General features: G+C 37.2%; 2 protein-coding genes, 1 long non-coding RNA gene and 2 other non-coding genes across 11 annotated transcripts; 1 reads left to right on the top strand and 4 right to left on the bottom strand.

Moving 5' to 3' along the window:
- Nucleotides 1-22,588: 22,588 nt before the first annotated feature.
- On the bottom strand, nt 22,589-26,364 carry LOC141407393 (uncharacterized). The gene is made up of 2 exons (XM_073998504.1): nt 25,811-26,364; nt 22,589-24,884 (listed from the first exon to the last, which is right to left on the bottom strand). The coding sequence occupies exons 1-2, from the start codon at nt 26,347-26,349 to the stop codon at nt 24,800-24,802; spliced, it is 624 nt and encodes a 207-aa protein (XP_073854605.1). The 5' UTR covers nt 26,350-26,364; the 3' UTR covers nt 22,589-24,799.
- PRKD1 (protein kinase D1) lies at nt 25,547-391,950 on the top strand. Of its 6 annotated transcripts, none has more exons than XM_065548683.1 (19): nt 25,547-25,755; nt 233,063-233,201; nt 303,211-303,342; nt 305,573-305,733; nt 312,821-312,844; nt 330,526-330,736; nt 330,864-330,941; nt 333,287-333,491; nt 335,232-335,355; nt 336,830-336,907; nt 339,098-339,377; nt 341,018-341,070; nt 343,568-343,640; nt 345,850-345,956; nt 368,752-368,913; nt 369,457-369,555; nt 370,828-371,095; nt 390,063-390,148; nt 390,974-391,950. In XM_065548683.1, the coding sequence occupies exons 2-19, from the start codon at nt 233,087-233,089 to the stop codon at nt 391,190-391,192; spliced, it is 2,475 nt and encodes an 824-aa protein (XP_065404755.1). In that variant the 5' UTR covers nt 25,547-25,755; nt 233,063-233,086; the 3' UTR covers nt 391,193-391,950. The 6 variants fall into 6 exon arrangements, with proteins under 6 accessions (XP_065404755.1, XP_005561065.1, XP_073854603.1 ...); XM_005561008.4 differs by lacking the exon at nt 25,547-25,755 and adding an exon at nt 26,189-26,809; XM_073998502.1 differs by lacking the exons at nt 25,547-25,755; nt 312,821-312,844 and adding exons at nt 26,189-26,809; nt 66,569-66,749.
- Nucleotides 146,861-146,963, bottom strand: LOC123574793 (U6 spliceosomal RNA). The gene has a single exon (XR_006699983.2). It is a non-coding gene; the product is annotated as a U6 spliceosomal RNA (small nuclear RNA).
- Nucleotides 391,951-428,055: 36,105 nt separating the features above from the next.
- LOC141407392 (uncharacterized) lies at nt 428,056-477,443 on the bottom strand. 2 transcript variants are annotated; one of them, XR_012416302.1, is made up of 2 exons: nt 477,216-477,443; nt 428,056-428,717 (listed from the first exon to the last, which is right to left on the bottom strand). It is a non-coding gene; the product is annotated as an uncharacterized lncRNA (long non-coding RNA). The 2 variants fall into 2 exon arrangements; XR_012416303.1 differs by lacking the exon at nt 477,216-477,443 and adding an exon at nt 477,057-477,196.
- Nucleotides 477,444-488,019: 10,576 nt separating this feature from the next.
- On the bottom strand, nt 488,020-488,153 carry LOC123574994 (U11 spliceosomal RNA). The gene has a single exon (XR_006700165.1). It is a non-coding gene; the product is annotated as a U11 spliceosomal RNA (small nuclear RNA).
- Between the last annotated feature and the right edge of the window lie 2,672 nt (nt 488,154-490,825).

Raw genomic sequence — 490,825 nt, 5'->3', positions numbered from 1 at the left:
TGTGTCTGTTTTTATGGTTTCTAGAAATCACGTATTTTCCTTTTTCTGGACCCATATTTAAAACGTTGCTTCCATATGCATTATATTTCATTTGTTCTGCTTTAGTACCTTAAAATGCTTTCTCACATATATTCCTGCAGGTATTTGCCAATATAACTTGTCAAAACACTGCTTTTCTTTTCCTTTGGTGGGTAAGCCTTTTCTTTCTGGGTTTAATTTTGCCCTAGCTTTTTGGAGCACTCTGAACTCTGACACTAGCTTTGGGTCCAAGGCATTGCAAAGTGTCAGGAATGAGTTATGAAGAAAGTTATACTACCTCCTGAGGTAACTGCCTCAGGCAATGTGCTTACATGGTTTTCAGGGAAGCAGGAACAACCCATTCAAGACTGGAGAAAAAGCTATTTCTTCTTCTAAGGGATGTTTAGTAAATTTGAGTGTTCAAAGTACTCTGAGTTTTCAGGGTTTTCCCATCTGTTTCAATTACAATTCCATGGAAGTGTCTTAACTTTCAGTAAGAGTCATGGTATCATTAGAATTCAACTGATGTAATTGAGAAACCACAGCATTAGACTGTGCATTTAATTTTCAGTTTCATCAGCCATACAGAGAGGAGAGCTAATTTTAGGGTAATCATTTTATCGCCCTGGCTTTTTTATTATGTTGAGCTGAGAATTTAAAACTTTAAGGTGTTGTTTCCTTTCTTTCAAAGCTTAAGCACATTTAGAAGTAGCCAAGTCACCCTATAGCTCTTATGTTCTTCATGCCCATTGTACTTTTCTAAGCATAAGCTCTCCTACTTCCTTGCCTTCTATAATAACATTATTCCAGGTAACCAAGAGCACAGATGATAAATATAAGCAAGTGTTTCATTTTAGTATGCCATGGGTGCCAGTGCTCTTTTCTCTAGAACTAATTGTATTCTCAGAGCTTTCAAATCCAACCTGCCAGATAATGAATCCCAGATACTTATTTCCTTGAGGGTTCCTTGCACTTTTAGTACAAATTATTCTATTAAATAACCTTAGTTGCAAGGAAACACATTCATTCCACCCAGATTAAGCAGAATAGATATTTATTAAAGATACTAGGTAGCATGTATACTCATTGATTGTGCTAGGGTAATAAACAGGCTAAGTTCACCAGAACAATATCCCTAGTCTATTGCCAATTTCTGAATTGCTTCAAAAACAGTCCCAAGGGAGAAGCAACCTATGACACTGCCAACTCCACAGCCACCAGAAAAAAAAAGTGTGCTCTGCCAGAGCTTTTTCCTATTTGATCACTTCCAAATTGAAGACATATGTAGGTGGAAATGACTACTGGAAACTGGTCCCCACCTGTAATTCTGGGCACAAGAAAAGCTGGGAAATGCAGTTTTAAAATTGTATCTTAAGAAAACAGAATTTATCTTGTGGTAAATACAAAAATGCAGGTGGGTTTTCAAAAGATGTGCAGCCAAAAATGACAAATGTATACTACATGTGGCTACTGTGTTTAAAATATTTCATAAAACTTGTGAAAATTTTTAAATAATTATACCTGCCTTTATCTCATATATTTGTAACATAGAAATGGTTCTTAAATAAGTGGTATCATACTTTTAGCAAGGTAACCATAACTATAATTTTAGTAAGAAACATCTAGATTCAAGATGTAATATTGTAAACTACAACTACAGAGTCTGCAGACATAATTGACATTTGATTATATCACTCTTGTCTTTCAGACTTTATATTTGAAGAAAACTTCTAGGTGACAATTGAATCAACAAATTTATCATTATTAATTTTAATCTGTATGAGTTACCAATTTAAGATATACAGTTCGTCATTAAAATATAAATAGAGGATGTATGTATTTTTTGAGCATGGTTTATTTGATCATATTTATAACGAATTCAACATGACTGGAAAATCTACACATTCCACAGAGACTATACCTGTATGTGTGTGCACACACATATGCATATATATATATTTTGTATATATTGTTCATAAATGGAGAAAGCTGAACATAGCAGTCCTTTTATTCATTAGAACATAATAAGGCCAGGTGCAGTGGCTCACGCCTGTAATCCCAGCACTTTGGGAGGCCGAGGTGGGAGAATCACTTGAGGTCAGGAGTTTGAGACCAGCTTGGCCAATATGGCAAAACCCTGTCTCTACTAAAAATATAAAAACTAGCTGGGCGTGATGTTGCACATCTGTAATCCCAGCTATTCGGTAGGCTGAGGCAGGAAAATTGCTTGAATCTGGGAAGCAGAGGTTGCAGTGAGCCGAGATTGCACCACTGCACTCCAACTTGGGCAATAGAATGAGACTCCATCTCAAAAAAAAAAAAAAAAAGTTTTTGACATTATTATTATGTCAAATAATTAATGTCAAAAAATAATTAATGTCAAAAAACTTTATAAGAAACCTTAAGGGCCAGGCACAGTGGCTCATACCTGTAATCCCAGCACTTTGGGAGGCCAAGGCGGGTGGATCACTAGGTCAGGAGATCAAGACCATCCTGGCTAACACGGTGAAACCCCCGTCTCCACTAAAAATAGAAAAAATTAGCCAGACGTGGTGGTGGGAGCCTGTAGTCCCAGCTACTAGGGAAGCTGAGGCAGGAGAACGGTGTGAACCCAGGAGGCAGAACTTGCAGTGAGCCGAGATCGCACCACTGCATTCCAGCCTGGACAACAGAGCGAGACTCCATCTCAAAAATAAATAAATAAATAAATAAATAAACAAACCTCGAGATTTAATTTAAAAAATAATTTTCTTAAGGTTCAGTACTGGAAGAATACTCTTCTTTCTTCTTCAGAACTATATAGCTAATCAAATGTGTTAAAAGTGTAAATTCATCATACTCAGATTCTTATACCTCCCTGCCAACTTTGTCTTCTTGTGCTTGTTAACTCAGTAAATTGTACCACCACCACTATCACTTATAAAACCAAAAACCTACTAAGGCGGATGCTGTCAGCACTCCCACTCCCTATATTCCCTTGGGTTTCACCATTTCCGTGTATACCGTCTGTATTAGTCTATTTTCACACTGCTATAAAGAACTACCTGAGACTGAGTTTTTACAAAGAAAAGAAGTTTAATTGACTCACAATTCTCCATGGTTTGGAAGGTCTCAGGAAACTAACAATCATGGCAGAAGGTGAAGGGGAAGCCAAGGCACGTCTTACATGGTAGCAGGAGGGTGGCGGGAGTGGGGAGGGTACTGCCAAACACTTTTAAACCATCAGATCTTGTGAAAACTCTTGTCAAGAGAACAGCATGGGGGAAACAGCCCCCATGAACCAATCACCTCTCACCAGGTCCCTCCCTCAACACCTGAGGATTACAATTTGAGATGAGATTTTGGTGGGGGCACAGAGCCGAACAATATCATCATCCAATTTCTACTTGTCAATATCTGCATCTCTTCCCTATGGGCTTTCTCTCAACATTAGAGGCCACTCTGCCTGAACACAAAGCATGCTGAATTTGCCTAAGTAATGCCAGAATTAACATCCATTTGGGAGCAGCTTTCAATTAATGAATGACGGGAGTTAATGTAAAAACACCACAGTTCCTTCATCCCTATGGTGGAATAAATATAAGAAGCATGTTTTTTCCAGATTAAATTCTAGTTACCCACAATGATAACTTGTTTGATAATTGTGCAAATTGCAAAATATGGTAATAGTTCTCTCCATGTTAGTGTGCGCGTTCCTTTGCAAGGTGAGATTGCTGTCCCTTCTGACAAAAAGTAGAGTACTCCATCTCTATTTATTTAGATTTTTTATTGTTTTGTATAATTTCTTAGTTACTGCTCTAGGTAATACAATATGCATATACAAGTTATCATAATGTATTGTAATTGACATTTTACCAGTTTAAGTGATGTGTAGAAGGCTTAGTTTCATTTAGGACCTTTTACCCTCCCTCCCTGCTTTTAAAATATAGTTGCCTCAAGTATTTCCTTTATATATATCAAGTACTACATCAGATAGTATTATGATTTTTGCCTCAACCATAAGATATGATTTAAGAAACCCACGAGAAGTAATCTAGTCTATTATATTGACCCTTATTTTTACACATTCTTTCTTTCTGGAAGTTCTTTCTTTTCTGAGGTTTTGAGTCTTCTGTTATAATTTCCTTTCTCTTTAGAGAACTCCTTTTGCCCACGCTTCAAGGGCAGATTCCTTGGAAATGAATTCTATTAGTTTTATTTTTTCTGAGAATGTCCCTATTCACTCGTCATTACTGAATGATATTTTCACAAGATAAGAATTCTCAATTGACCACTATTTTCTTTCATTATTTTAAAATGTGCTGCTTCTTTCTGGCCTCTGTGGTTTCTGATGAAAAATCTATTGTTGTTTGACTTGTTTTTCCCCTATCATCGATTCCCTCTGGTTACTTTCTTTTCCTTTACATTTCAGAAGTTTAATTATAACATATCTCGGTATGAAATTTTTGAGGTTTATTCTATTTGGGTTTCATTTCTGTGAGATAAGCTTCTTGAATCTGTAGGTTTATGTGTTTTACAAAGTTTGGGACATTTTCAGCCATTTTTTCTTTGAATACTTCTTTGGTCTCATTTTTTCTCTTCCCCTTCTAGAACTCTGGTGAAACAAACAGTAGCTCTTTATATTGTCCCATTAGCCTGAAACTTTGTTCAGTTTTGAAAGTATATTTTGCTTTGTTTTTCAGATTGTATAAATTCTATTGATCTGTCTTCAATTTACTGATTCTATGTTTGGTTGTTTCCACTCTACTATTGGGCCATAAAGTTAGTTGTTTTTTTCTGTTATTTTATTTTTCAGTTCTATAATCTCCATTTGGTTGGTTTTTTTTTTAACAGAACTTTTATTTATTTTCTAATTTTCTATCTTTTCATTTATCCCAAGAAAAGTTTTAATGGCTTGTTGAGACATTTTTATAATGGTTGCTTTAAAATTCTTGTCAATTCCGACATCTGATTCTTCTCCATTTTAGAATCCATTGGCTGTTTTTCCTCATTCATGTTGTGATTTTCCTGGCTCCTGGTATGAGAAGTGATTTTTCTATTGTTTCCTGGATATTTTGGACATTGTATTACGAGATTCTGGACCCTTTTACTATCCTTTCTTTTAGAGGGCAATTCCCTGGTGAGCTGTAGCCTGAGGGTGGTGGGTGTTTATGCTCAGCTTCTTGCTGGGTTCCACTGACACCAACCATACAGAATTGGAGCACTGACTCTCACTGTCTCACCTGTCAAGCTAGAATTCTATATCTAGTGAAAATACTCTTTGGGAATTAAGGTAAAATTAAAACAGTCTCAGGTGCAAGAAGACTAAGATAATTCAAATGCAGCTAGCAAAACTTCTCTAGAAGAATTGCAAAAGAAAGTTCTTCTGGTGGCACTTTAAGAAACAGAAGTTAAGGACACAGTCAGTCTTACTAAGAGATTGGTTATATTGAAAGACTAAGTAAACTGAGCAAATAAGTAAAAATATTTAGAGTGATGGGAACCAAGTTTCTCATGTTGAAAAATATATTAACAAACTCAGAAATTTGTTGCATGTATTAACAGCTTGTTGCTTTTTATTAATGAATAGTATTACATGGTACAGATTTACCAGAATTTGTTTAGCTGTCCACCTATTGAAGGAAATTCGAGCTGTTTTTAATTTGGGTCTATTACAAATAAAGTTGCTATGGACATTCATGTATGTTTTCATTTCTGGGGGATAAGTGTCCAGGCAGAAGGTTGCTGGATTGAATTGTAAATATATATTTAGTTTTTTAAAGATACTACCAAAATATTTTCCAGAGTGATTGTGGCATTTTACATTTCCACCAACAGTGTATGAAAGATTCAGTTTCTCTGCATCCTTGCTAGCATTTAATATTGTCACTACTTTTTTGTTATAGCCATTCTGATTGTTGTGTAGTGATATCTCATTGTGTACTTTATTTGCATATTCTAATGGTTAGTGATGCTGAAACATCTTTCACGTGTTTCTTTGCCACCTATTTATTCTGTTTTATGAGATAGATTTTTGTGTCTGGTTGCCTATTTCCTTATTGGACTGGTTCTTTATTATTAAAGTTAAGAGGTTTTTTTTTTTCTAAAAGAAAATTGTGTTCTATATTTGTGTCCTTTATCAGAGATGCAGTTTGTCAATGTTTTTTCCCAGGCTGTAATTTGTCTTTCCATCCTTGTTTAACAAGGTATTTTCCTTAATAACACTTTTAATTTTGATGAGGTTGTATTTATTGTTATGAATCATGCTTTTGGTGTCATGTCTAAGAACGTTATTATAGATTTAATGTCCTTAGTAGTTACAGGGCTATTCAGTTATATTGGGTTATATTATATTTATATTGGGTAAGTTGTAGTATTTGTGCTTTTCAAAAAATTGCTCCTTTTCATCTGAGTTGTCAAATTTATATGTGTAGAGCTATTTATGGTATCCTCTTCTTATCATTTTGGCATCTTCAGAGTCTGTAGTGATAGTCCCTGCTTTATTCCTGATATCAAAATTTTGTGTCTTTTCTCTTTTTCTTTGTCACCCTTGCTAGAGATTTGTCAATTTTATTGAACTTTTAAAAGAGCCCATTTTTATTTCATTGATTTTCTCTACTTTTCATTTTCAACTTTACTTTCTACTCTTTATTGTTTCTTTCCTTCTGCTTGCTTTGGGTTTATTTTCTTCTTGTTTTTTGAGGTGGAATCTTAGATTATTGATTTGATATTTCTCTCTTCTATAATATATGCCTTTAGTGCAATAAATTTCCCTCTCAGTATTCCTTTAGCTGCATCCCACAAATTTTTATATGTTGTATTTTTATTTTCATTTGGTTCAATGTATTTATTTCCCTAAGACTACCTCTTGGGCTCACTGTTTATTTAAAAGTGTGCTGTTTTAGGCCAGGCATGGTGGCTTACGCCTGTAATCCCAGCATTTTGGGAGGCTGAGGCAGTTGGATCACCTGAGGTCCGAAGTTCAAGACCCATCTGGCCAACATGGTGAAACCCCATCTCTACTAAAAACACAAAAAATTAGCTGGACGTGGGGGTGTGCACCTGTAATCCCAGCTACTTGGGAGGCTGAAGTAGGAGAATCGCTAGAACCTGGGAGGCGGAGGTTGCAGTGAGCCAGGATCGTGCCATTGCACTCCAGCCTGGACAACGAGAGCGAAACTCCATCACAAAAAAACAAAAACAAAAACAACAACAACAACAAAAAAGTAGTGCATTGTTTAGCTTCCAAGTGTTTTTAGCTTGTCCTGTTACTGTTTCATAATTGGCTTACAGTTTGATTTCATTGTATCAGAGAATACACTGTATGCCTTTAATTCTTTTATGTTTGTTGACATTTGTTCTATGGCCCAGGATATGATATATCTTGGTAAATGCTGTATGAATATTTGAAAAGAATGTTTATTCTGCTGTTGTTGGATGAAGTTTGTGTTCTATGAGTGTGAATTAGATGTTGTTGGCTGATGGTTTTTTTTAATATACTTGCTGATTTTCTGTCTATTCTATTAATTATTAAGAGAGGGATATTGACATCTACAACTGTAAGTGTGTTTGTCTATTTCTTCTTTCGTGTCTTTCAGGTTCTTTTTTTTCTTTTTGTTCATTTATTTTGCAGTTTTGCTGTTTGGGACATATACATTTAGGATTGCTATGTCTTCTTGGTGGACTGACCCTTTCATTAGTTATTTAATGTTCTCCTTTGTCCCTGGTAAGTTTTCTCAATCTGAAGTCGAATTCACCTAATATTAACATAAACATTCATCTTTTCTTTTCATTAATGTTTGCATGGTATCTCTTTTTCTATTGTTTTACTTTCAATTTTCCTATATGTTTATATGTGAAATGCATTTCTTAGAGTTAACCTATATTAGGTAATAATTTTAATCCACTCTGATAATCTCCGTCTTTTAATTAATATATTTAGACCATGTATATTTAATGTAATTATTAACATATTAGGGCTTATGTCTACTATTTTATATTTTATTTTTCTGTTAATCCCCTCTGTTTTCCTTTTCTATATTTTTCTGCTTTCCTATGTGCTATTTGAGCATTTTAAAAAGTAATTCTAATTTACCTGTAAAATACTTTATTGTATATTTGTATAGTTTTTTAATGGTTGCTTTAGATTTCATATTATACATACATAACTTATTATAGTATTCTGGTAACAAATTTTTATCCATTTGAATGAAGCATAGAAACCTTACCTCTCCTTAAGTCCCCTTGGCTCCCCTGTTGATAACAAAACTGCATAAACTATTTTCTCTACATACATTGAGAACCACATCATAACAAGAATGTTACAATTGTCTTTCAACCATCAGATATTATTTTAAAAATTCAAGAGCAGAAAGTTTATTGTATTTCCTGTGTATTTACTTTTTCTATTGTTACTTCTTCCTTATCTATGTTCCAGGTTCCCTTCTTTTATTATCTTCTTTCTGTTTCAATAATTTCCTTTAGCTCTTTTTTTAGGGTAGGTCATCTAGAGAACAAATTCTGGTTAGTTTTCTTCCAACTGAGAATGTCTTGATTTTTCCTTTATTCTTAAAGGATATTTTGACTGGATATAGAATTTTGGGTTGAGAGATTTTTTTCCTTCTGCATTGAACGATATTGTGCAGCTTCCTTCTAGCCTTCATGGATTCTCATGAGAAACTCACTTTCATTGGAATTATTTTTCTTCTACAGGTGAGGTGTTATTTCTTTCTCACTCTTTTTAAGATATTTTCCTTTAGTTTTCAGAAGTTTGATTCTGATGTAACTTGGTATGGAATGCCTTTGGTTTATCCTGTTATGGTTTGTTCAACTACTTGAATTTGTAGGTTTATGTATTTTGTCAAATTATAGAAATGTTTAGCTATTAATTATTTGAATATGCCCTCTTTCTTCTCTGTGGGACTCTAATATCATGAATGGCAAACCTTTTTGTCATCTCAATGAGACCTTAAGCTCTGTCCATTTTTTTGTCTGTTTCAGTCTAGTTTTTCTCTTGTTCAGACTGGTGACTTCCATTGTTCTATCATCAAGTCCATAGATTCTTTTGTCTTTTTTAGTCTGTTGAGTCAATTTGGTGAGATTTTTACTGGATATTCAGTTATTACTTTTTTCAGTTCTGAAATTTTTTTTTTTTCCGCCAAAATGCGTTTTTTTGCTAAAGCTTTCTGTTTATTTTTGAGTCTATTTTTTCATTTGTTTCAAGCATATTTCTAATTGTTTATTGGTCTTTTTATAATATCTGAGTTAAAATAACTGTCAGATAATATCAACATCTTTGACATCTAGGTAGTGGTATCTGTTAACTATCTTTTCTCATTCAAGTTAGGATTTCCTTGTTCTTGATGTGACAGTACTTTTGATTGTGTTCTAGACATTTTTGATATTGTTTTAGGATCATTAGGGTTTTATTTGCATCTTCTGTTTTAGCAAGATTCCCTTGACACTGTGCCAGAAGAGTATGGCAGGTACCATCTTATTACTACCAGGTTGTAGGAGAAGTCCAATTCCCCACTCAGTTTCCGTTGCCATTTTAATAGGGAGGTGTAATTCATTGCTGGATGGGTATGGAATTTCAGGCCCCTCACTAGGCCTCTGCTGACATCACTTCAGTAGTAGGGGATGGAATGTCTTATTATGGCTGGGATGGGTTGGAAGTCTGGGTTTACCAAGTGCTCTCTACTGATAGGAGATTGTTGATACCTGGCAGAACTCAAAGTCCAGACTGGCTAATAGTCTTTCAATGATACTGCTCCAGGGGCAGGGTGATGGGTATTGTATGTGTGTGCCTGGGGCAGGGAGGGCTTTCTCTTATTGAGGGGTGATGAGGGTCTGAAGTATAGTTTTCCCTCTGGGGCTTTGGGTCAGTTTTTTCCATGGTGTTAGGTTGAAGTCATCCTCTCAAAGTTTTTGCCTGTTTGGCTGCCCCTTCCCATCCTAGAGAAAGTAGAGAAAGCAGGATTTTCTTAGCACTCCTTTGTTTGCATCTGTTAGTGTTTTCAGGTTGCAGGGTTGTCCAGCACTCATCTAAGATATATGAGGCAATAAGAAAACACAGGGAATATACTTCTATGTTATTCTATGGGTGTCAAGATCTCTAGTCAGTCTTTCTTCTTCTCTTCACTTTTCAGAGTCCCCTGTATTTCTATTATGTCCAGAGTTTGTAGCTATACTTAGCAGGAGGAATAAAGAGAAATACATCTATTCCATGTTATCCAGAATTGGAAGCCCTGTAAATGCCCTTTTACATTTCAACTTTTGTATACATTTTATACCAATCATATAATATTATGTATATATTAAGTTACAAATAAATATACAAACACATATATAGAAGGTATATGCTTAAATTTTTTTTACTAATGGGGTGCAGAGATAAATGCAGAGCAGAGTTGTAAGCATTGCTGAGTCATTTCTGGGCCTAACTCTTCTACTAACTCATACGATTTGGGGCATTCATTTCTTTCACCTCTAAAATGAAGCACTGGGCAAGATAGTCTCTAAGACCACCACTTTTTCCTCTAAAAGTCTACAAATAATTCTCAGTAGAATGCCTTCTAAAAGATATGAAATACCACATAAAAATTGTTTCCATTTATGTTTTATTTAAAGCATCTTTAAATCCTAACACGTATTAATTTCCTCAAGAGTAAAGTTCTATTCCATTTTTATTACAATCATCTAATCGAGATTGATCTCATACATGTAATTGTTAAAGAAAAACAATAAAATTGGTTTGATTTAAAAGGGTGTATTATCCTATTTTCTGAGTTAAGTTCAGGGTTGCCCTACCTTATTAATTTAGTAATTCTGGACATTTTTCAGTAATATATTCTCCTCACACACTTTTCTCATGGAACTGAAATGGTAAAAATATCTGAAAGAGGCTATTTTATCCCAGGCTTAGTGGTCCAAGATCATAGACTGGTGTGTTTTGTGCTCTGTGTGCATATATATTCCTTCTTCTCAAATACATTATATGCTACTGCCTCTGCTGGGGTTGTCTATTAGTTTGTTCTCATACTGCTGTAAAGAAATACCTGAGACTGGGTAGTTTATAAGGAAAGAGGTTTAATTGGCTCACTGTTCTTCAAGTTGTACAGGAAGCAAGGCAGCATCTGCTTGGCTCCTGCGGAGGCCTTGGGAAACTTACAGTCTAGGTGGAAGGTGAAGGGGGAGGTGGCACCTCCTATGGCCTGAGCAGGAGAGAAAGAGAGAAAGGCGGGAGGTGCCACACACTTTTAAACAAGATCTCGCAAGAATTCTATCATGAGACAGCACAAAGGGGATGGTGTTAAGCCATTCATGACGGATCCACCCCCAGGCTCCACCTCCAACAATGCTCCGCCTCCCACCAGGCTCCGCCTCCAACAATGCTCCGCCTCCCACCAAGCTCCGCCTCCAACAATGCTCCGCCTCCCACCAGGCTCCGCCTCCAACAATGCTCCGCCTCCCACCAGGCTCCGCCTCCAACAATGGGAATGACAATAGAACAAGAGATTTGGGTGGGAACACAGATCCAAACCATATCGTTCCACCCTGGGCCCCTCTCAAATTTCATGTCCTTCTCACATTGAAAAATACAATATTGCCTTCCCAACAATCCCCAGATTCTTAATTCAACATTAAATCAAAAGTCCAAGGTCTCATCTGAGACAAGGCTAATCCCTTCCACCTCTGAGCCTGTAAAATCAAAAACAAGTCAGTTGCTCCTAAGATACAATGGGAGTACAAGTATTGGGTAAATACTCCCATTCCAAAAGGGAGAAATCAGCCAAAAGAAAGGGGCTACAGGCCCCACAGAAGCCTGAAACCCATCAGACAGTCATTCAATCTTAAAGCTCCAAAATAATCTCCTTTGACTCCATGTCTCACATCCAGAGTCCACTGGTTCAAGGAGTGGGTTCCTAAGGCCTTGGGCAGCCCTGCTCCTGTGGCTTTTCAGGGGTCAGCCCCGACAGCTGCTTTTATGGGCTGGTGTTGAGTGCTTGGGGCTTTTCCAGGGACATGGTGCAAGGTGTCAGTGGATCTACCATTCTGGGTTTTGCAGGATGGTGGGCCTCTTCTCACAGCTCCACTAGGCAATGCCCCAGTGAGAACTCTGTGTGGGGCCCTCAACCCCACATTTCCCCTTGATACTGCCCAACTAGAAGTTCTCCATGAGGGAAGCACCCCTGCAGCAGGCTTCTGCCTGGACATGCATGCCTTTCCATACATCCCCTGAAAATCTAGGTGAAGGCTCCCTAACCTCAACTCTTGCATTCTGCATATTTGCAGGTTAACACCACATGGAAGCCACCAGGCTTATGGCTTGTGTACCCTCTGAAGCAGCAGCCCAAGCTCTACCTGGGCCCCTTTGACCTACGGCTGGAGCTGGAGTGGCTAGGACACAGTGAGCAGTGTCCCAAGTCTGTTCAGGATGGCAGGGCCCTGGACCTGACCCACAAAACCTATTTCCCTCTTAGGTCTCTGGGCCTGTGATGGGGGAAAGGCCTTGAAGTTTTCTAAAATGCCTCAGAGGCCTTTTTTCCATTGTCTTCGTTATCAGCATTTGACTCCTCTCTACTTACGCAAATTTCCCCAGCCTGCTTGAATTCTTCCCTTGAAAATGGGCTCCCCCCCTCCCCCACATCACCAGGCTGCAAATTTTCCAAGCTTTTACGTTCTGCTTCCCTTTTAAGTATGTTTGAGTTTTAGGTAATTTATTTGCTTATGCATATAAGTTGTTAGAAGCAGCCAAGATACATCTTGAATGCATTGTTGCTTAGAAATTTCTTCCACTAGATACACTAAATCATCACTCTCAAGTTCATAATTCCACAGATCCCTGGGGCAGGGGCAGAATACAACCAAGCTCTTTGCTAAAGCCTAACAAAAGTGACCTTTACTCCAGTTCCCAATAAGTTCTTCATTTCCATCTGAGACCTCCTCAGCCTGGACTTCCCTGTCCATATCACTATCAGCATTTTGGTCAGAACAATTTAACAAGTCTCTAGGAAGTTCCAAACTTTCCCTCATTTTCTTGACTTCTTCTGAGCTCTCCTCCACACTCTTCCAATCTCTGCCCATTACCCAGTTCCAAAGCTGCTTCCACATTTTCAAGTATCTTTATAGCAATGCCCCGCTCCTCAGTACCAATTTTCTGTATTAGTCCATTCTCATACTGCTATAAAGAAATACCTAAGACTGCTAAGACTGGATCATTTATAAAGAAGAGAAGTTTAATGAGCTTACGGTTCTGCAGGATGTACAGCAGGCATGATGCTGGCATCTGCTCGGGTTCTGGGGAGGCCTCAGGAAACAGATAATTATGGTAGAAGGCAAAGAAAAAGCCAGTACTTCCCATGGCTGGAGCAGGAGGAAGAGTCGGGAGAGGTGCCCCATACTTTTAAACAATCAGATCTTTGGAGAACTCTATCACAAACAACACCAAGGGGACGGTGCTAAAGCATTCATGAAAGATCCACCTCCATGATCCAATCGCCTCCATGATCCAGTCACTTCCTACCAGGCCCCACCTCCAACACTGGGTACTACAACTGAACACGTGATTTGAGTGGGAACGCATATCCAAACCATATCAGGCTGGCATAACAAAATGCCGAAGACCTGTTGGCTGCTATCATTTGAATGTGTCCCCCAAATTTCATGTGTTGGAAACTTAATGCTCAAATTTATGTGTTGATTGGAGGTAGGGCCTTTGGGAGGTAATTAGGATTAGATAAGATCATCAAAGTGGGGGTCCTCATGATGGGATTGGTAGTTTTATAAAATGAGGAAGCAGGAACTGAGCTGAAACATGCTCTTGCCCTCTCTTCACATCATGCCCTCTGCGATGTTATGATGCAGCAAGGAAGCCTTTACTAGTTTCCCACACCAAAATCTTGGACTTCCTAGCCTCCAGAAGTGTAAGAAATAAGTTTATTTTCTTTATAAATTGTCTAGTCTCATGTATTCAGTTATAACAACAGAAAATAGACAAAAACAGTGGCTGACGCAGCAAAATTTTATTTTCTCACAATTCTGGAGGCTGGAAGTCCAAGATAAAGGTGCTGGTAGGATCGGTTTCTGTGAGTCTTTCTCTTTGAACTGCAGATGGCCATCTTCTCGTCTTTGCACATGGTCCTCCTTCTGTGCACATCTTTCTGTGTGCCCTAAATTCCTCTTATAAGGACACCAGTCAGACTGGATTAGAGCCCACACCTAATGGCTTCATTTTAACTTCATTACCCCTTCAAATGCCCTATCTCCAAATGTAATCACATTCTGAGGTACTGAGGTTAGGGTTTCAACATATCAATTTTGGTAGGGATACAATTCAGTCCATAACATCCATATTCACAATTGTGACATTAAAAAAAAATAAATTCTGTATTTTTGTTTGTTTGATTTTTTTTTTTTTCTAGAGGCAGGGTCTCACTCTGTTGCCCATGCTAGAGAGCAGTGGCATGATCACAGCTAACTGTAATCTTGAACTTCTATGGCAGCTAAGATTATTTGGAAGTTTGAGGTGGGAGGATTACTTGAGCATAGGAGTTCAAGACTACAGGTGCATGCCACTACACCAATTAACTTTTTATTTTTTTGTAGAGACAGGATATTGCTGTGTTGCCCAGGTTGGTCTAGAACTCCTAGCCTCGAACAGTCTTTTCACCTTGACTTCCTAAAGTGCTGGGATTACAGGTATGAACCACCTTGCCCAACTAAATTCTGTATTTTTGAGATTAGGCTAAGAAGGCTATTTTATAATGCCTATAGGTTTAGTTTGACTAATACAGTACACGGGTATGAGTGTGTATGTTAGACATATTCATTCGAAAGAAGCTAGCCTTCTCTCGATTGTTGCAAAGCTGTGGGCTGCTAAAGTGTTCCACAGATATGCAATTTAACTACTTAAGTACATGGTTTGTTAGATATCAGACAGGCATAATTTGAAGATGAACCAAGCAAATGCTATAGGCCAAATAATTTTGTGTTGCTTAATTATTTTTAAACTATGCTAATTTAGGCAACTAAATTATTTTATCAATTATATCACTACTCAAGTCTATGACTTTGCAAGTTTAAAAAATAGATTTGATTGTTAAAATGAAAAGTTTTCATTTAACACAATTTTACTAGGCTTCACAAATCAGTTTTAAACATCCTTTTATTCCATCTGCTTTTGAACCATGTGCTGATGGTTTTTAAAGTGCTTAGCATTAAAAAGATTTGATTGGCACTTACATTTCTAGCCAATTAACAAAGGACTAGAAAAAAATGCGGTTGGGAGGAAAATTAAATGCAGTAAAGCTAATACCACTTTACAATTTCACTTGACAGTGATATTTCATCAAGTTAATTAATTTCTGTCATAATAAAATACAGTAAAAATATATATATACATATTCTATCACTTACTTTCTAGATATAGCATACATCACCGTTTTGATTTCTGACACCAGAACTGAACTGATATTCTCTTGGGGTGTCAAATTTGGTTTGAATATTCAAAAAAAATTTTTTTTGAATATTCATCTGCCTCTGGGGTTCAAGCAATTCTTCTGTCTCAAACTCCCAAGTAGTTGGGAGTACAGGAGTGTACCACCACGCCTGGCTAATTTTTGTATTTTTAGTAGAGACAGGGTTTCACCATATTGGTCAGGCTGGTCTCGAACTCCTGAACTCAGGTGATCCACCCACCTTGGCCTCCCAAAGTGCTGGGATTACAGGTATGAGCCACTGTGCCTGGAGAGAATATTCAATTTTTAAAAATCTACACAACGTCTTGATAATTAAAAAAATAATTTTCTAGATTTTATGTCATCTTAATGTGTTTCATAATTATGAATTCTTTGCAATTTCTTGCATCTTTAAATGACTGTATTTTAAGTCTTGAGACATAATCCTTGTTAGCACAGCCAATCCTTTCCACAATTTACTAGTCTTAATTTATATTTATTTCCTGCAACTGAATTTCTAAATCTTTGTTTCAGTTTACGATTATATTTTCTGACCAAGTAGCAGTGACCTTATTTGCAATTTCCAAGTATGCTAGCAAAAACCAAGAAAAAAGTAAATATTCAACCATAGGGAGTCACAGACCATATTGTAAAACACTCTGCAGCCTTCCCAAATGATGTTTTGGAAGAATATTTAATGACTTTGGAAAAATGCTTTGGTATATTAAGTTTAAAAATCAGATTACAAAACAATATTTATAATACGAGTCCACACATAACCTGTACATAGAAAAAATAAAGGAGGTTAGTATTAACACTGAATTGGGAGATTACAGATAATTTTTACTTTTTAATTTAGACTTGAGTTTTCCATATTTTCTAAATTAACATGTATTAGCTTTACAATCAGAAAGAGAACAATACATGTTATTACCCAAATAAAAACACCAGCCGAGGCGATTGATTTTTTTGGAAGCTAGGCCATTAAGTAATGCTGTCCATTTTGTGGAGGCATTTTAAGTTCTGGTCATTGACTTATTGAGTAAATGTTTATTGAACTATTATCAAATATGAGTACCTGTTCTATGCCAGATATAATACTTTGTTCTGGGGACACTTAAAGAGGGTTATGCAGACATAATTACAAAATGGTTCTACCAGGAATAGGATACAAGTAAAATCAATATTATAGGATAGGTGCTAGAGTAAAAGCCCTAAGAAAGTCCTATACCCAGATTAGGACAGGGGAGCTAACTATTTCAAGCAAGGCATACTGAGTCACACGAATCACAAGAATGGAACCTATCTGAGCCTCATTAACTTAGTCTCACAAGGATATGTCTGTCTGATTTACAGCTGATTTGTGTGACCTGAGCTTTTGTATAGGGTGGATATAAAATAAACCTGCCATCTTAAAACAAAAGTTTGCAAGTTTTGAATCTTTAAACTGTAGTTGAACAGTTTCATTTTAAAAGTACATTAATAAACATTAGCTATATTCCGGTGCTAAGGGATATAAAGGTCAGTGAAACAAGAGTCTTGTCCTTAGGAAGCCCAGAGTGTAAATCAAACGTTTGTCTATATCTTATACAGTATGAATATCTGTGATAATTGCATCTAAAATTTTTGCTAAAAATCAGACATTGAGAATTAAAAGCCACATTGTTTTCCTCTCTTGTTTTGGCTGTGAGGAGGCATAGAACTAAATGTTATATCAGGAATCGTGCTCATTATTACAGATATTTGTGGTAGTTGTTTTGATACAAATTTTCTGTGCATAAAAATGGTTTTCTTGTTTCTGAGAAGAACACAGATGATAAATCATAAATGAAAACTACATAAAATCTTTGGTTATTTAATTATATAGTATTTAGAATTCTATTTTAAAGCAAAGAAAATATGTTTGGTAAAAGAAAAAAAGTTAAATGCATTTTCCTCACTGACAGTTTAAATTGTTTTGTTTCTTGACAGCAGGTAGAATTTACTTAAATAAGTGACTTTTATTTTTTATTTTTTAATTTTTTAGATGGAGTTTCACTCTTGTCGCCCAGGCTAGAGTACAGTGGTGGGATCTCGGCCCACTGCACCCTCCACTTCCCTGGTTCAAATGATTCTTCTGCCTCAGCCTCCCAAGTAGCTGGGATTATAGGCACTCGCCACCACGCCCGGCTAAATGTTGTATTTTTAGCAGAGACAGGTTTTTACCACTTTGGCCAGGCTAGTCTTGAACTGACCTCCCAAAGTGCTGAGATTACAGGTGTGAGCCATTGCACCCGGCCAAATAAGTGATTTTTTAGAAGTCCAATTTGGAAGGTCAAATCTAGATGAACATGTATGAAAGAAAAAATAAAGAGAGAAGACCAAGATGTTCTGAGCATTGATAGAACTGCTGTTGCACAGACAGACTAACAAGCATTCAAATCCAATTATCGACACTTGTCAACTTTGGCATTCAATCGGAGCAGCAAAGTGCAAAGGTTAGGGACCCTAGAATGTTCTTCTTCATCTAAAAGAGTAAGAAAAGTACATAGTCCTTTTCTTGAATACACTGTGAAACAAATCTAAAATGTTATGCTTTTTTCAGTTTATGAGGACTTAAGTTTTCCTGGATACTCTAGATGACTGAATGATTAAATAAAACAAAATGTATTTATAAAAATACATAATACTATATTAATATAGAAAGACTTTATATAGTTAAAATAGATATAAAATCTTTAACTCATGAAGTAAATACTCTATTTATAGATGTATAGAGCAGAGCTTTTTAGTTCAAATACATATGAGATTAAATAATTATATTTTTAAAAAGTAATGTAAGACAAAGAAGTTCAGTGTGCTTACAACATAAATAATTTTTGGGATTGTATGTTTGAGGATAAGAATTAGTAAAGAGAATGCAGATGATGATTAAATAAAATATAATTTCAATTCCATGTAAATGATCTTATTTTAATTATGTAGACTTTTATCCTAGTGGAATATGCATATTATAGTAATAAGTGAATTTTAGAAATAATGCCATTTAAAATTTTCCTAAGCCAAGAAAAGCAAATTATTTTTTCTTAAGCTATTAAAAACTATTTTTCCCTGGTTATGTCACCAAGAAATAAATCTTCCAGATTCTTTCCCTTAAAAATTTGTATTTTCCAAATCAAGCAACAGAAACCACACACAAGAAATTTCAGCTCAAAAATATTTTTTCCAGGAAGAAACCCAAAAGCAACTTTGAATTAATTGTACCTCCTTTATTCTGTTTCATTAAATTTTCAAAATTTAGTCATTGTTTTTAGTAAAACACACTGAATAAAAAATGTAAAGTCTCATAAAATGACATGTATTAAAGAGAATAAAGTAGCTTACAGAATAATATCAACAAATGGGATATACTGATATTCATACTAGAAGATGTCTCGCTATGACACTCACCCAGTGAGAATGGAGGAAAGTTTGTATTTCAGGAACCAATGGGCCTTGAAAATATGATTAGAAAAACTGCATCTTTATAAAACATAAATGTACTGCTGGTAATGGTTTCTGAATTTGAATGTTGGATTGACTTAGTAAAAGCCAATGTGCACAATTAGAGTTGGCAACTCTAAGCAATAGCCTTCTGGGTATACCGAAGTTGAAGGAAAAAGTGTTAAAAGTGGTGATTTCATTCTGTTTTCTACAGGGAACCTAAGCAAATTTTATGATACCTTGGAACCAGCAGACTTTAGTTCTTATAAGAATAGCAGAGTTTTTACTGTCTAGGATGGAATGATATTTAGGAAATCAAGTCTTACCAAAAAACATAATATAACATAAAAAGGCAAATGTAGGTAGGTATTTTGGATGTGCATAAAAAGCATATGGTTAAAATCATCAACGTTTTGGACAAAAGAATTTAAAGTTTACTCATGCCTTTAAAAGTTAGAGAAATATAGTTTGAAGAAACTATTAACAGCAGCACTTCTTTTTTACATTTTTTAAATAAAGATGTAATTTGTTCAATCCTCTTCTCAAGGCCCATTAGTTCCAGGGATACTAACTTTTCCTTCATTCTCCCTTCTTGTAAAGACTTAAACACTGGTAGCTGGATTTATTCTTTCAGCCTGTTGATGAACATAAGCAGATAAAAATGTCTTCCAATAGTGAAGACAACCAAAATAGTTCAATTTTGGTTGAAATTCAGAAAAAACAAATGTCTGTAATGTTCTCCTCCAATTTGAAGTTAGAATAGCAAGTAATATAACAACATTTATTTTAGTTAACTCATGCCTGCTTTTAGGAACACTTTTAATTCATAATTGTTCATGAACCATTTGTTTAAATAATCTGATTTAGAATTTTGCTGATTATTGATGCTAAACTCACTGGTCTACATTTTGAAATCTTTCTGAAAATCAAGATATTTGCTTCTCTCCAAGCACACTTTAAGATATTTGCAATACATCCATCAGTACAGTCTTGTGATTATTTTAATGCTCATCTCCTATTTAGACAATGTGTGACCATCTTTTCACTTATTTTGAGCTTCAGTTTTCTTTTAACCATCTTTTTACATCCTTTTATCTTGCTAGAGAAACCAAGCAAAATGGAGTTAGGCTTGCTTTCTCTGTTGTTTTAACATTATAATAAGTAATGTGGCTGGCAGAAATGATGTTTGGACTAATATAGTTGATAATAGCTAGCATTTTTGGGATGATTAATGTGTGGCAGGCACTGTGTTGTGTGCTTTTATATACACTAAATCATTTAATGTTCACAACTCTTGAGTAGTGTAATTTTTTACTTTACAAATGAGGTGACTGTGGCTCCAGCCACAGTTAGTGTAGATGGTTAGGTGAGAAACCAGCCATCTCTCCTCTGAGCCACAACACTAATAAGTGGCAGATGTAGCATCAAAATTAGATCAGTCTTTTCCCCAGAGCTCATTCACATCCCACCACACTAAAGAATTTCAGGTTTGTTAGCAATGGGAACTTTTATTTTCAAACATTTGTGGGACCCTGGTATATTAACAAATGAAAGGAGAGCTGCTTGGTTGAAAGTGAGGCAGGATGTCTAACTGTACCCATTAGGGTCTAGAGAGAACCCTAAGTCCTTCATAAGAAGCAGGTCATAAGCCCTTGTTCCATAACATAACATAAAATTTCCCAAGAGCACCGTTAATATATAACATAGACTTATTAAAGCTAATTGATTGTTTTTAGCTTATAATAATTTCTATTTACTCTTGTTCATATTCCCATCTCTATTTTTGTTCATTTTTTTGGCCTGTTCATACTCATCCAAAACTTGAGGTGTAGTCACACTGGTTTCTGCATTTATTCCTCACCTGGATCATTTGTGATTTTATAGTTGAAAGCTTTTCTTCAAGGGCCTCCTGTCCTTTTGGGGTCTCTGACTCTAGGATCATACACAGAAATTTGGCTTCTTTCTTTCCTTCTCTTTCTTTTCTTTCTTTATTTTTATTTTTTTTTTGGGGGGGGGAATGGAGTCTTGCTCTGTTACCCAGGCTGGAGTGCAGTGGCATGGTCTTGGCTCACTGCAACCTCCACCTCCCGGGTTCATGTGATTCTCCTGCCTCAGCCTCCCAAGTAGCTGGGATTACAGGTGCCTGACACAACGCCCTGCTAATTTTTTGTATTTTTGTTAGAGTCAGGGTTTCACCATGTTGGCCAGACTGGTCTCGAACTCCTGACCTCGTGATCCATCTGCCTTGGCCTCTCAAAGTGCTAGGATTATAAGCATGAGCCACTGCGTCTGGCTGAAATTTGGTTTCTTAAAGAATGAATTAGTTTTTCTTCGTGGTGAAAAATTAAGTTAACGAGTTTACCTTCTTTCCTTTTATTGTCCATGAAACCATCAGCAAGATAAGGCAGCCTTTTGTCACAAAATCAGGTTTTAGCAGAAGAGTTTTGGTAGGTGTCTGTGGTTGATGTCTCCATTTGGAGACATCTTATTTTTCTTTTGTGCCATTATCCTTATTTAACCTGGTCTGATGAACAATTATAGTTGAACATTCTAAAGCAAGTAAACAACAATAAATTTTTAAATCATATAGTCACCCATCTATCCATCTTTATCTTCATGCACATAACATCCAGTGCTCATTAATATATAAAGGAAGCATATACTGGAACCATACTTTCTCCTTCAAATCTCTGATTTCCACATTGGTATATAATTTCTGTAATCCTCAATTTCTTAAGCTGGCAAATGTTTGGACTAGGGGATATGATCCTTTCAGTCACAGATTTACACTTTTTTGTTTTTTTAACTCACTTTTCTTTCTCTGCTGTCCATTTAATTTGGACAAAGCATATAGTGAGTGAGGCTGAGTGCCACTCAAATAAGGTTATTCTCAGCCCTCTTTCTGATTATTGTGAATTATTGTATATTTCCAAAATGACTTGAACATACAACTATCTTTTGAAGACAACCTAACAAGATTAACATTCATCTTTGAAAATGGTTGGAAGTACCTCCACATACCTCTGCATACCCTTGCAGGTCCACATCACTTTTATGTGAAGTCGTGATTAGGGCGTGAAACTTTCTCCTTTTTTTTCTTTTCTTTCCTTTTTTTTAAAATTTGAGACGGAGTCTTAACACCGTTGCCTGGGCTGGAGTGCAATGGCGCGATCTTGACTCACTGCAACCTCTGCCTCCCGGGTTCAAGCGATTCTGCTGCCTCAGCCTCCCGAGTAGCTGGGATTACAGGTGCCCGCCACCACACCTGGCTAATTTTTTGTATTTTTAGTAGAGACGGGGTTTCACTATGTTGGCCAGGCTGGTCTCGAACTCCTGACCTCATGATCTGCCTGCCTCAGCCTCCCAAAGTGCTGGGATTACAGGTGAGCCACTGCACCCGGTCTAGGGCGTGAAACTTTCTTACCCTTGCAGGTCCACATCACTTTTATGTGGAGTCTTGATTAGGGCGTGAAACTTTCTTTCCAAAGTTGTGCTCCCAGTCACTGCTAGTAGTCCATTATTCCTGTCTTGTTAGCCAGGATTAAAAAATGAAAGCCCATTTCATGAATATAATTCATATAAGCTACTATTCACTTTCTATATCCTCTTTTCTTTTCCAAAATTAAAACATCCAGAAGAGATTAAAACCAGATTTTCCCAAATCCTTCAAGTTTTCTTTTTTTTTTTTTTTGAGGCGGAGTCTCGCTCTGTCGCCCAGGCTGGAGTGCAGTGGCCGGATCTCGGCTCACTGCAAGCTCCGCCTCCCGGATTTACGCCATTCTCCTGCCTCAGCCTCCTGAGTAGCTGGGACTACAGGCGCCCGCCACCTTGCCCGGCTAGTTTTTTTGTATTTTTTAGTAGAGACGGGGTTTCACTGTGTTAGCCAGGATGGTCACGATCTCCTGACCTCGTGATCCGCCCGTCTCGGCCTCCCAAAGTGCTGGGATTACAGGCTTGAGCCACCGCGCCCGGCCCATCCTTCAAGTTTTCTATGTACAATTTCAAAGTTGCCAGAGATATACACCAGATTTGTTATAGATATTATCTGTTTATTCATTCCCTTGTCATTTAGCAAAAGTGAGTAGCAAGTGGAAAACTGTTAGATTTCAGGTGCCTACAATAGAAATTGCAATAACCAACTCCATGGGAATTTTCTGCTTGCGATGGGGAGGTCTGGTGGATATTTTTTTTTTTTTTTTTTGCTTTTCTTCTTGCTTTTCTTTATTTACTCTTTTGCATTCAGTAATATTTCACCTTCTTAAAGTTAATTCTCTAGGTCATCTTTAGAATTCCTTCTCCTGTTTCCTTCTCAATTATTTCCAACACCCTACATGAATCTTTCATACTATTGATAAATCATAGTCTAAAAAGGAGTTATTCATACAGTTTTTTTAAGTTCCTCTAAGTCTCATAACTGATAAGTGCTTTAAGCTGTTTCTCTCTAGAGTTCTCATCTAATCTCACATTGAAATGCCTTCTGCACACTGAGAAGATTTCTAAATGTATTTCTGGCCCTCTTCTCTTTTCTGGACGCTGGACCCATCCAGCTCTAGTTGTTATTTCTAAGTTGAATAGATAGCAGCATATCAAACTCAACATGGTCAAAGTAGAAATCTTATTTCTCCCTGAACTTGCTCACTCTGTATCTTCTGTCTCAATTATTGGTACCACCATCAGTCAAATTGCTCAGAAACTTGGGAGTCTTTTGTGACACCCTTGTTCTGTCACTCCTTGTAAATGTCTCTGATTCATTCAGCAAGAACTTCCGCTAACATACAGCCTGCAGTTTTCCATCTCTTAGCATCTCTTCTACAACCATAGGAGTCTAACCCATGTTTCTAGACTGAAAAACAGCAAGTCTCCTACCTAGTGTCTCCACTTTTACTCTTTTCTATTATAATCCACACAAAATCCAGACAGTAATCTTTTAAAACATGCTATTTAATCTTATTATTCCCTGCTTTAAAACCTTCCATAGGGTTGGCAGTGCACTGAGAATTAAAATAAAAACACTTTACTATGGCTTTCAAGACTCCTGGTAACCTGGCTTCTATTAGCTCTCCCACCTCATTTCATGCACTTGCCCCTCTTTTCCTATGCCTTGAAAATGTTAAATACATTTCTGTGTTAGAGTCTTTGCACTCTGTTACCTGTGCCTACAACGTTATTCCCCCAGTTCTTCTGAAGTTTACCCTTTCTATCATCCAGATTTTGGCTCAAATGTAAACTTCTCAGTGAAGTCTTCTCTCATTCCCAGTCCAAAGCAGTGCCCATTTCTTCACCCCCTCCTCCCACAAATCACTGTCTTCACCACTGGGTTTAAAAAATTTATTGCAATTATGAATATTAGAAATAATATCATTTGTGGTTTTACTCCATCCCCCCTCCCCTTTTCACTGTGATCTTTTTAGGGCAAGGACCACCTGTCTTCACAGCTGTACAACTGGTGCCAGTACAGTGCCTGAAACAGAGAAGTCCTCAACATGTAGCTGTGATATCTATAAAACATGAATGTCTTCAGCTCTCTAGAATCTCACGTGAAACTAGCTTTTTGTAAGTCTCTTGTAAACTGACCAGCAAGCTTTTTTTTTTTTTTTTATAATAGAAAAACTGTAGAATATTGACTTTATTCTGATTTGAAAGAAAATGGAAGTATAGTTTTGGACATTTAAAAGAAAAAAACCTCCTACAGAATGCAGAAAGGCATTTCATCAAGAAAAATTCCACCGTTCTCCTAGATTAGCTGAATCTAGAACATTAGGAAAATTACCTACCTGTATCATGGATGAAGAGGACCACCTCATAAGTAACCACGCAGGGAAAATGTAAACACAGGTAGACCTTATCAAACCATCAAATTCAGAGAATAAATTCAAGTCTCTTCAATGTAGTTGTGCAGCCTTGCAGTGTTGAGGCTCCATTACTGACCCTGGGAACACCGTTCTAAAGGAAGCCACCTTGCAATATCTTAGGCCACAGGCAGAAGACAATAAATAAATAAATAAATAAATAAATATATCAGAACAAAATAAACTATACAAAATACAAAATGTTTGCTTAGGTATGTATGTGTGTACTTAAGCAGGGGAAGGGGAAAGTCTAGGGAAGTGGAGAAGAGAGAGGCAGCGCTGACTACATAATCTGCGTGGCCCATTGCAAAATACAAATGTAAGACTCCTTGGTTAAAAATTATGAAGAACGAAACAGCGACAGCAGACTATTGTTCCAGAACATTAAACCAAACACGGGTCTTATGAGCTGTGGCCTATACAACTGCACAGTCGCACACCCATGAAGCCCACCCTGGTGGGAGGAGAGAATTAGAATTCATCTCCAACGAATGTAAAACAATCCCTACCCTGCCAAAACAACAAAAATAAACGATCCAAATTAGGGCAGGTTGTGAACAATCCTGATGGCTGTGCTTGTGATCATGGTGGCGGGGCTGAGGTGGGAGCACTGCTCCTATATAACAGACTTTAGAGGAGAAGGAAAATAGTTTCTGAAGCTCCAAAGGAGAAACTTCAGGCGCAAAGAATAAGGTAAAGGAAAGGAAACCGCGTCAGACCCTCCTCCTGCCCTTGGGCAGTCAATGCCTTTTCTTTCCAAAGCGACCCTCTCTTTAGATCACTGTGTATATCCGGTGCCTTAGGAGCTGGGGTGGAGTAGGTAGGGTTGGCTGTAATGGCGTGTCAGAGCGACAAAAAGGGTAGGGACAAGTTTAAATCCCTTTCTGTGGATTGGCTTCTACCCTCTTTGGCAACAAACCCCAGGGCTCCCAGAGGGGCCTGGATGTAAGTGGTTTCCGGATGACCCATCCTCCCTTGACCCTCCAAAGGTAAGACCCGAGGGGAACCGCTGTGATCAGCATTCTTGAATTCCTCAAAAGTCACCTCACTTGTAGAAGTGCGTAGTCCTCGAGCATTTGGAAGAGGTGGCAGGGACCGTGGGGCCCGGGAAGTTCGCGACCCCAGGAAGCGGGTGTGAGGAGGTGCGCCCCATCCACTCCGTCCGCAGTCGGGGCAGCGGGACCCGCGAGGACTGGAGTCCCTGCAGGGAGGGAAGGGCCGCTCCTGCCGAGGCGGCTCCGAGCCCCGCCACTCGGTCCTATCCCGGCTCGCGGAGGCTCAGGCCTCGGGAACTGCGGGCGGAGGGGGCGGCGACCGGGCACCCTGCGGCCACTGCTCCTGCGACTCCCGCGCCCGCCGGGTGGTGGCTCCGCAGTGCCCGCCCCCAGCTCCCCTTCCCCGCCCCTCACGCCCCCGCCCGGCGCTCTGGCCGCGCCGACCCGCCGCCCCGTCCTTCCGAGCGCGCCAGGCGGCAGCTTCTTGGCGGCGGCGGCGGCACCTCCCCCGCGCCGGCGGCCCCGCGCCGGCGGCCGCGCTCCGGGCCGCAGAGTCCTCCCGCCTCGGCCATTTTCCCTCCTCCCCATCTCCTCCCCTCAGTCCACTCCCCTCCTGATCCTCATCCCCTCGCCCTCCCCCCGCGCGGGGACTTTTCCGGAAAGTTTTTATTTTCCGTCTCGGCTCTCGGAGAAAGAAGCTCCTGGTTCAGCCGCTGCAAAACTTTTCGGCTGCCGCGCCGCCGGCCCCCGCCCTCGGCTGCCCGGCCCCGCGCCCCGCTGAGCGATGAGCGCCCCTCCGGTCCTGCGGCCGCCCAGCCCCCTGCTGCCCGTGGCGGCAGCCGCTGCGGCAGCTGCCGCCGCACTGGTCCCAGGGTCCGGGCCCGGGCCCGCGCCTTTCTTGGCTCCCGTCGCGGCCCCGGTCGGGGGCATCTCGTTCCATCTGCAGATCGGCCTGAGCCGTGAGCCAGTGCTGCTGCTGCAGGACTCGTCTGGGGACTACAGCCTGGCGCACGTCCGCGAGATGGCTTGCTCCATCGTCGACCAGAAGGTAAGTCGCCGCGCCGCTGCCAGCCCGGCGCCTCCCCGCGGCGCAGGGGGCGCTGCCCAGCTGGCCCTCTCTGCGCCAACTTTCCGGCTCCCGGGGCTCGGCCGGCGGCCAGCCTCGTCGGCGCTCTGGAAGCGACTGGCCTCGCCGCGGCTGGACGCCTGCAGCCCGAGGCACTGCGCTCGCTGTTGCTCATCCTCCTCTCGCCCCATCTTCCTCTATTCACCGATTTGTCTCCAGTCCGCCTACTCCTCACCCATTTCCATCCTTCTCATGACAATTTCCAGGTATCTTGCCCTTTCCTCGCCGCGCCCCTCCTTGTCCTTGAGACTTCCCAGTTTTCTTCTCCTCTGTCCCCTTCCCCTATGGACCCTGGACCAGCGCATTCCTGGTGCCGGAATCCTACTTCCTGCACCAGAGTGCCCCTGGAATGGCCTGGAGACAAGAAATTTCTCACCTGTCAGCTAAACTGACCAGGACTGCAGCTACCCAAGGCCCTGTCATCTTTTAGTTCCACCTCTGTATGAACATGGAAACACATTTTCCAACGACAAAACCTGAAAGTTGCAACCTTCCTATTTTTCATTCCCGGGATGCTGATAGTAGGACGTTGAAGTGGTGGGGGTGATGTCCAGGAACATCCCAAGGCTGGCTGTGCCCTTAAGTTTGAGGCTGTGGGGCTCTGGACAGCGGCCACTCAAGGCAGGTTGGAAGAAGGGCCGTTATCTGGGGCCAGGCCACCCCCGGAGGAGACTCAGTCCAGCCACCACTGTTTACAGTTGCAATTTGGATTTTCAGGTTGCCTCTGGAGCTATCCAGAGGGATGTTGCATGGAAGGGGGTGATACAGATGTGAGGGAGAGGGGACCATGGCGCCAGTCTTCTTAGTGTAAACAGCCAGCGTTTCAGGGGGTGGAGACAGAGGTCTCTAAAGGTGCTGAATTTTTCAGCCCTGGAGGACTGGCTAGCACTCCTTTTGCTTTCCAATTATCACTTGAATAATCATGAATTGCTTTCTTTAAACTATGTGTAACAGAGTTTGCTAAACCTTGAGGGTTGTGAGTTGCGGCACTGAGCACAGGGATGTTAAAAGCCCCAGGTGGAAAAAAATAACCGATCTAGAAAGTTGTGAAAGTTCTAGACTAAGGTAACAATGAGTGCCAGGAATTTATTTATGGAACTTTACTTTTATATTACGGGTAATGTCAACTGTTTGCAACTTCGAAGAAAATGACACATTTTGTCTAATGCTGATGCAAGTCATATCATGCTCCTTTTCCACATCAGTATTGTGGAATGTCTATTGTGGGTAAGCAGGAGCACTCTTCTAGGCACTGTGAAAGCCTTGTATACAACCCTCTCCATTTGGATGCAGACCAGTTAATTAAACAGCAATGCTTCATAACCACATATACAATGTACAATAAAATTTCTCAAAAAGCAAAGGTAATTCTGTACAATTTTAACTTTTCTAAATTCTAAAGCAAGTGATGTAGTGTCAGAGAATATTCAAATTGGGTCAAAGTAATATTGATAGACTTTGTTTTGACCAGCTTGAATTCTCCCTCCTCCCCGCCCCCAACTTCCTTATGGAGTTCAGGATGGAGAGACTGATCCATGGCTCAAGAGGTTTGGTAGTGGGATTTTAAAATGGAGGGTGAATTCCAGGTGTCTTGGAAGCTACCAAGAGGCGTGTTACATGGAGAGAGTGAGATGAGAGCAGAGGGAGAGGGACAGCAAGCACTTACGGAATGCAGCAGGCCTGAAGGTGGTGGCTGGGGTCTTTAAGGGAAGTACAGTTATGAAAAGGCCTTGAATTAAACTCAAATTGCGAGAAGCCTCAGTAATCTTTTCACAGCGACATCATACCAAGGACATCTGAAACATGGATTTGCTGTGTGGAGGTTTTAGAATGCCAAAAATGTTATGGCAGAAAGAGCACCAGAGTTCAGTCATGAGCAGTTGGAACATGAGCCAAGACTCTTGGGGGAGAGACCGGGAGAAATACTGGAAAGAGAAAACCATCAGCCCTGATAGGTGACTGATTTATAAGGGGAATCCTTTCCTTTTGTATTTGTTTTGGTAGTTTCTTCTGTCTCTCAAAGAAGTTTGAAAAGTTTGACTGTTTGGGATAGTTAAGGTAAAGATCTAACTGATTTTTTTTTTTTAAGGTTATAAAAAAGTTGGGGTTAGATTTATATATGTGAACTTGAGGCTTATTTATATACAGAATACTGTAAATAAATATATACTAGGTAGTGTTTCTGGACAGAGGACTTTTTCAATTTCTCTATCATCTGTCATCTCTTTCAGAATATATTGCTATCCCAGCAGAAACAAAATTAAGACAGCTGAAGGTCCATCACAGGATACAGGGATCTCTGTGTGTTGTGACAGTAGGAATGGCAGAGTGTCAGTGTGGAGTTAAAGAAGTGGGAGGGAGTTCTTTTGTCTTTCATTTCAGTTTTTTTTTGAAGTCCTTTATGAGGATGTCAGCTATGAGGAAGGATGACAGGAGTTTGGGGAGTGGATGTTTCAGGAGAAAGCAGAGGATTTGAAATCATTTACAATTTACTATGTGGGCTGGAGTCATATGAAACTTACAGCAGAAGGTTCTCCTGATCTTTCTGAGTCTTCCACATCTGTTGCCTTAAATGTGTTAAGAAGTTTTTCATTCACTTTGTTCAGGAGCTCCCTAAATACTAACATAGATCATATGAGCATTGGAAATACTAGCTGACAGTTTCAGTAACATCATAGGACATTTCCTTTGAGATGAGCAACTGAGGTGTACAAGGCTGTGTAAGTTTCCCTGAGAAACTCACCTCTAAATTATTATTGTTATTATTTAGAATTTAGAGTATAGTTGTTCTCTATGTAGCAGACAAAATTGTACTTGAAACACTGTGATGGCATTTCAACAAAAAATATTTACTTAAAATAACGTACCCTAAGTATATACTGACATATAAGTAAAGAATTATTTCTTTCATCTTCTAGTTTAGGTGAAAAATCTAGTCTTGCTTTTTGTATGTAACAATGTATGGATATGTAATATGTTATTCTTTCTTTTTGAGAAGTATTGATCCAGGGTTTCATTTACATTATGTTTATTTATTTAGTTTGCAAGTGTGTGACATTGAAACCTGGTTGTATATAAAGATATGTATTCTGTTAGTTTACATGATTATTGTTTTCAGGAGGGTAAGAAATAATAACAATAATTGACTTCACTTTGAAACACTGTTACTTTCTACTATCAAAGAAACCTTGAATATATAGACTGAGGAGGAATTGTTTTAAAGCAAGGAAAAAAATTCCAGAGGAAGAGCTAGTTTGGTTTCATAGTACATCATCTACCTACCTACCACACAAACAAACACACACACATACTTTTTTTTTTTCAAATGAGCAGTGTTACTTTAGGGATGCTTGATGCAATTAATATGACTGTTCATTTTGGCTGTTACCTTATTAGAAAGACGACTGATATTTTACTCTTAAATGTACTTTAATAGAGGAATAGCATTTGTAAGACTCCTGGCATATAGTTTCACTTTTCAGAATCATCTTTTGGCCAAAGAAATTTAACAGTGAGATTTTAAGTAGATAGCTCACTAAAGAAGTAAGGTTAGTGTCTTGGTTTGAAAGTAGCGTTACTTTGCTTGTAATTGTTTCACTTTAATTATATTATACATTGTTTTCTTAATAGTTGTGGTGTTATTTTTCTCTTTATTACTAATTTTAGATACTCCACACATTCCATATAGATTGAGAAAGCCGAAAGTAATTAGGTGCTTGACCAATCCAACTTCCCTGGACCAACAAACTCCTTTTAAGCTAATGATCGTCTTTGGGGCTTAGGTGTATATATTTTTATTCTGATTGTATAATTGACTATATTATATGTCTACTGATTTCTGATTTAATGATAAAGTATAGACTTTGTCATTTTACTGTGATTCTTTTTTTTTTTAGACAGGGTCTTACTCTCTTGCCCAGGCTGGAGTGCAGTAGCACAATTACAACTCAGTGTAGTCTCGCCCTCTGGGCTTAAGTGATCCTCTCACCTCGGCCCCTTGAGTAGCTGGGTCTACAGGTGTGGGCGACCACGCCTGGCTAATTTTGAAATTTTTAGTACAGATGGTATTTTGCCATATTGCCCAGGCTGGTCTGGAACTCCTGGGCTCAAGAGGTCCTCCGACCTTGGCCTCCCAAAGTGCTGGGATTTAAGGAATCCCATTGGGTATGAGCCACTGGGCCTGGCCTATTAAGTGATTCTTAAGTAATATAATTATAGTACTCTAATTTTATTTTTATTATTTTATTTTTTGAGATAAGGCACAGACTACAAGTACAGTGCACAATCATAGCTCACTGCAGCCTCAGATGCCTGGCTAATGTGATCCTCCTGCCACAGCGTCCCAAGCGTTTGGGACTACAAGTGTGTGCCACCACATCTGGCTAATTTTAAAAATTTTTCTATAGAGACAATGTCTTACTATGTTGCCCAGGCTGTTCTTGATTTCCTGGCCTCAAGTGATCCTCCCACTTCAGCCTCCCAAAGTGCTGGGATTACAGGCATGAGTCTCTGTGCCCTGCCTGTATTTTTAAAATTTAAATTTCTTTTCAGGTTTAAGAATGTCACAGGATTATATTTTGGAACTGTATATTATATATGTATTTATGTATTGCAAATGTGGAATATATATGTAGTAGATTATCTATGTCTAACTATATTTTAAAGAGCTTCATTATCCTTGTATAACCTCCAGATGCTGAAGTATTTTTTTATATTTTGTATTATAGACTGCAAAAAACGAGGGCTCAACACATATCTCACAATCCCAAATAGAAATTCTGCTTTATATTTTTCTATCAATTCACATACTTATAAACCTTTTTTAAATAGGTATATACTATTTGACAGTTTTCACAAGAATATCCTGTAAGACTGTGAAGTTAAAACCATTAAGCCTTGTAGTCCTCGGGCTGGGAAGAATTGGATGATTGGCTCATTTGATAAATGCATGAATTCATTTGGGCCTTTGGATTCAGAATTGAGATCAATCTGAAAGAGTAAAAGTACACTGTGTATGGTGGTGGTGGGGGTTACTGGAATATTATTAGTAAGATTTAAAAACTTGCCCCAGAAGACCATACTTCATGACTGTGCTGTTCATTTTGACCAGGCTCCTATCATAGCTTTTATGGGAGATTTATAACTTTATTTTCTAATGATTATTACCTTTTTTGTGAGATGATTGTATATAAGTCTTCACTAATTTATTTATGAATAACTGTTAATGACCTTACTAGAGAATACAGAACATTTGTAAGTCGATGAATGTATATTTGTGACATCTAAGATTACTTTGAGGTTTAAAGACAGTATGTGTAACATATTACACATACTGCTTGGTAAATATGTACATGATAAATGCTGTTATTGACTAAAGCTTAAAGCTCTATAGACTAGCATACTGTCTTATTAACAAAAGAAATTTTTATTTATTATCTTATTCTTATCTCAATGTATAATTAAAATTATAATATTAAACAAGCAATATGGCTGTAAGGCCCAGGTGACATCTTTTTCCTGCCCTCTGTATCAGGGCAAATCTTAGAAGTAGTTATGTTTTGAAACAGTTTCTCAAATCTCAACCTGTCAGCATTCCTTAAGGACTAATCTAATTTATTATTACATGAAAGACACATTTGCTGATAAAAGCAAAGCATATTTTCATTGCTTTTTATTATTTTTGACAGAAAGATGATTTAACTCCTTTTCAATTACAAGTGCAATGTCAATGGTGTTTCACTTGATTTTTAAAAAAGGAAATAAAATAGATGATGGTGCGGCCTTTGGGAACACAGTTCAAAATTCTGGTTCTCAAGACCAAAACTGAAAGCTTATTTGCAGATCATCGCTTAATACATGAGAAGGAAGGTGCTTGGAAATGACTTGGGGGGATTGCAATTCTGTGTCATGCTAACATCTAGAGGTTGTTTGCTAAATTGTTCCATCTGATGATAGCTAATATAACATAATTGGTTATGCATATGCAGAAATGTCATATTGAGATGAGAAGGCAAATTTACTGGGAAACAGTTGAGTTATCAGTTTGGCTAAGCCAATCACAAGTCTTTTTTAGATATTCCCGCTAACTACCACTTATCTCTCATGGAACTCCACGCCCCATTATAAAACCTTTAGAAAACCACAATCAGTAATTATTTATAAATATTTTAAGGAAGAGTGTAATGGATAATTACATGAAACTCTGTGTGTGTGTGTATGTGTGTGTATTAGACTGGAATCATTGAATAAGCTCTCAAACTATGCCAAAAAACTAGTATAATGATCAAGATTGCAAGGCTGGACTCAGACTGTTAGAAGTTGGTAGAATGCAGTCTTATAGATGTTGATGGTAACATGAAGTTTCTTTCCTTGCTTTGTTTTTATATTTGTTTGCTTTGATTTATGTATAACGGTAATTAATCTTTGACCTCTGATCTTGCACTATCACCTTGTTTAATGTGAAAGATCTAAACCCAAATGTGGAAATAGAGGTAAAAATATAGGGTGTTTTTTTAATAATAAAAGATACTACTCATCTTTTAGTTTCCCCAGGATTACTTTAGAGTGATTTTGAAAATGTGATTTCAATTTCTTAAATCTTTCCTTATTGTTGGAATATGTTGGAACAAAACAAGACAAGCCCTCACCCTCGCCCTCGCCCTCTCCCTGTCCCTCCCTCCCTCCCTCCCTCCCTCCCTCCCTCCCTCCCTCCCTCCCTCCCTTCCTTCCTTCCTTCCTTCCTTCCTTCCTTCCTTCCTTCCTTCCTTCCTTCCTTCCTTCCTTCCTCAGGGTCTTACTCTAGTCACTCAGGCTGGAGTACAGTGGCACAGTCTGAGCTCACTGCAGCCTCAACTTCCCAAGCTCAGGTGATTCTCCCACCTCAGCCTCCCAAGTAGCTGAGACTACAGGTATGTGCCACCATGCCTGGATGATTTTCTATATTTTTAGTAGAGACAGGGTTTTCCCATGTTGCCAGGATGGTCTTGAACTCCTGCATTCAAGTGACCCACCTGCTTCGGCCTCCCAAAGTGCTAGGATTACAGGCGTGAGTCGCTGCGCCCGGCCTCATTTCCCTCTTTCTATTGATAGAATTTAGATACAAAGAAAATGGTGATTTTGCATACAGCTATTCAAAAAATTTTTTTATCTATAAGAATATGAGATATTTCCCACAGGAATTCTTTTAATACTATCAACCAAATATTTTTGTACCGTTAAAAACCAATTGTGATAGCACCACTTGAAGTTATTTGGCAGCAGAGAAATTCGCATCATTCTGTTTCTTTCTTTTTCTGGTCTCACCTAGAAAAACAGATCATTAAATATACCGGGTCTTCAATTATATGGCCACTATGGCTGTTATGGAATATCATGTAATTTGAATAGTTAAGAATTGGTATAAAAACAATGCATTTTCAGACAAATTTCGCCTGTCCAAATCTACAGTTTCCTGTGTAGAAGTTTCTTCCAAAGTTATGAAAGGTTTTATTTGGCTTAAGCCAGACAATTGATATAGTAGCTTAGCAATGTTGGCAAACATTAAACTTAGATTTTAAAATATGCAATCACACAGGAATTTTGTTCAACTTATTTTGGTGAAAAGGAAAAAAATATACACCCTTCACTAGTTCATTGGCATCTATTCTGACTACACTGATTGATGAGGAACTAGTGAATTTATTGCTTGTTTTTAGGCACAATTTCAGGAATTTCTGAATGCTTCTCTCCTTATTTGTCAGCAGCCACTTTTCCCCACATGTATTATAAAATGGTTGAAAAGTATTAATTGAGTAATGAAAATTTGAATGTAAAGTATGAATGTGCATGATACCTGGTGTTGTTGATAATTAGTTTGATTTTTTTCCTACGCTCAATGTTCTTATAGTTAGGTGATTCTCTCAACCTGAGCAATTGCTCAGTATAGGGTGAAAATATTAAAGAGATTGCTTATTTGCAGTTACGTAAATATCCACTGCAATGATGAGCATTTGTATTTTTCAGTTTGTTTGGTTCCGTATCAATTCTGGATAGGAGTGGCATGTTATACAGCCTTTTGTGAAAGTATTGACATTATTTCACACAATGTCTTGTACAGTCAGAGAGATTGGGGAGGAGAGGACTGAAGGGGCAGTTAAAAACTAGAAATAAAGAATCGAGTGGTAAATTGAAAAGGCCAGAAAAGTGGAACATTAGATTAAAGGGTTACCACTTGTATTATGGCAAGTATTTTAGCTACTGTGGGCAGCTGAACATTGAGATCTAATGGTTAGCACCATCTGAAAAGATATTCAGAAGCTTCCTAATCAAATTGTACATATGGTACATATTCTTGGTGTCATTGGGATCATAATAAGTAAGTGGTGTTTTTATACTTTTGTAAATTAGTATTTGATATTTTCATAGTTCTGACTGTCTGAATTACCTGTCTCACATTGAGTTCCCTTTTTAACACTGCAGGTGATCCTACAAGATTCTTTCTCCCTCCCCAGCATTATTAAGGTATAATTTACTAATAAAAATTATATATACTATGATATATGATGTAATATTTTGATATATGTATGCATTGTGCAGTGATTAAATCAAGCTAATTAACATGTCCATCATCTCACAGACTTATCTTTTCTTGTGTGTGTGGTGAGAACATTTAAAATCTACAGTCAGGTAATATATTATTTCCTGCTTTGAAAAAATCAATTTTGGGGTACTAGGCTTAGTACCTGGGTGACAAAATATTCTGTACAGCCTCCCATGACACAAGTTTACCTATATAACAAAACTGTACATGTACCCCTGAAACTAAAAGTTAAAAAAATCTATTTTTTACTAAAAAAAAATCTACAGGTATGTAGCATTGCTGTAATCATACTCTTCAGTTCATAGCACATAGTTTTCATCAGTCCAAGTAAGGATCCTATTGTGTTATGTTTCATTATTTATTTTCAACCAGGCATTGGAAGAACTGTGGTATATGTATGAAGTATTATATATTGACAGTTGAAGCTTGTTTCAGTATACAGAATTTTCACAAGATAATAGATGGTTAAGATGAAATTAAAAGAGTATTCAGCATTTTAAATAAAGAGCTGTATCTCTTTTCTTTTTTTTTTGAGATGGAGTCTCGCTGTGTCGCCCAGGCTGGGGTGCAGTGGCGCGATCTCGGCTCACTGCAAGCTCCGCCTCCCGGGTTCACGCCATTCTCCCGCCTCAGCCTCCGAGTAGCTGGGACTACAGGCGCCCGCCACCACGCCCGGCTAGTTTTTTGTATTTTTAGTAGAGACAGGGTTTCACCATGTTAGCCAGGGTGGTCTCCATCTCCTGACCTCGTGATCCACCCGCCTCAGCCTACTAAAGTGCTGGGATTACAAGCTTGAGCCACCGCGCCCGGCCTGTATCTCTTTTCTTTTTCATAAACAATGGAATAAAAATAATCTGAATATAATCAAATTCTAACTTGATATGTCACAAACAGAAACATATTTCTACATCGAATAAAATAATGTGTTCAAATATGAAATCCATGTATCATTAAATGAGCTTGCTGTAAATGGCTTAAGCTGACTTTTGATAGGAATTTTTTTGCTTGAAATTTATTCATCGACATTTATGTTGATGTAAATTTCAAATTTTCTTAAAAACAAAAGCACTTTTCATTAATTATTAATAAAGATTAATCTGTTAGGTTGAAGTGTTAATGAAAATTTTTAAACTGTCAGTTTTGTACATACCAAAAATACAGAGCCTTTTCCTCGGTTGTCTAAATCCATCGTATTAATGACACAATAATTACGGGATGATTATGGAACTGTTTCTTTGTTTTGGGTGAATGACTAGCTAGAGAGAGACCAGGGATTCAGTTCTAGTTGAGGTGCTAGAATTAAGTTCCAAAGACTTGATTGAATTAGATCATTTATCAATAGTCGAATGTTTATTCAAGACCCTCTTTCTTAAGCTTTTTATCAATTAAGCATGACCATTTCCCCCCTCCCTTCTAACTCCTCACATTGTTGAGAAATGGAGGTAGGCTAGTGTTCTGGTAGGGCCTCTTGGATTGGACCAGGGAGTTCTTATCATTGCAAAAAGTGGCTATGTTCTTTTCATAGTGCTAGGAGATCATGGTTAGAATTTAGGGAGGAACACACTTAAGGCAGCGTTTGGCAGAGGGAGTAGGAGGAATTTGGAGACATTTAAGTGTGACTTCTTTGCCATAGGAAAAAGAGATTATTAAGATGAGACATGAGACTATTTCTTAGCCTACAGAAAGGTGAGGTCTACTGTCCATTTTGAGACATCTGTATAGTTCTGTGGTGCAAAGCTGGTATTATCTTTGTATTTAGCATCCTTGAAAGGCTTGGTCTGTGTCTCTAATATGGAAAGCTGCAAGTAAGAACATGGGTGACCAACAAGAGTTGCAGTTATTTAGAGATTGGTTAGTGCAGTTAGACTGTCAGAACAGTAACACTAGAGGTTACAACCACTTGACCAAACAGCTGTAGCTTTTTCACCATTGTCAAAAGCAGGAAATTGTTGGGGAATGATATCAGTTAATCTTTGGTGATGACTTTGAATCAGTGGTGGTGAATAGACCTGGAACAGTGACAATAGGCAAAGTCTGCGGGCTTCTGAGATTCATGGCACCTGAGGGCAGAAAAGAACAGACAGCAAAGCTCTGACCTTCCTGTTCCTAGAGCCAGAAGAAATGGCCGCGCTAAATCACTTAGCGATAACAGTGGAAAGAGATCTTGGAGGTTACTTTTTACAAGTGGAGTAGTCCTCTTTAGAAATTTTATGAGTGTCACATTTGAGCTCCGAGGGACAACTTCATGATGACCTGTCTGTAAGAATTTTGAAAAGCTTATCCCAGGAGACTTGGGTCGTGATAGACAAGGTTCCAGGGCCTCTTCTGGAAAATTCCATGAGTAGCAAAGGACCTTGAACTGGCAGTTTCTCTCACAGTACAATGGCCAGCAGAGGGGAGCCTCCAGGAACAAAACCTTCCTGACATTTACTTTGTGTGCCAATCTGTATCTTGGCTTTTCATTTGTCATTTCTGATTTTTCACAGCAGCGCTTCGTGGTAGTAATTTTATCTGTTTTAAGGATGAGGAAAGTACAGGTTGGAGAGATTAAATTATTTACCTCAAGTCACATAGCTACTATGTAAAAAGCAGATCCTCCCAATACTTTATTCACTTGCTTGAAAGGCCATAGATTTGTACAAAGAGTTTGGAATTATCAGACAGTGGGAAGAAATTTAAATCTTCTTATTATGTTGGCTGAAATTTACTTAAAAATGCTTAAACTTTGACAATGTGGTATTATTGATTTATTGAAATTATTCCTTAGTCTAGAAGGCTTCCCTTGTCTGGAATTCACATCCCAATTAGTAGCCAGCTAGAATCCTAGTCACTTCGGAGGTAACTACTACAAGGATTCTCTTATTGGTGGCAAGATTCCCCCCACTTCCCACTCCTTCAGTATTTATAATCAATACAGCAAACATTAGAACTGGACTCTCATTGGGGAAATTAGTGAAATTCGAGAGATATTTTTATATCTCTTTTAGAGATACTAAATCTGCCTGTTTGGGAGATACTCCTCACCCTTGAGGAATCGTATGATCTATAATACATCTAATTGTTAATTTTTTTTGAAATATATTTCTGTTTGTGTAGCAGAATTTGGTTTGGAATTTGCTTTTCTGGTAACAAAATTGTGGAGATAGCCAGTCCTTACCCACCTGGAAATTTTCAGATGCCACTGTCTTTATCCAAAGAAGTTAATTACCTTGTGTAATTGAATTGGCCTTCTTTCCAATAAGATGTGGCCACCAAGTGTTTTGGAAGAAGACATTATGGTAAGACCATATATTGATCATTGTGGTTCAAAATTAGTAGATGTAAAGAATTTTAGCTACCAGTGTAAGTCAATGAATCATTCTTGAATAGTATACTGATTCTGAGCAGGTTCTGAGAAAACAACTAAGGGTCCTTAAGAAAAGTGCCTTTCAGGGTTTGCTTTTCGTATTTATTTATTTAGAGATGGAGTCTCGCTCTGTCCCCCAGACTGGAGTGCAGTGATGTGATCTCAGCTCACTGTAACCTCCACCTACCAGGTTCGAGCAATTCTCCTGCCTCAGCCTCCTGAGTAGCTGGGATTACAGGCACGTGCCACCACACATGGCTAATTTTTGTATTTTTCGTAGAGATAGGGTTTCACTATGTTGACCAGGCTGGTCTTGAACTCCTGACCTCAGGTGATCCACCCGCCTTGGCCTCCCAAAGTGCTGGGATTACAGGCATGAGCCACCGTGCCCGACCTACTTTCCTTTTAGAAGTAGTATTTGTGTTGTATATTTGCTAAGGGTCATTCTTCACAAATACGTATGTTTATTCTTTTAATAAAGTTTGTTTGCTTGCTTATTTTTTGTCAGTTATGAATGAAGCCACTTGAAGGTAAACTTACTCCCACTTGTACATGATCAATCACAAGCTAAGTAGAAGTTTTCTTTCCACTTCAGTGGTTGAATTTAATTGTGAATTGCCTTGCATCCCTTCACATTGTCTGTGTGCAGGGCTAATGCCAACACTTACTTCCCTTGTAGACTAATTGTACTTTCCTCAAACTTGGTACAAAAATGTAGATACAAGTGTATATATATATAGAGAGAGATGACTTGACCTAAAGCACATTCATAATTCAGTTCAATTCTAAGGGTTCCTGCCCTGAATGAGTACTGAGCAGCATATAGTAAAGTAGTTTTCCCTAATGGTCTAGAAAGGTGCTTTTCTTTGATGCGTTTGGAACTTTAGAACTTTAGTACAATGGACAACTTACATAGAGGCTTTTTGCACATGACTTACTGGTAGTGTCTTGGTAATGAAAAGGCAGCAGACATCTCCAGCTGTACTAGAGGTCTGAATTTACTAGATGTCTGTTAGTCAAGTACTGTGCCTTGTAAACTTTACATCTTCAGATAACTCATGTCTAACAAGTTGGACACAGGGCATCAGTTGTTGCTTGAGTAGTAAGGCCAATCACTCATGCCTAACTTTCCTTTACCAGATTATAAGTACTCAGAAATAACTGATTAGCTTCAGAGCAACCTTTGTGACAGATGTTAATTTCATCTACTAATGTGGAATGTCAACTAGGATGTAGATCTTACAATATTTACATAAATCCAGTAGCTTCTGTACATTTTTGAAGCATGAAAAACTACATCTTACATGATTTTTGCTTTTTTTCAATTCTTTAAGAAGGTTAGGGAGCAAAGGTAAACACAGAGTGAGGATGGACTAATGGAGGGGAGTCGCTCTAATACACTAAATTAAATGGGCTGATCATATGCTCTGTTGTCCAGGACAGTCCCAGTTCCATGCCTGTTGTCCTAGAATTCTTTTAAATTGTATATTCACTCATAAAAACAAACGAGAAAGAAAAACAGAAAGAAAAACCTGAGTTAGGCAGACATTTTATTACCTTTTGGCCAAAAAACCTGTACATTTAAGGAGAAAGGTAAAATTTACATTTCATAGAAAGAGTCGTCAAATCATGTATATTAACCATGTCATTTTGGGTAACTCTTCTAAATGATTCAAGCTAAAAACAAAAGCGAACACCCTACTTAGGTTATAATGTTATCCACTTTGAACAAATGTTTCTGTATAACTTAAAAATGAAAAGACAACTAACATTTAGAATTCATTTCATAAGCTAATTGCTTAGATCTCACTTTGAATGTAATATATAAAGCAGTTTCAGTGCTCTTTTTCAACCAGTCAGCAATCCAAGATACTATAATAGTACATTTGTATCAAACAGCAAATAACTTTGAGTATTGTGGTATTACATACTAAATTGATTCTGGAAGTACATACTACCTTTATTAATTCAGCTAGTTAAACAGAAAAGCCTGCTTTGAAGCTTTAGCATAAAGTGCTCTTGGCAGTCATGACAAAGGCAAAATACATGGACTTAGATGCAGAAGGGTGACACTGTTTATCATAGTTTCAAGTTGTACTTTATTGTGTTCTTTTCACTGGAGAAAATATGGTTGGCAAAAAATGGAGGAACACTATACACAGATGTCTTTGGTTATTTAGAAAATTTTTTATTTAAAAAATAAGTAGGCAAATAAGAGAGATAAAATTTTGGAAGTTGTATTGTCCCAAAATAAGAATGTATGGACTGTAGTGCATATTTGCTTAAGATGTTCAGAGTCATGGTCTGGGTGAAGCAGATATATGAGTTATACCTATTACTCTATACTTGGTTTCTGTTGATGAATATACTGATGTTAAGAATTGTAGGTTTGGAAGTCATGATGTTGAATATTCTGTCTCTGAAAAATAATGCAAGTCAGGGGACTAAAGCCACTTGAATAGGAACTTGATTTAATCATTCCTGTTTAGAATTTTCTCCACATAGAAAATCATAGACTTTTATACTTTAATTAAATAATTGGGTTTTTTTTTTTTAATTACAAAATTACAATTTGTGGTAGGCTAAATAATGACGCTCCAAGATGTCTACATCCTAATCCCTGGAACCTTTGAATGTTACCTTATAGGTCAAATGGAACTTTGTAGATGTTGTTAAGGATTTTGAAACAGGGAGATTATACTGTGTTATCCAGGTGGGTCCAGTCCAGTCACATGAGACCTTAAAAGTGGACAGTTTTCCTAGTTAGGTCAGACAGATGAATATGAAGAGCAGAAGTGATTCAAAGAATGAGAGAGATTCAGTACCCTTTTGCTGACTTTGCAGATGAAAGAAATGGGCCATGAGCCAAGGAATGCTGAGGTCCCTGTAAGAGGAAAGCAGGAGGAGTTAGAGTCATGTAGTAGGAGATGTGACAACAGAAACAAGATGTTGGAGTTATTTGAGGAGTAGCTCATGAGCCAAGGAATGTAGGAAAAGCTAGAAGCTGAAAAAGGCTAGAAAAGGTTTCTTCCTTCCAGAAGGAACCACATTTTGACTTTTGTCTAGAGAAACTGATTTGGACTTCTGATCTCCAAAACAGTAAGATAATAAATTTTTGTTTAGTAAAGTCATCAAGTTTGTGGTAATTTGTTACAGCAACAGTAAGAAACTAATATGCCACACTCATTGCAGAAAAGGTGAGAAATTCAGATAAGCCCCAAAATGGATCAGACTACTCAGAGTTAAACATAGTTAATATTTTGGTGGATATCTTATTTTTTTTCTGTAAGCGAATATGCTCATCCAAATTCAAATATGCTTTTATTTGCTCTTTTTATTTGATACTTCTATGTCAGTTTTGAAATATAAAATGTTTAGTGCCCTTGGGGATAGTTTTGTGTGAAGAAAAGACTTCAGATATGTACATTGGTTTTAGAATTTAGTATTCAAGTTATTAAACTTGTAGGTTCAGATGTTACTTCTTAATCTTTCTAGTAGAACTTAAAAATATAAATTTTAATAAGTCTAGCAGATTTGAATAACCACACTTAAGAATCTTTGAAGAATTACGGTATCCTTTATGAACTTAATTATTAAATGCTTTCAAACATTTGAAATTGCACTTCTAAATTTAAGATATTTGATTTCCTTTAAATACTTCAATCATCTGCTTGATAAACTTTATACGTTCTTAAGTAGTCCTTACACAGCTAATAAATTAAACATAAGTATTGTAAAGTTTAAGTTTTTTAATATTCCGATACCATACACACAAGCCAAAGTTAATTACTTAATCATATGTATATAGTATGCACAAAAGTATTAATATTATGGTTTTGATTCTCTTAAACTTCTCTATGTTTAATTTCAAACCTTCCCATGTTTGAAAGATATTTTTTCACCTGTGAAACAATTGTGTGATTCCACACAATTTGTGGAGTTCCCTTCTCACCTTCTCATATAATTTTGCAGTTGTCTTCTTGGCTCAATTAAAGTTGCATAAACACTAAAGCTTTTAGCTGGGACAAAGATTGGATTTTTGTGACAAGTATAGATCAATTCCACAGAACCCTATTTCTATCAGTGATTCTATCACTTCAAGAAAGGGGGTAATCATGTATCCCATATCCCTGGATTCCATTCATGTATTACCTCTTTGTCCTTACAAGTCTCAAATTCCTTCCTTGATTGATCACTTGATTGGATTTTTAATTCCTTTAGCTCTTAAGATAGGCAAATCTCTTTTTTATCTACATGAAAGACTATTGAACTTGATGAAATACTGCACTTTCATAATCTTTCTTTCTCATAAGGCTATGCTAATTCTTATAGATATTAAGTGTGTGACTGAATGTTGGCAGTCTCTCAGGCTTTGTGAACCATCTAGTCACAACTCATAAGACCATTGTTCTTACTCAGTATCTTCCCCTGGAAATAAAAGAACACTCATGGCACCACTTTCTAGTGTCTAACTAGAATTGGTATATAGATTTATTGCAGTATATTTAACTTGTACCCTACTCTTTGAAATTTAGAATTCTATTTTTTTGTTTGTTTTTCTTTAAAATGTCCTTATGCATAAGCTGTAGCACATTTAAAAAATTTGTCGATGTAGGCCAGTTGCGGTGGCTCACACCTGTAATCCCAGCAGTTTGGGAGGCTGAGGCGGGCGGATCATGGGGTCAGAAGTTTGAGACCAGCCTGGCCAACATAGTGAAACCCCATCTCTACTAAAAATAGAAAAAATTATCCAGGCGTGGTGGTGGGCGCCTGTTATCCCACCTTCTCCGGAGGCTGAGGCAGAAGAATCTCTTGAACCTGGAAGGCGGAGGTCGCAGTGAGCCAAGATCATGCCATTGCACTCCAGCCTGGGTGACAGTGTGAGTCTCCTACTTGGAAAAAAAAAAAAAAAATTTACTGATGTAATATGCATATTTAACTTCTTTTGATATTATCTGTTAATATTACTAAAATTAATTCCTGATATTAAATTGTAGCTTTTATTTCAGAATTATAATGATTCTTTGCTTTTTTCCGTTTGAAAAGTGCAAGTGCATAGGTTTTTTTTTTTTTTTGCTTTGTCTTTACACAGAAAGATCAAGATGATGTAAGTACAAGAGGCAGAATAAACTGTTAGACTCAATAGCCAACACTTAAATGGATTATTGAGTAGACTACATATGAAATATATCCAACAGTTTCACAGTGAACAAATAAACTTTAAAACCACAGCCTTACACTTTCAACTTTCCTGCTCTTTAATAAGAACTGGCTTGATTTTTAAAAATATGTATCACATTTCACTTTGATCTTTTAAAAACAGTTTGGAAAATATACATCTTTATAAATGTTTAAGAAAATTCCAGGGCCGGGCGCGGTGGCTCAAGCCTGTAATCCCAGCACTTTGGGAGGCCGAGACGGGCGGATCACGAGGTCAGGAGATCGAGACCATCCTGGCGAACACGGTGAAACCCCGTCTCTACTAAAAAAATACAAAAAACTAGCCGGGCGAGGTGGCGGGCGCCTGTAGTCCCAGCTACACAGGAGGCTGAGGCAGGAGAATGGCGTAAACCCGGGAGGCGGAGCTTGCAGTGAGCTGAGATCCGGCCACTGCGCTCCAGCCCCGGTGACAGAGCGAGACTCGGTCTCAAAAAAAAAAAGAAAATTCCATAAAACAATTCCTTAAAAGTAAAAAATTCCATTTTATTCTTATACAGTTTGTTCTACTCTGCAGTATTCTTTAGAAATCTGAAGTACAAATCATGTTTTTAGACATAAATATGAATGTCATCTTTGACACGTCCATGTTTCACCAAAAGTCCAAAAGAAACAGTTGCTTGCTTATTGAATACTGTAGAGCTGTCTTTGGTAATCTGAAGTACGTTTTGATTGAGAAAACTTTGGTTTATACAAAAAGTTTCAGGATTATCTTTATTCAGTAAGTTTAGTAAGATTGGGTCAATCACACGAGAGTGTAAACATCACACGACCAGGGATCTTGGCCTATTTTTTTCACTGTTATATCTCAGGTATCCAGAACAGTGTTTGGCGCTGAGTGATTGAATGAATGATTTGTCTCATTATTTTCTAATTATGCTCTTAGAAGCAGAATTATGTGGTCTGTGCATATAAAAATTAAGTGTTTTGTTATGCCTGGGCTATTTGCTTAGCAATTGCTCTTTTCTACCTTTGATCCATCATTATTATTCAAATAATTTTTAAAAGGATTTTGTGAGACAAGACGTAGCTAGGATTTTGTGATATTAGACATTACTGGAGAAAACAAACAAAAGCCCCGGAGATTTGGGTCTCTTCTGAGGACATGATATTCCTCTCCACTAACTAGGCCAAAGATTTAAAGATAGTGAAAGCCTTCCTTTCTGAAAACATTTTATGGTAGGGCCTGAATAAATATTTGTTGAATTAAATTGAGTCTGGAACAGAAAGAGTCTTTTGTGGTTGTTAGTGCATACCTAGTTGAAATATTATGAAAAACATTTCAAGATTTTACTTGTCAAATCTCAGCCTAATTTACCTGTAGATTTTAAGAACATAATTATGCAAATAATAAAAAGTCTGACAAATAAAATATAGTGGTAAGAGAGACAGTGATGCAGAGGAAGCAATAAAGTCTTTGGAGAAAAACATCAGAAAATAACAGACTCACCCAATCACCCCATGTAAGGCTGGAAGTCTCTTTGTCATTGTTTGTTTTTTCTTCCCTGCTTCCCACTCACCTGTGAATTGAATTTGAGAAACTCAGATGGGCTGACAGGGAACATTCAGCAGAGTGGCCTCCAGCCGAGAACTTTTTAGTCACTTGTTTGGCTGTTTTGATGTGAGTCAGTGAGATTACAGTTTAAAAACATTTACCTTTTCCTTATTTCCTGTCAATTCATAACCTTAGTTACTTTAACTGTTTACATTTTACATCTCAGTTACTCTGCTCTGAATTTCTTAAGTCAGAGTTTAGCCCTTTTTTTTTTTTTTTTTTAATTGATACAAGGTCTCACTCTGTCCAGGGGGTGCAATTGGCTCACTGCAGCCTTGACCACCTGGGCTCAAGCGATCTTCCCACCTCAGCATCCCAGTAGCTGGAACCACTGGAGCATACCACCATGCCCAGTTAATTTTTAAATTCTCTGTAGAGCTGGAGTCTCCCTGTGTTGCCCAGGCTGGTCTTGAACTCCTGGGCTCAAGTGATCCTCCTGCCTTGGCTTCCCGAAGTGCCGGGGTTACAGGCATGGCCTACTACACCCAGCCTAGATTTCAGCTTTTAAAATGACTTAAACTCAGGCTTATTTTAAAAAATCATTTTTATTTATACTTTCAATACTTACTACATACTAGATGGTGGGTATTAAATTACATATCTATATCCATTTCTATGTGTGTGTGTTTATTGTCTTATTTTCTGGGATTTTTAAAAGCCTTTTTCTAACTTTAAAAATTTTCTCATTGATTTTAGCTCTTGACAATCCAGATTTACACCTCATGTGTTTTAAGTTTTCTGCCTTGCTGTTTTTATCTTTTTTTCTTTATAATTTATTTTCTCATGCAGTGTTTCAGCCTTCTCAGATATTCTTAAATGTCTCAGGGATACTCATGAGTTGACTTTCTCCAGAGTTATAAGTCCCGCTGGGTGTATATTATATTTGATTTTCTGGAACCCTGTTGCTCGTTAACATAACATTCAATTCTTGAATGATGAATCTGTGGTTTCCTAAATACATAACCACTGTGTTTTAAGCAAACAGTTGCGTGCTGTAAGCCTGAAGTGAGTGTAACTTCTGCAGTCACTCTTGAGGAGGGCTTCTCCCAGCCCTCGGTGCATGTCAATCATTCGTGGGAGTGGAACAGTAGTGATTTTCAGCCATGTTTCTAGTACTGTTTTTAAGCTGTCTTACTTTTAAGATACTTATTACAAGGCTGGTCAGTTTCCTTTCCTGGCAAGGTTTTAGAAATAGATGAAGAAGCTGGTCAGAAGATGGTTATGCCAACTTGGATTTTCACAAATCAAAACTTTTTTTTTTTCTGCTGGCAAATGGTTCAAGTTATCAAGTATATATTTTAGCTGGGCATTTTAAGAGTAGGCCTCTTGATATACAAAAAGCATTCCTCCTATTAATTTTTGGATTATAGACCATAGGACACCCACATTCATTGAAGTGCAGGGACATGGAAGACTAGAGTCCCTGCAGGGAAACTTGGTCAAATTTTAGGAATTGGTCCAGGTTCCAGCCCTCTTGATGATGTAGTGTGACTCCACCTTTCTCCTTCAAGAGTTTTATGTCTGACTTCTCTTTCATTTTTGGGGTGAGAGAGATGGAAACAATCCCCCCTGGTTTAGCACCAAGGCCTGGGAGAAGCCCTTCTCAGGGGTGACTGTAGAAGTTACACTCATTTCAGCTTGTAGCATGCAACTGTTTGCCCAGAGTACATTGGTATGTATTTGACAGACCACAGTCCAGTAATTCCCGCTGTGGTGTACCTGCAAATCAGTTTAGGAAGTGTCATTCGTTTGGCAGATTCAGAGTACAATGTCATCCAAAAAAGTGACCATGTGTTCCCCACAAATTATTGACTTACTGGCTTTTTGTCCAAGTTGATTTCCAACTGAAAATTCAAATCTGAGTATTTTAGACTGTTGATTTTACAATAGGAGTGTTAGGATTTAGGTATCATTCTTGTACTGCCTCTTTAAACAGGGAATAATATTAAGTTGCTTTCACGTTTTATTAATCTCACCTTGGCCTTTGAATCTGTGGATAAGAATTGTAAGCTAAGCTGTATGAACTCAGCATATATCCCTGATTATTTAAGCTCCATCAGAACCTGCTAAGTAAGGGGGGTACTGGCATAAAGATCAATAGGAATCCACTTCTCATAGGTCATTTAACATAATAATAACAATTACTGCTATATGGCAGTAATAATAGCAATTATTACTAAAAGAACCCAAGAAGTAAACATCTATTACCCTTATTTTGCAGGTGAGGAAATTGGGGCACAGAAAGAATTGCCCTGGATTATGTAGGTAGAGGCAGAGCTGGGATTTTAAGTTTAGGCATCGAGCTCAAAGTTTGTGTGTTTAAATAACTACCAGACTGTATTTATGGAACTTAAACTTTTTCAAGTGGTTTAATAAATCTGAATAAACAATGGTTCCTCTTCCCTTTTAACTTTTTTCTTAATCATTTGACAATGCTTTTGATTGAGCCTCAATTACTGTTGTGGTGAACACAAAGACACTATTCTTTTATAGGTAGATCTGTTTTATTATTTGGAATTACAGGGATTTCAGCCTAGAGGCTGACTCTGTTAATTATTACCATAAAAATAAGTACCTATAAACTTTTCTAAATCTAAATTTCTTATGATGCTAAATGTTTCCAAGTTTATAGTTGGTTTAAAAGAGACAGTTATGTGTATGTGTGTGTGTGTGTGTGTGTTAGTATATGAAAAAAATACATCCGTAAATATATGTGTATGTAAAAACACATGTAGTTATATATAAAATATATATGTATGTCGTAAGTTTCTTGGTATCTTTATTTTTAAGATAAATTTAAGTTTATCTTAAAGAGCACATTAAAGCTAGACTGTACAAGGTTAGGCTTTGTTTTCACTTTAAATGATGGACTTCATATACCATCTTCAGTACCCAGCCTTAATAAACATCTAAATATATTCAGTCTTTTTTCATTAATAAATTTTTTGTTCCTCAGTTGTCACCCCTTTATGCCTTTCTCCTCAGATTATTTTAAAGGTAAGTGTTAAGATTTATTTTTAATCCAGGGTTTTGAGTCTTCAGAATGACTTTTGGAGAACATCAGGATGTTGGAATAATACTCTCCCTGTTGGGGGATATCATGTGTTTAGATGCTTGGTTCTGGAAGACTACCTTTTACAGTTCTCTTATATGTTATGGCATGTGGTTCTCTGTTTAACTGGCAACAGAGAGAAACTATACTCCAGTCATTATACTGATGGTTGTTCCTCAATATTACCTGTGAGAGAGAGCATGTATGAATAAATTGGTTGAAGGGCATACATTCTGTCCATTCTCCCAGATTTTTAAAAACATAGTCCTGAACCAAGTTATATTAAAGGGTCGTGGGCCCAAGGTATTGCATTAATGAAACGCAGAATGATTTGTGGTGATGCCATTAGCCCATTTCTAGGCTGGTTGGACAGTATGCTCCTGTGAAACTGAGGTCTTAGGGAAGGCCCAATACAGTATTTGTTATACAGTCTTCTTTTGAGGAACCTGGAGGAAAATTCTCTGTTAAATTTTAATCCCAAGAATAGTTGTTCATCTCTTGAGCCATTCCTATGTTTTTAATCTTATTGATAGTGTGAAGTGTGTTATTAACATTTTTCCATCTTGTGTTGACTGCCCTAAAGCTGAGAGCCAAATCTGGGGCCCTAAGAGCAGGAATATAGGGCATTATAGCATGGATTTTAAATTCTCTTCCCACTTTTCATTTGTCTTCACCCTTATATTTCTTTTTTCCTTTTAAGTTAAAACAAAATATAAACAAATTCATGAAAATTCTAACAGTTGTTATATCTAGCTTGAGGTTAAGATAGATGATTTTATTTTATTTTTTCCTTTTCTAAATTTCTTATGATATACATGATAATAAAAGTAATTAGGAAAACAGTAATACTTTTAAAAATTGAATTTAAGTAACAAACTGCTAATATAAAAATGATTGGAAAGCCAGGTTCATGCGACAATTAGAAATCTATGGGTACAGTTTTCGTTTTGAATTACTTAGACTTATTTAAAATGATTAAATGAATGTTTATTAAGCAGGGCTCCATACTGAGTACTTTCAGAATAACATCTCAATCTTGGAGCAGCCATGTAGGAAAGAAATGTTTATTCCCTCCTCTGTGGGCGAATAAAAAACTGAAAAATAATGAATGATACATGCTCAAAAATACCTTCTAAAGGAAATTATAACATCAGCTACACAATTAACAACTGTTAATTTGATGCTTTCATTTTACTAGATGGACCTCACTTTTAAAAGGCATTATATGCTTTTCATAAGTCATATTACTGATAAATATATTTTTACATATTTTTTCTAGTAATAAAATAATGTACAGTATTTTGAATCAGAGATTTTGACCATGAAAATTGATAAATCATAATTCCTTTTTTTTTTTGGAGATGGAGTTTTGCTCTTGTTGCTCAGGCTGGAGTGCAATGGCACGATCTTAGCTCACTGCAACCTCCGCCTCTCAGGTTCAAACAGTTCTGCCTCAGCCTCCCAAATAGCTGGGATTCCAGGTGCATGTCACCATGCCTGGCTAGAAAATTGATAAATCATAATTCCTATGCATTTTGCTCGAAGACATGCATTGAGCCCTGTGAGAGTGATATGATAATGTGGCAAGAGAATATTGGTTTACAAATAGGAGACTCAAGTTATTGTCCTATATAGATGTACATTGAGTTTGTATGTGTCAAACTCTATTCTAAGCTTTGAAGGTATAAAGTCAAAGAGCTTTGGAATCCTTGGCAGCCTCCTAACTTCTAGATATGGAGTTTCTGCATTTTAGTAATCTTGTTAAACAGCGATGGCAATTCCTGTTTTTCCTAACATCAGAGTTTATTGTAAGGATCAAAATAAATATGGCTTGAGTGAGTGTTTTTGAAAAAGGGCCCAGCAAAGTTATAAAAAGAAGGTAATATTATTGATTGACAAAGTTTGACATTTTCTACTATTGCTGTTGCTGTTGTACTGTTGATTACTATTGATATAGATGCAAATGTAAGTTGATTAAAGTATAAATTTAGATTTGAAGACTCAAAGAATTAATGAACTATGCTGTATCTTTTTTATTTTTATTGTTTATAATTTCAGCTTTTATTGTAGATTAAGGGGTACATGTGCAGGTTTGTTAAATGGGTATATTGAGTGATGCTGAGGTTTAGGGTACAAATGATCCCATCACCCAGGTAGTAAGCCTAGTACTCAGTAGGTGATTTTTCAGCCTCCTTTCCCCTCCCTTCTTCTTTGTCTAGTAGTCCCAGTGCCTATTGTTCCCATCTTTATGTCTATGTGTATTTAATGCTTAGCTCCCATTTATAGGTGAGAACACATGGTATTTGGTTTTCTGTTCTTACGTTAATTTGCTTAGGATAATTACCTCTAACTCCATCCACGTTGCTGCAAAAGGCATGATTTCATTCTTTTTTATGGCTGCGTAATATTCCATGGTGTAAATAAGTAGATTTCATGTCTTTGCTATTGTGAATAGCAGTGCAGTGAGCATATAAGTGCATGTGTCTTTTTGATAGAATAAATTATTTTCTTTTGGGTATATACCCACTAGGAAGATTGCTGGGTCAAATGGTAGTTTTTTAAGTTCTTTGAGAAATCTCCAAATTGCTTTCTGCAGTGGCTGAATTAGTTTGCATTTCCCACCAACAGTGTATAAGCATTCCTTTTTCTCCATAGACTCACCAGGTTTTGTTATTTTTTGACTTTTTAAAGTTGTTATTTCCGCCAACTGACTGGTGTGAGATGGTATCTCATTGTGGTTTTGATTTGTGTTTTTCTGATGATTAGTGATGTGGACCATTTTTTCTTATGTTTGTTGTTGCTTGTATGTCTTGTTTAGATAATTGTCTTTCATGTTTTTTGCCCACTTTTAAATTGGATTGTTTGTTTTTTTGCTTGTTGATTTAAGTCCTTTTTCGATTCTGGATATTTGACCTTTGTCAGATGCATAGTTTGTAAATATTTTCTCCCATTCTGTAGGCTGTCTGTTTACTCTGTTGGTAATTTATTTTACTCTGCAAAAGCTTTTTAGTTTAATTAGGTTCTATTTGTCAATTTTCATTTTTGTTGCAGTTGCTTTTGGGGACTTAGTGATATGCTTTACCTTTTAAACTGCTCTGTTGTCAAGATTTTTCTTTTTTCATTATTAAAGCCACGAGTTTTAAATGAACACTTGGTCTCACTATGGACTCTATAAGGGAATGGTTAGGAAGAGGAGCCTGGTTTGAAGTCTGATTTTGCCACTTGCTTTCTGACTAACCTTGGGTAATTTACTTCAGATCTCAGTTTCCTTTTCTGTAAAGGAAGGATAATAAACATCTGTGTAGTAGACATTTAGGATTGTTATGGGAGTCAGTAACATCTATGGAACACTTACATATTAGTCCATTTTCACACTGCTATAAATTCGCAAGACTGGGTAATTTATAAAGGAAAGAGGTTTAATTGACTCACAGTTCTGCATGACTGGGGAGGCCTCAGGAAACTTACAGTTATACTGGAAGGTGAAGGAGAAGCAAGCACTTTCTTCCCAAGGTAACAGGAGAGAGAGCTCAAGCTCAGGAGAAACTGCCATTTATAAAACCATCAGATCTCGTGAGAACTGACTATTACAAGAACGGCATGGAGGAAACTGCCCCCATGATCCAATTACCTCCCACCAGGTCCCTCTCCCAACACATGGGGATTACAATTCGGATTACAGTTCGAGATGGGATTTGAGTGGGGACACAGCCAAACCATATCATAGTGCTTTGCATGTCCTAAGCAGTCAGTCCATGCTAGTTAGGATGACGCATCCATTAATAACATTGCTGAGGTTATAATTTAAGGTCTGTATGGGCAAAATCCTAAATGGCAAATTTTTACTTTAAATTTAAGTTTTTGAGACAGAATCTCGCTCTGTCACCCAGTATGGAGTACAGTGGCACAATTTCAGCTCACTGCAACCTCTGCCTTCCCGGTTCAAGCAATTCTCATGCTTTAGCCTGCTGAGTAGCTGGGATTATAGGTGTGGGTCCCCATGCCCGGCCAATTTTTGTATTTTTAATAGAGATAGGGTTTCACCATGTTGACCAGGCTGGTCTTGAACTCCTGGCCTTAAATGATCTGTGCACTTCGGCCTCTGAAAGTGCTGGGATGAGACACCATGGAGCCTCTGTGCCTGGCCAAATTCTTACTTTATGTAAACAACCTCCCAGTGTATAAGGTGTATTGTACAAAATAGATTATGTGTTTTTTTGACAAGGTTTGAAAACCAATAAATTAATTTATAGAATGAATCATGAATGATTTCATGAAATTTCTTATGAAAAAATGGTTTAACCTTATTTCTAAATGTATCTAAATGTGATGTAATTAAAATACTGTATTTATTTGATGTAAACTGTATTCTATTGATGTGTGCTTGTATTGATTCTTAGTAAATTGTGGATTGAACTCAAAATAGCAAATGCTAATCTTGATATAAATATTTTCATATTTGCATAATAAATATGAGAATTTGCATTTGGAATATTTTATAAATATTAATCAATTAAACTTCAGAACACTTCAGTGATCGAGATATTATAAATCAACCTTCTGGATGAGTATTAAAATTTGCCTACAGAGAAATTCTCTGCCTTCTGTATTCTAAAATAGCATCCAGATAGGAATCTTTAATATTAAATGGTTTTTTAAAGTTTCTCTCACTTTCTTTTTGCTTATAAAGAAATATTTTAAAATGTCCATACTTAAAAATCAAAGAAAGGCTCAGGTAGTTTGTATCTGTGGACACAACTGATGTAATAATTTGTACAGGATTGAAGTCAATTTAGTCAAATTCTCAACCAGCTCAATTAAAAACAACACCAACAAGAACAGCAATAACAGTGGCTTCTATTTTGGTCTGGATTATCAATCTAGTGGTGTTTGAAGACGTAATGAAAATGACCTGATGATTTGCTTTGTTTTAAGTGGAGAAGTCTAATAGCTAAGTAAAATGACACAATGTGATATGTAATATTAATGAAAAGCACAAATACTTGAATAATGTTGGAATTCGTTTATTCAATAAACACTTTGTAATGTACCTTTATTTCCCCAGGCACTTATGGACCTGTTGATGTACATAGAGAAAAAAAATACTATGCCCTTCCCTGAAGAACTTATTTACCATTCTACTGACTGCTTTCTTAGACATATTGGCTAAAATGTACTGAAAATTTTAAAATTCTTTAAAAAAAGTAGACTGTAGACTCTTGCTAACTCAAGCTTAGATTCTTATTATATTTAATGACCATCAGAAACATACATAGAATCTCTTATTTTCTTGTATTAATGTGTAAAAATACACACAAATGTAGAACTGCAAAATCTGGAATTGAAAAGCTAGATATACCATGGACTTCAAAAGCAAAAGGAGTATAAAAAAATCTTCTAAACTCAAAACTTATAAATTCAAACTTATAAATTCAAAAATTTCTAAATTTGTGAAATTAAATAATTTGTAGTTTTTAGGATATGTTGTTTTTAAGTTTTAACTTATTTTAAATTTAAAGGGATAATGTATAACATATTTTCTTTATATTTTAAGAAACATAGATAGCTATATATTAGTATAACATGGTTGTTTTCAAGAAAGTACCACAATAGGTAAGAAAATGTTAACTCTTATTTCTTGGACGTTAGTATTGAGTTTTATCTTTTATCAAAAACTATTGAGTACCATTGAAGTAAATAACTTTCTTTTGAAAAGTTTTCAAAATACTATGAGATCGTATGGAAGCAACCAGTTTCTGTGAAGTGAGTAAGTCAGTCTTTCATAGATGCACCTCTATATCATAGCTTTAAAAAATATCTAGGCACCTACCAAGTACCCAACTTTACCTGTTTTCCTTTTATCTTTACAAAAATTCTGTGAGGTTGGAATTTTTCTTCTCCTACAGATGAGGAAACTATGACACAAAGAATTTTATAACAGGGCTGCATAGTTAGTAAATGATGAAGATCTGTTTGCTTCAAAACACTTGCTTTTCCACTGGATCACGGTTCTACAAAATGGATCATTGCAGTGCAATGCCTAGGATTGTCTGTATTTGGCATGTGTTATCATATGTGCAGGAATATCCAATTATTTGTGCGGTAATACCCATTTTATAGTTGTTTATAAAAGGAAACAAATTGCAAACAACTCAGATATCTTACAATAAGAAAGTAGGTAAATGAAATTTGTTGTATCTATTATAATTAAGATTGTGCAGATTAAAATGTGGATGTGGAAATATATTTTTATTTACATGAAATAGGCTTATAAAATAGGCTTATAAAATGAGCCAATTAAAAATTTGTATAGATATATAGAAATCTAGAAAGATACTCTTATTATCTAAAATTGTAAGTGGTTTTATCTGGCTAGCAGGAGCATAGATATTTTCATTTTTTATAAAATATGAAAAAATTATAAATTTTTTATTATTAGAGAAATATAAGAAAGAAGTTTTTTACTTTAGAAAGGAAAAATATTTAGAGAACATACACTTACATTATTGGATAATATTCTCATTGTCTCTCATACTTTGTGCCCCATATCCCTTCTACCCACCTACCCCCTATTCTTCTGCTAAACATTATAGTTTATTTTCTTCCAAGGCTCTGACAAGATTCGTTTGCATGTCAGTTATGGTGACAGAAGGCAAGGAGGTTCCTACTCTCTCCCTGCTTTTTTTTTTTTAACTGTTTAATTCTCATAATAAATTGTAACAGCTTCAAGCGCAGCCTTTTAAACCCGTTTTGTGTAAGTAGCCTGATACATACGTTTACTTGGTTGCCACATATCTTATTTGTTTTGAATTGTGTTGGCCCAGCTTCACAATCTGAGATTTTTTTTTTGCCGATGCAGGCAGAAATCAGTCCTCTGTCTTTATTTTTCTGATGATTTACTGATTATCAGGGAGAGCAAAACCACTGAAGTCCATTTCCTCTCCTATCACCTAAGTAAATGTTACTCGTTCAAAGGAAAAATAAACCTTCATTTAAGCTAATAGTCTTGATGGGGGGGTGTGTGTGTGTGTGTGTGTTTGCCTGTGTGTGTGCACATACACATGCATGTAGAAACCTTAAAAACCTTATAATTGGGAAACATTAATGGAAAACAGGTTTTCTGAAGGTAAGAGTAAATCTGGATTTAAGCTCTGGCGTCGTATATTAATTACATAGGAAAACCACCTAAATTTTCATTAGTTTTCTTTTCTCATCTACATAATGTTGATAATTGTTTGAATATTACCTTACAGGGTTTGGGGCATGATTCACTTGGATAGTAATTAGTTCTTAATTTATTTATTCACTCATTTGTTCTCCAAATATATATTGAGCTCCTATTGTAAAGTAGATGTTATTCTAGGCACATAGGTGTATCTATAAACAAAACAGACAAAATCCCTGCTCTCTTGAAGCTACATTCTAGTGGATAGAGATAAACAATGAAAAGTAAGTGTAGTGAGTAAGAAAGTTAAATATAATTAGTGCTGTCTATAAAAGTAAAAAATATGATTAAGGAAAACTGGGACTGCCATGCATGGGGCAGGGTAGAGTTGGGGAACAGGTTGCAGTGTTACCTAAGGTGGTCAGGGCTGGCTTCCTTGAGAACGTGACATTTGAGTAAAGACTCATTTGAGTAAAGACATTTGAGTAAAGCAGCCATGTGGACATGTCGGTGGAGAGTGTGCCTTAGGCAGAAAGCACAGTCAGTGCAAAAGTCCTAAAGTGCTTGCGGGACAGCAGCGGGGCTGCCAGGCTGGTATGGAGTGAGTGGGGAGATGAGGTAAGAGATGTGAAAGTTGGATTGCTCCCGAGGGCCTTGCGGGACACTTCAGGACTCCAGCTTTCCCTCCAAATGAGACTCTAACTGGTGTAGGATTTTGAGAGGAGTGATGTGACCTAATTCAGGTTTGTAAAGGATCGCTCTTGGCTGCTGTGTAGAAACAAGTGTGCGGGTGAGAGTGGGAACAGGGAGGGTGGTTAGGGGCTTTTTATAGGAATTTAAATGAGAGATGATGGGGCTTCTATGAAAGTGAGCAGTCAAGGTGGGGAGAAAAATCCATTAAATACAGTATAGATGAAGGTTTTGTTTGTTTGTTTGTTTGTTTGTTTTTGAGATGGAGTCTCACTCTGTCACCCAGGCTGGGGTGCAGTGGCACGATCTCGGCTCACTGCAACCTCTGCCTCCTGGGTTCAAGCAATTCTCCTGCCTCAGCCTCCTGAGTAGCTGGGATTACAGGTGCCTGCCACCAAGCCGAGATAATTTTTTGTATTTTAGTAGAGATGGGGTTTCACCATGCTGGCCAGGCTGGTCTCGAACCCCTGACCTTGAGATCCACCTGCCTCATCCTTACAAAGTGTTGGGATTACAGGTGTGAGCCACAGCGCCCAGCCATTTGTTCTTATACGTGGTGTTGAGCTAGAGAGTATCCAGTTCTCAAAGTTACCAGTTTTTCTTTGGGGCTTAGAATTTAAATATAGACTGTTACTTAAATGTACGTGTTTTGACATCATATGTCTAGAAATTAAATAGGACATCTTAGTTTAAACTACTTTTAGTAAAGATCTTGTGAAGAAATCAAGTTTCAAGCTCAATAAAGCTTGCTTCTGTGCTTCTTCTGATCACATAGCACACAGTTCAGGGGTGATTCAGTATTGCTCTGGCTTGTTTCAGAAACTGAGAAACCATTCTCAACACTACTCTCTCTCCAACCTCTCTCCACCATGTAATCCAAGTTTTGTCCATTGTGTTTTCAAAATATATCTAAAAATCTGTTTATTTCTCTCCATTTCCACTATTAACCCCATGGTCCTAGATGTTGTCAATTTTGCTGTACTACAAGTATCCTCATCCGTTCTTTACTTAGCAGACAGAGAGTTTTGTACAAATGTAGGTCTTCTTAAATCATGCTGCAGTATAAAACATTTCAGTGATATCTGCTAGAATATTCTCCATTTATGTCCCCATCCATTATCTGCCTTTCTTTGCTCTGTACTCCAGGAGGATACAGAATACATCCCTGGAACTCCTTTGGCTTCTGGCTTCCCATTGAGGATGGTATACTTCCCCTTGCACCTAAAACAAAGTCACAATTCAGGACATGGACAATCATTATAAGGAAGGCTCTACATGATTTTGCTGATCTACCCATCTCACTTCTTTCACCATTCCTGGCTTTGACAGTTGCCTTTCAGTTCCTTATACTTCCCGGCCTCCTCCCACCTCCTTGGTTTACACTCTCATTATTCCTGACTGAACCACTTTTCCTCCACCTCCCATCCATTTCACTTGGCTCACTCTTGCTCATCTTGAATGTCTCAACTTTAACATCACTTCCTCAGAGAAACCTTCCCTAGTTATATACTCCCATTTCTCACTGAATTTTTCTTTTGTAGCAGGTGGTGTGACTATGTATAAATATTCATGCAACATATTTGCATAGTAATTCTCTTCTCTGATAGATTCCAGGCTCCATGAGGTCAAAGATATGCAGGTTTTTCTTTTAAAACTAAGTCTCAGAAGCAGTGGTTGGTACATACAGAGCACTCACTAGCTGCCTGGCGAATGCATTTAGAAATTAAATATAGTCTCACAGGCAGTTTTCAGTAATTGCCAAGGAGATTGTAATGTGTTAGTGTAGAGTCGTATCTAGGAGCACACCTAGAACTGAAAATTAGAACGAGCACTGGAGCCCGGGAGTCTGTGTATTCTGACCTGAAACCAAGAAACCGACATTCATAAGGCTAGCGATGTTACGGAAGACACTAAGAACTACATGCTGAAGAAAATGACGTCAACAAGGTATTTCTCGTCTTTTAGTATTAAAGTTGAAAGTGTTTATATATATTTTTTTGTTACATATGCTTATTATAACTTTTGTGACTGGTATGATTTACTTATTTTTTCTGACTTTAAGAGCAAGATTCCATACATTTAACAAGTGGAAATAAGGTAGGAAGAGCTTTGGCACCAAATATGTGAGTGAAGACCAAAAGAATGACACATGCCACTAAAAAGATATGAAAACCAAAAAAACCTCTCTCCATTATAAATAACTTTTTATTTTAGAAAAAAAACTAGTATAATTATTTTAGAAAGAATAACTGTGGTTATTAACGTCTTTATTAAAGTATAAATTTTCCACAAGAAAATTTGGTTTTGTTGGTAATAAACTATTCTTATATATATTAAATATTTTGAAATCTGATCTTTAAAATTTTGCTGAAATGAAATTTTGCCTTTCTACCATCTCTACTAGAAAATGAAAATATACTATTCTGTCAGAGTATTATTAATAAAATGAAAATTTATTAATCTGTCCATTTTGTCTTATTGATTCATTTAGAAAAGTTTGAATTGTATCCTGGGAAAGGTCCATTACAAGCCATTTCAGAAGAAAGTCAATATATATGTTATTGAAATGCATATGGTATTCTAAGGGTTTCAAATTCATAGAGCTGAATGGAATTTATTTTTAACTTTATGAAGAAATAGTCTTTGATGGATTTTTTAATGGTATTTCTATTCCAACATAAGTTTGATGGCTGTAACATTTTAGAAATAGATGTGTTTGGTGGAAATGTTGAGATTCTTATTTGTAAGCAGTGAGTGAAGCCACCAAGAATTTTAGTGACCTCCCTTTTGATGAGTGACTATTCATATTTATTCTTATTCATTCTAATAATAATCAGTTTTAAAGTACCAACAGGACAGTGTATAACATCTCAGTCTGATGGGTCCACTTCTAAAGGTACTATGTCTAAAGGTACTGCATTTCGGCACACTGAAGCCAGTGTATACCTGAAAAGATGACTCAGCCTTGAGCCTCTACCTTTTCCACAAGTTAATATGTGATAGGAGGCCAGACATTGTAGCATTATGTCATTCTTGGCACTGAAAGGAAGGTAATTTGTGTAAGACCTTTATTGTGAGATCTGTCAACATGGAAACTGCAAAACAAACTTCTGAAAGAGATGATGTGTAATACTGTTTTTTTTTGTATGGGTGGCCATGAAATGATTTCACATTTAGTGGAAAAAGGCACAGAATGTTGTTCTTGATACAAAGAGAAACTTCCTCAACCATTTGACTAAGATATTTGGAAAACTTGAGTTCTTTAAAGAAAAAGGAAAACGCAGTTAACAGTTACCTCGTATCTACTGCATGCTTATCAAGCAAGGTGTTACACTAAGTACGTTGGTGTGTTTGTAAATGAAAGAAGGAATGGTTGTATGTACATACATGGATGCGAAAATGAAGGAAATTAATATGTTGAAGAACTGTTTGTAGGAAAAACATTTGGAGAGTGTGGAATCTCAAAGAAGTATGTGATACAAAATCCTTCGTATATTTGGAGGGCATAAGGTTTGATGAAACTAAGTAAATCTTAATTTATGCCAAAGTGGAGTCACTACAATTAATACCAAGGCAATGAATTGTGTGACATATTCATCAGCATTAGTGGGTCTTTAAACTTTGGATGAAACTCTTTTAGAAATTTTAAGAGGTGAGCAGGGAAAGTTTTTATAAGTTTTAATAAAATATTTAGATTAGATTATTTTGGTGTATTTCATATGCATATGTATTTGGAATAGTTAGCTACATGTAAATTCTATTTCTGAATTGAATTCCATGAATTTGTTTCAAGTACCTACTTTTAGAGCAGTGTATATTTTCTGAGTGATAAAAGAGGAGTAATACATGCATTGTTTAGAAATTCACCATAAATATGGCAAACAAAACAATCTAGAAAGAGATTTAAAAAAAACCCAAAAAACCCAAAGTTTACCATCCAGTAGTAAAGGTGGATTGTGAGGGACCCTGCCTTAGAGAGTCGTAGGAGAGCATGGTCCTATTCAGTTAGAGCCATCAGGAAAGCCTTCACAGAAGAGGAGGGGCTGAAATAGACTCAAAGGAAAAGGTTTATTTGTAATATGAAGATGAAGAAGGCAGAGGCATAGAAGGTGGCCTGCAATAGTGACATAGTGCATGCGTGCATGCATGAGGCGGGAGGTGGATGGGGGGAAGGAAAACTGGTATCTAACCAAATATTTCACCTGTGTTTTTTGGTTTTTGCTGCTGAATTGGACAAAGGCTGTCACCATTCATGATGGTTCTGAAAAAAAACAAAAGCCACTCCATTCCTGATTATTACTCTAACTAGACTGTTGTTGCTCTCCCTTGAGTTTTGGAGTAGTTGTACCTCTGTCACATCAGTGAAAATTATGCTACTTTAAAGGAGTTTTTCTTCTCACTTGTTTTACATTTGCTGCCTATTACATAGCTGTCCTTTGTGCATCTGGCTAGCATCTGTGAGCCATGTGTGTGCCCTATGATGGGACATGTGTATTGGTACATTTCTTCCTTGATAAACCCCAGTGTCTAGGACAGTGCCGGGTACATAGCAGGCATTTGTTAAATACATGATGAATATTTTTGTAAGGATTCTCTCTTGATTTTTATTATCAGGTATATTTTGCGTAAAATGCAAATAAAACTGATCACAAGAAACTGTGACCTTGGTGATAGATACAATTTTCAAAATCATATGGAACATTAACTTTTATTCGATATTAATGTTAACATTAACTTTCATTCAACATTAACAGCATATCAACTTACAATAAAAATTATATCTCTTTATTAAGAGTATGCAGTGTCAAAAGGCAATCAGGTTTCTTAGTATAATTTGTTTCTGTGTTTGTACTTCATCCAATCATAAACTAGGTAGGCACTTTCTTCCCTTAGAAGGGTTACTGAATTGGAAGATTATCTTTCTTTCGAATATGCTTACAATGTATTATCTTTAATTATTTTACTGAAGAGAAAAAGAGAGAAAGACCAGAGAGCTTGTTTCAGTCCTGTGAACTTTTTAAGGTTATTGCCTAACTCACCTTCATTCTTTATATTGAGGCAGGAGTTCTGTCTATCTATGTATCTATCTATCTACGTATTTATCTACTTATTTGTTTTTGGATAACATTTATTTATGTCAGGTACTGTGCCACGTTTGTTATTCTTCCCAGAGTATTTGTTTTATGGATGAAGAATAGAGGATTCCCTTGCTCAAGAATATACAATGAGTAAGTGATGGGTAGGAATTGGGTCTAAAAGTTCTTTATTTGATGAGACACTCACTCTCAAAGATGCCATCCAGAGATTTATTGCTTTAATTAAAACAGGTTGGGAGAATTAATAAAAGTTTTCAACCGTGAGAAAACAAATAAAACGCTTGAAATAATTGAACATGCCAGAAACTAGCAGTTCTTTGCTTTTTCTCAGGAGAACAGAATTATTCTGGAGAGAACTGCATTTGATAAAATACTGGTAAAAGTATTAAAACATTATTAAAGGCCGGGCGCGGTGGCTCAAGCCTGTAATCCCAGTACTTTGGGAGGCCGAGGCGGGTGGATCACGAAGTCAGGAGATCGAGACCATCCTGGCTAACATGGTGAAACCCCGTCTCTACTAAAAATACAAAAAACTAGCCGGGCGTGGTGGCGGGCGCCTGTAGTCCCAGCTACTCGGAGGCTGAGGCAGGAGAATGGCGTAAACCCGGGAGGCGGAGCTTGCAGTGAGCCGAGATCGTGCCACTGCACTCCAGCCTGGGTGACACAGCGAGACTCCGTCTCAAAAAAAAAAAAAAAAAAAAAAAATAAAAGATTATTAAAATGTATCAATAATACAATCTAGGGATTTAAGAAATGCATATGTGTAATTAAATGACACAACTTATTTGAGAACTTCATTAGAAAATTAGACACTGTTCCTTTCTACTCCCTTTTGTATCCTCAGAGCCTAGATAAGTGTCTGCCATAGAATAGGTGCTCTATAAATTCTTGTTGGATGAATGAAAGGATATTTGAGTGATTTTTTTATTATTATCATACTTTAAGTTCTAGGGTACATGTACACAACTTCCAGGTTTGTTACATAGGTATACATGTGCCATGTTGGTTTACTGCACCCTTCAACTCATCATTTACATTAGGTATTTCTCCTAATGCTATCCCTCTCCCAGCCCCCCACCCCCCAACCCTGATGTGTGATGTTCCCCTCCCTGTGTTCATGTGTTCTCTTTGTTCAACTCCCACTTATGAGTGAGAATCTGCAGTGTTTGGTTTTCTGTCCTTGTGATATTTTGCTGAGAATGATGGTTTCCAGCTTCGTCCATGTCCCTGCAAAGGACATGAACTCATCCTTTTTTGTGGCTGCTTAGTATTCCATAGTGTATATGTGCCACATTTTCTTCATCCAGTCTATTATTGATGGACAGTCACTCACAGCTTCCCCTGGCTAGGAAAGGGAGATCCCCTGACCCCTTGCTTTCCAGGTGAGGTGACGCCCTACCCTGCTTTGGCTTGCCCTCCATGGGCTGCACCCATTGTCCAACCCGTCCCAATGAGATGAACCAGGTACCTCAGTTGGAAATGCAGAAATCACCCGTCTTCTGTGTCAGTCTCACTGGGAGCTGCAGACTGGAGCTCTTCCTAGTCGGCCATCTTCAGGTGTTGTTTTCAGTGGGCCTCTTGGAGAGGTGACAGTTGAGTGGAGTCTGAATGAAGTCAAGGCTCTGTATGCTTGTGAGCTCAAATTTATGTCTTGAACTTTAGATGCTTATATCCAAATACCTATCAGATAGCTCATTTGAATGTCTCAAATAGTATTAACGACTCGAGGACTAGAGGACCAATGCTATTAATTTTAGCCAACTGAACAGAACCCAAACATTAAACACAGGTTTTTTGCACATATTAGGAACACCATAGTTTAGGGTCTAGGAAAAATAGATGCTTGAAAGGTTCAGGTGACTGCAACTGCTTATGCAGTAAAGAGCTAGCTTTGCCCAGCTTTACTCAGTATTGCTGTTATTTTCACCTTATACAAACACTTAGGCTTTTCTGTGATTGCTTTTTACATCAATTTAGAAATAAGGGTGAGTATATGTGAATTAATGCTCAGGACTTTGAAACTAGATCAGCTCTAAGTAACTTAGTGATATAGTAATAATAAATTCTGCATTACTGAGGAGCTGAATTTCTGATTTGTGTGGTGTGTCTGTTTTTTGCATGACTCCTCTACTTTCTGTATTTCATCACCATGTACAGTTTTATTTCCAGTATTCTCCTATGTCAACCCTGTTGGTCAACTTTGATGTCATAGACTTTCCTCAAATACCACTTCGGATTTGCTGTTAACATTGAATTATATCATGTAGGTCTGATTATTTTTCTTCTCTTGAACATATTTCTTTATTAAAATATAACCTGTGTTCCACGTTTCAAGCATACAGTGTTTACCTTCATGATGCCTTTCCAGTCATTCCGTGTACAAGTTGGTGTGTCTTTCTATAGGCCTTCTTGCATTTCTGTGATTTTCCACTTAGATGACATTTATTTATTTATTTAGGTTTTATTTTATTTTATTTTTATTATTTTTTTAAATAGGTTTCCGCTCTGTCACCCAGGCTGGAGTGCAGTGACAAAATCATAGGATCACTCCTGGGCTTAAGTGATCCTCCCACCTTAGCCTTCAAGTTGCTGGGACTATAGACGCATGCTAGCACACCTGGCTAACTATTTTTATTTTTTTAAATAGAGATAGGCTCTCCCTATGTTTCCCAGGCTGGTCTCAAACTTTTGGACTCAAGTGATCCTCTTACCTCAGCCTCCCAAAGTGCTGGAATTAAAATTGTGAGCCGCTGCACCCAGCCTCATATGGCATTTATACATTGCTTCAACTCTTACAAAATGAGACTTATGTCTATTTTGACATATTCCTTTGTACAGTAATGCATCTCTTAACAACAAGGTTACATTCTGAGAAATGTATTGTTAGGCCATTTTTTGTTGTGTGAATATCATAGAGTGTACTTACGCAAACCTAGATGGTCTAGCCTACCACACACCCAGGCTATATGGTATAGCCTGTTGCTCCTAGGCTATATACGTGTACAGCACATTACTGTACTGAATGCTGTAGGCAGTTGTAACACAATGGTAAATATTTGTGTATCTAAACATATAAAAAGTACAGTTAAAATAGGGTATTAAAATCTTCTAAGACCACCATTGTGTATGTGGTTTGTGGTTGACACAAACATCATTATGTCGTGCATGACTATATACTCATAACTTGAAATCTTATTCTTCTTGATTTTAAATTATTTTGGGGAAGGACCTAAAGTTTATGTATCATTGTATCTGTCATACAGCCTAGTGCTGTTCCTTCCATATATTAGTGCTCAGTTTTTCCATAGTATTCTTGTTTGTCACATTGCAGGTAATTGTTTAATGCTTATTTGAAAGTAATATTGGTCTAATTACATCAGTATTATGGACATATTGAATACACACACACATCATACAGATAAAATCTTCATGCAATATAGAGGGCATGCTTTTTGTTGACTCCCTCTTGTGTACCTGTCACACCTCTAGACTTGACCATCTTTGTGCTAGAGGAAAAGAGAGCAGTAGTGGCAGGGATGTGCCATAAAGCTAATTCACTATCACCTGTAGGACAGTCAAGGTTGCTTTCTGGGTTTCTTCCTGAAATTTGAGCTGATAGTAAGCATTATAACCACCACTATAAAATTTTATATTAACATTTGCAAGAACAAACAGTTGACATCAGGCATAAGTCTTACTTTGCATTATACTTTTGGTGCATCATTGCTGGAAAAATTATGCTAATTCACACCATCTGCAGCTACCAGATGTGCTATTGAGATGTGCACAAGTTCTTTTCCAGAAGACTATTTGATGTCAAATGTCAATAATGTGTTGAAATGACAGCACCTACTATCAAAGGATGAGGAACAATTACAAGTCATGTTTTCTCTTTAGGCTCACATACCAAGCTGGATGATAATACTGTGATAAATTAAATATAAATGACAAAGTAGAATTAACAAAATAATTCTTCAGTCTACCTTTTGGTCGGTTGCAAAATAACTATAGAATCTATTGAAGACTATCTTATTGAGTATATTTTTATAGTGAGTGTGGTGACATCCTGCCATCTACCTTGCATTTCTTGGCTTGTATTTTATTAAGAGAATTGGCTGAAAGGATATCAGCTGATGGTGATAGAATAAGTTTTTTCATTGCATGGCTGAGTACGCTTCTAGAAGCTCTCTCTCCCAAATATGATTGTTGAAAGTAAATTTGTTCATTTGAATACACTTAAGTTCTTCATCCACATTATGTCATAAAAGGCATTGCCACCAATTTAGTAGAACTATGGTTTTGTTTCCTTTGTCTGGGGGAGAGAGGACGAGAGAGTGGGAAGTGGCTCCTTTCATCTGAGATTTTTTCATGTTCTACCTGGATCTGGATGCATCTACATTTGGAGAGAATAGAAATCCTTTATGTTCCAGTTTCACTGCTTTCCCATTTTGGCAGCCACTGCTAAGAATTAAAAATGCCTGGGCACAGAAGCAGTTTGAGCTGTTGAACATACCAGGTAAACTCTGAAATTTTGTTGGTTTCTACAGTATTAATGAGTAATAGTGTTTGACAGCAGCTAGTACTTACTGAAAGCTTTTCCTTGTGCAAGAATGTGTCTGAGTGGAGGGCAAGTCTCTTTCTCTCCTTCCGTCATTTTATTCCTGTTCTGAAGTTCCTCCTGGACACATATCACTGCTGCCTCAAGGGGCTTTGTATGGACACCAGAGAGTATTTTCTTATAGCTCAGGTATTCTATAAACATATTACAACCATTGTTACAGAAAAAAATGTTTATTTTTTATTTCATTTGAGACAGAGTCTTGCTGTCACCCAGACTGGAGCATGGTGGTACAATCTTAGCTCACTGCAACCTCCACCTCCCAGGTTCAAGCAATTCTCCTGCCTCAGCTTCCTGAGCAGCTGGGATTACAGGTGCATGCCACCACACCTGGCTAATTTTTTTTTTTTTTTTTTTTTTTTAGGAGAGATGGGATTTTACCATGTTGGCCAGGCTGGTCTCAAACTCCTGACCTGAAGTGATCTGCCCACCTCAGCCTTCCGAAGTGCTGGGATTACAAGTGTGCACCACCACACCCAGCTGAAAAAAGTGTATTTTGATTTAAATTCTTCTGCTTAGAGAATGAGGAATTCCCCTTAACCCTGGTAAATGCTGTTCTTATTCAGATTTTGCCAGGATATGAAGCATTTTTTGTTTTAGTTTTTTTTTTTTTTTTAAATAAACAGTCTTTGATAAATATCTAAAATTGCCATTTTAGATATTGGCAAGTGGTCAATGTAAGTGATATATGACATATACTTTTAAGTACAGAGTAAATGGGAGTTTATAAAGGAACATGAATGAAGAGCCAGCTTAGTTAAAAACATAGGTTTCATCTGGATAAGCAGGACACCGTAAATGTCAAAAGAATTGCACTGCTTTGCTTTTTTGAATATCACTCCCCATTGATAACTCATCTCATAGAAATAAATAAAGCTATACATTTTATTTTCTCAGGACCAAGGAATAGAACTTACAAAGGATACTATTTTTAGCAATTTTTGCTTGCCTCTGTACCTTTATCCAGGTCATTCCCTTTGCCTAGAGGATTGTCAGTTCCACCATGCAGTCCCTGGGCTCAATCCCTGGTGAATTTTTACTCATTCTTAAGATTTAATTTACTTCTTTCTGGGATGCCTTTCTTGACTTCTCAGGGAAGAATTTGCTGCTTGCTCCACTCTGCATCGTCAGCTTCCTCCTCCACTCTCTGTGAACTACTTATATATATAATAATGTCCTAGCATGTGTCTTTGTCACCTAATCGAAGTCCATGATATGTTGAGATTGACTTCCTCATCTCCTTTCTTTTTAGATATATTTGTCTTTGGGACAAGTAGGCATCTGTTAGATGTTTGTTGAATGACTGAATAGTTTTATATCATTTTTATATGTAAAGTTCCTACACATGGAAAATCATCTTTGCTATTTTTATCTTCAGGATTCATGAGGGTATAAAATTGTGGAACATAAATTGCAGAAAAATAATTTGTATCCCTTTTAATGTTGAGAAATGTAATAACATATTGTACTAGTGAGTGATTATTGTTATTGCCAATATTAGACAGAAATATTAATACATTAGTATCCATTTGTATGTTTTTGTAAAGTGCAATTAACTTTCCTTTTCGTGTTTTAGCCCAGTTTTCAATTTGAGATATTATTATATATATATTTTACATTAAAAATTTAACTGATTGAAAACCTAACTGGTAAAAGTTATATTACAAATTGCATTCATTAGTTTTAAAAAAGTGCTTTTAACCCCAATAACAGGAAATGACTCTCAATATTTTTGCGTGTAGCCTTGCAAACCTTTGAAAATGTATTTATGTTCAAACTTTTAAGTAAAAAGGAGATCACACTGCACATATTGTTCTTTAACTGAGCATCACTTTTGAGTTGACCAAATTACACAAAACATTTTAGGGTAGGAGTTGCCATTTGATGATCATCTCTGCAGATGATGCTCTCATTGAAATTAGAAGGTCAACCATATGGGGAGGTTAAAAATAAAATCTGCTGGCCTTCAAAATCCTCTTATCAGCCACCTAACGGGGTCAGATGCTGACAATGATGCATCTGAGAGCAGCAAGTAAAGACAGATTGCAGAAGTTTTCATAATTGTGAATTGTGTTCTTGATTTATTCATTTTTACTTGTCTTTGTTTCCAATCTTGGGGATCTCTGGACTATGAATTTAGGTGGCAAATCTCAGGTGCATCTCCTAAAGACTAATAGTCATTTACACATTCATACATGAGATAAAGTATTTGGTGATATGTCCATCAAGTATAACTCAGAATCAGTAAACAAGTCTTTTCCCAAAGTAAGTTCCTTCTAAATGTAGCTAAAAAGAGCTACTTTGTCATTAAAGTGAATGAATATTCAGTTTTAGAACAGACTTGATGTTTGGATTGTGTTAAACATATGTCTGTTAGTGAAAGTGTTAGTCACAAAGATAAAATTTCTTCTAAAAATAATATATAGAGAAAAATGCAATAAATATACACATGGTAAAATACTTCTTTTTTCTGTAAACTTTTAGTTCTTTATAAGGGTTGTGATATCATTTAAAAATTTTCTGTTATTAAAAGAAACTGGAGATACTGTTCCTCGTAGCTGATAGTTTGGATATTTGTCCCCACCCAAACCTTATATTGAAATGTAATCCTCAGTGCGGACATGGGGCCTGGTGGGAGGTGTTTGGGCCACGGGGGCGGAGCCTCATGGTTTGATGCTGTTCTTGCAATAGTGAATACTCATGGGATCTGTTTTTTTAAGTGTGTGGCTCCCTTCCCCACTCTCTCTTGCTCCTGCTTTCACCATGTGGCATGCCTACTCTTGCCTCACCTTCCACCATGAGTAAAAGCTCCCTGAAGCCTCCCCAGAAGCCAGGCAGATGTCAGCACCATGCTTGTACAGCCTACAGAACTTCTTTTCTTTATAAATTACCCAACGTCAGGTATTTCTTTATATCAGTGCTAGAACAAACTAATACAGTAGCCAAAAGGTAGAAGCAACCCAAGTTCCATTGATGGATGAATGGCTAAACAAAATGTGGTATATACACCTGCACACACACACACACACACACACACAGTGAAATATTATTCAACCTTAAAAAAGAAGGAATACATATACATGATAGACTATTGATGAATCATGAGGAAATTATGCTAAGTGTAAAGAAACCAGTCACAAAAAAACAAATACTCTCTGATTTAACTTGTATGAGGTGTCTAGTATAGTCAAATTTAGAGAAAGAGAAAGTAGAATGGCAGTTGGCAGGGGCTGGGGAGAAGGAAAGTGGGAAGTTGTTTAATGGATATAGAACTTCAGTTTTTCAAGATAGAAACGTTTTGCACAGCACTGTGAATACACTTAATAGTACTGAACTGTACATTTTAAAATGGTTAAGATGGTAATTTTATGTCATATATATCTCACCACAACTAATAAAAGATAAATAAACTGGAGAAAAACACAATTTTTAGAGTAGTTTGGACTGGGACTTATTTATTTTTAGCCATAATTGTTTCTAAAGAATAATACCTAGGACTGGTCTATGGGCCTTTAACAGAATCTCGTATAATACATAATAATGGATTAGTTGGAAATATATTAGAAAACTTTGGTTAAGTTTCAGTGCAAGTCACTATTTGTCCTATATTGCCCTATTTTATTTATTTTTGGTGGAAAACATGGACATGATAAATTATTATTTGTAGATTAATTGAAAGCTAGCTAATATACTGAAATCACCATATTCAAATATGTATTTAGCAGAGATCCTTTGCTTTTATGATTATCAATTTGTAATCAAGAAACAGTTATTATTCATGTATTTATGGACTGCTTACTGTTATGTCAGGAACTGAGCTGAGTTCTGATATGTATTGATGTATAAGTTAAATCTTGTCCTTAAGGAGTCTGCAATCAATTGCATTTGGAGATGGGAGAATAACACAGAAATAGAAAATTATGCTAAAAAACTATAAAACTATGGAAGGGGTAAATAAAATGTGATTCATGAGAACAGATAGAAAGTTTTGGGAGTTCAGGATTTCTGGTATGAGGAACACTTTATGGAAGAAGTAATAACTTCTTTGGGTGGAGAGGGAAAGGTAAAGGATGATATTATGACTTGGGTGAGTAATTGAGCAGTTCAGTGAGATAAGGACAAAAAAAGGAGAAGTTTTGGGAAACACATCCATATTAATTAAAGTTTTGGGAGAGAGGAAGAATAAGCCCAGTGAAAATTCATGGGATGGGATCAAGAGAGGTCCCCAAACTGGAACCTGATGAAAAAATTAAAGAATTACTAGTGAATGGCCCACAACCAAACTTAACCAAAACAAACCACCAATAAAACAAACCAGAAACAAAACAAAACAAAAAAGAAAAACTGAGGAGGAGTGGGTCAGAGATGGAGGAGGAAAACTGTGAGTGTCATTTCAGGAAACTAAGGAAATGTGATGTGTTAGTCCATTTTCACGCTGCTGATAAAGATATACCCGAGACTGGGAAGAAAACGAGGTTTAATTGTATTTACAGTTCCACATGGCTGGGAGGCCTCAGAATCATGGTGGGAGGTGAAAGGCACTTCTTACATGGTGGCAGCAAGAGAAAATGAGGAAGGAGCAAAAGTGGAAGCCCCTGATAAACCCATCAGATATTGTGAGACTTACTCACTACCACAGGAATAGCATGGGAAAGACCGGCCCCCAGGATTCAATTACCTCCCCCTGGGTCCCTCCCACAACCTATGGGAATTCTGGGAGATACAATTCAAGTTGAGATTTTGGTGGGGAAACAGCCAAATCATATCATTCCACCCCTAGCCCCTCCAAATCTCATGTCCTCAATGTTTCAAAACCAGTTATCCCTTCAAAACAGTCTCCTAAAGTCTTAACTCATTTCAGCATTAAACCAAAAGCCTACAGTCCAGAGTCTCATCTGAGACAAGGCAAGTCACTTCCAGCTATGAGCCTGTAAAATCAAAAGCAAGCTAGTTACTTCCTAGATACAATAGGAGTACAGGTATTGGGTAAATACAGTCATTCCAAATGGAGAAATTGGCTATGCAAGGGCCCATGCAAGTCCAAAATCCAGCAGGGCAGTCAAATTTTAAAGCTCCAAAATGATCTCCTTTGACTCATCTCACATCCAGGTCACACTGTGGAAGAAGTGGGTTCCCATGGTCTTGTGTAGCTCTGCCCCTGTGGCTTTGCAGGGTACATCCTCTCTCCTGGCTGCTTTCACGGGCTAACATCGAGTGTCTGAGGCTTTTCCAGGTTCATGGTGCAAGCTGTCGGTGTATCTACCATTCTGGGGTCTGGAAAACTGTGTGTCTCTTCTCACAGTTCTACTTGGTGGTGCCCCAGTAGGGACTCTTTGTGGGGGCTTTGACCCCACATTTCCCTTCTGCACTGCCCTAGCAGAGGTTCTCCATGAGGGCCCTGCCCCTGCAGCAAACTTTTGCTGGGAATCCAGGCATTTCTATACGTCTTCTGAAATCTAGGTGGAGATTCCCAAAGCTCAGTTCTTGACTTCTGTGCACCCGCAGGCTCAACACCATCTGGAAACTGCCAAGGCTTGAGGTTTCCACCCTCTGAAGCCACAGCCTGAGCTTTATGTTGGCCACTTTCAGCCACAACTGGAGTGGCTGGGACACAAGGCACCAAGTCCTTAGGCTGCACTCAGCAAGGGGACCCTGGGTCTGACCTGCAAAACTACTGTTTCCTCCTGGGCCTGTGGGCCAGTGATGGGAGGGGCTGCCAAGAAGGTCTCTGACATGGCGTGGAGACATTTTCCTCATGTTCTTGGGGATTAACATTAGACTCTTTGCTACTTATGCAGATTTCTGCAGCTGTCTTGAATTTCTCCTCAAAAAATGGGTTTTTCTTTTCTACCACATCATCAGGCTGCAAATTTTCTGAACTTTTATGCTCTGTTTCCCTTTTAAAATGGAATGTGTTTAACAGCACCCAAGTCACATTTTGAATGCTTTCCTGTTTAGAAATTTCTTCCGCTAGATGCCCTAAATCATCTCTCTCAAATTCAAAGTTTCACAAATCTCTAGGGCAGGGGCAAAATGCTGCCAGTGTCTTTGCTAAAACATAGCAAGAGTCACCTTTGCTCCAGTTCCCAACAAGTTCCTCATCTCCATCTGAGAACACCTCAGCCTGGACCTTATTGTTCATATCGCTATCAGCATTTTTGTCAAAGTCTCTAGGAATTTCCAAACTTGCCCACATTTTCCTGTCTTCTTCTGAGCCCTCCAAACTGTTCCAATCTCTGTCTCTTACCCAGTTCTAAAGTTGCATCCACGTATTCAGGTATCTTTTCAGCAGCGCCCCACTCCTGGTACAAATTTACTGTATTATTCTATTTTTGTGCTGCTGATAAAGACATACAGGAGACTGGGAAGAAAAAGAGGTTTAATTGGACTTACAGTTCCACATGGCTGGGGAAGCCTCAGAATCATGGCTGGTGGCAAAAGGTACTTCTTACATAGTGGCAGCAAGGTAAAATGAAGAAGAAGCAAAAGTAGAAGCCCCTGATAAACCCACCAGATTTCATGAGACTTACTCACTATCAAGAGAATAGCATGGGAAAGACCAGCCTCCAGGATTCAATTACCACCCCCCCAGGTCCCTCCCATAACATGTGGGAATTCTGGGAGATACAATTCAAGTTGAAATTTGGGTGGGGACACAGTCAAACTATGTCACAGGGTATTTTAGGAATGAGGCAGAAGTCAGTGAGCATAACAAAGAAGAATTTGGCACAAGGTGCTAGGTGATGTCCTTGGTGGAGAGCAGGTGAAAAGAGCTAGGAGACCAGGCAGGCTGAAAGTGGGAACTGAGCTAGAGCAGATGTGGAGGTTGTGAACAAAGACAACCATTTCAATAACTTTTACTATAAGAAAGAGAGAGTATACTATAAGAAAGCAAGAGTTATACTGTGGAGGAATCTGGGTTTAAGGAGGTTAAAATTTTTATGTATTTTATTAAAATTTTCCATTGTAATGAGAGATACATAGTATAAGTTACCATTTTAATCATTTTAAATGTACAATTTAGTAAAATTAAGTATATTCTCATCATCACAATTACCTAATTCCGGAACTTTTTCATCACCCCAATCAGAAATTCTGTACCTGTTAAGTAATAATTCCCCATTCCTGTCCTCCTTTCAGCCCCTGGCAACCTCTAATCTTCTTTCTGTCTCCATGAATTTGACTATCTTAAATATTTCATATAAGTGGAATCATACAATGTCCATTATTTTGTATCTCATTTATTTCACCTAGTGTAATGTTTTCAAGGCTTATCCATGTTGTAGCATGTATCAGAGCTTCATTCCTTTTTATGGTTGAATAATACTCCCTTCTCTGTATATACTACAGTTGGTTTATACATTCATCTATGAACGTTTTGGTTGTTTCTCCCTTTTGGCTGTGGTGAATAGTGCTGCTGTGAACATTGTTGTACAAGTATTTGTTTGAATCCCTGTTTTCAGTTCTTTTCAGTATATACCTAAGAGTGGAATTGCTGGGCCATATGGTAATTCCGTGTTTAGTTAGTTAGTTTGTTTGTTTGTTTGTCATTGGAACTCCAGATTTTTTAAAAAAAACTTTTACTTTAGATTCAGGGGTACATGTGCAGATTGGTTATACAGGCAAACTTGTGTCACAGGGGTTTGTGGTAGAGATTATTTCATCACCCAGGTACTAAGCCAAGTACTCAATAGTTATTTTTTCTGATCCTCTCCCTCTGTCCACCTTCCACCCTTAAGTAGGCTCCAGTGTCTGTTGTTCCCCTATTTGTGTCCATGTGTTCTCATCATTTAGCTCCCACTTATAAGTGAGAACATGCAGTATTTGGTTTTTGTTCCTATGTTAGTTTGCCAAGGATAATGGCCTCCAGCTCCATCCATGTTCCCACAGAAGACACGATCTCGTTTTTCTTATGGCTGCAATAATAATCCATGGTGTATAATGTACTATGTGTTCCTCATCCAGTCAGCCATTTATGAGCATTTAGGTTGATTCCATGTTGTTGCTATTGTGTGTAGTGCTGCAGTGAACATTCACATGCATATGTCTTTTTGATAGAATGATTTATATTCCTTTGGGAATATACCCTCTAATGAGATTGCTGGGTTGAATGGTAGTTCTGTTTTTACCTCTTTGAGGAAGTGCCATTCAATATAATGGTTCTGGGATAACTGGTTAGTCATATGCAGAAGAGTGAAACTGGACCTCTTTCTTACACTATATACAAAAATCAACTCATGATGGATTAAAGACTTAAATGTAAAACACAAAACTATAAAAACCCTGAAAGACAACCTAGGCAATGCCATTCTGGACATAGAAACTGGCAAAAATTTCATGACAAATATGCCAGAAGCAATCACAACAAAAGCAAAAATTGATAAATGGGATCTAATTAAACTTAAGAGCTTCTGCACAGCAAAATAAACTATTAACCGAGTAAACAGACAACCTACAGAATGAGAAAACATTTGCATAGTACGCATCTGACAAAGGTGTAATATCCAGCATCTGTAAGGAACTTAAGTTTACAAGAAAAACAAAGCAATCCCATTTAAAAGTGAGCAAAGGAATGTTTACCTCTTTGAGAAACTGCCAAACCTTTTCCCATAGCAGCTGCAACATTTTACATCCCTACCAACAGTGTACCAGGGTTGCAGTTATTCCACATTTTTGTCAACACTTGTTATTCTCTGTTGCAATGTACCTACTTCTGTTTTTGTTTTTTTGTTTGTTTGTTTTGTTTTGTTTTGTTTTTTAAGACTGTGTCTTGCTCTCTGACCCAGGCTGGAATGCGGTGGCATGATCTCGGCTCACTGCAACCTCTGCCTCCTGGGTTCGAGCAATTCTCCTGCCTCAGCCTCCCAAGTAGCTGGGATTACAGGCATGCACCACCACACCTGTCTAATTTTTGTGTTTTTGGTAGACACGGGGTTTCACCATGTTGGCCAGGCTGGTCTTGAACTCCTGACCTCAAATGATCCTTCTGTGTCGGCCTCCCAAAGTACTGGGATTACAGGCATGAACCACCATGCCTGGCCTTCCTTGTGGTTTTAATTTCCATTTCCCTGATGACTAATGACGTTGGACATCTTTTCATGTGTTGTCTATTTGTGTATTTTCTATGGAGAAATATCTATTCAAGTCCTTTGCCTGGTTTTTGATTTGGTTGTTTTTTGTTTTGTTTTTTTTCTGTAGAGTTGGAGTTTTTATAAAATAGATACTAGAACTTGACCTTATATATGAAATTGGCTTTTGTTTTTTTTGCAAGTCCATTTTAGATATTGTCTCACTGTCATGATAATGGCCTTTGATGAACAGAAATTTAAATTTTGATGAAGTTCTGTTTGTCTATTTTTTCCTTTGGGTGTACATGCGATTTTTAAATTAAAAGTAAATTCGCAGTAAAATTTACTTTTTTTTGGAGTGTAAAGGTATGTGTATTTTAACACTTGCACAGATTTGTGTATCTACCACCAAAATCAGGATACACCCAAATCAGGATACAGAAAATTTTCATCATCCTCCAGAATTCCCTCATACTGCTCTATTTGTAGGCAAACTCTTACCCCTGGTTGGCAGTGACCTGCTCTTTATCCCCATGGTTTTGCTGTTCCAAAAATGACATATAAATGGAACCACATATAGTAAGATAATTCTCCATGGGTCTCGCATTGCTGCATGTTTTGCAAGCAGAGGCACTGACTGTTTTTGTTCTAGACTATCACTTTGAGAATGTTTGAATAGTGAATAGCCTTGGAAGATATAGTATGTTTCTCCCTCTGAAGCAAACAGCAGGCATACTCACTGCCCATTATAAAAGATTTGAGTTTTCTGAGATAGGGTTCCTCTCTTGTAACAAGTCAAGGTGTGTAACTTTCGGTTCTCTTCACCTTGCCCTTTTGGAATTGGGGCTCAGGGAACCAGCACTCATGTAAAAGTGCTGATAGTCTGACCAATTCTGTTGCTACAAAAGAGAGATAGGAGGGAATGGATTTGGCAGTTTGAGGAGCTTGGAGAAGACTTGAAATAGTTGTGGAAAATGAGAGTAAGTGTTACTGGGGAAATGTGGAATTATATATTAAGTAAAACAAGCTGATTGTAGCAATAACTAGTTATTATTTTTACAGATAAGCAAAGAAAAAAAACAGAACAAACCAACAAGCCTTTTTAATACATCTCCTTATGCTACCATAAACCTTATAATGTTGTTTAAAGGGACATCAGCAGTTCATAAATAAAATAAACCTAAATTGTTGTTTGCCTTTAGTGAATAGATAAATTGCTTATCTTTAACATGTCATTTATTGGAAATAATATTTAACACAATCATTAATTCTTACAATTCTTTTGTCAAGGCTGTCAGAATTGTCATTTAAAATGCATAGCACAAACAATATTATGCGAACAATAACAGAAATGAGAAAAGGAAAATAACTATGCACAGTTTTGCCTCTAATAAATTACCTGTTTTAATGTGTTTTTATGCATTCCTAGTCTTTGTCCACATGCAAATATTATGATATTGAATCACTTGTTGGTTGCATCCTAGGCACAATTTAATTTACTTCTTTTTTATCAACATCATTTTATAAGCATTTTTTTACATATTATTCCTGGACCTTAACAGTAAGAGTTTCTATTATCTGGGCTTTTGTGTACTTCCCCACCCCCCACCCCCCACCATTTTATCTATCTCTGGGAAAGGCATTATTATCTCCATTTTATTGATACAAATACCAAGGCTTAGGAAAGTTAAAAGATTTGCCAAAGATAAGTGCGTTGCATCTCTTAGGGTAAAATCTTTACAAGTATAAAGAATTAATATATTTACCTTATTCATAATTGGTTTTCCTTTGTTTTTTATTGATGCATATTTTACATATTTATGGAGTACAAGTGAATTTTTATATATGCCTATAATGTGTAATGATCACGTCTTCTAGCTACTTTGAAATGTACAATATATTGTTGCTAGTTATAGTCACCCTGGTCTGCTATGGAATATTAGAACTTCTTAATGTAAATTTGCACCCAACCACCAACCCTCTTTTTATCTCCTCATCCCACCCTCATACCCTTCCCACATCTGATATATCTGTCATTCTATTTTCTATCTCCCTGTGATCAATTTTTTTTTTAAACTCTTATGAGTGAGAACATATGAAATTTGTCTTTCTGTGCCTGGGTTATTTCACTTAACATAATGACCTCCAGTTTACGTCCATGTTGTTGCAAATGACAAGATTTCATTCTTTCTGTATGGCTGAATAGTATTCCATTGTATATATGTATATGTATACCACATTGTCTTTATCTTTTTGTCCATTGATGGACACTTAGGTTGATTCTGTATCTTTGCTGTTGTGAGTAGTGCTGCAATAAACTTGCAAGTGTAGGCATTTGATAAGGAAAGTTTCTTTGATATACTGATTTCTTTTTCTTTGGATAGATACCCAACAGTGGGATTGCTGGATCATATGATAGTTCTTTTAGTTTTAGGAGAAATCTCCATACTGTTTTCTGTAGTGGTCATACTAATTTACATTCCCACCCACAGTATATAAGAGTTCCCTTTTCTTTTCATCCTCACCAGCATCTATTATTTTTATCTTTTTAGTAGCCATTCTAACTGGGATAAGATGCTATCTCATTGTGGCTTTGATTTGCATTTCCCTGATACTTAGTGATATTGAGCACTTTTTCATATATCTGTTGACACTTGTGTATCTTCTGGCAAAGATTGTTATTTTTTCTCCCCATAAACATCAGCTAAAACTCAAAGCTGAGATTATGAAAAACTCTTGATTGTTCAGGATACGTGCGTCTTTTACTGTGTATATTACCAAGCAATAGAAATATATATTAATATAGTAGCCAGTCACATTTGTGAAGAATGTTAGCACTGTAACAAATAAATCTTCATATTATGTAAAATAACAACATAGATTTGATCTGTGAATGAAGGATTTTTCATTTTATATAGTGTTTATAGTCTTTTAAACACACACACTATTGGCATAAACAAATTTGGCCACATATTCCAGTGCAGGTGTGTGTTTGTGTGTGTAAAATTATATATGTGCTACTTTATTAAAATAATTTATATATTATATACAACTATGTATTTTTAAAAAATAAGATTAATATTAATAAGAACATAATCTCTAATATTTTATCTATTTTTGCAGTATTTTTTCTTGCCCATTTCTGGGATGGGTGTCCCCCAACTTGTGTAAACTACTGATTAAAAAATAGCTAAAATGCATCTTATAGATTTAGGCACTTTAAATATTTGTTTAGTATATAACAAAACTTTTGCACTGAAAACTGTTTATTGAAATGAGTTCACAAATGCATGTTGAATATCTGTTATGTACAAAGCATTTTGTATAGATAGTGATCTTTCTTTTGCTCTATGCAAGATTTGACGTTTTTTTTTTTTTCTGTATCAGTAACCCCTTGTGAAATCTGATTTTGACCTAATATCTAGCTAAAGCTCCAAAAGTTTGTCCTTGAGAGAGTGCCTGAAATTGTAAAAGTAGTATAGCTGGGTGCAGTGGCCCATGCCTGTAATTCTAGCACTTTGGGAGGCCGAGGCAGGCGGATCATCTGAGGTCAGGAGCTCAAGACCAGCCTGGCCAATATGGTGAAACCCCATCTCTACTAAAAATACAAAAAATTAGCCGGGTATGGTGGTGGGTGGCTGTCGTCCCAGCTACTCGGGAGACTGAGGTGGGAGAATTGCTTGAACCTGGGAGGCAGAGGTTGCAGTGAGCTGAGATCTCGCCATCTCCAGCCTGGGTAACAGAGTGAGACTCCACCTTAAAAAATAAAAAGTAAAATAAAAAAATAAAAGTAATATAAGCAGCATCAAAATTACTTGTAAAGCAGTGTTTGCTAAGGCTTTGCACTCCTCACCTATGCATTGTATAATATTTAATTTGCCTTTGGAAAAGTGAATATGGTGATAGTTTATCACAGAAGTTGTTTGTGCTGATGTTTTAGCATTTTCAAGAACAACACAAATATGTAAAATGTAATCAAGTGCCAAAGGGAAACTGACAAATGACTCTTTGAGCTCAGATAAATAACAGCTTCTAAATACCCATGTATATGTCAGTAGCCTGAATTTTCTTGAGTATGTTTCTGTTTTGACTTCTTTTGTACATTGATTTGTTCCGTAGCAACTACCAGGTAGAAATATTCTATAGGGCAAGAAAGAAAAGTGATATATTTGGTGTGGAGATTTTTTTTTCTTTTTTTCTTTTTAGAGACAAAGTCTCACTCTGTTGCCCAGGCTGGAGTGCAGTGGTGCAATCTTGGCTCACTGCAGCCTCTGCCTCCTGGGTTCAAGCACTTCTCCTGCCTCAGCCTCCCAAGTAGCTGGGACTACAGGTGCACACCACTACGCCTGGCTAATTTTTGTATTTTTAGTAGAGATGGGGTTTCACCATGTTGGCTACGATGGTCTTGATCTCCTGACCTTGTGATCCACCCACCTTGGCCTCCCAAAGTGCTCAGATTACAGGCGTGAGTCATCCAGCCTGGTGTGGAGATTTTAAGTGACTTTTGAGTCATAGCAGTGAGCTGTTTTGCTTTTGATTCTAGTAATTATTTAGGAATGTTTAAAATGTATTTTTGTCATTATATTTTAAGTACACTAATAATGTTTTTTCTGAATTGTATGCTTTTGTTTTTTAATTGCATGAATAACATGAATTTCCTCACCTGAAACAACCTCAAATTCAGTTTGTCAAAGTCAGAACACATAAACTTTTTCCTCAATGGTTTCTGTCAATCTAATGACTTAGCAGAGGTGATTATATACCTCAATTCCAGAGATATAAATAGATGATGAGAATAAGATCCTGGAAACTGTTTTTCAGTGAACCCAGCTGCTGCTGTATTAGGTCTGCAATAAACTGAAAATGACATTTTTTTCCATATATGCAGGTGAATCAAGAACATAAACATTCTAAGAGTGTTTTACATCTTTCACATACCCCTTTCATCACTTTAACTGGATTAGTAGGTGGTAGCTTGGGCCAATTGTTTACCATCTCATGCAAAGCTGACTTCATTTCCAAACATGTTATTGTCTCTTTTGGCAAGTAGGTCAATACACGTGACCCAAGAGGACCCAGAGCAAGAAACAAGCACTCAATGGACAAGTCATATGAAGCAGGGTAAGAGCACTTATCATCATACTCATACCATGGGCCTACAACTGCTCTTTCAAATAAATGGTGATGATAAGGCAGCTATTAGTTGAGAATTGACTTGAAGCTGCTTTGCTCAGATCTTTGTGTATATTATCTCATTTAATCTCAGGATAATCCTATATTAGTTACACTTACAATCCCCTTTTTATAAATGAGCAAGCTGAAACATAGAGAGGGCAAGTCACTTGTTCAAGGTCATATATTAAATGGCAGATTCAACATAAGAACTCAGACTTTCTGAATACAGAGCTTGTGTCTACTACACTCTCCTGCCTCCCATTTTGGCAATAAATTTTTTGGCAGATGGTGATCACAGAAGTTGCTTAAAGTCACAACTTTTAAGTACTCTTTTTTCTAAAGTCAAATTGTGTAGTTCTTATCATAAAAAATTATATTATCACTTTTGTAGTTTAGAAGAGGAAGGCGTGAAAATTTGAAATGTTATCTATTCTCATTTAATTTCCTACTTTCCGTGGAGAGTATTCCATACCCAGATCTAAATGTCATTTCCAATTGTTGCTCACACTTACAAAAGGGAAAGTCTATGCTCAGTTTTGAGCAGAGGCTCCCTGTGTAGGAGTATGACAGTCCTCAGTAAAGTTTTGCCACTTAAGTTTGGCAAAACATCCTGGGCAGATGAGCGATTCATGTGACAAGAGCACTGCCAATCGAAAAGGTGCTTTAGTATGAATATTCGCACCTCTAAGTGTTTGTGAAATAGCAATGGTAGAAGGACTAGAATATTGACAAAGCATTTTCAAAAGATTATACTATTTCTAATAGCTTAACATATTGATAGAAAAGGTGATTTAGTGTAAAAGTCTGTGATGGTTCAATTCCAAGTTGTATGTAATAGAGTTAAAGTCTATAATTATATTTTAGAGGAATATTAAACAATGTAAACATGATCTGAGTCCTAAATGTCACTATTACACTGAGTTTTATATATAATTCATCTATAACCATATAATAGACACATAATGTTACTGTGTGACAAGCAATACTCTTAGATGTAGCGAGAAAAAATGGAAATTTCAAACATATGTGATTTCAAAATAACTCTTAACATTTCTTCAGGGGTTATTACAAAGCAAATGAAAGGAATTTTTACAAGGTGTAGTTCAGTTGCAGTTTCCCTCCTCTGTATTCACATTATTGCCACAGCTTACGAATGACAAACATTTTGTGGACTATGGCAGCAATCTGTTGGGTGTTTCAATCTATTTTGAGCTGAAATTGATTAGCACTTTATGAAAAGTGTACAGAAAATTACCATGCTTATCAAGGCAAATCAAGCCATAATTCTGCCTTTTTTTCCTACACCTGCAGCTATGAATATTTTTTGGTGGATACATTGAGATGTGCTCAAGAATATACATATTGGACTGCATATCATGCAATTTATTCTGATCTTACTGACAGTTTGCAAACAAAAACTCAAAACAAGATGCAACTGTGTGCAGCTCCTGAACTGTAGGTTCTGATTTTGGCATCCATGAATGCACGAGGAAAGGGGGTGCAGCTGAAGAGGTGTGCTTTTGCTCATCTTACAGTGAAATATAATCTGGGCATTTGTTTGATGGATTTCATGAAATATGGAGGAAATCTGAATCAAGGGTTTCACCTGATTGCTTTTATTTTGCCCCACCTCGGTAATAATGAGAAGTGAAAGTCAGCTGGAGTTGATGATTGTAGAGCCACAAGTTAACCATATTCAAGGAGAATCATTAAGAATGAGGAAAGGAGAAAGTGGGCAATGATGGTGATCTTCATTTTTTGAGAAGAAGGTGGCCCCCTCTCCCCAGTCACCCCCTGCCATGGCAGTCTTTCAAAGAAAAACAAATACTGTAGGCCAAAAGAAAAAGAGGAAGAACATGGACTACATTGGGCTCCTTGTTTGAGTGGGTGTTTAATACAGAAAAATGGTATAGAAATAGGTTAGTTTTTATGCTGTCACTCTGGGCAGACTTGAGAATAAATACAATGAGATTAGAAAAGACTGGGGGTGGTGGCTCACGCCTGTAATCCTAAGACTTTGGGAGGCCAAGGAGGATGGATCACTTGAGGTCAGGAGTTTGAAACCAACCTGGTCAACATGGTGAAATCCCGTCTCTACTAAAAATACAAAAAAATTAGCTGGGCATGGTGGTGTGCACCTGTAATTCCAGCTACTTGGGGATGTAGGGGGAGGGAGGCTGAGGCAGGAGAATCACTTGAACCTGGGAGGTGGAGGTTGCAGTGAGCAAAGATTGCATCACTGCACTTCAGCCTTGTCTACACAGCAAGACTGCATCTCAATCAATAAATAAAATTTAAAAAGAAAATTATTGAAAATTTGCATGTGCTTTGGAGTAAGCTATTTACCTAAAGCCCAGTTTAATTCTAGCAATTGTTGTAAGTTGCTAATTAAAACTAGCATATTATGTACAAATCTGTTACCTTATGCCTGACTCTATCTAGAAAAATATCATGAATCATCAGTTTTATATTTGCAGTGAGTCTATATTGATTAAATTCTGTGCTTTACATGGAAACACATTTCTGATAAAAATCATCTTAAAAATACTTATGAAACTTATGAATACTTATGATACTTATGAAAAATAGAAGAAGAAAATGTAAATCACTAATTTTTCTAACACTCAGTTGACACTTTTTTTTCCTTTTTAACATTTCGAACTACATAGCTTCAGTCTTTTTAATTATAGATTTGATGTGGTAAGCTGTTTTGGGATTCTCTTTTTTTATACAATACACTATGAACCTATTTCTATGTCATTAAATATTCTCCTGTATTATTATATTTAGAGAATGTTTAGTTTTTGTGATATGGAGTTTCCAACATTATATCCAATCTCTATGTGGTTGGAAGTTTAGCTCTTTCAGGTATTTTCCAGTTAACAATTACAGTAATAATTATTATCATCATCCAACATTACAAACATACTTTATTGAGGTGAAATTCACATAATATTCACGTTTTGAAATTGTCAACTCTCTCTAGTTCCAAGATTCATCACTCCAGAGTAAAAATGCCTACCCATTAAGGGACATTTCTCTTTCTGGCCCCAGCCTATCTCTCCATTATTATTTCTGCTCTCCTTAAAATTAAACTCTTAAGGTCTTATCAAGACCTACACTGGTCCAGCAATTCCTGCCCTATCACCATTGTCAATGGCATTCACTTCTCCATTTCTCTCCATCCATTATTCAAGCCCAAGTCAATTTCCACCTCCTTTGTTAAAACTTCTCCTACAACTAAGCCTGAATGATCTCTCTTCTGAAAACTCTTAGCACATATGACCATGCTGTTCATTTGGCTATTTTTCATCTTATCTTGTAACGACAGTTCAATAGCATGTGTTGCATGCTTCTGAAATTATATTGCAAACAGCTTCTGTTTTTCTTGCGTGGCATCTTATCTATTTTATTTCCCCTGATAATTATCTTAGTAAATGACATAACAGAAATGCACCATAAAATTTTTGTCAAAAACAAATTAAAATTCCGTTTTTTCCCCTTGTAGACCAAAGCATAGTGCTTGGCACACAGTGAAATCTGCAACAAATATTTGCTGTTTGATTTTTAAATGTATTTGTACTTTAATTCTCTTGTGGTCTCAAATTCTTTATAACTAACAGCTTTACAAAAAGTACTATGTATTCTTTTCCGTATGACCTTATTTATGAGATTCCTGTTCATTTTTGGTTACTGAGATTTACTCAACAAGGTGATGTTCAACATAGGCAAATGTTTCTTTCGTTCTTTTTTTTTTTTTTCTTTTTGAGATGGAGTTTTGCTCTTGTTGCCCAGACTGGAGTACAATGGCACAATCTCTGGTCACTGCAACCTCCCCCTCCCAGGTTCAAGCAATTCTTCTGCCTCAGCCTCTCAAGTAGTTGGGATTACAGGCATGTGCCACCATGCCCAACTAATTTTTGTATTTTTAGTAGAGATGGGGTTTCACCATGTTGGCCAGGCTGGTCTCAAACTCCTTATCTCAGGTGATCCACCTGCCTTGGCCTCCCAAAGTGCTGGGATTATAGCCATGAGCCACTGCACCCGGCCTCTTCTTCTTTTTTAAAATAATAGTTTGATCCAGTTTGTTTTCAGCCTTCATCTTTGTATGCTTGATGTTTGTTTGCACACACCAAATTCCAAATGTAGGATTCTAGAGTTTAGGATTATGTTTTGCTTTGATTTTCATAATGGTACTAGTGGCTAATAACTTCAGAGAGCATTCCTCAGTGACTTTCGAGTTCTTTTTTTGCTATTATTTCTGATAGCTATGAGCACATTTTACTAGAGACATAAATTATATGATTTCTCCCTAAGTGTATTTGCCTTGCACTTGTGTCCATATCGATTGGCCTCAGTAAGTAGAATGCATGTTTCCATAGGAACTAGAATAATAACTTGATATTACTGTGCCTAGAGTTTCATTGTTCCATGAAAACATTTGCAAAGCAAAAGAATGTGAATTTATATGCCAAGTAATCTATCAATTTTTGCTTTTTAAAAATGTATCTTTTTGAAAAGCTGCCCTTTACTCCAAGAAAACCTATTTCTCTTCTTCATTATTTTTGAGGAAAAATTGTTAGTAGGAATTATTGGATTTTTCACCTCTTATTCCTCTATTATATAAGTTTATGAAAACTAAATGAAAAAAATGCAGTGAAGGTAAGATTCAGTGCCAAATCTCTCCAAGTGTATGTACCTCCATATATTTCATACAGACTTCTTTACAGCATAAGGCTACTATTTATTTTTATTGTTCTTGAAATCAGTGAATAGGTTGGGTTTAATTTTATTGACACTCCTTTTTAAAACAATTCAGACTGATTTCAGAAGAGACATCTTTTGCATCAGAGAGGGCTAAACTATGCAAAGTGGCATCTTTTGAAGAATGCTTATTACCAGAGTGGTAGCAAGGAATTTTGCTCAAGCAGTTCCTATAGTGATTGCAAACTGGCTCACTTCCCAGCTCTTAACAATTTCAGCGTGGGTTTTTCTTGATTGACCATCAGTCATCAGCATCTCTGAAGATATACATTACACACACACATACACACTCACAATATACACATAAACACACTTGGCCAGACATAAGATAAACAAACAAAAGACTGTTATTGAACTCGAGGAACAGCTTACACAGAGCAATTTAATCTTTTTGCATAAATAAGATCCCTATTCCGTTATGCTGTTTTGTAATATGGAAAGCCTATAAATGCTGACTTTTAATTTTCAGAAAGCAGAATCAACTGTAGAATGCTTTCTAGTGGTTCACATATTCAGGGTCTATGACTAATCCCACCTTGTTTCCTTCATAGATTCTTTATACTTTAAACACAGTCAGATTAAGTATTCTAAAACTAATTTGTGGCTGCCTCTCCCAGGTTTCTGAGTTGTTGGCTCATTTATTCGTTAACTCCATCATCTACTTTTGGGACATTTCCAATATGCCAGGCTCTGCACTAAGCAGAGTGTCAGACACCTTCCTGCAGATACCGCCCGACTCATTCTGCCTCTGTACAACTCCTTCATGGCACAGCCATGGCCATCTTTTAGCAACACAGATTTGATCACATGACCGTCCTGCTTAGAACTTTTCAATGAAGTCCCATTACCAAAATTCAGAGTCTGTCATAGCTCACAGAGTCCTGTGTGATGTGGACCCTACCACCCTCTCAAACCTCATTTCATCTTTCGCCCATTGAGTTCCAGCAACACTGGCCACCTTTCTGTGGACAGATGAGGCCACGATCTTTCGCAGTTGAGCCTTTGCACGGTGAGCTTTCGCTGTTCTTCTTGCTAGAATGTTCTATTCCCTGTTCTTTTCAAAGTTTCTTCCCTTTTTTCCTGTCTTATCTTGTTACATTTGAATGTCACTCCTCAAAGATTCTTTCCCCAACCGCTATTTAAATGGGCCTTCCCTACAACTCTCTTTTGTTACACTGATTTCCTTATAGTACATAACAGTTTTAAACATATATTTATTTGCTTTATTATTTTCTCTCACCCCCACTACAGAATGATGTCAGGAAGGAATTTATAGACAGTGCCAAAATTATGAGATTGAAGCGTCTATCCAATTGAGGAGCAGGTATAGTGGGAATGAGCGGTTGAGAGAGCCAGAAAGATAAAAGATTGTAGCCAGATGACATTAGAAGATTGTAAGTGTCCAGCAGTTCTGAGAACAATTTTGGGGGTGAGACTGTGGTTATAAGAGGCCAATGTCAAATGGAGGGTAAGTGAGGATTGTTAGATTTGAGTATCCACCATGTGTGAGGCTTCATTAGGCACTTGGTATATAAGTCTCAATTCATGCCTTCAAGTGCTCCAGACTTGTCTATAAAACAAAATTCAGTGCTCACAACCTGCCACAATATTTTTCTCATTCTAACTTGACTCTCCAATGATGCCATTTAGTAACCTCCTACCTCTGCTACATTCTTCTTTGTAAATCCTGTTTAGATCTGCTCTATGCCTTTCCTTTTTCTCTGTCTAAATCCCATCTATCCTGTAAGCCTCAAATCCTGAAAGTCATTTCTAATCACCTCTTTCTGCACTGCCCCCATCCCCTGTTATGTCATCTGTCTTTCCCCTAAACATGCAGAGAGCTGTGTGTGCCTCCTTTTGTCTGTGCTTTCACTGTATTTTATTCTTTGTCTCACAGATCTTATTTTCCCAACTAGACTTAAACACCTTGAGTTCATAATAGTTTCTCATACGTCTTTGTAATATGTCTCAATAAAATATGTTAGGAAACACATGGGGAAAACATTTGATCATGGAAGATTAAGTTAGAATTTTTCTCATGTATAGCTGCTAAATAAAAACCAACCACATAGTATAAAATGGTATATGATGCTAATATGTAGCCAATTAAGAAATTAACCATTTGGGGCACGCCCAAGATGGCCGAATAGGAACAGCTCCAGCCTCCAGCTCCCAGCGTGAGCGACACACAAGACAGGTGATTTCTGCATTTTCAACTGAGGTACCAGATTCATCTCACTGGGGCATGTCGGACAGTTGATGCTCATTCACGGGTGCAGCCCAACCAGTGAGAGCTGAAGCAGGGTGAGGCATTGCCTCACCTGGGAAGTGCAAGGGGGAAGGGAATTCCTTTTCCTAGCCAAAGGAAAGTGAGACACACAACACCTGGAAAATCGGGTAACTCCCACCCTAATACTGTGCTTTACCAAGGGTCTTAGCAAACGGCACACCAGGAGATTATATCTCACACCTGGCCTGGAGGGTCCCACGCCCACAGAACTTCCCTCATTGCTAGCACAGCAGTCTGAGATGTAACTGCAAGGCAGCAGCGAGGCTGGGGGAGGGGCGCCCACCATTGCTGAGGCTTAAGTAGGTAAACAAAGCCTCTGGGAAACTCAAATAGGGTGGAGCCCACCACAGCTCAAGGAGGCCGGCCTGCCTCTGTAGACTCCACCTCTGGGGATGGGGCATAGCTAAACAAAAAGCAGCAGAAACCTTGGCAGAGGTAAATGTCCCTCTCTGACAGCTTTGAAGAGAACAGTGGATCTCACAGCACGGAGCTTGAGATCAAGGTTGAGATCTGCGAATGGACAGACTGCCTGCTCAAGTGGGTCCCTGACCCCTGAGTAGCCTAACTGGGAGACATCTCCCGCTAGGTGCAGACTGACACCTCACACCTCACACGGTGGGGTACACCCCTGAGATGAAGCTTCCAGAGCAAGAATCAGACAGCAACACTCACTGTTCAGCAATATTCTATCTTCTGCAGCCTCCGCTGCTGATACCCAGGCAAACAGAGTCTGGAGTAGACCTCAAGCAAACTCCAACAGACCTGCAACTGAGGGTCCTGACTGTTAGAAGGAAAACTAACAAAAAGGACACCCACACCAAAACCCCATCAGTACGTCACCATCATCAAAGAGCAAAGGCAGATAAAACCACAAAGATGGGGAAAAAGCAGTGCAGAAAAGCTGGAAATTCAAAAAATCAGAGCGCATCTCCCCCTCCAAAGGAACGCAGCTCATTGCCAGCAACGGAACAAAGCCAAACTGGGAATGACTTTGATGAGTTGAAAGAAGAAGGCTTCAGTTGATCAAACTTCTCAGAGCGAAAGGAAGAACTACGTAACCAGTGCAAAGAAACTAAAAAACCTTGAAAAAAGATTTGATGAGTGGCTCACTAGAATAACCAATGTAGAGAAGTCCTTAAAAGAACTGATAGAGATGAAAACCATAACACGAGAACTACGTGACAAATGCACAAGCTTCAGTAACTGACTCCATCAACTGGAATAAAGAGTATCAGAGATTGAAGATCAAATGAATGAAATGAAGCGAGAAGTGTAGAGAAAAAAGAGTAAAAAGAAATGAACAAAGCCTCCAAGAAATATGGGATTATGTGAAAAGACCAAACCTATGTCTGATTGGTGTGCCTGAAAGTGACGGGAAAAATGGAACCAAGTTGGAAAACACTCTGCAGGATATCATCCAGGAGAACTTCCCCAACCTAGTAAGGCGGGCCAACATTCAAATTCAGGAAATGCAGAGAACACCACAAAGATACTCCTCGAAAAGAGTAACTCCAAGACACATAATTGTCAGATTCACCAAAGTTGAAATGAAGAAAAAATGTTAAGGGCAGCCAGAGAGAAAGGTTGGGTTACCCACAAAGTGAAGCCCATCAGACTAACAGCAGATCTCTTGGCAGAAGCTCTCCAAGCCAGAAGAGAGTGGGGGCGAATATTCAACATTCTTAAAGAAAAGAATTTTCAATGCAGAATTTCATATCCAGCCAAATTTAGTTTCATAAGTGAAGGAGAAATAAAATCCTTTACAGACAAGCAAATGCTTAGAGATTTTGTCACCACCAGGCCTGCCCTACAAGAGATCCTGAAGGAAGCACTAAACATGGAAAGGAACAAAGGTACCAGTCATTGCAAAAACATGCCAAAATGTAAAGTCCATCAAGGCTAGGAAGAAACTGCATCAACTAGCCAGCAGAATAACCAGCTAATATCATAATGACAGGATCAAGTTCACACATAACAGTATTAACCTTAAATGTAAATGGACTAAATGATCCAATTAAAAGACACACACTGGCAAATTGGATAAAGAGTCAAGACCCATCAGTTTGCTGTATTCAGGAGACCCATCTCTCATGCAGAGACACACATAGGCTCAAAATAAAAGGATGGAGGAAGGTCTACCAAGCAAATGGAAAACAAAAAAAAAAGCAGGGGTTGCAATCCTAGTCTCTCATAAAACAGACTTTAAACCATCAAAGATCAAAAGAGACAAAGAAGGCCATTACATAATGGTAAAGGGATCAATTCTTCAGGAAGAGCTAACTATCCTAAATATATATGCACCCAATACAGGAGCGCCCAGATTCATAAAGCATGTCCTTAGAGACTTAAAAAGAGACTTGGACTCCCATACCATAAGAATGGGAGACTTTAACACCCCACTGTCAACATTAGACAGATCAACGAGACAGAAAGTTAACTAGGATATCCAGGAATTGAACTCAACTCTGCACCAAGCAGTCCTAATAGACATCTACAGAACTCTCCACCCCAAAGCAACAGAATATACGTTCTTCTCAGCACCACATCACACTTATTCCAAAATTGACTACAAAGTTGGAAGTAAAGCACTCCTCAGCAAATGTAAAAGAACAGAAATTATAACAAACTTTCTCTCAGACCACAGTGCAATCAAACTAGAACTCAGGACTAAGAAACTCAATCAAAACCGCTCAACTACATGGAAACTGAACAACCTGCTCCTGAGTGAATACTGAGTACATAACGAAATGAAGGCAGAAATAAAGATGTTCTTTGAAACCAAAGAGAGCCAAAGATACAACATACGAGAATCCCTGGGACACATTTAAAGCAGTGTGTAGAGGGAAATTTATAGCACTAAATACCCACAAGAGAAAGCAGGAAAGATCTAACAGCATAGTTAAAAGAACCAGAGAAGCAAGAGCAAACACATTCAAAAGCTAGCAGAAGGCAAGAGATAACTAAGATCAGAGCAGAACTGAAGGAGACAGAGACACAAAAAACCCTCCAAAAAATCAATGAATCCAGAAGCTGGTTTTTTGAAAAGATCAACAAAGTTGATAGACCACTAGCAAGACTAATAAAGAAGAAAAGAGAGAAGAATCAAATACACACAATAAAAAATGATAAAGAGGATATCACCACCGACCCCACAGAAATACAAACTACCATCAGAGAATACTATAAACACCTCTACGCAAATAAATTAGAAAACCTAGAAGAAATGGATAATTTCCTGGACACTTACACTCTCCCAAGACTAAACTAGGAAGAAGCTGAATCCCTGAATAGACCAATAGCAGGCTCTGAAATTGAGGCAACAATTAATAGCCTACCAACCCAAAAAAGTCTGGGACCAGATGGATTCACAGCTGAATTCTACCAGAGGTACAAGGAGGAGTTGGTACCATTCCATCTGAAACGATTCCTATCAATAGAAAAAGAGGGAATCCTCCCTAACTCATTTTACGAGGAGAACATCATCCTGATACCAAAGCCTGACGGAGATACAACAAGAAAAGAGAATTTTAGAACAATATCCCTGATGAACATCGATGCAAAAATCCTCAATAAAATACTGGCAAACTGAATCCAGCAGCACATCAAAAAGCTTATCCACCATGATCAAGTGGGCTTCATCCCTGTGATGCAAGGCTGGTTCAACATACGCAAATCAATAAACGTGATTCAGCATATAAACAGGACCACATGATTGTCTCAATAGATGCAGAAAAGGCCTTTGACAAAATTCAAGCACTTCATGCTAAAAACTCTCAATAAATTCGGTTTTGATGGAACGTATCTCAAAATAATAAGAGCTATTTATGACAAACCCACAGCCAGTATCATACTGAATGGCCAAAAACTGGAAGCATTCCCTTTGAAAACTGGCACAAGACAGGGATGCCCTCTCTCACCACTCCTATTCAACATAGTGTTGGAAGTTCTGGCTAGGGCAATCAGGCAAGAGAAAGAAATCAAGGGTATTCAGTTAGGAAAAGAAGAAGTCAAATTGTCCCTGTTTGCAGATGACATGATTGTATATTTAGAAAATCCCATCATCTCAGCCCAAAATCTCCTTAAGTTGATAAGCAACTTCAGCAAAGTCTCAGGATACAAAATCAATGTGCAAAAATCACAAGCATTCTTATACACCAGTAACAGACAAACAGAGAGCCAAATCATGAATGAACTCCCTTTCACAATAGCTTCAAAGAGAATAAAATACCTAGGAATTCAACTTACAAGGGATGTAAAGGACCTCTTCAAGGAGAACTACAAACCACTGCTCAGTGCAATAAAAGAGGACACAAACAAATGGAAGAACATACCATGCTCATGGATAGGAAGAATCAATATTGTGAAAATGGCCATACTGCCCAAGGTAATTTATAGATTCATTGCCATCCCCATTAAGCTACCAATGACTTTCTTCACAGAATTGGAAAAAACTGCTTTACAGTTCATATGGAACCAAAAAAGATCCTGCATTGCCAAGACAATCCTAAGCCAAAAGAACAAAGCTGGAGGCATCACACTACCTGACTTCAGACAACACTACAAGGCTACAGTAACCAAAACAGCATGGAACTGGTACCAAAACAGAGATATAGACCAATGGAACAGAACAGAGCCCTCAGAAATAAAGCCACATATCTACAACCATCTGATCTTTGACAAACCTGACAAAAACAAGAAATGGGGAAAGGATTCCCTATTTAGTAAATGGTTCTGGGAAAACTGGCTAGCCATATGTAGAAAGCTGAAACTGGATCCCTTCCTTACACCTTATACAAAAATTAATTGAAGATGGATTAAAGACTTAAATGTTAGACCTAAAACCATAAAAATCCTAGAAGAAAAGCTAGATAATGCCATTCAGGACATAGGCATGGGCAAGCACTTCATGTCTAAAACACCAAAAGCAACAGCAACAAAAGCCAAAATTGACAAATGGGATCTAAGTAAACTAAAGAGCTTCTGCACAGCAAAAGAAACTACCATCAGAGTGAACAGGCAACCTACAGAATGGGAGAAAATTTTTGCAATCTACTCATTTGGTAAAGGGCTAATATCCAGAACCTACAAAGAACTCAATCACATTTATAAGAAAAAAACAAACAACCCCATCAAAAAGTGGGCAAAGGATATGAACAGACACTTCTCAAAAGGAGACATTCATACAGCCAACAGACACACGAAAAAATGGTCATCATCACTGGCCATCAGAGAAATGCAAATCAAAACCACAATGAGATACCATCTCATGCCAATTAGAATGGCAATCATTAAAAAAATCAGGAAACAACAGGTGCTGGAGAGAATGTGGAGAAACAGGAACACTTTTACACTGTTAGTGGAACTGTAAACTAGTCCAGCCATTATGGAAAACAGTGTGGCGATTCCTTAAGGATCTAGAACTAGAATCCTTAAGGATCTAGAACCAGCCATCCCATTACTGGGTATATACCCAAAGGATTATAAATCATGCTGCTATAAAGACACATGCACCTGTATGTTTATTGTGGCACTATTCACAATAGCAAAGACTTGGAATCAACCCAAATGTCCATCAGTGACAGACTGGCTTAAGAAAATGTGGCACATATACACCATGGAATACTATGCACATAAAAAAGGATGAGTTTGTGTCCTTTGTAGCGACATGGATGCAGCTGGAAACCATCATTCTCAGCAAACTATTACAAGTACAGAAAACCAAACACCACATGTTCTCACTCATAGGTGGGAATTGAACAATGACATCACTTGGACACAGGAAGGGGAACATCACACACTGGGTCCTATTTTGAGGAGGGGGTAGTGGGGAGGGATAGCATTAGGAGATATACCTGAGATATACCTAATGTAAATGACGAGTTAATGGGTGCAGCACACCAACATGGCACATGTATACATATGTAACAAACCTGCAGGTTGTGCACATGTACCCTAGAACTTAAAGTATAATAATAATAATAAAGAAATGAACCATTTGACTGCTTTGTATATAAAATGATTGTGATGCCTGTTATTTCAGTAAGAAGCTGATGGAGAGAGATACGTTAGATGTCTAAATGGCATAGTTAAGGTATTCAAGGTTAAACTTTTTTTTTTTCTTTTTTGGTCTGAAATATCAGCAGTATAGCTTCTAAATTTTTATGGCTGATTTTCTGTATCACTTTCTCTTATGTGAAATTTCAGAATGATTTATCTATAATAAACATCATCATCTGACATGGCTGAAAACCTACTTTTTGTTCATTTTAATTTTTAATAATGCAAAATTATAGATTTTAAAAAAAATTATATTCAAGAAAACTGAGTGCAAGGTAATCTTTCTAGGTTAAAAGGTATCTTATAAACCTGAATTGTCAATTATTATTGTATCCCAGATGTATGCAAGTTAATGGATAGTTCTAGTCAGTAAGATACAGGACTAGCAGAAGGTTTGTTGTTATAGGTAATCTGGAGAGAAGCCAGGTAAGTGGAATTTGGGATTTGCTGCTGCTGCCAGAAAGCAGCATAGGGACATGGTAAGTGGAAGACCCAGATAACTAAAACAACCATATCTTAGTCCTTTTATGCTGCTATGACAGAATACCACAGACTGAGTAATTTATGATGAACAGAACTTTGTCTTCTGGTTCTGGTGACGGGGAAATCTAAGAGCGTGGCATTGACATATGGTGAGGGTATTTGTGCCTCATCATCCCATGACAGAAGGTGGAAATGCAAGAGAGCTCAAAGGCAAGAGAGCAAGATGGGGCCAAACTTGCTTTTTATGACAACCCACTCTTGTGATAATGAACGAACTCACACAATAAAGACATAAATCTATTCATGAGGGCAGAGCCCTCAAGGATGAATCACTTCACTTCTTAATGGCCCCAGCTTCTAATACTATCACAATAGTAATTCAATTTCAACGTGAGTTTTATAGGGATATTGGAACCACAGCAAACTATAACCATTTTGATTTCCTTATTTGCACCATTTTTCCTGTTTATTCAGCGGATGTTTTTTCAGTGCCTATTCTGTTGTGTTGGAGACTAGAGGTAATTACAAAGGGAATAAGACAAACACAGTCACCCACTCTGGTGATGCTTACCTTATCTTCCTAATCCGTTTGTTCCTGTGATTCTTTGGCACATGAGTCCCTTACATCTTGCATATTAGTGTCCAGTAAGTTTTCCTGGCCAATTGATAATATAGATATACATTGGTAGCAGTTTTGTGTATATTTTTTAGTTAGATGTTGTTCACACGTGACTTGTGTCTCAGAAAAATGCCGAAAATGGTTAAAGACAGGAAGATACTCCCTGATTTCTCTGTTCATTAAAGAATAGCTATTTGGCTATTTGGGGGAAGCACCTGATACAATTATTTGAGCATGTGGCTTAAAGATTAGACCTATAAACAATTCAGGAGCATCTTCCAGCAAACTATGTTAGAATTCACAGCAATAAACCTGGTAAGTTTGTGCTATGTTACTCACGTGGGCTGTTAACTCTATTCCATTCCTAGGTCCTTTATTTCCCTGCCCTCCTCAATCTCATGCTCTTGGGATTTTTAACTACATTACTTCTTTACAAAGTCATCTTCAAAATGAAATATTTTGGGTACCAAACTATCCCTCAACTTACCTACACACACTCATTCATATTCACATTCTGTCTTTAGCCTTTCTGTGTGGAAGGGAACATTTAGAATGTCTATTCTTTGCGATGCAAAAATGACAACACACTGATGATGAAGGGGGATATTTTTAGGAGAAAAAGTAGCTTTTCTTTTCATTATGCTGTCACTTTTGAGATTCTATAGAAAGAATAGGTATTGAACACAGACCATTGGGCTCTCTGAGGTATACTTTGGACACACTTAGAAGTCAGCTAGAATATGCCTTCTGTTTAAGGTCAGAGTCTACATTTAAAAAGAGAGAACTGGATTAATTGGCAGGAAAGTTGAGATTCCATAATTCAGGAAACCTTTAAGACTTTTAAGTGCAGGCTCTTTGTAGGTTGGAATGAAACTTAATATATGTATGTTCTTCAGTTCTTTCTGGACAGTTATATGGTTGTCTTCTGACCATGTTATATTGGTTGGAATATTCATATGTTACCTGTGAAATTCACATATGGTCATTGTCCAGTAGTGACAAAAATGTTTTAATTAATATGACTAAGTTATGTTATTTAATTTATAAAATAAATATTTTCTTTATTATCTTACTTCAGAGAAAAATTTTATGCTTTAACTGATACCTTACATCTGAATTTAAAAAAAACAAGCATTTTTACTGCACGATGATACCATACTGTTTAACTTCAGGTTTACCATAAAAATTATTTTAGCTGTTCTTTACCACTACATTGTTTCCTAGAAGTCACTAAAACTGCCGTTATTCATTGGTGTTTTTGAGATTATATTATTTTACCTTAGATTCTTTGAAAAACTCTGTATGCTCTACTGATTTTTGCTGGGGAAAAAGTGTGTATTTAATAACACGGTTCTCCAGATATAATGGACATTGTCCAAACATGGAAGGGAGTAAGATTGTAGAATTCTCCAAGGAAGCTTGAAAACCAAGAGGGAGAGAAAGTTGTCACATTTTCCTCATGTGCTTTGGTTAACGTTTCACTATATCTGTATTTATTTTTCTCCGTTTTTCTTCAGTTATAGTAAGTCACTTTGTGATCAGAGGAGATATAAATCTCCTCAGGGCTTGTCTTAACATTCAACATTTAGTCCTAAAAGCCAAATCGAGTCCTGAAGTCTAAAATTCGTGCTTGTTTGTTTTAAACAAAGTGAGAGTGAGAGATTTGGAGAGAAAGGAAAAACCAGATTTGACAATAGAACTGAAGAATAAGATGACTCATTTCGAGCTCCAGGGGAGTGGTATATTTTCTTCACGTTGGTGAAATATTCAGTTGAAACCACTTCATTTTTAATTCCAGTGTCTTCAAAACACTTTTATATCTGATATCTTGTTTTTTCCTTAATCGGTGAATAATAATTTATACCTAGCTTATTAATTAGAAGACAAAGATAATGATATTGAAAGGATACTAAAGGGACCTACTTCATTGTCTACAATGTGAAATAAATAAGCTGTTTATTTTTTGACTCCTAAACTGACTCTTTTCTGCCAATTTTACTTAATATGTGTGCATTTCCCACTTGTGAGATGATTGAAAGGAAACCTTGAACTATGCTACAGCCATTCAGTAAGAAATTCTCTATAAAGAGTTGCAAAATAATTCAGATTATTATTAAAATGTTGCCATCTTTATCAAAGTCAAAGCTAATTTTGCTTTATGAAGCCGCCAAAAGAAAATGCTTGGGGAAACTCTCCAGGACGTTGGTCTGGACAAAGATTTATTGAGTAATACCCCACAAGCACAGGCAACCACAGCAAAAATGGACAAATGGGATCACATCAAGTTAAAAAGCTTCTGCACAGCAAAGGAAAAAATACAGTGAAGAGACAACCCACAGAATAGGAGACAATATTTGCAAATGACCCATCTGACAAAGGATTAATACCCAGAATATATAAGGAGCTTAAACAACTCTATAGGAAAAAAATCTAATAATCTGATTAAAACATGGGGAAAGATTGGACTAGGTATTTCTTGAAGACATGCAAATGGCAAACAGACATATGAAAAGGTGCTGAACATCATTGTTCATCAGAGAAATGCAAATCTACAGTGAGATATCTTCTCACCTACTTAAAATGGCTTCTATCCAAAAGTCAGGCAAATAAATGCTGGTGAGGATGTGGAGAAATGGCAACCCTCGTACACTATTGGTGGCAACGTAAATTATTACAATCATTATGACAACAGTTTGGATGTTCCTCAAAATACTAAAAATAGAGCTACCATACAATACAGCAGTCCCACTGCTGAGGGTACAACAATAACCCCCAAAAGGAAATCAGTATATTGAAGAGATATCTGCTCTCCCACGTTTTTTGCAGCCCTGTTCACAATAGCCAAGATTTAGTGTCCGTCAACAGATGAATGGATAAAGAAAATGTGGTACTTGCTAGTCAGCCACAAAAAAGAAAGAGATTTAGTCATCTGAAACAACATAGGTGGGACTGGTGGTCATTATGTTAAGTGAAATAAAACAGGCACAGAAAGATAAACCTCACATGTCCTCAGTTGTTTGTGGAATCTAAAAGTAAAAATAATTGAACCCATGGGGATAGAGAGTAGAAGGAGGGTTACTAGAGACTGGGAAGGGTAGTGAGGGAATGGATGGTGGTTGGGATGGTTAATGGGTACAAAAGAATAGTTAGAATGAATGAATAAAGCCTAGTATTTGGGCCAGGCACGGCGGCTCACACCTATAATCCCAGCACTTTGGGAGGCCGAGGTGGGTGGATCATGAGGTCAGGAGTTTGACACCAGCCTGGCCAGTAAGGCCAGAGTATCCCATCAGAGTGTCCCATCTCTACTAAAATACAAAAAAAAAAAAAAAAAAAAACCACAAAAAAATTAGCCGGGTGTGGTGACAGGCGCCTGTAGTCCCAGCGACTCAGGAGGTGGAGGCAGGGGAATAGTTTGAACCCGGGAGGCAGAGGTTGCAGTCAGCCAAGATTGCATCACAGCACTCCAGCCTGAGTGACACAGCAAGACTCCATCTCAAAAAAAACAAAACAAAAGCAAAAATTAAAAAACCCCCAAAAAACCTAGTATTTGATAGCACAACAGGGTGACTATAGTCAGTAATAATTGTACATTTTCAATAAATAATATAATTGGATTGTTTGTAACGGGAAGAGTAAATGCTTGAGGGGATGGATACTGCATTTTCCATGATGTGATTATTACGCATGGCATGCCTGTTCAGAATATCTCATGTACCACATGAGTATATACATCTACTACATATGAACAGAAATCAAATATAAAAAAAATTATAAATACAATTTAAAAACACTTGAAGAGGTAAGGTCGGGTTATATATGGTATAAAATCTTCTAGTGATGGTGTGTCAGGATATAGTTTGTACAAGTCAGGGCATCTGGTATTTGAGATTACCAAGCTAAAACCATCTCAGTTTGTGGGAAGTGTCACCAATCAAACTGAAAGCCCTTTTTTCTCCTTTCCATTCTTTTTCCCTCAAAGCTATCATTTGCTAAAAGTTATACTCAGTTTAAGAGGTGCTAGTCATAGTTTGTTGAGCTAAATTTTGCCATTTGTACTTTATTCTGGCAGACAAATGAGTTTAATTTGGCGTGTTTAGTATATTTTGAAATAATTTTTAATACAAATATTAAAAAGTAAGTAATGGAAGGGGAGGTCCGTTTCATCTAGGTTTGAAAATTGGACTGGTATATTCTTTTAGTAAGTGTGGAATTTTTAACCTAATTATGGAATTAACACATAATTGGGGAAGATAAAGATCTGGGAAAGTTGTTTTACTGGAAGGTCAATTGCTCCTGGAGTCAAATAACCTAAATTTGAGTCCAACTTCTTATCCAGTGCACTTAGGAATGTCATTTAAATTATTTAAGTATCCGTTTCCTTATCTATGAAGGGAGAGGAAAAACACTTACTTAAAAGGACAGGAGGTAATATTTTAAAGGCAATTCCTAAATTGTATATGTTTAAATACACATCAGGTATGTTTATTAAGTGAAAAGGCATCTGCAATACATCCAAATCTTAGAATTATATCACTAATTTAAATTTAATTTCTAAAGTTATAGCTGTAAAACAAGTATCTTCCTGTATCAGCTCTGGGCACCAGCTTCCCAGGTGATATTTGAGCTGAATGAGCTAAAGTTTGAACTAACGTGATATCTCAATGTAGTGCTTCTTGGGTTAGTTGCAGCAAGTCTGAGTAGCTGGTTCTCAGGCAAGACCTCTTTCTTATCTTGCAGCTTTTACCATCAGGAGATAGATCATCTATCTTGCCTTACTTTAAGAAGAGTATCTTCATGTCCCTTTCTGAGCTACACACTGACTGTGTGATTTAGTTTGGATTTCATTCTTTCAGAAAAGTGTAGCCATTTGCTTGCTACAATAGAACTCTTCTTCCTCCACAGCCTTCACTGCAACACAGTGGGTCATGTCTAAAAAAACAAGGTGCTTGTTTTATAATCGTTTTGATTTTTTCAGGAATAGTACCCGCAGCAGAAAGAAGTGTACTTGTTTTGCAGATTGTAAATGTGGCACGTTTATTCACATGTATTCTGAGTAGTAAAGTGTTAATTTTTCAAAACTACTACTTAAACCTTGCAACCTTTTGCCCTTAAGTCTCTAGGAATGAAGAGTTAATTTGACTCGTACTGAATTATATAAGAAAGTGTTCTAAAAACCCACAAGTACCCTTTAATATATTTGATTCAATTCAAAATCTGTTTACTCATTCAGATATATGTGAATAATTTTAATTATGCATAGTTTTAAAAGAAATATCTTAGACTGAGTATGTTATAATTAATTATTTTAAAAAACTGTATTTTTCCTGTGCATTGTCTCCAACTGAAGAATTACAAGCCTTTTTGGAGGCTTTGCATGTTTACTACCAAGCCATATAACTTCATAATAATTAGTAATTAGTTAATAAATTTCCTTTTCTGTGTTCGAATTCTTATAATGAGATTAGGGTTATAAAATGAAGTTTATTTTATTTTACTTTTTTATCTACATGAGGAAGCTTGATGACTGAATACAAGGAAATTATTACTGTCAGACCTTTAAATTGATTTACAAGCAGCTGGGCTTTGACTATTGATGGCCTAATTGATTTTGAGAATTATTAAACATTTAATGTATGAATCTTTGCAAGTGGGGAAATGCTTTATTATTTTATAACAGTTAGTATGACCTGCTTTTTGCCATTGGTTTAATAGTAAAGACCTTTTTGTAATTAAAAAGATAGTAATCAATTAGGGGGAAAAGGTATTGTGTCGTTATTCAAATAGAGGAGACACTTACAAGTGCAGTAGGTTATAGTGCCCCCTCCCAGCATTTTCTCTAAATAGCAGTTTTTTTTTTTTCTTATGGAAAAAGAAATGAGAATATCTTTCAGTTCTATGTGATTTGGCTTCGAGATCTTCTCAAAGATAAAAGATAATGAGTTTAAGATACTTTAAAAAAAAAAAAAAGCAGGGAAAGCCATTATATTTATGTGGAATTTTCTATTTTTGATGCAGGTGGAAGCTCTTCGAAGATTTGCCATTAAGAAAAAAACAAATTCCAGGGGAAAAGTAGGGACAGTAACTAGTATCATGACAAATTATCTCTAGTGTTTCAAAGTGATCCATGAGGCATTATTTAAAAGGAAATGATCACAAGCTCAGAACGTAGTCATGTTCTTGTGGTGTGAAACAAGAAATGGGGAACTGGGTGAGGGAGGGAACTGCAGCATTACTCTTAAAGGCTTAGTGTTAAACCTCAAAGGTCTTATAGAGACATTTCCTGTTCAGTTCAGCTATTCACTTATTCAACAAATATTTACTGAGCATGTACAATTTGCCATGCACTATTATAGGTGAAAATCAGTTTGCATCCTCATAGAGTTTATGTTCTAGTAGGGAAGATGGTCGATGAATTATGAGGTCAGATGGTGATAGGTGCTTAGAAGAAAACCAAACTGAGATCAGGGGTGAGTCTTAACCAGGAAGCCCTCCCCTTCCTTTATTCATTTGTTTATGTATCTGTTCATTTATTTGTTTAATGAAATAATTATTGACCTTAAACCAACAGTTTAGTTTCTGCTTTCAGTGACTCATGTAAGTGAGTTCTATGAACTCAGAACTAGTTTTCTCAGACAAAAACATGTTAAACAAAAAATTAAAGTTAAGTTTCCTAGCTGACTCACAGAATCTCCTTGAACCCATGTTAAAAATTTCACTGTGCTACTATGATAGGAGACTCCACTCTGGTTCTTAGGAGGACAGAACCAAGGAAAATGAGGGAAAAGGTGGAGAGGAGTCTTTTGCTGTATAGTTGGCAGTCATCTTTTGGGGAGATTTTTAAATAAGCTAGTTTTGGTTTCACATTCTTCTATCAGATTTTCACCACCTTAGACTCCCCCTATTTCCCCTCGCTGCCTTTTTCAGTCCTTTCTCCTCCCCCAGCCTGCTTTACTCATAGAAAGTGTTTGTGGCATTCTAGCATTTTCTTAGAGGGGAACAGTTTTATTGAATAACTTCTTCTAAGTGTATGAATGATACATAATATGAACATCACCCTAACCTGAACGAAGGTATTTGCGTTTTCTGAAGAGGACACTTGAATCACTCATTGCTGGGGTTTTGAGCTGCCTGAAAAAGCTATATGAAAATCCTCAGAGATTGTAGAGGACCTACTGTGGGCAGGAGGCCATTGGGTCTGTCAGGAAGGCCAACAAATCCTTTCAGTCTCCTGCCCAGGTAAGGTGTGCAGCCTTGCTTTTTACCTTTTTCTCTTCCTCCCATGAAAAAAAACTGTTTTTGTTTTTTTAATTGTTGTTGTTTTTCTCTGATGGCTCTCATGCATTTTTTATTTTCTGCCTTTTATAAGCTGGGTGTTTGCAAATGAGGGTAGTGTGGATAGGGTTCATGCTCCTAAGGCCCATATTCTTGCCTGTCAGCATGTGGAGCCAGTAACAATGACAATAACAATGACAATATTAATTACTATGTTTTCTGACTGCCTAAATATGCTAGATATTTCACATATATTCATGACACCATTTGGTCTTTACTACAATCCTGAAGGGTGCATAAGAAGACCATTTATAGATAAAGAAGGCAGGGGTGCTGAGAGGTTAAGATATTTGCCCCTGGTTACAGAGCTAGTAAATGGGGTTGGGTTTGGTCACAGTTGGGTTTGTTTGATCCTGAAGTCTCTTTTCTTTTCCCTACTATTATCCCAGAAATAAGTGACTGGTGATTCCAGGGGAACTGTTCCCTTGTTAGGCTCAAGCTGTTTTAACTCAGGACCACCAAGTGACTCTTGATGTTCTGCATGCCAAGGCAAATGGATTAGGCTACAGAGAAGAAAGACTTGCAGCAGGAGTTCCAGTGGAGTGATTTTACTCACGTTAGCTTACCAGCCTCAGAGATGTGCTCAGGAGTCTGTTCCTACTTTAGATACCCAAACTTCAGCAGGTCTTCGGGATGCGCGGTACTTGGACTCTTTCTTGGATGTGATAGTATCTGGGCTCGCTCCTTCTCTCTTGAGTATTTAAATAAACATATGAATGGTCAGTTAGTGCATGGAGCTCATGATACATTGATTGGTTCCTCTTGTGGTATTAACAGAGCTTATTGCTGCACATTTTACTGACAGATAAAACTGGAACAAAAATTTATCTATTTGTATTTCCCTCTCCATGGAGACACTTTCAATGATTATTTACTTTTATCCCCCATAAAAATACCTAGTGAGAAATCTGTGTTTTTAGTGTCTTTTTTCTTCTGCTTGGGGACCATGGCAAACCTTTGGTTGTGGTTATACAACCAGTTATTCAAATATTTCAACAATTGGCTGCATTAATTTTTTTTTTCTTTTTCAAAGGGGTTGGGGAATTGGCAGTGGTGCCCGAGTTGCTGTATTTGGAATATAGAATGATCTGCTTGTCTCAAGTGAAGAACTCCTTGTAGACTTGGAAAAAGAGTTTGCCTTTGACTGTATAGGCTGGTACCTACTTTTTGATTTTCTAGCATTTTTCCAATTGGCCCATTCAACTTCCTTTATACCCTTTGTGATGTGAGGTATTGGATGCAATATTCTTTGTATGGTGCCATCCTTCATCCAGGTGCATGTGTTCTAATGAAGCCAAACTGGAGGAAGAGAATGACTCTATTATGATGGATTTGTGTGCACATATTAGTCTGTTTTCATCCTGCTAATAAAGACATACCCAAGACTGGGCAATTTACAAAAGAAAGAGGTTTAATGAACTTACAGTTCCACATGGTTGTGGAGGCCTCACAATCATGGTGGAAAGCAAGAAGGAACAAGTCACATCTTACATGGATGGCAGCAGGCAAAGAGAGAGAGCTCATGCAGGGAAACTCCCATTTTTAAAACCATCAGATCTCATGAGACCCACTCACCATCACGAGACTAGCATGGGAAAGACTCGCCCTCATGATTCACCAATCTCCCACTGGGTCCCTTCCACAACATGTGGGAATTATGGGAGCTACAAGATGAGAGTTGGATGGGGACTCCAAGCCCAACCATATCATTCCATCCATGGCTCCTCCCAAATCTCATGTCTTCACATTTCAAAACCAATCATGCCTTCCCAACAGTCCCCCAAAGTATTTACTCATTTTAGCATTAACTCCAAAGTTCACAGTCCAAAGTCTGATTTGAGACAAGGCAAATTCCTTTCACCTATAATCCTGTAAAATCAAAAGCAAGTTAGTTACTTCCTAGATACAATGGGGACACAGGCATTGGGGCATTGGGTAAATACAGCTGTTGCACATGGGAGAAATTGGCCAAAACAAAGGGGCTAACGACCCCATGCAAGTCTGAAATCCAGCTGGGCAGTCAAATCTTAAAGCTTCAGAATGATCTTCTTTGGCCCCAAGTCTCACATCCAGGTCATGCTGATGTAAGATGTGGGCTCCCATGGTCTTGGGCAGCTCCGTCCTTGTGGCTTTGCAGGGTACAGCTTCCTTCCTGGCTGTTTTCATGGGCTGACATTGAGTGTCTGTGGTTTTTCCAGGTGCACAGTGCAAACTGTCAGTGGATTTACCATTCTGGGATCTGGAGGATGGTGGCCTTCTTCTCACAGCTCCACTTGGTGGTGCCTCAGTAGGGACTCTGTGTGTGAGGGCTCCAACCCCACATTTCTGTTCCACACTACCCTAGCAGAGTTTATCCATGAGGGCCCTGCCCCTGCAGCAAACTTCTGCCTGGGCATCCAGGTGTTTTTATACATCCTCTGAAATCTAGGCGGAGGTTCCCAAACCCCAATTCTTTACTTCTGTGCACTCACAGGCTCAACTTCATGTGGAAGCTGCCAAGACTTGGGGCTTCAACCCTCTGAAGCCACAGCCTGAACTCCCTGTTGGCCCCTTTCAGCCATGACTGGAGTGGCTGGGAGGCAGGGCACTAAGTCCCTCAGCTGCACAAAGCATGGAGACCCTGGCCCCAGCCCATGAAACCACTTTTTTTCTCCTAGGCCTCTGGGCCTGTAATGGGAGGGGCTGCATTGAAGACCTCTGACATGGTCTGGAGACATTTTCCCCATTGTCTTGGGGATTAACATTTGGCTACTCGTTACTTATGCAAATTTATGCAACCAGTTTGAATTTCTCCTTAGAAAATGGGACTTTGTTTCCTATTGCATTGTCAAGTGGCAAATTTTTTGAACTTTTTGCTCTGCTTCCCTTTTAAAACCGAGTGCCTTTAACAGCACTCAGGTCTCCTCTTGAATGCTTTGCTGCGTAGAAATTTGTTCTGCCAGATACCCTATATCATCTCCCTCAAGTTCAAAGTTCCACAAATCTCTCGGGCAGGGGCAGAATGCCACCATCCTCTTTACTAAAACATAACAAGAGTCACTTTTGCTCTAGTTCCTTACAAGTACCTCATCTCCATCTGAGACCACCTCAGCCTGGATTTCATTATCTATATCACTATCAGGCTTTTGGTCAAAGCCATTCCACAAGTCTCTAGGAAGTTCCAAACTTTCCCACATTTTCCTGTCTCTGAGCCCTCCAAACTGTTTCAAGCCCTGTCTGTTACCCAGTTCCAATGTCGCTTCCACATTTTTGGGTTATCTTTTCAGCAGCACCCCACTACAATTTACTGTATTAGTCTGTTCAGCAGCACACCACTCCAATTTACTGTATTAGTACCAATTTACTGTATTAATCTGTTCTTATGCTACTGATAAAAACATACCCAAAACTGGGCAATTTACAAAAGAAAGAGGTTTATTGGACTTACAGTTCTACATGGCTGGGGAGGTCTCACAATCATTGTGGAAAGCAAAGAGGAGCAAGTTAACATCTTACATGGGTGGCAGCAGGCAGACAGAGGGAGCTTGTGGGGGTAAACCTGCATTTTTAAAACCATCAGATCTTGTGAGACTCATCCACCATCATGAGAACAGCATGGGAAAGACCTGTGCCCATGATTCAACCATCTCCCACTGGGTCCCTCCCACAACACGTAGGAATTATGGGAGCTACAAGATGAGATTTGGGTGGGGACACAGAGCCAAACTGCATCCATGCAGTTCATGATATATCCTCTATTATCAAAGATGAATCCTTCCACAAGTGTAACTTTGCATCGGAAACTTCACCACTGGTAAATTACTTGGAATGTAGTGCAAAGAGCTTGAGTGTAGGAATGCAGATGGTTCGTGCATGATTTCATCTCTGCCACTGTCTAGAAGTATAAGCTTTGATAAGTTTGTTTATTTTGCAGGCCTTGGTTTCCTAGTTTAATTTTAAAGATAAAGTAACCATCTCTGCCACTGTCTAGAAATACAAGCTTTGATAAGTTTATTTTGTGGGCTTTAGTTTCCTAGTTTACAAATTAAAGGTACAATTAAGATAGCCTTTAAAGCTGTCATTATATTCTGTAATCCAAGGCTGAAATAAAATAGGGTGCACAGAAGTGCATTATTGTAGTAAAGTAATAGGACTTTCTATATCTCCCTTTATGTTTGTCAGTTTTTGCTTCATATATTTTGATTATCTGTTGTTAGGTGTATAAACATTTATGATTGTTATATTTTAATGCTGAATTGAACCTTTTATTAATAAATAATGTTCATTGTCTCATAATCTTTTTTGATTTAAAATCTATTTTGTCTAATATTAATATAGCTACTTCTGCTCTCTTTTGGTTACAATTTAAATGAACTATCTTTTTTCATCCTTTCACATTCAATTTACTTGTGTTTTCGATCTAAAGTGAGTCTCATGTAGACAGAATATAGTTGGATCACATGTTTTGATCCATTCTACCAATCTTGGTATTTTTGATTGGAGAGTTAGGTCTACTTACATTCATAGTAATTACTGGTAAGGAGGGACTTACTTTGTCATTTTGCTGTTTGTTTTTTATATGCTTTCTAGCCTTCTCTCATTTTCTGCATTAGTCTGCCTTTGTGTTTCATTGATCCTTTTTTGAAGTGAAACATTTAAATTTCCTTTTGGTTTCTTGCATTTCATTTTCTTTTCAAAATCTAATTTGATTTTATATCAGATTAACTTCAGTAACATACAAAAACTATACCCCCTTTACAGCTTTGTTCCCAGTCCTTTCAGTTGTTGATGTCACAAAATTACATCTTTATCAAATTTGGGAAGTTTTCATCCATTATTTCTTGAAATACTCTTTATGCCTCTCTCTCTCTCTCTCTCTCTCTTTCTCTGTCTCTCTCTCTCTCCCCACCCCTTCTGGTACTCCCACAATGCACTTGTTAGTTCACTTGATGGTGTTCCACAGGTCCCTTTGGCTCTGTTCACTTTTCTTCAGTCTTTTTTCTTTCCTTTCCTCAGAATAGATATTTCCAGTGTTCTGTCTTCAAGTTTGCTGATTCATCTGCCTGCTCGAGTTTACCTTCTAATTTCTCTAGTGTGTTTTTAAATTGTATTTATTATACTTTTAAGCATCATAATTTCCTTTTTCTTTTAGGTTCTCTGCCTCTTTACTGATATTTGCATTTTATCCACACATTATTTTTTCAATTTTTATTTTAGATTCAAGGGATTTATATGCAGGTTTGTTACATGGGTATATTGCATGATTTGGGGCATGATTTAACCTGTCACTAGAGCAGTGAACATAGTACGCACTAGGTAGTTTTTAAACCCTTGTTTCTCTCTGTCATTCCCTGCCTTGTAGTCTCCAGTGTCTGTTGTTCCTATCTTTATGTTCATGTGTGCCCAGTGTTTAGCTCCCACTTATAAGTGAGAACGTGAAGTATGTGATTTTTTGTGTGTTAATTTGTGAAGGATAATGGCTTCCAACTCCACCTATATTGCTGCAAAGGACATGGTTTTGTTCTTTTTTATGGCTGTGTAGTATTCCATGATGTGTATGTACCATATTTTCTTTATCCAGTACGCTGTTGAAGGGTGCCTACATTGATTCCAAGTCTTTGCTATTAGGAATCGTGCTGTGATGAACATATGAGTGTGTGTGTCTTTTTGGTAGAATGATTTATTTTGGGGGGGGTGCAGATCCAGTAATGAAATTGCTCAGTTGAGTGATAATTCTATTTTTAGTTCTTTGAGCAGTCTCCAAACTGCTTTCCACCATGGCTGAACTAGTTTGCTTTCCTACCAGCAGTGTGTAAAATTCCCTTTTCTCTGCAGACTTGTTAGCATCTGTTATTTTGGGACTGTAATAATAGTCATTCTGACTGGTGTGAAATTGTTGGTATATCATTGTGTCTTCTCATGAGAATTGTCTATGCCTTCTGCCCACTTTTTAATTTTTGTTTTTGTTTTTGTTTTTTGCTTGTTGATTTAAGTTTCTTACAGATTCTGGATATTAGACCTTTGTAGGATGCACAGTTTGTGAATATTTTCTCCCATTCTGTAGGTTGTTTACCATGTTGATTGTTTATTTTACTGTGCAGAGGCTCTTTAATTTAACTGAGTCCCACTTGTCAATTTCTGTTTTCATTGCAATTGCTTTTGATGTCTTAGCTATAAATTCTTTGCCAAGCCTGATGTCAAGAAGGACATTTTCTAGGTTTTCTTACAGGGTTTTTATAGTTTGAGGTTTTTTATTTAAGTCTTTAATCAATCTTTAGTTTGGGGTCCCATTTGATTCTTCTGTATATGGTTAGCCAGTTATCCCACTACCATTTATTGAATAGGGAGTCCTTTCCCCATTGCTTATTTTTGTTGACTTTGTCAAAGATCAAATGGCTGTGTGTGGCTTTATTTCTGGGTCCTGTATTTTTTTTTTTTTTTTTTTTTTGGTTTGTCGTTGTACCAGTACCAGGCTTTTTTTGGTTACTGTAGCCTTGTACTATCGTTTGGTTTGAAGTCAGGTAATGTGATACTCGTGGCTTTGTTCTTTTTGCTTAGGATTGCTTTGGCTATTTGGGCTCTTTTTCAGTTCCATATACATTTTATAAGAAGTTTTTTTAATTCTGTGAAAAATGATATTGCTGTTTTGAATAGTAACAGCAATAGGAATAGTGTTGAATCTATAGATTGCTTTGGGAAGTATGGCCATTTTTATGATATTGCTTCTTCCAATCCAGAGCTTGAGTGTTTTTCCATTTGTTTGTGTTATCTGTGATTTCTTTCAGCAGTGTTTTGTAATTATCCTTGTAGAGATCTTTCAACTCCTTGGTTAGATGTATTCCTAGGTACCGTGTGTGTGTGTGTGTGTGTGTGTGTGTGTGTGTGTATGTGTGTGTGTTTGTTGTGAATGGGGTTGCTTTCTTGGTTTGGCTCTCTGCTTGAATGTTATTATTGTATAGATATGCTGATTTTTGTATATTGATTTTATATCCTGAAACTTGATTCAAGTCATTTATCAGTTCCAGGAGCCTTTTGATGGGGTCTTCAAGGTTTTCTAAGTATAGAATTGTATCATCAGCAAAGCGATAATTTGACTTATTCTTTTTCTTTGTCCATTTTGATGCCTTTTATTTCTTTCTCTTGACTTATTGGTCTGGCTAGGACTTCCAGTACTATGTTGAACAGGAGTGGTAAGAATGTGCATCTTTGTCATGTTCCAGTTCTTAAGGTGAATGGTTTCAGCTTTTGTTCATTCAGCATGACATTGGCTGTGGGTTTGTCATCAATGTTTCTCACTATTTTGAGGTATGTTTTTTGATGCCTAATTTTTTGAGGGTTTTTATCATGAAGGGATGTTGCACTCTCTCAAAAGCTTTTTCTTAATCTATTGAGATGATTTTATGGTTTTTGTTTTTGATTCTGTTTACGTGGTGAATCACATTTATTGAATGGCATATGTTGTACCAACCTTGCATCCAAGGAATAAAGTCGACTTGATCCTGATAAATTAAGTTTTTGATGTACTGTTGGATTTAGTTTGCTAGTATATTGCTGAGGAGTTTTAAATCTGTGTTCGTCAGGGATATTGAACTGTAGTTTTGTTTTTTTCTCATATTATCAGAATGATGCTTGATTTATAGAATGAGTGAGAGTAGAGTTCTTTGCCTCTATTTTGGGGAATAGTTTTGGTAGGATTGGTATCAGCTCTTCTTTGTATGTCTGATAGAATTTGGCTGTTAATCCATCTGTTTAGGGCGTTTTCTGATTGGTAGGTTTTTGTTTTTTTTTTTTAATTACTGATTCAGTTTTTTAACTCATGTTCTGTTCAGGGTTTCAGTTTCTTCCTGGTTCAATCTTAGGAAGTTGTCTGTTTCCAGGAATTTATCTGGATTTTCTGGTTTGTGTGCGTAGAGGTGTATTAGTCCATTCTTGTACTGCTATAAAGAAATACTTTAGACTGGGTAACTTATAAAGAAAAGAGGTTTAATTGGCTCATGGTTCCACAGGCTGTACAGGGAGTAGGGCTGGGGAGTTCTCAGGAAACTTACAATTATGGTGGAAGGTGAATGAGAAGCAGGCACGCATGTCTTCACATGGCCAGAGCAAGAGGAAAAGAAAGAGGAGGGAGGTGCCGCACACTTTTGAACAACCAGATCTCATGAGGACTCTATCATGAGAACAGCACCAAAGGGGAAAATCTGCTGCCGTGATCCAGTCACTTCCCACCAGGCCCCACCTTCAACACTGGGAATTACAATTTGGCATGAGAGAGATTTTGATGGGGACATAAATGCAAACCATATCAAGAGGTGTTCATAATAGTCTCTGAGGATCTTTTGTATTTCTCTGGGATCAGTCATAATGTTACATCTTTATCATTTCTGATTATGCTTATTTGGATCTTCTGTTGTTGTGGTTGTTGTTAATCTAGCCAGCATCCTGTTGATCTTGTTATCCTTTCAAAGAACCAACTTTTGGTTTCACTGATCCTTCACCATATATTATTTTATTGACTTTATCTACATCTTCCTTTAGTTCTTTGAGCATCTTTAAGACAGTCGTTTTGAAGTTTTTGTTAGGTAGATCTGTCACCAGGTGTTTTTTACAGTCTCTGTTAATTAATTAATTTTCGTTTGGATGGGTTGTAGTTTTCTGTTTCTTTATATGGATTGTGTTTTTTTGTTGAGAACCAGACGTTTGAATCTGATAATGTGGTAGCTCTGGAAATCAGATTCTCTCTCTTTTTCAGGGTTAGCTGTTTTTTTTTTTCTTATTCTTTTTAAAATTGTTGTAGGCTGTCTGTGTGCCAAGGATCAACCTGAGGTGTCAACTTAAGGTCTTTTCAAGTCCTTTCTGAGCATGTACCTTTCCCTGAGCATGCACAGACATTTTCTAATTTTCCCCATATATGCAGTTGCTTTTGAATGTTTTAGTCTTTAATGCCTGACTTCTAAAAAGGACTGGGTGTGGAAAATGAGTAGTTGTTACTGTGTGAAGAGCTGACCTTGACCAAAATTAACCTCATTGACCATCCAAGCATTCTTATGGAAGTTGTAAGCCTTCAATAGACATCCGAGTTCCAAGATAATTATGTAAGACCTATTCTGCCAGTGTAATTGTTGTCTAGATGGGGAGACACATTCCACATTCCTGTGCTTCTTGCCCCACCATCTTCCACCAATCCTAGAGAGAGTGAAAGGTTGGTGGGGGGAGAGAGAGAGAGAGAGAGAGCATGCGTGCATGTGTGTGTGTGTATGCTTTACATAGAAAGTGGTGTTCAAGATCTATGGATTGGCTGCAATATCTTAGAGACACTTCCTGCCCCTTCAAGAACATAGTATAGGAATCTGAATTTAGTGAGGCCTTTGTGAAAGGCAATGGAAGCATGAATCTTAAACTGGCTTAGCTGATATTTCAGAGGATTCTGGTTGCTTTGATCTCTGTTTGAGCATAACTGAATCCTTTTGTTAGTCTGTTGCATGAAATATATGATCAGAGTCCCTACAAAAAATAGAAAGCTGTAAACAAGTTTAAAGATTTGGTTTTTTTAATTTTTGTTTTTGCACTTTTGTAGTTGTTGATTAATACTCAGTGGATCACAGTGTATTCGAAGATTTCCTTTCCTACCTGCTTTTGATGTCCAGGGAAGTAAATTTAGACTCTTCACTTACTTCTCACTATTGGAGGTTGCTACTAAAAAAGAATCTCATGTTGTATATGGTGAAATTAGCTTAGATAAGTTTGCATAAGAGGCAGAAAATGTCACCTCTGCCACTTACCCAGCTGAGTGATGAGTTGTTTAGCATTTATGGGTCTTGTTTTTTCCATTTATACATTACCACAACTCGTAATTACTGCGATAATATATGCAATGTCCTTGGCACAGCTCTTGGAACAATGGTTAGAATGAAGAGGGGTGGGTTGATTATAGTTAGGATTTGCCTGGCACATTTGTGCCTATGAAGATCCGGGAAGAAGCTCATGCATGATATTAGACACAACCCCCCTGCAGTACAGGAGTTACAGAAATTGCTGGGTCACCTGATCCAAACTGGGCCAATCAGTTTATATTTCCTAGGGATTTGGCTATTGAACCTACAGTTGGTCTCTATTTGTAGCCCGAACTGTGTAGCATGTTTAAACTTGGGAGCTGTGGGGTTCTCCATCATGAGGTCACATTAACACAGTTGTCATGCTTGACTTCTCTCTTTCACATTTATTCTGTATCCAGTTCATCAACAAGTGCTTTCAGCTCTATATTTACAATGTATCCCAACTCTGGCTCCTTCTTCTCATTTTTATCACTTCCTTGTCCTTGCCACTATCACTCACCTGGCAGTCAACCAGCTAGCTGGTCTCTGCTTCTGTCCTTGTCTGTGTATGGTTCTTTCTTCTCAGCAATCAGAATGATCCTTCTAAAGTGTGCCCATCATGTCCCTGCTCTACTATAAACCTTCGTCATGGCTTCCATCTCATTTTCAGTAAAACCAAACACCCTTAACCTGGCCCACAAGAGCCTGCATGGCCCAGCACCTGGCTGCTTATGTGCCATCTGTGACTTCCCTCCTTGCTCTTTCCAGTCTTGCTCCTTGCTGTTCAGGTGTGTATGGTGCAGGGCTTTTGCACTCATTCAGCTCTCTGCCTGGAGTGGCCTTCTCCTGGATATTCATAGGGTATCCTCTCTCCCTCAGTCAGAGCTACAGCTAAATGTCACCCCCTCAGAAAGACCTCCCTTGACCAAATTCAAAATTACTCCCTCCTTCCCTTCATGTTTCACTTTTTCCTTACCAGTTTTTTTGGAACACTTATTACCACCTGAAATTGTATTTATATTTGTTAATTGTTTCCCACAGTAAAATGTAAGCTCCATAAATCAGGGATTTTTCTTGTTTGTACCTGTATCGTCAGAGACTAGAAGAATGCCTAACATCAGTAAATGCTGGTTTTAGTTTGATATTGAATGAATAAGTATGAGCAGGAACTGTCACTACTTAGATGTTGAAAAATACAGTACTGGTTAGGTATAACGTATTTGTATAGCATATTTTCTTAATTTTAAGCTTTTTTTGTTCTATTATTTGAAATCAAGTTGTACTTTACAATTGACGCCTATATTTAATATGGTAAGATAAACTACTGAGCTGTTATTAAATAGATTCATCAATATCCCATTGTAGATTGTAAATTTTAAGCAAGATATTGGGCCTTCAGTTGACAGGGGAATCAATACATTTCTGTTCCATAACAAATATTTAATAACAATAGATGCATAGTCTGTTGTTCAGAAGTCTTTGTTTTTCCTCAACCGGATAGAGGGTTTTGCTGATTATTCTATAGTATTCTATAAACATTAACATATTCTTAAACATTATTTCTGTTATACTGTAAACGATGATTACACTACAAATGCTACATGGGTAGTGATTTTTTTCAGTTGATTAGATTTATCAATTTAGCAAAATATGCTAGCATGTAAAATGTGAGATTTTCTAAGTCAGACTATTAAAATTATATGCCATCTTCCATTTACTCATGTTTTTGGAATTGTACGTTTATTTCTACCCTATTGTCTTATGCTTAGAGTTTATGTAAGTATTTTCCAAATGTTGAACTTCAATATAAAAAATGTAATTTTGCAACTATTTTTAGAAGTATGTTTTATAACCTAATAAGTCTATCTGTGAATAGCCATATTGGTAATGTGCTTATAGGTGGAAAATACTTTCAACATGTACAGATTTTGTGTCTAAGATAGTATAGCTCCTTAATATTCATTAACAAATAGACATTTAGTTAACCTCTGAATAATTTAGTTTTTTTATTTAACTTTAAGCATTTTTTTTTACAGACCAGTTATGTTTTAGTGTCACTCAAGAACTTAACATACCTTAAACAAGAAAACATTTATATCTTTAGAATTGTAAATATTATCCAGCATTGTAGAAAAATTGGAGAACATAGAAAACAGTCTTGGCAGTGACTACTAGATGCTTTCCTAATTTAGTCTCCTTTTCTTTATTAATTAGAAAAAAAACAGCAATAATAACAGTTAGATTGGCATGCTGCACCCATGTAAAGACTATATTTCCTTGCTGTGCTACAGGAGATTATGTTGTAGCCAGAAATGTTGTGTGGTCATTATGGAAAATCATCTTAACAGCAAAGGGGTGCCTTTCTTCCTTCTCTTTTCCTCCATCTTTCTGACCAGAATGGATATCTGATGGATAAAGCTCCACAGCCATATTGGACCATGGTGGCAGAATGAGGAACTTGAAGGAGCCTGGGCCATTGACAATTTGGTATAAGCTTCTGCCAGCCTTCAGACTTCGAATTTTCAATGTGGAAGAAAAATAGCTTCCGTATTGATTAAACTACTGTTATTTGCAGGTGATCAATCATCTGTTATCCTGCTAAACAGGGATAAAAATTGCTTTCTTTCTTACCTATGTCTATATATGATATACATGCATGTCCATACATTACCCACAAACCCACATAGAGTGAGGCTAAACAGTTTATAGTGTACTTTTCTGAATTCATATATTTTTGGCTTATAGTATGTGCTCATTGTTTTCCCATATTATTAAAATTTTTTTTTTAATTTTTATATCTACTTAACATGTGTATGTACCATAATTTGTTGAATTGGTTCACTATTTTTGGACAATTATTTTGTCTTATGATGTAGAAGTCTTCTTAAAATCTATCCTAGGAATATTTTTCTTCCATTTTAACTTACTAAGTATTTCTTATGCCAGAAGTTCTATTTATACACAACACATGCAACTCACTTCTCCAAGAGCTCTTCTGTCTTAGAAAGTTGTCCTAGCTTTGCTGCACCTTTAGTCTCCTGTAGTTCCTTGCATTTTGCCTCTAATATATCACTGGCATTTCTGCTATAGTTATTTGTTTTCTTCCAAGTTTCCCTCACTTGCCCTTAAAGAAAATCTGGAGCCAGGTTTGGTTACTGCCAAATACTTGGTTCACACAGTTATCCCAGGCCCTCCGCACAATAGCTCTGTGGCTTTTCTAAGCTTGAGCTTCTTTATCCTAAAATAGGTTTATTTTTCTCACTATTAGTATCTTGATGATAAATGAGATTATATTTGTATATTTCTTTCTACAATACTGGATCCAAGGTTGACATGCTTAATTGCCTTCAAGTCTGCTCAAATGTCATCTTTTCACTGAAGCCTGTCCTGCAGCTGTGTTTAAGTTGCAAACAACTTTTACCTATTACTCTTAATCTCCCATACTCTTTTCTCTGTAACATTTACCATTTTCTAACATACCTTATAACTCATTTGTTTACTATTAGGTCTATTCATTATCTGTTACTCCGCACCAGAGTGGAAGCTCCACTGTGGGTAGGAATGTTTGTCTGCTTTTGCTTACTGAAGTCAAGTTCATAGAACAGTACCTGGCACATAGTATAGATGCTCAATACATGTTGAATAGTTGTGTTCATTTAAGATGTTTTGAATGCATAAAAATGTTTGACTAGCCATTCAGAATTTTCTCTCCATTTATGGTTTTAGAGACTCTGTAAAAGAATCTGTAACTTTACCAGGCTGCAGAAGACATTTTTCAGGCTCTATATCCTGTTTTTTTGTGAATATCTGCAGCTCCTTGGGTCTGATACCTATAGTTTCTACCTTGCACTTATCTTCTATGTTTATTTTCTGGAGCTGCCATAAAAAAAGTCCCACAGAGTGTGTGACTTAAACAATAGAAGTTTATTTTCTCATGTTCCTGGAGCCTAGAAGTACAAGATCAAGATGTCAGCAGGGTTGGTTTCTTCTGAGGACCTCTGTCTTTGGTTTGTGGATAGCCATCTTCTCTCTGCATCTTCACATGGTCTTTCCTTTTTGTGCTTCTGTGGCACAACCTCTTCTTATTATAAAGACACCATTCATATTGGATTAGGGCTTACCTATTTACCTTAATTGCCTCTTTAAGGGCCCTGCCTCCAAATACAGTCACATTCTGAGGTACTAGGAGTTAGGACTTCAACACACACATTTTGGGGATAAACAATTCCATCAATAATACCTTCTATTTCTCTGATTGGCTCTTTCTATAAGCTGCTTGGTTGGGATGATTTGTTTGAGTTTTTGTGTACCATTTCACTTTCGGATACTGTCTTTTTGATGACCTTTCGCTCCAAAGTTTGAGTTGCCAGCCATTCTTTCTTCCCTGCTATACCCGGTCCCCTCATTTATCCCTCTGCCTGGTCCGTACTCCCAGGAGTCTTTCAGAAAAAGAGGTTCAAAGGAAAGACTATTTCCATGCTTGGTATGCTCATAATCCTATAGACATATCAGTTTGGAGGCTAACATGGGTCAATCGATGGACGATTAGCATACAGAAAAAGGATTAGTTTATTAAATGTTTAAGGAACATTTCACCAGAACAGTATGACTGTTTGGATGGTGTATATACCCAAATAACATGGCCTTTAAATATCTAAACAAAGCAAACAATAACAAGGAGAAACTGACAAATTCTCAGTGGGAATAGATGAGTTTTTAGCATATAGTCATGCACTGCATAATGATGTTTCAGTCAACAATGGACTGCCTCTACGTGATGTTCCTATAAGATTATAATGGAGCTAATGAGGATAATTCCCATCATCTAATGACATCATAACTATCTTAATGATACAGCACAGCACATTACTCATGTGTTTATGGTGATGTTGGTGTCAACAAACCTGCTGCATTGACTGCCAGTTGTGTAAAATATAGCACATACTATTGTTTGCAGTATATAATACTTGAAAATGATAATAAACTAGTATGTTACTGATTTATGTATTTGCTATACTATTTATCATTATTTTAGATTGTACTTCCACTGATGTAAAAACAAGTTAACTGCAAAACAACTTCAGGCAGGCCCTTTAGGAGGTATTCCAGAAGAAAGAATTGTTATCATAGAAGATGACATCTCCATGTTATTGTCCCCAAATACATTCCAGTGGGACAAGATGTGGGACTGGAAGACAGTGATATTGATGATCTTGACCCTGTGTAGGCCTAGGCTAATTGTGTGTTTAGGCTAATATGTGTGTGTGTGTGCCTTAGTTTTTAACAAAAAAGTTTAGAAGTGAAAAAATAATTTAAAATAGAAAAAAGTTTATAGGATAAGTATATAAAGAAAGGAATTTTTTTTGTACAGCTGCACAATGTGTTTGTGTTTCAAGTAAGTGTTATTACAAGAGTCAAAAAGTTTTAAAAGTTAAAATTAAAAAATTTGAAAAGTAAAAACAGTTACAGTAAGGAAAGATTAATTTATTATTGAAGAAATAAAACATTTAAAAAGTTAGTATAGCCTTTGTATTAGTCTCTTTTCATGCTGCTGATAAAGACATACCTGAGACTGGGAAGCAAAAGAGGTTTAATGGACTTACAGTTCCACATAGCTGGGGAGGCCTCATAATCATGGTGGAAGGAAAGAAGGAGCAAGTCACATCTTACATGGATGGTAGTGGGCAAAGAGAGCGAGAACTTATCCTGGGAAACTTCCATTTTAAAAACCATTAGATCTCGTGAGACTTTTTCACTATTAGGAGAACATTATTAGGGAAAGACCCACCCTCATGATTCAGTTACCTCCCACTGGGTTCCTCCCACAACATGTGGGAATTATTGGAGTTAGAACTCAAGATAAGATTTGGGTGAGGACACAGCCAAACCATATCATTCTGCCCCTGGCCCATCCAAAATCTCATGTCCTTTTTACATTTCAAAACCAATCATGCCTTCCTAACAGTCCCCCAGATTCTTAACTCATTTCATCATTAACTCAAAAGTCCACCGTCCAAAGTCTCATCTGAGACAAGCATTTTGTCGTGAGACAAGGCAAGTCTTTTCTGCCTATGAGCCTGTAAAATCAAAAGCAAGTTAGTTACTTCCTTGATACAATGTGGGTACAGGCATTGGGTAAACTCAGCCATTCTAAATGAGAGAAATTGGCCAAAAGATAGGGGCCATGAGGCCCCATGCAAGTCCAAAATCCAGTAGGGCAGTCAAATCTTAAAGCTCCAAAATGATCTCCTTTGACTCCATGTCTCACATCCAGGTCATGCTGATGTAAGAGGTGGGTTCCGGTGGTCTTGGGCAGCTCCACCCCGATGCGGTTTGGCTGTGTCCCCACCCAAATCTCATCTTGAATTCCCACGTGTTGTGGGAGGCACCTGGAGGGTGATTGAATCATGGGATCAGGTCTTTCCCATGCTATTCTCATCATAGTGAGTGAGATCAGATCTCATGAGATCTTTATAAAGGGGAGTTCCCTGCACAAGCTCTTTTTCTTTGCCTGCTGCCATCCATGTAAGACGTGACTTGCTCTTCCTTGCCTTCTGCCATGATTGTGAGGCTTCACCAGCCACGTGGAACTGTAAGTCCATTAAACATGTTTCTTTTGTAAAATCTTCATTCTGAGGTATGTCTTTATCAGCAGCGTAAAAACAGACTAATACAGTAAATTGATAGCAGGAGTGGGGTGCTGATGAAAAGATACCCATAAATGTGGAAGCAACTTTGGAACTGAGTAACAGGCAGAGGTTGAAACAGTTTGGAGGGCTCAGAAGAAGACAGGGAAATGTGGGAAAGTTTGGAACTCCCTGGAGACTTGTTAAATGGCTTTGACAAAAATATTGATAATGATATAGACAATGAAATCCAGGCTGAGGTAGTCTCAGATGGAGATGAGGAAGTTGTTGGGAACTGGAGCAAAGGTGACTCTTCTTGTGTTTTAAGAAAGAGACTGATGGCATTTTGCCCTGCCCTGGAGATTTGTGGAACTTTGAACTTGAGAGAGATGATTTAGGGTGTCTGGCGGAAGAAATTTGTAAGCAGCAAAGCATTCAAGAGGTGACTTGGGTGCTGTTAAAGGCATTTAATTTTAAAAGGGAAGCAGAGTATAGAAGTTTGAAAATTTGCTGCCTGACAATGTGATAGAAAAGAAAATCCCATTTTCTGAGGTGAAATTCAAGCTGGCCGCAGAAATTTACATAAGTAATGAACTTAATGTTAATCCCCAAGACAATGGGAAAATGTCTCTAGAGCACGTCAGAGGTCTTTATGGCAGCCCGCCCATCACAGGCCTGGAGGCCCAGGAGGAAAAAATGGTTTCATGGGCTGGGCCCAGGGACCCCATGCTGTGTGTAGCCTAGGCACTTGGTGCCCTGAATCCCAGCTGTTCCAGTTGTGTCTGAAAGTGGCCAACATAGTGCTCAGATCGTGGCTTCACAGGGTGCAAGCCTTAAGCCTTGGCAGCTTCCACGTGGTGTGGAGCCTGGGAGTGCACAGAAGTCAAGAATTGGCATTTGGAAACCTCCACCTAGATTTCACAGGATGTATGGAAATGCCAGGATGTCCAGGCAGAAGTTTGCTGCAGGGGCAGGGCCCTCATGGAGAACATCTACTAGCACAGTATGGAGGGGAAATGTGGAGTGGAGACAGAGTCCCTACTGGGGCACCACCTGGTGGAGTTGTGAGAAGAAGGCCACCATCCTCCAGACCCCCAAATGGTAGATCCTTTGACACCTTGCACTGTGCACCTTGAACATCCCCAGAAAGTATTGCCATAACTTTTGCCTTTGGCGGATCTGCTTTTGCTTTGACAGATCGACTTCCACTTCTTGGTAGCGATTGCTTTGATTGTGCTTTGTTTTCAGGATAGTACTGGTGGAACCATGATTCATCTCCTATTACAATGCTTTGAAGAAATGCTTCAGGATCATGATCACAGTTGTTTAAAATTTCCATCGAAAGCTCTGCCACTGTCTGTAGCTGATCTAGGTGCAACAGTTTTGGCATCCATCAAGTGGAAAATTTGGTCAACTTTAATTTTTCAGTAAGAATTGTGCAAGTTGAACCACCTGAAATGTCTGTGATGTTATTTATACTGTTAATCATCAGTCTTCTTCAATTAGGACATAAAAAAGAGGAATTTTTTTCTTCGCTTATTATTATGAATGGTCTGCCACTGTGGGCTTCATCTTCAACATTGTCTCATCCCTTTTAAAAGGAGTTATTCATTTGTAAACTACTGATTCCTTTGGGCATTGTTTCCCTAAGTTTTTCATAAAGCATCAGTGATTGCATCATTCCTCCACCCAGTCTTTTCCATAAGTTTGATGTTTGTTTTTGCTTCAGTTTTACAGAATTCATGTTGCTCTGATGGGGACTCTTCTCAAACTGATTACTTAGTCCTCTTAGTGCCTCAAACTAGATCCTGTTCAAACATGTTATGACAAGTTAGTATGAGTTTAGTTTGGTGTAAAACTTTTGAAATTTATGCCTAATTTCTTAATAATATGCATTTTCCATGAATTATATCTTACATTTATATACATATCCTCTTATATATAGATCCCTGTATCCAATAATTAGATAATAAACCACATTTTCAATTTTACAGTGAATATTTACAAAGTGGACTGAGTAATGTGGCATAAAGACAACTCAGTAAGCACCAAGTATTGTTATCATACAGAGAACTTTTTTTTGATCACTGTGCAATTAAAAGCCAATAACCAAAAGCTAACTAAGGAAACATCTTATGTGTCTAAAAACTGTTTTTACAAAACCCTGTATTTTAACCAATTTCTTGGAAGGATTATACAGGGGACCTCAATTCTATCTGTAATTTTTAATTCCTTAATAAACAAGAGATGTGAAGCATTTATGGCATGATATTAAGAATGGACAAATTAAGTTGGTGGTCTGTTGATGTTTGCTTGATTATACTCTACAGTTTTCTGTTTTGTATTTTTTTAATTAAAAAAGATAAGTGATTTCTAACCCTATGCCCATGTATTTAAACTTTAAGTAGGAGGGCAGAATTCAGGCATTTTTCCAAATTTAGGGGTCCAGAAATTTCATCCCCCCAAAACCTATCTAAAGGTATTATAAAAATCAGGAAAACTTCAGAATCCATTTCACTTCACAAAGCATGCTGAGGTCTTCTCCTATGAAAATTAGTATGTGAATGCAAACAGGGGGAGTTTTGTGCTGTGCAGTTTTTTGCTTTGCTGAGAAATCCAAATAGCTCCCCAAAGCCCACAGCAATGAAGGAACAGTATTTTCTAATGTAGTACCACAGTGACTAATCAAGAATGTTTACAAAATTCGTACTGATGGAGTAAATCTACCATACCCCAAATTAATTAAAAAGCTTTTTACAGCAATGCTTGAAATTCAGTCAAATCTTCCTAAAATATAGGTATACAGTATTTTATATATATGTTTGTGCATGTCACAATACGTACAGTTAGCAAACCTTAATGTCTCTTACTGATGATTGAGGAATTGAGGATCAATGTTTTAGTTATGATTACTCACATGAATTACTATTGCTGTATATATTGCTATGATTAATGGTAGTACTTTATATTTGATTTTGCTTATATAAGCTTTAGGTATAAAATCGGACCTTGTATTGAATTTATACTTGACAAAGCCATAGATTATAAATACTCATTTAATATAAGTCTTTTATGCTACTCTATTACATCCTAATTTGTCTTTCTTGAAAGTAGGTTTTTAGTTACTCAAGAGTTTTTACTTTACTTTTATAGTGTTAAATAGTAAGCTTCTTTAAATTCACATAAGAAAGCTGAAGAAACAGTCATAGTGCTAATGGCTAGTATTTATTAGAAAATAGTTGATTGAAAGTACAATGGTTTATGTATTATGAACCAAGTTAAATTTTTAAGGCACACCAATCATGTATGTCATGCTGTAGCAAAGCAGGAAGACCTAAAATTAGTAGAGTTTGTTTGTTCATTTTTGTTTTTCTATTAGTTTTGGAAATAGTTTGATTTTGAATTCTTTAATTAAAAAAACACTTCATGAGAAAGAAGCGTACTTAGTTGCCTTTCACTTCTTTTACAGTTAGTATACTTACCAGAATTATTTATGATGTGGAGGCGCATGACCCCTTTTACAGTTTTTAGGGCCATTTAAGGTCTTAATCCAGCTATGGATATAAAGATGTCTTGCTGGGTAAGGAAGTATATGAAATTATTTTAACTATACTCACCAGAAACTAAGCCAGAATGAAAGGTAACCATCCTGTGACTGTGATTTTATTGAGTTTTATGAGTACTTCATGGAATCATGTGGCCTGCCATTTCTTTCTTTTACTTTTTTCCAGCTACACTTAATCCTAACCTTGTCTAGCTTACTCACCTGTGGCCTTCTCATTCTTAGCATTTTCATTGGCCCTAAGGCATTCAGGTTTCGTTGCTAACCCAATAGGACCTTCATGATGCCCATGTGCTCCCCTTTCCTGAAATTTGGATCTTCTCATTTGACTGGTCTTCCTCTCAGAACCCTCTCTGGGGGAGAGTGCTCTTCTCACTGCCTTTGAGTATGAGGAGCAGGCATTGGCGAACCTTTGCTCCTGAGACTGTGGTTATGCAATTTCTCAGCAGTTGTAGTTCCCACTGCCTACTCACACTAACTACTCACTTCATTAGCATGGTCTGGTGGGCTCTGAAAACATCGTTCTAGCACCCAAGCTTGCCAATGCCTGGCTTACAGCTCTCTTTACCTGTCACCTACCATCATTCTTGAGGAGCACCCCACCTACAACATGACTAAATAGTTCCTGAAACTCCTCCAAACCACTGACCACTCTTTCAGCCCCTAACCTTGTAATAAGCTTTCCAGGCTCCATCCTACTTCCAGTTATCATATTAATTTTTCTAGTTCACTGCTGTGACTTCAGACTTAATGGTTCAAAAATCTTCAATAATTCTTCACAGTTCGCCAGATAGAATCCCAGAACCTCAGTCTGACCTCAGCCCCTCAAATCAGCTCCAGCTTGCTTTCCAGGCATGTTTGTTTTGCAGTTGGCTAGCTGTATTTGATATTCCCAAGCAGACCTCTTTTTGTTTGAAATGTCTTCTCTCTAGTCTGTTCCGATTTAGTCATGCTCTCATGCCACCTCCTCTGTGATGCTTGCCTTGATTGTCTCATCTGGGGATACCTCTCTTCCTTCTGATCTCCCATGATACTTAGTTCATACCTTTTAAATATTATTTCTTATACATTTTTACTTTTAATACATTGTATTGGGTTTTATGATGACTCGGACTATGAAAAGGGGTCCTGGACTAGAGGAAGAATATATTATTGGTTAAACCTAGATTTAAAAGTATTTTGTTCAGGCTGGGTGTGGTGGCTCATGCCTGTAATCCCAGCACTTTGGGAGGCTGAGGCGGGCGGATCATGAGGTCAGGAGTTCGAGACCAGCTTGACCAACATGGTGAAACCCCGTCTCTGGTAAAAATACAAAAATTAGCCAGGCATGGTGGTGTGCGCCTGTAATCCCAGTTACTCAGGAGGCTGAGGCAGGAGAATTGCTTAAACCCAGGAGACAGAGGTTGTGGTGAGCCAAGATCACGCCACTGCACTCCAGCCTGGGAGACAGAGCAAGACTCTGTCTCAAATAATAATAATAATAAATAAAAAGTAATTTGTTCAAAAGGAAAGCCCAGTGGTAACAAGCTTTCAACGAGGCTGGTCAGTGGAAACTGGGGAAAGGAATCTTTCAATGAGAAGCAGCAAATTTTTAGTCATAGTTGGTTTAAAATAGTAACTGATTTCTCTAGGTCTACAGTATTATGGTTGTGAAGGTAAAGTGTACTATGTATTTAAAAGTTTTTACCCCATGAGAAAGCAAAAGTTGAACCTGTCACCTGGCTTTTAATTGTTCAAGCCAATAAAAGAAGGAAAGAGATGTGAAATGCAAATTATTATTAGTGTCCATCAGCACAACCAAGATGGTAAGTAAAATCAATGAAGAGTTTTGATCTTGTTTTCTTTAACTGCCCCACTCTTTCCATAAAATGAATTTATGTTTTTGTTTTTCAGTATATGAACAGCATTCACAGTATGAGTACATGACACATTTTTAATTAAATTTACTTGTTGGTTAGGATTCTTTAATTTGTTTATATTTCTTTGTATTTTAATTTTAATTCATCAGATTGTAAACTCACAAATACAGAAGGACAAGTTCATCCCTTAGAGAAAAAAAAAACAAGTCTCAGCACTGTGCAACTCAGGTCTCTAGCTGTGTAATAAGAGGTAATCATGGCCTGTAAAAACATTGACTATAGAGTTCTCTGACTAAATGAGAGTATTAGCTCCGCCACCTTTATCCGTATGACTTTTGGCTAATTACTTAACATGGATGAGTCAGTTTCTTCCTTCCTAAAATGGGAATAATAGTATTTTTACTTTATGGGATGTGTAAGCACGAAATGAGATAATTGTTTTAAAATACCATAGTGCCTAACAGGTAAGAATTGCCTCATAAATGCTAGTAGTTTATTATTGTGACTGGCATTTTAGTACATCTCTTGCAAGATTAATAACACTAATATTTAGTAAAACAGAAAAAAACATTGGGAGAAAAATTAATTATGTTCATTACAGTAAATTATCTATAAAGTGTACATCGAACCATTAAATTCTTAAGAGTATGCTTTTTTTAATTCACTTTGTTTCTAAAATTTAGGTCTAGCTAAACCCAGAATTTAGTTATATGTGAGGACTTGGGTTAATGAAAAAAAATATTTTATTGAAATGTGTGGTGTTTGCACTATATAAAAGAAACTAAAGAGAATCGCATTAGAGGGGAAAAGTCAGTTAAAAAATCAGGCCTCTGTTTCAAGCAAATGAGAAAAAAAGTTCCACAGTATGTCAAAATACAAACAAAGTAGATCAATGGTACAGCTATATTTTTGCCCAAATCACAACTTGGATGAATTCATTCTTCTACTAAAACAATGAATGGCTAACAGCTTCTGTCTAGAGCAGAGACAGTTTGATGAAACTCAATAGTGGTTTTACTGAGAAACCCTACTTTAAAAATTCATGTAATTTAAAACAAATTAAAGTTTTATGAACACATAGTATTTAATTTTTAAATTCATATAATTACTTTTTAAAGGAAGAATAGGTCTCTTGTAGGAAATCTGTTGAGGCGATCTCCATCAGGGGAAGATTGAGAAGGACATGCTCTTTAGGAAGTGAGCTGTCTTCCTTTTCTCTATATTTTGCCTTGAGAGGTTTGAATAGCTACTCTCTTGAGAGCTTTTCTTTTTTTTCATCCTTTTTTTTTTTTTTTTTCAGGCTCACTGCTGTATAGTCTGTAATGGGTCTGATGGATAGAAAATAGAGGAGTAAAAGGGATTGCTTTTTCATATGTGAAATTGAAATTGGTTGAATTCAACAAATAGCAATTTCAATGTATAGGAAGATAAGTCAACCAAAGTAAAGTTATTTTGAGATCACTCAGAAAATGGATATGGAGTCAATTGTAAAGTAGAATACTATATTATAAATATTCTTATACTGAAATGTTTCCTACGTGATGGGAAAGGAAAGGCTGTTCAATTCTGCCTGTTCCAGAAGAAACAATAAATATCTGTCTGACATCATTAGAATCCATTTCCTCTGAGGCACAGTGCCTTTGGTTTGTTAGTAATGGTTTTTATTTCAGCAGATATAATACATTAAAAGAGGGAAGTTGCCTATCCCATTTTGGGTGGCTGAATGTTAAAATGAAATTTTAGTTTCATAGCTGCTGTAGGTGCTCTTTTGGCTTTTAAGAATAGATTGTATGTGTGTACTTTAACAGGTTTATTATGAAAGAATAGAATTTTGACAATCATTTTGGCTAATTATATTATCTTATAGAGAAAGAAAATAAAATTGATTTACCTGTGGTTACACAATTAATGGTAGGTTGTTAGATCTGTAGAGCTACTTAACATACTATTTATTCATTCACATGATTTCCCAAAGAATAACCTGGGACAGGATAAACATTCTTCAAGAGCCATCTTTCAAAAGTTAGATGGTTTTTTGCTCTAACCTTTTGAGATATATTTTTAAAGAAATATTTTATAGTTAATAAATTGTAGGAAAAATCAATCTTATTCTTATAATTACTTTTCTTACATACCATTCTTCAGGTGTGTATGTAGCTTGTATTTCCAACTTCGCAGGAAGCTTAAAAATAGGAAGTGTTACTATGTAAAAAAAAAACTGACTTGAGAGAAAGAAGGATGCATATGCAAAGTGTGATATCTAGGTACAAAAGGAATAAAATAAAATTCCACAAATGGGGCCATTAATACAATTTATACTAGTAAATCACTGGAAGCCTTGGTAAGATGGATAATGTTATTTTAATAAAAATTGTAAATATTTCAATATTTTTACTTTAAATAAAATAGAAAATGAAAGGATAATTCCACTTAAAGCAAATGAATAATATTCAAAGATTGAAATAGTCATTCTGGAGCCTTTTGCTCAATGCAAAAAAGGAACTAGTCTAATTTGTGTTCTCTTCTCAGTTTTCTCTGAGGAGGTTACAAATAAGGGTGTCCATTTGTAAGCATTTTGGATGAAAAACATGTATGGTTATATAAATTTGATTTTATTGAGCTAAATAAGAAAAGGTAGATCAATTTTATACCACAAGTAAAGTCTCTGTATAATAAAGGATACTACTGAAAAAGCTAAAGGTCAATTTTTGTCTGAAGGAAAACAACATATATAACAGATAAACAGAAAAGTCTTATAAATCAATAAAAGAAATGCAAACCTGCCAATGGAGAAATGCATGAATGATAAATTACTTTAAAGGAAAGAGAATCTAAACAATTAAATTAACATGCTAATGGTACTCAGGGAAATGCATAAAATAAGGATGAGAGCAACATTTCGTATATCCACCAACAGAAATTTAAGAGTTTTGATGATGTCATGAATTAGAGAAGTTTTGGTGGTGGTGGTCGGGTGGGAAATATCTCTATATTGGGTGAAAGTGTGAGTTGATACAATCGCTTTGGAATAGTATTTGGCCACATCCAGCAAAGTTGGAAATACACAAATACATTGAATCAGAAACTTCTGCAAATAAGCCCAAGGAGACTGTACAAATATATCCACTGTAGCATTGTTTGTTCATGAGGAAAACAAAAACAACTTAAATAATAATATGGTATGATAGTAGGATAGATATAACTAGAAATTAAAAATAATGACCTGGATGAGCTGGATGTACATACATGTATTAACATGAACAGGTCCCCCAACCATAATTTTGGACTAATAAAGCAACATACTTATGGTATATAACATGTACATAAATAAAAATAATTCTCTATATGTTGGTTATGGACATCCATAAGTGGTTATTAAATAATCAGTAAATGATGAAATCTTAGCCTAGAAGAATACGCAGCAAACTTAGGAAGGGATGAATGTAAACGAGGAGAACAGAAGAGAGTAAGGAGTTGAAAACTCATAAACAGAATGAGAAAAATAAAAACATGGTGAAACCCCATCTCTACCCACAGTACAAAAATTAGCTGGGTGTGGTGACACATGCCTGTAATCCCAGCTACTTGGGAGGCTGAGACAGGAGAATCGCTTGAACCTGGGAGATGGAGGTTGCAGTGAACCGAGATTGGGCCATTGCACTCCAGCCTGGGTGACAGAGCAAGACTGTGTCTCAAAAAACAAACAAACAAACAACAACAAAAAACCCAAACATTCTAATGACTGCTGGACTGTGAGTGAGAGAACTGGCTTTAGATCTCATTCAGCTACTAACTTAACTGTGACCTTAAACTGTTCTGGCTTCAGTTTTCTCATTTACAAAAGACAGTTTCATTATCTCATCTTAAATGTTTCTTCCAAACTTGAAAATTCTATAAGCTTTTGTAAGTGTGTAACTTAGGCCTATTTTGTAAATAAGCTTTGCCTCAGTTTTCTGATCTGTAAAATGGGGACAATAGTATTACCTAACAGGGTTGTATTGAGGCCTTTATGAAATAACCCACGTAGAGCACTTAACTCTGCACCTGGCAAGTATTATATCACTCAGTAAATGTTAGCTACTGATGTGATGACTTTAAAGTATAAAGTCATGAATCAGATCAATTGTGGGATACATTAATCAGAAATAATACTTTCTTCTTTATAGACTTCTTTTAGATAACAAGTTTCTGCTGGGTGCAGTGGGTCATGCCTATAAACCCAACACTTTGGGAGGCAAAGGCAGGCAGATCCCTCTGGCCCAGCAGTTTGAGACCAGTCTGGGCAATATGGCAAAATCCCGTTTTTACAAAAGAATTAGCTGGGCGTGGTAGCACTTGCATGTAGTCCCCAGCTACTGGGGAGACTATAGTGGGAGTATCACTTGAGCCCAGGAGGTCAAGGCTGCAGGGAGCCGTGATTGTGCCACTGCACTCCAGCCTGGGCAACAGAGGAAGACCCTGTCTCAAAAACCAACAGATGAGCCAAAAAAAAAAAAAAAAAAAAAAAACAAGTTTCTATGGGATATTTTGTTAAGCTAAGTGTATTTATGACTCCCAATTGTACTAAATATGATTTTTTAATGTATTGATTAGAAGATAGACTTCGTCTACTTGAATCATGCCCTTTCTTAAGTCTGCTGATTGTTATGGTTAAATACACACACAGAGAGAGATAAATATATGCATTTGAGGAAATACAGAGTACATCCTGGGTAGACCTGACTTAATTCTTAGATTAATTCAGTAAAATATGGATTCCTTAAATAAATGAGAAGATTTGACAATGTGCATAATTTAATTGTACAAAGACACTCCACTCTGAATGTCTTCTTGGCAAACGAAGGCCCATTAAGCCATATTTCAATACACACTCTGGGATGGAGGGTGGGGAAGGAGGGAGGGACAATTTGTAGTACACTGTATCTACTTTATGGCTACTGATTTTAAACAAATTTCAGATTACCCTTATTGTCTAATCATATGTTTGGGAGGATGGGCTATTTATGAGATGTTAGCTTTCCAGATGCTCGAACAATGTGCTTTAAATGCTATATTCACAAATCAGGCCCCAAAATGCAGCAGATTAGCTGTTTCTAATCTTTGAATTCAGAACAAATGTTAGAAAAAGGAACACTTGCAGAGCTGTGTAGTCTCTATTACCTCATTAAAATGTATTTATAAATGAAGTAGACAGAGGAGCAAATGTCTGCACAAAACATTGCTACTTCATTAATATTTTTTTTATTACAAAAGCACTTTCTATGAAATCTGTCAGCGTAGAGGAAATAAGTGAATCAGTTGGCTTTCATTTTTGTGTTTTGTTTATTTTCCCTGATATGCAAATGAAATTTTAAAAGAAATATTTTAGCAGTAAATATGAACTTAGTGAAATGAAGAAAAAGTAGGACATTGTGACTAGGGACAACATCTGGTTCAAAGTGTGTATAATGTTAGGATTTAAGTGGGGAAGTTGAACAAGATTCTAGTTTTTTCTAATGTGAGGTTTCTGTGTTAGTGGAGAAATACTATGTTATGATGGTCTTCCTGCCTAAGGGTAATTATTTAAAAGAAGGTCTCTTATTATATCAAGAGTAGCTAGAAACAAACGAACATAAAAAGAAACCTTTTCTTCCCCTCTGCATTAGAAATTTCATTTAAAATACTTATGGTTTAAGAAGCACATCATCAAAAAGATTAAAAAGAGTCAAAACTAAAAGCACACTGTGACACTCTTCCCTAAATAAGAGACAGTTAATTTGATATCCTACTTGAGGAAAATCTGGTATTGAAATGCCTAAAAGATCTAATAATGGATTTTATTTCTTTTAATTATGGACCTTATTCCAGTATCTATTGCTATGTAACAAATCACCCTAAAACTTAGTGACATAAAACAACTTACTTTTAAATTTTGCTTATGGATTTTTGGAGATCAGGAATTAAGACAAGCCACAGGGTGCTTTTTAATCTCGATTCCACGACGCCTGGGGTCTCAGCTGGAAAGACATGTATGGGTTGGGGCTGGAAGCATCCGAAGGCTTCTTCGCTCCCATGTTTGGCTTGTGGCCAGGGATGATTGTAGATTTGGGTTTGCTTGGGCCATGGACCGGACTGCCTACATATGTTCATGATGTGTGGCCTGGGCTTCTCACAACATGGCATCTGGTTTCTGAGAGAGGCCCCTAAGAGAAAGCTTCCTAAGAGGGAACACTCAAACAAAAAATCCAAGAGAAAGTTCTATTGTCACTTAAGGACTAGCTAGGAAATTTTACATACCACTATTTCTACTTCATTCTATTGGTTGAAGCAATTATAAGCCTGTCCAGATTTCAGGGAAAGTGATATAAACCTCACATCTCCCTGAGGGAGTGTCAAAAATTTGTGGCCGTTTAAAATCTTCCACAGGTGGTTTCAAGGTGTTTATATCTAATTCGGCATATGTTTTGTTGGTCCAATCTCTGATTATCTTTAAGATTTATATGATGAAGCTTACAAGTGCATGTGTGTATGCATTTTAAACATTTGAGATCGATATTATTCTTTTATCTGTTGAATTTCTTTATGAATGTGTACATTCAGAGGTAGAGAATCTCTTTTTCTTCTAAAGATCCAAGGACTAACAAGGCCTTGTGTTAGTCAAGGAGAATAGAATATTGATGTGGTTTGGATGTTCTGTCCCCTCCTGTTGAAATGTGACCTCTATGTTAGAGGTAGGCCTAGTGGTTGGTGTTTGGGTCATGGTAGGGAATCCCTCATGAATTGCTTGGTGCTGTCCTCACAGTAATGAGTGAGATCTCACTCTGGGAGATCTGGCTGTTTAAAAGCACCCGGCACCTTCTCTTTCTCTCTCTTGCTCCCTCTCTCACCATGTGACATTCCTGTTCCTCCTTCGCCTTCCGCCATGATCGTAAACTTCCTGAGGCCCTTACCAGAAACAGATACTGGCACCACAGTTCCTATACAGCCTGCAGAACCATGAGCCAAAATTAACCTATTTTCTTTATAAATTACCCAAGCTCAGGTATTCCTTTATAGCGGTGCAAATGGACAAACACAAATATGTAAAATGTGATTTACATTTATTATTAGATAAGAGAATTATAGGGATGAAATTGGGTGAGAGGAAGACATAGAGAGGAGAATAAATGGAGGAATAGATGAGTGTCAAAGTAGAATGAAAACAAAAGGAGGCCAAGGAAAAGCAGGTGGGAAAAAAATGAGGGAGGGAGATACAGTGGGAGGAAGAGGAAGATCAAAATAGGAGAAGGTGTCAGAGGAAGAAGAGCTCTCTGGGTAATCAGATGAGTGTCAAACAAATGATAGCACTGCCATTTGGACTGTGAAATATTTAATTCTACTCTTTTTGCCTCCAAATAATCCTATTGCTTTACTTGTCAATATTTTAATAATTCCACTCTGGAATGGGAAACCAGAGAATTTATAATAGTGTAAACACTTTTGTTATGGTTAGGCTGTATTCTAAGGTAGTGTTTCTCAAATTTTAATGTGCAAATGAATCACCATGGAGCCTTTTTAAAATAAGAATTTTGATTCAGTAAGCCTGGGGAAGAGCCTTCGATTCTGTCTGTATAACATATTTTCCAGTCATACCACTGTTGTTATTCCTTGACTCACACTTTGAGTAGCGTGGTACTCAGGGCAAGATGAACGGGAAGAGAAGGCTGACCATAAGGAAGCATGGCCCGTGAAAGAACACCAGTGGAGGGTCATGGTCTCTGGACTCAGAGTCCAGAGTATGCATCCAATTCTTTGTCTTTGTGCCATCTAACCATAACTCCCACGTGCTGTTGCCGTTGCAAAAGAGTAGATAGTAATATTTACCTCACTGCATTGTTAGGATTTCATGAGAATTCTATTTATGGGATACTGGGTCTTAAGAATATTTGATGACTGTTATGAATCCCCTGTCTTTTTTTAAAAAAAATTATTTGCTAGATATAGGGGGAACAGGTGATATTTGGTTACATGAGTAAGTTATTTAGTGGTGAACTGTGAGATTTTGGTGTACCCATCACCTGAGCAGTATATGCTGAACCCAATTTGTAATCTTTTATCCCTCATTCCCTTTCCACCCTTTCCCCTGAGTCCTGAAAGTCCATTGTATCATTCTTCTGCCTTTGCATCCTCATAGCTTAGCTCCCACTTATGAGTGAGAACATAACAATGTTCAGTTTTCCATTCCTGAGTTACTTCACTTAGAATAATAGTCTCCAATCCCATCCAGTTGTTGCAAATGCCACTAATTCATTTCTTTTTATGGCTGAGTAGTATTCCATCATATATACATACATATATGTATGTATATGTATGTATACATATACAGTATATATAGCAGTAAAGAATGTATTTAACAGGGTATCTGATAGAATAGTTTCATCAGTATACTGAGTGAATTTCCTGCATATGAATATATTCTGTTGATGTCAGCCAAATTGTTTGTTTTTCAAGTATACATACATATATGTATATATGTAAGTGTATAGAGGTATATATATGTCTATTCCATCATATATGTGTATACACACACACACACACACACACACACACACACACCACACAGTTTCTTTATCCACTCATTGATTGATGGGCATTTAGGTTGGTTCCACATTTTTGCAGCTGTGAATTGTGCTACTATAAACATGCATGTGCCGGTATCCTTTTTGTATAATGACTTCTTTTCCTCTATGAGTCCATTGTCTCTGAAGACCTAGCATAGTGCTCTCAAGAAGCCTTGGTTTTAGAGAACAAAAGTCAAGTATAGATGTTCATTTTTGTTTTAGTGGGGGAAAATAAAACCCTCAAAACAATGGAAAGCAAGGGCTTGCCTGCCTGTATTGTGGAGGAGGAGGAAATGAACAATATAATTTTTTTCTCATAATTTAGCTTAACACAACTAGATAGGAAAAAAATATCTTTCAGACAGCACTATGTTGACAAAATATTGGCAAACCTATTTGGAAAGTTACAGTTGATAAACAGTCCAGGTCTTAAAATTCAATTCTGTCTAAGAGGACTAAAGTGCAGTTGAAACCATGTCACTATCCTCTTTACATTATTTAAAATAACGATCCCTTTGTGGATTAAGTTCATACCTTGGTATAAACTTGTAAATCATCTTTGATGAACTGGCAAGTATCTACTTTACATCTTCGACCCCACTGAAATGTGTGCTACTTTTACTAGAGTGAATTTCTCCTGCGTCATGGTAGTAACTTCTTCCAAACACACACACACAAATGCATACATATACACACACATACACATTTAAATATATGACCCTTTACCTGACCAATGACTACGTCTTATAGTCTGTCAAGTGTCAGCTCAAAATTACTTTGCAGACCTTATATCTGCCACATAATACCCCTTTCTGAGCATACCTCTATCATGTTGTAAATAAACAGTCTTTTATACATTATTTTGCCCTTTTGACTGTGTCAGTATTCGTATTTCGTACATACCACATTTCCTGGCACATGTAACCTGAGAAAATCTGTCTTCTGAAACTCAGGAAAGACCACATATCTTTGAATTCCACATTAAGGAAAACTGGCGGTTTACTAGATTTTGAACCAAAAGTCTTAAATTTCTTTGGAAAATTTTAGACTCAATAAAAATTTGAAGCATGGATATTCCAGTCCTTCCATGGAATACAGCATTAATCTGAAAGGATCTTCTATTGAGGTGATAATTATCTGGCTTTTCAGTCTACTGACAAGCAGATATCTACTGAGTTAGTGTCCAGTTGAGTGAAAGAATATGGTGTCACCGTTACTGACAAATGCTGGAATGTCTGCAATCATAAGGCTCTCTAATTAAAAAAAAATATGTAAGCAAGACACATCCTCAAGGATATACCTACAGATTTCATGTGGCCGATTTCATAACTATCTCCAAATCACTGACCTAGACTGTTAAGCAGTAAAGAATGTATTTAACAGGGTATCTGATAGAATAGTTTCATCAGTATACTGAGTGAATTTCCTGCATATGAATATATTCTGTTGATGTCAGCCAAATTGTTTGTTTTTCAAGTACCATTTTTGAAAGATCATTTGATACACAGTTTATAATTGGGGAGCCTAATATTTTTTGCCTGAATATTGGTGCTGGGCCCTGAATAGAAGAAAATGATGTTGATTCTAAATTGACTTCCAGTTGAGAGATCTCATTTATCAGGTAAGGAAAGAGGGCACTATGCTGCTCCTGCTCCTGTGACTTAAAAAGCGGTGGTTGGGGTTTTCAAGGAGGATGGGAAAGTTAAAAGTTAAGTTTACTTTTTAAATCATGTGGTGGTTCAAAATAATAAAGTATAGTTCTTACCTCTAATTTTCATAAATGGAAAATTGTGAATACTTGTTTTAGAAACTTGGACAAGCATTATTTAGCTTAGTTGGCTACCACTAAGTTTGATCCTTGTAGACTTTGGCAGAAGGTAGCAAGTGTGACAGAGGCTGTTTCTCTGAAACGATAAAGGAACATTAGAACATTTGGGTCCTATTATTTCCTTTTAAGAAACTTACAAATACAGAATTGCTGCACCCTCGCCATGGCTAATAACTCACTTAAAATTCACACAGACTGATTTAAAAATGCAAGGGCCTCAAGCACTGCGTTCCAACTGTGCGTATTCTAATTATACTGAATGCATGCAGTCTGTGTCCGAAGAATGTGTCAGCTTATGGAGAACAGGGGGTGTTTCTAAGGCTTAGCCCCAGAGTTCTCAAATTGAACATTTGGAGAGCCAAAATACACAATGGAAAATACACACAATCTTGCTGTCTTCAATTAGGAGTGAGCTCCTATTTCTTCGACTTCAGCAGGTGGCTATTCATCATTCAAATGAAAAATGTTTAGTAATGTGAATGTGATATTTTGGAATTTTACAATTGAGAATCAAAGATTAAAAACTTTATCTTTCCTCTTCTATCAGCAACTTAGAATGGTCTCATCCTAACGTTTCTGTCCTCTGACGTGTTACTTAAGAGCTTTTCAAAAGTGGACTTGACCTTCTTCCCTTTTATGTCAGTGGTCGGTTATATAATGAGGACAGTGCTCCATTAAAGAGTGTTTTGTATTTGTATTTGTAGCACAAAAGAAGTGGCAATACAGTATTCATTCAATGATTCTATCATTTAGAGCTATCAATTCAATGGGGTCAGGACCCAGGATATTTTAAAATTATGAGCTTGTTTATATTTATTAATTAAATACATACTTTAACATCTGCATTTGAATGGGTTTTTCTTTTGCATTATTCTTGGAACACATAAACTCTACGAATGACAAATATTAAAAATAACAGCTTGTGAATTCACTTGTGATGGGAATTTAACATATACCAAAAGGGAATATTTTGTGATATTCTTTGTGTACAGACTGGCAAATAATCACTGAAATATAAACCAAACCACACATTCACATAATGTGAAAATTATGGAATTCTCTAACGATGTTGTTATTTACAGTATCAAATGGGAAGCCAAGGAGAAAGTGAGTGCCTGTGGGTACTCAGTGCTGGGCTTAGTTGATTCACACATAGTATATTCAATTATTTCCAGGTGGAGTCCAAGCAAAATCAAACAACTTGTCTAAGGTTACCTAGCCTGTAAATGTTGGAGTTGGGGCCTGTTTAATTCAAAATGTGACTTTTAAACCTGGCTGCATTGTTTCCAATTTTGAATCCATCTTTTGTTAATTTACTTTTGGCTTTACTTTAAAATTTCTTTGGAGATTTTTTTTAAAAAACATTTTGATTCTTCACAGAAATATCTAGCTCTTCTTTAGTTAGATGTCCCTTTAAGAATGTCGTGGGACTGAACTAGAACTGTGGGAGTATTTTCTTTGTAAAAAGAATCAGTAAAGAATGTCCCTTTTGCATCCTAGCTGCTTGTGGGATATTCCTTGCTTGTTGAATCAGTAAAGAATGTCCCTTTTGCAACCTAGCTGCTTGTGGGATATTCCCTAAAGAGAATAGTTTCCAGATATGCATGAACAAAACCCAGGATTCTGTACTTAGATCTGCATTTTATAAAATGTTGATGAAAATCTAGATACTATATACCTAAAGTAAAGGGCAGAACATTAGCTGCCTGCAAACACAGTGATTGCTTTCTTCCTTAGGAAGCTAAGGATTTCTCAGCATGAGATTTTATTTATAAACAGTACTGTCTCTCTTACAGGAGGTTCAAAATAAGGTCATCTTTTTGACTGTCCAGATTGAAGCACTAAAATAATTATTGCTCTGTTAACATGCTAGACAAACGGCAAAGCCATTTTGGATCTGAGCCTTTATTTGCCGAATTAGAAAGGCATAAAGTGAATATTGACCCAAGATAAATACTCACTAAATGAAAAAGGAAAATTGTGCAATGCCTACAAGATGAAATTCGGATCATTTCTGAAGAAACCACTTCAAGAATTCTATAGAAATCATTCTGCATCATTTGTTTTGAAGCTACTAAACTTGATCTGTGAGTGATTATTTTCTATAGCTCATGTGTAATGAATGCTTGCAGTCAGATGACTGGGCATTATTTATTCAAATGATTGTACGAGAAAAACAGATTGCTTTCCATAGTGACCTTGGAGGCCAAAAACATTGAAGATCTGGGCAGTGCATTAATCATAAAATTTAAAAAGAAAAATTAAATATTAAACAAATTGGTTCATGGAGTTAGTTGTAAAACCTGGTTGCTATGCTGAGCTACTGATTACAGGTATCACGGTCTCTATGAGAGGGTAGATGATTGCACTAGACTGGTGGTCTCTGTGGGTGATAAAGGCAAAGTGTTTAAAAGGTTGCTCTGACTGTGAAGTCTGTCTGCTTGAGGAGGTTGTGTGTGTGGGTGTGTGTGCAGGCACACATGGTCTCAGCTGTGCATCTGCAGGCATTCATGTGGAGGATGCTATTGTTTAACCCAGAATTGCCTAGAATTGCCATGTTGCAATCAGAACATTTGTATTATTTTAACAATGGTTTATTATGATATTTTGCCCATCAGTAATTTTTAAAAGAGGGGTGAATGTGTTCAAGAATTAGTTTGTGAACCTTTTTTCCTTTGTGTTGCTTTATAAGCCCTGAATGTCTATAAAAGTTCCAGTGTGTCCCTGATTTTGCTTCCTTTTAAAATAAAGTCCTTTGTTTAATTTTGCAATTCAGTGTGTAAGGAGAGAGTGAATAGAATGAGAACTTAACTTGAACTCTGTCTCTATTCAAACTTAAAAGTCAGTATGTCATTCAGATAGAACAGAAAACAGGCTAATATGATAGCAGCCAGGATCTAGCAAAGCATCCGGCACTTCACTAATAGACCTTAGTGAATTGAGTGTTAGTGGAACCGTGGTCACTGAGTACCTAACCCACATACCAAGAGCTGTGTACTCTGAGTTACCACAGAATTCTGACTGCTGCTCATTCTCCTTCCTTCCTTTGGATTGATATCTTTCTGACAATCATAAGATGTCTATCTCAACTGTCTCCTCAATCTATGCAATCAACCTTAGAGAATACAAGAACACAGTCGTGTATTTAATCATCCTCAGTGTTACCCTAAAATCTATTCTGAACAGGTAAAAATTCATTATATTTACCCTGACTTCTACTCTGAAGTTCAGTGTATCTCCTGTAATTATAAAGTCTCTATTGAACATCTCTAAGCATACTACACTTGAATTTCAAACTCAACATGTTCAAAACTGACTTCATCTTTTCCCATTTCCCTCCATCACTGTTAATGACTCCCAGAGTTTAAGCTAGAAAGCTGCATCATCTTAACCCCCTTCCCCCATTACATCTCATCCTACACAATCAGTGGGTTGCTGAGCACAACTCATTCCACTTCATATGTGCCTCTTTCCTTGTCGATGTTGTCTCAATTCAAGCTCTGATCACATTTGAAGACTATGTGAGCTGCTGTTCCTTTTCTCCCTCCCCTTTCTTTACCTTTTTAATGTTGAAAATATTCTACCATTCTCTCCACAGGATGATCTTGTGGCTCCTTAGCGTGTTATACAAGGCCATTCAGCATCTGGCCCTAATTGGTTTATCTTCCCCATTATCCATATTCCCTGGAGATGCTGTGTTCCCAGCCATACTGATCTGCTTATTATTCAACGAAAACACCTTTACTTGGTTGACTTCCTGCCATTCTCTTGTGTTATTAGTTGATTTTCCCTGGAATTCCCTTCTCACTTCTTTTCCTGTCAACTAGGGGAGCACGTACTCCTCCTTAAGGTTCCTTTCTCTGACACGGAGTAAATATTTATTAAATAACTAAAAAAGTTTGGTCTCATCTATTCACTGAAGCCTTCTCAGAACACTTGGCACACACCTTTGTTACAACGGCATTTCATAGATTCTATTTTAATTACGGAATATATGTGCTTTTTTCTGCTTAGCCTGTGATTTGCTTTAAAGCTAGTGCCAAAGTTTATTAATCTTTTCCTAACACATAGCCTGGTGCCTGCACATAGTAGGCATTAAATAAATATTCGCTGAGTCAGACCACTCAGGTAGTAGCCAGAAAGTATTGCCTCTATATTGGTGGTATGAATGAACCTTATTTCCAGGGGTAATGTGGGGTGTCCTTATGATTCCGTAACCATTGTGTTTAGGGTGGATATGCCTCACCTTCTCATTGTGGAGGCTGAGTTTATAGTGGATGAATCTTTCTGGAGAGACCTTCATATTAGAAATAACTGGCACTCTCTGTGGACCAACATCTCTTCCGACTTGAATGTCTGCGACTGTCTACAAAGTAATATCAATACCTTGAGGGCAAACATCAGGGACTCTGCTTTTGTGTTCTTCGTGGAGTTGAATTCATAGTGTTGGTTCAGGTCGATAGTGTTTCATTGTTGTTGTTTTTACTTCTAATCTGGAAATAATTTCAAATTTACAGAAAATTTGCCAACAATAAAAATAACACAAAGAACATTCCTCTAGCTTTTACCCAGATTCAGCTAAACATTTTACCCCATTTGCTTTATTTTATTTTATTTTATTTTATTTTATTTTATTTTATTTTATTTTATTTTATTTTATTTTTTGAGACAGAGCCTTGCTCTGTCACCCCAGACTGGACTGCAGTGGTGCGATCTCAGCTCACTGCAAGCTCCGCCTCCTGGGTTCACACCATTCTCCTGCCTCAGCCTTCTAAGTAGCTGGGACTACAGGTGCCCGCCACCACGTCTGGCTAATTTTTTGTATTTTTAGTAGAGACAGGTTTCACTGTGTTAGCCAGGATGGTCTTGAGCTCCTGACCTCGTGATCCACCTACCTCGGCCTCCCAAAGTGCTGGGATTACAGGCGTGAGCCACCGCGCCTGGCCCCTATTTGCTTTATTATTTGTGTGCTCTCTCTCTTTCTGTCTCAGACTTTTTTTTATTCCTGAACTGTCTGAGGATATTATATACCATGGCCCTTTGTACCTATCCACATCAATATATGTTTCCTAAGGATCAGGTATTGTTTTATAAAACTACAGTGCAATGATCAATATCAGTAAATTTGTCATTAATAAAATACTTTAACCTACCATTTATATTTCAGTTTTATCAATTGAGCCAATAACTTCCTTTAGAGTATATTTTTCCTTCCAGTACAGGATACAGCCTTGGGTCAGGCAGTGCATTTTGTTGTTGTCTCCTTACTTTCCTTTAATGCAGACATTTACATAGCCTTTCTTTGTATTTTCTGACATTGACTTTTTGAAGAATACAGTGTACCCCCACCCCCTTTTTAATAGGAAATTTCTTATTTTGGGATTTAATAGGTCAGTAGATTTTGCTAATTTTTCTTAAACTAACTGGTAGCTAGATTTGAAGTACTAATGGGTTATTAGTATATCTAATATGAATAAGTAGTACATTAAAGTTATTGCTTAATTTTCTTAGAGTAAATTGATACTAATTATGAAACTTCACCTAGAAATAAAACATCATTTTTTAAAAGGTTTGCATCTAAGAGGAACAGATTGAATATGCCAATATTTTGTAAATAACTAGGCTCTTTCTGATACTGCAAGGAGAAATAAAATAATTATTACTGAGTTTCCATTGATATTAAAACCAAACGAAATAGTTGTACTGGAGCATAGGTTAACTTTTCTTTTCTTTTTTTTTTTCAAATAAAGTATTCTTTTCAGTTTTGAAATGTTAAATGCCAAGAAGATCGAATTCTCTTTCAGACCCTTATTTTGATCAATTAATTGATATTAAGTCTTTGAATAAAGGCTTTTGTTGTTATTTTGAGGAAAGTGCACTATTTTGACTACAGGTACTTAAAAAATTAATTCCTTACAGAATGAAAACCTGAAGGTATTAAAACACAATACATGAATATTTAATAGATAGCAAATATTTAGACTGGTTAAACAAGAAAGAAAATTAGCATCAAATTAAATAAACTGCTGTGGATATTTATCCCCAATATTGGAGAGAATTGTGTGGTATGGTGTTTCTGTTTGTTGTTGTTTGTCATCTGTTCTGCCATCTCAGCTAAACTCATGAATTGAGAAGCAGCCTGGGCTTATTTCCACAACATTCAGACCTTACTGTGCATTTACACTTGCTTACAATATGCTTCTCTTTTCTTTCCAAGCGTGGTCATCTTTCATTTTCACACCCTAGGGTGCTCTGTACAGCCACTGAACACAGTGCAGTCAAATTGTCATAGGCAGCAAGGTAGAAGAAATACTGTCAAATGCCATTTTTTTTACAACTTTAATTTGTTTTTCTGTCTTCATTGTTTATGATAACCTCCTAGAAACTTGAAAATAGCATTTCCTTCCCTGCTGTTTTTGTCATTTGTGTTTAGAAGACAAATCTTTTTTCAATGAAAAAATAGTTGCCTTTAACTGAGAAGAAAAAATGGCAAAGCTATACAATTTTATTTTCCTTTGTAATCACAATGTTTTCTTTTCTTTCTGTATTGGATTTTTGGGTGGAATTTATAAGAAGAATTAGGGAAGCAGTGGCTGGCAGAGGCAGGATAAGGCACTTGTGAGCATGACTCTGGAGTCTCGCTGCTTGGGTTCAAATCCTGGCCTAGAAGTTAACAAGCCCAGTGATCTCCGGCAGGTTACCTCATCTCCCTGTCCTCTGTATTGTCATTTGTAAAATAGAGGTTACATAATGATACCTAACCATAAAGTTAGAGGTCACCATAAAGTTAGAGGTCACGAGGATTATTGAACCAATACTTACAGATACTTAAAACAGTGTCTATAATATAGCAAATGATATGTATTTGTTAAATAAAAATAAGTCTCCTTCCTCTTAATCTTATTATACTGTTCCTTTTTCCCTTGTGGTGTGAGTTAGTGAAAGCCAATGTTCACAGCTTTTCAGAGGGTCGTCTTCAGAGTGATAGGGGACCTTTCAGTGAAGAAATCTGGATGTTTTTTGAAATCTTTGCAAAAGTCAAAATGTGTCAGTTTGCCACACATCCTTGTGCTTGGCTTAGTTGGGAGAAGGCATTATTAAAAGGTTACATATGTTTATGTGCCAGTGGGCCTCTGATCACTCACAGCCTGCCCTCATTTTGATTTGGCAGAAGCCCACTGTAGTTCTTGTGAAGAACATTTATGTTCGTTCAAAATTTCACAGATACCAGGTATGTAAACTTGAAAGAAACATACTTTCAAAGATGACCCAAGGAAGCATGTCCTCAACCTTCCAAAAATGCTCAAGCCAACATAAAAAGTAAAGTATATAAATATATATTTGAAAAAATTAGTTGTAATCCTTCAGGCCTTAATATGTCATCTTTATCTAAATGTATTTAAAATGAATCATTTTGGGGGCCTAGTAGGTCCCCAAATACTACAAATATACGTAGTTTACATTTATTTTCTGCTGAAGGAAGCAACAGAGAAAATATAGTCTCTTAGAATTCCAGGAATTTGAGGGCATTTCAATATGTGGGAACCATTTTTTAGTAATCATAGGGTCACATAAAATAGATTATTTACAACATCGAGGACACAATATCCTGGATGACAGCTTTTACGATCCATTGAAATATAAAACTGTCAGTGAAGCTAAAGACACCCTAAAACCAAAGAGGTACAAAGTCAGAGTAAATGTAAACTTCTGGTGATTCGTCATGATATGGCTGAGGCTATATTTTAAGAGAAAAAGGTCACCTAGCACTTAAGGATAATAGAAAATTAAACGAAGTTCACATATTGGACTTCATATCATGAGAACTTAAAAAGCAAATAACTCTCCAGTTTATTTAAATGTTGCATTTATGGTAACAATTTTTCTCTTAACTATAATAACAATAGATTTAAATAACAATAAAATATTTTTAAAAACAGTGAAATCATCTCACTACCACCATGTGTCTGTTGTCATTCCTGAATGTGTGGCACATAGTTATTTGCTTTATTGTTCATTGTTGGTAGCTCAGGAAGCCTGGTTTTCTTTCTGGACTGATTTCCCAGAACTGCTGATAAAAGGCTTCTAAGAAGAGTTTTAATGAGCTATTGACATGACTAAGCTGTTATTTATTTATTTATTTATTTTTTGAGACGGAGTCTCTCTGTCTCGCTCTGTTGTCCAGACTGGATTGCAGTGGCGAGATCTCGGCTCACTGCAACCTCCGACTCCCTGGTTCATGTGATTCTTCTGCCTCAGCCTCCCGAGTAGCGGGGATTACAGGCACGTGCCACCATGCCCAGCTAATTTTTGTATTTTTAGTAGAGTCAGGGTTTCACCATGTTGGCCAGGATGGTCTCCATCTCCTGACTTTGTGATCCGCCCACCTCAGTATCCTGAAGTGTTGGGATTACAGGCGTGAGCCACCACACCCGGCCTGACATGACTAAGCTGTTTATCGAAATGCTCCCTTTGCTTATACCTATATTGAAGGTAGCAAGAATGTCTTAAGCTAATGAAGAAATGAGTATTATTAATATGTAAAGAAGAGATACTACATTTAAACTGGTAGACATAAATGCCATTATGATTTCTGTAGTTTACTGGAAAATAAACATGGGGCTGGAATTGTGCTATTTGAGAAGCACAGCTGGAAGTGTTTCGTGGACTATGCATCTACTTAGACTTTTAAAGTGTATACATTCTTAATAGTCACTTAGGAAGAACCTTGAGACAAGGAGACATGTTCCACTATCCGGAAAGGGTGGATGTTACAAGATGTGTTAAGCTGAATCCTCAGTGAATGTTCCATTGCATAATTCTGTAAATTGTTCCAGGATCTCATAATGGTTAGACTACTATCAATAAATTTCTCCCACGTTTCGTTTTGTTTTTTCACGAGTTTGTGCCAAAGGCATGTATTTTAAACCTGGATTTTCCGCCTCACTGTCATGTTTTCCATGTTGCTCTCAACAATTTCCCTCTAGGGACATTTTGATCGTCTGGAATGGAAAGGTGAGAATATGCTGGAAGGATATAAATCATGAGACTCTCTACAGGATTCGTGTTAACTATGATTTACTAGAGGAATAGAAAGAAATAACGAATTATCTTATGTTTAATTTATCTTAAATAATTTAGATGTTTCTAATGGTAGTCTTGCCATAACAAGATTAATTCTTTACTGTTGTAGTGTGCAGTCAACTGTGGAATTTTTTTTTTCCTTGATGATTAAAAGGTCATTTGGTGCACTTTTTAAAGAAGGCTTTTCATTTTAAAGTCAGTGAGAAACCTCTCAAATAGATCTGAATTAACCACAGTTGATTTTAATGACACAATTTAGAAAATGAGAATAAACACAAAACACTTTGGGTTTGTTCATCTATGTTAATACGTGCATTCTGTCATCTTCCTTTAGACTGGCACTTATTTAAATATTTTTTTTTTTTTTTTTTTTTTTGAGACGGAGTCTCGCTCTGTCGCCCAGGCTGGAGTGCAGTGGCCGGATCTCAGCTCACTGCAAGCTCCGCCTCCCGGGTTAGGGCCATTCTCCTGTCTCAGCCTCCTGAGTAGCTGAGACTACAGGCGCCCGCCACCTCGCCCGGCTAGTTTTTTGTATTTTTTAGTAGAGACGGGGTTTCACCGTGTTAGCCAGGATGGTCTCGATCTCCTGACCTAGTGATCCGCCCGTCTCGGCCTCCCAAAGTGCTGGGATTACAGGCTTGAGCCACCGCGCCCGGCCTACTTATTTAAATATTAAACCATCCTTTACACTGTTTATGTGGTGATATAGTTCAAGTTGGCTCTTTTCTATATTTTGCTTAGTCATTAAAATTTTTGCAAATAGTTAATTAAATTGCATAAAATATAATTAGCTTAGCTTCGAGTGCTAAGGAATCAATGAGAGAAGAGAACAGATTCAAGGTTTTTGTAGTGAGTAGATACAAAGCTGCATTTGTGTCGGTGCCAGCAATGGAGGCAGCAGGGAATCATTGAGACAGGGCAAGCAGCCAGCCTGGGATCTGAGCCTAAGCTGAGTGGAGAGGGTTTTGCATATACCTTTGAAAAAGTGCATCAAAGTCAGGTATGCAGACTGCAGTTGGAGCACATGCAGGCATAAGAGGTTAGCTATTCAGAACTTTGAGTTCCCCCGACCAGGCAGGGAAAAAGCCCAGTTCCTTAGTACACTGGTGTAGTCAGGATTCCTGCCTTGGGAGGTTCTTAAGTGCTTTTTGCTAGACTCCAGGCTGAAACTTGGAAAGAGGAAGATGCAGTAATTTGCCACACCTGGCAAACCCTGACACAGTGTTGTTGCCATACCCACATTTGACTGGGGTTGGCAATGATTAATTATGTAGTGGGACAGACAATATAGTCAAGTGTGGTCCTGAGCAAAATACCTGTTTTATTTGTGGTTCCTTCTCTACTACTTTGATATTTTAACTTTAAAATGAAGCTGCAAGGGAGTTTAGCTGGTAAAGAGAAAATAGTTTTCTCTTTACCAGCTAAATAGAAAAAGTTGGGTTGGAGAGAAGTCTGCACATATCCATTCATTAATTCAGTCTTTCATTCAACAAATATATTTTGAATACCTTAGTATGTAATTACCCAAAGTAAATGAATATTCATTCATCTTTGAAATTCAAATTCCATTTTGCTAATGAACAGCTCAGTGTTTACCCAGAGGTACAGAGTTAGCCCTGGCAAAACTAATTTGATCCCTAACTTTTTTTTTTGTTTATACAGTTCAGGTCTCTGCAAAGTCCTGGCTGGAACCAAAAGGTGGGTTGATCTTGGCTATGAACATCATCTGACAGAGCAAGAAATGGTAGCTATAGTAATTGGATGTGTAATTTACATTGAGAGTCAGTGTTCCCTTAACAGGTCAGAGTGCAAGCATGCTGACATTGTTGATACTAATTGCTAATACCTGTTGAGTGTTTCGAATGTGCTAGGCCCTGTGGTATTAAGCAAGTTTTTTCCATTACCTCATCTAACAGTTTAAGTAGAAATAGGTGCTCTTTGGGTAGTGTCTGTCTCTGCGGCCCTACAGATTTGGCCTTACCCTCTCCCTCTCCCTAGAACTGTAGTGAGAATAATCTCATTTGGTCATCTACTTGCAATACACAATCCTAAAGAGCAGCATAGAATTCTTGTCTGGCTCAGGTCCTCTGGGAAGTCAGCCTGAAGAATTCAGATTTTCCCTATTATGTTTGTGATGTTTCACCATCTGATGGGCAAGATGTTTTGTCTTTTGTATATAAAATTTAAGCAACTGTACCAGCATCAAATATGTACTTCCAGTTGAAAATGTATGTAGATCAGTTTTCTATATTCAAGAATTTAACATTTTAAAGTTGATTTTGGGCTTTTCCACATACAATTGTCTCCTTTTTTTATAAATAAAGATATGCTTTCGCATAGACACTTAAGTTTCCAGAGTATTTTTGTGGTTTCTAGAATGCATATTTTCATTTTATCTTAAATAGATGAGAGAAGTTTTTTTCGTTTGTTTGTTTGAGACAGAGTTTCGCTCCTGTTGCCCAGGATGGGGTGCAATGGCATGATCTCAGCTCACTGCAACCTCCGCCTCCAGGGTTCAAGCAATTCTCCTACCTCAGCCTCCTGAGTAGCTGGGATTACAGGCATGTGGCATCATGCCTGGCTAATTTTTTGTATTTTTAGTGGAGACTAGGATTTCACCATGGAGGCCAGGCTAGTCAAGAACTCCTGACCTCAGGTGATCCACCCGCCTCGGCCTCCCAAAGTGCTGGGATTACAGGTGTGAACCACCATGCCTGGCTAGATGAGGTAAGTTTTAACAAAAAATATAACTGATATGGTTTGGCTCTGTGTCCCCACCCAAATCTCATCTCAAATTGTAATTCCCATGCATGGAGGGAGGGAAGTGATTGGATCATGGAGCCAGTTTCCCCCATGCTGTTCTCCTGATAGTGAGTGAATTCTCACAAGACCTGATGGTTTTATACATAGAACTTTTTCCTGCACTCTCACTTCTCCTCCTGCCTCCTTGTGAAGAAGGTGCCTGCTTCCCCTTCACCTTCCGCCATGATTGTAAGTTTCCTGAGGCCTCCCTAGACATGCAGAAGCTCTTTCCTTTGTAAATTACCCAAGTCTGGGTATTTCTTTATAGCAGTGTGAAAATGAACTACAATAACTGAACACTTTCCTTCTGACAGGAGGAATAACATGGTGAACATAGTGTTTGCAGATTTTGTATTCAAGCAAGTTATTTTAAGGATTGCTCTTTTACATATTAAAGTCAAATTATATTCAATTTAGTGTTCTGGTTATATCTAGGTATAGGTAGTTTTGCTATTGATTTCCTGTATGTTGTATGTGTCCTTTTAATAGGCCTTGGGTCTTTTTTTTAGCAGTGGTAATTAAAATATGGAGTTGTAAGACATAATACAAAGATATCCTTTGTAACTCTGCATGTTTTTCTCAATGACATTTTGCAAAACTCTAGTTTAGATTCATAGCTAAGATATTGATATGGGCACTCAATCCAGATTTCCCAAGTTTTATGTGTTCTGTTTTGGGTGGGGGTGTGTGTGTGTGTGTGTGTGTGTGTGTGTGTGTATTTAGTTATATAAAATAAAAATATGAAACACATAACAAATTTGTATGCCATCCTTGTGTAGGTACGATGCTAATCTCTCTATTGTCCAATTTTAGTACATGTGCTAAAGAAGTGGGCACAGGCCTTGGGTTCTTAGGCATCAGGACTGGCTTCATTACTCAGTGATGAGAACAATTGTTTGGGGTGTAATGCTCTGAATTTCCTGTCTTGAAATCCTTGATTTTATATTTGTATTTATGTTTTATAAGTGAAGTCTGGTGGGATAGTGGAGCATGCCCAAGACTTGAAGCCTTAGTTCAGGTGACCATTTGTGCTGTTGTCCAGTTCTGGCTTCCCCACCACTGAGGATCACAAGCCCAATCTGGCCTCCTTCCCTGATCCTGCGCAACAATTGCTGCTGTCCTCAGCCCCTGGCAGAGAGGGTCAGGGTCTGAAGCAAGAGCCCCACAGGTCTTAGAACAGAGCATTGATGTGACCATAACTTCTAGGAGTGCCACCGTGGTGCCTCAGTGGGGCAAACCTCTGACTTCTGAACTAGATACCTAATGCATCCTCGTGTAGGGACTGTAGTGCTCCTGGGGGTCATTCTGCTTGTGGGCTTGCGTAGTAGAGTTGTGTGTGGAAAGGGAGATGCCCAGCTCACCTCTCCTGGGTGGTGCACAGAGCATTGCTCTGGCAGCTGGAAGGAGAGAGAACTCAGCTGCTAGCCAGTGGGCAGTTTATGTGAGCGGTGGGTGGGCATGTGGGGTAGAACTCTGGAAGGTCTGCATTTATTGTGCAGATATCCCTGTGCCTGAAGGATGTCAACATCAAGTAGCAAATAACACCATGGCAGGTTGAGGGGAAGCTGCGGAAGAAAGGAAAACACTTGATATTTTAGTACCTTTAATGGCACTTTTCCTCTGCTTTGTGAACAAGGGGCCCTGCAAATGATGTAGCCCATTCTGATAAGCATAGTGTTATCTTCAGCAATCATTTACTATACACAGTGCCCACTTGTTTTCACTGCATCATCCTGTATTTGCTTCAAATCTCAGTGACATAATAAGAAGATATTCAGTGAGACTGTGTGGGGACTAGAGCAGCACAAAACCCATAATGATATAAATATGTGGTGGAAAATTACAATAAAACCCTTGCATCTTCCACTTTAATTTTGCCTCAAGGAAATGGCAAAATGCCCAGCTGGCAATAACCAGTTCCAAATGAGCTGCCAAAACTGCTAGGTGCTGAAATACGTAGTTTGTTGCACTTCCCCATTTTGGTGCCTGACTATAGGTTTTGAGGTTGGCATTTTAAAGCCAGAGCAGGTGCCTGCCACCTGGAAGCATTTTCTTGAGTGCCAAGTTAATGTCACCACAATAAGACCAATGAAGTGTATTTTTATATAACATTGAAACTGCTTTACATGTGTATACATATCTATTGAAATAAATCCTAAATAGGCCTAAAATGTTTTCATCTGGAATTCAAAGGGATATGATTTGTGTCTTGGAACAATGAAGGATTCTTATAAAAAGGAGCATGCTGATAGAAAACATTTAGATAAAATATTTGAAAAGTTTGTAAATGTAGATTGAACTATTAGCATAAGAAAATTAGATTGCATTACCTTAAAACCTGACATTAGAGGTGCTGAGGTGACGGCGAAGAATACATACAGGCACACATCTGTATATTGCTGTTCACTTGATTGTCCTTTGCAGATTGTGTTTTTTTTTTTTTTTTTTTTTCAATTCAAGGTTTGTGGCAACGTCGCATCAAGCATGTCTATTGGTGCCATTTTTCCAACAGCACATGTTCACTTCAAGTCTCTGTGTCATGTTTTGGGAATTATCACAATATTTCAAACTTTTATTATATTTTTACGGTGATCTGTGATGAGTGATTTTTGTAATTACTGCTGTAATTGTTTTGATATACCAAAAATTGTGCCCATGTAAGACAGCAAACTTAAGTGTGTGTGTTCTGACTGGTTCATCCACTGGCCGTTCCCTCATCTCACTACCTCTCTTTAGGCCTCTCTATTCCCTGATAAACAACAATATTCAAATTAAGCCAATTAATAACTCTACACTGGCTTCTAAGTGTCAAGTGAAAGGAAAAATCACAGCAACGTGTGGTGTCTCACACCTGTAATCCCAGCTCTTTTGGGAGGTGGAGGAGAGTGGATCACGAGGTGAGGAGATCAAAACCATCCTGGCTAATGCGGTGAAACCCCGTCTCTACTAAAAATACAAAAAATTAGCCAGACGCGGTGGTGGACGCCTTGTAGTCCCAGCTCCTCGGGAGGCTGAGGCAGGAGAATGGCATGAACCCGGGAGGCAGAGCTTGTAGTGAGCCGAGATCGCACCACTGCACTTTCAGAGACTCTGTCTAAAAAAAAAAAGAAGAATCACATGTCTTTCATTGTAAATCAAAAGCTATAAATGATTAAGCTTAGTAAGGTGTGGCCTCTTGTGCCAAACACTTAGCCAAACTGTGAGTGCCAAGGAAAAGTTATTGAAGGAAATTAAAAGTGCTACTCCAGTGAACACACAAATGATAAGAAAACAAAACAGCCTTATTGCTGATAGGGAGAAAGTTTTAGTGGTCTGGATAGAAGATCAAAGCAGCCCCAACATTCCCTTAAGCCAAAACCTAATCCAGAGCAAGGTCTTAATGTTCTTCAATTCTGTGAATGCTGAGAGAGGTGAGGAACCTACAGAAGAAAAGCTGAAAGCTAACAGAGTTTGTTTCATAAGGTTTATAGAAAGAAGCCATAAAAGGGCAAGTTGTAGCAGCAAGTGCTGATGTAGAAGCAGCAGCAAGTTATCCAGAAGATCTAGCTAAGATCATTGATGAAGGTGGCTTCACTAAATAACAATTTTTCAATGAAGACAAAACATCCTTCTATTGGAAGAAGCATCTAGGACTTTCACAGCTGGAGAGGAGAAGTCAATGCCTGGCTTCAAAGCCTCAAACCAGAGGCTGACTCCCTTGTTAGGGGCTAAGCAGCTGGTGACTTTAAGCTGAGGCCAGTGCTCATTGGCCATTCTGAAAATCCTAGGGCCTTTAAGATTTATGATAAATCTATTGTCTGTGCTCTATAAATGGAATAAAACCTGTGTAACAGCACATCTGTTTGCAGCGTGGTTTCTGAATATTTTAAGCCACTGTTAAGACTTACCATTCAGAAAAAAAAGATTCCTTTCAAAATGTTGTTTTTCATTGACAATGCGCCTGGTCACCCAAGAACTCTGGTGGAAATGGACCAGAGTTAAATGTTTTCATAGCTGCTAATAGAACTCCATTCTGCAGCCCATGGATCAGGGAGTAATTTCAACTTTCACGTGTTATTATTATTTAAGAAATATATTTCATAAGGCTACAGCTGCCATTGCTAAGGTGATTTCTCTGATAGATCTGGGCAAAGTAAATTGAAAACATTTTGGATAGGAATCACCATTCTAAATGCCATTAAGAATCTTCATGATTCATCAGAGGTGGTTAAAACCGTAACATTAAGAGGAGTTTGGAAGAAGTTGATTTCAACACTTATGGATGACTTTGATGGGTTCAGGACTTCAGTAGAGGAAGTAACTGCAGATGTGGTTAAACTATCAAGAGAACTAGAATTAGAAGTAGAACCTGAAGGTGGTTCACGCCTGTAATTCTAGCACTTGGGGAGGCCAAGATGGGCAGATTGCCTGAGGTCAGGAGTTCGAGATCATCCTGGCCAACATGGTGAAACTCCATCTCTACAAAAAATACAAAAACTAGCTGAGTGTGATGGCAGGCGCCTGTAATCCCAGCTACTTGGGAAGCTGAGGCAGGAGAATTGCTTGAACCCAGGAGGCAGAGGTGGTAGTGAGCTGAGACAACACTATTGTACTCCAGCATGGGCGACAAGAGCAAAACTCCCGTCTCAAAAAAAAAAAAAAAAAAAAAAAAAAAAAAATGTAGAGCCTGAAAGTAGGACTGAATTGCTGCAATCTAATGATTAAACTTGAATGGATGACTAACAGCTTCTTACGGATGAAAAATAGAGTCATTTCTTTTGATAGAATCTACTGCTGGTGAAGATTCCGTTAACGTTATTTAAATGACAACAAAGGATTTAGGGTTTTACATAAACTTAATTAATAAAGCAGTGGCAGGATTTGAGAGGATTGACTCCAATTTTGAAAGACATTCTACTGTGGGTAAAATGCCATCAAACAGCATCACATGCTACAGAGAAATCTTTCATGAAGAGTCAATTGATACAGCAAACATCATTGTTGTCTTACATTAAGAAATTGGCTGGGGCCAGGCACGGTGGCTCACTCCTGTAACTCTAGCACTTTGGGAGGCCAAGGCGGGCGAATCACTTAAAGCCAGGAGTTTGAGACCAGCCTGACCAACATGGTGAAATCCCGTCTATACTAGAAGTACAAAAATTAGCCAGTCTTGGTGGCACACGCCTGTAATCCTAGCGACTCGGGAGGCTAAGGCACGAGAAGTGCTTGAACCCAGGAGGTGGAGGTTGCAGTGAGCCGAGATCATGCCTCAGCATTCCAGCCTGGGAGATAGAGCAAGACTCTGTCTCAAAAAAATAAAAAGAAAAAAGAAAGAAAATAAAAGAAATTGGCTTGGTGTGGTGGCTTATATCTGTAATCTCAGCACTTTGGGAGGCTGAGGTGGGTGGATCACTTGAGCTCAAGAAGTGTGAGACCAGCATGGACAATGAGATGGTGAAACCCCATCTCTACAAAAAAATACAAAAATTAGCCAGGCATGGTGGCATACACCGGTAGTCCCAGCTACTTGGGAGGCTGAGGTGGGAGGATCACTTGAGCCTGGGCGGCAGAGGTTGCAGTGAGCCAAGAAATTGCCAGTGCACTCCAGCCTGAGCCATGGAGTGCAACCCTGTCTCAATTGAAAAAAAAAAAAAGAGGAGATTGACACAGCCACCTCAGCCTTCAGCAATCACCACTCTGATTAATCAGCAGCCATCAGTATCGAGACTAGATTCTCCACTGGCAAAGAGATTAGGACTCCCTGAAGACTTAGATCAAGAATCCCCAAACCTCAAACCATAGACACCATAGGAGTTGAGTGGTGGGCCAGTGAGCATTACCGTCTGAGCTCTGCTTTCTGGCCTTCTGTTAGATCGGTGGCATTAGATTCTCATAACAGCCTGATGATCTGAGGTGGAACAGTTTCACCCTGAAATCATCCCCTGTCAAGAGATCACTGGAGACAATTGTCAGCATTTTTTAGCAATAAAGTATTTTTTTCTTTAAGGCATGTGGACTTTTTTTTAGACATAATGCTATTGCAGACTTAATTGACTACAGTATAGGGTAAGCATAGCTTTTATATGCATTGGGAAACCTGAAAATTTGTGTGACTTGCCATATTGCGACAATATGGTTTTATTGTTTTTATTGTTGTGGTCTGAACTGAATCCGTAACATATTCAATGTATTCCTGGCACGTTTTTGTAACATTTCAATTTTTGAGACCAAAGGACCTCTCTTGTTTCAGTTGCAAAAGTATGTCTGTTTTGGTGCCTGTAAATACATTTGCAAATCTGATGCCTTCAGGATGCTTACAGGCAGTGCTTTGTCTCCAGTTAAGCTTTTTCTTTCATTTAAGTTTTCAGTAGAATGTTTCAGGAATCTGCATACTTCAGGAGTTTTCAAGGTTAGCTTTTTGTTTTAATACTTGCTTGAACAGTCTGAACCATTTTCCAGTGCTCATCTAACCAAACAGCTACTTTGTTTATTTATCGTTCTGCCTGACCTGTAATGTAATCTGCATAATGCACTGGCTGTTTTCTGATTCAGACTACATATTTCAGATTGGATCTACCTGGTGTATTTTTTTCCTCCAGCAACCTGAATGCCAGGCAGAGGGTTCATTGAAATCTAGGATTAATAAGGTTGTATTTTAATCAGTTTCACAGCATAATCTCCTTCTCCCAAGCTTATTGCCCAATCCCAGAATGAGATCAAAATAAACTGAATTGTCCTTACTCACTTTCACAAAGTTGCTAGTTAGAAGCAAAATATCCAATCCATCCTGTAGGAAGAAGAAAGAGACCCAGCAATGGGCCCGGATAATCTGTAAATTGCATATTTAACATAAGAATAATCATGGCTCTTGTGATTGAGAGCTTTTCAGTATATTTGGTGGAAATAAATTGTGTCCTCCAGTGGTTGATGAGATCCGGGTCTTGCCTTGCTTTCCTCTCCTGGACATTTATTTGCCAAGCAGATTGATCTGTTTAGCGCATCTATGTCTGGGTGGGTGATGTCTCCGCTACTACAGTACACTCTTCTACATTTATTATTTCATTAACAATTACTTCCACTTTCTTGTTTTTCCCTTCTCTGGCTTGTTCTCATGCTCTGTCTTGCCATAACTTAAGTTTTCTTTTCTCCTCCTCATTGCATATTTCCCTTCATTGGCAACTTACAAGTACTTACATCACTTTGTGGTGAATCACACTTTCTGTTAATAATGAAAAGTGCTTATGTTCTAGAGAGCAGAGCCCATGCTCTGGAGGCAGCCTGCCAAGGGTTGAATCCTGGTTCTTGGCTCTACCACCCATCAGCTCACTAGCACTGTGAACTTGGACAAGTTTTTAAACCTCTTCTTGCCTACCTTTCCACATCTGAAAAATGCAGTGCTCTAGTTCCCACCTCATAGAGATGCTGTGAAGATTAAAGGAGTTATTCTACATTATGGATTTAGAACAATTCTTGGCCCATAGTAAGTGCTCAACAACTATTAGCCATTGTTATGACTTAATTTCATTTAGCTCAGTTGTATGACCATTCATTCAGCTTTCTATTAGCATTCTATTTTTCTGGCAACACCTATTGATATCCCAGATAATTGATTTTCTTTTTTTGTAATGCATTTAGAAAATGCTGCTCTTTGAAGTAAGTTAAGTATTGCCATTTTTCTCTGTTATTTTGCAAGGAGGACAACTTAGGATGAAATATCTAGAAGTAAAATCTCTCTGTTATGGTCAAATCCCTCTTAGTATCCCTCAGCCAATGTGTGTGCATCTTGCTACTGCAGGTGTTCCCTGCTTACTATTAATAGCAGCATGGTCAATACCTAGGAGGTTGTAGAAATGCAGATCAGAGGCCACACTGCAGACCAACTGGATGATAATCTATAGTCTAACAAGATATCCATGTTATTCTTAAGCCTATTAAAATTTGAGAAACACTATACCAACATTTCTAGGTCTAGAGCACTATAATTCTGCTGTAGGGAAATAGGAAGAAACCAACCTGAATTCTATTTTAATAACACATAATATTGACTATTTCTACAATTTAGCACTTTAAGCCCTATGAGATTTCCTGGGAAACCTATGATGGCATTCTCTTGGGTGTAATTGTTATCGATTAATGTCATGATTAAAAGTACAGCTTAGGTCTACTGGGAGTTTTAGCTCACTGAAAGGAGAAAAAAAAACCCAAAAAACACCTCATTGATCTGAAGCCCTCAGTCAGTTATTCTTAGCTTTTCAGAAAATACTTCAGATAAATAGCAATAATCTTAGCACTGAGAGGTTTATCTCAAGGGATAATCTTTCTAACAATGACTTGCATTGATTAAGTTCATTGCTTCTTAACTGTTCACTTTGTTACTGTGGTAACTCTATTTTAAACATTAGGATGCATTTTTTTTTTTTTTTTTTTTTCCGGATTGTGTATGGATAAAGTAGCACAAGGAGGCATATTTGGGCTTCTTGTACTACTGGTGAATTACTTTTTGATAGTCTAATGCTCCTGTTGTTTTCTAAATATTGCTTTGTTGAGACCAGGTTCTGGAAAGAAGAGGCATTGGACATGTTCATGGGTTAGACACCTGACATAAGAAAAGTCAGGCAACTGTTATGATTCTTGGTATCTGTGTCAGCTCTCAAGAAAGGACTAAAAGTGCTAGATTTACTAGCTGCGGAACATTGCTTTTTGAACAGTTTACTCTTGTGAATCTTGTATAGCAATGTTGTTAGATTGTTCTCTTGCCTTTTGCATATATATATATATATATATTTTTTTTTTTTTTAGTTTTGCTCTTGTTGCCCAGGCTGGAGTGCAATGGCATGATCTCGGCTCACTGCAACCTTCGCCTTCCAAGTTCAAGCAATTCTGCTGCCTCAGCCTCCCCAGTTTCTCCCCCATCCCTGTGAAGAGACCACCAAACAGGCTTTGTGTGAGCAATAAGGCTTTTTAATTACCTGGGTGCAGGCAGGCTGAGTCCGAAAAGAGAGTCAGAGAAGGGAGATAGGGGTGGGTCCGTTTTATAAGATTTGGGTAGGTAAAGGAAAATTACAGTCAAAGGGAAATTACAGTCAAAGGGGGTTGTTCTCTGGCAGGCAGGGGTAGGGTGTCACAAGGTGCTCAGTGGGGGAGCTTTTGAGCCAGGATGAGCCAGGAGAAGGAATTTCACAAGGTAATATCATCAGTTAAGGCAGGAACAGGCCATTTTCACTTTTGTGGATCTTCAGTTGCTTCAGGCCATCTGGATGTATACCTGCAGGTCACAGGGGATATGATGGCCTAGCTTGAGCTCAGAAGCCTGACATTCCTGTCTTCTTATATTAATAAGAAAAATAAAATGAAATAGTAGTAAAGTGTTGCGGCGGTGAAAATTTTTGGGGGTGGTACGGAGAGATAATGGGCGATGTTCCTCAGGGCTGCTTCAAGCAGGATTAGGGGCGGCGTGGGAACCTACAGTGGGAGAGATTAAGCTGAAGGAAGATTTTATGGTAAGGGGTGATATTGTGGGGTTGTTAGAAGAAACATTTGTCGTATAAAATTATTGGTGATGGCATGGATATGGTTTTCTATAAATCGAAAAACTAAACGGAATAAGAGAAGGAGAAAAACAGGTATTAAAGGACTAAGAATTGGGAGGACCCACGGCATCCAATTAGAGAGTGCCTAAGGAGGTTCCTCATAGCCCTGCCAGCAAAGATTATTTATTTACTTTAAGAGTTAAGGGGATAGCACCAGGAGATATCTATCAGCTGTGATGACTTGGAAAAACAGTGTAATCCGGGCAGTGTAAACAAGAGCAGGGCATTTATGAGTAGTTGAGAACGGTGAATAGGAGTATGACTAGATAGAAGATAGTAGGGATGACAAGTTTTTTGGGGTGCAGTCCAAGTTGGTCTGGTGTCTGGAATGAGACTGGGGCCTAATAAAAAGGAGCATCCGTACAGGAGCTCAAATAGTCTGTACCCTGTAGCATTCTGAGGACAGGTCTGAATTCTGAGAAGGCAAAGTCTTAAAAGTATTGTCCAGTCCTTTTTAAGTTGGTAGCTGAGTTTGGTGAGGTATGTTTTAAAAAGACCATTAGTTCACTGGATACCAAGAGCCTGAGAAACTGCTTGGGTGATTTGACTAATAGAGGCTGATCCGTTATCAGACTATACAGAGGTGGGAAGGCCAAACTGAGGAATTATACTTACAAAAGAGAAGAAATGACCACTATGGCCTTTTCAGACCCTGTGGGAAAGGCCTCTACCCATCCAGTGAAAGTGTCTACCCAGACCAAGAGGTGTTTTAGTTTCCTGACTTGAGGCCTGTGAGTAAAGTCAATTTGCCAGTCCTGGGCAGGGGCAAATCCCTGAGCTTGATGTGTAGGGAAGGGTGGGGGGCCTGAACAGTCCCTGAGGAGTAGTAGAATAACAGATGGAACACTGAGAAGTGATTTCCTTAAGGACAGATTTCCACGATGGATGGAAAGGAAATGAGAGGTTCTAAGAGGTGGGCTAGCGGTTTGTAACCTACATGGAAGAGGTTATGAAATGATGACAATAGAATGGGCCTGTGGGACTGGAAGGAGATATTTTCCTTGGTCTAAGAACCATTTGCCTTGTGTGGGAAGAGATTGATAGGGGGAAGTTTTAGTGGGGGAGTAGGTAGGAGTGGGTAGATGAGAAGGAGAAAAACTGCCGTGAGGGATAGAAGTTGGAATGCTAGCTGCTTTTTTAGCTACCTTATCAGCATAAGCATTGTCTTGAGTGGTGGGATCTGATGCCTTTTGATGGCTGCTTTTTTAGCTACTTTATCAGCGTAAGTAAGTGTTGCCCTGAGCAATGACATCTGATGCCTTTTGATGGCCTTTGCAGTGAATGACTCCAGCTTCCTTTGGAAGTAAAGTGGCTTTGAGAAGTGTTTTTATTAAAGAGACATTAATGATGGAGGACCCTTGCATAATGAAGAAACCTCTTTCAGCCTGTATAACAGCATGCTGGTGCGGGATATGGAAGGTGTATTTACAGTCAGTGTAAATATTGATGTGTAGTCCTTTTGCAATAATGAGAGCCCGAGTTAGGGCAATGAGTTTGGCTTGCTGAGAGGTAGTAGAGGGGGGCAGAGCGGTAGCCTCAATGATAGATGTGGAAGATACTATAGCATACCCTTCCTTTTTTGGTGAGTGGCAATTAGGCCTGGTGGAACTGCCATCGATAAACCAAGGGTGTTAAGGGTGAGGAACAGGAAAGAAGGAAATATGGGGAAATGGAGTGAATGTCAGGTGGATCACAGAGATAGAGTCATGGGGGTCAGGTGTGGTATCAGGAATAATGTGGGAGGCTGGATTGAAGTCCAGGCCAGGAACAATGGTAACTGTGGGAGACTCAGCAGAGTGAGTATAGCTGAAGGAGCTGGGGAGCAGAAAATATATGCATCAGGTGGGAGGGAGAAAATAGATTTTAGAAGTTATGAGAACTGTAGAGAGTGAGTTGAGCATAGTTTGTGATTTTGAGGGCCGCTAAAAATATTAAGGCAAAAGCAGCCACCACACGCAGATATGAGGGCTAGGCTAAAACAGTAAGGTCAAGTTGTTTGGATAAAAAGGCTACAGGGCGCAGTCCCAGCTCTTGTGTAAGAATTCTGACTGCACTAACCATGCCTAGGAAGGAAAGGAGTTGTTGTTTTGCAGAAGGCATTGGGGTTTGGGAGATTAGTCGGACACAATCAGCAGGGACAGCTCGTGTGTTTTTATGAGAATTATGCCAAGATAGGTAAACAGATGAGGAAGAAATTTGGGCTTGACTGAAATGGAGAAATGGAAAGACTTGAAAGAAATGGAGGCTGTCTGTGAAGCCTTTCGGCCATACGGCCCAGGTAATTTGTTGAGCCTGATGGGTGTCAGGGTCAGTCCAAGTGAAAGCAAAGAGAGGCTGGGATGAAGGGTGCAAAGGAATAGTAAAGAAAGCATGTTTGAGATCCAGAACAGAATAATGGGTTGTGGAGGGAGGTATTGAGGATAGGAGAGTATATGAGTTTAGCACCATGGGGTGGATAGGCAAAACAATTTGGTTGATAAGGTGCAGATCCTGAACCAACTTGTAAGACTTGTCCGGTTTTTGGACAGGTAAAATGGGGGAGTTGTAAGGAGCGTTTATGGGTTTAGAAGCCCATGCTGTAGCAGGCGAGTGGTAACGGTCTTTAATCTTTTTAAAGCGTGCTGTGGGATGGGATATTGGCGTTGAGTGGGGTAAGGGTGATTAGGTTTTAATAGGATGGTAAGGGGTGCATGATTGGTCACCAAGGAGGGAGTAGAGGTGTCCTATACTTGTGGTTTAAGGTGGGGGAGATACAAGAGGAGGATGTGAAGGAGGCTTTGAACTGGGGGAAAAGGTGGCAATGAGGTGTGGCTGTAGCCCAGCAATAGTCAGGGAAGCAGATAATTTATTTAAAATGTCTTGACCTAATAAGGGAGCTGGGCAGGTGGGGATAATTAAAAAGGAGTGCATAAAAGAATGTTGTCCAAGTTGGCGCCAGAGTTGGGGAGTTTTAAGAGGTTTAGAAGCCTGGTCGTCAATACCCACAACAGTTATGGAGGCAAGCGAAACGGGCCCTTGAAAAGAAGGTAATGTGGAGTGGGTAGCCTCCGTATTGATTAAGAAGGGGACCAACCTACCCTCCACTGTAAGAGTTACCCAAAGCATCTGTGGTGGTCCTGTAGGCTTCTGAGGCAATTGGGCAGCGTCAGTCTTCAGCTGCTAAGCCAAGAAGCTCTGGGAAGGAGTCACTCAGGGAACCTTGGGCCAGAGTTCCAGGAGGTCTGGGAGTGGCTGCTGGGCGAGTTGGACAGTCCGATTTCCAGTGGGTTCCCGCACAGATGGGACATGGCTTAGGAGGAATCCCGGGCTGCAGGCATTCCTTGGTCCAGTGGCCAGATTTCTGGCACTTGTAGCAAGCTCCTGGGGGAGGAGGTTCTGGAGGAACCCCTGGCAGCTGTGGTTCAGGCGTTTGGAATTCTTGTGTGCTGGAGATGTGGCTGGGGTTTGTCTCACAGTGGAGGCAAGGAATTGCAACTCAGAAATACATTGCTACTTGACTGCCTCTACTGTATTATTGTATACCTTGAAGGAGAGGTTAATTAAGTCCTGTTGTGAGGTTTAGGGGCTGGAATTTAATTTTGGGGGCTTTATTTAATGTCAGGAGCAGATTGAGTAATAAAATAAAATGCATATTGAGAATAAGATGGCCTTCTGACCTTTCAGGGTCTAGGGCTGTAAAGCGTCTCAGGGTTGCTGCCAAAAGGGCCATGAACTGGACTGGGTTTTTATATTTGATGACAAACAGCCTAAACGCTAACTAATTTGGGAGAGGTGGGATAAAGAAAAAGGGGCATTAACCTTGACTATGTCTTTAGCTCCAGTCACCTTTTAAAGAGGAAATTGTTGGGCAGGTGGGGGAGGGCTAGTCGCAGAACGAAACTGTAAACCAGACTGGGTGTGAGGAGGGGAGGTGATAGAAGGATTATAGGGTGGGGGAGCAGAGGCTGAGGAAAAATTGGGACCTAGCTTGGCCTGGCGAGGAGCAGCCTGGGGAGGAGGGGAGAGGTCAGATGGGTCCATAGAAAGGGAAGATTCAAAAGACTCAGAGACTCTTAGGGTTGGGACTGAAGGGACAGGCGGGAGGGAAAGAAGCAAGATTTGGGACGAGTTGCACTAGGAACAGAGACTAGGGAGGGACTAATGTGTAAAAAAATGCCTAGATGTCAGGCACTTCAGACCGTTTGCCCATTTTACGACAAGAATTTTCTAGATCTTATAGGATGGAAGAATCAAAAGTGCTGTTTTCTGGCTGTTTGGAACCACTGTCGAGTTTGTATTGGGGCCAAGTGGCATTGCAGAAGAAAATAAGGCATTTAGGTTTTAGGTCAGGTGTGGGTTGAAGAAGTTTTAACTTCTTGAGAGCACAGGCTAAGGGAGAAGAAGGAGGAATGGAGGGTGGAAGTTTGCCCATAGTGAAGGAGGCAAGTCCAGAGAAAAGAGAGGGTAGAGACATGGAGAAAAGGGGTGGGGGGTACTTGCCCCCCAGAAAAGTGGGAAAGGGGTGGGAGGTGCTTGCCCCCCCAGGAAAGTGGAAAAGGGGTAGAGACATGGAGAGAAGAGGTGGGGGTACTTGCCCCCCAGGAAAGTTGAGAAGAGATGTGAGGTGCTTGCCACCCAGGAAAGTGGAAAAGGGGTATAGAGACATGGAGAGAAGTGGGGGGTGCTTGCCCCCCAGAAAAGCGGTGCTTGCCGCTAAGGGTGAAGGACCAAGGCAGGCATCCCCGCGTGGTCAGACACCTCTAAAACGTGGGTGAATTATCAAGCAGACGTCCCCGCGTGATTAAACACCAAGGGAAGACTGTCTTCCTGAGTCCGTGACCGGCGCCGGGGTTTTGGGTCCACAGATAAAACGTGTCTCCTTTGTCTCTACCAGAAAAGGAAAGGAACTGAAATTAGGAGAAGGAAGAGATTGAAAGGTGGCACCAAGATTGAAAGGAGAAAGAGGCTGAGGGATAGTGAAAGGTTGGAGAAGAGAGTAAAGAGAGGCCTGATTTAAAATTGGTGAGATATTCCTTGGGCTGGTTTGTCTGAGGACCAGAGATCGTAGGTGGATCTTTCTCAAGGAGCAAAGAGCAGGACAGGGGGTTGATCTCCCAAGGAAGGTCCCCCGATCCGAGTCACGGCACCAAATTTCACTCATGTCTGTGTGAAGAGACCACCAAACAGGCTTTGTGTGAGCAATAAAGCTTTTTAATCACCTAGGTGCAGGCAGGCTGAGTCTGAAAAGAGAGTCAGAGAAGGGAGGTAGGGGTGGGGCCGTTTTATAAGATTTGGGTAGGTAAAGGAAAATTACAGTCAAAGGGGATTGTTCTCTGGCAGGCAGGGGTAGGGGTCACAAGGTGCTTAGTGGGGGAGCTTTTGAGCCAGGATGAGCCAGGAGAAGAAATTTCACAAGGTAATGTCATCAGTTAAGGCAGGCCATTTTCACTTCTTTTGTGATTCTTCAGTTACTTCAGGCCATCTGGATGTATACATGCAGGTCACAGGGGATATGATGGCTTAGCTTGGGCTCAGAGGCCTGACACCCAGTAGCTGGGATTACAGGTGCCAACTACCGTGCCCGGCTAATTTTTGTATTTTTAGTAGAGATGGGGTTTCACCATGTTGGCCAGGCTGGTTTCAAACTCCTGACCTCAGGTGATCCGCACCCTTCAGCCTCCCAAAGTGCTGGGATTATAGGCATGAGTCACCGTGCCTGGCCACATATATTTGTTTTTATGGGTGGTAGAAACATCTGGAAAATCTTCAGCTCACTATTTGTTACAGGATAGCAAGAAAGATAAAGAGATTGGGTTTAGGCATTTTGAATTTGGCTTTAAGTGAATCCAGTTGCAGATGTTAAATAATGGTATTAAGTCAATCTAACCATTAATGTAAAATGATGTTCAAAAGTTATAGAACAGCATATAAATAATTGAAAAACAAAAGATCATTATTTTACTCCTAATTACTAGCCGTGGAGTATGGGATAACCTTTCCACATCCCTCACCTTTCACATACAATGAGATGCTCAGTGAATCCAACAATTATCCTTTTCTTAGAGTCTCAAGTTCTTATCCTCTGTTTTTATTAGAACAGCTGTGTTTCCAGCTTGGATTATTATTACCTCCTACTTGAACTGTTGAAATTCATGGGTCATTCGCTCCTTCAGAGTTTCCAACTATGTTTTTAACAAGTTGATTATGCTAATATAGAGTTACAGTTTTGATGTTAACTAGCTAAAAAAATTAAAACTTGGTGACTTCTCATTGTCAGCAAACAAAAAAATCATTTCCCAATGTGGTCAATTAAAATCCCCCCAAATGGTCATAGTTTACCTTAAAATATTCTTGCTAGACCTTATGTGCCATCAAAATGGGGTTGTTTATTCTAGTCCATATGTACATTGTATTTCACAATATTTGGACCTTAGCTATGTTTTTCCCTCCATCTGGAATGGTCTACTCATAATTTCTGCCCACTGAAATACTTCTTATCCTTCATCCTTTTCCTTAAGCCTGTGGGTCCTTTCAGCCCTCAACACTCAGGTATGACCCAAATACTACCATTTGAGAGGGGTATATAGAGGCTAGTCACGCGTGGCCTTTGACCTGGCCTGTCTCATGACTGGCTCATTGAAATGCAGTTTCTGGTTGTCAGATTTTAAGTTCTAGAAACTTCATTTTTTAAATAAAACTAGAGTGGCTATAGTTTCCAGAAGACAAATTCAGGCTCGTAAGCCCCCAAAATTATTTTTATGGACTGGAGTGCCTGTATACTGACTTAGAGTAAGTGACGTGCTTTTCTTGGATATTGCCTTTCTGCAGCAAGTTGTCTGCAAAGCAGATTCAGAAACTGGAAAGTTGCTCAATTGACTCAGAATTGAAACATAAGGAACTGGTTGATCTTGAAGGATATTCCATCCAGGTTGTGGGAAAATGTTATTGAGTCACCTGATAAGATTCTTTTCCTTGGATAATTTGATGTAAACACTGGAAGATTCCTCAGGTTCCAATCTTTCATCTGTCGCTCCAACTGACTGAATTACAGTTCTCCTTTACATCTTCCATTCTGATAGTATCATTCTAAAGATGTCACTTTGTTACCTTGTTTTCAATTTAGCAACTTCCTGTCCGTATCAATGAACTTGTAAAGTAATCCAGGTCTAGAAAACCACATTTAGATCTATCTAGTCCATCTACTATGGTGCCAAAATCTTTGGATGGCTGTTCTCATACATCATGTGTTTGTTTTTGAGCCTTTGTAGTCTCAGAATGTGCTTTTTATCTGAACTTACACAAGAATTATTAAATTGCCTTGTGCATTAGATGTATTCCCTTCTTCCTTTCTTAATCTATTTGTATTATGGTTATTGGCAAACTGGCCTTATTTACTAGTCAGGTCTAAATTTCTTAAAAGCTGGGACTATTACTTATTCTTGTTTGGTTTTTCTGTTGTCTCAAGTAGAGTCACTTTTTTTTTTTCAGAAATGTAGCTTTACGTTCATTTCTTCATTTATTTATTCATTCTCTCCTTCCCTCTTTCCCACCCTCTCTCCCTTCCTTTCTTCCTTCCTTCACTCCTTTCTTCCTTTCACAGACATTTATGAAACATGTACTATTTGCCAGGAATGTGTTAATGTCTGAGATTACAGGTATAAAAGACGTAGACCCTAATAGCATAGTTACTGCCACTCATTGCCTTAAGCTCTTCACGTGATTCATGTAAGACCACCAAAAGGTAAGTGTTAATACTCCCCACTTGTTTTTTGTTTTGTTTTGTTTTCTAATAAGCATACTAAGGTTCAGAGAGAAAAAATTGACTTTCTTAAAACCACAGTTAGTGAAATAGCTGGGATTTAAGATCAAGGCGGTTGCCTCAAGTCGTTCTTTTTCCCTACTGCTTATTCATGTTCATTGGAGGCAATTTTATGGTTTAAGGTACTGTGATGGCTAGCTACAAGTGTCAACTTAGCCAGGCTGTGGAGGCCAGTTGTTGATTAAACACTTATCTGTGTGTTGCTGTGAAGGTTTTTTGTAGGTATGGTTAACATCCACATTCAGTAAGCTGTAAGTAGAATCATTAGCCTTGATAATGTGGGGAGGCCTCATCAATCAGTTGAAGACCTCAAGATCACAAACTGAAAAGAAGTTTTGCCTCAAGACTGAAGCACCAATTCCTGCCTGAGTTTCTAGCTAGCTTGCCTGCCCTTTGATTTTGGATTTTCCAGTCTCTACAATGGCATGAGACATTTACACACACACACACACACACACACACACACACACACACACACACACACACGGGTCCCCTTTCTCTGGAGAACCTTGACTAATGGGCTGATACAGGTTCTGACAGTTAAATAGACAAAATATTACACTAGCGTTTTTACTGCATTACTTGAAACTCTCAAATTAAAAGTGTTTTAAAGTTTAAGATGTATATGCCATATAGTAATTTTATTTTAAATAGGGAGGATTGGTGCCAGGGGTCTTATCATGAAGGGACCAAGTGTGGAGATAGAAGGAAAGGGATGAGGGACTGGACTGTTTTTCAAGGTGACTGAAAAAATAGAGGGATGTCACAACCTAAAGGTGGTCACATTATAGCTGTCCAGGGAAAGATTTATAAAATTGTTGAAGACACTCATTTCAAAAAAATCAAATAACAAAACACACACATTTTTTTTCCCCTGTAATTTGACATTAGCATGTCTATGTGTAGTCTGTGGTGTTCACAATTTTACTTTTAGGTTTCATAAGGTAAAGCAAGTCAAATATTTTCCTGCATGTAGAGTTGAAAAGCAAAAAGTAGTGATTTTAGGAATTTAGATTTCAGTCAAAAATTTCATTATTAGGCCCAAAGTTATTGTGGTGAATCCATAAGAGTTTTTTTGTCTGTTGCAAATCAGAGTTAACCCACCAATAAAACCCCACGGTCTAGAACACAGGTTTTAATGAAATAGAAATGGACACATGGAGGAACAGAGTGTTAAACAAATGGAAGCATGCCTCTATGCAACCAGTGGCGGCTCTCCTTGGAATGGGATATCACAGCCAAGTTGATTGGAGACATACAGTTGATGCTTATTGTTTGTGGAAGTTCTGTTCTGTCGCATCATCTTAGTTAGCAAATGCTGAACCATTTCTCCTGGGAGAAATACAGGGTGGGTTAGTTCCTGTGAGGCTCTTGTCACATTTTTCTGAACGATCTATACATAATCTCATTTATATGTGTTTCTGTTTTAGAGACACCTTATTTAATCTACTCATGGTCAATAGCGGTCAAACTCATGCCTGAAGTGAGTTTATCTAACACATGTATTTTCTCTGTGAGACACATAACAGCCTTCTTGCACTTAGAAACACTAGACGGCACTTCAGCACTATGCTTGGGGCTCCTTTCGAGCAGCATGATCACCAAGAAGAAGCACAAAATGCAAAAAATGTGGCATTAAATAGACCATGAAAAGAACACTGTTGAGAGCATGAGAACTGAAACAAGAAGGCAGTGTAAGCTGGGAATGCGCACATTGGGCGGCTCATTTTTTTGTCACTCTGTGCATGTCTGCAAATGACCTCGAAAGCACCGCAGTATTTATTTTGCTGTCATAAATACATTTTAGCAAGTAGATGAATTTGCAAATAAGGAATTGGCAAATAATGAGGATAGGATCTACATAAGTAGTTTGGGTCTTCCTGGAAGATAAAACTATTTGTAGTTAAATAGCTCCCCCAAAGACACTCTGTAAGAGAGTGCAGTGCTGCCAAAGAACAGTGTTTGGCTTCTAAAGATTTTATGTTCATTTGCAAGATTATTTAATAAACATTTTTAATCCTTGCTATTGCAGCCTTTTAGAAGAAAATCTGTGCTGTAAATAACAAAACTTTAACAATGGCAGTATGCTTTCCCCAGGAATCCCTGAGCAATTTCAGGTGTCTGTTTTGAACCACTGGAATGATTAATAAAATCAGCACAAATAAACGAAAAATCAAAATTCAAGCAAAGTAATTTGTTATCTTTTCCAAAATATTAGTAGGGAAGCAATTTGTTTTCTTTCACCAAGATTTACAGAGTCAGTTCATTAAAATATCACTTGTTTAACCATGTTAAAACAATTACTTGTTTAACTGAGGTTTTCACCTTTTAATGACTTTTGTCATATTGAAATTTGCCAAGAAATTAGCAAGTCTACAACTTTGATTCTTGCATACTATTTTAGTACTTTTAGGTTGATGCCAATCCTTTAATTCTTTATTTGTCCAACACTTAGTATGTGCAAATTTCTTTGCTTAAGAATTCTGAATTAGCAAAGCAGGGATTTTCTTGACTTAAGCAGCTGCCAAATCGTGGAGGTACTCCCACCCAAGAAAGAGGAGTAAAAGTGAGATGAGCTCTTTTACGCTCCTGCAGCAAAATTAGAACTCAAGGACAGAGGGGGTACGACAGCTCAACTACTGATGAGATTATTATTTAAAAGAAAAGAAAAAGAATCAGTGATGTGGAAGATTATTGAATTTTTTTGTGAATCAAGATTTCCTCCAATAGCTCATTGTACACTGAATAAAAAAGGTTGGGTTATATTTTTATTCTGAAAAGATATTGCAAGCCATTTTTCTCAGCCATTTCATAAATTAGAATGGGAAAAAATAGATTTATATTATAGCAAGTACAATTTAGTTTAGACTAGTGGTGGGGGGATACTACCAGAGGACTAGAATTATGAATATTTATAACCTGAAATAGATGTAAGAAGTAAATTAGAGAAATTAACATGGGCAATAATCATATTCATACAGTGACACTGACTTGGAGAGAATTATATTAGGTAGTCAGAGGACTTTAGCCTATTGCTGCTTGAAATTATGTATACATGGATCCTTAATGTTCTGGGCTTGAATTTGAAAGGCTCACTCATCAAGATTTTTAGACACATTATATTTGCTTTTGCAAATTAGAAGCTCCAACCACAGATGCAAGTATACATTGCCATGTGTGGAATTAATGCTTCAGACAGCTTATGAATATGTATGTGTATTTTGGTGGCGCTTCTGCCACACGAGTCTGAAAAGCAGTGGGAAGTGGGTGGAACTGCGTGGAACTGCATATTGCTGTCAGAAAAGTGCAATTCTCAAAGAAAAAAATATAGGGGCAAATTTTCATTTCAGACATGTCTGCAGAAACATAAAATTTTCCCAAAGAGGAAAGCTGATATTTGTCCATTTTAATTGTTAAAATTTCTGTTGACATCTTCACAACTTGGAAATATTCTGAGGCCAATCCTTTATATTTAAATATACATACATCTTCAAGATGGTTTCTGGAATGCCTGAAGTTTCGATATGTAGTGAGATTTATATGGCATTGAGTTCTGTAGTTACAGTTGCAGCTGATTGAATTCCTGGTATATATGGGTTGGGTCTAGCTTAAGTTATAGGGGATGATTTTGTGTCTGTATTTCACCAGGATGTTGGTATTAACCACTGATTACCTCAAAATCATGTTCATCTTGAAAAAGAAATACAATATAAATGGTAGTACATTTGTAATCTGTTCCACTTTATGGGCACCACTTGTAAGTCATGGTACCTGGGCGGGTTGGGGTGGAGGGACAGGAAAGCTACGGTCAGTAGCAGCTCCTGTGGTGGTGTGTGTGTCTGCAGCAGTGCACATGCTTCCAGGTTCCCTGGGCCCAAGAGGACGAAGGGTCTGCACCAACTGATTGTGGCCCCCTTGGGTAGTTTGAATTAATTACCCGTTATCATCAGCCCCCTTTTATAAAAGTTTTAGGGTGTTCCGGAAAACCTTGTCACTCAGTGATGGTTTGGTGTAAGGGTCTGGTTAGAGCAGAATCAGATGATATTTACATGTTTCACATGCTCTAACAGTACAATTCTGATACTTCAAACAGATGTTTAAACAATTCCTAACAGTACATTTTAGACATCAAATTGAACCAGTGACAGATAATAACATAATTCCTATTGCTCTGTTTTATTGATTTAAACTTATTGCATCTGATCAATTATTACCAAAGAGATTTTAATCCATCACTTAACACACGATTTGTTTACAAGGCATACTGATATCCTCCTAAAAGACCTTTTGTTACGGCTTTGCATATTCACTGTTCTTGAATTAGTCCCTCAGGCTAGTTCCCTTTACCCAAGTTATCATTTAGAAAAGGGAAAAGAACACTTGGCTGTTGCTTTTGATATGTAGTTAGAGTGCCTGTAAATTACCTTTTATCATAGGTCTGGTCTAATGGAGGGTCCAAAGTTTTCTAGGCAACAATACTTTCTTCCATTTAGCCTTAGTCATCATTTCTTAATGGCCTCCCTCATTAGAGCTTTAAATTGGATTAAGGTTTTATGTTATCTAGGAACTTTATAAAGAATTAATTGTTATAAATTTTCATTTGTCTTAAAAAACAAATAACAATAAAAACTCTCACATCTGTTAACCTCCCTTACCCTTCTAGCTTCTGTGCCATTCTTCATTTCTGCAACTCAACATGTCTACCCTTGTTGTCTCTAATTCTCCTTTAATTAACTCCTAAACATACTTAAATCAGACTCTTGCCCTCACCATTCCCCTAGAACTCTGGTCAGGTTAAACAGTGACCTTTAAGTTACTATATCAGTGGGTTAGTGTTTGGCCTTCATCTTACTTGACCTATCCAGATCATTAGAGACATGTATCTTCCTAGAGGCCTGTGACTCCCTTGTTCCTCCACATTTTTCATACCTTTTAATTTTGGAATCCCTGAAAGGTGAGCACTTAGTCTGCTTATCTATTTGCAGTTATTGTTGGGGATCTCATTCAGTCTCATGACATTAAATATCATTTATAGACCGATGACTACCAACTTAATGTCATTAACCCAGACATTTCTTCAAAACAATCAATTTTCCTATTTCAGAAACTATAGGAATTTTTAGCTCTACATCAAAAATTTTAATAGACAAGTTTTGGATCTTCCACCAGAAACAAAAAGGAGTCAATAAAGTGATAATTTAAAAATTTTGATATTGTTATGATTAAACATTCATACTAATTTCCAAATTCCAGAGTTAGGGAGTTTAACCTAAGATAGAAAAAATAAGATAGAGAACCTAGAATCACTCAATTCAGGAAACTGCATCATGCATATTTACATAATTTTTATGCATACTTGTTGATTGCTATTTCATATTTAAGGTTATTTACCTAACAAACTAATTCATGCCAACACAATGTACCATGTAATCCAATGGGAGATGTCATTTAGTGAGATAAATCATTTGCTTGTTTAGAAGAGTGTTACAAATATGAGTATCACTGGTATTTATATATCAATAGATGAAAGAAGAGTATAGCATTTATAACTAAAGAAGAGACACATATACTGATATGACCAGCTGATACATTTAAAGTGATCTTAGTAAATTATGTTTATTTTGCTTGCCTTCCTTTGTAAACTTTGTCCCTTTTGCCTATCTGCCAATAGGCAGTCAACTGCAATGCTTAAACACATTAAAAGTTGATTTATAACTCAAATGCATAGTCCACAGACTATTTCTTATATTTTTGGACATAAAAATGTCCAAAAATTTTTAATGATGAGCATTCTAGAACATTTTGCATTCTGAGTCTTACATGTTTGTTTTAATATCTGGAATTGGGGAATATTGCACATTGTTGTATTTATCATTATTCCTTAGTTGGTCAGTTTTGCTACAATTTTACGGTAGAAAAGAACTCTGATTTGAAAGCAATTTCAGACTGATTCATTTCAAGCTTAGAGTCACCAAAATGTTTACTCATCCTCTAAGTTACAATAATACTACTTATGTCGAAGAAAAAACAATGTTTAATTAAAGCTTTCATAAATGTTTAATAGTGTTTATTATGTGAAAATTAGGTGAGCATATAATGGGAACATGAATTATTTAAAACACGTTCTTGCAAAATTGAGGTAAGAATACAAAGGAAGATAAACTTTCCCTATAGCTCCTTTAGATTCAATGACAGGATGACATTTAGTATATAAAAGATACTGAATGTAATTAAATAAGTGTATATAAATAAATATATACTTCAAATATATACAAAGAGATAAAAGATATGAGGTTTAGGATGTGACATTTTCTGGATTTCTCTATGTTTAGAATCTTAATAAATTTAGTAGTTTGATGAACTATTGATCCATTTAGTGACTAGAAAATTGATACTGATGTCATTTAGATAATTAATGAAAATGTTTAAGAGTAATATTCAAAGGACAGATGTTCAGAGAATGAAAACAAATGCTGGTATAAATGAAAACACGAATAGTAAATGTGAAAGGAAAAATGTTCAACTTAGTAATATTATAGAAATGTAAATTAAAACCAGGGTGTGTACTGCTGTCCATCTACTAAATTATTAAATCGCTAAAAAGCATAAATCTGATTTTTAGTGAGTCTGTAGGGATGTTTATGAACTCACACATTGCTGCTAGTATTATAAATTAGAAGAATTTATCAATATTGGGAGGGTTACAACTGTGATCAGACCTTTGATTCTATCTTTTGGCTTCTGTTTTTGAGATTTCCTCAAGAAAACAACTCAAAATAAAATACAGCAGCAAAGACTTAGTCACCAGACAGACTGATACATATATATAGGGAGCGTGGGGGAGGATTATAAGAGGGGAGGAAAGGGAAGGATAAGAAGGGGCAGAGGGGAGAGAGAGAGAATGAGCCTGTGTGTGTGAGCTCTTTGCCTTTCAAATATGTATTCCATCAAGAAGTCAGATAGAAGCTCAGTATGCTTTGTAAATTGTTTATATCCATTAGGAATGTACAGTATAGCCTGATGAAAATCTATGTTTTAAATAAATAAGTAAATCACTGTACAACATTTTATTTACACAATTATTGTAAATTTCTAAAGAGTGTGTATGTAGAAGGGGAATGAAAGGAATTGCCAACCCCCCCAAAAAAAAACCCCTGATAATTTATAGATGTTATTTAGGGACAAGAGTACTTTATATTTCTATTTGTCTTTGTTTACTTCACAAATTTACATGTATATTTATAATAATTATTGCATATTTTATACTTTAAAAAGAATATAATAATTTTATATAATAAAGTATACTCTGCTAAATAATGTGCATTATAAATCATGGCCCTTGTTTTGTATGAATAAAATAAAAACTCAAAAATAGTCTAAAATACCTTTTAAAAATTCTGAGCTTCCTTTTATAGAATCAGCATTGTAACCTAAAATTATAGGTGAGATTTGAACTTAAAATACTTAATAATACATCTGCATTCTATGGCAATGAAACAGACTTAATCACCGTACACAGCAGAGACTTGCACACGGCTAATACGCTTGATTGAAAATGGCCACAGTAAAGATCTGCTTGTGTTAGGGGAAACATTGGATCTTAGTAAATTCAGAACACAGCTCATGAATCGCCATGTTCAGAAAAAGTATTACCCTAGCTTGCCTCCATTTTCTCTCCTTAATTTTAACATTAGTGCAAAGATACACCTGTCCATGGAATAAAAATAATAGTATATATTTAAGAAAAAAATTCTAATTAACAAATTGTGTATTTCCTTTTCTGTGGGTAAACAGCAGCTGTGAAGCCTTTAAAATCCACTGTTTATTCAATAGAGTTATGTAGAAGAGTTTTGGAGACTAGCTTCATTTTATAAAATCTTTAAGGAAAAAACCAAAAAACTTGTGTTCATCTCTTCCTATTTGAATAAGAAATACCCACTGTTCATGCACATGATTATTTTGAACATTGCTCCCATATCAATGTAAGAAACCAAATTGTGCAAGCCAAATAATGTTTATACCTCTTCCCACAGAACACACATGGAAAAGATAGCTGTGATATTCTTTACAGAATGTGAGATTTAGGGCACACAGTATCTTAGAACAAATCAATTCTTGTTAGTAGCTCTTGTTTTCTTTAAGAAGAATGTATCTCAAATTTATCTGAAGGAAGACCAGGGAACAGATGAAGTGTTTCTTTGGTTATTATAGTTTGGATAATTTAAAAAAAATTTTCTCTTCTTATTTTTTCCTGTGGACATTTTTTTTTTGTCAACAGCTTAAAGATTACTACTATATATGAGGTATAGAATTGGATGTCTTTTTAAGTGCGATTGCATTCTCTATTCTGTAGAAACACCTACCATTTAGATAAAATTATAGTGCTCCGACAAGCAAAAAATAGGCTTTTGTTACCCTTGTATATTTATGCATATTTTGCTTTTATTTTAACCACAAGAACTTTCTCCAATTTTGGCAGCTCTAATAATCTGCAGATTGTCATTTTTTTCATGATAGAGTGTGAAGTTTTTTCCAAAAAGAATCTGATTTGTAGCTATCTCTATTTTGCCATGACATTTCCGTGTATGCTTTTGAATGCATTTTGTGATCATATCACTTTGATCCAGCAAACATTAGGGGAATGTTTGGCTTTTTAAAGCAATGGCCTCAAATTGGCAGCACTTTAACACTGGTTATTTTACTAAAACCTTGCTAAGTCAATTTGAATTATTTTTTCTGTCTAGTTTCCGTCATGTTATTGCTTTCTTCACAAGTATTGCTATGTCCAGGTATTTGTGAGTTGCAAGTTTCCATATAGAAAATGAACCTAGTCTTTTTGCCTGAGTTTTTCAACAATGTCATGTCTTGGCTCTTAGAAATTTTCCTGACTGCTGCTGTCACTGAGATACAAAATTATTTCCTTCCCACTTCTGTTGACTTATTTATAATGGTCACCAAATTTCACAAGCACAAATTGTGCCAAGGTTTGATCTTCGAAACTTTGAATAGTGAATACAATTATTCTCTATAAATATTTGTAACAACATTTGAGACTAATTGATATATGAAGTGTTCACAGTGTTAACTAATGTTGAATAATAACACCAAAGCAGTATTTCATCCTCCCTACATCTATAGAATTATAGTATTAAAATTTGGACCTTCTGACCTTACATAAGATATTTCATTTTAATGCAATTTCATGTTCTAGTCTGTGCTTGGGATTAAAACTAACTTGTGTGCTAATTTTACAGTGACATAAATCTATAGAAAGGAAGTTCAATTATATATTAGCTAACATAAAAATTTTGACTTTATAAGTTTCATATTTTCATATTAGAGCATGATTTTGTGTACTTTGAAGGAACTTTTAGTAATTTATTGCATTGGAGGGAAAATGTTGGCAGAGCTTCAGTTTTGTTGATCTGTAACATGGGATTATATGTCATTTTTGTAGAGTAAGAAATCAATAAGTACACCTTTAAAATAGCTAATATTAAAATGATTTACTGTACCCAGTGTTGGTGAGTATCTGAAGGAACTGGAAGTTTCATACACTGCTCATGAGAACATATAATACCACAATCACTTTGGAAAACAGCCTGGCAATTTTTAAAAAATGTTAAATACCTGTCATATATTCCAGCGATTCTAATCCTGAGTATGTCTATACCATGAATTGTATATAAATGTCTAAAATAGCTTTATTTGGAATAACCTAAAACTGAAAATAACTGACATGTGCATCAACAGATGGATGCACAAATTGTGGCATATCCATACAATAGGATATTATTTGGCAATAACAAGGAATGAAATACTGATATGTGCTACAACATGGGTGAATCTGAAAATAATTATGCTGAGTGAAAGACATTACACATAAAAGAGTACATATTCATTTTTAGAAAATTCTAGAAAGTGCAGTTTAATCTATGGTGAGGAAAAGCAGATCAGTGGTTGTCTGGAATTGGCGGGTAGGAAGGAGCTAAGGGAAAGAGTACAGAGGAATATGAGAGGTGATGGATTTGTTTCTTTGGGATGAAGGGTATGTTCACTATCTGGTAATTTCAATGTTACACTGATATAACAAAGTTTATCAAATTGTCTACTTTAAATATGTGTACTTTATGTCAACTTTACCTTGGTTAAGTAGTTTAAATAATTAAACAAGGTAACACATATGAAAGCACCTGTCATGTTGCTTTGGAATTATAATGCATGTTATTACATGGAAATGATAAAATGATGAGGTAGAGGGAAAATCAGAGACAGTTTCACTTTCCCTACAAGGAAAAAATGGTCTAACAATAGTTTTCTCTTTAGATGGGAAAATCACGGTGTATACTTAAAGATTGGTTTATACACTGGTTCATATTTATTTTGTGTATGTATTCATTAAAGTTACCCCTACCCTGTTTTGGTCACCTGGTTTTCCACACATGTGAGTGAATACAATAGGAGACCATGGACTCTATAAGTGACTGGTGAGGCTAGGGCTCATTGAGGTCACCTAGACTGAAGAGGAGCTGTGTCAGAGCTTCCATTTTACATGGTCTCATAACATCCTGTACACCTCTGTAACACTATGACTGTCATAATCATGTAATGAATTACATAATTAGTAGATTAAGATCTACTCTTTAAAATGCAAGACCTATTTTTTTTTTCTTCACAGGGCTTTGTATATAGTTAAAACTTAATGCTGTTTGTTCTGTGAGTGAATGAATAAAATATCATCATAATCTAATTATGGTATGGGCAATAAAGGCCTTGTGAAACAGTGATTCCAAGTTCTTTAGAAGGATGTATAGTTTAGAGATCATTCTAAGCTTAAAAATTGAAGAAAACTATACAGAAATATGAGCAATGAGATTAAAAACTAGCATAGACATTGGGAAATCATGATGTTGTAGATAGGTTAAGCCAAATTTAAAAATCCTCTGGGGCTGGCTAATTCCAGGGATTGTTAAACTCAATCAATTGATTGGTGCTTGTATCAATAAGAGGGATCAACTCTTTCTTTATTCAAAAAGCAAAACTAAATAAGTAGCAGTATTTATAGCACATGATCAGTATGTTGTTGAATAAATTATGAATCTTTTTTTTTAGCTGGAATGATGAAATCTAAGTAAAAATTAGACTATAGGCCGGGCACGGTGGCTCACACCTGTAATCCTATAAACACTCTGGGAGGCTGAGGCGGGCAGATCACAAGGTCAAGAGATCGAGACCATCCTGGCCAACATGGTGAAACCCCATCTCTACTAAAAATGCAAAAATTAGCTGGGCGTGGTGGCATGTGCCTGTAGTCCAAGCTACTCAGGAGGCTGAGGCAGGAAAATTGCTTGAACCCGGGAGGCGGAGGTTGTAGTGAGCTGAGATCGTGCCATGCACTCCAGCCTGGCAACAGAGTGAGACTCCGTCTCAAAAAGAAAAAGAAAAAAAGAAAAAAAAAAACCAACTTGCTTGGTAATGCTTCTAGCTAGTTTGCATCTTTATTATGAAATAAACAGTGAAAATGTGTTATCCAAGGGCCTGGGGATTGATCCACCCAGCTTGCTATCACTTGTGTCTGCATACACTATCAGGGAGCCTGAAGACAGGTCCACCCCACCTTCCGTGGCTGGCACTCAACATGTCATTTGGGTGCCTGGGAATTGACACACCTTACTCACTGGCACTACTGGCTATACTTCCTGTCCAGGGGCCTGACAATATGCCCACCCTTCTTGCTGCCACCGATACATATGCATGCTGTCTAGGGGTGTAAAGATAGGCCCATGTGCACTGGTGCTCATGTGCCTCCTGGGCACCCAGAGACTGGCCTGCCCAGCCTGCCGCCATTGGCATTCACTCAAATGTACCACCAATGTGCCTGGAGACCAGCCTGCCAAGCCCACTACCAGCAAAGTCTCATGACAGCGCAAGCCACTGAGGAACTCACAGACACCACTAATGCTGATAGAGTCACAGAAATTATAAACACACTATACTAACACAGCCACCCAGAATCAAAGCCTAAGCACTCAACCCAACCAGCACTATGGCTATATCTATAGGAAAAAGTCTTTCCCCCAAAAAGCCATCCATAAAATTGGAAGGAGTGAATGTTAAACTAGATATGCAGATATCAAGGTAAGGGCACAGAAAAGTGAAAAAGCAAGGAAACATGACACCTCCCAAGGTTCACAATAATTCTTCCATAGCAGACACCCCAAAAAAGGAAATCTATGAAATGCCTAAAAGATAATTCCAAGTAATGATAGCAAAGAAACTCAATAAGGCATGGTGGCTCATGTCTGTAATCTGAGCACTTTGGGAGACTGAGGCAGGAGCATCACTAGAGCCCAGGAGTTAAAGACCAGCCTGGGCAACATATGAGACCCTGTCTCTACAAAAAATTTAAAAATTAGGCATAGTAGCACACACCTGTAGTCCCAGCTACTTGGGAGGCTGATGTGGGAGGATTGCTTGAGCCCAGGAGGTTGAGGCTGCAGTAAGCCATGATCACGCCACTGCACTCCAGCTGAGTGATAGTGTGAGATCTTGTCTCATAAATAAATAAAGAAATAAAAGAAAATAAAGAAACTCAGTGAGATATAGGAATACACTGATAAAAATACAAAGAGATCAAGGAAACAGGTCATGATCTGAATGAGAAGTTCAGCAAAGGCTAGATATCATAAGAACCAAACAGAAATCCTGGAAGTGAAGAAATCAAAGAGGAGAATAAAAAGTATAGTTGAGACTTCAACAATAGACTAGATCAAGCAGAAAAATGAATTTCTGAATTGGAAGACAGGTCTTTTGAAATAACAAAGTAAGAATTAAGAAAAGACAAAAGAAGAATAAAGAAAGCCTACATAACATATTGGGCACCATAAACCAAATACTCAAATTTTAGTTCCAGAAGGAGAAGATATGGCCAAATGCATAGAAAACCTGTTTAACAAAATGGTGGCTAAAAATTCCCAAGTCTTACAAGAGATATAGATACTCAAATAAGGAAGGTCAAAAATCTCCAAACTGATTCAATTCAGAAAGGTCTTCTCCAAGGCACATTATAGTCAATCTGCCAAAAGTCACGAAGAGAGAATTCTAAAAACAGCAAGAGAAAAGTGTCAAGTCATCTGTAAGGGAATCCCCATTAAAGTAATAGTGGATTTCTCAGCAGAAACGTTACAAATTAAAGAGAATGAGATACTATATTCAAAGTATTGAAAGAAAAAACAATGGCAGCTAAGAACATGATACTCATGAAACTTCTCCTTCGAAAATATAGGAGAAATAAATTATTTTTCAAACAAGCAAAAACTGAGGCAATTCATCACCACTAGACCAGCTCTTCAAGAAATATTAAGGTAGTCCTTTATCTGGAAGCAAAAGGATGACATCTACCACATGAAAACATATGAAAGTATACAACTCACTAGTATTACAGATATACAAATGAGAAAGAGAAAGGAGCCAAATGTTATCACAACAAAAAGCCCACCAGTTTGTAAAGGTAAACAATGAAAGAGGAATAAAGGAATGAAGCAAATACAAAACAATCAGAAAACAGTTAACAAAATGACAGGAGTATATCCTCATCTATCAATAGCAATCTTGAATGTAAACAGTTTAAATTCCCCAATTAAAAGATGTAGACTGGGCTGATTGGATTTTAAAAAAGACCTAACTATAAACTGCCTGCAAGAAACTTGCTTCACTTATGAGAAACTGTAGACACACATAAAGTGAAAGTGAATGCATGGAAAAAAATATTTCACACAAACAGAAATCAAAAGCGTGCAAGAGTAGCTATAATAATATTATACCAAATAGCCTTTAAGTTAAAAGATATATAAAAAGAGATAAAGAAGGCCATTATATAATGATAAAAGGATCAATTCTACATGAGGGTGTAACAGTTGTAAATATAAATGCACTCAGTACTGGAGTATCCAGATATATAGAGCAAATATTATTAGAGCTAAACAGATAGACTCCAATATAGTACTAGCTAGGGACTTCAGCACCTCACTGTTAGCACTGGAAAGATCATCTAGAGTGAAAATCAGCAAAGTAACATTGGACTTAATCTGCACTATATGTAAACCAAATGGATCTAGCAGATATTTACATAATATTTCATCCAGTAGCTGAAGAATACACATCTTCTCATCAGCACATGGAACATTCTCTAGGAAAGACCATATATTAGGCTTCAAAAAAAGAAAAAAAAGAAAAAAAAAAACACTGAGCAAATTATATCAAGTACCTTCTCAGACCACAGTGGAACACAACTAGAAATCAATACCAAGAGGCACTTTGGACCTATACAAATACAATGGGAATTAAATAGCATGCTCCTATATGACCACTGAGTCAATGAAGAAATTAAGAAGGAAATTAAAAAACGTCTCAGAACGAATGAAAATTGAAGAACAACTTACCAAGCATATGGAATACAGCCAGAGCACTGCCAAGAGGGAGATTTATAGCAATAAATGCCTAAACCGAAAGAGTAAAAAGTTTCAAATAAACAATCTAGTGATGGAGCTCAAGGAACTAGATAAGCAAGAAAAAAAAACAAATCCAAAATTAGTTGAAGGAAAGAAAGAAATATCAGAGCAGAACTAAACAAAAAAGAAAGTAAAAAAAAAGAATCAACAAAAAGAAAAGTTTTTTTTGAAAAGATAAAGAGCAATAAATCACTAGTTAGACTAACCATGAGAACAAAAGAGAAAACTCAAATAAATAAAATCAGAAACAAAAAAGGAAAATTACCGCTGATACCACAGAAATAAGGATCATTGGAGACTATTATGAACCACTACATGCTAAAAAATTGGAAAATCTGTAGGGAACAGGCAAATTCCTAGACACACACAGCCTATCAAGATTGAACCAAGAAGAAATAGGAAACCTGAACAGACCATTAGCAAGAAATGAGATTGAATCAGTAACAGTCTCCAGCCAAAGAAAAGCCCAATACCTGACGGCTTTACTGCTGAAGTATACCAGACTTGAAGAACTAACACCAGATCTTCTCAAACTATTCCAAAAAATTGAAGAGAAGGCAATTCTTCCTAACCCAGTCTAAAATGCCAGCATTCCCTTGACACCAAAACCAGACAAAGAAACAACAACATAGAAAGAAAATTATAAGCCATATTCTTGATGAACGTATGTGCAAAAAACCCCAACAAAATATTATCAAAATTAATCCAACAGCACATCAATAAGATAATCTTCCATGACAAAGTGGGATTTGTCCCAGGGATTCCAGGATGGTTCAACACACATAAATCAATAAATGTGATACATCACATCAACAGAATGGACAGAAATTATGCAATCATCTCAATAGATCCAGAAAAAACCATTTGATAAAGTTTCACATCCCTTCATGATAAAAACTCTGAACAAATTAGATATAGAAGGAACAAACCTCAATATAATAAAGAACAAATATGACAAACATATATGACTAACATGATACTAAATGGGGAAAAACTGAAAGCCTTTACTCTTAAGAACTGGAACAAGATAAGGATGCCCACTTTCACCACTCCTTTTCAAGACAGTAGTGGAAGTCTTATTCGGAACAATCAGGCAAGAAAAAGAAATAAAGAGCATCCAGATTGGAAAGGAGGAAGTCAAATTGTCCGTCTTTGCAGATGACGTGATCTTATATATAGACAAACCTTAGAATTCTATCAAAAATTCTTAGAACCGATAAATTCCTTAAAGTTGCAGGATACAAAATGAACATACAAAAATCAATAGCATGTTTATATACCAGTAACAAAGTAGCCAAAAAAGGAAATCAGGAAAGCAAACCCATTTACAATAGTTACAAAAATAAATTTAAAAAATACCTAAATTTGACCAAAGAGGTCGTCATCCAAAAGACCACCAGAAAGGCTAAGTAGTAGAAAAGAGGTCTTTATTGGCAATATCGGTTTACAAACCTCCCTTCGAAGATGGAAAAGGCAGGTTGGGTTTTATACCTCACAGGGCCTGTATCACAAAGTAGACATATTATTCAGCAGGTTTGGAGGGACAGCTGTACATATTTGTGAGGGAAGTTGAGTGCATGTGTAATGGGTAAACATATTTAACATACATCCCTTGATCACTTTTGAGTGGGGTTATAGCAGTAAAAGGAGATGGAATTTGGCTCTTTACATGAGAAGGTGAACAATAGGACACAAAGACAGTTTGTATGCAGCCTCTATAAGCTGGTTGAAGCTGCCTTGAAGTCTACGGTTGTTTATCAGGAAAGAGCATGTGTAAAGCCAGTTCTCTTTTCAGTCAGAGTTATAGTGGCCTGGGTTGTAAATCAGAGTTAGGAAGCAATCTGATAATTTGTTTGATATTGCCTGTTGTTAGAGAATTTAGCAAAGGTGTGTTTTTTCTTGTAGCCATAGGAATTTAGGCAGTTGCCATGCCAGCTGATCCCTGAATGCCAAACCCTGAACCCTCAGACCATAGGCAACTTTTGTATCTTTAAGCTTAGGATTCATCTTAGTTGACAAAGGGACATATATTTTGGTCTCTCAGATCTCAAAGTGAAAGTCTTTTACAATGAAAATTACAAAACCCTTTTGAAAGTAATTGAAAAGGACAGAAACAAATGGAAAAACATCTCATAGTCATGGATTAAAATAATTAATATTAAAATGACCATACTACATGAAGCAATCTACAGATTCAAGGCAATCTCTATCAAAATACCAATGACATTCTTCACAGAAGTAGAAACATCAATTCTAAAATTCATATGGAACCACAAAAGACCCTGAATACCCAAAGCAATACTGAGCAAAAAGAACAAAGCTGGAGGCATCACACTACCTGACTTCAAAATATAATACAAAGGTGTAGCAACCAAAACAGTATGGTATCTTGGTGACAAAAGTACCAAGTACATATACTGGGGAAAGGATGCCCTCTTCAATAAATGGTGCTTTGGAACACTGGATATTCATATGCAGAAGAATAAAACTAGACCCCTGTCTTTCACCATATAGAGAGTCAATTCAAAGTGGACTAAAGACTTAAATGTAAGACCTGAAACTATAAAAGTGCTAGAAGAAAACATAAGGAAAATGCTTCAGGACATTGGTCCAGGCAAAGATTTTATGGCTAAGATCTCAAAAGGACAGCCAACAAAACCGAAAGTAGACAAACGAAAAAGCTTAGGCACAGCAAAGGATACAGTCAACAGAATGAGTAGACGACCTATAGAATGGAAGAAAATATTCGCAAACTATTCATGTAACAGCTGACTAATATCCAGAATATACAACCAACTCAACCAACAGCAAAAATACAAATAATCCCATTTAAAAGTTGGCTAAGCTTCTGAACGGACATTTCTCAACAGAAGACATACAAATGGCCAACAGACAGAAGAAAAAATGCTCAGCATCTCTCTAATCATCAGGAAAATGCAAATCAAAACCACAGTGAGATATTATCTCATCCTGATTAGAATGCCTATTATGAAAAAAATAGCGTGCTGGCAAGGAAGTGGAGGAAAGGAAACTCTTGTACACTATTGATGGGAATGTGAATTAGTATAGCTATTTTGGTAAACATATGGAGGTGTCTCAGAAACTTAAAATGGAACCACCATATATATATAATCCAGCAATCCCACTACTGGGTATGTAGCCAATGGAAAGGAAATCAGTACATCAAAGGGATATCCGCATCCCATTTTTATCAGCACTATTCACAGTAGCTAAGGTATAGAATCAACTTAGGAATTCATCAATGGATGAACAGATAAACAAAATGTGGAACGCATGTACAACAGAACACTATTTAGCCATAAAAAATGAAATCTTGTCATTTGTGGCAATACGGATGGAACTGGAGGTCATTATGTTAAGTGAACTAAGCCAGGTACAGAAAGACAAGTACTCCATGTTCTCATTCATATGTGGAAGCCAGAAAATTTGATCTAGTGGAGGTAGAGAATAGAAGGATGGTTACCAGTGTCTGGGAAGGGTGGGATTGCAAATAAAGACAGGTTAGTTATTGGGTACAAACACACAGCTAGAGAGAAAGAATACATTCTAGCGTTTGATAGCACAGTAGGATGACTATAATTAACAATGATTTATTTTATATTTCAAAATAGTTAGAAGAGAACATTTGAAATGTTCCTAACACAAAGAAATAAATGTGTGAGGTGATAGATATCCTAAATACCCTGATTTGATCAATACAGATTGCATGCTTGTATCATAAATATATACAATGTTACATATCAATTTTAAAAACTGAAAATTTCCACATCAGATATGTACAGCAGAAAACAATATAGGCCAGGCGCGGTGGCTCACGCCTGTAATACCAGCACTTTGGGCGGCCAAGGCAGCGGATTACTTGAGCCTGGGAGTTCAAGACCAGCCTGAGCAACATGGCGAAACCCCATCTCTACCAAAAAAAAAAACAAGAAAAAATTAGCTGGGCATGATGGTACTGGTGGCATGTGTCTCTAGTCCTGGCAACTTGGGAGGTTGAGGCGGGAAGAACGCTTGAGCCTGGGAGGTGGAGGCTGCAGTGATCCATGACAGCACCACCACATCTAGCCTAGGCATCTAGAAGGAGACCCTGTATCAAAACAACAAAAACAAAACAAAAGCAATTGAAATATTTTTAACTGTTACATTAGAATTAACATTTTAATAAAAACTGAAAAAAAATTGTTCAAAGTTTAAACTCGTAGTTATAATTTATCTTATATAAAATTGTAGTCAGTAGTTTGTTTAGGACCTTTAGGTTTTTGTTGCTAGTAATGCTCAAAACTCAGGGAAAATCATCAAATTAATATAGTCTTCAAGATAAAGCAAATTGCCCTCAATGCATTTGTGAGTTAGACCCGAACTTAACTAATGCAAGTGCTTTTGAAAGCAGACCACTTGACTAAGACACAGAAAACCATTGAAAATGCTAAAAAATGTTTACTAGTACATCAGAGTACCACTGATAGTGTCTCTTTTCCTTTATTCAGAACCTTCTCAAAACAAGTGGGATTCCAGTACTCAACTGAACTGAGCATTATGATACACTGTTTTAGGAAAACAAATGGTTTTAGGTATTCAAGGAATATTAGGGCATAAAGAATATATTGTAGACATACATCTGTGTATACATGTAATATAGATATTCTTGACAAGATAAGAGAAAAGATCATTTAATCACAGAGGAAGAATTTTAAAACCGCTACTTTTTAGAAGTGGCAACAGATTGAATTCTATATCTCAGTGCCTTTTTTAAAGAATTCACAAATGATACAGTTGTCTCCTTTTAAATACTCTTCAGGAGAATATGTTGACTGCCCTTTTTTCTCTTGTCAAGTTACTTTAGTAAAGGCGTGTTCTATGGTATGTTATGGAAATGTTCATGTGAGGTAGAATCTGTGAATATACAAAATGAACTTTCAAAATGTTTCTACTTTAACTTGGTGGTAGACATTTCTCATTCTTTTGGGTTCTCCTATATTTTAAAGACTCCCTTGCCTGTTGAAGGAGAGACCTCAGCCATTATCGAAACTGAAGACGCCTTTCCAGTCTTCTTTGTACCTTGGCTCAGGCCAGATAAATTTTGATCTTGTGAATCAGGTGCCTCCCTGACTATTCTGGCATTTGGTGGCTGCAACTGTAGTAATTTCATCCAGTTTCCAGTAAAAGCAGTGGTAGCTGAACTGATGGCATGGCCAGCCAGAGGCTTGTCTTGGAAATATTGAGGGTGTAAACTGGTGTGTCACTGGCAGTGATAGGACCTCTGTCTTACAATTTGAGACACTGTTCATAGCTGCTGAACTTCCAAACTTGGTTTCCAGTCCTTTCAAGATTCTATAAGTATTCACATCTCTTTCAGTAAGTTCATTTTTTTTCCCACAAATCAGACAGAATTTGTGTCTGCTGCTTCCAACTAAGAACCCTCAATGATACAAACTCTTCTATCCAAACTATTACCAAATGTTGTCATTTGATGCCTCAAAATGACCTCTGCTACACCTGATTGCTCATTTCTTTAGGCATTATAACTACAACTTCTTGGTAAATAAGTCTGGTTTTCCAACCTTTCCCCTAATTTATCCTTCACAGACATCTTCATAAAGCACCACTATTATCATGTTGCTTTCCTGTGGAAGAATCCAAATCACACTTTCTTAATATCTTCTAACTGTTTTGAAGCTTTGGAATCAGGTGAATGTGAGCAGTCATCCTCTTTATACTAGATTATGTGACCATGAGTAGGGTACTTCATTTCCCCAAAGCACAGTTTCCTCCTCTTTAAATGAAGATAATGACTTATAAAACGTATAGTTGCTGTGGAAATTTAGTTGAATGATATGAGAAAATGCAGAATGATGTCAACTCTTTGTGTCTTAAATTCCAGTTCCACCACTTAATAACTCTATTCCAGCAAATTGCTTTACTATGCCTTAGTATTTCCACCCGCAAAATGGTGATGATAAAACAGCACCTAATTCATGCATATGAAATGCTTAGGAGGGTGCTGGTCATAGGAACCCTCAGGAAGTGTTGTTATTATTATTATTATTATTATTATTATTATTATCAGTAGTAGTAGTAGTAGTAGTAGTAGTAGTAGTAGTAAAATGTTCAAGTAATGGTTGCACCGATTTCCTCCCCTTCCTTTTCCTCTTCTTTCTCCTTGTTCCTCTCTTCCTCTTACTTTGCTACTACTACTGCGAAGTCAATTGGCGTACATATTTTCAGGAGGTATGTTTTAATAATAAAGAAAGAAAAACGTCATAAAATTATTTCTTAAATATAAACTTTTCCCATTTCACACTTCTGCAGCGCCCATCCTCCCTGGTCAAGTGCATCTCATTCTCTCCAGCAGGTGCCACACTAGCTTCCTGTCTTTTGTCATTGCCCTGCACATTCATTCTTTCAGTGCAGATAAAGTGTTTGTTTTTGCAGTTGATTATCCACTGAGCTTATGCACACCCCAGGATTTTCAAGTATCCGTTTAGATATCGCCTTTTCTGGGATGCATTTCCCATATACTGTAGCTCAACTGATCTTTTCTTTCTTCAATCTAATGTTTATGACATATAAGACTTAACCCTTGATTACTCTATTCCTTTTATGAATGTATATTATTAGTTTGTATCTAACTTGGAGAATGAGGTCTTGGAGGGTAGAAGTCACAGTGTCACACTCACTACTGGTCATAATAGCTTATTTTTATTAACAAATGGTACAGAAGTAGTCACTTTGGAACTATTCCCAGGTTGCCTGGGTACATTTCACTGTCTTGTGTGCAGCTTGCAGTCTCTTATGAATTTAATTCTCTCAAAATAGGAAAAATCCATTTACAAGCAATGGTCATAACTAAAGAAAATTTGGATTCAATTGCTGTGTTCCTTTCTGTAGAAATATTATATCAAATGGGATTGTATTGTATGAGATTATATATTTATATTTTCAAAAGGAATCAACAAACAGATCTGATGAGCACAGACAGCTCCTCAGAAAAATAAATTTGAGGGTAATTCATGGATCACATAGAGACATATGTGTATTACCTACATAATATAATGGTTTTTGCATTGTTTTTAACTCTTTTTTTTTTTTTTTTTTTTCTGAGACAGAGTCTCACTTTGTCACCAAGGCTGGAGTGCAGTGGCACAATCTCAGCTCACTGCAACCTCCCAAGTTCAAGTGATTCTCCTATCTCAGCCTCCTGAGTAGCTAGGATTACAGGCACATGCCACCATGCCTAATTTTTGTATTTTTAGTAGAGACGGGGTTTTGACATGTTGGCCAGGCTGATCTTGAACTCCTGACCTCCAGTGATCCACTTGCCTGGGCCTCCCAAAGTGCTGGGATTACAGGCATGAGTCAACACACCTGGCCGTTTTCACTCTTTTAAAAAACTAGTTATGTATAAAAGGGTCATCTAAAATGATGATTGGAGAATGATTTCTCAACAAGTATCTTAGTTTATTACTGATCCTTTAAAATATTTTCAACAGTGCAAACATTTTAAGATTTTAGAGGAAAATTTAAGAACTAAGAAATCTTAAGGCACTGAGTGCCAATAAAATTAAAATTATTAAAACAAAAAATGAGCCAAAACAACTAGACACTGTAAAGTGAAGATAAAGAATGTATTCACTCAGATTTCTGTGGAATAAAATCTTATGAAGAAGAGTCTTGTTACCAGTTGTGCTTTCTAAGGAATGTGTGAGAGTTGAAATTGTGAGGTTAGACATACAGGAGATAACAGAGAAATGGCATCATTTTTGCAGGAAAGGTGAAAGAAGCTAAGATGCCTGAGAAATTTAAGTCTACAGTCTTTGGAGGCAGGGAAATATGATGCTTTCTATTGCTGATCTAATGTGTACAGTCATGAAACATTTTACGTTAGGCAGAGCTTTGCAACCTAGAGGCAGTTGTAATATGTCAGTAAAGATGTGATTGGCATTAAGTAGGTATCAAGAACATTTCAGATGATAATGGAAGAAAAATGTATACTCATACACATAAAGAAATATGAAATATAAAGTACATACGGTATTGCCTTATTCCATTGGGGCGGCTATAACCAAATACCTTCGACTGGGTGATTGATAAACAACAGAAATGTATTGCTCACAAGTCCAAGATGAAAGCACCAGCAGATTTGGAATTGGGTGAGTGCTTGCTTTCTGGTTCATAGATGTTGTCTCCTAGCTGCATCCTCACCTGGTGGGAGGGTTGACAGGCCTTCTTGAGGCCTCATATATAGGGTTACTAATCACATCTTAAAGGCCCCACTTCTTAATACTCTTGTATTGGGGATTAGGTTTCAATATATGAATTTTAGAGGGACACAAAAATTGAGACCATAGTATGCCACCTCTCATCTCCTAAATTAATATTCTTCTCACATGCTAAATACATGCATTCCATCCCAATATCCCCCAAAGGCTTACCTTGTTTAAGCATTAACTCACAAGTCAAAAGTCCAGTCTCATCCAAATATCTAAATCAGATATGGCTGAGAGTCATTGTATGATTCACCCTGAGGCAAATTTCTCTCCAGTTGTGAGCCTGTGAAATCAAACAAGTTATGCATTTTGAAATTACAGTGGTGGAATAGGCACGAGGTAGATATTCCTCTTTCGAAAGGGAGAAATGGGAAAGAAGAAAAGAGTACAAGTCACAATAAGTCCAAAACAAAACAGGGCAAACATTAAATCTTAAGGCTTGTGAATAATCTTCTTAGATTCCGTGTCCTGCCTTTGCAACACACTGGGGTGAGGGTTAGGCTCTCAAGTTTGCAGGCATTCCAGCCCCCATGTCTTTGCCGAGCACAACCCTTATGGGTTGGAGTGGCATACTCATGACTCTCCCAGGCTGGAGATGAATGCAGGTTGGATCTACAGTTCTGAGTTTTCTGGGTGCCTGCACTCCCATGGCTCCACTGGGCATTGCTGAAGCAGGGACTCCACCTGGGCCTCAATGCTTTCCAAGGAAGCCTTTGAAGTCTAGATGGCTGTAGCCATGCCCCTGCTGCTTGTGCACTCTGTGCTTGGGTAGAGATGGCACCACACAAACACCACCAAGGTTTAGCACCTGTGCTAACTGGAAGAGCAACCAACGTGGAGTGGCCGAGGAGCACTGTGCCAGAATGTGGGAGGCAGAGACTTGAGGCAGTGCTAGGCGGCAACTGCCAGAGTCCCACATGTGCCCAAGAGCCCTTGTTTGACATTCTGTTCTCCAGGTCTTGGCACTCTGGGCCTGTGATGAGAGGGGCAGCCCAGTGATCTCCAAAATGTAGCTGGGGCCATTCTTCCATCATGTTGATGAACAGCACCTGGCTTCCACAGAACCATAACAGTCTCTTTATCAAAGGGTTGCTTAGCCACACCCTTTGTGTTCTCTCCTGAACTTGCCTTTTCATTCTTTAAAATGTGGCCAGACTGAGAATTTTCCAAATCTTTAAGTTCTGCTTCCCTTTTGATTATAAATTTTGTCTTTGAATAGTTCCTATCTTCTCACGTTACTATTTAGAGAGGAGCTGTGTTGTACCTTCAACACTTTGCTTATTCTTTTTCTTTAATTTTCTATTCTGGTTTTTTGTTGTAGTTTTGTTTTGTTTTGTTTTGTTTTGTTTGAGACAGTGTCTCACTCTATCAGTCAGGCTGGAGTGCAGTGGCATGATCATGGCTCCTGGGCTCAAGTAATCTTCCCACCACAGCCTCTCAAGTAGCTGCGACTACAGACACGTGCCACCACACCTGGCTAATTTTGTTGTTGTTTATATTTTGTAGAAACAAGGTCTCACTGTGTTGTGCAGGGTGGTCTGAAACTCCTGAACTCAAGTGATCCTCCCACCTCGGTCTCTCAAAGTGCTGGGATTACCGGTGTGAGCCACAACGCCTGACCTCCTTGGATATTTCTTTCACCAGATATCTTGTTTCACTTCTCATAAGTTCTACTTTACACAGAAACAGCAGAACATGGACACAATTCAACCAATTTTTTTGCCTCTTCATAACTTGGATGGCCTTTGCTTCCATTTCCAGTACCATGCTCCTCACTTCTGTCAGATTTCATCAGAATGGCCTTTACCGTCTGTATTTCTGCCTAGCATTTTGATCACGACCTCTTAGGTAATCTCTAAGAAGATTGAGGTTTTTCTCTGCAGCTCTCTTCTTCTGAGCCCTCACCAGAATCACTTTTTCTAGTCCTTTTATAGCAGTGTAGGCTTTTTCTAGCATTCACTTCAAGACTCTCCCAGCCTTTACTCATTACCTGTTTGCAGTGCTGCTTCCACGCTTTTAGGCATTTGTGATAGCAACACCACTTTTTGGTACCAATATCTGTATTCATCCCATCGGTTGGCTATAACAAAATACCTTAAACTGGGTAATTTATAAACAACAGAGATTTATTCTCTTTCAGTTCTAGAGACTGGAGAGACCAAAATCAAGGGTGTTGACAGATTCGGTGTGTGGTGAAGGCTTGCTCTCCGCTTCATAGGTAGCGCCTTCTGGCCACGTCCTCACAGTGGCAGAAGAGGCAAACAGGTTCCTTCAGACTTCTTTTATAAGGGCACCAATCCCATTCATGAGGGCTCCATGTTCATGACCTAATCACCTCCTAAAGGTTCCACTTCTTAATACTATTGGAGATTGAGGATTAGGTTTCAACATATGAATTATGGTAGTACATAGACATTTAGATCACAGCAGGTATCATGTATATGATTTATAATACATAATTTATTGCATATTATCTTATATAATGTACATCTACAGTGTTTAATAATGTATTGTCTGAATTCTGAATGTTTATGTTCATACATATAAATAAGTTTATAATATTCCATACCACTGTTGTACAATATATTTGTGTATATGCCTGTGTATGTGGTATATAGTTTGTTAGTTTCCTAAATATACAGTGGGTTGGGTGTCAAAGTAGTTAACTGCTGCCTTTTTCCACAGGGAGAAAATTACTGACATGCATGGACTGTCTATCCCTGTCTCTCTCTCTAATTTTTTTTTTTCTTTCAAGAGACTGTCTTGCTTTCTGCCTAGGCTGGAGTGCAGTGGTACAATCATAGCTCATGCAGCCTCAAGTTTCTGGGCTCAAGTGATCCTCTTGCCTCAGTCTCCCTGGGCTACATGTGCATGCTGTCACATCTGGCTAATATTTAAATATTTTGTAGAGATGGGGTCTCACTATGTTGCTCAGGCTGGTCTTAAATTCCTGGCCTTGAACAATCCTCCCCCTCAGCCTCCTATAGTGCTGGAATTACAGGTGTGAGCCACTGCATCTGGCTGGCATGGATTCTTTTATTTAAAAGAGAGAGAGAGAGAGAGAAAGAGAAAAGAGTTACATGTGGAGGAGTCACTGAGTGTGTCCCATGAAGGATAGGCCTATGGTGCTTTGGTTTTCACCTGTTGGTGATACATAAATTTCCCTTGACCTGTATGTCTGTCTTTTTCACTTTTTTCCAGGACTCTTATCTGTTGATGCTTCTGTCATTTCCTGGTGTTTGTACAAGTTGCTGTAATGCTTTTAGCTTCCTCCTTATAGGCTAACATTTGGCTCTGTTTCAGAATGTGAGAGTGGTGGGAGGGTGGGCAGAAGGAAATGTAGAGTTCAGGGATTACAGGTGACTTGACTTGGGCTCCCAGATCCTGGATAATGCACATCATGCTAGTCCTGAGAAGCATGTAACCAAGAATAGTTATACAAGAGAAGGGAAAATCTTTTAAAACTGGCTTTTGAACCCAGTTTCAGAGTAACATGGCCATGGAAAGGTAGGCTTATGTTTGAGGTCTGTTTTGTAGTGTTTGTAGATGACAAAGAGAAAGCAGAATGCTCAGTTGTTTTGCTTTGATTTTTTTTTTTTTTTTTTTTAAATCAGGGAGTAAGAACTTCAAACTCCAGAGGTAAAACAAACCTCTGGAGCTAACGAATGTTATGCCTTAAAATATTTGGAAATAGTGAGTGAACTCGTAGGAAATGAAGTAGTTCAGTTTTGAGGCCAGATATACATGTGGGGATCGTGGAAGCGTCAGTGGTCATCTTTACAGATTCAAAGAACTGAACAGGTTCTAAGAAATTAAAGATAATTTTCCAAAAGGGATAATGGAAGAATTTATAAATTACTGAAGGGTAAATTTAATCTCAAATGGTAACAAAATTTCAAAACATATTATGAAACTGAATGAGCATTTACAAATGTAGCAGTCATTAATAGAGGATGAATTAGCTTCCAAAATGCAAGAACAAATCATGCTTTATTAACTTTTCATCTCTTGTTAAATAGTTAACTTGATTGGAAATGCAGGGAACTTTATGTGTTTGGTGAGTTTGGATTGGTTTTTACAAAATTTCTTATCATAGTCCTACAGAGTAGATGGAAAAATATAAACTTGAAATGATTAGCTTAGTTCTTATAGTTGTGAAATTAACACATTCAATGAGTGTTAATGGGTCAATGTGTCTTCCTCTGGGAGGTTTCTAGTGATATGTTGCAAGCAAGATTCCATCCTTGGGTCTTGCTCCATTCAGAAGTTTATCAATGACTTAGGTGAATACTAGAAATACTTGTCAATTCTTATCTTTAAAATGACATACTTGTTTGCTGTGTTAATAAACAGTAGATACTCAATAAATGTTAACCCATTTACCTCTTGCTTGAAACAATGAAGATAAATATTTCAAGCAACTCAAAAGCAACAATTGTTAGTTGTTTGGTTTGTAAAGCCAAAAACTTTAAAAAAGTCAATCATTTACAAAATATAATTGTGATTGAAATCAATCACTTAAAAGTGAAATCAGTCACTTTAAAATATAATTGTGCCTGAGAGAGAGATTCTGAGGTGTTTGTTAATTGATTTTCAGGTAACAATGTGACGTTGCTGGCAAAATTGTCTTTATTCCATGCCGCATTAATAGGAACGTGGTTTAAATATGAAATATCATATTCAGTTTGAACACTTTAGTTTGAAGAGAACACTGGCTAAAATGGAGTGAGGAATGAATCCAGTGATGGATCCTAAAACCATGTTGTTTGAACAACAGTTGAAGGAATGAAATGTGTTTAACCTGAAAATAAGAAAATAGGACTCTATTCAGATATATATATATATATATATATATATATATATATATATATATGAGACCAGCATGAGGTTGAGAGATTAGAGATATTTTGCATGGCTCCAAAAGGTATAACCACAGGGCAACTGATACTATTTATAAGCATTAATATTAAGATCCTTATAATTTAAGCTACACAGATTATGGATCCTACCTCATGGGCGGCTGAAGTCATCATTGCTCAGATTTTTCAAGCTGGATACATATTTATCAGAGATAAATTAGGTGACATTACTGTGCAAGTTTTGGGAGACTCTCGGAATTGTAGTTCAATAGACAGATTAAACAAGGACTCCAGAAACTGGACAGATTGTTCAAGTGGAGCAGACAATCTGGACAGGTTTTTTGTTGTAGGAGAAGGAAAGATTCAGGAGAGTCTGGCGGCATGAAAATCAGGATTTGGAGGTGAGGGCTGGGGTCTGCAATTAGAAGTAGTAAGATTAACTGCAAGAAACTTTCAAAATTTACACATGATAAGGAATATAAGCCATTCCTTTTTTGAGAGTGTGTCATAAGTGAAAAACAATTCAACTGAGAGGAGAAACAAATTCCTAACCTTCAGTAGAATTTGTCCCTTAAGACAGGAACTGATTAGTAAATTTCTTTTTTTTTTTTAAGACGGAGTCTCGCTCTGTCGCCCAGACTGGAGTGCAGTGGCGCGCGATCTCGGCTCACTGCAAGCTCCGCCTCCCGGGTTCACGCCATTCTCCTGCCTCAGCCTCCGGAGTAGCTGGGACTACAGGCGCCCGCCACCACGCCCGGCTAATTTCTTTTTGTATTTTTAGTAGAGACGGGGTTTCACCGTGTTAGCCAGGATGGTCTCGATCTCCTGACCTCGTGATCCGCCCGCCTCGGCCTCCCAAAGTGCTGGGATTACAGGCTTGAGCCACCGCGCCCGGCCTGATTAGTAAATTTCTAAATCCAGTGCATTGAGTGACACCAGAGTGCCCCAGAGAATATGTAACAATTTGAATAAATATTATAACAAAAGTTTTTGTTTTCTTCCTCTATCCCCCAAAGAGCTATAATCTTAAATTCTGAATTAATGCTCCACATTTAAAATATCTAATTTTTTGCATTCTAAAATGTTATCTCAGAATCTGAAGAACCTATGAATTGGATCATATTTGATAGCCACATTTTTCCAAATACATTTTTAAAAGATATTTCAAAATACAGGTCCATTGGAGTATACATACATAAATTACAGGTTGTGCTTCTTCTGCTGAGGTTGAGAACCATGTGACCATGGCATTGATTAGCATATTATCAGCACTGTTTAGCATTGATGAAATTAGTGGGCAATACTCATGAAAACAAAGCGACAGTTGACGTTGTTATCATACCTGTAAGAATGCTGTCTGTAAGATTAAACAAAGCTAAGTTGCATTAAGCAAGTGTCGTCCTGTGATATCATGTTTCCCTGTTCCTTGAATACTCTTTGCAGCATGTATTGTGCAAGGATTTGCTGGTTGAGAAAGCTGTCAAGGAGAATCAAAAGTCAGAACAATAGCCAAATTAAGACTTTGATGAACAGTGGGGAAGTGGAGACGGTTTCTTGAAAGGCATTGGATAGTAAGAACCAATATGACATTGTGTACTCAAGGGAAAAAGATAGTCTCAAGGCTCACTAGTCTCATGAAACTTTGGATTTAACTCAGTGCAGCTCGCTTATTCACCTTTCTCCTCTCCTCCTTCTCTTCCTCCTTGCTCTTCTCTTCTTCTCTCTTTCTGTTCCTCCTTTTTCTTCTTCTTCTAATATTGTCTTCACTGTGAAATATAACATACACCCAGGAAAGTCTATAAAGCTGAAAGTATAGTTTAATAAATTATTATAACACACAAACCCATGCAATCACCCCCAGGTCTAGAAAAGGAATATTGCCAGCTCTCCTGTTTCCCTTTTCAGTTATAATCTCTCCCAAGTCCTTTCCTATTCTTTAAAAATGTTACCACCTACGTGTACATACCTAAATAATATTCTTTGGTCTTGCTTGTTTTTGAATTTTATATAAATGGAATCATACTGTAGATGCTTTAATGACTTGCTTTTAAATTTACTATCATGATTTATTTACATTGTTGTCTGTAGTTGTATTTGTTTATTCTCATTGCTATATGAAATTTCACCATGTGCCTATACCGAAATCTATTAATATTTATCCGTTATGTTAGTGGACATTTGGGTGGTTTACAGATTGAGCCAAAAACAATGCTTCTGTGAGCATTGTTATGTATGTCTTTTGATGTTCCTCACACGTGATATTTTGTAGGGTATATGGAGGAGTGGAACTTCGATAGCATATGTGTTTCTTCACCTTTACAAGAAAAAGCCAAATGTCTCTGAAATGGTTTTTACCCATTTATATTTGTACCGGAAGGGTAGGAGAGTGACTGTTTTTCAGTTCTCAACAGCATGTCTTGTTCTCAGGCTTGATACTAAGTGTTCAGGTGGGTGTGTTCATTAATTGTAGTTTTATTTTGTATTTCCCTGTTTATTAATGAAGTGAAGCACCTTCGCATGTGTTTATTTGCGATTTGGATTCCCTCTTTTGTGAAGTGTTTATATAAATCCTGTATAGGATTTTGTCTTCTCGATACTAGTCCTGTGTTTTTATCTTCTGGATACTCATTCTTTGTCTGTTATATGTGTTCAGATTTAGTTGAGTTCTAGAATGAAGGTACATTCCCACAGAGATAATCTATATTTGCTTCTACCAGGCACCTGGAGACACTTTGAGTCTAACAGCAACCAAGTTCAAGGCTTGAGTTTCTTTGGGGGTTTTAGTAAAATCTGGGCTGCCAATTCATTCTGTTTCACTCGTACCTGAGTTTATGATGGGACTCCAAAAAGAATCTATATTTTCTTCTACCAGGATGATCTCCTATTAGATCCCCTACTCTTTGTCAGTCTGAGACTTTAATTTTGATCCTCTTCCACTAGTAAGGCCATCCAGGTAAAAGTTCAAATCCACAGGAATTTAGAAATTTGTCAGAATTGGCAAGTGCAGTTGCTATGATTTGAATGGTTTGTTCCATCTAAAGTTCATATTGAAACTTAACCCCCAATGCAAAACTCTTAAGAGGTGTGGCCTTTAGGATGTAATTGATCATGAGAGCTCCACCCTCATAAATAGTATTATGTGCCTTTATAAATGGGCATGTCAGAGGGAGTTAGCTTGTTTTTGCCTCTTTCGTTCCTTCTGCCAATGAGGATGCAGCAAGAAGACACCATCTTTGAAGCAGAGAGCAGCCCTTACCAGACATCAAGACTGCTACACCTCGGTCTTGGACTTCCCAGCCTCCAGAACTGTGAGAAATGAATTTCTATTACTTATAAATTACCCACTCTTAGGTATTGTATTATAGCAGCAGAAATGGAATCATAGAGAGGTGTCTTGCAGTCTAGCTAACTTCTGTTGTTTCCAATATTTCCTTCAGTATTGACCTGATATTTCCCTCTTACCTTGTCAACTCTTCAATGATTTAGAGTTTTATTTATTTTTAAAATAATGCCTTTTAGATATTGTTTTCCAGTGGAGAAAGATTGATCTGAAAATTTAGTTCATCATTACTGAAAACTGGCAGTTCTTCAATGGTTCTTTACAAAGCATGTACATTAGAATCAAAATTCTCCCCAAAGTAATACTCGGGACCCTTGCAGAGATTTTGACTGAGTATATCTCTAGGATAAGACCCGTATGCTTTTAAAATTCTCCCCAGGTGATTCTCTTCTGCAGAATGATTCAAGTATTATTGTAAAAGAAAAAAAAAATCTATATATACACACACATATGTATGTACCCACACAAAGAAATAATACAGACAATTCTAACTTACAAGTTTAGAGCAGATTATAATCAATAAATCAGAAGAAGGGAAGGGTAATTTAGGCTGCCAGGGTTGCTCATCCAGGGATCCAGGATGAGCCAAAATCAAACAGATAGTATGTCCTAAGTAGAGTAGGAGCTGCTGCAACTAGTTCTGTACTCTGTGTAGATTCACAGACCACAGGAAAGAGGGAGGAGAGAGCAGAAAGAATTGCAACTGCGAAAAGGGGAATGTTAAGTGCTCAGTTTCCTGTCCAGTATCCTCTCTTGTGGCCTCTATGAGACACAGTCTAAATCCTCAGTTACTTTGAACATCTGTGGAAGACCCTGGGGCAGAGCCCAAGGCTACAGGAGCATTTGCTGCCCTTGAAGCTACTTCTGCCTTTCTTTCTCTGTCCTTCACCTACCACCAGGAACATAACATTAACAACAATCACAAGGCCTCTCTTCTTTCTTATTACTAGTCTGTTTTTTTTCTGTATTTACCCTTCCCTCCCATCCTCCCTCCCCTCCCCTCCCCTCCGCTCCCCTTCCCTTCCCTTCCTTTGCCTTCTCTTCCTTTCCCTCCCCTCCTCTCCCCTCCCCTCCCGTCCCCTCCCTTTCCTTCCTTCCTTCCTTCCTTCCTTCCTTCCTTCCTTCCTTCCTTCCTTCCTTCCTTCCTTCCTTCCTTCCTTCCTTCCTTCCTTCCTTCTTTCCTTCCTTCCTTCCTTCCTTCTGTTTTGTTTTGTTTTGTTTTGTTTTGTGTTTTGAGACAGGGTATTGCCCTGTCATCCAGGCTGGAATGCAGGGGCACAATCACAGCTCACTGCAGCCTCAACCTCTTGGGCTCTACTGATTCTACCAACTCAGCCTTCCAAGTAGCTGGGACTGCAGGTGTGCCTGGATAATTTTTAACTTTTTTTTTTCTTTTTTTTTTTTTTTTTTTTTTTTTTTTAGAGGCAGGGTTTTGCTATGTTTGCTAAGCACAGGTCTCCAACTCCTGTGCTTCTCATTTACTTTTTAAATACCTTCGTATAGGCTGGGCACAGTGGCTCATGCCTGTAATTCCAGCCCTTTGGGAAGCCGAGATGAGTGGATTGCTTGAGGCCAAGAGTTCAAGATCAACCTGGGCAACATGGTGAAACCCCATCTAACTAAAAATATAAAAATTATCTGGGCATGGTGACATGTGCCTGTAATCCCAACTACTTAGGAGGCTGAGGCACTAGAATTGCTGGAACCCAGGAGGTGGAGGTTGCAGTGAGCTGAAATTGTGCTTCTGCGCTCCAGCCTGGGCAACACAGAGTGAGACTCTACCTCAAAAAATAAAATAAAATACCTTAGTATAGATAGCAACATATGTGTATGTACAAGTTTATTTTCCACCACAGGCATGGTAAGTTATATAGGAAGGGCCTTAGTGGGAGTCTGCAATCTAGAAGTGGTCACTAAGACATTTCAAATATTGTCACATAAATATGACCATGAAATTCATTTATTAGTGAAATAGATGTCAGAAATAATTCTTCAATGTTGAGAGGAATGTTGTCTGTTAGTAATTATACAGTGCCTTCATCCTTTGCATGAGAGACATATAAGAATCTTGCAAGTAGAATAGCTAATACCTTCAGAGCAGAGCCTCTAAGTTGAGAATTCCAAGGGGTTCACTCAAAGGAGCATCTCGTCTTCTGATTTGACTAGAAGAGTAGCTGGTCGTTCTAGAATGGTGACTCTTTCATGTGGAGTGGTGGCTGGAGTGCCTATGCAGACAAAGAGAGTGGAGTTCAAGAGTCTATAGTAATAAGTAGTATAGTATTTATGCCTACTTTGTAATGTATGTTTGAACTTGTTGCCAAGTTCAGTCTAGAGCTTGATTTCATTACACACGTAGTTTCCTGATTATACTATAAAACTAGTGTGTTTATCCAAAGAATTGGAGAGTTACGATTGGCCAAATTGGCTTAAATTAGTTTGTAGTACCTCTTCTTCCCCTATCTTCATTCAAGAACCCCACTGTTAAGGGCCAAGTGCAGTGGCTCACACCTGTAATCCTTGTGCTTTAGGAGGCCAAGGCAGGAGGATTGTTTGAGCCCCAAAGTTCAAGACCATCCTGGGGAACATAGTGAGACCCCCTCTCCACAAAAAATAAAAAATAGCTAGGCTTGGAGGCACAATACCAGCTACTTGGGAGCTGAGGTGGGAGGGTTGCTTGAGCCCAAGAGTTTGAGGTGACAGTGAGCTAGGATTGTGCCACTGCACTCCAGCCTGAGCAACAGAGTGAGACCTTGTGTCTAAAAAAAAAAAAAAAGAACATCACTGTTAGGACAACCCACTTCTCCTGTGAAAGGGTAAAAAGGAAGAACTTTTTCTGCCTTACACGGGGAGGATCCTTTTCTAAAAATTGTATACTGTACTCTCTTTTTTACTTATTAGACCACTGAGTAACATAAGTGTATCAGTGATAATAATGAGCTTATAGCACAGGAAAATAGACAGTAATAATAACATCAGGCATGAGAACTTTAAATATGCACTGGTTTGGATCTGTCTAGAGCAGAGGTGGAAGTCTCATTGATCTCAGCAGATACTGAAAACACCTCAGCCTTCCAGGTGAATGACACACTCTTACCCTGTTTGAGTGCTATTAGTAATCGAACAGTCTCAACAATGAAATGAGAAATGTGCTCTTATTCCCATTTTGTAGATAAGCAATCCAAGACTCAGACAGTCCCAAGTTACTTATGAATTTGAGCATTGAACTCGGGACTTTTAACCTGCTTGTTCTTACAGTGCTCTACTGTGTTGTTTCCAGTAATTGTTGATGTTCACTGTGATCAGTTCAAGCTCTAATGTTCAAAATTTAAACTGTCTTTAGCAAAATATACTTAAGGGGGCAAGGAAGCATGTTTTCTATATTAGAAAGATTTTAATGCTGGTTGCTTAAAATAAGGGAATAAAATGGTCATTAAAAGTAAAAAATCAGCTGAGTGCAGCGGTATGCACTTGTAGCCCTAGCTGTTTGGAAGGGTGAAACGGGAAGATGGCTTCAGCAGGAGTTTGAGGCTGCACTGAACTATGATCACACCAGTGCACTGCAGCCTGGGAGACAGAGCAAGAAACTGTCTCTAAAAAAAGAAAAAGGTAAAGATTTTGGCTGACAAAGATATGTCTAGGATGAGCAATTCTATTAGGATAAACTTTTATTATGTAACTATATAAATGTAAGCTACCCAAACATAAACAAGAAGATTGTTATTATCAAGGCAAATGCTGTGTTTAAAAAGGTTTAGAAAAACTGAAGAACAAAGTGGAATGACTTGTGTTGTAAGGCCTGGTAGAATGGAGGTACTAGGTGTAGTAATCCAGAAATAATTCATCAATATGCATTTTAACTGGTATGTTTAAGAAAGTGAGAAAAGGCCGGGTGTGGTGGCTCACGCCTGTAATCCCAGCACTTTGTGAGGCTGAGGCAGGTGGATCAAGAGGTCGGGAGTTCGAGACCAACCTGGCCAACATGGTGAAACCCCATCTCTACTAAAAATACAAAATTAGCTGGGTGTGGTGGCACAAACCTGTAGTCCCAGCTACTTGGGAGGCTGAGGCAGGAGAATCGCTTGTACCTGGGAGGCGGAGGTTGCAGTGAGCGCAAATGGTGCCACTGCACTCCAGCCTGAACTGTGGAGCAAGATTCAGTCTCAAAAAAAAAAAAAAAAAAAAAAAAAGGTGAGAAAATCCCAGATAGTGAGACTTAGGTGTCATCTGAAATTGAGTTCGAAATCCAGAAGCTGTTTTAATGAACCAGTGGTACAAGCAGGATTGAAACGTGTGTGGTCTTTTTTATTGGCATAATGAAGTGACTGTGCAAATTAGAATGCAGAACAATTTCTCCAATATGAGTAAAGAGGGAATTTAGAGTTGGCTGAATGGAATGCTATGTATTAAAGGGAAAAATAAAAGAGCTATTGAAAACTACCAGCATACCAAAATAGTAAACAATGATTCTTACCCATTAACTGGACACAGTGGACTCTTATTTAATAACTTTGGGTAGCTCTGTATTTCTAAAGCCTTTGCATGTGTTTATAGTCAACGGTATGGCTGGCCAGACTATTTTAACTTTTGACCATAAACCTCTGAATATGAAAAAGTTGACATTACTTTTATAAATAGAAAATATTTTGCCTGTGACTGATATGCAGTCTCCCTTAGTCACAATGAGAATATACATACAGAATGTTCCATATAAATGCTCTCTTTGAGAGTTTTCACTTAATGAATTTTCACTTTCAGCTAAGGCTTTCACTTAGATGAGCCCGATGACTTATAGCACACAATGTCAATTTCTGCCACCGTGCCGTGACTCTCAAATTTTCTATTTGCTTGGTAAGCTCTTGTATTTCTTGCATCAAAGTACTATGTTACACATTTTAATAGAAGCTTTCCCATTGTGCTCAAATGACACTCAAACTTAATCCAATAATCACTAAATTGCACAACTTCTAAACTACTGCTAGACTATGGAGGGATAGTGATGTAGTTATTACTCGGGCTTTGGTGGCTTCTGGAACATTTACATTTTTGTGTTAATGTTATGACAGTGTTTAAAGTTATCTGAAGTATGAAGATACTTAACACATTTATCAATATGACCAGTTTAATGAGTGAGCTGACTTTCACACTGATAGAAAGATTGCTGTTTTTAAATTAATTAGGATCTATTTCATGGGCGCTGTGCTTTCCACCACACACCAGGTGATTGACATGCTCTTTCAGGTGTGCACATGGAATATTACCAGTTACTCTCTCTGTTCATTTTTTTGTCTTCTTCTTCTTTTTTTCTTTTTGCATCCTAATAATATACTTCTTCTTACTAGCACTCACTGCCTGTGCAACTAATCCACACTCACTGCCTATGCACCTAATCTCAATATAATGTGTTAACTGTGATTGTACAACACCACAGAACCCAGCAAAGTTACAACAGTCTCCTTATACTAGGGAATGCTTTGATGATGGTTAAGACCAAAAGGATCACATGTGAGTAACAGTCACTATTTCTAAAATGTTTAGACACTACTGCTTTGGAGCACAGCTTTCTTCTTTTTTTTTTTTTTTGAGACGGAGTCTCGCTTTGTCGCCCAGGCTGGAATGCAGTGGTGCTATCTCGGCTCACTGCAAGCTCCGCCTCCCGGGTTCAGGCCATTCTCCTGCCTCAGCCTCCGAGTAGCTGGGACTACAGGCGCCCGCCACCTCGCCCGGCTAATTTTTTGTATTTTTAGTAGAGACGGGGTTTCACCACGTTAGCCAGGATGGTCTCGATCTCCCGACCTCGTGATCCACCCGCCTCGGCCTCCCAAAGTGCTGGGATTACAGGCATGAGCCACCGCGCCCGGCCTAGCTTTCTTCTTATATATGAAACATTATAAATTGGGAGTTTGTAAGTATAGAAACTCTCTAATAGAAGTGAATGTGCTTATACCAAATAAATGTATTTACAGTATGGAAAATAACTGATGTGACAAGAGTATTCTTAAAGTGTGATAGACTGAGGCTCCAAAATTTGCATGTTCTCTATCTGGAGACAGGGACTTCTCTAACCCTGGCTTTACATGTTATGGAGGAAGTGGGCTTTATGTGGCCAGATCTTGTAATTTTTGAAGAGGGATCAGCAATTATGTGAACCCTCCCAATTTTAAAATAATGGTTGAAAAAGTATAGACTAAGTATAATATCTTTGTGGAGTTTTTCTCTTGTGCTCTAGAGCTCAATTGAAGAATTGACCTTTTACAAATAAGATGTAAATACGTCCTGATATTTCAGTTAACCTTCTCTACTAGCTATATATTTGCCAACTGACTACATCTGTGAAAAGAGGAGTGAAATATGCCCTGCTCTGTCCTTTCTAACTTGGCTCAGAGGGAGACGAACAGGCCTTTACTAACAAGAGGTGCCTGAGTTCTCTGACCTCCTGCTGAACTGCCAGGCATCTCTGGATGTTTTACTTTTGGGATTTCCTGGGTCAAAAAGCTTTTGAAAACTTTCACTGTAGCCACCTCTCGGTCAAGTCTGTGTAGTTGCTAAGGTTTGGCTCAGTCTTGCTGCTGCTGCTAATTATTCTCTCTCCACCTTCTGTGGTTACCACTTCCCTCTTTTTCTTCCACAATGCACAATCCACTCATTGAAGTAGCCTTTTTTCCTCTCTCTCTCTTCCATGCTTTAATCTCCCTCTCTTGGTAGGGAGAGATTTTTATTTACTCCGTTAGGAAACTATAATTTTGGCAGAAAATTACTGGCTTCCATGCAGTGCAATCAGAAAGAGACACACCCAGGAAACAAATTTTGGGTTCTGCATTTCATAGGTCCTTAGAACAGTTCCTCATCTTTTCCCCTATGTCTACTCTTCCTCCTGTAGTCCCAGCTTTAGAGAATGTCAACATGATTTGGTGGGTGAAGCCCCAGATCTGAAAGCTTCATGTCCTATCTCTGTCATTTCCTGGTAAACACTACACCCTCCATATCAAATCTGCTGCCCTTCCCTTTATCCCTACTGGCTCTGACTTTGGCAGGGTCCCCAAAACTCTCTATTTGGATTATTGCCATTCACCCTGTCTCCACTCTCACTCCCTTTAAGCTAGTCTTTGAAAGACCTCATTTATGATCAGGCCCTGTTTTATTATTTTAAAAATTGGTTTTTAATAATTGGTTTTATTGTGGACAGAAAAATTAATTGGTTTAGTTTTTAAAAACCAATTAATTTTTCTGTCCACAATAAAACGAATTAAATTTCGTGTCCACAATAAAATGCAAAGTCTTTGTTTTGGCACTCAGAACTATTCCCAGCCACCTCTCCTGCCATTTTCCTGTAATAGGATTTATCCCAGGCATAATGAACCATCAGTCAGTCTTCTGGATTGCTATGTGTTTGCACATGCCTCTTCTCTCTTTGCTCAGCTACACATCATGCTTCAAACCTCAGGTGAGATGATAGTTTCTCCATGTAACCTTCAGGTGAGCCTAGGTACCCTGCATCTGTACTTCCTTGGCACCTTACATTTAGCTGCATGGTTCTGCAGCTCTTTCACTAGACTTGAAACTCCTCAAAAGCAGGAAATAACTTTCATCCCAGAATCCTTTCATCCCAGAATCCTTAGGGTTTAGCATGATGTTTGTCTACATGGCCAGGCACTGTGTTAGACTCTGAGATTGGTGATAATAGCTAACAGACCTCAGTTTTTTTTTCCTTCAGGATGTAGAGCTGCTCCCATTACTAGCAATATGATGTGTTAACGCTGCTGATACTTATTAAGAACAATTCACACATGGTTGATTCATTTAACCCATATTACAATTAAATATATCATTGAAAACTTTGGGTTACAAATAAATGATAATTTACTCTTTTAATTACACCGACAAATAAATCTAAAGTTAAAAAACACAGAGTTTATAAATTACTTCAAAGACAAATAATCTGTTCTACCAGAGGATGTTAGAGTAAAAGACACATAGAGGTTCCAGCCACTCTGCCCTTTTCATGAGGTTGTGAATAGCTAACTCAAAGAGCACTTTCATATGAGGAGTCCTGAGCCTTTCAGATAATTTTTGAAACACTGTATCCCCCAATCTGGGGCTACCACCTTGGCTTTGCAACCAGGCAGGCTCACATAGCTCTGTCTGTAGGACCTTGAACTTTCTGATTGTGTGGCAAAGTCCCTAGTCCGCTGTGGAGCACAGGTGGAACTACTGTCATTGTTCCTGAAAACACATGAGTACCCAGTGTCCACACTGGTTCTAGTGCCATCAAGAGGGATCAAGGACAGACACTGGGCAGTTTCTGGTGGGAGTTTTGTCTTGCTTTTTACTTTAACGTTCCAAAGAGCTAGCTGTGCTATTAGTGTTTTTTTACACATAGCATTTATTCTTAAAAGTTAAATTGTAGAGACGAACTATTAAATATGCATGCATATTTAAAAATTCTAGACACACACATATGCACACACAAAATACCTCAAATTTTTGAATACACCTTCATCACTGAGTAAATTTTGATTTAAGAACATAGAAAGTCTTTATGCATAGTACAGAGAAAGAACACTTCAAACAGACTTTGGCAGCATGTGTCATTGTTTCTAAATGTAAAGTTTTTAAACATAGCTTGGTACAACAGTTTGTTACAGTTAAAATTCAGTTTGTGTCACTTTTGGAAATCTAAACATTGTTTCTCTGTCATATGTCTTTGAAATGATATCATATGTTCTGGAAACTCAATGGGGGTATTGAGAGTGCCAGAACTTACTAGAGGAAAAATGCATATGTATAACCTTATAGATATAGATATAGATATAGATATGACTATATATAAACATGATTTTTTTTCCTATTTCTTTCTCATTAGGTTTGTGAAACAGGAGTGTCACAATTGGGGAGTAGCTATGGAAATTAAATGGTAAATTTGTGTGCTAATAATAAATCTCCATGTTACCTGCAAATCAATGACTCTGTGACCTGGGCTGACTGGGCAGAGAACTAAAGAGAAAGTTGGTTGTTCACAGGTTCCAAAGAAAGTCAAGGGCTGAAAGTGAGATCAGAGCTACTGCATATAATGCCTTGTCTAAGCACGTATGAGAACAAGTAGAAAATGGGTTCTCCTGATATCAAGGCAAAGGCTACAGAGTTAACAATTTCTCTCTGGTCAGAAAAAGGGCAATCTTTTGGAGGGCAGGAGGGCAATGACCCATGAGCCAGGAAAGATCCATTATTCAGGCCACGGAGTTAGAAGCAAAGTTTTAGAAATCCTATGATTACAAGTGACAGAAACCAGTTGAAAAATGTCTCTTGAGAGACTCTCTTGGGATACAAAACCATATCAACCAAGGGTAAGTTTGTTTTTTTCCAGCACCCTGTGTCACCAGGGTTTGTCTCTTGGCTTTGTTGACTTAGCATGTGACTCACAGGTTTGATAACTGCTAATGAAAAATGTATCTTAGGAATAAAGGAATAGAAGGCCACATCATTAATTTAGAAAATGTGAGGTACAAGAAACCTAGAGAAATACTTATATTTTATGGAGAAATTTAGCACATGTTTTTAAAGCTATGAAACAAGAAAAAGGTAATAGATACAGGAAAGCACTTTTAAAAAAAGAAAAACATGGAAGGATCAGAATGGGAGAGATAAGGCTCTCATTATTTGCAGATGAAATGACCACCTGTCTTAAAAAGCAGACACAGAATTCATAGATCAATGGTTAAAAGCTATGAAGAGTTAAGCAAGGTCTTGGATCCAAGATCAACTTTTGTAAATCAATAATATTTTTCTATACCAGGGAAAATCAACTAGAAATTTTAATGGAAAAAACACCACTACAAAATATAAAGTATCTAAGAATTAATTGAGTTTATGTAAGGTGTCTGTGTGAAATACTAAGACCTTAATAAAAATATAATAGATAATGTTTATAAGAAGAAACTACCTACGCTTTGGGGATGATATAAGTTAGTATCATAAAAATATCAATCTCCCTAAATTAACCTTGATCTCAATATCAGTTGGATAAAAAATACTAAACTTCAAAAATTTTATGAAAGAATTAAATTCCACAAATAGCTGAATCAACCTCAAGAAGAGAAAGGCAGAGGTATTTGGTCTTTAAGTATTAAGATGTAATACCAAGTCATAGTAAACTTTTTTTAAAAGAGTGTTTTACTTGTATAAGAACAGAGAAATAGACTGAAGATATTGAATAAAGGACTTAGAAATAAACTGATATAAACAGGAAAATTTTATATATGATAAAGAGTTATACCATAATCAATGGAGAATGTATAGATTGATTAATAGATGATTGGAAAAATTGGTTTACTATATGGAAAAAATAAAACTGATGCCTAGTTAATACAGTATACAAAGCTGTATTCCTAGCAGATGGGAGACTTAAATATGAAAGCTAAAACTGTAAATTGAATCAAAGACCATTTAGGAGACCACCTTGGTAATTAACTTGGAAGAAGGCCATCTTAAACAAAATTTTGTAAGCAAAATTATAAAATACATAATTGATGAATTTGATGACATCACTTATAGGATTTCTGCTCATCAAAGGACAGCATGGACAACATTAATAAACATGATTAAATGAGTGAAGTTATTTGGAATATCTAAAAATAAGCAATGAATATGAAAAGCTAATTTATAGAGGAAGAAACTTTTAATGCCCACAATCTCAAATTATTTTGTGATTAGATAAATGCAAACTAAAGGAATTATGGCATGTCATCTCTCACCAATTAAGCTGCAAAAAGTTAGAAAAGTTGGGTAATAGCCAATGTTGGCAAAGAGTTTTGTATTTAGGAAGCCTTAGGCACTGTTGGTAAAAGTGTAAACTGTTGCCATCATCCTACAGAACAGTCTAGCACTATTTAATTAAATTAAGATAAATGAACACTGTAACTCAGCCCTTTTGCATACATATGTTCCCAAAAATTTCTCACACAGGTACAAGAGGAGGCATGCATCAGGCTATCCATTGCAGCATTGTTTGGGCAGCAAGTTAGTAGAGATCTAGGTGTACATCATTGGAACAGTGGGTAAGTAGAATATTCTAGACATCAAGGTATATGATGCAGCAGGTAGAGGCTATGGACTTATGTACCTATGGCAATATGGATACATTTCAAAAGCTAAAAAGGAACAAAGTGATGTGTTGCATACTGGTATTTATGTAAATCAAAATAAATGCATACTCATACAAACAAAAGATACACGTGAAACATTATGATGGCTTGCACTGGGCTGGGGAGGAGAAAGGATATGTAGAAATAAAGGAGAAAAATAAAGGCAAGAGAGTAGGCATAGACACCATTTCCAAAAGAAAGGGAAATGAGTTCTGTCTGGCCAGAAATGACAAACATGTATTGTTTCAATTATATTCAAGAAGTCAAAAGTGGACCCAAATAGGCAGAGTATGTAAGAATACTGTGTGAAAAACCAGCCTACGGTACATGATGTTGAGTCACTTTCACATATAGAGCCACCCAAGGACTGGGACATCAAAAATGTGGAGAAAATGAGCAGCTACTTAAGTTTAAGGTAAAGGTTTGGCAAGCATTGCAGGCAGTAGACACTCATTATGACATAGTAAGTCCCAGCACTATCATCATTTTTACAAGCAGAAATTTCTTTCCAGCTCTGTAAAATTTGTTTCATTGTGATTGTTTCTTTCTCTTTGTCTGTTTTGAATCTTATTTGCCCTTCTACACCATCATTCACATTTATTGGTTCTCTCAATTTTTTAAACCATATTGTCTTGCTTTTTCCATTTGCATTTTCCCCCTTTCTGTCTATATTTTGAAAATTCTATTGTCTTGTTATTTCTCTTTCAATACCCTCATTTCTTTCTACTAAGAGATTTTCTTCAGCCTGCAGAACTCTCCTGCACACCTCCCACACTCTGTTCCTAATATGACTTTGGGAGGAAAGCGGTAGGAGTGCAAAAACTACTAGGTTTTTTGATCTTATTGTCATGCACATATTTCAGCAATAGAAAGTAAAGGTTATGAAAAAAAACAGGAAATCAGAAAAGTTTGTTTCTAAACATATTCTTTTTACTTTTTTTAAGTACCATAGGTTGCTCTTTGATGATTTCACACAAGCAGAAAAGTGAAATTAAATCACTGTGTCAACTGGCATCATTTTTTGGCCTTTGACCTCATCATATTAAGTTGGTGATGCCCTCATGGGTTCTTAAAAATGCAGCTTGCATAAGAAAGTGTTATCTGATTCCTATTTCTAATTGGTACAAACATTTCAGAAATTATATATGTGTGTATATATATGTGTGTGTGTATATATTTATATATATGGATATAATAAGAAATACTTGTCCATTCAAAAGGAGGAATACAAATAAAAAGTGCTCATATATGGAAATCCACCTACTGACTTCACCTCCAGCCGTTACTTTATCTTTTCCTGCAGGTTTATAGGGAAGTTACAACCTACTTCCACTGCTTATGTCATTCTTTTCCTATAGAGTTGAGCAGCATTCTCTCAGGGAAAAATAATTTATTATCCTTTTTTTAAATGGAGAACTGGAAGAATCACTTCTCTAACTCAGCATACTGACCCTTGAGGGAATAAACGTTTAACAACTGACTCTAAAAGAAAATTTCTTTTTTTTTTTTTTTTTTGAGGCGGAGTCTCGCTCTGTCGCCCAGGCTGGAGTGCAGTGGCGCGATCTCGGCTCACTGCAAGCTCCGCCTCCCGGGTTCCCGCCATTCTCCTGCCTCAGCCTCCCGAGTAGCTGGGACTACAGGCGCCCGCCACCGCGCCCGGCTAATTTTTTTATATTTTTAGTGGAGACGGGGTTTCATTGTGTTAGCCAGGATGGTCTCGATCTCCTGACCTTGTGATCCGCCCGTCTCGGCCTCCCAAAGTGCTGGGATTACAGGCTTGAGCCACCGCGCCCGGCCGAAAATTTCTTTATAAATTTTGTTGATATAAGAGGTATGTAGCATATGATTTACAAATATTAATAAAATGCAAAACACTTTTATTGTAAATTCTGTATAGCTAAATATATCTCAGGGATTTTTTTTTCTAACATCTTGTATCTGTAGGTAACCTATGATTGCAAGTATCAATGAGTGTAGTTCGGACATGACTATTGGTTGATAATTTTATTTATGTTAACAAGTAAGATGAAAAGGAAACAGCAAATATTTCTGTCAGAACCTCAAATGTTCATAAGTGACAAGTGAATTGTTTGCTCACTTAAATGACAGCTTTGAATACTGGAAGAAAATATCCCCATTTATTTGTGTGTACACATGTGTATGTGCTGTTTACATGGTGATGTCAAGTTTTAAGAGCATCAAGAGAGACAAACCCTAATCCGTGGAGCTTTTCAAACTTCCGTTTGAATATTTGCTTGTATCCCATTAGCCAAAGCAAATCACATTGCCAATCTCGAAGTCAGAGTGAGAGGGCACTTCAAATTACAGGGTGAGGGAACCAATATGGATATAGGAAAGAAATAATTTTTGGCCATGTATATATTCAATCCATCATAGATGCCTTCAGCCGTATGTCATAGAAAGCTCACATAACAATGTTAAACTATAAAGATACCTAATGTATTTCACATGGAGTTAGTAGGTAGGAGCTTCTAGAGTGTCTTCTTCAGCTCCACAATCTTCAGTTGTAAGTTTGATATCTCTGATTCCCTTGACTTTATCCTCTTGGTCACAAGATGGCTGCCAACATCTAGACATCATGTCCTTATAAATCTCTGAGTAAAGGCAGAGGCATCTGAGGCATTAAGGCAGTGAGAGAGCTTAATGTGCATGCCTCATCTTTTTATCAGGAAGGTAAAAGATACCCCAGAAGCCAGCTATAGACTGCCCCTTGTGTCTCATCAGCCAGAACCAGATCACATGGCCTCCCCTACTTTGGGAAACGAGAAGAGCAGTTTTCAGGCTTTTTCAAAGAAGTAGTGGAAATACCTAATGGATATATGTCAACTAACAGTTTTTAAGAAGGAATCGAAAATACCCTAGGATTCTGTAATTGATCAAAAGTTGAGTCAGTGTCCCCTCTCATGCCTTTCTGTCAAGGATTAGAGACACAACAGAGTTTAATTTGCATAGCCTGGTTCATGTTATTACCCCTTGACCATAGAGAACAAGGTTCCAGTTTTTTACATTCAGTGAACAACAGATGGAAGAGTAATTCTGTCCACCAAAAAGTGAAATGCCAGTCCCCAAAAGAGGAATGGATGTAAAATGGCAACAATGAATGTCCACCGTCGTGGGAAAACACATCTTTTGAATGGGAAGATACATTTTTAAAAATTACTTGCAAATATCTCCTATGCTTCATTTCCTACTCTCCTGGCCCAAAAGTACAGCGGATCCTCAAATAACATAATTTCATTCAACATTATTTCATTATAATGTTGAGGGGAAAAGGAATCAATTCTCAGCCAGGACCACTGTCTGTGTGAATTTTCTCCAGGTACTCCAGTTTCCTCCCACATCGCAAAGATGTGCACATTAGGTGAACTGGCATGTCTCCATGGCCCCAGTCTGGGGTGTGTGTGTGTGTGTGTGTGTGTGTGTGTGTGTGTTTATCCTGGGATAGGATGGTGTCCTGTTCAGGGCTGGTTCCTGCCTTGGCCTTGAGTTGCTGGGATAGGCTCTGGCCATTCATGATCCTGAACTGGAAAAACTGGGTGAATACATACCTTACTTGTTTTTCTTCATCTTTCTTAAATGTATGTATAGCTCACATTTAATTCCATGTTTAGTATTAGAAGTGTTTTGGTCTTTACTTGGAAGTTTGGTGATGTTTTTGTAACCAGAAATATGCTGTAGGAACTAAAGTTTTGTTGATATCAACTCACTTATGGTAAAATTGGTTTTGTTATACATTATTTTGCATAAAGTTGCAGTTCCCAAGAACCTATCAATGACATTGAATGAGGAGTTACTGTATATAATTTGGAGTTCTGGCAGACTTAGTATTTTAAAAAAATTCATAGTTGATTTTTTTTAAACAAATTTGCTTTGCTAGAATGAATGGATCCTCTTATGAAGCGTCCTTTGTTTCACATTTCATAGAATATCGATCCTGCCTCTGAGGGAGAGAGAGTCCTCAAATCATGACCTGTGTTGCAGTGACCCTTGTTCTGCTCAGAGCAAGGAGGAGGAGATAGTTCCCCTGGCCATTGATCAGATTCTGTTCTGTGAAACTTTTTTAATTACAATCTTGAACACATTTTCTAATATTTTTGCTATATAAGTGTTCATGTTTGTATGGCATACATCCCCAACTAATTCTGCCAGCAACTTACATTTTCTCTAAAGCAACTTGCACATAGTAGGAAAACAAATACTGAATTTATGATTAAATAAGAATTTGGAGGTATAAGGTTTTATCTATTAGTCATTGATTTTTTTATATCATCTCCTTGTCCTATATAATAATTATGATAACAATGGTTACTTCTTAAACTTTACTGTGACTAGACCCTGTACTAACAACTTTACAGATGTAAAGCTGTGCCAATGACTTTACATGAGTTATATACACATGGTTAAGGGAGGTAACACCCAGCATGGATCAGTAATGACCCATTAAGTAAATAGTTGAGTTAAATGTGCCTGACTTGCTCTGCCTCAGTCATATTCTTCCCATGATTGCATTTTGGTGCTGGTAACTGTACTGTGGGTGGAGAGAACACTCCAAAATGTTGGTAGGAAATGAGTCACTGGAAGAGTGACCCCTGTGTGCCGTCCCCAGCACAGACACACACACATACTACAGACATATCTGGCATGTATTCCAACCTGAATAGGCTGCAAAACTTCTATCCTGGAAGACGGAGCACAACCCATAGCCTGGTCCTTGCCTGTCTCTGTAACAACCTGTTTCCCACCCCTCCTTTTTTCCCTACTTCTTTCATGCTTTTTTGAAGAATGGGACTAAAGACTAGCACATAACATGGCATGAACCAGCTAGCTGAAGAGTGGGAGAAGCGATAGTGTAGTAGGTCTAAGATAACGGGAGAATGAAGTCCTTCTGTTGTGCAAAAGCTTATTCCCTCTCCTTAATTACAGAGGGGTTACATATATGTAATGGAAAGTTTGAAAAATGCAGAAAAGCATAAAAGATAATACAATCTTTATTATCCCACTCCTACATATAATCCCACTCCTACATATACTTACAGTTAGCATTTTTGATTTCAAGTCTTTTATCTATGAGTGCATTTGTTTTTTAATAAAATTTGAACTCCAAAATCTAAATAATTTTATAATTTTATTTTTACTTACTGGAATCTCATAACAAAACAATATTAAGGATTTCGTTTTTCACCACTCTCTCATTTACTCATTCCTTCAGAATATTTTAATTGAAAACTTAATGTGTAATAGGCACTGGATTTTGAAGATGGCATAGTACATTAAGATGATTCATCATTATTTCTTTAATTTTACTTACAGTTAGCATTTTTTATTTCAAGTCTTTTATCTATGAGTGCATTTGTTTTTTAATAAAATTTGAACTCCAAAATCTATATAATTTTATAATTTTATTTTTACTTACTGGAATCTCATGACGAAACAATATTAAGGATTTCGTTTTTCACCACTCTCTCATTTACTCATTCCTTCAGAATATTTTAATTGAAAACTTAATGTGTAATAGGCACTGGATTTTGAAGATGGCATAGTACATTAAGATGATTCATCTTTATTTCTTTAATTTTCTATTGATGGCTATATTTATTCAATTGTCACGTATTTACTGAATACCTATTATGTGCTTGGCATGTCCTAGGTGCTAAGGATACAGCAGTGAATGTTGTAGACAAGATCCCTGCTTCCTGGAAGCTTACATGGTGGGAAATGGTAGACAGGGGCTTCAAGTTAACATAGTTATATGCCCAGAAGAGCTGAGGGCCTATGTGAGATCTTATCCCATCAGATGTCCATCTTCTTAATATCTGTCAAAAATTTTGGTCGTTGATAGCTCTCTCCACTCCCACGTTCAGTGGTGATACGGTGTAATTTACTGTTGTTTCAGTCACGGAAATGATGAAAGGTTAATGTGTATGCTTCATCTGCCAACTTGAACCAGAAGGCTTCTTGGCTTAAGTGATTTGAAAAGACTTTCACCAATCAGATAAATACATTCATATTTCTTTCTAATTTATTTATTTAGCTATTTATATTTAATTCATTTAGCATGCATTTTGGTTGGTTGTAGACATTAAATTTTTTTCCCCAAATATTTTGAAATCCCAAACTGTAGCATATCACATACATTCAATAAATTATAGCTGTGAATCAGAATATTTTCTATTGGGAAAATATTGCAAATAATAATTCTTTAGTGAGATCGCACAGTGCTCACAGACATGTTACAAAAAGTATGTCGAGTATCAAGTGCATTTGGGTATTTATTTAAGAAAACTGTAAAGCTTTTGGCCGGGCGTGGTGGCTCACATCTGTAATCCCAGCACTTTGGGAGGCGGAGGTGGTAGGATCACTTGAGGTCAGGAGTTTGAGACCAGCCTGGCTAACCTGATGAAATCCCATCTCTACTAAAAATTCCAAAATTAGCTGGCGTGGTGGTGGGCTCCTGTAATCCCAGCTACTCAGGAGGTGGAGGCATGAGATCGCTTGAGCCCAGGAGGCAGAGGTTGCAGTAAGCCAAGATTGTGCCACTGCACTCCAGCCTGGACAATGGAGCGAGACTGGGCTCTCAAAATAAATAAATAAATAAATAAATAAAGTAAAAATTGGAAAAATTTTAAATTTTTTGACATTTCTATCTTGCTTATTTTAGTTGGCATAGTGATTCCGAAGCTCATCCACATTGTAGTGTGTAGATCAGTCCTTTATTTCTTATTATAGCTGAATAATATTACATTGTATGTATATACCATAATTTGCTTATCCATTTATTTGCTGATGGACATTTAGGCTCTTTCTACCTTTTGCCTATTGTGAATAGTGCTGCTGTGAACATGTATTTACAAGTATTTGTTTGAGTGCCTCTTTTTAGTTCTTTTGAGTATATACCTAGGAGTGGAATTGCTGGGTCATATGGTAATGATATGTTTAACTTTTTGAGAAACCAACAAATGGTTTTTCATAATGGTTGGAAGTAGTTTACTCTTCTATCAGCAATGTACAGGCGGTCCAATTTCTTTACATCCTAACACTTGTTCCTTTCCCCTTTTTGTTTTTATTATTGTTAGAGCCATCCTAGCACTGTTACTGGGTACCTCATTTAAAAAAATTTAATTTTTAAAGTTATGGGTACATGGGAGGTTTATATATTTATGTGGTACATGTGATGTTTTGATACAGGCATTTAGTGTGTAATTATCACATTTGGGTAATTGGGGTATACATTACCTCAAGCATATATCATTTCCTTGGGTTAGGAACATTCTAAGGATTTTTAATTTTTTGATGTAACCTTTTGAAGCTACTTACATTGAAATTACTTACAGTATATTGCCAATAGAATCTTGTAGAATAAAATTAGGAAATTATTCCAGAGAAGTAGTGAAATATAATCACAGATGCTTAAAATATGTCAATTTACAAATTAATAAGATATATTAATATTTGTTAGCTCTGAGTAATATTTGTTTGCATTCCAGTCTTATTCTCCAAATCAATAAACTGAATCATTTCATCGCTGAGAAAGGTAGTTATATTCTAATGTTGGTATCAAAATAGTCTGCTTTTAGTAGGTTCATAATGAACAGAATTGGGAAGGGATGATGAAAATATGCTAGCTACTTATTGAGCATTCATTTGATGACTGTTTATTGACTGCTCTGAGCCTGGGTACTAGAGATACAGTAATGAACCAAAGCACACACAGTTGCTCCCCAAATGAGCTCACATGTTGATGAGTAGAGAGATTATATATATATGTGTAAATTTTTTGACATTTCTATCTTGCTTATTTTACTTGGCGTAGTATTTCTGAAGCTCATCCACATTGTAGTGTGTAGATCAGTACTTTATTTCTTATTATAGCTGGATAATATTACATTGTATGTATATACCATAATTTGCTTATCCATTTATTTGCTGATGGACATTTAGGCTCTTTCTACCTTTTGCCTATTGTGAATAGTGCTGCTATGAACATGTGTTTACAAGTATTGTGTGTGTGTGTGTGTGTGTGTGTGTGTGTGTGTGTATAATTAGATAAATAATAGAAGGATATTTAAACAGAAACCTGAATCAGATGACAGTGTGTACCAGTGGACTTTTATGTGGAAGAATGTTCCAAGCCAAGCTAACAGTAAGAACAGAGGCCATGAAGCCAGGTGCTTGGTGGTTGAAGGTTCTAGAGAAGAGTGACTGAGGGGATCGTGGCAGGTGATAGCAGATAAATTAGCAAGGTGAACCAAGTCAAGTTGGTGTGGTTATCTATTGATATTAGGAATAAGTGCATTCAGTTTTTCCCTGCTTAACTAAAGTTTTCTAGAGGGGTAAGATGAAGATACTCTGATAAGGCAAAGAAGGAAATTCCCACAGTGGCACCAAAAATGAGAATTAGGCCCTCAGAGACCTGGAGGTTCCACACTGGGGAAGTGTGCTACTTTAGTGTGAGTAGTCTCCCAAAGTCATCGTAAACATTTGAGTGCTCAAATGTGTCTGAGCTGTAACCTCTGCAGGAAAGGAAATCCTGATTTCTAAAAATAAATACTGCTTTTATTTTAAGAGTCAAAGGGGAACAGGCCGTCCCAGTAAATACAGGTCGTTGAAATGTTTTAATTGTGGAATTGGAATAGGAAGAGAGATAATCTCTTCAAACCTATAGATAGTTAGATACCATTTTCTTAAAATGTCTCCAGATACAGGGAGCCTAAAACTTCCATTGATAAATCATGAGTCTGTTTTCAGTGTTGCTTGGGTTGGTAATGTTTTAAAAAATGGACTGGGTACAGGTGGCTCACACCTGTATCCAAGTGCTTTGGGAGGCCAAGGCAGCAGGATCACTTGAGGCCAGGTGTTTGAGACCAGCCTGGGCAACATAGTGAGACCCCCCCCGTCTCTACAAAAATAATAATAATAATAATAATAATAATAATAATTGGTTGGGCGTGGCAGCATGTGCCTGCAGTCCTAGCTACTCAGGAGGCTGAGGCAGGAGGATTGCTTTAGTGCAGGAGTTCAAGGTTGCAGTGAGCTATGATTGCACCATTGCACTCCAGCCTGGGTGATGCAGCAAGACGCTGTCTCAAAAATAATAACAATAATTAACTAATTCCTTTAATACTTTGTGAGATAAAAGAGCTCACATTATGACTTATTCATTCATTTATTGATTCAACAATATATACTGAGCATGTACAGTGTACCAGACACTGTTCTAGTCTCTTGGGATACAACAGTGACTAGATGGAAAAAGTCCTCACTCTAATGGAGACAGAATTCTTTTTTAAAAAGTTAGATATATCATACAAGTATAGGTAGTCATGACTTATCAGATTAAAAGGAAGCAGCACAACAGAAATGAGTAAGAGGAACTGTTATTTTCCTTGTGGATGGTCAGGGAAAGCCTCTCTAAGGAGGTGACACTTGAGCAAAATGAGGATTTAGAGGAAAAGCATATTGCAATCCTAGGGTGGTGGAGGAGTCACAGGCACAAAGGCCCTGAGGTAGAATTGTTTATTTGAAAAACAGTAATAAGGCCAGAGTGGAGGAAGAGAGGTAGAAGAAGATGTGGCGGTGATGTAATAGTTTGGATGAGAGCCTATGAGCTCTGGTTGACTTTGGGATGATTCTATGTGTGAAGGGAAGCCATTAGAAGGCTTTGATCTGACACATGTTTAGATGAATGACTCCATGCTGGGCACAGTGGCTACGCCTGTAATACCAGCAGTTTGAGAGGCCAAGGCAAGTGGATCACCTGAGGCTAGGAGTTCAAGACCAGCTTGGCAACATGGTGAAAGCTCGTCTCTACTAAAAATACAAAAAAAATCAGCTGGGTGTGGTGGCAGGCACCTGTAATCCCAACTACTCAGGAGGCTAAAGCAGGAGAATCACTTGGACCTGGGAGGTGGAGGCTACAATGAGCTGAGATCACGGCATTGCACCCCAGCCTGGGCAAAAAGAGCAAAACTCTGTCTTAAAAAAAAAAAAAAAGAATGACTCCAATTCCTCTATGTAGAGTAGATTGTTGGGGGCAAGAGAAGGGGCAGGTGGCTTGTGCAGTTAATTGCGGTTGTGGAGAGGTCATGGCTTGGACTAGGGAGACAGTAGTAGAGATGGTGACAAACTTTGGATTTGGAGTATATTGTACTTTTAATATACAGGCAACAAGATCTGGTGACAGATTAGATATGTGAGAGAGAAAAAGAAAATTCAAAGATAAATCCAGGGTTTCTAACTGAACAACTGGATGGTTGTGACATTTCTTGAGATGGGGAGCAGCAAAGAGGGCCACTGGGGACTGATAATTAAGAGTTCTGTTCTGAACATGTTAATATGTGATACCTTGTAGATATATCTCAGCAGAGATGGTGTATCAGTTAGATAGATGAGTCCGTGTTTTAAGGGGAGGCTCATTGGTAGAGTTAGAAATTTGTGTCACCCGAGTATAAACGATATTTAAAGTCTGGAGACTGGATGAGATCCTCTAAGAGCGTGATGATAAATAGAGAAAGTCAACTTTCTGAAGAGTGAGTCCTGAACACTCCAGCACCTATCTAGAGATTGGAAAGAAGAGGGTTCAGTAAAAGTGACTAAAAAGTGATAGCCAGTCAAGTGGGAGGAAAGACAAAAGAATACACTATTCTGGAATCAAGAGAAGAAAGTGTGTTGTTTGAAAGAAGGAGTGATCCACTGGGTCACATGCTGCTGAAATGTCTGTGAGGAACTGAGAATTACCCGTAGAAGCTGGCAATGTGAAAGGCATTGATTGGCAGTTTAAAGAGAGAGATTTGAGAGTAGAGGTTGGGCAGACAGCCTGCCTGGAGTCGACTCAAGGGAGCGTGCATGCAGGGAACTCAGATCCTTCTTGTAAGGAGTATTTCTATAAATGGGGTGGAATCTGAAGTGCAATATATCTTGAATGTTTTGTCTGCAATCTGAATTTTGATTGTTGTGTTTGAAGTTTTGTGAGGCAAGATGTTCTGTTTCCTAACATGTTCTTGTCTCCACTAGTGAATTTTATGTCCTACGAATTTAGAGTGAGACATCAAAAATTTTTTTGGTTCTCTTCTTGGTTCTCTGTGTTCAAACTAGCTTTCTCTCTCTCTCTCTCTCCCCCCATATATATATATGTATTTATATATGTATATATCCATATATGTATATATATGTAATACATATATATGTGTATATGTAATATATATGTGTATATATGTATATTTATATAGGCATATGTATATATATCTCCATATATATGTTTTATATATATATAAAATACCATGTTTAATTCAAATGTTTCAGCTTTAATTTTTATATATACCCTTTCTCTCCCTTCCAGTGAAAAGGCATGTGAATTAGTGCAGTGACTGAATCTAGATGAAATGACACACTCATGCAGCCAGCCTCTTCTTCACTCCTGGTTTCTTCTAGAATATGATAAAGATTTTTGAGAACTTCCAGTTACCAGCCTATTCACAAGCCTAGATTTCTCAGGTATCTCGGGTGTAAACTAGATTTCTCTCAAGAAAAGTTTGTTCTGCCCTCTTTTAAAGGCAAAGAAATTTCTCTCAAAATATCTTGCTTAAAACATTTCTCTCTCTGACTCCTTTATAGTCTCGTGATTATAAGCAAATTGGATTACAGAAGTATAAAGGGAGCAGGATGAAGAAGGTCAAGATGTTAGCTTTTTGGGGATTGACTGTGACAGTCCCATGAAACTCAAGAATTTTAGGCATATCTCAGACCTTCATGTGGGTAAGGGCTCTTTGTATTGTTTACTACTGTGTTCCCAGTTACCCAGTAAAATGAAGATACAAACTTGTACTGAGTAACTTGCGTGACAAGGTATTTATCTGGCTCTACGTAGGTAAGCTGCCATTGTTTCTCTAACAAAATTGAAGTTATTTCATATTAGCATGGATATATATTGATCAATTATATGCATGAAAAATGAAAGGAATTAACTATTTTATGCATAGTCACAGTATAACATTTTACCTTGATACTCATTTTTTACTGTATCCTAAAGCAAAGAACATGAACATGTATAGGTTTTTTTTTCCTCAATATCTCATTTTTTATTTCAACCTTTCATGGGGTCAAGTGTAATTTGCTATTTTTCACTGTTCTTTAGATTTAGTCTTTGTAAATTATATCTGCCTTTAAGAGAGACAGTAACAGACCATTAGTCAGATTTGCTGGAAGTATGATACATTTCTCTATGACCTACTAACCTGAATCAAGATCCCAGGCATCACATATTCATAGAACCTTTGCAGATACCCTTTTAATACAAGCATAGAAAGGTCTTTGTAGGTGGGCAAAATCTGCTATTGGCTGTCAGTTCAGCTGAGGACATCTGGCCACTTGGGAGTGAACGGAAAGACCAAAATAATAAACGTCACTTATGTTGGGGTGGCAGGTGGTTTTATTGTGTTTGGCTCTCCCTTCCTCTCCTACATACTACGACATTTTTTTTCCAGAAGCCGTATAGCATTTTACAAGGGGAGAAGAAATTCTTTCCTATCTCAAGGAACATCAAAGTAAATGAGAGAAATTGTTTTCATTTTGATCCTTTAAATCAGATGCACTGCCCACTTATCAGTACAAAGAAGAAAGAAATACACCACCTCCTTGGGGATTTGACTTTGGGAAATGAGATTTTTATCCTTGGAACCAAAGGATCATTTGTAGCACAGTCAGAACAATGGAATTCCACTGAATCAATGCCAGCATCCAAATCTATGGCCCTTGTTTGATTCTGGTACAATACATGGAATTAATGTAAAAATGTCATAATATTAATAAAATAAAGGGAGTTTTTTTAAAAAATCAATTTTTCATTACATATAGGTTAATTTTGATGAAAAGATATACAGATATAATGAATATATGTGTTAGTAAAATTAACAAAATGGAAGTTCAGAAAACCTTTGTTTTTAGCCTTAGGTTTTAGGACTTAGGTAGAGCCAACTGGAAATCCTGTGGAGCTGTATTGCAGTCATAGAAGCCAAGCAGAAATAGCAGACCACCGAGTGTACCTGATGTATGTGGCTGTGTCATTCCTCATGTGACGTTTTTAACTAGAACGGAGTGGCCTAGAAGAACTTCTCAAGGTCATGGCTACTTATAATAACAACAACGAACATATATAAAGCATTTTCTATGAGTCTGGGTCAATAGTAATTACTTTACCTATGTTTGTTCATCTAATCTCTGCGTGGTCCTGGGAGGCAATCAATGAAGAAATAAGTATACCAACAAGTAGAAGTATATATGCAAGTATATACACATGACATATGTCACAGATGTATCCATAAACGTGTAAAATATAGAAATATGATTGAGAGGCAAGTTTATAAACAGGAATTACGATAATATTCATGGTGAACTTAGTCATTTTTTAATTTTTATTTTAGGTTCCAGGGTACATGTGCAGATTTATTACATAGGTAAACTCGTGTTATGAAGGTTTGTTGTACAGACAATTTTATCACCCAGGTACTAAGCCTAGTACCTAATCGTTATTTTTTTCCTGCTCCTCTACCTCCTCCTACCCTCCACCCTCAATTAGGCCCCAATAATGTCTGTTGTTCCTTTCTTTGTGTCCCTAAGTTCTCATCATTTAGCTCCCACTTATAAGTGAGATGTGGTGTTTGGTTTTCTGTTCCTGTTAGTTTGCTAAGGATAATGGCCTGCAGCTCCATCCATGGTCCTGCAAAAGACATGATCTCATTCTTTTTAATGACTCATCATATTCTGTGATGTATATATACCACATTTTAAAAAATCCAGTCTGTCATTGATGGTCATTTAGGTTGATTCCATGTTTTTGCTATTGTGAATAGTGCTGCAATGAACATTCATGTGCATGTGTCTTTATATGGTTGAATGTTTTGTAGTCCCCTGGGCATATACCCAGTAATGGGATTGCTGGGTCAAATAGTAGAATTGAAGATAGTGGGGAACAGCTGCTACAAAGCTCATTAAATCGTTTACTTTAGTTTTATTCAAAATCCAAAAGCCTGGGTCCAGGATTTTCTGGCAAAGAAAAGTGCTCAGGGGATTTCAGTTCTGAATCACTGTTTGTTGGACATTTGGCCATTCTTTCTGTATTTCCTTTGCAAGAGAAGCAGAACTGGGAGGAAAGATCAAGGAGTAAGATTCAAGAGACTAGCTCTTAGCTGTTATTGTGGCACTACCTAGTCCTGCCACCTTGAACATATTCCTTAGTATGTTCTGGACATCAACTTACTCATCTCTAAAATGAGTGTTTCTTCTCTAAAGTTAATGATTCTTAACTTTTGGTTAAACTTTTTTAGTTGCTGTCATAGCCTTCATTTTGTTCAGTATATGCGTCCATTATTTTTAATTTGTTAAAGTAATAAACATTTAGCCTTTATGAAATATAAAAAGTCTTTATTATGCTATAGTGACAGTTTTATTCAGAGTGAGACAAACAGTGTGAAGTGTGAAGTACATTTTTTTCATTTCCAAGCTGCACATCCACACGCCTAATTACTGTTGTGTGAATAATTTCATAGTATCTACTAAGACTTCTAATAGCTATCACTAACTAGTAATCTGTCAAGGTATAATGCAAGATAATATGTTTTTACACAACAATAGTGAGGCTCTCATTAATTATTACCTCCTGTAATTGCTTGATATGAACGTTTATTTTAAAACTTAAAAATTATATACAACAAAATAATGATTTAAACTACCGCCAGGAAGTCTATACACAGAAGTTGCTGCATTAGAGTTAATGATTTATTAAGTCATATCTTCCTGCTTTTATCTTTTTAAATAGATGACATGTTATTCAAATTAAAATAAAAGGTTTTTGCCAACTATTAAGTATCTCACTGAGTCACATCTGCTATCTGTTGCCTGAAAGAGAAACCTATAATTTATTATACTTCTTTAGCAATACTTGATACAAAACATCAATATATTTATATGCCCAAGGAAGGAGGATTTACAGTCTAGCTTTATTCCCCAAAGGTTAAAGGAGTTCAAGTTATACGTGTATTTCTATATCTTGTAGTACAACAAACTTTAGAATCTCATAGCTAAAATCTGCCATTTCATATTCAAAACTTTAGTTTCAAAAGATTCCAGGCAGACCTTTCTTTAATTAGATATATTCCTTTTTGTCTTAGATACCTTTTCCCATTTATTTTATTTTATTTTTTCTATAATGCAAATAGAGGGGGTAAAGTTAAGGTCCATATTTAAAATTATGAAGGAAAACAGTTTTTAAACAATCAGATTTTGAACTTAATAGAAAGGAGAGTGGCTTATGAAAAAGATCTAAGCAGAAGATTGTGTATGGGTCAGATTCTAGCTCTGCCTTTAGGAAAACAGAGTGGAGTAAATTAAAGTCTTATCTTGAATGAGAAAAGGAAGTTATTTTGTCAATACAGTGAAGAGAGGAAGACTAACTAGAGTGATTTTTGTGTTTCTAAATTTGGACCCTAAAGATTTCTGAAGTTGATAGACACCTGGTGTTAGGCATTCCTTTTCAAAAGAAGCATTGGGGCGGCACGGTGGCTCATGCCTGTACTCCCAGCACTTTGGGAGGCCAAGACTGGCGGATCACTTGAAGCAAGGAGTTTAAGATCAGCCTAGCCAACATGGTGAAACCCTGTCTCTACTAAAAATACAAAAATTAGCCAGGCATGGTGGCACACGCCTGTAATCCCAGCTACTCCAGAAACTGAGGCAGAAGAATCACTCACTGCAACCTGGGAAGTGGAGGTTGCACTGAGCCAACATCACGGCACCACTGTACCTCAGCTTTGGGCAACATCAAGAAAGAAAGAGAGAAAGAGGGAAAGAGAAGGAGAGAGAGAGAGAGAGAGAGAAGAGGGAGGGAGGGAGGGAGGGAAGGAGGGAGGCATTGGGTTTGTGGAGCAGTAGGTTAGGTGACTGCAGGTGCTGGTGTGAAACAAAGAACCACAGAAGGAGCATTACAAGGTGTGTGATTTTTCTCAGTTATCTGCATTTGAACAGCGTGCCCATGGCTCAGAAAATAGCAAAGTAAAATGGGTTAAAAAAATAAAAAAAGGTAAAATATTTTAAATAATATTTTATATTTTATGAAAATAGGTATTACAGATTTATCTTCACAAATCAGATTTTCTGCACAGAAACCTCAGTAGTTCAACCAAGAGTCTAAAGTGTAAGTTGCCACTAGGAGAGATAGCAAAGCCCTCTCTTCGATGGTGGTTTTTAATTATTGTATGATAGAACATCATTTTCTGCCTACTTTGGCAGGGAGTGGTAGTGGTGGTTGGGAATTGGCATAAGTGGAGGAAGGAGGGGAAAAAGGTGGAAGAAAAAGAGGGAAAAGGAAAGTCTTTTTTCTGGTTTCTGTTTGTTAAGATTACATTCAGAAACTAGACACATAGCTATGTGGTCACAGTGTGGAATTCTTTTTCATTGCTCCTCCTTTTGAGGATATAAAATCACTAAATAAAAGCCTGTACCCCAACTTGAAGACATTTCAGAAATATGTCTCCAAATAATACTGGATTATTCACTTTCTCTTTACTTCCTTTCATTTATACTTTAAAACATGGTTTCTAAGTAGAACTCTACTGGTAATGCTATTGGTGGGCTTAAAGCATCCCATACATTTTTGTTGTTGCAGCTATATTGCTACATACTTGATAACCACCCAGTTTGGTAAGTATTTGTTGTCTTTTCATTGATATACTTAAATCTCTATGATCTGGTGTTAGATGACTTTTTTAAAAATTGAAAGGGTGATTAAAAAGGGGATGGTTTTATTTCCTGGGCAGAAGTTAATACAAGTTTATGACTGCTATCTTGGTTCTCTCAAATGATCCAGTAGACCTCAGGATCTACCGCTTTCAGAACAACTTTGGACTGTCCCTTACAGCTGAATGCTAGAACCACTCCACCAAGGGAATTAAGAGACATTTTCACCCAATTTTTTAGGCACTCTTGTTAAAACAGTTGATCACACAATGTGTCCTTATCATCTACCTACTCCTGGGACACAACGCTTAAGGAGTGTTTCGGCTATATTAGAAAGTGAAAGTACCTTTTAAATTTCTTTGCTCATTAAGGGGGAGCAGTCATGTCACTAATTATTGTGGAAAGGAAGAGTTCTTGGAAAATGACTTGAGAATCATATTTAATGAGAAGGTTGCAATATTCAGCTGCCTGATGTATTCCATTATTGACCAGAATAATTTAATTTCAGGACTTTTATTGAATTCTCACCTTTTAACAAAAGTAAACTGGTAGAGTATTTTCATTTCCTAATTGGGCCATGTCTCTCTTTCCCTTTTTTTCCACTTGACTGAGTCATGGATTAATTTGTTTCTTGTATTGCTTTCCTTTTGTGATTGGCCCAACTATGGAAAAGCACCCTTTGTTCCTTAGGTTTCCCGTTGGCCAGGTCACATTTCAGCTACTCATTAAAACATGTATTTACTCTACTCTGGAGCACATTGTCTGGCCAACCATGAATTTATAGTGAAATGTAACAGTAAATTGTGCTCTGTGGTCAAAAACGCCAAATGATACACACAGCAGCATAAAGGTTTCCAGCATAGGGTAGAATTAAAGAGCTTAGGACCAGTGCCTGGATTGTTGGCCATATTTTCACAGTGGCCAGTTTTGTTAGATTCAAACTTGGAGAGAGCTTGAAATCACTTGTCTCAGATGTTTGCACTCACAACCACAAAGCCTCTGAGAAACACAGAACTGATCTTGTAATAAGTGCCTGCTGAGTTTCCAAGCCTGTGAGCCTTTCTGAAAGCCTGTTTAGTTTAATGAGGGTTTTCAGATTTCAAAGCTCACACACCTTCACATAAAAACAGATGATTATGACCAAATTAGGGAATGTTGTTCTCTGAGTGTGTTCCCCCAATATGTTCTCTTTTCAGTTGTCAGGCATTGTTTCAGTACACTTTTCGCCTTCCAGACATCATTTTAAAGTACAATTTTGCTAAGTTTTATTGTATATAGTTTTTATTTAGGCAGAATGTTATGTTCAATAAAACAGATGTTTCTCTTAACAGTTAAAGACCAATAGGCATATTTTATCCAATAATAAAAGGAACAATCTAAAAAAATGTAAACCTTCAGCTTCTGCTACCGTGAGAACTGTCCTAAGAGACTAGGCCTCCACGTTCACATGTGTAGCCTACTTCATAGGGTTCTACAACCTGTTTCTGTATGGCTTGAAGGGAAAGAGCCATGTCTATGAAACAGATGGATATAGGAGAGAGAATATTCATACTTTAGTCATTTTGCAGGTTACCTTTATGATCACTTATAACACTATCTTCACTGAAAAATATAGTGTTTAAATGATAACTTTAGTATGTGCAGCATATTTTGGTGTTATTCTACCTATCTTTTTTAATGTCTTCTCAGCCACCCTTAGAAAGAAACATAATAATAATTAGGATTTGAGGCATTCAAGGCCTTACTTGGACACCAAATTATTTATTACATTGTAACCATCGTTTTACAAAGAAGCACCACACAACATGTGAGGTTCAAATGTCAGCAGTACAGAAACAGAGAGAAATGGAATATAGAGTGGTCCTTGAAGAAAGCAAGAGGCATGTGAATGAGACCAGACTGCACTGGACTGGTGCTGAGCTGGTAGAACCCTTGCCTCCTAAGCCTCTTCAGTTTTCCCACCTGACTCTTGCATCACACAAGCAAATTGTGTGATGAATTAGAAATCATCACATTAACACATGAGTTAGAAATCTCTATAAAGAGCAATTATTCAGTTTGCTGTTTTCATCTTTCTCTCCAGCTATTATCTTCTTACACACCCCAGCCCAAACACTAAATCCCTTGAATTTTCTCTCTACTCTTTAAATCAGAATTAGCTACGCAAGGTTTGGGAAAGGGTATGGAAAGAGGATGTGTGTCTTAATTACAGTCCTGCATTTTAATAAGTATTTGTTTTCTAATCAGGGACAACCTTATAACTGTTAAAGTTCCACCCAGTGTAGCTCAAACTGGAGCCTGAGAGTTATATGATAATTCATACGTTTTGTATTTTTATTTCATTTTATTGCTTATCCTAAAAATGCACTCTTACCAATTATGGAGATTACCTTTTTCTTTCACTTTTCTTGTAAAATGCAGCTTACATAGAATTAAATAGTCAAAATATTAAGTAGACAGTATTACTATTCTCCGTTTTAAAAGTGCATGAGCAGTAACTGGTTTGGGACATGCCCTCTTGCTCTAAACAAATAGGAAAACAATACAGAATTTATAAAATACTGTTTTAGACATTGGCCAACACACCGTGCAGTAATGTGATCCCTCAGAAAAGGGAAACAAACAAGTAAGTACTGCAAACACCCGAGCTTCCTGCCTCGCAGCAGGACCAGAGTGTAGCATAGAAAGGGAGAACCCAAGCAGAGCCTAATTGTCTCGCTGCTTAAAGATGACAGAGATAAGAGCTCAGGGAGGCCAAGCCAACAGGATTTTGGGGGAATAATAATGGAAAGGTTGGACTTACACAAAGAAAGAGCTCCAGAAATCTGTGTAAGGATCTGGTTTATTATTTGACTGAATACAAATCTGTGTATGCATAGGGTGGAACTCTAAAGCAGGAGAAAGAGCAGTTGTTGGTAATCTGTGAAATGACCTCTTCCTAGGGCTCTCGTAGGGCTGAGAGGCATTTGAGTTTCTATCAAGAAAATAGGAGAAAGTTCACTAAACACTTGGGAGAATATTTAGAGATATTCAAAGAGTCGTTAGTACTAGGAATAAACTATCCCCACAACAAAGACTGCTATAGAGCTGTCCTAACAAAGCTTAAAAATAGGCCTTGAAAGGATAAAACTGATCTGCAATTAACTTAATGTTCTGCCAAGACAAATATCAATATCCATTAAAAGAAGACAACAAAGTCCAACTGCTCATATTAATTTATAATATCTGGCATCTAACTTACACATACAAAAAAGCAGGAGGCTGGGCACAGTGGCTCACACCTGTAATCCCAGCACTTTGGGAGGTCAAGGCGGGCGGATCACAAGGTCAGGAGTTTGAGACTAGCTTGAAGAGACCAGCCTGGCCAGTATGGTGAAACCCCTCTCTACTAAAAATACAAAAATTAGCCAGGCGTGTGGCGGGCACCTGTAATTCCAGTTATTCGGGAGGCCGAGGCAGGAGAATTGCTTGAACCTGGGAGGTGGTGGTTGCAGTGAGCCAAGATCGCGCCATTGCACTGAGCAACAGAGCTAGACTCCGACTCAAAAACAACAACAACAACAACAACAAAACAACAACAACAACAAAAGCAGGAAAATATGACTCAAAACCAGAATATAAACAGTTAATGGAAACAGACCAGAAACGGTAAAGGTGATAGACTTGATGGAAAAATAAATCAAGGATTTAAATGAAAACATGAACATACTAAGGAGAGAAATGGAACACATATAAAAGAACCAAACACAACTTTTAGAACTGAAAAACATAGTTATATGATAAGTTTACTGGGTATATATGATTAGGCTCTGTGTCCCCACCCAAATCTCATCTTGAATTGTGATCCCCATAATCCCCACGTGTCAAGGGATTACCGGGTGGAGGTAATTTAATCATGGGGGCAGTTTCTCCCATGCTGTTCTCATGATAGTGAGTGAGTTCTTATGAGATCTGATGATTTTATAAGGGTTCTTTCCCTTCACTCAGCGCTTCTCCTTCCTGCCACCTTGTGAAGAAGGTGTCTTGCCTTCCCCTTCACCTTTGCCATGATTGTAAATTTCCTGAGGCCTCCCAAGCCATGCTGAACTGAGTCAATTAAACCTCTTTTCTTTAGAAATTAACCAGCCTCAGGTATTTCTTTATAGCAGCGTGAGAACCGACTAACACTATATATTTAAATGGCAGATTAGACATTATAGTAGAAAATATCAGCAAACTGGCTGGGCATGGTGGCTCACGCCTGTAGTCCCAGCACTTTGGGAGGCCAAGGTGGGCAGATCATGAGGCCAGGAGATTGAGACCATCCTGGCTAACATAGTGAAAACCGGTCTCTACTAAAAATACGAAAAATTAGCTGGGCGTGGTGGCAGGCGCCTGTAGTCCCAGCTACTTGGAAAGCTGAGGCAGCAGAATGGCATGAACCTGGGAGACGGAGCTTGCAGTGAGCCAAGATTGCGCCACTGCACTACAGCCTGGGTGACAGAGTGATATTCTGTCTCAAAAAAAAGAAAAGAAAAGAAAATATCAGTGAACGCATAGCAATAGAAATAATCCAAACTGAACCCCCCTTAAAGACAAAAACAATGGTGAAAATTTTCTAAATGTCATGAAATGTATAAATCTATAGATTAAAGCACAGTGAACCTCAACCAAGATAAACTGAAAAAAACAAAAACAAAAAAAAAAAAAACACTTAAAGGCACATCACTATCAAATTGTTTAAAGTCATTGATGAAGATTAAAACTGTAAACTAATTAGGGAAGAAAAAAACATTGCATACAGGGGAACAGATAACGCACACTTCTCATCAGAAATAATTCAAAGCAGGAGACAAGGGAATTATATTTTAAAGAGCTAAAAACATTAACATACAACTCTATATACAACAAAAATAGCTTTCCAAAAAAAGATGAGATAAAAACTTTCAGAGAGAAAATCTGAGAAAAGTGTTTGCCATCCAGCTTATATGAAATACTAAAGAAAATTCATCAGATTGAAGAAAATGATACCATGTGAAAACCTGGATCTATACAAATCCATAAAGAGTGAGACAGAAATAGTAAAAGGAGATACTTTTTTAAGAATTATTTTAAAGGTAATTAATTATTTAAAGCAAAAATACCATTCTATTTTGTTTTTTTTTTAACATTTGTGTATGTAAAAGACAGAAAAATAACATAAAGGAAGGAAGAGGAGAAATGAAAATATACAGTTTTAAGGTCATTGTATTGTATGTGAAATAGGATAATTATCCAAGGAAGTACAACTGGGTAATAAACCAGGAGAGAAGATAAAAAGAAGTAAAGTACCAACAAATAATATCAAATAATATAGAAAAGGAAAAAAAGTAACAACAAAAAAACAGATGTAACAAACAGAAAAAAATTGGTAAGATAGTATCCTTAATTGCATATACATTAAAATATAAACGATAGAAACAAGTTAAAAGGTAAAGATTGTTGGCTGGGTGCCATGGCTCATGCCTGTAATCCCAGCACTTTGGGAGGCAAAGGTGAATGGATCACCTGAGGTCAGGAGTTCAAGACCAGCCTGGCCAACATGGTGAAACCCCATCTCTACTAAAAATGCAAAAATTAGCCAGGCGTATTGTGCATGCCTGCAATCCCAGCTGCTCGGGAGGCAGAGGCAGGAGAATCACTTGAACCCAGGAGTTGGAGGATGCTGTGAGCCGAGATTGCACCATTGCAACAGAGTGAGACTTGGGCAACAGAGTGAGACTTGGTCTCAAAAAAAAAAAAAAAGGTAGAGATTGTCAGACTGCACAAAAAGATGAGGGAGACATATATATATATGTTGTGTACAACAACTTTATAAAGACACAGGGATTAAAAGAATGACAACACAGTGCCATGGAAACATTAATTCTTAGAAGTTTAAGATGGTTATATGTTCATGAAGGACAATAAATAATGCCAGATATAAAGAGGGACACCACATATTATGAAACGGATAAATTATTCAAGAAAATGTACCAAGTTTCATGTTTATACACCTAAGAGCAGAACTTCAGAATACTTAAAGCAAATAATAGAATTGAAAGGAAAAAGAGAAAAAAAAATCTACAAGTATATGTGAAGACATCAATATTTGTCAATATTTGTCATTAATTTGTAGAACAAACAGAAAATTATTAAGCAAATAGAAAATCTGAAAAACTATCAATCAACTTAATCTAATTGATATTTATAGAACTTGCCACCCAACAACAACAGAATACACATTATTTCCAAATGCACATAGAATATTCACCAAGTTTGACCTCCTGGGCCATAAAACATCTTAGGAAATGTAAAAGTGTCAGATTTATGCAAAATAGGATTTGGACCTTAGCAGAATTAAATGAGGAATTAAGAACATAAAGATATCTGGAAAAATCTCTTGAGTATTTGGAAATTACACAATACTCTTCTGAATAACCCATGGGTTAAAGAGAAATTCACAAGGGAATTTAGACTACATATATTTAAAATTAATTAATTGTTTTAGTTGACAAAACTTATGTATATTTACCATATGCAACATCGTGTTTTGAACTGTGTATACATTGTGGAATGGCTACATCAAAGTAGTTAACATATACATACCTCACATACTTACTTTTTTTGTGGTAAGTATACTTACATTTTTCTACTCTCTTAGTGACTTTCGAAAAATACAATATAGTGTTATTATCTATAGTCACCTCATTATACAATAGATATCTTGAACTTATTCCTACTAACTTAAATGTTATATCCTTTTACCAACATCACTGACCATTTCTCACCCACCGTTTAGCCCCGGTAACCACTATTCTACTCTCTGCTTTTATGCATTCAGGTTTTTAAGATTCCACATATGGTAGTTGTTTTTATGTGCCTGGCTTATTTCACTTAGCATATTATTCTCCAGGTTTAATCATGTCCCAAATGTTAATATTTCTTTCTGAGGTTGAGTGGTATTCCATTCTGTATCAATACACCACATTTTCTTTATATATTTATTCATTGATGGACACTAAGGTTGATTCCGTATCTTGGCTATTGTGAATAATGCTGCAGTGAACATGGGAATGCAGTTTTCTCTTTGAGATCTTCATTTCAATTCTTCCAGATATTCCTTATGGATATCCAGAAGTCAGATTGCTGGATCATATGGTAGTTATATGTTTAGTTGTTTGAAGAACCTCCATACTGTTTTTATAGTAGCTGTACCTATTTACATTCCTCAGAGTGTACAGGGTTCTCTTTTCTCCATATTTTCATCAATACTTGTTATCTGTTCATTTTGTTTTTATAGTAGCCATTTTAACAGGGTTGAGGTAATATTGTGTTTTTAATTTGCACTTCTCTGATTGGTGATGCTGAGCAATTTTTTCATATACCTGTTGTCCATTTGTATATCTTCTTTTGAGAAATGTCTATTTTTTTATATACCTATTGGCTATTAGTACATCTTCTTTTGAGACATGTCTATTCAGATCTTTTGCCTATTTCTTAATTGGATTATTTGTTTTCTTGCCATTGGGTTGTTCCACAGATGATCTCATCACTCTGTTGATTGTTTCCTTTGCTGTGCAGAGGGTTTTTAGTTTGATGTCTTAACATTTGTCTATATTTGCTTTTTTTTTGTTTGTGCTTTTGAGGTCATATAAAAAAAATCATTGCCCATACCGATGTCATGGAATTGTTGCCACATCTTCTAGTAATTTTACAGTTTTAGGTCTTATCTTTATGTCTGTAATCTATTTTGAGTTTATTTTTATATATGGTGTGATAGAAAATATTTTGAACTGAAAGAAAATGAGACATAGCTTTATCAAAATTTGTGAAATATTGCTGAAATATTTATTGCATTAAATGGTCATATTAGAACTAAGTCTCAAATGTCTCAAATCAATAATACAAGCTTCCACTATAAGAATCTAGGAAGAAAAGAACAAATTAAAGTTAAGTTAAAGAATGGAAATAATAAAGATAGGAAAAGAAACCCATGAAACTAAGTATAGAAAAATAAGAGAGAAATTCCATGAAACAAAAGCTGGTTCATTACAGCTTTTGAAAAATTGATAAGATTGACAAATTTCTTGCCAGACCAAACAAAAAAGAAAGGATATAAAAATTAATGAAGAGATATCACTACAAACTAGATAGTCATTAAAAGGGTAGTAAGGGAATCACATGAATAACTTTATGCCAATAAATTTGACAACTTGGATGAAATGCATAGTTTTCTGAAAAGAAACAAACTGCCAAAAGTCACTTAAGAGGAAATTGAAGTCTAAAGTGTACTACACAGATATTGAATATGAAGTTTTAAGCCCTCAGCAAAGGAAAATCCAAGCTTACATGGCTGCAGCAGAGAATTCTACCAAATGTTTACGGAAGATATAATACCAAGTCCTTACAAATCTTCCAGAATATGCAAAAAAAAAAAAAAAAAAAAAGAACCTCAATCCATATATTTTGCCCTATTCAAAACTTACCTCAAAGTAGATCATAGACTCAAATGTAAAATTTTAAATAATGCAATTTGTAGAATAAAATATAGGAGAAAATCTGTGTTATATTTGGTTATGCAAAGATGTATTAGCAAAAGCATGGTCTATAAAGAAATACATGATAGAGTGGGCTTTTTATAAATTCACAACTTTTTGTAGAAATCAACAAAGCATTTCTAAAATGTATATGGAAATTCAGCGGTCGTATATCCAAAACAATTTTGAAAAGGAAAAAACATTGGAAGGCTCTCACTACCTGAATTGCAGGCTTAGGATAAAGCTACAATAATAAATAAAATGTGATGTTATATTTATTAAAGATAGACATATAGCTCAAACATGAATTTATTATATGACCCAATAATGCTGCTTCTGGGTATTTACCCACAAGAAACGGAAACATGTACCCACTGAAACACTTGTACATAATATTCATTGCATTTTTATTTGTAATAGCTGCAAACTGGAAAAAAAGACTACAATGTCCATCTGTGAGTGAACAGATAAACAATTATGGTAGATCCATTTAATGAAATACTAATACATAATAAAAGGAGAAAGAACTCAAATGTATGTATGAATCTCAAAAACTTTATAATAAGCAAAAACAGCCAGCCAGAAAAGAGTACATATAACCTATTGTATGATTTCATTTACATGAAATTCTATGCCAGACAAGGTAAACTAGGGTGATAGAAAGTAGATCTGTGCCTGAGGTTAAGATTGTGGATTGCATAGATTGCAATAAAACTTTTGGGGTTGATGAAAATATCTCATGGCTTGATTGTGATTTTGGTTATATGGGTAGTTATATTTGTCAAAACTCATAGATTCATCCACTTATATCAATTTATTTCATGTAATTTATTCTTCAATGAAGTTGATTTTTTAAATGGTACATGAGGTATCCATTGTTTTTTAAAGTGGAGATGTTATTTTTATTTTCCCTTTGTTTCCTTGTGCTCTAACAGTATTATTGGAGATATTTCTTAAAAAAAAAAAAAGTGAACTAAGTTTTTATTCTTTTAAATTGGCACACTGGAAGCAGTGACATCATTTCAGCTGTTGTGTTTTTTTAGGGAAGTTAACTTTACTAAGTGACATGCAGAAATAGTTTTAAGCCTGGTCATCAGCACTGACTCCTAAGATGTTCTCATTATATTTATTTTTAGTTCATACAAAATGATTCATGTGAATTTAACCCCTAATTCTAAGACTAAGAAAAAGAAAGAGAGGTTTATAATGTATTGTTTTTATCTCCAGAAGGTATTAGATTCTGGACATTCCTCCCCGACAGTAGCTTCTTAAAGTCCACCTATATTGACGTAAGAGTCAGATCTGTCATCAATTCCAGGATGAAGAAAGATAATTTTCTTTTTCCCTGAGTTTGCATCTTTTCCCACTGCATTACAAATGTCAATTTATGGCAGAAATAGCATTCTTCAATAATTGTGTGAAAAAGTCATTACAAGAAAAGGGCCCTTTTCACATAATGAATTAGCCTAGGTTGTTTGCTTTAACAAAAACCCTCCATGCTGTGCAGATGGACCTTCTCTTACACTGCTCATGAGATTGTGGATTGACAGATTGCATGAAAACGGAATGGAATGGAATGCAGTAGGGGCAGCAGAAGGGAGAGTTGGGTTGCCTCCCCTGGTCTCCTGATCAAAGGACCTAGATAATGCTACTGCTCACATACAGAATATGTTTAGATTTATTGAGTCATCTCTTATTTTAGAATATGCCAAAACAGACAGACCCAGTTTTTTGCAAACAAATTGCCATTATTATGTGTAATAGAATTGGAATGAAGCGACTCCCATTTTTTATGTTATTGGATTGCTCTAAATCACGTGAAGGTGTACACCTCTTCCCACCTATATTTCTTAACCACTTTACTGCCAGAACTTATTTTAATCTTATTTCATATTCTCTTGTTTTCTTGCTCTCTAATTAGAAAACCACTTGACCATTCCTGCCCCCATGATCTATGTGATTTCTTTCTTTCTGATTTGGAGTCTTCCCAATATCAACTCTACCATTTATTTATTTTTTAATTAAAAAAATTTTAATGATCTAGATACTTTGAACTTTTCTAATTAGCTTGTATTTGTGCCCTGAAATATTTAAAACAAAATATTTGAAAAGATTTTGACATTTACACTCTCATGGTATTTGTATTTGCAGTTCCCTGAATGTGGTTTCTATGGAATGTATGATAAGATACTGCTTTTTCGTCATGACCCTACCTCTGAAAACATCCTTCAGCTGGTGAAAACGGCCAGTGATATCCAGGAAGGCGATCTTATTGAAGTGGTCTTGTCAGGTAGTATACTTTTATACTTTTTCTTTATCCGTAGATTAGAAGTTATAATTGAAGAATTCTTGGGCATATGTTTTTAAGACAACATAAAAAGCATATCTCAAACTCAGCTCCAAGAGGAGATGTTGGAGCTCTGTCCACATGAAAAGGGGAAACAAAAGATTTCCCTTTAATTGGCTGTGTCCATACCCAGTACTGCTCCAATCACGTCTCTTGACTTAACGTTTCCTCCCAGCCCCCTCTCAACTTCTGGCAACGTACAGATGGCGTCATTCAGCACCTTGAATCATTTGGACAGCAGCAAAAGCAAACAAGAAACTCACCAACAGTGAAGCTAAATTAGCTGTCAGGGCTGCAAATGTACAGAGTGTGTGGAAGCCAAGAAGTAACACAAGGGCTAAGAAGCCATTGACTTACTAAGGTCAAAAGTCCAGTAGCTGTGAGGTAAGCCAAGACCAAGGAGGAAGCCAGAGCCCAGGAGTTAGAGCAGGTCAGGTCATGCCATGTGATGCTAGTTAACTCAGTCCCTGAGAAATGGCTACATTTGCCTCTGCTCACATTTGTATTTCTTGTTTAGGATTTAGCAGTTAGTAATAGGACTGTGCCTATCCAAACAGAAAAAAAAAAGGATGTATTTAACTTTCTTAAAAAGCACCAGAGAACAACAGCTAGAGTGGAGATCCTTGCAATGATACTCAATGCAATGATAATGTGTCCACATTTTTATTGTTAATTTTTGTTAAAAAGATAATAATTATTGAGAAACTTGGATTGACTTGCTGTTTTCTCCTCTCCTGACTTCTTTGCTTACCATCTCTTTGAATAAAGGAAGTCCAGTAGCATTACAGAGCCTCAACTTTATTTCCTCAAGTTCCTCAACTTGTTCAGAGCCCAGTAATTGGATGCACTGATTATAATTCAATTTATCTTTGTTTTATTCACTTTGCTTTGATTCAGTCTAGTTATCTTTTTATCTTTATTGGTTGCCTACTGTTGTGTGAGATCCTGGGATTGCCACAATTTCATTGTGTAGGTGGATCCTATAAAACAACTTTTATGCAAGATAAAAGTAATTATTTTTCTATTGTCTATAGGGTTGCCAGTTGTTAAATAAACAAACTAAAAAAGCAAAAGCTTTGATGGTTTTTTATTAATTTTTTTTGAAGAAGTCACTTGCTTTGTCTGGGTTTTCCTTTTTCCTTTGGCTCTTTTGACATTTGCTTACTGCACCTGACCTCTCAAAACTACAGACTAGACATGTTGTTTTCTAAGTTTCCTGTTTCTGAACACTAAATTAATTATTCAGGGAAATCATGCACTGGATCAGTTCTTGCCATAATTCATATTAAACTCATAGCTAGGCTGCTTTGTAAATAATGTAATATGTTTTATGAATCCTTTTGCCTTATGTCAATGTCCAGAAATATATGAGGATTTTTAAAATTGCATTTCTAAATATAATGTATTATTCTTTCCATTTTACTTTTGTTATCAAGCACTTTAGAGTAGTAGCAGACAGATTGAATGCAACCTGTGTGTGGGTGTATTTATGTAGGAGAGGACTGCCTATTTGCATATTATCCCAGTGTTAATGAGCCAGACCTGCTGTTCCCTTGTGTTGACCTGATATAGCCCTCTAGAATTCCCTTGCTGCATGAGAACAGCTTTCTGCTTTTCCTCTCCTATCTTTGCAAATTGAGAACTTCATTGTGCATATGCCCCACCTCCCCTGCCATCTACCCTTTATGTTCCATCTCTCCTGTTTTCCTGGCCACAGTTGTTGACAGAGCATTTAAAAGCAGCCCGTTTCCTTACCTGCTTTCCCAGCACCAGATTCCAGAATGGCTCCCTTACTCTTACCAGCTATTTTGCTGGTATTTAAAAGGAGCTATTCTGTAACAGTTTAATTCTACTTTTGAATGACATAGTGCCGTTTTCTCAATGTCATTGACCCTTTAAATTATTCAATTATGTATATCAATTGCACACACACACAATTACGTTTAGATCGCCTGTGCTTTCCCATGACCATCGGCAACAGTGTTCTCCCAGCTCCTCTCCCATTCTATTGCTTAACATTGTGATTTGCTCAATAAGTGTTTATGTTTACAATAGTTTTTTTAAACCATTACACCGCCCTGTATTACAACTCTGTTTCTTACCCATATCTCTTATCTCTTTTCCCTTAGCCTTTTTAGGCCCTGAGTCTATTGTGATCAAATGCCTGATGTTCCTTTCTTTTTCCCAGTCTTTATGTCTTCCTTGCATCCTGACTCTCCTGAAGGTGATATCGCATTTCCAAGAGGCTTTGCCTCTTATTTTCCTCCACTCTTAGTCGAGGAGTTGAGTGATATGGCCCTCTTCTGATTTCCCATTGCCATTTAATTATTTATGTCATCTTTGCAGTGAAGTGATTTATTTTCCTTGAAGACTCATTTCCACTTAAGTATGGCAATAATTGGTGTCAGATTTCTAATCTTACTTTCCATTTTAAGTACCCATTCATCCTTGGTTTTGTTAACATTCATGTTTATGATTCCTCAGATTCCTTATTGCTTATTTTTGTTATCAGTCACCCAAAGTACCATTCCTGACTTCACCAATAAGACAAGGCTCCAGCTTCAAAATCTCCACTTGGTAGCACTCCTCTTCTCCTACTCTAGCCTGTCCATCTTGTCCATCTCTACCAAGTACACATTCCTGTTCCCTGTCTTTTTCACTGTATTTTAATCATTAACTCCCTACCATTTTTGACTATATTTTTCTATTTCTTTTTTCTCCACATAGCATGCGGCTTATTGTATTCATGTCTTACACTACACTTTGATGAAATTTCAGTGACCTTGTATACCCGGGCAGGGCCTGTAATACCTGTTAATAATCTGCATTACTTTACCACCCATTTTTGCCACTCTTTTCCTGAGCCACATAGGACACACAGTTCCCAGCCTACCTGAGTAAATGCAGATCCAACTTGCACCTGGCCTAACCATTGTTCAGCAATATTTTCCCCACCTCATCCTTTTGTTATCCATAGATGTGCAGTTCTCGATAAATATGTATGAGTTCACATATTAACTACTGGCTATGAGAATAAAGTTACTACATATACAACATTTTATAAAAATATCAATTTGTTGTAAAATATTGTTTATAGATATATCCTCAAAAATAAGCTGAACTTCAAGTCTTCTTGCTATGCATTCTTTTGGCCCACATAAGAGAAATTAGGGCCTATCAAGTGAGCAGCATTGTACCATGTTATAATTTGAGGCAAGGCAAGTGATAGCAGCAAGGACACTTCAGGCCATAGGTGCAGGGGAGCTTGGATTACATACTCATTCCTGACCCAGTCCCAGGAAGGGTGCTGATTGCCCTGGAATATATGGAGGTGTAGTTAAGCATCAGTTTCACCAAAACTGCAGTGGGTAAAGGAATAAACAAGCTGTGGACATTTTCCTTCTGAAGCCCTGTAGTTTTACTGTTAAATTTTATTTATCCAAACTTTCTTTTCCTTATCACAAATTAAATTTTACTCTGTAGTTTGATGTAAACATAACCTGGTTGTTTTTATATTTAACAATCTACCAGCAGGAACATTTTCTGACACAGGACTGCCGTAAAAATGAGAGAAAAAAATGGGAAAAATTTCAAGGTTAATTTTGTTTCTTCAGACAACATCAAGATTTTTTTTTCTTTGCTTATATCATTTTCTGCTCAGACTTTTCATCATCTTTTAACTGCTTTGGGAGTGAAAACTAACCAAGCTGCTTCTGGCTAATTTGCTGATTTTTTTCTCCCTCCCTTTCTTTTTGAAAAACATGACTAGTGTGAGCTAGTACATTTAAACGCAGTAAGCCAGGAAAAGATTGCTCATGAGTAAATGGATTGGGTTATTGAGGAAAAAAATAACAACTGCATGAAAGTTCCCTACCCCACCTATCCCCACTCCTGGCAAATTCTCTTTGTGTGTTAAACAAAGGACTAGCATTCTTACTATTCTTACCAAGTAGGAAAACACTGAACATGGAAATTTTTTTTTTACCAAAGCCAAAGTCAAGTTCAAGTGTATGGTACTGAACTGTAAAATCAAGGTTATGGAATGTATTTGAAGCCTTCTTCTTGATGGGCCTCTATCAAATTCTGATAATTCAGCCTTAGCAAACAAATTAGTAACAGGACTACATCTACGTGACTCAAACTCTGTTTGGTTGGTTTTGGCTTGATCTCTAATAATTATCAGTGTGTATATGTGTGTGTTTATGTATGTATGTGTATGGATCTTGTAGGTCATTAAATAGAGACTAGAAGAGGACTACAAGAATTCTTCAAATAAAGTCACAGTTTTAAAAGTTTGAGAGATAAATGTTGAATCTTTCTTTCTTACATTTAAGGTTAAAAAAGAGATGTTTTTCTTGGGCTTCTTTCATTATAGATTTACAGTAGATTATCGTGTATTATAACTTTTGCAAAAAGTTGTTTTCACATGTAGTTAGTTATTTGGTCCTCACTATCAAGAGAAGGGAGCCTCATTAGAGAGCTGGCCCTGTAGTCCAGGCAGAAGAGGCGTGGGCCTATTCTCGGGCCATGACGGAAGAGCTGAAAATGAGGCAGAGAGGTCAAGACATATTTTAGAAGTAAAATTAAACAAACATAATAACCATTTTTGATGGAGTTGATGAAGGAGAAATGAAAACATGAATAGAACTCTCAGGAGAGCTACAGCATTGTGAGAGTGTGATGGCATTTCCTTTAGCCCACCACAAGTCTTGCCCTCATACATTGTTCAGTGTGTTTGCCAAATGGTTCAGGTACTTATCTGAGGGGCTGAAGAACTAATTTCTCAGGAAGGTAGTACCATTGATTTTCTTCGTGATTTTGTACACGTTGCAAAACCTTTGAGCTTCAGGATTTTTTTTTTTTTTTGAGGCAGAGTCTTGCTCTGTCACCCAGGCTGGAATCTTGGCTCACTGCAACCTCCGCCTCCCAGGTTCAAGTAATTCTCCTGCCTCAGCCTCCAGAGTAGCTGGGATTACAGGCGCACGCCACCATGCCTGGCTAATTTTTGTATTTTTAGTAGAGACAGGGTTTCACCATATTGGCCAGGCTGGTCTTGAACTCCTGACCTTGTGATCCGCCCATCTCAGCCTCCCAAAGTGCTGGGATTACAGGTGTGAGCCACCGTGCCTGGCTTGGGCTTCAGGATTTTTTTGTTTGTTTGTTTTTTAATCAAACAAAAAGCTTCTACTAGATGAAAATATCATACAGTGATAATATTACATGCATTCTATTTTGGTTTTCATTCTGGAAATAAAGCATTAGACATGAGGATAGAGTATAATTTCCAGGGCCAGAACATATGAGTTCATATCCTTTTTCTATTCTTCACTACTTACATCATTGCCAAGACATGTACTCATTCTGTGCCCACGTTTCCTCATCTGTAAAATGGGATAACCCTAGCACCTATATTGTAAGGTGTTTACATAAATTAAAATAAATTATTGCTTGTAAAGCACCTCAGACAGTTTCTATACACAGCAGCTCCACACCAAATGCAAACTATTAAGATTACTTCTTCTCCTCACACTCTAAGCAGCCTTTAAATGTGATGTGTATGCTTATTAAACATACCACAAAAGGGAATCCTGGTCTGTTAACTTTGGGACATGTTGGACTAAACAACTTTAAAGGAATTATTTGCTGCAAGAATCTTCAGACCTTTGATGCATGCTAATATGAAGCATAATTCTCCAAAATCATGCCCAAGTTCACTTTCTCATGGAATACTTTTTCCCTGTCTGAGCATCTGGTGAGTCCTGGTTCAGCAGGCCACTCTAGAGATACTCCTCTGGGTTATGACCATGGAAGAAATTGTCTGAGAGGATGATCCAGTCTCTCTACACAGAAGATTTGAGCCATAGAAAAGTAGGAGTTAGGAAGCATGAAATCTTTGCTTACATAACATGACAGGTTTTTGAAGCAGTTTATATAAGTAATTTGTTTCCTTCACAATGACTCTGGAAAGTAGAGAAGTCAGATATTTGAAGCTATAGAATATAAATTGTAACTTGCCTATGTCCTGTAGATAGTAGGAGTAACACCAGAGTCTGAATCTAAGTGTTTAGTCACTATTAATGCCATTTCAATACCATTTAGCCCTTTGAATTTGAATAAGTAAACAGAAATAGTTGAGGACTTGTTCAAAGAATTCCTACTACAGTATGAGTTTATATTTCAGGGACCATTGATATTTGTAACAGCAAAGGTAGCAGTGAGCTTCAGGAACCATTGAGATGATGTTTATCATAGACCATTATCATCCTCTTCCTCATAAAAATGTAAATATTTAATTCATATACTCAAACTTTAATGAGTTAAGAAACCCTGAAGCTTCTTCTCTATAGTTATAATACAAAATATAAAGCAGTATAACCGTGCCACTGCATCACCAGGATCCCATCATGAGCTCACAATTCTGATCAAAATGGAAATAGTGTCTTAGGGTCACTATATTTAAGAAATCCTTATAAGCGTGTTTTTCTCCTACTAAGATTCAGTGCCTAAACCAGAAACCAGAAAAAAAAATATGTGGTAACACCATTTTATTAAACTTCTTTTTTCTTTTATAGAAGGTGCAAATTACTGACTTTGTATAGCATTGTACCAGTTATATTAATTTCTCTTAGATATAAAACATTGGTTAGCAATGTAGCAATATTTTATCTTCTCTGAAATTTAGGCAGAAGATAAAAACCCCAAGAGTTTATTAAGTCACTGTATTATTTCGTCAAAAGTACATTACGTAGATAAAGTTTTTGTTTGTTTGCTTTTAAGAAAGCAGAATTAATTATAGGCAACACCCTCTCAGCCCTGCTACTCCTTGGGCAATTAAGGTTTTATAAGACCTGGCCTTCAATGCTCAATTTATATTTCTTTGTGTTTGTACTAGTGTCACAGGCTGAATGGAGCCAACTCTTATCTAACTTCAGTTGCAATTATCTTTGCAGGTGGTTTTGTAACAGTGGAAACTTTAAATGTGAAAATATACATCATTTCTCTTTTCTCCCAAGTATGGCTTATGTTAAATGTGTCTTCAGCATTTCCTTTTTATGACCGTTAATATTCTCTTTCCATTCTTATCTTTCAAGTAAACCTGTGTATTAGTCCATTTTCATACTGCTATAAAGACACTACATGAGACTGAGTAATTTATAAAGAAAAGATGCTTAATTGACTCACAGTTCCACATGGTTGGGGAGAGCTCAGGAAACCTGCAATCGTGGCAGAAGGAGAATGGGAGACAAGGACCTTCTTCACATGGCAGTAGCAGACGTACCTGTGAGAGCTCAGGGAAAACTACCGTCTCTAAAACCGTCAGATCTTGTGAGAATTCACTCACCATCATGAGAACAGCATGGGGAAAACGACCTCCATAATTTAACCACTTCCCTCCCTCGACACGTGGGGATTACAATTCAAGATAAGATTCGGGTGGGGACACAAAGCCTAACTGTATCAACGTGGTTTTAATTTCTTTGTGCCACACTAAACCATTTTCTCAGAGAAGAGAATGCAGACAGCAAATAGATTGGAATGTTTCCATAGACTCCCACTTTTCCCTACTTGTGACTTCAGTAGGGATATTGTGCTTGGAGCACTTCTTCCTCCCTTTGATAGTTTTCTTGGTTATTTATCTCCTTATAAAGTGGATTCTCCAGGGAGGAGATGTAACAGCAATGACACAATAGTGCTGGAAATTCTGTCCAGGTCAACTGGGGAATAAGACAAACCCCGAAGTGAAAAGTCTTTTGAAGCCTTTTATTTCATATGAAAATTTTATGCACATTTTCCATTCTGCTGCATTATATTCTTCATGCTGTATACTTTTAAATAAATAATGTTTCTTGCCACATATTGTTCTTTTAGAAATAATAGTAACAATAGTGATGGTAATATAAGGACATATAGCATTTATAATATGTTGTTATGCACTGTTCCAAGTGCTTCACATATATTAATTCAGAAATATGCATCATATTTATGTTATATCTCCACATAGCTTCAATTTCATAAGTAGCTGATTTTCAGTCAATACTTTGGAGTTGTCATTTATTTCTTATATAATGTTCAGCAAGTCCACCTCATTTCCCTGAATCTTGATCCATCTCCTGTAAAATAGCATTAACAGTATCTCCAATATATGGTTGGTCTGTAGAATTCATGAGAATAAATATAAAGCATTTCACAAGATTGTTGCCAAATGTAAAGTACTCAATCCTCTCACACCCCCCCCCCCCAGCCCACTGCACTACACATTTCTTGAAATAGGAGTGATTTGTTTTAATATTTGAATCTTTAGGATCTGGTATATCACATGCGATCAATATCTACTTATTGAGTGAAAGAAGGAATCCTTAAATCAGTGAAATGTACAAGCCAGCAAATACATGAATAATTAAATTGATGTCCTATATATGATATCCAAAAGTTAATGTTGTTGTATAGGAATTGAATTTTAGTGTCTACCATTAGTTCTTCTTGACATGATCTATTAGTAAAATTAATATTATAATCTGATTAATTCTTTTTTTCTGGACTCTTGTTATCACCTAAATATTGTCAAAAAATATCTTTTAGAAAATTGTTTATTTTAAAAAATCCTGTTTTTAAACATTGCAGTTTGTTTCACAGTATTTCTCAAGCAAAATTATACTTAATTCATGGAATACCAATTGTTTTCCTAATTTCTATGACTCCTGGATTGTGTTCATCACCATGACCAAATAACCCCATTTGCTGTTGTACTAAATTCACTCTTCAGTGAATCAGTTTTCCCAACCATTGCTCTTTTCTTCCTAAATATTCTTGCTTGCTGTCTGAGATATATTCAGTAGTTACTCCTTTTTGATGTATCCCCCAGTACTCATCTCATTTGACTTCATCAATTTATTCATTGTCTTTTCCTTTCTGGAGCCTCTGTGTTTCATATCTGTGTTACAGCTCCTAAGAGGTGGCCCTGAAGATGGCCTTGGGCCCTGGCCTTTCTATTTCAGAGTCTGGAAGGAAAGAGGATTGTTATCTTGAAGTCTGGCTGACCTCTCCTGCTGTTCCTTCTTCCCCTCCTCCTACCCATATTAGAGCTGTGTAGTTTTATCCATTTAGCAGAACAGCTGTCCCTGCCTAAGGGTCAGCTAGCAAGACCTACAGAAAAAGTTGAGTCATGTGCTCCAGAACTGGATTCGAAATCTCCATAGATCTCTGTCAGCAGTACATGCCGTGGTTTTCATGGAAGAACATATCAAGCTCCTCTCTTCACACAGAATTAGCCTAAGGCCTAGTTCCTCAACATCTGGCAAGTGGATTTTCAGCCAGAAATTATTGTTTCTCCTTCTCTTCTCGTTTCATCTATTACTGTGCTAATTGAAGACAGTATTATAACTGTCTCCCATGTAAACAGGAAAAGAACACGAGGGCAATGAAAACCACACAAAGGGGACTTTCATCTCTATTCTCTGGTTACTGTGAGGCTAAAAATTCCTTATATTTGCTTCTTAGATTGGAAGTTTAATGGTCTGGTGTAATTTACGTAAGTGCCATGTTAGGGCCTCGATGGCACAGCAGGACTTGGGATATTAAGAATCATTCTAAAAAATACATAGTAAGGCATTAGGTTGTTATTTTTGTCTTTATATAAATTGGCTTCTAAAACACACGTGGCTTATTTACTAAATTTGATTCTGGATTATTTGGGGTTTATTTTCAAAAATATCACAATCCATGTCAAAAATGAAAGCTTGACACATAGGATGTAATGAAATGTATGAGTTATAGAATATGACAATACTATGAAAAATGTTTTAGGCACTTACAGTATCTTGCAAAGAGGGATTATTTTGGCTCACTTCAATAAAGAGGTGATAGGATTTGTTTTTAGTTAGAATGTTTGAAAAAAACCTTTGGTTTTCTACTGAGTTGGACAACACAAATTTCTTGTGCTTGAGGCTTAAACGAGAGAATAACAATATTTGGGTTTTTATTTTGCCTATTTGTTACAAAAGTATGAAATTCCACTGATGAGAATTGGCTGAGAGATACACAGTGCAACCATTTATCTAGGTCTGCACTGTTCAGTGTGGTAGTTTTAAACCATATGTGACTATTTACATCTAAGTCACAATAGCCACATTTCAAGTGTTCAATAGAGACATGTGACTAATGGCTGCCATATTGATATAGAACATTTTCAGTACCTGAAGAAAGTTCTATTGGACAGAGCAACTAGATAAATCAAATTTCACTCCAAAGAGGGTGCAAACCTGGATCACACTGTTTACACACATGCACAGCCTGCAGAAATACTTTTGCTAAAACGACCTTTAGTGTGACATATTGAATGATGTTGTAAATAACACACTTGTAAATTTTGGTAGCATATTTATTTATTTATTTATTTATTTATTTATTTTTATTTTTTAAATTATACTTTAAGTTCTGGGGTACATGTGCAGAACGTGCAGGTTTGTTACATAGGTATACATGTGCCATGGTGGATTGCCGCACCCATCAATCCATCATCTATGTTAGGTATTTCTCCTAATGTTATCCCTCCCCAAGCCCCCTATCCCCCAACAGGTCCCAGGGTGTGATGTTCCCCTCCCTGTGTGCGTGTGTTCTTATTGTTCAACTCCCACTTACGAGTGAGAACATGCGGTGTTTGGTTTTCTGTTCTTGTGTTAGTTTGCTGAGAATGATGGTTTCCAGTTGCATCCATGTCCCTGCAAAGGACGTGAACTCATCCTTTTTTATGGCTGCATAGTATTCCATGGTGTATATGTGCCACATTTTCTTTATCCAGTCTCTCATTGATGGGCATTTGGGTTGGTTCCAAGTCTTTGCAATTATGAACAATGCCACAATAAACATACGTGTGCATGTGTCTTTGTAGTAGAATGATTTGTAATCCTTTGGGTATATACCCAATAAAGGGATTGCTGGGTCAAATGATATTTCTAGTTCTCGATCCTTGAGGAATTGCCACACCGTCTTCCACAATCGTTGAACTAATTTACAGTCCCATCAACAGTGTGAGAGCATTCCTATTTCTCCACATCCTCTCCAGCACCTGTTGTTTCCTGACTTTTTAATGATCGCCATTCTAACCGGTGTGAGATGGTATCTCATTGTGGTTTTGATTTGCATTTCTCTAATGACCAGTGATGATGAGCATTTTTTCATGTTTGTTGGCTGCATAAATGTCTTCTTTTGAAAAGTGTCTGTTCATATTCTTTGCCCATATTTATTGTGGAAGCATATTGTGGAAGTCTCGTGGAAGAAATTGTTTACTATATCACCCAGTGATTTCCTTACCGCACAAATTCCTCATACCTTAGTACCCCAAACAGCTCTATTTTATGAGAAATATTACTCTTATTACATCTAATGTTTGTTTTTGCTTTGGTTTTGGACTCTCAAATCTAATTTGTAGACTGTTTTTAATAATGGTATAAGTTAATACTGCATTTCTTTTATTATACTAACTTGTTGTATTTGGCATAATTCCCAATTTCTCCAGGGTTTTAAATTATCTCTATCTTATTTAATTCTGTGCTACATAGAATACCCTACTGATTAAAAGAACAGGTCTAGAAGTAACCTGCCTGAGTTTAATTTCAGTAGCTGCTGTGTTTACTAGCTGTGTGGCATTAGGAAAATTATTTAGTGTTTGAGTACCACAGTTTCCTGATCTGCAAACTGAGAATTGATCATGGCTATGATGTAAAGTATCGAGCACATTCCTTAGAACATAAAGATTTTGTAAAATCATCTTAGAAAAAAAGGATACAGGGAAAGTAGAAAGGAGAAAAAGAAATAGATCAGGAAGAACAATGCAGTTTTATGGTAAAATATATAGCCTATTAGTACCATTTATGAATGGCTTTGTTTCCCTGTTTTATCTCATATTTTCCCAAAATGCATGGTGTAAGTTTTGGTGGCTTACAGAAACATACAAAATATAATAAAATGTCAGTAACTGACAATGGATGTTGTCTAAGTTAGAAAAGACAACATTTGGTTAAGTATATAAATTCTAGAATATCCATTTAAAAAACAGTCATATAACTTTATTTTTATACTTCATAAGCTGCCTTGAATCATATAAAAACCTGCTCTTAAAGACCAGATCTTTCTTTGGTGAATTCCTTGATGTTTATTCACAAACGAATCATCTAGATTTTGGATAAATGTACCTAGTGGCATTCTGAATGCAGGTTTAAAAATGTATTAATCAGGATTGGTCAATGAAGGTCAATATCAATCAAGATTGTTTTATGGTTTTATGTGGATAGATGCTCTTTTTTACTAAGAGGTCATATTGGAATGCCTTTTGATTTCTTCCTATGCAGTGATGAAAAATCGTAACAAATACTTTATTTCCATATTCAGTTCTCTCTTTCTCTGTACACACACACCACCACCACCACCGCCCCCCGCCCCCCCAACACACACACACACACACACACACACGACAAAAGATCCTGGAAGAGGAGAGGAAGGAAAGGCAGAATACTTCATACCCTCAGGATCAATGATCATTAAAAGTCATTGAAGGCTGCCTACATTAACAAAGCCAATTGGAGAATGGCTACTAAATGGCTATCTGAAGACTTCATGGACACTAATTATTTTTGTTGGAGGTAAAAGATTGGGCTTCACTTGAAAAGCTGCCAGATATTCCTTTTGTTCCATGATTGGTGGCGCATAACACTTCAGTTCAATAACTCAGCCATGCCACCATCTGCCCAGCACTCTCATTCTGCTGGTTGGCATGTCATTTATTTGCTTTTAACATGCAACCCATATAAAAATCCCTCATAATCTGCCAAAATTAGAAATGCAGCTGTTTTAAGTCTTAAACAGCAATAGCACTATTCATTATGCCAGTATAGAGGAATAAAATAGAAAAATGTATTTGAAAAGAGCAATGCTACACCAGAATGTATTTGTACCTTCACTTTTTTAACATTCAAGACATCTACAGTCTGCTACCAATGCTGACTTCAGGCTTAAAGTTGACACATAAATATACCAAATAGCTTCTTTAGTACATATCTTTTAATACAAGAATTGGGATTTGAATCAGCTCTGAATTATTTTTCATGTTATAAAGCAATTTCAGCCTTTCAGTTTCTAGAAAATGAAAAATTTCTGGCTAACCCCGGGTCTCATCTTATCCTATTTTTATTTTCCTCAGAAGTTTCTTGAGGTTCTGATCATTATAACTTGTTAATCCAGAGAAAAACTTATCATGTAGAGCTGTGTGGAGAATTCTCAATGAGGCAAGCAGTTAGTTAGTCCCCTATTTAGGGGAAAAAAATGATGAAGAGAAAAAAAAGAATTTTCTCCCCCATACTAATCTTGTGGTGCTGAAAAATGAAATCCAAAAACTACCTTTTGTTTCACTGTGCTCTCTGCAATCATATTATTTGGGAATGATAGGTGTTAGGAAACAATGAAGATCTGGTATTACTTTCCAAAGACACCTTTCTTCACAGTGAGTTAGACATACTTGTTCTGGGACAAAAGTTGGATAGTTTGAAATTGCTTTGCTTAATCCTTTTCAATATTCATATAAGTTTAAAGGTCTAAGTTGAATTCATTTGGCTATGTGTTAATGGTGATCCCACATGAGATCTTTCATCATGTGAATTTCACAGACTTAAAAACATAATTTATATTTGTGAGAATCAACCTGTAAAAAGTTATTTTCTTTCTATGAAGTCAGGGCATGAAAAGTAATGGTTGAGCATGACACAAACTTACTAAAATAGATTTACTTGATAGGCGTTTATTTACCTTACGTCTCCATCAAGATTAACAGTACTAAAGAACAAGGACTGTAAGCTGTGGTTCTTAAAAGATCCATATGACAGTTAGGTCAGTACCAGATAGAAGGTAGTCATTCTGAAAAGACTTGTTCATGATTGATATGTTTGCTTGGCAATTTAAGATTTCATAATTGGATCTCAATTTTTAAAAATTTAAATTTGGTTTTAAGCAGTTAATATATTTGGAAAATCCCAAAGTTAAAGTTCTGTGACTCTCGTTTCATATTGCATGTAGTGGTTTCTAACCACTAATGAAGGAAAAAAAAACCCACATTATTCCACTGTCTTATTTACTTCTGTATTTGCATTGTATATTGTGTTGGATCTAGTTTATAGCTGTGTAACTGTCAATTGCTGTCTTAACTACCAAATAGTGCAGTGTAGTTTAAGTCCATGTATTCTTAAGGTTTCTAAAGTTAAAATATTATTCCCTTCCTTTACACTAATTAGCATAGTCCTGGCCTCTCATACTCTTTAGAATGCATTGGACTTTCTAACATGTTATAACAATTGTTATAAAATTTTAATGAAAAATATTTAATTATATAGCCTCAATATGCCACCTTTTCTACCCAGGACAAATGTGTAATGTTTATCTATTGAGCCAAATAGATTCATCTATTTTGTCCTTTAAGGTCAACAGCAAACTTGGGCTTATCTCATGTATAAATCTCTATTCTTGTTGGTTCTTTGCTTTTAAAAACTTTTAGTGCTGAGCAGAGGTCTTGGTTTGCCATCTCTAATGACTGAAATCTATTCTTGGTCTCCTGGAGTACTTAACATGCAGAACGAGGGAGACAAGCACAAATGCATCTTTCTAGTTTTGAAATCAGATTGTCCTTCATAGATGATACGACCCTAGCAAGGGTTTCAGTAGCCAACCTAATATATTTTGTTAACAAACTTGTATTTTGGAATAATTTTAGATTTACAGAAAAGTAGCAAAATATACACAGTTTGCCTCACCCAGATTTATTTTCCCCTAATATTATCATCTTACATTGTCATGGTACATTTGTCAAAACTAAGAAATCAACATTGGTATATGATTTGAACTTACCAGTCTTTTTCATTAATGTCCTATTTCTGTTCAGGACTCAATCTCCAGCACATTGCATTTTGTTGTTATATTTTCACAGTCTCCTCTGGTCTGTTGGGGGTCTGGTCTGTGACGGTTTCTCAGACTTTCCTCATTTCTTTTTTTTAAATTTATTTATTATTATTATACTTTAAGTTGTAGGGTACATGTGCATAACGTGCAGGTTTGTTACATATGTATACTTGTGCCATGTTGGTGTGCTGCACCCATCAACTCGTCATTTACATCAGGTATAACTCCCAATGCAATCCCTCCCCCCTCCCCCCTCTCCATGATAGGCTCCTGTGTGTGATGTTCCCCTTCCTGAGTCCAAGTGATCTCATTGTTCAGTTCCCACCTATGAGTGAGAACATGCGGTGTTTGGTTTTCTGTTCTTGTGATAGTTTGCTAAGAATGATGGTTTCCAGCTGCATCCATGTCCCTACAAAGGACACAAACTCATCCTTTTTGATGGCTGCATAGTATTCCATGGTGTATATGTGCCACATTTTCTTAATCCAATCTGTCACTGATGGACATTTGGGTTGATTCCAAGTCTTTGCTATTGTGAATAGTGCTGCAATAAACATACGTGTGCATGTGTCTTTATAGCAGCATAATTTATAATCCTTTGGGTATATACCCAGTAATGGGATGGCTGGGTCATATGGTACATCTAGTTCTAGATCCTTGAGGAATCGCCATACTGTTTTCCATAATGGTTGAACTAGTTTACAATCCCACCAACAGTGTAAAAGTGTTCCTATTTCTCCACATCCTCTCCAGCACCTGTTGTTTCCTGACTTTTTAATGATTGCCATTCTAACTGGTGTGAGATGGTATCTCATTGTGGTTTTGATTTGCATTTCTCTGATGGCCAGTGATGATGAGCATTTTTTCATGTCTGTTGGCTGTATGAATGTCTTCTTTTGAGAAATGTCTGTTCATATCCTTTGTCCACTTTTTGATGGGGTTGTTTGTTTTTTTCTTGTAAATTTGTTTGAGTTCTTTGTAGGTTCTGGATATTAGCCCTTTGTCAGATGAGTAGATTGCAAAAATTTTCTCCCATTCTGTAGGTTGCCTGTTCACTCTGATGGTAGTTTCTTTTGCTGTGCAGAAGCTCTTTAGTTTAATGAGATCCCATTTGTCAATTTTGGCTTTTGCTGCCGTTGCTTTTGGTGTTTTAGACATGAAGTCTTTGCCCATGCCTATGTCCTGAATGGTACTACCTAGGTTTTCCTCTAGGATTTTTATGGTATTAGGTCTAACATTTAAGTCTCTAATCCATCTTGAATTAATTTTCGTATAAGGAGTAAGGAAAGGATCCAGTTTCAGCTTTCTACTTATGGCTAGCCAATTTTCCCAGCACCATTTATTAAATAGGGAATCCTTTCCCCATTTCTTGTTTCTCTCAGGTTTGTCAAAGATCAGATGGCTGTAGATGTGTGGTATTATTTCTGAGGACTCTGTTCTGTTCCATTGGTCTATATCTCTGTTTTGGTACCAGTACCATGCTGTTTTGGTTACTGTAGCCTTGTAGTATAGTTTGAAGTCAGGTAGCGTGATGCCTCCAGCTTTGTTCTTTTGACTTAGGATTGTCTTGGAGATGCGGGCTCTTTTTTGGTTCCATATGAACTTTAAAGCAGTTTTTTCCAATTCTGTGAAGAAACTCATTGGTAGCTTGATGGGGATGGCATTGAATCTATAAATTACCTTGGGCAGTATGGCCATTTTCACGATATTGATTCTTCCTATCCATGAGCATGGTATGTTCTTCCATTGGTTTGTGTCCTCTTTTATTTCACTGAGCAGTGGTTTGTAGTTCTCCTTGAAGAGGTCCTTTACATCCCTTGTAAGTTGGATTCCTAGGTATTTGATTCTCTTTGAAGCAATTGTGAATGGAAGTTCATTCCTGATTTGGCTCTCTGTTTGTCTGTTACTGGTGTATAAGAATGCTTGTGATTTTTGCACATTAATTTTGTATCCTGAGACTTTGCTGAAGTTGCTTATCAGCTTAAGGAGATTTTGGGCTGAGACAATGGGGTTTTCTAAATATACAATCATGTCATCTGCAAACAGGGACAGTTTGACTTCTTCTTTTCCTAACTGAATACCCTTGATTTCTTTCTCTTGCCTAATTGCCCTAGCCAGAACTTCCAACACTATGTTGAATAGGAGTGGTGAGAGAGGGCATCCCTGTCTTGTGCCAGTTTTCAAAGGGAATTTTTCCAGTTTTTGCCCATTCACTATGATATTGGCTGTGGGTTTGTCATAAATAGCTCTTATTATTTTGAGGTACGTTCCATCAATACCAAATTTATTGAGCGTTTTTAGCATGAAGGGCTGTTGAATTTTGTCAAAAGCCTTTTCTGCATCTATTGAGATAATCATGTGGTTCTTGTCTTTGGTTCTGTTTATATGCTGGATTATGTTTATTGATTTGCGAATGTTGAACCAGCCTTGCATCCCAGGGATGAAGCCCACTTGATCATGGTGGATAAGCTTTTTGACGTGTTGCTGAATCCGGTTTGCCAGTATTTTATTGAGGATTTTTGCATCGATGTTCATCAGGGATATTGGTCTAAAATTCTCTTTTTTTGTTGTGTCTCTGCCAGGCTTTGGTATCAGGATGATGTTGGCCTCATAAAATGAGTTAGGGAGGATTCCCTCTTTTTCTATTGATTGGAATAGTTTCAGAAGGAATGGTACCAACTCCTCCTTGTACCTCTGGTAGAATTCAGCTGTGAGTCCATCTGGTCCTGGACTTTTTTTGGTTGGTAGGCTATTAATTATTGCCTCAATTTCAGAGCCTGCTATTGGTCTATTCAGGGATTCAACTTCTTCCTGGTTTAGTCTTGGAAGAGTGTAAGTGTCCAGGAAATTATCCATTTCTTCTAGATTTTCCAGTTTATTTGCGTAGAGGTGTTTATAGTATTCTCTGATGGTAGTTTGTATTTCTGTGGGGTCGGTGGTGATATCCCCTTTATCATTTTTAATTGCATCGATTTGATTCTTCTCTCTTTTCTTCTTTATTAGTCTTGCTAGTGGTCTGTCAATTTTGTTGATCTTTTCAAAAAACCAACTCCTGGATTCATTGATTTTTTGGAGAGTTTTTTGTGTCTCTATCTCCTTCAGTTCTGCTCTGATCTTAGTTATTTCTTGCCTTCTGCTAGCTTTCGAATGTGTTTGCTCTTGCTTCTCTAGTTCTTTTAATTGCGATGTTAGAGTGTCAATTTTAGATCTTTCCTGCTTTCTCTTGTGGGCATTTAGTGCTATAAATTTCCCTCTACACACTGCTTTAAATGTGTCCCAGAGATTCTGGTATGTTGTGTCTTTGTTCTCATTGGTTTCAAAGAACATCTTTATTTCTGCCTTCATTTCGTTATGTACCCAGTAGTCATTCAGGAGCAGGTTGTTCAGTTTCCATGTAGTTGAGCGGTTTTGATTGAGTTTCTTAGTCCTGAGTTCTAGTTTGATTGCACTGTGGTCTGAGAGACAGTTTGTTATAATTTCTGTTCTTGTACATTTGCTGAGGAGTGCTTTACTTCCAATTACGTGGTCAATTTTGGAGTAAGTACGATGTGGTGCTGAGAAGAATGTATATTCTGTTGATTTGGGGTGGAGAGTTCTATAGATGTCTATTAGGTCTACTTGCTGCAGAGATGAGTTCAATTCCTGGATATCCTTGTTAACTTTCTGTCTCGTTGATCTGTCTAATGTTGACAGTGGAGTGTTGAAGTCTCCCATTATTATTGTATGGGAGTCTTAAGTCTCTTTGTAAGTCTCTAAGGACTTGCTTGATGAATCTGGGTGCTCCTGTATTGGGTGCATATATATTTAGGATAGTTAGCTCTTCCTGTTGAATTGATCCCTTTATCATTATGTAATGGCCTTCTTTGTCTCTTTTGATCTTTGATGGTTTAAAGTCTGTTTTATCAGAGACTAGTATTGCAACCCCCGCTTTTTTTTGTTCTCCATTTGCTTGGTAAATCTTCCTCCATCCCTTTATTTTGAGCCTATGTATGTCTCTGCATGTGAGATGGGTCTCCTGAATACAGCAGACTGATGGGTCTTGACTCTTTATCCAGTTTGCCAGTCTGTGTCTTTTAATTGGAGTATTTAGTCCATTTACATTTAAGGTTAAGATTGTTATGTGTGAACTTGATCCTGCCATTATGATATTAACTGGTTATTTTGCTCGTTAGTTGATGCAGTTTCTTCCTAGCCTCGATGGTCTTTACATTTTGGCATGTTTTTGCAATGGCTGGTACCGGTTGTTCCTTTCCATGTTTAGTGCTTCCTTCAGGGTCTCTTGTAAGGCAGGCCTAGTGGTGACAAAATCTCTAAGCATTTGCTTATCTGTAAAGAATTTTATTTCTCCTTCACTTATGAAACTTAGTTTGGCTGGATATGAAATTCTGGGTTTAAAATTCTTTTCTTTAAGAATGTTGAATATTGGCCCCCACTCTCTTCTGGCTTAGAGAGTTTCTGCCGAGAGATCTGCTGTTAGTCTGATGGGCTTCCCTTTGTGGGTAACCCGACCTTTCTCTCTGGCTGCCCTTAAGATTTTTTCCTTCATTTCAACTTTGGTGAATCTGGCAATTATGTGTCTTGGAGTTGCTCTTCTCGAGGAGTATCTTTGTGGCGTTCTCTGTATTTCCTGGATTTGAATGTTGGCCTGCCCTACTAGGTTGGGGAAGTTCTCCTGGATGATATCCTGCAGAGTGTTTTCCAACTTGGTTCCATTTTCCCTCTCACTTTCAGGCACCCCAATCAGACGTAGATTTGGTCTTTTTACATAATCCCATACTTCTTGCAGGCTTTGTTCATTTCTTTTTCTTCTTTTTTCTTTTGGTTTCTCTTCTCGCTTCATTTCATTCATTTGATCCTCAATCGCAGATACTCTTTCTTCCAGTTGATCGAGTCGGTTACTGAAGCTTGTGCATTTGTCACGTATTTCTCGTGTCATGGTTTTCATCTCTTTCATTTCGTTTAGGACCTTCTCTGCATTAATTACTCTAGCCATTAATTCTTCCACTTTTTTTTCAAGATTTTTAGTTTCTTTGCGCTGGGTACGTAATTCCTCCTTTAGCTCTGAGAAATTTGATGGACTGAAGCCTTCTTCTCTCATCTCGTCAAAGTCATTCTCCGTCCAGCTTTGATCCGTTGCTAGCGATGAGCTGCGCTCCTTTGCCGGGGGAGATGCGCTCTTATTTTTTGAATTTCCAGCTTTTCTGCCCTGCTTTTTCCCCATCTTTGTGGTTTTATCTGCCTCTGGTCTTTGATGATGGTGATGTACTGATGGGGTTTTGGTGTAGGTGTCCTTCCTGTTTGATAGTTTTCCTTCTAACAGTCAGGACCCTCAGCTGTAGGTCTGTTGGAGATTGCTTGAGGTCCACTCCAGACCCTTTTTGCCTGGGTATCAGCAGCAGAGGCTGCAGAAGATAGAATATTTCTGAACAGCGAGCGTACCTGTCTGATTCTTGCTTTGGAAGCTTCCTCTCAGGGGTGTACTCCACCCTGTGAGGTGTGGGGTGTCAGACTGCCCCTAGTGGGGGATGTCTCCCAGTTAGTCTACTCAGGGGTCAGGGACCCACTTGAGCAGGGAGTCTGTCCCTTCTCAGATCTCAACCTCCGTGTTGGGAGATCCACTGCTCTCTTCAAAGCTGTCAGACAGAGTCGTTTGCGTCTGCAGAGGTTTCGGCTGCGTTTGTTATTGCCCTGTCCCCAGAGGTGGAGTCTACAGAGACAGGCAGGTTTCCTTGAGCTGCTGTGAGCTCCACCCAGTTCGAGCTTCCCAGCAGCTTTGTTTACCTACTTAAGCCTCAGCAATGGCGGGCGCCCCTCCCCCAGCCTCGCTGCTGCCTTGCCGGTAGATCACAGACTGCTGTGCTAGCAATGAGGGAGGCTCCGTGGGTGTGGGACCCTCCCGGCCAGGTGTGGGATATGATCTCCTGGTGTGCCTGTTTGCTTAAAGCGCAGTATTGGGGTGGGAGTTACCCGATTTTCCAGGTGTTGTGTGTCTCAGTTCCCCTGGCTAGGGAAAGGGATTCCCTTCCCCCTTGCACTTCCCAGGTGAGGCAATGCCTCGCCCTGCTTCAGCTCTCGCCGGTCAGGCTGCAGCTGCTGACCAGCACCGATCGTCCGGCACTCCCCAGTGAGATGAACCCAGTACCTCAGTTGAAAATGCAGAAATCACCGGTCTTCTGTGTTGCTCGCGCTGGGAGTTGGAGACTGGAGCTGTTCCTATTCGGCCATCTTGCTCCGCCCCCCGACTTTCCTCATTTTTCATGGACTTAACCATCTTGAGTAATACTGGCCAGGTATCCTGTAGAATGGTCACTAATCTGGGTTTATCTGATGTATTTCTCATAATTAAACTGGGGTTACAGATTTTGTGGAAGAATACCATAGAAGTGAAGTAGCTTTCTTATCATGTCACGTAGGGGTACATGATATCCACATGACATCACTGATAATGTTAACCTTTATCACTTGGTTAAAGTTGTGTTTGTCAGGTTTCTCCACTGTACAGTTTCTATTTTCTTCCTTTGCCCAACTCTGTCACTAAATCTGTCTCACCCTCAATGCAGGGAAGAAAAGGTCCACCCTCTGGAGAGTGGAGTGTCTGCATATATTAAATAGAATTCTTCCATCAAGAAGATTTGTCTCTTCTCCATTTATTTATTCAAAACCCAAGTTTAGGTCTTTATTATTTTTTACTGCATTTGATAACATGAATTCTAATGCTGCTTGCCATAGTTCTGTTTTTTAATTCAACTTTCCTTCTTAAACATAGAATAAACACACACACACACACTGTGTAAGAAGTAATCGTGAACGCTAGTGACTATCAGTATAACCAACTGGGATTGCTAATTTCGTGTCAACTTGACGGGGCCGTGGAGTTCTCAGATGTTTGGTTAAAGGTTATCCCGGGTGTGTCTGTGAGGGTGTTTCTGGATGAGATTACCATTTAAATTGGTAGACGGAATAAAGTAGATTGCCCTCCCTGATGTGTGTGGGCATCATCCAATAAATTGAAGGCCTGAATAGAATAAAGAGAATGACTAGGGGAAATGTTGCTCTCTCTGCCTGTTTCCAAGCTGTTGCATCAGCCTTCTCCTGCCTTAGAACTTAGAGTTGGACTGGAACTATACCATTGGCTCTCCTGGGTCACCAGCTTACCAACTGCGGATCTTGGGGTTTCTCAGACTCTATAATTATTTGAGCCAGTTTCTTATAATAAGTCTTTTTATGTATCTGCATCTGTATCTATCTATTTCTCTTATTGGTTCTGTTTCTCTGGAGAATCCTAATACAACAACTGTCTCACTGAACAATGAGAGCAATGCTATAATCCTGAAAAACCCTTGTGTGCCCCTTCCCTGACTCTGTCCCTTCTCGCTGTCTTGAATTTGTGTTAATAATCTCCTTGAATTTATTTTTTATATGGTGGGATTTAAAAATTTATGAATTGGAATTCTGGGATGATTAAGTAGGTATGGTTCTTAATGCGACAAAAACTGTAAAATAATTACTTTATATTTTTCTATTTTTCCCTTTTACTTAGGGAAGTAAATTGTATGTCTTTTAAAATTCTTTACTAGTAACAATAATGAAACATACTCTGTTTACTGAGTAAACTAACTTTATGGGACAACTTTATTCCATAACTAATCTGCTTCTGAAACAGGTGCTAATCATAGATATAGGAAGCTCTTCTCTTTAGATCTGAATTTGCCATCAACAAAGGGAATTTGCTTAATAACAATTTCCAAGCATGCAGTACATCTTGAAGAAACTTGGCATATTAATGCTATAGTAAAAGTGAATAAAGTACACCAAAATATATCTTATAATAAATATTAAAAATTTTGCTATCTTGGGACTGGTTGTAGCTTTATTTTTATTTAAAGACCTAAAGTTTTGTTTGTTTGTTTGTTTTTGTGCCAGGGTCTTGCTCTGTGACCCAGGCCAGAGTGCAGTGGTGTGAACATTGCTCACTGTAGACTAGACCTCCGGGTCTCAAGTGAACCTGCCACCTCAGCACCCTCCCCACTTCTGTAGCTGGGACTACTGGCATGCGAGCCACCATGCCCGGCTAATTTTTGTATGTTTTGTAGAGAGGAGGTTTTGCCATGTTACCCAGACTGGTCTTGAACTCCTGAGCTAAAAGGATCCACCCACTCCCAAAGTGCTGGGATTACAGGCGTGAGCCAGTGCACCCAGCCTAAAGTTTTTTTTCTTAAACAAATATTCTAACTTGTGAAGATGCTTGATCCTTTTACCTCACTGAGACTAATTAGTAAGAACAAAATATCTAGACAAACCTTTTATTTAACATCATGGCTACCAATACATTTTGAAATTAAGTTTTCAAAAAATTCAAATGCTCATGCACTTAAAACAATACCTATTCAGTCACAAAAATGAAGACTCATAGATTCAAATTCTAATAATAGTTTCAATCCTCTGTTTCATTATTGGTTCCCTCTGAAGATATATAAAATTATCCTAATGCCACTCTTTAACGTCATCCTTTAAATATTCAGTGCCCTAAAGTCTTATTATTTCTAGGTTGTGCTTTCTCAGTTCCTTCAACTCCCCATTGCCTCATTTGGGGACTTGATTTGGTCATCTTGTTAAATTGTCCTTCCTAATGTCATCTTATCTGCTTGATGAGGACATCATTATGTGTTAGTTAATTCCTTAGGTAGGAATGATAAACATCCTGGAATGACTAACAGCATTTATTCAGCAACATTTGTGTTTTTGATAAAAGGTGAGCCTCCAAATGTAAGGTTGACAAAATTACCTTTGATGGTCAAGGAGCTGCTGTTAGAAGAGATGGGCGGTTGGTTAATGAAGATTGATATGTCATTAGCCAGATATTTTTGAGAGGTCTTGGCAGGGTCAGTAATCTATTAGCCTGAAAGATGTATCCCAGGGGCCATCTTATGATGATGAATAAACAATGATCCAGGATGGAACATCAACATTCATAAAGCCAACAGACACAATCTAGAGTCAGGAGTCAGTGAGAAGTTACTAATATCATGAAGTAATCCAGTAGTGAGTTTCATATACAAACTCAACTCTTCTAATACATTAGAAGAAATGCCTTGCCTTGCTTCCAGTTCCCTTTTACACCTGCTAGTCCTTCAACCTGTACTATTTGTATGCATTTTCATCCTCATTTGATTTGCCTGGCTAATTTCAATTCATCCTTCATGACTCACCACATATATCCTTCCCTAAGAAACTCACCTGAAATACCACATTTGGGCAACTTTTTCTGCCAGTTGTTCCCTTCATTAACATTTATCTCACTTTGTTTATAATTACACTTTTGCTGGTTTTAAAGTAGATGATACTCTGTGAAAGAAGGGACCATGATTATCTAATTTGTAAGTGTGATAATAATATCATAGGATTTTTTGGTAAAGATTATATGAGATACTATAAGCCACTTACATGTTTTAACATTTTTTCTTCTTCTTATCATCCTTGGTGCCTTGTGCAACATCTGGCAATAAGTGTTGCTAAATAATTATTTTTGAATATATTAAACTTTCACACTGATTGTTGTCATGGGCGCTTAAGTCAGATTTGAATTTAAATTTGATATGGATGATAATCAGTTTAGAACATTATCATTATTACCTGTCACTCCAAAGACAACATTCTTTTAATGGATGTTAGCGTGGGGTTTTAAAACTCATAACTTTAACAGCATCTAACAAGATTTCCTGGAAAACACTCATCAGTGAACAAGAATAATGAACACATGGATTGAATTTCCATTGAAATTCAAAGGCTTAAAAAGAACTGGGGAAACCAATTTTATAAAATGGGCAAAGAATTTGAATAGACATTTATCCAAATAAGATACACATATGACCAATAAGCACATGGAAAGGTGCTCAGCATCATTCCTCATTAGGAAAATGCAAGTCAAAACTATAGTGAGATACTATTTCACATCCAGTAGGATGACTATAATCAAGTAGACAGACAAAACAAGTTTTGGCAAGAATGTGGAAAGATTGTAACCCTCATAAATTGTTAATGGAATGTAAAATGGTGCAGCTGCTTTGGAAAACAGTTTGGCAGTTCCTCAAGAAGTTCGCAGCAATTCTACTTCTTGGTTTATACCCCAAAGAATTGAAAACATATGTTCATACAAAAGCTTGTACACAAATATTCATAGTAACATTATTAATTATAGCCAAAAGTAGAAAAAATTGATACTCATTAACTAAGGAGTGGTTAAAGAAAATGTGGTATACCCATTCAGTAGAATATTATTTGACTATAAAAATGAAGTACGGATACTTGTTACATCATGGATGAACCTGGAAAACATTATGACAAAATGAAGAAGCCAGTCACAGTTTATATGTTTTATGACATTTATATGAAATGTCTGGAATCAGTACAACCATAGAAACAGAAAGTAGATTAGTGGTTGCTATGGGCTGTGGGAGGGAAGAGTGTGTCGTGACTAATGGTGATGGGGTTTCATTTTGCAGTGCTGAAATATTTTGGAATTAGATAGCAGCAATGGTTCAGCAACCTTATGAATATTTTTAAAACCACTGAGCTATATACTTTAAATGGGTTAATTGTATAGGATGTGAATTATCTCTCAATAAAGACAAAAAAAAGTAAATAGAATCTGGCTTTTCTTTTCACCAAGAGGATAAAAGTTTGATAAAGGGAGGGTTAGGTTGGTGCAAAAGTAATTGCAGTTTTTGCCATTACTTTCAATTAATCTCTGAAATGAAAGCAGTGGCGAAAACCACAATTACTTTTGCAGGAACTTCCTATATTAAAATAGCATGGAGGTCATTCATAATTTTAATTGCTTAAGTTCTGTGGAATATAAGGATTAGAATGTCGAGAAGCTGAAATAAATTTATTTCTTGGGACCTACATAGGGATTGTGGTTATTCAGATCATCCTCTTTAGAGGATAACATATTGACGTGAGTGATTCAAAGGATTTGGCTACAGTACCTTGCAGTCCTGAAGTACAGTTATGCTTTGCTTCTGTGAAGCAGAGGCTTTCCACTCTTGTCAGTGCAGAGCAATCTACAGTGGCATTTTGTGCAGTGGTATTTTTAATGGAATAACACTACATCTTTAGCCTTGATAGGACAAATATCACATGGATCGAATTGTGTGAGTCTATTTGTGTGTGTGTGTGTGTGTGTGTGTGTGTGTGTATGTCTGTGTGTATAAAAGAGATATACCAAATCCTTCTAGATACACGTGTCTGCTCTTTCAACTTATTTAAACTTTTTAATTATGCCATCTACACACAAAAAAATGAGAAAAAAAATAACTCATTTAAAATACCTGAGTAAATGTGCATAAATATGAAGTCATTGAACATATAGAATGGAAGTTTGGGGTCTCAAACAAAACAAAACAAAAAACCAATTATTGTTGAGGGGATACCCAGGCTCCCACGTGAATGCTCTTGAGATTTGCATTAAAACAACATTGAAACTGGGGCAGGGGGTGGGCGGAATTATTGTGCAGTGGTAAGGGCTTTGGAGTCAGATGCACTTCGGTCTGATTCTCTGACCTCTTTGAAGGCTTTTTGAAGGATTCCTTACAGTGTAGTTCTTCAGTCAGAAAGTAAATTTCTTGTCATTCAAAGTAGGATAGCAATGTATTGTAAATTAGGATTTTACTTTGGCAAGAATGATAAAGAGATTAATTGGACTAGATACCAAATGCTGTTATCCAGATATCCAGGTATAAAGGATGAGTGGCTAGTAGTACAAAGATGAGAGACCATTCCATAGGAGTTGAGTAGCCCTTATTTTATATTTTTCTGATGATGGGTCCTTTCTATGGTTATGCCATAAGTATGTGTTTTATTTCTGAGTCATGGGTCTTCTTTTATAAACAGGCCTTTCCCCTGGGTCTCTGTCAGATATAGTAAGGAACATGACTGTCTCTTCACTAGACACCCTCCTCAGCCTCAGCTCCTCACAGCCCAACAACTCTTTGTCGAATGGTTTTGTCCCGTATTCTATTGTTTACATTTGTTGTGGAAATATTCAGTATTACATATCATAAAGATATTCAAATATAAGATCTGTGTTTTCCTAAATATTTTGATACTCCAAATCCAGCACCCAATGAAAGCATTAGCTTGCTCACTCTGATGTTTTTACTTCAGAATACAAACAACTCTGTATGTGTTTTGGGGTTTGGGAGAGGCCATGTGAAAGGCCATGGCCACAAATATTCAAATCTTGGTTCACAAGAAAGAGTTTGAGAGCATCCCTTGAGCCTGGACCTTTGCTCTGAAGCATCCCTAGAGATGTTTATTCCCTCTGTCTTGTTTATGTTTGCATGACTGATTAGTTGTCACCCCAAAGATATATTCATTAACATGTATTTATTTGAGTACATAGACTCTAACATGAGGGGGGAAAAAGATATACACATAAATCTTATCATCTTCCTTTACACCTACGTCTTCCTTTTCTACTCTCCAGTATATTCTTCTAAATTCTTATTTTTTGATAATGGAATAGTAATCATCAAAACCCTTCTAAATTTGTTATTTCTTTCCCAAAGAAGAATAAAGTTATGTTCAATGTCTCATTTTCTGACATAACACATAACATCTAATACTACAATCATTTGAGTTAAGAGCAGTGGAAATCGTCCCAAAACCCAGTGGAGTGTAATGATTCACAGGTAGCACGAGGCTTTCTCACCCTGTGCCGCGTAGGGCTTAGTAGAGTTGAAGTGGATTTCTTGAAGGCTGAAAAGGGAGAAAGTAAAAAGTAGACATTAACTTTATTCCAAAGTCTAGTAGGCATAGTTAGAGATGTTACCACCGTTTTTGCATGGAAGGTGATAGGAGATGCTGGGATTTAAATAGGAAAGCTTCTTGGATTGAGGATTGGTAAATATTGAAGAGGAACTGAGAGGAAGGCATAGACAAAGAATGGTCAAAAACCTATGGGGAAAAAAAATCACAGATTTGACCATGTGGCAAAGAAAATCATAATAAATTCCTCAAAGTAGAAACCTCCCAGGCTATGTGCCTCAACCTTAGTGCAGTAAAATAAAATAAAAATACAAAGGACAAACAAAATTTATTAACTTGGACATTTTAAAATATCATTCTGAAACTTCAGGTTAAAAAGAACAAACAAATCATGAAATTATAGCTAATTTGAAATGAATGGTGAGAGCACTATGCATTATGCACTTTTAGGATATTGCTAAAATGATCTTAGGAGGAAAATAGATACCCTTAAATGCATTTATTATTGTACAAAAATATTTAGAAATAATGAATGAATCATTTCACTAAAGAACATTTAAGAGAACAATAAAATAAGGGAATTACAAAATATTAAAGATAATACTATGCATAACTTTTTATCAATACCTTTGAAAATCTAAATGAAGTCTGTTCTAGAAGTGAAGGGTGGTACAGTTTCTATAAATGTATTATTGCAAAATTCTTACATTAATAGATTAAAAGAGAAAACGATATGATCATTTCAATAGGTACTGGAAAACTTTGCATCTATTTCTGAGATAAATGTGTAGCAAGTTAGGAATAAAGATAAACTTTCTTAACCTGTATCAAGTACCTCATATAACAAGGAAGTGAGAAATAATTATTTTCATAAAAGTCTGAAATAAAGTAGAATGGCCTAATATCACATTACTAAATATTATACAGGAGGTCTTAGCTAATGACATAAGAAAGAGAAATTGTATATACGCATTAGAAAGGAAAAAACCAATAACTATTTTTTCTACACAATTTGATGGTTAAACCTAAGAAATTAAACTGAAAAGCTCCTACAAGCAATTAGAGGGTTTAGAATGAGGTTCATAATAAATCATAAATCATCAGAGAAATCCATAAAATACTTAGGATTACACCTTAGAAACAGCCATACTTCTAGAGGAAAACTGTGATACATTCTTGGATTACAATGAAAGAAGAGCAAAGGAGACGATTCCGTATTTCTAGATAGAGAGGTTCAATAACATAAACATTTTAGTTCTTCCCAGATTAATCATTAATTTATTGCAATCCTGATAAATATCAAAGGAATTTATTTCATTTGATAAACTGATCTGAAAGGGGAAATGTGAAAGAATATCTTCAGTATCTTAATTTTGGGCTCTTGTGATTCTGAGAAGACAGGAGGATTTAAGTGTGAGACCAGAAACATAGAATAATGGCCTCAGATCATGTTGTGCTAGGTACCAAAGAAATTATCAAAAACTGAGTCTCATTGAAAAGATATAGTTACCAACTGAAGGATCACCAACTGAGTAAATGTGGAACAATTTAAGCATCAAAAAGACTAAAAAATTCAATTGCTGGAAACATACTGAATATACAAAAATCTGTGAGTTCATAGTATGTAAGAGTTAAAAAGGAAAAAAAAAAGTATTGACTACCACTAGAAATAATTAGGGTACCAACTAATTATTGGGAAAAAAAAAAACAAGTATAAGGAATTCAGAATTTATGTAGCCTTTCATGTATGAACTGAATTGCAAATAACCAAATAGCACTAATTTATGAGGAAAAGATATTCGTTATGAAAAAAAATTCAGCTAGTAATGTGGAATGAATGGGAGAAAGAGAAAGTCATGATTTTGCAGCCTTTAATAAAATCATTGATCCAGGCAGTGTTCATCAATGGATAAATGATTACGGCATTGGTTCTCAAATGTACTGTGCATCAGAATCTCCTGGAGGACTTGTGAAAACATCGATTGTTGGGCCTCACTCCTGTAGTTTCTCATTCAGTATGTTTGGGGTGTGGCCAAGAACATACATTTCTAACAAATTTCCAGGTGATGCTGATGCTGCTAGTCTGAACATCATACTTCAAGAGCCTCAGTTTTAGATAAAATTTTGGTAAGGAAGTTCAAAATGAAAAGATCGAGTATAACCACCTGAATCTACTTTTCAGTCAGTACTAAAGTAGACATTGTGGGCCTCAAGATGTTATGCAAAATGAAATACACAGTTCTGAACTCTATTAGGTAGGGTTCCGAGAGTTCCCACACACACAACGGGGTGTATGTGTGTGTGTGTCTGTGTGTGTATGTGCACACGTACACACAAATGCCTTGGGAGGAAGGGGAGGGAGAGAGAGAGACAGCGAGAGGAATTGGTACAGGTCACTGTGGAGGCTGACAAGTCCAAAATCTCTAAGATAGGGTAGCAGAGACCTAGGGAAGAATTGATCTTGCAGCTGGAGTCCCAAGGCAGTCTGCTGACAGAATTCCCTCTTCTTCAGAGGCAGTCAGGCTTTTCTCTGTTAATGCCTTCAACTGATTGGATGAGGTTCTCCCATATTATGGAGGGTAAACTGCTTTACTGAAAGTCTACTGTAATCTTATCAAAAAATACCTTCACAGAAATATCTAGAATAATGTTTGACCACATGTCTGGATAGCATAGTTTAGCCAAGTTGGCACATAAGATTAACCATCACACAGACACAAAGCATTCTTGCCCAAAAAGTTGAACCTGAATTTAATTAGTCCTCCAGAGGTAACTTTCTTTTACATGAAATACAGGAAAAATAGGAACAAGTTAAATGAAAAAACAAGGCGCAGAAGTGATTAGGCTTCTTCTACGTGTCGGCAGCATTTAAAAAATAAAGAAAAAGGAGGTGGACTGCTCTAGACCAAAAGAGATTTAAGAGACATAACAACCAAATGTGATGTATTGAATTTGTTCAGCTCTTATTCAAACAAATCAATTATCAAAAACAAGTTTTAAAACTATTGGGGGACATTTGTTTATGGAGTAGAAATAGGTGATATTGATAATTGAAATTGTTAGTTTCAGTTAATATGATTATTGCATTTTTAACTATATATGCGAATGTCTGTTTTTTTAAAGAAATGCACTCTAAAATTTGAAGGGGTATAATGACAAAATATCTGGAATTTGCTTTAAAATACTTCATCAAAGGAAAAAAAAGAAGGGATAAGCTAAGCAAATGTAGGAAAATCTTGATAATTTTTGAACCTAGTGTGAGATATGGGAGTTTACTATACTTCTCTTTCTTTTGGTTTTAAAATCTTTTAAATAAAAATTTAAAATACCAAAAAGAATACGTTCCAAAAGAAGAATGATAAAGGAGCACTTATTCATCCAGATATCAAAATATGCTATACAGCTGTATAATTAAAACAATGTGGTTTTGCCTTAAAGATAGATCTATAGCATCTAGAGATATATTTGTGTATAAAAATGTAGTGTCACTTTGAATCAATAGAACAAAGAATGTATTATACAATAGGTGAGTTTGGAACAATTGGATATCCATTTAGAAAATAAATTCTCATGAAATGAGTTAGGGATGATTCCCTCTTTTTCTATTGATTGAAATAGTTTCAGAAGGAATGGTACCAGCTCCTCCTTGTACCTCTGTTAGAATTCAGCTGTGAATCTGTCTGGTCCTGGACTTTTTTTGGTTGGTAAGCTATTAATTATTGCCTCAATTTCAGAGCCTGTTATTGGTCTATGCAGAGAATGAACTTCTTCCTGGTTAGTATTGGGAAGGTGTATGTGTCCATGAATTTATCCATTTCTTCTACATTTTCTAGTTTATTTGCAGAGAGGTATTTATAGTATTCTCTGATGGTAGATTGTATTTCTGTGGGATCAGTGATGACATCCCCTTTATAATTTTTTATTGCATCTATTTGATTCTTCCCTCTTTTCTTCTTTATATTAGTCTCACTAGCAGTCTATCAATTTTGTTGATCTTTTAAAAAACCACTGATTTTTTGAAGGGTTTTTTGTGTCTCTTCTCCTTCAGTTCTGTTCTGATCTTAGTTATTTCTTGCCTTCTGCTAGTTTTTGAATGTGTTTGCTGTTGCTTCTCTAGTTCTTTTAATTGTGATGTTAGGGTGTCGATTATACATCTTTCCTGCTTTCTCTTGTGGGCATTTAGTGCTATAAATTTCCCTCTACACACTGCTTTAAATGTGTCCCAGAGATTCTGGTATGTTGTGTCTTTGTTCTCATCAGTTTCAAAGAACATCTTTATTTCTGCCTTCATTTCATTATGTACCCAGTAGTGATTCAGGAGCAGGTTGTTCAATTTCCATGTAGTTGAGAGGTTTTGAGTGAGTTTCTTAATTCTGAGTTCTAGTTTGATTGCACTGTCGTCTGAGAGACAGTTGGTTATAATTTCCATTCTTTTACATTTGCTGAGGAGTCCTTTACTTCCAACCATGTGGTCAGTTTTGGAATAAGTGCAATGTGATGCTGAGAAGAATGTATATTCTGTTGATTTGGGGTGGAGAGTTCTGTAGATGTCTATTCGGTCCGCTTGGTGAAGAGCTGAATTCAATTCCTGGATATCCTTGTTAACTTTTGGGTCTCATTGATCTGTCTAATATTGACAATGGGGTATTAAAGTCTCCCATTATTATTGTGTGGGAGTCTAAGTCTCTTTGTAGGTCTCTAAGGACTTGCTTTATGAATCTGGGTGCTCCTGTATTGGGTGCATATATATTTAGGATAGTTAGCTCTTCTTGTTGAATTGATCCCTTTACCATTATGTAATGGCCTTTTTTGTCTCTTTTGATCTTTGTTGGTTTAAAATCTGTTTTATCAGATACTAGGATTGCAATCCCTGCCTTTTTTTGTTTTCCATTTGCTTGGTAGATCTTCCTCTATCCCTTTATTTTGAGCCTATATGTGTCTCTGCACATGAGATGGGTCTCCTGAATGCAGCAGACTGATGGGTCTTGACTCTTTATCCAATTTGCCAGTCTGTGTCTTTTAATTGGAGCATGTAGCCCATTTACATTTAAGGTTAATATTGTTATATGTGAATTTGATCCTGTCATTATGATGTTAACTGGTTATTTTGCTCATTAGTTGATGCAGTTTCTTCCTGGCATTGATGGTCTTTACAATTTGGCAGGCTTTTGCAGTGGCTGGTACTGGTTGTTCCTTTCCATGTTTAGTGCTTCCTTCAGGAGTTCTTGTAGGGCAGGCCTGGTGTTGACATCCTGATACCAAAGCCTGGCAGAGACACAACAAAAACGGAGAATTTTAGAACAATATCCCTGATGAACATCGATGCAAAAATCCTCAATAAAATACCGGCAAACCAGATCCAGCAGCACATCAAAAAGCTTATCCACCATGATGAAGTGGGCTTCATTCCTGAGATGCAAGGCTGGTTCAACATATGCAAATCAATAAATGTAATCCAGAATATAAACAGAACCAAAGACAAAAAACAAAACCACATGAGTATCTCAGTAGATGCAGAAAAGGCCTTTGACAAAATTTAATGGCCCTTCATGCTAAAAATTCTCAATAAATTATGTATTGATGGGACATATCTCAAAATAATAAGAGCTATTTATGACAAATCCACAGCCAATATCTTACTGAATGGGCAAAAACTGGAAGCATTCCCTTTGAAAATTGGCACAAGACAGGGATGCCCTCTCTCACCACACCTATTCAACTAGTGTTGGAAGTTCTGGCCAGGGCAATCAGGCAGGAGAAAGAAATAAAGGGTATTCAGTTAGGAAAAGAGGAAGTCAAATTGTCCCTGTTTGCAAATGACATGATTGTGTATCTAGAAAACCCCATTGTCTCAGCCCAAAATCTCCTTAAGTTGATAAGCAACTTCAGCAAAGTCTCAGGATACAAAATAAATATGCAAAAATCGCAAGCATTTCTATACACCAATAACAGACAAACAGCGAGCCAAATCATGAGTGAACTCCCATTCACAGTTGCTTCAAAGAGAATAAAATACCTAGGAATCCAACTTACAAGGGATGTGAAGGACCTCTTCCAGGAGAACTACAAACCACTGCTCAACGAAGTAAAAGAGGACACAAACAAATGGAAGAACTTTCCATGCTCATGGATAGGAAGAATCAATATCATGAAAACGGCCATATTGCCCAAGGTAATTCATAGATTTAATGCCATCTCCATCAAGCCCTCAATGACTTTCTTCACAGAATTGAAAAAAACTACTTTAAAGTTCATATGGAACCAATAAAGAGCCTGCATTGCCAAGTCAATCCTAGGCCCAAAGAACAAAGCTGGAGGCATCACGCTACCTGACTTCAAACTATACTACAAGGCTACAGTAACCAACACAGCATGGTAATGGTACCAAAACAGAAATACAGACCAATGGAACAGAACAGAGGCCTCAGAAATAATACCACACATCTACAACCATCTGATCTTTGACAAACCTGCCAAAAACAAGAAATGGGGAAAGGATTCTCTATTTAATAAATGGTGCTGGGAAAACTGGCTAGCCATATGTAGAAAGCTGAAACTGGATCCCTTCCTTACACCTTATACAAAAATTAATTCAAGATGGATTAAAGACTTAAATGTTAGACCTAAAACCATAAAATCCCTAGAAGAAAACCTAGGCAATACCATTCAGGACATAGGCATGGGCAAGGACTTCATGACTAAAACACCAAAAGCAGTGGCAACAACAGCCAAAATTGATAAATGGGATCTAATTGAACTGAAGAGCTTCTACACAGCAAAAGAAACTACCATCAGAGTGAACAGGCAACCTACAGAATGGGAGAAAATTTTTGCAATCTACTCATCTGACAAAGGGCTAATATCCAGAATCTACAAATAACTCAAACAAATTTATGAGAAAAAACAAACAACTCCATCAAAAAGTGGGTGAAGGATATGAACAGACACTTCTCAAAAGAAGACATTTATGCAGTCAACAGACACATGAAAAAATACTCATCATCACTCGCCATCAGAGAAATGCAAATCAAAACCACAATGAGATACCATCTCATGCCAGTTAGAATGGCAATCATTAAAAAGTCAGGAAACAACAGGTGCTGGAGAGGATGTGGAGAAACAGGAACACTTTTACACTGTTGGTGGGACTGTAAACTAGTTCAACCATTATGGAAGACAGTGTGGCGATTCCTCAAGGATCTAGAACTAGAAATACCATTTGACCCAGCCATCCCATTACTGGGTATATACCCAAAGGATTATAAATCATGCTGCTATAAAGACACATGCACACGTATGTTTATTGCAGCACTATTCACAATAGCAAAGACTTGGAACCAACCCAAATGTCCAGCAATGATAGACTGGATAAAGAAAATGTGGCACATATACACCATGGAATACTCTGCAGCCATAAAAAAGGATGAATTCATGTCCTTTGTAGGGACATGGATGAAGATGGAAACCATTCTCAGCAAACTATCTCAAGGACAAAAAACCAAACACCACATGTTCTCACTCATAGGTGGGAATTGAACAGTCAGAACACTTGGACACAGGAAGGGGAACAGCACACACAGGGGCCTGTTGTGTGGTGAGGTAGTGGGGAGGGATAGCATTAGGAGATATACCTAGTGTAAATGACAAGTTAATGGGTGCAGCACACCAACATGGCACATGTATACATATGTAAGAAAGCTGCACGTTGTGCACAGGTACCCTAGAACTTAAAGTATATATATAAAAAAGAAAATAAATTCTAAGCAGTTAAGAGCTAAGAAACAAATGTCAAAACTCTAAAATATTAAGGGAAATCATTGCCCAATTCAAACCTACTAAGATATTTAAACTCCTGAACAATTAAAAATATCTTAAATATAAAGCTTTAGCATAAAAATTGGAGAAAATTTTGCTATAAAAGGCAAAGGATTAACAAGATACACATGGGGCCTCATTCAGAAATAAAAACAAGTAGATAATCAAAGGAAAAATTTGCAAAGGTCTGGACAGACCTTTCACAAAAGAACTAAAAATATGTGAAGACAAATGGAAGATGAATAAGCAATTGAAAAAAAAGGTCAACCTCATCTGTCATCTACAAAATGCAAATTAATTTTTCAACTAGCAGATAGTCAAAAATTAAAAGCCCAGTGTTGGATATACAGTACTGATGAGGGTGCAAGGAAATATGCAGCCTCACAAACTGTTGGTTGGAAGGTAAATTGGTAAAGCTCATTTGTTAGGCAACTTGATAGTACTCTTCAAAAATTGTAAAACAAAAACTCATTGACCAAGCAATTCATTTTTACTCTTTAGAAATACTCTCACATGTAGAGATACTTCTTATAAGGATATTAGCAACAAATTAGAAATCCACTATGATAAGTGCCTATCAGTAACCAAATTTTGATATGTCATTGCCATTAAATGCTATATAATAGAAGGAAGACTGAAAGAAATCTGTAGTGATTGACATGGCAGTATTCATGGCATTAAGTGTAAAAGAGTAAGCAGATTGTATTCCGTGGGTTGCACTTTGTCAAAGGCTATACTTAACAATGAGAATCTATTTTTGCACTTTAGCATCTAACAGGAAAAGGCATTATTTACTTCATCCCAAACAGTTTCTTTTACTTCATAAGGTCAGTGCAGGCTGAATGTTGTGATGTATTTTTAAATAGGATCCTGGATGCTATTGATTTTGTCCTTAATTTTAGGGAAAAGAGACCATGATTAAGTCAATTGTCAAGACTCACAAATCAGCAAGCAGCTCTGTCGCACATTGCATGGAGCTGTGTCTGGGAGGCGCTTACATTATCAAATGGCTTTAAATGCAAGCAGATGAAGGTGTTGGATGACATTCTTCTAAAGAGGAGGGCCAGCCCTCTACCAATTTCGAGAGTAATAAAGAGTTTCATTATTTGAGAGCTAAAAAGGAATTGGAAAAGTTAGGGTTTTCTGTACTATTTAAACTTACATGACAACCTGGAAAGCAGAAATTAAGTTAGAAGGCCAATCTGTATCTACCATCTAGGATTTTTCCTTAAGAAGTAACTTTTAATACCTCTTTTCCCCCTTGTCAAGCTTGATAAAGCTTGCTTTATGAAATTTCAAAACTGTAAAAAAAAAAAAAAAGCTTTCCTTATAAATAATACTGTTATACTTGTTACTTTTGCTCCCTTCATTAAAAAATGACATCCTGGAGAACCATCCATAGTTTGCTTAATTTTAACAATTTAAAAAGTTGTATATCATATGTGATTATCCAGATAATAGTGATTATAAACATTTGTTTATGTTTCAAATGTCATTTTTCAATTTTTCCAAAACTTAATTTCAAATACCCAACTCTTTGAAGTGGCCAGACAATAGGTTAGTGCTGTAAACATCTGTGCATTGACAGATCCCATGTGAATACTGACAACAGTGTTTGGGAAAATTTGAAAGATAAGATGTAATCAGAAAAACACATTTCAATAACGTTTATTTGAACATCTCTTGTTTTCTTGTGAATTTTGACCTCAGGTTACTTTAGAAATGCATAGTGCATCTTCAGATATTGCTCTACAAGTTTGAATAGCATTTATTCTCAGGTGCTCTGTCTTCTCTGGCATATAAAATTACAGGGTTCTTATATAATATCAAAAAAGCAGAAAGTCGTGGGAGTTATACAATTTCATTATGTCAAACAGGAATACATTAAAGCTTACTGTTTGTTAAAGTTAAAAATACATTTGCTGAAATTGCTGGAGAAATTCAAGCACAATCATGTCAAAAAAAAATGAAAAGGAACTAAAGTGTGATCTTCTAAAATTTTCTTAGTCCAATTCATGAAACAACATTGTGTATTACAATGTTATTGCCTTTCCCAAAAAGTGATTTTGCACATAAATTTTAATAAAATAGATGTTTGCAGTGGGTTAACACACTGCTAAGCAGTGACTGTCCTGAAACTACTTTGTGGAATTTAAAATGTTAGTAAAAGCAAATCTGCATACATGATGCACACACACCACACTGATTTAGAAAATGTTATTCAGATGAAAGTTTAGCTTTTAATTAAATGTTTAGTCTTGTGTACATGTATTCGTTTATGCTATAGAAACGTTAGGAGTTGTGCTAATGCTGTTATTTGCTCTCTGAGTATAAGAGCTCATTTGCCTTGAAAGATGGTGTAAGAAGAATAGTTTTCAAAAGATATAACTATATGTATTAGTTCGTGATACCGTGAATGTAACTTACATTGTCAGAGTAGGAATGGATTTAAATATAGGTACATGTGTTTTTGTTGGTGGTGGTAGTGGTGTTTGGTTTTTTGTTTTTTTTTTTTTACTATGTTTTGAAATGTGGTTACAAACTGTCAGTGCATGGGCCAGATAGGACCTGCAGATGGGATATCTTGGGCCCAAACAGCTTCTTTTTATAGACAATCAGGGAAGACATGAAAAAATTATAGGGATTTCACATAAAAAACTGGACTCCAGGGTTTTCTTGAAAATCCAAAGGAAAATGGCACTCAAGCACGGCATCCCGTGGTTGCCACTATGCGAAGTAGGTGGCCTCTGTTCTGATGGTTCTTGAACTCCTCTGTTCAGTACAGTCACCTCCACTGCAGCATCTTCCTTCCATGGAAGCTGAGTATAAGTTACCACTCATTTTTGTAATTACAAATTATATCTCTCACAATCCAGAAATATTTAGCAGAAACTGCATGTCTAGGAAATGAGAAAACAACAAATTGAGATGACTGAATATTTCAAACAGAATTGTTGAAGTAACAGAAAGTGATTTACTTCATTTATTTTGGTTTATTTCCTGCCAAGTTTTAGAGATAGTTAAAAAACGTTTTATTGGGATGTAATTCATATACCATAAAATTCAGTCATATAAAATTTACAAATCAGTGGTTTTTAATATATTCACAAAGTTATGCAGTCATCACTATCTAACTTTAGAAATTTCCATCATCACAAAAAGGAACCCATAATGATTAGCAGTCTTTATAGGCATTTTAAAGTATGAACCTAGTAGAAAATGTGAAACATAGGAATCAGCTCTAGTCTGTAATCCAAATTTTATTTCAAATTTGGGAAACTTGATTTTCATATCTTATAAACAACTGTCCTTTTCTAGCTTTGCATATCTTTTATATTTTATACTAAAGAGCATTTTATCTCTTCATCTAAGATACTGATTTGAAAAATAAAAAATAAAAACTTTGTACATATGCACATATATAGGCTAAGTTCATGACTCTATTACTAGATAATTTCACGGAGATAGACATCTGTTCTATCTGTGTAATGTTCAGCTCATGCTTTGTTTTGTTTTTTAACTTACTAGACTACCCTGAGTCACTCTAACATGCGATTTGCTGAAAATGCAGTGCGTTATTTGCTAGTTATTGCTTTATCTTTCGAAATTGCAAAAGAAGACTAATGTAAGACTCAGTCACTCCTAAGAAAAAGTGATTTTATCTGGCTCAAACTGATCACCTAATTACTATTTTTTCCCCTAGATGCTCTCAACCTCTGATATTCCAAAAATTTCCATTTTACATTTATTGTAAAATGCTCTCAACCTCTGACATTCCAGATATTTTCATTTTACATTTATTGATCTGTCATTTTCTCTCTTTGTTTCTCCTTTTTAAAATCTGCAATAGCACTTGCCAGTTTGCATTGGCTGGCACTCTTTCTCTTTTCTGGTATTTCCCTAAAGATTAACTCTAAACTCTTTCCAGTTTAAAAATGTCTCTCCTTAGCTTCAGACTCTCATACCCGGCTTCCTCTAACTCAACATCTCCGCTTGGCATGTCTAAGAAGCTTTGCAAAGGCAACGTACCCAAAACCAAACTGCTTATAGTTTCCTCCAGACCTGCAGCTCTTAGGCTCTTCCCATCTCAGTAAATGGCACATTCAGGCTTTCTGTTGCTTGGTCTACAACTTTGGAGTCATCTTTGCTTTCTCTTTTTCATACTCTACCTCTGTTCTGTTATCAAATTGTATCTACTTTCCATTCAACATATCAGTTCGCGCTTCCTCTGCTGCTTTTACCCTGGTCCAAGTCAGCATCAACTCTCACCTGCCTCTGCCCTTGCCATCAAGCACATTACTCCTGATACAACAGCTAGAAGACCAGATTAAATTATACACTGGATCATGTCACTCTTTTGTTCAAATGTCTACAGTTATTTTCCACCTCATTCATTCACAGATATACCAATTGCCAGTCCTTTTTTTTTTTTAGATGGAGTTTTCCTCCTGTTGCCCAGGCTGGAGTGCAGTGGCGGGATCTCAGCTCACTGCAACCTTCGCCTCCCGGGTTGAAGCGATTATCCTGCCTCAGCTTCCTGAGTAGGGGGGATTACAGGCATCCACCACCACGCCCCGCTAATTTTTTTGTATTTTTAGTAGAGACGGGGTTTCACCATACTGTGCAGTCTGGTCTTCAACTCCTGTCCTCAGATGATCTGCCCGCCTGGGCCTCCCAAAGTGCTGAGATTACAGGTGCGAGCCACTGCACCTGGCCCGGCAGTCTTTTTAAGACTGTGACTTACATGGCTTTATATTCTCTCATTGGTCTCTTTGTTAATCCTTGAATACACCAAGTCTGCTCCCGCTTCTGGGTCTTTGTGCATGCTGTTCCCTTTACCTGGAATTTTCTTGCCTCAAACATCTACCTGGTTCACTCTGCATTTTCTCATTCTTACTCAAATGGCATCTTCTCAGTGAGTCCTCTGGCCACCCTTTCCAACATTTTTCTGTCTAAGAATCCCTGATACTTGCCATCGCCCTGCTTCCTGCTTTATATTTTCTCCTCATACTTATCACTACCTAACATTATTAGGTATTAATCTATTTTAAATTATCTGTCTCCTCCAGTGGAATGCAGTCTTTACTAGAGGAAACATCTCTATCTGTTATTTTTCACTGCCTTATCTTCAGTGCTTCACAGTTTTTGGAACATAGTAGATGATCAGTAAATATTTCTTGCTTAGAAGAATGCAACCTTTTCATCCTTTAATATCAGAACATTGAGAAATGGTCCACAAGAAATTTCACCCGTGGCATATTAAGCTGCTGTTAAGCAAAGTCTGTTCTGTCTCATAATTGGGCAAGTTAACTTTTTTAAGCTGAAGTGTGTGACAAATAAATAGTGGGTTTAGCTGACCCATATTCTATGTGAACTAACAGTGTGATATGTCTACCTAGAAAATGAAAGTGGTTATTTGTTAGCATAGAAGAAAGGCGATAACAATTTTACTGTATTCTGCATAGTTGGAACATGTATTATTTTCAGTTCTGGACACCACATTTTTAACATTATTTCAATAAATTGTGATATTCTACAGAGGATGCTTGCCTGGCAAAAACCTAGAAACAGTAGGAAGAACTGTTGGAGGATCTAGAGTCTCCTCCTGTCAAAGGTAGAGATTCAGACTGTAGAAGGTGGAGGGTTCCTATGAAGGCTGATGCATATTTTCAAATATTTGAAAGATTTATTAAAAAGGGTAAGGATGAGATTTAGCTTCTATAGCTATAGTAAGAACAAGTAAGACCAGTAGGAGGCGTATGTTGGCTTAGCCTGTGGAAAAGTCTTACTGAAAAGACTATCCAAAATGGAGTAAGTTCTCTTCTGAGCAAATAAATTGCCTATTGTGGGAAACCATCTGGGTAATGGTCTGTGAGTGATAATGTTGAGAGGTTGGATTGGATGACCTATAAAGTCTTATCCTCAGACAGTAATTTCTTCTTACAAGATAATATGGATTTGAAATTTACTTGTCCTTATTGTAATGATATCAGGATTTTTAGCCATGGTGTTGATTTTTTTTTTTTGACTGATGTCATAGAGTGCTTACAGTCTATGGAAGACTTGAATTCCTGCTTGAAATTTGGAATTGATTATATCAAGACTTTTTTCTTATGTGTAACAGTTTACAAAGTCATTGAAACTTTCCAACAATCTCAGTAGCAACTTATTTTTCATAGTTTACACTGCCATTTTTTTGCGTTGATTTCTGGGTTCCATGGGATTAATATTTGTTATAATATGGAAATTTACATTTTTTACATCTCTAGGGAAATAAATGGACTGATTTGACCCAAGCTCGCAGCAAATAATATGAGATTTAACAGAGTTCTCAACAATCCTTGGCCACCAAAATTGAGACCTGATAGCGTTTAGAACACAAAACACTTGAAAGTTCCAAATTTCTGACTTAGAAGAGGTATTTTCTGAATATCAACATTAAACTGTGACAACATGAGTTTCAACATTTTTAGAATTTAACCAGTTAGTAAGAATACCAGAACTGCACTGTTTGTTGAGTTCAGATACTTTCTAGAAATTGTTTCTAAGTAAATAATAGATGTTTCTCATTTGCATCAAAAAATGCCGAAATTATTTACCAACTAACAGATTTTAAAATATATCATGCATTGTATTACTGAGCAATCGTTTAGGAAATGTCAAGGCCATAAGATAATTGCCTTATTGCATATGGCCTATACTTCACTTCTTTATATGTGGATATTTGTTGTGATTTACAGTTTAGTTACGAGGAAATGAATCAATATTAGCCAACACATAAAAAAGTACTGCAGTTATTTGGCCAAGTTATATCTCAAATAACTTCTAAAGTTGTAAAATTTTTATTTATCAGGTCCCCTATAAGGACATGATGACATTTGTTTTTTGAAAGGGCAAAGGGGAAGGATGAGTGAATTAAGTGTCTGTGAAGTAGCATTCAGAGTAATCTGAATTAGTGAAGATGTGGAAGGTGATGCCATCTTTTTTTTTTAAGCAGGTACATGTTTCCTGTAATACACATTTAAACTGAACTTTAATTACAAAAGGAAAATATTCAGATTTCCCCCTCTTACCAAACAGTTTTACATTCCTCTTTCTGGTGGCCACCAAATTTTGTAATTCTTTTCCCTCCCACCTGTAAATAAAAGCAATTCTTTCCTAAAAAACAACTAAGAGGATGACCATTCTGAAAGTTTCTCCTTCATTAAAACCCAGTGCTTAAGTCATAGAGTTATCTGGCTTTCAGTATTACAACTGAGGTCAAATGCTGACAAAAACTGAAGTGCTAGGGGCATTTAAGTTTGTATTTAACCGTGTACACAGGGAGATTTAATGGCAGGAATGGAATCATCCAACAGGTGCACTTGAACTAAAGGACCTCTACATTTTAAAAAAGGAACAGGAAGTTTTTCTGAACTCCATTTAAAGAGATTTTTATGTTTCTAAAATGACCCACTTTTATAAGGGGGGTAACTCAATAAATTAATGACTCACACATAGGAATATTTAAGTTAGACTCAAAATATGGGTTAAGTTTCACATGTAAAATATTGAATTTATACACATCCATGAAAGCTGAATATGTTACTTGTTCTGGTGGAGCACTGACCTAAAATTGTATGTTCGCATCTTCAAAAGCCCTGGAAGAAGGCTGCCTCTTCACTAAAATAGATGGTGGGGAGGGTAAAACCTCCTTTTTTAGCTCCCATAACTTGTATTCCAGCTTAGACCATTTTAAATATATCTTCAAAGTTTGTGATATGGTGATGACAAATAGCAGGAATCTTTGTTTTAATTATAGAAATATTAAGTGATCATCACTTTTTACACTTTGTATATACCTAATCCAACTAATTCTTCCCCTCAAAGCACCAGCCCTAGTAAGAGATGCTGTTATTGTATTAGGTTGTTGCAAAAGTAATTGTGGTTTTACTTTTGCACCAACCTAATTACTTTTGCACCAACCTAATAATTGCACCAACCTAACAATTGTTACTTTGGGTGCAATTAATTTTGCACCAACCTAATAATTGTTTTAGCCATCCTCTGCAAGGCAATATGGACTTTGAGCTGTTGAGGTCACTTTGGACCACGTACTCTCAGAAAGCCCTTAATGTCATGGGAGTATTTTAAAATTACACATTAGTGGTTTTTAACTTTGACTGCTCATTACAGTCACTTGGGGAACTGTTTTAAATACCTATACTTCCCCACCCCCAGACATAATCAATTTCTATAGGTCCAGCATGGATATACTTTAAAAGTCCCTCAGGTGATTTCAATGTGCAAACACAAGTTAATCACAAGTGGGCTGTATAGAACCACTGGCCATGGGAAGTGGTCTGGTGTTCTAGATAGTTTGGGTGGGAGTTTTAGGGAGTCAGAAAACTAGGGACAACTAGATGTATGAACCCAATAGAATTGTATTAAAAATGACTGGGCTCCTTCTCGCCCTGCATTTGAATTTGGAACTTAATATAATTGAACATGTCATTTATTCATGTTACAAGTGTGTATTGACCATGTACTTGATGCCATGCCCTGTGCTAAGCCTGAGGATAAAACGGTGCTCAGGACAGCCCTGCAGTTGTTCAAGTCAAAACTAAATGATTCACCAGTTATCATAGATTACCACAGTAAAGACAAACACATGGGGGAGATATTTATCCAGAAGGAAGAGAAAAGAGAAGTTAAGAGAAGTCCAATGAAGTTTAAGCTGAAAACTGAAGGATGACTAGGATTTAGCCAGATGAGAGTGTGAGAATGGGAGTATTCTGAGATACTGAAAGGCCAGAACCTAGAGAGTGCACATACGTGTCACAAAATAGGAGAATCCAAATTGTGCTGGGGAGAGGAGTCCCAAGATTAGAAGAGTTAGATGAGTTTAAACAGATCAACAGATTGAAGGATTACATAAAGGGTCATACCATTATCCATGCAAGCATTGCTTCAAGTTTTGCTTTAGCATTGAGAACAGATTGGAAAAGCAAGAAGAGTGAAGCAGGGGAAAGAGACACTGAAGCAGAAATTTAGGTAAGAGATGATGGTGGCTTTATTCACAGAAGTAGAATTGGAGAAAAGTAAGCCGATTTGAGAAGTAGGAGTTTTGGATACTGAGTATTTGGAGACAGAAAAGTGGAAAGAAGTAAGGATGACACCCATGTTGTGATGTGGGAATTTGACAAAATTAAAATAAGCATAGAAGAGAAACAGGTTTAGAGAATTTGATGAATTTGGTGTTGAATATATTCCATTGAAGGCTCTTGTGAAATGAACAGACGAACTGTGTGGTAGATAGCTGATAACATAAATCTAAAGTTTGTGGCAGATATTGGGGGTAGGGGTGGACTTGGAGGGTATAAACATTCACAGAGTAATTAAACCATGGGAGTGGATGACCTTATCTAGAAAGTGAGAAGAGAGGGAGACCTCTCTTCTTCTTCTTCTTCTTTTTTTTTTTTTTCCTTCAACTTTTAAGTTCTGGGATACATGTGCAGTGTGTGCAGGTTTGTTACATAGGTAAACGTGTGCCATGGTGGTTTGCTGTATAGATCAACCTGTCACCTAGGAATAAAGCCCAACATGCATTAGTTTTTCTTCCTGATACTCTCCCTCCTACAACCCGGTGATAGGCCCCAGTGTGTGTTATTCCCCCACCTGTGTCTATGTGTTCTCACTGTTTAGCTCCTACATATGAGTGAGAACAAGTGGTGTTTGGTTTTCTGTTCATTAATTTGCTGAGGATAGTGGCTTCCAGCTCCATCTACATCACTGCAAAGGACATGCTCTTGTTCCTTTTTATGGCTGCATAGTATTCCATGATATGTACGTGCCACATTTTCTTTATCCAGGCTATCGTTGATGAGCATTTGTGTTGATTCCATGTCTTTGCTATTGTGAAGAGTGCTGCAATGAACATACACATCCATGCATCTTTATAGTAGAATGATTTATATTCCCTTTGGTATGTACCCCATAATGGGATTGCTGGGTCAAATGGGTATTTCTGACTCTAGATCTTTGAGGAATCACCACACTGTCTTCTATAGTGGCTGAACTAATTTATACTTCTACTAATAGTGTAAAAGTGTTCCTTTTTCTCTGCAACCTTGTTGTTTCTTGTTTTTTGTTGTTTCTTGACTTTTTAATAATTGCCATTCTGACTGGTATGAGAAGGTATCTCATTGAGATTTCGATTTGTATTTCTCTAATGATCAGTAGTAATGTTAGGCTTTTTTAAAAAAAATGTTTATTGGCTGCCTGAATGTCTTCTTTTGAGAAATGTCTGTTCATGTCATTTGCCCACTTATTAATGTTTTTTTTTTCTTGTAAATTTGTTTAAGTTTCTTATAGACTCTGGATATTATTATACCTTTGTCAGATTGGTAGATTGCAAAAATTTTCTCCCATTCTGTAGGTCGTCTGTTCACTCTGATGATAGTTTTTTTGGTTGTGCAGAAGCTCTTTAGTTTGATTAGATCCTATTTGTCATTTTTTGGCTTTTGTTGCAATTGCTTTTGGCATTTTCATCATGAAATCTTTGCCTGTGCCTATGTCCTGAATGGTATAGCATAGATTTTCTTCTGGGGTTTGTATAGTTTCGGGTTTTACTTTTTTCTTTTTCTTTCTTTTTTTTTTTTTTTTTTTGAGACAGAGTCTCGCTCTGTCGCCCAGGCTGGAGTGCAGTGGCACAGTCTCCGCCTACTCCAGCCTCCGCCTCCCGGGTTCATGCAGTTCTCCTGCTCTTGAGTAGCTGGGACTACAGGGGCACACCACCACGCCCGGCTAATTTTTTATGTTTTAGTAGAGACGGAGTTTCACCGTGTTGCCCAGGCTGGTCGTGAACTCCTGAGCTCAGGCAATCGGCCTGCCTTGGCTTCCCAAAGTGGTGGGATTACAGGTGTGAACCGTCATGCCCGGCCTCGGGTTTTAAATTTAAGTCTTTAATCCATCTTGACTTAATTTATGCCTCTCTTCTTAAAGTTTAAGGAATAAAAGGGATCGTGGTAGGAATACTAGGTTACTACACTGGATATCACTATAACTAGTTTGTAGTTCTGACTTTGCCACTGCCTATAACTATGCCATGGGTAAAGGATTCAATTGTTCTCATTTCATTTTCCTAATCCATACCAGGAGAAACTCCCACCCCCACCTACCTTGTAAAGTTGTACAATGGGCTGAATAGTGGTACCCCAGAGATGTCCATGTTCTATTTCCTGGAACCTGTGAAGTTGTCAGGGTATATGAAAAAAAGAGAATTAAGGTTGTATATGTAATTAAGTTGCTGTCAGCTGATGTTAAGTGAGGGAGGTTATCCTAGTGGGCCCAAAGTAATCACAAGGGTTCTTAAATGTGGAGGCAGGAGGCAGAAGAGAGAGAATCAGAGAGACGATAGGGTGAAAAGGGATCGGCCTAATGTTTTCGGCTTCCAGGGAGGAATGTGCCATGAGCCAAGAAATGCAAAAGCTGGTAAGGTAAGAAAACATGTGATTTCTAAGAAATAATAGAAGAAGAAATGCAGCCTGCTGACAGTTTGATTTTAGCTCACTGAGACCCATTTTGGACTTCTGCCTTCCTGGACTGTAATAATAAATGTGTGTTATTTTAAGCCACTAAGTTTACAGTCCTATTGCTGTAGCATCAATAGGAAACTAATATAAGTATTAGGTAGATGAAATCAGATTATGGATATGAATTGGTCTGGAAGACAGCAAATGGATAGACAAATGGACATGCTTATGAGGGCATGTTTATGTGCTCATCTACTCATTCCAGTGACAGATATTGAGCACTAGATGTGGGTAAATTGTTGTTCCAGGTGTGGTTGGTTTTAACATTAGACTCTTAAGCAGTTACTGTGTTAACAGGGAAGATGATCAGAAGACAAAGGCACATAAATACTCATTTAACAAAGAGAATGCTGGTATTTAGATATCTCTGGACTTCTAAGTGGCGTGTCAGAGCGGTTGTAGTAACAAAAGACAACTTCCAGAAGGTCGGCCCACATTCAGGCCCCCCTTCCAGACTGTTCAAGGGCTTAACTGTCTCTGCAACGACTTGTGCTGGAGTCTTAGATGAGCTTGAGCTTCAGGCTATTGACCTTGAAGAAATTAATAAAACTTTTTGAGTCTCTGGTATACCTAGCTTATAGAGCTACTCTGAAGAGATAAGTATATATTTCATTATTTTCCCCTTTTCTCTTCTCTCCACTCCTAATCTCAACCAATTTCTCTTCCCATAAAAAATCTGAAGATTACTGGTTTCAGCTGGACTTTAGTAGTGCTGGTAGAATTACCGCAAGCACTTTGCTTTTCCTCATATATCATCATAAGAGATTAGAGTGTGTTTTTAAATACTATGCAAGTTCTCTGTTCTGTTCTTTTTTTTTTTTTTTTAAGTTCATGGTATTAAAAGAAATATGTTGCAGACAATACCAGACACCAGACCTTAAGAAAAACAGAGTTGGGGTCGCTGACCTGAGCATGACCTTTGCCCCAGGAGGACTTAGGCCAGCAAGCCACAGAACCTGGGAAGGATATAGAGAATGAAGTAAAACAGACTGAGCTTTAGAAGCTAGGTAGAAGAAGGCTGTGACAAAAAAAGTCATGGTATGTTGTTAACAGTCAGGTAGCGGTAAGTTCTGTGCCATGATCCACATCAACCCTAACCTCAAGTAGCAAGAACAGCAATGAAAATAATGTATTTCCTTCTGGAGTACTTAATTGTTTGCCAAGGACTATCTCAATGATGTTACAAGTAATCCTCAAAATATTTCCTTAAGTAAGTAATGTGATTATCACTCCCACTTTACAGATGGAGAAACTGAAGTATAGAGCAGTCTGCTAATCATCCAAGGTCATACACCTGGTAGGGGGCTAGTAGAGTCACGTGGCATACTGGCAGAGCCCTCAACCTGGAATCTAAGAACTTGCATTCTTTAGAGTAGAACACCTATCAGACAATAGCAAGGGCCTGGCCCCAGTTTAGTTTCTGAGGCTGAACCTCCAGGAGGAAAGCTGACATCTTAGCATCAACAATGGGAATATAATGCAGCCATCAGAAGTGGGTATCTGGAGTACCCTGAGTGTGGAGATGATGGCTAAAGAAGCACAGTTGTCAATTGCCTACCAAGAGTAGCTAGATAACATGCCAGAGTGTAGAGCTTAAGGCCCCTCACTCCCAACTGACCACACTGCCTGTGGTCATTCACCTAGACGCTTCCACCTCAGGCGCTGTTTGAGGATCCTGGTGCTCGCAAGTCCATCCAGTCAGAGTTGGGCACATCAAATGTATCACCAGCCAAGTTGTGGACCACACTCTCCATTTATACAAAGAGAACCCCAAATGATTCAAATAATAAAGAAGAAAGCGTAGAGAGGTTTCAAGCTATCAGTGGGACAGGGCCTCTGTATCCTATTAAAGGATTTTCACAAAACTATTAAAGAAAGTAGGAAGCCTTTTATAAGAATTGTGCAAACCAAATCCAAAACGGCATCGTGTCTTCCCCCCTTATAATACTGTTACTATGGAAAGATATTATATGTGCGTTTTTGAAGACTTTAAAATGGAAATAAACATTTTCCTCAAATCAGCTATCATCATCAAAATGAGAATCTGTCTTACTGTTAGAAATTCTGAGTTAAAAAAGTTTCTATTTCTAAAACTAAATGCTGATGAGAGCTTATACAGTCCAAAATAGAAATGTTTTTTTCCTAAGCATAAACATCTGAACTTGAGTTATAGTTAGCTGGTCCAGTATTGCATAGAAAAGACTGTTCACACATACACACAGATGAGGATAAAGATACATCTTTTGCTCATTCTTTGAGTTATAATTGCTCATCTTTCTAAAATATTAAACCAAAGATCCACAAAGAATGCTATTGGCCTCCAAAAATATATCACCTTTACTGGAAAATATGTTAGAATGTGTATCTCAATATTTGGAATTTTAACCATCCCCATTTTTGTTCAGTTCGAAGAATCTCAAATAAGGTGAGGCCAAAATTGAATCATATACTCCTGTTACCCTAAAAGAGTGTGGAAGATCAGCTTCCCTTGCAATGGTCTTTTTTTTTTTTCACTAATACAAAGATTTTCTGATGTTTCAATGTGCTATTCTATCCCTTTTATCAGAATGAAGCTTCCCTGCAGATGATGAAAGAAGCACCCTTTTAAACGCATTTAGTTTGGCATTCACTTTCTCAGATACATTTGGAATAACATAGTGGAGTATACTTAATCAAGCTGAAAACAAGCACTCAATGCAAGGGAAAGACATGCATCCTAGCAGTCATCAAGTTAGATATTCTGTATACAAATAAGGTGCCCCTAACCCCGAGGGCAGTCAGGCTTCTACCAAGTGGACCACTCTTCTCACTTTGAATGGGAAATGGCAAGAAGCCACATTGGCCCTGAGGCCTGAGAAATGCTGCCAAATAGATATAAGCCAGGGAATCCGAGGGATTACATTTTAGAGTTTGTCCAAACATTACACCAAAGAAGGACTCCATCCTATAAACAATAATAATAAAGCTTTGTTTGAGATATGCTTTTTGTAGAATACGCTCTATAAAGGGGGAGAAGGTTCTTTTGGAATTTAGAAATCAAGCACGAAAGGCAAGAAAACCATCTAAACTAAGCTTAAGCTGTTAGTCCACTGGAAAAATTGCATGCCTTAATTTGCTAACAATCTCAGGGGTGTGGTAACTGCAGGAGAAGCCAAGTATATTTTCAGAACTTTTAGCAAGGAGCAGCCTGCCTTAGCCCTGCCCAATGAACACTGTCTTTCCTTCCTAGTCATTGTCCATTCAGGCCTGCACATTTTAGCAGACTGAGACTATCCTTCTGTTGTCTTAGAATCATCTTGGTAAACACATATAGCTGGGGACATTTCTGCCTGATTAACCCTCAGTGCAATTTTGATTTCATTTAGAATCTGAAGACATGAGTTGATTCATAACAAATGTTTCCTCACTGGGCATGCTGTTTCACTCACTGACAATTTGCTACGTAGGATACAGAAGAAATATGAAAGGTGATAAAAATGTCTGAAGGAGATAGCTATTTAGTTCAGAAAAGAACAATAGACTTAAATTACTGGTGCAAAATATAGGACATGACATATAATTAAATGTTCATCTATGTCTCAAAGACCGAATGCTGTGAACATTCTGCCAGGCCAAAATGGTGAAACCCCTTCTCTAATTAGCCAGGTGTGGTGGCACACATCTGTAATCCCAGCTACTTGGGAGGCTGAGGCCGGAGAATCACTTGAAACCAGGAGGCACAGGTTGCGGTGAGCCGAGATGGTACCACTTCACTCCAGCCTGGGCGATAGGGTGAGACTCCATCTCAGAAAAAAGAAAAAAAAATTCGAAAGAAAAAATACTGGAAGAGTCTGGGGAGACTTTGTGGAAATGATGGTTCTTGAACTAGACTCTCAGGGCTAGTTTTGAGGAGTGTGAGGGACATTTTAGCTAAGGAAATCCCATGGCATTAGGACATTTGGGCATAGGGGTTTGTTAATTGTGAGAAAATGGCCATTGGGTTCAGATACCACTAGGCTCATTTCTGCTCTGTCCATACTTATAACATTATGTCCTAGGACAGATTCTTTAAATTCCAAAAGCCTTAGACTTCTTATTTGTTGATTGACAATGACACAAAAATCAACCTGGCTATGCTCTGGGATCAGGATTAAATAAGATCTAACATATAAAGTGTTTAACATAGTGCCTGCATTTGCACTATGTAGCCATGCCATGGGATATGCATAATAATGTTATTTTGTATTATTTTTCAGTCCATATTTTACCCAATAGTCATCTTTTCCATATTTGATAGTGTTTTTAAACCCTTCTATTTGGATATTACTTCTCTTTTATCATCCCTTGAATTCTTGCCTCCTCTTTATGGCTCTTTACTTGGCTCAGAAGAACTTCACTTGGCTTCTTTCTTCTTTGTATTGGTGATTTTTTTTCACACACATGTCTTTAAGAACAATTTTACTCTTTCCCCTAACCTCTGTGCTGAATTACATTTCTAGACATCTGCTGGACTTTTCCACTTGGATATCCCACTGGCCCTGGAGCTGAACATATCTAGAGCAGAGCCTATCATTCCTTCTGCTCAACTCACATCTCCTGCTGGTGATCACTCATCATTAATGGTACCAATTGGTTCCTGGTCAGTTGTAAGATCTCATTGTCAGTGTTGACTGCTTTTTTCAATTCTCATCATATTAGTTGTCAAATCTATAGCTTGCATTTATTTTTATCTTTTCTGTTTCTATTGCTACAGCCCCATATGGGAACCCTATAACTCTTTCTGACTAGTGTCCTCGCTCTTCTATAGTCCATCTTCTCTGCAATCCTTCCTCTCTGCAGTCCATCCTGCACATCAGTCTTCCAGTAACCTGGCCATGATCTCACACCATCTCTGCTCAGAAGCCTCCAGTGCTTTCCCGTTCACTGTCTGCTGAATAGTTTCTTTAAGCAGGCATCCAGGCCTTTCTACACAAGACCTGGCTCCCCTTCCAGCTTTGCTCTGGCACACTTGCACACATATCCTTTGGGCATTCTGTTAACCAGCCAAACTAAATAACTGATACTCCTTCAACTGCCCTTTGCATTTTGACTCTGGGCATGTCTTTCTGTCTACAATGCCTGCCTCCTCCCAGCTTTGCATTTTAAGCATCACATTTACCCTTTAAGACTCAGCTGAGATGCCAAGTTCTGCATGAAGTTGCCCCTTTATTCTTACAGAATTTGTCCCATTCTACCTATAATTGTGTTTATACATTTTTTTATCTTCTATTAGGTCCTAAGTGCCATGAGCACATGAATGGTATTTTATTTTTCTTGTTTCCCTGCTGCTTCCTAAAACTGTGTCTTTCCTGTAACTGCTGTTCAAAAAATGTTTTCTGAATGAATAATATAGTGGGAAACATAAAGCCATTTAATAAAGCAAGGAGGGATATTGATGAAAGTGGGATTCAGGAAAGGTTAGCCCGGTACAATTACATGAAGGATATGAGCTAATTTTTCAGAATATTTGAAAGTTACAAAAGAATAAAATTATGTTAATGAGACTCTGAACCTGATTTATACTTTAAGTAGTAGGGAGGCTTTAAATAAAGCCTTGGAATAGAGGTTGAAGGAAATTCTTCTAATTTGTATCTTCTCTCCTACCAAAGTTTATAGTTTATCACTTAAACTGATGCTAAGTAAGTAAGTGCATCATAGTCACCAAGCCACGTTGATATTCCCAGATGTGGCGTTTAAATTTTTGGATGACCTATTATAACAAAAACCAGGAGTCAAATTGCATATCTAAATTCTCAATTACAAGAATACTAGCACGTACAGACACACAGACTTTATGATTCGGTCGATACCAAATTACGTACAATCATCCATGGCCATTTTTCTAGTTCTCACTTTCTATTTGTTCATTATCTTTAGATGCAGCGTAGATTTTTGCTAAGGAAAATGTCATTGGTAGTGTAATTGAGAATTGCCATCTATACTCAGCAATTTTGAAAGCTTAACTGTTCATTTTCTCAGCATACTGTTAGTTATTATTGGCTTGTACTAATCCTTTTAAAAGCATTTTTACCATTAAGTATGTGAATGCTGGAATATAAATTGCATATTGGAATCAAAAGGAAAGAATTAAAGCTATGATCCATGAGAGTGAGTTTGGTTTTTACATAGGACAATGTAACTATGACAAAAAAGGAAGCCTTTCTCAGTGATATTATTGTTTATTTTATTTGAAGATATTTAAGTGTATAATTACTTAACATATCTAAGTTCCCTCCTAATAATTTCAGCGTAATAAATGCCTCTGCTTGGTTCCTATTCCTCAGGATGCATTGGAGAATAATGCTGGTCATAAGGCCATTTGAAGCCAGCCCTGACTGGTACATGAGGGAGGGAGAGTTGGTCCCATGCAGACATTCTTTATAACAGTGACACACACAGCTTATTCATTCTTCCCTTCATCCCATGTGACAATATTATTCATCTCAGTTATGGAAACACATAAATGTAATAAAATTGTGATTACTCAGAAGCAAAATAAATTTTCCAGTAATCTAACTTCTCCTATTTTTTTTTTTCCTTTTGCTTCTTGAGCTTTTTAACTCACCACATATTCTCATTTTCATGAAGTGACAGAAAGGGCCAGGAAGCCCACTTAAAGACACAAGAAAACTTTGTTTTATTTGCAACGGGAAATTTGTCCCAGAATACCAATATAGAACTCAACAGAGCTATGAGGAAATAAATGAAACAGTGCTTGTCTATTTTAATTTTCTTTTGCTGCTTTTACAAATGATGAGAAACTTACTGGCTTAAAACAACACAAGCTTTTCTTACAGTTTTAAATAATGGAAGAAGTCCCTAGACCATCTCTTATTCTCTCACCTTTTTCTTTCTCATTTGCAGTAGGCTGGATTCAGCTCCTTTGCTCCCTTTTACAAGCATCTGTAACTAACCAGATGGTAAAAAATATAGAAGTGTTTTCTTAGGCCACCCAATTAATCCTTTTCCAAAGGCTTTCCTCTTTCTTTACCTGTGACACTGAGTACTCCTGGTTCTCCTCCTCCCCGTGTTTTCACATCTTATAATCGATTCCTCCATTTACTTCTTTCTTAGCCCTCCAACCTCAAATCTGAACTCTTTGGTTGATTTTTTATATCTCAAAAGACTCATTTGTCTCATCTTCGTCAACAGGCAGTTTTTAGAAATTGTTTCTTGAACCCCTGGGCTTCATCTTGGCTTCATTTTAAATTTACTTCTGCTAATGGAGTTTTCACACTTAAATGTCTTATTCCCTCAACCGTGGGTCTAAAACATGGGCTTTCCCTTCAAATGTTCCTCTCTTATTTCTGTTAGTAGTACCAGTATTTTGTTTCTTTCATGCAAAAATCAGCCAACCTAAAACAACCCCAACAATAAACAAAGAAGCAAGATAAACAACAAATGGAGTCATATTTGCCTTCCGTACTTAGTAACAGTGCGTTGTAGGGTTTTTTCTTTCTTATATATTCCTCTTGTTGCTTAGTTTAAGGCAACCAGGATTCTTTTTTTTTTTTTTTTTTGAGACGGGGTTTCGCTCAGTCATAGCCCAGGCTGGAGCACAGTGGCTGGATCTCAGCTCACTGCAAGCTCCGCCTCCTGGGTTTACGCCATTCTCCTGCCTCTCTGCTCTCAGCCTCCCGAGTAGCTGGGACTACAGGCGCCCGCCACCTTGCCCGGCTAGTTTTTTGTATTTTTTTTTAGTAGAGACGGGGTTTCACCGTGTTAGCCAGGATGGTCTCGATCTCTTGACCTCGTGATCCGCCTGTCTCGACCTCCCAAAGTGCTGGGTTTACAGGCTTGAGCCACCGAGCCCTGCCAACCAGGATTCCTACTCGTCTCTAAAGTGTCTCTATTCTTTCTGCATCTCCCATTATATCCTCTTAAATAATACTCACTAAACACTGACACTTCTCTATTTAATCTACGTAGTTGGGGAGGGGATCACAAGTCAGCTTCAAAGATAATGGTGTGTCCTTTACTTTAGTTGTATGGAGAGTACAATTGGGGTTATTATTTTTTAAATTGTACTTGTTATATGTGCTCTTTTACATGTGTGATACTTTTAACTAAAATAAATGATAGTACATTTTTAAAGACTCCCGACTATGTTATTGCATTCTAAATCCTCAACTTGAAATGCTAAAGTTGTCCATCAGCGAATTCCAAATCACTGAACCACAGTCTTTACCACTGCTTACCTTTATTAACCTTCCTTTGCAGTGATGTTGATTCCTTCAATACCCCTCACTTCCCACATTTTTTCTTCTTCTGCGCCTTATTCCACTGTGTTTCTTCCTAAGAAATTCTTTTTCTTGTTCCAGCCAAGATTTGTACCTTCCGTACAAAAATTAACCAGGCGTGGTGGTGCATGCCTGTATTCCCAGCTACTCGGGAGGCTGAGGCAGGAGAATTGCTGGAACCTGGGAGGCAGAGGTTGCAGTGAGCTGAGATTGCACCACTGCTCTCCAGCCTGGATAACAGAGTGAGACTGCAGATCAGAAGAAAAAAAAAAAAAGATTTGTATCTTCCTTCATCTTTTACAGCTAATCTTTCTCTATACCCTCCCTTTTCTTTGCCTGCATCTCTTCCTGATGTTGACAATCTCCAAATCCATGTTCACTTATATTATGTTATAGTTTACTTGACCTGTTTTGTTTGTTATTAGATTTATCACAGCTCTTTAGCTAGAATATATAATCCTAGAAGGTTGACTATGAATCTACTAAATAAAATATGAATTCCACTTTGTTTTAAATATGCTGGAGAATGCTGTATTTGTTTAGTTTTATCATGCTGAGTGTTGAAATAATCCAGAGAATGTCACTGTAAATGTGGAAGGAGCCAAAAAAATTGAAGGTTAGATACAATCTTTGAGTGCTGAGAACAATGGCTTTTGAAAATGACATCAAAGCTCTACCAAATGTAAAAACCCACAGGCAAAATCACCTTTTGGAACATTTTTGCTCAGAATCATTTATGCTAATGTTATGTTTACAGCACACTTTAGGAAGATGGGCTAAAGTTGCCATATGGTACATGTTTAATCTACTCTTTGCTTATTATTAAATTTTCTTCCATCTTAAATTTCCATTTTTAGGTTCATTTTTATCAGCTTTTTACAAAATAAATGCAGCACTTGGTTAGTTTTCAGAGTTTTATACTTTTTTTCTTTATCACTTTTGTCTAGGACAAATACTAAAAAAGAGTCCAAGAAAATGATTGCCCTGTGGCCTTCTGATTAACAGGCAGCTTTTAATAGTGGTTGAAACTTTTTACTTACCTAAAGCTGGAAGTTAGTATACAAATTGTCCTCTGTTTTTAATATTTATTTTAATGCTTACTTATCATTTCTAATAATATTTCTGCTTTAAAATTAGGATTGTCATGTTAAATGTGTGCTAATTACATTGTGATGCAAATAATCAGTTTATTAATTTAGACCTGCATATATATGTTAAAATGCATTCTTTTTTATCAGAGATACAATTAAATTTAGTTAAGTATTGAAATATATTTTATTAGAAACATACCTACTTTATAATTTAGATTGTGAGAATTCATTGGAATGTCCTCTTTACCCTAAAATGTGCACATACATACTTTTTGAAATTTGAATTGGAAACTTTTGAAACACTTTGAAGTTGGAAATGTGTTTAAGATGTACCAAGTTCCCACCTGCCCCTCTCACCCAGAGAGCACTGTTTCAGGAAACCTTAGGTGAAATTTCTGTCAAACACACGCAGAAACTGTTCCAGAATGCATACAATTTAAAAAACTTGTCCAATAAATTATTCAAACATTGCAGAATTTTACTACCCAAAAGCTGGAAAAGACTGTACAAGAAAAGGAAAGAATACTATAGATCCTGTCCACTTATGGAATAGCTGATGTTTATGAGCATTTAGTATTCACTACATGTGATAATGAGCCTTTTACCAAGATGTAGAGACATCAAGGAATTTACTACTAACTCCTCAAGTTAGTGGCAAAATTGTACATAAATTCCAGGGATATCTGAATTTGGAGCCTACATGCAATTAATGATGTTTTATTTTTGTCTTCTGGATGCAAAAATTCTAAATAAAATGTTTGAAAAAAATGGAATCAATAAGCTTACAAAAGAATAATATAAAATATCCAAGTAAGTTATTATAGAAATAAGATGATTTGACATTACTAGTGAATCAGTTTTTATAATCTAGCATGAGTTTTATAATTATTTATAAATTCAACATCAACTTACAGTGAAAAATCATTGGTTAGAAATAAAAATGTCCCCTTTCAAAATAATAAAGAATAACTAACTCAAATCAACAGCATCATGTTTAACTAGATAATCTAAGGCACAGTCCATTCAACGTTAAGAAAAAAAGAACTGGGCTGGGCACGGTGGCATATGCCTGTAATCCCAGCACTTTGGGAGGCCAAGGCTGGTGGATCACCTGAGGCCAGGAGTTAGAGACCAGCCTGGCCAACATGGTGAAATCCCATCTCTACTAAATTAGCTTGGCATGGTGCCACATGTCTGTAATCCCAGCTATTCGGGAGGCTGAGGCAGGAGAATCACTTAATCTGGGAGGCAGAGGTTGCAGTGAGCTGAGATCCCGCTGCTGCACTCCAGTCTGGGTGACAGAGGGAGATCCTGTCTCAAAACAAACAAACAACAACAACAACAAAACAGGACTGTTTGTTAAAGTTAAATACTTTACTAGTATTCTTCAGGAAGTTCTTTGCAAATGGAGTTAACACCACAAAATGAAATGAAGTGGAAATACTGGAGAAGGACAAAGTGATACTTACTTGCAGTTGATATGATTACTTAGAAAATCCATGTGTAGGCCTGGATTGATCTATGTGTAGGCCTGGATTGATCTAAATTATTCTCCAGAAATTCCCTATTATTAGTTTGTAGCCTAATTTATCCATACTGAAATCCTTAATTTCATCATCTATAAAAAGTGGAAAATAATAGCACTCATTTTCGGAGTTTGGGGGTTTAAATAAAATTAATAATATGTTTAACACAGAATCTGACTAAAAGTAAGTGCTCGATAAGTGTTAGCCAATTTCAGTAAGTAAATAATAAAATTTAAGAATAAAAATTAAACTTGAGCTTATCAAATAAATGGAGAAAAATTAATATGTCGTATATGCTGGCTACGTAGTCCAAAGTTTTTGTTGCTGTTGTTAAATTCTCTCTTTAGAGCAGTGGCGTCCAGTTCGACTTTCTGGAATCATGGAAATGTTCTGCACTCTGCAATTTAGTAATCACTAGTCACATGTAGCTATTGAGAACTTGAATGTAGCCAGTGTGACTGAGGAACTGAAATTTTAATTGTATTAAATTTTAATTAATTTAAATTGGAATAACAACATGTGGCTAGCGGCTACCATATGGAAAATGAGAGCCCTAGAGGATCTCATAAATTCACATGGCTTTATTTATTATTGTGGCACTGATGACCCCCAGATTAACTCTGTAGTCCATGTCCTACTCTAAATCTAAACTTTGCTGTGTACCCTATGTATTTATTTGCCTACTTTTCATCCACCCCTACCTGAATATCTCAGTTATCTCAGTTGCACCTTGTACTTAACAGGTCAAAAACTGAACTTGGCCGGGCGCGGTGGCTGATGCCTGTAATCCCAGCACTTTGGCAGGCCGAGGCAGGCGGATCACGAGGTCAGGAGATCGGGACCATCCTGGCCAACATGGTGAAACCCCGTCTCTACTAAAAATATGAAAATTAGCTGGGCTTGGCACATGGCTGTAATCCCAGCTATTCCGGATGCTGAGACAGGAGAATCGCTTGAACCCGGAAGGCGGAGGTTGCAGTGAGCCGAGATGGCACCACTGCACTCGGCCTGGCAACATAGGGAGACTCCTTTGACCTCCACCTCATTGGAGCCTACTACTCTTGACTTGATCTCCGCTTTCCACAAATCCTAGCTGACCTTCTACCCTAATTCCCAGGTGAATGAGTAAACTGATGCCACTGAAAGGATTCAGCTGGTGAATGGATGAGCAGTAGGATCTTAACAAAATGAAATACAACTCAGCAAAAAAAATGTAATGAACTATGCATGCCTACAACGATGTAGATGACTTTCAAATGCATTATACCGACAGAAGCTAGACTCAAAAGGTTACATGTGTATGATACATTAGATAAGGGACAGAAAATAAATCAGTGATGGTCAGAGGAATGGGGATGGGGAAGCGATTGTCTACAAAGGGGCACAGAAAATTTGGGAATTGTTCTGGATCTCAATTTTGGTCCTCAGTTGTGTGTATGTGTTTGTCAAGAATGTACACAAAAAGGAATAAATTTTACTTTATATAAGCTGTTATCTCAACCTGATGAAAAAGCAGAAAATCAGATTTTTCATAAAGTTCTTCTTTTATTCTAATGAACCAGAGTGGACCAACTGAATCAGTCAGCTTTGTTCTTCATGAAGAATAGGGGGAGTCTCTAAGTACCAAGGTTCCCTCCTTTCAGTGCCCCTGAGCCATAACTGGGACAATTCCTGCACACAGCAGGTTGCTTGGCCAACAGCGCTGAATTGGATTCAGCAATTGTTGAACTGTTGCTTCTTCTGGAGTGGGTATACCCTGAATATTTCACAGCTTTTAAAGGTTTTGTTGTTCGTGAATCAAAAATAAGCATCTGTTTGTATGAAAAGTACAGTGAGACTTAAAGCAACTTGAAGTAAAAGCACATAGAACCTCGTCCTGTGTCTGTAACTGCAAATGTATTGTATTTGACAACAGTGATGCTATTTGTCCTGAGAAGCCCTGCTGCCTATCAGAATATTTCTGAATAATACTGTACCTAGCCTTTGTCTACCAACCTTTTGTAAGAAGTTTAAAGGTAATTTGCATGCTGGTGTTCCTCATGTAAATTAGGTCATTATCCTTTTAAAGGTATAAAGCCTCCTGTACACGATGGAGCTTTCTAAGAAAAACAGATTTGACCTTTCTTTCCCTCTATTCAGCGTGCCTGCAGTGCTTGTACTCATTAGCTAGAATTTGACTCCATGACATTTTTACTTAATTTTCTTTTTCCTCTATGTTGGACACATGGGGCAACCATTTATAGTCTTTCTTGACCTAAGATGCTCTCTAATCTCTTTCCAGCTGTGGCATTTGTCGTTCAGTCACATCAGGATATGGTGACCCTTCTTTCCCCACTGCAATTCCCAACTGTTAATTGATTCATTTTAGGGAAGGAACTAGACACAGCCCTATGGACCCAGCTCCATTTAATTAATGTTAACCAGAACAGTAGATAGAAGAGCAGTTTCCTCTGGAGTGGAAACATAGGCTTTATAAGGTAGTAGAAGGAACAAATAATGCTAGTTTTTATAGCTCTTAGTTTTTAAGGGCTCTGAATTGGCAACAGACTTAGAAACAGCATTCCCCTTCATTAGTAATGATGATTGTGCCAATAATTATTATTAATAATAACTGGGATTCAAACCCAGGTCTTTCTGACCACAAAGCCCATATACTACATCCTTGTGCTAAGAACTCTTTGTGACAGCTCCCACTAGTATGCTAAGGATGATACTAATTACTTTATATCCTCCTTATAATCCAGTGAGATTCATTACACGAAGCCTGTTTTATAGAAAAGGACACTGAGGTTCAGAGAGGTGAAGTAACTTCCCCCAGGTCATGCATTTGCTGTGACCAGGATCAGAGCCCAGGTCTTCCCTGGCACTCTGTCCGTGCTTTTTATCACTACTGACACCATATTGCACTTAGAATAACAAGGTACTAGCCAAAACATCTCTGGAAGGCAATGCTAGACACTTTTAAAAATGTGATCCAAGATATTATTCTGATGGACTTTACTTTTGAACTTGAAATACTGTATTTACTGATTACTGAGACTTAAATAAAATGTAGAGCCTTAGAACTGCAGGGAAGCAACATGTTTATGAGAATTAATCACTTTTTTATGTGCATGCGCAGTTTGAGAAGTTGTGGTCTTGCAATGTGTAATGCTATGTGTGAACAAATAAACAATTAAGGGGTGGCAATATTCAGTGATACATTTTATGACAGAAGTGTCCAGGACGCTATGAAACAGAGAAGAGGGCAGTCTTCTGCAGGTGGGGGTAGGCATATCCCAGAATAGGTGACACTGAGCTGAGATGTGGGTCGGGTGGGACGTGGCTACCTGAGAAGTGTGTATGCAAAACAGAGGGAGAGATTGATGTGAAAGACAGTGAAGCATTCTTAGAAATGGCTGGAGAAAAAGTATGTTGAGGAGAGTATCCTTGGCCAACTCAGTATGGAGGTAGATGGCATAAAATAATCCCATTTTATAGCTCTCTCGTCCTTTAGCTACATAAGGCTCCATTTTGTAAAAATAACTTTATTTTTTATAAAGCTTTTAAAAATAAATTTATTTATTTTAATGGACAGATAATAACTGTGTATATTTTGTATCTGTTTTATTCAAGCAACATCTTCCTGGCAGGAGGCATTGCTGCTTCTCAAGCAGATGTTTTGCAGCAGCCATAGAGCTCAGTTGCCTAGAAAAGAACTAAAGGATCGTTCACGTGTTAACTGTAACAGCTCTGTGGGTTCATGAGTAGATCCTAAGCTATTTCTTGAGCAAGGCTTTAGCCCTGCCATCAAACACTCCTGCTGTCCCGGTGCATCCTTCTGGTTTTAAAAAATGAAAAAAATAATTTCTTTTTTTTTCTGAGAAGTAAATACATGTTAACTTTCTTAATTTTCATAATAGAACATAGGCCTTGTTACCTGCTTGTCTGGAATCCAAAACTGCCTAGGGATCTCTCCTTGAATGTTAGTAATTATGTTCTATATACCTGGAGTTATTAAGCATAATTAGATTTCTGCAACCTAGAATATATAATTATTATAAATAAATCTACTCTAACTATGCTAAATTAAAGAGACTATTATATGACTCCTTGGCAAGTCAACCGGTAGTGCCTACATGATCATGCTAATGAGTCTTTCTCATTTGATTTCTTGCATCACTGCAGATTTATGACCTCCTGTTTCTAAGTCATCTTGTCACCAGAGATTAAATAAGATTTCACTCTGTTCTCTTCTAGGTTTTCTATGATTTTATATTTTTATTTAACTTTTTGGTCAGCAGGTAATTATTTTAGTATAAGAGAGGAAATATTGTTTCAAGTAGTATTTTCCCCTATATTGCTAATCGTTACTAATTGTTAATTATTTTTTTTATTTTATTTTATTTTATTTTATTTTTTGAGACAGAGTCTCGCTCTGTCACCCAGGCTGGAGTGCAGTGGCACAATCTTGGCTCACTGCAAGCTCTGCCTCCCGGGTTCACGCCATTCTCCTGCCTCAGCCTCCCGAGTAACTGGGACTACAGGCACCCGCCACCGCGCCCAGCTAATTTTTTGTATTTTAGTAGAGACGGGGTTTCACCGTGTTAGCCAGGATGGTCTTGATCTCCAGACCTCGTGATCCGCCCGCCTCAGCCTCACAAAATGCTGGGATTACAGGCATGAGCCACCGCGCCTGGCCAATTTGTTAATTATTTTTAAATGATATCTCCACCTTTGACGTTGATTTCCGTGAAGACTTATATTTTAGATATATACATAGAGTAGATTTCTGGGTCACTAATTCTAGCCTACTGATCTCTCTCTTTTGTCTTTCACAGCCACCCATATTTTAAAATATCAACATTTTATAGAATATTTTAATAGCAAGTAGAGCAGAATTTATTTACTTTTGTTACATTTTTCTATTCTTATTAGAATATGTTCTATTCTTCTTACAAAAGGGCTTTAGAATAATTTCATTAAGCAAACATCATTCTGTTAGGATATTGAGATAGATGTTTTCTTAAATGTTGCAGGAAGTTAGGGACCCCGAACGGAGGGACCAGCTGAAGCCGGGGCAGAAGAACATAAATTGTGAAGATTTCATGGACATTTATTAGTTCCTCAAATTAATACTTTTATAATTTCTTACACCTGTCTTTTCTGTAATCTCTGAACATAAATTGTGAAGATTTCATGGACACTTATCACTTCCCCAGTGAATATCCTTGTGATGTCCTATGCCTGTCTTTACTTAAATCTCTTAATCCCGTCATCTTCTTAAACTGAGGAGGGTGAATGTTGCCTCAGGACCCTGTGATTGTATCAGCTGCACAAATTGTTTGTAGAGCATGTGTGTTTGAACAATATGAAATCTGGGCATCTTAAAAAAAGAACAGGATAACTGCGATGTTCAGGGAACAAGAGAAGTAACTTTGAACTGGCCGCATGCAAATAGGAGAAACATCACTGAATTCTTTTTCTCAGCAAGGAACATCCCTGAGAAAGAGAACGTGCACTGAAGGTAGGCTTATAGATGGCCCCTTTTAAGGCGTCCCGTCTTTTATGGTTGAAGGGATGAAATAAGCCCGGGTCTCCTGTAGTGCTCCCAGGCTTATTAGGTGGAGGAAAATTCCCACCTAATAAATTGTGGTCAGACAGGTTATCTGCTCTCAAACCCTGTTTCCTGATAAGATGTTATCAATGACAATGCGTGCCCAAAACTTCATTAGCAATTTTAATTTCACCTCATCCAGTGGTCCTGTGATCTCCTTTGCCTCCATTTGCTTTGTGACATTTTATTACCTTGTGAAGTATGTGATCTCTGTGACCCACACCCTATTCGTGCACTCCCTCCCCTTTTGAAAATCGCTAATGAAAACTTGCTGGTTTTACAGCTCGGGAAACATCACAGATCCTGCCGACATGTGATGTCTCCCCCAACATCCAACTTTAAATTTCTCTCTCTTGTGCTTGTTCCCTTTATTTCTCAACCCAGCCGAGACACTTAGGAAATGGAAAAAAACCCATGTTAAACATCGGGAGCGGGTTCTCCTGATACTTAAAGTTAAAAATAAGCTTTTAAGTACTCGTCTATAATTCATTTGGGCCTATTGAAAATAATTTCTTTAAAGCCCCTTTCTCATCCATCCTAGACTTTTTTTTCTTCTTGATATGTTACTTCTTATCTTTTTTCTTTTAGTTTAACGATGATCTATTTTTCTAGAAAAGATAAAAACGAAAATATAATCGAATAGCTTTTTCTATTTTGTCTGTTTTCATTAAACTATTTATTTCTGTGTTTGAGGCCTATCTCTGCTTCATTCTTGCCACATGAAACACACAGCTGAAAGCCCTTCTGTTCTCTTTTAGCTTTTAAAAAGCTTCAGCTTTTCCTTCTTTTGGCCTTCCTAGGGTGGTTCTCTGGCTGGAGCCACTTACTTGCATTCAGTCTGACTCTGTGCTGCTCCTTCTGTTGTTGATACTTTACTTTTGTGAACCTGAGCTTATCAGACAGTTCCCTGGGCAGTCACATCATTTATCTAGTTACCACTCCCTTTTCTTCCTAATTAGGGCAACTTGCTATTGTGTTCTCAGTCTGGCTTGTGAGACCTTTTTCTCTTGTAGCCATATTTTTTTTTAATCTCTAACCACAAACTTAGGAAATAACTTCCCAGAAACTTCTGAGCTGCCTAGTCAACATATCTAAATACATTTTTTTCTCTTGACTACTATGATCTCTGAGATGATATACTCACAGCCTCCCAAATTCCCATCATTGCACCTCACTAACAATTTTCTGGTCAGATGTTAAGTCAAAAATGGAGATGCCCTTCATTTCATCACCCATCTGAAAGATGTTATTGCAAGTCCCTCTACAGGAGTTCATTGAATGTTCTTGTTGTTGGAGAGTTGTGAGGATGTTTTCAGGTATAACAAAAATGTGAAATGTGAGATTAATTTGAACAACGGTTGCATGAAGGGAGAATCTGAAATAAAACTGGCTTGGAAAGACTGGGACCAATAGAGAAGCAGGAAAAAATGACCAACCTTGGGGTTTGGGTATGTGTGTATTGCGTGGAGGGGAGGGAGTATGGACATGTGCAAGCTTAATTTTACAAGCACCGTCATACACCTGGGTCACAATAGTGTGGAATTGATCTGTTGTCATCTCTCAGTTCCCTGCCTCATGGACAATTTGTAGTCATTCTTACTGATTACCCTGACAGTGCACCAAAGATGATAAAGTGTCAAGAACCCACAATAACTATAAAGAAATATACAGACAATCCTATGTTATTTATAGTTAAAATCAGACTAGATAGAAATGTTCCCTCTTTTATCCTGTTCTCTGCTTTTCAAAATACTATTCAACCTTCAGGATTCTGTACAATTCCTCTCTTGGATGAAACTTTCCCTGACAGACCTAGACAGACTTAGCCACCCTTTGTCTTGTGTTCCATCCCTGCATTTGGTATTATAAATATACATGGAACTGTCATCCTCATTTTGACTTTCAACTCTCAACTACAGATATCGTTCCTTAGTCCTTTTTCTATTTTCAACATATACTATATTACCTAGTAGATTCTAGATATATTAATAACACATAACATAAATAAACTATGTTAGCTTGAAATTATTAGGACTGCTTTACTTACATGAGCTCACTTAAATGCATAAAAATGCCTTATTTTTAAAGGCTTGCTTTTAGCACTGTAATTAGTAAGTAAAAGTTAGAGAAGTATATTAGGGCCTCAATAGAAAGAACTTTCTAATAATTTGAGATATTCACAAATGCAATAAACTGACTATGAGTAGTGATCATTCCACCAGTGATGTGTGTTTATGGGTGAATGAAAGGAAGTTTAAAGAAGATATGGCCGACCCCCAAGGCTGGTCATTTTTTCCTGCTTCTCTGTTGGTCCCAGTCTCTCCAAGCCAGTTTTATATCAGAGTCTCCCTTCATGCAACCGTTGTTCAAATTAATCTCACATTTCACATGTTGGTTTTTTGTTTTGTTTTGTTTTTGTTTTTTGTTTTTTGAGACGGAGTCTCACTCTGTTGTCCAGCCTGGAGTGCAGCGGTGCGATCTTGGTTCATTGCAACCTCTGCCTCCCAGGTTCAAGTGATTCTCCTGCCTCAGCCTCCTGAGTAGCTGGGATTACAGGTGCATGCCACCATGCCCAGCTAATTTTTGTATTTTTAGTAGAGATGGGATTTTACCATGTTGACCAGGCTGGTCTCGAACTCCTGACCTCAGGTGATCTGTCTGCCTTGGCCTCCCAAAGTGTTGGGATCACAGGCGTGAGCCACTGCGCCCAGCCAATATTGTTTTGTTTTGTTTTGTTTTTAATCTACAGAATACCTTAAAAATGGCAAGTATGGCCGGGCGCGGTGGCTCACGCCTGTAATCCCAGCACTTTGGGAGGCCGAGGCGGGCGGATCACAAGGTCAGGAGATCGAGACCACGGTGAAACCCCGTCTCTACTAAAAATACAAAAAATTAGCCGGACGCGGTTGTGGGCGCCTGTAGTCCCAGCTACTCGGGAGGCTGAGGCAGGAGAATGGCGTGAACCCGGGAGGCGGAGCTTGCAGTGAGCCGAGATCGCGCCACTGCACTCCAGCCTGGGCGACAGAGCGAGACTCCGTCTCAAAAAAAAAAAAAAAAAAAAAAAAAAAAAAAAAAAAAAAAAAAAAATGGCAAGTATGTGGTTTTGTATAGGAGTGGTATCCAGAAACTATTTTCAATATTCTAGACACTAAAGAAATAAAAATTGCCCACAATAAAGCTTCACAGCTTTTGGAAACTTCAAAGTGTTTTGCTTTGGAACAGAACAAACTAATCAATTCAATGTAGTGACATGTTATCATGTGGACACAAAGCTTCAGTTGGCTGTTAGCTCACCTATGTATCATTACCATTGACTTTTGTAAAAGTTGAAAAACCAATTACTGTTCCTCAATTTGTTTGGAAAGGAGGATTTCTAAACATGGAGCTCATGCAAAAAGCATACTAAAAGAATTTTTGATCTTGAGAACTGGATACATTTTTTGTATACTTTATTTCATGGCTTCTTATTTTCCCAACATTGTTATAAGATAATAATGCATGTTACAAGGGGTTATGATTTATACATATTTAATTGCACTCTCTAAAAAATATTTTTCAGTGATACATAAAATAAAGGTACAGCTTATAATCCATAGTGTTTAAATACTCAAAGAAATATAAGTTGAGTAATAGTGGCTGAGAGAGTTTATATGGTTCTGGTGTCAGGACTGCCTGAGTTCAGATTCTGTATTACCTAGTGTAGCTCCTTAATTTCTGAGTATCAGTTTTCTCATCTGTAAAATGGGGGTAGGCATAATAACTACCTTACAGATTGCTTAAGCATTTCCTCTCATTATATCAGTCCCAACTTGTCATAGCCAGAAAGAGTTTATGCTTCTCCCATTAACAAAATTACCAGTTTTAAAAAACAGTACTGAAAATCTTGGAAGATCTGACATTATTTTATTTTACTATGCAAATAATTTTGACCTTCAGAGATTATTTTGCTTCAGAAGCCTTATTTCTTCTGTACTGCTAACCAAACAGTTTACTCCATTTGTGCAACAATTTATAATGAACCATTAAAGAACTGATTATCTTAGGGTTTTTGGCTCAATTACCTGTTTCAAATGCTCAATGACTAAGAAAAGCATGTCATTTTCTCTTCTCTTGCACACTGGAGTATAACAATAGGCTGTGAATAGAGCAAATCAGAGAGACACAAATACCAGTATAAGGGGCCTATTGTGTTTAGTTTGTTGCCCTGTCATATGGTTTTAATTTAGGTTGGCTGATTGATTATGACAGACTAACAGATAGCCCATTGTTCCTCTCTTAGAATCTTTAGACACTTTAATATTCCTATTCTTATCTGTCCATTTTGATTCCTAAACTTAAATGAAATGGAATTACAGCATTCACTTTGTTTTCCTGTGCTAAGTGATTATCTGTGAAGTGCAATTTTGTGATTAGGCGAGATGGCATGCATACTCTCAACTAATGCTGATTTCCCCCAGGGTGCAGAACAGGTAAATTCATAATGAATGGATGTTGTGCTTTGATTTCAAATGGATGTAAAACCTCACCACACTGCGTAGTTTTATTTTTAAAATGTATTTAATTATTCTAAAATTAACAGGAGAATATTAAAATTGAACTTTAGAAATATGGCATTTAAACATAAGTCAAGGGTGCTAACTGCTTATGAATGTTAATCCTCTTCAAAAAATAAAAAAGAAATTACCTGGCATAAATTGGGGGAGTGTCACTGAAAATCTTTAGTTTAATTATTTATATTCCTTCTCATTAATTCCAAAAATGTCTGAATCCAGCTTGGTATTCGTATTGTCAAATTCTAATGTTGCTTATTTTGAATACTACAGTAATTATTCAACTAATCATTGTCATATTATTGTCATAGTTGTTTGGTCTGGAGGGATGATTTTGGGACTGAGGGGAGAAGCTAGAAGTTAAGAATTGGCATAAAGTTTTATCTTTGATTATTTTCTTTGATATTTTAAAAATAAATTTTCTACATGAGTATGAGAGACCAATTTTAAAGAGAATTTAGCGTTCTCCCAATTGGACACATTTTGACCAAACCACCAAAGTAGATGATTGGTACCCAAACCATAGTTTTTTTTCTGATCTACTTGGAGTAAGCATTGACAATTATATTGTGGATCTTGAAGTGGGAAATGTGATATGCAACTTCCTAAACTTATTTGAATTTAGGAGGAAAGGAAAGGACAGCAGAAGACAAGGAATATATTGAAGGCCTCAGTTTTCCCCAAAATTATCTTAAAATAAAATCTTACAAAATTAAGTTCATATGGTTCTGTTCTTACATTAATGGAAGTTTAAATTTTAAGGGAATGGAGAAGTCGTCATCAGACAGACTGTCTCTTTTTAGGTATGAGAAACTGAGGCTTGTGCTTATTGAGATGTCACTCCAGTAAAGGTCAGGCTTCCCCCAGGTCTTCTTACTGCCAGGTGCTATACTGTGCAGCCTCAACCTCAGGCTTACTGCATGCACATAGGTCTGGAAAGATCCACCACTTTCCATTAGGATGTTGAGAAAAAAGCTAATCTTTCTGCTGTCTATACCTTTCTATTTCTTGACAACAAAAAAAGCACAAACCACTTTTATAATATAATAAAAAATATCATATGGAAAAATGTAATAAAAATGGATTTTAATATCCTGCATGAGTACCATACAGAATAAGCAACAGTAAGCAACACCAAAAAGTTCCCTACAACATGAATATGGTTGATTAAGGTGTATTTCTCAGAATGGACTGCAATTCACCAGTGTATGTATTAAATCCCTCTCTTTGGCATGTTGGTGAAGTGGCTGCTTGGTTGTTGCTCAGTCATGATTTAAATGCTTAGTTATTATACATTGCCCAAGAGTTCAAACAGCTCTATCCCTATATAAGGAAGCCACTCATATTTTATATCTGTCTTTCAGCTGGACCCTGTAATGTACTTCTTCATGGTCATACTCAAGTGTACTATTTTTCAGATCTGTCTGAATTCAATTCATCAACTTTTCTTTTCATTAATATTTTTGAATACCTTTCTGGTTCACTTAAGTAAGATAAAAAGTAACATATTTTTTAAGTATCATCAGATATTTGTAAATCAGGTTTACTTATACTTTCATTCATGCTTTCTGCTAGTTTTTTGGCCATTTTTAAAGTGGTCTGAAACTTGATCAAGCAGGAAGAGGAGAAGAGAGATGGTTGCTGTGCCACCAACTGTAAAACTGTGGCTGGGAATAATGTCTAATGGCTGAAAGTGCAAGCTTTGTTGCATCTTATCTTCCCTAACTTTGGCTAGAGAGTTATATCTGTACTGGCATATTTATTATCTTGCATACTTTTTATTTACAGATCAGAGTGCCTATTCAATTTACTTTTCAACGTCACTATTTTTACAGCTTCCGCCACCTTTGAAGACTTTCAGATTCGTCCCCACGCCCTCTTTGTTCATTCATACAGAGCTCCAGCTTTCTGTGATCACTGTGGAGAAATGCTGTGGGGGCTGGTGCGTCAAGGTCTTAAATGTGAGGGTAAGTTATTTTCTTCCCATGCAAGTTAAATGTGTGCTGTTCTCCTATGTTTATCGCAGCAGAATTCACAATTGCAAAGACATGTAAAAGCTAAGTGCCCATCAACCAATGAGTGGATAAAGAAAATGTGGTACATATATACATATATATACGCACATATATATGTGCATATATATACATTTATTTTCATCTACTCGGTTGAGAAAATATGGTTTTTTTGTGTGTGTGCATACATAGATCTATCTATATATACACCTATATATATAAGTCTATGTATATATACACCTATTTACATAGATCTATGTATATATACACATATACATACACACACATATATACAAACATGTATATACATTGGTATGTGTGCGTGTATGCACTCCACATTCTCTGTATCCACTCATTGGTTGATGGGCACTTAGGTTGATTACATACCTTTGCAATTGTGAATACAGTTCACAATATGCATTTTATATATATATATATACACACACACACACACACACACACCATGAAGTACTACTCAGCCATGAAAAAGAACAAAATAATGTCTTTTGCAGCAACTTGGATAGAACTGGAGGCCATTATCCTAACTGAAGTAACTCGGGAACAAAAAACCAATTTCTGTGTGTTCTCATTTTTAAGTGGAAGCTAAGCTGTGGGTACACAGGGGCATAGAGTGTGGTGTAATAGACATTGGAGAATCAGAAGCAGGAGGTTCAGAGGTGGCTGAGGGATGAAAAACTGCCTATTGTGTGCAATGAACATACACTATTTGGGTGACATCTACACTAAAAGCCCAGACTTTACCACTATATAATTCATTCATGTACTGAAAACCACTTGTACACCTAAAGCTAATAAAATAGTAAAAAATAAAAAATAACGCGTGCTGGAGCTATCTGCTTATGTTGTGCACTCTACAGTAATGTAGCAGTATCTCCCTCGGAAGTATCTTCCAGGCATTTAGGGGTACATGGATTGTCTTCTGTTCATTTCTTTAAGTTTCCTGTCTTGAACAAAGTTGGTCTGACCTGGGAGCCCTTATTCTCACATCTTTTCTCCTTTATCATGTGGACATGTTTCACCCCTATATGGTGCTCGATATTTTATCAGCCAACTAAAAATAAAATTTGCCTAGTAAGTAAGTCAGAAATTGGAATAGTAGACATTGAATACACATTTGTTGAAATGAGCAGAGATTTGGGAAATTAAACCATCTAAGTTCACTCAGCTGTTGAGTCGCGAACTAGAACATGTACCTGCATTTCTGCACCAACAACATGGTTTTATTATAATGTGGAAAGAACATTTTGAGCGCACAATTCAAGGTACTAGGACACCATGATATAATCTTTAAAACTTGTGCAAATGTACTCTATTCTCTTTGGATTGGGAGGGCAGGGATAGAGCTCTTTGAACTTTGACAAATATAACTGAGCATTTATTATACAACCTACAAATAAGCTATCTGCAATTTTTGAACTTCTCTCTGTGAGGAGGGAAGCTAGGAGACAATGAACTGGAAGAAACTCTGCCTAAAATGTAGTTTTATGAAAATTTGTCTGTCCGGACTGCTGTGTTCTAAGTAATGGCCTCCAGCTACATGGGGAATATGAATAGTAAAAATATTGAAAGGACACTGACACTTGCCTAGGTGGGAAATCTGTTTCCAATTATCGATCACCTACCATGTGGAAACCAGCATGTGAGGTACTTTATATATCTTCTTAGTAATTCTACAAGGTTTTAGAATTACCTCCATTTTAGAGATGAGAAAACTGAGGTGAAAACTTTGTTCAAGGCCATGTAGACAAGCAAGTTATGAGACCCAGATTCAAATTAGTGTTGTCTAAAACTTGTGATGTGCTGTGATTAATATTCCTTTATGTGTCCACTCACATTTGAACTTGTGGCAGCTAAAAGTGGCTCAGATAATCTAATTTGAGTTAATTTCTATATCCCTTAAAGCCTAACTCTGTTATATCACAGAACATTTTTTTAAAATGATAACTAGTATAGTTCCTGAACTTGTGCAATAAGATCAGAATTCAAAACCCATTAACAAATGGGAAAAAAAATCAGAGAATATTCAAAAGAAAATTTGAATTTACAGATACCCTCAAGAAAAACGGAAGCTGTACTATTTTTTTGAAATTCTACTTTACACTAATATTGGAATCACTTTTTAATTTATGGCTCAACAAAAATAATTTTTATTTTCCCTTTCCAGGATGTGGTCTGAATTACCATAAAAGATGTGCATTTAAAATACCCAACAATTGCAGTGGTGTGAGGCGGAGAAGACTCTCGAATGTTTCCCTCACTGGGCTCAGCACCATCCGCACATCATCTGCTGAACTCTCTACCAGTGCCCCTGATGAGCCCCTTCTGGTAAGGCCTCCTGTTTACCCATTTCCCCATTTACATGAGAAATCTGTGGGATGATGTGATAGCAATGTCAATCCAAGACAGGGCCCTAGGAGGGAGAATGCAGCCAGGGTGTTAATGACAGTGTTTCTTCGGGGCTTGTGCTGTAGACTGGTCAGTGCCTCATCAAATATCCAACAGTTTTGAGTTTGCTTTTATCTCTGAGCTTAGGGAAATTGTAAAATATGTGAGGTTTTATCGTGGTCACAGGGCCAGAGCAGCACGAACTAATGTGTTAATGTTGCAAAACATCGCTTGTCAAAATTTGGAAACCAGAGAGATACAAAATGTTCTCTGAAGATTATTAGAGGAATCTGTGGCATGGCTGAATATTTATTTTGAGAGGAAACTTGAAATTTGCTCTTGTGAAACCATGAAAGTCTTTATGTCTTTATTGCTTGGCATACTGGCATACACGCAGGCTTATTGTCAAAAACTGATTGATATGTCCTGTGAGAAAATTAGGACTTAACACTTTAAATATTTCCATTAGCTTTAGACTGTGTGTGTGGATGTATATATATACACCCGCCCCCCACATGCACACACATCTTATGGATATGGTTAATATTCTTTAAGAAAGTTAAATTTGGATTTTCCAAACATTCAAAACAAAATAAAAATTGTGGTAATTATGTGAATTATTTAAAATAAAAACACATTCTGAAATAGGCTAATAGTTTGAGGATTTAAATTTCCCATATTTACCCCTTCTATCTCCCAGTGGATATTACAATGATGCTTCATAATCCTGTTATTGTAAAAATCAATTGGAAAAAAATTTTGAAAATACTAAAATATTTAGGTTGAATAGATCCCTCTTGGAGTGGAGAGTGGTAATAAATTCTGAAGACATCTATAAAAAGTATAAGAAGTTATATAAATTACCTGTTTGGAAAAAAATTTTTGCGATCGTGATCTTTATATCACCAAATTTTTTTTACAGCGTAAGCCAGGAGTATAAGTCAAATGAATTATATTAATAATTAGGAAAATCCTATACTCTTTTATAGGGCTCTCTTTTAGGAGTTTTTTGTGTTTTCAGTACATCATTAAGTGAACCTAGTTGGAGAAGGCAGGTACTAAATTTCACCAATAACTAGAAGAACATATTATAACTTCGTACCTATTCAGAATGTGTATGCGTGACCATATGTTATTCCATAAAGTTCTATTAATTGAAATTATGATAATCTTACTGAAAGGTGCTTAAGTCAAAGTCTGTGTTTTAAAATAATCCTGTGTCATCTTCTCAGCTCAGAAGTTCTTTGAGTTTGAATTTTCGCAATTAGTGATTTTACAAGTTACAGCAGTTACTCTTGCTTTTAAGTATAGCTGCTGTGAGTCATGATGTTTATAAGATAGACGTTTAAAAATAAGTTTAAGAAACAAAATTGTAAATTATGCATATATGTATATAAATGTATGGTTTCTATATAAATCTAATTTAGCTTATGTAAGTATAATTTAACACAGATTTTTGTGTTTTTAAACCAACTTATTTTATTGCTTTATGTAACCAAATTAAATAACTACTAAATTATCTGAATTACTTGGTACATTACATAAAATGTTGAAATTAAATGGTGAATTAAAATTTTTTGGTAAAATACTTAAAATCTATTTTATAAATACATATTTTTAAAATTAGACTTTAACTGTGTCTGTCAAGAATGCTTGTAAAATTATGATCAAATCAGATGTTTACTAAGTGAGAAAATATTGGAGCCACAAGGCACTTTTTAAAGCTACTGGGATGGGAGTCATAAGCTTTCATAACCTTGTATAAAATGCCTTCAGGTAAACTTTAAATGAGAAATGCCTTTGGAAGTAATGTTTGTGACACTATTTGACACACTGGTTCTCAGAATCATGTTTTAAACACAGCAAAGCCCTTTGTGTCCTTATGGGGTGCCTGGTTGTCTCTGTTTTTATCCAATCCCAGAGAAAGTAGGAAACATTGGCCCACCTTGAGGAGGACACATATTTACATGTTGCCTTTGTTCCCTTTCATGTCTTCACTCCACATGGGAACAAAAGCACCCTGTTCGACCAAGGCACACTGGGAGTATCATGCCTATGTCCCTTTTCAACCCAATAACACCAATAACTATAGTTTAAAAGTTATAGTGGGTGCCTAATAAGAAGTGATATTATGGCAATAATAGTAAAACCTTTGGGTTCTATATACACTAAAGAATAATTTCCATTTCCAAAAAGAATGATGGCCTGACCCTTGTGAAGACGGCATTGCTCATTAATGCCACTAGACCATCCATTTTGCAAATCTGCCATAGTAAGTATATTTTCTCTCATATATAAGAAAGTTATATTTTCCACAAATGATCACCTATTTTGACTATAAAATTCCTTTTTCAGATACAGATTACAACATTGGTAATTCTGTTTGTTTATCCATTTGGGCACAGAAATTCAATCTCAGATTTCTCTAACGTTAAGACAGAAAAAATATTATAACAGCATAGATCACATGACAAACTTCAACTGTCATCAACTTTGGCAGTAAACTATCCATTTTGCCATCCATAAAGCAGTCCATCTTTTAAAAAATCCAAACTATGGTCAATTTATAACAGTTCTGTGGGCATGGATTTTTTTTTTTTTTGTAAACTATCATCAGTATTAGAAGGAAACAAGAAACACTCAGCGGATCCTTAAGTGGAACACATTAATACACTGTATCATTATTTGTAAGTTTATTTATCAAATTATATCAATTTTATGGACTTTTGGGCAATTGTAGAGGAAGTTAGTATTAGATGATTCTATTATTTCTATATGTTTTACTCATCTTTTTATTTTATTTACATGTGTTCTTGTGGTATTTGGGAAAAGTCAAAGCCAATTGAACCCACACCAGGCAAGAGTTAGTCTTAGGTAAAAAGTTATTACAATATAATAATCTGTTCTAGAAGGTCTATTCCTAGGTATAAAGGAAAACTTTAATCAGATAAACTGTCCCATGAGGGACAATGATAAAAGCCGAATAAAATACGACATAAAAGAACAAAACACTATTTGAAGGCGCCCAAGAGAACCAAGGATATTGGATTTGAGTGATCACTTACAGAGAGGTCAATACACAGGGCAGCCTCCCACAATGAAGAAGTATCCAGCCCAAAAATGTCAATAGTACTGAGGTTGAGCACCCCTGATGTAGAACAAACCAGAGAATTGCCAAACATATTATAGAGGTGCAGTAAAGACAAGGTAGCATTACATAAAGTTAAGTATAAAGTATTAAGGCAATGTGCTGTTACACAAAGACAGAAAAATTAACCGATGAAATAGAGTCCAGAAAGTATGTGCATACACAGACCAACTGATTTATGACAAGGGAAAAACTGCTGTGAGAAACGAATGGTCTTTTCAACAAACATTTCTGTGACCAATTGGATATCTACATGGCAAAGAAGAATCTTGACCCTATCTTATACCATACACGAAATCAGTTGTAGGTAGATAGGAAGCTTCTAGGAGGTAACACAGAAAGTATATCTATAAGAACTTCGAGTAGGAAAACCTTTTTTAAACAGGATTTAAATCACTGATGACAATGGAAAAAGATTGATAAATTGGGTATCATTAAAACTAAGAAATCATTTTAATCAAAATGTCATTAAGAGAATAGAAAAGTGAGTGGGAGAAGACATTTTCAATACAATATATCATATAAAAACTCATATACAGAGCACATAAAGAACATTTACAAAAAGGTTAGAAGACAGACAACATTATTTAAAATATAGCAATATACTTAACCAGCACATTACAAGGTAGACAATTAAACATGAAAATGTGCTTAACATCATTAGTTATCAAGGACTGTAAAGTTAAGTCTGTAATGACCTATGTCTGCATCAGAATGTCTGACATTGAAAGAGCACCTGTTAATAACAAGTACTGGGGAAGATACTGAGCAACTAAATGTACATACACTACTACTGGGATTGTATATTGGCCCAAACAACTTTGGAAAACTTGTTGGCAGTTATCTTGTAAAGCTGAACACATGCATATGGCGTGACTCACCAGTTCTACTTCCAGGTATATATCCAAGAGAAATATAGAGAGTTCTTGACAGAAGGATATGTTATAAGATGTTTTTGACATCTTTATGCATAATAGCTAAAAATTAGAAACCAATAGTGATGTAGTCATACGATGGATTGTATGAATGATACAACCATGGAATTAATGAACTGTTGATTCACTCTACAACATTGTTGAATCCCACAAAATGATATTTAAAGAAAGAAGTCAGACAAAGGGTACATAGTTATGAATCCAGTATATGAAGTTCAAATCAAGCAAAACCAATTTATGGCAAGGTACTTCAAAATAAAACTAAGGTAGGATGTCAACTGGGAAGGAGCAGAAGGGAGCTTTCTAGGATGCTGGCAGTATTATATATCTTGGTCTGGGCAGAGGTTACATGGGTTTATGCACATGCAAAACTTCATGAAGCTATACACCTAGAATGTTGTATACTTTATTCCATATGAATTGTACCTCAGTAAAAATGTTTTAAAATGATAATAACAATAGATCTCCAAATAGCAAGTTATAAAGTCATTGAGATTCTTCAACACAGGTCATGTGAGAAAAGAATGAAATGTTATATCATAATAATTAATACATTATGTTATAAGATTCCCATCAGTCAATTAAAAGAAAATGGAGCTATAAAATTTACATTATTCAATAATTGGAAATAAATTCTTTGGGTGCTAAATTAAAAGTAATATGCCACATCATCCTGGGATACATTCTAGTATTCATTTGCATAATAAACATTGTCACCTACAGTAGTTTCATCACAGATACAAAACTGTAATTATATGACCTTCGTTTAAGGGAATCACCAAACAAAAACAAAACTGTGGTATAATTTACAACAAATTAGGAATGAAACAGGTTGCTCTCTTTTCTTTGGTGATTTATAGACATTTCTGGTGATTCTAACTTGATAACAAGATGAAAAGATAGAGCTGTCTCTGTGTTTCTCAAAGTTTTTCTTAAAAATAATGGCCCCATAAAATATTCTGAAAAAAATATTGGTCAAATAAGATTAGGAAATGCTTCTTGGTCCATCTAAATATTGGGCATCCTAGGAATTATTATGCATAATTAAGGGTCTAAGAAGTCTGACAGTGCTGAAATTAGTGTTCTTAAATCCACTCCAGCATGGAACCCTTTTCTCATAAAACCCATTAATATTGTGTGGGAAACGCATGCACTCTGGGAAACAATAACTTAGAAGGATGAGTACATGAATGCATGTTACATAGACCATCTTCAAATATGAGCTTCAAAAATGAAGCTGAATTGTGATGACAGCCCAGAAAAAAGATATTCAGGGCTGCTAACTGGGGAAAATACATACACTTTGGATATCAGATATGTAGATGGCAAGGATAATATCTTACTTTGGAAATGAAGAAATTGATTTCCTCTCCCAAAGAGCCAACTTTGCCATTTCTGCATGTGAATGTGCCCTAAGAATAGCTGCAAACAAGGTTATAATTTTTCCCTGAAACTCGTGTTTGGTTATTTTCAAATGAGTGGTTGTTGCCCTTGAGCTCTGCACATGCTTCATGTCAATCCAGAAATGTGGCAGGTATTTTTTTTTGTATTTTTTTTCGAGACAGAGTCTCGCTCTGTGACCCAGGCTGGAGTGCAGTGGCACAATCTTGGCTCACTGCAAGCTCCACCTGCTGGGTTCACTCCATTCTCTTGCCTCAGCCTTCTGAGTAGCTGGGACTACAGGCGCCCGCCACCACGCCAGGCTAATTTTTTGTATTTTTAAATAGAGGTGGGGTTTCACCATGTTAGCCAGGATGATCTTGACCTCCTGACCTCGTGATCCCCCTGCCTTGGCCTCCCAAAGTGCCGGGATTACAGGCGTCAGCCACCGCACCCAGCCTGTAGCAGGTAATACTGGATAACCAATCAGTCTTGGTAGAACTTCAGTCTAAATGCTCATGACTTTCCAAAGTTTCTGATAAAATGGGTTAGCTGCAGATTTCAAATGAGGACTGAGGATTCAAAAAAAAAAAAAAAAAAAACAGATACTAGGATTTTTCTCAATGTGGGGTCTTTTATTCAACACTGCAAAAAATCACATTTCAAAGCTCAGTCATGCATTTTTGTTAAGAAAAAGAGTGAACTATATTGAAGTTTTGATTTGGTTTCTAGTTATCAGATAGAGCTGCCCCAAAAAAGCTTGAGAGAACAGAGATGAAAAACAACATATACAATTTAAATTACCAGTTAAGTGTTACCTACTTAATTAAGCTCTGTCATATTTTTCATTGATATTACCTCTTGTCTTTTAAAAAATCATTCAGAGTAACCTTACTGCTTTTGAATTATATTTCAACCTTGAATGGAATCAGATAGAAAATAATTATATGCAACAAAGATTGTAAAATGAACAAAGAATACACCATAGACATACTTTTCTCCTTAAAACTCTAACCCGCTATTGGACTTTCTAGGTTTGGAAACCACTGACTGCTACTTATTATTCATCAGCTTATTCTTGCTTGCAAGCATCTAACAACTTTGTATCATTTGATTACTTTGATGACCTTTTTCTTTCTTTTCCCATTGAGAATATGAATTATTGTGAAGAAAATCTAATCTTTCACTTAAAGGTCAAAAATGCTTCATTTTGACTGTAATTTATTTTCAATAAGGTGAAAGAACCATCGTTCATCACTGAGACCATGACAAGTAGAGTTGTTTTTTTTTTTTTAACATCTACCAACTCACAACTGTAAACTATTTTTGCAATTTTTACTTAGTGTCTATAGTTCCATTTAAATATTAAATGTAGTTTCCAACTCAGATTCTCTGTAGTTATAAAGACTGATTAGTATAACATTTTGCTTTTCTTTTAAAACATGCCTATATGAAACATTATTGAATAATGTGCTTTACTTTCATCCAATAACGTTTTCCTGTCTTTTTCTCCTTTGATTCTGCACCTTTGCCTGCTTTTTGCTCTTACAACTTCATGTTTCAGTCTCCTGTGAGTCCTGGCTTTGAGGTAGGTACTACCTGGCACTAGAAATTTGCTTCACTATCTTTTTCAAACCAGCATATTAGGCTGACATCAGACAATTGTCTGTGTTGACTTTATGAGAATAATCAGGTCAAAGTTTAGCTCAAAATTCAACACATTGACCCACAGAAAGCCCTCAGGTTTTCCTTGCTTTTGTGGTTATGTTTAACTTTTCACAGTCCCAATAAGCTGAAGGCCAATGAAGTCATTAGAGTAATAGAATTAGGTTTGTCAGGTCAAATTTTGCCCTGTGACTGCTTGATTTCATAACATTGGTGTTTTTTTAATGAAACTGAACAGACACGTTGAGAATAAAGAAGACTACATCAGCCCTCACTTATACGACGTTATGTTAAATGAATCTCATGCACATCGGAACTATGTCCTAATCCCAGGTACCACAGAGGCCTCCAAAGTGAGGACGCCATCCCAGTATATTGCCTAAAGATGGCTGTAACTGCTTATTTACAGTTCTTGAACTTACCTTTTCAATAAAGCATCTTTCCATCCTTTTGTGTTATCACAATCTATTAATTGTTTTTTAAAAATGGTATACAAATGGAAATGTCAGTCTCTCAATCGAGACAGAAATTATATATGGAAAAGACACAAATTTCCTTCAAAAAAGGTTTTAGTTAAGCCCCCCTCCAAAATTGGCCTTTTTTCTATCTTAAGCAATGAATTATATGAACATAGAGGAGAAGTATTTAGGTCAAGTATTAGAGCATACAACAGTGCTCTTCTTGTGATGGTTTGTTTTGGTCAGTTGACTTGTGAATGTTTAGTGTCTTTTATTTCTGTATCTTGGTCAATTGAGAGTTGACATACTGTTATTTTCCCTCGTGGGACTATAAATTTTAAATATTATTATTAGTATGCATTCTAAGATGGATTTGTTAAGGTAACTCTAACAAAGGAAGCTAATGAAAACACAACTAGAACATGTTCTGGGTTAATTAAGATTGATGAGTCAGGATTTCTGATTCATAAGCTACAGGATGAAGACATCTGCTTCAATAATAGTAAATTTCTATTTTTGGAAAATCATTCTTATTCAAAAAGTGTCCTACTTAGAATAAGTCCAGTGTGAAAGCTAGGTGAGTGTAATTTTTATAGTCTTGTAAATTTGGTTTGTAATTTAAAATGCCTTCTAGACATAATTTTAAATGTGAATTAGTATCTTTCCCTTCAGATAATCCTTTGGGCATAAAGCCAAAGAAGGACGGGAAACATTTTTCACTTCTTTCTCCCACATTGCAGTTGGGAACAGATTGCATAAAGGAGGACTGAAGACTAGTCTGATTTTCTGTGCAAGTCGTACAAATTAAAAGCAACCAGGCCTTCACAGGCTAGCTCCTGATGGAAATAAGATGTGTTTTCGGCATGAGCTATTTTTCTTGAACTTTGTTTACGTCTAGTTTGTCAAAAAGATAACAGACTTTTCTCTTTATAAATGTCTTGGAAGAAACTGATGCATAAAATTCGACCAAAATTTCTTCAGAGAAATGTCTTAGTGACAGTTGTGCAAGTAGCAGAATGGTTATAGAAACCTGACCATTGCTCCATGTTCAGCATGTCCTGGTCAGTTTACACTTTTATGTCTGTAACCCTGAGGTGCACAAGTATGCAAAAATAGATAAATTATCTGCCTTCATGGAGCTTGCATAGGTAAACCATAAACCAACAAGTAAATACAGTATATGTCTTTGTATAAGCTTCCTGGTATTATATTACAATGAAATATATTGATTTATGTAACCAATCTCTCCTCCTGTTTCCATTTTAAATTTGAAAATAATGCAAAAAATAAGCATCTCTACGTATTTTTTGCATATTTGTAAAAGCATTAGTTAATTCTGAGTAAATATTTATTTGGCCAAGCACAGTGGCTCACACCTGTAATCCTAGCACTTTAGGAGGCCGAGGCAGGCAGATAACTTGAGGCTAGGAGTTCAAGACCAGCGTGGTCAACATGGTGAAACCCCGCCTCTCCTAAAAACATACAAAAATTAGCCATGCAGGTGTCACACACCTGTAATCCTGGCTACTCAGGAAGCTGAGGCATGAGAATTGCTTGAACCCGGGGGGCAGAGGTTGCATTGAGCCGAGATTATGCCACTGCACTCCAGCCTGGGTGATAGAGTGAGACTGTCTCAAAAAAATAATAAAATAAAAATAAAAATTATTTACTGAATGAGTCAGTAGATAATATTATTATAATCCAAATAGGTTATACTGCTTTTATTTTTTTAAAAAAATAGTTATTCAAAAGTGTAAAAGTTTACATTTTTAACTCTACTAAAAATGGTATATGAGAGTTTCCATTTCCTTAGATGCTTCCCAACAACAGGTGTTGTCAATATTTTAAAAGGCTTTTCCTCGCTGCTAATTTGAAATATATATAATCTGTGCCTAACTATATATATCTTTATTGGAGAGAATAAAGGCTTTTCATACATTAATTGACCATTTGTGTTTCAGCTGTGGTGAATTGCCTTTCCCTTTTTCCATTGAATTGCTTGTTGGTTTATAGTCTTTATGTATGGTGACTGTTATCCTCCATCAATCTATGATCTGTATGTTTTTTATGTCTTTTCCCATATTGATTTTTTAACATGGAGAAGACATATTTTCATTCATTTGCTTACCATATAGAGACTTAACCATATGGAGACATGTTGAAAATAAATCAACACGGCCAGATTAAATATAATATTTTTGTCAAGCGATTGACGAGAATGATCTTTTCTTGAGGTAAAAGAGCTGAAGTCAAAGTAGAAAATGAAGCAGAATTTAAGATATTGGATGACTTTTGTGACCATAGGATATAATTGACGACACAGCATTTTTTACATGACGGACTTAAAAAAAAAAATTAAATAGCTTTACTAAAGTTATCTTAAATGTTTTTCAGTGACTTTAAGGTGTTATCTACTAATTTAGCTTTGAAGTTAGGAGTCTCTACAGAGAACTTCTTTTTCTTGGGATTAAATGCTTCTAGCCTAATCTTTTTGGTTATTCTTAACATTCAGGCCACCTTACAGAAATTATTAGGAAATAAATCACTCATTCTAAAAGGTTTCTCTGTGTTTGACCATTTTATATCCTTTAATTTTATGAAATTTGGACAATATTCAGTTTAACATTTTATGTGAGGTTGCATATTTTCTAAATAACAATTTGCCATAAACTGCTATTATTTTCATACAGGTTTACTGACTCACATGTAATTAAGACACGGATTGTACTAAAATGAGTGCTAGGCTGCATACGTTCATAGAAAATCTCCCCTCAAAAATGATTCATTTAGTTACTGTTTTCATTTATTTAAAAAATGAAAACAAGAGAATACAGCATTGCATTTTCTATCTATAATTAGATATGATCCTGATACATTTTATAATAGTCAAAGTAGTTTCTTTTCAAATATGCAAATAATGGACAAAAAGCTATTTCTTAACTATGATGATATTTACTGCCCAGGTGAACATTTTCCAGGATATTTTTCAATGTAGTGAAAGTCTATTTAGAGGTAGAGACTTACCTCTCGTGTTCTGGAATTCCAGGAATCCTGGTGATTTCTCTGAATTAAAAAGTCATTTTTCCATTTAAATATGCACCATGACACCCATGTAGTACATTTGCCAGATATTACAAATTTTCCTTTGATGATTGTATAAACTAGTTTTTCAAATTCAAACCTGGGCAATATGTACTTTCAGTGAGGAAAGATGTCCAAAAATTTTTTAACCAGAACTTCCCTGCTTCCTGAGACTGTGCAGTAGTGAGTTTCTGGGGAAAGTGTCCTTTAGTAAAATGAAGAAGATTGTGAGGCCTGCTTTGAGTTACTGTTACGTGATTTCATTCCACAAGCCTGGCTTATCATATATGTCCATTCTTAAGTTTGTTCATGCTCTGAACAAAACCTTGCAGATGTGTGATTGTAAATGTGAATACTACTAGAGAGTTCTTCATGAACCCTGCTGGGAGGGGCTGGCATCATATACCAATTGCCCCACACTTACTAATATGTAGGTCTTAAAAGCTATCAGATTTTTAGTAACAACTCTGAAGGTCCTGTGCAACTCTCAGGCAAGGTACCATGACCTCCATAGCACCCCTGACAAGACACAAAACAGAGCCTTCCACTGTTACGAAGCACAGGCATTTACTTAGTGGGCATCTGCATCCATCTAATGTTCTAGGCTGGGACAGATTTAAGTCTCTTCTCCCTTAATTCCTGACTGCTCATAACTTCTGAACTGCTACCTGAGTAATATGAAAAAAAGGGCCAGGCACGGTGGTTCACGCCTGTAATCCCAACACTTTGGGAGGCCAAGGCAGGTGACTCACCTGAGGTTGGGAGTTCGAGACCAGCCTGGTCAACATGGTGAAACCCCATCTCTACTAAAAACACAAAAAATTAGCTGGGCATGGTGGTATATGCCTGTAATCCCAGCTAGTCGGAAGGCTGAGGCAGGAGAATCACTTGAACCTGGGAGGTGAAGGTTGCAGTGAGCAGATATCACAGCCATTGCACTCCAGCCTGGGCAACAAGAGCAAAACTCTGTCTCAAAAATAAATATATAAATAAAATAATAAATAAAAATATGAAAAAAGGTTACTTATGTTCACTTCCAGAGTTTATATGTCCTCATGAATGTGCCTACCCAGGAAAAAAAAAGAAAGATTTGTATAGAAGAAATAATAATGAGAAGGAGAGAGGAGAGTGGAAGATTGGAATTGGTGCTATAAATTAGACTTCTAGAAACTAGGGAAAATTCAGCCTTTAAAATATTTGTGTCTTTTCACAAATATTTAGATACATTATTTTACTCAACCCCTTAGACATAGTATTCTGATACTTGATTTAATCTAATCAGATGAATTCCTTCTTGCCTTCTCAAAAAGAGTGACGATGTTGCCATTTTGATAATAAATATAGTGAAATGTGAGATGAGACAATGTCTGGGAATTATGAACAAATATGCCTCTTTCTCTAAATAGCCAAGTGTTTAGTGGTATCTATTTTTGTGTAGTCATGCACTGAAAATATCACTTGAGTGATATAATTTCATTGAGTGAGTGCTTTTCTATATTTTTAAAACCCAAAGCTTTTTGGGGGGTGTGGGATAGATAGAGGAAAAAAGTCTCTTATCTTTTGTCTCTTTCTCTTTTGTAATTAAGTTGCATTAAAATATAGTCTTTGGTCTTACCATGTTGTTTCAGAAGCACATGAGCACAGACACACACAGCACTACCTGTTTGACATTGAGTGTTATGGGCTAGGATTCTATAATGTACTATTGAAGTAGAAAAATTAAAGAATTGATTGTCCTTGTGAAATAGAAAAAATAATAAAAAGTTTAGCTGTAATAGGCATTGGTGAACCCCTTGAAGTAAAAGTTAGAAAAGAATATTAACTGCCTTTCTGTAGAAAGTGTAAGACACCTTATCTCTTTCCCACATATATTGTAAGGTCTGTAAGTTTCTCTTTTCCTTCTTGCTGTGCAGCTGCAAGGTCACAAAATAGATACGCATAAGTTACAAGATGTGTAAGCTGAATCTCAAGAATGTTACCTAATGATTAACTGCTTTTGTTCTTGCTTCTGTAAGCCTGATTCCTGCATCACATAATTCCTGCCAAAAACTGCTTAAAAGGCAACTGCTTTCTTTGTTTAGTGCTCAGTCTTTCAGGACGCATGTCCACTAAGCCAGTATACACCTTAAATAAACTCTCCTCCACCCCTGTTCAGTCTCTCTGGCCCCTTAATTCCCTGCAACATTTCTGGTGCCAAAACCCGGGACTGGAGATGGCAGATTTCCGTCTCCTTTGCCTGTGAGACTGAGGCCTCGGGACAGGGGAGACCTGGGAACCTTGGTGCCAACGGGAGAGCTTCAGCTCGAAAGGGGATGGGCCCTCCCATGTCCTGGTGCTCTTCCCAACAGTGCAATGGAACCTGTACAGGGGATTCTTGGATGGTAGCAGGAGCAGCACACAGACATCTGAACCGCGGTAAGGTTTGGGACCTGAGGCAGGACCTGTCCCTAAGGACAGAAGGGAAGCCTGATCACCTCCAGGGGAGTGACAACTAATCTGACCCAGAGGGGCTGGGGACAACGAGAGTGGCTCATTAATTTGAATGAAACTCACACCCCAACAAGACAGGACACGACAGTGGCTTGCTAGGAAAAGAAAACTGGAGGTGGCGAGAGTGGCTCGCCACCCCAACTAGGAAACTGGAGGTGGCGAGAGTGACTCGCTACCCCAACCAGGAAAGGGAGCTGGAAACAGGAAAGTGTGTGAGTGTGTGTAATAAAGACAGTTCCAGAAGGAACCAACGTGAGGAGTGACATGTAGAAGGCTACAGGTCTCTTAGTAGAGGCTGTATGCTTTGAGCAAAGTGTAAGACCAACTGGTCTGATTGGTCTAAAAAGAAAGGAAAAGTGAATGTGCTGTGTTGTTACTGGGAGGAAATGGGAGGAAAATCGTCAAAACCCACTCCATTGGAATGCATATTAAAAACCTTTGAAAAAGGGCTTTATGGGAAATTAAAAGGCCAAGTTAACCCCTCAAATGCTGAAAACTCTGTATGAATTAAAATAACCCTCTTTTAATGTCGAATGACCAGCCAAAGGCACTATAAATAAAAACAAAAAACAATGAGCCATGTATTTAAGGTAATAACCAAAGTCAAAAAACAGTCAAGACATTCAAACCAAATTTCCTTACATTAACTCATAGCTAAATACAGCACTGTTTAGCACCTTATTACAAAAGTCTTGCAGCTCAAGCCAAAAAAAACCAACTACATTAGCAACTACAAAAATAAAGTAAAAACTTCACCAGTAAACACAAAATTAAAAAAAAAAATCCCAAAAACTTATAACACAAACCAAACCAAAAATAAAAACTTCACCGGCAAACACAGAGACAAAAGGAAAGCCACAGGAAAAACCAGTTTTGCAAGAACTACTTGAGGGAATAAAGACCCCTCCTCCTTACAATCCAATTTGCCCCCCTTTACCAAGGCTAACTGCCTCTAAAAAATCAAGCTCAAAGAAATACACACCCCCAGTATCACCTGGGAAAAAACAATCAAAACTGCAAGAAATTAAAATAAAAGGCTCAAAAAATCAGGCAGGCCATCCCAAGTCTGGCCATGCGAGAGTCATACAAATAACTCTCAAGGAACAAAAGGACCGCCCCTGGGACCCAAATAAGGCAGCCCAACTACAGCAGCTGCAGAGATACCAAAAGATACTCCTGCAAAATTTAAGAAATGGCAAAAAAAAAAAAAAAAATCAATGTACAAAAAAATATCAAAGGTGCTTCAGGGTGCAGATAAAAGCCCCATCCAGGCCGGGCTCGGTGGCTCACACCTGTAATCCCAGCACTTTGGGAGGCCGAGGTGGGAGAATCATGAGGTCAGGAGATCGAGACCATCCTGGCTAACAGAGTGAAACCCCCATTTCTACTAAAAATACAAAAAATTAGCCAGGCATGGTGGTGGGGCCTGTAATCCCAGCTACTTGGGAGGCTGAGGCAGGAGAATGGTGTGAACCGGGAGGCAGAGCTTGCAGTAAGCCAAGATCGCGCCACTGCACTCTAGCCTGGGCAACAGAGCGAGACTGTATCTCAAAAAAAAAAAAAAAAAAAAAAGCCCCAGCCAGTTTTATAAAAGACTTTGTGAGGCCAGCACATGGTAAACACAGTGTCTATAAGGCAGGCCCAGGGAAAATGGTTAAATTTGCTCATGTCCCAGTTCAAACCTGGAAAAAGTAATCCCCAGATTCACATTTTAGTGAATGATTCTTGTCTTTCGATAATTTCAAGACTCTAATAAAAAGCTTTATAATTATAGTTAAAAGATGTCTAGTTCTCCCTTGCCTCCTGCCTCTATTAATCAAAAGTATCCAGTCAACTGTAGAGGCAATGGTAACAAAGCATACTACTACTCAAATCATGGCCTTAACCAAGTACGTACCGGGCCTTGCCTCAAAGAAAATATGTACCCACTCAAAAAAAGCCAAAAAGTTGTGGTGCTCTTTATTAAACATCATTTACACAGAGCACCAAAGGGGGGATTGAAGCAGAAAAGTTAAAGAATTGATTGTCCTTGTGAAATAGAAAAAATAATAAAAAGTTTAGCTCTAAGGCATTGGTGAACCCCCTTGAAGTAAAAGTTATAAAAGAATGTTAACGCCTTTCTGTAAAAACTGTAAGACATTAATTAACCTTATCTTGTTCCCACATATTTTGTAAGGTCTGTAAATTTCTGTTTTTCTTCTTGCTTTGCAGCTGCAAGGTCAAAAAATAGATGAGCATAAGTTATAGGACATGTTTTTCCCAAGGTGTATAAGCTGAATCAGAAGAATGTTACCTAATGATTAACTGCTTTTGTTCTTGCTTCTGTGAGCCTCATTCCTGCATCACGTAGTTCCTGCCATAAACTGCTTAAAAGGCCACTGCTTTCTTTGTCTGGTGCTCAGTCTTTCAGGACACATGTCCACTAAGCCAGTGTACACCTTAAATAAACTCTCCTGCACCCCTATTTGGTCTCTCTGGCCCCTTATTTCCTGCAACACTATAAAGTTATCCTTATGGGCCATTTTTGAAGGGAGAGGCTTTGCCTTTGTGGCCTAGGACTGTGTTTATGGCATACTTTCCTAGCTGTTCGATGTCTCCAAGGCAGCAGTAATCAATGCCACAGTCTCTTTTCAGACTATTTCATTCAGCTTTCCAGTGAGATCATAAACTCAGGTCAAGTCCCTGTCTCTTCAGGCAATGTCAAATACTATGGGAATACTTACCTCTAACATTGCTGTCCTTGGTTTTCCCACATAATCTGTTTACCCTCCATTTCACTTTCTGACACTTAAAGCCCCAAAGTAGAAGTTGACATGCAGTTATATTCTTCCTCACTGGAAATGTACATGTAATTTGCCACAATTTTTGAACAATTCTGGTGCTTTCCCTGCAATGGGTAGATCACTTAAGAAAATATCAAGGTTCCTTTACCTTTCATTTTGGTTTACTTGAGAAGAGTCAGGCAATATAAAAGTTAATGTAACTTCCACGATTACTTTAGCACTCAGCAAATCTAGATCCCCTTGTATTTTAGTAAGAGATCATATATATTATTACTTTGAAAGCTTTCACAAATTGCTGCAAATGTTAAGATATGGATTCTCCACGGTATAACACAGTATCTGTCACCGCTAAGCAGTGGGCACATATTTTTTTTACTTGCCCGGTAGCCACCCTTTTACTGTTATGAAAAGGTGTTGATTAGCTTTTATTTATTATTCTATGTATTTAGGATATTTGACAGGTAGCTCAAGGGATAATCAGAATACCGCCAAACAACCTGAAACTCAGCAAACACCCTGCTCTCTACTGCCTGAATTATAGTGCCTGGAAACATGTTCATTCCTATATGAACTCCATTTCTCAAGGGGTTTCATATTTTTCTGTTGTCAAAGAACTCTGTGCTGGAAAATCCCCACTCCTGTGTGAGAGGTCATATATTCATGTAGGTGTTGTTACAGATGACTGTGTGGGGTTTTTCTTTCTGTTTTGTTTGTTTGTTTGTTTTTTGCTTCAGAAAGTAGCCTCAGACTGAGTGTTCACAGCGATGTTTTCCTGACAGCAGGTTAGGTCATCATCCCTAAGTGAGATGGACAGTTTTGAAGTACAAAAAAGAAATCTCTGGACAGTTTGCAGATTGATGGGACTGAATTGTCCTGAAAGATTCTATCTATCTGTCTATGTCTCTATCTATCTATGTCTCTATCTATCTATCTATCTATCTATCTATCTATCTATCTATCTATCTATGTATCTATCTATCTATGTCTCTATCTATCTATGTCTCTATCTATCTATCTATCTATGTCTCTATCTATCTATCTATCTATCTAATTTTTGTGGGTACATAGTAAGTATATATATTTTTGGGTTATAGGAGATATTTTCATACAGGCATGTGGTGTTTAATAATCACATCACAGTAAATGGGGTATCCATTCACTTCAACGATATGTCCTTTGTGTTACAGACAATCCAATCGTACTCTTCTAGTTATTTAAAAATGCACAGTTAAATTATTTTTAACTATAGTCACCTTGTTGTGATAGCAAATACTTGGTTTTATTCACTGTGCTATTTTTTTGCACCCATTAGCCATCCCTCCTTCCTCCCCACCCCCGCACGAACAAAATTTTAATTACTAATAATACTCAACATAGTCATGGTATGTCAAGACTCACCTTGGGGTCCATGCAAATGTCTTTTCTTCAGGAAACCCCCATTCTGAATGATCCCCCGCCTCCACCATGAATATGGTTTCTCTTTCCTTCAAACTTTCATATATATATATATGTGTGTGTGTGTATGTGTGTGTGTGTATATATATATATAAAAGCACTTATTCTTTGTGACACAGTATTCCAGAAATTGATGATACAATGATGAACAAAATAATAAAGATGCTGCCCTCCTGGAACCTATATTCTGTTGAAGGGAGGCAATAAAAATCCAGTAAACAAATAGGTAAATGCAGTTGCATGCCGCATTAATGACTTTGGAGGAGACAGGATGATGCGAGAGAGTAATAGAGTATGGAGTGGGGGTAAGCAATAAGTTAGGTGGTGTGGAGGCCTCTCAGAGAAGGGGTCATGGAAACTGAAATCTGAAGAATAAGGAGGAAACCATCTATGAAAAAGGGAAAGAGTAAATATAAAGGACAACAATAATAACAGTTATGCTGTGCCTAGGACTGTACTGGCTAGTAAACTAATTGGGCACAGAGCATGTTATTTCCTCATTTTTATAATTCCTGAAGCCTCTGAATTGAACTTTCAGGTAAAATTTTCCCCAGGAAACACTTGCTAAATTCGATAGATCCATCTCGATGGCAATAGGAGAGAACTGTCTTAAGCTGTTACTCAGCACTGTTCTTTGAATGATAGTCCAAAATGCTAGATCTTGAAACTTCTGGGATAAAAGATTAACATTGGCTTGCGTCTATTTTTGCATAGTTATGCTAGTATCTTTTAAGCATAATAACACCTGAATAGGAAAGTAGGCAGCCAACTGAGTGATGTTTATGGAATAGCAGCCCTTTATTCCACTAGTTACCGTGTTCTGGAAAACATACATGACTCAGGTCCTATCATCTAAGCACAGACAAGCTGGTTAGAAATCTCTTCTGTAGGTCAAGGTTAAGGGGTTCATGATATTCTGCATTCCATTTTTGGCACATAAAACACACTACTATCTGATTGTTCTTGTTGTCTTATTGCCTCTTTTGTCGTCCTGATTGAGAGGAAGAAAATATTTGCTGTTTTCTATATTAGCATAAAATCAAGGAATGTGAGAGCGGGGGAGGATCAAAGGAGAAAGGAATCATTGTTATCTGGAGCAAAACTATCTGAATCCATAGTTCTGCTACTTACAAGTGTGTGATCTTGGGAAAATGATTTAATCTCTCAGTAATTCAGTTTCTTTAGGTGTAACATGGAGGTATACATAAATGAAATTGATGTAAAGTGCTATAAAAATAGTTGTATAAAATGTATAAATAGTTGTATTTATAGTTTATTTATACATGAGGTATAAATAAATGAAATCTATGTAAAGTGCTATGAAAATAGTTGTATAAAATGTATAAATTATTGTATTTATAGTTTATTTATACATGAGGTATAAATGAAATCCATGTAAAGTGCTATGAAAATAGTTTGGCATATATGAAGGTCTCTGACTGAACTAGATAATGATAGAAAACACTTTTTATAACCTCAAAGATCTCCATTTGAACTAGATTTAGTCCCCAGATAAACTGACAGGCACAAAGTTTTTAAATTTCTTTTTTCAGTTGCTAACATCTGGATCAAGTTATTTTATAACACACCTACATTCCCTGCTTCTTTTGAAAAACTAAAAAATCCATCACCAATGGATTTACATATTCACAGGGCAGCTGTTAGAACTAATTGAGCTGTAGCCATCCCTTTTACAGTGACACTGTCCTCTCCAAATTATTATAGTCTCAACCATTCCCCATTGCATCCTTGATGCTGAGGACCACCCATTAATATGAACAGCCTATTAAGTGTTGGAGTTTGGTAGCAGAAGAGTTTTGCACAGATTTTCATGTTGAAGTCGGGGCGAGGAGCAGGCAGACAAGTACAGAACATTTGCAGTGGAAAACATTCCTTAGCCAGGTGTCCTCTCTTAAAACTGAAATCCTGTAAAGCAAGTATGTCAGTGTTACCGTTTATGTAACTTTAAATTGTAAAAATCTTTTAGTACAGCCTGTATATTAAATATTTCTATTGAAATGTCTCATGAACTAATCTTATGCATTTACTTCTTGAAAACATATATTTATCTCAGGTGAAACTTCTTACTGTTTGTCATGAACATTGTTCTTCCATAGGAGCTTATTATCAAACGATTCCGACAAATCCATAAAGAGATATTCGAGTGTATGCTAAAGTATTCTCTTTCTATTTCTCTTTAACTTAAAGGGAGGTTGTCTCCCAAACTCCAGACACAGTGAGTGGCTGTGAAATGAATTTTCATTAACACACAGAAATATTTTAATAATGCACACATTTTCATTTGAATCATTTTTTATTGTCAAGTGACTTTTATCTCAGAGAATTTTATGTTTGATTTTTTTACACAAGTGACAATAAACAAACCACAAGTAAAGGCAACTTTTCTTCTGTGTTTTCTAGCTTAACTCATGAAGAGAGTTCATTTTGAACTGCTAAGTGGAATATACCTTGTTGGGAAATTATTTCAGTCCTGTTAAATGTTTAAAGACGTGCTGGCAGTTGGAGTTTCCACAATGTAATCTAAGCAATCATTTCCTGGGAAGGTTCCAAACTTGCTGAGTCATTAATTTAGCACACTAGGTTAAAAAACAAATTCAGTCTCTAGAAGAGCAGGATACATTGTCTCTCTGAGTAGGTGTTCAGTGCACAGAGTTCCAGCTTTAGCAGTAATTTAAAATGAAACACTTGATAAAAGAATGTTAAAGATGTTTTGTGAAACCACAAACTAAAAAAAAAATTGATCTCCGTAATTTTTTTTATTTAATCTCTATTCCTGGCTTTAAAATACAACTTTCATCATTATGTTCTCATATTATCTCCCATGCATGATGTGTTAACTCTTACACTTCTAACACAAAAAATACCTTTATATTTGTCATTATATATAATTTGTCAAATCAAATCATTTATATGCATCTATCTCAATACCATATTACAGTGATGTCAATTCTTACAAAAGTTCCACACCTGTAAGTTGATCCAAACTCCTCCAATTCATAGAACATATGGCTAATATAAAAATATAAAATTTTTAAAAATGCATTCTCTTATATGTGTTTTCCATAGTTATAGAAAACGAAATTTTAAATGTGCTCTTTAAGTTTTGAGCCATTTTTTTCTCTGAACATATTAATGAAGCAGAATAAAACAGACGTTCCAAAGCATTTCAACTTTCCCTCCTCTTCTCGCTAAAAAAAAAATCATTCTGCAGATTTTTCAGGTTCACCAACTACATGGGGTCAAATTGGAATAGGAACTAAGAGTGAAAATTAATTTAAACACCATTTAGTTAACCTAATAAACCCAGTAAAACCTTCAGTAGTGTTGATGGGTAGGGAAGAATTTTCACTTTATTGTAGTTAGCTTTAAAGAAAGGTGTTATTTAAAACTCTAAAGTACTGTGCACATTGTAAGTAAATATAAAAGTAAGGCAAGAAAATGTAGTAAGTTAATGAAGAATTTGAATTTTATTTATGTATAATAAAGTTTTTATAACATATACACTTGGTATATGATGAAATCTCTTTACTTTGTATAATAATGCATTTCATGCAAAAATTTCCAGTTATTTCTGTCAACATTATGATTCAAATTACTATCTAGTTTCCTGTTGAAATTATCTTAAAATCCAAAGATCAATGAGATTTTTTTTAAAGTATCATTTCCTTTAAAACTATTAATTTCTGAATTTTTGCCTGCTCTGTAGCTTGATATATTAAACAAAAACATACTGTAGTTATGCTTTATGGTGTACATGCCTTCACATAAAACTTCACATAATAATTGGAATTTTATATTTTTGCTCAAAATAACAACTGGTTATTAATTATTAATGACAAAATGTGTCATTGATTCTGAAAATCTTTAAGTCTTAGTTTGTGATCACATCATTAGAAATACTTTCGCCAGCTGGGCGCAGTGGCTCATGCCTGTAATCCCAGCAGTTTGGGAGGCCGAGGCGGGAGGATCACCTGAGGTCGGGAGTTGGAGACCAGCCTGACCAACATGGAGAAACTGCGTCTCTACTAAAAATACAAAATTAGCTGGGCGTGGTGACACATGCCTATAATCCCAGCTACTCAGGAGGCTGAGGCAGGAGAATCATTTGAACCTGGGAGGCAGAGGCTGCAGTGAGCCAAGATTGCCCCATTGCACTCCAGCCTGGGCAACAAGAGCGAAACTCCATCTCAAAAAACAAAAATAAAAGAAGAAATATTTTTAAAGGGATGATGGCAGTATTACAGAAAGGGTGGTTCTTAAACATTTAGGTAAATATTGATAAATATATATTACAGGGTAATGGCCTTATTCTATAGCCAGTTGGTTTTTTAAATAATCTGTTATATATCAACAAAGTCCTTGTTTTACATTTTTGATTGAAGGAAGGATAAAAACCCTATAGGAAATCATCAGATAATGACCCAGTTTTTCTTTTTTGTTTTCGCACTTTAGATTTGCCTCGTGTTAGGGAAAGCACATGCAAATGTGTGTATATACACTCCCAGAAACATAGAATTGAATAATGAAAATAGAACTTCAGACAGCTTCTCCATGCTCCCTTTCCCAAGGTGTTTGTTATCTAGTAAAATTAAATGACTCAAACAGTCTCCTTCCAGCAGTAAATGAATTTCTACAAGATAAGTTACTATGCATGCCCCCTGTGTCAAGATTTAAAGCTTTACTTTTTCATTTAGAAATATGGGCCATATTGAAAATGATTACTTATATTTGGGACTATAAGAAAAGGTAATGATAAGTCTAGTTGGATTGCTCTCTGATTTTGAAATTTAAAATGGTGTGAATGGTATGAGGGCACTGTTTATTAATGCTATTAAAATCTTAATTTCTGACACTATAAATTACATATTCTGTGCCAAGGACACATGTGGCTGGCTGTGTAAACCTGATTATTGCCCCAATATGTGTGTAGTATAGTCTCTGGGCTACAGAGTGACAGCTAATTTCTTTTGCCTAAACTTGGAATATTTTTAAATTTCTTACATGATCTTGCCTTGAAGGTAATAAATGAAACAACCTCTCAAAAATAATTCTAATTCTTATAGTTTATGGCAGCGTTTATGTTGGATGAAAAGAAAATATTCAGTTTACTAGATTCCCTCTTTTCTAATGAATTTGCACCATGGTATAGTAAATGTCAAACTGACTCTGTTAGCACAGCCTTCAATTAGGTATCTTAAATTAAGGAAAGTAACTGAACAGTGATTTGTTCAGCTTTTCATAGGATTTTCCAAATCTGATAACGTGTTAAATCTGCTAAGAAAGTGTGACATCAGGTTATCTTTTATTCTGAGTGTTAAAACTTTTCAACTATGGAAAAATTTCATTTTCATTTTAGTCTATGCTTAAAACTGGCCCATTGGCTACAGTTACTAGAGGACACTAGAACAGGGACCTTACCCTGTGGATTTAATTATTCTTTAATTCCATTGAAGGTATTTATTCAATATATTCATGATTCTGGTTTGGCAAACCTTTGGCTATTTTTATAATCTCCCTAGACTTCTCTGCAAGAGTTGAACCTTTCCAGAATAATTATGCTTTACAGTTTTTCTTTATGGAGTTATACTTGTGAATGTAGCTGTAGGCCTAATATTCCTGTGTAGAACTTCATTTTAAGTTTACTGTAGCTGGTGAATCTGAAAATAATAGTTTTCACTTTTGGTAATAGTATTTAACCTTTTGGTGCAGATAGGGATTGAAAGGGATAGAAATTTTTTGTAAATGTGATTTATTGCTTGTCTTATCAGTAATCATTTAAAATTAGAAATTAACTGAGTGTGGTGATAAAACAAGGGCTCTGGAGGCAAACAAATGTAGGTTCACATTTTGGCTGCACTATTTACTAGCATTTGACCCAGAGGTATCTATTTAAACTTTATGAGCTTAGATGCCTCAACTGTAGATAATAAGGCCTATGTTTTAAGGCACCTAACACAGTTATTGCTATAGAGTAGGAACTTAATAACTGAGATATGTAAATGAGATATATAATTATAACAACGGTTCAAAAGCAATTCGGTTTATCTTATTCTGATGATTCTAAAATACATTTATTCTGATGGGATATATTTATTCTCAAATAGATCACAGGATATAAGAGGTACCATCAAATTATCCAAAAAATTGAAAACATGGTTAACTTTAGTTAATTTAATTTTTAAAAATCTATATACTGAACTGATTAAATAATTCCAAAATGACGGACAAGAGAGCACAGAGATATAATTATATCCAAAACATCCACTTTTATATTCCTTGTATAGTATATTAGTTCTGTTTTTGGTAATACAAATCTTTTGTTGTATGGCTGAGGAAAAATTTAAAATCATGTTTATTTTTTTTCTTTAGGCAAACCAAAGGAACTGTAAGCCTGCCTTCCTTCCCTCCTTCCCTCCCTCCCTCCTTACCTCACTCCCTCCTTTCCTTCCTTCCTTCCTTCATTCCTTCCTTCCTTCCTTCCTTCGTTCCTTCCTTCGTTCCTTCCTTCCTTCCCTCCTTCCTTCCTTCCTTCCTTCCTTCCTTCCTTCCTTCCTTTCTCTCTCTCTCTCTCTTTCTCTCTTTCTTTCCTTCCTTTCTTTCTTTCGAGTTTCACTCTTGTTGCCCAGGCTGGAGTGCAGTGGCACGATCTTGGCTCACTGCAACCTCCATCTCCCAGGTTCAAGCAATTCTCCTGCCTCAGCCTACTGAGTAGCTGGGATTACAGGCGTGTACCACCACACTCAGCTAATTTTTTTATTTTTAGTAGAGACAGGGTTTCACCATGTTAGTCAGGCTGGTCTTGAATTCCTGACCCCAAACGATCCTCCCGCCTTGGCCTCCCAAAGTGCTGGGATTACAGCATTTTTTCAATGAAGTACCATGTAGGGCAAACAGGAAGCATTTACTTTTCATTTTCTGTCTTTCTTAAATGCTTGCATTTTGTAACCATGTGCATGTAATACTGCAGAAAATGTCAACGGTATATGTGCACTGTTTATTTGCCTCCAAATTTGTATTTCTGTGTTAGAACCACTTTTTTAAAGCAAAAACATATTTGAAAGACCTAGAAATCATGTTTAAATGTTCTGATCTCCAATTCTCTCTCTTTTTTTAAGATTATACAAGCAAGGTAACTCAAATAGAAATGGAGAAAGCAAGTAAATTATATTAATTAACAGAAATATAGTATTATTTCTTTCATATTATTAAACATCAAAGTACTAAATACAAGAGTAAACCGAGATCTTAAAATATATAAATATATAAATCAAATAGCCTCTTACATCTTACTTCCTTTATTGTTTTCCAAAATGTAGCAAAAATCACCATCAGAGTCATTTATTGGTCGAGAGAAGAGGTCAAATTCTCAATCATACATTGGACGACCAATTCAACTTGACAAGATTTTGATGTCTAAAGTTAAAGTGCCGCATACATTTGTCATCCACTCCTACACCCGGCCCACAGTATGCCAGTACTGCAAGAAGCTTCTGAAGGGGCTTTTCAGGCAGGGCTTGCAGTGCAAAGGTAAGGATGATTTTGTCACCTGTCGAACTTTGATCACCCTCATTCATCTGACATAAGTATTTTCTGGTTACCACTTCTCTTTCTGACAAATTCTCATTTTGTTTTGTTTGAAAATCACTGGGATTAGATTGCAGATTCAACTGCCATAAACGTTGTGCACCAAAAGTACCAAACAACTGCCTTGGCGAAGTGACTATTAATGGAGGTAGGTAAAAGATCAGCTGTCATGTCTGTGCTTTTTCCCTATTAGAGAGTGTGGTGATGATGATTTTAGTTGGGGTTTTTGGGTTTGGTTCTGGTTTTGGTTCAGATATTTCAGACACAGTCCAAAAGTGAATTATGGCCAGTGTTTGTTCTATTTTACTATAGAAAAGCATCCATGGAGTTTTGATAACAGTCAAAGACCCTTTCATGATCTTTACATGGTGAGCAGCTAGTATTGAAAACTTGGGTAGCCATACTTTATTTCACAGCTTTATTTTCTTATACTCTTATCCTAGTTTGCCCAGAAATGTGGATGTTGTTGGGCTGCCTACAAGTTGTAGCTCTCAGTCTCTTCCTCTGTCCTTCTCATTTCAGTCATCTTTAATAATAAAAGGAACTTTGTCAGCCAACAAAAAAATAGATATATTTTCTATATTTGGCGTTATTCCTTCAAGAAAATTCTAACTGTATAAATTAACTTTGAAGGACTGCTAAGAAAAATGCCATATCTAAACAAAGAGCTTACATTTTCTTCCTAGGTAGCATGCTAATGGATCACTACCAAAATATTTGACTTAGAATCCCAGGTTAGCTTTTTCTGCAGATAGTGGTCTTCTTTGTACCTTTAGTCTGCTACCAGTTTTCCAATTCCTCTGGAAAGAAAAATGGCTATAAAAGACCACAGATACTTTTAGTTGAGTATTTTTGTTACTAAGAAGCTGATGAATGATGAACTAAGAAGAATGAATGAGTATCCTTGCTCTAGAACTTTCTTCTCTAGAAGAAATATATACTGTACCGAAAAGAAGAAGAAGGAAGAGCTCTCCAGGAAAACATTGTCACACTTGTTTCTGGCTTGGAGATTCATGAATTAGCTGCCAAAATTGAAAGCTTGGCGATCGTCCCACTTTCTGTGGCATGTGGTGTTGACTTTGTTCAGGCTCGGGGAATGTCAGTGTGTACTGGATAACTATAACAAAGCGGAAGCAGAACAGTTTTTGATGTTGTTGATTACTTTGAAATGGTATTTTCTCATACATCCAGAAAAATCTGGTAAAATGTGAATTTTCCAAGCTTGGCAGGCTAGAGTCTCTCATTAATCTATGTTTTAATTTTAAAATGAGTACTTTGCATCAGTAAGTGATTATAATTTTTAACCATTACCATCAACTGCATAATGACAGGGTTCAATATTACTTCAAATATCAAATGTCGGCCGGGCGCGGTGGCTCACACCTGTAATCCCAGCACTTTGGGAGGCCGAGATGGGCGGATCACGAGGTCAAGAGATCGAGAACATCCTGGCTAACACGTTGAAACCCCGTCTCTACTAAAAAAAAATACAAAAAACTAGACAGGTGACATGGCGGGCGCCTGTAGTCCCAGCTACTCGGGAGGCTGAGGCAGGAGAATGGTGTAAACCCGGGAAGTGGAGTTTGCAGTGAGCTGAGATCCAGCCACTGCACTCCAGCCTGGGCGACAGAGCCAGAGTCGGTCTCAAAAAAAAAAAAAAAAAATCAAATGTCTTATTTAAAAGCTGTAACTATGTGACCAATTTAATATATTGGAATTCATGATTTTCAAAGTTACTTCAATAGTAAGAATCAGTGGCTTGAGTCTTTTTTCATGTGAAAGTTTCTGTCATCCTCTTACATATGTTTTTTCCCACCAGGGCTGTGTTTCTAAAATATGAGCAGCTTCCCAGTCACTGGGGCCTGGTATCACTTTGCCTTCTAGCATTTTACCTCTATCCCAGCCTTGGCTTCCTTCCAAGGCTTTTCATGACTTTTCATGTTTTCAGGCTTAGAAGAACAGAAAACGAGCATCTACCTATAAAATTACATATTCAACCTCTCATAAATTAAGATGCTTATAAACTGAAATAAAAAAGGAAATTGAAAATCATGGATGGATCTGGAGGCCATTATCTTTAGCAAACTAACCTAGGAATAGAAAAGCAAATACCACATGTTCTCACTTATAAGTGGGAGCTAAATAATGAGAACACATGGTCACATAGTGGGGAATAACACACACTGGGGCCCTTCGAGGTTGGAGTGTGGGAGGAGGGAGGATCAGGAAAAATAACTAATGGGTACCAGGCTTAATACCTGGGTGATGAAATAATCTGTACAACAAACCCCTATGACACAAGTTTACCTAGGTAATAAACCTGTACATGTACCCCTAAACTTAAAAGTTAAAAAAAAAAAAAAAGAAATAATCTCTTCACAGAACTGCCTTTTTGGGGCTTCCAGTTTATTTGTTTTAGGATCACCTGACTGTCTCTTAAGCCCTGATTCCAAGATTCCAGGCTTATCTTCATGGGTCAAAATAATTTTCTAGATTTGCTTAGCCCTGGGGCAGAGTCTGATGTGGTCATGGAAGAAGGGAGTGATGACAATGATAGTGAAAGGAACAGTAGGCTCATGGATGACATGGAAGAAGCAATGGTCCAAGATGCAGAGATGGCAATGGCAGAATGCCAGAATGACAGTGGTGAGATGCAAGATCCAGACCCTGACCACGAGGATGCCAACAGAACCATCAGGTGAGAGCAGTACTGCCAGCCTCAGCAAATGGGGGAACCCCAAGCAGTATTTTCTCTTTAAACCTCTTTGATATTTTAATAGATTATAGTAGAAATGTGAAGTACATGTTTAATTTCTTATGAATGAGCTGTGTGCTGTAGGTGAGAGCCTTTGAAGTTAGGAGGTCTGGGTTCCCTGGGAGAAGTGTGGTTTCCATCCTTTCCTAGCATCACCTCATTCATTGACCCATTTTCTTTTGCATGTGAGAGATGCACATGCTTGCCATCCACAAGTTTATTACTAAGTTAATATTAATTCGAAGCTCATTGTGTAGAAACAACAAAGATCAAGATCAAACTCAGCAGACATCATCTATTTTATTAGCTGGCCCCTGTTACAAATATCATAGTCTCTGTATACTTCACTGTTCTTGATATTATTTCAGAAGTATGTGCAATTTTATATCTGTTATCTAATTTTTGCTTTTGGTTACTGGATGATCCCCACTTTTTATATCAGGAGTCAGCACAATGTGGCCACCAGGACAGACTGGACTGCTGCCCAATTTGTAGTAAAGTTTTATTGGAACATAGCCGTGCCCATTCATATTGTCTCTGGCTGCTTTTGCACCATATTGGTAAAGTTAGATCTTTTGCAAAAACTAAAATATTTATTACCTGGCCCTTTACAGAAAATGTTTCCTAGTCTCTGATTTATATCATAAAGCCTATTGAAATTTTTGTGTCCATTTTACAAATGCCATGTTTATTGACAAACAGAAATTGTTCATGAGAGTAGAGCAATGAAATGATTTTTTTCCATTTAATGGCATAATGAACATTTTTAAAATAGTGGGAAATAATTGTCTTATGACCTGTCTTTTGAAGACATACACTTCTTTAGTGCCAAAGAGTTTGCATGGTGGGGGGTGGGGGAAGTGGGTGAAATAACATATATATTCATGTTGTGGGGAGGGGGACCAGGAGGGAGGGATGAAGAGAGGAAGAAACAGAGACTAGCAGATTCCAATTATTATGACATTATGCGAGAAACTAAAAATTCATGTTGAATAATGTAATCTCTAAATGATTGATAATGTACCTATAATAGGAAATAAATAAGCAAATAAGCTTTCATGTGTGAGTCTGAATAGTGTGGCCTCAGTAGACTAAGAAGTATTCTTCCTCAGGTTGACCTGAAAACTGAACACCATATAGTTCAACCCAAAAGATGAGGTGCTTATTACCCAGCCTTGGGTTTTTTTTTTTTAGACGGTGTCTTGCTCTGTCACCCAGGCTGGAGTGCAGTGGTGCAATCTCGGCTCACTGCAACCTCCACCTCCCAAGTTCAAGCAATTCTCTGCCTCAGCCTCTGGAGTAGCTGGGATTACAGGCGCCCGCCACCATGCCTGGCTGATATTTTTGTACTTTTAGTAGAGACGGGGTTTCTCCATCTTGGCCAGGCTGGTCTTGAACTCCTGACCTAGTGATCCACCCGTCTCGGCCTCCCAAAGTGCTGGGATTACAGATGTGAGCCACTGCGCCCGGCCGGGATTTTTTAAGGTGTACAAATGAAGTGCCTATCACTCTTCAGAGTAACCCACTTTCAGAACCATGGTGCCTGACAATACGTTTTACTAAAATTGAGATGTGAATTTTTGTAAAGTTTCACTTGGATTAGCTAACATAAGGTTTTATGCATGAAAATACATAAAATGTACCTGAAAACATTTTTCTCCTACAATATTTTGACTTCTCAAGTCCATCAACAAGCAACAATATCCCACTCATGAGAGTAGTGCAGTCTGTCAAACACACGAAGAGGAAAAGCAGCACAGTCATGAAAGAAGGATGGATGGTCCACTACACCAGCAAGGACACGCTGGTAAGATCCACAGGGAACAATGTTCTCTTGCCTTGCTAGCTTTAATTAGAGGAGTTGCTAATGTCCTGTGAGGGCTGTGAGATGCCTTCATTACTCAGAGTAAACCTCAGCACAGGCATGACACAGGATTAGGTAAGGTGCATTACAGTCTCAGGGTGTCAGATGTAGTTGAGCAAGCAATGGAGTTAGGAAAAAATGTGGAAAGCAATTTCAGGCAAACAAATTCATTGACCTTGATTACCTGAGATGTCTACCTGCCATTTTATAGTACTTGTGGAAGCCACAGTATGTGCTTTCAGAACGTTCCACTGCAATTTAGAATTTTATAAGAAATACTGCATTCTAGGCAGAGAATAATACAGTGATAACTATCTTATACTTCCTAAGTCCTTAACTGAGTTTTCCCTGAAGAACCGACCCATTCAGGAACATTGGAAGCCTGTATCCTGAGTGTTCATGTCTCCAGATTTTCTTAATAGTTGATGAATGAAGTTGTGTGTGTACATAAGAGAGAACAACTTGATTCACGTTTCAAAGTTAAATTGACAATTGGCTGATTTATTTTACTGTATTGCTTTTCTCATCTCTTACCTAAAGGATCACTACAGATAAGCAGACACCTATAATCTAATTGATCTATCTATAATTTCGACCATCTCTGTTAGAGAGAGAAGACTTACCTGATATTATAGGGCTCAATTGAATACCGCCTAGTTCTTTTTAGACATGGTGTAATATATTTAATATATTTGACTGGCCTGAAATTGGTTGTGGAGAAGAAGAGCAGAATAGAGCTTTGGGGTCTTTTATAAGATAAAAATACACACACAACCTAAAATCCTGAAAAATATACCTACAGTGAAGAAGGACCTGATCACCAAATCATAGTGGTTAGATTTCTAGTGAGCTGGAGAGAAGGTAGAGTTGGTTGTTTGATGCATTCCCCTGACTTTAAGTTGATGTCATGGAGCCAAACTTACTGTCCAGCAAAATATTCTTTACTTCTACTCTAACATTCAGAATTTGCCCATTGCCAATGGAAGTGAGAATACCTGGTTCCATCAGCATGGCATTTCTTATGTCCTAAAATAATAATAATAAACATTGCATCTCCTAGTAAACCTTATTTTATTATAAACTATACATCTGCCTTTAGCCCTTCATGCAGTGAAATAAGCTTAAAAATGATGTTTTCTGTTTACTATGCACTTTCTAAATGCCAGGCTCTTATTGGGTGCTAATACTTCATCTTCTTTATTACTCACAACCCTGTAACATAAATCCAGATACTTATCAGACATGTGGCTAAATAGCCTCCAGAGCCTGAAATTGAGCATGAGTCTGCCTTTTCCAAAGCCCATGCACTTTCCACTCTCAAATCTTATGTCCCCATTGGGGAAATCTATTTGTTTTATCAATGGTGGATATTTTTGAAGTTTTTTAAAAAGGATCTTGGATCTAACTTGTGTTTCAGCGGAAACGGCACTATTGGAGATTGGATAGCAAATGTATTACCCTCTTTCAAAATGACACAGGAAGCAGGTACTACAAGGTAAGAGGGGGCTCTTTCTTTGGAGTTTCATACCTCTTACTGCTTTTTCTTGGGAATGTAGAGTGTAAGAAATAGGAAATACATCCAACAAACGTGACTATTTTTGTGCTTCCTCCAGGAGCTATTTTTTTTTTCTTTTCTACAGTCTACAAATTTCTTGGGATTCAGGTTGGGACCCCTTGATTCATCTGTGAATTTTACATTTCCCCAAGGAGTGCTTCTGGTACCATGGAATGATGGGAGAGGGAGGGAGGCAAAGATTAATGAATATTTTAGCAAAGATGTGTGATTTAACTAGAAAATTAATGGTCACAGCAGATAAGCTCAAAGTAAACTCCTGATATCCACTGCATCTAGCACACTGCCAGGAGGGAAGAAACATTGTATGATTTCTCCATGCTTGTCAGTATTCACAAAGAGCACTTTCCTCTAGAGAAAAAAATGGCAGCAATTTTTATTCTGTCCCTCTACATTAAGTAATACAGATATGGCATATTATATCACCCAGAAAAACACAACTCCAAAAAAAAAAATCTTCATAGAGAAAAGGGTATGCCGGGCGCAGTGGCTCACACCTGTAATCCCAGCATTTTGGGAGGCTGAGGCGGGCGGATCACAAGGTCGGGAGATCGAGACCATCCTGGCTAACACGGTGAAACCCCGTCTCTACTAAAAAATACAAAAAATTAGTCGGGCGTGGTGGTGGGCGCCTGTAGTCCCAGCTACTCCGGAGGCTGAAGCAGGAGAATGGCGTGAACCCGGGAGGCGGAGCTTGCAGTGGGTTGAGATCACGCCACTACACTCCAGCCTAGGCAACAGAGCCAGACTCTGTCTCAAAAAAAAAAAAAAAAAAAAAAAAAAAAGAGAGAAAAGGGTAGATACGTGGTCCTTCAAAATGAATGCAGACTGTGGAGTGGTTGATTTGATTCTCCATAGCCATTTTACACAGATGTCACAGAAAATGGAAACCTCACTAATTTTAAAATTAAAAGTTTGTTTTAGAACTTATTATTTTTAGTCCCTGCATACTTCCTGGAAGACACAGTAGTGATTAATTTTTTTTAATATGAATTGCCTTAAAAATGATGACTATTGGCCAGGCGCAGTGGCTCATGCCTGTAATCGCAGCACTTTGGGAGGCCGAGGCAGGTGGATCACTTGAGGTCAGGAGTTCTAGACCAGCCTGGCAAACATGATGAAACCTCATCTTTACAGAAATACACAAATTAGTCAGGCGTGATGGGATGCACCTGTAATCTCAGCTACCCAGGAGGCTGAGGCAAGAGAATCACCTGAATCCAGGAGGCGGAGTTTGCAGTGAGCCAGGATTGCACCACTGCACTCCAGCCTGAGCAACAGAATAAGACTCCATCTCAAAAATAAATATAAATGAATAAATAAATAAATAAATAAATAAATGGCTGGGCACAGTGGCTCACTCCTGTAATCCCAGGACATTGGGAGACCGAGGCGGGTAGCATGAGGTCAGGAGTTCAAGACCAGCCTAGCCAACATGTTGAAACCCTATCTCTACTAAAAATATAAAAATTAGCCAGGTGTAGTGGCAGGCGCCTGAAATTCCAGCTACTGGGGAGGCTGAGGCAGAAGAACTACTTGAACCCGGGAGGTGGAGGTTGCAAGGAGCTGAGATCACGCCACTGACTCCAGCTCAGGTGACAGAGCAAGATTCTGTCTCAGAAAAAAAAAAAAAGACCGTTTTAAAACCAGTGTCTAGTTGTCCTCACTTAAACTATTCATTTGGCTATGTTATTACATTAACATGTATTGAGTGCCTTAAAGAATAGGTTAAAATTTAAAAATAGCCATGTCTACCTAAATGCATTTCAAAAGTGTTGTGATTCTACCTCACTGTTATAAAAATTATCATTTATTTTCTAAGTCTTAGATTGTGGTGAAGATTCAAACTCATTATTCCTAACCATAGTTACTCTTGCCACATGAACATAGCATAAAAAGTCACATTTTCTAGAAAAAGGAAATAAGGTTTCCCATAGTAAAGCTATTTTTTTAAATTTGGCTTAGCAATATTCTGTGTTTTATAGTTTAAAAATATTTTATATAAATGGTGGTTATTTGTGATGTCATTTTTCACATGTTCTTGGCATGAACTTTCTTTGAAAGTTTACATACTTTTGGTAAACTACCTTTAGCACTTTTTTTCTTTCACAGGAAATTCCTTTATCTGAAATTTTATCTCTGGAACCAGCAAAAACTTCAGCTTTAATTCCTAATGGGGCCAATCCTCATTGTTTTGAAATCACTACGGCAAATGTAGTGTATTATGTGGGAGAAAATGTGCTCAATCCTTCCAGCCCACCACCAAATAACAGTGTCCTCACCAGTGGCGTGGGTGCAGATGTGGCCAGGATGTGGGAGATAGCCATCCAGCATGCCCTCATGCCCGTCATTCCTAAGGGCTCGTCCGTGGGTACAGGAACCAACTTGCACAGTGAGTCTGCCAGTTTTCTAATCAGCCCAAAGCTCATCATGTGCCTACCCATTGCTTAGTAAACATGTGCCCTGTCCTTCCTAAGAACAGAATGAACAAAGACTCCTTGGGGATGATTTAGTTTATTGGAGAATGTACGGTCTCTAAATAAAAGCTGCTGCACATACTAAGATGTTTAGTTTGTTAAATTATCCTATTTTATTGTAGGTATTTTATATTAAAATTTAACAAATTCAGATAAACACTATGTATTAGGCAATTACAGACCTCTAGAGCTATTGGTTGTAAAAGAAGAAGCAATCTGGCCAGGCTCAGTGGCTCACACCTCTAACCCCAGCACTTTGGGAGGCCAAGGTAGGTGGAGGACTTGAGCCCAGGAGTTCTAGTCCAGCCTGGGCAACATGAAGAAACCCTGTCTCTACAAAAAAATACAAAAATTAGCCAGACATGGTGGCATGCGCCTGCGGTCCCAGCTACTCTGGAGCCTGAGGCAGGAGAACTGCTTGAGCTCAGGAAGCACAGGTTACAGGGAGCCAAGATCAAGCCATTGCATTCCTGCCTGGGCAAAAAGGAGGAGAGGAAGGAGGGGGAGGGGGAGGAGGAGGAGAAATCTAGCCAGCTTCAGCTTGACATGGAATGTGAGAGAAGAAGAAGAAGATAGAAGGAGATGGAGAGGATGAGGAAGAAGAGGAAGAAGAAGAAAAGAAGAAGAGGAGGAGGAAGAAGAAGAAGAAGAAAGGAAAGAAAGGAAGGAAGGAAGGAACGAACGAACGAACGAAAGAAGAAAGAGGAGAAAGAAATCTAGTCAACTTTAGCTTGACATGGAGTGCAAGTCTTGTTATTTGCAAATCTGAATTAATAAGTTTCCCTAAAGACACCTCACCTAGTATTCTGTGCAGGATATGGTAATTTGATGTACAGAGTACATGGTAATTGGTAATTCTTGATCATTTTATCCCAGGAAGAAATCTCTGTTCATTAATTGAATGACATACATTTGCTAAAATGCAACCTAGATCCAGTATTGAGGATAAATTTTAAAGAAATTTTAGAGAAATATTTGAATAAAAAAGTCATTTATTTTTAAATTTCGTAATAGTTACTTATAATGAAACCTATGAATTAACCTCTGGTTTTTTACATTATAGTGTTATCTGTTGATGTGTCATAATTTTTTAGTTTATCTCTACAATCAAAATACATATTAATAGAATATATACGCCTATTTTGGTGCTAAGCACTTTACATGAGATCTCTATTTTAATGCCTAATCCAATTCCAACAGGTAGACTTTAACGATTGGCCTGTTTTACAACTAAGGAAATCAGTGTCTCTCGAGCGAGATTAAGTTGTCCAAGTTTGTACCAAAGCTGTGAAGTAGCAAAGCCAGTATTTGAATCCAAGTCCTTCTGGCACCAAACCCTAAATTCACAGAATGTTATTTTTCAAAACCAAGTATGGTGAATATGTAATTTTGAAAAGAAATAAATATTCTAATGACATTTTCTTAGAAAACCCTAATTGCTGTGATTTATTTAAAACCACTTTTGCAGGATGATTTGTAAGCATGTATTTACTTGTGTTGCTATCACATCTCTTACTGACTTTTTGTGTGCATATTGTTTTACATGCATTTCCAGGAGATATCTCTGTGAGTATTTCGGTATCAAATTGCCAGATTCAAGAAAATGTGGTAAGTATGTACCTACTAATATAAAACTTGGTAATGTGATTACTGGAAAATAAAAGCATCATAAAATAGGTTTTAAAATTCATTTTAATTTTTTAGTAAATTTTGAAAAGCAAAATAGAATTTGGATATTTTTCTGTGATATTTTAGAAACATTAAATGATATAGATTTGTTTAGTAATTTTTTTATAATCAATTCTGTAATATAGAGTCAAATATCTGTTTATCTCAGCTAGGCAATTATAATGTGATGCCTGATTTCTCACATATTTGCCCTTCTTGGTACTGGAATTTTAATGGTTGATATTACACAGTAAAATAAATACAACAGCAGAATAAGATAAATTTCTTGCTTTGCATAAGTAGCTTAAAAATGCCATTGTTCTCATTCCTTAGTTGCTACCTAGAAGTGCTGTATTATGACAAGGAGTTGCAAATGTTCTTATAGTCACTTATACACATCAAGGAGACTTTAAGAAAGTTGCATAAATCGAATCTTATGGGTTCTCATTTTAGCACCCTAGTCACCTGTGCCACGTAACTCCATCCTTGCAGCTTAGTTTTTGAAAAATGTAGATCAGCCATATTATGAAATATTTTACAGTCTGTCAAATGTTTGCTTTATTTGTTATATTTTATCCCTAAGGCAAGTAGCCAAAAAGTAATAAGGCCTTCTACCTCCTCCTGTGACCCAGACCCTTTTCTCTATTTTACCTGCTGTACCTATGGCCAAAAGAATGCAGTTTACAGCTTATAGTTTACAAAAATTTGTTTAAAAAATTAACTTCATGAAACTCTATTCATCCTTACTTTATCTTTGAAGCCTACATTAAAGTGACATAAAGTAAACAGCCAAATACGAATTAGAGAGGACTAGGTAAACTTTATAGTGAAGGTTAGATAAATTCTTGTGCTGTCAATCATGAGATAGATTCCTAAAAAAATTTCTTTTCTGCAGACTCCTATTGCCTTTGCTTAGCCAGGGACATTTTAGGAAATACAAGTTATTCTATAAGCCTCTTGGGAAATTCCTGATAGCTGTGGAGTTGTTCCACTCTCTTCAGCCACTGTTGTCTACTGAAAATTTTGGATCGGCCATTGAGTTATCAGAAAGCCTAAAGAACACTTCTCTTAACAGATGAAGTAGCTTGAAATCAGAATAATAGAATAGTATTAATATTACTTGTCTTGTCCCTAGACAGCCTTGAACTCATCCTGTGGATACTTTGAAGAATCACAGGATGGAGACAACTTGTAGTTATTTTCTAGGGGGAAGAACAAAGGAAAAAGATAAGGATTTGTAGGATATGGAGAGGGTAGGATTTGATATTAAAGGACTTCTTTTTTTATTATACTTTAACTTCTAGGGTACATGTGCAGAATGTGCAGAAGGACTTTAAAAAATAAAGTCAAGTATAAGGGTAGAAGATAGGTGGAAAATCTGATAGGATGTAATAGGAATATATAAAGGAAAAAAGTATTACCTTGTGATTTCGTCAGCATGAAATCACAGACAATAAAACATAGATTTAAAAGATGCTTTATTTAACAGTTATTATTTCAAAGAGAAAGCATTAGACTTTTGGAACTTGTTAGCTCCCGAAGTGATGAAATTGGACGAGTTTAGCTACTTCACAGATGAGAATTTCATATGGGTTGCCATCCTTCTGCAGCCTCTCCAGCTCACTCACAGTGATTCAGCCTCCTCTTCCGTCACTTTAGGTTCATCTGCATGTGGGTGACTAATAAGGGAGCAACCTTTTCATTCTAGTCATACGGGGAGAAGTGGTTGGAATCAGGATTCACACAGACATGTGATTGGGAACCGTGATTATTTAATGACATTTCCAAATAGCCATCTCAACAGGCAAATATCTTTTTTAATACTTATAGTAAATCACATTGTATGGTTTTTAGTCATCTTTCTTTCTAATGAAACATATGTGCTAGCACATTAGAAAACCTCTTCCTCTTAAGATCAGAATAGTTTTCATAACATTATGTTATTACATTAATTAAAGAGTGTGCTTTGAGGCCACACATGGTGGCTCACACCTGTAATCCTAGCATTTTGGGAGGCCAAGGCAGGCAGATCACGAGGTAAGGAGCTCCAAACTAGCCTGACCAACGTGGTGAAACCCTGTCTCTACTAAAAATACAAAAATTAGCTGGGCGTGGTGGTGCGTGCCTGTAATCCCAGCTACTCAGGAGGCTGAGGCAGGAGAATCTCTTGAACCGAGGAGGTGGAGGTTGCAGTGAGCTGAGATTGCACCACTGCACTCCAGCCTGAGCAACAGAGGGAGACTCCATCTCAAAAAAACAAAAAAAAACAAAAAAAGAATGTGCTTTGAATATTACAGTCATCTCAGATTTCTAGCATTTCTGATTTATTTTAAAAATATTTAATGTTTATAATATATTTAATAGAATTGTATTAATTTTTAGGACTCATGTTTTGTTCTGCTTCATGTTTTTTTTTTCATTGGACTTGTACCTCTAGGACATCAGCACAGTATATCAGATTTTTCCTGATGAAGTACTGGGTTCTGGACAGTTTGGAATTGTTTATGGAGGTAGGTTATCTCACTGAGCATTTTTATGAACTTAAAGTTTTCGCTAGTTATATTTTTAAAAGCATATTTCCAGGAAAAACATAAAAGGGAAGACCTATGTATATATATTTCTGTGTATCTTTCTGTGTTCTGTCTTTAAAAAAATTTTTTGAGATAGTTCCTACTTGGAAAATTGGTATATTTCTGTTTCGAAAGAGAAAGTTTCATACTCCCGAAAAACCTTTTTTCTTAATATAGACAAACTCTACACACAGTACTGAAGAAGTTTGGAATATCAGACAAAATATTGAGAAAACAAGGAAGTTATGATTTGTAAACAAATTAATTCCATTTTCTTTTGGCATACTTGATCAGAAGTCCATTCGTGTTAGTAGACAAAACAAAATTTAGCCTTCCAGTGTCTTTAACAATATATTTGTTTCCTGAAGGATTGAATTTTTTTTAATTTTTGAGGTGAAATATCAAGTCTTTACCTATTTTCTTATTGTCAAGCTCTTTGGTAAGTTTATTATTCTAACTTCTGCTATTTTAGATTCCAGCCAGTTAAAGAATATTTTTCAAGTCTTTAAAAAATATTTAATATTAATTCTTTATTTGCCCTGTAAAATGACCTCATAACTTTCAGTTCCTTAATATTATCAGTAAGAAATTATTTCTTGTGGTGAGGTTGAGTGTTCTGATATAATCACAATGTTCCATTCAATTTTATTTATCACCATATAATATTGTACTTTTTAATTTAAAAGGTAATTAAGTTCTACTCTATTTTACAATGTAATGTTGAGTCTTATAAAATGCTCCAGTGGTTTCTTTGATGAGAAACCTATCATGAGCCACTGACCATTGTACCATTTGTTAATGCATAACTGTATAATAGAGGGGACCGATTTGTTCAATTATTGCTCTACAGTATAATAGTTGCATGCCAAAAAAATTATGGTAGATAGATCATGGTTAATATACATAACTGCACATCATATAGGGGTGAGACAAGGGTGACAAATGAGAGTAGAGAGACCACCAGATGCCACAAAATTTGGGACGTCCAACACTGAAGACCAGGAATAGGAGGAGGCTGCCACATGGAAGACTGAAACTTTAAGATTAGACACAAATGGGGTAAAGTAGATGAGAAGAGTCTTCGAAGAGAGGTCAAGTACTACAGTGATGGAGGAGTAGAGACAAAAGAAGTTATGGCCTTGAAAAAAGTACTTGCAGGAAAATGGCTGAGTTGAAATAGAGACTGCAGTCAATCATAGAGTAAGAAATGATGTTAAGGAAGTAGAGAACATGAACACAAGCTGATTTGATGGTGAAGGAAAACAGTCTGGAAAGAGAAAGAATAGTGAGAGTGGGATATCGGGTGAGTGAACACTAGATTTACAAGTGTTGGAAGACTGGAATTTCAAGTTCGTTTGTATGTAACCAAAAAGTTTGAGTAATTAGATCCATTTTCCATTTCTGTTTTCTGATTCATTTTCATTTCTTATTTTCAGATTCAGTTAACACTGCTACCTACCACAATATAGTAGTGTAGAAGTTAAGAACTTGGGGGTGCCCCATAGAATTCCTGAAAAGTTTGTTGCAGTAGTTAAATGAGGTGTAATACACATAAAGGGCCTATTATGTGGTGATGATGATGATTATGATAACTAACATTTTTTGAGTGTGCATAGTTACCAGGGTATTTTGTATACTTTATATGCCTTCTTTCATCCAATCTTCTCCTCATTGTAGATGAGGAACCTAGAATTCAGAAAGAGTGAGGGATTTGCTCACAGCTAATAAGTGGCAGAACCAAGACTTTAATTCTTTCCCCTATAACATACATTATCTTATCAGGACTTTAAAGTTATACTTTCTAAAGGGGAGTTAATTTACTGGTAAAACAAATATTTTCTGTATTAAGTAGCTCAATATTCTGTTTCTAAGACATACATTTTTGTGTAAAAAATACCAGGCTGTTGATACATATAGGTTTTAATACCCCAATTCTTTTGTGTTCTAAATTATGGCTAATTTTAAAGCATATATTTGATTTAGAATAATGAAATCTTTATATATATGTGTAAGTCAGTGCTCTTTAGAAATGTTAATTTATTCAGTGAAATATGTTTATCATTTCTTTAAATGTCCTTGCAAATTTTAGTGTTCTTTAAGATAGATCCTATTTAATAACATACTAATGCTCCCCTTTTTCATTTTAAAGGAAAACATCGTAAAACAGGAAGAGATGTAGCTATTAAAATCATTGACAAATTACGATTTCCAACAAAACAAGAAAGCCAGCTTCGTAACGAGGTTGCAATCCTACAGGTACTTCTTTGGTTCTCATTCAGGGGAAGGGCATGAAAATCCCTCATCCTTTACTTCTGCAAAGCGAAGAAATTTCTCTAAAAACCTGTGGCGTAAATATTTGGGAACACTTTAAAATAATTGAAACGGCAGATCAAGTATCAGAACTTGCCTGAATAGTGTCTTTCCTGAGTCTAGGCAGCAGTTGTTCTTTTTTATGTATTTAATTCTAGGTTTCAGTATATAATTAATATTCATTAAATGGGTAATGTTTCAGCATTTACTCGTAGTGGACATGCTGAGACCATTTTATTTTATATTACAAATGACCTTGCTGTCATAAACACGTCTTCTTTGTGCTGTGATAATTATATGAATTGGGTGTGTAACTGTCAGCATATCAGTTACGGGAGTGAGATGTGTCTGAGAAGCAGATCATCTTGATGTTATTAATGCCCTCTTTGTCTCTCACTGTAAGCCTTTCATTTGACATCGAGCATGTCACTTAACTTCTCTCGTTAATAACAGTCCCTTTTTTCAAACCAGAATTTGATAATAAAATATATTATGCGATAAAGATTTTTGTCACCATTAAAATTTTTTTGCAGACCAAAGGGAAATAGAGCAGTTGTTTGCTAAATGTAGTCATCATGGCTATCTAGGATACTCAATTGAGATCATTGATAAGTTCCTGTTTTTATATAACTGACATAATTTTTTACTTCTCATGCAAGCATGTCATGATTTTTAATTCCCCGTTTTAATGGACAGTTTTTTTCACAAAACAGAACATTTCATTTCTTCATTTATAGTTTCACTTAACTGCCATTTGTTGAGTTTCATATAATAAAAAGCTGAAAAAGATATGATTTCTGCCCCAAAGGAGCTCATGTACACAGAGACAGCCACAAATATTGCCTGCTATACAGAGAAAAATAACATAGACCTTTCTGGGACTTGGAATTTCTAAAGATGATGTTTTTGTGGCTCTAGACAACTAATGTAGCACAGAGAACTCACAATGCTGTATGCTTACATGGGGAAGAAAAGAACCATGGATGTGAACATACTAATTAATGGATTCATGGCTTAGTGTCTGTTAATCAGTTACAAACAACTGGAACATTGAGGTGCAGATGACATCTGAAACTCTAGTAAATGACATCTTTCCTAACCTGGCCTTTGCACTTCCAGTGTCCACCTCACTGTGGTCTCCTGAAGGAAGATACTATTGCAGGGAAGGAATCCAGAGTCAGCATGTGTACAGGAGATATTTATTCTTCATTATACGATAGTAGAAGAGAGCTTCATGGTTAACACGGTTACATCTTTCTCTATTTTACTGCAATTGCAGAAAACTAACTAGATGTTGGGGTTCTAATTTTCTGTGTCTTGGCCTTTTAATTGGCTTTCCCCAAGTCTGTCAACACAGTATCAGCAACTGATTCCAGAGGTAGAAAAATAAAATACGGCCGGGCGCGGTGGCTCACACATGTAATCCTAGCACTTTGGGAGGCCGAGGCGGGCAGATCACCTGAGGTCAGGAGTTTGAGACCAGCCTGGCCAACATGGTGAAACCCCATCTCTACTAAAAATACAAAATTGGCCGGGTGTGGTGGCAGGTGCCTGTAGTCCCAGCTACTTGGGAGCCTGAGGTAGAAGAGTCACTTGAACCTGGGAGGTGGAGGTTGCAGTAAGCCAAGATTATGCCATTGTACTCCAGCCTGGGCAACAGAGCAAGACTCCTGGAAAAAAAAAAAAAATGGAAGGAAGGAAGGAAGGAGAAAAATACACCTGAAATATAAACTACCTCCCAATTCCTCTTCTAAAACAGAGGTCCCCAGTCCCCGGGCCGTGGACCTGTAACTATACGTGGCCTGTTAGGAACTGGGCCACACAGCAGGAGGTGTGTGGTGGGCAAGAAAGCATTACCGTCTGAGTTCCGCCTCCTGTCAGATCAACAGCAGCATTAGATTGTCATAGGAGTGCAAACCCTATTGTGAAGTGTGCAAGAAAGGGATATTCTGGTTGTGCACTCATTATGAGAATTAAATGCCCACCTTCCCCCACTCCTGCCGCCGTGCTCCCCTGGAAAAATTGTCTTCCACTAAGCCCATCCCTGTTGCCAAAAAGGTTGGGGACCACGGCTCTAAAATATTAGATGCAGACAACTCAGATGCAATAAATATACATTTGGAAAATCTTCATCATAATAAGGTTTTCTAAAGAGTTTAGTTAGGTTGAAAGTCCAGTTCTGCTCCTAGAGCACACGAAAAGGTCAAACATCTCTGATAGCCTGAAATGTCAAAAGTTTCCGTTACTTATACTTAACCTCACTGCCCCTAACCATTCTTTGCCTTATTCATCAAACTAGTATTTATTGAGTACATATGATGAGCCAAGCACTGTTCTAGGTCCAGGAGATACAGCACGGACAAAGGCACACAGGTCTTTGCTGTCATGGGTCTTTAAATTGTATCACTCAGCTATGCTTAGTTATGCTGAGTTGGATATTTGCAACAAATTTATGTATTGAATTTTCAATCTCATAACCTGTACAATGGGTCATGTCTAGGCTTGGTTTAATTATATACAGATACTAGGTTCAGTAGTTCATGCTTTATTATAAAACTGCCAATTATTTTAAAATATGTCCATCAAGAATAGGAAACTAATCATGTCTCCCAAATGAAAATAAACCAAGAAAGAAAGAAAGAGAAGAGAGAGAGACAGAGAGAGAAAGAGAGAGACAGAGAGAGAGAGAGAAAGAAACCCTTTTGAACTCCTTTTTACCATTGTCAGATACATTAGTCTCTCAGGAAAGATAGTAATTCAGTATCCCAAGACAGTGAAGTTCAAGCTCACCTGTTTTGAGTCCTTGCTCATATATCACTCTCTACAGATACATGAGCACTATTCTAACACCCTATTTAAAATTGCAGTCCAAACCCCCTTCTCCATACTTCTCCTACCCTGATGTTTTTTTGTTTTGTTTTGTTTTGTTTTGTTTTGAGACGGAGTCTTGCTCTGTCACCCAGGCTGGAGTGCAGTGGCCGGATCTCAGCTCACTGCAAGCTCCGCCTCCCGGGTTTACGTCGTTCTCCTGCCTCAGCCTCCAGAGTAGCTGGGACTACAGGCGCCCGCCACCTCGCCCGGCTAGTTTTTTTGTATTTTTTAGTAGAGACGGGGTTTCACCATGTTAGCCGGGATCCTCTCTCGATCTCCTGGCCTCGTGATCCGCCCATCTCGGCCTCCCAAAGTGCTGGGATTACAGGCTTGAGCCACCGCGCCCGGCCGATGTTTTGTTTTCTGTAGCAGTTATCACTTTCTAACCTGCTATAGAATTATATTTATTATATTTGTTGCAAGTTCCTCTCACCACTGTCAACCTTGACCCTACCACTAGAATACACACTTCGGGGGGGACAATTACCATTGATTTGTTTAATAATGTATCCCCACTGCCAGAAATTGTTCCTGGCATACATCAGCTGCTAAATAAATTTTTGTTGAATTAATTAATTAAAGTTGTACAGAAACACCATCTTATCATATAAAGTGACATTCATAGTATCCAACTAGGTAGCAAAAGGCTGGTTAGTTAGTTAGAAAGGATTATATGTGTTTGCTCTGCAGAAACCCTCACCGTGTCATTTTATATTATTATTAAAACTAGAGCTCACCATTTTGCACCTGAAGAGATAAAATATTAATGAGGATGGGAGTGGGGGTTGGCTTCCAACTCACTAACTCTCATATGTTAAAAAAAAAAAAAAAAAAGTACCATGATTGAAGTCAGTTGAATGGAGAGGAAGATTTTCTTTTACTAATCTTGAGAAATAAAATTCTAATCCTCTGCATATAAATAGGTAATATCCAGAAGCATTTGGTGTCTTCTACTTTGTGGTCCTCTAGCTTATGGAAGCTGGTGCCCTAGTAGGGCCTAAGAAGTTTTGCCCTCCCCCTTCCTCCTCCTTGTTCTCCAGAGGCGACCATGTGGGTTGAAATGCCAGTGGGGCAAAATCCTCCTCATTCAGCTCTGCTAGGTCCTCAGATCAAATTTTGATTTGTTTCTGTTCTTGTGAAAAAGCACCTGAGCTTGTAGAAGACTTCAAAGTTGTGTAAATAGGGAATGTGAGAAAAAGTAGAGCTCTCCATTTTTTTTTCCATTTCATTTTCTCTGTATAACTTAGATGAAGGCCTTCCAAGATCTGATTTAATCATTAGAAAACTAAACTCATTAGATATTTTTGAATAATTGAAATTAAGGCAACTCTAAGTGTTAATGGCATATCATTTATATCTCATACCATTTGGAATAGCTCTATTTTCATTATCTGTAAATACTTTGTTATTATTATGTTTCAATGGGTGTTAATTAATGTAGATATTGGCCAGGTGCACTGGCTCATGCCTGTAATCCCAGCACGCTGTGTGGCCGAGACAGCCAGATCACCTGAGGTCAGGAGTTTGAGACCAGCCTGACCAACATGGTGAAACCCCATCTCTACTAAAAATACAAAAATATGGCCAGGTGTGGTGGTGCACACCTGTAGTCCCAGCTACTCAGGAAGCTGAGGTAGGAGAATAACTTGAACCCTCCAGGAGGCAGAGGTTTCAGTGAGGCGAGATTGTACCACTACACCCCAGCCTGGATGACAGAGTGAGACTCATCTCAAAACAAAAAAATTACTGTAGACATTAAGCTTATTTCATAACATTTCCATCATCCCGTGTATATTGTTTTTGAATTTTCTGTTATTCATTTCAAGATAAAAATAAAAGGATGTTTTATGATTATTAAGGATATCACAGAAAAGTGACCTTCATAAGGACATGCAAATATATCTTAGAGCATTTAAAAGCTTTTTTTGTTTTTTGGGAGAAAGGGTCTTGCTCTGTCATCTCACTGGAATGCAGTGGCATGATCACAGCTCACTGCAGCCTTGACACAGGCTCAAGCAATCTTCCCACCTCGGCCTCTTGATTAACTGGAACTACAGGTGTGCCCCACTAGGCTTGGCTAATTTTTTTTTTTTTTTTTGGTAGAGACAGAGCCTCACAATGTTACCCAAGCTGGCCTTGAACTCCTGAACTTAAGCCATCCTCCCACCTCAGCCTCCCCAAATGCTAGGATTACAGGCATGAGACACCGCACCAGGCCAGTTAGAAGGTTAAAATCTGAAGCAAATAACACTAGTATGATATATTTTATGTATTTTATAATTTAAATCAACAGACTTATTCAGTCATAACTAATTTTTATTTTCTAATTTTAGAATATCACAGTGCATATGAAGGTTAAGAAAAATACATGTACATAAAATTCTAATGGATTCACTAATATTTTTCCCCTTTTCTTGTATTGTAACTTTCATTTATTGATACAAGGAACAATACTAGAGCTCCTATTGATAATACATGAAAGCATTTTGGAATTTTAAAAGTACTGAATATAGAATACAGAATGTAGAAAAAATGAATTTTATGGTTCATAAATTATTCTCCTGTATTTATCTCATAAAATTACCTCCACTTTCCTGGTTTATATTCTCTTCTCATCCAAGTCTGTCTTCATTTAAAAACAGAACAATGGCTTACACCTATAATCCCTCTCAAAGTGGGAGGATCAGTTGAGGCCAGAAGTTAGAGACCAGCCTAGAGGTAACTCACAACTCACAATAGGAAAGACACAGAATCAACCTAAATGGCAAAAAATGGTAGACTGGATAAAGAACATGTGGTACACATATACCATGGAATACTATACAGCCATAAAAAAGGAGATCACGTCTTTGTAGCAACATGGATAGAGCTGGAGGCTATTATCCTAGGCAAACTAACACTGGAACAGAAAACAAAACACTGCATGTTCTCACGTATAAGTGGGAACTAAACACTGAGTACATGTGGACACAAAGAAGGGAACAGTAGATACTAGGTCCTACTTGAGGGAGGAGTATGGGAAGAGGGTGAGGTTTGAAAAACTACCTATTGAGTACTAATGCTTATTACCTGGATAATGAAACCATCTGTATACCAAACCCCTACAACACTCAATTCACATATATAACAAACGCTATGAACCTAAAATAAAATATTTTTAAAAGGTGTGAAATATTCACATTAGCATTTTTGGTACTCAAATTCAAGGGAAGAAAACAGATCCCCCTCTAGAACCTCCAGAAAGCAAGACAGCCCTGCCAACCCTTTGATTTTAGTCCAGTAAGACCCATGTTTGTTTTCTAACCCCCAGACTGTAAGACAATAAATCTGTATTGTTCAATAAAAAATTAAGTCGGTGTGGTAGTATGCACCTGTAGTCCTAGCTACTTGGGTGGCTGAGGCAGGAGGATCACTTGAGCCTGGGAATTCAAGGCTGCCATGAGCTATGATCACACCACTGCACTCCAGCCTGTGCAACAGAGTGAGACCTTGTCTCCTGGAAAAAAGCCATAAACGATAACAACAAAGTGTGGTCTTGATTTGTCTAGGCTGCCTCTCATAGCTATGGTCAAATCTCTGCCACACTTCAAATTTGTACTCTGCTCTTCTTTCATTTCTTGTTTATAAATTCCCCTCTTGTCATTGATTTCTACACCTTTCTTAAAGAAAATACACGACAATGCATGGCTTCTTTTTTTTTTCTTTTTTTGCCATACCCTTGATTTCTAAGGCTCATTCCTTCCTTTTTAAATCTCTCTTCTCACTTCATCCCTGTACTTACCAGAACCAACTTTTCCTTCCTTGCTAACTCCTCTATCTTCCTAAACTTCTCCCTCCATTCATCTAAAGGATTTACGCACATTCGAAGCTCATTCCCAGAGCGAGGTCATCCATTTTGAGAGAGTCATCTGTCATCTCTTAGGCCATTCCTTAATACAGCTCTTGAGTCCAGTCTTCCACAGGCACTTCAGTCTCACTTTCCATCCTTAGGACATCTCCACTTTGCTGTGCTGCCCCCACCCGAACCCAATCAGCCTAAAGCCAAACATGTGACCCTAATGTTTTTCCCCACAAGATATTCTCTCCCTTTGTGTATTTTTCTATCATTCTTCCAATTTCTCAAGAAGGCAAGAACTCTTCCTTCAATTAATGAAAATATTAAGTCATTCGACAGTACCTGTGAAGCCTTTCATTCCTTTATACAAAGTGATTTGCTGGGCCTTCGGGCCATATAAACATTAATAAAACCCTTTAAAATGTTGATACTCTGGGCAGTCAGATACAAGTAGTTAGAAGTCAGAATCGCTGTGGAAGCACAGGGGAAGAAGTCATGGATTACCACAGATTCAGGGAGAGCTTTGAAGAGAAGCCTGGCATTGGCAAAACCTGGAAAGATTCATGCGGTTTTCATAGGCAGAGAAACGGTGGAAAGGGTCATTAGGGCCAAGCAACCACCTCAGCAACATAAACAGTTTTGAAAAGCTGAGCGGAAAACTTTGGATTATTTTATAAGAGTGATCTTCAAACATTTTTCTTCATGTGCTCTCAAAAAGAATTCTGAAAACTTTGTACCTCCTTGTGTATTTTTAAGTTGGCATCTAGAACTATTTTGTCAAAAATTGTTTTAATTTTCTAGTGGATGGAAAATATTGGTATTTCACAATAAAGCTGTCATATCACTCCTTTAAATGTACCCATTATAATATAAATATTATAGACGTTTGATACCCTTTATCAACTATTTTTTAAAATACGTGAACAGGCTTTTCTTTAACAACAGTACATTTTGCAACATTCCTTGTTTTCCTTGAACCTATTCCACTTTCTCCACAGAATTATATTTCAATTTAATGAGTTTTTATACTTTAAAGTCCTTTCTTGCCCTACTTTTCATAATTCTTTGCAATAAAATTTTGTGTATATCGGCTGGGTACGGTGGCTCCAGCCTGTAATCCAAGCACTTTGGGAGGCTGAGGCGGGCAGATTGCCTGAGCTCAGGAGCTCAAGACCAGCCTGGGCAACATGGCAAACCCTGTCTCTACTAAAAATACAAAAAAAAAAAAGTAACTGGGCATGTTGCCACATGCCTGTAGTCCCATCTACTCAGGAGGCTGAGGCAGGAGAACCTTGGAGGCGGAGATTGCAGTGAGTCAAGATCATGCCACTGCACTCCAGCCTGGGCGACAAAGAGAGACTGTGTCTCAAAAACAAAAGTACATGTGCGTATTTTTAAATTTCTTGACGGCAACATTTTAAATGTTTAAAATATTCTCCATGATTAATTTATTATCATAACTCTTGTCACTTATTACTTATATAACTATATAGATATTATTCAGCAAGATAAATATTCTATAAATCTTTATGCTTGTATAACATAAAAATTAAAATATCACTGGAAATGCATTATTTAATGAAATTGATTTAAATTTAGTTCATAAATTGGTGAGTGAACATTACTTGTTACTCAAATGAGACAGCGTTCAGAAATAATTTTATTCCTTTTTTTAAAATATAGGAGCTGAGTTGTGAAAAAAAGAAAAACCTCAGTGATTTATATTTATCTTCAGAAGTTCATTTTAATCCTCCCTCTGTTTATAAATCCATTAAATCCTTCTTTACTATTGTTGAAAGCCTGAATTAGAAACTAAGTTGCAAAAGAATTGATTTCCAATTCATTAGGGTCATTTACTTCATACCAACACAGTATTTCAAATTTTCCCATTATTGTTCTCCCCATGGAAGAAAGTATTTTTCTCCCCATGGCAAAGCACCCTAGTAATATTTGGAATATATGACATCCATGCCTTCCTTTTAGAAAACTGGAGAAAAATCATCATGAAAGCAAACTTCGGGATGGAAAATTTTCAGACCACAGGATATTCTTAGACAGATCTGTATTAGAAGAGTATGTGTGGACTGTTAGGATTCATTCATGCATGTGTTCATTCAAAGTATAATTATTGAATGGCCAGCGTGTTCCACATAGTAGGGATACAAACGTAAACAAAACAGATTTTCTTAAAACCATCTCTGTGCTCACATATCTCGTAAAAACTCCTTTTTCTCTCCCAGAGTATGCCTTCCTTAGTTTGGAGACTGCTTTAGTGGGACAAAGCCTGCAATGAGACGAGGAAGTGGGCTTAGTGTGAGTTCGTGGAGAACCTTTGATATGTTACCAAGTCAGTTGGATTTTATTATGCCTGGGCAATGATGAATTATTGAAAAGTTTTCAAAAAGAAATTGTTATGATCAGATCAGTGTTTTGGGTTTATGTATTACAGAGAAGAAAGTTTAAAGGCAAGAAAAAATTTTAAGTGGGATGGAGCTGAACATGCCTTAGCATAATGCTGGCCCCTGGTAGGCACTCAGGAAATATTTGTTGAATGAAATATGTAGCCACAGCTGAGGGAACCAGGGGATACAGATTTGCAGGGCATGGCAATAAAAGAATAGAGGATTTCTTACCATCATTCTTTTTTTTGTCTAAAAAACATAGTAACTTGTCTTCATGGAACAAGATTAAATATATATCTTCTGGATGATCAGGAGTAAGTAGAGAGGAGATAATTATGACAGAAAACCAGAGAATAATCTTGCTAAGTCTGCACGGGAAAATGAAAATTTTTGGAAACTAGAGACTTCTTTTTAAATCACAAAGAAATCAATTATTTCTCTAGAGGAAAATGTGCAAAATGTGGATGCTTTCTCTTTCAGTGTGTATTGAGATGTTGGTTTATATTTCTGTTGTTTCATCTAATTTGTACTATATTTCTTCAAATATTTCATTCCTTGCATTTTATTACATGAAGGATTTTTATGAAACTGTTTCTATAGGCAAGACATGTTTTGGAGATCTAAGGAAATCTTACAGTCTTTTGCATGTTCCAAAAATAAAGTGTATAGGTTATATATATATATATATACATATATATATATATACACATATATATATATATACACATATATATATGTCTAAAATAGAGAAAAACAACTATCTATTATAAGAAAAAGAAAATTAATTTAGAAAATTTTCCAGATAGATATTCTGTTAGAAGTTAAGTCATAGTGAAAAGTTAAGTGTCAAAAGGCTAGGTTTCAAGTAAAAATTTTCCGTTTTTTAGTAAATCTCTTTCAACCTTGGTTTCCTTGACTGTGCATTGGAAATCATGCTGACTTGGTCTATTTCCTTCATAGGAGTTTTTGGGGACTAAATTAAATCCTACATAAAACATTTCAAAAATCATTATTTCCCAGTATATCTTTCAAAGAACACTAGTCTTTTGAGCTCCTTCATAGAAGGGGCGAAAGCACATTTTTTCATCAAGAAAATTTGGAAAATGTTGTATATGTTGTGTATGGAAAATGTTCTAAGACTCGTGTCTTAGAAGTAAACATAGCCTTTTACTTATTAACAATTCTGAGAAATCCCATAATTGGAAACTTGTTTAACTTTAAGAATATGTTAGTTAAACTCATTTTGCCACAGAAGCTTATACAGATGTAAGGTATTACCATTTGACTTTTTGCACATACTATTCTGTCATCTAACCTTGTCCAGTAGACCCTACATGCTCACTTTAGTTACCATTATCTGGTATGTAATACATCTGAAGGATTATGTGTCTGCACACATTATTTAACACATCATGGAATGTTATGTTTTTTGGTGTGCTGACATCTAAATGTAGAAGCTATACTACAGTAATAGGATTTGTCAAAAATTACACTTAAAATCTAATGCCAAGCCTAGATTGGATTTTTGTGTTACTGTTTCCAGCCAGGTAGATTAACAGGAAATAAAAAGTTTTCCATAGGTGTCTTCATTTCCAGACATTTCATGCCAAGTAGAAGAAAAATCCAAATATTTGCTCCATTTTTCAATTTTTGTAAACAATTAAACAGCTTCATGTAGATTCCAGTGGTTTTTATTTTTTGGTAATAATTCACACTTTTAATATTCTGTGTCTCCTAAACACAAACCCAATAATGATATGAAGGGAAGGGGGTCATACTTGAAGAATGGAATGTTTATTAACACCAAATTTTTAGAAATGAATTAGTCATTAATTTTCTGCTTTTGTGGCCTTTTTTTTTTTTTTTTTTTTTTTTTTTTTTTGCTGATTTTCCAACATTACACTCTTTTGACCTTGGTTGGGAGTTAGAAGGTGGGAACTGGGATGCATGCATACAAGATCCTTGCTATGTGAATCTTTCTTGAGTTCTCACTCCCCCCACCCCAAAAATTACAGTATCGAATTCAAGCATCTACAGGCATTAATGCCAATGATTCCTCAGTGTATGAGTCCAGATGATGGGCTTAGAGCATCTAGATTTCACTGGGGTTTTATTGTTTCTTTTATTTAAAGTGATATTTTTAAAAGACTTTATTTTTTAGAGCAATTTTAATGTCACAGCAAAATTAAGAGGAAGATACAGTGATTTCCCATATACACCTTGCCCCCACACATGTATACCTTCCCCCCTATGAATCTCCCCCACCACAGTGGTACATTTGTTACAGTGGATGAACCCACCTTAACAAATCATAATTACCTAAAGTCCATAGTTTACATCATGGTTTACTCTTGATGTTGAACTTTCCATGGGTTTGGACAAATGTATAATTACATATATCCATCATATAGTATCGTACAGAGTATTTTCCTTGCCTTAAAAGTCGTCTGTGCTTCACATATTCAACCATCCTTTAGCCCAACCCCTGTCAGCCACTGATCTTTCTATTGTCAGCATAGTTTTCTCTTTTTGTCTTTCCAGAATGTCACATAGCTGAAATCACATAGTATGTGGCCTTTTCAGGTTGCTTTCTTTCACTTAGTAATATACATTTGAGTTTCCCCCATATTTTTTCATGGTTCGAGAGTTCAGTTCCTTTTAGCACTGAATAATATTCCCTGGATGTACCACAGTTTGTTCATTCACCTACTGAAAGACATCTTGGTTGCTTCCAGGTTTTGGCAATTATCTCTGCAGGTTTCTGTGTGAATGTAAGTTTTAAACTTCTTTGGGTAAATACCCAGAAGTATGATAGTATATTAAGTATATGTTTGGTTTTGTAGGAAACTACTAAATTGTCTCCCAAAGTTGCTGTACCATTTTATATTCCCACCAGCAATGAATTAAAGTTCTTGTTACTCCACATCCTTGCCAGCATTGGGCCTTGTTGGAGTTCCAGATTTTGGCAATTCTAATAGGTGTATAATAGTATCTTACTGGTATTTTATTTTGCATTTCCCTGATGACATCTGATACTGAGCAACTTTTCATGTACTTATTTTCCATCTGTATAGCTTCTTTGGTGAGGGGGGTCTGTTAAGGTTTTTGGCCCATTTTTTAATCTGGCTGTTTGTTTTCTTGTTGTGTTTTAGTAGTTCTTTGTATATTTTAGATAATAGTTCTATATCACAAAGACATTTGTGTCTTTTTCGAATATTTTCTCCCAGTCTGTGGCTTTTTTCTCATTTTCTTGATTGGTTTTGTTTTTAAAATTTTCCATTCATCTTTTCTGAAGGATGCCTGGTGATGGGTAGAAAATGTCAAATATTTTTATACTATTTCTATGTGGAAAAGTCAAAAAAGGCTAGAAAAAATGAAAGATGATGAAAGAGTATTTATAAGTGTTGCTTTCTGCATACTCCTCTCACCCCTCTACATTTAGCTACTTCTCCTTTTATAGGGAAAAGAGAGGACTCATTATATTTATCATGTGTCTGCAGCAATCCTGGATCTAAATCTAGATTGAATCATTTCTAGAATGTATGAAATGAAGAATGACTGTGAGGTGTGTGGATAGGTTTTTGAATATACATGGATGTTGGCCGGGCATAGTGGCTTATGCCTATAATTTCAGCACTTTGGGAGGCTGAGGCAGATGGATCACTTGAGGCCAGGAGTTGGAGACCAGCCTGGGTAACATAGTGAAACACTGTCTCTACTAAAAATACAAAAAAACAAAAAAACAAAAAAAAAAAACAAAAAACCTGGGTGTGGCGGTGCTCGCTTGTAGTCCCAGCTACTTGGGAGGCTAAAGTGGGAGAATTCCTTGAGTCTAGGAGGCGGAGGTTGCAGTGAGTGGAGATCACAACACTAAACTCTAGCCTGGCTGACAGAGCAAGACTCTGCCTCAAAAAATTTTAAAAAATATATATATGTGTATATATATGCACACACACACACAGATTAGTCCTCAAGTGATTTATTTTGCTGTGCAAACATTGAATTGGTCCTCACCTCTCCCCAGCACTTGGGGCCAATTTTACTTAACAGAATGCACAATACTACAACTAATTTAGGATGAAAACATTGTAATCATACTTTGTGCATTATAAGCCAGCCACCTCAAAGTTGACTCCCTTTCTAGATACGAGGGCACAATATATATGTTGTCATTAACAGTTAATGGAGATACTTCAACTTACTATTTTTTCTACAAAATTTTGAACTATATTAAACCAGGATAAATCTCTGCTAATTAGTGGCACAACAAAAGTAGAATTATACTCTAGTTCCAATGGATGGTTTGAGCAAACTGTTCTCAATAGGAGTGATGTGAGAATTTCTGAATTCTCAGAGTCCAGTGAGTTAAATTTGATCATGACCTCATTGATATAACAGTCAACCAGTGACACCTGTTCACAAGAGGGTAGATTGTTCTATTTGGTCTTGTGGAAGTCATGTCGTGTGCATTTATTCCTCTGACAGTACGTATTAACATAATTTGTTCTAAGTTAATATCAATGTGAATTTCTAAAATACTGTAGATGAAATTTCTCAAAACCATGCTACCCCCGAAAAGATGATTAATGAAGAATAATCCTGTTTTAATTGTAAACTTTTTGCCAGCCAAAGATGAAACGGGGACGTGTTCATAGGCAATAACCAAATGACCTCTGTTCTCACTTTAGACCAGGAGAACTTCCATGTGATACAACACACAGCCTTTCCCTTAATTGACCTCAGAGTAGAAGCACCTCTGCCATTAGTGAGCTCTGAAAACACAGCAAGGTACCCCATGATGGGAAATAATTATGTTATTATAGTAAAACGTCTTCATAAGTAAGTTACATAGTATCCTGAAAATACCTTAGGGTTAGCAACAAGAAAAAAGGGAGAAAAGTAACCATCCTTGAGAAAAATGTATAATTTGGGCTTCATATTTTTAATTATCTGAGAAAAAGCAGCCTACTTTTCCCATTCCCTTTCATTCATCTTTCCCTTACATAACTGCATAAGAATAAAATAAAAGATTTTTATGTTAGTATAAAATATTAATGAACTATAATGGTAGTATGTAAGTTGGGCAAGATTTTAATACCTGAAAGTTTATTTTTCTTTCACTAAATGAGGATTAAGTATGAGTATTCTTTTTGTTTTGTTTTACTGGTATCCTTTTGTTCTTTAATTTGTATTATTTGAAATGATTACAATTTCCAATAAAATATGAAGCCTTTTACGTCTTCACAAATAAAGATACTGTCTTCCATCTGAAGATACATCAAAAGAAAAAAAGCAAGGTGTGAAAAAGTAGATGCATCCAGATTGGCAAAATGGATGCATCCAGATTGGCAGATACATGGATGTCTTTATAGTGTTCACTTTACTTTTGAGTATATTTGAACGTGTTCATTTATAAATAATATAACTAATAAATAAATCTTATTACAGTTGTTTGTGAACTCTTTCCCTCAGTTCCAAAGGACAAAGACTCCTGCCCTAGAATTGAGGAATGTGTTAGGCAGACCAAATCGTGGAGACTTTGTATGGTGTGGTAGGCAGAATGCTCTCCCACCCACCCCCGCACCGCCAAAGATGTCTGCACCTTAATCTCTGGCACCAATAAATATGTTACCTGAGGTGGCAAAAGGAGCTTTACAGGTATAATTAAAGTTGCAGACCTTATAATAGGAAGAGTCATTTGGATTATTCAGGTGTGATCAATCTAATCACATGAGCCCGTAAAAGCAGAGCACCTTCTCCCACTGGAGGCAGAAGAGACGCAGTCGTCACAAAGATTCGAAGTGTGTGAAGGACTCCACGCACAGTAGCTGGTTAGATGTGGGGAGCAACATCATGAGGAATTCAGGCAGCTTCAAGGAGCTGAGACAGACACTTGGCTCACAGCCAGCAAGGAAACAGGGACCTCACCCCTGCAGCCCAAATAACTGGACTCTGTCAACAACCTGAGTGAGCTTGGAAGTGGTTCTCCCCCTCAGAGCCTCCAGATAAGAGAGCAGCTTGCCAACAACTTGATTTCTGTCTGTGAAACCCAGACCAGTCAAAACAGCTGAGCTCACCAAACTTCTGACCTACAGAACTGTGAGCCAATAAATTTGTTGTTTAAAAAAACACACACACAGTAAGGGGAAAGACAGGGATTGACTAACTAGAAGGTGCGAGTCTGTGGCAGTTTATACTTAATCTGATACAGCCTCTGTTGGGTGAAAGGCTAAAGGAAGTTTTCTTCTCTGTGGCTTACTGTAAACTCTCAGTTATCAAGCTAAAGAGGGACATTGGGCCCAAATCATTTTTAAATGCCATAATATTTACCCAGTAATAATAACTAACCCTTACTATGTGCCAGGCACAATTCCAAGTATTTTGTTACATTAACTAATAAGACCTGACTATGTTATGAGTTGACACATTATTATCATCCTATTTTATATAAGAATTGGAAGCACCTCAGAGTTTAGATAACTCACCTGAAGGCAGAAGCTGGGAAGAGGCAGAGCTGGAATTCAAACTCAGGCCATCTGTCTTCAGAGAACTTGCTCCTGAAACTAAGCTCCAGGTCTCCAGGCTTTTACTTGTAGTCATACCTGTTCTGGGTTAAATAAAAAAATAAGAGGAGTTGAAAGACCTTTTCTAAGTAAGAAGTAAAAGAGGTACAGTGACCATTATCATCTGAATAGCCCATTTTCAGTTCTTTATTCTCATTCTCAGGACAATGATGGAATCATAGTAATGTTTTCACAATGTAAAGGAGGGTTGGCATGGAGGGAAGGGAATATCCTGACTGTGCTACTACTTTGCTTATCTCTTGTTGATAACTGTTTCCTGGTGGCTTTTGAGAATGATCTGAATCTAAAGTATCTCCTTATTAAGAGCAGATATTAAACAAATACCAGTCTCCTAGGTAGTAGGAAAATCATGTTTCTTCCTATCAAAGATGTTGAAATCTTAAAAAACACTGATCAAAACTGGTAGATTTTGAGGGGGTTGTACCTAGAAAGTGAAAGAGACTGTCTTTATCATATCCTTGGTCCTAGGGAAATCGTTGCAACTCATCAGTGGTGGCATCTCTCAGAGTCACATCCATATTATTAGTATTTATCAAAAAAGTCATTACTGGCCAGGTGCAGGGTGGCTCATGCCTGTAATCCCAGCACTTTGGGAGGCCGAGGCCAGCAGATCACTTGAGGTCAGGAGTTCATGACCAGCCTAACTAACATGGTGAAACCCCATCTCCACCAAAAATACAAAAATTAACCACACGTGGTGGCAGGCACCTGTAATCCCAGCTACTCAGGAGACTGAAGCAGGATAATCACTTGAACCCAGGAGGGGGAGGCTGTGGTGAAGTGAGACTGTGCCACTGCACTCCAGCCTGAGCAAGAGTGAGAATCTGTCTCCAAAAAAAAATCATTACTTATGAGCATATTTGTCCTCAGAATCCTGAAATTTCCTACTAACAGATTTCAGAGAACTCAACTAAAAAGCCATGTACTGTATTTTTTTCTGAAGAGAGGCTGTCACCATATATCATATTTGATGCAAAATGTACTGTCACTAAGTATGTCAAACATGTACTAGCATATCTAAAAGCCATGGAAATCTTAAAGAATATTATTCACTTAATGAAAAGTAAGGAGAAGGAGAGACTCTTCATCTTTCAATCAAATTTAACAAACTTGTGTTGAATATTTAGTATGTACCAGTCCACTAGACTTATACTGACTGGGAATACAAAATGATAAATTATAGCCCTTATGGAGCTTGTAGTCTTGTAAGTAAGACAAATAGGTCCACCAATAATCAAATATGATAGGATAAGTGTTACGAAAGGGGATTATAGCAAAGAGTGAGAGTAGAGAGACATCCGAGACAGACTGGGAGAGTCAATGAAAGCTACCTGACAGCTGAATATTCACACCAGACAAATGTTCGTGTTCAGGCTGAAGGGTAGTATGTATGAAAACATAGAAAGGAGAGAGTGTGGCTTGGTATAAAAATGGTTTTAGGGTGGCAACAAAAAGGGTGGATATTTGGGTGAAGAAGAGAAGAAGCTGGAGAAATACTTCAGCAGAAAGAGAAAAAGGAGCTGACATTGAAGTGTTTCATATGCCTCACTAAGGGTAGGCACCTTATCCAGAAGTTGGTGGTGATTCACTTGTGGGCTTGAAGCAAGATGGTAACATCAGAATCACCTTTGGGAAGATCACAGTGGCAGCTTTTGAAGAATGGGTTGGAGAACAAGACCTAAGGCAAGATCAGTTGGGATGCTATAGCGGATCCCTATAAAAGAGATGAGGGCTCAAACCAGGCAGCAGTGGTGAGGATGAAGGTAAGGCGTCAGTGTGAGAGATGAAGGAAGTGGGCTCTATTAGTTTTAGAGACCAGTGGGTTGTTGGAAATGAAAGAGAAGTTAGCATTTAGGATGAGCTCAAGGTTGCTGACCTAGGCGATTCACCATTCACCAACTGAAGAAATACTAGAAGAGTAAGTTTGGGTGGAGAGACACTGATTTCATTGTTGGACCTCGTTCATTTAAATGAACATACCCAAAAGACAATTGAATATAAGACTGTGGAATTTAGGAGATCTTACTATATCAATGTGGGTATCATCTTTAACAAGTACTTTTATAATTGTCTGTTCTCTGCAAGATGACTTTTTAGTCTCTATCAGTATAGTCTATTTCCCTTTAATAAGGTATTAAAGTATTGTGATTTCTAAGACCATGACATGAAGCATAAATTATAAGAGACTGTAATTAGAAAATGGATAAGAAGGTATGCTCTTCTCTTGACCCTGGCAAACTGGCAGGAATGAGAGTCAACAAGGCCACTGCTTCAGTACTGTACCTCATGCCCCCACCCATTCCATTGTGTAATGGAATATTCTTCCTTCTGATTTGCATGCCATTTAGAATTTAGATCCTAGGCTCATCACATTTTTATTTAGTTTTTCTATCTCATTATGAACTAAGTCAGTTTGTTCTTTGACAGAAAATTAGTCAGAAGTCCCCATATTAAGACTGCACTGCTCCTAAAGACCTGTTGAAAAGATAGGTTGAATCTAATTCTCGTCTATCCTACCTCTCATATGTTTGAGTAGAATAATCCTAAAGATAGAAGGTGGAAACTACATATATGGAATAAATTATAAACTCTAGATTTACAATAAAGCCACAATGTTAGGCTTAAAAAATATTAGTACTTAGATATCAATATTAAAGAATATCCTTTAATACAAATCAAAAAATATAAATGAGAATTAGATATACACAAAAAAAGTAGAATTAGTCAATTCTTTATTTTCTTGAGATATTACTTTTATAAAAGTCTTTGCTTCCAGTGACTAATTTCCATTGATTATATACACATTTTCTAGGCAACTTGGGTCAGGAGAGTTTTTGTCTTTATCTACAAATGATATTTCCTCCCAGGCTTCGAAACAACTTATATTCACCCCGTGGATATGTCATCAATCTGTTATGTGTGAATGGACACTATTTTTTCCTGTACTTGGCCAAATGTTTCATTTCCTGAAAATTAAATTACTTAAATGCAACAAACAGATGGCCAGAGAGTCCTGTAGTAGCTTGCTCTGCCATGAAATTTATCTGCATTTCTGTGGAAAGCCTGAGAAGTTGGGCAAAAATCTCTTTGCACACTACTATGCCATAGTTGATGTTGCAGTCTTCTTGCCATTTTAAAATTATTAATAATTCTGTTACTTTGGACATTAGGAGGAAATGGTTTAAAGGCTATTTCATAATTTATATGAAAAATTAAAACTGTTCATGAAAAGTCACATGGACCACCTTGGTTGAACTTATCTTAAAGTTGTACTTAAGGTATTAAAAAAAAATTACGCATGAAAATAGAGAAATAATAGCTAAAACTTTTTTCTTATTTCCAGTCTTCAAATGTATTCTGTAGGCTAATGACATATTCTTATCAGTGCAGTATAAGAAGTTTGACTAAATAAGTCATGATCTATGTATTCTGTTTTATTTTCTTTTGTTACTATCAAATATAAAAGCAAGTTTGGTCATTTGTTTCAATGCAAGAAAAAACAGAGTTCATAAGCAAGTATCTATGATGACCTTGTCTCAACCATATACAATAAATGTTAAAATAAACTTGTTGTATATCAACTCTTCAGATAAAGCAAAATCACTTTGCTACTGGGAAGATTTTTCAGCTGTCATTCAATATGTACTTTGGGAAAACTGTAAAGTATAAATATGCTCATAAAAGAGCAAGGACCAAGTGAAATGAATTTAAAGTTTTCTAAGACTTCTTTTTATCAGTTGTGTATACTTGGCCTTGAGTCTGAGGTTTCATTGAATATGTATTTTTAAAAATCTATATATCTAACCACATTCAAAGCCCATTATTGGGAAATAACAAAATGTTCCCTTATCCTTTACATCAAGATGCTATTAGAGAACATTTGTAGAGCCCTTCACAGCTGACAGTGAACATAGCACAAAATAGTTGACAGTGAATAAACACTGTCATTAATCTGTCCCTTACTTTTGACTTAGAACATTCTGTAAATACCCAATTCTGGAAATCAACAGGTATTAAAGTTCTACCCTCTGTACAGGGGCACCTCCGGTCATGTCGTAGAGTAGGAAAAAGGAATAAATTGAGTGAAGGACTTTAGTCTCTAAGAACTCATGTACTGGCCAGGTGCAGTGGCTCATGCCTGTAATCCCAGCACTTTGGGAGGCCAAGGTGGGTGGATCACCTCAAGTCAGGAGTCAGACACCATCCTGAGCAACATAGAGAAACCCCATCTCTACGAAAAATATAAAATTAGCCAGACGCGGTGGCACATGCCTATAATCCCAGCTCCCCGGGAGGCTGAGGCAGGAGAGTCGCTTGAACCTGGCAGGCAGAAGTTGTGGTGAGCCGAGATTTGCCATTGCACTCCAACCTGGGCAGTAAGAGTGAAACTCCATTTAAAACGAAGAAAAAAAGAGGAATACAGGTAGAGGAACATAAGGAATCACATCATTCCGATAATTTAATTAGGAGGGCTCCCCAGTCATTACGACTCTCCCCTCTTCTCCAGCTTTCAGAACCTAAGATCAGCAGAAGCAGCAGGCTGTGCAGCTCCAACACCTCTCCTGTGCTCCCTGCCCTCCCTGGGCCCCCGAGGTCACTCTCCCTTAACCTTTATCTCTTGTTCATCTTACTAGTTTTTCCTCTGCACACACACAGAGGACACCTACCCTTCCTGTCTACTTCTGTTGCTCTGCTCCTTTCCTATTCATTGCTTCTGCTTCCCACCCATATGGCAAACCTTAGCCATTTAAGGAAGCCAGACTCCCCAGAACACTGCTTAAGTGTTTACAGTTATATTAAATAGAAAAATAAAAGAATGAAGAAGATGCTCAAAGAGGAACGTGTACTTTGGACATCTCATAGTGGACTTGTCCTAGGAGAATCAGAACTCTAGCAGAACTCATGTAATCCTTAAAGCTCATGCTATGATTATTGATTAAAAGAGGACAGCTGAGACCGTTGACAATTCAAAGGCCAGTGGTCTGTGCAGTTAGTGTGGCTTCTCTAACAGGGAAAGGCATATAAAGAAAAGGAAATGAGACAGCCTGGGGCACAAGTTCAAGTATGAGCAATGTTATCACATGTTCCATAGTGCCTATCAAACAAGTGTATATGGTCATATTAGTCTCCTCCTTAGCAACTGGCCCTCCCATAATATTCAAAGCCATCTGGATATCTGCTCTTATTTGCAAGTAGTCAGGAAAAGTAAAGTAAGAGGGTTGATAATACGAGCTTTGTGAACCCCAGCTCTCTCCATGTGCTTCAGCTCTGACCAGGAGAGAGCAACTCAGGAGGTGAGGTCTATCCGAAGTTGCCAGATTTGACCAGTTAACAGTGCAACGATTTAAAGAACAATGACTCTAGCCCTTTAGAGGTTAAAGGCTATTAAGTAGATGTATAGGCATCTGCTCAGATCACATTCATAATAAACTTGCAATTCCATGGCTCTATTATGCTGTATGATTTGACCCCAAGGCATCAGAATCAAAGAGACCCGTCGGATGCCTGAGGCAGGGATCAAAATGGGCAAAGTAGAAAAAGGACTCTCTAAGAAACAACTTACCATCATCAGATCTCCTGCTAGCCATAGCCTGGTTCTATATCCAGTTGATGCCAGGCTTTCCTTGCAAGTGGTAGCGAGAGGACAACTACAACAATGTAGACTCACCCACAGCCCCTTCTGCTGCTCACCACCCAGCATCCATCTGTGAGGTTTCTGAACAGTGAGCCATTTCAGGTTTTAAATTTCATTTTACGTACAATTTTATCACTCACTGAGATTTTTTTTCTAAAATAAAGAAGCATTTAATTTTTTTCTCTCTTCAGCTGTTAGCACATTTAAGTTAGTTCCTGCTTTTTTTGTTTAGGTAGTTTTTGTTCACGATGATTTTTTTCTTCTCTTGCTCATTGGGATAGAAGTGGAATATATAATTATTTTTGTGATGTTAGGATTTGTTGTTGTGCGGAGAAAAAAGATAAAGGTCAAATGATCAAAGGCATTTGTCGATGACCCAGAAGAGCATTCAGATTTAAGCATTATTACAAGGGATCATCTAATACTAAGAGTAATTTTACTTGACACATGTGGCAATTAATGTGTCAAGCAAAATGCTGCTTACCATTACTAATCATTACTTTATTGTGGAAATACAGTAGTCCCTTGGTATTGGCATGGGATTTGTTCCAGAACCCCCGCCCCAGATATCAAAATCCATGCATACTGACATCCCACATTTGGCTCTGCAGAACTTCCCTGTGGGAAAAGTTGGTCTTCCTTATCCGCAGGGTTTTGGATCCTGTGAACACTGTATTTTCAATCCTCACTTGGTTGTGGATGCAGAACCCACAGATACCGAAGGCCAACTGTGGTTATTGAAAAATATCCACATATAAGTGGACCCATGCAGTTCAAATTTGTGTTTCTCAAGGATTAGCTATATTTGTTTCATGCTTGAAAGCCAAGCAGGTAGGATGGTATCATAGACAAAGCATAGGCTCAATTTTTTTTTTTTTTTGGCTGTTTTTATGATCTTCACTTAGTATAAAAGCTTCTGTCAAAAACTGCAGCCTCCAGTACCAGTAGCAAAGCATTTCTAAAAGGTTTTGACTAAGGTACTTCATCAGTGCATGGCCCGATGCACTACATGTATAAATTTCATCTTTACTACATTAGATTTCTACCAGTTGTATAGAAATAGCCTAGTAAGCTTAGTTAGGACAGTATGTTTAATATTGGGGATGATCTTAAGAAATTATAGATTTCTCAATATGGTATTCTAATTAAAACCTAATTAGCAATTCACTGTGCTAGAACTTGGATTTTTTCACATGGAAATAATTTCACTATGCATGGAAAGTAAAGATGTATTTTTTGGAGACATTAGAATTTCAAAAATATAAGGCAGCACATGTGGAATGTAGAGGTGTTAAAAATCTTAAGTGTGGGTTTCTCTATAGCTCTAAGCTTGAACAGTTTTGTATAATCAACGAGCTTGCCAAACAGTATCAAAAAACTCATTTTCTTCAAGTGCTTTATTTATCTTTAATAGAACCTTCATCACCCTGGTGTTGTAAATTTGGAGTGTATGTTTGAGACGCCTGAAAGAGTGTTTGTTGTTATGGAAAAACTCCATGGAGACATGCTGGAAATGATCTTGTCAAGTGAAAAGGGCAGGTTGCCAGAGCACATAACGAAGTTTTTAATTACTCAGGTAAGAAATAAATTAGAGACTAGAGACAGAAAAAATACAATATTTAATATCAAGTGTGATCACTGTTTAACCACAGCTTTCTAGCCTTTGTTGTTTAGTCCCTACTTCCAGTCTAAACGACACTAGAAAAGGTTGTAGTGGCTTTATGGTATTATGTGATTTATATCTATATTAATCAGACTCTACAGTATACCAAATTAGTAACATGTTTGCAGGTCCATGTATTCACACTTCTCATGAAAATTTAAAATGTACATTGGTTTAGTTTTGATTCTTTGAGAATATTTAAGAATGGGTGTCCCTGTTAGATATAGGTCTTTTATCTACATCTGTCTTGGCTGCTGTATGAATACCATCATAGGATAATTTTTTCATTGAAATTTATTTAGAAACTTATGTTAATCTAGCTCATTTCAGTGTCTTTAACATAAAGAAATTTGAATGTTCATTGTCAGTTTTTTTCTTGGCCTTTTAACTGGTAGCAGACATTTTGAAATTAATAAACTGGAATGAAATTATTTTGGTGATTTTTCTTCTTTATAGATACTCGTGGCTTTGCGGCACCTTCATTTTAAAAATATCGTTCACTGTGACCTCAAACCAGAAAATGTGTTGCTAGCATCAGCTGATCCTTTTCCTCAGGCAAGTATAAAAGCCTCTCTCAGCAAAAAGCCAGTTGACAGCATCGCTGGCTTCCATGTGGCATCTTGTCACATTCCATTTTTCCCTTAAAACCTTTATTTGTTGCAAGTGTTTTCTATTCATTTTTATCCATTTGTTACCTTCTTATACCTTTGGGACTATGGCCTTGTGGTTTTTTGGTGAAGCCAGCCTAATTATACACAAAAGTTCCTTCTCATTATGCCTTTTGGCTTTTCTAGAAGTGGCCTGAGTGACAACACCTGAGAGTCCCAGAGATGTTACCAGCTCACTAATGGGCAAGGTATTAAACCTCACTGTTGTTCTCAAGGACAAGGGCAAAACTTTTTTCCTTTCCTCAACTTAGAGAGTGGGAAACCAGCTCTCTGCAGGGAATTATAGATCCAAAGTGACCTGACTGAGATGACTGTCCTGCCTTGCTTCCCTAACACCTTCCGGTCCTGCCTATATATGTGCCCGTGCAGAGCTAATTTGGAGGATTATTGTGGATGACATGACACATCTTTGTACTTATCGTTCATCTTCTACTCATAATAAGCCCTTGAGTGAAGGTCATCACTTCCCTGATTTGCATAATGCTTTCATGCCTTGTATACAATATTACCCACTTCTGAGTACACTTACCTTCTTCATATTTGTCTCTCGGGTTTTGGAGAAGGAAGACTGTTTTTTGTTTTGTTTTGTTTTTTTCATTTATTTTTATTTTTTATTTTATTTATTTATTTATTTATTTATTTATTTTCAGACAGAGCACTCTGTTGCCCCTGGCTGGAGTGCAGTGGTGCAGTGTCAGCTCACGGCAACCTCTGCCTTGCAGGCTCAATCAATCCTCCCACCTCAGCCTCCCGAATAGCTGGGACTATAGCCACACACCACTATGCCAGGCTAATTTTTAAATTTTTTGTAGAGATGGGGGTCTCTCTATGTTGCCTAGACTGACCTTGAACTCCTGTCCTCAAGCAATCCTCCTGCCTTACCCTCCCAAAGTGTTAGGATTACAGGCATGAGCCACTGCGCCCTGCCAAGGGAGACTGTTTAGATGATATTTTTATGAATGAAAACATACTTTTGTATCACTACATAAACCACTGTCTTCAAATACCTAAAATAGAAAATAGCTATTACTTTAAGAAATCCATATCATTTCATGTAAAGGTGAAGTATTTAAAATATTATGGTTGTATCTGGTGAACATGAACTAAGATACACACACAATTGCGAACAGAGTATTTCTGCAAATCCTTTTATCAACAGGTGAAACTCTGTGATTTTGGTTTTGCCCGGATCATTGGAGAGAAGTCTTTCCGGAGGTCAGTGGTGGGTACCCCAGCTTACCTGGCTCCTGAGGTCCTTAGGAACAAGGGCTACAATCGCTCTCTCGACATGTGGTCTGTTGGGGTCATCATCTATGTAAGCCTAAGTGGCACATTCCCGTTTAATGAAGATGAAGACATACACGATCAAATTCAGAATGCAGCTTTCATGTATCCACCAAATCCCTGGAAGGAAATCTCTCATGAAGGTAATATCTTCCATTCAAAAATGATAATGATCTAATCCTTATGTATTTATGTTATTTATTTAAATTAATTTAATTGTAAATTGTTAACTTGATAAATGCTCATTGTAAAGTGCCCACCAGAATGGAAACACAAAGACACGAATTAATTTGGGTGGGACAAGTACATATAACAGAAATTGGGTTATATATATTAAGAAGTAAGTGAACAACCAGAGAGAATGTATTTTGGCTCATTTAATTAGAACTTATAAATATTTATACCTTAATATAATGGTAATAATGAATCATTAGTAAAGGCTTACTTATATGTGCCTAGTTCTGTGTTAAAAACTTTTCAACTATTGTCAACACAGGAATGTTATGATATTGATATTTTAATGATCATATTACATATATTAGTATACCAAGTTCTTTGTCTACTGATTTTCTCTCTGTGGCATTAAAATATGTGTAATATTTTACCTGGCCATTCCCCTGGAATTTTTAGGTTATTTCTTTATGTTTAGTATTAGAACATCCTGATGTATCATTCCTATATATATCTCTGATGATTTCTTTAGAATAGATTACCTTGGCAATGTTGCATTGTTTAGAGTTATATTCTTAATAATCACTTCCTTCCTCTTAAAGGAAAAAAGATTGTTTAAAAGAAATTGCAGGGGCTGACAGGGCAGAAAAAGTGACTCATTCAGTACTTCGGAAACGAGTTCCTCCGTTAACATACGTTGGAGTGTATTTAATTCTCATAAAAATCCCATAAGATAGGTGTTACTATGGTGGCTATATTTCAAGTGTTGATCATGAGGTCAGAGGTTCGAGACCAGCCTGGCCAATATGGTGAAACCCTGTCTCTACTAAAAATACAAAAATTAGCTGGGCATGGTGGCACACACCTGTAGTCCCAGCTACTCAGGAGGCTGAGGCAAGAGAATCACTTGAACCCGGGAGGCGGAGGTTGCAATGAGCCGAGACTGTACCACTGCACTCCAGCCTGGGCAACAGAGTAAGACTCTGTCTCAAAAAGAAAAAAAAAAAGAGAGAGAGAGAGAAGTGACACCACTGGTCAAAATACAAAGCTAGTAAGTAGCAGGGGCACAATTCATACCCAGGTAGTCTGAACATACTTCCTTTCACTAGTAGCCCTACTTCTTTTCTAGTTTACCGGCAATATCTCATTCTAGGTTCATTCTATTTGTTCGGACGTTCACCATGTAAAAAGGCTAGTACATTTGTAAACATCTCTTATGTGACGTCTGTTACTGCATATGTTGGTATAGAAATGAGAAAAGAATGTATAAACTGCCTAGGAGAAATTAAGTTCTTAGACTGCTATTGATATTAAATGCCAAGAGCTATCCATTATCAGAGCTGTAAGTTACCATTAGCAACAACCTTTAACATCCTCTAATTAGTTGTAAATCATAGGTAGATGGATATATCTTAAAGGAAACTGCGGCCTACAAAAGAACTACCATGTTTGCCAAAGGAATAATTAAACATTTTTCACAATTCAACAAAGATGAAAAGTAAAGTGTAATTATGTTTCTTTCTCAGGAGACAGAATTATCAAATAACCTTGTGACCCTTGTTAGGAAACATTACATCTAAATAGAGCGCACCATTATGCCTGATACTGCTCATTCAGAGATCCAGCAAAATAAGTTGATCCTGTTATCAGAACGCAAATCTGGAATACCACTGAAGCCAATCAGACACTTTCCTGTTCTACAGGAACTGGGCGTTGGGGAAATAACCTTCACGTTTTTAAACCCTTTTTCTTGGAGTAGTGGAACAAATGATGCCCCTCTCTCTGCTTTTGTGAAAATTTGACTTGCTATATAGCTATAGCCTATTAAGAAAAAACCTATCAGGCCAGAAATGAACAGTTACAAATTATGAACTTTTAACTATCACTAGTAATAGACACCAGAGGACTAGATATCAAAGGCTTGGGAAACACTTGTTGGGAACCACAATACACGTACGCAGTAGGTAATATGAAAGTAGAGGACAGAACATCAGATGTGCTTCACAGAACTTGAATGTTAGTTGGGGAGACGAGTTATGTGATGTTGGATAAAATAATAATTTATTTCCTTGAATTGTTACCTAGGTGGAAAATCAGAGCCTCCAAGTTCAGGGGAAGGAGAATCACTGTGGACTTTACCAGTTAGGACTCCACTTTCAGAGGAGATAGAATTTAGGCCAGTCAGTGAAGAATAGAAAGAAAGAGACATAGCATTTTAGCGAGAGGGAATTATACAGGATAATTCAAAAGGCATTTATATTTGACTAGGAAGTACACATTTTACTTGGCTATGGAAATGTCTAAGCACTAAAAATTTCCTACCACTCAGATGAAGTGATATGGAGACCAGCTCATATGGGAGATAGAACCCTCACTTTTCCAAATGACTCAGTACCTCCTTATGGCTCACTCTTGCCTTTGAGGCACAGGCATTATACTGTTTGCGAACTAAAGCTCTGGATGGCAAAAAAAGTTATCTAGCTGCTGATGTATGCATAGAACTCATGCTTGAATATAGAGAAAAGTTAGTTAAATTACATCATAATATCAGTTAAGGTGTCACAAAAGTAGTTATTGGCCCAGGTTCTATCCCATTATCGTATTGAGAACAAATAATTCCATCATTAGAAGTTATAATGGAGTTGAGACCAAATAATTTTAATTTTAAGCATGTAGGACCTGACAAACACACCAGCAAAACTATTAATAGTATCTGGCACAAGGTGGTCACAACTGATATTAGATTAATTTTTAGTCTCAGGATACTTTAAACCACACCAGAAACACTAAGAATCCAGATCTGGGGAAATAAAAACCCAAGCACCTCCATGATTTTGCCAAAGATAAAATGTCAACAGTCGAGTAGTTTGAGATAGAGAGTCCTGTCTGCCATTCTGAGTAGTCATCACTTACCTTCTTTGGGCTTCAGTTCCTCATCTGTAAAATGCGAAATGATTCCCGCCTACATAATGCGGTTTTAACAAAGACTGAATAAGATAAAGGTTATGAAAGGCATCTATAAAGGCAGGCGTGGGGTGAGCCAAGAATTTGCATCAGAAGGAAGACAGCAGAACACTAAGCACTTGCCCTGGCTGGTAACCAAAAATTGATTGTATCATTTTAGAAACGATGTGCAGGATTCCTTAGTGTTCTTTGGACATATTACTAGTTGTAATGTATTTTTTTTTTCCTGGTATGAAAAAGCAAAAGAAAATGTTGTAAGGTAAGATCTTAATAACTTGCATAGATGTGTCAGAATTACAAATTTCATTATTATGAATTTTTTCTGTTATTTTAGATGTTGACTTGATACAATATGATACCTATATATTGGGATGCTTGAGTAGTCCTTGCACTGCTTGATCCTCACAGCAATCCTCTGATAAGTGATTTGCTTTAGTATCTGCATTAGAGAGAACCCAGAGAGGTTTCATGACCTTGGAATCAAGGGCTTAGACTGGAAATCATTTATAATTTGTCTCCATTCTTTACACTATACATTGTTGTATACCAAAAGGGTGCTAATTTCTTATGGCTTGATATTTAGGAAGCTACAGAATATTTTGCTCATTAATTATTCCTGCTAAGATGATTTAATAAGCTGAGTACTGGCATTCTGGATATATGCCTGATAATACTTTATCAATGAATTAACAGGACTCTTGTGTTTACATAACAGAAACCTGTCTCTAACTTAGGCAAATAAGATACTTTATTGGCTCATGCAACTGGGAAGTCCAAAAGGTAAACCTCTGATTCAGCTAGATCTTAAAGCTCAAGTGTTATTGTTTCGCCATCTCTCACCTCTGCTTTACTTTAAGATGACTTCTTAAAGCAATGATACCCTAGCAGCTCCAAGCTTATGTGCTGCTTATTGTCCATGAATCAGAGTGGAAGAGGGATCATCTCTCCATAGCTGTAGGGTCTCTGGAAGGGGCACTGATTGGCTATGGTTAACTCCCTTAATACCCAGGGAACAATCATTCAGCAGCCCCAGGAGCCTGGCTCTGATTGGCCATATGGATGATGATGACAACCTCCAGGTGGAGGAAGGAAGTTCCTGCAGGGAAAAGATGCTAGGCTAAAAACAATCACAAAAGCATTAACAGATGTCCTTTATAAAAATAGATGTTTTGGGTGCAAAATAAGGTATGACTTGAAAAATGAGAGAAAATTTGAAGAAAACTTACCAAATCGTGCTTCCAGTAAAATGGAGATAGTGAAATTAATTAAATGATGAAAGAAAAAATATGACTAGCTCACACTTTTACAGCATTTGCCCTGTAGCCAGGCACTATTCTAAACACTACATATGTGAATTTGTTTAATCACCCCAGCCTTTGAGTATTTACTCAGAGGATTGTTTTATTATTGTTTGCATTTTGAAGATTAGGTAATGCAGGCATAGAGGGTTGGGCCAGGGTACAAATCCTGTCTGCTGGCTCCAATGCAGATGCTCTTATGCAGGATATTGGCATCCTCTTGATTATCTTTCTAATGGATTTAGCCATGCTGTCACATTAAATTTTTAAAATGCTTTCACAGGCATCGAGCTAGAGTAGTAACACGAATTTTAATAATTTCTAAAAGTACTGGGAAATAGGATCACACTGTGATAAAGAACTGAGTTGTGAGCTGTACCATTTAGTATCTTGGTGATCTCATCCACATTACTTGTTCTCTTAGGTCTCAGTTTTCTTTTCTGATATGGTGATGCTAATTCCTACCTTACTGGGTTATTGTAAGTATTAAATGAGATTGTGCTGGAAACTGCTTAGCACAGTGATTGGCATGTCTATATTAGTTTAAATATTGATCATTTTCCATGTCCCAGTCACTTTACAATCTTTTCTTCTGTCTATCTGTATGTATGTATTTAGTTTTTTATAAATGTAAGCATTCATATATATAAAACTACAATTGTGTATAGATATATAACTGAATGCATTTATGTGTAACTTACTATAGTTAAGTAATATAAATTATTATAAAATAAATACATTATAAACAATATATAACAAAATACATACATACATCATATATATAGTTATGCATATATAACTATATAAAAATGCATGCATACAAATGAAACATTCCAGCATGAATTATATGTTTACAAACAGTTGCACAAAAGGAGAGTCTAGCTCATCATGGTGAACGAGTGTGGGAACATTTCAGTCTATCCTAAGGCAATGTTGTATATTCTACCATATTTCATTTCATCATTATGGCCGTGTCAGTGGTCATTCGTTATCATCCAGTATATCCCTCACTACCCATCAGTAATTAGACGTGGCCTTGCCTCATCTCCAACTTTATCTCATACTGGGTTAGGCTTAGTGGTCAACACATTCATTTTGTTACCTTTCTCGGTTCCTTGAAAGAACTTGTGTACCTATTTTTAAACATTCGCTTTAAATTTACTTTATCTGTGGAAAGGGCAGCTCAGTATCACTTTAACATATTTTTAGATGACCAGGTACAACTAAGGAAAATTGCACCTTATCGTTTACCAGCATGCCCCTCCTTTCATCATATTTTTAAAAACAAGAACAAGAAATAGATCAAGATATCCCTCATGTGTGTAGTGTCTGGTATGTCATAAGGGTAAATCCCAGACAGTGCTAAAAACCTCAGAAAATTGCAAGCAAGACTCAGTCTATGACTTAAGAAGTAGGTCGCAGGGGTGTGGAGCTTAAAAATTCAAAATGGAAAAACGAGCTATTACTCAAAACAAGAATATTTGTAAGGCAGGAGATTTCTAATAATTTTGCCAAAGAGCCTCTTTGATAATGCCTTATTTTAAACAACCTGTCATGGCCTAGCTATAGATCTATAGCAGACATTTTTTAACTTTAGCATGCCAGCAGTTAATTAGAGGAGCTAGTTAAAAATGGAAGTTCCCAGGCTCTACCCCCTTAAACTGCTGTTCTGTACTGACAGCATAAGAAGTCCATGGTCCATGGACTACCCTTTCAAAACTGCTGCTCTAGAGCCCAGATCCCCTGAAATAACCTAGAACTCTAAAACAATTTTGAATTAAGTTTCTGATATTCAAAGTTAGATACATTATAAAATTTATAAAATCATTTATAAATTTCTGTCATTTCTAAAATATTTTTGTATCTATATCATCTTTATCAGATATATAATATCAGGACATGTAACTTGTTCAAAATGTCAAATATATTCTAGTACAGATTGCCACGAAAATAGTAAGAATACAGAAAAAAGCACAAGTATCTTTTGTCAGGAATAAAGAAGAAACAACTATAAACTCCAGGGAAGTACAAAAAGTTTTATAACAAAGTCGTGTACAATAAAGATGCAACTAACATATGTGTCACGATTTTAAGCAATTAAAGGATTGTAGGGGCTGGACATGGTAGCTCATGCCTGTAATCCCAGCACTTTGGGAGACCAAGGCAGGCAGATCACCTGAGGACAGGAGTTCAAGACCAGCCTGGCCAACATGAAAACCCCATCTCTACTGAAAATAACAGAAATTAGGCAGGCGTGGTGGCGCGCACCTGTAGTCCCAGCTACTTGATAGGCTGAGGCAGGAGAATCACTGGAACCCAGGAGGTAGAGGGTGCAAGTGCCTCTGCACTCCAGCTTGGGCAACAGAGCCAGACTCGGTCTCAAAAAGTAAATAAATAAGTGGAATAAAGGAATGTAGGAAAAGAGAATCTCTTTAATACTTAAATTCTCCTTTGGGTATAGGTTTAAAGATTTGGGGTTACAGGCTATAGGAGGTAAGGGTTATAACCTAGAATTTATCAGTTAATAGTTATATATAACTTACTCTACATATTGCTTATTTATTTTAAGTTTTATGTGACCTGTAAACCAAGCATGTCTGAGTTAACTATAATTATGCAAAAGAATATGAATAATGAAACTTCTACAACACCAGGAATAAGGAGAACAAAGAAGTGAAGAGAGCCGTAAGAGCTCTCACATCCACCGAGTTCATGATGGGATTCTGCCAAAGTAAATGAGTGGTGTTATGTGTGTTTATGTGTATCATTTAACATAAAATTTAACCATCAAAGCTTAAAGTTTTTAGTAACTATCACATAGATTATCTAATATCCTCCATACTGTGTGCCAGGCACGATTCTAAGTTACAAAGGTGGCCACTACTATAATTTAACATATCTAAATTATTTGGGAGAAAGAGGAAAACAATAAGATAGGAAAAACTGGAATGAAATTATTCATCTGTGATGGAAAGAAATCACACTTTTTCAAAGTGGTTCTTCTCAAACTATCTGTGATAAAGACCAGTTTTATTTCAATTTCTAAACATATGGACCAGTACTTTGTAAAATGTATTTAAAATGTGACAGCAATGTTAAATAGCTATAAAAATTTCCAAAGACATAGTCTCACTTTATATACTTATCTCATCATTGATTGATTACAAACAATTCAGACCAGCACTGATTCCTAGATCACTTTGAGCAGCACTAGTTTAGGGTCAATGAAACAAGTATAGAAGATACTGCATTTATTATTTAGAGGTATGGAGCTAATTAGAAGAAGAATTTTAAATATTTAAAATAGGTAGTCTCTAGAAAGCAGGTCCAATAATGAGATATAAGAGTTTTTTGTTTTTGTTTTTGTTTTTGCTTTTGTACATGTCTTACTGATTTAGATCCTTTATCAGGTGCATACAATAACTTTCATTAAAAAACTAATAAAAGGTCATGGCGTGAAAGATAAATGGACTAAATAGAGTACAACCTTTTGTAGAATTCTAATTCTTCCATGCATGGTCTAAAAGGTGTCTAAAATTTGAAATAAATAATGTATAATAATTTATATGTAAATATTCACTCAGGAGCTGTAGGATTACAGTTCTTTTTCTGTAATCGCTGCAGTGTGACTGAGCAGTTGAAGAAAGATGCAGTCTTCAGTCACTCAACTATCATGTCCACACAAAGAAGAATAGTCAAGTGTGAAGGTCAAATGAATTCTGTCTTCCTACATTCCTTTATTTGCTCAGAATTTTAACACACATCGTAAATGATTTTTCCCTACAGCTGACTTGATTATATAGCTGTTGTTTTCCACAGAGTTTATTCTTAGAGGAAAAGAAATGACACAGATAACCAAGCGATATGAATTGTATAGTTGGTCAAGTGAGATATAATTTGCTTCGGTGCAAGTCATTTCACTAGGAAAATGATGACAGACCTGTAGTGATGGATTGGAAAGCATTTGTTAGAGTCATAGTACATTTCCATTATCAAATTGAATTGATGTGTTCAATTAGAGATACACAGTAAATTTAAGGAAGGTTAGTAATGGACCATGAAGATTCCCAGAGAAGTTGCTATTTTTTTCCTTCTGAGTTATGATATTCCTTTATATGCCATTAGAGAGGCAAGCAGGCAGTAATCAACACAGAGGCAGCCTCGGAAATTGTCTCACAATGAGCCCCTGACCCCTGCAGACAAAAGATCATTTTCTGTGTTCTCAGGTGAAGTCTGAAGAAGCACCTATTCCCGAGTCACCTGCTGAGTTGTTTCTGCTCAGCTTCAGAGTCACATGGTTAGTCGGTATTCTCAGGAATTGAGACCAGACAGGAAGCCTTGACATTTGGTGACACACACACACACACACTTTAGGTTTAATGCAAAGGCATAGGAAATGCCTTTAGTGCATCATAATGTGATAATTCTGCCTTTAGTGCCTTTAGTGCACTAAAGGCAGAATTATCAGACTGTGATGATGCAAACAGCGACGCAAGTTCCTTCCACTGGTGTGCTCTGGCAACCTCCATGGTAGTATTTATGCTTCTTTTTCCTGATAAGCACAGCTATAATTTATTCTTCCAATTAGTCTCAATCCTCAACTATAGAATATAGAATACATGGTATCTCAAGGCATAGAATGGCTATCATAATATACCACTAAATTTATCAAGGCATCTTAATTTTATTTAAAATATTTTTGCCATTCAACTTGGTAAATTCAAATAAAATTGGTCACAAGTGTGTTTTTCTCTAGAAATTGGAGATTGAAAAATACAGCCAGTACAAACACAAAGCAAAGCTAAATAAAAACCTAGCACCATTACCACATGGTATGTTTTCAAAATCCAACAGTGTTCCAGAACGCTAAACACTTAAGTTGGAAGTAGCACTTTGCCATGAAAAGGAACCAGCTGTAGGTCCCTCTTTCACAACATATTGTTCAAAACAAAAAAATAACCCCATTGAAAATAAGGCTCGGGTAGATGAGACCCAGAAATCCAATGGTACGAGAAACAAAAGAAAGACAATTGTCATTTTAATAATTAAACTGTGTTTGTAACAGTTTATGAGCCTTGCAGATCCAGCGAGCCTGCTGAATATTTATGAATAGATTGATTTGTCAACATATTAACACACTGTCAGACATAACGGCATGGAGGAGAGGCGAGGAGACTAGCCAGTGAACTGCTTAAAAATGCTGACTGGTTGCCAGGAAATTTAATCAGAATTGATAAGATAAAGTGACTTATGGAGGTCAGAACCTCCAATGGGGTTTAACATTCTAAACAATCTCAAGATTCTGGAATTAATTATGTTTAATTTTAATAAAAGAATATTAATTTTATACAATTAGTAGGAACTTTACAATTATGAGCCAAAGGCATACAATGCTTTGAAAAATATCTACCAGTAGAGTGATTTTTTTACATATATACCTATGTATACATATTTCAAAATCCAAATAAGGTAATATCTGCAAAGCATGTCCCATTAGGAAAAGAATCATTTATTTTGATAGCAAGTAATATACAGTTAATGAGATTTTCTCTAACAAATGATATTTATAGAGAGAAACTGCTCAGAGGTTTTAGCAAGCACATTGGCATTGTAAATGCTCAAAATTGGCTGCTTATTTGCCATTCAAAATAGAAATACTTCCTGTATATTTCAGTTACGAAGTTAAAGTTTCACTTCTGAATGTACATCATAGTTTAGTTGAAATATATGACACCTGAGTATGTGTGGAGATGTCTGAATAGAGGATCAACAAAGGTTAAATATTCTGTAAGTTTGCTTTCTTCCATAACAACAAAGAATAATGCTTCAAAATAAAATCTTATCTAACCCCTATACTGCTCCCAAGTGCCAACCCACTGAGTAGTTATCTAGAATATTATTAAATTGTTCTAGTGATGGAAAATACACAATTTCATGAGCAGCCCAGTGTCTTTTTAATCTGACCCCAAAACAATGAACAAAATGTTCATGTATTTATACACATTGATAGAACAAACCCAAACCCTTTCCAAATAAAGATTCATCTCAGAGGTTTGAAAGCAGTCATCATGTCTCCCCTAGCCTTCTCTTCTCCTGCACAACTTAGTTTTTTATATTCACCCTCCTGTTCACTGTAGCAGAAGCACTCTCTGCTTTATCTACGTTCTCTTATAGTCAAACCTCAGGACTGATCTGACTTAAGGGTCGATGAGTCTAATTAAGAGTAAAGTGGGCCAGGCATGGTGGCTCACGCCTCTAATAACAACACTTTGGGAGGACGGGGTGGGCGGATCGCCTGAGGTCGGGAGTTCAAGACCAGCCTGATCAACATGGAGAAACCCCATCTCTACTAAAAATACAAAATTAGCCAGGTGTGTTGCCTGTAATCCCAGCTACTCAGGAGGCTGAGGCAGGGGAATTGCTTGAACCTTGGAGGCAGAGATTGCGGTGAGCCAAGATGCCATTGCACTCCAGCCTGGGCAACAAGAGCGAAACAGAGAGAGTAAAGTGAAACTACTACTTCCCTCATTACAAAGTACACATTTCTGTTAGCACAACATAAAATAACATTTGATTTGGGTATAATAAATAAACTCATACTGGATTTACTGTGGATTTAGAACCCAGAATTCATTCTTACATATATTCTTGATAAGCCAGATTTTCCAATTCTGTACTTAGTCCTTTTGAGGAGACTGAGAGAGAAGGACCTAAATAGAGGACATAGTTTCAATTGTCTCCTTTAAGTTATTTACTAGCATGGCCCATTGCTCCAGTCTGTAGTTATTGGGAAATTATTTGTGTAATCCAACTTGTTTGCTCTTCGTGTTGGCAACTTCTGAGCAGAAATTATGCTTAAACCCTTCTATCTCTTCATTCCAGATACTGAACAAGATGGAGCTGAGGACAGATACCTCTGTGATTAGATAGCTTTCTGTATATTTATGTCCATCTATTCAGGGGCCCTTTGGGCAATATTAAGCCAGTTTTTAACCACTATCAATATTCTCATACCTCTAGTTCCTTGCTACTCAAAATGTGGTCTAAAGTCCAGCAATATCGGATTGCCTAGTAGCCATTAAAATACAGACTATCAGACCCCACCTCAGAACTACCAAATCAGAATCTTCAGTTTAAGATCTCTTAACTATTTTTCATATGTATGTAAAAGTCAGAGAAACACTACTTAGCACAGTCATGCTCAACTCTAGCTGCACACACCTGAGGCACTTCTACAAATACTGATACAAATATCAATATTCTCTCCTAAAGATTTTCACTTGACCTTTGGTTTGAGTATCAGTATTTAAAAATAAAACTTCCCAAAGGATTTTAGTGTGCAGTCCATTAAAACAAACATTGTAAAATAAACATAATCTGCATGGCAGTTACTGTCAGCGTCATTACGATTTTCTAAAAGAAGTCACTGATCTTATGATCTGTTATATTTTGTAAGGTTGTAATGCCCTACCATCCAGAAATATTTTTAGCCAAATTATGCAAACCATATGCATAGTTCATTAAAATGAAACAAAGTCCAATATGAACACGATCAGAATAATATAAATATATTTTGATTTCTTCTTTAGTGTTTGAATCAATTGGGCTTCAGTTTGGAGGTTGCTGTATGGTTGTGTTTAAACAATTTATGATTTCCAAGATCATATCCCCAGTTTTCAGGAGGAAATGAAATTGGATGAAAAGCAAAGGAGTAACCATTGATAGAATAACTTTCTACAGAGGAAAGAACTGAAAAAGGAAAGATGCCTACTCGAGTCTCTAAAGGTCTTGCACTTCATTGGATTCCAGTAATTGACTCCGGAGCGAGTGAGATGATGATTTCCAGTGGCCTTGTTTGCTGCCGGCAGCCTCTGGTTTCAGTCCCTGAGAGGAGCGTCCCAGTTAGTGTTGCTGAGCAACAGCATGCTGAGTTGAGAGCTGGAATGTGAAGGGTTGCAAAACGATTTTTAAAATAAACACACAACTTCCCATCAGCATGAAGCAAGCCAAAGGGAGAGAAGTACTAAGCACTACACTGACAGGCAGTGAGGCAGAATTGAAAGGGAAAAAGAAAACACTTGCCTAAAGGCAAGGAGCTTGAAGGTTGATTGGCAATGGCTCTATCACCAGAATGATTGTTCTCATCTGGTTTCTATTTTGAAAAGATACCTGAATAATTTGGGATGGAGAGAAGTCAGGGAAAAATGTATTGTGTCTTGACAAAAGAGATCAGCCTTGCGGTTTCACAGGTGATTTCCTGCCTGAAAAATACACATTGTAAAATAAACATAATCTGCAAGGCAGTTACTCTAAGCATCATTCTGATTTTCCAAAAGAAGTCACTGATCTTATGATCTGTTGTATTTTGTAGAGTTTTGATGCCCTACCATCCAGAAATATTTTTAGCCAAAATATACAAACCATATGCATACAATATGGGTATTGAAATTTAGAGCTAAGAAAATGGCTATTTAAATTTCTAATTAATATATTCAGTCTACCAAATGCTACCTAGCAAGCATTTTTCTAATGCATTGTAGTTTAAATATATTTTACTTAAAATATTTGTAAAACTTATGTGCAAAAAATGAGTACCCAATCTGTGTGACCTTAAAGGAGCTAAAATCTAATGATGAGAGTGTGGGGAGATAGGCATGTATTGAAATAATAAAAGAAAATAAAATGGGAAATGGAACATGATTGAAAGGTGTGACCTGGGGAACCTATTAAGAATTTAAGCATGTCCAGTTACAGTTTTTTTGTAGAGTTTTCTGCAAGCTTTGGATGCCTTTCAGTTTAGCCACAACAATGACACCTGCAAATCTACCTTCTGCATACACAGAACCTGTTGTGTCCACACACTGGTATTTGCCTTGAAATGGAGAATGACTGCAATATAGTTTGTGCAACTTCAAATATAATTCTGTATTTTGTTGTTATTGTTAGAAAAAAAATGGAATCTATATCATATTCTGATGGAATGCTGCTTTTCATCTTAAAACATAAAGCCCTCTGCACCTGCATATACCATTTAATTTTGTCTTTGTTCAGGTATCCTTGTGCACCTAGCAAATAGGCTACACAGACTTCAGCTATCCTAATATCTGCTGAAAGTCCCATTCTGCTAAAAGAGAATGTTTGATAAAATTTTCTCTTTGCTTTCCTGACATTTTTGTCTCTAAACTGATAGGGCAAGGAGAAAAAATGCTGTACAGGAAGTTAGAAGGAGAGTAACTGTGTTAGCCAAAAATTTATTGTAGCACAAAAGAAACATTAGATTTCAAAAAATAGGTATCTTTTTTTTTATAATTTGTAGGGAACATTATTGTGAATCTATGGCTAGAGACATTTTATAAAGCACAAAACTCTGCTCATGAGGAGAAAATTTTTAAATGGAAATTTACACCATACAATTGTTTAAAATTTTTCCATAAGAAGAGTAAAAAAAAGGACTTCCCACATGCCCGGATGTGGCTATTTAAGAAACTTTAGATAAGACAAGGTATTAAAAAGATGGAAGGAGAGGATTGAGCTTAAGCATGAATAAAGATAGTAAAATTCTCAGAATAATGTTGGAAAGACTCACCCCCCAGAATAAATGAGCAGTTATAATCAGAAAATAATTATACTGCTCTTCAAAAAGGTTGGTGTCATGTTTACTGCAAAAAGAATGATGAACTAGCCACTGCCTATTTTACTCCTGTGTCCTTCAGGAACAAAGTGGTGGGAGGTTGGGGGTATTCAAACTGAGAAAATAGTAGGGGAAGAAGATACAGGGAACCCAAGAGAATAAAGGATTCTCATTTCCCCTACTGCTTTGGCCCTTGTTCCATCTCTGCTATTTAAACGTCATCTGTTTATTGCCTGAAACCACCAAAAGACCGCACTGTGTTGCAGTACATCTTACCCCAAGAAACCTAGGTATTTGGATATAGTCCTGTTGCTGTTTTTATAGAAGGAGGTACAGGGTACCAAGAATTTCTGAGACATTCTTCCCCAAGTGTCTCTTTTGCATAGGGCTCCAGATTCCTGACGGACCCAGCTCCTTGTGGAGATACAGGTAACTGGAGTTTCAGCATTTCACTACCCTTCCCCACTTGGGCACCAGCATCCTAATCTGCAGCTGTGCCAGATTATGACATTTCATTCTGCTCCACTCCTTACTTCCCTCTCTCCCGTAGCCACACCGTGTTCCCTTTCTCCTTTACTTTGTTTTTGAGAGGAATTGATAGAATGGCCCAGTTTTGTGTCTGTCACTCCCATTGTCCCTCTCCCCTACTCTCCTGCAGTTCCAAAGGCATGTCCTACTACATTCACTCTAGATCTAAATTCTGAATTTTGATTTTAGTTTTGGAACTGGACTCCAGACCCCCATTGGGCTTTTTTCCCCTCATTGTTGGCTCTCTTCTGGGACTGCTGTGACTTCTCCAGCTTTACTAGACTGACTGCTCCTTTACTACTGGCTTCCCCTTTCCCTTGTCTTAGTGTCTTTATCCTTGATAAATTACACATGACAGTCTCTGCTGGGAGCTGGCACCTATGGGAAATGAAAGTATCACAAAAATGCACTCAGTAGCAGCTATGAGATGGGTAAACGTTCAGAGCTGGACACACTGCATATTGAAGAAACTAACAGATGTGCTCTTAGAGCCATGGTAATGTTTAATAAATCATAGACAAAATGAGAGAGATACCAAGGTATTTAAGACAAGTAGAATTTCTAAAAGGGGGAAAGAATGGATTCTGAAATTATTCAACAAGAAGCTTAGTATTTATCCTTGACAAAATTCTAGAATTAATGAATGATTAAATAGATGATTTGCAAATATTTAGAAAGCAAATCTTGGCCCTTAGAAGGAAATGACTGAAAGTCAGTATTTGTCAGTGTTAATTTACTTAAAATGTATTATTCCAGAATGACTGCACTTTTTTTTAAGTAGGATTACCAGATTGGTAGAATGAGTCTTACCAAGAACCGATGTGTCTCAATGATAAAGCATTTGGAAAAAAAAATTGCCTGAAATAGCCTTTGGAGAAGATGGTAAATATGAACTACATAGGAATACTTCTAGGAGGAAGCATTGCCTGCTTTTAAGGCTTGCTCAGAGAATAATTAATAGGCCTGGCAGTTGGTAATGCGTTTTTGTGATAGAGTCAGAAAGCCCTATGTTTAAGCCTTATCCTGAAAAAAGTTTTAATAATTATATTAATACATAGCAGATGGGCTTACTCGGTGTGGACGTGACAGAAAGCTAGGAGAATTAACGATACAAGGATGTCATCACATTCAGAGCTATGGTCTCAGAGATGCACATACACATATACACACATCCTTGCATTCAAGCACATAAAAGTATGGTGGAAACATAACTAAGAATTTATCATGACTGTAAAAACAAAAAAAAATAGTTAAGTTTTGAGATTGTTATCCACTTACAATGATGCGTTAATGGTATAATATGGCTGCAGTCTGCCGTAGTGTTTAAGAGCACAGGCTTTGAAGTCCATTCCCCCCGGGTTTCAAATTCAGCTCTATTGCCAAGGAGCTGTCTGACTTTAACCAAGTCCCATGGCCTTTTGAAGCTTCAGGTTTTCCTTTTATATAAAATGGAGATTAAAATTATAACTACTTTCAGGGGGTTGTTATAAGGACTAAATAAGAATATGAATGTAATTTTTTTAAAAGAATGAAAACCCTTGAATCCTAAGCTATATGAATAATATATTTGTGTATAAATCAAATTGGCCATTAATGAGGAAAATGTTGGTCAGTGATGATTACTGAATTTTAACAGGGACATTGAGTAAAGCTAGTGAATATTAAAATCGAGGTTACAGGAGGACTAAGGAGGCTAAAGATCTGAAGGAACTATAGAGGTGAGATGAAGGGGAATGAGTCACCATCTCCAAAGATGTAAAGAATTGTCATATAGAATAAAGTTCTCCATTGCATCTAAAACATAAATAGGACTAATGACAGTAAGTTATAAAAACACTTTTTTTTTGTTTTGCTTTGAGTAGGATATTAATTAAAGGTCAGATATTCAAAATGGTGTGTTGTGTCATGATATAATCTGTGGTCTGGGGAGGGGCATGCACGTGCCTTTGTAACTAGATTGTGAGCTTTTCAGGGCCAGGGCTTGATCATTAACTTTTTATTTCATAAATAATTGCCAACAAGAATTAAGGAAGATTTGGTGAATGAAGAGTTAAATGAATGATTTATACATACATAATGTGAGACAATTTTGTCTCACATGTGAGACAATTTTATTACATGAATATTGTAGCAATGTAGACATGGCCAGTAAAGAGAATATTGGAAGGAAAAAAAACCTCTAGACTGTGTTCAAAAATGTTTAGCAAAATGCATTTTGGATGGTATAGTTAATGCTGGATTGTATACAACTTGATTAATAAAAAGGATGTTTTAAGAGTTCCAGAAAAGTAACAAGTAGAACAGAATTCTCATCTACAAATGATGGACCTATTTTCTCACTAACACCATGGTCCCAACATTTAGCTACAGGTGCTAACATTTAATAGTTCATTATTTCTGTTGTGTGCTTCCAAAAGCCACAAAATAATGTATACACACATACACATTTATTTGTACACACACGTATCTCCTCTAATTCTCTCCTTATATCCTTAACCATTTTCTCTTGGAGGTACTTGTCATTGCCTTGTTGTGCTTATTGAGGTCACTTGGGTTGGGTACTGTGGCGTAGTCAGACTAATGATTGTATGCTTCATTCAGCAGAACAATTTTTTCATTTTCACTTATTCCATTCCCTTCAGACACTTCTCGTTTCCCCTCTGATAGTACTTCCCTCCCCATTATGCAGTGTGGTTCACTGTTGGGGCCCGTTTGGGCACAAACCAGACCTTTTGTTGAGTTACTGTACTCCTGCCTTTCTAATTATAGAATTCAGAACAGAATGAGTGAATTAACATCATGAATGTATTCCCTGCAGTGTCTGGGGCAGTGTAATGCTGCAGCATGCTTGCAATAGCACATAAGCTCTCCCTTCACTCCTTGGCCTCCATTTTTGCCGTGTGGTTTCACAGCAGCAAGAATGGAAGGTGCACTTTACTCACCAGTGAGTAAATCATGTGAATGGATATTTTAAAGCACATGCCCTATACGCAGTTCACAGAGAGAACTATGCGTTCAAAAGCTCTCTGAGAACACATGCTTGGAATATGAAAATGTACTAAGTACTGTATTTCCTCATGTATCCTAGTTGCATAGGCAACAGTTAAATGTATGTTGTTGCATTTCGTTTCTCCAAATAATTGTTTGGTATTTGACTCTACAGCCCTTCGGGGCAAGCAAATACTTGGAGTAGTAGCACCATAGAGATATGATTCTCAATTACCAAAAGACTGTAGAAGTCACTTTTCTTTTCCTGACACTGGGAAGGATTCTGATTGAAGGAAGCATTCTTTGTCCCTCTCGTCTCATGTGACAGTCTGTATCTTCAGGTCCATACAGGTTGATGCACACCGAAAAGTGGATTCAAAGCTGCCTATTCAAGACTTGGTGATTGGGGAAGATGAGGAGTTAATTTTCATTTTTGTTTATCAGCTGCCTGTTTGATTAAGATTTTTGGTAGGAAGAGCCATCTTTCAGACATAATGCCTAGGGTAGGTTAAGGGCGAAAATTAACTCTTTGAAATACAAATGCTTCCATTAGGTTGGCAGATTTCACTAAGCTCTTTTTGGGAAGAAAATACTAAAATTCAAAAAAAGAAACATGGAAGTTATTACAAGAATGAGAAGTGTAAGGGAATGACTTTAGTAAATAATGAACTATTAATGACATATACTGAAAATGTAATGTCCAGAAAAGGAGAGTGAGAACTCCATTGCGTGATACTGTGGGTAACTAGGATGATTTTCAGACTAGATAATGATGAGTATTACTTTTTCTTCGTAAATTACACTCACAGACGCCCCCAATCACAAGTAGAGTACTAGGCCGGAGGGACTGTGGTTCTAACCCCTCAGAGAACATTTCTTGTTAAATAGACTTCTTTCCTGTCTTCCTCTAGAAAGTCTATGAAGGCTGATACAGTTACAATACATTGGTTATTTTTTAAAGCAAAAGCAAAGTGAAAGCAATTAAAGTGTTTTCTTCTTGGGTTGTTGATTTTCAGGCTCCAAGTTTATCATGAGATATGATCCATATTACCCGTGTTATGATGTATTTTTTCCATACAAATATGATGTTCAGATGTCTGTCATTAATTCAATACTGTGTGAACCACTGTGTGTATTCAAACATTCAGCATGTTTTATCACAAAATTAGTAAATGCTTTATCTTGAATATTAGTTTTATCCTGCCCATATTGTAAGACGTGTTTAAATGATGTATATATAAACAAAATTTCTGAAATAAAGTGTTAGTAGACCAATTGAAATTCATAACATACTATTCCATAATTACTTCTAACTTCTTTTTTTTTTTTTTTTTTTTTTTTTAGTATCCAAAATAAATGAAGGCCAAGGCCAAGGTTTTAGTGTTCTTAAGAGGATTTTTTTTTGTTATTCTAGTGCCTTGTCACTATGCTGCATTTAACTGTGTGAAATAGCAGATGTGAAATAAACTATAAATGAATTAGGCATATGTTACAGATTTGTCATCTATTTTTACTGATAATTTTTTTCAGCCATTGATCTTATCAACAATTTGCTGCAAGTAAAAATGAGAAAGCGCTACAGTGTGGATAAGACCTTGAGCCACCCTTGGCTACAGGTAAACAACAATCATTGAGTTTTCTTAGTTGAATGAGCTTCTAAATATTTATAGGATTTTGATATTTAGAAATCTTTTGCAATAATTTTTAAGGTGTGATTATTCTAATATCAATTTATTTGCTCAAATGCATGCAACTTCATAGGATTTAATAACAGTTTAGTGTTTCTAAACATTTTTCTCTACCAGGATAATTTGATAGAGGAGATACATGCACACATACACATATACAACCCAAAACCAAAAGGCAAAACCAAATATAAATAAATAAACCAAGGATCATAACAGACCTCAGATGACCAGATTTCAAAAGCATCTGTATGTGTAATCCTGATAAATGTACACATAGATGCCCATCTGGTCATGCACTGTACTCATTTAGAAGCTATATTTTTAAATGCTAGGTTATTATGTATGGAACAAATGCATGGCAAATACGAAGTATATGCATGTGCTTCTGTTCACGTAAATATTATTTTCACATTGAATTTAAAGTTTAGAAAACTAATACTCTGAAATACTGAAGGATTATTTGTAGGCATTACATTTCAAAGGAATACCGACATTCCTGGTTGCTTGACTACAAACATTAATTGCCCACTCTTTGATCCATGGTATCCTATAAACAGTATGTATTTGCAAAGGTTAGGCAAATAGGATGGCTTTGGTGCCGACGCTGTCGCTTGAGGATGCGTGATGAAAGATTCAGCGCTGTTACAGTGGAAAGAAAAGGGTAACTCATAGATTGCAGAAACTGACATCATATGACACAGCATGTTGAGTCATAATGATCTCTATGGTAATATTTTGGAATTTCCTCTTCAGGACTATCAGACCTGGTTAGATTTGCGAGAGCTGGAATGCAAAATCGGGGAGCGCTATATCACCCATGAAAGCGATGACCTGAGGTGGGAGCAGTACGCAGGCGAGCAGGGGCTGCAGTACCCCACACACCTGATCAATCCAAGTGCTAGCCACAGTGACAGTCCTGAGACTGAAGAAACAGAAATGAAAGCCCTCGGTGAGCGTGTCAGCTTCCTCTGAGTTCCATCTTCTATAATCTGTCAAAACACTGTGGAACTAATAAATACATACGGTCAGGTTTAACATTTGCCTTGCAGAACTGCCATTATTTTCTGTCAGATGAGAACAAAGCTGTTAAACTGTTAGCACTGTTGATGTATCTGAGTTGCCAAGACAAATCAACAGAAGCATTTGTATTTTGTGTGACCAACTGTGTTGTATTAACAAAAGTTCCCTGAAACACGAAACTTGTTATTGTGAATGATTCACGTTATATTTAATGCATTAAACCTGTCTCCACTGTGCCTTTGCAAATCAGTGTTTTTCTTACTGGAGCCTCATTTTGGTAAGAGACAGAATGTATCTGTGAAGTAGTTCTGTTAGGTTTGTCCCATTGGTGTTGTCATTGTAAACAAACTCTTGAAGAGTCGATTATTTCCAGTGTTCTATGAACAACTCCAAAACTCATGTGGAAAAAAAATGAATGAGGAGGGTAGGGAATAAAATCCTAAGACACAAATGCATGAACAAGTTTTTAATGTATAGTTTTGAATTCTTTGCCTGCCTCGTATGCCTCAGTATATTTAAACTCAAGACAATGCACCTTGGTGTGCAAGACTTAGTGCTCTTAAGCCTAAATGCCTTAGAAATGTAAACTGCCATATATAACAGATACATTTCCCTCTTTCTTATAATACTCTGTTGTACTATGGAAAATCAGCTGCTCAGCAACCTTTCACCTTTGTGTATTTTTCAATAATAAAAAATATTCTTGTCAAGATATGTGTCCACCTGATTGAATTATTTTCATTCATAGTTCACACTAGGGTTTTCAGGCCAACTAGGAGCAGAAGTGTCTGCTCAAACAGCAGGAAAAAAACTCATAGTCTAGAATGTAGTTTTATGTACTCTGAAGCAGTAAACGTATGTTTCAAAGGGGAGTGAAGCTTTCCTGTCTTGCATGTGGTTTAATTTCTAATAGAAAGGAAAGCTTTCAAAGCGAAAAGTGACCAAAGCCAAACCGAGTGCTTGGAGGGATAGGTAGGATGACTCTGAGTAGTTGGAATATTGCAAATAGCATCTTAATGTAGCTTCCTGATTTAGTCAATATAAGCTAGAGATTTATTAGAATATCAGATCTGATTTCTTTTCATATTATCTAAAGATGGTTCTAAGGTGAACCAAAAAAGCATGTAAAGACTAGAAAGTAATCCCTAAACAGAAAGACATCTCAAGTGAAGTTCTATAGCCTGGAGAAGACTAATTGGACCTAACAGATTTTAGGTATATAATGTGAATAATGTGGGTTGTTTTCCTTAGTAGCAGGATGGGAATAGCATACTATGTAACAGAAAAAAAAAACTGTAATTAATGTTTGGAAGAATGTTACAAGAGTTGTGAAACACTCGAATATATTAGATAAGTATGTTAAGACTGTACTCTTTCCACTTGGAGGAATGAGGGGACAATAGATTATCTTTCCAGTGATTAGTCTCTGTTTTGTTTTTTGTTTTTTTTTTTTTTTTTTTTTTTTTTGAGACGGAGTCTCGCTCTGTCGCCCAGGCTGGAGTGCAGTGGCGCGATCTCGGCTCACTGCAAGCTCCGCCTCCCGGGTTCACGCCATTCTCCTGCCTCAGCCTCCCGAGTAGCTGGGACTACAGGCGCCCACAACCGCGCCCGGCTAATTTTTTGTATTTTTAGTAGAGACGGGGTTTCACCGTGGTCTCGATCTCCTGACCTTGTGATCCGCCCACCTCGGCCTCCCAAAGTGCTGGGATTACAGGCGTGAGCCACCGCGCCCGGCCTGTTTTGTATTTTTATTGAACTTTAATAAGTATAAAAATTTAAAAGTTCCTTTATCTGCTTTTCTCCAGGGGTAGGGTGTGTGTGTGTGCGTGTGCTCACGCATACACAAGCATACATACATGTACCATCAACTTGAAAGAATAGAATGTTAATCAGTAAGACAATAACTGTCTTGCCAACCTAGGAATATAACTGACACCTTTTCTATGACACCTTTTCTAAGCAATTTCAGGAAAATGGAAAAGGAGTGGAAGCATATAAATTTCTTCCCTCTTCAAATGGGCATAATATAAATTAGAGGCTTATTGTTTGAATTATAATTTATATAGTTTATATGCCTATGTTTCATCAGCTGCAATATAAAATGAAATCAATAACTTTTCTTGCTTGGTATGGGATTCTAAAAAGATTATAGGAAAAGAAACTATGATAATATTATCCATATAGTATAAAATATCCTAGAATCCTTGATGATTGGCAAGAGTAACAAAATATTACTGTACATTATAAAACCACACAGAAGTCAATTATCCATGCAGCAAAAAATTATTTTGCATCTGTTCTACACAACTCTTTGCTAGATTCTAAGATTTTGAAATGTGAATAAGACATGGTCCCTGCACAAAATAAATTTATTAGATAGACCTGAATAAACAAATTGTTGGTGCTTTTAGAAAATGAGATGTAAAGGTATAAGGCATCATGGAGAACAGTTAATAATGGAGGAAGAAAGCAACAGAATGATGTGTTTGAGCAGAACTAGAAAACATTATAGGAATATACCTGGCTGAAAGTAGGAGAAAACAGCATGAATGAAGAAATGAGGGTCCAAAGAGGACTGTTACAAAGACAAAACTACCTCTTTATAACAGAAGAATAAAGGTAAGGAAGAACTGAAGAAGTCCATCCAGTAGAAATGGGTGATGAGCTTGATCTGGAGGCTCTTGTGTGTTATTCTGGGTGTTTGGGATTTATTCTGTGTAAATCTCAGGAAACCAGCATTGTTTAAGCTGAAAGGAACTATTAATCAGAAGTTAGAGATTTAGAAGGAGTGAGTTCTCATTTTAACATTTGTATATGAAGTTCCTATAGGACACCCAAGTTTGAAATGTTCTAAAAGTAGTTAGATATGAGTCTGGGGTTTAAGAAATCTGGAATTGAAGATAGGGATTTGAAGGTCAACAGCCCACAACATGTTAATGGGAATGACTCATCCCTGGGGGAAAATAAATATAATGATAGGAAAGTGGTCTTAGGGCACAAACCTGAGAAGTATTGATATGGAAGGATCAGTCAGAATAAGAGAATTGAAAAGGAATTTTCAGAGGTAGAATGAAATGGAGTAATATTACAGAAACCAAGAGAAGAAATACTTTCAAGGATTAAGTTGGTAACAGTAGAACATGTTATGGCAAGACCATGGTTTTAGCCTTTTGGGGGGCACCCTTACAAACTATTTCAGCAGTTTGTAGTGAACAGGCCTTTCCTGCTGCATTCAGAGTAGCTATGTAAAAAGAATCTCTGTGTGGCAATGATGCTGACACCACCTATACTGCAGTGTCATCAAGCAAAGGAATGAGAAAAGAACTGCCAATGTCAAGGGAAAAAGTGGGCCACTAACAGTCATGCTGCTTTCCACCACCAGTAATATTAGTGAAGTTGCAAGGACTCCAATTGTAGTAAATCAGCAACCACTTTTGTACTAAATACCAGCAATAAGTTTGCCCACTTCACATCCGTGGTATGTTATAATAAATAACATGGACAGGTGAGTAGCTTATATTTAATACAAGATGCAGATTAGCATTTTTGGTGCAGAAAAGGTATCTTTTATCATTATGACAAAAGTAAAAGAAGTGACAAACTCATTTGAGGAAAGATGTGTTCTCTATTATTGTCACAGAGGTAATATTTCCTCAAACAACAGTATTGTCAGCTCACCCAAGTTGCTATGAAAATTGCTAGTCTCTATGTATCCAGAACCATTAGAGCAAACTACCACGGTTCTTGCTTTTGGCCTGAGCAAGGGGACAGCCCTGAGAGAAATGTTTTTATCAGTGATGCTTTTTATATGTCCATTATCCCTAAGGAAGAAATAATCATTGAGTTTAGTGAGTACCCACTCTGATGGAGACAATTTTGAGAAATATATGGTCAGCTGTTTCATTGAATGTATATAATAAGTACAGTGATTAAAATAAGAAAGCCATCTGTCCCCTGCTCTCTTCATTCATTATCCAATCAATATTCAGTTTGATGACCTTCATAAAGTAAGTAAATTTTGCATACCCTTTGGTTAGGCCCATCTTAAGGCACCAAATACTAGTTGATCTGAAGACACATTAAGGCCCATGGAGAAGGGTCTGCTGCCTTTAATTGCCAAAAGGTAGCACACTCTTTCATCTCTGATCTTTCCACATTGCCTGAAGCATTGTTCTCTCTGCCCCCTCCCTTAATAATTAATTAATAATTAATTATCCCTGATTATTAATAGGCATAATTAATGCCTATTAATCCTTTTGCCATTTATTTGCCTTATGTCTCCTGTCTTTTCTGTTCCCCTGCTCCTCTTTAACTGCCTCTTTTGTGCTAGATACATATTTTTAGTGTAACATTTTAATTCCTTTGTTGAATTTTTATGATTTGTTTTAGTTATTTTCTTGATGATTCCTCTAGGGATTATAATATGCATATTTACTTATCACTACTTCACATTAATGCTAACTTAATTCCAGTGACATATACAAACTTTGCTCCGGTATAGCTCCATTCCCACCACTCTTTGTGATGTTATTGTCATAGATATTACAGTTGTATGTGTTGAAACCACTTTGTAATATTGTTTTATGCAATTATTCTTTAAATCAGTTAAGAGAAGAAAGGAGAAAAATATTTTTTCCTTTACATTTACTTACCTTTTCCATTGTTCTTTATTTTTTCATGTAGATTAAAGGTATTATCTATTGAGCGTCATTTCTATTCTTCCTGAATATCTTTCTTTAGCATTTCTTTGAGGCAGGTCTGCTAACAACAAATGCCCAGTCTTTGTATAACTGGCAATGTTTTTATTTCACCTCTGTTTTTGAAGTAAAATTTTGCTGGGCATAAAATTATTCATTGACAGATGTTTTTCCCCTCGGTATTTTAAATATGTCATCCTGCCACCTTTTAACCTCTATTATCTCTCATAAAAGATCACCTTTAATCTTATTGTGGTTTCCTCACATGTGATGAATTGCTTTTCTCTCACTGCTTTCAATATTTTCTCTCTGTCTTGCAACAGTTTAACTATGATGTGTCTAGTCCAGGTGTTTTGGTTTGTTTGTTTCTTTCTTTCTTTTTTTTTTTTTTTTTTTGCAATTAGCCTACTTGGGTTTGTTGCAATTCTTGAATGTGTAGATAAATAGCTTTCCATCCAACTTGAGAAAAATTAGGCTGTTATTTCTTCAAAGACTTTTCTCTCCCTTTTTATCTTCTCTGTCTGGGACTCCCATCACATATAAATTGGAATGCTTTGGTGAGTGGCAAAGGTTTCTGAGGCTCCATTCATTTTTCTTCATTCTTTTTCCTTCTGTTCTTCAGATTGGATAATCTATATTGATGTATCTTCAGCTTCATTGATTCTTCCTTCTACCAGAACAAATCTGCTGTTAAGTACCTCTGGTAACTTTTTCTTTCTTTGGTTCTATTTTATTATGAAATACACTCATCTTTTTTTAGAAATATTTTATATTGACTGAGTCACTGTTATTATACTTTCCTTTAATTCTTTAAATGTGTTCTCCCAAGTCTTTAAAGCATATTTTTAATAGCTGCTCTGAAGTCTGTCTATTAGCTCCAACATTTGAGTCTTCTCCCTCTCTTTTCCACCTCATCGGAGACAATTTCCATTGAAATCCCCAAAGTGTGATGTATGCATTCACACGTTGCTCTTGCTTCTTCATGTCTTGTTGAAAACTGGATATTTTACATAATGTATCATAGCAACTCTGTATTGTGATCCATCCCCCCCACCCCCCGCCTCCACAGTAGCTGTTGCTGTTGCTATTTGTTTGTTTAGTAACTTTCCAAAATTAGTTCTAGAATCTATCTTCCCCATACTTGGCAGCTGCTGATGTCTCTAGTGGGTGTTTTGTTTTTTTAATTTTTTGTTGTTGTTGTTGTTTTTATTTTTAAATCTGGCTGCCTAGGAGCCATGTCTATAACAGAATAGCTTAGTGATCAAACAATAATAATTCAGACATCGTGTTTAAGTGCCTTGAACCAATAAAGTTCTGCACTTTTCTGGTGTATCTAAGTGTGGGTTAAATTCAAACAGTTAATAAGTTTCCCCCAGCTCCTTTTACTTTCTGTGTGTGCAAGGTCTTACATTCAGCCAGGGAAGAGTAGATGCCTAAGGCTTTCTTCAGTCTCTTCTGAGTGTGTATGGAGCCTTGTAAATACGTGTAGCCTTTCAGCCACCAGGGATATGTAGAAACTTTATCTGTATCTTCCTATTAAATTTCTGATTGTTCTGCTAGTATTTTCATTGCCCCAATCAGTATTCTAAACTAAGAGAGTTGCAACATTGGCCTTCCATGAATCAGTATTCCAACTTAAAGAGAGCTACAACATTGTCCTTCCACGAATCAGTATTCCAACTTACAGAGAGTTGCAACGTTGTCCTTCCATGATTGTTTGCAACCGACATTGCTATTGTCAGCCCCCTCCATTAGCAAGGTTCCTTGTTTTTCCCAGCCTGCCTCACCCTAGTAGAACTACCTTTTCAGAGTGCAGATAATAGAGGAGAATGAGAGCAAGCTAAAAGGCCGTAGATTCCCATTATTCTTGTTTAGTTTTAGTAGTTTTCTCGAATAAATGCTTAGAAATTTGGCGTCTGCTCTTGGCCAATTTCTAAAGTCCTAAAATTGTTGTTTCAACAATTTTTCCAGTTATGTCATTGCCCTTTGGGAAAGGATTTGCTGAGGGTTTCATGGTACTATTCTAGAAGTCCCCAGAGACTATAATATTAAACTAATTTAAGAGTGTTCATAAGACATTAAACAAAAATTATATAATCTATTAGAAATAAAAATACAAAATGAGTTAGAAATATTCAGAGAATTCCAAGTTTTTTCTTGTTTTCAGATTTCTCATGATGAGCTACTAAACTATCAGGTCATTAAATGTTAATTCGCTTGAAAGTAAACCATCTAATTTAAAAACTACATTTAATCCATTTCTTCCTCTTTTGGGCTCTGAGTGTCTGAACATTATGACTCCCTGTACCCGAGTGGGTAAAAGCATTCTCTATCTATGAGTGGGTGTAGATATAGCTCACATAAACCTTTAAACCCTAAGAGCTAATCTCATCTAACAGCAGCATGCCATTCGACGAGGACCTGCCGAATTGTTTTTCCATATACAAAAATGTAGCACCAGGGATAACTATTCTGCATAATTTCCTCAGCATTGTGAGCTCCTTTTTTCTTTTTTTTTTTTTTTTTTTTTGTCTTCCTGTTTTGAGTTGTTTCTATTTCAACTCACTCTAAACTTTTCTTGCACATTCAGTGAAAAAACTGTTTTTGGTTTTGTTTGTTTGTTTAATTTGAGTAACCCTTCTAACTGACTCTTCTCCTTATGCTTTCTTACCTCCATTGAAACAGACTCCACCACCACAGTCACCAATTGTTCTTGGTGTGTTTGGTTTCTAACAACAAATTATTGTTTGATTTTCTATAAGCTCAGTCAAACACACTCCCCCACACACAGACACACATGCACATATATACATATGTCAGCATGGATCTTCTTTATCCTTCTAGCAAACATTTTCTATATTGTCTTTCTCTTCCAAATTTGTCCCATTTTTTTCTCTTTGTTTTCTGTGTGTATAGCCTATAAAATAAAATCCTATTTTTGTTTAACTTTTACTTTAGATTTGGGGATACATGTGACGGTTTGTTCCATAGATAAATTTGTGTCACACTCCTGTCATAAATTTGTTCTACAGACTTAAAATTCTAATTTTTGTCACCAATAATCTCTTCTCATAAGAATGATCAGTGGCCTTTAACTTAATATTGATCAATTTTCTCAATATAGTGTAGAGGTTAAAAACCCAAATATGTAGACAGATAAAACTTGGCTTGAATTCTGGGTGATAATGAGAACACTGTACTGTCATGTCTTGTTCAGGGTGTTTAAGAGATTAAATGGAATAATGAATCTAAAACAGTGAATATTTGTCCCATGGCATTGATAACAGCTTCAGTAAGTGATAGTTTATTATTATTTAGCCATTCAACAAATATTTTCAACCACTTTTTATGTGCTGGCAATGTAGTAGATGAAAATACTGATGTGGTTACTTCCCGTATTCCCTATGGGCTTCCTTCTCTGATGTCCTGCCTCCATCTGTTTTGATGAGGTAATGAAAAGGGCATGAACTTTGAAGTTTGACAGGTATGGATCCAAATCCTAACTCCAAGACTTGTGTGAACTTAGGCAAAGTACTGTAAAGTCTCTGAGCATTATTCTTCTCAGGAGTAGGACTATGATGATACATAATTTACAGTGCAATTGGGATAGCAAGTAGACACATATTTAAATTTCTTAGCCAAAATGCTGGCATATATTGCAGTTCAGCAAACACTAATCTACTCCTCACACCTACCTCTGTATGTGGTTCCTAATGTTTTCTTATTTTGTCTTTCAATATTTTTTCCTCTGAAATGATTTATTTCCATGAACTCAGCTATTACCTCACTCCCAAAAGTACAATCCAATTTCATCTCTACAAATTGATAGAACTTTTTTTTATCTGAAGATCCCACCCTGATTTTAAATTCAACAGATCTGAAATCACATTTGTTATTTTAGCCTCAAATCAATTGTACTACAGACTTCTAAGTGTAACCTTTCAGGCTCTTCTTCCTCTAATGCACTCTACACTCCACTGCCAGATTTATTTTCCTCCAAATTGCTTTCATCATTGTACTCACATATTTTGAAATTTTCAAAGACTTTGCTCACAGTTATCTACAAGATAAATGAAAATGTCTTCGTGTTACAAAAACCGTGAGGTCCAAAAACTAATAAAGTACTGATATGGCTTCGCTGTGACCCCAACCAAATCTCATCTTGAATTTTAGCTCCCATAATTCCCATGGGTTGTGGAAGGGACCTAGTAGGAGGTAAATGAATCATGGCAGCAGGTCTTTCCTGTACTGTTCCCTGATACTGAATAAGTTTCACGAGATCTGATGGTTTTATAAGGGGAGATCCCCTGCACATGCTCTCTTGCCTGCTGCCATGTAAGATGTAAATTTGCTCCTCCTTTACCTTCTGCCATAATTGTGAGGACTCCCCAGCCATATGGAACTGTGAGCCAATTAAACCTCTTTTCTTTATGAATTACCTAGCCTCAGCTATGTCTTTATTCCCAGCATGAGAACAGACTAATACAATAAATTGGTACTTGGAGTGGAGTGCTGCTGTAAAGATGCCCAAAAATGTGGAAGCAAGTTTGGAACTGGGCAGCAGGCAGAGATTTAAACAGTTTTGAGGGCTCAGAAGACAGAAAAATGGGGAAAAGTTTGAAACTTCCTAGAGACTTGTTGAATGGCTTAGACCAAATGCTGACCATCTCAGATTGAGATGAGAAACTTGTTGGGAACTGGAATAAACATGACTCTTGCTGCATTTTAGCAAAGAGACTGGTAGCATTTTGCTCCTATCCTAGAGATCTGCAGAAATTTTACCTCAGAGCAATGATTTAGGGTATCTGGCAGAATAAATTTCTAAGCAGCAAAGCATTCAAGAGGTGACTTTGGTGCTGTTAAAAGCATTCCGTTTTGCGTATTCACAAAGATATGGTTTGAGATTGGAACTTATGTTTAAAAGGGAAACAGAGCATAAAAGTTCAAAAAATTTGCAGCCTGACAATGTGATAGAAAAGACAAAGGTATTTTTGTGAGGAGAAATTCAAGCTGGCTGTAGAAATTTGCATAAGTAGTGAGGAGCCAAATATTAATCACCAAGACAAGGGAGAAAATGTCTCCAGGCCATGTCAGAGACCTTGTTGGCAGTTCTAGGATCGCAGGCTTAGAGACCTAGAAGGAAAAAATGGTTTTGTCGCCCAGGGCCAGGGCCCCCTGCTCTGTGCAGCCTGAGGACTTGGTGCCCTGCATCCCAGCTGCTCCAGCTATGACTAAAAGGAACCAAGGTACAGTTTGAGCTGTGGCTTCAGAGGGTACAAGCTCCAAGTCCTGGCAGCATCCATATGGTGTTGAGCCTGTGGGTGCACAGAAGTCAAGAACTGAGGTTTGGGAACCTCTGCCTAGATTTCACAGGATGTATGGAAATGCCTGTATGTCCAGGCAGAAGTTTGCTACAGGGGTGGAGGCTTCATGGAGAACCTCTGCTAGGGCAGTGCAGAAGAGAAATGTGGGTTCAGAGCCTCCACACAGACCCCACTAGGGTATTGCCTAGTGGAGCTGTGAGAGGAAGGCCACTGTCCTCCAGACCCCGTAATGGTAGATTCACTGACAGTTTGCACTGTGTGCCAGAAAAACTGCAGACAGCACCAGCCCATGAAAGCAGCCAAAAGAGGGGGGTCAGGGCAGGGGGCACTGTACCATGCAAAGCACAGAGGCAGAGATGTCCAAGACCATGGGAACCCAGCTTTTGCATCAGTGTGACCTGGACATAAGACATGGAATCAAAAGAGATCATTTCGGAGCTTTAAGGTTTGTCTGCTCCACTGGATATTGGACTTGCATGGGTCCTATAGTCCCTTCATTTTGGCCAATTTCTCTCATTTGGAATGGTTGTATTTACCCAACGCCTATAACCCCATTGTATATAGGACATAACTAACTTGCTTTTGATTTTACAGGATCAGAGATGCAAAGAACTTACCTTGTTTTAGATGAGATTTCAGACTGTGGGCTTTTGAGTTAATGTTGAAATGAGTTAAGACTTTGGGAGGCTGTTGGGAAGGCATGATTGGTTTTGAAATCTAAGAACATGAGATTTCGGAGGGGTCAGGGTGAAATGATATGGTTTGGCTATATCCCCACCCAAAACTTATCTTGAATCTCCATCTGCAAATTTTCTGAACTTTTATGCTCTGCTTCCCTTTAAAACATAAGTTGTAGTTCCTGTAATTCCCACATGTCATGGGAGGGACCCAGTGGGAGGTAATCAAATTATGGGGGTAGGTCTTTCCCGTGCTGTATTCGTGATAGTGAATAAGTCTTATGAGATCTAATGGTTTTGTAAAGGGGAGTTCCCCTCTGCACATGCTTTCTTGCCTACCACCATGTAAAACATGACTTTGATCCTCCTTCACCTTCTGCCATAATTGTGAGGCCTCCCCAACCATGTGCAACTGTGAATCAATTAAACCTCTTTACTTAATAAATTACCCAGTCTTGGGTAAGTCTTTATTAGCAGTATGATAACAGACTAATACAGTAAATTGGTACCAGGAGTGGGGTGCTACTGTAAAGATACCTGAAAATGTGGAACTATGTCCATAAAATCTCCAGGGATCCCATGGATTTCTGGACCATAGAAATGAATGTCAGGGCTTTGATATAATTTTCACCTCATTGAGTTCATTTCTCATTTTGATATCAAGACAAGAATCTAAACAAGATATCTTCTAACATATGTTTTAATTTATAAATTTTTATGAAAGCCATGATTTAATTTGGATGGGTCCAAGTCTTAACTTCGAGACTTGTATGAAATTAGACAAACTACTTTAAACTCACTGAGCCTTATTCTACTCAGGAGTAGAACTGCAATGACAATAACTGCAATTCAATAACAGTATATCAATAATGCATACATTTTATCAACTCTTTTAATATAAATTTATCTATTTTTAACTGACAATAATTATGTATACTTATGGAAAACAATGTGATGTTTTTATCTATGTGTACATGGTAGAAAGATTAAATCAGGCTAATTAACACACTCATCAACTCACCAACTTATCTTTCTTTATGGTGGTAAGAATTTTAAAAATGTATTCTTTTAGCAATTTTGAAATATACGACAAATTATAATTAACTGTGGTCACCATGCAATGCAACAGATCACTAACACATATTCCTCTAGTCTGACTGAAACTTTGTAAACTTTCATCAACATCTCCACTTTCCCCATCCCTCTACTTGCTACCTCAGCCTCTGGTAACCACCTTTCTACTCAGTTTCTACGACATTGAGTTTTTTAGATTTCACATATAAGTGAGATCATACAATATTTGCCTTCCTGTGTCTGACTCATTTCACTTTTATAATGTCCTCCAGGTCTATCCATTTTGTCATAAATGACAGAATTTTCTTTTCTCGGGGTGTGTAGTGTCTCATCATGTATATATACTGCATTTTATTTGTCCATTAACCTGTTGATGAATACTAATGTTACTCTCATATCTTGGCTTTTGTGAATAATGCTGAAATGAACATGGGAGTGCAGATATCTTTTCAACACCTTTCTCAATTCCTCTGGATATATACCCAGAAGTGGGATTGCTGAATAATATTTTCAATTTTCTTTATGTTTTCTAATTCTCTAAGACAAATGCTGTTTTGAAAAAGGAAATTCATATCCTTATGTAGACCTCTTTTGTATCATAGAACGTGTTTAGGAACTTCTGAGAATAGAGTTTCTTTTAGTGAATATGGACTACGAGCTACTCCCTGATGTAAAGTGTGAACATTTTTTGTAAATTTATTTCTGTACCTTAAGTGAAATAGTAAGATATTGAATTAAGATTTTTTTTCTGAGAATGGAAGAATCTTCATGTCTTATGTGGTTTTAAAGAATGTATTGGGTGGGGATGGTGGCTTACATCTGTAATTCCAGCCCTTTGAGAAGCTGAAGCAGAAATCACTTTGAGCCCAGGAGTTTGAGACAAGCCTGGACAACAAAGCAAAACCCTGTCTCTACAAAAAATAGTAAAAAATAAAAGTTGCCAAGTGCAGGGGTGTGTACCTGTAGACTCCAGCCATTCAGGAATCTGACAGGGAGGATCCCTCAGTCAGGAGTTTGAGGTTGCAGTGGGCTATTATCACACCACTAACTCCAGGCCTGTGCAACAGGGTAAGACTCTGTCCCCACCCCCAATATTTTTTTTCCCACCTCAGCCCCCGAGTAGCTGGGACCACCAGGGCACACCACCTCACCTAGCTAATTTTTGTATTTTTTGTAGATACAGGTTTTGCTGTACTGCCCAGGCTGATCTCAAACTCCTGAGCTCAAGTCGTCCACCCACCTTGGCCTCCCAAAGTGCTGGGATTACAGGCGTGAGCCACCATGCTTGGCCTGAGTCTTTTCTTTTAGAGATACTGAGCTTAGCTTGATCAGAGAACTGAGGTTGAGCTTTATTTCAATTTCAAATACTGAGTGATCTCAATTATGAAGGAACTTCGAATGGATTATTTTTATTTTCTCCTCATAATTTTGTCTCCACACCTGAAGGTAGATAATATCTAGTATTAGTTGACTACTGGATTCCACTAGCTTCCCAGAGACAGGGATTGCTAGAGACAAATACCTGAGTGTGACCCATATATGTAGGTCTCATATAAAATCTCTAACAAACTAGATTTTTTGCAGGAGTTTTTGCTCCTCTGGATGGAGGCAAAGAAGCAGGAGCATCACTTGAACTAAAATACAGAAGGAACAATGAACCTAACATGCGTGGGGGAAAGGTCCTAATGAAATGTTGCATTCCTATAAAGGTAGACTCAGGAAATAACATTGTCCAGGTTAAGCAGAGATAGATATCAAATAGATAGCCTCAAATATCAGAAAGAACCATTCATACTTAGTCCAGAATAAGTACCGGAGATCTTTGACAAGAGGAATTGTGGATTTTTTTAAATTTTGTAATTAACAAAAAGGTTATACAATTTTGGTTTGGAGTCCATGAATTTAAATAATATCTTTAAGTTGTGCTTATGTTCATAAATAGATTAAATGATTTAAAAATAGTAATAGAAGTAGAGTCCAAATTAAACTGACTGCATTTTTATTACTTTATTTTGAAGGCAGTGTACTCTTTTATTATCAGACTTTCATTTCTTTTTACTTGATTCCCTCATTCAGAAACCCAGATAAGCTAAGGACATCTCAGAGGAGATACCAGCTTGAAGCATGCTCTGTAGGCAAAACTGTGAAGAATAAGCCACATTTGGGCTTCAAAAAATTGTAGCTTGTGTACATAGAGAAATAATCATTAGAGCCAATTATCTTTGGACAGACTGATATTTCAAATTCTAATTACAAAGTTTTAGCCTCATTAACACATGAGTTTCATTGTATATCTTGGCTACCACATTTTATTGTTACAATTCATTAAAAATAACTTGAAAAATGAAGATGATCATAGGCTTCAGCATACAAGCAAAATAAAAAACTAGTGCCTGAGTAATGAATACAACACTTTATATTTGTATGGCAACTTCCTTTTAAGGAGCTCAAAACATTTCACGAACGTTATCTCATTAATCTTATGAGTACCGCAATAAAACATAATTTCTTATATCTCTGAACAAGAGAAATTGATAAATGAAATTGCCACAGTTTGCTTTCATTGTTGAACATTAAATTATGAACATATACAATATTCATATTTATTTATCATTATTTTAAAATTTTCAGTAAATTGACCCCTTTTGGTATACATTTCTATGAATTTTAACACATTTAGATTAGAATAATTGCCACCATATTCAGGATACAGAACAGTCCTATCACTCCAAAGATCTTTGTACTACTTCTTAATTATCAAATATATTCCCACATTTACTTCTGAAAAACACTGAACTGCGCTACATCCCTTTATGTTGTTTTTTTCAGAATCCCATATAAATGGATTCACAGAGTATGTAACCTTTGGAGGTTTGCTTCTTTCTCTCAGCATAATGCCGTTCAGATCTACCTGTGTTGTTTGTTAATCAATAGTATATTTATTTTATTGCCGAGAAGTATTCCCTTGTATGGATGTATCCAGTTTGTTTATCCATTAATCTGTTCGAAGACATTGAGGTTATTTCCAGTTTGGATTGATCATTAATACAGCTGCTATATATATTTGTATACAAATTTTTGTGTGGCAATAAGTATAATTTCTCTAGGTTAAATACTCATGAGTAGGATTGCTGGGTTATTGTATGGTAAGTTGCATGTGAACTTTAAGAGAAACTAATAAGCTGTTTTTCAGAATGTCGACATCATTTGGAGTTCCCCTCAGCAATTTATGAAAGTCCCAGTTTTTCTGCATTCTCACTAGCATTTGGTATTGCCACTTAAAAATTATTAACTCTTCTAATCAGTATGTAGTGGTATGTCACAGTGACTTTCACTTGCATTTCCATGATGGCTAATAACACTCAATATCTTTCATGTGTTTATTTTTCATCAGTATGCTTCATTTTGTGAGGTGCCTGTTCAACTATTTTGCACTTATAAGTTCTTGGAGCTTTTTGTATATTCCTTAGAATATGCTACACAGACAGTCATGTGCATGTATAGTCGACTTTCTTTCTTTTCATTTTTATTTATTTCTTGACCAATTTCATCTGTTATTAAATTCACGCACGCAAATTTATCTGTATTTTTTCCTTGTTATGCTTTTAATATGAGGAGTCTGCAATGATTTTCTGTTTTTCACTCCTGTTTTTGCCAACCTGTCTTCTCTTTGTTTTTTTTGTTATTCTAGAGGTTTATCAATTTCATAATTTCATTGATCTTTTCAAAAAACCAAAGTTTACATTTAATTTAATTGATTTTTGATTTTTTTTTCTTTTTTATGAGATGGAGTCTGACTCTGTCACCAGTCTGGAGTGCAGTGGCCTATCTCGGCTTGCTGTAACCTCTGCCTCCAGCTTCAAGTGATTCTCCTGCCTCAGCCTACTGAATATCTGGGATTACACATGCGTGCCACCATGCCTGGCTCATTTTTGTGTTTTTAGTAGAGACGGGGTTTCACTGTGTTAGCTAGACTGGTCTCCAACTTCTGACCTCAGGTGATCCGCACACCTCAGTTTCCCAAAGTGCTGGGATTACAGGTGTGAATCACCTGGCCCAGCTTGTTTTAAATTTTCTTGGTCAAGCTTTATTATTTCCTTTATTTTTCTTGTTTCAAGATTATCTGATATTCTTTTTCTAAGTTCTTATGCCACAACTTACACTTTTGGTTTGAGACTTTTACTTTTAATATAGCATTTTAATGCTATAAATTTCCCTCTAAGCACTGCTTTAGCTGTATGTCTCAAATTTTGGTATGTTGTATTTTAATTTTTTTATGTTCAAAACATTTTCTACTGTTCTTTAGTCTTTCTTTTTGACCCATGAATTTTTTAGAAGTGTATTCCTTTTTTTTTTTTTTTTTTTTTTTTTTTGAGACGGAGTCTCGCTCTGTCGCCCAGGCTGGAGTGCAGTGGCGCGATCTCGGCTCACTGCAAGCTCCGCCTCCCGGGTTCACGCCATTCTCCTGCCTCAGCCTCCCGAGTAGCTGGGACTACAGGCGCCCACAACCGCGCCTGGCTAATTTTTTGTATTTTTAGTAGAGACGGGGTTTCACCGTGGTCTCGATCTCCTGACCTTGTGATCCGCCCGCCTCGGCCTCCCAAAGTGCTGGGATTACAGGCGTGAGCCACCGCGCCCGGCCTAGAAGTGTATTCTTTACTTTCCAAGTATTTGAAGACTTTTCTGTATCTTTCTGTTATTGATTTCTATTGTAATTCCATTATGATTAGGCAATATACTTTGTATGATTTTAATTCTCTTGAATTTGTTAGTATTTATTTATGACCAAGAATATGACTGACCTTGAGAATGTTTCATGTGTACTTGAAAAGTATCTTTATTTTTGTTGGGTGGATCACTCCACAAATGTCAACTAAATCTACTTGATTGATGTTGTTGTTCAGTTTTTCTAAATTCTTGTGGTTAGTGTTTGCATAGTATATTTTTTCCATTCTTTTATTTTAAACCCACATAAATAATTATATAAAATGAATTTCTTGTAAATAGGTAGGTCTTGCGTTTTTTCTTCTATCTGCTATATATATTTTTAGTTCTTATATTCAGATTATTTAAATTTAATATAATTATTAATACTTTTAGATGTTGGTTTACCATGGTGTCATTTTTAAAATTTTATTTCTCTCAGTTTTTTATTCCCTTATTTCCCTTTTCTGCCTTCTATTGAATTATTAGAATATTTTTTAGTATTCTATTTTAGTTTGTCTATTGAGTATTTTACTTTTATAATTGTATTGTTTGGTTAGTGGTTGATCTAAGGATTATCAAATACATACTTAACTTTTCATGGTCCATGTAAAACTTGAATATCTTACCATTCAGGTGGAATATAGAAACTCTACTACCTATTAGTTCCCTTTACTCTTCTTTCTTTATGTGGTGGTGGTTTTAATAGGCATTATATGTACATATATTGAAAACCACATTATATTATTATAATAATTGCTTTCAATCATCATACACATTTTAAGAGTTTAAGGGAGGGATTTGTCTACTATAATTACCATGTTTCTCTGAAACATAGTCCTTCTATTATCTTTCTGGGATACTAATAACACAAACTTCAGCCTTTGCTATTGTCCCACATATTCCTCAGTCTTTGTTGTTGTTGTTGTTATTTTTAATCTTTTTTTTTCTATTGACCTATATTCAAGTTTCCTGACTAATTCCTCTGTCCTATTCTGTTTTTTGTTTTTTCGCTTTGTGTGTGTGTGTGTGTGTGTGTGTGTGTGTTTGAGATGGAGTCTCACTCTGTTGCCCAGGCTAGAGTCCAATGGTGTGATTTCGGCTCACTGCAACCTCTGCCTCCCGGGTTCAAGTGATTCTCCTGCCTCAGCCTCCCCAGTAGCTGAAACTACAGGTACGTGCCACCATGCCTAGCTAATTTTTATATTTTTAGTAGAGATGGGGTTTCACTATGTTGGCCAGGATGGTCTCAATCCCCTGACCTCATGATTCGCCCACCTCGGCCTCCCAAAGTGCTGGGATTATAGGTGTGAGCCGTTTCACCTGGCAACCCCCATTCTGTTCTTGAATCCATCAGGTGAGTTTTTATTTATTGTCATTTTTCAGTTCTCACGTTTACTTTTGATTCCATTTTTATGTTTTCTATCATTCTGCTGAAATTCTATGTTTCCATTTTGTTTCAAGAGTATTTGGCATTATCTCAGAGTGCAGTTAAAATAGCTGCTTTAAAGTCATTATCCATTAATTCCCATATCTGTGCCACTCAGGATTGACATCTGTTCTTTGTCATTTTTCTTGTGTGATGTTATTATTTCCTTATTTCTCTGTATGTTGAGTAACTTTTGGATTTTTATCCTGAATATTTCAAATATTATATTTCTTGTCTTATTTAAATGTTATGGAGAATATTGATTGTTTTATTTGTTTCTTAACTTTAGTGGTCTTTAATTGATCCTGTTAAATTCAGGCTGCAAATTTCTAGTTGCCTTCTGTGGGCTATAATTCTGAAATCGGTTCAGTTTTTAAAATCTTTGCAGTGCTATTTGGATCTGTCTTTTGTGTGCATCACCCAGTGTCAGTTTAGGACCCAGGTAGTTTACCCCATAATCTAGTTCTCAAAGGCTTTAATAAGCTGAATAGAGTCAGATCTAGGTATTATAACCTGAGACCGAGGCCAAAAGTTTATATACAACTTTCCGGAGTTACTTTCTTGAGCTCTCTCCTCTCTGTGATCTTCCTCATACATTCTGTTTTTCAGAAATCCCTTTTGTGATCTTCTGGCTAGAAAGCCAGAGCTTAAGATTTTCTGCTCAGCTTCATAATTACTATGACTCTGAATTTCTCCAGGATCAACCAGCAGGATACCTAGAGAACAAGAAACAATGGGTCACCTTTCATACTTTTGGGACCACAGTTCTTCTGGCCAAAGAAAAGGGTTCCCTCATTCAGAGTTGTTAGTGACTGCCTGACTGTCACTGCCACTGCTGTCACAGCTGTTTCAGGAGTGCCTTGGTGGCTCGGGTGAGAAACAACAGTAAAGGAGGAAAAATGACAACACGAGTTTTCCCCACTCTCTCTCACCACAGTGGGCCTCATCTCTGCTCCTTAGTCAAGAAATAGAGTTTCTCTTAGAGGTTTTCCTGCTGACATTCAATGGGCACTCCCACATTTTAGGCTGTCTTTGAGTTCATTTCCAGAAGATGCTAGAGAATTAGAATGGGCAATTCATTGCTGATTTGGTGATGATTCAAGTTCTGGTTTCTTTATTCATTAGGCCTGCTAGCATTTAATCTTCAGTATCCTCAGATAGCTGCCCTATGCAGTATGTCGAGGGCTTTTAGTTGAATTTGGGAGAAGAGACAGGGTGGAATGTGTTTACCCCATTTTGACAGTAACCAGAAACCAAAGTTTAGATTTCTTGAGTCCTAGTCATCGAACCAATCTTGAAAGTATGCTTTAGTCTAGAGCCTAACATAAATGTCCAAACAATAATAATATGTAATACTTAGGTAGCTTAGGTGCCCAAAACTCAAGCATTTCATTTAACCTTTGTCATAATTCTGTGAGAGTTTGGTAGACATTCTATGTATTTCCACTTTACAGATAAGTGAATTCTGGTACAAAGATATTAAGTAAATTACCCAAGGTCACATAGCTAATTGCTAATGGGGTCAGAATTTGAATCCAGGTACTTTGCCTCCAGAGTCCAAAGTGTTAGTCACTACACATGTTCTAGGTTCTCTATTTTGTTTGGTTTTGTTTCAGCATACATGATGTTGCACACTTCTGGAAAAAAATTTGAGCCTAATTGTTACTGTTACTGGCTTAACTTATATTACCCTAAGTGCAGGGAGAAATAAGAATTAGTTGACAATGAGGTGATATTACTACTTCTGAGATGGGCCAAGGAAATACTCTGGGAATCAAAACAATTAGAAAGCCCCGTTAATACTTTAAAAATGTGTGTTGTATCAGCTGAATTTATTCACACAATTCTCCTCCTCCCAACCCCCAGATTTTAAACCTCTAATGTTAAATAGAGAAGGTCATAAAGAGAGGTTTCTGCAGGAATCATTCCCAGCTCAAAAAAAAAAAAATCTTACTTAAAAACAATCAGTAGCTTTCACGTATTCATAAAATTAACTTTCTAATCAAGACACTAAAGTAGTGTTATACAAAGTGAAATCTATGGAGTAGGGCTGGTCATTGGGCACTACAAAATAAGTACAAAAATGGAAAGTAAATGCTTAGGAATATTTAAAATAATTTAGTAATTTTATGCTGTTGAGTATAATAATAAAAAAAATCAGAATTCTATTTTATTGTTCTTTTTTTTTATTCTTATAGCAATTCATTTTAGTATGCTTTCCAAAAGTATAACTATGCAATGAACTAGACACTTTTTTAAAAGTGATTTTTCACCACAACCAATTTGACTCATGCTACACCAAAGCACAGGGCCTGCCTTCTAATTTTAAGAGATCCAATGGCAAAATTAATTAGAACACAAGATCCTTGACATGGTTTTCTTTCTTCAACTATTCTTAACGTTTCTCAAAAGTGTGCAGGGAATTTTAAGTAAGACTGTGTTTATTTGTAAGAGACAAAGATCTGGAGAAGGATCACAAGAGTTCATTCTGAATGTGCCTCAAAGCTGGTGTTTATACTCATCATTTCTTCTCCTTCAAATTTAGACTTGGAGAGTAAGGCCTTCTAGTTGCATGTGAAGGGCCTAACAGCTTCTGCAGCAGGTGTGAAATACTGAGGCCCAGAAAGGTCCCTGCCTGGGTGGAATATGCCACCCTAAAATATGAAGAATAGGTGAGTTGAAGACAAAAAGCAGCAGATGCAAGAAGGTCTCAAACTCCTGACCTCAAATGATCCACCCGCCTCGCCCTCCCAAAGTGCTGGGATTACAGGCATGAGCCATCACACCTGGCCCCTTGTAATAAAATTTCCCAATAACATTTAATTAGAAAAACCTTATGAAAAGTTGTTCAAGATTTTTAAAATTCTAATTGATTCAAATCTCTGTACTGTAAAAAAAGAAAAATTATTCTCAGAATTGGGGAAAAAATGGATGTATAAATGTCTCAATCTGTACTAGCCAAAATACTGATAAGAGTCATAGAATACAGAAAAGACAAATCATTCATTCATTATATATATCATATCATATGAACTAGTCCATTGATGTTGCTTTAGAGCCTTCAGATATCAGTTGCCTGAGTCTATTCAAGTCTTTCAGTCTTCTCGAGCCACTCTATCCTGCAAAAATTAAGCACATACATATCCTTTTTAAGATAGGAAACACAATGTTTCATCGAGGATTTCTTGGGGATTCTTGGGGGTAGTCTGATATTTCTCCCACTGTGACATCTCTTCCTGCTTGCAAAAAAAAAAAAAAAATTATCTCCCTTGTGTTTTCTCTAATCTATATTTACCCAAAGGGAATATATTGCCCTTCATTTCCCGACTTATCACTTCCATGAGACATGTGCATTTTGTAAACCTTTCCTGAAGATTGGGATTCATAATAGTTCATATCCCATAGAACTGTTAAGAGAATAAAGTGAAATTATGCATATAAACTGCCTATATACCATAAACATCTAATAAGTGTTAGCTGCTATTATTTGTTCAAGGATAATGATACGGGCCTATGTGACAGCAGACAAAATGATATGAAATATTAGACATCCTGTTCTCTTTGAAAGTCCTTTAGCTTGTTCAATTATGGGAACTCCTCCTTAGGTGGAACTTGCTTCCACAAACTTCTTATTTCTGTTTTCATCTAGCTTCCACATCTCAATTCCCATTACTTTTCTCAGACAAAGGAACTCAGCATTCCTCTCTCTCTCTCTCTTTCTTCCTCTCTCTCTCTCTTTCTCTCTCCCTCTCTCTCTGTCTCCCTCCCTGTTTCCCTTCATCCCTCCCTTGTCTCAAGGCAACCCATGTCCAATGGTACAGTACGGAAAAAAGAGGATTGGGGTCAGAAAAGGAGCCAGTAATGTCTTCATGGACCCTCTCATCTTCCTGTGAAGGGAGAATTGTTCTGCCACCCTAACAGCTAGGGTCAACTAGGCCAATCAATGATGAGGCTAAAGTGATGCCGAAAGTCATAACTTTGTCTCACCTAAAACTGTTTTTAGAAATGAAACATCACTGAAGAATGGAGAATTCAATAGAGTAGGGAATCACTCTAGAGAACTAGCATCAAATATTGCTACACATTTTACCTTGTAATCAGCTATAAGCAGCAAATTTGAATATGAAATAAACATATTGAATTTACTTGCAATCAATTCAGTTAACATTTTATTGAAATCATTTTTTCGAAGGATATCTGATATTAACAGACTTTTAAGTAAAAAGGCAATCTTTAAATATATAACCAAACTAATTCTTCTATTTAATTAATTTTTAGAGATTGCTTTTGTATTAATTTCCTAGGTTGCAACAAATTACCACAAACTTGGTTTAAAACAACAGAGGTGCAGGGCCAGGCGGGGTGACTCACGACTGTAATCACAGCACTTTGGGAGGCCGAGACAGGCGGATCACCTGAGGTTGGTAGTTTGAGACCAGCCTGACCAACATGGAGAAACCCTGTCTCTACTAAAAATACAAAATTAGCCAGGTATGGTGACGCATGCTTGTAATCCCAGCTACTCGGGAGGCTGAGGCAGGAGAATAGCTTGAACCTGGAGGTGGAGGTTGCAGTGAGCTGAGATCACACCATTGCACTTCAACCTGGGCAACAAGAGTGAAACTCCATCTCAAAAAAAAAAAAAAAAAAAAAAAAAAAGGCATATTCTCTCACAGTTGCTTCAGGCCAGAAGTCCAAATAAAAATGTGAGCTTTCTCTGACAGCTGCAGTATAGAATTCTTCCTTTCTTCCTCCACCTTCTGGCGGCTCCAGGAGCTCCTTGGCTTATGGCAGAATAACTAGAATCTCTGTTTCAGTCTTTACATGACCTTCTTATCTGTCTTTCTTCTGTTTGTCTCTCATAAGGACATGTGCCATTGAACACAGGGCCCACCCCGCCAGAATGGCCTCCTCTTGTGGCCTTTAACTAATTACCTCTGCAAAGAGCATTTTGTTAAATAAGGTTACATTCACAGATTCAAGTGGTTAGCCTGTGGATACATCTTTTTCGAGAAACAAATCAAACCACTACAGCTCAGAAAATGGATAATAAACTGAGTTGGAAAGATGAAATTTTCTAGTGAAGTTTTACTAAATTGGTGGAATTAGGGTAAGTAGAAAATAATTTTTAAAAACCTGGTTATATTTCAGTATGTATAATAATTTTAATAAAGCTAACAATCTATTAAGTGAATTACAATAGTGAAATGAGAATGGTGCCCTATAAATTTGAAAGCAATCTCTTTTTTTCCCTTTAGGGGATTTTTTTTTTCCTTGGGGATATTTTTTAGCAAATATTTTTTCTTTTCATTTTTGAGACAAGATCTCACTCTGTCACCCAGGTTGGATTGCAGTGGCGTGATCCTGGCTTACGGCAGCCTTGACCTCCTGGGTTTAAGTGATCCTCCTGCCTCAGTCTCTCAAGTAGCTGAAACTACAAGTTCACGCCATTACAGCCTACTAATTTTTGTATATTTTGTATAGATGGGCTTTTGCTAAGTTAGCCAGGCTGGTCTCGAACTCGTGAGCTCAGGCAATCTGCCTGCTTTGGCCTCCCAAAGTGTTATGATTACAGGTATGGATCACTGTGTCTGGCCGCAAAAACTTTCATCACAGGTAAAATCAATTAGAGTTGAAACCCTTTGAATAAAATAATCACAAATAAGTTTGGTTTTAATTATAAAATATAATGCATATATTTTAAAATTAAATGGGAAAGTCCATAGTTAAGTAATTAAAACTCACCTGAATTCATCTGGAGAATTGCTTATTTCAACACAAATTTCTATACATTAATATTATTTCCTATACTGGAAGAAGTTCCCATTTTGATGAGATTAAGAGGGGATATGAGAACATTAAGTTCTTAAATCTTGACTTACAATATCACAGGTATATCAGAATATCAGTAATTTCAAAGTGTTGGCTAATTAAACTAAAATTGATTACCTTTTATATCATAACATAAGTCACAAAAGCAATTTTAAGTCTTTCATGCCTACATATGTAAGTTAAGTTTTGGTCTAAAGAATTCTCAGTCACTGTCAGAATAAATCAGTAGACTATCATAATGTGCTTTTAATTATATCCATTAATATTCATTTGGAAAAAGTATATCATAGTTTCTATTTCAAGAACAAAAGCTGGAACATTAAATCTTGCTTTTGTCTAGAAGGTTCAGTTTAAGATTAATCTTTTCAAGACCTTTTCTCTGAGGAGATCATTGTGCTTTAATGATTCCGTTAGTGAAATGTAACAAATTTGCTCTATTGAATTATGGACTAGTTATCTAGGGAGTGTCCTATTTAGACCAAAGGTGAGTGATTTTAACTTGGTTTAATAATTTGCCTCATCATTTTCCTGAGACTACATGAGCGTGGGGAATTAACCAAAGGATATGATCGAAACGATAACCAACATGGGGTGTCCATGGTTTAATAGCCACAGGCAAAATCACGGGAACCCCAGACCTGACTTCCACCCATCAATAATGTTTGCATGCTTTTATTTAACTCTTCCTATGTGCCAGCCACTGTCAGCACCCTACATGTATTAAGTGTTGTAATACTCATAATAGCTCTATCATTTTCGTCTCCATTTTATAGATGGGAAAACTGGGTAGAGAGAAAAAACAACGTACAGTGAGAAAGTGACAATGACAACAAGTGGGTTTGGCTTCAGGCTCCTTTCAAATGGTTTATGAAATCTCAGAGGGTTTCTCACATTATCTCCTCAAAAGTCAGACTTGCTTTTTAGGAGCCTCCTGGGGTCTGTCTCTGTGGAGTCGCCCTAACGGAGACTAGGAGGCTGCATTTTGTCAGTCTTCCCGGCGTGGCCTGGGCTACTTCTCCTGTTGTCTTGAGATAGATGCAATCAAGGTGGGACTTCTGCTTTACCCCAGTGTCCTTGGCCACTAGCAGAATACCTTCTCTTCATTCCAGTCACATTCATTTACTGAGACACAGTGTATCTTGTGTCCTAGTTTCTACCCGGCTTTTGTTGTATAACGTTTTCCTTTGGCCCCACGAGTGCTCTTAGACCCATCACTCCGGGAATAAAGGACAGTCACAATGGAGATAACAGGGGGCAGTAAATAGTGCAGTGAAGTGTAGGGGACTGAGAGGAAGGGTGGGATGGTGGGGTGAGACATAGAGAAGTCAGGGTGAAAGTGGAGCAAGAGTAACGATATCATGTGCTCCTCAGTGTGCCAGCTGCTTCACACGGGTAACTAATTCAACTCTAACATTCTGTGAAATAGTTATGCTACATCAGTGGGTATAAATGAAATCACCAAGGTCACCCAATAAAACTAGAAAAAGACATAGCAAAATGTCTGATAATTTTATGGGTCTGGCTAAATTCTATAAGTTCAGAATTTGAATATATAAAAACAACAACATATTATTCTGATAAAGTGATTCATAGACTATCTGTTTAGGAAGAACGGTGTGAGAGACAGATTAAATAAAAATGAAGATAATTATAATACCACGTGCCAAGTGCAATTATGCTATTGGGTTAGGTCTAGGTGTGAAGGTTGACTGAGTTTTCTTTGTTAGGGGAGATAAAGCAGATCACATTTAACAGTTTTATTCTAACATTGCTTTTTACTTAATATTACATCACAAACATTTTCCATGAGATTATGTATTTGAAAATACCATTTACATAGCTGCGAAATCTTTTTTTTTCTTTTTCTTTTCTTTCTTTTTTTTAAAATTATTTTTATTTCTATTTTTTTTTTTGAGACAGTGTCACCTGGCTCTGTTGCTCAGGCTGGAGTGCTGTGGTGGGATCTTGGCTCACTACACTCTCTGCCTCCTGGATTCAAGTGATTCTCCTGCCTCATCCTCCCAAGTAGCTGGGATTACAGGCATGCGCCGCCACACCTGGCTAATTTTTTGTATTTTCAGTAGTGACAGGGTTTCCGTGTTGGTCAGGATAGTCTCAAGCTCCCGATCTCAAGTGATCTGCCCGCCTCAGCCTCCCAAAGTGCTAGGATTACAGGCATGAGCCACCATGCCTGGTCACTGCAAAACATTCCTAGAAGTTTAAGTTTTCTGGGTTTTTTTCCTATTATAAATAATATTTACAAAATGTTAGATCAACTTTTTCATGACTTCATTTTTAGAAATGGAGTTGACAAATACAGGAATATGGATTTTCTGAGGTATTTTATACATTATGCCAAAAGCTTCCAGAAAGCATGTCAATTTACAACCCCAGGAGTAGTAGCCAGGCAACAAAAAGAAGCATGGCCAAGCCACAGAAGGGCGGGAGAACATGGTTAAGTTTGGGGAAAGGGAATGGAGAAGTAGAGACCAAAGAAGTGAGCAGGATCCAGATGATGAAGGGTGCAGAGAAACAAAAGAATAGATACTAAGCAGTCCCGGGTTTCAGCCTTGGGTTAACAGGAGAGAAATCAGATGAAAGGAGATCTTTTGGGAGAAAGACAATGAGCTCAGTTTTAAATATATTAATTATAAATTATGTATGGCACATCCAGATGGATATTTTAGATTTTCTTGTCTAGGACTTAGGAGGTCAGGCCTTCGGATATAGATTATTATATACTAGATTGAAAACTGGCCAGGGATGGTGGCTCACGCCTGTAATCCCAGTACTTTGGGAGGTCAAAGTGGGTGGATCATTTGAGGTCAGGAGTTCTAGACCAGCCTGACCAACATGGTGAAACCCTGTCTCTACTAAAAATACAAAAAAAAAAAAAAAAAAAAAAAAGCTGGCACAGTGGCACATGCCTGTAGTCCCAGCTACTTGGGAGGCTGAGGTAGGAGAATGGCGTGAACCTGGGAGGTGGAGGTTGCAATGACCTGAGATCATGCCACTGCACTCCAGCCTGGACGACAGAGCAAGACTCCATCTCAAAAAAAAAAAAAAAAAAAAAAAAAAAAAAAAAAAAAAAAAAAAAAAGAAAAGAAAAGAAAAGAAAAAAGAAGAAAAAGAAAACTAATTGATCTCTCAAACTACATTATAGGGAAAAAAAAAGATCACAGAGTTTTGGAAACAACAATATTAAGAAGAAGTCTTATAATCTAGCTGCTCCAAACTAAAAATTTTTGAAATATAAATAGCTGTAATTTTATGATAACTAGCACTAATCATATAATCACATAATGGTTCTGAATTTGAGGAGCAATAACTCCCATTCTCCGATTGACTCGTGTATACATATCAAATGAATTTAAAATGCTGTGAGAGACACCCAATAATTTGGATTTTAAAATATATATTTGGGATTTAAGATTTTCAATTTTGCTCTAAAACAGAAAAATTTGTAATAAATTAGAATAGTAACATGATACATACATTCATCTCAAGAACTAGGAATTTGGGGTAATTACCAATTTTTGAGAAATTAGTATAATTTTGCTATTCTCTAGCCAGCAGACAATCATAAAAGAAGCTATCCCCTCCCGCCCCAGCCCCACCTGCTTGCTGCAAGACACTTTCTCTTCTGGCAGAGCCCATCTGAATGATGTAGATTTGTATACTTTGCCACCTGGTGGTCATTTTGGTTATTTGCATGACTCCATCTGTATTGTGGCCTGAAGATATTCCTGTTAAAATGGCTCCATGTTCTTATATACAGTATTTAATTAACAACAATACCAACAAAACCATATTAGAATAAACTTGAACAACAGTGACAAAAAGTTGATGATGTCCAAGATGAATGCCTATCTGATGGCTTTATTATGGTCTGATGTGTCTGCTCGACACCCTTTTCTGAACCTTTCTTAAATATTTTTCCCACATATTGCTGTAGTGATTATTTTGACACTGAATACATGTCAATAACAATAAGAAAAAGGCATAATCTCCTTTTGAAATTCACTAAGGCTTTTTTTTCACTACAGGCTTTAAATAGAAAACCACATGGCTTCATATATATGTAGCATGTTGTTAATAAATAAGAGAATTTTCTGCAAAACTCAAACTAAAGCATCCATGAATGCTTAGGTTAATCTGTAGTTTCCATGCTTTCTAATTCAATCCATATGAAACAAATGTGCAGGGGAAATGAATTATTGAAATATTTCTAGTGGTACAGTGGCCACTGCCAGATAACTAATGTGGACAGATGCATTTTTAAAGATTTGAGCTACTTGCAAGATAATAATTACTGTATGTTTTATATATTTTTGTTCCATTTTCTGATTGTTTTTTACAGGAGATTTGATATTTTCTTTCTCTTTCTTTCCCTTCCTTCCTTCCTTCCTTCCTTCCTTCCTTCCTTCCTTCCTTCCTTCCTTCCTTCCTTCCTTCCGTTTCTTTCCCTTTCTCTTTCTTTTTTGAGAGCTTCTTGCTCTGTCACCTAGGCTGAAGTGCAGTGGTGCCCTCATAACCTACTGCAGCCTTGACCTCCTGGGCTCAACTAATCCTTCTGCATTACCCTTTTGAGTAGTTGGGATGATAAGCATGCATCAGAATGCCCGGATATTTTATTTTATTATTATTGTTTATGTTTTGCAGAGACTGAGGTCTTATTTTGTTACCCAGGCTCTAACTTCTGGCTTCAAGTGATCCTCCCACCTCTGCCTCCCCAAATTGCTGGGATTGCAGGTATAAGTCATCATATCGGCCTGATATTTTCTATATTTGAAAATCTACAAAATATTCAAGCATTTGTCTTAAAAGCTACTCAAAGAGCATCATCTTGGTTTTACTGGTCTTTCTAAAGCATAAATAGAGAGGTTTTCACCATTTCAAGTCAATAGTTCCTTGTATCTTAAGGGAAAAAAGTGGGTTTTGAATAAGAGTTTCATAGTCAGGTCATTCTTTTATTTTTTATTTTTTGAGGCGGAGTTTTGCTCTCGTTGCCCAGGCTGGAGTGCAATAGTGCAATCTCGGCTCACTGCAACCTCTGCATCCTGGGTTCGAGAGATTCTCCTGCCTCAGTCTCCTGAGTAGCTGAGATTACAGGCACCCACCATCACGCCCAGCTAATTTTTTGTATTTTTGGTAGAAATGGGCTTTCACTATATTGGCCAGGCTGGTCTCAAACTTCTGACCTCCGGTGAGCCATCCCACAGTGCTAGGATTACAGGCATGAGCCACTGCACCCAACCAGTCAGGTCATTCTTAGGCTGAATTTTGTTTCTCACAATACAGGTGATATTAAAATTTACTAAATTTTTAGTAAATTAAAATTTACTAAATTTACAAAAAAAATTCATTTTTTTTTTTTTTTTTTTTTTTTTACTTTTTGTTCATTATAAAAACTGCATACACTTTGGACTCATTTAAGCTTTGGTAATAGGATTGAAATAAAATACATTTACTCGTGTTATTCCACGGAAAGGACTTGCTTTAAAGTTATACCAGTAGGCGGGGCGCAGTGGCACACACCTCTAATCCCAGCACTTTGGGAGGCTGAGGCAGGTGGATCACCTGAGGTCAGGAGTTCGAGACCACCCTGGCCAACATGGTGAAACCCCATCTCTACTAAAAATACACAAATTAGCTGGGCGTGGTGCAGGTGCCTGTAGTCCCAGCTACTTGGGAGACTGAGGCAGGAGAATCACTTGAACCCAGGAGGCGGAGGTTGCAGTGAGCTGAGATCATGCCACTGTGCTCCAGTCTGGGCAACAAAGAGTGAAACTCCATATCAAAAACAAAACAAAACAAAACAAAACAAAGTTACACCAGTAGTATGGAGCCATGCACAACTCTTGAAAACACACAGCCTTGCCTACAAAAGATAAATATGGGGAGAGATATTGTCATTCACTTGCTATTACTAGAAAACCAATCCAAATTACAGGTGCTAACAATATTAGGTCCATAGCACCTATTGTAAATGATAGGCTCTCAAGAATTACTTTGGTTCATGTGTCCAGTAAAGACCAAACTCCCATCAGAATCATCAAGTAGCCAAGATATATGGGCTTTTGCCCCTTATTTGTTTCCAATTACACCCAGGCTTTAATTGGAATGGGGAGAGAGAGTTCTTCTTAGAGACAGATTGTCCTCTGCTACATATTGGAAACAAATTTTAGTATCTTGTTTAACTCTGTATTGAGGAGGAAGGACTTTTCCTTATAGAATAAGGAGGCTTTACTTATGCAGTGAGGATGGCCATAGTAGGGATACATTGAAAAACTTAAGGATAAAAAGGGACAAAAGGAATCAGTTTTATTCACATACCAGGCATATTTTATGCAAAAATAGTAGATTCATTCACACATAAGCCACATTATATATGATATAAGAAATAGTTTCAATTCAAAAAATATCTTGGTTCAAATGACAGCTGGATTTAAATCCCATCTGGACTGCTTTCTATCCAGAAAAGTTATTAAATCTCTTCAAGTCTCAGCTTTGTCATCTGTAATATAAAAATAATAATAAATTACCTCGAGTGAACTCATAAATACACAGATGTATTAGTCAGGATAGGATAGACTGCGCCATGGTGACAAATATAAAACCCAAAGTCTCAGTGGCTTAACGCAAAAAAGCATTATCCCATTATCCTTTCAAAATTCCAAAATTTTCAGACTTCCCACACACATGTTTATATAAATTTAAGTGATTACACAGGTTTTCAATAAATACTGTTTTCTTCTCCTTTGAGACTCTACTCATTTCTCTTCCACTCAAGTAAACATGCAAATTGGGAACAAAAATGACACTGTAGAAATAAACTTTTCTGTTCTAATTTCTTTAAAATGTACATCATTTACCCATGTAAGTAATCATTGGCAGCGATTACTTGTGGTACAACTTTGACCTATGTCCATGAGCCAGTGTGTTTAGATTCAGAGAATGAGAACCCCTTACTCTGCAGAACTTGCCAGAAGGATTAGGCAGTGCTGGAAAAAGCCATTTAATTTGCACTATATTTCCCCAGCTAACCATGTTGCTACCTTAATGTTACATGACAAAGTGGTGTATGTGAATTTTCATTGTTTTCTAATGATATTTGTATATGCAGTAAGTCAAATTACAGCATTCAATAAATCCTACGTTCTTGTTCAAAACAAATTATAGTGCACACAAGTTTATTTTTCTTTCTCTGGTCTCACTTCAAATCAGGTAACTATTATAAATAATACAAAACAAACACTTTATTTTTGAAAATTACAGAAAATAACATCACCACTTACAATGTTACAAAAATATGTGGCTATTTAGAAACCCTAAATCACAACTCTTATGAATTAATATCCAATGGACATAGGAGAATTAAGATTGAGTTTTTATCACCTTTTCTGATTTTTAATGCTGAAGTAGATTTTTGTTGTGTGTTAAGCATGACTGTAGACCATATATTACTGTCATTAGGACAGTGAGGGTATTGTTAAATGGTTTTAGCGGTTTATTTCTTAATAAAAAATATTAAGTCCTGAATGACAGACTCAGAGCTAAGAAAACACACTGTTGGAGTCATAAATACACTCATCGGAATTTACTTAAATGTTCTTTTTTATTGAATTTAACTCCAAGTAATAATAGCAATAGATGCCATTGGTTATCTGTCTGCTGCATACCAAATGGGAGCTACTCAGTGCTTTTCCTCACATATTCGCAAAAATACCTCAGCAATATAGCTGTTAGCTTCGTCTTACAAATGAAGAAACAGAAGTTCAAAGAAGTAAATATAGAATGTGATAGAACCACTCTTGAAATTCATGTCTTTTTGCTTCCAAAATTCCTCTTTTCCACATGTTTCCTCAATAAGCATTTTCAGGTCCCTATTCCAGGTGGATGGTAATTCTTGACACTTTTATGTCTATAATTTCTCCTAAAATTATCTAATAAAAGCCTCTTGCTATACAGATATGAAAACTGAAGACATGTGAGGTTTCCTCAATATGACACAGTCACATATCAGGAGAGCCATACCTACATTCTGAAGTTACAGGTTCCCCACACAGTGCTCCCTTATGGTTATTGCAAACTAAGGGCATCAAGCAACTGAAGATAAGAAACTCACGAGGTCAGGAGATTGAGACCAGCCTGGTGAACATGGTGGAATCCCGTCTCTACTAAAAATACAAAAAAAATTAGCCAGGCTTGGTGGCACATGCCTGTAGTCCCAGCTACTCAGTAGACTGGGGCAGAAGAATCACTTGAACCTGAGAGGCAGAGGTTGCAGTGAGCAGAGGTGGTGCCAATGCACTCAAGCCTGAGTGACAGAGCAAGACTCCATCTCAAAAAAAAAAAAAAAAAAAAAAAAGAAACTTTGTAGCTAGAATTCAGGACTAAGCCATTCATAGAGTAGACAGTGTAAAAGAGAGCCAGGTCGGGGGACTTGAGGGGGTATAAAAATGATCAGAGAGGTGCAGAAATGGCAGATGAACTGAGAATGAGGTACAGGCACAATTTTTTCTGACTGTTGAGACTCGGACATGATGCAGAAAATAGAGGAGATGCTCACGGTCTGAAAATGGGAGGATACGGACAGCGCTTACCCTTGTCAGACATGAGGGGCCATCAGAAGATTGAGACTGAGCAGATCAACCTGCTAAGCTTACCCAGAATTCCGCGGTTTCGTGGTCAGTCACCAACAGTACTAAGCACAACCTACTTCCCCCTCTTTATCTTCATCTTCTCTTTGACTCCCAGTTTCCTGGATTTGCATCTTTCTTGTCTCTCTCTGGACAGTGCTATTCAGGTCCATAGGATTCATGATCTGTATTTAGGCCTAGGTACAAATTATTTCTCACATTGCTGTTGGAATGACCATGATGCAAATGAGACTGTGGAATCCCCTCAGCTTTCCCTAGGATGTCACATGGGGACATCCATGGCCTGGATTTTGCCTACTTCTCTAGGTTCCTTGTACCATACCTGGCTATCTTGAAGGCTTGCTGTAAATATTCTCTCTCCCTTGAAACCCATTAAAACGTAAATTGCCTTCTGCCCATATGGAGATGAACATTCCTGCATTTTAGTCTTCCCTCCCGCCTGTATCTTCTGCAACATTATAGAACATGACCTTCTGCATCGTTGCAGAACACTGTATCTTCTGTAACATTGCAACTGTTGCTGAGTTGTCCTTGTATATCTGATAGGAATATCTCTGCTGGTCTCTAAGCTCATAGGATAGGGACATTGTCCTATTCATCCTTGCACTGTCATCCCCAGTGCAATTGATGCATAGGCTCAGAGGGAAGCAGAACAGCCAGGATAGAAAGAGAGAAAGATTCTTTGAGATGAGAGAGCCTGTGTGCATTCAAAGAGAGAGTAGCTTCAGATTGGTCTCCTTCTTCCATGAGGCTCATCTCAAACAAGATTCCTGAGAGTTCTTCTCCAATTTTATTATCTTTTCTTTATTAACACTCTGCCATGATCACTTTTGTGTGTGTGTGTGTTACCTTGATTGGTGTCTGTGTTACCTGAGATGGAAGAGCCTTGGTTAGAATTGGGAGTCTTTGAGAGATGACTGAAAATATCCACAATTATTTGTCTCTGAACACTCCATGAGGCAGGACCCTTTACTTGGGAACCTGATCAATATTTGAAAAATCCTGAAAGCTGATTATATATCCATTTAAAGAAGGAGATTTATTATTATTATTATTATTAATCTAGAATAGGTAATTTGTTATCCCACTTGCATTCTGCAATCATTAGGTGGTAGGTAAGCAGAGATGAGTTGGGAGAACAGTGCCTATTTGGCCTGGCATGGTTTTAATCCTTTGATAGTGAAAATACTTCAACTTTTAGTGGTCTAAAAAATAGGGTAGAAGACTGAGCTTGAAGGTTATGAATTTCCAGTTCCAGATACTATGTTCTTGCCTTGGTATTATAATTTAGGAATGTATGAGATTCCCTTGCTCTATTTGTGTATACAGTATAAACCCAGAGTGGGCTGGAGTCATTACCTTTCACTATAAAGGATTGATATGAGTCAGGGTCTGGAAACAAGGCTATTTTTTTTAATAGAAAAATGAAGGTTTCTGGGACCTGGAAAAGATGTGTCCTGCTACAACAGTATTAGAATTGGGGATATACTTTAGGAGGTTTGGCATAAATCAGTGACAAAACATTTGCAAACCTTGGGAAATGATAATATATATTCAGGAAGCATAGTGTTTAACTTAAGCAGTAGGTGAATATAGAGGAGAGAGAATTATAGAGAAAGGATGTAGAAAGGGAAGGAAAGAGAGTTGGAGAAAGATAAACAAATAAGAAAAGCCAAGAAAGGTGGTCAAGTAGCTGCTTCAATTCATGAAGAGGTTTCTGTCCTAGTTCCAGGTTGTATATGACTTAGTTGTATTCCATTTTGATGAGCTTATTATATTATTATAATAAGCATTTTTTCCTGAACTAGTTTAACTGGGTTTCTCATCTTTGTAACCACACACACACACACACACACACACACACACACACACACACACACAGGCCTAGATACATGCATTCATTTTCTAGGTGTTTTGAGAAAACCTGTTATGTGTAATGAAGGTCATGTTACTCCCTGCAGAGGGTATGAAGATAAACAAAATGAAAGTTTAATTCTGCTTGGTATGTTTTGCTACAGCCAAGATAAGACCAAAGGGTGTGTTTGTCCTTTTCTTTTTGTTTTGCAAAAGATGAGTTTAGGGCCGGGCACGTGGCTCACGCCTGTAATCCCAGCACTTTGGGAGGCCGAGGTGAGTGGATCACTTGAGGTCAGGCCGAGGTGAGTGGATCATTCAAGACCATCCTGGCGAATATGGTGAAACCCTGTCTCTACTAAAAAATACAAAAATTAGCCAGGTGTGGTGGTGGGTACCTGTAATTCCAGCTACTCGGGAGGCTGAGGCAGGGAGAATTGCTTGAAACCGGGAGGAGGAAGTTGCAGTGAGCTGAGATCACACCATTGCACTTCAGCCTGGGCGACGCAGCGAGGCTCCGTGTAGGCAAAAAAAAAAAAAAAAAAAAAAAAAGGAAAAAATAAGTTTATAGAGAGCCCCTGTTCTCTGGGGAGTCTTAGAGAAGCAATAACAAGACAATTTCCAGCCTGGAGAAGTTTGAATCCAGCAGTGGAGGTTCACAGTCTGGCAAACCCTGGAAGGTTCTGTTTTGGTTTGGAAATCTCTGCCACTGGATACATTCATCAAGCTGTGGGTTGCCTAGAGTTGGTAATGTCTGCTTTTGGTGTCAATATTTCATGTGTCAGCACCCTCTCCTCCATCCTCACTTACCCCCTGCCACTATCATTATTCTTATCCGTTAATTATAGAATATTAGATTTCTTATTCATTAATTACATCTATAAAGGAATTCATTATCAACCCTGAATTCTTCATCAGGAGATTATTGTGTTTGTGAAGAGACCAAACTCTCTTGCACAAGGTCACCTTTAAAACAGTTATTTGTTAAAGATGAATAAAGTGTCTGACTTCTTGGGAAAATTTTAGCTAAAATATGAAATGCAAACCTGTTCCTTTGTGCAATTGAGATAAACATACTTGAATCCTCTTTCCAGAAATCTAATCAAATGGAGAGTTCTAACCCTGGCCAAGTTTTCTAAAACTTTCAATATACTCCATTGACCTACATCTTTGTACATTGTTAGCAGTTGAAAACACAATATTGTAGTATGCTAAGGCTAGAATCACAAAGTATTTCAAAATAGTTCTGGAGACCCGGTTATCCTTAAATAGCTCTGCAAAAAAATCAGTCCTATGTGTATTTATTGACTTTCTACATGCATTTTGCTGGCACTGTGCTGGCATTTGAAAATAGTCTATACTACGATTCTAAATGAGAAAAGACAAAAAGGTAGAGAGTGAGGATTTGGTCCTCAAGTACATTTTAATCTAAAAGCTTCAAAAAACAAAGGTACAGTAGGTCAGAACTATAAGAGATATGGCCATTCAGATGAGCATTGTTTCTTTGCCAGATAGTGGGTGCATGCCGTAGATCCTCAATGAATACATTGATTTGTTCTGGGAACTCATTTACATTCCTTGTTTTCTCATTTTTAAAAGGAGTCAGAATCTCACAACAATGAATATTGTGAGAATCTAATTTCAAAAATGAACCAGACAATTCTAAGAAAGATGTACAGTACCAAATTTATAAGATATCATGTTTGTTCTCGGTATGTTTGTATTTTAACCCCTAGAAGGAAAGACTCATCTAAGCTGGTACCCCCACAATGTGGAACGTGACTGGTGTTAAGTATCAAGCTATTAGAAAAACTAACATTTAAACTAGGGACAGGGAAGTGTAAAGGTGGGGTTTCAGAAAGAAGGGACTAAATTGTTCTCAAAATAAGCTTACCTACCAGCAAGTGTATCCACCTGAGTTATAAATGACTGAAAATAGTACTTCCTGTGAAAGCCTAAATCTTATGTTATAGTAGCCTTGCCAAGCAAAATTCTAATAAGATTTTCAAGGAAAATGATACAATCGATGACAGAAAAATGAGTGGTATGTGCAGAGGTTAATGCAATGTCCTTGCTTTTTGTGCTTTTGGGTTTCAGACACACTCAGATTGAACCTCCACCATTAAAAAGACATCTTGGTCTCTTCAAAGGTACCGGCGGGACTTCAGTAACCTTTTTCTGTTTCTATGTAACTCTCCTCTGGCCTACTCCTCAGGACATGAGCTACAGCACAGAGCCATGACTGCATCTGCAGCACTTCCAGGAGGGGCTCAGAAATGATGGAAATGATTGGCATCACCAATAGTTCTTCCACGATCACAGAATTTCAAATCTTTTTTTCCCTTTAAAAGTTCCGAAATGAGCTTCATAGACACATTCATATTAAATTGCCTAATTCTCTCATTTGACCAAAAAAACAAAAAAGCCTTCAAATATACAGAACATTAACATTTGTTTAAAAGGCGTGGGTTTATAAAAATAAGCCCGAATTTCCCGCAGGTGCAGGACACACACACACAACGCCAATTATTTGAACAAATACTTTATTATTATTATTATTATTTTTGAGACGGAGTCTTGCTCTGTTGCCCAGGCTGGAGTGCAGTGGCATGATCTCCCCTCACTGCAAGCTCCACCTCCTGGGTTCACGCCATTTTCCTGCCTCAGCCTCCCGGGTAGCTGGGACTACAGGCACCCGCCACCATGCCCAGCTAATTTTTTGTATTTTTAGTAGAGATGGGGTTTCACCATGTTAGCCAGGATGGTCTTGATCTCCTGACCTCGTAATCCGCCGGCCTCGGCCTCCCAAAGTGCTGGGATTATAGGCGTGAACCACTGCGCCCGGCCCTACGAATACTCTTCATTTACAAAGTAATTCAGAAACTAAAAGAAAATAATTTAAGAGTTTTTATCAAGATTGTTGCTGAATATTTTCCATTTTTCCTTCCAGATTCACTCTGCTGCTCCTGACCCCTATATTGGGCTACAGGAGGCTGAGCTGTGTAGACTACTTTAGCTGGGCCTCCTGCCCTCTGGCTTCAGTTGACTTCAATCCATTAAGGGAAACAGCAGGAAAAGGAAGGAGGGAGAAGCAACAGATGTCTGAGTTGATTTCCTCGGTCCCTGCTCTTAGACGACACTGCATGCCGACTGAATCCCCTTAATGAAGGCCAGGGCTTCCACGAAGCAGTCTTCCCCAGACAAACACCTTGCTGCTTCTTCCCTGTAACGATAGAGACAGGGAAAGTAACAGCTCCCCACCTTGTGAGCCCCAGGGTGTTGCACTCTCTCATGTTGGTTTTCCTTCTGTGGCCTCAAACAGAAACAGAAAACTGAGGCAAAAACATAGAGTTAATTAAACTCAATAGAGTCAGGAATTTCTGTCTGTTTTGCTCAGGGCTTAGAAAAGTACCTAGCAGAAAGTTTGCACTCAACGCGTATTTGTTGAATTAGTTATTAAGCATTTGTATTTTTATTACATTATAATTGTTGAGTAGATAATGATCTAGAAGTTGGGAGTATAATATTAGCTAGACCCTACTCCTTCCAATCTGGAGTAGATGGAGTACTGAATATTACTGGAGCCCATGAAAGGGATTATGTTATCCATATGTTAAGACCTCTTTCTTTTTTTTTTTTCCTCTGAAAAGGAGTTTTGCTCTTGTTGCCCAGGCTGGAGTACAATGTTACAATCTTGGCTCACTGCAACCTCTGCCTCCCAGGTTCAAGGGATTCTAGTGTCTCAGCCTCCTGAGTAGCTGGGATTAAAGACTCCTGCCACCTGCAGCTACTTTTTGTATTTTTAGTAGAGACAGGGTTTTGCCACGTGGGCCAGGTTGGTCTCGAACACCTGACCTCAGGTGATCCGCCTGCTTCGGCCTCCCAGCGTGCTGCGATTACAGGCGTGAGCCACTGTGCCCGGATGAAGACTTCTTAACATGGAAGCTAAGAGATAAGAAGGTCAGTGACAGGTGACACAGCAGCCAGGGAGAGAGGAGAGGTGTTTCAGGCAGAAGAAATAAAAGCATGCACAACGGCCTGAAGAGTGAAAGCATGATTCACTCAGGCAACTGGAAAGTTCATCATGGCTGAAACACAGTATTTGAAAAAGAGAATATTGAGAAATAAAGAACGAGAAGTAGACAGTCAGATTATGGAAGGGTTTATACAAAATTTTAGGAAGTTGAGATTTCATGTCAATTAAGCACTCATAGAACGGGACAGAGGGAAGGTAAGGAAAATAATAGTGTGCTCTTCTACTGCAAAATATAAACAAACACACACACACATTCATTTTGTATTTCTCAGTTGAAAGAGGCTAAGAATCTCAAGAGTTACTGTAAAGTTATGATTCTCTCGTTTATATTCTTTGACATGCTTAAATAACAACTGTGACAAAACAGTTAACAATTATTGTGTTTTTGTTATGTTATGGAACTATTCTATTCTAAAATCTTTATACCTGTGATTTCCTTTAACACTCAGAATAACTCTTAATTCTATGGAGTGATTACTATTATTATCTGCAACTTACAGATAAGGAAAACTGAGCCACAGGGAAGTAACTGACTTGCTCAAGGACATATAGCTATGCTTTTCCTTACCTCTTATAGAGGCAGGTTGAGAAAAGACCAGGGAACAGCATTAATATCAAACACAAATGATAAAGGCTATGCTGATAAGCTTGCTTTATAAAAAAATCAACAAATCGTACATGTACCTTATACTATGGCACAGAGACCAAGTTTAGCAAATGGATGAATAAAGCATGTTGAAACCAATGTAATCACAAACACAGCAATTAAATTGCTTTTCTGTAAGGAAAATTTAACAAAAATTTTTTTTAAGTCAAGAGAGCCATAGAAACTAAAAAAATAAATAAATAAACTTGATTCCAAACAGGTCAGGAACCAGTAAGTCGAAGCAATGCCTTGTGCCTCCATTTTCCTAAATTAAGAATAAAGTTATACCTTATTTTATATTACCATGTTGGAGTGTTTAAGAATTATGCATCAGACAACCATCTGGAAATAGTCTATACTATAATTCTAAATGAGAAAGGACAAAAAGTTATTTAAGTCAAATTTCTAAGTCTAGTTTAAATAGAAAAAATAATTAATTTTTCAGAAAAAAAAATATGCTCTGGTTGTTTGATACCAGCAGATGGCACCCTAACAAAATAATTTGTGTGCCATATGTAAACTTCTTACAGCCCTCTGTACCCTGAAATACCAGTCAAGTTCACTGTGTCCAGACAGACAGGGAAGGAAAGAGGAAAACCAAAGTCAAAACTTCCTGTTTTCAAATCAAATAATTTTTATTTTGGGAAGAAAGAGTAGAAAAAGAATTTTCTGTATTAGTCTTCATTTTGTGAATACCTAGTTAGCTTGAATCACTGTTGTAAGAAAATCCCCTATAAATCTGCATAAAAATCCCACTATAAAAGAACAACATGACTACATTAAAAGGAGTAAAATGGGCTGATCCATGTATTTTCCAGCACCACCCCCCAGTAAAAGGATGTTAGAGAAACAAATATTCTTTCTAAATGCTTCAACTGTCAGAGATGACATAATGCTGGAGATTTTTTAAAAACAGTTTGAGAAGAACTTAAACATAAAGTTTGCATTAAGACTACTGCCACAATACCCATTTCAATTTCACGCCTATTCAATTTGAATTGTTCAAAATAGATAATGGGTGTTTGAATTTCACCCTCGTCTCTTCTCCCCCTCCCCACTATTCTTGTGACTATTGTTATTGTTATTTTTATTTATTTATTTGTGTATTTTTTTTTTTTTTTTTTTTTTTGAGACGGACTCTCGCTCTGTCGCCCAGACTGGAGTGCAGTGGCGCGATCTCCACTCACTGCAAGCTCCGCCTTCCCGGGTTCCCGCCATTCTCCTGCCTCAGCCTCCCGAGTAGCTGGGACTACAGGCGCCGCCACCTCGCCCGGCTAATTTTTGTATTTTTAGTAGAGACGGGGTTTCACTTGTTAGCCAGGATGGTCTCGATCTCCTGACCTCGTGATCCGCCCGTCTCGGCCTCCCAAAGTGCTGGGATTACAGGCTTGAGCCACCGCGCCCGGCGACTATTGTTATTTTTAAAGCAAATATAGGATATTATGTCGAGATCACGAATAAGTGGGTCTACAAGGTTCTGGAAAAAGTCAGGGTTACCACTTTTTCTTTCTTCTTCCTTTTGTCTCCTCTTGCTTAATTCCTGGTACAGTTATGTGCCATCTAATTAATGACATCTTGGTCAACTACTGACCACGTATACTACAATGGTTCCATAAGATTATAATATCATGTTTTTACTGTACCTTTTCTATTTTTAGGTATGTTTAGATAAAAAAACACCATTACATTACAATTTCCTACAGTATTCGGTACAATAACATAGGCTATTTCATATAACCTAGATGTGTCGTAGGCTGCACCATCTAGATTCGGGTGAGTACACGCTATGATGTTCCCACAAGGATGAAATCACCCAGTGACGCACTTCTCAGAACATCCCTGTCGTTAGGTGTCACATGACAACATTTGATTTAAGAATTCAGCCAGATTTGACAGGGCGCGGTGGCTAATGCCTGTAATCCCAGCACTTTGGGAGGCCGAGGCGGGTAGATTACTTTATGTCAGGAGTTTGAGACCAGCTTGGCCAACATGGCGAAACCCCGTCTCTGCTAAAAATACAAAAGTTAGCTGAGCGTGGTGGCAGGCGCCTATAATCCCAGCTATTTGGGAGGCTGAGGCAGGAGAATCGCTTGAATCTGGGAGGCGGAGGTTGCAGTGAACCAAGATCGCGCCACTGCACTCCAGCCTGGGTGACAGAATGAGACTGTTTCAGAAAGAAATGGAAATAAATAAATAAATAAAAAGAAAGAGAAAGAGAAGGAAGGAAGGAAGAAAGGAAGGAAGGAAGGAAGGACAAAGAAAGAAAAAGAAGAAAGAAAAAAGAAAAGAAAGAAAGAGAAAGAAGAAGGAACGAAGGAAGGAAGGAGGGAGGGAGGAAGGAAGGAAGGAAGGAAGGAAGGAAGGAAGGAAGGAAGGAAGGAAGATCATCCAGCCAGATTTGCAGTTTTCCTACTATTATTGTTATTTATTATTATTATTATTACTAATTTTGAGACTGCGTCTCGCTCTGTGGCCCAGGCTGGAGTGCAGTGGCGGGCTCTCCGTTCACTGCAAGCTCCACCTCCTGGGTTCACGCCATTCTCCTGCCTCAGCCTCCCGAGTAGCTGGGACTACAGGCACCCACTACCATGCCCGGCTAATTATTTTTGTGTGTGTACTTTTAGTAGAGACAGGGTTTCGCCATGTTGGCTAGGCTGGTGTTGAACTGACCTCAGGTGATCCGCCTGCCTAGGCCTCCCAAAGTGCTGGGGTTATAGGCATGAGCCACCGCGCCCGACCAATTTTCCTATTATTTTCTTTTATCTGAGGAGTAATGACCAAAGTTATTAGCCCTTTTTAAAATTAAGCCTTCTCATCTACTTCACTCTTCTAACAAATAATTGTCACCTTCTAAAAAGATGCCAGCTATAATTAACTTTCAGGAAACTGTAAGAAATGAACTGAACTTTGGTATAAAAACTACCCAGGGTCGGCCGGGCGCAGTGACTCACGCCTGTAATCCCAGCACTTTGGGAGGCCGAGGCGGGCAGATCACCAGGTCAGGAGATCCAGACCATCCTGGCTAACACGGTGAAACACCGTCTCTACTACAAAAAAAAGAAAAGAAAAGAAAAGAAAAGAAAGAAAGGAAGGAAGGAAAGAAAGAAAATTAGCTGGGCGTGGTGGCACGCACCTGTAGCCCCTGTGCTACAGTAGTAATCCCAGTTACTCGGAGACTGAGGCAGGAGAATCCCTTGAAGCCGGGAGGTGGAGCTTGCAGTAAGCCGAGATCGCGCCATTGCACTCCAGCCCAGGCGACACTCTGAGACTCCGTCTCAAACAAACAAACGAACAAAACAACAACAACAACAACAAAAACGACCCAGGATCCAAGATGAGCCTTTGTTCTAAGATGGAAACTCCAGATATGAGGCAGCAGCAAAAGGCAACATTCACGAGCAATCTACATTCGTGGTATACTAGCTACAGAGAAAGAAGAAAGACAAGGAGGATTGAGGACGCTGATTCCCAGAGCAGACACTAAGATGTGCCAAGTTGTGAAGATCATAACGATGCAAAAGGAAACTGCAGCTTCCTGTTCGTTTTCTCTGCCTTCTAGGTCTGTTCTAGAATGAAGTCTTCTGCTCTTACAGGAAAGGCTGAAATCAAATATACAATTTCATCTTCTTTATGATCTTGAATGAGAAAAGAGAAAGAATAGCCCAATCGGTTATTTTAGAGATAAGAGTGTGTATGGGAGAAATCAGGGTGTTTTTCTTGCTGAAAAGATGGAATGGCTACTGGAGGCAAAGCCCTGTCCCAATGAAAAAAGAAGCTACTTCCCCAAAGCTTCGGGAAACAAATAAAACCAGTGCTTTGTAGATGAAATACATGACGAAGGCAATGAAGCTCAGTGCATTAACGGCGAGACTTGAGAAGACTATCAAGTTTGCAAACAATGATGGTTAACATGTACTGAGCACAATGTGCGACTTAAGGAGACTTCTACACTTTCTGCGTTAATTAATTGTGTATAACAATCCTATGATCTTGTTGCTCTTGTACATACATTTTAAACCTGAGAACTCTGCAGCACAAACAAAATTTACTCCAAATCACTCGGGTGCTCTGGGCCCACCTTCAACCACGAATCCATAGCAACTCTCTAATAATTATCTGGGAAATTTTTGTAAGCACTAAGATTTTTTTTCTGGGAGAAGTTGATACCCTACTCTTATTACCACTGTCTGAACAAAGATGAAGAAAGACTGGGCTTTTATGAAGCAAAAAGAGAAGGTATTTTTCTTTCCTTAATTTTGGCACAATGGAACCTTTTGGGCTGATGACAAAGCTCAAAACTACCACCATTTTACACCACCTGAAAATGTGAGTCAGCTGTCCTTATTTCAGAGTGCCTGGTCAGCATAACTGATTATCAGTGTCTGCAGAAAGGAGTTCCCACTCCTCACCAGAATGATGTCAAGGTTAGGAGGCACAGAGAGAAAGGTAACAGCAGGTAGAGATTGAATAAAGGACACCAGTGCTTTCAATAAATGCAGGAAGGCTGTTTTGGAAACACCGCAAAGGAGCAGTCAGCAGAGGAACACATCAGGATGGTTTCAAGCCAATGAGAGGGGCCTCAAGACTTCTCTCTCTATCCAAAGAGACCCTTTTCTGGGGATAAGAGAGAAGTTCTATCAGTTTGGAGTCTCCCACTCTCTTGATGACTACTCTGGCATTCTAAAGTTAGAATCATGTCTGAAGACTCCTTGGTCAAATGTCAAGTTATGAGTGCCATTTGAGAGTCTGTTCTTCCTCTAGAAAGATGTAATAATGCCATGGAATACTACTCAGCCATAAAAAAGAATGAAATTGTGTCTTTTGAAGCAACATGGATTAACCTGGAGGCCATTATCTTAAGTGAAAAAACCCAGAAACAGAATGTCAAATACTACATGTTCTCACTTATAAGTGGGAGTTAAATAATGCATACACATTGTCATAGAGAGTGGAATGATAGATACTGAAAACAAGGAAGAGTAACGGGGATGTGAAAGAATAATTACTTAAAAGGTACAATGTGCACAATTCAGGTGATGGTTACACTAAAAGCCCCAGCCTCACCACTATGTCCCATATCCACGTAACTGCACTTGTACCCCCCAAATCTATTAAACCATTAGAAAAAAAGACTTAATGATGCGGGCCCTGCCAACTAATTCCTTGATGAAGAAGGAGCAGCTCAAACCCATTCACCTTTCTTTCCTTCTTGGGGTACCACAATGGAGATTGTTCCTCGGTCTTCTCTTTAACTACTATCTTTTCACACTCACTTCCCATCAGCCCAATTTGTTTTTCCACTTTATACTAAATAACTCCAAAGAGAGAAGCTAACAAAACCTATTAAAGGTAAAAGTTGGGTAAGTACAGTCATTTGCTTCTCTGAAGTTATTTTCCCCCATCTGTGTATTATCACCATCAAGGCTAGGCTGATGTTTAGCAAAGAGCACCTGTCAAAACAAAAGAAGAGTTTCACACCTCACAATTTTAAGCCCCAGGTAAGAAACTCAGCCTGGTGGATCGGCAGAGGGGAAGACAAGAAACCTGAAACTCCAAGACTTGAAGTAGAGTTAAATGAGTTTCCTCTGGGTACCAACAGGCTTTTGTTTAACACGATTAAATCCTCTTTGTTTCATTACAGACATCAATGTGAAAACAAACAGTGTGATCAAGATAAAGGCCTGGAGGAGCATTCTGTTTCTCTTTTTCACTCTTTTTCTTGGAGAACTATCACCACCTCTCAGTGGATAGGCTTAAAGGAACTTAACTGGCTCACAGAAAATTGATGAGCTGAGTAGAGCAGGTGTACAGGAAAGATTTGAGCTGTGGGGTTAGGGAATGGAAAAAGTGTGAAGCACTATGTCCATGACCAGATCGGGTGATAAGAGGACTGGCTTCCTTTGCGATCTAATTAATTGTCTTTCTTTTCAAAACAACTCTTTGATTTCAAGAAGCACCTGCAGAAGATAAGAATGACTCCTACTGAAATGTAACAACCAAAAAGCCCATATTGGGGTTGGGGATTGAAGGTGGGAGTGTAGAGCCGGGGAACAGGAGGATAGAGATGGAGGAAGGAGAAGTTACAGCCAGGAACCAAAACAAAAAAATATCGACCAGTCAAGAGACAGCAGTCAGCTAAATGCTATCAGGGATGTGACAAAATTGAAACTAGTGTGCGTTTCCAAAGCAATTCTTTCTATATTATTAAATTGCTTATTTCATTGTTTTTAGACAACACTAACTCCTCTTCCTAAACAAAACATGGACGTTGTCAGCATAACAGCTACACTGAACTGACAGAAGCTGGGGTCATCCATATACACATTTTAATTACCTCTTTTCAGTCAGGAACATCATTAGAAGTTTATTATTACCAGCCACTATCTTGTGATCTTAATTGGTTTCCTTCACAGACGACACCCTGAAGCCAATGCAGAAGCTCTGGCAGCCTCCCAGAGATAGTGACCAGATCAGTGGCACTTTACACTGATACTGTCTTCCGCTGAATAACAACCATCGGTTTAAGTTTTAACGCTAGACATGAGATGGAAGCTTCTTTTAACACCTGTATGCAGAGATGTTCCTGATTCAGTGGTGTTGAAACACACACTGAGAGGCAGTGACTTTTCACACACCTTTGTTAGGGTTATAGAGAAACTACCAAAATGGAGGAAAGGGATATGCCAAGCAGCCAGTTACTCCCTGTGGCTCTCTCGGAGTCTGGTAAGAAGAAAAAAAAATGCTTACCGAATCTGGATCTGTTGATACTCAAATTAAATCTGCAGCATGGGCCATGGTTATCCGGCTGCTTGCTACTCAGAAAGTGTGGAAATACCCTTAAGTGAATAGTTTGCATTGGACCTGAATCAATAATAGTTTTTAAGTTAGTTTCCAAAAGGGTGTTAGAGATAATGGCAAAGTTTGAGGCAAGGGGAAAAAGAGAACGATTTATGAAATAAACATACTGTGACGTTTTATGGTGGAAGGGAAAAGGAAAGAACTTTCTGTGAACAGAATTAATAATTTTGTCTTTGTGAAAGGAAAATAAGTAAGTTCCAAAATTTTAAACACTGGGGTTCAACTCCTAGGAGATCAGGCTGATGATACCCCTGGGAATGTTACCTGGATACCTTTCTACACATTATTGATTCCTGGTTCTGTGTCTTCAGGTGTTCACAAAAAATGAGCTAAGTCACAGATATGCTCACATTGAATAATCCTCACAATTCAGCTAAATTTTGAACTCCTTCAAAGAGAAAATAAGTTTTTAGAATGCTACGTATATTATTGCATTACTTATGCAGGATAATAATGATTAGAAAGTTTGTTTATGTTTTTATGGTTGAGTCAAATAATATTTGTATTATTGATATATTCCTGACATTCTTTTAAAAGTTATTCTTGTCATTCATCGTTATCTGCAGCTCTGAAAGATACAGCTACAAACATGTTTACAGAAAGAGCATAGTATTATAAATGACTAGACTCTTAGAAGTAAAATTTTTCATTCAGTGAATTGAACTAGTGTAGACATTAAAGTGTTTGGAAAGAACCACCAATTCACTTTGTTATCTCCTCAGGTTTTTGGCTATCAGAGGATTAATACATCTGTTTCCTTTCTGGCAATTACTATCCAATAACCCTGAAACATAGGTCAACTTTTTCAGAACCTTATATTTCACTATTGTAGCACTCAATTATTTAATTATAAGTAAATGCTATAAAAATGTAAAAATATAGGCTGCGTGCGGTGGCTCTCTCTTGTAATCCCAGCACTTTAGGAGACCAGGACGCGTGGATCATGAGGTCAGGTGTTCAAGACCAGCCTGGCCAAGATGGTGAAACCCTATCTGTACTAAAAAAATACAAAAATTAGCCAAGAGTGGTGCCAAGCACCTGTAATTCCAGCTACTCGGGAGGCTGAGGCAGAGAATTGCTTGAACCCAGGAGGCGGAGGTTGCAGTGAGCCGAGATCGCGTCACTGCACTCTAGCCTGGACGACAGAGCGGGACTCCATCTCAAAATAAATAAATAAATAAATAAAAATAAAAAATAAAAAAATTAAAAATGTAGATGATAAAACTACTTCAGTTTATGAAATTTATGGAATGTGAAGTTTTGTTATCCATATGTAAGTATAATTTCTATGTCGTACATATAGGTTTAACTTTTAAAATGTGTCTTTTAGGACATGATATTGATACGTTCTTTCCTCAAATACAGCTGAATTCTCAATGAGAAGGAGCTTAAAAAATAAATAAAAAAATTGGATGATCAATTTAAATCACGGTGATTATTATGAGATGGCTAAATATGATTTAAACCACACGCGCTGAAATGGGGATTAAATAAAATTCCTCTCTTCCCTTCACTACCAATCATGACCTCTTGGCGGCTCCACTTCCGCTATTGGCGTGGTCGGCCTCAGCCTTCAGAAAATAAAGGGTTTCCTTCACATGTTCGTTTTGTGTTTACCTTACGGATTTCCTCTTTTAGGAAGATAAGAAAATTAGTTTTGTATTTCAACTACTTCTCTGTATTGAAACGGAATGGTGAAAATACAGCTGTTTGAAACATACTGTGAGCAAAAAGGCAATGAAATATTATTTTTAAGAAGAGTTATCAAAATCAGGGTGCCAATCACTCTTAGAAGCAGGGTAAAAATTACTTGCACTTCAATATTTATATTTATATTTATTATAAGAAAAAAGTTTCTTTTTGTGGAAAGAAGGTGCAGAAAAGGGCACAGTATTAGCTAAATATTGTACCTTAGAACATCAGTCATTTCCTTCTCAATAGTACTGAAAGGGTCTAATTTATAAGTTTTTCCATCTCCCTGTTATGCTGGTTTGTAAGTTCTGACACTGCTACTGGTATGTTAATGAGAAGCTAGCGTTCCATTAAGAGAAAACCATATGCTCTGCTGCCTACTGTGAAAGAGAAAGCATGTAATGTGGCTGTTGCCTTAGTAACACATTAATTCATTTTGTCAGTGTTGGCACAGATCATTTCATTTATAAGAAAACAAGTATAATAGTTTACCACATCTATAATATTTACAGTGTTTCTGTTACAAAACAGTGACAAAATGAGTTTAAAAAATAGAGTTGGTATAATATCATTAAAATATGGAATTTGTGGTAAAAATTTCCCTGTAAAAATGAAAAAAAATAAAGATTGGTGTAAAATTTCTTTTCACAATCCTACTTAAAACATTTTAACACCAAACTGTTTGCTTTTTAGCATATTTGTATTATACTAATAACGTGCGTCTGCTGCAAAAAATTTAGTCCATGAAAAACACAAGTGCATTAACAGTTTTTAATGAATGCTAAACAAAATATTTCATACAACAGTTTTGTTAAATTACAACCATTATAAACCTAATCGTATGCTAGTGTGTTACTCATAACAAGGCTAAACATTTATCTAGTTTTATCTGTTCTTCCAGATGTTTATTAGTATTCTAGCACTCCTAAAATATTTAAATTAAACCACTCCATTTTCTCATGTGAATGCATTTTGGGTTTTATTCATAGAAGATCTAGTCACATGTATACCTAAATAAATATAGTACACTGTATATGCTTTATGCACAAGTGATACTTAATGTGAATTGAGATAATCCAAAAGCATGATAAGGGAGAGAAGTGATTAGAGGAAAGACAAGTTCCTGTTTATTAAAGTCTGCACCTGCAGCAGGGTATCAGTTCTACCCATCCTTAGGGTATTCCACACCTGTAAACACACATTCTTAACAACAAACATTTTGCATCTGTGATGTTCACCTACTTTTTTTAACCAATAAAAAGCTAACTGTGTACAAGATAGCGAGCAACTATCATTTATTAGTTTATGGAGTGATTTAGGTTTTATGTCATTTCAAAGGAAGCATTTATGCATTTACATAAGTTATACAAATGGGTGCAAACCACTGTGAAGCTGGTCATCTAAGTAATGAATGGCCAATTATACTTTCAACAGTAAGAAATACCTTCCTAAAATATCAGTGTTCAATGGGTTCATCCAAAGCCTCATGAACCAAATGTGAGTGTTTTTGTTTTTGCTCTCCTGACTATCATCACGGCAATGCTCCCACGTTTAATGGGATTCTTTCTAATTAGAACCCAAGACCAGAGAGTACTTTTAAGAGTCTCCTTTACAGACCTGCAATGTGAATACTCTGGGAGACACTTAAGAAAATAAAATTTATGATTAGCTTTGATGAAAATGACTTTAGTTTTAACTTCATAATATCTCTGCTTTGATATGAGTAAAATAGTTTGAATGGCTACATCACCAGAAGAGAAAATATAACCAAACATCAATGTGATTTTATATGATGAAGAATTAAATGTCTCTGAAATGTAATCATATCACATTGACTTACCCAATAAAAGTAACTTAATGAAGTATTTTATCTAATTCATATGTTTTTGCTTATTAGTTTGTGGTGCTTGAAAAAATAAAGCTGTAAACTTTTCAAGATCCTTCTTTTAACTCATGCTATTTCTGTCAATAAAACTGGTTTGTCAGCAGTTAAATGACACCACATTTATGTTTTAAGTACACTAAATTATGGGTAGCTTTATAATGAGATTCACTGATTAGACTTACTATAAATAATATGATACATATTACTGTGATTTTGGTTAAATCAAAAATTATCTTGAGGTGTATATCACCTCAAATTTTAAATCATTTTGATCTTAACAGTTTTATTGCTGTCCATTCCTCCCTCCAAAAGCCTCCAATGATTCCAAAGTTCTTAGAATCAATGACTTCGTTTCTCTATAAAAATCAATATAGAAAATAAGGTTATAAACTGGCAAATATATATACACACATACATATACCTATATATGTATATATTTTCTACTACTTAATACATTATCTTCTTTTGATAAAACCACATATTTTATATTTAATATTGCCCTAGTGAATTATCTTATTACTTTCCCATAATGATTTCCAAAATCCACATTTAATTTTAAGAGCAAAGGAAACTATTGTTGTACCTACATGACCATGAAAAAAAAGAAATGCAAAATCAGAGAAAAAGGATTTATTATGTTTGCATATATTATACCCTACAACTAAGTTAACTAGTCTTTCTCTGCTGGTATTATCAATACAGAAGTTATGACGGCCAAGTACACTCAAGGCCAGAGTGCTCTCTTTCTCTCTCTCTCTATATATGTATATATATATACATATACACACACATATTTGAGTCTAAGGAGGTCAATTCTGGTAATATAAATTATTATGCTGCTTCATAACTATGTACCCACAATATTATAAAATAGATTCGGTCTTTAATACACAAATACTATTTACTATAACCACTGTTTGAAATTTAGATGTGAAATATAACCAATACATGAGATAAAAATTGCTATTTTGAACCTATGTATTTTAAAAACTATAAAGGAGCATGTAGTAAATACTATTAAAAATCAGCATTAAAATGTATTTTAAATGATAACATATGAAATAATACATGCTTCATAAATGCTTGTTGAATAGATAAATAACCATTACATATATGAGTATCCTTGAATTTATCCCTTCCTTCTTGTTACATAGTCACTAAATTCATGGTATACGTAGTCTTATTAATGGAGTGTTTTGAAGACAAGAGTGATGAATGTAAGCATTTAAAATTTAACAGCAGCTAATCAGGCTTAGCTTTTGGAGTTAATTGTTTATGGAGTAATGTTTCAGTTCAGTTTAATTCAATGTGAATTTGCTAAGTGGTGGGGGAAAGAGGAGAGAATTAAATGACCTCCCAAATCTTTCAGAATTCTGAGATTTGGACAGTTTAAAATGCCATTATTAGGAGAAGACCTAAATAATTTTAGTTTCACCTTTATGCCTCTTCAATATTTATCTTCACTTTTAAGGGCCTATAATTGGACAAAAAAGTTGGCCAATAGTTGCACGTGAATTCAAATTAACTATGTGCTGAAAACTCAGCTTCCCCAAGAGATTAACCATGTTAAGTAAATATCTTAATATTACTATTCCTGAATTTAATAGAGTGGCACGTTTATGTAATATTTTACACAAAGTATAAAAATTTTTACTTATTATGTATTTGAACACTAAATTATATTAAAATAGTTGTATATTAAACATGCACATTTTCATAGATTGTATTGTTTAAATCATGTTAGTGTCCTCGAAAGATATTTTAACCTGACGTATAATTTATTATTGTTACAATTTATTTAACACAAAATATGTAATGTGATGCAAATGATAACCTTTAAAAAGTTAAAATAAAGAACAAATGGCCTAATACATTATGGGAATAGAGTTAGAAATATGTAAGTGCTAAAGATAGTGATATGATTTGGGATCTGCTGTTTTCTGGGCAAAAACAGATCCCTGTCTTGTTTTTCTTACTTATTTTCCCCTCTAAGTGAATAATATTTCCTAATTAAGTGAGAAGGATATTAAATTAATATACAAGCTATAATGTTTTAGAAGATATCTGTAATATTATTAGATTTTTTCCATTAATAGATGCACAGTTACTGGTTATTACATAATTTCCTTTTTAAATTCACAAATAAAAATTATATATTTTTATTGTGTATGTTTTGAAATAAGTACACATAATGAAATGGTTCAATCAAGCTAATCACCATATGTATTACCTCATTTAATTTTTGTTGTGAGAACACAATCTGCATCTATCTACTGTTTTAGTAATTTTCAAGAATACACTCTATGATACGTTGAAATTAACTATAGTCACTATATTGTACTATATTGTACAGTAGAACTCTTGAACTTCTTCATTCTCTCTAACTGAAATTTTGTATCCTCTGACCAACATCTCCTTAACACCTTCCAGGACAAGCTGCTGGAGACCACCATTCTACTCTCTTGCAATGAGTTAACTTTTTTGGATTCCACGTATATGTGGGATCAGGCAGTATTGTTTTTTCTGTTCCTGGCTTATTTCACTTAATGTCCTCTAGTTTCACGCATGTTGTAGCAAATAACAGGACTTCTTTTTTAGTGCTAAGTAGTACTCCATTGTGATTATATACAGCGTTTTGTTTATCCATTTATTTATTGATAGATGCTTAAGTTGATTCCATATCTTGGCTATTGTGAATAATGCCACAATGATTTATTAACTTATTTCTAACTATTTTAGTAATTAGAGTATTTTAAAAGATCTAGTCCTGGGATATTGTTTTCTAATCTTAACTCATATGATATAAAAGAGCATAGTACAGCACATGAAGCACACACTTTTATGGATACAATTAGTATATAAAATGCTTTATTTAGACATATTGAAACTATAAACAGTTATCTTAAGTAATTCTTTAGGTTGACTTAAAAAGAACTTATTGGAGACAGAAATTTCTCCAAGTTGATGCTAAGATTGTTCAAACACACAGTATGAATATTTTGAGTCATCTCTTTTTAACTTTTGGTCAAATTAATAAGTAGCCGCATTTCACAGCAGTATTATGAAACCATGAATCATATCTGCAGACTGGACTTTTTACTTATAGAATCTTACGTTTCAGCCAGTCCAACAAGAATTTTTGTTTGTTTGTTTTGTTTTTAACATCCCAGTATAAGAGAAAAGCTCTTATGCTTCAAAAATACTCTTATGGAGGGAAAAAAGTAGTAAAGAAAAATATCGGCAGGGAGTGGTGGCTCATGCCTGTAATCCCAGCACTTTGGGAGGCCAAGACGGGCAGATCGCTTGAGCTCAGGAGTTGGAGAACTGCCTGGGCAACATGGCGAAAACCCGTCTCTGCAAAAAAATACAGAAGTTAGCCCGGCGTGGTGGTGCGCACCTGTAATCCCAGCTATTGGGGAGGCTGAGGCAGGAGAATTGCTTGAACCCGGGAGGCAGAGGCTACAGTGAGCAGTGATCCCCCCACTGCACTCCAGCCTGGGAGACAGAGTGAGACCTGGTTTCACAAAAGAAAAAAGGAAACATATACAATATCAAATTTGAATAACACTATAGAAAAATATTATTTAGGCATCTAAATAGTTTTATCAAGAACTCTGTCTCTGTTGACTGCTCCCTATTTTGCAAAAATCAAATATTTTCATAAACAAAGAGTATATACTCCAAGCGAGTTATGCCAGAACTGAATTTAAGATTTTTATTTTTATTTATTTATTTATTTATTTATTTATTTATTTATTTTGAGACAGTCTCACTCTGTTGCCTAGTCTGGAGTGCAGTGGTGAGGTCTCGCCTCACTGCAGCCTCTGCCTCCTGGGTTCAAGCGATTCTCCTGTCTTAGCCTCCTGAGTAGATGGGATTACAGGAGCATGCCACCACGCCCGGCCAATTTTTTGTATTTTTAGTAGAGACTGGGTTTTGCCGTGTTGGCCAGGCTGGTATAGAACTCCTGGCCTTTGGCCGGGCGTGGTGGCTCACGCCTGTAATACCAGCACTTTGGGAGGCCAAAGTGGGCGGATCACGAGGTCAGGAGATCCAGATCATCCTGGCCAACATGGTGAAACCCTGTCTCTACTAAAAATACAAAAATTAGCCGGGCATGGCGGCACAAGTAACTAACTAATCCCCCAGTTACTTGTGAGGCTGAGGCAAAAGAATCGCTTGAACCCGGGTAGCAGAGCTTGCGGTGAACCGAGATCGCGCCACTGCATTCCAGCCTGGGTGACAGGGCAACACTCCGTCTCAAAAACACCTGGCTGTAAGTGATCTGCGGGCCTCCACCTCCCAAAGTAGTGGGATTACAGGCGTGAGCTACCACACCTGACCTAAACTGGATTTGCAGAAAAATTACCGTAATAGTATTTTCTCATTTGTCAGTTAATCAAGATTAACATACATTTGCTGTAAATCCACTCTGTTCGAGTACCTTCAGAACTATTTTACTAGTCATGTTTACAAATTGTTTATCACTCATTTAAAGGTATTTTTTGTTGCTTTTTTTTTTTTTTTTTTTGAGACAGAGTCTTGCTCTGTCGCCCAGGCTGGAGTGCAGTGGCCGGATCTCAGCTCACTGCAAGCTCCGCCTCCCGGGTTCTCGCCATTCTCCTGCCTCAGCCTCCCGAGTAGCTGGGACTACAGGCGCCGCCACCTCGCCGGACTAATTTTTTGTATTTTTAGTAGAGACGGGGTTTCACCGTGTTATCCAGGATGGTCTTGATCTCCTGGCCTCGTGATCCGCCTGCCTCGGCCTCCCAAAGTGCTGGGATTACAGGCGTGAGCCACCGTTAAAAAATGTTTTATAGAGACAGGTTCTTACTATTTTGCCCAGGCTGGTCTTGAACTCCTGAACTGAAACGATCCTCCCACGTCAGCCTTCCAAAGACCTGGGATTACAGTCATGAGCCATAGCACCCAGTCTGTTTATAACTCTTATGCTAAAACACTTTAAAAAGTATTATAATGATGTCACTCAAAACAATCAGTAATTATTTCAAATTTGACATACTAGGAATGGCTAGACTGATGGCCTCACAAAAGAGTTATCATATTTTGAAAGGTAGGTTCTCTTACTTCGGCAAGATTAATAGTTGTAAAAACAATTAGTGTCTTTCCTCATTTCTTGTTGGTTTGAAAATAGATGTCTGATTTTCCTGCTTGGTTTGCTCATGCTCCAAAAGAGTGGGGATTTTGTCTTCCTCATTTGTGTATTCTTCATAGTATTAAGTCATTGCTCATTAAATGTTTGACAAATTGAATTTAATTCAATGGTAGGATAGTTTTCCTTATGAAAGGTTTGCTGCATCTTGTGTTAAAATATTTACTAATTTTATAAAAATTCTTACATAATTAACTGTGCATAATACATTTAGAAAAAAATGTAATTCCGCTTCTTAGTTTTCATGTTCTAAATGTGAAAGTAATTTTGATCGTAATTGCTTTATTGAACTGTCAGCCTATGTAAAATTTTAAATAATATCCAATTGATTATGTACTAAAGGTTTCAAGAAATACAGAGTGACATAATATCTCATGCTAAAGTAGCCAAATAATCAATACTCATACAAAATAATTTTAATACAATTAATTTTGACATTTAGGAGTTATTTAATATACATTTTCTTCATTATCAAATTTTCTCAATGAAATTGTGAAATCTTCAGATTACATAGGTAAGTTTCCACTCGAATTAGTATCTAACTTTTTGAGTCTTATATGTAATTACAGAAAAATTAGATGGTTTATTCAAGATTGTAACTTAAATATGGCTCATAATTCAAAATTTTCTGTTGCTTTAGATTCTTTCTACATATAGTTAATTATTTTATTTTATAATCACAAACTTGCAACATTAAATACAGTATGATTGAGATGAGGAAGTAATAAATCTACATTGAAAATTATAAAACAAACATATTTTCTTTTTACCTTTTAAATATTCATTTTGTTTATTTTATTTTCCTGTTTTTAAACTCACAATAAATTATTTCACTTAATATGATACCATATATGTACAATGGTCAACTATTATTTAAAAACAGTGTTAATTCATTGAGATTATATGTTTGCTCAAGTTATCTGTTTAACTTTATCCCTAAAACAGATGCAGAAGACAACATTACCGTAAAATAAGAATACAATCCTAGAATTTTAGGTTTTATCAGGAATGCTAATGGGACAAGTATATGCCAACTTGGATTCGTAAGCCCAATGTCATTTAGAAAGTTCTAGCTTATAAATAATTCCAAGTTAAAATTTGGAAAGCAAATTTCTGGAACTTTGGGTATATTTTTTCTACAGAAATACTATAATGAAAAAGAAGAAGGAGGAGGAAAAAGCTGAGAGAGAGGAAGAGGAGGAAAGAGAAAGAGGAAAAAGAAAGGCAGTGGAGAATGTTTCCTGAATGAGTGAACAAAAGTTGAAACAGAATAACTAGGAAGTTTAGAAGGATATGTGTGTACATCTAAGAGAGACTTAGTTACGTGTTTGACTAAATAAGGGAGAAAGGTGAGGAATGTGCACCACGGGCCTGATTCCCTACAAAGGAGATGGAGAGAAATGTTGAGGCAGAGAAGGGCCAACAGGTGGCAGCGTTGCATTAAGACAGTCTAGTTGTTTGGTAAGTATAGCTGATTAGTTTGGAATTACGAAGAAGGGGGGAGAATAAAAATATTGTGCAGGATATATATTTATCCTGAAGAAAGATTAAACACGGAATGATTTTTCTAGCAGAAAGAAAAAAAGAGTTAATTTATTCAATGAATAATTGTTGAGCATCAGTTATGTGTCAGGCCCTGTTCTAGGACCTGGAATTATGGTGGTGAGCAAGTAGATCCAGTCTCAAGGAGCATACACTCTAACGACACCAACCGTAGGTACTTATCAAGGGACCATCAAATAAACATTTAAGTATAAACTATTTTAAGTTGTTTGGAGGAAATGAACCGGAGTATGTTAGTTTATAGCACACGTTGTATTCTTGTTCTGAGGATAGCAGGGCTATTCTCTGGAAGTGATATTTGAGCTGGGATCAGTTGAATAGACATTAGGCAAACGGTGGCAGAAGAAAAATGTGTGGGAAATCCCAGAAACAGAAAATAATTTAAGGTATTTGGGGGACTAGACAAAGGCCAGTGTCTCCCACAATTTGCTGGGAAGAGTAGATAGACACAAGATTGGAGAAGGAGACATGGAAGTTCGGGTAGATAATTTAGGCAGTTAGGATTAGGTGCTTTATTCTATGTGTGATGGAAAATCATTGAAGGTTCTAAAGTCGTGTTTTATTTCATTATATTTGTGTTTTCAAAATATAACCCTGACTGTAGTTTGGAGGCAGAACTCAGCGTGTGTGTTTGGTGGTGGTGGTGGCGGGAGAGAAATGGTAGTAGCAAGGAACAGAGTGGATTCAGAAATACTAATCTGGAGGCTCTTTCAGTAATCCACATGGAAGATGATGCTGTATTTAATAGGGTAGTATTGGCAAACATGGAGATAAATGGGAAGATTCAAGGTATATTTAGGAAGTAAAATGTACAAAAAAGGTAATAAAGTAAGGAAGGTGAGGGAAAAGGGGATGTCAAATGCTACACTTGGGATAGGGGAACCTTTTCAAATGTCATAATCGATATTCAGTTTTTGGTATCATCCTGAACTCTGGTTTGTAATTCATTTGTGATTGTGAAATTAATGACACAATTATTTGTCAGGGCTCCTAAAAGAGAAAATATGATTTTATTGGTAGCTCTCCAAAATATATTGTGTCCATTTCAAAAACGGTGGGAAATTCAGGTTCCGTTGCTCCCAAGATTTCCATCCTGAATGTAACAATGGCAAACATCCCTGTTTCCTGCTTTCTCCACAGTCTTTCTTTGTGTAGGATGTCTCTGAGGCGCTTTTTTTTTTTTTTTTTTTTTTTTTTGAGACGGAGTCTCACTGTGTCGCCGAGGCTGGAGTGCAATAGCATGATCTAGGCTCACTGCAACCTCCGCCTCGTGGGTTCAAACGATTCTTCTGCCTCAGCCTTCTGAGTAGCTGGGATTACAGGATGTCTCTGAGTTCTATCATAGATCACTGATTTGTATTCTCTACATCTCTTTCACCCTCTGTTGGTTATGGTAAGACTTTGTAACCTAAAGATTCTATAAGCCACAGGAAAAAATTATGGAACTCTGTTACTTATTGGCAGGTTTTATTATCAAGCAAATTAGGTTCAAACAAATTATTTAAGTTAACAAAATAAGTATAAATAGTATTCACATTATTGATCTTTTTTATTTTCATGTGCTCTAAACATTAAGCATGTCTATATAATTATAGTATTTGAAAATCTGAGGGACAGAAAGTGATGAAGTAATGAATACTTATTAATGTGTGGCCATCTTCGCCACAAAATGAACTTAGATTGCATTTTTCTGGAGTCCATATCACAAATTTAAACTTTTTTTTTTTTTTTGAAATGGAGTCTTGCTCTATCGCCCAGGCAGGAGTGCAGTGGCGTGACCTTGGCTCACTGCAACCTCCGTTTCCCAGGTTCAAGCGATTCTCCTGCCTCAGCCTCCCGAGTAGCTGGGATTACAAGTGCGTGCCACCATGCCCAGCTAATTTTTTTGTATTTTTAGCAGAGGGGGCAGTTTTACCACATTGGTCAGGCTGGTCTCGAACTCCTGACCTCATGATTTGCCCACCTTGGCCTTTCAAAGTGCTGGGATTAGGGGCGTGAGCCATTGCGCCTGGCCATAAACTTTTTACAAATAGTAATGGCTATATAGTGTTAATCTTCTACTAAGGGCAAGGGCTATGTAAATATCATGTAGATCTCACTAAAGCCCTATAAGTAGGTTACTATTGTTCTCATTTTTCAGAAAAAGAAATTGATATGTGTGTGTGTGTTTGTGTGTGTGTGTGTGTGTGTGTAATTTTTAAATCTAGTAACTACTTGTCCAAATATAGGTCTGGCTATTTTCAAAGTTCTATATTACAGCATCTTCTTAAGAAAAAAATTATGATTTATTTCTTCATGGAAAGCTGTTTTAACCTAAATCTTGAAAAGAAAACAGTCTTCAACATTCTTTTTGTGTTCTAAAACCAGAGAAAGTTAGATATTCTTGGCATAAAGCAAAGGTTCAGAAATAAACTTTAAGAAATATACACCAAGTGCCCTTTGAAAAGCTTTGCTGTCATCCGCCTTCTGAATACACGTATGTTTAAAACCCATAGAAAGTCAGTGTTGGCCCATGGATCATACAGTGATGCACTCACTTTTTACTCTGGGCAAGTCAGTGAACTGCTTTAGTAATTGTTTGTTTTATTTTAAAATGTAAATAATAACATTTGCTTCCAGGAACTCCAAAGATGACTATACAATATAATTGAGATAATTTATTAAAATTATCAATAATTGTGAAAGAATGACTAGGGCTAATTCAATGTGTTTATTATATTTAACTATCTCACTGGGAAATGTTCTATAACCCTGGAAGTTTTCAAGAAAAGGTTGAAAAAGAATCTTTTCACATCTAGAAACTCCCTCACCATGTACTCCACTATGTACTTACTCCACCAAAGTGGAGACCAGTGGCAGTAGAAGGAAAGTCTTTCCTAGGCCACAAGAAATATTATTGTCACATGTTTTTCTGCCTAAATTGCAACGCACTCATAGCTTATTAAAAATAGATGAGTTAGTTTCATCAGATAAAATATGAAACTGATTTTTTTAAATCAAAACTGTTACACTTTGGATATATGAAATTGTTTTAGAAAAAAAGGAAAAGTGTAGTAAATGAAGGAAAAGGCAGTTGCATTTTTGGAGACTGTCACAAGAGGGCATTTATGGATTAACTCTACATTTTTTCTACATTCGAAAATACCAAAAGGCATTTCCAATTCTCAGAAGCAAAGTAAGAATAATTAATTAACTAAAAATGAAAAGATGAAAAAGATAGTCTCTAAAATTTTCCTTTTATATTAATTCTGCTCCAGAAAATTGGTTGTTTTTAGAAGTTTGCATCAAATGAAAACCAGCACATATTTATACATTTTAGATGTCAGGAACTCATTTCTTCAAAATATTGAGATCCTAAAAAATAATATCAGCCAAAAAAACTACTTATATTTTGTTTCTAGCATTTGTTTGTATACCGTTGAAAAACATATATGTAAAATAAATCCTATTATTTCAACTGATAGAAGGTAGTTGCATTTTTAAAACATGATTTTCTCCTTTGTGCTGAAGAACAAGCTAATTAATATTCCTAAGTATTTTGAAAACAGGTGCCATTTAGAGAATACGTGCACAAATGTTTTAATAAAATAATGAAAATCTTAGTTATATTAAGAAATAGGCAAAGTAAATTACTAGAAAGAGAATGGTTTGGGGCTCAGTTAAGGGGAAATAGATAAACTGAAGCAAATGCTAAAATATTTTTACTCATAATATCTTGAGCCCTTTAAAAGCAAGGCCTCTGATGTATTCATCTTTGAAACCCTAATCCTAGCATGGTGGTGGGCATACAGTAGGTACTCAATGAATATAGTTAAATAAATAAATGAAACCACTTCTTTAACTGAGGATAAATTTAGAGGTGGCAAGGCAGAAGAATTTTCTGTGATTATTAATTAAATCAATGACTTTCTTATTGCATTAATTGATGTGAAAACTTCAAATGCAAAGGGAAAATTTCATTCAGTCACCTGGGGCTTTCAAATAACTGCCGAGTTGGTGCCATATAAACAAAACATTAGGAGAGCTAACGCGATCACATTTAATCCTCAAGAACAAAGAAGATGCAAATATGGACCAACACTGTGTTTCATGCAATTTGGGAATCCTGGAACTATAAAACTCTTCATGCTTATTCAGTTTATCCCAATAACACCCAACTTATATCTTTATGTAATTTTCACTCAGTTTATCTAATAATTTATAATTTTTTCAGCAAAAACAAGTAATGGGCTATTAAGAGTTTTTAATAAGCATCAGATAATCATTGTCATCATGTGATTTTATTTAATTTCAATCAAAAGTAAAGAGAGGTTGTATTTTAGATAACCTGCAGTCTTTTTACAGGAAAACATACAATTTCCTTTAGGCATTTTAACAAAATTAAAAACACATTTCAGATTTGTTTTCCTACTTATGCTAAAGCACAAGCTTTTGAAAACCATTTTCATTATATCGTACTTATGAAAGACAGTAAAACATGGAGAAACAAAGTTATTTGGGTTAAATAGCCCTGGATTCAGAGGTCAACTCCAATAATTGCTGGGAATATGGTTTTCTCTAAACCTATTTTTCATCTATGAAACTGGGATAACATTGGCTATTTTAGTAGATCATTCTAGGTAGTAAGTTTTAACATATGTAAATTGCCTGATAAGTAGGAGGTAGTCAGTAAATGCCAGACTTTATAACTAAAGAATCACAAATTTTACAATCCTTGTTGAGAAATTCGAGATTGTGGTAGATATAGAAAAGGTCACATAATATTATACATGCACCTTTAAATTTCTCATATACCGTTGCAATGAGTTGGGACCATGAGAACAGTTCTGACCAATTGGCTATGATTGGAGGGATGTATGTCACATTCTGGCCAAGGAATGAAAAGCTATGAGCCCCTTGATCAGTATCTTTTTTCTATCATGGTGACCCTTAAAGCATGTTACTGAGATGCTGGTATCTCAATACAACAAGGCTTTCCATATCTGGGTCACTGATTGACTAAATGTAACAGAAATTGCAGACCAGTATTAGACATATGCAAGATATGAACATTTGTTGGGTTAGGATATTTAGGAGTTAGATTATCACTACAGCATACATAGCCTAACCTGACTAATAATACGATCTAACCAAAACACTGCATTTTATTAATAAGAACACTAAAGTCCAGAGAAGTCAGTTTGTATAAAAGCCAGTGGAACTAGACCCTTATCCCTCACCATGTACAAAAATCAAATAAAAATGAATTAAAGACTTAAAGATAAGGTCTAAAACTAAAAGATAAGGTCGAAACCTTAAAGATAAGATCTAAAACAACTAGAGGAAAACATTGGGGAAATATTCAAGGCATTGGTCTGGGCAAATATTTCTACAGTAACACCTCAAAAGCACAGGCATCCAAAGTAAGAAATGGACAAATGAGTTCACACCAAGCTAAAAGTCTTCAGTGCAGCAAAAGCAAACACACACACACACAAACTTAGAAACAATAAACGAAGTGAAGAGACAACTTGCAGAATGGGAGAAAAATATTAGCAAACTATTTAACTGACAAGTGATTAATAACCAAAATATATAAGGAACTCAAACAACTCAATAGCAGGAAAAGAAATATCTGATTTAAAAATGGGCAAAAGTCTTGAACAGACATTCTCAGAAGAATACATACAAATACCCATGGCTTTTATCAAAAAGACAAGAAATAACAAATGCTAATGAAGATGCAGAGAAAGGGGCACCAAGGTAAACTTATGGTGGGAATATGTTAGTATAGCCACTATGAAAAAATGTATGAAGTCTCCCCCCCCCACCAAAAAAAAATCTAAAAATAGAACTACCACGTGATCCAGCAGTCCTACTGTTGGGTATATATCCAAAAGAAAGAAAATCAGTATGTCAGAGAAATATGTGTACTTCCACGTTTATTGCAGCACTATTTACAAAAGCCAAGACAAGAAATCAACCTAAGTGTCAATCAATAAATAGGTGAATGGATAAAGGAAATGTGGCACATACACAAAACGTAATATTATTCAGCCATAAAAAAGAATTAAATCCTATCATTTGCAACAACATGAATGGAACTGGAGGACATTATGTTAACTAAAATAAGCTAGGCAAAGAAAGGCAAATTTCGCATGTTCTCACTCCTATGTGGGAGCAAAAAAAGAAATGGTCTCATGGAGGTAGAGAATAGAATGATGGTTACCAAAGGCTGGGAAGGATAGTGGGGAGGGGTTGCATGAAGATAAGATGGTTAATGGGTACAAAAAAACCCCCAAAACCCAATTAGGCAGTAGGAATAGGATCTACTGTTTGGCAGCACAATAACACAACCATAAGTATCAATAATTTATTGTACATTTCAAAATAGCTACAGGAGTGGATTTGGTATATTTCCCAAATAAAGAAATGAATGATTGAAGTTATACATATCCCAATTACCCCAATTTGATCACTGTACATTGGATACTTGTATCAAAATATTACATGTACTCTATAAATTGTACAGCTATTATGTAGCCATAACAATTTTTAAAAGCCAAGACAAAGCGCAAAAATTACATTAATGTACAGGTATTACAGACCCTTTCTCAAGTGTTATCTCTTAAAAATCACAGTACAATTTTTATAATTCTTCTGCGTATAAGTATATCTAATATACATTTCTATATTCCTCCAGGGAAACTGAAATATCAAGGATTTTTTAAGTCATTTTTTTCTTCCTTCTATATATATACAATACAAAGTCCTCCTCAGTTGCAATCAGGCCAGAAAATCCTCTGGGAAAATACCTTCTTGTCTATCTATTCTTGTCTTTATCCTTATCCAAATCTTTTTGCATGCATATTAGTGCATGCGTGCATGTGTGCATAAGTGCGTGTGTGTGTATCAAATCCTATTAATTAAGAACATATTTAAAACCAGAATTTGTTTTCCAAAATACTTGTTTTCTGACTAACCATTGCATTAGTTTTTTAAAAATATGACTTTATAGTACTTTAAGTTCTATATTGAGTTAATCAGTGATATGGTTTGGCTGCGTCCTCACCCAAATCTCATTTTGAATTGTAGCTCCCATAATTACCACATGTTGCGGGAGGAACCCAGTGGGAGATAATTGAATCATGGGGGTGGTTCCCCCATACTGTTCTCGTGGTAGTGAATACATCTCACGAGATCTGATGGTTTTACAAGGGGTTTCCTCTTTCACTTGGCTCTCACTCTCTCTTTTATCTGCTGTCATGTAAGATGTGCTTTATCCCTTCTGCCATGATTGTGAGACCTCCCCAGCCACATGAAACTGTGAGTCCATTAAACCTCTTTTCTTTATAAATTACCCAGTCTCATGTATCTCTTTATCAGCAGCATGAAAATGGGCTAATACAATAAGCTGGTACCAGTAGAGTGGGGTGGTGCTGAAAATGTGGAGGCAGCTCTGGAACTGGGTAACAGGCAGAGGCTGGAACAGTTTGGAGGGCTCAGAAGAAAACAGGAAAACGTGGGAAAGTTTGAAACTTCCTAGAGGCTTGTCGAATGGCTTTGATCGAAATGCTGATAGTGATATGGACAATAAAGTCCAGGCTGATGTGGTCTCAAATGGAGATGAGGAACTTGTTGGGAACTGGAATAAAGGTGACTCTTGCTATATTTTAGTAAAGAGACTGGCAGCATTTTTCTTCTACTCATGAGATTTGTGGAACTTTAAACTTGAGAGTGATGATTTAGGGTCTTTGGCAAAAGAAATTTCTAGGCAGCCAAGCATTTAAGAGGTGACTTCGGTACTGTTAAAAGCATTAGGTTTTAAAAGGGAAACAGAACATAAAAGTTCAGAAAATTTGCTGACTGATGATGCAATAGAAAAGAAAAACCAATTTTCGGAGAAGAAATTCAAGCAAGCTGTAGAAATTTGCATAAGTAACGGGGAGCCAAATGTTAATTGCCAAGACAAGGGGAAAATGCCTCCAGAGTGTGTCAGAGACCTTCTCAGCAGCCCCTTCCATCTCAGGCTCAGAGGCCTAGGAGGAAAAAAATGGTTTCATGGGCTGGGCCCAGGGTCCCCCTGCTCTCTGCAGCCTAGGGACTTGGCGCCTTGTGTCCCAGCCGCTCTGGCCATGGCTAAAGAGGCCAAAGTAAAGCTCGGGCTGTGGTTTCAGAAGGTGCAAGCTCCAAGCCTTGGCAGCTTCCAGGTGGTGTTGAGCACATGGGTGCACAGAATTCAAGAACTGAGGTTTCGGAACGTCTGCCTGTATTTCAGAGGGTGTATGGAAATGCTTGTGTGCCCAGACAAAAGTCTGCTGCAGGGGCAGAGCCCTCATGGAGAAGCTCTGCTAGGGCAATGTGAAAGGGAAATGTGGGATTGAAGCCCCACAGAAAGTCCTTACTGGGGCGCTGCCTAGTGGAGCTGTGAGAAGAGCACCACTGTCCTCTAGACCCCAGAATGGTAGATCCACTGACAGCTTTCACCCTGTGCCTGGAAAAGCCAGGGACACTCAACTCCAGCCCGTGAAAGCAGCGGGAGGGAGGCAGTACCCTGCAAAGACACAGCGGGAGAGCTGCTCAAGGCCATGGGAACCCACCTCTTGCATCAGCGTGACCTGGACATGAGACAGAGAGTCAAAGGAGATCATTTCGGAGCTTAAGATTTGACTGCCCCACTGGATTTTGGATTTGCATGGGGCCTTTAGCCCCTTCATTTTGGCCAATTTCTCCCACATGGAATGAGTGTATTTATCCAATGCCTGCATCCCCACTGTATCTAGGAAGTAACTAACTTGCTTTTGATTTTATAAGGCATAGGTGAAAAGGACTTGCCTTGTCTCAGATTAGACTTTGTTTTGTGGACTTTTGAGTTGATGCTGAAATGAGTTAAACCTTTGGGGGACTGTTGGGAGGGCATGATTAGTTTTGAAATGTGAGGACATGAGATTTAGGAGGGGCCAGGGGCTGAATGATATGGTTTGGTTGTGTCCCCACCCAAATCTTGTCTTGAATTGTAGCTCCCATAATCATCACTTGTTTCGGGAAGGACCTGGTGGGAGTTGAATCATGGGGGTGGTTTCCCCATACTGTTCTCATGGCAGTGGGTAAGTCTCATGAGATCTGGTGATTTTATAAGGCATTTTCTCTTGCGCTTGGCTGTCTCTCTGTTGTCTGCCGCCATGTAAGATGTGTATTTCATCTTTCGCCATGATCGTGAGGCCTTCCCATCCAAGTGGATTTGGGAGTCCATTATACCTCTTTTTCTTTACAAATTACCCAGCCTCGGGTATGTCTTTATCAGCAGTGTGAGAATGAACTAATACAGTCAGGTACGACATTATGTAAAGAATCATTTTATGCCATTTGCCCTCAATGGAACTTTTCACTGTGCTAAGATAGGTGTGGACTGAAATTTTTGGTTATAATTTGAATTCGTCTTCCCAATGTTTTGCTACCTTTTGAAAGGGTCGACTCATTTTTTAATCATAGTACACTAATGAGATGTTGGATTATTTAAATTCATATTTGATATACTCTTTGATTTAATCCTTGAACCTCTTATTTGTCCAATAATTTGAAAGATTAAAAAGTAGTTTCCTGAATATTTTATGGCTGTGGGAATGGCTGTTAAGAATGAAAATCTACGCTGGGCATAGTGGCTCAGTCCTGTAAACCCAGCACTTTGGGAGGCCGAGGTGGGAGGATCATGAGGTCAGGAGATCGAGACCATCCTGGCTAACATGGTGAAACCCCGTCTCTACTAAAAATACAAAAAAAATTAGCCAGGTGTGGTGGTGGGCACCTGTAGTCCCAGCTACTCGGGAGGCTGAGGCAGGAGAATAGCGTGAACCCGGGAGGCAGAGCTTGCAATGAGCTGAGATCATGCCATTGAACTCCAGCCTGGGCAACAGAGTAAGACTCCATCTCAAAAAAAAAAAAAAAAAAAAAAAGAATATCTAGGAAAGAAAGATAACTTTGTAGGACGCATACATTTAAGGACAAGAAAGATGAAGAGGAGTCAGTGGGAAAAAATTAGGACTATTCACTTGAGTAGATGGGTAGTCAATAAAATAAGTTCTCAAGAATTATAGAGAAGAAAGAACTTCAGGAAAGAAGATAAATGTCACAGGGATCTGAGAGGTAAAAGATGGCAACTGAGGAAAAACATCTAATTTTGATGTTGAAGACATTTTTGGTGGTTTTTGAACATAGTGATTCCAAAACTCGTTTTATCTTGTAACACATGTAACTAATGTATATGTTACAAACGAGAAGGGAGCTATAGAAACACTGTTATGTTTAGAATCACTATGTTATATCATATGTTACAAAACAAAACTCTTATCAGCAACAATGTATTACCATGGCAGGAAATTCATCAAAGCAGTTTCCTGTATTAGAATCTCAAGCAGGAAATGTATAGTTTAGAAAGGTTTCAAGTTGTTCTGATCCACTGCCCTAGGGACCAAGTAACTCTTTTGTCTACCCCAATAAGAACCATTATTCTAAAGTGGTTCTCTCAAACTGCCTTCTGTGCAGTGCTTGGGTTCATAGATATAGTCTTGGGATCCGTGAGTTCACAATGAAGTTCACAATTCTGTGTTTTAAAATGTAAAATATATACGCATATATATTTTAGGAAATGAAGAACAGATGTCATCTTCATCAGTACATGATGTACTCATGATAGTTTCATGGTACCTAATGGGGAGACATTGGATGGAGTTACAGTATGACCAGGCACTTTAGCGTATAGACACCTGCACTAGAAAGAAGCAAGGCAGTAGCAAGTCATTTCATAATTCACTTTGTGTGCTGCGTTGTACAGATTCTGTTTTTGTCACATCAATCATTAACAGTAATACTAAATCTAAATACCTTGTGAAGAACTTTTCTTTTTCTTCTTGTGGCACTAATTAGATCACATATGCATTTAACACAGATTTCGACAATACAGTGGAACTAAATTTATCTTTAAGCAAAGAAGACAAATTTAGAGAGTTCTCAAGGGACATTTAATTAACATTGGCATTTTAAGATTGCTTTCTCAAAGACTTTAGGTTAAGCATGAGGTCTGATTATCATGAACCAGAATTTGAAGAGTTGATATTATTCATGTATTTTCTAAAACTGGACTTTACAGAAAAGTATAAGTATTATTGATATCAAAATAGAGAAGCAAATTAGATATAGAAGCATGTATCATGTTATATTATTTTATTATAGCTAAATATATCTGAAATATATATAGAATATTACATTTATATTATTAATTTATAATTTATTGGTTTCCCAGTTTAATTTATAATTTTATGGTTATGTTATAATTGATAACAGTTATAAGGAATTTAAACTTAATTTGTATTTACACATGTTTAAATAACGTAACAATATAAAAAATTTAATAATGCCAATGTGTTGGAAGGGTATTCTGTTACAAGGGGTTCATACCTTCGATATAAGAAAAAAAATTCAGAGTTTACAGTGTAAACTAATGGGGATGAAAGCAACACTTATTTTATCTAAGGAAAATCTGTAGAGAGAAAATAGTGATTGTGATGATATAAAACATGCATTAGAGAAATGTGATGAAAAAAGGAAGAAAAAAATAGGGCTATTGCTAGAGTAATCAGCTGAGGCTGGAAGGCTGAGTCATGATAGAGAAGGCCCAGCCATGAACAGAAGACAAAGTGGTTAGACAGACACGGAGACGGAGAGGCCAGAGACAGCAGATTATGGTGCAACAAGATTCTCTCCTGACCCTTGCCATATGGGAACAGACTGATAACACATGTTAACTTGCCACATGGCTTCAGTCCATGAAACAGCACTATGCAAAAAACTCAGATGCCATCCCCACTGTCCTTCACTTTCTGCCAGAAGTCTCTTGATGGTAGAGATCCCCAAACTTGCCCTTTGAGAAGAATAATTGAAGATAATTATCAAAATAAAATAAAAATTTTCCCATTCCATGCCAAATACTGAAACAAAATCTTCATAAGACTAGTCTGGGAAGCTGTTATTAATAGATTTTGATGGTGTTATGATTATCGGATACTTTCTGTGACACTGTTTAATACTTTATTTCTCGACATGTGGTCCCCAGACCAGCAGTACTCGCCACAGTTACAAATGTAAATTCTCAGACTCCACCATGGACGACTGAATCAAAAATTCTGGAGGTGGGGCCTACACATCTACATGCTAGCAAGCTAACCAGGTGATTTTGAAGCATGCTAAAGTTTGAGAACCACTGGATTAATGTGGGAACCAATTGAAACAGGACTGTTGGACATGGGGCCCAGGCGTGGAGGTATTTTAATGGTTCCCTCAGTGGTATTAATGTGTAGCTGTGGTTGGGAAACATTGCAATACATCACAGAATAGACTGTCTCAAGAACATTTAGTTGATAAGGGTGGAGAAATAAATCAACTTACAGCACAGAGGGAAAGCTTAAGCCTCCCTGCAACTCTCCATCCTATATATAACAGGCTAATCAAAGCACCTCTTTCTTACTCCAAGGTGCTCCCTCACATCCACCATCTCCTTACTATGATCATCTCCTTTCTATTCACCACACACACGTTCCCATCTCAATGGTTGCTTATTGATTAAATTAACTATTAAATGCATGAATTCTCAACAATATCTTTCCTATAACAGACACAAAAGGTGATGTTTACATGAAGAACTCATGCTTAATTTTATGCATGTTTTGCTCTAATTTCATCTTTCTCATTCCAGAAAAAATTTGAGATACAGATTATGAGAGTGACATTGTAGTTAAGTAACCTTGAGTCTGCTCTAATTTACTTGAAACATAATTATTTGTAAAATTTGGTAATTTATTTGTAAACATTTCTTTTTTTTTTTTTCTTTTTTGAGACACAGTTTCACTCTGTTGCCCAGGTTGGAGTACAGTGGTGCGATCTCAGCTCACAGAAACCTCCGTCTCCCGCGTTCAAGTGACTCTTGTGCCTCTGCCTCCTGAGTGGCTGGGATTTCAGGCGGATGCCAGCACGCCCAGCTAACTTTTGTATTATCAGGAGAGATGAGGTTTCACCATGTCAGCCAGGCCAGTCTAGAACTCCTGACCTTAGGTGATCCACCTGCCTTGGCCTCCCAAAGTGCTGGGATTACAGGCGTGAGCCACTGTGTCCGGCTTGCAACAAATTACTTAAGGCACACTTCATGATTAATCAGGGTACACTGTAACATTCAGCTATTTCAAAATTGGGAACAACAAATTTACATATATGGAAACTTGTCAGGCCTTCGATTCCTGTTTACAGCCTTTTAGCCTGAGAAACTCAAAATTATTTGGTCCAGGAAAGAGTAGGTACAGATGGGTTAGGTCTTGGTCTTCCTCTGGTCCTCATTCCTTGTGGAATCACAGTGGGCCCTAAGGTAACAGACTGAAGGCTTCACTCATTACCCTCACTTCCATAATTAGTTTATTTAAAACGATACTCCTCCATTCTTGAGACTTCTTAGGAGGGTTTCAAAAAAGAAGTTATGCAAGAGAAAGAACTGGCAATTTTCCGGGTATATAGCATGGAACTAGCATGAGCTGGTACAAAGTCTTTATGGGATCATGCATCAGTTGTTGTCAGGATGATATATCTGAGGTCTTTATTTTACACATGAGGAAACTGAGGCCAAGAGAGCTTGTCCCTCCATGCCTCCCTTCTCATGCATGCCATTCTCTTCTATGTCTGAGCCAGCTCACCATAGGCGATGGTGAGCAGGCTCATTTCTTCTCTTTTTAAATCATTTCCTGGGATTCTAGTTCGTTATCCAGAGCCCTGGAAAGCTGAACTCTTACTTCGTTTCAGAAGGCAAGAGGAAGACTTGTCACTGAGAAAAAGAAAGATCCTGAATTACAGGAAAAAAGGAAGGAAAGGACTGAGATAATGGGTAAACAGTGGGAAGGGAATAAAGACAGAGAAAGACATGAATACTTCACAAAAGGCAGCTATTTTTGTAATATATCAAGCATTACCTCCAGTTTGTGTGGAATTCTTCATAAAACAAGTTAATATCATATACTATCACAAGCTTCTTAGACCAGAAATGTTGTAGTCAGGTAGGACATGGCTCTTTCTCATTACAAATACTGAAATTGCTTCAGATATAATGCTCAATTTCTTATATAATGGTCACAACTGTATATATTTTGGTGGATATATTCCCTAAAGTTCAGCCTCTTGGTGTAAATTATTTTCCCACAATCAGAAAACATTGATTTTGGCAATTTTTCTTCTGTAGATCTGCCGATTCCCTGATTTTAGCTTGCTATACTGGTTCCAATCTGTATTTTTTTTCATTTATTATCAAGAGTCCTTTACAATTATTTTTCTGTCATGTTATCTGTTCTTAAGCCTCATATATGATAATAATTTTACTTTCTCCCATTTTCCCCCTAAATGGCCTATTTTAAATTTGTTGAATTTTATAGCTTATTTTGGCTATAAACCAAGATATTTAGCTATAAAGAATGGCACATTACTGATATGCTGTCTGACTTCTCTGTGTTACCTTTCAACTCTGTGAATATCTCTATTTTGTTTTAATTTTCTTTGTATATGTATGTCCCATTATTACAGCATGAGCTCCTTGCAGAAAGGCACTGTTTCTTCTTTTATTTCTTTTTGCACAAAATCTTGAACAAAATACATATTTAGTAAGGCTTTTTAATTAATTATCAAAGCACATTTTACCCCTTTTATTCCAATTATCTATTTAATGTGGTCTCTGGTAGCATCCAAGATCCCTGAGGGCACACAGGACTTTTGCCTGTTTTAACTGCTTGTCCCTGTGACCTAGAAAATGACAAGGCAATGTTACAATATAAAACAATTATTTATTTCTTGACACACTGCCTGTTATTCTTCTGTCTTTGATGAAATTATAGCAGCTAGTTTTCCTAAAAGTAATAATGCCACATTTAACACCAGCCACAATTGGAGAGCATCCCTGAATAAAAGAGACTTCAACTGCCATGTTAGCATTGTTTGACAGATAAATAAATGTTACATAATGAACTATAAGGTGCTGTGATGGTTATCAATTTTAAGCTGGAGGGCTCATAGTTGTTAAGTTTATTCATATGCACTGCATTCTGAATCAATGTAATACATTTGAGGTAATCTGATCCTTAATACTTTGGAACTAGCATCACTGTGCAAATACTTCTTAGCCTTTCTTCATTAGGCATGCCTGAAGTAATTATTGAGCAAGTATATACAGCCTGAAGACATAGAAATTATTATGATGGTTTTCCTGCCTTCAAGAGCTCTTAGTGTATTAAAAAGAGAGAAGGGCAAACAAATGATTGTGATAAATGCTATAAGAGACATAAGTGCCACACACACAGGTAACACAGGCACAAAGGTGAGACAAGTTTGCCTTCCTTGGGAGGTGAGTGAAGGCGTCTCAGAGAAGTGTTGACAAATGAGTGTAGGAGTTGGCCAGGCTGATGGGGATAAAAGACTGAAATCAAAATCTTAATTGTACTCCCCAACACACACACACGCCATGCACACACACGGGGCAGAGAGAGAAAGATAAGAGAGAAAAGAAAAAAAAGGGATTTACAATATTAGAAATGAGAAAATGATCATAATTATGATAAATATATTATAAGTATTGAATGAAAATATTTATAACCACATGTCTATAAATTTGAAAAGAATGATAACTGTGGGAGAAATTTAAAATATTATCAAAGATATACCACTAGAAAAGCCGGCAGACCAAAATAATTTCATATGTGCGTTATATTTAATTTCCAAAGAACCAGTATGTCCTACATTATTTCAACGATTTCTGAGCATCAAAAAAGATGGAGAGACTCTGAATTCATCTTATTAAGAAGTAAGATATCATTAATGGTAGAATCTCATACATTTCATTTTCATACAAAATTCTATAGGCTAATCTCATTTATTTATACAGAACTAATAATGTAAACCATAGAATTATATTCTGTGCTGAGTTAAAAGATTAATATATAATGATAAAGCATAGTTTATCCCAGGAATCCAAACACTGCTAAACTTGAGAAATAGGCGAACATTATAGAGGTGGTATTTATAGTGGTGCTTAGTGTAGGCTCTGGAACTAGGCTGCTGGCTGTGAATCCCATTAGGCCACTCAAAACTGTGTGACCTCTGTGTGACCAGCTTCCTCATTTCAAAGTTGAAGATAATGATATGGAGAACCTCAATAAATTAATACAAATAAAATGTTTAATTAGGCCTGGCACATGGTGAGAAATACGTAAGCATTAGCTATTATCAGTAAAGTGATGGCAAAAAGCACATGATTTAATAAAAATGATCCCAACACGCAGGTGGCAAAATTCAGTCATTTCTCATAAATCAAGATAAATTTTGCCTTATGGCAATTCTGATAAAGTAATTCCAGATAAATTCTGCCTTATAGTCAAAATAGGAAAAATAAGTACACCCTAAATGTTATAAAATATTTATCAAAACATCAAATATCTGAACTCATATTAAACTTTGAAATACTACATATTTTTCTTTTAGGTTGACATTGAGACAAAATATTCACTACTATCACTATTATTTAACATCCCCAGAGGTTCCATTAATGCAATAAGATTAAGACAAAGCAAAAAGTAGAATAATTACCAGGAAATATTAAGATATACTAATTTTTCTGTTGATATGAAAGATATAAAATTTACTTAGAATATGTTATAGACTCTACAAAAGCAAGTTCTGCAAAGTTGAAGGATACAAAATAAATGTAAAATGTAATACATTTTTATTTATACTGAGTTAAATTAGCTAGAATGTATGTACAAGCAAAGGTATAATGTCTACACATTTATTTGTATACTTATACATAATACATAACGTGTGTGTGTGTGTGTGTGTATGTGTATCACCCCAAGACTTTGCAAAGGATACATTGATTGGTCTAAGTAAATAGGTAGGTAGAATTTTAAATCTATAGAGAAAGTAAGGCTTTTTTCAATAAATTGTTTGGGAAGAATTAGCAATCGTTTGGAGAAAATGAACCCGGATCCGTATTTCGTGGCATATATGAATTAAAATTCTGATGCATTAAATGTATAAATATGTTTGTGTATAGTATTTGAAATAAATGTAAACATTTTCCTTTAAAATTACAGAGGGTTGGGAAAAGAGGCTTTGGAATGCAGATGGGTAAGGGAATACTAAATGGAGTAAATGGAGTCCATAAGTAGACATGAGGGGAGCTGATATACCAGTTGTGAGAATTCTTCATTTGCAGCCGCAGGGTTGAGCTACTACATGTGTGGTTACGCTTTAGTCATGAAGAAAAGAAAAAATAACTCGATATATATCTTTCATATTTTTCTCTATGCAAACTAGAGATTACAGGTAAAAAATTCATGCCTGTGAGGATTTCTTCAGAAAGGCTCTTGGGAGAGTGCCCTTTATCCATAGGAATGAGAAAAGTCAGAAAAACGGGAACATCTGCATAAGAACACCATGATTTCAATGGTCTAAAGCTATAAGTACTGTTTTCTAGCTCTCTCTCCCACTTTCTCTGTCAATATTTGTGTGTGTGTGTGTCTGTGTGTGTGTGTGTGTTTCAAGGAAGTAAATCAGTAGATAAACTAATATGTCTTCTGCTCCTATCCATAATAACCCTTTTGAGATTTATCTGAACATTTTTTTAAACATGTTTTCATTTCTCTATTATACTTCTAGCCTATGTAGACTGAGAAAAACTTGCCAGCCAGGAGTTACTTTGAAAAGGAATGATTACTGTTCCCCCAGCATTTTTAGGATTCTCTTGTAGAGATGGGTCAAAAACTAGCACCAGTGAAATTAGAAAACATTTTTGATGAATTAACTATTAATCTGAAACTCATTTTCCATGATTCATAGCATAAATTATTTTTCTTTTTTCTTTACAAGCTGGAGAGATGGCCAGCTGACTTCTTTTGGGACAAAATAGCTGGAAGAAAAATAGGAGCTGTTAAGCTAAAATCTCCTATGCCAAGTTGTAAACTACAGCACATTTTCATGGTTGAGTGGAAAAAAATCCTGAAAGACCAGGCTTATTATAATGGAAGTGCTTATAAAACCAGCTCTAGCAGCACAAACGGCAGGACTATTACCAGGCCCTTAGGGTGGACTAGTTGATATCATTTGCACTTTAAGCAGTTTAGGTGTTAAATTGCATGCAATTGCACAGTGTGATAAAACACCCTTCAAAGATATCAAATAATCCCTCTTTTTTCTTACACTATTTTCTTACAGGAAATCTTAACTCATAAATGGTAGTATTGGGTAATTTGTTTCTAGTAAAATGCAGCATAATCCATTTAGTTACAATGCTTATCCCATTCCAGTGGCAAAATGTAACAGGTGTAGGGTGTATTCAATAGACAGTGAGCCTAATTTCACAGATCTGGGTTTAGAGTTGGATTTTCATTCTCATTATTCTTTTACTGAGTTTTAAATGGTGATTTAAAACCATTTTACCAAAAGAAAATAGGAAAGTAGCCAGAAGTGGATTTTTTTTTAATGTGAAAAATGTAAAGTAACAACTTCTCTATTATGTCGCCTTTTCTAAGATTGAGAACACAATGAAAATAATCTGTTCAATTCTGGGATATGTAAGGTTTGCTTGCTCAATTTTGCTCACTACTGTCATTTTGGTTTAATTCAGTGAGCAACGGTTGTCATTGGATGATAAACCTGCATTTGGGATGTTGATGTATAGCTAAAGTAAAAATTATTTTAGGTTTTTGGTGAAGGCTTCTTGAGAGAGACAGGATTTTGAGGAGTATTTTCTGTATCAGTTTATGGAGACTGTCAATATTGAATTGGTCAAATAAAGACACATATGGCAAGTTTCAGCTCTTTTTTTTTTTTTAGGGAGTGTCAAGGAGATGGGGGAGGAAACAGAAGAGGTGAAGAAGCAGAGGCAGGCTTCAGCTCTTATGTTGTTTAAAATAGTTTTAAAAAACTATATTTTAGAACATTTCTGAAATTAAATCCTAGAATTATTTGATATCTCTTGTAGGAAGAAATAGAAAGATAATCTTTTGGAGGATGTAAAAGAGAAATAGTAAGAACTGATGAAAATGGTTGACCAGAAGGAGAGAAATAGACTGTGTTTTTCACAATTGGGTTTGCTTATTAATCACTTGGATTAATTGTTTTTTTTCTTGGTTGGAGGGAGTTGAAACCTATGTTTTTCCTATAACATATAAACATGGTAGTCAGGACAACACATAATGGTTAGCAAAGGCCATATCCTACACACGATAACCATTTTCTTCCCTGAGGAAACAAAGCTGAAAGTTGAAAGTAAATTCATCTAATCCATCCATCCATCCATTCATCATTCCACTGGCCCGTAAAATATTTATTTTCTATCTCCCTATGCCAGATATAGGTAAGAAGATGTTAGGTACTAATGATACATTAATGAATAAAATTTGATCTCCATCCTCAAGAAATTTATAGGACAGTGAGACCATAGTTCAACAACGGTAAATACATTCATAGCAAAACTGAAAAACAAAACTTTTAAAAAGGTTATGTATTAAAAAGACTAAGTAACTGGCAACACTGTTTTTATGAATGGATCCAAAGTGAATACGATGTGATTGTTTACATGTATCACTTTCTAGGTAGCTATGTGAACTGCAGGAACTCAGAAATAACAACTCTCTCAACTCAGTGGGCTGTCTTAGGGAACCACAGGGAATCAGAACAATTGCTACTGCTGATTGAGCCACAAATACATGGACATTACAAAAATGTTGCAACAAAATTTTCAAAAACTTTAATGACACATTCATGTCTCACTGAAGGTACTATAGTGAACTTCAGCTAAGAAACACGGCTGGAAAATAGGATGATCTTTTAAATGACGCTTTCCACTTAATTGATCTATGCAGTGAAACTGCCTCAGACAGTTACCCTGGTTTGAATGCCGGTGCTTGCAGTTTTCCCTTGCACTTTAATTATGTTGCTTGACTGCCGAGCATTGGGTGTCTGTCTATTGTCCCAGATGAGGCTGAAAATAGTCTTTAGCTCAATAGTTTGAGTCGCCATGAAGTTTTGACTACCTCCTTCAGGTAACCAATCTTCACTGCATGTATGTGTCCTTCCAGTTCCATTCTGTTTATTTATACGTGTTCTTGCTCATGTGCGCGTGCGTGCACACGCTCGCGAGCGCACGCGCAAACACACACACGCACATAGTTTTTTGTTTTTTGGTTTTTTTTTTTTTTAACATAAACAAGATCATTGTTCTGTAATTTGTTTCCAAAGGCAAACTATCAAACCGTATGCATTTTGTGATTGTTATCAGGTTTTTTATAGCTTCATACTTGTGATTAACAAGGTGAACAAGTTTTGAAATAGAAACAAATGTTCATGAGATGTGTTTAGTCATGTTTCTCCTTTCATTTTGCCTGGTACCAAGTGGGCTCTTTCAATTTCGACAATTGAATATTTAGTTTAGAGAAATTCCATTTAAAAAATTTGATTCTTTCTTCTGATCTGTTTCATCTTTCTAGAAAAATATATGTGCATATATATAATCTGTGTATATTATATATAATCTTCTGGCACTATCTTCTTTTATCCCCTTATTTTTATCACTTCATTCTGCTGTAAGAATATATATAGCTGATATCTGATTTTCTTTACTATCTCCACAACATTTTAAAATCAGTATATTTTTCCTTCAGTTTTAGAATTTATTTCTGAAATGAAGATAATAACATTTTCCTTGTAGCAATGTATGAATTAAATTAGAATGCAAAATTAGTGCTTAGTAAATTCTAGTTACTGAATTGCAGTAAGAGAATGTGTTCTATAAATGTTCTGTCTTTTGGAAATTATTGAGGCTTATTTTATTTCTTAGTAGATGATTTTTTTTCCTGAGTTTTTAGAAAAAAATGTTTTTTAATTAGGTACAAAGCTCCCTCTGTATATGTTTACTAAGTACCTTTGTCAATATATATTTTTTTCAGTTCTAGTCGTGTCAGATTTTAAACTGTCACTCCACAAGTTTCATCACATTATTCTTATATTGCTTATGCTTTTTGCTGTAAATACTCAATGATATATTTATTGGCACGTAAAACCTCCTATATATCTTTGAAAAAAAATTTTTTTTTTTCCTTGAGACGGATCTCACTTTGTCACCCAGGCTGGAGTGCAGTGGCACGATCTCGGCTCACTGCAAGACCCGCCTCCCAGGTTCACCCCATTCTCCTGCCTCAGCCTCCCGAGTAGCTGGGACTACAGGCGCCCGCCACCACGCCTGGCTAATTTTTTGTATTTTTAGTAGAGACGGGGTTTCACCGTGTTAGCCAGGATGGTCTCGATCTCCTGACCTCATGATCTGCCCTCCTTGGCCTCCCAAAGTGCTGAGATTACAGGCGTGAGCCACTGCGCCTGGCCATCTTTGAAATTTTTAACCTTATGAGAGATCTCCCTCTGTCTTTTAAATTAACTAATTAATTAATTTGTATAAATCTAAGAGATACACATGCAGTTTTGTTTAATGGATATATTGCCTAGTGGTGGAGTTTGGGTTTTCAGTGTTACAGACATCCGAATATTGTACATTGTATCCATTCCGTAATTTCTGATCGTCAACCCCCTACCCTCCTTCCCTTCCGAGGCTCCAGTGTCTATTATTCCCCTCTCTACGACCATGTGTACACATTATTTAGTTCCCACTTTTAAGTGAGAAGACACAGCATTTTGTTTTCTGTTTCAGAGTTATTTTACGTAAGATAATGGCTTCCAATTCTTCCATGTTTTCATTTAATGCTTTTAAATGGAATTCTCCTTTACCTTTTATTGTTATTTGTGCTGAAAATCTCATGTTTTCCATCCATATCCACTCTCTGCCCTTTTCTATCCCGCTCTGCTTGTGAATGCTGGTTTGTGGACCACATCAAGAGGTCCTCCTGCCCTCTGGATTCTGTTAGATTAGACTAAGGGTAATTACTGGCAGAATATCCCAGGAAGGGCGGAGAATGAAATTGAGTTCCTAATTTTACAGGCTTCTTCTTGTGGAGTTGCCATGTAACTGTAGGTTTTGATCAAAGGTCATTGCTCTTGTCAAATGGCCCTCTCCTTATAAACTTGGGGTTTCAGTAATGTTTCCCTCCCTTTATCTACTGGGACCTACTGGTGCCAATAATTTCCAGCTATAACTAGTGTTGGTTTTCCCACACCCTAACCATTCTTTGTAAATAGTTCTTTCTTCTTTGTTGGAATTGGGGTTGCCTAGGCTGGAGTGCAGTGGTTATGCACAGGTTATCCACTACAGCCTCAAACTCCTGGGCTCAAGGGATCCTTCCCCCTCAGCCTTCCAAGTAGCGAGAACTACAGGCAATGCCAATGTTTGGCTAGTTCTTTTATTAAACTCTCCTCAAGTTATCCAGTTTTTATGTGCTGAATACTTTGTGCCAGCAAAGTTGTTGATATATTATTTTCAAGTTTACTTTCTCTTTATTTCTACTGGCTCAATATATTTTTAGCTTTTATTTATTTCAAACCATTCTATGTCATTTTGTGTATATTTCTGTAAAACAGCATTTATAGATTTTCCTTTTTGTTTATTCAAATTGAATGTTTGGTCTTTTAAATATAAATGGCTCTCAGTCCATTTATATTTAATATGAGCTCTGAAACATCTTATTCTTAACATCTTATTTTTTGCTTTTTTCTTATTTCCCTTTCTTTAATGTTGACTTCTATGAAATTATCGTGGTGACATTGCTCCTTAAATTTTTTAAAGACACACCCATAAAATACATAAAGTATGATTCCATTTATATAAATTTGAGAATAGGCAAAGCTCAACTATTCTTCAGATATGCCTACTAAGGTAGTGTGACTAAGGACCGTAAAAACAAAGATGGTAGGCAACAAGCTGCGAGTCAGGTCATGGGAATGGTTTTGCTGAGAACACTGGAAACTTCTAAGGGGGTGGCAATGAAGGTGGTTGCATAAATGTCCACTTTATAATCATCCATTAAACTCTTATGTCTCAAAGTCTTTAGTGGTTTGGTAGTTTACGTCCCGTTTCTGTGAAATACTTGACTTTGTGTTTCATTATTAGCATGATGAATATTAATAACCCAATTCTCAAACAAGATATGACTTTAGCATACCTTTATTCATCATCCATGGCTTCCAATTACTTAAGGAATCAGCAAATTTACTTAAAAATTATCATACAAGTTCATTTTACAGCATTTTTTCATAAGAACAATTAAATATAATGAAATAGCTTAATTAAAGACCATGATCAGTATAGTAGAATTTTATTCATTATAAAGCAATCTTAGTGGAAAATATACTTCATGCTCACATTGGGCAACATGGATGCTTTGTTTTGTTTTCAAATGGGTATTGAAAAATGCAATGAACAACAATGGTGAGAAGAATGTTCAGGATAGCTATAGTCTTGGAGGTGCTGAAAAACATGGTGACTCCTCTTGATAAAAAAGCTGCATGTAGTTAATACTGGAATGATGTGGTGGTGATGTATATTCTTGGCTTTTTTTTTTTTTCTTGGAAAAAATGTTGTTACCAGTTTGAAATTCTGTAGCCCTAGTTCCAGCCACTTTTTTAGTAGTAGATTTGCATTATAATATAGATGATTTTTTAGAAGATTGACCTGTATTTTTAAATATTTTATTCATTAATTCAGCATATATTATTGAATGCTTACTGTATATCATGCACAGGCATATATCACCAAACAAATGAGACATAACATTTGTCCCGGGAAGCTTATATTCAAGGAGTGGAAAACATGTAAAAATTATGTGCATAATGAATATAAATATCCTTATTTGACTTCTTCCATAATTATGCTTTTTGGAACTATTTGTTTCAGGGCACAAGTGACTCTTCTTGCTTTTCTTAGACCTCATTTTATTTGGTCTCATTTGAAGTATCCAACAACGTTGACTTACCACCTTCCCTTTTTATAAATTATTATTCTAAGCTGGGCGCGGTGGCTCATCCCTGTAATCCCAGCACTTTGAGAGGCTGAGGTGGGTGGATAACTTGAGGTCAGGAGTTCCAGACCAGCCTGGCCAACAAAACAAATCCCATCTCTACTAGAAATTCAAAAATTAGCTGGGTGCAGTGACATGTGCCTGTAGTCCAAGTTACTTGGGAGGTGAAACAGAAGATTCACTTGAACCCAGGAGGCATAGGTTGCAATGAGCCAAGATCATGGCACTGCACTCCAGCCTGCGCGACAGAGTAAGACTGTCTCAAAAAAAGAATAATAATAATTAATTAATTCTTATTCTTTTACTGTCTGAGACTATAATAGCTGGACTCTTCTATCTCTTTTTATTCTTCCTTTGTGAGTTTGTCTACCTTTGTCTGTCCTTTGGCTGAAGTTATTCCAAAAGGCTAAGATCTTGACTCTTCTCTTTCTCATTTATGCTCATGCTTTAAATGATCCCTTCTAGATAAAATTTTCCAGACTCATGTTGCCAAGTCTCTACTAGGTATTTCTGTCTTAGCTGATTACTTTCTCTTCAAACTTGCTGCTTTTCCCCTCATTTTGTCAAAACTATCCTTATTTTCTTCTTTAGCAAGCCTCAATATAAGAGTAATACAATGGTAACACAAATAATTGTAATAATAATACTTAACCCTTTCTTTGTGACAAATACTGTTCTAAGCACTTTACATTTAATAACTCATTCACTCCTCAAAAAGGCCCAAAATTTCATCATTACAGATGTGAAAACCAAGGTATGGAGAGGTGAAAAGTTTTCTAACTGAACTCTCAAAATCTACAGCATCTATTGTCTTTATGCAGGTCAACCACCAAAAAGTCACTAAATCAGTATTTCTAAAACTTTGTTTTTATTATGTCAAGCTCTTAAACTTTTAATTGTAGACACTTTTAAATGTGTCTATGTTGCACATTTACTGATAGTAATATTATTATTTATCATTCATTGAGGGTTTATTATATGTGCTAACAACTGTTCTAAGAATGTAAGCCAAAACTTGAAATTTGCATATATTAGCAAGTGCTTTTTACTTTTTCTTCTTTTGTTTTGTTTTAAACAAATGTTTATTCAAGAATAGTTAAAAATAGAATAGCAAATTCCCATATACCCCACACCCATTTTCCTGTATTGTTAACATCTCATATTACTGTGGTACTATTGTCACAACTAACAGATAAACTTTAGAACATTATTATTAACTAATCTTCACATATTATTATTATTGATTAAACTCCAACAGATTTCATTAATTCTCCTCTAAAGCCCCTTTTTCTGTTCTAAGTGTTTTAGGTGGAAAAAATATATAAGTAAAATCTACTTTTCTTTAATGTCTCGTAACCCACACTAATTTACTGTTTTATCAGGCTTTCTCCTCAAGTATTTCTGTAATCCCAAAGGACATTTACATGCCACACATTTATCTTCTGGTTCTTGTGTCTCCGCTCCCTGAGCCACGTCATTATGAATCCTTCTTCACCTGTTCCCTTGTCATCTGGTAACATGAGCCAGACCTTCCACAATATCTCTTTAGGTTCTGGCTCCCATTGGGGAAGCCAGGTTGTCTGCCTCTATTTGGAAGACAACCAATATTAAACCAGTTCCTTGTGAATCTCTTGTTTCTGTTGTGGCCGTGAAGTATAAAAGAGCCACTTTATTAATGGAATGAAGCTAAAATATTAAACAATCTTCAGATCTTCAATTCACATTCAATATCTCCCTCTTTCTATGTACCCACTTTCCAGATCAGCAAATCTTGATACATCCTTTGCAAAATCTTTGGGATTATCCATCCTTTGCTTTTCATCCTGTTGTGATAATAAGCCAAAGTTTCTTTCTTTCGTTCCTTTCTTCCTTCCTTCCTCCCTCCCTCCCTTTCTCCCTTTTTCCCTCCCTTCCTTCCTTCCTTCCTTCCTTCCTTCCTTCCTTCCTTCCTTCCTTCCTCTCTCCTTCCCTCCCTCCCTCCCTTCCTTCCTTCCTTCTCTTCCTTCCTTCCTTTTTCCTTCCTTCCTCCCTCCCTCCCTCCCTTCCTTCTTTCCTTCCTTCCTTCTTTCCTCCCTTCTTCCCTTCCTTCCTTCCTTCTTTCCTCCCTTCTTCCCTTCCTTCCTTCCTTCCTTCCTTCTTTCCTCCCTTCCTTCCTTCCTTCCTTCCTTCCTTCCTTCCTTCCTTCCTTCCTTCCTTCCTTCCTTCCTCCCTCCCTCCCTTCCTACTTTCCTTCCTTCATCTCTCCCTCCTTCCCTCCTCTCCTTCTTTCCTTTCATTCATTCTGTCTGTCATGGATATATGACTCTTACTTTGTTTCCTAATCAGATACAACCTTCACCTTTAAAGACATACATATTAATATTGAGCAGTGTGGGAATCAGACATAAATTGTAAGTGGTTGACATAAATGACTGGAGTTATTATTCTCTTTTTAAAACACAACTTCCAAGAAATAGTCCCGTGATTAACAGTGACCCTTCCCACATTTTCAAGATTTAGCATGGTATTTTCTTCACTTATGAAATAACTTGCACACACAAGATTTATTATTGGTGAGGTAAGCTGGTTACTGGTGAAGTGATAGAACTTCAGCTATCAGCAGGGCTGTCATTGGTTACACTCATGACCCGTTTGAAATAATTAGATGTAAAAGACTAGAACAAGTTTATGCTCACAATCCTGGAATTACAGTCATTTAGAATATGACATGACATAAAGAAATGTGGAGTCTTTCTACTTAGTTATTATATTTCAAGGTTTGTTTCAGTGTGTAGGAAATGAGCATGAACTAAAAATTCTTTGCACATCAGAAGTGCCCTTTGTTATTTCTTTACAGTAATCTGGGTCCTGTGTAATGCTAGGTAGATACACATTCAAGCAGATGTAAAAAAAAAAATCCTTTGAAATATACATTTGTAGAGAATGAGCATGTAAAGTAAGAGTGTGAAGTCTTATCAATTGTCTCCTCTGCCCTTTTTGCCAAGGCAAGTTTATTTCTAGTTTAACCAGAATGACAGAAGTCAGTTTTGGTATGTTGTGTGGCCACATCATAGACCTGTCCTATGGCACATCTGAGTGCCAATCCTGTTTTGGAAACATCTATTGTACTTGTAGTTTTTTTCTTTTTCTTTTTCTTTTCTTTTCTTTTCTTTTTTTTAGAGGAAATTACCTGGGGCCTGGTTAGACATCTCTGGTTATTTTAAAACATGGTGGACTAGCAGAGAGGAGAGAATTAAAATACTTTTTTGTTTTCTCTGACCAACTTTATGTCCGTTTCTTTTAGGGAAGAAGCATTGCTACTGGTCTCTCTCAGATTGGTAGGACTTTGACTGAAACACTTTTGTTAGTGAATGGGGCACTGAGGAATAAGAAACAGGCACCCTTCCCACCTCTTTTCTTCTCTGATCTCTTCTTTCTTCCCCTCCCTTCCTCTTCTTCTTCCCTTTTCTTTCCTTGTTTTTCTCCTCCCTCTTTCTCTCATCCACTCCTTTCTCCTCCCCCTTCCCTCTTTTCTTTTTTTCCTTTCTTTTCCCCATGTCCCACTCTCTACTCACCCCCACTTTTGTACATTCACTAAACTGGTTTAGGCCTTTCCTTGGGGATAGATTATTCCTTTTTTCCCCCCTTTTCACGTTAGTGTACTGGTCACTGCCTTGAGTTCTTAGAACATTGGGCAGAATGGTCCTGCCAAGATTCAGGTGGGGAATAGATGAAGCTGGTTGGAAGGTAGAGAGCTCTTCTCACATATATTTCAACAGATTTTCCAGAGTTCCATACACCGGAGAATTGGGTGCTGGTTCAACTATTATAACAGTGGTCCTTTCATTACCATTTTGAAATTGTTTCTTGCCTATTGTGCCTACACTATGAGGACAAGTAATTTGTAGTGTAAGATTCTAGCATTCCTGAACATAATCCCACAAAATTCCTGCAAAATCATACCTAATTCTCAACGGTGGGATGATTCCACTTGGTTCCAAGAATCCCAGAGGGAGAATGGGAGCGGGCAGGCTGGAGGTATTAAAATAATTTCTCTGGCCGGGTGGTGGCTCACGCCTGTAATCTCAACACTTTGGGAGGCCGAGGTGGGCGGATCACCTGAGGTCAGGAGTTCCAGACTAGCCTGGCCAACATGATGAAACCTAGTCTCTAATAAATATACAAAAATTATCTGGGCATGGTGGTGCATGCCTGTAATCCCAGCTATTCGGGAGGCTGAGGCAGGAGAATCGCTTGAACTCAGGACGCGGAGGTTTCAGTGAGCCTAGAGTGTGCCACTGCACTCTGCACTCCAGCCTGGGTGACTGAGATTCCGTCTCAAGAAAAAAAAAAAAGAATTTCCCTGTATTCTGATTCCATATTAGCCTTCAAACGTATACTTAGTGTCTCTGCCTTGTGGGGAAAGCCCAGGTGGAGACTGAGAACAGACTTGTCATGGCACCTCCCGCTCTTATTTTGTTATCTTGAGAATGCCATTCCTCCCACCAAGGAGAAGTGTGATTACTTGCATGTGCCATCTGCTTACAAACCCCTGTGAGTTGTAATTCTCCCCCAAAAGGTTTATATAAGCCCCCTGTGAACTGAGACTACTATGTTTTGCTCAGCTCAAATAAACATCGAAAAAGTATCTAAGCATTTGAACTTATAATAACATATTTATCCCAACACATGAGGCTACTCATCATTGGTGTATGTGTAATATATAATTGCAGCGTGCAGAAAACAAACAGCTCTCGATCAGAGAAGTCTCTGGATCCCACGGGGCACTAATCATCTACCAAAAATAGAGATGGTTGGGGAAAATAACTTATAATTGCATTGGCAATCCACTATTAAAGTATAATTTCATGTTGTTTTCATTTCCAGCAAATAAATAATATAACAACCGACTTGAAAAAATTGCTCGTTGCACTTAGTTGCAGACTAAAACATGAAATCTAAAAATTGAGTATGTATACACATTTGACTAAGAGTGCATTTTAAAATTCGAGGAAAAATATGCACATGCACAGCCATACATGTATGTATAAGAACTTATGTCCTTAATTTATGAGTAAAAATTGACTTATACCCCTTATAAAATTTAAATTATGCTTTTTAAAATAGAAATTTATTCGTTTGACTTATAAATAAAATTATGAGTATGTATATAATTTTCTTTAATGGTCTAAAATATTTATATTTTAAAGATCCATTTTTGTTATGCTCAAGATGGAGGAATTACATGTCAACTGTATAGCCAGCAAACTGAGCCTAAAATTACATAATACTAAGTGAACCCGGAATTATTTGAACTGAATAACTTATGCTAATGAAAATTATATAGGCTTAATCAAAGAAGAATAAAAAATGATACTATAAGGCAGAGAAAATAAAAGGAGCTTAAGATAAAGGGTGACCAAATGCCCAGCTGTGAATGTTTTGTCCTTGTTTCCTCTTGTTGCTATTTCACTAAAATGTGTTTACGACATGGGTCAAGACTATACTATGATAGGGAATTGATCTCTCATCTCTAAAATATTATCCATGTAAATTTCATTTAAGGCTATCTGCCTCATGGCTAGTTGTAAAGACGAACAAAATATATGAAGTAAGGCTTTGTTTTATAACCACAATAGAATAAAAGGCATCATGCAAAGTTAAAGTAGTAGCTATAGTAATAAATAATTAGAAATAAAATCTTATTTCCCACCTTGTTAAAAGGAGACAAGAGGGCCCTCCAATGATGTTCGTGGAATAAGACTTTGAATCTAGACATAGCCAGCAACAAATCTCCTCACTCCAATCTATCACTGCAGAGGTTTGTGGTGTCTTTTGGTGCCAGGACACACTGAATTAAAGGAGTCCTTACCTTTAAATATGTATAAGGCAGACTTTCTAGTTGCTGAGATGAACTAGTAAGAAAACACGTTCTGCTGAAGCGTCCAGCTGCAGCAGGGTGTTAAATCCAGTTGACCCATAGGTTAAGGGAAAGATGTAACGACGACTCCAAGAGATTTCTATCAATAAAAAAGCAACATTTTTGGGCATAAGTCGCACAGTATATTGGTTTGATACACTAGTCAAAAGAAAAATAGACTCCCTAGAGTGTTGCCTTTTGAATTTATAGTTAGCTTGTCAACTGGCAGCAGCAGTAGGTTTTATTGATGAGCTGAGCAGGACTTCCAATGGCTGCTACCTTTGGAAGGTGGGTTACTAAAATAAACATTGCTTTATGGGTGACAATAAATTAGTTAGTCTATAGTTAAATATGGAAAATATAGAGGAAACCCCACAGAAGTTCAACAGGGATAGAGAAAAATTTAAGGCAGCTACTTGTGTGGGTTTTATATAACATGTAACCTTTTAAAATAAAGTGATCTGCATTGGCTCATGTAGACTGTGGGAAGACTTGGCGAGGAACACTTTTGGGTATATTCAAGGCTGTATAAATGACTCCCAATGTGTCATCTGAAAGCTGTTAGGATTGAAAAAGGCACTGGAACCAATTCTTTCTTTTGTCTCCAGGAGGATTCGAACAGCCCACTCTCCTGGACTCAGAGAGAAATCTTTTTCACACCTCTCCCAAAGACACTGGTGCCGGAAGCATGCTCTGGGCCATATGTAAGAAGCAGCTACTGCAAAGGCAGCTTTGCCAGTGTATTCCCACTGGCCCTTAAAGGGCAGGGGAAATGTCACCCTTATACCTGCTCACACTTTGCAGATTCTCCTGCTTATCATGCCACACTTGGGTACCATATTCACAGAGGTTAAGGAAGTTTTATGAAGCAAAACCTCATTGCTACATACGGAATGCTGTCCCTGAATTTGAATTTCTAAATACAGGATCTTAAATGGGAATAAGATTACTCTAAAGCTCAAATGAAATAATACAAATATTTCAAAACTTGTAAAGTGCTAAATATAAGCTATTATGTAGCTGATATAAAAACTCTGTTTTGAGAAGAAATTAAAGCCACACTGCATTGTGAAAGGAGTCCTATATCTAGCCACTAAATGTCTGCATAATCTAGCTTTATATTATCACCAGCAATTCCCATCATGTAAGAATCATCAGATTCCAAGACACTGGACTGGTTTTGTGGCTCTTCAAGGACATATAGATTTACAGAATTCTTACCTTTCTTATTTTATATGCCAGCATGGGGGCTGTATCCCCAGACTGCCAAATTTCATGTAAACCAAAAATATCTAATATGTGAGCCACACGTAGGCAGCCAGATTTGAACTGCACTGCTCTGAGAACAGGGTTGCAAAAAAGGAGCAAGGGACTATTGGGAAAAACAGGTCCCAAGCCATTAAGTACTTTGAAGAACTATTTCAGAAAATAAAGAAAACAAGCAAATTCAACCCAGAGACTGGCACTCGGGTGTCTGTGCTCCTAGCAGCTCACCCCACTAAGAAGGTGAGCAGCTGCATTCCCACCTGCAGGAAATGCTGGGTGGTCTTGAAACTAGCCTTGTATAGAGAGCTTCACAACAATTAGCTTGGAGGTAACAAAAGTCTGAAGAGATGGGTATTTCATCAATTTTATATGAATAGTCCCGTATCAGATGTTACAGGAAATGTAGAAATGTATATATTTCTAGTTTCTTTCTTTAAATGTCAGAGTTCTGTGTTACTTTATAATTTCTTTCCCATTAAGTATACTGTAATGCAATTTAGAAAAAAAAATTAAAAACCAAAAGCAAATGCATTGTAAAGGCCTTGGATACATACGAATTTGCTTTTCAGAAAAGTTATATTTTGACCAACTCAATTTAAGATTCATGTTTTTCAACATTGAATATTAGACTTAAAAACGCAAATTTAATAGGTCAAAAATGCTACCTAAATATTTGTTTGTATTTATTAGTGAATTAAATATTTTTATGTGTTTACTATTAATTCATGTTTATTTGCTTATGTATTTGAACTAATTTAAGACTTTCAGTGAAAAAAATCTATAATTCTCACACTCAGTGACAAGTCGTTGTCAGTAAACTATTATTTAATCCAAACGATTAAAATTAAATCTCACTTATTATCAATAGTAGTGTATAATATTTATTGAATGCTAACAATGTGGCATACACTCTGGTAAGGACTTTCATAGATCACTTTAATTCCCTCCAGTCACTGGCCTACTTCTCAGCTCCTCTCAACAGTAAAGCTTATCAGAAGTCCATACTCACTGCCTCCAGTTTGTTACTGCTGCATTTTGCCACAACCCAGCTGAATACAGATTCTGTCTGCCATTTCATTCAGCTGTAAGGACATAATCTCCTGATCAGCAAATTGAAAAATCACTGTATATTTTTAATATTTCTCCACCCCTCAACAGGCATTCACAAAGTTGGACAGTTGTGAAAAAGGATTTAAAAGGCTGTGCTGCTCTCTTGTCTTCTGTAACTCTGCAATTTCCTGGTTTATCTGCATCCTTCCTTGTGGCTTTTCTACTTTATTTTCCTGAGCTGCACCTCATTCTGTCAAGCAGTCAAGCTGGGAATGTCCCAGAGATCAGTCTTGGATCCTCTTCTTGCCTTCTACATCTTCCTTCCAGGGGAATTCTCATCATAGAATGCAAGCCCTATAAGGGCAAGAATTTTTAGCTGAATTTTTTTGCAGTGTTGTATTCCTAGCACCTAGAATAGTACCTGGTTCATATTACATGCTCAATAAATACTTGTTGAACAAATGAATGAGTAACTCCAGTCTCAAAGTATATGTATCATTTATATGTTGATGGCTTTCTTTATTATTATTATTATTATTATTTGAGACGGAGTCTTGCTCTGTCACCCAGGCTGGAGTGCAGTGGTGCAGTCTTGGCTCACTGCAACCTCCACCTCCAGGGTTTAAGCAGTTCTTCTGCCTCAGCCTCCTGAGTAGCTGAGAAGACAAGTGTGCACCACCACACCCAGTTAATTTTTGTATTTTTAGTAGAGACAGAGTTTCACCATATTCGCCAGGCTGGTCTCGAACTCCTGACTTCATGATCTGCTCCCCTCGGCCCCCCAAAGTGCTGGGATTACAGGCATGAGCCACCACACTCGCCCATGTTAATGGCTTTCAAATGATAACCAGTTGCTTGACTTCTTCAGCTGTGAACTCTAGACCTGTGTTTCTGTTCACCTCTCACACCTCCACAGGGATGGGTAAAAAGTGTCTCCAGCTTATCATGTCTGAAACACAACTGTTAATAACTCTTAATGTTTTGTGTTCTAGTCATTCTCACCATATGACATACTTACTCAAGTGAAAAACCTAGGATTCCTCCTTCATTTCCTAGCTTCCCAATTTAGTCCATTGGAAAGTCCCTTTAGTACTATTCCCAACATATCTCAAATCTTTTCACATTTCACCCTCTAGGCTGCTACCACCTTTGGTGAAACCACCCTCATCTCTCATCTGGACTAAAACAGAGTCCTCCCTCCCCATTCTCACACTTATCTCTTCACCTAATCCACATGGGATCCTGAAGGGGCATCATCTCAATACCCTGCTTAGTATTTTCCAATGGCTCTTTGCTCCTCTGAGAATGCAATCTAAGTATCTTACCTTACCAAGACCTGTAAGATTTGAATCACCTTCAGTATCAATTCAGAATGTGAACTGGATAACAGAGTATGTCAATATCTGCAAGACTGGAACTTTTTTTTTTTTTGAGTTGGAGTCTCACTCTATCGCCCAGGCTGGAGTGCAATTGCATGATCTCGGCTCACTGCAACCTCTGTCTCCCAGGTTCAAGCGATCCTCCTGTCTCAGCTTCCTGAGTAGCTGGGATTACAGGAGCCACCACCATGCCCAGCTAATTTCTTTTAGTTTTAGTAGAGACAGGGTTCTACCATGTTGGTCAGGCTGGTCTTGAACTCCTGACCTCAAGTGATCCACCTGCCTCAGCCTCTCAAAGTACTGGGAGGTGTCAAAGTACTGGGATTACAGGCGTGAGTCACCACGTCAGGCCACATTTGCTATTTTTTAAATGAAATGAAAAATTTTTGAGATTGAGTCTCACTCTGTTGCCTAGGCTGGAGTGCAACGGCGTGATCTCGGCTCACTGCAACCTCCGCCTCCCAAGTTCAAGCGATTCTCCTGCCTCAGTCTCCTAAGTAACTGGAATTACAGGTGCCCACCACCATGTCCAGCTAATTTTTGTATTTTCAGTAGAGATGAGGTTTCACCATGTTGGCCAGACTGGTCTCGAACTTCTGGGCTCAAGTGATCTGCGGGCCTCAGCCTCCCAAAGTACTTGGCGTGAGCCATCATGCCTGCAGAAAGTTTGTTATATTTTCTAGTGGAAGGTGGCAATCTCTCTCCAGAATAGCCAAGGACTAACTAATTAGATTTATTAGTTCCAGATTTTATTTCCTGAAAGCTAGTGTTTTACAAAGAGAAGGACGTGAGTAGAGGGCACTACACTGCTATTAGCACAGGTACTAAGGTAATACTTATTGAAAATGAATATGTCCATACTGTAGGACTTAAAGCAAATGCTTGAAGAAAATATTGCATTTAATACTTGAATACTTAGGAAAACTGCAGCATCAGAAATGACTACAGGCTGTTGTTATTTATCCACAATTTGGGGATTAGGTAGCACTTCTAGTTATATGATAATTTCTTTAAGACTGTCATTTAATCGGTGTATATTGATTAGTTATTACACATATTTTATGTATATAATTATGCATATTGAATGTATGCATAAACATACATTTCTCAACTTTGCCCTATTTTGTGAGTCTTTTATTTGTTTATTTGTGAAAATATTGAAATCTCCTTTTTTTTTGTTTGTTTGTTTTTTTTTTGAGACGGAGTGTTGCTCTGTGGCCCATGCTGGAGTGCAGTGGCCGGATCTCGGCTCACTGCAAGCTCCGCCTCCCGGGATCACGCCATTCTCCTGCCTCAGCCTCCCAAGTAGCTGGGACTACAGGTGCCAGTCACCACGCCCGGATAATTTTTTTTGTATTTTTAGTAGAGACGGGGTTTCACCATGTTAGCTAGGATGGTCTCCATCTCCTGACCTTGTGATCCACCCGTCTCGGCCTCCCTAAGTGCTGGGATTACAGGCGTTTTAAATAGTCTACCCTTAGTCTCTCCTTAAGTCTCTCCTTAAAATAAGGAGATTTTAATGTGCAGGTATTCTAGAAGAAAATAGTGTAGAATACATGATTTTTACTTTTTTCATTTTTGGAACACTATTTAAAAATATAGTTTAATATTTTCTCCTGAATATTCACAATTTGACATGTATTTTATAGACTCTTAACTCACTGAAGAAAACATAGGCATATTATTTTCAAAGGTGTATGTATTCACATCCGTATGTATCCCTATAGTACATTTTAAAGACAGTTCCAATTAGGAATTTTTAATTCTACTTCTTACTGTTATCTACTTTGTTTTTAAATGATATACACTTATTCAGATTGAAATTGTCAATCTCTTCAAACACTTTTAGCTTATTTTCTCTGGATTTTACATTTTAGTATATTTGTAAAAAATAACTAAAGATTTAAAGAAATTAATTCACTAATCAAGCCTGTCCACTTCACATTTTGTAGAGATAAATTAGCACACTGTTTCAGAACTCAGTATCATCTGTTTTTAAATCTTTAATATTAATATTAAAAATAAACTTCCTTTGGTGTTTTCCAGCTCTACGCAGATATTTAAATGGTTTTAAATAAAAACTTTCTATTTGCTGTTAATTTGGATGTCTTTTAAAATTAATTCCTTAACTTTCTCTGATGTCTGACAATCTTTTAGACTTTGGAAATCTTTGATTAGGAAGTATATGTTAAAATAGTCAGTCATTAATTCCACATCAACTTGTTGGTTTGTATCTTCCACCAACACTAAAAAAAAAAAAAAAAAAATTGAAGGGAATTAAAACTTTACAATTTAAAAAATAGGAACATCTACCTCCAATGTACACCTGACATTGTTTTCTTTTGTTTTGTTTTTAGACAGAGTCTCACACTGCCACCAGGGCTGGAGTGCAATGGCGCAATCTCTGCTCACTGCAACCTCCGCCTCCTGGGTTCAAGCGATTCTCCTGCCTCAGCCTCCTAAATAGCTGGGATTACAGGTGCCTGCCACCATGCCTGGCTAATTTTTTATATATATATGTGTGTGTGTGTGTGTGTGTGTGTATATATATATGTATGTATATATATATTTAGTAGATACTGGCTTTCGCTATTTTGGCCAGGCTGGTCTCGAACTCCTGAGACCTTGTGATCTGCCCGTGTCGGCCTCCCAAAGTGCTGAGATTACAGGCATGAGCCGCTGCGCCCGGCCCGTACACCCTGAATTCCAAAAGCATATTTGACTCTTAGGAAGACTCAAGCTCCATACTAAATGCAATAGAATCTAACTGAGGGTTCTGTAGAGGGTTGATAGGTAGCAGGTTGTGAATGCCACAGCTTTACTGCACTGGCATGATGTAAAACATTATCAAAAATCTATTATTGATATGAGTTTTAAAATTGTAATCAAGTTACCTCCCTTTCTGACCATTTTATACTTAGTTTAACAAATATAAATAATAAATTAAATATAATAATAGTAATATGCAATAAAATCCCCCATAGCCTTTAACTGGGTGTACTTTACTGGCTTAACACTGTGTAGGAATTTTTCTTTTTTTCATAACAAACATACTTTTTCCAGCTTTATTGAGGCACAACTGACAAATAAAAATTATACATATTTGGCCAGGCTCGGGGGCGCACGCCTGTAATGCCAACACTTTGGGAGGCAGAGGTGGGCAGATCACGAGGTCAGGAGTACAAGACTAGCCTGACCAACATGGTGAAACCCTGTCTTTACTAAAAGTACAAAAATTAGCCAGGCATGGTGGTGCATGCCTGTAATCCCAGCTACTCAGGAGGCTGAGGCAGGAGAATTGCTGGAACCCGGGAGGCGGAGGTTGTAGTGAGCCGAGACCGCACCATTGCACTCCAGCCTGGGTTATAGAGAGAGACTCCCTCTCAAAAAACAAACAAACAAACAAAACCAAATATATATATATACACACACACACACACATATATATACACACACACACACATATACACACACACACATATAAGGTGAACATGATATTTTGGCATACAGTATGTGTATATTGTGAAATGATTACTATATTCAAACTAATTAACCTATCTATCACCTTACATAGTTGCTTTTTAGTGTGATGAGGATACTTTAGAGCTACTGTCAGGAAATTTCAAGAATTTCTTAATTACTAAATTGGCTTTCCCTCAAAATTTGAAGAAAATTTTAAATTATGAATATTTTTAGGAAACACAAGTAAAATGTATTATAGAAAAATAACTTGTATTTTCACTATCAAGATTTACATTGACTTTTTAACTCATAGGATGAGTCATTATGAAAGAAGTAGATTTAAAAATTATTTTTTGACTGGGCAAGGTGGCTCATACCTGTAATCCCAGAACTTTGGGAGGCCCAGGCGAGTAGATCACGAGGTCAAGAGATTGAGACCATCTTGGCCAACCTGGTGAAGCCCAGTCTTTACTAAAAATAAAAATATTAGCTGGGCTTGGTGGTGTGTGCCTGTAGTCCCAGCTACTTGGGAGGCTGAGGCAGGAGAATTGTTTGAACCCAGGAGGCGGAGGTTGCAGTGAGCCGAGATCCAGTCACTGCACTCCAGCCTAGGTGATAGAGCAAGACTCCATCTATATATATATATATAAAATAATGAACAATTATTTTTACTTTACAAAGGCCATATAAAAGAGTCAAAGACAGCGGACACGGTGGCTCACATCTGTAATCCCAGCACTTTGGGAGGCCACGGCGGGCAGATCACCTGAGGTCAGGAGTTGGAGACCAGCCTGACCAACATGGAGAAATACCGTCTCTACTAAAAATACAAAATTAGCCAGACATGGTGGCGCATGCCTGTAATCCCAGCTACTCGGGAGGCTGAGTCAGGAGAATTGCTTGAACCCAGGAGGCAGAGGTTGTGGTAAGCCAAGATCGGCCATTGCACTCCAGCCTGGGCAACAAGAGTGAAACTCTGTCTCAAAAAAAAAAAAAAAAAAAGTCATAAAAATTACTAGTATTTGCTTATATTGAAAAGGTTGGGTGATTAATAAAGTACAGAGTTTATGAAGAAGAATGCAAAATTTTGGAGAAGAAATTATGGAAATAAGTATTTGATTGCTTGTCCTTAATTTTCAAAATTTTGATTTAGGTCTATTTTAAATTAAAAAATAGAAAGATCTAAATATAGACATGGAGACAGAGAGCTAGATGCTTGAATTTTAAGTTATGACTGATGTTGACATAGAGTAAAATTTTATTGATTTAAATTTCTCTTTATCTTTCTCTTAAGGGGAATATTGCTCTTTCTGTGTTATTAGAACATTCTAGAGAGGTGATGGATGAGTGCTTGTTGTGTGTTAGGACTCATTATTAGCAGTATCTTTTCATAAACATGTATTTCATTTTGTTTTACCAAATCCAAATCCTTCTGTCAGTAGTACCAGCTATCGCTAAATTGAGACAAATATGTTATTCAACCCTAGACTCTGGAAGCTAAGTAACTAATTTTTAAGATGATTGATTACTACAGAATCTAAATTTTTGCCCAAATTATGTTTTTATGAAGGTTTTCTCAAAATAAATGTTCTAGGATAAACCTCAGAGGAAAGACAAAACTCATGCAGAAGTTATTTTTTCTATATTGTTATAAAACAATAATTTAAAAATTATGTAATTTGGTAGAATAATTCTTATAACATTATTAGACAAAATATTTTCAATATTGATAACGTCTCACAATAAATGTTTCTGAAAAGTTATTATAAAATCTATATAGAGGTATCACAATAACTCATTGAGCTATAAAGTACTAATACAATTTTTGATATCAAATTCTAGTTTTTAAATTACTGACTCTTTCAAAACTTTCTTGATTCCTAAGTCACATCTTCCATTTTCTGTCTACTTGCATTGCTAAAGTTTAATTTATGCCAAGCACTAAGTACTTTGCATGTATTAACTAATTTATAGTTCTGATACTCTGTAACTTATGTACAATTATCATCCCCTTTTGCAGATGAGGATATTGAAAACAGGTGAATAACTTGCCACATTTGGGGACCCAGAAAGTTATCCCTTACAACTGCTAGCATCGTATTTTCTAGTTTAAAGACGAGGCCAGCCTCATCGCTTATATTAAGGAATGGAGAATTTTATGGCATAATCCACTCACCAAATCCTTCTGTCATTAGTCCTAATAAGTAACAGTTATTGATATTTTCTAAAGTGCCACTGTGTATAAGTCTTAGAGCGAAGTCCTGGAAGGATGCATAGATAGACTGTCCTTAAAGAAATCTAGACACTTAAAGAGAAGCGAGATGTGTTCACCAATAGAGATACGAGCAAAATGTTGTGATAACACAGAGAAAATTAAAAAAAATTAATCTGAGATGGTTGTGAGGAGAGAAAAAAAGCAATCAATGTTAAGAGGGTCTGGCATAAAAATTGAGATAACGTGCATATTTGACATCAATCAGAGCATTTTTTTAAAACAAGAAAAGTAGAGCAAGAATAAGAAATATAAACATTTATGTTAATTAAATTCTTATTTATCTTCCAAAGGACAAGGGTCAATGAAACTAAAGATAGTTCCTTTCCCTGTCCTTGAGTACACTCACATAAATACCCAAAGAGAAATAAAAATTGCCGTTACTTAAGATGAGCCAGGGCATTCATCTTTTTAGGTTAATTCACAGGACAGGGACAAGCTGCAAACCATCAGGTAGAGTGGGTAAGGCATTTCTAGTATACAGACAAGACCTGTGGAGAATCTCCAGCCTGTAGGACACTCAGATGTCAAACTGAAGGGGTAGAAGTTCACTTGAAGTCCAAAGAGCGGAGCATAACTACTTTCTGCTTTGTTAGGGTGTGGAAGGTGGTTTGCTGAAGTAATAAGTCTAGAGGTCGTTAGTCCCATTCCTTCCAGTTTTGTGTATATGATGATAGTAAATTAAATTTAAAACTTATTATTACAGATCCTCTTTGAAGTAGTGTTTGTGGTTTTTTAAAATAACTTCAGCATTAGCCTCCAGAAAAATAATGTAAGTTTTTTTTACCTTAACTTTGAGAAAGATGTTTTTTAATAAAACTTTAAAAAAAATCATCTATTTACTTTCCGAATGGATTGAGGAAAACTTATTTAAAAAGATGTGTACACAAAAAAGCTTATTTATTTATTTATTATGAGTAAGGGCACCAGGACCAACAATCACCAGTGATATGGTTTGGATCTGTGTCGCCGCCCAAATTTCATGTTGAATTGTAATCCCCAGTGTTGAAGTTGGGGCCTGCTGGGAGGTGATTGGGTCATGGGAGTGGATTTCCCCATTTGTGCTGTTCTCACGATAGTGAGTGAGTTCTTATGAGATCTGGTTGTTTAAAAGCATGTAGTACGTCTCCCCTCTCTTGGTCTTACTCCTGCTCCAGACATGTAAGAAGAGCCTGCTTCTCCTTTGCCTTCCGCCTTGAATGTAAGGTTCCTGAAACCTTCCCAGAAGCTGAACAGAAGCTGCTATGCTTCCTGTACAGCTTGCAGAACCATGAGCTAATTAAACCTCTTTTCTTATAAATTACCCAGTCTCAGGTATTTATAGCAGTGTGAGAATGGACTAATTAACAACCAGCTATCAACCTACCAAAAAGTTACACTTCCAAAATTCCTTGATGTCAGTTCTGCACTAAGAGCAATCAAGTTGCCCTGCATGTATCACTCACAACAGCAGCTTTTTTGGTTTTTTTTTCAAAAAACCTTTTAGAATATAGAAAAAAAAATGTTTTTTTTTGAAGTCGAAAATATATGATTACAGTAGCAAATATATTAACTGTGATTAAACCCACACATAGAAATTCCTGGTAGCCAGTAACAAGGTAAACAGGATGGATTTTATAACTCCTATAATCTTGTAAAACATATGGATTACTTTTTCAAAGGAAAAAAATTATGTGTAAGCGACATTGAACAAAATATGTAGATGGTACCCAGTGATAGTTTTATATGGTTTGTCCTATAAAGACTCTAGATAAAAATCAAGGACATCACATCAAAATTCTAATACTTGCAATTATTTGCAATATTTTTACTTGTCATTTTTTTGGTAAATAATTTGCAAACCATTTACTTAGGAAATCTATTATCGTGGGAGGCTTAGTGAATGTGGCCCAAGTTTACAGCTTTCTGGTTTAATTTGCTGTGAGGTAGTTCTTAGTCTGTCGGACAAACTACTCATACACTCCTCTAAATATTATATTTTCTACCACTTAGAGCTTTTGAAGGGAAACTAGATAGGAGAATGTGTTTATATCACTAATAAAACACGGTTTGCATGTAAGTTCTGGTTTAGGAATTAAAAATGTCTAGCTTGCAAAGGTTTATTGTAGCAGTATAAAGTGCAGCTGTAGAGACAAAATGCCAAGGTTCAAATGCAAGATTCGCGGCCGGGCGCGGTGGCTCAAGCCTGTAATCCCAGCACTTTGGGATGCCGAGACGGGCGGATCACGAGGTCAGGAGATCGAGACCATCCTGGCTAACACGGTGAAACCCCGTCTCTACTAAAAAATACAAAAAAACTAGCCGGGCGAGGTGGCGGGCGCCTGTAGTCCCAGCTACTGGGGAGGCTGAGGCAGGAGAATGACGTAAACCCGGGAGGCGGAGCTTGCAGTGAGCTGAGATCTGGCCACTGCACTCCAGCCTGGGCGACAGAGCCAGACTCCATCTCAAACAAACAAACAAACAAACAAACAAACAAAACAAATGCAAGATTCGCCCTGTTTTTAGTTGCAGTACTTTAGCGCCTATGCATCCTCTTCTATAAAATGGAGGTGATACTAGAGACAACTATAAGTTCTAGGCAATGATTAAATGCATATATCACACCTAATCAGTGCCGTCTAATTGAGTGCTTTTATTGTCTCAGATGAGATAAGTTTCACATGCTGTTATGACATGAGTCAGACTGAATTCTTCTTGTAGAGAGGAGCTCCCTCCTGTACAGAGGTGAGTAAAAGCCCTCAGGGCTTATCTTTTCCTTTAAGAAGCAGCTTGTGAGCTTATCAAATTCCTGAAGATGCATTTGAATAAAAGTATAATTACACATCAAAGTATAGGACAGAAATAATTTTACACTGACACTTTCAGGGTAAGCCATCTACCTCAGCCAGGAGGGAACTATAGTTTGGAAATATTTGACTTTAAATTGTATCAAAATTACCAGCTAAACTAGCAAAAGTTAGTCATTTAATCCATTTCTAGAAACTTTAAAGAAATTGATGTACCGGAGTAGGTAGTTTAATTTAGGAAACACCAATCTGAGGTTTGGCAGAGTTGATATCAGAAATGTTTGAGTTAGCTATCACAGAACCAATGACGTGTGTATATAAACACACATGCATTGTGTATATAGATACACACGTATTGGTATATATTTATGTGTGTGTGTATATATGTGTATATATGTGCCAAATATATATCTATGTATCTATATCTATATCTCTAGATATATATGTACGTGTGTGGGTGTGCATGCGTGCATGTATGTATGGAGATATATCACATAAATTAACTCACACAGTTATAGAGACCAAGAATTATCATGATCTGCTGTCTGCAAGCTAGAAAGTTGGTGGTATAATTCGTTCTAAGTGTGAAGGCCTGAGAACTGGGGGCCAATGGTATAAGTCCTGGCCTGAGTCCAAAAGCTCAGGAGCTTGGAACACTGATATCTGAAGGGAGGAGAATATGGATGTCTCATCTTAAGCAGAGAGAGCAAATTTGTCTTTCCTCCACATTTTCTTCTATTTGGGACCACAGTGGACTGGATGATGCCCACCCACACTGGTGAGAAAGGATCTTTTTTACTCAGTCTGCTGATTTAAATGTTAATCTCTTCTGGAAACACCATCACAAACACATCCAGAAATAATGTTTTACCAGCTGTCTGGGCATCCCTTAGTACAGTTATGTTGATATATAAAATTAACCCTCACAGCTATAACAAGGCAAGAGCTTGTGAAATCTAAAGATTCAAAGAGCCAGGGAAAGGGTAATTAAGCCTATTTTATGACCTTTCAGTGGGGCTACTTAAAGCATTTCAGGAATATAGGAATGGGTCTCATTGTAAACATGGCTTAGGTGAGAAAAGATGCAATACCACTGAACATAGAGTACCTCTGTATATTTCCTAGTAGGTCCACTGGAGAACCCAGTCACTCAGCAGATCCTTCTCTTCTTTCTTTCTGGACTGAACTGCTCACAAAACTGAGGGGCACAATAATTAATTAATAAGCACTGTCACGGGTAGATTTTTTAATTATCTGATATAATCTCCTTTCTGAAATTGCCTGCTGTGAACTAATTAACAATAAGAAGAAAATCATTATATCTCTGGATACCTGTTTACTAAGCAC

Source organism: Macaca fascicularis, chromosome 7, assembly GCF_037993035.2.
Source record: "Macaca fascicularis isolate 582-1 chromosome 7, T2T-MFA8v1.1".
NCBI lineage: Eukaryota > Metazoa > Chordata > Mammalia > Primates > Cercopithecidae > Macaca > Macaca fascicularis.
This window is presented reverse-complemented; position numbering and strand designations above follow the sequence as displayed.

Excerpts from the sequence above, each read along its gene's own strand:
- PRKD1 (XM_005561008.4), top strand. The coding sequence starts at position 26,546 with ATGAGCGCCCCTCCGGTCCTGCGGCCGCCCAGCCCCCTGCTGCCCGTG. Across the intron at positions 330,942-333,286 it reads CGAAGTGACTATTAATGGAG|ATTTGCTTAGCCCTGGGGCA; the intron begins GTAGGTAAAAGA and ends ATAATTTTCTAG. Across the intron at positions 369,556-370,827 it reads CAGCTGATCCTTTTCCTCAG|GTGAAACTCTGTGATTTTGG; the intron begins GCAAGTATAAAA and ends TTTTATCAACAG.
- LOC141407393 (XM_073998504.1), bottom strand. The coding sequence starts at position 26,349 with ATGGGGAGGAGGGAAAATGGCCGAGGCGGGAGGACTCTGCGGCCCGGA. Across the intron at positions 24,885-25,810 it reads TACGCACTTCTACAAGTGAG|ATATTGCAAGGTGGCTTCCT; the intron begins GTGACTTTTGAG and ends CTGTGGCCTAAG.